This window comes from Alligator mississippiensis, chromosome 4 (genome assembly GCF_030867095.1).
Source record: "Alligator mississippiensis isolate rAllMis1 chromosome 4, rAllMis1, whole genome shotgun sequence".
Taxonomy (NCBI): domain Eukaryota; kingdom Metazoa; phylum Chordata; order Crocodylia; family Alligatoridae; genus Alligator; species Alligator mississippiensis.
This window is the reverse complement of record NC_081827.1, coordinates 213,006,370-213,547,296: the sequence shown is the minus strand read 5'-3', so window position 1 is coordinate 213,547,296 and position 540,927 is coordinate 213,006,370. Positions and strand designations below refer to the sequence as shown.

Genomic DNA, 540,927 nt, shown 5'->3' with positions numbered 1-540,927 from the left:
AATGAGATATACATAAAATCGAGTGTTAGGGGTTTTTTGTTTTGTTTTTCTTCAGTCAAATATATCTCTGGAGTAACTCTGGTAGAATTAAATCAGTGATGAATTTAATTTCTTGAGTCTCTATAATTACACTGTATTTTTCTTTGTGTGGTTTATTGAGAAGATTTTAGTGAAGCAACTTCATGTACACACCATGATTGTTATTAGACTTAATTCCAAAGAGCTGAAGATAGAGATAAAGTATAACTATCTTTTAGAGATGGACTCGGATCATAACAGATACTAAATATATTAATTCTGTTATAGGCAGCCTATGTCAACTCACCTATAAACTATTTCATGAGTAGAGGAGCCTTTTCATTCAATGGGGGGCTTCTTTTCCCCTGTGAAAGGATCCAAATTTCCTATATAATATTTATTCTTTGTTTCAAAGAATAGTCACAGGATTTAATTGCACTACCTCTCTTGCTCAGTCTGTACTGTATGCACAACTGCCAAACTTGGTATGCAGATGTGACTGCTATTTAGATTTCATTTTCTGATTTTGCAGTGATCTTTTTGCCTAGGGATGTGGGTGAGAGTGGCTAATTTATCATTAGTTCAAGGAAGAACGAAATACTGCTTATCAACAAAGACGACCCATCTGCAGGAATAGTCACTTGCAGTATACACAGAGCTTTGTCAGAATGGGGCTTACTGCAGCAAGTAATCAGTGGCTGCTCTTAGATTCCTCTATGGCACTGCATTTTTTTTTTGAAATCTGAGGATTCCAACTTTGGCAATTCTACTGTATCATCTCAGCATAGTAAACCCTTCTTCTCACTTTCAGGTTATTGCAATGCATTCATTTTGAGTGGGGCCCATTGCTCTGAGCTTATAATACTGATGCTTCTGTTCCAACTTACCTGTTTGCTTTCAGGTTCACTAAAGGGTGCTTTATACAGTGAATAGAGGCTTAGACACTATTAGACGTAGCCATCTGAGGTAATAATTTCTCATGGATCTAATGTTCCATCACAGCAATTTGCTGTGTTGCTGGGGTCTGAATGCTTTGAACTAGGAGCAGGGTTTTTTGAGTAGAGGGGTCACACTTAGAAAACTTTTTTTCTGCTCTTAAAGACTGTATACACCTTCAGTATGGTACTACATTACATTTTTTTAAAATCGTTTTTTCATGCAACTCACCAAGCTCTGAATCTTGAGAGCTTCACAAAATGGTAGCGTATGCCTTTGGCCAAACTTTCACTTAGCTTAACAGTATCAGCATTGCAGCAGGGAGGGAAGATAACTGTGATTAAGCTTGTTCCTTTCAAATTAATGCTTTTGGAAAACAAAATTAAATGTTTGTTCATTTGTGAATTTGGTGACAGTTTCAAAAAGCTAACCCATGACATCTATACTTGCATTACACAGAAAAATATGAGAATGAAAAATCTATTTTGAAAAAATATTTTAAATTTAGCTTAGCTTCAGTTGAAATGACTCAAAATGAGCCCACATAAAAGTGTCATTATTTGGCAAGCTATTTTCTATAATTTTACCTCTTGATGTAGCGCATGCTAGTCTTTTAATTTGTGAAAATTAGAACAGGCTCCATGGAAACCCGTCACATCCCTGAGTGAATTACTACCCAACACACAACTTATTATACCTCTTGTAGTTCATCTCTTGTGTGTATCAAGTGACTAATAAGCCTTTTCCACTATTCAACTGTGAAAAGAGATGTTTATGTTTTGGGACTTAAAGTGTTTTTTCCTCCAGCATCTTGGATCCATGGAGCTAGAATCTTCTTTGAGAACCCAATTTATCTATAAATCCTAGTGTAAAGCAATAGATTTATTTTTTCCTAGATTCAGCTTCATACACATGTGCATTTGTCTGTATGTCTTTGTTTATATTTTATATACGGAGCTGGTAGCTCTGCTTATGGTTATGATTGTTTGACACATTTCCTATCGTCTGGCTGCTTTCTTTACCAAACTTTAACTGCCCTGCCTGAAATTTCACTTAGCTTCTGTCTCAAGCTGATTTTCTTAAAGCAAAACCAGGTGTAACAGTTCATTTTTTTCAGAGAACAAGATTAAAGAAAAAAATTAGCATTTCCTGACTTTTGAGAGCTTGGCTTTGTAACCCTAGCAAAGAAAATAGGTTTCTGTGTGTAAATATATGTGTACCACCTATGTGTGTGTACATCCACACACACACCCCTGTGGTATGCTCTCATTTTCCTAACTAGTGATTTCTTTTTCTTGTAAGACTTCTCTTAATTTCTTTTATGAATCATATCCTTTTCTGCTGGCTTTGTCTATGGATGACTGGGCATATCAAGAGCTAGAATTTGGCAATTAAGACTATTAAAAATACTCTTCACTGACATTATTCCATGTTAATTTTCATACTGGGCACCCAATTAGTGCACCCAAATAAACTCCAATGGAGTTTGTGTCAGAGTTTATTCCTCCTGGGCACACCATTTGCATGTGCGCCCAGGGCTGCAGCATGTTGAACTGGGTCAGAGCAGCCCTGGCTGACAGGGCCCCCCAAAATTTAGAAAATTCATATTTATCTGCCCCTGGCTACCTGTCAAAGATGACAAGGTGCCAGTGGTAGGATGGTGGTGGCAGCAGCAGCAAGGCCCACCCAGCCCTGTCCCAACCCCAGCTCCCCCCACCCCTAGCCTGCAGCCCAGCACAGTTTTCTGGCCTGATGACTCTAGGGCTGTTCCTCTCTGCCCAAGAGCGGAGAATTGGATAAGGAGGGGTGGGGGGAAGTTTGCCAGCACAGCAGGAGCCAGCCTGGCCCTGCCAGCACCATGCGGCTCCCAGCTAGCTCCTGCTGCACTGTGCGGTCCCAGCCTTGTGCTTGGGGACCATGCGCTGTGGGTGGGTGAGTGGTGGGGAATGGCCTACAGGTGGGGGAGCAGTGGTGGCAGCCCAGAAAGGAAGGGAAGTGGCAGGGGAAAGGCAGCAAGTGTGGGGAGGAAAGTGACAGCAGGCGGAAGTGCGGGGCCCCAGGGGTCGGACCGGTGGCAGAAGGACCTAGCTGGGAACCGTGGGGCTGGACTAGCTCCTGCTGCATTCTGCTGTCCCAGTGTTGCAGCTGGGAACTGCAGCATGGCCTCCTGTGCTGGAGCTGGCTGCTTTCCCTGCTCTGCTGTGGAGGGCACCCCACTGCACCCCCTGCTTCCCTGCAGAGGCCAGCATGGTGTTTCCCCTGGTGCAAGTGAGGGAGCTGCAGGCATGCAGTGTGTAGCCCCTGCCATAGAAGCGGCCAGGCATGAGCTCTCTGAGTGCCCATGCCTGGTGCTGCTGCCAGCAGCAGGGGTTACATGCTATGTGGGGGGATCCCCCCACCCTCCCTCACATCCCAGAAACCTCACACACCCACACCCTGCTCCCACATATACACACTCCCCAATATACCTTATGCCCCTCCACAGAGCCATGACCGCCCACACCCTTACATCCAACTGTACACACGGTGACACGTAGGGGGTGCCCATGGGTGTGCGTGCACCCCTGGGCTTGACAGTGCACCCTCTGCCAAAAGTGCCACCAATGCTGCTGGTGGTACCTGTGGGCAGTCACTATTCCCCCCCACTGCTGACACCACTAGCAGCATCTGTGGGTGGTCACTGACTGCCGGTTGGTGCTTGCCACCTCCAACCCCGACACCACCACAGCCACCTGCAGAAGCGCCCCGCTCAATCCGCCAACACCCCCGCAGCTGCCTGCAGCAGCTTTCCACTGCCGCCACCGCCTACGGGCAGTCGCCACACCCCCCCAGACTCTGCAGCGGTCATGCACACGCACACTCCCCTGCACCCCCCCACACACAATATAAAAATGAGACTATTTTTGAGTTATCATGCAATCCTTTCTATATACAGTATACAACAAATATTTTTTGTAATAAAATCAAAACATGTTTTAGTAGGTTTTTGACTTCTAGTGTATGATTTGTTTTTTTTCTAGTTCTACAGTGGCAAACCTCCCCCCCGGAGTATTTCGGGGGGGACCAGAGGGAATTCTGGTGGCAAGGGTTAGGGGGCACTTCCAGTCCCAACGTGGTTACCAGGGGGCAGAGCAATGGTCAAGAGGCAGGGCTACGCATGTAGCCCTCAGCAGCTCACCAAAACTCAAAATAATTGCCCGCCCCAGTATATACATGCTGTCATGACCCAAAGGGTATGATTTTGTGTGTGCTTCAGCACTGCCGAATTATTTCCTGCCACGAGGAGCTTTCTTTGCACGGTGCAATTCTCAATTGCATAGAGAAAACCCCGGTGCAAAGGAGTTCCCGCCATTCGCATGTAAATTTGTGTCCCACTATTGGCTGTTTCTAAATTATTCCCACGTGGCGGTTAGCGATTGGCTTGCTAGCCGTATAAGAGGCTTGAGCGGTTTCCGCCCAAGTTGGAGATCTCCGGGGAGGACCTCATTTAGGAGGACTCCACATCCATCTTGTGGAGAACTCTAAGCGCTGTGGAGCTTAACAAACCCCGTGTGTGCCTTAGAGAAGGATATAGGGGCCTGATCAACCTCTAGCCTCTCCCCGTTGCCACCTGATCCCTCGACGTACCCTTCCCTGCGCGCTTTCGTGGAGAGTCACCTTTTGGACTCTCATCGTGGTATCCAGAGCTCTGTCCGGGTTTAAGAGGCTCGAGTTTTCTACAGGTCTTGTTCGTGCGAGTTTTCTTTTCATTTGTAACTGCAACTCAAGCAAGTTTTCCTGCCTGCACCGCGACCATCTACGGTGTAAGTAAAATAATCTTTAATCAACCGCTATGAGTCCGTGCCTAATTCTAGTCCGCCGTGCCGAATTCCCCGACCCACATGCCAGGGCTGCTGGCCACAGCCTAACGCGCGCCCCTGAAAGCCTCGGACCACTCCCGGCCCGCACACATGCAACTCTAGTGAAACTGCCTGAGTAGATTAAGTTTTGTCAAGCAGTTGACAGACTATTTCAGGGCCCACAGGCTGCATCCAGCCTGCAAGGGATTAATGTGTAATCTGTGGGATCCTGCCTAGCTGTCTCTCCCCTCATTGTTCTTGCTCTTTGCAGCGGTAGCTGAGGTCTCTGGGGCAGGGCAGCCTGGTGAGTAGACCCCAGTCAGTTCACTACCCGGATACTGGGGACTTGTGAAGGCTGTGGCAGTGCTGGCAGGGGGCTCACGCTGCTCATGTAGCAGTGGCAGGGAGTCGTGGAGACTCATTTGCACGGCAGTGGCACTTAAGGGGGCAGGAGAGGGTCATGTGGTGGTGGGAGGCAAACAGGCTTGCACTGCTCACACAGTGAGGGTCCTAGGAACCCAGACAGTGTGTGGTCCATGCAGTGCAAAACCCAGGGCCTGTGACCAGTATGGCATGCAGCCTCCAACCACTGAAGTTGGACAGAAGCTCTGTTCTAGTCTTCACCCAGAGGGTAGTAATTGATGGAAGTCACTCATCATGGTGTCCTGTGACCAGTGGGGTCCCCCAGGGCTCTGTCCTTGGACCCATACTGTTCAACATCTTCATTAATGTTGCGGACACTGGAGTCAGAAGCGGACTGGCCAAGTTCGCCGATGACACCAAACTTTGGGGCAAAGCATCCACACCAGAAGACAGGCGGGTGATCCAGGCTGACCTGGACAGGCTCAGCAAGTGGGCGGATGAGAATCTGATGGTGTTCAACGCCGATAAATGCAAGGTTCTCCACCTTGGGAAGAAAAACCCGCAGCATCCTTATAGGCTCGGCAGTGCTATGTTGGCTAGCACTATGGAAGAAAGAGACGTGGGGGTCATCATTGACCACAAGATGAACATGAGCCTGCAGTGCGATGCTGCAGCTAGTAAAGCGACCAAAACGCTGGCTTGCATCCATAGATGCTTCTCAAGCAAATCCCGGGATGTCATTCTCCCCTTATACTCGTCCTTAGTGAGGCCGCAGCTGGAGTACTGCGTCCAGTTTTGGGCTCCACAATTCAAAAAGGATGTGGAGAAGCTTGAGAGAGTCCAGAGAAGAGCCATGTGCATGATCAGAGGTCAGGGAAGCAGACCCTACGATGACAGGCTGAGAGCCCTGGGGCTCTTTAGCCTGGAAAAGCGCAGGCTCAGGGGTGATCTGATGGCCACCTATAAGTTTATCAGGGGTGATCACCAGTATCTGGGGGAACATTTGTTCACCAGAGCGCCCCAAGGGATGACAACTAGGTCGAATGGTCATAAACTACTACAAGACCGTTTCAGGCTGGACATAAGGAAGAATTTCTTTACTGTCTGAGCCCCCAAGGTCTGGAACAGCCTGCCACCGGAGGTTGTTCAAGCGCCTTCATTGAACACCTTCAAGAGCAAACTGGATGCTTATCTGGCTGGGATCCTATGACCCCAGCTGGCTTCCTGCCCTTTGGGCAGGGGGCTGGACTCGATGATCTTACAAGGTCCCTTCCAGGCCTAATGTCTATGAAATCTATGAAAGGTCATAAGTCTTGGTTGCCATAGCTCTACAAAACCATTGATTTTTGTAAAGAGTTCTAGGCAGTCTTCTCTTAACACGTTGTGAAAAACATGATCTTTTAAAACTACAGTGTATGCACAGAATGGGAAATGGTACATGTATGCAAGCCTACAATAAAATGCTACAATTGTAAAACTTAAGAGCTGTACCCTCTACAGTCCCCTAGTGAACTGAGGTAGACTTGATTCATATTCAGCCACTTGGCTTGATGTAAAAGAGCCTGTAATTTTTAGCTGGAGCAAGAAACTTGTCATCTTCATCTGTTTTTCAGTGCATGTAAAGCCACCAGGACAGTTTTTCACAAATGATAAGGACTATCTGATCTTTTAGTCTAACTCCTATACTTAATAAGTCATTAATTTTAGCCCAGATTTTTTCTTGTGTTCAGTTTCCCCCTATATTTGTGTTAGGATCAGTTGGAAGCAAAGCCAATTTTCTGTATTTGCTAAATTAAGGTTCCTTTTTATATCTGACGTGTTCTTGCTATTAAGGGAATTGTGTATACTGTTAGCCAGTTTAAGTTAAAAAAAACCAAAAACTCATTGAAGAATTAAATCAGGTTTGTTTGGTAAGACCTATTTTTAATAAAAACATGAATGGCATTACCATATTTACTTGAATCTAAGATTTGGGGAGCCCTTTTTCTTAGAGTTGCATACAAGGTGGAGGGGGGAGGGGCAGGCAGGTGCTGTGGCTTTGACTCTGGCTCTAACCTGGGTTAAGGCCAGAGTCAGACCTGCAGTAGCCACCTGCCCCCCACCCTCCACTTGTCCTATTCAGCTTCTGCACCCCCCATCCACCCCATTCCCCCTCCCCCTTACTGTCAGGCACAACTAGGCACAGGGCACGTGGGACTCTGTCCCCTGTCTAGCCAGTCAGCAGTGCCAAAATGGAAGTCCATCCCCTGCCTAGTCATAGTCAATCAGCAGCACCAATGCTGCTGTGTGGCCCGCAAGGGCTACATACACTTCCACATGCTGGACTCTGGGGAACAATGTCTGTTGGGAGCTGGGGGGAGGAGAGGCAGAGACTAAGCGGAGCAAGGGGGCAGGAGAAAAAGCAGACTGGGGAGTTGTGGGGAGAGGAAGACGCTGGGGAGTGTGGGGGAGATTCCAGATACAGAATCTAATTATTGGGGCCTTCTCTTAACTTCTGGCTCATCTAGATTCAAGTAAATATGGTATGTTGTATCTGTAAGTTCTTTTATCAACTGAATCCTACATGATTTTTTCTGCTGTTTTGTACAGGGTTTATGTCAGCCTAACCTACCAGTAGTTCCCTAGGTCATTCTGCTTTCCCTTTTTGAATATTTGCACAAAATTACCCCATATCCAGTCTCCTGGAGTTTCCTGGGTATTCCAAAATTCATTAAATCTTGGCCAGCTAGCCAATTCTTTCATGACTGCTGGGTGCAAGTTATTCAAAGCTTAACAATCTTTATTTCTAGTAGACAGTGCCTTAATATTCTCTTCAGTAACTAATAAAGTAGAGCTGCTGTGGGAGAATGTCCAGCTCAGGCCCTGTCCTGCCAGACAGTGCTAGGAGGCAGCACTCCAACCTTCTACCTGCCTCCAGGACTTCCTCCCCCAACTTCTGCTGTTCTCCCCTGCTCCAGCTCCTCACTGTTTCCACAGTATGTGTGTGTGAGTCTAGTTTGCTTTCCCACTGATGACCTGGCTTTCTGATAATAGGGCAGCTGTGATAACAGAGCAGCAGCATCCTCTGACTGCCAAGCCCCTTTGGCCTCTCCAACCTACATGCTAGACTCAGTTGCTGCTGCAGTCCCTCTAGCCACTGATGGCCTGGGGCTGCCCCCTTTCCAGGCACTGATTGTAGGTTATTCCTCCACTCAAGTTCTTCACTATCTCCCTCAAAAGTTTCCTTTTTTGTTCCTCTCCTTTGTACCTTTTACACATTTGTTTGTCTCTTAGGTAAAACTAATTTTACTTGTTGCATTTATATGTATTGTCAATGCTTCATTTTCTCAAATGTAACAATGCAGGCTTTGCCTCAGTCTCATGTATCTCTTACTCCTACCCAAAGTATATGGATAGCCCTTCCCAAATGATAGTCTCTGGACAGCTGTGTTCTCAAGGCAGATGAGACTGACAATCTGCTCTTCCTCCAGGGCCACACGCCATGTGTCTCTGGTATTGGTAATAGCAGGAGGCCATCACCAGACTGGACAGGTAATCCTCTGACACATTCAATTGTATAACTTTGTGAGCCCTCCCCCCAACTCCCCAGCCTCCATCCTTCTGCCCTTCTCAAGATTCAGCAGAGGGCTGGACAGGACATTAAAAATGCTCCTCCTGTAGCCAACACTCTGTTTCACCAAACCGGACCAGCATGCTTTCCTGGTTTTGTACTAATACACTGGTACAATATGCTTAATGTTGGGATGGTATCTATTCCCAAGAATGGAGTAAGCATACATTTCTTTTACAATTGATGACTATCAATTGGCTGCCAGGAGTGCTTTTTTCTTTCTGTTTGGCATGTTATCAGTGGCCATTTCACTGAGGCAGACCTCACCACACTACTCATGCCTTTTTTACCTAAGTGCTGTTTATTTATATGTATACATCTCTCCAGCAAAGAGGCACTCATCCAAAAGTCTTGGAGCTCTTGATAATCTTTCACAAATCTACTAAATAGATTGAATTACTTCAGTGTGCTTTACAAGGAGCTACCCAAGGAGGTAACTTGGCAGACACAGCTGGGTTAGAGCGGGCCTTCCACCTGCTTTAGAAGGTGTGCTGGTTGAAATAAGTTACGCCTCACCTTTGAAGAATAAATTGACTTGGTACTTTTTTCTGGATACTACTCAAGGTATTGCTATTCCTCCAAGTTCACCTGCAGTAAAGACACTGAATGGCTTGGAAGGTGTGGTGTTACAAACTGTCAGAAGCCATGCTGTAGGGCGTATATTGTTTAGCATTACAGGCTATAACATGAAACAAATCAAGCAAGAAACTCACTGCCTGTTGGGAGGTCCAGGAAGGGTGTACTAGTCAAGTCTGTTTGATCAGTCATTCCATCGGATATCTCAGATTCCCTCTGACACCCAGCCTGTTATGTAACCAGCCTGGCCCTGTTACACAACTGCTTGTGTGCACAGCTTCTGTCACTTTAATCTGATTGTCTGCTCAGTAACACTAACTTAGCCACGACATTGATCATGCAACAAATACTTGAAACTAGTAAGCAGTAACTTAACTACTAACCTAACAGGTAAAGTTATTTTTTGTTAGTTCCCTGTTCAAGGGTGCCTCAGTCTGGTGCTATAGGAGTGTCCATCAGGCGCAGCAGTGGGTTAGGATGAACGTAAAGTAAGCATGTTGGTAGGTTGAACCCATGGTGTAGGTTCAACCCACTCTTCAGGCCAAAATTTTACTCACATTATACCTGAGGAATGTACCCTGAGGTAGCCCACCCCACAGAGCCCTTTTGCCTTACATCTGGGCTGGGAAAAGGTATTTTGATGTTACGTATTTACAGTCACTAAGGGATGTAATTCCATAGCAATGTATAGCTTAAGCAGTAACCTGCTAGTTCTTGTAGAACTAAAATAAAGATTTGAAAGCAAGTGCAAAGACCATTCAATCTTAGCTCGTTGTTTCCTTGCTCTCCCTCATCCATCTGTATCCATCTATTGTTTCATGCTCTGGGTCATGGTTAATTTTTTAGCTCCAGATTTGTTCAGTGCCTGCCGCACTGGGGTCCATGAGTGGGACTCCTAGGCACTTTGGTAGTACAAATAAATAATAATAGCTGTTATCTTGAAGGCAATATAAAACCGAGGATTGGTAGTATTTTGAATGGGACAAGATCCTGCAGTTCCACAGCTCTTGAAACATCCTCTTTCCCTCGAAGATCAGCCATGTGATTCTTTCCTACAACAGAATGCACCTTTGCTCTTTGCTATACCCTGGGAATGTGTCCCTCTACTTCTCAGTGGCACAAGTGCTTAACACCTTCACATACAGCTGAAGCTGTCTTATTTCTGAGGATAGTAATTCAAATAATCTTCCATTCATGTATAAACATAGCCTTTCCCTAGGGCCAGGTATCGCCACATAAAGATATTAGATAAAGAGAATCTAGGGACTAACTGCAAATATAGTATTTGATACCACTGAAATTTCATTCCTGAGCATAAAATGATTTGTTAAATTGCACAAGTGAAAGATCACTAAAAAAATGCAAAAGTATTAGAGGAAAAAAATAAAACTGAAATTATTTTAGACACAGTCAGTTCACCAACTTGGCTTTCTAGCTTAAGCAGTACTTAATATTTTCTGGGCAGAACATCACACAGAATAATTGTGAGTAGAAGTAGACTTTTTACATAGGATTATATTTAATATTACATATATTTATAAATCTGTCAATCCGTTTAATTAAAAATGACCCAGAAAGCTAAAACAAATAACCCTAAGCCACAAAGTTTTGAGATTTTTTCCCCATATACATCAGTGTATTTCCCCAAATACTGTAGTGCATTTTTTCAATGAATGCTACATGTCTGTGTCATTTCTGCTTTTCAGAAATGCAGGTTGAACAGACATTTCATGCTGGTGAATACCAACAGAGTGGTTCCCTTGGCAACAATAAACAGGAGAAAGCTCAACCCATTTAGGTGATTTACCTTTCAAGCAATGTTGGTAGCACAGATGGATTTAAACATTAAGTACTGTATTTTGAGCAAAAGTGAAACAAAAATAGGTTTGTAGATTTATTGTAACCAACATCCTTGGTTGTTTCAGTCATAGGAATAATTCAGTACTGCTTTAGGGCATTTTGTAAAAGGAAATATGCTAAGTACAATCCGTATTTTGATTATTTCCTATGGACATAAGCATCTAGAACTCAGCATCTCATTTCATTATTCTATTTGTTGCTACAAAGCTTTTATTCTGACAGATAAAAGCACATGTCTTGGTTGTGGGGTAGGGAGTGCAACCCAGAAAGAACTCGTCTCTTTAAGCTAAAAAGAAAGAGGGGAAATGCTTGATTGTTTAATTCATTTTACAAATCCTTCAGTACATTCTATGAATAAACTATGAACCAGAGTTTGAAAACCTGGAGGAGTTTATGTGGTTTGGGCATCTAATCACACAGTCTAATTCAGACATTGAGACATTCCAATGACATCCGGCAGGGGTGATGCGTAGGGGGTACACATGGGTATATGGCGGTGCACCCCCTACAAAAAGGGGTGGTTGCCGCTCAACTCCCCCCCCGCCCGCCAGCAGCGTCTGCAGGCAGTCAGTGATCCCCGCTGCCCACTGCCGGTAGTGTCTGGGTGGTCACCAACTCCTGGCCGGTGCTCGCCACTGCTCGCCCCCCCCTGCCACCAACAGTGCCAATGGTGTCTGCAGGAGCTCCTGTTAACTGCCGCCACACTCCTGCCACTGCTATTGTGCTCCCATTGCCACTGTGCCCCCACAGTTGCCAGAGGCACGTGTCAGTCATGACATCAGGGCTGCTTACAAATAATTCCAAATGTGACAATAATGTCAGGCTGAACCCTATTTGCAGTCGTGCTAACCCTCAGTTATATTCTTAGAAGCAAGAAAGGTTTGAAGAGCCATTTTCTCCAAAATTAAACATTCACAAAGATAAATGTAGATAACTTTAATAGCAAGTTTATTAATGAAATACAGATAAGATATAAATGACCAAGGAGGGAAGGTAAGGCATATTAAGCAAATGATTAAAGTTTGTAAAATGTGCATTCATTTAAAGAAAAAAAAATCTTGGTAACTTTTTAGAGACTTTAATACATTTCTCTTAAGTCCTCAAGTCTTAAAAAGCCTCTAGCTGTTGGCCAGCCTGTTAGAGAAATGGACCTTTCACCCAGGATTCAAATTAAGATTTTTAAAAAAGCTTTTATCTTAATTCATCACAGAAGGACTATTATCAAGAACCATAGTCAAGGCTGAAGAGCAAAGATTATTAGATGAACCCATTTTTTTAATACTCTATTGCTTGGCTCAAGATCAAAAAGCTTACTAAATAAGATAAAAACATATGAAAGCATTCCTGGTAAGTGTTACATTAATTAACATTCATAGAGAATCATACAGAAGTAAGGCTGGAAGGGACCCCCAGAGGTCATTTAGTCCAACTCCCTGCCTGAGGCAGGGTCCTCCCTATCCAAACCATCCAATACAAACTATAAAGTCTGCATAAGACTACCATCAACCTTGACTTAACACCCTAATTTGTCACAGGTAAAGCACAGGAACCATAGCAGTCAATGTCCTGTTTCTATGAAATGTTGTTAATAGATGTCCTCAAGAGATCCTGGGTAGAGGGCCATACTCCTGGCTACAGAGAAAGGAAAACGCCCCCACAGTTGGTACCAATTTGACTATAGGGTAAAATCTCTTCCTGACCCCAAATATGGCAATTGTTCTGACCCTAAGTAGACAGGCAAGACCCTCTAGCCAGGAACATTTGGTCCCAGAAGGAGCACTGGCACACTCCAGTCGGCATTTGTACACATGCTTGCACTGCAGTGCCAGGTGCTTTTAAAAGTGCCCAGTGCTGCAGCGCATGCAGTTGTATAAGTGGTGAAATGCACATCAGCACTGAAAAAATGACAGCGGCTTGCTTTTGAACTAAAACACACTGAAAGTGTTTTAGTTCAAAAGCACGCCACTGGCATTTTCTGTGTGCTGACATGCATTTCAATGCTTATACAACTGTATGCACCAGAGTGCAGTGTGCATCAGCTTGTGTGTGGAGCAGATTAATTGAGTCTGCTCCAACACATCGGATCTCCGGTGTGTCACAGCATGAAAAGGTATGTGTATAAATGCCCAAAGTCTCTAGACTTTCTTTCAGCCAACACCCAATGTCTCTGAGGGAGACTTTAAAGGACCCTGATACATGTAGCAGAAAGGTTGGGCAGGAGCAACCAGCAAAGCCCATAGTAGAACACAGACATAGCTACACCTAGATCACCCTAACCAGTGGTTGTCCAACCTCTTCTTGAACATCTCCAGTGATGGAGAGTCCTCAACTTCCCTAGGCAGTCTATTCCACTGTCTCACTATTCTAACGGTGAAGAAGTTTTTCAGGATATCCAATCTAAACTTTGCTGTAACTTCTAACCACTATATGGTTTGCATCCTACTCTCTGCAGCAGGAGAAAAACAGTACTTTCCCTCTTCTTTATGGCAGCCCTTCAAGTATTTGAATGTCCTCTCTTAAGTGCTTTTTCCACAAGCTGAACATGCCTAGCTCCTTCAGCCTCTCCTCATGTGACTTGCTTTCCACACTGTTTTTCATCTTTGCTGCCTGCCTCTGGACCCTCTCTGACATCTCCACATCCTTTTAACTACACACAGAACTCCAGATGAGGCCTAACCAGTGCCATGCAGAGAAGCACTATCACCTCCTGTGTCTTGCAGCCAGTGCTTCTACTGATGCATCCCAAAACTGCATTCACCTTTTGTGTGGCTGCATCCCACTACAGACTCATATTGAGTCTGTGATCTACCAAGACTCCAAAGTCTTTTTCCATAGTGTTACTAGCCAGCCGGGTGTCACCCAATTTATATTTGTGTTTTTGGTTATTCCTCTGAAGGTGTAGTACTTTGCATTTGTAAGCATTGAACTTCATCCTGTTAGCTCCAGTCGAACTTTCCAATCTGTCAGGATCCTTCTGAATTGTGCTCACACCCTCCAATGTGATTGCAGTCCTTCCCAGTTTTGTGTTGTCTGTTAAACTTGCTTAATAAGCTTTTTATGCCAGCATCTAGATAATTTATAAACATGTTGAACAGCACTGGGCCCAGGACAGACCCCTGTGGGACTCCACTTAAAAATTCCTGCCATTCTGAAATGAACCCATTAATAACTATCCTTCCCTTGTGGCTATTGAGCCAGTTATCTATCCACTTCTTTAGTAGTTTTGTCCAGCCAACATTTTTCCAATTTGTTTATGAGAAGGTCATACGGGACCTTGTCAAAAGCCTTGCTGAAATCCCAATACGCTATATCCACAGCATTCCCTTTATCCACCCAAGTAATTACTTTGTCAAAGAAGGCAATCAGGTTTGTTTGACATGATTTTCTCCTCCAGATGCTTGCCCATATTTCCCATATCTAAACTATATCTTGTTTACAATTAGCTTTATCTGGCACCAAACCACTAAATGTACTTTAACTCTTTTAGCAACCTTTAACCCAGTTCCCCGTCCCCAATCTATCTTTCTCAAATGTTCTAAAATGGTTCATACCTTGTGCCATCCTCTTGCCTGATTGTTTCCTTTGCCTCATCTTCTCTTACCCAATCTGTCAAGGAAATGCAAATAATTCCATACTGTGCTATCATTAAATGGCTTAAGGCCTATTATAGTCTACACCAGTGGTGCTCAACTTTTTTCCTTGGTGGGCTGGATAGGCAGTGCCCAGTCTATCCAAGGGCCAGATGTGGCCAGTGGCCCTGATCCAGGACCCAGGGCAGGCATGGCAGGGCTCCATCTGGCCATGTGGAGTGGGCCGGGGGGTAACCTAGCCTGATCCAGCCCTACAGGCAGAAGGGGGCGTGGCCCACCCCTGATCCTGCCCCACAAGCGGTGAGGTTGTGGTCTGGCCCTGAATCAGCCCTTCAGGGACAAGGAGACATGGCCTAGCCCTAATCCAGGTATGTGAGGAAAAGGAGGCATGGCCTGGCTCCATTCAGCTGGGTGAGGGGAAAGAGAGTATGGCCTGGCCCCAACCCAAAGAAATGGAGAGAAGGGGATGTGGGCCTGGCCTGGATCTGGCTGTTGTAAGTGGAGGGGACATGGGGATTTGGCAGCAGGGGACTGTGGGTACAGCTTCTCCCACTGCCAAATTTCCCAACCCCTGGGGAGCTCCACAGGCCAAATGCAATGGTTCCACGGGCCACTTTTGGCCCATAGGTTGAGCATCTCTGGCCTACACCTAGAGATACAGGTATGGTCAAAGAAATATAAAATACAATTTAGTCTTCAATGGAAGAGAACTTTGTGACAAACCCTGAACATCCATCCCAAAAGTATGCAGAGAAAATGGCAGATTTATTGAACATGGATTATTCCAAGTCATCTTGCTGAGGAGCTGTACTACCACTGGTTGTGATGTGTTGGCAGTACAGCTCCTCATGCGTTATGGACCGTGTTGGCTGACAGGCATATAGATTCCAGCTCATGCATCTGGACAGTATATTTATACAGCATGTTTCTTTAACATTTTCTGTTATTTAACTTACCTTATATGTAGTTTACCACCATGAACCGTGTTTTATTTGCTTAACAAACCCCCCCTGTAGTTTAGTGCTCCGTTTAGCTGCTGTATGGATGTCAGACATTCCACCCCACCATTTTCACTTTTAGAAGTGTTAGGTTGATTAATTTCATATGCTTTTTCTAGTTATTATTTGAGATGTCTGTTTCATGTGCCTTGTATTTGGTAGTAGGAGAAAGAAGAAACTGTTACTATACTGTTTCTCCTGTTGCTTCACAACTTGGTTATAATAAATCTTTTAGTCCACGCTGCTACATGCAGAGTAGCTTCCATTAGTACTTTTGTAGTCCTCATTTGATCAGGAGAGGTCCCAGATGATTGGTATTTCATAGATTTCATAGACTTCATAGACATTAAGGCTGGGAGGGATCTCAAAAGATCATTGGGTCCAGCCCCCTGCCCAAGGGGCAGGAGGTCAGCTGGGGTCAAATGATCCCAGCAAGATAGGCATTGAAGTGTTTCTTGGAAGTGTCCAGAGTAGGTGCTTGCACTACTTCTGGACGAAGTCTATTCCAGACTGGAGACACAGACAGTAAAGAAGATTTTTCTTTTGTCCAGCCTAAAACAGTCTTCCTGGAGTTTGTGACTGCTAGACCTTGTCTTCCCTTGGGGTGCCCTGGTGAACAGATGTTCTTCCAGTTCTTAATGGACACCCGTTATATACTTATAGGCAGCCACCAAATCCCCCCCTGAGCCTTTGCTTCTCCAGGCTGAAGGGTCCCATGCCTCTCAGTCTCTCCTCATAAGGCCTGTTCTCTTGTCCTCTGATCATGCACATAGCTCTCCCTAGACTCTCTCAAGCTTCTCCACATCCTTTTTGAATTGTGGAGCCCAAAACTGGATGCAGTATTCCAATTGTGGCTTCACCAGGACCAAGTAAAGTGGGAGAATGATTTCCTGAGTTTTGCTTGAGATGCATCGGTAGATGCAAACCAGAGTTTTGTTAGCTTTGTCAGCTGTGGCATCGAATTGGTGGTTCATGTTCATCTTGTCATCAGTTATGACTACCAGGTCTCTTTAGGTTGTGGTGCTAGTGAGTGTAGCACTGCATGGACTGTAAGTATGATGTGGACTTCCCCCCCCAAGGTGGAGCACCTTGCATTTCTCTGTGTTGAGTGTCATCAGGTTTTGATCCATCCACCTTGCGAGCCTGTCCAGGTCGGCCTGAATCACCAGCCTATCCCCTAGTGTGAACACACTTTCCCATAATTTGGTGTCATCAGCGAATTTAGCCAGTCCCCTTCTGATACCTAAATCCAGATAATTTATAAATATAGTAACGAGTACTGATCCAAGAATGGAGCCCTTGGGGATGCCACTGGTTACCATATGCTATGCTGACATGGTTTCATTGACTATCATTTTCTGGGTCCGACCACTGAGCCAGTTCCCCAGCCATCAGACCTTAAGGTTGTTGAGGCCGCAGTTCCCCAGTTTTACCATGAGGACTTCATGGGAGACCAAGTCAAAGGCTTTTTTGAAGTCCAAAATAATTGTATCAACCTCTACATCCTTGTCCAGATGATGTGTCACCTGGTCATAGAAGGAAATTAGGTTGGTCAAGCAAGATCTACCTGCAATGAAGCCATGTTGGCTATCTCTCAGAATGTTGCATTCTGTTAGCCTGTTGTTAATGGGTTCTTTGATTTTTTTTTCCTAATATCTTACCAGGGATTGAGGGCAAACTGATTGGCCCGTAGTTCCCTGGATCTTCTTTCCTCCCTTTCTTGAAGATAGGCACCTCTTCCAATCTTCAGGAACCTCTCCCGAGTGCCACAAGTTCTCAAATATCCTCACCATTGGTCACGCTATGATGTCAGCCAGTTCCTTTAGCCACTCAAGGTGCTCCCTCATGAGATCTTCGCCAGTGATGGGTGTGTGTTCGCCCATACCCTGGTAATCCTGCATCTTGTTAGGCAGGGTGATCCTCTTGGGCTGGTGGAAGACCAACACAAAGTAATCACTGGGGATATTAGCTTTTTCCTGGGTGTCAGTTGTCAGCTGCTCCATTTGGTTTGGTAAGGGTCCAATGTTGCACTTGTTTTTCTTCTGACTACCTATGTATTTGAAGAAGGACTTTTTGTTGTCCTTAATTCCTGTAGCCAGCTTGAGTTTGGTTTCAGCCTTGACATTCCTAGTTTGCTCCCTACAGGTGCAGGTCAGTGCTGAATACTCCTCCGTGATGATATTTCCTGACTTCCATCCTTTATAGGCTTCTCTTTTCAGATATAGAAGGTCCATGAGTCCCCTATTCAGCCGTGGGGGCTGCCCAGCCTTTTTGCTACCTTTCCTATGGGCTGGGATAGACTTCCCTTATGCTTCAAGGATTGCACCATTAAGGAGTGATCACTCATCATGGACACCCCTTTCTATCGAATCATAGTGACTCATGGCCTCGTCAACCAACCTCCTGAGCTTGTGGAAGTCGGCTTTTCTAAAATCAAGGATTTCTGCATTGCTGACTGATTTGCTAGCTTTGCAATGAATAGAGAAAGTGATCAGCTCATGATCACTGACTCCCAGCTTCCTTTTGATTCTCAGGCCACTCACTAGATCATCCCCTTTGGCCAGTACCAGATCCAGGAGCACCTTACCTATTGTTGGCCTGTAGACTTTTTGAGACAAGTAGAGTTCGTCAATGCAAGTGAGAAAGCTACATGACTAATCAGATTTGGCAGAGTGCTCCTCCCATGAGATGTCAGAGTAGTTGAAGTCACCCATGACAACCATACACTGAGAGCGTACCTCCTCTGCCAGTTCCCTAGCAAATACAAGGTCAAGATCTTCTTCTTGGTTAGGAAGTCTGTAGTAGACTCCTACCTTTATATCCCCTTCACCGTGTTTCCTTGTAATTTAACCCAGAGGGTCTCAAGTCGCCCACCTTGGGTGCCAATCTCCACTTGTAGGAAAGTGTACTGCTCCTTCACATAAAGAGCTATACCCCCGCCCTTTTCTAATAACATGATCTCTCCTGTACAAGGTATAGCCATCTATACCTGTGGTCCAGTCATAGGTAGAGTCCCACCAGGTCTCCATTATTCCTATGAGATCATATTGACTTTTGTGTAGCAGAAGGGCCAGATCCTCCTGTTTGTTCCCCAGGCTCCTGGCATTTGTGTATAGGCAAATAAACTTTCCATCAGGGGCCCTAGGCTTCCCAGCACTCCTAGAAGGGTCCTGCCCCTGGGCTGGGGTAGGAGTGAATTCCCTTGTGCTACATGACCTACTGATTCTGCAGTTGATGCTTGGTGGGCTAGCACTGGTGGTTGTACACCCATCCCCCAACAAACTCAGTTTAAAGCCCTGTTGAGTAGCTCAGCCACTCTGGCCTAGAAGAGCTTCTTCCAGGTTGGAGTGAGGTAAAGGCTGTCTCTTCCCAATAGACCAATGCCTCTACCATGGAAATGTGGACTGTGGTCAAAAAAGCTGAAACCTTCACAATGGCACCAGCACCACAGTCTTCTGCTCACCTTATCAATTCTTCTCTTCAACCTGTGCCCATGACCCATAACTGGGAGGATTGAGAAAAAACTACCTGCACCCTGAATCCTTTGAGCTTCACCCCCAGAGCCCTGTAGTCACTCATAACCCAGCTGGGATTGCTCCAAGCCATGTCATTTGTGCCTACATGGATGAGGAGCATGGGGTAGTGGTCAGAGGGCTGGACAAGGTTCGGGATCCTCTCACCTACATCCTGGATTAGGCCTCTGGGAGGCAGCAGACCTCACGGCCCAAGGGGTCGGGGTGGCACATTGCTCCCTCAGTCCCCCTCAACAGGGAGTTGCCCACGACGATCACTCTTCGTTTCTTCCTTGATGTGGTTGCAAGATGCTTTTCTTTCCCAAGTGCTGAGCTGGTGGCTCAACTGGCTCTCCGTGTGCTGTGAGGAGTTCATACCTGTTTTGAAGGTCCAGGGGGATGGTAACTCTGGCACAACGTGCCTTGGGCCAGAGGCAACCTTCATCCAACCATCCCCTACCTGTTCTTCATTGGAGCTTCTCTTGTCCGCCCTTTTCCTGTCAGCCATCCTTGCACCCATCTTTTCATTCTTCAGGCAAAGAGTCTTGCAGTAAGAGTTGATCTCATCTTCACCATCTGTGATGACATGCAGCCTCTGCACCAAAGTCTGGAGCTCCCCTATCCGGCACTCCAGAGACTCCAGTGCAGAGCAAACCTCACAAGGGGAGGTGTCATTGCTCTTGACCCCAGGTGCCTGCAGTCATTCCAGGCAGCTCCCACAGCCAAGAGCCAGGGGCCCTGTCTGAGTGTAGGCCGGAACCATGGGTTCTGTCTGTGTGGAGGCCTCACTGGTACCAGAGGAGGGGGTCCAAGATGCAGAGGAGATCTTCAGGGTGCAGCATGTCACCGCCATTGCACAGGGAGAAGTCTGGACTGCTGCTGTGCTGACCCTACTCTTCAGGCTCACTGCTTGGAGCCTCATGCACCTCCTGCTCACCCTCTTGCATGAACTCCTGCATTAACTCATGCACACCTGTTTGTGCACTGTGTTTGCACAGCTCCAGTTGCAAAGCTCCCTATGGGGCTGGGCTAAGTAGGAGTCGGAAAGGAGGAGCATGACCTTCCTTGGCTCCTCTCAGCTACCTCTCTGACTAGTGCCCTTCCACCATGGGCCCCACTTACCTCCTGGTTCTGCACTGGGGGCTAAGGTTGGGGTCCAGTGTAGAGGTCCACTGGGGTCTTCTGCTCTCAGAGGTGCGACGGGCTTGCACCCATGCATCTCAGTCTGAGAGCTGTGCCCAACTTTCCCTTTAAGAAAGGGAAAAAAGAGGATTCAGGTATTTACAGACCAGTCAGCCTCACCTTAATCCCTGGAAAAATCATGCAGTAGATCTTCAAGGAATTCATTTCTAAACACTGGGAGGAGAAGAAGGTGATTAGGAAAAGTCTGCATGGATTCACCAGGGGCAAGTCATGCCTAAGCAACGTGATTGTCTTCTATGCCTTCTATATTGCCAGATGACTGGCTCTGTTGGTATGGGGAGACCAGTGGATGTGGTGCACCTTGATATTAGCAAGACTTTTGATACAGTCTCCCACAATATTCTCACAGGCAAGCTAAAGAAGTATGGGCTGGATTAATGGGCTGTAAGGTGGATAGAAAACTGGCCGGAGAATTTGGCTCAGAGAGTAGTATTCAATGGCTCAATGTCTAGTTGGCAGCTGGTATCAAATGGAGTGCCCCAGGGGTCATTCCTGGGGCTGGTTTTGTTCAATGTCTTCATCAACAACCTGAAATATGGCATAGAGTGTACCGTCAGCAAATTTGCAGATGACACCAAGCTCAGGGTTGTAGTAGATATACTGGAGGGTAGGGCTAGGATTCAGAGTGACCTAGATAAATTGGAGGATTGGGCCAAAAGGAACCTCATGAGGTTTCACAAGGACAAGTGCAGAGTCCTGTACTTAAGCTGGAACAATCCCATGCACCAGTACAGGCTGGGGGCTGACTGGCTGGGCAGCAGCTCTGCAGAAAAGGACCTGAGGGTTACAGTGGGCAAAAACCTGAATATGAGTCAGCAGTGTGCCCTTGTTACCAAAAAGGGTAACAGCATACTGGGCTGCATTAGTAGATGCTGAGGGAATTAGCAGAGGTCATTGTGGGACCCCTGGCACAACTTTATGAGCACTCATGGTGCTCTGGCAAGGTGCCAGAGGACTGGAAAAGGGCCAATGTGGTCCCCATTTTCAAAAAAAGGAGGAAGGAGGACCCAGGAAACTACAGGCTCATTAGTCTTACCTCAGTCCTAGGGAAGGTTTTTGAGAGAATTATCCAGGAGCACATCTGCGAGGGACCAGCAGGGGGGATCATGCTTATGGGCAACCAACATGGGTTCATTAGAGGCAGGTCCTGTCAGACCAACCTGGTAGCCTTCTATGACCAGGTCACAAAATCCTTGGATGCAAGTGTCGCGGTGGGCATAGTCTTTCTGGACTTTAGGAAAGCCTTTGACACTGTCTCTCACCCCATTCTCATTAAAAAATTAGGCGACTGAGGTGTCAACGCCTATACAATCAGATGGGTCACAAATTGGCTGGAGGGCTGCACCCAGAGGGTGGTGGTGGACGGGTCTTTTTCAACCTAGAGGGATGTGGGCAGTGGGGTCCCCCAGGGCTTGGTCCTCGGGCCTGCACTGTTCAACATCTTCATCAGTGACTTGAACAAGGGGGTGAAAAGCACCTTGTTCAAATTCACGGATGACACTAAGATGTGTGGAGAAGTGGGTATGCTGGAGGAGAGGGCCAGGCTACAACTAGATCTGGACAGGTTACAAGAGTGGGCAGATGAGAACAGGATGGGTTACAATACGGACAAGTACAAGGTATTGCACCTGGGGAGGAAAAACCAGCAGCATACCTACAGGCTGGGGAACTCCCTTCCCATCAGCACAGAGGCAGAAAAGGATCTTGGAGTCATTATTGATTCCAAAATGAACATGAGCCGCCAATGTGGGGATGTGGTCAGGAAGGCTAACCACACCTTGTCATGCATCCACAGATGCATCACGAGCAGGTCCAAGGATTTCATAGATTTCATAGACATTAGGGCTGGAAGGGACCTCAGAAGATCATCAAGTCCATCCCTCTGCCCGAGGGGCAGGAAGTCAGCTGGGTTCATAGGATCCCAGCAAGATAAGCATCCCAATTTCCCTTGAAGGCGTTCAAAATAGGTGCTTGAACCACCTCCGGTGGCAGGCTGTTCCAGATCTTGGGGGCTCAGACAGTAAAGAAATTCTTCCTTATGTCCAGCCTGAAATGGTCTTACAGGAGTTTATAACTGTTCAACCTTGTCATCCCTTGGGGCACTCTGGTGAACAAACGTTTCCCCAGATACTGGTGGTCACCCCTGATAAACTTATACGTGGCCATCAGATCACCCCTGAGCCTGCGCTTTTCCAGGCTAAAGAGTCCCATACCTCTCAGCCTGTTGTCATAAGGTCTGTTTTCCTGACCTCTGACCATGCATGTGGCTCTTCTCTGGACTCTCAAGCTTCTTCACCTCCTTTTTGAATTGTGGAGCCTGAAACTGATGCAGTACTCCAGCTGCGGCCTCACCAAGGCTGAGTACAATGGGAGAATGACATCCCGGGATTTGCTTGAGAAGCATCTATGGATGCAAGCCAGTGTTTTACTCGCTTTACTAGCTGCAGCATCACATTGAAGGCTCATGTTCATCTTGTGGTCAATCATGACCCACAAGTCTCTTTCATCTGTAGTACTAACCACTGACAAGCCTATAAGGATGCTGCAGGTTTTTCCTCCCAAGGTGGAGAACCTTGCATTTTTCAGTGTTAAACACCATCAGGTTCTCATCCACCCATTTCCTGAGCCTGTCCAGGTCAGCCTGGATCGCCCTCCTGTCCTCAGGTGTGGATGCTTTACCCCAGAATTTGGTATCATCGGCGAACTTGGCCAGTCCTCTTCTGACTCCAGTGTCCACATCATTAATGAAGATGTTGAACAATATAGGTCCAAGGACAGAGCCTTGGGGAACCTCACTGGTCACAGGGCACCATGACGATTGACTTCTGTTAACCACCACACTTTCGGTTTGACCTCGGAGCCAATTCCCCAGCCAGTGGATCATGGTGGACCTGAGGCCGCAGTTGGCCAGTTTTGCCAAGAGGTGATCATGGGATACCAGGTCAAAGGCTTTTTTTGAAGTCAAGATATATGACATCAATCTCCTCTCCCTTGTGCAGGCGTTAGGTCTCCTGGTCATAAAAGGAAATAAGATTGGTCAAGCAAGACCTACCTGCAACAGACCCATGCTGGCTATCCCTCAGGATGTTGCTGTTGGCCACTCTGTTGGGAATAGCCTCTTTAATAATCCTTTCTAAGACCTTCCCCAGGATAGAGGTCAGGCTGATGGGCCTGTAGTTAGCCAGATCCACTTTCCTCCCTTTCTTGAAGATAGGCACCACATTGGCCTTCTTCTGATCTTCAGGCACTTCACCAGAGCTCCAGGAGTTCTTGAAAATCCATGTCAGGGGCTGGGCTATGATGCTAGCCAGCTCCTTGAGATCCTCCCCCTCTATGTGACCTTGGTCAGGCCACAGTTAGAGTACTGTGTCCAGTTCTGGGTGCCGCACTTCAGGAGGGATGTAGCTAGCATTGAGAGGGTCCAGAGGATGGCCACTTGCATGATCAGGGGGCAGCAAGGCAGGCCTTAAGAGTGGAGGCTATGGGACCTAAACCTGTTCAGCCTCCACAAGAGAAGGCTGAGAGGGGATCTGGTGGCTGTCTACAAACTGGCCAAGGGGGACCAGCAGGCTATGGGAGAATCTCTGTTCCCCTGAGCACTACCATGAGGAACTAGGAATAATGGCCATAAGTTGACAGAGAGTAGATTCAGGCTAGACATCAGGAGGCGCTACTTCACAGTCAGGGCGGCTAGGGTCTGGAACCAACTTCCAGGGGAAGTGGTGCTCACTCCTACCCTGAGGGTCTTCAAAAGGAGGCTACATAATCACCTAGCCGGGGTCGTTTGACCCCAGCATTCTTTCCTGCCCAGGGCAGGGGGTCGGATGTGATGATCTACTTAGGTCCCTTCCGACCTTACCAACTATGAAACTATGTGTTGCCAGCAGGTCAAGAGAAGTGATTATATCCCTCTGTTCAGCACTGGTGAGGCTACATCTGGGGTACTGTGTTCAGTTTTGGGCCCCCCACCACAGAAAGGATGTGGACAAATTGGAGAGAGTCTAGTGGAGGGTGACAAAAATGGTGAGGGAGCTGGGGGACATGACTTATGAGGAAAGACTGAGGGAACTGGGCTTATTTAGTTTAGGGAAGAGGAGACTGAGAGGGGACTTAATAGCAGCCTTCGACTACCTGAAGTGTAGTTCGAAAGAGGATGGAGCTAGACTGTTCTCAGTGGTGGCAGATGACAGAACAAGGAGTAACAGTCTCAAGTTGCAGCAAGAGAAGTTTAGGTTAGATGTTAGGAAGTATTTTCTCACTATGAGAGTAGTAAAACATTGGAACAGGTTATCCAGAGAGGTGGTGGAAGCTTCATCCTTGGAGGTTTTCAAAACCCGGCTAGACAAAGCTTTGGCTGGGATGATCTACTTGGAGATGCTCCTGCTTTGTGCAGGGGGCAACTTCGTCTTAAGGGGGGCAGAGGGAGCGATCTGCCACCCTGACCCCTTGTCCTGTGAGGTCTGCTGCCTCCCAGGGGCCCAATCTGGGATGTAGCTGAGAGGATCCCAAAACTGTCTGACCCTCTGACCACTACCCTATGCTCTTCATCCATGGATTGGATGACCCCCTGAGGTCCCTGCCAACCCTAACTTTCTATAATTCCTTACTTCTCTTTGTATACTGATTGCCTTCCGTGGTGAAGTGATAACTATACACAGGACATCAAGTTGTACACATAGCTTTGATTATGCACAGTTTTAATATTTTAAACCAAGGCAGGAAAGCACATTTTCCAACTCTTGAATTATAGGAAGCCTGGGTGTTCATTATGTAGGCACAACATATGATTGAAATGCTTTTAAGAAATCCAGTGCTAAACCTTTCAGTTTCTAATTACTTGGATACAATAATTGACTAGCCAATAAACCTATTTTGACTTAAGTATCTATGGTATTAGCAACATCACAAATGACACCTCTGAACAATGTGCAGCCAGCTAAGCATCGTCTGTTAAATACATTATGGAAAAATACATCAATCAAGAAATGTCAAAGGTAAATCTAGTTTCTGATAGACTAGTTGTTTTGTTACTTTTCATTTAGTATTTTTTTTTCATTTTGGCACCTTCTCATAACTACCCAGATGAAAGAGACAGCCTAAAGATGTAATAGGAAGGATTTAATTTTCAGTTAGGACTTGCATTAGTAGAATTCTTGTATAAATAGATTAATCAACACGATACATGAAATAAAATGAGACACAAATAATTAAGAATTGCTGTTTTATACAGGAAATTTGCAGACAAGAAAAAAAAATGGTCCAGTTAAATGTAGCTTGCTTCTGTTTGGGTTCAGGGCAAGCAATGGTCCTTTGCAAACCTTTGTTTAGGACATCATAACAACTCTTACGATTAGAAACAACAATATTGATATTCTGACTGCTGACAAACAACATGGAAAATGAAGGTGCTGAAATAGAATGCTGGTGAGAATGAAACTGTTTTTTAACCTCTCTTTAAATTAGAGAGAAAAAAAAATCAAATAGTTACATAATTTGAAATTTGGACTTGTGAAACAGCAAAATTGGAATGAAGGTAGTTGTTGCAGTTTTGCTATGTCTGTCTCTCTTGGAATTTCTTACTCAGGAATTTCTGTGACAATTTGGTGACTGTGTTTACAATTTATGAATTCTTATTGAGATTATGAAATCATTACTGTAAAAATTGCTTTATCCCTGAATGTGTCTCTGTATGTGGAACCTCTGTTTTCTGACATGGCTCTACCTATGTTTCTGAGTAGAGTAGCTAGAAAGTGGTTAACTTTAATGACAGTACCCTGACTGGACAGCTGTTATGCCGTCATCTGCGGGGGGCTGGTGAAATGGGAGAGTAGAAAAAACCACCAGCAGCAAGCACAACAAAGAAACCAAGTGTCAATGGAGGGACATATATACACAAGAGATTCAGACAGGACAAGGACGCTTTAAGGAAGGAGGAGAGACTAAGATATGCTTTCATAACAAAGGTGGGGAGAGGTTTAGCTCCAGGTGCTGCTATGGGGGAGATCAGAGGGAGTAAGCTGAGTCTGAAAGACTCCCTGATTCCAAAGGCAAACCATGATCAGAGAGGGAAAGACTAGGGATGCCCCCAAAGGTCACCCGTCTTCAGCTCAAAAAACATGACAGATTAGTGAAGAAATTGAAAATGGAAATTTTATGTAGGCTTTATTCATTTTGGTTTGGATTTGTGTATTTCTCATGCAACTAATTAAAGAGCAATGGTGGCAGAGAATCCTTTGTAGTCTGAAGTGTCTATGGGTTGTCACATCTGTTCACATGCCCTGGGAGAAGTGGACTGTATGCAAGAAGGCTCACATCATTAGCAGCATTCCAAGGAGCATGTAAGATGAGGAGGTTTTAAGGAGAAAGCACTAGTTTCAAGGTGAAGCAACTGACTGAGGGTCCTCCCACTGTGAAGAGTGGTGCGAGATATGAGGTTTGAGGTGGAATGTATGCCTAGAGCAGAGGTCCTCAACCTTTCTAGATCTGAAGGACCCTTCAATAGATTTAAGGCACCTTCAGGAAAATCCAGCTCTTAGTTTTCACTTGTTTTTCGACTACAGAAAAACAACACAGGAGTCCTCAGTTGTGAAGAAGACAGACCATGACAGGTCAGGGTATTTTTAACATTATGGAGAGGAGATTAACATCAAGAGGCACTTTTACACATGCGCTCTGATTAGAATGCATCAGAGCGGACTCGACTAATTGAGTCTGCTGGAGCCTTCTGATCAGAACACTCCAGCACACCGCAGCATCTTGTGTAGTCAGTGTCCTGCATTTCAAAATGGTGGCGGGGCGCTTTAACTAAAGTTTGTTGAATGCGCGTTAGTTAAAGTGCTCCAGCCACCATTTTGAAACGCAGGATGCTGACTACATGAGGCACTGTGGGCATTTTAATTAGAGTGGCTCATTAAAGCCATTCTACTTAAAATGCCCCCCACCCCCTCCCACCCTGGAACACATCTATAGGCATCCATGGATTCCTATTTGAAATCTCTGGGTTTATCTTGTGACTTGCCTTTGCACACCTAACGATGCTAACATTGTGGACTCCAAGATGAACATGAGTCTTCAGTGTGACGAAGTCATCAGAAAAGCTAATGGCACTTTATCGTTCATCAGCGGATGCATGGCAAACAGATCCAAGGAGGTGATACTTCCCTTCTATCAGGCACTTGTCAGACCGCAGTTGGAGTACTGCGTGCAATTTTGGGCGCCGCACTTCAAGAGGGATGTGGATAACCTGGAGAGGGTCCAGAGAAGGGCCACTTGTATGATTAAGCCCTATGAGGAGAGACTAGGGCACCTGGACCTCTTCAGCCTCCGCAAGAGAAGGTTGAGAGGCGACCTTGTAGCTGCCTATAAGTTCATCACGGGGGCACAGAAGGGAATTGGTGAGTATTTATTCACCAAGGCACCCCTGGGGGTTACAAGAAATAATGGCCACAAGCTAGCAGAGATCAGATTTAGACTGGACATTAGGAAGAACTTCTTCACAGTTCGAGTGGCCAAAGTCTGGAATGGGCTCCCAAGGGAGGTGGTGCTCTCCCCTACCCTGGGGGTCTTCAAGAGGAGGTTAGATGAGTATCTAGCTGGGGTCATCTAAACCCAGCACTCTTTCCTGCCTATGCAGGGGGTCAGACTCGATGATCTATTGAGGTCCCTTCCGACCCTAACATCTATGAATCTATGAACATTTCATGGCACCCTGCAGCACCTTTGAATGGATCTCAAGTCACCGCAAGGTGCCTTGGTTGAGAATTACTTGGTTGATTCTCACTTGCTGATTGAGAATCACTGGTTTAGAGGATCAAAGCTAACAGGACTAATCGAAGTTAGCAGGGCTAACACTGCCCAACCACATCAAGGAAAGGGCATGTGATTTAGTATTTGCATCCCATTCCAGAAATCTGGGAAGTGTCTGTTGGGCATGCTTGCCAGATCTTTGACAGTTTTACATTCCTTTTTGCCCAGGATTTTCCAGACTCAGGGACTGTAAAGAATAATGGTTTGCAATGAGCACTGTACTAAAACATCCACAGAGTTAATGTAGTGTAACACTACAACATGGAATGAAGGGTGGGCAAAACTTGCTATGGTAGCACAACTTGGAGTTACCTTCACCTTCTTTCAGACTCACTAGGTTTCAAATCCAAAACAACTGTGCTGAGCACTGATGACTCCTATTGATGTTAGCCGGAGATATGATTGATGGTTTGGCCTCAACTTCCTTTACATTGCTTAAGTCATAAAATTTTGCGTTATTCACCAGACTATTTATGTCCCAAAAAGCAAATAGGTATGTGTAATTAAGTTGTGTGATCCATGAGAGAGGAGATTTGAATAGTAAGCCCCTCCTCCAGATTGGTTAACTAATTTTTATTAGGCAGTGTGATGCAGGAGGGAAGGACAGCCTGGCTCTGCCACTGATCTGCTCTTTGACTCCAAACTTTTTTCATTTCTGCCTCCTATTCTTCAGCCTTTTTGTCTCTCTCAGCCAATGATTCTCAAACTTTTAACCTGTCCATAGCTTTCCTGCACATGGTAGCACCCTGGTTGAGAACCACTGTAAAGTCTCAGCTTACCCACTTTGTTTCCAGGCTGCCACCATCAGGGAGATCAGCTCTGCACATCTCAGTTTTCAGGAGAGACATGCAGGGCTGGATAGGGAAGCAGCAGCCACGAGTAGGTGCTACTGCCTGTATTAAGTTTTGCTCCCCTCATTTCCCTGCTCCCTCCTTTTTCCCACCCTCACTGGCTGGCAGTTTGTAAATATGGATGACATGATACATAAATTTTTTTGTTTGGAAAAAGACATTACAGTATAAATGGCAAACTGTGGTACAGTAGATCCCATTCCAGCAGAGTCAGGGACATATAATCTTAAATAAGACTTTAAAGTACTGGATTCTTATTTTTCTTTTAAATTAAAAATTGTAATTTAAGTTAACAGCACTCAGCAGGGCAATGATGGTATTTTATATTCCTAAACTATGCTGGACTACAGCCCAACCTGCTGGTACTAGGAGAAGTGTGTCTGATTTGTGTCCTTTATTTATTTATTTTTTAAAAAGGAGAGGGATTCAGCTGCTTGCATGAAAGCTATACCAAACTTTCTAACTGCTTTCCCTTTAACACTTTTAATTATAAAACTCTTACAATTTAGTTGAAAAGTTTGCATAGCCTTGAGCTTTATTTTTCTAAGCAAATCCATAGGCTTATTTAAAGTAATTGTTTTTCATTGCAAAATACAGCTCAATGCCTACAGGAAATATTTTGGGTTTCTTAGGAAAAAAGGTCCATTAAATGCACCATAAAAAAGAAGTAATATTTTGTGAAATTTAAATACATGGTTACTTCAAGAAATAAAATTAATGAGTATAAAATGCATAATTAGTATAAATTGCATTTCCTTGATGGGTGTGAAACATTTTAATTATTTGTACATATCCAAAGCAATCAATATAAATTTCAGCATCATGTGTACTTTGAAAAATTTCCTTTTCAAAGAAAACCATTCTTTTTCCTCAGATCTTTGGGTTTTTATTGTTTAAATGTACAAGCCCCCCTTTTGACCCAAACAGTCAGTACATGGAGTCTTCCAGGTTTTTTTCCATTAATAGGAGATATTGATGACGCAGCCACATATTTCATTGGTTTAATTTTGTTAGTTTTTAAAGACTGTATATAAAGTCCCAGTTCCCTGAACAGAGCAGGAATCAAACAGCAGGAGAGAGTTTCCTTGGTCAATATTGCAAACTGGCACTGTGTCCAAAAAGTTTTTCCTTGTAGTTCTTTCCCATCATCCCACTACAACCATCCCTTTGGCAAATCTTAGGGGTTTTGTTTGCCTTTGCTGTCTATCATGGTGGTATTTCTAACTGTTTCTTTCTCATAGAGTATGGAGACATGTAACACTTAGCTCAGTTTACATGTGGTTTAAACCTGCCCCTCTTTCCCTCCCCCCACTTTGGTCAGCTGCAGGTTATCAAGGTTTATTGAACTCAAGTATTGGAGAGGAGAGAAAGCAGAAAAGTGAAAACATCCCCAGCAACAGGTCAGCCATCCTCTAAAACCCCCAAAGCACTGGTGCAAGTACTCAACCTCCATTCCTGCCACCTGCCCAGGCATGTTGGGCTGGGTGCTCGCTCCTACGTCTGGTGTCAGAGCCACAACACTTCAATGCCTAAAAGATGACCATTCCACCTGGAATGCTAGGGCACTGTAGCTAGGGACAAAAATTACACATAAACTGGTATAAGTGATTGGAAATCAGTTCAAATCTGTAACAACAGAAATTCAGTACACATTCAGTACACAGTTTTCAAAATGGCTGAAACCAGTTTAAGATAAACCTGGATGGATGAAGTATCAGACTTATTTTGGTTAAATCAGTTTATTGAACTTCCGTCTCAGTTCCCCTCCAGATTCAAGTTAATTCACAGTCCCCAAACATCCCAGGATGCTTTGCACCTATTCCACAAACCCACTCTCACAGAGTGGGCAGCCTAGCCTTGGCCCAAGCTATTTGCTCCAGTTGAACAGGGATGTGTGCCCTAATGCCCCCTAGCTTCTGGCCAAGGCCACTGCAAGCACATCCCTGCATTTCTGGAATCAAAACTGAATATCTGTTCACTTGCTGATTGATTCAATCTACAGCAGTTTAGACTCTTGGGAGCTGCTTTAATTAAAATGCCCTCAGCATCTTTTGCATTCAGTATCCCGCATTTCAAAATGGCGATGGAGGCGCTTTAACTAAAGCTCACTTGATGAGCTTTAGTTAAAGCACTTACATCACCATTTTGAAGCACAGGACACTGAATACATGAGATGCTGCAGCACACTGGAGCATTTGGATTAAAGCGCTCCAGCAAACTTGATTAGTTGAGTCTGCTCCAACGGTTCTAATCAGAACACATTGGAGTATGTGTAAAAGTGCCCATTGTGAATGGTTCAAATGTTACATGCACCAGCATCTATCTATAAGTGCTTCCACCCAGTAATACCCAAGCTTCTGTGTTTATATACTGTTCTCTGTGAAATCCATATAGCTCAACTTCTTGGTCTTCCATGTGACCTTTGTGTTGTGACACCTATTGCTTTAGGACTTCTAGGCCAAACAAAACTGAACTGCTTATCACATTCATTGTGAATGAACAACAGCTATTATGCCCATTGGTTTCAATACCATTTTACACAACCTCAAACATAAGAATACTAATTGCATAACAACACTATTGGAAATAAATAATCTTTAATTCCTTTAGTCTTACACAAATAGTTATTACAGTTAGGACCTATTATCAGGTCCTGTTGTTGCATGCCTGGTTTCCCAGTTAGTTACTGAAATGACTGTAACTAACTTTACAAGGACATGGACATAGACATATACCTTTAGAAGGTATACATACATACACAGTCACAGAAATTGGTAACTGCCTGTTGGCACTTTAACAACACATACAGTATAATTTGCAGATGATAACTTCTTGTTATTTGCAGTTAACAGAAGTCTAGTTTAAAACAACTGTTTTAGGTGCTCTTCTAAAGCAGCTTACTAAAATTGGGGCGAATATAATACACAATCTTTTTGTCATTGTTGACTTATATTTCAAAATTTGCTTTCTCACTCCAGTTTCCCTCAAATGTTTTCATATTATTCATTTATTTCTATGAAACTGTGCAGACTTATTGGGGTTGTTGACTGCAAAAAGCCCAGGAGTCAAATTTTGAAATGTCAGCATAAGAAGCTAAGTTTTCCTGATAATATAGGAGTTTCCATTACAATGAGTGTGTTTAATAATAATAATAGTTTAAAAGGTCATTGTTAGTGTATCGGATGTAATTAGTGTGATTTCTCAGGCAAAAAAATGAATTGGTTGCATTGTGGAATCAGAAAAAATATATGCCTTAAACTTTGATTATTTTAGTTATAAGATGACATAACCGCTTTGTGTAGAATTGCTGGCTCTGTACAATAGAACAGATAAGGGCAAGTGTTTGTTCTTTGTAACTCCTCTGCAACTGCTTTGCTCACCGTGGCCTTGAAGGTAGCAAAAAAAAAGTATATACAAAGTTAATTTCCAGGTGCAAGGAGGTTTGTGAACTAATCTCGCCTCCCCCATTAGTTCCCATCCTGATTACAGCAAAAAATAATGAAGTAATATTATAGCCGCTTTTCATGCTAATTTCACTATATGATCACGTGAGTTGTAAGCAACTGTTAAAAAGTATATAAGCCTCCTGATTTTGCTCTTGGGGGGGGGACCCCTTCCAAGTGCTTGGAAAATCCATGTCACTTTGGAACTCCCCCTACAGCTATAGTTTCTTTTGAATAAAAGCTTCTGCTGACCTGACCCAAAAGTATGCTGCGTGTGTTTCCACGACAATTCCTGGTGCCGTGACTCGGATCCAGAACACAGGCTGAGGAAGGAGGACCGCAGGCTGCCCCCCCCGAACCCCTGGGCGCCAAACTTGAGAGGTAAGAGACCTAATTCAAAACCTCTATTGGGGTTTCGGAGGAGGACTGCCTGTAGGCTCCCAACTTGGCCGTGCTAACTGGATCTGAACCTTGTTAAAACAGGTCAGTCTGAACCTTACTGCCGGCTAAAATTTTCTGTCTGGTAAAGGATCCCATTTTGTGTCTGGTAACGTATGTTTTATTTAGGGAGAAACTGTTTGAGGCACCTTCATCCAACAGCACATCGGGCTTGTAGTTAATTAACTAAGGCGGTGTGGGGTAGGAGGTCTGGCTGACTGAGTAAATGTGCATGTGTGTGTATTTAGAAATATGAGCCACTGACCAGGACTGAGACTACGGTTGGGCTCAGCCACCCCAATTCTGCCTGACAGGGCAGTTTTGAAAGCAAGGGGGCCCAACTGGAACCTCGTGACCCAGTGGACAGGGCTTATTGAATGAATGTGTGTGTGTGTATTTAGAAATATGAGCCACTGACCAGGTCTGAGACTACGGTTGGGTTCAGCCGCCCCAATTCTGCCTGACAGGGCAGTTTTGAAAGCAAGGGGGCCCAACTGGAACCTCGTGACCCAGTGGACAGGGCGTCTGAGTGATTTTGTCTTTTCCAAACCCCTTGTCCCAGTAGCTTCTGCCGAGAGCAGGAGTGAAAGGATCTCTCTAGTGTTTCCCTCCCCATTTCCATTTTATGAGCCGGTGTCGGGTCAGAAGCCTTTTGTCTGGGTAGTGAAAAACTGCTGGGCAAGGCACTGAGCGGCCCGGACATCCTAAATAAGCCTCTCCTACGTCTCCCTGTGTGACTGAAAATGGGAACAAGTCAGTCTAAACAAGTTCCTGTCCCCTCTAAGGGGACTCCGGCATACTTTATGTACACACGCTATTCTCCCGAGACTTGCAAGTACCTGGATAAGTGAAACTGGTATACTAGGGATGATCCTGTGAAACATTTTCCACAGGAAGGAACATTTGATCGGGATAAAATAGTGCACTTGAGAGGGGCGTTAGAGTCCCATGGATCCAAAACACCACAAAATCAGTGGGACGCGTTCTTTTATTGGTATGATGAAATATCCAAAAGGCAGACAGAATCTCAAACTAGGAGCCTAAAAGACTCTCAAGAAAAATTAAAACAGCAGTTAAAAGCTGTTCGGGAGAAATTGGCTGCTCCCCCAAATTACACGCTGGCCACCGCTCCGATGTATCCAGCATTGCCCAGGGCGCCCCCACCACCGGAGCCAGCAGAGGATATCCTTGACCTTTGTTCAAACCCTGCTCTCCTGGGACTCCCACATCAGCAACAACCGGTTCAACATCAGGCTGCAGCCCAGGCTAGTGACCCATTAGCTGAAGCTCCTTCAATAAATCCATCTACGGAGCTTAATAGTCCGGACTCATCCACTGTATCTGCCACTCAATCATCACCAGTGTGGCAATTTACTTCTGGGTCACAACCCACCACAGGTGTATTTAGAAGAATGGGAATAGGCATGGAAAGATCTCCCATCAATCTGAGATCCCATACTGCACAAGTTTACCCCCTAAGACAAATGCCAGGCATTGACACCGATGGACAAAATATAATAACTGTGCATGCACCCTGGACTCCAGGTGATCTCTACAATTTAACTCAAAAGTTCCCAAAAATCAAAAAAGACCCAGAAAAATTTCAAGAAAAATTACAGACTGTTATAAATTGTTATAATCCAACATGGGCTGACATTAATCAGCTCATGCGATCGATTTTGCCCAAGAAAACTATGCTACGTCTGTACGCTGCCTGTACTTGGCCAGATCAAAACCCAGGGATTGGCCAAGACTTTATTAACAAAAAAAATGCTTTGGTTCAGATAGTTCTCACAATTTGCCCAAAAAAGGCAGACTGGACCAAAATAAATACCTGTAAACAAAACAAAAATAAACACCCCAGTGACTATTTAGAACGCCTCAAACAGGCATTTGAACGATACTCAGGAATGGATAACCCAGTCGGAAATGCTAAACAAACAATAGCGGCAGCATTCGTCCAGGGACTTAACCCTAAAATTGCTGAAAAAATTCAAACAGTAATTATTGGCTGGGAAACTAAAGATTTGACCGAAGTCCTTGCTGCGGCTAACCATTTTCATAACAAATTGGAACGGTCTAAAGACAATGCCGAGTTTAAGTTAATGGCCTTACAGATTTCTCAGTTTCAGGGTCCAGGTAGAGGAAAGGGACGAGGACGGGGAAGGGGAGGCCCGGGTAGATTCAGGGGAAGAGATAGATCCTTGAGCCCACAAAACCCAGGCTATGGGAACCAATGTCATTATTGCAAGCAAGAAGGACATTGGAAATCAAAATGCCCCAACTGCTCCGGCCAAGGACCCAGACCCCAGCCCCCACCTCCACTTCCTGTCAATTTTCCCAGTGTTGAATAGGACAGCCTGAGGGACAGTGACATCATTGCTCCTTTGCTTGCTACTGACCAATCTGGTCCATTTGTTAAATGCCTTATTTCCGGTAAACCTGTCTCCTGTCTTGTCGACACTGGAGCGTCCCGCTCCACGCTAAAGGCTGCTGAGTTTACTTTTCTACCTTATTCTCCTGAAACTATAAATGCTGTCGGTATAGGCGGACAACCTATCCCACATCCCGTCTCTGAACCTGTCTCCATCTCTATTGGCCCTTTGTCTAAAAATCATGCCTTTCTTCTTAGCCCCTGTGCACCTGTCAACCTTCTTGATAAGGATTTGCTGTATAAACTGGGATGCGTGATTTATTGTAGCCCAGATGGTGTTTACCTTGAGGTACCGGAACATAGGGAAACCGAGCTTGTGGCTTTGCTAACCCAGGAGTACTCTGATCCTGACACTTCCTACTTGCAAGAGGAACTGTTGGCACGAGTACCTCCACAGCTGTGGTCCACTCATGCGAATGAAGTGGGGCACATGCTGAGTGCTGAACCAGTGCGTATCATCCTGAACCCTGCCAAGCCACTTCCTCGTGTCCCACAGTACCCCATCTCAAAGGAAGCTGAGGAAAGGATCAAGCCTGTCGTTTCCTCACTCCTTGAGCAAGGGATTATTGTCCCAATACGTTCCCCTTGCAACAGACCTATCCTACCTGTCAAAAAACCTGGTAAAGATACGTATCGCTTTGTACAAGATCTTCGAGCTATAAATGCCGCTGTTTTACCCGCTTTCCCCGTGGTCCCTAACCCTGCCACTTCTTTCCTGTATCCCTTCAGATGCTACATATTTCACAGTAGTGGATCTTTGTTCTGCTTTTTTCTCTATCCCCGTTCATAAGGATAGCCAGTATCTGTTTGCATTTACTTATCAGGGATTTCAATATACCTGGACAAGACTCCCTCAGGGATATACAGAGTCCCCAACCCTGTTTTCCCAGATCCTAAAAAAGGATTTGGATCCTATCATGTTCAAAGGGGGGTCCACCCTTGTTCAGTACATTGATGATCTATTGTTAGCCTCACCCACTTCAGAGGCCTGTAAGCAAGATACTTTGAGACTCCTCACAGCTTTAGCTCAGAAAGGCCACAAGGCCTCAAAATCTAAATTGCAGCTCTACAAGTCTAAGGTACATTATTTAGGGCATGATATCTCAGCAGGAGAACAACACCTTTCCCCTAGTAGAGTTGAAGCTATCCTCAACATTCCCAAACCTATGACTAAAAAACAGATGAGGGGATTCTTAGGTGCAATGGGTTATTATAGACAGTAGATCCTGGGTTATGCTGCTTTTGCAAAACCCTTGCAAACATTCACTCATGATACCACCCCGGAACCCCTCCCTTGGACTCCTGAAGCCGAACAAGCATTTGTGGCCCTTAAGCAAGCCCTCACTCTTGCTCCCGCTCTTGGACTTCCTAATTATAAGAAACCCTTTACCTTGTTTTGTCATGTACGGGAAGAAATCGCTTTAGGAGTACTCACTCAGCTGCATGGTGAAAAGCATCGCCCAATTGCATATTACAGCTCTGCCCTTGATCCCGTAGCTGCGGGACTTCCTCCTTGCCTCCGTTCAGTTGCAGCTGCTGCCTTGTTGGTTAAAAAGGCAGGTTCTCTAGTTTTGGGACACTCTTTAACCGTTGCAGTTCCACATGCTGTGATGGCCCTTCTGCTCAAGGGCAAAACTCTGCACATTTCCAATTCCCGTCTTACTAAATATGAAAAACTTCTACTGTCAGCTGCAAATGTAACCTTAAATCGCTGTTCAATTCTGAATCCTGCGTCACTTCTGCCTATTGCCTCTGATGGTGAGCCTCATGATTGCCTGTCTATCACAACTCAATTGTTAACCCCTCGAACTGACCTCAAGGACATTCCTATCCCGAACTCTGACCTTGTTTTGTTTGTTGATGGTTCCTGTCTTAGAAATGATGCAGGCAAATTAGTTGCGGGATATGCAGTATGCACTCAGTATGCTGTTTTTTCTTACTGGTGCTGGTTATGTTTGTTGTTAAGATTCTTTGTCCCTCCTATATCTAAAAATGGCACTGATACCCAAGTGTGATATATAAGGATATCTCAGTATCACCCAAGGGGGGTGGAAAAAAAATTTGTATTTGCAGATCTCCCGTACGGTGGCTCAAGCTGGAAATAAAAGTGACTGCTGGATATGCTCTCACAGCCCAGCACACCTACACCAAGGAATCCCAATGATCGGAGTACCAATATCCCTCCAGCAATGGGGAACAATAAATGGCGGCTTCGTTAGACACTACTCGTTAGCTGCCAATCGGTCCGCTCCTAAAGAATGGAGGGCCGCCCCTGCTAACTGGATAATCTCCCCAAGAGTAGAGTCGCCTTTCTGTTACAGATCCAACAACACCGGAGCTTATAATAAAGCCACACCTATAGGACACTACCCTCATTGCCTAACTACTCTAGATTATATCCCTAGTAACACCAGTGGAATCCTGTTGGGTAACGTACCCTCTCTCAATTGTACAGGATTCATGGTCTACAACTTTTCTAAGGAACCTCATGTTGCTCTCATTGCAAACAGATCGGAATTTTACATTGACTCCAATTTTACTTCTTGTAATATATCTCGGTCCAACAGGATAGCAGCTGAACGTGGTCCGTCCTATACGATGCATATCAATCGAAAGTGCCGAATATGGCACAACAACTGTCGAGATTTGAGTACCCTTTCTGCCCCAGGCCTTTACTGGCTCTGCAGAAACAGGGCTCATAAAATCTTGCCCTGGAATTGGGTGGGGGCATGCACTCTTGGATGTGTTATCCCTGGTTTCCAAATGCATAGTGCAATATATCTGAAACAAATAAAAAATTTCAACCATCACATGAAAAGAGCGGTTAACCCCTTAGCTACCAGAAACACAGGGTTCCATCAATTTGTGAGAACCTTCATACCGTGGCTTGGAGTAAGAGAATTGGAACTAGCCATAATTAACATTTCAGCCACAATGAAAGCTATGAAAAATGCCACTGCGGATGCAATTCAGGCTCTGCAAAAAGAGATCTCCCAGATCTCACAAGTAACTATACAACACCGCATAGCCCTAGATTACCTATTGGTATCCCAGGGAGGAGTATGTGCCTTAATCAACTCCACCTGTTGTGTCTATGTCAATCAGGACATGCGAATCAAAACTGACATTCGCAAAATCCGAAATCAGTTAAGGGTCTTACATCAAGTGGCCTCAGAAAATACTGACTGGGGTCTAGAAGAAATGTGGTCTTGGCTAACCTTCTGGCTCCCAGATTTCAGGGCCCTTGACAAAAAAATCCTGTATGAAATATTGTTTGTCTTGATAGTTCTGATAATGTTCTATGTCTTAGTGCAACTGCGTGAAAGCCAGCAGGAAAAGCTTTAGCAAGGCAAGAAAACCCACAGCAGAGTCTAGAATAATGGTGTTACAAAGTGTGAGCAGATTAAAAGAAAACATAAAACGCTGCATGATAAAATAGAGGGGCTCATGAGAATGGAAATTTAAGGCTAAAGTGAGACTAAATAGTCTCAAAGGGGGGGGGGGGGGGGCTGTGGAATCAGAAAAAATATATGCCTTAAACTTTGATTATTTTAGTTATAAGATGACATAACCGCTTTGTGTAGAATTGCTGGCTCTGTACAATAGAACAGATAAAGGCAAGTGTTTGTTCTTTGTAACTCCTCTCCAACTGCTTTGCTCACCGTGGCCTTGAAGGTAGCAAAAAAAAAGTATATACAAAGTTAATTTCCAGGTGCAAGGAGGTTTGTGAACTAATCTCGCCTCCCCCATTAGTTCCCATCCTGATTACAGCAAAAAATAATGAAGTAATATTATAGCCGCTTTTCATGCTAATTTCACTATATGATCACGTGAGTTATAAGCAACTGTTAAAAAATATATAAGCCTCCTGATTTTGCTCTTGGGGGGGGGGGGGGGGACCCCTTCCAAGTGCTTGAAAAATCCATGTCACTTTGGAACTCCCCCTACAGCTATAGTTTCTTTTGAATAAAAGCTTCTGCTGACCTGACCCAAAAGTATGCTGCGTGTGTTTCCACGACAGCATTTAATAAAGTGCATACACTCTAAACATAGCTTGCTGTTGGCATATTACAGTTTGTTTTTGTCATTGCATATGATGTGTTATGTTTTCCTATATATCTCCATTTAAGTAGAAAATATCAGTTTCATTTTTTAAGTCTGATCTAAGGCTTTTTTTTAATGACCCTCTACCTCAGTACATGAATGCTGCATGTCCCGGGAGCCTGGTGGGGCACAGAGAGCTCCTGAAGGTGGCAGTGGTGCTCTTGGCAGTGGTGGTGGCAAGCAGTGAACTCCCACAGGCAGCTGCAGTGTTGTTGGTGGTGGGGGAGTGGAGTGGCGAGTGCTGACTGGCGGTCAGCGACCACCCGTGGACACTGCCAGCAGCAGAGGCGGTGGCCAGCAGCGATTGCAGACTGCCCGCAGACACTGCTGATGGTGTTGGCAATGACAGGGGGGAGGTAAGTGGCAACCGCCTGCAGGCACCGCCGGCAGTGTTCATGGCGCCTTTTTGCAGGAGGTGCACGTACACCTGCATGCACCCCCTACGTGTCACCAATGCCTCAGTGAGTGCTGTATTATGGCCATAGCCTATAATTTTGCCTGAGCCCCAGCGCTGGTGTTTACACTTTCACTACCTCTGCTTTTTTTGCCAGGTTTTAAATCCCAATCATTGTATTGCAAAGGTGAATGAGGCTTCAGATTGGGTTCCAATCAGGAGTGTAAAAAAGGCTATGTACAGACAGAAATAGGGCTATGCTTAGAAAAAGGAATAGCAGAAGTTTGATACCCAAATTTACAGGGCTTGCAAGGTAGTCTTTGCCCCAGATTTTTAAATAAGAGTTTTTCCATTAAGGTAGTTATTTTGTTTCAGGTATATCTACACCACCTCCATGCTGTGCTCAGCATGCTGCTGTGGAGCACCCCGTCCACTGGTTCCCACTCAGTACGTGCCAAATCCATATGGTCCCTGGAAAGCAGTGCTAGTGCATGCCAGGATGCACTCCCAAGACAGAGACCCTAGGAGTAGCACTGTGCATGCACTCAGGGCTGCTCTAAGGCAGCCATATTAGGCACAGACGGAAGTGACAATTTTTCTTAATAATGCTCTATCTTCTGTGGGAGGTTTACAGGGTTCTACAGCCATGACCAAACACAAGTGCATGGCTACAGAGTGCTTTACAAGGGCCCAATCCCAAAAAAATCTGAAACTTCATTACATGAGGGTTCAGATGAAGGTGCTCCAAAGTGGAGCACCTTCATTAATTTCTGTCTGCACTTGCCAGGAGCAGGGCTTAGCTGACACAACCTAGTACTGCTCCCAGCATATTTTCAGAATGGGAATGGGTAAAGGGAGTGGAGGGAGCTCATTCTAGGGGTTGCCCATCCACTGCTGGAGGGTGTGGAAGGTGGACTGGAAACCCCCCCCACACACCTTGGGCGCATCTACACATGCAAGCACATGCACTTGCAGCAGCTCAAATAGAAGTGGTGTAAATTTGAGCTGGGGCTTTTTGCTTCAGCGCACGTGCTTGGACATGCAGTTTGTTGTGTGGCAAATTGTGCCACTAGGAGCAAAATAACCCTGCCTGGCTCCTCCTGGATCTGCAGCCAGGGGGAGCTAGAGCCCAGGGCCAGCACCTGTGCTGTCCCCAGCAATATAAAAAGCTGCCCTGTCCTGGCCCCAGCAGTATAAAAAGCTGCCCTGGCAAATAGCTCAGGGCTACTTGCTCTCAGGAGCTTCTGGGGCCTAGTCAATTGGTACCTGGGGACACTACCCCTTGTGCCAGCTGGATTGCTGAGGCAGCCCTGAGAGTTCCCTGCACCCTCTGCTCACTGCAGCAGTCTGGCAGGGGGGGCTGCTCCCTGGATGTGACCATCTGTACATCTGCTAGACCTAGATGGCGACTGCACAGCCAGTAGAGGCATCTGCCCCTCCGGGCCAACTGCCAGTGGACTGTGGTTGCAGGGTTGGCCTCTGTGCAGCACTACTGCCATGTGTACCCCCTGCCTGGCCACCTGGGCAACTATTGCCCGGAAGATGTTCCAAGTGTGGTGGCCTGCTTTGAACTGTCAAAGAATGTTCTCCTGGCCCCATTTGGCCAGGAGGTCAGCCACAGCCAGATGGGTTCAAGGTGCCAGCTCTGAGCAGGCAGGGTCCTGCCACTGGCCACCCTAGCAGGAATTCTAGTGTTCCACATTGGAAAACTGAAAAATCCCTGATAAAAAAATCCCAAAGTCACTCTGTAAAATACCCCCAAATCCATGTTCCTCCACAAGTAAAACAAAAGAGAGAGACAGAGCAAGACAGAGACAGCGACCACTCGGACAATGCTTTATTGATATATCTACAGTGTTAAAGCAAGTCTCTTACCATAACAATAAAGTGGACTCTAAATACATGTTTCATGAATACATGAATACATATTTTACTGCCCTCCTACAGGGGTGATGGCTCCCACACAAGGGTTTCATCCCCTGCAAAAAGAGATTCAGCCCCCACACAATGGCTTTGGACCTCCAACATGGGGTTCAGCCTCCACACAAGGGGTGGGACATGTGGGCCCCAACAGGTGGATCAGTCCCAACATAAGGGGTTTGGTCCCCCAACAGGGGATTCAGCCCCCACACAAGGGATTCAGCCCCCCAACGGGGCATTTGGCCCCCACACAAGGGGTTTGGCCTCCCAACAGGGGGCCTGGCCCCCCAACAGGGGGCCTGGCCCCCACACAAGGGGTACAGCCCCCCAATGGGGGCCAAATAGCCCCCACAGGGGCTACCACCCCCCTGCAAGGCCTACATGCCCCACCCCAGCTGCCCGATTGTTGTCCCACCTGGCCCCATCCCCCACCAGCTGCTGCAGCCCCCCCAATGGCTGCCCCACCCCCCACTCTCCCAGACTCCCAATGGCTTCCCCACCCAGCCTCACCCCCCAACTTGAACTCCCAGGCCCCCAAGGCTACCCCCACAACCCCAGGCACTGTCACTTTAAAAAAACCCCCCAGAAAACCCCCCAGAAAAAAATGGGGAAAAAAAGCCTCTACTTAGAAGCAGGGGTGGGGGGGCTCCAGGGCCTCCTGGTAGAGCCCCCTATGGCAGCACAGGGCAGCAGGTGGGGGCAGCAGGGCCCGGGTTGTGGCTGCTGGGGCTGTCACCCTGCCCAGCACTGTGTGGGTGGGGCCCCAGTCAGCCAGACGGCAGCCAGACAGTAGGTAAGTGCTAGGGTTTTTTTTTTGTTTTGTTTTTTAAAACTATGGGGTGGAGGGGGCAGGGATCAGGGTGGAGCTTGGGGGGATGGGGCCGGCCAGGGAAGGATTCAGGGGCCTTGCGGGGGACTAGTGGGGGGAGGAACTGGCCACAGCAGGGGTCGGGGTGTTGGGGGGGCTGGCAGGGAGGAGGGGCTGGCTACAGCAGGGGGAGGGGTCTCGGGGGGGTTGGTGGGGGAGGGGCCGGCCGTGGGAGGGGGTGGGGGGGCCAGGGGAGTGGGTGGGGCCATCAAGGGTCCCCCCCATGGTTCCCTCCCCCCTCCTCCAGACCCCCAACCCCTTACTCACCGGCACCGGAGCCCTGCTGCTGAAACATACGGCCTGGCCATGTTTCAGCACCAGGGCAAAGGCCAACCATAGAGATGCTCTGGCAGCCAGAGTTTTTTAAAACTATGGGGTGGTGGGACAGGGATCGGGGGGGTTTGGGGGGATGGGGCCAGCCAGGGCAGGGATCAGGGGCCTGGGGGGGGTGGCAGGGGGAGGGGCTGGCCACGGCGGGAGTCGGGGGTCTCAGGGGGGCTGGCGGGGTGGGGCCAGCCGCGGAGGTCAGTGGAGGACCCAGTCTCTGGTTGCCTCAGGGCATGGTTCCAGACTGTGCCCTGCTCTGCTTTTTTAAACTTCAATTTTTTTAGACCCCTGGATATCCAGGGTTCTAATTTTCTCCCTGCGCTGCAAATTTGCAGGGTGGAGAACATTTTTTTGTTCCTGCATGTGCCTGTTGCCCCGCCTCAAAGGAGTTTGAGGTGGGGCAAGAGGCATGTGCTTGCTCATGTGGATGTGCCCCTTGGAGGGTGGGGGTTTCCAATCCACCTCCCCACTCCAGTGTGGCTGGGGAAACCCCTCAACTGACCTCCCTCCCCTGCCTTCTCCACCTCCCATCCTGAGTCAGCACGGGAGCTGGGGGGAGGGAGGGAAGAGCCAGGGGAAGAAGCTGCAGCCTCTCTCTCTGGATCAGCTCCAAACTGGAGCTTGATCTCCCACTCTCCCAACCCAACACTTAACATCTGTTAGGTCAGGTGGATCAGTCTTCCTCATGGTGCTTTCTGCCTGAGCCTGTTGTCTCCTTTCTGGGAGCTGGCACATTCAGAGTGAGAGCAAGTGGAATGTGCTTCATGGATACATTTCTGGTTATGGTCTGAAGGGACTGTAAACATGACCCTAAAAACTTTTTATCTCCAGAGGGACAATATATATATATATCTAATGTGAGCCCTTGTGCCTCCTCAGGAACTAAGGAAGAAAAGGAGAAAAATAACCTAACAGGTAGGATCATCCACCTTTGTGCTTTCAGTACTTAACCCCTCAGTCTGTTAAGGAGGACAGATGGCTGTAGATTGTTAAAGACCCCCTTTGGAATCCCCTACAAGAGAAGTATAATACGAACCACAAATAGGTCAGTCCAAAAGTAAGGAACTTTTGTTCAGTAGGGTGAGAAACTCACCCTACTGAACAAGAGAGTTTCAGCCCAAGTACTCCTACATGGGCAGATATCCCTAAAATTGTTATCTGCATAAATGTGTTTGTTCACTGTGGGAGTCTAGGACAACTCCATTATCCCGCCTCAGAATTGCTTTGCTCTCCTATTGGTATATGGTAAGATTAAACATTTTTTCCAGTGCTGTGCAGAATCTTTGGTCAAAAATATTCTAGTGTCTGTATTATTGCCCTTTTGTTACTGCAGAAAGGTTTGGGAAACAACATTGTGGCTGTGTGGGTGCTTGAATATAGGCCAGGAACCAGTTTTGCAGTGTTTTTGCCAAATGCGCATTTTATGACAAAGTTCATTGGACAAGGACAATGATGCAGTTCTGTCCTGTGTAGAGGCTCAATACAGAGGGAGTCCTGAGCTCAGGCATCTTGTAGGGAAAATGGGGATTGGGGGGAGGGGGGGGTGAGGGGGACTGGGGACTAGATTAGAAAAAAGGGAAAAAGAAGTTACAGTCTCAGCTAGTCACTGAGGAAGTAAAGGAGAGGAGAAGAAATCTAAACCTCCCACAGAAGATAGAGCATTATTAAGAAATGTGAAATTATTTGGTGTGCAGGAAGAAGTTTTGATGCTCTGAAGCCTTTGACAGGTTATTTTTAAAACGTTTCTCCTTACTTGTAAATGTTTAAACTGCTGCTTATTGCCTTCTTATAGGAGAGCTACTGGCCTCTGAGTATGGTTTTGAATGGTATCCTTTCCCTTTGCATTGTGTCTTTCAGAGATCCACACTCATTAGTTTGCGCAGATCATCTAATACTGCAAGACCAAGCCTGGGAAGTTAAGCTAAGGAAGGGCAAGGGAAGAGAAGAGCATTCAAAGGGGAGAGGTTGTGGATCAGCAAGGAAAACAGTGTGAGAAAAAGACATCATGCAAGCCTCACATTCACAGGAGTGTGAATGGTCAGGTGAGCACTAGATTTTGTACTGTCACATTGTGACTCTGATCCTGAGAGGGGCAGGGCAGCCCCTGTGGATGATTTCAGGATAGGGGCAGATATGGGGGCTGGGCACCTTCTAGTCTAATCCTTTGCCAGAGCTGAATACTCAGAATATTTCTGGTTCCAGAGGTTTGCTGCAGTCCTCAGATCTGTGGAATATCCCCTATTTTGGTTCCCTAAAATTGGTCACCTTATCCCCAATAGATGCACACTCCCCCCCACCCCCCCACCCTTCAGTCTGTACAAAATGCTGCTTTTAAACTCATCTTCCTTCTCCTCAGGTATGTCAGGTAAATTCTTAAATCTCTCTATTACCTTCCCATTGTATCAAATAAAGGTGCCACCACATTTAAAGTTCTACATAGCTCCTCTGGGTGCTTGTCCACGTGACACCTCTCCTGTTTACACAGTACACTTGTCCTGTGTCCACATGACAAAGATTGCCATTAAGCTAGACATTAAATAGTGTCTATCTATGTTGTCAGCTGATTTTATCATTTTAAATTTTTTTCATTGTGGTAATTTAAAACACCTCTGACATGTTTTATTTTTAGCTCCTGAATTTCTCCTATAAGGGTTTTTTTTATCGTTTTAAATTTTCAATGTAGATCTGACTTACGCCCTAAAATGTAATTTTTCCTGCTTTGCAACTATTACGCTACCAGGTGCTGCGTGGGTTCACTCGGTAATCCATGGAAATCCATTGAATCTCTATTGCAATACTTCAACAAGACTCCAGGGGATAATCTTGCAAATTTTTACTGGTGATTTAGTTCAAGGTTCAGATTAATGAAAAATGAAATTTCAAAAAAAAATTGTTCCACCTTTTTGCACGCACTTCACTTCTGGCCGTCCTTTTCCCCGCTGCTGCTGCTGCTTATCAGAGCATGCCAGCCTCAGCCTCTGCCATTCCCCCCAGATCTCCAACTTCTTATCCTGCTCCTGCCACCAACCCCAAATCAGAATAGCTCAGTGGTAGAGCTCTTGCCTGCCACAGTGCAGAGTTGAGTTCAATTTCTTGCTAAGGCATTTCAGGGGTGAGTTGAGGTGAAGGGGAACAGTTCCTCCCAGGGGTTTTGAAAAGATAAAAAATGATTGGTGGGAGGGGTTTCCTTTTCCCCACCAATAATTTTTCATCTTTTCAAAACATTGCCCCTTTCATAGTGGAAGCATGCGTGTTGCTTAATGTCTGTGAAACAAGGGGCAAGGTCCTCAGTGAGTCTTGGAGAGAATAGTTAAGAGAATGGACAGAAGCCACGACCTTCACTTGCAGAAAAGCAGTTCAATGTGGGGGGCTAGTGATACAGGCAAATAGCGGGAGAGGTGCTGTGATCAGAAATTGTCTCATGGCACACACAGCTGCCGCTCTGTAGGGGGAATGTGCTCTGTAATGGTCTGAATTGATCCTTTTTAATTAACGTTGCACTTCATATTAATATAGCATTTAATAAACTGTTTAATAAACAGTTTTCTTGTATACTGGGTTCATAACAGGGTCTCAAAGAGGTCTCTGTATGGGAGGGGGGACGTTGGGTGGGGGCAGGGGTGTTGGGTCATGGGTTTTTTGTCGTGGGAAGCAGGCAACCTGGGAAGATAAGCAGGTACCAAACCAGTTTGAGGAGGTGATTGAAGGGGATAATGTCCCTGGAAAGCTGTTATAAGATTCACATGCAAATACACTAATTGATTAGACAATAGCCTGGTTCCTTCTTTCTCCCACACACACCATAAACCACTCCTTTCCCTGCAGTGAAGCCTCTGATTTTCTGACTGCTGTATGTGATGATTGGTTGGGGAGGGGGGAAATTTCATCTAGCCTGGGCAGTTTCTTTCTTCACCTCGGTGGAGGTGCTAGTTCATTGCAGGGGGGCGGGACTAGGAGTAGAATCATTGCTCCCCCCAAAATGGCTTTGGGGGCAGCTGTCCCGGGCAAGGGGATCCCTGGTGCCCAAGGAATTTTGATGATCCTCAGAACAACCACTGCCCAAACCCACCCACCCACGCTGGTTCTCTATTTCACAAAAAATCCTTCCTTTTTTTCAACATGATACAAATGACAGATGACACAGAATTCTTTCTGTTTTACAAACAAATTTATGTAGGACTGTTTGCATTCATAGACCAACCATTTTAGTTGCAGTTATATAAGTCCAGGAATTGACAGTTAAGTTTTTTACATACAATTTTTTATTGATCTAACACACGCAGAGAAAAAAAAACCAGCCTGCTCTCTGCAGTGAGATGAGTGAGCATTTTTAGCACCCATTTTTCCTAAGCATGAAGAAGGTTTTTGGGAGGACAGCAGAGCACCATCAGTGAGGGTAGCCAGGGGCACATGGTAGATGAAATGGGGCCCCTAAATTAAAGCATTGGGCTTTAAAAAACACCACTTCAATTTAGGGCTGATTAAACCCCCATGTCATGCACACACCCGCTGACTTAACTGCCTCTCTGGTGGGGAGGGAAGGGTGAACTGCTGGTGGGCGGAGCAGTCCCTGGGCTGCAGGGGGGGCTGGTGTTTTCCTCCGTGGCAGTAGCATCCCCCCCCAGGCAGCACCCGCCCACAGGCACCCAGCTCGGGTGGTCCTGGGGTGCACCGCAACTGTGGAAGGAACCACCAGGCCCCCGCACTGCTCAGGCAGGCAGGCTCCGAGGGGAGCCGTGGGGAGGGAGATCAGGCTCACTGCTTTTCTTAGATGGAGCCTGCTTTCCTGGGCTGCTGCCAGGCTACCTGCAGGGCTTCCTGCAGAGCCGTGGAGCTGCACAGAGCCTAGTGCTTCACTTTACAGCTGTAGGGGCAGCAAACTAAAACTCCTTGAAGGAGTTTTAGTTTGCTGCACATCAAATCATTTAAGGTGCATTACACTACTGAATTTCCTACAGCGGCTGGAATTAACATGCAACACACTGCCAAGGCATGCAAACACCAACACCATTAAAGCCATGCAGAAGCATTTAGCCCACTTTAAAGTGTTGTGCACACACGCCTCTTATTTTGTCTACACACGGCCCAGTATGTTAAGCTTTATCCTCTGCCAACTGCTCCCAGGAATGTTACCCTGCTTTTTGGACAAGCGTTTTGGGGGGGGGGGGGGGGGAGGAGGAGGGCTGAGCCATAGGCAACAAGCTTGAACTCCTACATCAGTGGGACTGGCTGAGTGTGTGGGTGGGTGGTCAGTTGAATTGTAAGGCCCATGGTGGAGTAGGCAAGCTGGGATGGCTGGCTGGTTGAAAAACTTTTTTATTTGTGAAGAGAAGTAGAGCAAGTTCCAAGGAATGGGGCAAGAGTGAGGGGTGTGGGGGGTACATCGGCTGGCACCAACCAGGAGTGCTGAGAGGGAGCCCCCAGTCATGGGAAACAGTGATAAGAGCGTAAGCAGTGTGTGTGTGTGTGTGTGTGTGTGTGTGTAAGCCCCATATAGAAAAATATGATTGAACAGTAGGCACCAGCAGTGCTAGAAGACAAGAGTTCAAAGGTGGGCGGGAAGGCTATTTTGCCCGAGAAGCCCCACCCATGAGGTAGGAGAGGGGGGAGAGGCTATTTTGCCTGAGAAGCTGCAGTCATGTGTCAGGATTTGGGGAAAGCAGCAATGGGAAAAAGCTCAGAGGGCCTGTCCAGGGTGAGGAGTTCGCTGAAAAACTGTACTGTAGCAAGAGAGGGCATGTAGACCTAAATGAGACCCAAAATGAGAGGCCATTTTCTCTGACATGTTACATCCTAAGACCAAAATGTGATTCTACTTATTTTGCTGTACCTACTGGACCCAGCGCTCATAAATGACAGTGCTCTTTTGTATGCGGATGGAGAGTACACTGAGCCCAAGTAAGGTAATAACAAGGTAATAACATTGCAGAGTACCATCAGTGAGGGTAACCAGTACATTAAGCTGTACCCTGTGCCAACTGCTCCCAGAAACTGCCAACTGTCCCCAGGAATGTTACTACACTATGATCTGGAGAAGTTGGGATGCTGTTGATATTCACGTGTTGAAGCATAGGCTCAAGAAGATCCTGGGTTTTACACACACGTGTGTGTGTGTGTGTGTGTGTGTGTGTGTGTGTGAATCTTCAGCAGAAGCTGCCCAGCTTGTTGAAAATTGCCAACAAGCTGCCCAGCTTGAACTCTTACATCAATGGGACAGGCTGAGTATGTGGTGGGGGTGAGGGGACGTGGCCATAGGCAAAGGAGGAGGGTGAACAGGCTCAAATGGGTGTGCGTGGAATATGGAATAAGGGTGTGTGTGTGTGAGTTTAGGTTGTAGGTGAGCTCTTAGTGCTGTGCTGTGAAAGACTTTTTATTTGACATTTTTTAATAAAATCAAAAGTCTATTTTTTAAGTGTGACTAGGCTTTTTAGGCTAAATATGTATTTAGAACAAAGGTTTGCAAAGTACTTCTTTTGAAATGCGTGGTTGAATTCAGGGAGGAAGCTATTTAGAGAACAAGCTGTAAAGCTTGAAATCCTACATCAAGCGTACTGCCTGTTTTCATCTGCAACATGGCAAAACCCCTCTGCATCTTGCCTGTGAATGGCTGAGGTCAGAGACTGTCTTCATCCTCCTAGGCAATGAGGGAGGAGAGCTTTTTTTGCCTGACAGCCACAGCCCAAGTGGCAAGCAGCACCAGGAAAAGGCTAAGAGGGTGTGGCAGGACACTGTTGATGGGGCTGAGCCAAGCAGCCAGCAGGTGCTTGATTGCGGTGGCCATTTTAGATCTCTGGCTGCCTATATAAATAGAGCAGTTCACTGCTGGCAGAAACATTGCCTGGCTGCAAGGCTGAATGCAACATCCTGGAGGTAAGGGCAGAAGCTTAAGGGGATGGTTTGGAGGCTCCTGGTCCTGGGCATGACCTAAAACTGTACCCTGCCAGGTGTGGGTGGCCTGGTGGGGCTCTCAGTGGTGCGGGAGCCCCCAGGAAATACCAGGCCAGTTACCATCCAGTGAAAGGCAGGTTGGGGTGCTTTAATAACCCCAGCTCCCACAACCAGGTGGGTTACCCCATAATAGGGCCAAGTAGGCAGACCTAGGTTAGGGAGTGGGCTAGATGCTCAGAAGCCTGACTTGAAACACCCTTGACTGGTCATTGCTGGGGCCAGAAGGGTCAAAAGGGCCAGGGGCTCACTGTGAGGGACGCCCAGAGCTGAGGGCCTGCGGTTCCATATGGCCTTGGAGGTGAGGCCAGGACCTGTGTAGCCAAAGGTCCCGGGGGTGGGCCACGCCTGAGAGGGGGAAGAGTTCAGGGAGCTAGGCAGCTCAGAATGAGGGTGGAGTAGGTTGCCTGATTGGAGGGATCCAGCTGGGTCTGGATTGGAGGAGTCTGGAGCCCAATGTGGGGCTGGTGATGTTAAGAACTGTGGATGCCATCTGCGAGGCTTGGGCTGTGGCTTAGGAAAGGAACAGAGCTGCAGATAGTGTTCCCTGTCATCAGGGCAAGAAATGGGCAGCCTCCCACCTAACTAATATCATAATTATATATTATCAAGGCATGGCAGGAGAGGAGGTGGGCGGTTGCCCATAGAAACAGGTGGGCGGGCTGTCATGAGATCTGGCCCTGAGCGTGCCCCTTGTTACAGAGGACCTGTTCAGGGAGGAGACTTCTGGGAAAAAGTTCATTGTAGCAAGAGTGAGATGTTGGCCAGCATGTACCAGGGGTGCTCAGTGAGACCCCAGCCAGCTGGCTGAAAAACTTTTCTATTTGTGAAGAGGAAAAGAGCACCCAGAGTGAGTGTCTGCAATTAGGTTCAAGAATACCAGTAATCAATATGCCCACAAATATACCTTCATGGTGGGACAGAGTATTCATAGAAGAGAGACAAGCCATGGGGCAGAAGTGGGGGAGAGAGGTTTTTTTGCCCAAGAAGCCCAGTCATGGTGAAAGCATGGTAAGACCTAGACCCCAGGCCAGCCATGGGGAAAGCAACAGGGGGAGGGAACAGGCTAAGGAGGCCCTGTGGCAAGAGTGAGGAAGGCCCACCATGGAGTGGGGAAGCTGGGTTACCATTGGTAGTGAAGTGGTGAAGCATTAGGCTTTGCTTTGTGGCATGCAAAAAGCAAGTTATTTGGTAATAGTGTAATTGTTAATAATAGTGTATGTTTAGTGTATGTAATAGTGTATGGAGGTCAGAGGGCATGTAGGCCAGCACCAAGCAGGGGTGCTTAAATGGAGCCCTGAGGGAGCCCCCAGCCATGGGGAAAGCAGCATGGGCAAGAGGCTAGGAGGAGGGCCTATCCAGGGAAGGGAGGGCACGTGCTTAGAGGCCCCAGCTCCCTGTATGCCCACACTTTTGAGCTAAGCCATGGGGCAGGAGTGGGGGAGGGAGGGAAGGAGATTTTTTGCCTGAGAAGCCCAGGCAGGCAGGGGTGGTAAGCAAAGTGCAAGCCCCAAGCTGTGGGGAAAGAGGGAGCTAGGGAGAAAGGGACATCAGGGCTTGTTCATTCCCTGGGACATGGCCAATAACCAGGAAGAAGGGTGTGTGTGGTTGTTGTGTGTGTCTGCAGCATGAGGAAGAGGGAGTGAGGGCCTTTCCTCATACATTTATAGTGTTGAAAGATCTGTGGGAGCTAAAAGAAAATTATAGATATTCTTTAATAAGCTCAGATAGTGAAAGAGAGTCATTGAACACCCAAAATGAGAGAGAGGTCATTTTCTCTGAGATGTTACAAATCACTTTACATGGTGTTTTTAGAAGAAAGCAATAATAAGAAACAAAATAAAATCCCAAACATTAAGACATGGGTGAAAAATGAGAATTTAAACAACACAAAGAACGTAATCACTTCTACAGGATCGAATGGTATCGATACAGAGATTCACTGTCATACTGAAGAAACCCAAGACAAAAGTTCACTAAGGGAAATGAACGCTGCAGATTTTTCAGGGACTTGTGAACAGGGCATTTCTTTCTAGGCTATCTCTTTTGGAAGACAGGCAAAAGAATTTCTCAGTGAATGGGTTATGTATGTATCCCAGAGGTGTGGAGAGTACAGCCAGATTCTACCCCTCTATGACCTCTGAGAAAGGGAAGGAAAAAAATGGAAAGGAAGTTCCCGTTGAAATACTTATGAAACACAAAACAGATAATGAATTAGGGAAAGATAACAACATATCTGATAGCTCCCTAATAGTGGATTCTAATAGAAAGGGGTGTGATTCCAGATGTTCAGGGGGAAACCGTACCAATAATGTTAGTCATTCCCCAGAATTGTTCTGGCAATGGAGAATACTGTTAAGGCTGAAGATACTAGAAGAATGCCATTGGAAGGGACTTCTACATATCTATCAGTCAACAAAACAGTGTATCCCTGGTGACAAAAAGCCCCACAAAGCATCTTGTCTCATGCCTGCTCCCTCCTCTCCATTTGGGCAGTGGTACACCCATAGTTTGCATAAAGCACCCCTGCAGGGCAGGGCGAGAGGTAGGGCCATTGCCCAAACACCACTGAGGATTCATTGAGTGATTGAGTTTGTTTACATTAAGGTTGATTTAAAATTGCTAAATCACACTTATGGCCATAGGGGTTGATGATAATAAAGATGCAGGGAAGAGGGAGCTAATAATAAGAGCCACCACACAGGAGGGAAGAGAGAGATGAGGGCCTTTGCCTTTGCTGAGGCTGCAATGACAGTCTGAAGGTTGCAGCAGTATCTGCATTCAAATCTTTCACTGTGGAGGGTTTGTTCATTTGCTGAGACATGGCCAGTACTCAGGAATGAGTGCCTCTCTCCACCACCCCGGTTGCTAAGGGAAGGCCTTGGGTGCTAAGACCTAAGAGGGGAAGACTGAGTGTATGTACGAATGGATTATGTATGAGGAATTAGAGTGACTGTACATATGTATGAATGTATGTATGTACACATGTATAATTTATTAATATTATTATTATTATTATTAATAGTATAATTATTAAATTAATCCTCACAGAATTACTTGGGATAATTGTCCTCATAAGATACAAAAGAGCACAATCATTAGGAAATAGGAACCAGGGCCAGGCTGCAGTCCAGGACCTCATATCTTTGGACAGTGACCAGAGGAAGGCAGATAGCAAGGAAAGGAGGGAGGCTGAGAAAGGCAGACATATGAGATATTATGATTATCACCGTTATGATTATCATTGCAGAGCCACTGGCGGGAATATTTGAACGCTCGTGGCGCACGGGCCAAGTCCCGGAGGACTGGAAAAGGGCCAACGTGGTCCCCATTTTCAAAAAGGGGAGGAAGGAGGACCCGGGCAACTATAGGCCAGTCAGTCTCACCTCCATCCTTGGCAAAGTCTTTGAAAAAATTATCAAGGCTCACATTTGGGACAGCCCGGCAGGACAAATTATGCTGAGGGGAAATCAGCACGGGTTCGTGGCAGGCAGATCGTGCCTGACCAATCTAGTTTCTTTTTATGACCAGGTTACGAAACGCCTGGACACAGGAGGAGGGGTGGATGTCGTATACTTAGACTTCAGGAAGGCCTTCGATATGGTATCCCACCCCATACTGGTGAACAAGTTAAGAGGCTGTGACTTGAATGACTACACAGTCCGGTGAGTGGCGAATTGGCTGGAGGGTCGCACCCAGAGAGTCGTGGTGGATGGGTCGGTTTCGACCTGGAAGGGTGTGGGCAGTGGGGTCCCGCAGGGTTCGGTCCTTGGACCGATACTCTTTAATGTTTTCATCAGTGGCTTGGACGTGGGAGTGAAATGTACTCTGTCCAAGTTTGCAGATGACACAAAGCTATGGGGAGATGTAGACACACCGGAGGGCAGGGAACAGCTGCAAGCAGATCTGGACAGGTTGGACAAGTGGGCAGAAAACAACAGGATGCAGTTCAACAAGGAGAAATGCAAAGTGCTGCACCTAGGGAGGAAAAATGTCCAGCACACCTACAGCCTAGGGAATGACCTGCTGGGTGGCACGGAAGTGGAAAGGGATCTTGGAGTCCTAGTGGACTCCAAGACGAACATGAGTCGGCAGTGTGACGAAGCCATCAAAAAAGCCAATGGCACTTTATCGTGCATCAGCAGATGCATGACAAATAGGTCCAAGGAGGTGATACTTCCCCTCTATCGGGCGCTGGTCAGACCGCAGTTGGAGTACTGCGTGCAATTCTGGGCACCACACTTCAAGAGGGATGTGGATAACCTGGAGAGGGTCCAGAGAAGGGCCACACGTATGGTTAAGGGCTTGCAGGCCAAGCCATACGACCACACGAGAGACTAGGGCACCTGGACCTCTTCAGCCTCCGCAAGAGAAGGTTGAGAGGCGACCTTGTGGCTACCTATAAGTTCATCACAGGGGCACAGAAGGGAATTGGTGAGTATTTATTCACCAAGGTGCCCCCGGGGGTTACAAGAAATAATGGCCACAAGCTAGCAGAGAGCAGATTTAGATTGGACATTAGGAAGAACTTCTTCACAGTTCGAGTGGCCAGGGTCTGGAACGGGCTCCCAAGGGAGGTGGTGCTCTCCCCTACCCTGGGGGTCTTGAAGAGGAGGTTGGATAAGCATCTAGCTGGGGTCATCTAGACCCAGCATTCTTTCCTGCTTATGCAGGGGGGTCGGACTCGATGATCTATTGAGGTCCCTTCCGACCCTAACATCTATGAATCTATGTTACGAAAATACAGTGCCCTAAGATCAAAACTTCATTCTACTTATTTTTCTGTACCTACTGGACCCAGCACCCATAAATGACAGTGCTCCTTTGTATGTGGATAGAGAGTACACCGAGCCCAAGTAAGGCAATAACATAGTAGTAAAAAAAATTGGCTACATAAATGAACAGAAACAAAGAAAAAGGAGTATTATGTACATGATCTTTGAAAAGAGCTAAAGAAGCATATTTCAGTAAGTAGCTCCTTGGACTAGGTTGACCAAGCTGTAGTTGCTGATGTATTCACAGAATACGAGGACTTGTCTACAATGTGGCACAGAGAGGTTAATGGTGTATTCCCACATGCTTTTTTCAGTAAAAGGATATTGAGAGTAGTGAAGAGGCACCTGGCAGTGACATTGCCATCATTTTTACTGGAGATGGAAGTGGCATCAGGCAAGTGTGTGAGGCTTCTGTTCTTCTCTTCTACCTGCTGTGTACAGCAGGAGCAGCATATGAAACGTAGCATTCAGGAACTAGAAATATGAGGGAGGGGGAAGTTAAGAGCATAAGACTTTGTATTTTAAACACACCGTGCAGTCCCTCCAGCACTGAAATGGTGGTACCCTTCCTATACATGAGCGGGGGGTGGGATATCTTGCACCAACATTCATGGCATTTAAACCCTATTTACATGAAAATTTAAGTAAACAATGCAAGCCACCCTTTCTTAGGGCACAGCCAAGTGTCTCACTTACCTTTGTGTTGCTTCTGGAACAGCTCAGGGTGTCCTGGTTCAAGTGTCGCAGAAGCAGTCTCATCCTGCAGGAGAACGCTGCACCAACATCAGCAGCCAGCACTGTTGTCGAACTGGTCATGCCACCAGGCACAAGCGTCTTGCTGGGCTGAGTCCCATCTGCCTCAAAAGTTTCTTTTTCGTGGATATGCTGCATTGCACCAGACTTCAGTAGCAAGTGTTGAACCGGTCAAACTGGTTGTGCCACCAAGAATAAGTGTCCCACTAGGCCGAGTCCCACTCTCTGTTTGTGGATGCAACATATGCACCCTGATCCCTGCTCCACAAATTTATAGACCTTCAGGGGGGCAGCCTCCCTCCCCCCCCCCCCAACTGGCCTCATTCTGGTGTAAACCCCCCCCCCCCCCCCCAGACTGTCTGGTGCCAGCATGGAAAGCAAGTGAAAACCCCCGTGGGCTACAAAAGCACACGAAAAGCACAGCCCCCAAAAACCGCCAAAACAGAACTCTTCCCTGTGCAAAAAGTAGCGGCAAAAAAAATTTGCTGGAGGCAGCTTTGTAAAGTGGATGTGTGGGAGATGCAATGCTTGTGTACACTTCTGTAGCACTAAGGTACCCCACACCCAGCACCCAGTGCAAAAAGCGTGCAGGAAAAGAGGAAGGCAAAACTGCTGTTGCAAGAAGCACCCAGAAAAAGCAAGGAGAAGCCAGAATTATGAAGGGGAGGCAGGCAGGGTGCTTTTGCAAGGAAAGATTTCACCCACCAAACCTCCAAGCACCTGGAAAAAGCAAGGGGAAGAAGTAAGTGAAGCCCTTTGGGAGGACTCTCCTAGGTATCTCCTGTCCTCAAATGCTACTTGGCAGTAAGTAGTAGTGAAAGGGCAGGAGGGTAAAATTGTTCTGACATGCCCCCTAGTGCATTTTAGTAGCTATAGCATAATAAACCATTATATGGTAAATCACGTCCATGTTACTCATTTAGTCATCATGAAACTAAGAAAAGAAAATGAAACCCCAAACATTATTAGAGGATAAATGCTGATTACATGGACAAGTGCCCTGATTCCAACTGTTGTTCTCCTTTGTCACACTTCACATTGCCACTGCTCCACCAATAGCCCAACCTCATTCATCTCATTGTCAGATTTTTACAGTCACCTTTTTTTCTTCTTCCATGCAGTCTTCTGCATTTTATAATCCCTAGTCTATCTGCAAGAGTTCACTCACCCCAGTTACATATAAGTCTGTCTAAAAAACCATCTTCTGCTGTGGTGCCAAAAGTGAATCAAATCCATGTGTTTAAGAACTGCCTATTGTTATTTCCCTTCCCTTCTGCCTACTTTAGACTATGAATTCATCAGACAGAGACTCTACTCTGCTGTTATAATGCAAATAACAAGAAAAAGTCTGCTTAATGTAATGCAGAGTAAGTGGAGAAATCTCTCTTGAGAGGAAAAATTACTGTTAGCCTTTAATTTCATTCTGGGAAGGTTTGTACTGTTAGCTGGTACCTTTCTAATTGATATGAGTTAAATCCAGGAACACAGAGTTATGTTAATGAAGTTATTTCAGCTTTCTCCCCAAATACTACTGGTGTCTTTCTTGCTGTGCTGTGGCACATAGTTGGCTACTAGAGTAAATTGGTTTTGAGTCAGTTTAAGAGGTGCAAGAAAGTTGCAGATAAAGTGGTTTGACAGTAATGGAAGTCTGCTATTCAATGCAAGGAGGTGTTCATTTGAAATGAGAAATTCTACAATGGATACATAGTAATTTGTTTAGATTCTACTTCATATAAGACTGCTGTGTAAGTTATCCTGAGGGACTGTGCTGTGCTTGATAGTACATGTTTCCCTAGTACTTTTATAAAACATCAGCTTGCTTTTTTTCAATCCAGGGTTGCATGCTGAAATAGAATGACTGGGCCTTTTAAGAGGAAGAAAAGTCTTTTTAAAAATCCTTTTCAAACTCAATTGGACATCAGTTTTGAGTTTCTCCCTTTCATTCATCACATACTCAATCCTCCTCAAGTTCTTGTAAATAATTAAATCTTTATCTGTTCCAGGTTTATTGCTTGGAAGGGATAATACATCTTGCCTAGTCCAGCATATGGCTAACAAGAGCTATGGCAGGTAGGCAGCAGCTTAGTTTTTTACCTTATCCTCCATTGCTGGCAGACAGGTTTGGAATGGAAAAGTAATGCAAGCGACTGGGTTCATGTATTAGAACAGCTGTTGGCTTGGGTGGCCTGCTACTGTGAAATAACTGGAGGGAAGCCAGAGATCTCACATCTTGAAGGCTGTCAAGTTTTTGCTTTTTCATTTGTGTTGTTGCAGCATGTGAGAACACAATAAGCCCTGGAGCAAATGGGACTGGGTAAGAGAGAATTCTTCAAGTTTATATCATATGACAATTGGGAGAGGGCTGGAGGAAACTGATTGTTTTCTTGCCTTGTCTTTCTTTCAAATTAGAAAAGTCCTTGTTTAATTCTGCTAACTCATTGTAATTATTATCCAGATGAACAGCTCTTAGCTGGTGGATTGTATCTGTACTTACAGATATATTACTTAATATTTTTCCTTTTTTCTTTTTAAAGTACGTGATTAAACCGCATAAATAAATATGATAGTGTGGAATAATCCTATTCTGTTGTTCCTGAATAAGCCTTTTCTCTATTTGTGACATATACCAACATATTTGACACAACTTGGGGCTGGAAACATTATTCATATTGATTTTGCTAGAACTTGGAAAGATGAAACTGTTCTTGGAATTGTTGTTTTGTCCAGCTCTTCCTGTTTCTACTCCTGTGCAGAAACTGTGTGTTAGATAGGCCCTTTTCAATCGTCAGCATGATAATGAAGTAAGGATCTGCTGGTGTGGTTAAGTTTCTAGTTGTATTTGGGAAAAGAAAACCTTTCTCTTTAGCTTTGGCTCTGAAGCAAAGTACAGAATTTAACTTCCAATGACCATACCAGCTTTCTGCCACAGAGTGATAACCACAAACAATATTTTAAAGACTTCTGTTCTAGAATTACATAACAAATATGTTGAAAATAATTTTGCCGGTGGGAAGTACCTGCAATACTGGAAAATTAAATTATAAGAAAGGAAACAGTGAAATATCTGTAGCATCTCCTAGTCTCATTATCACAGTCCAAAGAATAAACTCATGATGTACTTTGTCCTGCTCACAGTCTCTGCCAGGAGAATAAGACAGGTAGTTAAGTGATATAGGCTGAATAAACAGTCATTCTACATCTAATCAAGTCATAGGTTTTGTAATCATGAGCTTTTAGGAAACAATTTTCTGAACTTATTAAAGCTTTAAGGGACATAGATCTTATCTATAGATATCTTATGTTGGAGTTACCTGTTATGTTTAAAGTGGTGATGCTGAAGAGTGGGTGCCATCATATGGAATGATGGTAACCAGGTTAGGTTTGTTTCAATGTAAGCACTTACACAGCTGAAAACAAAACAGTTGGCTTTGTTGTGCTAAAGTGATCTCCATTCTTGCAAGGTAAAATATCATTGAGACTAGCACATTTTTATAGGGCTAGAAAAAGTAATTCATGTGTGTAAAAGATCTAATTTTTGTTAACTAGCAGATGCCTGTATCCTTGACAAAGTAGTCTTTGCAACATAATGTTGTCATGTATTACATGTCATGTATTACAGCAATATCAATAGCTTTCAAACAGGAAGAGATATGGCAGGTCTTGAGAAGCTGAGTACACTCAACTACCACTGATCTAATGTATACTAGGGCTGTGTGAAATGCTTGCATTTCATTTCAGTTTCAGATTTGGCGTTTCAGAGGGACAGTGTTTCATTTCGGCATTTTGTAGGGCTGTCCAAAACAGCTTTGTTTCATTTCATTTCAGATTTGGCATCTCAGAGGGACAGTGATTCGTTTTGGTGTTTCGAATCACTGTCCCATTTCATTTCGGCCAAAACTGTTTCAGAGCTGTTTCAGAATTTCGATGGTGTTTCGGCCATAGGCTATAAAGGGGAATCACAAAACTGCCTATAAATTTGTCATTTCTTGCCTGATTCAGATGAAACCTGCAGACATGCAATCCCCTTCTGAGGCCATAAAGCCTGCCAGGTTTCAAGGAGATAGGTGTAGGGGTTTCTGGGAAACTGCACCTCAGGCTGCTGACAAGAAAAACTCGTGATGTGTGACTTTGTGTGTGTGTGTGTGTGTGTGTGTGTGTGTTAGTTAAAGTGTGCCCTCACTGGTGCTGGGGCCTCTGCATGACATAGTAGTGTGCCCCAATGAGGTCTCCTCTCCTACAGCCTCAGCCTGGTCCACCACTTCAAATAACAACAGGTACGTAAGCAGGACAGTAGCGCTAGCATCTCAGGCAGCCAAACCATTGGCAATGCATAGGGGGTCCACGCAGGTGCATGTACACCCCCTGAGCGTAGTGGTGCATCCCTGTGAAAAGGTGCCACTGACACTGCTGGTGGCACCTGCGGGCGGTCACTACTTGTCACCACTCCCCCTTCACTGCTGACACCACCAGTGGTGTCTGTGGGTCGTCTACGATTGCCGCTGGCCACTGCCAACACTGATGGCAGCGTCTGCAGGTGGATGCTGACTGCCGGTCAGTGCTTGCCACTCCCTCCCCATCACTGACAACACCGTGGCTGCCTGCAGGAGCTCCCCATTTGCTGCCACCACACTCCCACTACCAACAGTGCTGCCGCTACCTGTGGGAGCTCCCCTCCAGGGGCATGTGGCAGAGATGCTATCCTCTCGCCTCCAGAGGCATGTGGCGTTCATGAGCCAAACTGTCACAGAGACTTTTTTTCCTTTCCTGCAGGAGCTTCTCCTCCAACAGCTGTTAGATAGCTCTCCAATGCCAACCCCAGCCATGGGGCTTAGATGTGCCCAGGGCCCTGCCTCCTTCTGGTCAGCTGACCAGGGACAGGTGCTAGGGGTGTAGGTTGTAGCAGTGTTGGTCTAAGGACATGGCACTGGCAGATAAGGTTCTTTGGGTCAATCTAATATCTTGTATTAGACCAACTGAATAGTTGGAGAAATTCTTCTTTGTAAGCTTTTGGATTTAAAAACACTTCATCAGGCTGAGGAAGAATCTAATTGGTGTGTGTTTGTGTTCTTCCTGGATGGAAGAAATAGTACAGAAGCCAGAGACTGGCATGTAATGGAGGCAAGGAAGCCAGCCAGTGAAAATGGAAATGGAGGCATCAGGGGGTGAGGGACAGGCTGGGATAGGGGGGAAGGGTGTTGTAGCAGGTAAAAGTGGAGAGGTACCTGCTACCTGGGGAGTCAGCTGTCAGGCAGGTTGTAGTGTGTCATAAATCCAATGTCTATATTGAGTCCATGAGTTTCTGTATCTAGGAGGTTGATGAAGTGAAGTGAAGTTCATAGGCCCTTCTGTGAAAAGTGGTTTGCCCCACTGTTTCAGGGCTTTGGGGGTGGGTGGGATGGGGGCTTTATAATGAGAGGGAGACTTCTTTTTGGGCATGCTCCCACTGGTGCCAGGCTGGGGAGGAGTAAGGGCAAAGGGGTGGTGCCTGCGGAGATGCATCAGCATCCCCATGGTGCTGTAGTGTTTCTCTTCCTTGCCCCAGCTGGTCTTACATTGGCAGTGCAGGCATACTTGGGATTATTTGCCACCTCAAAATGATCCCACACCACACTAACCCCTTGCTTCTGGGGTGCTGGTGCAGATCCTGCCTGATCTCCATCCTCAGCAGGCAGAGGCACAACAACAGGAAGAGTGGACTCAGCTGATCCACTTGCCTCCAGAACCTCAACATCAACCTCCTCTGAACTGCCTTCTGGGGAAGGAGACCTGGCTCTAGGGGAACTTTGAGGGATGTGGAGCACAAACTCAGATTCCCCCTCCACCCCCAGAATTTCTTTTGCTAGGGTGCTCAGGCCCCCTGCTTCCAGATCCAGTTCCTCCTCTGGCACTGGAAGGCTCAGGCTGGGAACTGAAATGGGGGTGGAGGAGACGATCAATGACATGCTGGTGCTGCTTGTCATGCTGGTGGTGCTGGGGTTTATTATTATGGCTGGTGTTATTGGAGGGGGTGCAGATGCAGGCACTGGTTCCACCTCCTTGCTGCCACTAGCTTCAGAAGAAGCCTCATGCCTGCTAGTGCTAGGGAAGAGGCTGCATCTAAGTTGGGGGAGGGTGGAGAGGGGGGGACTTACAGCTCTCCCTCTGTCTGCTCTTCCTCCCCGGCCAGAAGACCTGGCACCTGTCTTTCCAGCACATTTCATATTTCGTGTTTGGGAAACAAATATGTGTGTGTGTATAATAAAATTAAATGTATGTATATTGAGTGCTTTCTAGGCAAAGCGCTGCTTTCTTTTTGTTTGGGAAGTGGAAATAAGAAGAACAAATAACAGGATTTTTGGGGAAGGGTAGGCAAGGGTAAATAAATAGGAAAGGATTGGTAAATGGCTACAACTTGGTAGCAAGGCACTACCAAGCTGCAAGCTTACAGATTTAGAATGATGCTGCAGTGCTCTCAGTATCTGCTGCTCCTGCTGAGACAGACACAGCTGCAAAATGGCAAACTCAGTTCACAAACACAGCCTTTTATGCTGCTTCTCTGTCCCTCCCCCAGAGCACTGGGATTGGAAAGGACCTCAGGGACAGATCACTGTCACTGGCCAGCTACAGATGTCAATATCAGAGCAGTCCTTTCCCCCCCTCCCCCTCCTTCTTTCCCTCCTCCTTTCCCAGCAAGCCCGTCTCTGAAACATCCAAAACATTTAGGAAACATCTGAATTGTTTTGTAAAATTTCTGAAACATTTTGGATGGCCTGCTTTGTTTCAGAGCTGTTTCAGAGACCTGTATTTTGTTTTGGATTCAGTGTTTTGACCGTCAAAATGTCCAAATCTGAAACAAAATGAAACAGCCACTGAAATTTTGCACTGCCCTAGTGTATACAGCACCTTGAAGATGAATGGTGCTTTCATGCGTGCAGTTTGTTTCGAGGTAAAGCTTTGTCACTTATGGTTTCTCATTGGTGGTGATAGAGATACTTGTTTCAGGTTTATTTCTGCTTCTTGCCATTGACACTTGGAACACTACCTACAAATGTCCCAGAGTGGGGCAATGGTTCGTAAGCTACAGAATGGGAGAATGCTGGTCATGGTTTCCAACTGTCCATAAACTATTGACGGTCCATAAAAATGGACCAGAAACACTCATCTCTAAAGTTCGTTAAAAAATGGAGCTGTATATAAAAACTAAGATACAGTGAGCTGGATTGAAGATCCATCATCAGAATAAGGCTGGACTGAGCAGATGGAGCAGAGCAGCCCCAATTTGAATCTGAGTGGGAGGGCAAGGAGCACCTTGCCAGGGCTTTGTGGCCCACAGGATCCTCTGTAGCCCCTTCCTGCCAGCCACGTTCTGCCATTGCATCCCATCAACTGTTGCCTGACTGTAATAGTTGCTTGCCTCAAAGGAAGGCAGGGCCGTGTGGCTCCAGGCAGTCTGAGGCACTGAATGAGATGGTGAGGGGGAGGTCGTGATATGTCTGGGATAGAGCTGCAGGCTGGGAGGGGGGAGAGGCAGAATATGGGGATCTGTACCAGGATTGGGGAAGCAGGGATGACATGGATCAGGCTAGAGTCTGGATTGAAGTTGGGCCAGCACTGTACAGGGTGCGGTTAGGGATATGAAGGTGTAGGGGTGAGTAGGGGACTCCTAGGGTGGGGGATGGTGTAAAATTACTGCTGAGTCAGGTAAGACTTTGTTAAAAGTTAGTGCTAAATCCCTCTGTTTGAATCTGGCCCTTCTTACTGTGGTCTTGGGCCAGGCAGAAGGGTTACATTTTCATTATATAAAATGCAGGTCAGAAAAAAAGTCTGGTTATCAGTAAAATGTTTGCAGTTTCAGTAAAACAAACAAACAAACCCAAAAACCTTGGGTTGGCAACCTGATGCTGTCTCTACTTCTTTCCTGGACATAACAAGGACTACAAATCCAAGGGGGATTTTGTCTTATTTCTGAATTCCATTAAAAAAAAGAAAACCTAATTTGCCTTCATCTGAGACTACTTATGTGAGCAAGAAGCACTCATCTCTTCTCCACCACTTTTTGAAGAGACTACAGTGCTCTCTATCACTCCTGCCATCAGTTTAAGGATGGTGTAAATGGAATGAGGGAGAGCATTTCACACTTCAGTAAGGGACCTTAATGGTGATGATGACAGGTTTAGCTGGGATTCCATAGGTTATAAGGATGTTCCACAATGTAGGTTTGTGCAGCCTGTCAAATGTCAATGATGCTGAGGTTAAGGGGAGCCTGCTGTTTTATGCATTCTTCTGTGTAGGTCCTTAGTGTGATTATTTAGTTTATACAGGAGCTCTTGGGCCTGAATCCTGCCTGTTCTCCTCTAAGTTTGTTGAGAGGGGTCTGTTGTTCACAGACTTTATTGAACAGCTCCATTGGTTTGGTTTAGGGTGTGGTATCAGGTGCTGTTAGCATTTTTGCTATGGTTTGACCATCTGTTCATGCTTTCTTGGTTTCCAGCTCCTTGGCCTGTGCTTCTGCTATCTCAGCTGGATTGGTGTTACTGTCAAGTTGTCAGCTTGACATGTTTCATTGAAATTGGTTGCTGAGATAGGACTTGATCTGTTTAGGACTACTTTGAAATCATTTGCCCATCTCTTTTTGTGTTCTACCTGGCTAAGTACAGTCAAAAACCTGAGGCTGAAACAATTCAATCTTTGCAGGTTAGGCTCAGCTGCGTAGATGGAACAGGTAAGTAAGTGAACAGGCATTCGCTTTTGATTCCAGAAATGCAGCCACATGTCTGCAGTGGCCCAGGCCCAGGTAAGGTGGGGATGGCAGGGAGGCACTATAGCATGCTTCCCTGCTGGGCTGGAGCAGACAGCTTGGGTCAAAGCTACCCTTCCTACCTTGTAAGGAGGGGGGCTTGTGGGGGTGGTGCAAAGCATCCTGGGATGCTGGGGAAGTGTGAAGTTAACTTGAATGTGGAGAGGATCTGGGACAGAAATTCAATACGCTGATTTAACCAAAATCAGTTGAGTGCGATACTATATCCATCCGGGTTATCTTAAACAGATTTCAGCCATTTTGAAGGCAGTTTATGTACACTGAACTTCTGTTTTGTAACAGATTGGAACCAGTTTTCAATCACTTATACTGGTTTATGTGTAATTTCTGCGTCTAGCCAGGAATGTGTAAGTTCTTATGCTAGATTTATTGTTTATAATTAGTTATTTCCAGGAGATGTATCTGGGCTGGTACTTATTTCTGTCAGGGGCTGTATAAACATATGAAGACTGTCCCTGCCCCAGAGAGTCTGAAATTGAAGAAGAAGAGATTAAATTAAGACTAAGAACATTGGAGATGGATAGCAGGAATACTAGAAAAACTTCTTAGCAGAGGAGATCTATTATTTGTAGCAATCACCCAAGGGAAGTGAGGGAAATTTCATAATTTGAAAAATGTTAATGTTAATGCTAGTTGCTTTGAACAATTTTATGGTGCCATAGATAAGAGAGAACCTAGATGACATAATCTCACGCTTGGATCTTGTATTATCAACAAGGTTGTTTCCAAATTAGTATATTTGGCATGAAATGATTGTTTCAACCAACAGTGGTTTAAGCACATGACTGGAACTCAAAGGAAGTGGATTCTGACTTTGCCTCTGCCACCTATCATTCTAGACCTTTATCAAGTCTTTTCAATACTCTGAACTACATTTATCAGTATGTATAGTGGAGATGATGCTTACCTTTGTAAATACTGTGATATTTGCAGTATACCACTACACTATGTCAGCTGGAACTATAATACATTTGGTTGCTTTGTCCTCTAAAAATGTCATTTATAACTACATTAAAAGCAAACTTCCAACTATGAAAGTATGTGAATATTCCTTTAATGGGGAGATTTTTCTTTGTGTGATGTGAGGAATTTGACCTCAGGATATTGAATTAGAATGAGATGGCAGTTCTTTTGTCTCACTGGCTGCTATGACCTCATAGGTCTCCAAACTCCATTTTTCAAACTTTTTGAAGGGCTGAGTGTTAGACCATGATTAATCCCATTTCATTCATAAGAAGAAGTCATGTTTAGTGCACAGTTTGTTGTCTTCACTTGTTCTCTGTGTGTTTCTGTCAATAGTTTCATGGACAATCTTTATGTGGAGCCTGTGAAGTGAACATAAAGACCTGTCAGACACCTTTTCTAATCCGTTTTCTTCTGAGGAAACATACCCAACATAAATGTCACCTGGAGTATAAGAAACCATGGCGGATTGAGCATTGTATAAAGGACTCTGTTATGGGGCAAGACAAAGGGGAGATCATGAGATAAAATTAACACAATAGATTCAGAACATTTCCTGTGATTAAAAGATAAATAGAAGAACAAACTATATCTAAATAAAAGATCACACTTTAACCAAAACACCCAGTCTTAAACATTCATGGCATTTATACAAATGCTCCGGGAGAGGGGCTTTAATTAGAGCGGCTCTGAGACCTGCTCTAATTAAAGTGCCTGGAGTGTCTTGTGTGTCAGTGTCCCTGCTCTTAAAAATAGTGGCAGGGGTGCTTTAACTAAAGCTTGTTTAACTAAAGCATGGGGACACTGATACACGAGACTCTGGAGTCTGCTGGAGTGCAGCAATTACCACGCTGTAGCAGACTTGATTAATTGAGCCTGCTCCAATGCGTTGTAACTACAGAGCGTCAGAGCAGCATCACTGGTCAAGTATAGGCACCCCCAGATTCTTTAGTTCATCTAGGTGCAATGGAAACAATGAAAACAAAGTTGGCCCATTCCAGATTTCACAGCCGTGAAATTGAGGGAATCTGGGAGTCAGATTCTGTGTGGTGCCTAAGTGGAATTTAGGTGTCTAAGGGCAGAATCCTATTTCATTTTACATACCCAGCTGTGTAGCTGCTGCTTTTGGCACTTATGCACAGTTTATGACAATACTCCATGTGTAGTGTAGACATGTACATGTCCACACAGCTAGTGAGCAAACACAGTAGGTTACACTCTGGCCAGGCTGGTATGTGGCTCTCTATGAATGTGCCTGGGCATAAGTCATGAAAACTGTAACCAGTCAAAAACAAGGAGGAGGAACCTCCTAGGTTTTAGCCCAATAGCTGAGTGGTTAGGGTGCTCATCCAGGAAGTGGAAATGCATATTTTAATCCTGCCTTCCCCTGGGGCTAAAACCTACATCTCTCCAACTTCTTAGTACAGTGCTGTAACCCCTAGGCCACAGATCAAGCATGTGTCCAGTCCCCTCTCAAAATTGAGCCTCTGCACCTCTGCATTTAATATTCATTAGCTGGAGAGCAATGTGGAAGCTTGTGTCCCCTTGGAGTGAAGGGTCTAACCTAGAACCCAGGCCCCCCGCCCTTCTAGAGCAACATCCATTTCACTGAGTGACACAGTCTCTGGCTTGTGCCCTTCCTCCTGGCCTCACATATCTACCTCTGTTGACTGTCCAGGGGGCCAGCTTCAAAAGGAGGGCTAGAGACTGGAGACTAGAGTAGTGCTCAGCTTGTGGCATGGTGCTTAGAACTCTTTGCTGGGAAGTTGGAGTGCTATAGATTCAAACTCTACTCTGGGTGGAAGAGGCCTATACCCTGGCCAAGTGCCCTAACCACTCAGCATGGGAAGGTCTTCCTATGCCTGACACCCTTTAGTCATAGGTTTTTGCCTGGCTGTATTTTCCTGACTCTGACTCATCCAGGATATGAGTCCACACTTTACATGGAATAGGAACTGGCTGTCTGTAAGTGCTGAAACAACAGTTACACACCTGTGCAGCTGTCATTTCGGTGTGTAAAGTGCAATAGGATTCTGCCCTCAGTGTCTACATGCAGTTGTATTCTGTCCCATTTGAGTCCTTCATAAGCTACTGATGCAGAAATTGGATAGGTGCTCCTCCTTTGCTGCTTTTTGGGACTTTGTCTAAATAGCTGAGATGGAAGTATGTTTTTCAGGGACTTGCACAAGATGGAATAAAGTTACACTTAGAGATTTAGATGTGTGAGTGCACTTAGACATCTAACTTGTGGAAATAGGATATGACCCCTGATCTCATCACTTAACTTCACCAGTTTAAAGTACTGATTGAGGCAAGCACATAAATGAGTGCTTAACTTTAAGGACATTTTTATGTCATTATGTCTTATAGACTTCAATGAACTTGAACACTTGCTTCAGTACTTTGGTTAAAAGGGAGGGGGTCAGACACATTTTTAAAATTAACAAAGTGCTTAAAGGTTTTTGTTGAGTCGGGGCTCAAACAGCTAATGTTTTTTTTATGTGACTGACTTTGCAGAGGTCATATCTTTAAGTATTTCTGAACTTTTTTCCATATATAAAAAGTAGGACCAGATTTTTGTTCTTCTAGAGAAGCATTTAATAATCTATTACCATATTTCTGGAAAAACTAACTATTCTAATAAAAATGCACTTTTTAAGCTAAATATTCACCAGGATCCTAATTATTTAACTAATATACGTGGAATTTAGAGGCATCTTTTGGCAATGAAAGTCTTCTCTTTTGTGACAGAGGCATTGAATGTATTGGAAGATGGCTAATTTACTTATAAAATGTATGTGATGAGACTTACTTTGCTCATGCCAAGATATCTAAGTCTGGGAGAAATTATATAAAACAGACTAAAAACTCCACTGTACATTTCTCCTTCTTAAAAAATAAATTACTTTGATATTTTAGTAAAATGCAAAGTGAGGACCAAATGTGAATCTAGGAATGAGACATTAGGTCATTTATCAATATAAAATAAAAGGCAAAGGAGGATTTGCTGTGACAATGTCAGCTGATGTAAGATGTCATTTGTTCATTATAGAGCCATAACAATTTATACTAGCTGAGGATGTGTTCTGTAGTCAAGTTTTACAAAGAAGACCGTCAACAACTTATTTAAGGAAGGCAAGCCACTAGCCTTCCTTCAGTTATGTGACTGTCAGATGAAGTTTCAATTGCTGGTATTCATGTTTCTCATCAAATTTGGCTTAAGAACAAAAGCAATATCAGGGATTTGTCTAATTTTAGTATCAAGGCATTACTATGACTTCATATGAATATGACACACAGTCATATATAATTGCAATTAGAGAAGCTAATTTGTCCAGTACCTTGGCAGAAGTGGCTTAGGGTGTCTTCAAATTTTCCAGCAATTAGTCTACTATAGGAGTCAGCAACCTGTGCAGTGGGTCAGATCCAGCCTGCAGAAACAGGCTGTTGATCCTGAAATGTTGTTGACCGTTGGTCCCAAGGATTTAGCTGCACTGCAGAGATATGTTCTATCCATGGATGGATCTAGGATTTTGTAAAGGGAGGTACAGGTGGTGAGGTGCATCATTACATATAACACAAAACATATTTTTCTCCCATTAAAAAGAAACTAACAGCTTTACTAATAAGCTAGGAACCTAGGGCTATATTATCCAGTTTAAAATAAAAAGAAAAGCAAAAATAACTTTATTGGAATGTGCATTGATTTGCTATATCATACATTATATAAAAACACAACAAACTAGACAAAAATAATCAAAAAAGCTTGTTTTATCAGTCCTGTTGTTGTTAGAATGAAATGTCCACCCTTTTCAGATTCAATAAAAAAAACCAAATCTATCCTTTTTAAGCATCTTGAGAGTCATTCAATATTTCACTGAAAGTTATTTCTGCACCTGAGTTAATGTTCACCTGAATTAAGATTTCCATACCTGAGTTAATTTTTTTTAGCTAGAGTTAAAAACCTACATTATCAGGAGCAACTAACAAACAGCAAAACTGCAGATCAAAAAATAGCTTGATTAGTGGGACTGCTTAAAAGGAGAAAGGGTAATTAACACTTGTGGAATGAAGGGTTTCAAAGGAATCAGGTAGATTATGAGTCATGAAATCAACTGACTTCCTTGCTGCTGCCTGAATAGAAATGCAGCTGCCACTGCCCAGCAGTTAGTTTTAAACTTTGTATGGACCAGAAATCACAGAGGAATGTGACAGCACCACTGCACCCCTTGGATCCACCCATGGTTGTATCCTTCTTTCCAGATAAATGGGTGCTTGGTGGATCCTACTAATCATTCTGAAACAACACCTTACTGGTAGACTTGGAACAGATCACCCTTCACTATGCTGGAGGCTGAGACCCAAGAATTTAGAAACTGGAACTTGTTTAGACCTGCTCTTTGTTGTATGTTTACCTGACAATGAACTTGGCCAATGATAGCCTAAAGAGAAATGGTTAGCTGTTGTAGTCTGAATTCAGGGGAAGTGCAGGTAGGATAGCATCTTAGAAACTAACTAGTTTAGAGAAGCATAAGCTTTCATACATGACAGCCTGTGAAAATGTATGCCTCTCTGAAACATTTGGTCTCTAAAATGATAGGCTAGGGAATTGTAGTGCCCACTGCCCATTGTACACGCACATAGTTTGTAGTTTGTCCCTCCAATCTTGCTAACTCAGATAAGTCTCAGTAAAGATGCAGCAGCCTGAGTGTCAGTGCAGACCCTGCAGAAGCTGGATGAGGTCACTGGTTACTTAACTGAGTGCTGAGACCACAATGAAGTGCATGTTGCCACATTTGCACTGTTACTTGAATTAGCTGTCTTAAAGCTGATTCTGCTATACCTCTGTGTTCCATATTCAGACCTTGTGATTGCAGTGTAGACATAGTGTACAAAGAAAAAAGATGGTTTCATTTACCAATATATAGCTATAAACTGACCAAGAAAATATATGTGGAAGAAAACCACTAGTCACTCAAGAATTCCCAGAAGGTCATTAGCCTGGGCTTCACTCTGAAAATAAAGAATAATTCATCATCATTTCTGCTATCTCTTCCCCCCCATCCAGTGCTACAGTCTGCACTCATAGACTGTAGCTTTTTAAAAACGTCACATGGTTATACTCCGTTGGTCTAATAAAAGATATTGCATCTACCCAAAGAACCTTGCCTGCCTATGTCCTTAGACCAACAGAGCTCCAGCCAACAACCCTGTCACATGTTCATAAGCACTTCATGTCGGTGCTCTCCTATGCTTTCATTTATTTCCATTTTTTAATCTACTGCCAGAGATAGGGGAGAGGGAGGCTCACAGTTCTGCAGTCAGCTCTGCAACAAAGAAAAGTGAGAGAGAAACCAGCTCCATGTGGTTTTGCCATGGTCTGGTGCTGGGACTGCTGTATAATTTCTCATTTGCATTTTACCGTAACTTGAGAAGAAAATAGAAGGCGTATTAACCACTTGAGAAGGAAGCGCAGCAAACAGCAGGGCTGGGAGCAGTGATAGAAGCTCAGATAACAAGCTCATGAGGCAGGGAACTGGTAGTATAATGTAAGCCATGGTGAGATTGGGAACCTCCTGGGAATGAGAGCAGCAATCAGCATCCCACAGTAAAACAGCAGGAGCATTACAAATGAGATTTTTGAAACCCAGGAAGCTAGCAGTAGAGTGAGAACTGCAGAACCAGCTGGAGAAGGAACCAGCAATCGGTGCAATGTGACAAAGCAGCAAGGGCTCAATAAACGATTTCTGAAAATTGTGGGGTTTCAAAAAAACTTTGTATAATTAATTGCTCTATTCTCCACAAAGGGAAAGTTTCTCTTGCACACACATTCAAACATCAGCCTCTTTCTCTCCTAGTACTTTCTCATCCATTTGATGTTTCCTTCATCCTTGGCCATTTAGAAAGGCAGTTGTGCTACTTTAATTCATTTCCAGTTTCTCCCCATCCCTTTTATACTATTGAGGCACAAAAAGCAAAGGAAGAAAATGCATACATTTTAGTTTGCATATTTTGGTTGCATTGGCAGATTTTTCAGCCTATGATTGTCCCACATGCTGAGAACTGTTAAGGGAAGTAAACTACATTACATGGAGTTCTGGTTTCTCCTTAGCACATAATGAGCAGGTTGAGGGAGTATCTAGTCTGAATGGATGGGTAGTTGCTCATATGAGTTTACAGGCAGCAGCACCAGTCAAATTATTGCAAAGGCTCTTCTCTAAGAATTCAGTTTGTCTAGCATGGTTTTCTGTTCTTTATTCCGGCTTGCATGAAATCTGTTGTTGATGTATGCTCCAGCTCATTTAAAAACAAAAATGCGGGGCAGAAAATTAATAGAAAAAATAATTTAAAAAGCAAGCCTTCCTTCCCGCAGAGCCCCTAACAGGTGGAGGGGGGGCAGGACACTCCGATTAGAGATCTCAGCTGGTGTGGCTGAGCAGGGGGGAGTTCCCCCAGCATAGACGTGTAAGTTTTTGCAGTGGGGGGGAGGGGGGGACACAACTATGCATTGCTGCTGCTGCCACCCCCTCTGCTGCCAGGCCCTGGCTTCAGCCAGGCTGCAGCCCTGAGCCCTACACCCCACCATCAGCGTAGAAATTGGGGGGGGGGCATGTATCCTCTCATGCCCCCCCCATGTTGCCTATGTCCCCCAGCCCCCCCGGTCAGCAGGGTCTCACAGGGCAGCTCTGGCTTTCATATCTTTGTATCCCTGCTATTTGATTTGCTCATTCCTGGGAGTGCAAGGGGCCAGATGCAGATCAGTCTTGGTACCGCACAGCCCTGGGACCAGTCAGGGTTACATTCTCAAAGACCCGAGCTGCTCTTGAGCCCTGTCTTAGGTTTGGCAGATGTGCATTGTCCCAGTGAGTAGCTGCTTACCTGCCTCTCCTGACCATCAGAGATGGCATGAACAGCATGCTGTTGGGGGTAGCACTTGCCTCGCCCTGTCCTCTAAGACTCTCCACCACCACTGTATCATTCCTGCCTCATCCCATACACATGGCATCTGGCACCTGGCAGACCCAGGCCTTGTGCCACAGTCCAGCCATCACAGTATCTTACAGTAAAAGAGTGATGTGCAATAAAAAGAGAAAAAAGTGTGAAACAATGCCACAGGACTGTATCCATTTATCATAGCTGCTGGGTTTACAACTATTTTTCACTAGCACACTAATGTAAAATGGCTGCCAAGAACGAGGGCCAGTATCTCTGCAATTTATGTTTGAAAATGATTAATGCTACTGGGAATATTTCTTATGGGAAATGACATAAAAGGCACAGTGACAATGGTTTACTAAAAGGTATGTTTGTAAAGACTGTAGGATGAGCTATGACAGCTCTCTCTTTCTGTTTAACATTAGCTTTAATTTCTGGATGCTAAGATAACACATCTGGAGAAGCTCTGAAATATGAAGCAGGACAATAAACCCCTGATGCCAAAATTTTCAGTGCAGTTTGACTGATCCTAATGCCTGCTCTAGACTTGTGTATCTGAAATATGGGATCATCATTTATAGGTGAAAGCTGTTTTGTAAGTACCAAAATTACTGAGTTTTTTTAGAATTGCAAGATAATTGAAAAGGATTTTGTATTCTTATTTTACTCATTCAAGCCTTCAGAAAATGATGTTAATACTTGATGTACAAGGAGTGGAAATGTGTGAATGGGACTTAGTTTCTCATTAGCACAACTGAATTGCAGATTTTCTACACATGCCCTTAGTTGCTCCATTTTTCTGCTCTGGTTATTTGCTTATTTTCTATTTATACATGACAACTTATCTGGGAACCAGTCTAGGCCCTAAATATTGGAAATTGTTATTCTGTGTTCAGAGCACAGTTCTAAAAACTGTATACTAGAACATGTGCTTCTACAGCCATTCTCTAGATTTCCCTGAAACTAGCTACTTCAAATCAGATTTTCCAATTCCACACCAGTCTCCTCACACCAGGGGTGGATTTAGGGGGGGTTGCAGTGGTGCAGGCACACCCCTCTTTCACATGAGTACACCATGGGAGAAGTTGTAAAGGACTTTTTTTTAAAAAATCCCAGAAGCAAGTAAGAATATCCCCCTCTCTTTCCTTCCATCTTTAGTGGCACTTTCCTTCCCCTTCCCTTCCCCTCTCCTCCTCTCTCCTTCTTTCCCCTGCCCAGCTTACAGTCTCCAGCTGCTGTGGAGGTAGGGGAGAGCTCCAGAGCCGCTCTTGCCTGCTCCAGCAGGGTTCGTCACAGAGCTGGGTTCAGCCGGGGACAGCAGCAGCAGCATGCAGGTTCCTTCTCCCTGTTTGGCCTCCCCATTAGGTTCCTTGCCAGCCCAGCTGCAGGGGGCAGGAGTGGCTCTGGAATCCCCCCTCTCCCCCCACCTCATTCCATCTCAGCCAGGGGCAGTGGCTATACCATGCAGGGGAGGGGGAAATAGGAGAGGAAGGGGAGGAAAATGATGTGGAGCACGGAGGGGAAGTGAGAAGGGAGGAAAGATTCTAAGGTGCTTGAGGGACTTAAAAAAAAGTCCCCACTACTCTTCCTATGGTGTGTTCTGTCTGCAGTGGGAGAATACTGGGAGCCAGGGTACAGTCACCCCTGCACTGTAGGTTGCTGCTTCTGTAACCCCCTTTCTGAAACTGTGGATCCATGCCTCACACCATAGTGAAACTTATTCTTTCCTGGGCTTTCTCAACAGGAAGGACTCTGAATGACAGACTGCTAGTTATCTCCTGCTGCATTATTCCTAGATGTGCCTCTACTTTCTGTGGCACACATGTTTTTGTGATATTGTTTTTGGATCAACTGTATACTTGGGAGAGAAGTTGGATAAACTTTTGGACATGAAGTGACCTGTTTCAGGTCACCTTAAACTTAATGTTTAGGTCACCTAAAAAAGCTTGTTCAACATCTCTCCAAAATACAAAGTTGCCCAATAAAAGATACCACAAACAACCCTTGCCTTTCATAATTTTCTCAATTCATTACAGCTACTACATTCCAAACCTATCTCTAATTCCAGTCAGGCTTGAAAGTAAGCCCTAGAACTCCAGTGGTGTGACAAGGGACCTTGTTACAGTTTCCATATTTATTAGTCTACAAATGTGGTGCCTATCTTCAAGAAGGGAAGGAAGGAAGGAAGATCCAGGGAACTAAAGGCCAATCTGTTTGACTCCAATCCTGGGGAAGATCTTGGAAAAAATTATCAAAGAAACCAGCAACAACAGGCTAATGGAAGGCAACATTCTGAGAGAGAGAGAGCCTACATGGCTTTGTTGTGGCTAGAACTTGCCTAACCAACCTCATTTCCTTCTATGACCAGGTGACGCATCACCTGGACAGAGGAGAAGAGGTTTATGTCATATATTTAGATTTAAAAAAAGCCTTTGACTTGGTCTCCCATGATGTCTTCATGGTAAAATTGGGGAACTGTGGCCTCCACAACCTTATGATCCAATGGCTGGAGAACTAACTGGTTCAGTGGTTCGGACTCAGAGAGTGCTAGTCGATGGAACTGAGTCAACATGGTGCCTGGTGACCAGTGGTGTCCTGTAGGACTCTGTACGCGGACCAGTACTCTTTAATATATTTATAAATGATCTGGATTCAGGTGTCAGAAGCAGACTGGCTAAATTCGCAGATGACACCAAATTATGGGGAAGTGTGGTCACTCTAGAGGATAGGCTGGCAATTCAGGCTGACCTGGACAGGCTTGCAAGGTGGGCAGATCAAAACCTGATGACATTCAACACAGACAAATGCAAGGTGCTCCACCTTGGGAGAAAAAAACCCACGTCATACCTATAGGCTTGGCAGTGCTACACTTACTAGCATCACGATCAAAAGAGACTTGAGGGTCATGATTGACCTCAAGATGAACATGAGCTACCAATGCGATGCCACAGCCAGCAAAACAAATAAAACTCTGGCTTGCATCTACTGATGCGTCTCAAGCAAGACCCAACAAGTCATCCTCCCACTTTTCTCAGCCTTGGTGAGGCTGCAGCTGGAGTACTGCATCCAATTCTGGGCTCCACACTTTAGAAAGGATGTGGAGAAGCTTGAGAGAGTCCAGAGGAGAGCCACATGCATGATCAGAGGTCAAGAAAACAGGCCTTATAAGGAGAGGCTGAGAGACATGGGATTCTCCAGCCTGAAGAAGTGAAGGCTCAGGGGTGACTTGGTGGCAGCCTATAAGTATATAAGGAGTGTACATCAGGGACTGGGAGAATGTCTGTTCACCAGGGCACCCCAAGGGAAGACAAGATCTAACGGTCACAAACTGCTGGAAGACTGTTTTAGATCGGACATAAGGAAAAATTTCTTTACTGTCTGAGTCTCCAGAGTCTGGAACAGACTCTCCCCAGAAGTGGTGCAAGCACCGACTCTTGCTACCTTTAAGAAACACGTGGATGCTTATCTTGCTGGGGTGATCTGACCCCAGCTGACCTCCTGCCCCTTGAGCAGGGGGCTGGATCCGATGATCTCGTGAGGTACCTTCCAGACCTAATGTCTATGAAATCTATACAATTATGTCATAATATTAAAAAATGGCACATATCACCCTTTGGCAACAATGGTATCTGACTGCTTCAAAATATTGTCCTGAGGAAGATCACTTGGTGCCAGAAAGCTTGGCTTTTCTCACAGCTATATAGCTGGTCCAATATCACCAACAAATTTCCTGGACTATCATGGCTACAATCACACTCCAACCTTATTCAGAATGAAGTTATTTAATTAAATCTTCATGAGAGAGATTTTTATCCCAAGTTTTACAAGTTGGAAACTGAGGCATAAAAAATCTGATATGTTCTAGATGATACACAGAGTTCACAGATTTGATCATTAATAAAAACTATTCCTGGTCCTGTGCTCAGGACCATCTTTCTCTCAACTACAGATGGTTACTTTGACTGATATGATATTTGGCTCCTCTTCTGTAAAGGTTGGTGTGAATGGTTAAGTCAACATGTCTCCCAAGATAGCATCTCATTTTTAGAATTAGTTCACTTGTCATTAGTGAATTAAGGGGACATATGAATATTTTAGACCATCTCAAATGTCTGATTACAACAGAATGTAAATAATTCATTATAGAAAATTACCTTTGTGCAGTTGATATGACAGGGACGTAAATCGGATACAGCAATTGTAAAAGAGGAATAGAATACATTAAATAAGAATGTTATATTTTTCCTAAGTTGTCCTGAATTCAGCTTCTGGGGTAACTTTACCAAGGCTTCTTTTTCTTGAAAATTTGTTTTTGGTGAGGATATTTTTGCTGTAAACTACATAATGTAGAGTTTCAGAGTTTGCAGAAAGTCAATGACAAGAGATAGTTAAAGTCCATTTATGTAAAAGTGTGTGTGTGTGTCTGTGCATGTATTTTAAAATATATTAGTATTTGTGAAAATCTGGGGACTCCATCTTAAAATTTTGTTTCATGCTGTGTACCTGCACCATACTGCAAACTCCATTTTGAAAGAGGGATTTGGCTGCTGCCTTTGTTGTCTTTTACCTCCATATTGAGTTTAAAACTATAGGATAAATTCTTGCACCTGGCATGGAGCTAACAATAGAAAGTCATTAAACTTTGATGATCATTCTTTTAAATAGAGCATCCCTGGACAAAGAGTTTATTACTACCAGGGCAAGCCAGTTTTTGAATTTCCACAGGGGAAAGTAGCTAAGCAACAGATCACCTACAGGACTTTGATTACCTGATGAAGCTGATCAAGGATTCACCTGGCAAAGAGGACTGGAAATTTAAAAGAATGTCTCTTATTCGGAAAATGGAAGCTTGGGCCAGAAAGCAGAAAACACAGACTGTAGGGGTCAAGTAGAGGGATTCTCCTCCAGAAACATATGCAGGAGAGGAAGGATCTAGACTCCTGAAGACCCTGCTCTAAGCCAAAAGAACCCTGGAGAGAGGAGAGGAAACTGAAGCAAATTGCATGTAGGTGTGTATTATTTTGAACACAGCCTGCGCTCACCTATTCAGATCAAGGTAAGCTTAAAAGTATACCAGCATTGTGGTGGGACCCAACACATCAACGTCAAGTGGGGAGCCCAACTACTACTGTGTGATAGTGGTATTTCAGCAAGTATTACTCCAATACTGGTAAGATTGTAGCAGGTGATGCTTGGACAAGAGGTACCTTTCACTATGCCTCAGGCAGGCAGTTGGTAGTATTTCTGTTATACAGATGTGGAAGTTGAAGTGACTGACCCTGCTAGCCCAGAGGCCACAGCTGGCCTGGCCTCTGCCACTGCTACTGCTGCCAAAGCCACCCATGGCACAGACCCTTGTTATTAGGCCTCTACATCTTTACTAGTTCTTTCTTGAACAGACAGGGTTAGCTGCTGTTTTGTTCAACAAACAAATGAAGGGCCTATTTCTGTAAAAAAAACAAAAAACAAAAAACAAACAAAAAAAAAAAACCCCACAAAAAAACCAAACATTTAAAAGGGAAGCAGGTTGTTAATATCTGTGGAGTACAGAGAGGTTAGCAGAGCAGATAAATTATAATGAACCATAAAACCATTATCTGTGTTTGGTCCATAGTTTTTAGTGTTCGGTAAAATTAGGATTTTTATTCCCAAGCCCATCTAATGAAAGCATTTTAGGATCACTGGGTCATAGGAATAGTAGGCCAAGAAGGAACCTCACAGAGTCATCTAGTCCAACCCCCTGCTCAAGACAAGATTACCCTCTGCCTAAACAATCCCAACCAAGTGTATAATCCTTTCTTGAAAATTTTCAGGGGTGGAGATTCCACAACTTTTCTAGGTAGCCTGGTCCAGTGCTTGACCACCCGCAGAGTCAGAAGATTCCTTTGAATCTCCAACTTAAATTTTCCCTGCTGAAGCTTGAGGCCATTGCTCCTAGTCCTGTCCCCTGTGGCGACAGAGAAAAGTCCATCTCCATCCTCTCTGTAATTGCTTCAGGTATTTGAAGACTGTTATCATATCATGTTATCAAGTCTTCTCTTGTCTAGACTAAATAACCCTAGTTCTTTCAGCCTTTCCTCACAAGTCATGCTCCCCAGCCCTTTAATAATTTTTGTTGCTTTCTGCTGGACTCTCTCCAGTCTGTCCACATTCTTCTTAAAGTGTGGGTCCCAAAATATTCCAAGTGACTGGAAGAATCACTTCAGTGTATTTGCAAGTGACACTCCTGTTAATATAACCCAGTATACTGTTGACCTTTTTGCAACAAGACCATACTGCTGGATTATTCAGTTTATGGTTTAATGTAACCCCCAGGTCCTTCTCTGCAGTATTTCACTCAGCTTGGTGTCATCTGCAAATTTGCTAAGTGGGCACTTGATCCCATCATCCATATAATTAATGAAGATATTAAACAATACCAGACCCAGGACAGACCCCTGGGGAATTGTACTTAATACCTCCACCCAACTAGATATCAAGCCATTGATTGACTGTTGGTTGAGCATGATGCTCCAGCCAATTATGCATTCACCTTACACTACTTTCATCTAGTTTGTATTTCCTTAGCTTATTAATAAAATAGCCTTGCTAAATTCAAGGCATATCATATCTACTGTTTTCCTCCCATCCAGAGAGCCTGTCACCCTATTAGAAAAGAAAATCAGGTTGGTGAGGCATGACTTGTTTTCGTGAATCCGTGCTAGGTGTTCCTGAACACTTTGTTCTTCTCTAGGGGCTTTATGGTAGATTCTTTGAGGGCCTGCTTTATGATTTTTCCAGGTATTGAGGTCAGACGGACTAGTCTGTAATTCCTTCCCCTTCTTAAAGGTGGGTACTCTACCTGCCCTTTTCTAGTCTTCTAGGACCTCACCTGGACTCCACATGGTATAAATAACTAAGGGCTCTGAAATAACCTCAGCCAATTTCTTGTATAATGTGGTCTGTATTTTCACCATTTGGACTGAAAACCTGCAATCTCTGATTGAGTTCCATCAGAAATTCCATCATCACCCCTCCATCCAACTATCTCTCGAAAGCACCAACATCTCCTTAGACATGATGATCAGTATCCAGAATGGTAAAATAAAGACCACGTTATACAATAAACCCACAGACCAACATACATATCTTCACAGAACCAACAATCACCCTAAACACATTAAGAAAGCTGTGATATACAGCCAAGCCCTCGGATACCACCAAATTTACACTGAGGAGAACACCCGGGATTACCACCTCACTAATCTTAAAAAGGCTTTCACTCAACAAGGACACTCCTTCAGAGAGAGATCTCACATTTGAAAGACCCACCCAGGGTACCAAGTGAAGAATTTTTGCAGTACAGAAGGAAACCCCCCATGAATCGCACACCATTGGTTATGACATATCACCCCTCCCTGAAACCTATATGGAAAATCTGCAAACAATTACTACCCATACTAGAACGAGACCCAGTTCTTAAAGAGATCTTCCCAGAACCACCCATCTTAGCCTTCAAACTGTGCGGGCCAGGAGCGGTCCGAGGTTCTTGGGGGCGCGTGGCGGGCTGTGGCCAGCAGCCCTGGCACGTGGGTCGGGGAATGCAGGCCGGCGGGCTAGAATTAGGCACAGATGCGTAGCGGTTGATTAAAGATTATTTTACTTACACCGAAGATGGTCGCGGTGCAGGCAGGAAAACTTGCTTGAGTTGCTGTTACAGACAGAAAAGAAGAGAGGCGGACAAGAGTTCCTTCCACGCGAACCTCTAGCCCAATCCGGCTGAAGGCTCTAAACACGCAAGCCTGTCGTGTCAACCGAAGAAAATAACTCGAAGCAGGGAGCTCTGGATACACTCACACGAAGTTTGCTAGGCTCCGTGGAACTTGCGTGCAGGGAAGGGGTTCGTCGAGGGATCGTTCGGTGACGGGGAGAGGCCAGGGGTTGATTAGACCCCTGTAGCCTTCTTGAGATACACGCTGGGTCCAATAGGCTCCGGAGCGCTTAGAGATCTTCACAAGACATGAAGTTCTCCTCCTCCAGATGATTGTGGAGTCCTCCAACTTGGGCGGAAACCGCTTAAGCCTCTTATATGGCTAGCAAGCCAATCGCTAGCCGCCACGTGGGAATAATTTAGAACTGGCCAATAGTGGGACACAAATTTGCATGCGAATGGCAGGAACTCCTTTGCACCGTGCATTTCTCTTTGCAACTAAGAAATGCACCCTGCAAAGAAAGCTCTGAGTGGCGGGAAATAATTTAGCAGTGCCGAAGCACGCACAAACAAAATCACACCCTTGGGTTGTGACACAAACAAGCATCAAACTTCACTAACCTCATCACCAGAAGCTAACTTCCTACAGCCCAAAACACATGAAATGGATCCAGACCATACCATGACAAGAAATGTAAAACCTGCTAACACATCTCCACCACCCCCACAATTACCATACCCCACAACAGAACCATCAGCATTCCTGGATCTTACAGCTGTACCTCCAGAGATGTAATATACCTCATCTAATGCACCAAATGCCCTGATGGAAAGTACATAGGAGAGACCAAACAACAGCTGTGCACCAGAATAAAAGCACACTGGAACTCTATCAAGGACAACAATACCCAGTTACCTGTTGGGGCAAATTTCTCACAAGAAAACCACTCTCTCTCTAATCTCTTAGTTCTAATTCTCAAAGGGAATTTACAAAACATTTTTCACAGATGAGCCTATGAACTTCATTCATCAACCTCCTGGAAACAAAAAATCATGGACTAAATATAGACATTGGATTTATGACACATTATAACTTGCCTGACACTTGACTCCCCAGGTATGTCTCCACTATTTACCAGCTACATTCATTGCCCTACTCCTCCCCAGCCTGTTTCTCACCCACTGACTCCTCAATTTACATCTTCACTGACTGCCTGTCTTGCGTGCATGCCAGCACAGCCTTTGGCTTCTTTACTATTCATTCCATCCAGGAAGAGCATGCACCAACTACAGATGCTTCCTCAACCTAATGAAGGGTATTTAAACCCAAAAGCTTGCTAAGAAGAATTTTTCCAACTATTTGAGTTGGTCTAATGAAAGATATTAGATTTATGCAAAGAACCTTGTTTGCCTAGGTCCTTAGAACAACATGGCTACAACCTATACCGCTCTAGATTCTGTAAGTAATTCCTAACCTGTTCTGTCATCATTACTGTAGGCTGTTTTACTTCTTCCCTATCTTTGCTCCCAACTGTTCTTGTCATCTGTTAGTTGCCCCTACTTGTGAAGACTGAAGTCAAAAAGGCATTAAACCTTCTTTGGGTCACCTATAACTAAATTGCCTTCTGCAATCCATAAGGGACCTACAGCTTCTTTGGTCTTTCTCTTCCTCTTGATGGACTTACAGAATTCCTTTTTATTGCTTTTTATGTCCCTTGAAAGCAGCATCTCAAATAGTGCCCTGACCTTCCTAATTTTCTTCCTGCATGCCCATGTGATATGCTTATATTCTTCCCTAGTATTATGACCAAGTTTCCACTTTTTATAGGATTTCTTTTCTGAATTTCAGCTCATTGAAGAGATTGCTGTCTACCCAGGCTGGTCTCCTGTTGCATTTATCATTCTTCTGTCACATCAGAATAGCTTACTTCTGTATCCTTAAAAGGGCCTCCTTAAAGTACAGCCAGTTATCCTGGACTCCTTTTCCCCTCAGACTTGCCTCCCAGGGGATCCTGGCCATCAGTCCCCTGAGTTTGCTAAGGTCTGCTTTACTGATGTCTTTATTCAATTGATCTCTTTCCATCCTCTTCTTTGAGATTTTTGTAGATTTCCACTGAGTACAAGAATTGAACTCAGAAGTTGAGTAGTTGTTTAGTGAAAAGTGCTCTCCCACAGGTGATTGGACACTTCTGAACTTTATCATTTTTCTGTGAAAGTCCATTCTGGAGCTTACTGATTACTTAGTTACACTAATATAGTTTCCATGAGGGCATCTGGTGCACTGGATGAGATATAGCCTATCCTGTGATAGACATGTGTAGGATCTTTAGATTCTGGTGGTTTCATTGTCAAGTGTGTTGAATGTGGTAGCAATGGAGATGTGTTGACAAGATTTACATTTGCTGTTTAGGCAAAGTCATATTCCACTTGGTGTTTGTTGTCTAGCAGGGGTTTACTTCTGATGATGAACTGGGTGAGGTTTGGAGGTTATCTGAAGGCTGGAGGTGGGATAGGGTAGGATATTTCTCTCAAAGTATGGTTCTCTTGAGTATAGAATGTAATTCTTTGACAATATCTCTTTTAGGTTCCAGAGTGCGATGATATACAGCAAATGAAGATGAGCAGTTTTCTTTTTGTTTTGTAGTGGTTTACTGTGGGATATTTAGTTGACTCATTCGAAGATGCAGTTTATGTCTCTACTGGAGTTGCATGGCTAGTTAAAGGAAGTTACTGGGTTGGTGAGATGAGTGTCAAGAGTATTCTCAGAACAAATGTGATGGTATCTGAGGGCCTAGTTATTGATTAACACTACAGCTTTCTTGGTGTGTTTTCTATGATTGCTGGTTTTGTGGAGGTGTGATCTCTGGGTTTTGTGTTTATGGTAGTTCATAGTGTACCATTCTGGTTTTATTCACCAACGTTTTATCCTTATCCAAAATTTACTCTTTCGGTAGATATTATTTTCTGTAACAGAGATCTGGATTCTAATGTAATATGCAGCAGATACTTTTATGAGACAAATTCTTCCATTGTGAACAGTGCTGTTCTCTAAATATTTCTTGAAAGGTTAAATTATGTTGTCAAATATTAATGTATGCTTCCTTTGAAAACTCCATTTTTATTGACTATAGATATATGTCCAAAACTGAAGGACCTGGCCAAAAAAATGTAAGTCACTAAAAGAAAACTGAGTGATAGCTGAAGCTGATAAAGATGGTTCTAACCAGAAGCATAGTTTACTGTAAGAACTATAGAAAACTGGAAAAGTCTATACAAAATTCCAGTGTTTACAGGGTCTGTTGTATCTGTTGACATCTCTTTCGTAACTTCTTCAGTAGCCCAAGAGTTCATCTGGAGTAACGGGGAGAGTATATGTCTTTATTTTCTGTCTGCTCATTGTCTATGGGTTCAGAATTTTGTTGTTGTTAAACTGTTCTTTTTGCAAGATCTCAGTCATAGGAGATGTTACAACCTTTAAATCCCTCGATATCAGTGGGAATTGAAATTGATTATTGCCTCTCAGTAGCAGGTCCTAACATTGTTTGCTTTTTCCTTTCAAAGTTTGTACACATACAAAACTATGCACTGCTTTTGTGTTCTGCACCTCTGGCATGAGGGTACCTGAGCTCTTTTTGGAAATATATATATTTTTTGTATTACTGGGAACTGTGTAACATGTATAACTGATTTTTTATAACTGAAACATGTATAAATAATGTGGATGTATGATAGCCTTCCTCTCACACTGAACAGTGTGTGTGGATGTTTATAATAGCCATATATAATTGTAACCGTTTTGCTAGGTACCAGTTGGCAGCAACAAGGCCTGGGTTCAATTCTGGGGTCTAAATATATTTTACCTTGCCTCAAGCCCCCACCCAGACCACCTGGGAAACACTAAATAAATTACTAAGGTGTCCTGCATAAACAAACCCCCTTCCTTGAAAGCTGTGGAGACACAGAGGATAAATTTATTATAAACATGAAGGCAAAGAAAACAAAGAAAACACTAAATACAATTTAAAACACTGCCAATTACAAAGCATAGTTCATGGATTACATTGTCTTGGGGGGGGTTCACCCATGCCCAGGCAGTCTAGGACTTGGGGCTCACCCAAAAGGCAGTTCTAGGGGCTTGCATCCCTATACCTGCCCTTCAGAAATGGGCTGGAGGGAGAGGCTTTACTGGAAAGTCCTTTGAGTTGTTCCCTGGATTTACTGGGCCATGGGAAGCTGCTAGAGAGAGTGGGTCCTCCTGTGTTGCAAGGGGCCCCTAGTTGCTCCCTGACGCTGTGGGGCGATTCCCACTTCCATGTGGTGGCCTTGAGGTGTTAACTGTGGCTCCAGGCAGCATCCCTAAATCCCTAGGCCCAATCCCAGCTCTGCTGGGCAGAAACTGCAAGAAAACAGTTTTGAAGGAGAGGTCAGGCCTGTCTTACAGGGCCTGAACTGGGCAGCAAAAGCCAACCAGACCTATGCTGCACTGACACCTGAATGTATAGCTGGGGTTCAGCCATGCAGCTAGGTTGAAACACCATACCTGTAGAAACAGCAGCAAAAAAGGCTCAGGCCTGTGGCTGTGGCCTGGACACCCAGTCTCAGCTATACCCCATGCTGAGACAATACAATTACAAATCAGAGCGGGCCAGGCCCCTGGAGCCAGTAATTGCCAGGACCCATTTCTGGGTAGTTTGCTTCAGTGACTAACACCTTCATGGTGTTAACCCACTTAAGAAAAAAAGAAGAAAAGCCAGAGGGAGGTAATAGGAGTTTTAAACTCCAGAACAGACTTTCTATCCCTCTACCTGAGCCTTTCCCTTGAAATAATGTTTGCCTGCCTCTCCAGTGAAGACAGGGGGGACACAACCTCCCACCATGGGGAGCAGGTTTTCTAGCTGTGCAGCTGACATCACCCAAGCCTTGTCCAATCCAGGAGGGCCACATTTCAGTCTTTCTTCCAACCAATCTGCCTGAAGCATCCTCTGCTTCCTCTGACCAATGACGTCAGAGGGTTTTACACATTTTCCCTAGATACAGGCCCCAACTTGCCACGTGCTGAGCTCCTTGCCAGAACAACGGGGGCCATCTTGCCCATATCAACACACACACACACACACACACACACACACCCACCCACCCACCCCAGTGTGTGTGGGGTGTTACATAATATGTGTAGTAAAATGCTCTCAAGCCCTGATCCCTCTGAAGTAACATAGCTAGACTTCTTACAGATGAGCATTCAAGAAAGCACACAGTACTGCAACAGTATTGTTGCTATCAAATCAACGTGTACAAATGCTCAAGTGATAAAAATAAGGAAGGGAGCATTGCTGATTACCTTGTATTGTGGAAAGCTCTTTCCACTTTTCTTTCTGAAGGTAGCTGTCCATTAAAGTTTCCTAACACATTAATCTTTCTGTCTGACTAAAATATTCATATGCAGTAATATCTTGTTTTGGTTCAGTGCACCAAAGAAAAAAGTAATCAGCGTTCACAGTATTTCTTCCCTCTGTAGATCAGGGCATTGTTAAATACATAATACTTGCCTGATGGCTCTGTGTGCACATCCCATCCTTGTTCCTATCTTATCTATTTGTACAGTGAAAGTCTTAACTGATTTTCCAAGCTGCTGCTGCTTTCAGTAATTATCAGACAGTGGTATTTTCCTGCCACTTTGTTTCAGTCACTTCTGTTGGGAAGATCTGGGTAATTTGGTTATGGACTTGCCTTAGTCATTGTTTCTGAATTAAACTTAGATGGCTAAAGGCCCAAATCTGATGGCCCAAATAATGAGTTTATAATTTATTAAAGTTTAATTCTTTAAAGGTTCTTTTGATAAGTTACTCCATGAACATAGCAACTGGGTAGGTTTGAAATTAATAGATTCTATCTTGTATGCCTATTATTATTTTTTGAAGCCTGTTAGAAAAGAAAAATTATGCAAATTGGTGTCACGCTAGGCTACTGCACACATGCTGGTAATGCATAACAACTAGCTTACTGATGAAATTACTTCATCTTGAGCAAGACTTATTGTCAGCACAAAAAGCTATACTATGTATCACAGTTAACAGTTTATTATTATTTTTCTTATGGACAAAGGATAATATCTGTTTTTATTAAAAATATTCATTACAATAAAACTGCCTTAAAAGTACCATTCAAGCACTCCAATGATGAACTATGATTGATTGCACTACAAAATGAAGGTGTATTGCAAAACAATACAAGAATTCCTTCAAAGAATTAAATAGTTGGTGCTCTGTCCCCATGAATGGCTAAGTGGCTTTAATTCTTCAGCTCATATGTAAAACACTCGATAAATAGATCAGGCTCAGGACCAATTAGTGTCACATTAATCTTCAGTAATAATGAAGTGAGCCTGCTACGGATTGACCGATTTATCTGTGCCCTCCATGACAAGCATCTTAAGTTAACACACGCTATATTGTCTGGTAGTAGGACACAGAAAAGAATATGCAGAATATACTGTACTATGCAGCAGTAGCAGATGCGAGCTCTTCCTGTGAAGAAACAATTTCTTAGTCCTGAAGAAATCTGGTATTTCTTTGTGGGAGAAAAATCCAATATAAGATAAGCTGGTTTCAGAAAATAGGTCACTAATGTAAGTTTGCTGTTATTTTCTTTCCAGCTTTCTCCTGCACCTGCTGTAGATGTATTTTCCCTATCCATGCTCACAGAATTTCAAGCTTTTGTAATTAGAATTCTGGGAAAAGACTGTTTTTGGTTTGAGGGTCACTATTCTGTTCAGAGCCCTTGACCCTTATATCTACACCACTAGCACATGCGCTTTGTTTGCACTGTTAAATTGCTGTGAAAAGAGGTGGAGAAAACCTTCTCAGGTATTGATTTTTCACGCACACAGAAAGCATAGTTTCTAGTCACTTGATTTGCACCTGCAGTGTGTAACTGAATGGGCTCATGGGAATATGAACTTCATTTTAGCACTGACTTTCTAGCTTGAGGCAAAATTGAAGTGTATTAACTGTTAGTGATTTGCAATTGTTTTAATAGATTTTCTTTCTGGAATATTAGTTAGATGCTTAAACTGAATAATCTGGCATTGAAAATACCATTGATTTAGGAATTTTTTTAAAAGCTGTTAATTTTAACTGTAAGTTTTAACTTCCAGTGACTGACAGCTAGATGTTAGCTTGGAAAATTTAATCTACTTAATATTTTTTCTTAGGTTAACTATAGTATTTATCATCATTCAACTATAACTGATCAGATATGTCATTTTATTCAATACTGAACATATAGAATGATCAAAGACATAGATGTACAGCTGATTAATTTTACTGTAAAATGGGTTGTATTGCAGTCACCCATCATCATCTTGAATGGTACTGTGCATCAGACATTCCCACTGATTTCAACAATAGCTCCAAATACTTCTTCCCTTTCAGGATCAGACCTTCCAAGGCTGCGTGAAGATACCTGTTTTTACTTTATTAGTTGTTTATGCAGAAGATGTAACTTTATGCAATGATACATTAATCTGAGTCATAGCAAAACATTACTTTTCACCACTGAATAAGAAATTTTCTGCTAACTCTGAAGAATTATACATTTTCATTAATTTATTTAAAGCATAAATTTGCACTTATTGTCCAGAAACATTGGTAGTATAGTTCCACCCTGCAAAGTAACAGTTTTGCACCATGACATTTTTTTTGCAGAAGAATTGGTGATCAAAATGACACACACATATATATATTTGTGAAAAATGCAATTCTGCTCTTAATTTGCAATTACTGAGAATTATTTGTGCACTTTACATTTTCTTTTTAGTTGAATTACTTCTAATGTGTCATCAATCATTAATGCCAACTCCTTTTATTTTAAACTCTCTTGAAAGCATATTCTAAATTTAATGAGAAAATCCTATGACTGTAAAATAATTAAGTATCTCACATTCTTTGTACATACTCCATTTAAGAGTTTTATCATGTGATAGATCCAAATCTGTTCTGTCAGATCTATGGACTTGCATGGATATAGATGGAAATGAATCAGAGATATACCTTTCTACTGAAGCAGCAATAATTGGGTTTATGGGGGCTCTGCATGCATCAAGTTTTTGCTCATTAACTCAAAACTTCACAGTTTAGTAGGCTGTATTGTTCAAGCAAGCAATAGGGCTGTGGATAAATGTTTGGCCACTAAAAACTGGGGAGTATGATGGGCTCATCCCTGTCTTCAGTCTTTTCAGACCGCATCAAACAACAGTTTTCATTTTCCCTATCCCTGGTATGCAGTCAGCCTGACAAGAGATATTCAATCAACCTGAAGTTACAAGGCCTTGCTCTGAGGATAATAGGCAGCCCTTCCTAGGATTAATATTGCATCTCTCACCAGCTGCAAAAGACAATCAAGACACTTGCCAACAAAGTAAATAAGGGTGATGATTGTGTAGGCAGCAGCAGGAATACCCGAGCGAGGCAAAAAAGGGAAAGGGGCCAGGAGGCTTCCATGGCTGACCAGAGAAATCCAGGGCAGCCTAAGGGCCAAAAGGGGAGCACATAAAAAGTGGAAACAGGGTGAGATCACTAAAGATGAATATACCTCCTCTGCTCATGCTTGTAGGGAGGCAGTTAGGCGGGCCAAAGCTACCATGGAGCTGAAGATGGCAACCCAAGTAAAAGACAACAAGAAATTGTTTTATAGATATATTGGGAGTAAAAGGAAGGCCCAGGGAGGAATAGTACCACTGCTAAATGGGCAGAAACAATTGGTGACAGATAGGGGGGACAAGGCTGAACTCCTCAACGAGTTCTTTGCCTCAGTGTTCCTAAGTGAGGGGCACGACAAGTCTCTCACTGCGGTTGTAGAGAGGCAGCAGCGAGGCGCCAGACTTCCATACGTAGATCCTGAGGTGGTGCAGAGTCATTTGGAAGAACGGGATGCCTTTAAATCGGCAGGCCCGGATGGACTCCATCCAAGGGTGCTGAAGGCACTGGCCGACATCATTGCAGAGCCACTGGCAGGAATATTCGAACGCTCGTGGCGCATGGGCCAAGTCCCGGAGGACTGGAAAAGGGCTAACGTGGTCCCCATTTTCAAAAAGGGGAGGAAGGAGGACCCGGGCAACTATAGGCCAGTCAGTCTCACCTCCATCCTTGGTAAAGTCTTTGAAAAAATTATCAAGGCACATGTGAGAGCACGGCAGGGCAAATTATGCTGAGGGGAAACCAGCACGGGTTTGTGGCGGGTAGATCGTGCCTGACCAATCTAGTCTCTTTCTATGACCAGGTTACGAAATGCCTGGACACAGGAGGAGGGGTGGATGTCGTATACTTAGACTTCAGGAAGGCCTTCGATACGGTATCCCACCCCATACTGGTGAACAAGCTAAGAGGCTGTGATGTGGATGACTGCACAGTCCGGTGGGTGGCGAATTGGCTAGAGGGTCGCACCCAAAGAGTCGTGGTGGATGGGTCAGTCTCGACCTGGAAGGGTGTGGGCAGTGGGGTCCCGCAGGGCTCGGTCCTTGGACTGATACTCTTTAATGTCTTCATCAGCAACTTGGACGAGGGAGTCAAATGTACTCTGTCCAAGTTTGCAGATGACACAAAGCTATGGGGAGATGTGGACACGCCGGAGGGCAGGGAACAGCTGCAGGCAGACCTGGATAGGTTGGACAAGTGGGCAGAAAACAACAGGATGCAGTTCAACAAGGAGAAGTGCAAAGTGCTGCACTTAGGGAGGAAAAATGTCCAGCACACCTACAGCCTAGGGAATGACTTGCTGGGTGGCACAGAGGTGGAAAGGGATCTTGGAGTCCTAGTGGACTCCAAGATGAACATGAGTCGGCAGTGTGACGAAGCCATCAAAAAAGCCAATGGCACTTTATTGTGCATCAGCAGATGCATGACGAATAGGTCCAAGGAGGTGATACTTCCCCTCTATAGGGCGCTGGTCAGACCGCAGTTGGAGTACTGCGTGCAATTCTGGGTGCCACACTTCAAGAAGGATGCGGATAACCTGGAGAGGGTCCAGAGAAGGGCAACTCGTATGGTCAAGGGCCTGCAGACCAAGCCCTACGAGGAGAGACTAGAGAAACTGGACCTTTTCAGCCTCCGCAAGAGAAGGTTGAGAGGCGACCTTGTGGCTACCTATAAGTTCATCACAGGGGCACAGAAGGGAATTGGTGAGTATTTATTCAGCAAGGCGCCCCCGGGGGTTACAAGAAATAATGGCCACAAGCTAGCAGAGAGCAGATTTAGATTGGACATTAGGAAGAACTTCTTCACAGTTCGAGTGGCCAAGGTCTGGAACGGGCTCCCAAGGGAGGTGGTGCTCTCCCCTACCCTGGGGGTCTTCAAGAGGAGGTTAGATGAGTATCTAGCTGGGGTCATCTAGACCCAGCACTCTTTCCTGCTTATGCAGGGGGTCGGACTCGATGATCTATTGAGGTCCCTTCCGACCCTAACATCTATGAATCTATGAATCTATGAATATCCCACTGGGGGTTAACTTCCCAAAATGGGTCTTGAGGCAGAAGCAGCCTGGAAGCAAATGCCCAGGGAGCATTCTAGGGATGGGAGCACTTGGGGACTAGAGTGCCAGTCATATGGCCCTTGAGTACCTCTATGATGGAAATGATGTAGAGGGCATAGGGCTGGTGAGCCAAGCCATAGGAAGATAGTAGCCCAGTAGGAGTTGAGATCCAGGGAGGAAATCTGAGCCCCATCACTAGAGTAGATAGTGCTTCCTCAGGTTGACACAAGAGTCCACGGAGGAATTACAGTTAAATCAAGAGATGCCCTAAGGTAGGTGCAGTAAGATGGCCTTTTCACTAACCAATTTATAAAACAATAACATAGGACAGGGAGTGATTTTGCAAGCCAGCATCACCAAACATATCCTATAGGACAAGGTGAATGACAAAGCCAAAGGCTTCATTCATGTAAAGAATGACACAAGTGCTAAATTACAAACCAAAAAAACCCAAAAAAACTAATCCAACAACCTATGATGATCAGTAATAAAACAAAACAAAAACCTTCCATTAAGTGCAACTGGACTGGGAGCATGCAACTGCCTTAGCGTGCATTTTCTAGAATTCTTATGAAAAGTGTGTTAGTTTATGTTCAAAAATGTATTCCAACAATATAGAAACTCCTTTTCTAAGGATATGTTGTTTTAAAACTATTAGGATTTTATGGGGCTTTTACTCTTTTATGGGGCTTAAATATTCCAAAAAATTAAGAGGTACCATAATTAGTAGGGCTGTGTGAAGCTTTGGTCGCTGATTCAATTCGGCGGAGATTCGGCCCAATTCAGTGGCTGAATCTCCAAATCCAAATTGAATCGGGAGACCCTTTAAGCTCTCTGAATCAAATTGGAACCCTCTGAATCGATTCGGAAAGATTCGACAATTTGGACATAGACACAGGTTTAAATGTTTTTTCTATATACCTCAAGGTACCAGGCACAGCTTGTGAATGCTCCAATGCTGGGGCAGATGGAGAGTCTCACAGGAGCACGAGGGAGTCCCCAGCATGCTCAGCAGCAGACCTGAAAGTGGACTAGAAGCACTTCCAGTCCAGCCAGGGAGTGCACTGGGGGCCCCCCCTGCGGCTGATCACCGAGCTGGGGGGGGGTGCGGGGAGACCCCCCTGCGTGCTTCCTGGCCAACCCAGAAGTGGACCAGAAGTACTTCTGGTCCACTTCCGGGTTCACTGCCAAGCACATGGGGGCCCTTTCGTGCTCCTGTGTGACACTCTATCCGCCTCAGCATTGCAGCATTCACGAGCTGTGCCTGGTACCTTGAGGTATGTAGAAAAAACATTTAAAGCTGTGTCTATGGCCAAATCGCTGACTCTCCGAACCAGCATCAAATCTTCAGATTCAGATTAGTCTGACTCGAATTGGGGCAGTGATCTGAATTAACTAATCAAATCACTGTCCCCGATTCGGGCTGAAACTGAATCCAAATAGAAAACGGCCCGCTTCATACATCCCTAATAATTAGGTTGTAAATGTCCTCTTTATTTCTGATGAAACCAATAACAATAAAGTGTAAGTGATGGATAAATCCTTGGAGAAGGAGTTGCTTGAAGCTCTTAACAACAATTTGATTAATGAGCATCCTTGATAGGATCTAAATTAAGTCTAATCCAAATATTTTGGGCTAAAAGAACAGAGGCTTCAGTTTTGGGGATATAGAAATGGCTATGGATCCTTAGAGTTTTGACAGGAATATACTAGATTGCCAAGAAGGCAGAAACAGCACTTGTAAAATTTTTATCTTTTGTAAATTGTTATACCAAATATTGAGATACTTAGAGATAAGCCTTGTGGAACCTAGTAACAGGGAACTCTAGCCCTGTTACTAGGAGGCAGGGCAGTCACTTTACGACCATAGTCTTTAGGAACACCAAGTACCAGGAGGCCAGGGGTTAAAAGCCCAACCACACAGGCTGGCCAGCTGACCAGAAGGAGATAGGGCTCTGGGCACATATAAAACCCAGAGCCAAGGCTGACAGGAGTTAGTTCTCTGGCAAGCTGCCAGGGGAAGGAGCTCCTGGAGGGAAGAATGACCCAGGAATGCTATGGCTGCCAGATAGACTCTTTACATGGCTAATGAGGCCCCAGGAGTCTACAAGGTACCCAGGGGTGGGAGGCACTCAATACTCAAAGAGCAGTTTGGGGTATTAAAGAGACAGAATGTGGCTTGCATGACTTGTAGTATGTTATAGCCCAGGCTCATATTTATGTTGTTGTTTTAACTGGTGGACTGAGCTAAGGCTATTGGGGGAGGAGGAGGTTTCATAGGGGGGGCACACTATGGTGTAGAGTGCCAGCACCAGAGAGGGCACAGAGACAAGGCTGCAGTGAGCCCAAGGCTGCTTAAGGCCTAGTCAGAATTAGAAGTGCTAGTTCTTTACATACCATCTGCAAGGCGTGAGCCACCAAGTAGGGGAGGTTCAGACTGGTGGATAGCAACCCCTGGTGTCAGGGTAGTAAATGGGCAGCCTCCCTCCTGAGTAACATCATAATTATTGTTCCATCAATGCATGGCAGGAGAGTCTCTCAAGCTTCTCCACATCCTTTATGAAGTGTGGAGCCCAGAACATGATGCAGTACTCTAGCTGTGGCCTTGCCAAGGCTGAATAAAGTGGGAGGATGACATCTTGGGTCTTGCTTGAGATGCATCAGTAGATGAAAGCCAGGGTTTTATTTGCTTTGCCGGCTGCATCATTCCATTGGTGGCTCATATTCATCTGGTGGTCAATCATGATTTCCAAGTCTCTTTCAGTCGTAGTGCTAGTGAATGTAGTGCTGCCAAACCTATACATATGATGTGTGTTCTTTCTCCCAAGGTGGAGCATCTTGCATTTCTCTATGTTGAAAGTCATCAGGTTTTGATCCACCCACTTTGCAAACTTGTCCAAGTCAGACTGAATCCCCAGCCTATCCTCTAATGTGATTGTGCTTCCCCATAATTTGGTGTCATCTGCAAACTTATCCAGTCTGCTTCTGACACCCAAATCCAGATTGTTTATGAATATGTTAAAGAGTACTGGTCCGAGTACTGAACCGTGAGGGACACCCCTGGTTACCAAGGCACCATGTTGACTCGGTTCCATTGACTATCACTCTCTGGGTCTGACCACGGAGCCAGTTCCCCAGCCATCAAACCATAAGGTTGTCGAGGCCATAGTTCCCCAATTTTGTCATGAGGACGTTATGGGAGACCAAATCAAAGGCTTTTTTGAAATTCAAGTAAAAGACATAAGCCTCTCCTCCCCTATCTAGGTGATGTGTCACCTGGTCATAGAAAGAGATGAGGTTGGTCAGGCATGACCTACCTATAATGAAGTTGTGTTGACATTTGGTCTTTGCTAAATGTAGGTGTGTGTGGTCAGCTGTACCCTCATAATCCTGTGTCCTGTCAGGCAGGGTGATCCCCTTGGGCTGATGAAAAACCAACACAAAGTAATCATTAAGGAGATTAGCTTTTTCCTGGGTGTCAGATGTCAGCTGCCCCATTTGGCTGAGCAGGGGTCCAATGTTGCCTTTATTTTTCTTTCAACTTCCCACGTATCTGAAGAAGGACTTTTTAGTGTCCTTGATTCTCATTTGAGCCAGTTTGAGCTTGGTTTTGGCCTTGGCTTTTCTGGTCTGCTCCCTACAGGTGTGGGCCAGTGATACATAATCCTTCTTAGAGGTATTTCCCATCTTCCAACCCTTATAGGGTTCTCTTTTAAGATTTAGGAGGTCCATGAGGTCCCTATTGAGCCAAAGGGGCCTCCCAGCCCTTTTACTACCTTTCCCATGGGCCAGAATGGACTTCCCTTGTGCTTTTAGGATAGTGTCCTTAACGAGCGACCACTCATCTTGGACTCCCTTCCCTGTCAGATCATGATTCAGTTACAGGCATTATGGAAACTGATCTGAGAACCCAACAATTGCACCTTGTGCCATGCCACACTGGTTGGAAGGTTGATTGTGGGATCGGGGATCAGATCCCAATTGCACCCTATTGTTGGTGCAGGAGGGGGCCTGGGATCATGATTATGATCTATGGCTCCCCCTGCACTAGCAAGTATCAAGCCAGATGCCTGGTGTTCCTACGCTTTGGAGTGCCAGTTTGCTGATCAGTGCTCTCAAGGCTGGGAATGCTAATGATCTGTCGGGTGCTCTTGGTCACAGGAGCACATGGGAGCCCTTCAAGGCTCTGGTGTGCTTCTGAGGCTGGGAACACCAATCAACCTATTGGTGCTGACCACACATTCAATTTTAGGTGGGATGGGAACCAGCCACAAAATTATTACATATATTTTGTACAATAACTTTGTGGCATATTCCCTGTTTTATCACACCATCAGTTACATGAACATGTGGCTGGGTCACTACTTAAGATCTGATTAATTGGTTAGTTACATCTTAAGTCCAATGTCTGCCAGGGCCCTAAAAAGAACAGAGCAGGGGAAAGAGAGAGAAGATTCAAAATGTACCTTCCTCCTGGTTTCCACAAGACCTGTGATTTGGAAATATCTGGTTTGTATATAAAGAGGAAAGAGAAATGGCGAAGCTGGTCATGGATTAATACGCAGAAGGGCTCTGTATGGAAAAGGAAAGCATGCGTGGAGGCAGGTAATGGAGTGTGTAAAGAGTTTTTTTGAAAAGGGTGTGTGCCAAGGGAGTTAGTTTACCAACTAATTCGCTCTTTTACTATATGTCTGTTTAACCATTTCTAATACTCAAGTGATGTTTATCACTAAATTCAGTAAGCTGCATTTAGGACTAGTGCCTTTAAGTGCCTACCTCTCCTCTAGCTGTGTGAGATGAAGAGTCAGTGTCTCAGGAATAAATTCTAGGGGAAAGTTAAGATCACAGGTATGACCTTGATGGGTGGTGGCCCAGTTAAGCAGCTAACATCTGACCATTGTCATTGATGTTCCTTCATCCTTGCCTGTCTCATTCAGCCTTGTTTAGTAACTCTTTCCCCTGGTCCATAATATTCAAGATATATTTCCTATTTATTCCTCCTCAACCCTACCTTTTCTATGTCTCTGTGTCCTTCTCTGATCCTTATCCCCTGAAAAAGTGTCTAGCCTGCAATTATCTTTTCAGTGACCAAATGGGAATAGTTACAGGTTGGTGCTGTGATGAGTTCTTTAATATACTTCATTTCCTGCTATTGACATCTTTTGTTTTACCCTGTTCAGTGAGAGAGTACAGAAGAAGTCAGACTAGCAGAAGGAGCTTTTCTGACTATTGATTTTCCTGTGCCTTTCAACGGTTCATTAGTTGCACTAATAACTGCTTCTTGTTTAATGGCAGGCTGGGTGAGAATATCACCAAGCAATACAATGGAGGCAGTCAAGGACTGATGTAGCAACAGTAGAAAATGTTGACTTTTTCTGTATAGGTCTGAATGCCTTTACTACATGAGTCTCTCAGTGAGAGAAAAAACAAATTTTGCTCGACTGCAAAATAATATTTTGGTGGTTCTACTGTTTCAATAGGTACTGGAAGGCTATGCAACTGACTCTATTACAAGAGCAGCTTTAGTACACTGCGTGAGAAGTGATGGCAAGAAAAGCAAAGCCAAACCACTATTGAAAAACTAACAATGTGCAATGTTGTTTATATGGAACAACAACAGTATTTTCTACATTATTACACCAGTGTATGTGCTGGATCTGCTGTTATGCCCACTATGAACTACAGTAGAGTCCAAAAATTTTAGTATTGTGTATCATGTATTTCATAAAGCTTTAGGCTGGAACTGAGCCTTGAACTATTTTCAGAGACAGTGGCAAACCTGTCCAGACCGCTCGTTTTCCACAGAATTGGAAAATGGCCATGTATTAGAAAGCAATGGACAAGCTGCTGTTGCTACATAAAATATTTTCAGTTTCAGTGGGGCAGCACTGAAAATAACATTATAAATCTGAAGCAATTGCTGGTACTGTTGTTCATATTAGTTGGTGTCTCAGATCCTGTCCTCTTGCTTGTCATAGGAAGGATGGGAATCTATGATGTAGCAACATTACATACAAAGTGAGATCATTATTGTGCTTGGGAAACAGTAATAGTTCATGAAGTCTAGGTGTAATATTACCCTTGATTTTTTTAAATCCTAGAATATTATATTTGTGAATTGTGATACTAACTAGTGGTGAAAATCTATGTTAATTTTTTTAAATGCTGATATTTCATATAGCTGTTTGGTTGATTTGAAATTTGGATGTTACTGTATTATTGGAGAATTTATATTTTATTCTGCTTTATTTTCTGACAATATCATCTGTAACATTAATATATGCAAATATTTGGATTTTGCTTTATGTGAAATATTTTTTCTATATTTTATGATACATTTTCAGATAATGAAAGGTGCTAGTTTGTGAAATGATATAACATTCTCTTGCCAAAGTAGAATAATTTGAGGGGGGGAATGTGTTTTAGACAGATAAGATAACTTTTCTGTGCTTTATATTTGCTATTCATTTATACTATCCTATCTTTTTTCAGGAAGGGAGATTAAATGAGTTACAGTATACATTTATATGAGCTTCTCATATTATGTCAGTCTTAAAGAATATCATGTGAGCTGAAAAATTCTGAAGATTGTTGTTCACAGTGTATTAATTTGTAGAATATCCCGATATTGTCAATGCCCACATCTCACGAACATCCTCTTTTCTTTTGCAAAAAATATGTATATTTTCTTTATTTCAGATGCACTGGTAGGGAATGTTCTGACAGAAAAATTACTTGTACCTGCATGTTTCTTATGCAGGATGGTTTCCTCAAAGTGAAGTGAACAAATGTCTGTGTCAGTCTGAGTAGTGCCTGAAACTTTAAGCTGTCGCATGAGATTTGGGCAGCTTAATTTCTTCAGCAGGAGAAAGTATTTATTTTTCCTGGTTGCAGGTTAAGGGTGAAGTTGTAGTCTGTGGATAGTTTCTTGTACCTACAACCTATTTATTTTGATAGACAGGTTTTGACAAGTTTATTTTAATAATAAGATATCAACTTTTTTTTTTTTTAAATATGTAGTTTGGGGATGGTAGCCCAATTCATTCTTAGGATAAAGGACAGAAAATCCAATGAAACCCAGGAAGTTGCATTCCATATGTTCGCTTTGTCTTGGGTCTTTCCTATGTTGCGTGAATAGGGATTGATGAAGTACTGTGGGCTTGTTGAAACCATCTAGTAATTCCTAAAATAGCCAAAGTGCACAGTTACAAATAGGTTTATGAAAAGTTCTCTACACCTAGTAAATCAGAAGGCAAGGTAGAGCTGCCTATATAGTGATGAAGTATCTGATAAAGTGAGCTGGAGCTCACAAGAGGTCATGCATCTCTGATTCAGTTTGTCTATAAGGAGAACCTCTACCTTACCTTCTGCCTAACTTCAGATTAACATGACAAACACCCATAAAGTTTGGAAATCTTAATTTTTCAGCATCTGTTGTAGACTGTTTTGATGGTCATGTTCAGCTATACATTTACACACACTTAATTATTGAGAAATGTCCCTCCTCTGGTGGCAGGGCTCTCAGAACCCTTTGGTCCATAACCAGGCCATAGGCTCTCTCTCTCTCTGGTGAGATGAGTAAAGCATGCTAAATTGATAACAACCTGAATCCACTCTTTATATTTCATTGTGATGGCACCCTGAGTTGGCCAAGGCCGTGAAGATGAAAACTCTCCTTGAGGTAAGTTAACTCAGTTAAAAGCCTAGCCATATTTGGGGGATAAAAGCGACCAGCTTTAATAATTAGAGGAAATGCTACAACATAACTGGCAACAGCAGAATGTAAAATAAAGGTTCAAAACACATTAGCTCCTATCACTTCATTCTCAAGCCCAGCCAGTTCTTCCTTTTCAGTCCATGGCTAGTTCTAGTGGGAAGCTGTTCTCTATGTTGAGCAGGCTATTCCCTAGTCCCCTGACAGTGCTCCTCTGGATCCCTGGCAGGCAAGAATCATCACCGGGGATCTGGGTTTTCCATTTCCCATGGAAAAATGAAGTAAGATGCAGATTTCCCCCCTTACCAGAGTAAAATGAGGATTTTTCATTTTAGCACAGAAACCCACAGATTTTGCAGTTTTGCAAAGAGCTCTCTGCAGGCTGGCAGAGTTTCAGCCGGCAAGGGGCTGGGAGGGAGCAGGAGGGCGGTCAGGCATGGGGTGATATGTGCATGTATGTGCACATGGCCACCAGGCAGCCTGGAAAGCAGCTCCCACAGGTAAGTGGGGAGGGAGATTGAGGCCCCCATAGGGAGGAGGGACAGAATTGGGCAAGGCTTGCTCTGGGCCTGGGGCTGCTGCCCAGTTGGGCAGTGTGTGGGGCTTCGGACACAGATCTGGGGGGCATGGTTCCTCTCTTGCCCCCATGCCTCCAGAATGCATGCAGCAGTGGGGAGCCATGTCTTCTCTCCGTGCAAAGGCCTGCAGCAGGCAGCGTGGGGGAGGGAGGGGAAGCTGGGCTCTGCTCCAGTGCAGCAGCTGCCACCTCCTACTGGGGGCAGGGGGCTGTAGATCTGTGTCCCTGGCCCCATAGCCCTGGCAGCTGGGGGTCCCCTCCGGCAGAGCTGGGGGGAGTAGGGGCTGTGGGTGGGGGCTAAGGGACACCAGCAGTGCTGGGGGGCTTGTGGGGGGGAGTGAGGGGCACCAGCAGGGCTGTGGGGGGGGACGGGGGACAGTGTGAGGGCCTTTCATTTTAATCATGGATTTGGGGGGGTTTGTCAGAGAATTTGCCATTTTCTATCATGGAAGACCAGTATCTCTGATCATCACAGTTTCATGGCAAAACTTCTTCCATGATCAGAGATCTCAGCTTCTCTGCTGTTCTCAGCAGGATTGCCTCTGCCCCACAGGTGCAGGCTTTCCAGCCGTAGTCCCCAGATGGTAGACTCTCACTGTCTCTACATTTGGGGGGTTCACCCTACCCAGCTCCAGTAGACTCCAGTAGTTTTCAGCCAGGACGCGCACATTCTGCACAACCCACCCATGCTGCCCTGCTTATAACACCTCCCCTTGGCTTCTAGAAAGAGCTGTCACTCTCAGGAAAATGGTCCTTTCCAGAAACCTCTGGAGGGGGGAATGGAATTAGCCAGTCCACACTCAACCCCTCTACAAGCCAACCATTGGCACTTTCCCCACCAGAACAAAAGAATCATCCATGAAAAAACACTTTCAGTGTGGAACATCAAAACAATAGCCATAACCACATAATTGTCACAATCATCATACCACAGTGTAGGGGAGATGAGAGACGAACGTACAAAAATGAAAAAAGGAAAAACTCTTCCTAATGAAATGTTGCAACTTAGAATTTGGGTGTTATGTTTTGTAGGGTTTATAATTAAAAATGTTTAACAGGAGTAGTAGCATACATTCATTTTGAGGTACCATCTACAAGCATCCCCAACCAGCATGGGGTTATGCTGTTCTAGTCACTGCAGATGTACAGTAAATAACAATATCTGTCTCAAGGGACCTGTCTTCATGAAACTTAGTAAATAGGCAAATGAAAAAGAGACAAGCAGAATTTTACTAAAAATTAGAAAGAATGATATATATTTATATGTTGTTTTGTTTTGCTTTTTTAAATAAACCTTTAAGTTTACAACATTTCCAAAGTTATCCTTGTCCTTCTGGCTTTCTGTACAAAATATTTGCAATAGTGCTAAAAAATCACACCCATCAGTGGTAGGAACTTTTCAGTTGTCACCATGTTGTACACAGCAGTTACTGAATTTTTATCAGTAATAGGGATAGCATTCTACTTCCTGCCCTAAAACTTAGGCATGCATTACTTCAGTACAAGGAGTATCACTAATGTATTGTCAGAACAGGGATTATAATAACTAGATAACATGTTTTGACTTGATTCCATTCTGCCCATAACCATTAGCCAGTTCATTACGATATATAGTACCATTCCTTCATGTGGCTCTACTGTGGTGTCCTGAGGGACTAGAATGGAGTCCTCAGTAGTGCATCCTTGTTAAGGATGAAGGTCTAGATCCCTAAAATTAAAGTTTTAGTTTAGATTGAATTGACCTTACAGTGCCTCCTGGAATAAGGAACTTGTAACATATTTAACAGTACAGGGTTGGGAGATACTATTTTGAGTCATTATTAAGGGAAAAAAATCATGGGAAATAGCCTTTATTTTTAAAAGGAAAAAATATTTATGTACAGTTGCTACTCCATGGGGAGGCATCTTAATAAGTGGTGTTACATTGGCTACAAAGAGTATCCTGTATCACGTTTTGGATGTTCTGGTCAGTATGCTAGTTATTAGAGTGACAGTGAAACATCTGCTGTTTTTGTAAAGCTGTTTGTTGTCTATATATCCTCATGCATGAACTTTCATAACATTTCCTATAAAGCTTTAGGAATTACACATAGTCAATATCAGCATATATTAACCTCAGAAACAGAACTGTTTCTGTTATGTACTATTTGCTGTGGAAGCAAATCAAAAAACACATATCTTAAGTGAAAGAAAAGAGGTGTGAATAATGTATGTGTGCATGCCATTGTGGAAATAACCCCAAATGAGTGCATGAAATGTATTATGCACCCACATTCTGATTGGCAGTAGTTTAGACCAAAAGTTCTGAGGTGAGGAAGGAGGGAAGGCTTGCTGTTAAGGAACATCATGATTTAGCATCATGTATAATTCCAGAACCTTCAGATTTAGAGCAATAGGATTAACTATATTAGTCAAAAGCAATAGTTGGCTATTATCTTCTATGGATCAGCATTATTGGAGCATGCATCCAGAAATATGCGCAAAACATACTTTTAGGTCTGGCTCACCTTGAAACCTCCTCTAGAGATCCTGTTGTGAATGACTTGTGACACAGTATCCAGTAATTTGTGAGTAGTCCTTTGACCTAAATGCTTTCTCTGCCTAGAGATTTAGCATGCACAATCTGAATTTTGTCCTTTATTTATAATTTACTGCGTTATAGCTAAGTGATGAGAAACTATGCCCTATTCATCCATTGTATTGACTTACAATAGTAAATGGCAGTGACTTTAGACAAGTCTGTCTCTGCAAGAGACCAGACTTGATTGGGAATTTGGGATGTTCTTGGCTCCATTTCCAATTTACAGAAATTCTGAATTCCTGAGGGCAGATTAAATTATTTCTGATTGTATATTGTTGAATATGGCCATTTAAACCACTAGCTATTTTCTAATGTATCTGTTTTTAAAACTATCATTGTTCTAGATAGACCATTCTTTCTCTAAGTAATGTGTGGTAATATGTCACCTTTTGGCTAGGGACAGACATTATACATAAACCAGTTTAAGTGATCAGGAACTAGTTTAAACCTGTAACAGAACAGATGTTCAGTGCATATAAACCAGTTTGAAAATGGCTGAAACCAGTTTGACATAAACGTGGTTGAATGTAGTATCAGATTTAACTGACTTAGGTCAAGCCAGTTTATGCAATGTCTGTCCCAGACCCCTTGCTGGTTTAAGATAAACCAGACACCCACAGCATCCCGGCATGCTCTCTTGTCTGGGTTGGGCTCTCTGCTCCACATCAGGGCTGGCCCTTCCCCTCTGCTCCCTGGCTGGAGCTCTGGCAGAAACTGCAGGCTGCTTCCCACCTCCCCACTCCCTGCTAAGCAGGAATTCCCCCATCCCCTCTGCCTCGCTGAGAAAGTATCTGTGTATTACCTAGAAGACCACATACTGGCTAAGGTCCCTGCTAAATCAACAGGCAGACTCAACAGGCAGCTGGTAATGTCCCTCTGTTGTTTTCTTAATGGAGTGATAAACACTGAGTTAGGGGATGATAAACACTATTATCAATTCCCTGCTGGGCTAATCAGAGTGTCCTGCAGGAGCCTGGCCATGCCTTCCCTCAGCTCAGTACTGTGCAAGGGAAGGGAGGGCTGCTCTAGTGCCCCTGGGCTTCTATCCTGAGCCACTTCAGGTGTGTGCTGGCATTTCTGAGATATCTGCCCAGTTACAAAACTGACTTAGCCTAGCCAGATTAAGCTAATCTACAAAGATTGAATCGATTCAGGCTCAGGCTTTTTGAATGTCTGTTCCTAGTCTTTATGTCTTCTGCACAGTAAATGACATCATAATTTAAATATTTTTTTCCAAAGGCTTAACATAGAGATCAAAAGAAAGCCCCCTTTCCTGGAAAGGAACAAAATATCAAAATAGGTTTTCCAAAGACTCTGTTTATTAATCTGAATGCTGCAGTATGGATTTATGCTGTGAAGAATTTATGCTCAATCTAGTTCTCTAGCATGATCAATTAACAAATCATGCAGATTAAAAAAATTGGATTCAAAAGGTCTTGCTTCATTTTATATTACTTTATCAGCAGTGAATATTTCTAATCAGCCCTACAGTTCTTTAAAACCAGGGAGTCATAGGAAATAAGGGCTAGAAGGGACCTCACAAGGTCATCTAATCCAGTCCCCTGCTCAAGGCAGAATCATCCCTAAGAGATTTAATTTAGCAAGCCACTGACAGCGCTCAGTTGGGCATCAGCAGTATTCTTTCTCAAAGCAATCCTAAACAGCTGACTTCTGTAAGAGGAACACTATTAGAATAGTCTTTGAGCTTGAACAAAAGAGACATAGACTATAGCGAAAGGCATAATCTCCCTCTGTGTGTCCCTGGAGCTAACTCAAAGCCAAGACCCAGCAAACCCAATCCCCTACACCTCTAAGCTACCGTGAACTTCTTAGCATGCCTTCTCTGTGTCTGCCTGTTTAATTGTAAGTTCTCTGAGGCAAGACCTTGTTCCCTGAATGGAGCCAAACACATTATTTCATAAATACCAACAATGATATTTGACCCTGATGTAAAGAATTAAAGTTATAAAAATGCAGGATAGGCAGGCAATGTTCTTTGGGTAGATATCTTTTATCAGACCAACTAAATAGCTGGAAAAAGTTATTTGCAAGCTTTGGAGTGCAAACATCCTTCTTCAGGTATTGGACGAGGAATGCCTGAGGAAGGGTGTTTGTGCCTGAAAGTTTGCCAAGAACTTTCCCCAACTATTTAGTTGGTCTAATAAAAGATATCACATCTACCCAAAGAAACTTGCCTGCCTGTGTCCTTAGACCAACACGGCTGCAACTGACAACCCCAAATACATGGGATTGGATTTAAACAATGTTTAAAGACTGTTGTTTACTTTGTGCTTTCAAAAGCGAACATTGACTTCTATCAAACGTGCTCTTATTCTTCACTGAAAATCAGACAGATTACTGCCTACTGTAGTCCTTAGTTTTGGCAATGAGACACTAAATTTCTGTACAAGTTTCCCCACATGTATCCTTCTGACACAATTACACAGTTAGGGATATCAAAGCCATTATGGGATGCTATGCATGGAGCAAAACATAAGGGTCAAATTCAGCTCTGGTGAAACTGTGTATTACTCTGCTGAAGTCCACTGAACAGAGCCTATAATGAGATTGTTCCTATCCTTGTATCCTGATGATAACAATACTCACTGTTAGTCCTAGGGGTTTGCTCTCCCTGGCTACTGACACCGTGCATTTGCATCTTCAGCCTGCCAACTAGGGCTGTGCAAAGCTTTGGTCCCTGATTCGATTTGGCAGAGATTTGGCCCGATTCAGTGGCCAAATCTCTGAATCCGAATCAAATCGGGAGACCCTTTAATCTCTCCGAATTGAATCAGAACCCTCCAAATCGATTCAGAAAGATCTGGTGATTCAGACATAGAAACAGCTTTAAATGCTTTTTCTACATACCTCAAGGTACCAGGTGGCTCGTGAATGTTGCGATCCCACAGAAGCATGAGGGCTCCCCAATGTGTTCGGCAGCAGACCCAGAAGTGTCTGCATGGAGCCAATAGCAATGTCTCAAAACATTTATTTTTTAAATTTCCAATTGCTTCTGTCCACCTTCACCTCACAGGTCTTCCTACCATATTCTTTGTCTTTTGTGCTTAGTTTTTGCTTGCCTTTTCTCTTTTTTTCCCTGAAATCATTAAACATCAAAAACCTCATTATAGTTTTCTCTTTCCTCATTTCCATCGGTCTTATTCTATGTTTCAGTCTGTATTCCATTAGTCTACATTCCTTCTTCTCTTCCCATGGGTACCCTGTCTGTCTGTTCATCCTTTCCATCCATCCCCACTTTTGTCTCAGTGTCTCACCTATTCTTCCTCCCAGATCTTGCTACTTCTCATCTATTTAAGTACACCTGGTAAGCTAGTTCTCTTTCCTTGCTCACACCACTTTCCCTTCCCTCCCCCCCAGACCCCCAGCAGAGAATCATATGACAGCCATTTAGAACAGATGCTAATCAAGAAAGCAGCAGAGCTCAGAGGTAAAGATTCAGAGTCCTCCACCCCTCTAAATGTGAAGATTGGTTAATAGAGGCATTTAATGGATCATATTCATTTTTCACTAGTGAAATACTGGGTCCTGATCTGATTTCTCTTCTGTCTGGACTGTCTGTTCAGTGCTGTATGACCAGCAGACATGATAGTGGAAAACTATGAATAGCAGCTGACTGTTCCATGTTTTTTATTCTGTGCTCCAGTTCTGTTTGTTCTACCCACCTGGTTAAAACAAAGTTTGGTAACCAACCCCTCACCCCATTTAAAATGTATAGTCAATTTCTTACAACAAACTTTATTTTCCAGGAAGCCATTATATGGATTATTTCAATACAGTACCAATATGATTGGACTAGAATCATTAGCTGATCCCTCAGATACTTGGGAAATCATAGAGACCATTGGAAAAGGCACTTACGGTAAAGTCTATAAGGTTGCCAATAAGAAAGATGGGAGTCTGGCAGCAGTAAAAATTCTGGATCCTATCAGTGTAAGTAAAAGACAACATTCATATTTTGAGTGTAATTTAAATGGTCATATGAAAAGGTGCGACCTTCAAAAGGATTTAAAGCTTAAACTCAATGCTTAGACACACTGAACGAATCCTGGAGGGAACAGGTACATGGGTTCTTAAGCACAGATGAACTAACTGATTTAGAAGAAAAGGCAACTGATTCAGTCCTGTGGCTAGCTTCCAGTTTTGAATCCTTCTATGGCATATGATTTTGCACGTAATCCCGCAAGTGATACACAGACAGAGGAGACTGAATTACTAGTTTAGAGGAATGAATTTAGGTTTCTGTCTATTCACAGTCTATCTAGCTGTCTAAGGATTGCTCTTGGGCTTTCCCTCTAGCTTGTTCCTATGGCATTTTGGCTAGAGGTAAGTGAAACTAGGAGGGCATCTGAACCCCAAGGCTTCCATGCTTGTGGTTTGCACATAGGATGCATACCATGGAGTGTCTAACCCAAGATTGATGGTCTGGGAGGTAGGATACATGCCAGTGGTAGCATCACACAGACCTGAACAACTGAGCTGTCCTCAGTCAATGGAATTTGGGACTTATTTTGGCTAATTTGGCCTGCAACATGACATTGGAAAAAAAATAAAGTAAGATCCTATCATCATTTTTGCCCCTTGTGTTGGCCACATTTAATCAACTTCATAACTGGTTTCCACTACTGAGCCACGTGCTGCTTTTGACAGAAGTTTAATGATAGGCAATATATTTAATGATTTTTCCTTGTAGGTGGGCGTAAGACGAAGGTCTTTTTTCCCCATACTGTTTGGGGGGAAACCTTGTGTTGTATTCGAGTAAATAAGGTATATAAAATGTTATATAACATAACGCAGTGCTGTTCATGTTAAAGGATCCATTTCATTGTCTTAAAAAAAAGACCATCAGGAGGGTTTGGTGGCCTGGCTCTGTTCAATTCACCCTTCATTCCCTCTGCTCCATGGAGCACAGGAAACCTGGGAACCTTGAAGGACTCTTTCTCCCTGGAGTCCTTTATATATAACATACACAGTGCTATTCATCTTAAAAGACCCATTTCATTGTACAAACTCTATAAATAAATCATCTCACCAACCACTGAAGTGCTGCCAGTGCTCAGTAGAGTGTTGCTGATTTTACACAGTGGACAATACTGTTATGCAATAATTAAAACAAGAATCGAAGACAGACACAGACCCAAATCCTCAGATGCATTTAGTTGCCTCTTTCCCACTGATATCAATAGGTAAGCATCTACATACCTTAGAGGTTCTAGGTCCTATAAGCCATGTCCAACTGAGAGATTTCAGTAGGCAATTATTTGATCATGATATGGGAAAAAATAATCTTTTATTGAACTAAATACAACTTGTTTTTCCTTTGTACAGTGTGAATCTGTACAGAATACATTAAGTAATGTGTGACAGTGTCATAAAACAGTGGTTATGATTCAGGAAACTATCCCTGGTCAGCAAACTACTCCAGCACATGCTTAAGTACTATTAGAGTCAAAGTCTATATGCAATAAGGATAGTCTTATGTACATAAGTCTATCATGCTTTCATAAACTGGGGCCAACATATTGCACATCAAAACATGTCCTTTATTGTCTCACCTTTACGAAAATGTCTCCTTTGACAAAATTCTGACTAATAGTAATAAGTCATCCATAATTTGCTAATTTAGTAGATTTTGATTTTGGTCTATTTAATGGTTCCTACTGTGCATGTTTTAAATTGTGGGCTTTAGTTAACTATTACATTCCTCTGCTTTAAAGATTTTGTTACAGTATTTTTATTCATGTTCAATTGTTTATAGAACTGCTATGTAGCAAGGCCCATCTGATGGCTTGAGAAAACTTAGATTCATTTATTTACACATAGCTCAAACATCAGAAAATATTATTTTAAATGATTTGAAAATAATAGCTATGCAAATAGCTTAGACAAATGAGCACAGTTAAACATCATTTTTTTCTGTTGTGGCTCCAATGTGTTATGCATCATGAAGATTTACTTATACACTGTAAAGTATTATGTGCGCACTAAATATGTTGATGTTTTCTGTTTAGGATGTGGATGAAGAAATTGAAGCAGAATATAATATTTTACAGTTTCTTCCCAATCATCCCAACGTTGTTAAGTTTTATGGAATGTTTTACAAAGTGGATCAATATGTAGGAGGACAGCTCTGGTTAGTTCTTGAGGTAAACATATTTTGGTAATGTTATATCTTATTTGAAACAAAAGTTTAAGTTCAGCTGCAGGCCCTTTGCAAGCCAATATAACAGGTGCAGCAAAAGTTCCTGGATGTCTGTGTCTTTTTTCACAACAGAAACTTAGAATGTTGTGTTTTTTTGTTTAGGGATATTGAGAAAGAAATCTCATTTGGGGGTGCATTAAAAGAGGATGTACTCAGTGTTTATTAAATAGTGAACCCCAGATGGTGGACTTAATCTTAGTATTTTATGACCATTCATGGGGCTATCAACTCACTTCAACTGCATAGAGGAGGCTTCCTAGGAATTTGCTCTCCTGAAAGTGACCCAACATTTTAGACTGGAGAAAATTTTCTCCAAAACACTTGTGTAAATGTTGGGCAAAAGTCACAATGGATAAAAATGACTTTATATTGAGTACAACAGACAGTAATTACCAAACATGCCACCCATCACAAATGTGGGCTGAGGTAATGTAATGGGAAAATGTGTCCTATGGCAGTGTAGTATCTGAAGCAGGACACTGTCAAATAACTACGACTTTAAGTGGCTTGAAAAGATGCTGCCCTTTTAGCAGTGCTTGCTGTTCTACAAGTATAATGTATTGCAGTCAATGGGAGTGTTGCCAAAGACTGCAACAGAGCCAGGATTTCACCCTGATGAGGATGTTTTTCAAGGCTTAATTGCATGTAGCCCAGCACAGAGATTACACTGATTTGAAAAGAAGTGGTAGATCATTCAAGCATTTCTTTATAACATAACTATATCAATATAGATGCCAGGTCTAATTTGCTTATTATTGATCATTTTAGAGAGACCATTCAGCTATTTTTGGACTGTGGGTGAAACCAGAGTAAAGCACTATCACTTTATTGTTCACTTTGACCCTTTTCTGATAATATGACACCCACAAATGCATTATAAAAGTTTATAAAATATGGATGACAGCATTGGTTCCAGATGTCAATTTTCATATTTAATGTCAATATTTCTTTTCTGTATGGGTTCTTTAAGGCAAACATTCTTATTCTGCTTGTATACATATTGGCTTGCTAGTATATTTTTGTAGATTGAAGTAAATTCCATTTCCCAGGTTATATTGGACATTAGGCCTGTGTGAAGTAGCTAACATTCGCTTCGGATTCAGATTTGGCCGTTTTGGGGGTTGGTGATTTGATTCGTTGATTCGAATCACTGTCATAGTTTCATAGTAGCTAGGGTCAGGAGGGACCTGAACAGATCATCTAGCCTGAACCCCTGCCACAGGCAGGAATGAATGCTGGGTTCACAAGACCCCAGACAGATGTTCATCTAACCTCTTTTTGAATTTACCCAAGGTAGGGGCGAGGACCAGTTCCCTAGGAAGTTGGTTCCAGATTCTGGCCACCCTAACTATAAAATATTGCCTCCTGATCTCTAACCTAAACCTATTCTCCATCAGCTTATTACCATTGTTCCTCGTCACCCCAGGTGGTGCTGGGGAGAATAGGGCTCTTCCTATTTGCTGATGATCTCCCCTGATGAGTTTGTAGGCAGCCACCAGGTCCCCCCTCAGCCTCCTCTTGCTGAGGCTGAACAGGTTCAGGTCCTTCAGTCTCTCCTTGTAGGGTCTGTCCTGCTGCCCTCTCACCAAGTGGGTGGCCCTCCTCTGAACCCTCTCCAGGCTGGCCACATCCCTTTTGAAGTGCGGTGCCCAGTACTGGACGCAGTACTCCAACTGCGGTCTGACCAAAGTCGCATAGAGGGGGAGTATCACCTCTCTGGACCGACTTGAGATGCACCTTTGGATGCATGACAAGGTATGGCTGGCCTTGCTGGCTGCGGTCTGGCATTTGCGGCTCATGTTCATCTTGGAGTCAGTAATGACTCTGAGATCCCTTTCCGCCTCTGTGCTTTCAAGAGGGGAACTCCCCAGCCTGTATGTGTAGCAGAAAGCCCCCTTTTCCTCTTGCCTGCATTTGCTCTTCCCTCTTTAAATATGTTTTTCCTCTTCTACCTTTTCTTCCTTCCTCTTTCTTTCACTTTAAGATAAGGAATTGTGTTTTTAAAATTTGTAGGTGTGCATTTTGTATCTCCCCATGTATTTTGGTATTTTTATCTATTTGTGTGCCATGGCATTTGGAGCTTATATTTTATACTCCTCACCTTTCAACTTTCAACTGTAAATGTGTTTAGTAACAATGTTAACAAGGGTAGGAGTCAAACTGCCACTTCCCTGTATCAGGCTGGCCCCTGAAAGAGCAAGTGAATTAGTGATTGAATGTGTAACACTGTAGCAGCAGGCAGCAATTAACACCTAAGGAAACTGCAGATCAACAACGGAAGAACTCAATAGAAGACAATGTAGCAACCCGGACATCTCTAAATGTCACTGATCAAGGGCTAGAAGCCCTGGCCTGAGTTAATCAATGCCATGGACCAAATTTGGGATGAATATCTCCAGATCAACCGCTCCCAAAGCCCTATTCAAAATTCATCAATGGACTCCCAAACCTGCACGTACATGTGGATGACCCCTGGGGCTGACAGATGCCATCCAGTAGCCACCGAGGGGGGAAGTCCCATGAGGGTCAACGACCCCTGGATTGGGCAAACCTGAAAACTGGGGTCACCAAAGTCTGCCAAGGACAGATAAAAGGCAGTGAAAAGTGACCCTCAGGGGCGCCCTCTTGATCTCCAACTCAACCAGCACCCGTCCTGTCCAGCCAGAAGGACCAGCTGGCGACCCCGTTCTGGAGGATAACACCACACTGAAAGCAGCCTCGACTGGCCATCGACGGCAGACTCCAGCGCTTGTAGGATAGGTATACCCAACTCTTGTAGCTTGCTACTGTGTGTGTGCGTGCATGTGTGTGTGTGTGTGTGTGTGTGTGTATGTGTGTGTGGGGACCAGCCCCAAGGTTTATGATTTAACTTCATTACAGTGTTTCAATCCGTCTAATAAACCAGAATTTTAAGGATCCCGAGTTGGACGTTTGTAGCCAACATATGTATGTTGTGGGTTCCTTCTCCCAAGGTGCAGCACCCTGCATTTGTCTACGTTGAACCCCATCCTATTCTCTTCTGCCCACTTTCGTAGTCTGTCTAAATCTAGTTGCAGCCTCTCTCTCCCTTCAAGTGTGCCCACCTCATCCCATATCTTAGTGTCATCAGCAAACTTGGACAACGTGCTTTCAACCCCCTTGTCCAAATCGTTGATGAAGATGTTAAACAGTGCGGGCCTGAGGACTGAGCCCTGGGGGACCCCACTGCTCACAACTCGCCAAGTTGCTCTGGGGGACCCCACTGCTCACAACTCGCCAACTCGCCAACAACCCATCCACCACTACTCTCCGGGTGCGCCTCATCAGCCTGTTTTTTACCCATCCAACTATGTAGGCATCAATGCCACAGTCGCTTAATTTATTAATGAGAATGGGGTGAGAGACAGTGTCAAATTCCTTCTTAGAGTCTAGAAAGACTATATCCACGGCGACACCATCATCCAAGGATTTAGTTACTTGGTCATAAAAGGCAATCAGGTTGGTCAGGCAGGACCTGCCTTTGATGAACCCATGCTGGTTGCCCCTGAGCATGATCTCCCCTGCTGGCCCCCCCCAGATGTGCTCCTTGATGATTTTCTCCAAGATCTTCCCGAGGACCGAGGTGAGGATTACAGACCTATAGTTACTTGGGTCCTCCTTCCTCCCTTTCTTAAAAATGGGGACCATATTAGCTAGTTTCCAATCCCCTGGCACCTGGCCAGATGACCATGAATGCTCATACAAGGGCTCCACGATGACCCCTGCAAGCTCCCTGAACACCCTTGGGTGGAGGGCATCTGGACCTGCAGATTTAAAAATGTCCAGCCCTTTGAGAAGATCCCTAACTACATCTGCGCTGACCCACGGCCTGACAGAGCTATCCCCGAGATTGTCCCTACCTCTGGTAGGAGGGATGTCCCAGTCCCTGTTCAAGAAAACAGAGGCAAAGAAACTGTTAAAAATATCGGCTTTCTCATCTGGCGTAGCCCCAAGGTTACCACTTGAGTCTTGCAGGGGCCCTACATTGCCTGGTGACCTCTTCTTGCTCCCAATTTACTTGAAAAAGGACTTTTTGTGTCCTTAATCCTGGACGCTAGCCTGAGTTCCATCTCTGCCTTGGCCTTCCTAATAGCCCTTCTACACTCACGGGCCAAGGAGGACTACTCCTCCTTGGTGATAGTTCCTCCCTTCTACTGGTTGTACGCCTCCCTTTTAGTTCTCAGGCATTCCTGAATGCCCTTGCTGAGCCATGGGGGTTTCTGAGCACTCTTGCCCTCCTTGCTTCTCTCAGGGACTGTTACCCTTTAGGCCTGGAGGATCGCCCCCTTAAGGTACAGTCATCCCTCATGGACTCCCATCTCCTCTACCTTCTGGGCCCTCAGTGCCTCCCCCGCTAATCTCTGAAGCTCATTGAAGTTGGCCCTTCTGAAGTCAAGGGCTTTAGTCTTGCTAGAAGCCCTTGACACCCTGCGCTGGATAGTGAATTCCAGCAGGTGATGATTGCTATTGCCCAGGTGGTCAAGGATCTGCAGTCCCCTCACCAGGTCATCCCCAGTGGCCAGGACCAGGTCCAGCAAGGCTTTACCCCTAGTGGGGCTGTGCATCTCCTGGATAAGGTGAAGATCCTGTAATACAGCCAGGAACCTACATGAGCGGTCAGACCTGACTGTCTGCTCCTCCCAGCAAATGTCTGGGTAGTTTAGGTCACCCATGACAATGACATCCCTTGACCTAACTGCCTCCATAAGCTAACCAGAGAAGTCCCGGCCCAGTTCTTCCCCCTGGTTGGGTGGTCTGTAGTAGATACCCACCGTAAGGTCCCTTTTGCCATGCCTCCCTTGTAGTTTGACCCACAGTGTCTCCACCCAGCCCTCCTCTAACCCGAAGCTAATCCTTGATGATGTCAGTTGCTCTTTGACATAGAGTGCGACCCCCACCTTTCCTCTCTGTCCTGTCCCTTCTATATAGGGTGTATCCCCAAATGCCTACCACCCAGTCGTGGGTAGGATCCCAACAAGTTTATGTGAGCCCTACTAAGTCTGGATTCTTACTCTGAATCAGGAGGCACAGTTCTTCCTGCTTGATCCCCATACTACAAGCATTGGTGTAAAGGCACTTGAGGCCTCCTGAGGGTGCATGCGCCTCCCCCCTACTCCCAGGTCTGTTGTGGCCCCCTACTCCCAGGATGTTGTTGCTTACCTGGGTGTCCCTTTCTCTTGTCACCCTGCATGCTGGCAAAACATCCTCTCCACTCAGAGCGGCCCCTTCCCCTAGCAAAGCTATTTTAAAGCCCGCCATACAAGATCAGCCAACCTAGAAGAGATCTGTCCAAATCATTTTGACTCAATCTGATACGGAGATTTGGCTGCCGCCAAATTGGCTGAATCTCCGAATCAAACAGGCCCCACCCCCTGCCCACTCTCCCAGCCTTGTCAGTGGCTGCACCGCCCAGCCTCAGTGTCGTGGCAGTTTGGAAGAAAAAAAAAAAGCCCTGCACTCACCGGATCCTGCCAGTTGGGGGAGGCAGGGGGACAATCCCCGCTACTCCCCAGGGCCCCGTGCTGCATGGGGGGCTCTTCCATGAGCCCCTATCCCCTACCCACTCTCCTGGCCTAGTCAATGGCTGCCCCATCTGGCCCCAGCATCCCAACGCTTTTTTTTTTAAAGCTCTGCACTCACTGGCTGCTGCCAGGTGGGAGGGGGTGTTCCTTGCTGCCCCCCACTGCCCTGCACTATGTGGGGGAGCTCTACCATGATCCCCCAGAGGCCCCAATGGCCGCTGCAGCAACCGGTGAGTGTGGGGCTTTTAAAAATTTATTTTAAGAGCCGGGATGCTGGGACACTCAGGGGCAGCCATGTGGGGGTGGGGCTGGGAAAGCTGGAGGGGGGCAGGGGGTTCTCAGGGGGGCTGAGTGAGCAGGCAGGGGATGGGGCCTGGTGGGGGTCCCCCCATGGTCCCCTCCCCCCCCCCTCCAGCCCCCTACTTACCAGCATGGAGTCCAGGTCCAGCTCCCTGCAGTGGCTAGGAGGGACTGCCTAAATCTCCAAATCTCTCCAAATCTCCCCGAATCTTTTCTGAATTGATTCAGAGAGCTTTGAAATGATTCAGACCTTTTTATTGGTCTCCTGACTTGATTCGGATTTGGAGATTCGGCAGCCAAATCTAGCCGAATCTCCTCCGAATTGAATTAGCACCCGAAGCTTCACACAGCCCTATTGGACATCATAATCTTTATAACAGTGTCATGACTATTAGAAGAACATGCCATCTCTGAAATTAGTTTTTTGCACTGGTAATGTCAATTAGCTCAATATAGTAATGTCTTTTATTTCTGATCCACCTAACTGAAAAGCTGTTAAAAATATTAACATAAAAATTCACATTTTCACATTTTACAAGTTTATTGAAGGTTTTCTTTAATAAAACAGAATATGCAAAGTGCTCAGTTACATTGATCACTATTTCATTAATAAAACTGCATCTATATCATGATGAATGAAATGTAACATTTGTATGTAAAATATATTTTCTTTCAAGCATAATTCTACCTCTTACTATTAGCAGTGCTTTCTTTAGGTGAAGACTCTTTGAACACCGTGGTAAAGTACTACTCAGGATTGCTATGTGTGGCAGAATTATTGTGCTTATAGAAGGAACTTGATAAGGAGCTTGATATAGAGGCATTTTATAGTTACCCATGAAATAGGTATATTACAGGCAACAGAAGTACAGCTTCCATAACTTCCTTTAAACCTACATTAACCTTCATTTGTAAACAATACACTTAAAAGTAGTAGTAGTAGTAAAGTGTACATATTCATTTCATTCCCTAAACCACCTACTATCTACAGGCTGTCACTGCCAGTGATGGTGGTGGTGTTTAGTCATTGGGTATTTATGGCATTTACTATAGCAGTGTGATTCACCTCATGTGATACTAAACATCTGTCAATCCATGACTGATTGCTTCTCAGGGAAATCACTAAAATGTATACACAAATTACTAAATGTATGAACTCAGCTGTTTAGAATAGAGTTACTCTACAAATGTATTTGGTGTCTAATAGTGGCCTAAAGACTCCCACCAAATTAGATGGGACAAATTTCTGAATTTACAAGGAGGTGATTCTTGCAGCAGCCCCCACTATCATCCACTAATGAATCAGTAGCTAATTTGAATAAAGGAAGCCAGTGAGATCTGTGTTCTGGATGCCGTGTGCCTAGTAAAATCATTTCACATGTGGAAAAGTTTAGAACTCTAAAAGAATTTTTTACGCTTGTAGTAATGCTTGCAATGTGAAAAATATGTACACCTCTCCTAGTACACAAGTTGGGTGGCATTGCATTTGATACTAGGTTTACAAAGGTTAGCTACAAAATGTAAAATGAAAGGAAGGTAGTTCAGCAAATCCCAGAGAAGCCTGACAATATTTGCCTATATGACTCTGTTTGACTGACCTCTTAGGCTGTTAGGCTGAAAGTGGTTGATGCAAAGTGAGTTTATATCTGAGTTCAAGCATCATGTTGAATGCACACACACACAATTATTTTGCAACAGAAAAGTTGGCACAGCACAATAGGGATCAGGCTTCAAAAATATAGGACAGTCAAGAAGAGCAAATACAATAACAAAAAATAAATTCCACTCTTTTAATGTTTAGCTCTAGACAACTGTTGTAATATAAAAGTAAGAAAGGCCAAAGAGGGAGGAGGGGTAAATAGTCACTAGCAGGACATGGATGATGAACTAATGATCTGGGTGAAAACACATTTACAAAGGTTCTACTTTTATTTTTTCTCCTCCTCCTCCTTTGATGTATGGCAGCCCATTAATGGAAAGTGCTTGTGAGAAGCTGTGCTTTTCTGGATCAGAATGTTTCATCTCAGCTGTTGGCAGAGCATGCCATCAAGTCTGAGCATAGAGATATGGCTGCTGTCTATTTTATATTGCCTGCCAGCAGGAGCATTGATGGAGTGAAGGTTTGAAATGACTGTAATTTGTTACCTCCCAGTTATCAAGTGCATCAATCTTGTCTTTTCTGGCCTTTTCTTCACACAGAGGCTGTTTTTCAAAAAGACAATGCACATATTATTGTGAAAATACTCAAATAATTTAAACCAGACCTATAAATTCTATTTAAAAATAAAATATACTCCTGCTGTTTTAATATTTCAGTTTTGGTTAAATTTTACAATCTCTGACATCTACTTTCCTCCCTTTCCACTCTCCCCCAACATATTGTGATTTATTATCAGCATTGCTAATAAAATATGCTCTATGACAAGTAGGACAACTTAAATAATTGTGGGTGGAAATCTACTTGGTCTGGGATTTGTGTTATGGTGCAGACTCTCATATGAGGAATTCACAATCTAAACGAGATTGTTGAGTAATAGAGGTCTTGTTTTTTTTTCTTTTTTTCCTTTCCCACCCCTTTCCCAGCTGTGTAATGGAGGTTCTGTCACAGATCTTGTCAAAGGCCTGGTGAAGTGTGGCCAGCGGTTGGATGAAGCTATAATCTCATACATCTTATATGGTGCTCTCTTGGTAAGGATGGTAATGGCAGCAGGGAGTGCAATTTACTCATCTCATAACTTTTTCATTTATAAACTATGGTAATGTTGACAATATTATGCTGGCTGTTAGAGCAGCGGGAGGCATATCAAGCACGTAATCCATCGGACAGATGTTTCTATAGTGCAAGTGCAGACTGTCTTCATTATGCTCCCTAATAGTAGGGTAATCATTTTTAAATAAGGGACTAAATTTATTTTTGTCATTCCTGTCATATAGGGCCTTCAGCATTTGCACAATAACCGGATCATTCATCGTGACGTCAAAGGGAACAACATTCTTCTGACAACAGAAGGTGGAGTCAAGCTTGTTGACTTTGGTAATGACTATTTACAATTTGTTTTCTTGACCTGTGCAGTTTAGCCAGAGGCGCCCATTTATTTTCAACTGCTGGGCAATACTAGAGGCAATACTAGAACACCACTGGGGAAGAGACTTTTCCATGAGACGTCTGGAGATATTTAGAGCATGACGGGGAAAAGTTATAAATGGAGAAATCTAGAAAATTTTGTGAAGACATCTGAAGCTTAAACATAGTTCAAAGAAACCATTTTATTTGCAAAACGTATTCCACTAGGAATATCATATCTCAGGGAAGTTGTCTCTAATTTAAATTTAAATATTACATTTTTTGCATATGAAAAGAAAACATTCTTCTCTCTCAAATGGCTTTCACTAGCCTCAGGCACATTTGCTCCCTCTGAGCAGAAGGTAAAGTGGTCCTATGCATCCACAATCTAACAGATCCATTTAATTTGTGATTACTGCTGTTAGATATGGGTCTGGTTGGATTGGAAACATCAATAGCAAGCAGAAAGAGAGAAGCAGAGTGTGGGAATTTTGCAATAGAATTTATCTCCATGTAAGTGTCCATTTCTTGAAAAATATGTATATTTAGAAACGTAAAAGTATGCTAGATTCCTTCTTTAGACTCAAGTATGTGTAAAACATAAAGTGATATTTTATTAACAGAGAGGAGCAGGATATCAATAGTATATGAAATCATATTGAGTAAGCATAAGCGTGTAAGTTAAATAGTACAAATGACAGTTGTTTGCCCGACAGTGCATGAAGTGAAAGGAAAATATTCACAGAATGAGTGTGTGCCATAAAAGTGGTATGCCAGAAATCCTGCAAAGAATGAAATAACCTAAAATTATAATACGGGAATATTATAACATGAGGAAAGCAAACAAAGGGGCTGCTATAACAGCATTATTTAACTAACATTGTTTTTTAAATCTGGGGACTGTTAGTAAAATAAATTTAAGAAGCAGATTTTTTTTATTACTTGCTAGAGATTGAAATTCATTGCTGCTGGGTGGGAGAGGCAGGCACACAATTAAATTAGTGCTGGGAGGAATATGTGGCCTGAGGAAAAACTCGCAGTGGCCCCTTTTGGCATTTAATGGTTGGGGGAAAAAAATCCCTTTTCATTTGAGGCAGTTTTACAGCCTAATTTTTAATAATAACTATTATTATAATTATTACTCGCTAATTGCCTGTCAAGAATGATGGATTTCAGGGAGTGTTTACATGGCCCCCCTTGCTCCCCACTCACCCTTCAGAACCATGTAAAGACTCCCTGCTCTGCTGCCACTTTCTCTTCCAGTCTTCGGTGTAGGGGCTCCCTCCCACTGCCTGCCTCTGCCTCTCAGCGAGGCTTCCCCCCGCCTCCCCTTCCCACACTGCTCCCCTCTCTCTCTCCCTCCCTCCCCTCCACCACCCCGTCCCACTGCTGGCTGTTATCGCGGCTGGGCAGCAGGGAGGCACTGCCACAGTGACCCTCCCCGCTTCCCTCCCTTCCTTCCTTTCCTGCTGCCCAGCCCCGACAACAGGTGACACCATGACCCCCTCTTTGCCCCCCCATCCCACTTCCCTTCATCCCTCACTGCCTGCCATCTCCCCCTCCCTGCCAGCTGTTCTGGAGGGCTTCGAGGACAGGCAGTGAGGGGACACTGCCACCATGACCTCCCCCTTTGCCCTCAGGCAGGGAGGCATGGGGTAGCCCTGCTGCTCAGGCGTCCAGGGAGTGTTTGCCACTGCCACAAACTTCCCCAGCAGTAGCTCAAACTTGGGCCCATGCAGCCAGTCGCCACCCGCCCTCTCAGCAGCACATGCACAGTTGGTCAAAAGCATTACGGACAGACGCACAGACAGACTAAGCCCCATATATATATATATATATATATATATATATATAGCAGGCTCACCTTTCAGAGCTTGAGTTGAGTCCCAGGCTTGAGATCCTGCTGTTTTGAGTGGTGGACCCCATCCACCAATCAGGAGGTAGCGGGATAAATCAGGTCTGGGAGAAGAGCTCCCCAAGACCTGATTGAAGACTGTAAACTGTCAGGTCTGGAAGACTTCAGGGGCGGAGCCCTGGAGCGTATAGAAGGAGCTGCTTGCCCAGCACAAGGGGCAGATGCAGCGAATGACTCGAGAAGAGTGGAGCCAAGAAAAGCTAGGGAGCTCTCCCTTAGTGGGCAATAGGCCCAAGGCTCCTGAAGCTGCCACTGGAGGAGCAGCCTTGGGAGTGGTGCGAGACCACTTGGGCTGTTGACGGCACACAGGGACAGTACACAGAGACCTGGCCCTGGGAGTGGTGTGAGACTGCTCGGGCCCATCACGGTGCATGGTTCACCAGCTTGAGCCTGCAACCCTGGCAGGGCCTTGGGGGCCTCAGTGATGTGGCTCAGGCCCCATCTCCCCGCAAGTGGCCAGGTCCCACAGTGTGCAGGGCGGTGCATGGACCCAAGACTTGGGAGCCAGGGATCAGGGAGTAGTGGAGGCTGCCTGGGTTAGCCACCCAGTGTGAGGACAGACGGACAGAGCATGAAGGGCCTGGCGTGTGCTAAAAGAGCCCTTGGTGCCAAAGCCAAGGCACAGGGAAATAGTAGTGCTGCAGCATGAGGCCCAGCACCCAGAAGCCAGCAGCAGTGGTGCAGCAGCTGAGAAGAGCTGAGCCCTCAGTGCCCAGAGCAGGGCACAGGGTGGGGAGGAGCCCAGTGGTATGGGAGAGTCCTGGAGAGGTGCTCCAGCAGAGGAGACCCCATTGAGCTGTACCTTGACCTCCGCCACCTGAGGGAGCATGAGTCATTGGGCCTTTGGGTCCCACAGGGGAAAGACGTTTGGAGCAGGCAAACCCAGAGAAGGGGCTGGGTGAGCAGCCCCCTCCCCCACCTAGTCAAGGCCCTAAGGGGAGGGGGGCCCCTGGTGCTTCCTGGACACCACCCCCAGGGGACTCCATTGGAAGAAGGACTATCTCTTGCCATGGGTCAGGGACTATATTAAGGAATAGATGTTATTAAGATTGTTCATGTTTGCTCCTTATATTTTGTAATTGAAATGTTGTATTGTGATGTAAATAGTGTTATTTAGGGTTTGATCTTGGTTATTGGTTAATGTTCACTGTGTAAATATATGTATATGATATTTATTTTTATGTTTATGTATATTATAACTCAATAAATTGTATATAGTTAAGAACTCTGGCCTTGGGCTAACTCTATAGAGGAAAGAGGGATCTGCTCAAAATTCTGGCATCCCTCTCACAGCACCCCCTCCTGCCCACCCATCCCATCCCATCCGTTTGAGAATAGGGCACACCCTTGGGTGTACCCGGGTTACATATATAATTATAACTATTGTGAATTGGCAGATATAGTCTTTTCTTTCTAAAACAAGGACACACAGCCAGGCATATTGAAATGTTGGCCCAATTTACAGCTGTAGGTCAATTTTCAAGCATAAGTCTGGAGAAAAGTATGTTGTTTCCCCATATGTAATTAATTTATACTATGGTTCCATTGGCAGACTGTAGCAGCCACATGCTTTGGGACTTGAAATTTGACAGGCTTAGGGATATGCTTTTTTCTGTTCCTGTAAATATTCTGTCAAACTATAGGTCTTTGAGAAATTGTAGATCCCACATGCTCAGCAGAGATTTCATAAAATTTGCAGCTAAATTCTTTGAAGATTCTGACTGCATTCAGCACACTCCACCCTTTCTATAATCCGGTGTGTGTAACAGGAGTGCCTTCCTCATCACCTGCAGTGTGGTGCATGCTTATGCCATGCAACTGGTCAGAACATGTTCTAATTTCTATAGGTCACAGCAATGCTTACTATGATCTCAGATAAAAAATGTGCTAAGTGTCCCATACAACAAGGCCCTTTTTCTGTTAGTTCAAATGATAGAGGACAGTGCTGTGTATCTTAAGATCCTGGCCTTGGAAAGAAATATGTGAATCCTCATTTCCTATAAATAAGCATTGTACTATTTTTTGGCAGGGTTGGGAGTGGGAGGTGCAGTTCAGCATTTACAAAGAAATACAATAGAACAATTTTTCTGATGAAAAGAACTCAGAAAGACAATATAGATAGAATGCGTTTAATACGATTCCTATTTGCAATTTATGGGTTTATCTTGTGAATTATATTTGTACACCTAAAAGGGATAATTGTTGAAAGGATCTCAAGGTACCTCAGGATGTTTTGGCAGCCTGGTTGGGAATCACTGGACTACAAGATTAGCTGCTATTTTTCTCCTAGGCCTCACTCAGCGACCAGGATATACTTGTTCTGGGGATGAATCAGGGCTGTGTAGTGAATGAAGCTGTTATTAATAGGACATCTGCCTTATTTATTGCAGAAGTTCAAAAGTGTATTGTCAATGAGACAGTGAATTATAGAAAGAGAAAGGATGGTCTTCTGATTAAAATGGTTGAATGCTAATGAATTGGGTCAGAACTTGTGATAGAGGAGACATATTTTATTAGACCAACTACATAGTTGCAAAAATATATATATATATTTGCAGGCTTTGGGGCACACTCACCCTTCTTCAGACATAGGAGAATGCAAAAATTGTAAAATTTCTCCCATGGAAATGAAAATTCATATTTCACAGGAGAACTGAAGGCATAGTAAGATATCTTGGTTGGCAAAGTTAATGTTGTGCTAATTATTCTCAGGTAAAAGTTAGAGCAGTCTGTTTTACCTCAAAGTTGTCTGATGGCAAGCAGGATGTTGAATTGTGTTTCCTTCTGGTTATTATGATTCACAGGAGGATGGGGTGATGGAATGCTTTCCTGGGCAAGGAATTTCTCTTGTGTTGAGGCAGCTTTGTGCTCTGTGAACATGCACATTTTAGCTCGAAAACAAAGCCAGCAGCAAGGGTGTCAGCTTTCAGGTTTCTGAGTGTTGAATTTAGCTTCCTTCTTGTAAAATTATGAAGTTTTCATTTCAGAAGCGGCTAAATTCAATATCTTCCATGTTTCAGGGACACAGGTTGTAGCCATATTGGTCTACAGACAAAAAGGAATCAGGCAAAAGGAATCAGAATGAATTGGGCTGTATTCCTGCCCCTGCATGCTTCTGTCACAGTTCCTACATGATACCAGGCAAGTCACTGACTGTTTACAAGTAGATTCCTTGCTTTCTTTCTGAGAGACCTGGTGACCCTTTTACACAAAAGCTAAGCACTCTGAAGTACAACTGAGGTCAATCGTAACTCTGCTTGGATCATGTAAAGTGTTATAAAATGCCAAATAATCAGAAATATCAGACTGTAGCTTCTCAAATTGGGCAAATTTTGGCTTTAATCTTAGTGTCACTATTCCCCATGTCTAAAATGTATCTGATAACATTCCTTCATCTCATAAAGATGTTGTGAAAGTATAGTCATTACTTATTGAAAAATGGAGATATTGTACCTTAGAATATCCTATGAGGAATATGATAATTCTGTATTCAGTTGAGGGTTCGGAGAGTGTACAGCAAATACGTCTAGTGGCTAGAAATTAGAGCTTTTTAAAGCTTTGGGTGCTGATTCGATTCGGAGGAGATTCGGCCCAATTCGGCGGCCAAATCTCTGAATCTGAATCAAATCGGGAGACCATTAAAAAGGTCCGAATCAATTTGAAGCTCTCTGAATTGATTCAGAAAAGATTCGGAGAGTTTCAGAGAGATTCAGGCAGTCCCTGCTTGCTGCTGCAGGGAGCTAGACCTGGACTCTGTGCCAGTAAGTAGGGGGCGGGAGGGGACCAGGGGGGACCCCCACTAGGCCCCATCTCCAGCCCCACTGAGTGCCTCCCTCCACCCCCAATTCAAATCACCAAATCAAATCACTGCCCTCCACATTGGCCGAAACTGAAGTGAAACTGAAGCGGTTTCTCACGGGCCTACTAGAAATTGATGAGGACAAAGAGGAATATTGGATAGCTACTCATTTAATAACCATCATCCATTCTGCATCTGAAAAGGTCATGAGAACAAACAGAATGAGATCATGTAATATATATATATATATAATGCATAATGTAACAACGGGTTACAAATAAATTGGCAAGGACAGCCTTCATTCTTTTAACGTAGACCTTCTGGATATAATATATACATATATAACTCCGAGGTATCAGTGGCATGAAAAATAGTTGCGTGTTGCTCACAGTATAAACAGACATAAAATGTCTGAAATTTACAGTTGTTTCTTTCTCTTACTCTGTCTCTGTCTTTCTCTTTTTTTGTCTCATTGGTATTCAATACTACTTCAGAGTGTCATGGTAACGGTAGTCTTTAGATAGCAGCTACAAATTCTGCCAGTGTGAACAAGAATTAGAGTTAAATAATGGAGGTTCACTGTAGGTTTCAGCCAATAATTGGTTCACAATGGTACCACAGAAATCACTGAAAGACTGCAATCACCTTCAGATTAAAAATAGAATATACTATTGGATCTTGGACTAACAGTCTAATTATTTAACTTAGGAAACTGTCATACTGGCTTGCCAACTTTTTATTTATGAAAGCAAATATTCATAAATTATATCTATTTTACCAATTATTCTGTGCCCATGGGTGATAGTTGAAGAATACAACATTACAGCATGCAAAATACTTTGAAACTATATTGTGTTAGTGTTAAGATATGGGTTGCCGCAAACTCTGAAGTGCAACTATATTTTGATCAACATAAAATATTTTCTGTGGATGCTCATTCAACCTTTTAATTAATTTGATTTCATTCTATTTGCTCCCTGCTAGTTTTTAGCCTTATTCAGAAAGCAGTAAAACAAGTTTTATTTTAGGCACAAATATGTAAGTCCCGTAAGTGCCTACTTAAGCATAAGTATGAGCTTTAGTACTTTGCTGAATACAGATGGATTTAAGCAAATGCTTAAATGCTTTGCTGAACTGAGGCCTTGTGAATATTCTAGTAAGCAAGTTTGCTAGAGGAATATTCAGACTGTGAATTTTAACTGAACATCAGGGAATATGTTTGAAAGCATGTTTATAGTCACTTCCCTTCAGCATTTACATCAGAGGCCTGAGTAGTTCTATACATTTTAACTAGTTATTCTCATTTAAACCAGTGATTCTTAAATGAGTACCGCGAGTTCCTTTCCAGGGTGTCATGCAGTATTAGCATGGTTGGGTGTTCAAACATGCATGATTTACAAGATAAATACAGAGATTTCAAAAAGGAATCCATAGCGTCAAAATTATTCTGACTTGTTGTAGTCTTTTTGAGTATTTTGCAACAGAATTGCTTTATTATTTTTTTGCAGTTAAAAGAATGAAAGAAAGCCATGAACTGGCATTTTCTGAAGGATACCCTGAGTATAATGAGGGGTGCCTTTGAGTTTAAAAACGGTTGAAAACCACTGATCTAAATAGTGAACACACATATACCTTGAGATTTTAATAGCCAGTTAAGTAGTTTGAAGTTGAATGAATGAAATGCAAAGCAAGAACAATTTGCAGAAATTATTTGAACAATTCTAAATGAAAACTAAATTAGAGAAAGTTGTGATTTGTCCCTGGATATGTCATGATTAAAGGAAAATGTGAAATATGTCCATTACATGCTTTAGACAAGTGAAGCATGTCGCTATAATTATTTCCTGGAGCTTTGTGGTTGTGCTGCTAGGGTTGGCTGTTTTGCCTGACATCTGAAATAATGTAAACTGAAAGTGCATCATACATTTTAATCCCACATTTGCATTCATTTCATCACAGGTGTTTCAGCCCAGCTCACCAGTACACGGCTACGCAGAAACACCTCCGTGGGAACGCCCTTTTGGATGGCACCTGAGGTGGGCAAAATATTCTCTTTATAATGTATGTTATATCCATTTGTTGCAATGAATATTTTTTGTTTTAATAGTTCATTACCTCAAGGAAATGATACCTTCAATACCCAGAAAGTAGCATTTACTGATTCCTGGTTAGTTTGGTTTTCATTTCCTTCCAAACCTTTTGCTCTCATGCGATGTGATGAAGAGTTAGACAAATTAAATTCCTTTAATAATTGGAGCTGTACTATCTTCTATTAAATTCTATGTGACTTTCCTAGAAGTTATAAACTAATCTTTGATTAATTTAGAACAATGTATGTCATTCTAATAAAATCTTATTTGTTTTATCCGTATTAATTTTAAATCCTTAAATGCATAGTTGAAGTCCAGCACAGTGGAAGACACTCAGCTCAGCTGGTTTAGCATCTGCCTTGTTGGAGATCTAAATCTTCAAACTTCATTACCTTTTTTTTAATCCACCCCTTGCCCACTTCTGACTCTGGAGAGGTTTCACTAAAATGCGGAGGGGCCAGGTCACTTGCGGATTGCAAAGTTCTGGAATTAATCTGATCATTTCCACATGCTTTTATATAGGGTGGATAGTGCACGCTAGGGCTGTGCAAAGTTTTGGGTGCTGATTCAATTCAGAGGAGATTCAGCCCAATTCGGTGGCCGAATCTCCAAATCTGAATTGAATTGGGAGACCAATAAAAAGGTCTGAATCGATTCAAAGCTCTCTGAATCAATTTGGAAAAGATTCAGAGAGCTTTGGAGATTTGGGCAATCTCCGCTCGCTGCCGCAGGGAGCTGGACTCCGTGCCAGTAAGTAGGGGGTTGGGGGGGGGAAGGGGACCACGGGGAGACCTCTGCCAGGCCCCATCCCCTGCCTGCTCCCCCAGCCCCCCTGAGTGCTTCCGACGTCAGCAGCTGGTGAGTGTGGGGCTTCTTTTTTTAAAGATCCAAGATGCTGGGGCTGGGAGGGGCAGCCATTGATGGGGGTGGGAGAGTGGGCAGGGGATGGGGCCTGCTTGATTTGGAGATTTGGCCAATTTGGCGGTGGCCAAATCTCTGAATCAGATTAGGCCAAATCGATTTGGGGCAGTGATTCAAATCACCAAATTGAATCACTGTCCCCCAAATCAGCCAAATCTGAATCCGAAGTGAATACTAGCTGCTTTGCACAGGCCTAGTGCATGCATCGATATTTTCCCACATATTTGCAGTTGGTTTGTGATGAGATGCCCATATTCCCTTGCATACAGTAGTTACAGGACTGAGAAAAGGGATACCATTTTTCTTTAGCTGGTTAAATAAGGGTGTTTGGAGGATTTTTTTTTCCTAATCTGTTTGCACAGTTCTGAAAGTAGTTATATTGTAGGGACACTGAGCATTGGGAAGGTGTATACAAAGAACAGTTCACAGCTAATGTACTATCATTGTGTGGTATCAACAATTAGAAGTCAGAATGTTCATATTGAAATGATACTCTGATATTGAAAAGAAAATTTAAATGAACAAGGATGCTAGTGTCCATGGAACTTACTGCATGCAAAATAAAGGCCTGGACAGATAGTACCTTTACACCTATATAACTCGTGTCAGTTTTATAAACTCAAGGTACACATTAGAAAATGTCAGCTCTTAATTTTCACTTTTTTTTTTTCTTTTTACACTAGAAATATAATAGAGCAATTTTTCTGTTGCAAAAAACTCAGAAAGACGACACATATAGAATGCATTTAACACTATGGATTCCTATTTGAAATCTCTGGGTTTATTTTGTGAATCTTGTTAAAATTATACCATGATTTGGAGCATTTACTGCATCCTGGATAACTCCATACAGTAGGTAGCTATTAAAATAACTTTGCCTTAAGCAAATGGCTACTCAGGGTTAATCTGCAAAAACATGATTCCTGCACTGTTGTAACTTACAGTGGCGTAGAATTACCCCTGATTCTTTCAGAAGCAATGGAATGAAATTGCCCTGGTGCAAAAGTTTTTTTTCATCTGTCTGCTTCCTTAATTATACCAATGTAAGAGTGCTGTCCATCAAGGCCCTGAGTGTCGATAATAGCAATAACAGCAGATAGGAGCGGAAGCTAATGACATTTTTTGATACATCTGTGTTTTACAGATTCCAAATTATGTTTCTTCTCAGCATAGTTCATGTATGTTACTTCAGGGCAACTTGCCCTGAGTCATACAGCAACATCTCAGGAAGGAAAGCAAGAACTCTGACTCTATGCCTTGTAGAAAGATAGTTTGCTGAGTTATTCTGAAGTCCGGGCAAAGCTGGCACCTTGGAGACTAACTGGTTCAGAAAGTCATAAGCTTTTATAGTTAGCATCAGATGGAATAGACTGTTGCTTGTGAAAGCTTATGTCTTTCTGAACTGTTAGTCCTATGCCCTTGTCACTTAAGTTGCACTGGGTCTGGCAGAAAAGCCTGTGTCAAAATGTCCTGAATAATAGGACACTCTTCAGTACCTTTTCTACCTATATTTATTTCTTTGTCCGCTAGGGTCCAGCAAGAGCAGCTGTATCTTGTCTGGCCTTTCAGTAGATTGATTATGCTTTTAGTGTGTCTGTCTTTGTGAGCCCACTGACAGGCTAAAAGAGAAATGGATGAAATCCCAGACTTCGTATAGGACTCAGCCATGTCTTTTTTAGTCCTTAGACTACACTGTGTATATGAAGATAGTCAGCTAAAGACAGATCATCTCAAATCAACTTTTAGATGGCACTGATATGACACAATATTGCATAGTTCAAAGCAGTCAAAGAAATGCATTTTCTGTAGAACCAGGAATGATCACCACGGGGAAATCATTCCTTACCAAAACTGAATGCACTGCCCTTTGAAAGAGCACCAGGCATGGGTACAGCAAGTCTTTTATTCTGCACAGTGATGTCTTCAGTTACTCAAGTCAGGGAGTGACACATTCATCCCCCACAGCTGAATTGTCCTCTAGAACAAATGCAGCAACAACAACAAATTCCCAAACAGCCTGATTGCTTCTTGCAAATGAGATGAAAGGGAAAGATCAATGAATACAGATTTTTTTTTTAAATGTATGTCAGTAAGATGAATAGCAAAGTACTGAAAGCTTTGGATTGCACAGAATTATGTTATAATGCAATGACATGATATCCAATGACAAGGTCATACTACTAAAGTGGTTGTTATAAGTGTTCTGTAATTTATAGGCGACAAACTTAGCTTTCTGGCAGAATATTACTAAAGATCTTTACCAGACAAATCAAGAGTTACTAGGAGCCAGAAATGGAAAATGAGCTAGTATCTTACCTTCTTCATTCGTTTTTCTATTGTTTTACTTATTTGCTTTGCCAAAATTGCTTTCACAAGCAAAAATTAAACTGGCTACTGTTTGTCTGTCTCCACTCTCTCAGTGGTACTTAGCACAGAGTTTTTAGTATTTTGATACCTTGGATTTTAGCTTAAACCAACTATTTGTTCTTAATTTGCCTATTTTTGTTATTATTCTGGTTTAGTTTTAGCCTCTCTGGCATATTTATATTGCTCCAGGGATTGCAATATAACTAGAATCCTAGTCTCAGATTTTACAGATATTTTTCTTAAAATTTATGAGTGTTAAACCAACTCACTGGGCCCCCAACACCTAAGTTATTCAAGATACTTCTTCACTGACATAGGTGTAGGCCTCTGTGGCATAAGTACATGCAATTAAGATAAAGCAATAAACTCTGGAATAGTTTGCTCTGAAGTTAATTGTCCTGGGTGCAGTGTCTACGCATGCATGTAGGACAGCAGCAATTTGAGTTGGGGCAGAGCAGGCTGCCAAAATGCTACTGAAGCCCCCTAGGCCACCCTGAGTTAGAGATGCCTCTGATTGGTTGCTGGATGCTGTCTTAGACCAAATAACTGACATAATGCACCTGGCCAAAAGGCTACCCAGAGCCTTTATTTATATTGTCCTACCTTTTATGGATTTAGAAAACTTGAATTTATTGTTATAATAAAAGTAAACTAATAGCTCTACATTTGCATTGATTGCACGCTAGAAAATAGCTGTGACATTGTTCCCATAAGTAACAATGAATAGTATAAGGAGTATGTGCTTTATAAATGGAAAGCTGGGAAATGAAAATAAACCATAAGAAGCCCGCACAATGACAATTAGACTGTGAAGTATAGAGAGGTTTATTTCTTTGAACAAAATACTAAGTACAAACAGTGACCTGCAAAAGAAATATAATACACCTTTCCAACATCAGAACTCTCCAAACCTCTTGGATAAGGATTATGCTTTGTATCTAAGCAAACAGAGAGGCCTATACCTGCCAGCAAACAGTTTTGGATATAGTCCAAACATTTGCTTCTTTTAAAAATGTTTGCACTCCCATCTATTTTTCTTTCTTTTGCTAAATAAAGCTGATTGCAGCCAGCATGGAAATGAACCTGCTGTAACTAATCTAAAAAGTGATCTTGCACTGCCTCACAAAGAATGGTTGATATTTTACCATCTCCATAACAACCAGTTTACGTCACAAGAGAAACAAGACACCTTAGTAACCACTGTGCCATCATTATTTATAATGGGACCTTAGCTAAAGACATTCTAAAATCTGTACAGACCATACATTCTAACATGGCTGGGGCTTATGATGACAACATATTTTTTATTAAATTCAAATTATTGAATTTGTAATGTTTTCTATGAATAAGTGCAATCAGGGATTGAAATTATACTCATAGTTCCCTCTCACTATGATTTTCTGGTGAGGAAAATAATTTTCCTCTGAACAAGAATGCACAGGAAAAAAATAGATTATTTTGGGATCACTGCTCTGAAAATACGGTTATACCTCTGTAACTGAAAGTCGTCATTAGGTACATACCACATCAGCCCAGGAGCACACTTAAATTTCCCTTTTCCAAGTAGCCAATCCAGCCCCCAAATAATTATTATAAATGTGCTTCTAGTTACCTGAATGTTTGAGCTACTAGGCAGGCATATATAAATTTGCAAACTAGCTGCACCATTATAATATTGCTAGAACTAGCATTTAAATTACAAATTTCCCAAGACTCGTGTACTTAGCAGATTATGGCTTTGTTGTGTTTGTACAAATGATTTATTAATAGTGCTTCTGATATCATGTTTGCATTCCTTTTTGGACTGTTTTTGTGCTATTGGTGCTTCTATGTTGTACATCCAAATTTTTCTATGAAAAATGAAAATCTAGAATTCTAAGGACTTGAAAAAGTCATAGCTTTTTTAGATGGTGGTTTTTAACTTTTTAAGAAATGTTTTCAAAATGAGCCTATGGCAAGATTAGTGAAAGGCAAAGGAAACTGGTAAAGTAAGAAAAAGGCATAGAAAGGCAAAAAAAGGTATCATATATTTTTGTTTTCTATATCTAAGTTTTTGATGTATAGGGGAAGATATGGAGAGGGGAAAAACAGCTTGAAACACCAGGACAAAGAGAAAAATGATAATAATAATAATCAAAGAATTTAAAAGCATACAACCTGGAAAAAATCTGGAATTTGGATTATCATTATTATTTGTAATGCCTAGGAATATTAGCCATGGGCTGGGACCCATCGTGCTTGATGTTGTACAGAAATGGAACAAAAATAGTACTTGTCTCAAGAACCTTATACTTGTCCCAAGAGTCAACAGGTAGATACAGACAGACAGGGCAGTACAAGGGAATAATGAGACAGTATGTGACCCAAGAGGAGAAGGACCTGGATGTACTTGTGAATGCCAGGGTGGCAGTGAGTGGCCACTGTGATGCAATTTTTAAAAAAGTCAGTACAGTCCTATACAGCTTCAGGAAATATATTTCCAGTAGATATAGGGAAGTACTAGTGCCATTGTGCAAGGCATGGATGAAACTTCAGCTGGAAGGCTAGATACAGTTCTGGAGTCTCATATGCAAGAAAGATGAATTGAAATTAGAACAGGTGCAGAGAAGGATTACTAATATGACCAGAGGAATGGAAAGTCTATCTTAGGATTTAGGACTTAAACACTTGTGTAACCTAGCAAAATGAAGGCTGAAAGGGGATAGGGTCACTGTTTATAAGCATGTCAGGAGAGTGAACATTAGGAAGGAAAATACATTAATTAAGTTAAGGGGCAACGCTGGTGCAAGAACCAATGGGAGTGAATTGGCCATGAGGAAATGTGGGCTGAAAATTAGAAGAAAATTTCTAATTACCAGAGCAGTCATGCTCTGGAGCAGCTTCTTGGTTAGATGGAACTGCTTTGAAGATGGAACTGTTAAGCTTATGAAAGAAAATCTGTGCTGTGGTGCTTGGAATCCCAGGGGCTGGATATGTGGACCTAGTAAGTCCTCTCCTGTCTATCTACTTGTGTGCTTGTTGGTCAGCATGATAGAAAGCAGCCAACTGGTGGGACTGAGTGTCACAAATTGGCTGTCAGGTGTCTCCAGGACCAACCTGCTTGCTTACAAGGAACAGACAAGCTACTTGTTCTGCTGCTTATCTACAAGGAATAGATTAAGATTTGCCCCTGGGACAACTTCTTATCCCCACAAACCTTAGTTCCACCTGTCCTTAGACCAGATGTTGCAGCCTCAAGAGGGGAAACTTTATCAGCTTTGTCAGAAATCTCACCCTTGGCTTCTGTAAAAATATACATCCCCTCTTCTGCGGAAGAAGCAATTGCTTCATCCCTTGAAATGTGTCTGCCATTGTTTGAGGCTCTCACTTCTCACTCCTGTGTACCCACCAGGGATTGGCCTCCTCCCTGCTCTCATAGTAAACCAGGTGTTCTGTCTGGAAAGTGGACGTGACAGCAATACATTTTATTTGGGATAAATATCTATGCATGGAACAAGGGAAAGCCCCATCATTTCTGCTTTGGGATGAAGTCATGAAACTGAGATATTTCTAATGTGATTTGTCCTGATAACCACTATAATAGCAGCAGGCAAATGGCAAAAAAGAGAGATCAATGCACATGATGGGTTTAACCAAAACAGAGTTGGAAAGTGAAAGTGGGGAATAAGTGTAAGGATAGTTAGGCTGTAGGGAAGCTGCTGAAGAACTCAGAAAGAAAGGAGTATACTTAAGAAAACAAATTTCAAGGTAGACTCATCTAAAAGTGATCATTGACTATTATGGTAATTGATTATAATAATTTCACACTAAATACTGGCAGGTACCGATACTGGCATGTACAAATGCTGGCAACAAATGACTCTATGATCAGTTCAGCTGCAGCAGAATAGATACCATGGTTATTTTATATGTACTAGTTGCCAGTTAAAAAAGTTACCTAAAATCTGCCTCAACTGTCCCTGAAATAAAAGCTGGAGAGTCCAGGCAGGAGGAATCAGGTCTGAATCCTTCAAAGTCCTTGTTCCTAGTTCTGGAACTGGAATTGAAGTTCAGGTTCTCAGGTACCTGATGAGGGTCACTTAAAAACAGACTGAGCTTTTATACTTTACTGATAACCATCAGGCAATGATAGTGTTGCATGCAGCCTGATTACTAGGATTTCCAATGAAATCTTGTACCATAGAAATGTATCATGTGGATTCCATGAGAAACATCAAGTTTAAATCCTGATTCTACTTCTTTGCCTAACTTCAGTGGGACCAGGACTTCATAATAGTTATTTGAAGTAGCATTAACATCAGCTTACCCAGAGAAAGTAGTATTGTGTCAGGCTGCCCCAGTGACAGCAGAATGCTTTCCTTCCCTCTGCTGAAACATGCACATTTCCACAGATTAAATTCACTGCTTCAGAGTATGAGAGCATACTTCGAGTACAACATTACAACAGCATTTGCCTGTTTCGAGACACTCAGGTTCTCTGAAAACTGGAACAATGAGAAAATATTTGCCGGGTGTCCTATTTTAGTATCAGGCTATCTCTCTGCATACCAGACAAATTGCACTGGTGCAAAATGTTGTTTACATACATATATTTGAAAATTCATTAAAGCAAGGGTCCAATTCTGCAAAACTTCACAAGAACACTTCCACCAAAGTCGATATTCAGATTCAAGTCCTGATGCTTGCTCCAATAACGAAGTTTTCTTTTGCCAGATTTAATTTTCAGTCAAGTTTCTTTTCTCAACTGCTAAACTACATTAACTCTAAAAAAAACAAACAAACCAAGATTTGCAATGAAAATTCCATTAGAGAGGGAACTTGGCACCTTTGGTTATAATATATCTTATTCTCAGTATGGAAACACCAATTCCCAATCCACATTACAAAACTCTGTTTATTTGAAGTTTGTCCTACATTTTAATCTTAAAATTATTTCTAAATAAACTTATACAATGCAAACATTCCTATTTTCTGCATATTTTATTTACTATTCTCTTGCCCACATCGTGGGAGTAAAGGTCAGCTTCAGGTTAATAGCCTTAGGTCTCTCTGCTTAAACTGGTTAATTACAATGAGCTATTTTCATATGGCTATTTTGACTGTGCACTTCAGTGCCATCTAAATATGAAATGTTTCTGGTCATGAATTCTGATTACTATAATAAACTCCATGAATCCATGTGGCAAAGTGAAACAAACTGGAGAGAAATCAAAAAAATCAGAAATATAAAAACATTTTGTTTTCTTTTTGTTGTCTGGAAATTTTTTAAATTTGTCTCGTGTATTATAATACAAAAATAAATCTAAGGGGAAAATGTGTACACTCTACCTTTTATAAGGGAAGTTTTTCACATGTGCATTTATACCACATAATAAATGTGTAGTAAATATTTTACATTATTAATTGCACAATGTATTATTACTGAATGGGCTCTTGGTGTGGGGAAGGGAGTGTATTTTTATCGATAGGTTACCTTCATAAGTCACCTAAGATCTGGACCGCATTGTACTGAATTACATTTTGAGATGCAGTCCCTGTCCTGAAGACTTTACAGTCTATGTCAAGGGGTGTCAAAGATATGACAGGCAGAGCCATTTCACCTCACCTGCAGTGCTCCAAGGGATTCTGGGGTGGAGTGAGTGGAGACAGGGCCTGCTGCTGAATTCCCAGCTACAGAGTCCAACTGGAGGGATGTGTTAGTGCAGAGGGATGAGTGATGGCTGCAAGAACCCTCTGCTTCCACTCTCCCTGTTGCCACTGTCTGGCCCATCACTGCCACCAGGTCCAGATCTGAGGTTCCTCTGGATCTGGCCTAGGGGTCTGAGTGAGTTTGATACCCCTGGTCTATACATACAAGACTAAGAAGGGGAGGGGAAACCGAGGGAAGTTAAATGACCTAGGTAGGACTAGATGACTCTAGAGATCCCTCTGATTCTATGATTTATTCCAAGTCAAATGGCAAGTCAGCATTAGAACTGAGTCTTCCTGCTTCCAAGTCTTTTTAAATAGCCTCACATGGATAAACTAATTGTGGCTTCCTCTGAGTCATCACTGTATTAGAGTTGACTCATATGATTTTGATAAAAGGATGCTATTGGGGACACAGATGTTTTTAGGAAGTGGATAAGAAATTAAGCAGACTTGAGAAATTTCAGCTTTTCCCTTGGCTTTACTTTTATTAAAAGCAGATTAAAGCTGCAATAAGTTGCAGGAGAAAAGAATGCTTAAAGCAATGTAATAGAATTCAGAAAGTTATATTTTGAAGTTATATCTAAGGATGTGCCTTCAGAAATTATACTTACCTCTCAGCACAGCATCTGAGAGAGGCTAAAAATGCACTGGGCAACACCAGTTCTGCTGTGTTGAGGGAAGTGTCTGAAAAAGTATATTATCTCACCCTTTGCCTGCAGAAAAGCTGACAGCATGACAGGGAGGCATAAAAAGAGGAGGGGGGAGGGTTTGAAGTGAGGTGGGGGAAAGCCCAGCACTTCTGGCAATTGCTGGCAGTTATGTGGATCCAGTGACCACAATCCCCTGTGTAGGGATTTGCAGGAGCTGCAGATGCTATTCCAGTCTAGCTGAAGCAGCAGCTATGGAGGGCTAATAAAACATCCCTGCAGTGTGAAGCTTTCCTTACTTGCTGTGCCCCCAAGCCTAGTTCTCTGCATAAAGTGTGTTTGCTTGAGATGCTGGTGTTGGTTCTTTATTCCTTTACAAAATGGAAGGTCAGGATGTGTATTTATTCTATATTGGCATATTACTCAAAAATGAACCTTCAGGTCAGTAGGTGACAGATGTTGGTTACTTTGGGGACATACTACTTGAGGTTACTCAAGCTATCAGTTTTAGCTTGTCAAAACTGAGTTCCTTAGTAGAGTAATTAAATATTAAAAAGTAATCAATAATAGGAATTGTAACAAAATTAAACAATATATATATTATACATCTATAACAATGTAATAGTTCACTGATAATTTTTTTAAATGGTGATCTTTCTATATGGAGCTGAAAGCTATCAGTAAGGAATTGGGAGCCATAAATAAGAAATAAAGAACAAAATTTGGCTTTATATTTGTTTTGGCTTCCTGCAGGCTGCATGTATATGAAAGAAAAAAATTCACCTTGGTTTGTCTGTACCAGAGATCCCAATATTGCTAAATATCTAGGGGGATGAATTAGTGAGATATTTTTATAAATGTCCCTGGTGTCTATGGGGCATTTTCATTTATCTTCTAAGTGAGCTTAAATGCAAATGTCATGTGGAACAGAGTATCTTTGCTGTTTTATTTTGTTTGACTTGCAGAGGTAGCAGTTTTTCTTTCCTTGCAGCAAGGGTAACAGTTTTGCACCACATTCATTTTTCATTCACTGTGATCTGCTTTCAGCATTGTGCTTACACACGCCCTAAGCTGCTTAGCTAGTGACGTCAGCTGAGTACAGTACCGCCTTTCCTCAGGAGTGTCAACCCTTTTAAATCCAAGACTCCTTCCTGCTGGTGGGTCAGCAGTGCTAATTGTATAGTGCTTGTCTCCAGCTAGCAGAGCCTCACAGTTATAATCATTCTGCTTTATGTTATGTGCCAGCAGCTATGCTTTTCTACATGTGTTGTATACACTGAAGCCAAGACAAGAATAACTCTAAATCATCCTAGGCAAACCTTAAAAGCACTTGTTGTTTCAGTTTCTGCTAAAGACACCTATAGATGCTTCTGTCATCTTATCCCCAAATTAGCTAAACCACAGCATGCATAACAACTCCTCTACTGTATATTCCTGTATCTTAGGGTTACTCTACATGTGCAGGTAAATGCATGGTGGGATCTAATGCACGTTTCACACAATCAGGCCTCCTGCCATGCCACACGTGCGTGACAGGAGGCACAATTGCGGGATCACACATTAGATCCCATTGTGCCTCATTGCTGGTGCAAGGAGAGCCTGATCCCCCAAGAAGAAGTAAGCTTCCATGGCTGGGAGCCCCTTCAGCTGATAGGACTCCAAGCCCCAGGGGTACCCCACACATCCCCCAGGCTAGGAGATCAAAAGAGAACTCTGCAGCTGCTGGGATTGAGAGACCCACAGCTTTGGACTGGGTCCACCAGTGCCCCACAGCTGCCAGGAGCCAGACACCTGCAGCTGCCAGATCAGAGAGTCCGTTCAGCTGCAGGACTTCCAGCCCCAGCTGTGCATGTGGACCCCAGCAGTTGTAACCCCAGTCAGATGCAGCTGGAGCTCCCAGCCAAAGGAGCAGACCCTGCTACATGTGCAAATTAAAGCTGGATAGCAGCCAGCTATAAAGTTATTACTAGGGACCTACCTAATTTGTGGTGGCTGCCTGCTGATTTCACAGACAGAACACAGAGCAACCTCCCCTGTCAGCTTCCCTGCCCCAGTACCCTGAGGACTGCTGACTACCTCTGGGGAGCCAGCTTTTTATTTTCCACAAGTTTTTTTTTTCACGGATTTCGCAGGTGTTGCCCAGATTTCGTAAAATCCACAAAATTATGAATTTGGTAGGTCTCTAGTTATTACAAATTTTCCAGCAATAACTTTATAGCTGGTTGGACCTTTTTATGGCATACTAGTTAATTTGTATGTGTAGCTGATCTAAAATAATTGTGCAGTTAACTCAGTAATTGTGTGGTACATGTAACATGTAAAGGGGGCCTTACTTTTCTTCTACTTTTCCCTTCTTTTGTGTCTGCACATTGTCTGATTTTGCTTCCTTTGAATTTAATAGAACACTGGAATTGTTTTCACTGGGTGCAGAATTATGTATACCCTTAAATATAAATTCTTTTGTCAGGGAATGTATCATTTTGTATACATCTGCAAAATATCATGGTCATCCATCCTGACCTCCCAACCTGGCAGGATTAAGCTGGACACGTTAAAAAAAAAAACGTTATAGTTCCAGACTTCTTGTTTTATTCTTTTCTATTTAGCAGAGCTGATTTGGCTCCTGCCATCCCAGGCAGCTAAACACAAACTCACCATTACCAACCCACAGTGGCCCACGCAGGCAGCAACTGTTGATGCTGCTGCTCCTTACATTTGCTCCCTGTTCTGCTTGTCTAATATTTTGATGCTTTGTATAGCAATTAAATATACCAGGGAATTAAGTGATAAGGAAACCCCTAAATAATACAGAGCAAGATAGCAACATGTCTCCTTAGCATCCTGGGCTATTGTGCAACTCTGTCTGCATCAAGCTGGTGTTTACAAACTGGCTTCTCATAGATATAATGTCTAGCTCAAGGTCTCAATTCTTGTCTTCAAGGCATTCATTGGCATTACTTTAAGCTCTGTGATGAAGACAGTGGTTCTTCAATTCATTGTTGAGTCCATAGATGACTGAGGAGGGTCATACAAGATCCACATGTTCAACTGCAGATGGGGTAAATAGTGCTGGGAGGAAGGAGTATCCTGGGGATGTTGGGTCATAGCTCTTTCCCTTTGTCTCTCTAGTTTATCTGCTTCTGTAGTGAGGCGAGTGTGTTCAGAATGATTGATGCATTGTTTTACATCATGGTATCGGGACAATTTAGTGCTTGAGTCTCCTAGGTATTGACATTAATGGTGTATTTCTTCAGATTGGCCTTCAAGATGTCATTGAATCTCTTATGTTGCCCACCTCAAGAATGGTGACCATAGGTGAGTTGGGGGATAAAAGACATGTTTTGGGAGCCATTTGTCAGGTTTCCTTATGACACATCCTGTCCAACAGGGCTGCTGCCATGTAAACGTGGCTTCAGTACTGCTGGTGCATGCTTGAGTTAGAATGGTGGCATATCTTCTTCTGTCCTTTCAATTGAATTGGAGGATTTTCCAAAAGCATCACTGTAGGCAATGCTCCAAAGCTTTTAGATATTTTTGACATGTTGTCCAAGTTTCAATATTAAATCTCTTTCTTTGTTGCTTCTTGTGTTTATGTCATTTTGGGGCAATATGAATAGACATGACAGAATTTATCAAACAATGATCTGTCCAGCAATCATCTATCCTGGTCATAGCTCTGGTAATTCGGATGTCACAGTGGCCCCAAGCACACACTGTGACATAGTCAATCAGGTGCCCATGTTTTGAGTTGAGGTGCATCCATGATGACTTCCATTTGGTGCCTTGGTGGAATAAGAAGCTTGTGATGATGAGATCATGTTCTGAAACTTGCTCAGGAGAAAATTTCCATTTGAATTGGCTTTTCTCACACCTTCTTTACCAAGTATTCCTTTTCATAGCTTAGAGTCTCTGCCCACTCTAAGACTGAAATGGCCATGAAGAACTATTTTATTTCTTTGGGGACAGGTGACAGGAATTGGTCAAGTTTAGAATAGGTTTCTTCTTTTGTCATCTGCATCAAGGGTTGCGGCATACGTATTGATGACTGTTGCATGTTGTCTGTTGGTCAGTTGAAGATGAAGGGTCATGAGATGCTTGTTGATGCCAACTATACTTTCTGGCATCTGGGTAACAGTCTTGGTCTTGATAGCAAAACCAATTCTTTGGATGTGCGTGTGTTTTTTGGCTTTCCTTTTTCAAAAAAAGGTGCAGCTATTATCATGCTCTGTGAGCTGCCCCTATTCTGTGCATCTGCTCATTAAATACAGCAATGTCAATATCAAATTGTGCAAGCTCATTGGCCACCAGTGTTGTCCTTCACCCCAGTCAGTCACTGTTAAGGCTGTCCATCAGGAAGTGGATGTCCCAAGTTGCAAATTTAATTACTAGATTTGGACAACAGATAGAATGATCTCACTATGTGTGGGAAATGAGGCAGACTATGTTTAGGGCATTTTTTCTAGCCCCCTCCCCTTATGGGGTGAGCAGAGCAGATCTTAAACAGGCCTGCTCAGCTGATATTGCAGCTGCTGAATTACACACCTGTCTATTCTATGTGCACAATCATTGCCTCCAGGTAGGACTGTGACAAGGGACTTCTGGTAATCATTAGCTCCTGCCCCCGTTGCCACTTGCCCATTGCCATAGGATTTCCTATTAAAGGAAGACATTTTTTGGGAGTGCCTTAATGTGGGGATGCTGTCATGGATTAGCTACCATGTAATACTTTGTGGGAAGAAAACCGAAATCCAATGGTAAAGAAAATCTACTCGATCAAAGGTTTCTATTACGCTGTAGCCATCATCCGTCTTTGCAGCCATTGTGAAATATTCTTCCTTTATCTGCCTGTTGCATCACTGAGGATTTTTATTTTTGGGTTGCTATTATTCTGGAAACCACACTTGCAACCTTGATGCCATGGATAATTGTACCAGGAGCACAAAACTCCAGGTGGCATTGTTCTTGAAATCATAGGTAGCATAGGTGGCAGCAACCCTCTCCATTCTGTCAAGGTTGCAGTCCTTGGAAGGGCTACATATACTCCCCTAGCCAATGTTCAAGCAGCTGCCTTGCTTCTCAAACTTGTCTCATATGATGGATGAGGCCATGAGTCAGAATCCTTTTCTTTTTTTTTTTTTTTTTGGGGGGGGTGGTAGAATACCTATTAACTTCTATGAGACGTAGACAGCAAACCTTCTTCAGTCCAGCAGCCCCTCATTGCCTGATGCCATTAAAACTGATAGGGAAGCTACTGTTTTCATATGTTTTTCTTCTGCTCTATAGGTAAGTACAGGAAACTTTCTGGAACATGCTTAGTTGCACCTTTCATTGATTAAATTTAGTTGGAAACAAAGAGAACACTGAATTAGGAAAATGTTCTTCCAAGGAGTCATTTCAGGCTCTTAAGTTAGAAATAACATTGAATCAGTTTTATTTATTTTTAAAGCCTCATGACTAGAATACCATTGTTATTCTGCTATGTGGTTTTAGCAGTGTGTGGTATATTTCCTGCATGCATAAACTACCATGGAGTGGAAAGTACTGAAAGATACTTCACATGTTCTTTCCTCTTTTCTGGTAACTATTGCACTACAGTGAAGCCTACAGAAGCTCAAAGACTTTTTTTTCTAGAAACAGTGCCAGTATCTCTTTACTACACTATCCATCATGAATGCAGTGCCCTGTGACTCTCACTTAAATATTTTGGCATAGCTTGTAAATAAACTTTCTAAGAAGGCTTAGATGTATAGCCGATTTTGCTGTTGAATTACAGAGAGTAGAATTAGGAACAATTACAACATGCCGTGCTTAAGAAGGGGAAGGATGTTCTTCTATTTGAATGCACTAGACTCAGACTCAGGGGAGCTTACTTCCTGGCTTGGTCACAGTTTTCCAATGTGACCTTAAGCAGGTGCCTCATTTTTCTCCCTGCAAGGTAGAAAAAATACCAGTTTGCCTTGCAAGGTGTTTAGAATTAAATTCCTCAGTACTTCTGAGGCATTCTGACAATAGTGATGGGGTCCATACAAAGACGTTTTGGGAAAGACTTTTTGGAGGACAATAGCACCTTTTTAACCAATTAGATAAATATTTTTGACATTTAAAAAAAATGAAGGAGAAAAATAATGTAAAGAATGTAATTAGTCATGTATGGATACACTGCTTGTGACGTCTTCTAAACTGCCACCTTACACTTTATGGGAGCTGACTCATGTAATTTCAGTAAAAAGATAACCTTGGGAACAGATTATTTTGAGAAGTGGATAAGGAAACACTCCTAGCTTGAGATATTTCAGCCTGTCCCTTGATTTTTTTTTCTTCTTATTTAAGTTTTATAGTCAAATCCAGGTTGCAGTGAGCTACAGTAGGAAGGCTGTTCTGGTGCTGTCAATCATATCAATTCAAAATACCTAGTCATAAGTATTTTAAAATTATAAAAAATTATAAAAAAAAAAATTGAACTCCGCCAAGCTTACTCGTAAGTCAGGACTCCTTAGTAAACTAGATGAGAAAATGGCAGTCTCTCTCTTTAGCAACATGGGCTATTAATAACAAACATATCAGGCTGATTTCTAAAGACTATTTTCCCATAGAATTTAGTGTAGAATTCTAGGTCTTGATCCTTATCTTCAAAACATTCAGTGGCTCAGGCCTAGGGTACCTAAAACAATCATTTAAAACTGTGGAATGAAGATAGTGGTAGACAAATCCATTGCTCAGGTACAATGGAACTGTCCACTGCTGAAGTAGAGCTCATCTATTCAGGTGACAGAGCTTTCCTTGGGAGCAGTCCAACACTGGAATAAACTCCTACAGGAACTGAGAACCATTACAAACCTTTTAGTCCAGTTTTACTCCTGGGAAGAGAATGAGAGAAAAAATGAATCTCACGTGACAGCTATTAGTCACATTGCGTAATACTGGGAAGTATCAGACATCACAGTAGTAAATGTGACATAGAAGCCTGTATTGAGTAGAAACAGGAAACCCTTTGGCATGTCAAAGTGAAAAAATAAAGAGGAAGAAGAGATATCCAATCATTTATGTTTTCTAGCTCTGACAGAAAGTTCAGGTGAGGTCTTATCTTTTTTCTGAACCAATTTGCTCTAGATGAACAACTAAACTATCTGAGAATAGATAGACCAAATGAAGGAAGTGACTAAAAATAAAATATTGCTGGAATAGTAGGTGCTTTTCCTCTTACCATAATTAATACTACCCATCTTTGTACCATCTATTTCTTATAAAGAAAATAATTAGAGCTGTCAAAAATTCTGTATATCATTAACAAAAATTGGCAAAGTTAAGCCCTTGCAGAATCACTGCAGAAGGGTGAACAATTTTAAAAGCAATTCTTACAATTGGTGCCAGTTCTGAGCTTTAAATTCTGGATCCAGAGTCTGAACCACAATGGCTGGATCCAGACATGCAGGCACATTAAAGTGTGCAGCTCAGCTAATTTGCAGCACCAGGATTCCTGGTAGCAACCCCCGCCCCTGAATAAAAAAGTGGTGCAACACATACCAAAGTGGTGTGGACTGGGAGAAACGTGGAGACAAGGAGCAGGCAGCCCAGGGCTATCTCCGCATGCTGCAGAGCCCTCACGCTGAGACACCCTGCACCCCAGCCAGCCTTCCCACCTGAGATGCAGTGTGCCTTGAGATGAGGGAGCAGGCAGGCCTGGGCTAGCTGCTCCCCTGTCTTCGCATGTCTCAGTGTGGGGGCTCTGCTGCAGAGTCCCCATACTGAGGCGTTGGGATCACCCAAGTCAAAGCACCCTGCATCCCAGCCAGCCAGGGAGTGGCTGGCTGGGGTGCAGGGTGCCTCAGAGTAGGGACTCCTCATGCTTCATCAGGGGGGCTCCACAGCACATGGAGATGAGGAAGCAGGCAGCACTGAGCTACCTACTCCCCCATATCCATGTGCCACTCTCTGGCTGGCTGGGGAACAGGGGCCTCAGCATGGGGCTGCTTGCTGGCTAGCCCTGTGCTGAGGCACCCTGTGCCCCAGCCACAACCCCCTGCATCACATGGAGCAGTGGGACAATGTGTCCCAGTGCAAAGCACACAGGCAGGGGTGTGCACTGCAGCACAAATTTGTGCCACTGCTATATGTGCTGATACAAATGCATGCCCCTGCTTGTGTGGATGCAGCCAATATGTGCAAGGGGATTTGGTGCTGAGTTTTGTTTCATCCTTTGCTACAGATAAGTATTAAACCTGAATTTGGGTTTTAGCCCCTTAACAAGGTTGCCAGTATTCACGTCCAGGGCTTGTTTTTAGTTGACATCCTATTTCAGAACATGAATTTAGAGAATGACTTTCACTTAGTGTTTATGCAGGTCTCAATCCAAAGCTCCTTTGAAATCCATGGAAAGAGTCACAGTAATTTTTGGGGGCTTTTAGATCAGGTTCCTAATATTCTAATTTAGATTTTTTGATCTAATCAAACCAAGAGGAGGGAAACTACATTTATTGACAGGAATGAATGATGGAATACTTTTACTTGAAAACCAGCCATGCACATCCCTTCACTTTATGACAATCTCTAGAAGTTGATAGAGATTAAATCAATAGGAAGCCATACATACATTTTAATTCTGTAAAAAAGTACTCTGATAACATATAGAATTTAATTTAGAATTCTTTAAAGACCTTTGAAACATCCAATAGAGTTCTATATCCAAGATACACATTTCTATTAAATTTTTTGGGATAATAATCAGAAAAAAGCTCCAAACCTAGAGAGAAAGGATCATTTTGCTCTTAAATTCCCTGGGGATATTTTCATCTGGGAAATACAGGCAACTGGAATTACTTGAGATTTTGGTTATGACTTACAAAAGTACTTTTGTATTGCACTACAACAGTGTGAATTGCTTAGAATTTATGATTGCTTTCCCTGCTTTTCTCTGATAGGTCATTGCTTGTGAACAACAGTATGACTACTCTTATGATGCTCGGTGTGACGTATGGTCCCTGGGGATCACAGCTATTGAACTGGGTGATGGAGAACCACCCTTATTTGACATGCATCCTGTGAAAACACTTTTTAAGATTCCAAGGTATGGCACTAGATGGCTCTCTTGACTCACTAGTTTGTTGTTCATGGGGAGTCTAGTGAGAAGTAAAATATTTTGTAAACATTTTTTTCTCAAGTCATAAGAAACCTGCATTGGAAAATAGATTAAAAGAAATGCTTTTAAGATGATTCCTATTCTGTCTGATTTTGGCAACCAAGAACCACAGGGTCTAGTTGAAATAATAGAATTCAATATTTACTTTATCCTTGTCTTGGAGTTTGATTTTCATACCATCCATAGTAGACTTTGGATATAATTTTCTTAGCTAATATTGATAAATCCTTTTGTTTCAAAATAGGCAGGTGTCAGTATCTAAAAATATAGTATAACATTTTTAAATGTTATTCATCTGAAATCTTAGACTTGCCTGATTGTGGAAGAAGTGCATATCGTTTTAATAATGGTATATAGTAATCTGTCAATTTTAGTAAATTGCATTTGTCATTTATTTTTTAATTTAGCTTTGGATAATAAGATGTGCACTATATATGTATATATGAAATTGCAATAGATGCACTTTCTACATATATTAGTGTAACAGGAATTTTTTATTTCACATGATCTTTTTGTTTTGATTTGGCTTCTGTGGACTGGGGTTTTTAACTGTAGAAGTCAGGATTGTATTGACAGAGTGAAATAGAATTTAACAACAGAGCAGTCGTAATACTTGGATATTTTTTTCAAGAATTTGCCCAAGGTTGATTGTGGACTGGCAAATGCTTGTCTTTTCCACATTTCTTTGTAAATGAAGAATCGCTGTGAACTGATAGCAGTTTAAAAGCTTCAACAATACAAGTGTTTGACCTTTTGTTATCTGCACAATCACACAATTATCATGGGCTTTTAAAATTCATCTGATTGCAATTTGCATTTCTGATTAAGTCTATTTATATGCAGATGAGGCTGTCTTAGGTTTTGCGTCATAATGTTATCTCCTTATACCCAACCCAGGCTGAACTGCCACCACTCTTCCAAAAATTATTCAGACTGAAGCAGCAGTTCATCTTGTTGCCTTTGCGCCAGTATAAAACAGGTCATGGCAATTAAAGCAGCAAGGGAGGCTTCAGATTTCTAAACTAATATCCATAAATTTTATCAGATGAATGCTCAAAACAGTTTAAAAGAACAGCAATCATGTCAGTAGTGTAAAGTAACAGCAAGTGATAGGAAGATATATGGAATGGGACTTAGGGATGCTTTCATTTTTGTTTATGACATCCTTTTTTCTATCAACTGCTGTATGTCTTTAGGATTTCACAAATCAAGATGAGGTGTCTGTCTTGATGAGATAAATACCATGTTAGTTTACTAAGTAAACTCCTTAATGGTAGCAGTCCTTTGTTGTTTTTCTTGAGGCAAGAGATTTTCATCTGCTTTGCATTTATGAGCTAGAACTCTACCACTAGTAACAGTCCCCTCACATAAGACATAATGGACTATGACAGGTACTAGATGGCTCGAGGGACTGGTTATGGGATATGGAGCATGCCCTCTCTAGGTACTGGTTTGAATACAAAGCCATAAACATAGCAAATAGTGACCAAATATTGCTATCATCTGATTGTTATTTGGCAGTCTAGCAATGGTCTCCTTCCAGTTTCTTGTGCAGATAGTATTTTTTTGTCAGCGCTAATAAAAGAGTTTTTAGGCATCGCTCATGTCTCAAGGTAGTGTCTCCAAGAAGTGGAATAAACACTCTAGGAAGGCAGTGGGTAAAAGTGTAGCACATAGGGAAGCTTGCAGCATACCAGTCACTGCTGTACAGCACACACAACTCTGAATTTTCTCTGACCTTAGTCTGGTATCTTTAATGAATGCTGCTTTCACTATAAAAAGCATGTGTGTGAGTGAGATGGTATCCTTATTTTCTGTCTCTAAATTCCTATGATGATTTATATCTTTGAATTCCCATGATTTTTGCTTGTGAACCTTCTGTTCCATAAACCATTTTGTTCTCAAAATTGCTGTAGCCTCTTACAGAAGATACAAGCATGTTATTCTAAATCATGGAGACATTACTTCCTTTTCAATGTTTTCTCTTAACTCAAAATAAGTTATTTAACTGAAAGTACATGGTTGATCATTGTATATAGGGAAAAAAACCAAATAGGGCTCTAGTTTCTTGTTTTGATATCAATAGGTTTGATCCAGAACCCTCTCCCCCCCCCTCCCCCCCCCCCAAAAAAAGAGATGCTGCTGCCTTTTGGCTTGTGCTGGCTGATGTATGCATAGGTTCAAATAAACACTTTGTGGAGGACTGAAGCAAAGCATATCCAAGGGGAAGGAAAAAGAGAGCTTCAGTGAGCTCTCCAACTTTCAAATGTCTCTGCAGGCTCTCAGGTCTTTGTATAGTGCCTGATCCATCATGTGCACAACAAATTAAAAGGCTTGGGTTTTCCTTCACCTAAATTAGTGTCTCACTCTGAAATGGTGAATTTGCATTCAGTTACATTTTCTTGGAGTTTTAAATGAGATTCTGTTGGGTTTCAGCTCTGTATACACATACCTAATGATGCAGGAATGAGCCAGCACTAAAGTTGGTTGCAGAATTATTCTGCGCCTATGGTAACCCACAGCCAAGTAACATTTTCTCTGGAAATGTAAGGAGTCACTGAGAAGAATGAACAATAAATGCTATGAATTATCGAATACATATCTCACTGCTGCAGAACATCCTATATTGTTCCAACTGCTTTTATTCTCTCTTGGTTACTTTTGCTGACTGGACTCATTTGAACTTTAATGGGGGCATAATTGTCATTCACAATGAGTGACACTTGCATCTCACTTGGACATCACATACTTGTTTTATCTGAAACAAGTCCTTGAGCTATCAGAAATGATTATGCGTTTGTTCTCCTATGTTCTTAACTGCAGCCTTTTGATTTCCATTTTTTGTGTACTGCGCTAATCTGCTATATGTACTGCACATTTCCGTGCCTTAGCAAAACATTTTGCAGTCATTCTGGTGTTTCCTCTTCAAGAAGAGGAATAATTAAATCTTATGACTGCACTTAAAAGTAAAAAGTGTCAGATTGACTGTCCTCCATCAGATGCAGATCCAGGATTTTACAAAGTGGGGCATGGGAGCAGCGCCTGGCACTGCAGGGGTGACTGCATCATCTACTCCTAGACTTTTCCCCACTCTCTGCTCTGCTGGGGGGTGGTAGTGGCAGGAGAAAATATCCTTTGGGTGGGCTGAAGGCAGTAGTGGGGCTGGCGTGCACTGGCAGTGGAAGAGTGCGCAGTGGAGGCACTGGGTGTGGCACTGCACATGGTGCTGGTGCTGGTGCTGAGCAGCACCAGGTGCTACAGGATGGCAACACCATGGTGCTGCTGCTGTCGCCAGTTGCCACAAAATTAGTTTGGGGCGGGGGATTAAATCCTGTTAGTCCCCACCTTCTGCTGCCTATGCTGGGGGGGGGTGTGGGCAGAGGGAGGGTTGGGACAGACCATGCCATGGGAGCAGGAGTCAGGAACTTTTTCAAGTCCAGAAGAAGGTAAATCTTTCCCCCTCCCCCCCGCTTTCCCTCCATGGTCAGAGGCACATCCCGTCTGCTTCCTGCTGTCCTGGAGGCAAGAGGAGCTCTAGAGCTGCTCCACACAGTCTGTGTGGCAGCTGAGCTCAACCCAGGAGACATCTCAGGAGACTGGCAGCAACAGTAGCTGCAAGTGAATAGATTTCCCTTCCCTGCACCTACCTGCTCCTGGGTTGGGAGGGAATACCCAGAGGGAGCAGTCAGACTGTGCCATAGCAAGGTGGGCATGAGCAGGGCAATCGCCCCAGGCGCCACAGTGAAGGGGCGCCAATAGGTGCTGCCCAGTCAGGGTGGGCCATGGGATGGAGCTGCAGGCAACTTGTTTGGGGGGGCACGGGGATAGGGGGAGGGCAGTTCCTGCTGCTGCGTGCACTCCTGGGCAAGCATGGGGGAGCATGTGCCTCCTGGATCTATGTGTGGGGCAAGGGCAAGCTGCCACTGCAGGCTTTACCCTGGGTGCCAAACTTCCTTGCCACTATTTAGCAATAGTCTTTCATAGTAAGCAAATAACATGCAGATAATGCAAGGTAGAAACGACAGGATGTTTGGCATTGCAGAAAAGTTTTCCTTTTAAAAAGAATAGAAGCGAGGGCAGTTTTGTCAAAGTTCCCAGTGGAAAGGAAACCATTTTGTTTGTTTTGTTTCCTAGATGTGATGTGATGTAAACCTTTCCATTTTATTTTTTTCAGAACAAAATAGAGCAGCTGGTTGCCAGCTCTGGGGACTCTCAACTCCACCCTAACTCTGTGAGAGTTCTCTGTCACTCCCCAGTGAGGTAGGGAAATCCTTTGCCATGAATCTGGAACCTGAGAAATCCTGAGGGCCCCAGATAGAGCCAGGTTTCTCAGGGCTTCTGTAGACCCTGCTGCAGAGCTATGAGCCTAGACCTGGAGTTTTCTGGATTGCTAGACTTCTTGCTCTGAAGCAGGGAGCCTAGAAATCCTGAAAGCCCTTGCTTAAGATGAGATTCAGGTCTGTCATATTCCTACATGCACACTGTATGCTCTCAGGACCTCCTGAAATCCAGGAGCCAGGAGATTCCCAACCCTGAGACAGTCTTCGAGTGGCATAGGTACCCCAGAGTTAAAGGATCATCAAACCCTGGCCTGCCTGGCTGGCCAGGTTCTATCTGATCTGAACTTCCAGCTGACTTAAACTTCCTATGATTCAGTAGACATTCATTTGACTCTGACCCATATCCTCAGATTGTTTCAGTTTCAACAAAATGGCATTTCTGACAAAATCAGTAAATTCCCAGTGGCCTGTGCCTCTAATGTATTTATAATACTTCCTTTTGCTCTAAGAAATAATTGAAAATAAAACACAGGCACTATCCAGCAGAGAGGTTATGGGACTATTCTAATTTTCACAAAAAAGGACTTCAGAAGTAGAACTTCATTCTGACCCCTAGACATTGTTTTTTGTATACTAACTGGCTGTTTATCAGAGCCTCCTCCCTCCATACCTCCTCACAATCCCTCTGTTGCCTGAGTTACTCCTCTTGCCACTCTCACTCTTTTCCATGCTGCCTCTCTTGCCCCTTAATGTACTCTACCTTCCCTATTTCCACTTTGCTCCCATTTACTTACTACATCCTGACAGTCCTGATTAAGATCTGAATCTTTAGCTTAATCTCACTTGTTTTTGAGATCCTTCACATTGTTCATTAGAGAGGAGAGTTTTGAGGAGTACTTGGCCACACCAAACAGTTCCAGCTGCTATAAATTGCTGAAAGAGTCTTAAGAGTCATTTCTCGTCTTGTTATTCCTGTGTAAACAATTGCTGAATTTGACTCAAGCATTGTTTTAGGGCCATGTCTGAAAAGGGAGGGAAGGGTGATCCATAAGACATTGCATTTATTAAGTCTTAAAGCAGCCGCAGTTAAGTTTCAAGTGAAAAGTTTCTTCCTACACTCATTTTCTTTGCCTAACTCTTACATAGAAGAGGAAGGGATATGTGTTTGTGAACTAATGTACAAATTTTATAAAGACCTATTTCAAAGGCAGCTGTCCACTTATGTGAGGGGGCAGCATTGGGATTACAGGCATATATTTTAGCCCTAAAACTGGTAACGAGAGAGAAGCATTAACTTAAAGCAAAAGTTAATATTTTAGTTTGTAATGATGCCAACATTCTCCTTCATCAAAATGAATTCTTGGACCTAGCTCATAAATCTCCTGAATAGGGACCTCCAGTGCCTACAGATAGAGATAAATCATACTGAGAAGATACTGAACCATGAAATGATTCTGTTAACATGTCATCTGTCTGGAATATATTTTCAAATTTCCAACAGAAAGGTCTAAATTATTAAGGGAAGGTGGCCTAGCTAAATTGGTGATTTGGGATTTGATACTTTTAACCTCTTCCATCTGCTGCCACTACTTAAGCATGCTTGTTTTCGCATAATATTTTAAAGTAAAAGATTGTCTAATGTTGACTATCATTAGAACCAAGAATGATTCTAAAGTGGAATAGACCCATAAATTCTTCAAATTAATGTTATCTCTTGAAAAGCATTACATCATATAGATAAAGTCTCTTAAGCTAGTAGTACTGGGAACATTTTGAAAAGAAAACTAATGGCTAGGATAAGTAACATGGCAAAGAAGAGATAAGTATCTTGCATTATAGTCTGGGGATTTGGGGACCCGAATATATTTGTCAGTCGTAGGATGATCATAAACTAACCAGTGCAGTGTGACATATTCATATCCAGGCTGCAGATGTATTATATCTATAGACCTAGGTCTTCATTCTGCGTGGTAGAGAGCAGCTGTTTTCAGGTTAAAAAGAGTTTGCAGTTAAGAATTGGAGTCTGTTTCTGATTTGGTCCCAGACTTCTTGGATATGTTGCTCACAACCAGATTTTGCTCTTAGATTAATGTAGATCAGAAGTAACTCTTTTGAAAGCGGTAGTAGACAACTATTTAAAAAAAAAAACCAAACCTAATCTGAGATTAACTATGCTTAGAGGAATTTTCAAAAGTGCCTTTGTGCTTTACTGCCTATTATCTCCATTATCTCATTTTACTTTTGAGATTTTGAAAAGTGTCCAGCATTATTTCCACTGATTTCAGTGGGATTGAGGTGCTTTTGAAAATCCCAGGAGATATCTAATTCCTTGCCTAATTACTTTGAAAATCTGACTCCTTGCCTCTTTGTTCCCTAGCTCTCCAACTCTCTTCAGAGAAGTTTGGAAGCAAATCAGTGCAATGACCATAATTTAAAAAGAGCAGCATTGCCATTTAGTCACCATTTACCATTTATAACTGTAGCATTGTATTGAAGGTGTTCTTAGAATATTGAATATAATGAAAGCTGAAAATTACATGGTAGTTTCCTTTTTTTTTTTTACATCTGTAGAAGGAAATCCATTATTGATTTAGAAAACAGGAGTCAAAAGGAAAGCTAAAATAGTCTTTGAGCTAGAGGTCACCATCCCAACCATTGCTCTTCCTCAAGTAGATTCATGGGCTTTGGGCATGGACACTTTTCTAAAGCTTTAAGATGCTTCCTCTTGCTATACCAAAGTTTGAACCAAAACTTTAGTTATCCTTGGGGGAAATCCAAATGACCCTTATGATGCTAATATCATGCAGTGGATTGGAAACAGGAGCAATAAGAAGATCTCCCTCAAAACTAAGTCTTCTTGTGTGGCAATGCTGTGTGCTAGTAGGCACCCTCCACAACAGTGTCATAAAAACAATTAAATCCATTAAATTATTCACACAGCAACATGAAAGCCAAGGAGTAAGGCAGGTTAATGTTGTTGTTTTTTCCCCTTACGGAGTCTGTGGAAAATATGTCTTATTTGCATAGGCAATGAGTTTTGTGTCACCTGTAGAATGCTAAAATTTTGTGTCTGTGGTTGTTCTAGGGATTAGGACTCTGCACTGGCAGAGCTGTGTAGGGAACTGCACACAAAATCCAGTCACCTTAAAATAGTGAAATTCATCAGTGGAGCATTACAGCTTAAATTGAATTGTTCCAGGATGAACTGAGTCAACCATGTGTCGCTGATTGTAGTGTTATTTTAATTATAGTGTTTGTTGCTAAAAAGCAGAGACAGCTCTATGTATGTGCTTCTGTAGGTATATAAAGTACATTGATTAAGTATTGCCCTTTTAGACCCTAAAATGGATACAACCACTGTAGTGCTTGTTTTGTGGATTTTAGCAGTCACACTGTAGGAAAATGAGAGTCTAATTCACCACTCCTTTATACCATATGCAGTCATTATGTGTGCCCAAATACTGGTAATAGCTACCACATCAGTATTCTCCAGTCATACCAGATAGCAGTGTTTGACAGTCCTTCTGTGCTTGCCTTCTACAAACATAATTAACTACACAGTTTAGAAAGCAATGGAGAATCAGGCCCTAATGTTATAACATCTTATTACAACATTATTATAATCCTTTCCTTAAACATAAGCCTTTGGTCTACACTATTTTCTGTAAGTAAACTATTGTGTAAACTATATGTCCATTAGTATTAGGTGAATGAGAAATTTAATAAATAAATGTTGCAGGGTTTTTCTGTTCACAAATTATGTACAAATAGGTTTTGATTTTTGCAGAGGCACTCATTATTTATCTTTATTCACGAAACAGTTTCAGCAAGCAGTTTGTGGTCTGTAGCTGTTCACATGAAATTCGCTGTGAATATTCAATATTCAGAATTCCAGCTGTTTGGACAAAATAATGGTGACATGGTATACTCCTCTTCCTCAATTGGACAAAAGTCTATTTAGAAATGTGAATGCATGCTGTTACAATGATAAAAATATTGTCTTATGTGAATACCCTACCATACTTGTTTAAAATATGCACTTTCAACAAACAGATCTGCCAATAAACTCATTTGCAAAATCATTCATGAAAAGGAGCAGATAAGAGGTGTGAACACAGCTGAAATAAAATTCTTTGGAAAATGCAAATAAAGAATCATGGGACAACCTGACAGTATCTGCTCAGCTCTAATATTGTAGCCATTTCCTTTACAAACAGAAGAAAAGGATCACGCCTTATATTCTGTTTTGCTCTGTGTCCTGCTTTTTAACCTTCTCACAATTCTAGGAGGGAGCTGAGTTGCCTGCCAGATTTGTTAGTGAATCCATATGTAGCCCATTTCATGCATTAAATGCACATAAGCTATTTTAGTCAACCAATGCCCAAAGTAAATTATTGCTATTCAGAATCCATTGCATAAGTAAGAGCAGACTGTTAAGATACAGTAAGTGCCATTTTGTTTTGCTCTAGTGGAAAATTTCATGCTGACAAGGTCAAGCCCTGCAGTCTGAGTGCAGTCAAGTGATGAAAGGCACATCCAACATGAGAGGTGGTAGATGGACATCCGCTAACTATTGTCTGCTTTGAGAAAACTCAGCATTTTAAATGCAGCATTCCAGTTACATTACATGACTGTGCCACACTGTAAAATTCTGCTTTGCAAATAATTGCAAATTAAAAGTATTATCATTTAAATATGTTTCAGAACTGGTCACCAATTAAACAATCATTCCTAAGAAACTACAATAGTTACTGATATAAACTGTAATTTTTCTGAAGCAGCCATACTCCAAGGACAGTGAAACAGTCATTAAATACAATAATTACTGCTTTTAAGGAGATTCTTGCTATGTTGCATTATAAACCAGAGGATATAATGGAGAACATGTAGCATGGCTGAAATTTTGTAGTACAGGAGAGTACTTATGCTCTGCATTTAAAATGAGTTTGAGGGCAGGGTGGGAAATCAGTCAGTTATAAATAGTTAACAGCCAATTTTCTGCCATTCAGGAAAGAGAACAGCTTCCTTTAGGTAGATAATTTACATGTAATATTTCTTTGCAGTAAGGCGTTTACTGTTCTGATATTTTTGTATGATTGATTAAGGTACTTTGTTATGGAAATAGATTCTTAGGATAAAAATAATTGAGCTAATGTAAGAGTCAAATTGCACAGTACAGATCTAGGTAGCTACTTTTCCAATATATAAATCTACATCATTAGGAGAGGTTGCTGAGAGGCTACTGATGCCTTATTAGATAAGGCTTAGATAGATTACCTGCAGTACTAAGCAATTTACAGAGAAAAGGAAATGGGCTTCCAATACAGTATAGAAATGAAACATCACAATTATTTGAGATTCTCTGTAGCCTTGGAAACAATATGGAAGTGGTGACATCAGCAACAATTACGTGCAATTTTTATCTTTAGTTTATCACCAAGGTAACCAGAGCAGGTTTTCCTGCTTGAAATTTTAAGAATGTCTTGGTTCAGGATAAAGTGAGCATGCATGAAGCATATGTTTAGAGACTGCTAAAATGGCATTCTGTTTGCCTTTTAAAATGGTCCATCAGGATTTAAATTGTGTAAACTCATCTTTTCCCCCGCCCACCCCCATAGCAGCTGCAAGCAAATGAAGTCTCAGTTGTTGTTTTAAATGCTCTTAATGCTGGAAAGAAGAGCATGGTGTTGCTTTTGTTGCCTTCAAACAGCAAATATTATCTTGGCAGGGGCAAATCTATGGTTGTACCTCCCCACTACCCCTGCCTGTGCAGTACATGCAGTGAGCCCACCAGCTTATCTGTGCTGCCTCTGGCTGGAACCCCTGATTTCATGCAGATCTGACCTCAGGGCTTTGTGAAAGCTGGTGCTCCACTCGGAGCCTGTGCCCATCAGTTGGTGAACTCAGAGAGCTCACAGAACATGTGGAACTCCAGTAGGAGCTGCACAGATGTGCTGGTGAGCTCAGAGAGTTCAATGTGCATGCACCCCACAGCTGAAGGGGTGTGACTGCACCCCCTTACCATGATCTTGGATCCACCTGAGAGAGACAATATTGAGAGAGAAAAAGGTTGAGACCATCCATATTATTTCTCATTTCTCATTGACCAGATTTTAGAGAGGCATTTTAACAGTAAGTATTACAGCTGTGCAAAATGGCACCATTCCGTTTCACCTTGAGTTTCGAGAGGTCGATTCGAAACAGCTGTTCCGTTTTGCTTTGTTGAAACAATGAGGCTGTTTTGAAACAAAAAAGCAGCCTGTTTAAATTTGCTGATGATACCAAGATTTGAGGTGAGGTGGGCACGCTAGTAGGGAAGGTCAGATTACAGCAGGACCTGGACATGTTACAGGGGTGGGCTAAAGAAAATAAGATGGGTTTCAATACTGACAAGTGCAGGGTGCTGCATTTAGGCAGTAGGAATCAGCAGCACACTTATAATCTGGGAAACTCCCTTCTCAAGAGCATGGTGGTAGAAAGAGATCTTGGAGTCATTATTGACTCCAAGATGAGCATGGGCCGACAATGCGAAGTCATGGTCAGTAGGGCTAACCATACCTTGTCGTGCATCCACAGATGCATCTCAAGCAGGACCAAGGAGGTGATCCTCCCCCTCTATGCGACACTGGTCAGGCCGCAGCTGGAGTACTATGTTCAGTTCTGGGCACCGCACTTCAGGAGGGATGTGGACAGCATTGAGAGGGTCCAGAGGAGGACCACCCACATGATCCAGGGACAGCAGGGCAGGCCCTATGAAGACAGGCTACGGGACCTTAACCTGTTCAGCCTTCACAAGAGAAGGCTGAGGGGGGAGCTGGTGGCTGTCTATAAACTCCCCAGGGGGGACCAGCAGGGTTTGGGAGAGACCCTGTTCCCCCTAGCACCCCACAAGGAATACCCCTTAACAAGGAATAATGGCCACAAATTGTTAGAGAGTAGGTTTAGACTAGACATCCGAAGGCAGTACTTCATAGTCAGGGTGGCTAGGATCTGGAACCAACTTCCAAGTGAAGTGGTGATGGCTCCTACCCTGGGGGTCTTTAAGAAGAGGCTTGATGTCTACCTGGCTGGGGTCATTTGAGCCTGGTTTTCTCTCCTGCCCAGGGCAGGGGGTCGGACTTAATGATCTACAAGGTCCCTTCCGACCCTACTTTTATGAATCTATGAGACTGTTTCGACATTTCGCTAGATCGGCTGGGGACAGGGAGTCAGCCAAGCTGGGCTGACTTTTCATCCCCAGTGCTAGATTGAGCTGAGCTAGGTTGGTCCTATCCCCCAGCTGGACTGACTTCCCATCCTCGGTGCTATGATCAAAACATTTCGACTTTCAAAATGTTTTGACTAGCCTCATTTTGTTTTGAGGCTGTTTCAAAGACCTTTGTTTCATTTTGATTTTGCTGTTTTGACCTCAGAATGAGTCAAAACTGTCAAACCAAAATGGCCAGTGAAATTTCACATAGCCCTAATATGTGCTAATCTTTATATATCATGCATGAAAAACTAATGACTCTACAAATGAAGTAGTGAAGTAGGTGAAGGAATTTAAGTCTGGAATAAACTGTCAGGGAAAGAGATTAAAGACATATTTAGTTAGGTACCTACAAATTGAATTAAGTTTCTTGTTATAGCCAGGTTTTCAAATTTCAGTTATATCTCCAGTCCTTCATTTTCAAACTCCAGTCCTTCATTTGTATCTGCATATGCAAACAGATAGCTGCCAGTGGTGTGCAAAGCGCTTGCTATTCGATTCAGTTTCAGCCCGAATCAGAGACAGTGATTCGTTTGTTGATTTGGATCATGGTCCCTAATTTGATTCAGCCAAGTCTGAATCTGAAGATTCGATGCTGATTAGGAGAATCAGCGATTTGGACATAGACCCAGCTTTAAATGTGGACCAGAAGAACTTCTGGTCCACTTCCCGGTCTGCCTGGGAGCGAATGGGGGGCCCCCTGCCCCCCAGCTCAGCAATCAGCAGGGGCACCCCGGGTACCCCCCCAGACCCAGGAGGCACCAGTCACTGAGCCGGGGGATAGTGCAGGGGGGCCCACAGTGCACTCGCCAGCAGACCCAGAAGTGGACCTCCATTTCTGCTGCCAAGCACGATGGTGAGCCCCCCACGCTCTTGTGGGATACTCCATGTACCCCAGCATCGCAGCATTCACGAGCCACCTGCTACCTAGAGGTATGTAGAAAAGACATTTAAAGCTGTCTTTATGTCCAAATCTCCGAATCTTTCCGAATCTCTCCAAATTGATTCAGAGGGTTCCAATATGATTCGGAGAGATTAAAGGGTTCTCTGATTTGATTCAGATTCGTAGATTTGGCCACCGAATTGGGCCTAATCTCCACTGAATTGTATCAGGAACCAAAGTTTTGCACAGCCCTAATACCTGAATATGCAGAATATACATCTGTATCCAGAACAAGTCACTGTAGTCTCAGTTAATGGCTTTTATGTCTGCATATCTTCTGAACACCCCATATGCATCAATAGATATAGAAAAAGGATCTAATTCTGCTTCTACCTTGGCTTCAAGAACAGAGGTTACACATTAGACCCATAGGCTTTTGGGTTTTACAATCCAAAACAGACCTTACAGTCTTTGGTTAGTGCTTGAGCCTGCAATGGCCCACTTCACTCCTATAACTCAGAATTAATTCAGCCAAGAAAATAAAATTAGATTCTTGGATTTACAAAAATAATAATCCCCTCGTGTACTCTAGTACTGCAGACAAAGTAGACACCTCACATATTGCACAATACCAAAGCTTTTCATGGCATATAATTGAAGAACAGAAGCCTTTCTCAGAAATAGAATATTGACATTCATATTTATAAAGGCAGCAATTTACTGCAAGCTGTTATATTTTTAGAAATTAGTCAGATGTTAATTAGATTTCAGTTATCTTTAGGAGTGCAGTGACTGTACACATGCTATTTTATTTTTGTAACAAATAGTCCTGGCCTATGCCATTTGGCCTCTGAAGTAATTTCCAGAAACATGAAGTAGTAAGTAATCACATTATTTGTGAACTTGGTGAATGGGCACAATTCATTGAAAGATATTGATCTGCTTGCTACAGTTATCAGTTTGAATAATGTTAAAATTGTATGCAATGCATTTAATCATTACTCATGATTAGTGCAGTAATAATGCTCTGGGCATATGTACCAGATTTACTATTAACAATTAGTGTCTTATATATATATATATTTTTTTTTTTTTGGTATCACTGGTGTAATCATAAGTTTGAACTCTTAAAAATGTTAAAGAAAAAAATCTTGGTGTAGACATTGGTTATAAAACCTGGTAACTATAGTGTTCAGTAGATTAATAATCAATTTAGTGGATTGATATTATTTTAATGAAGGCCTTGTTATGTTTAGATTATATTCTTGTTACATTTTATTCCAGGGATTTTTCCATAAAATGCAAGTACTGTATTTGTCCACCGCACTGGATAGACAAATTAAAGGGTATTGTTCTGTAGCTTCTGTAATGCAGCAGATCAGACTATAGATGATTATAATGGTTTCTTCTGGTCATAACATCTGTAAGTCTATGAAAAAATATGCTGCTTAAAATAGGACCAATAGGATCAGAAATGGAGACATTTAAATGATGGAGAGTTTCTGTTTTGCCTAACAACCCAACACTGGTATCATCTGAAACATTTCTTCATTGAAGGACATTGTGCATTTCTTGCACTGTGCCTGCAGAAAAGAAAAATAGCAAGGCTAGAAAGGCCCACTTGTTAAGTCATTCAGTTGACTGTGCCTGTGAAGTTCAGTCCATGGTAGAGTAGGAATTAGTTTCCATGATTGTATGAGAATAGGGTGAGTCTGAGTCAGAACAAACCTTGTTGTACTTCATGAACAGGTCCAGCATATGCAGGCATTCCTTGTGCCAGCCTAGTTTTGTTAGCCTTCATGGAAGGAGACGTGGATGCTTGCCATCTTGGGAATACTGTAGACATGAGCTTTCTGGTTACTGTATTGGTCTTCCATCTCTACCCAAGACTGGAAAAAGAGAGTTGATGTTATACAGCTTCATTTACTAGAAATGGCCAGAGTGAACTCCTAGGTTTCTCTGTTTACAAAAAGTTAATAGCGTGTAGATTTACCTTAGATTTCCTCTTCTCAGATCTCTCACATGTTAGAAAAAGTGTTGGGAAGGGATATACTGAATTACAAAAAGTTAGCTTTATTGGGCTAGTTGATGAACCATGGTGTGTTGCCAGCATGCAAACACATCAGACTTTTACAGGCAACATCTGCTTGAACTATCTGGGGAAAAAAGCCTGAAAACATCTTACATTGAAAACAAAAGCAGGATCTGACCCAATGAAAGTATCGTTTTCTTTAATGTTTAGCTAGTCTAGTTAGTGTTGACACGTGTCATGTACTGTATTCACAAGATTTGCTAAGAAATCATACCCTCACATTAACTACTGATGACAAACATAAAAAGAAGGAAAATGTGCACCCTATTTTATTTATGTATTTCTGTTTCGTTTATTTCAGCTGATTTCTTTATTTTTAAAAGATTGTTGTTCTTGTTCTTATTTGTCTCAGAACAGGTTTCTGTTTTTCACTTGTTTGTTTAAGTTTAGCCCTAAGCATTCTTTTAGAGTCTTTCAAGGAGTATCAGCTCCTCCTTTAGTTTTCTCCAATCCCTGATAAGCAAGTTTGATTTTCTAATATTTTGATTCAGTAATTAATTGCTTTGCTGTCATTGATCACACCTTCAGTCAGTCATACCTACTGCTAGGAAGTTTGGTTCAGCAGAGATGCAGCGGAGGGGTGAGAGGAGAGGAGGTGTCAGTCTTACCAGACCTTCAAGATTTGAAGACCCTGGCTGCTGCTGCTGCTGCATGCAGGCTCCCAAGATGTCACCATGCTGCCTCTCTAAATCAGCATCCAGAGTTGATTTAAATCTACTTCTTCTATCCTTTAAGCCATTTTAAACAATAACTTTTTAAAGAAAAAGATGATCAACTTGGTAGTTTTATATGTATCCTCTACATCTCTCTGAGTTTCAACATTTGGTCCCATGCACAATCAATGCCTGCTATATTGTTTTAACATTTTTATAGTAGTTTTCTTACTGGCACAATGGACGTGTGTCCTTTCTAGCTAATGTATTTCTTTTATAAATATTCAATTCAGCAGACTTTATTCTGAGTCAGGTCTAGTATTTTCAGCTGGGTCATCAGAATAATGTTTTGCCCTTTGCACCAAATATTATCAGTACAACTGCTATCACATTCCTTTGTTCCAGATTTTGCCTGAAGACTGGGGAGGTCACAGTCCCTATGCTTCAGGATAGACTCAAACTTTTGCTGACTTATTTTGCATAAGCAGTGCTAGTGATGGTGATCTTTAAATCATCAGCCACAGCCTTCTGCCACAGATATGGGGTCTGCATGCTTACTCCTTTCAACACTAATGACTGAATTGTGTTTTTCATACTGACCTTACAGAGAATGTAGTTAGAAGTTTTTTTAATGAATATTTCTGTTAATTATTTTTATTATCATACTGCCTGAAGGCCTCAACTGAGAACAAGGCCCTGTTGAACTAGGTACTATACAAACACAGGATAGGAATCTGTCTTTGCTTCTGGGAGGGGTTTTTTGTTGTTTTTTTTTTCTGGAAAATTTTTTCGTATCGCAGGTCAAATTAGCCAATTCAGTTCCAAATCCAAATCTTGATTGATTAATTCTCGTTCAAGCAGCATATGGGACACTACAACTGGCAAGTGTTCTCCACCCCAGACCTTTCAGCCTGGGGCTTCAGATACTCCCAAATCCTTTGGCAGGGGTCCTACGTGCAGGCCTAAGTGCAGAGGCTTGGGGGTCAGATGCTCTTGAGTCTCACTAGCGCCTTAGCCAGTGGGCACAGGAGCAAGCTAGGGAGAAGTCCCCCATTTCCATAAAGTAGGTGTGTAGCTGAGATCCTCCCACTGGAAGCTGGCCACTGGGAAGCATATTACAAGACTTGTGCAGTGTCCTATCCACAGTGCAGTGGACAAGGGTGAACCCTTCACTACACATTGCCATTCAAACACTTGATCTTAGCCCACAAGAGACTGACAAGTGAGAGTTTACTATCTAAACCGACCAGCAAAGGAATGGAGCAGATACCAAAAGTGACATGACTTGCCTCAGATCACATTTCAGTTAAATGAGCAAACTGGGAAAGGGAGCTCAGGTCTCCTGACTCCTGGCATAGTGCCAGATCCACTTGACTGTGCTGCCTCCCTAAAATAACAATTGTGTTTCATCTTCATATTTTTGGTTCCCTTGAGCAATGGGCCATGTCTTAGGTAGGGGGTTGCAAGTGTCTCAGAGCTGGTTTCATTTGGCTTGAGCTAGAGTCTGCCTCCAGTAGAGACAATAGCTTTAATAGCTGATCTGGATTGGTTGTTTTGGGGGATTGGCTGCTGGGAGCTGCTGATATTTGGGTAGTTTCTCTGCTGCTGTTTCTAATGCCTGGCAGTGTCTCTGCTTCCTACTTTCCTCTATGCTTCTGATCCTAGCTAACCTCATGGGCCTGGCCTTTGGCTCATCTCTCAGCCTCAGCCTTTGAACCACCTATGTTCTAGTCTGCCTCGCTTGTCTTAGCCCTTGGCTTGCCTCCTGGCCTTAGCTTTTGGACTACTCGTGTCCAGGTTCAAATACTTGGTCCTAGGTTTTGGCTTGCCTCTTTGCCTTGCGTTCTGGTCCCCTTACAGAGGCTGGTTATGGCTTCATTTTACAGTAACTCTAATTGTTCTTATCACTTATGCACTTGCCTCATGTTTTTCTGCTCTACTGTAATTCAATATCTCTCTGATTTTCAAACTTTTTTCTTCATTTTTGTCTGAAATCACTGCTCTTAGGTTAGTTACAAGAATCATATTATATTTTGCTGTCTTTTGGGAAAACATAAACAGTTCCTGGCATTTAGCTGTCTGCAGATCCTGTGTTTGGGAGTGGAAGGTTATTCTGGAATTTGCAAACTGTTAAGGAAATATCTATTAATTCTTTGATCATAAGATTTCAAAAGGTCAAATATAAGAATAGTATGAATAACTCAATATCTGAGGCAGCTTCTATTCTCTTGCCAGTAGTTCTGGCTGTGGCTTCTTGTAAAGTCAGTTTTGCACTGGAGATTGGACAGAACATCATTGTGCCTCAGACTGGCACAAATCTAAGGTTTTGCAAAGCATAGCTACTATAAAATCTTTAGGGAGGAAGCAGTGAATGGCCAAAGAACCCTCCCCTGTGACTTCAGGGATAGGCTAGTCCTATACTGAATTCTTGCACTCCCATTATGCTGGAAAAGGGAAGTTCCTGGTACCTTCTCTCTCCATCCTGTCCTTGGAGAAGGACCAGGCTCATAAAATCCCAGAGATTTTGATAATAGACTGTAGGTTGTAAATGTAAACATGAGTGTTTATTAATTTGCAGCATTACAAATGTGCTGTGAAAAGAATGTTCCTTATTTGCTACATTGGCAAAGTCCGTTGCATATGCAAAAAGCTGAAGCCAAAGAAAAGAAAATATCTATTTAAAATTCACAGCAACAAGAAGCTAACATTCCTTTTTTGGGAGATAAAATGTACACGTAGGACTAATTATAACACAGAGCACTTCCCTTGGCATAGTGTGCCCAGATCAGGATACGAGCACTGAGACTTTTGTCAATAGTCTCACAAAAACCATTGATGATATAATAACCTTTTGCTGGTCAAGGGTGGCATTCTTTAGAGATTGGCAACCTATAGAGCTGTGGGATTTTTCATTGGCCTGTGGTTCCACCCCCACTACAACCATTAGTGTAACTAAGGTGGGGTGGCCAATACAGCTGCCTTGGGTTCTGACTTGGGGAGGAGGGTATGGGGGAAATAATAGTTGCCACCTCAACCACTCCCAATCACACTGGTAGCGCAGCAGCAACCAGAAGTTGCTGCTGCTGCCGTGCATCACTGCTGCCCCAAGCTCCCCATTGTTTTGTTTGTCTTACAACAACATTTGAGGTGACAATCTTCACAAGATTAAAATAAAACCTTGAATTTTAGATCTATTCAAACAGATGGGCAGGGATAGGAGGACCCCTTAGAAAGGGATCACCAATATTAGAAAAAGATAAACATTTGAAAAAGTGATAATTTGTTCAAGATCATTCCTTCCAAAAACAGCTAAAATGGAGCATTACATCTATGATAAGAAGTTGACTGTCCGTATGTTGCAATTAAATGTAGTATCTCTATAAGAATTAATGTATTTAATTGCAACATTTTTACTATTATCTCCCAATCTTCCAGTATAACCTTAAGAAGATTCTTTCCCCTTCTTTGATTAATTTTTCTCTCTTTTCTTTCTTTTCAGGCATCATAGTTAGTCTTGTGTAGGCAACCTCTATTCATGCCTTTGTCTACTGTTCCCCCTATGAGCTATATATTTTGCCTTCACTTGTTATAGCCTGGCTCACAGATTATTACTCCATGGCACTGTGAAAGGCAGAATCAGTCTGCCAGACTAAGGACTCTTCAGAGTGATGAATAATCTTGTGCCTGAAAAGTTCCTTGCATGCTTTGAGCATCATATAAATGAATAAATCGTCAAGCTGGTCAACATTTTTCTACAAAACTACATTTTTAAACAAAAAAATTGCTTATTAATTAGAACTAGGAGACATATTCCACATAAAACCTTTTTCATCCTGAAAAATGTATCTTCAGTTCAACCAAATGATTTGTAAATTTGTATCAAATTTGATACCTTATTTAATTGAGAAAAAGTAAGAACAATTCAGATATGTATATTAAAAAAAAAAGAAATATACCTATATTCAATTTTAGAAGTGGCCACACAAAATAAAATGAATTATTTTGTTTCAGAACACCAACTTTTTTTTTTGACACAAAACTATATACATTTTTTCTGTTTCTTGTTTCACTGGGGGAAAAAATAGAGCAGTTTTGTCAACCCAATCCAAATATTTACTTGTTTTGGTTCAGCAAGTGAACTGAAAAACAAGTTACAGAACTGATATGACTGAAATAAAACTTTTCTTGGAAAGGGTTTGGTCAAAATATGCTGCTTTCTTATGAAAAATGGGCACTGCAAAGTTGACAATTGTTTCTCTTCTGAGGTGGAATTAACAGAGTACTCACATTTCCTGCCTTCACTAGCACAGGCCTCAACCAACATTCAGAGAAGAATGAGAAATTTGGCGTTGCATACATGGCTCCTACCTTTCAAAGCCAAGCCAGGTCACAGTATGGCAACAAGTTTACATGGGACATTTAAAAAAATGTGTTCAGGGCTTAGGATCTTTTTATTTTGACCCTGTTATTTTCTGCTACCTCTCCCCTTCAAGGACACAATTTAAAAAAATTATTTGTGTTTCCTCAAGCAGCATTCCTCCCATTGAACCAGTTCTAGTCTTTGGCTAAGGGCAGACATTCAAAAAGCCTGAGTCTGAACTGATTCCATCTTTGCAAGTTAGTCTAACCTGCCTAGGTTGAACCGGTTTGCAACAGCACAGGCATGCCCTCTGGACTGAAGAAACGCAGGCACATGCCTGCAGTGGTTCAGGCTAGAAGCTGGGGGTGGGAGGAGGTGCTAGAGCAGCCGTCCCTTCACTTCCACAGTGCTGAGGTGGAGCAGGGGGCATGGCCAGGCCCTGGCAGGATGCTTTGATTAGGGAGGGGTGTAAACCCTCACCCCGCCTGTACCACCCTAGGCTTTTCCCCACTCACTACTCAAGGGGTGGGAGTGTTGCCAGACCCTAGCCCCCTGCCTAGCACTCTGAGGCAAAGGGGGTATGTACAGTGCATACAACTGTTAATGATACTGAGCATTTCAATCTCCCTCTCCCTGCTGCTTCAGATTGTCTGCAAACCTGACAGGTGAGGAGCCTGCAGGGGGCTGATAACACTGTGTTATCAGTTCATCAACAAAACAAAAGCCCATCGACAAAAACAGGGAAGCAAGACAAATCCTGCTGTGTCTGCAGTCTCTGCTGGAGCTCTGGTTAGGGTGCAGAGGGACGGGGCCAGCCTTTCTCTCTGGAGCCAGTGTGGCAGGACATTGTTGATGCCTGCCACCTTAAGGGCTGGGTCAGGCATCCAGCAGGTGCCTGATGGTGGCAGCCATTTTGAGAACCTTGTACATAAAGGATCCAGTCTGTTGCTGCCAGCCAGGCAGAAACATCACCTAGTTGAGCTGCAGCAGGAACAACCCTGGAGGTAAGGGCAAGAGCTTATGGGGGTGGTTTGGAGGCTCTTGGTCCTGGGCATGACCTAAAACTGTACCCTGCTGGGAGTAGGTGGCCTGGTGGGGCTCTCAGTGGTGCAGGAGTCCCTAAGAAATACCAGGCCAGTTACCACCCTGGTGAAAGGTGGGTCAGGGCACCTTAATAACCCCAGCTCCCACAACCATGTGGGTTACCCCATAGCAGGGCCAAGAAGGCAGACCCAGGTTAGAGAGCAGGCTAGAGACCCAGAAGCCTCACTTGAAACACCCTCAACTGGTCAATGCTGGGGCCAGGATGCTGGGGTCAATGCTGGAGGACTCTGGTTAAACTTAAACCAGGAAGGGGTCTGGCACAGACATTGCATAAACCAGTTTGACCCAAATCAGTTAAGTCTGATACTACGTTCAACCAGGTTTATCTTAAACCAGTTTCATCCATTTTGAAACTGGTTTATGTGCACTGAACTTATGTTCTGTTACAGGTTTAAAACAGTTTCTGATCACTTAAACTGTTTATGTATAATGTCTGTCCCTAGCGTATATGAACAGAATCAGATGTGCTCCAGCCAATGAATGCCTGGAAGCCAAGTGGCCCAGTTTGGGCCACTTGATTGGTTGGAAGTCAACTTGAGTTTTGTGGAACCCAAACTCTCAGAACACCATCTCCATATGAATCTATCTGTAGGATTCTCATGTGTGGGTTCTACTAAATGCTTTAATTTCAAATATGAATACATAGTGTTATTGCTGTATTTTAATATTCTAACTACAGGATTTCAATGTCTAGACAGTACTGTATATATTTCAGTCAGGCACAAAAGTATTACTGTCCCAATTTTATTTCTCTGGTAATTGGCATTCTCTTGCTTTGCAAATTCACAGAGCCGTGGATTTTATATAAAAGCAAAATACAATATTGCAGTAAAGATGTGAACTGATTATGAATAAAAATCTTTTACAATGCTTTCTCTGTTTCAGTTACAACTGTTAATTTCACTTGCCCCCTTTCAAAAATTTTCATGAATAAATGAAGCACTGTAGCATAGCCATAAAGTTATGTTAAATATACATTATGAAGCTTGACTGTCAGAAAGGAAAACTGTGTTTATTCACCTGCATCTGAAGGTATTCCTGAAATATAAGATTCATTTCTGTCTGAATGATGCTAGAAACTGAACCTGGAAACTGAAAAGTAAATGACAGAAATAAATGATGCCTTGTCAGGTCCTCAAAAAGGCTAATGAAACCTTGCAGCTGCCAAGCCAGGCTGAAACCAGTGGCCTGTGAATTGTAATGTTCAAGGGAAAAAGTCAAAGATAATCCAGATGTTCTCAAGCATAACACTTTGGAGTACTTTACCACCTATTTTCTCATCTTTGTTAACTCAGAAATTCATATAATTGAGTTTATTTTCTTAATATATCTTCTGAAGGTTATCCTTTGACCTTCAGAATACTTTTATGTGCTTAACACATTCTTATTTGCATGCATGTTATTGCTTTATAGGTGACTCATGATTTATAACATAAATACTGTTTTGAATCATAAGGTTGGATACACGAAAGGGAATTTGTTTTGGTCATCTCCTTATATTCTTCTTGAAATGCTTTCTTTCGGGGCTCCGTAAGGTGCTTCTTTCAATTCAGAGGCACTTTCTGCATAATTCCAGAACTGAATGTGTCTAGGTTCTTCTTCATTACTATGCCAGCTGTCAAAAATATTCAGAGACACTCAGGAATAAATCTTGGTTAAATATCAGATATCTTGTTCACCTGTAGGGTTAGTTAGTTGGTTTATTTTACAGTTCCAAGAAAAAAAATCCTGTCAAGCTGTCTGTCAAGACCTCAAAAGCTAACCTCTTCAGTAGTACTGAAAAAAAGACTTGAAATCATAAGGAAAAGAGGACAAATGTAGCTTTTTGACTCTCACAAAGCTCACAGATGTCTGTCATTTATTTGTGGGAAGGAAAATGTCCAATTCATTTTTTACTGAATCAGGAGCATGATCCATGAAGACCCATGGAAAAATGCATTGTTTCTCTGCAGCCTCTTAGGCAATTAATACCTCACATTCTAATAGTTGTATTTGTCTATTTAATATACATTTCCATATGTACATCTCTATTTAATGGGATCTAAGTCTGAATTTACCTTCACGATGCACGATGAGGAAGCATCAAGATGCCACTTCCAGTAATGGGTCAAATATCTGCTAAATCTGGCATTGTAATTAGGAGAGAACAAAACATATGGAAGCATTTTGTTTCCACTGCTGATACCATCAGGTCTTACATCTTTGCCTACTGTTAACTGATTCTTGCCAATACCTGTTACCGTCACTTGGGGGCAGTCATCACTTGTTAAAATAAAGGAAAATTTCACATGAGTGAAACTGGCAATTCTTTACTACTCAAAATTGATGACTGGAATCTTATGTTCTTGGCACGTTTAAACTAGATATTTACAAGCAGGAAGAACAGTTTCTCAAAGGCAGGGGATTGGAAAAGGCGTATAACATTCACCTCCAGCTCCACCCCCCCACCCCAAAAAAAAAGATAGCAGAGGGGGATTGTCAGGGATACGCTATCACTTTCCTCTGATCAAGTGAGAGGAAGCCATTGTTAAGGGTAGCATGTGAAGAGGTCATGTTAGGTGAGAAGGGATGGGAAATAAGGAACCATGAGAGGAAATTAAGCAAATAAAAATGTACTGGCAGTAAGGCCTGCTAGTGTGTGCAAATGTCTTGACCAGGGAATGGTGGGAGCTTCTCTTTGCTCCAATCAATTAAAAGTAGGCAGCCAAACACCAGGAAGTATACTAAATGGAGAAGCCTGGGCCTGGCTTGGAGATGGAGAGGGAACTTGCTTGTCTATTTTTTTATTTTTTTTTTTACTTCTATTACCACCATGTGTTTCAAAGTACAAGACCCAAAGCTTATTGAATTGAATGGAAAATGTCTTATTAATCTGAGTGAACTTCAGTTCAGACTCCAGTCTGCAAAGGGCAGAGAGAGAATCTCTCTAGTATCCAGAATGCTGAGGAAGAGCTAAAATAGCAGAAGCTCTTGCCCATTGTAGCATGCAGTGCAAATGGCTCTGGTGTGAGAGGGGGAGAGAATGGTCCTTCCTAGGGATAGGGACTTCAAGATTAACAAAATTCCCCTTAACCAGAGATTGATAGGCTTGGGTCTGAATGACAACATGCTGGGTAGGAATCCCGTCACCTTCCTTCTCAGTAGCTGTGGGGGTTTTCTTGTCATTACTTTATGGTTAATGAAACCTCTAATTCTATCCGGTTTGTGTTTAGTTGTGTTAGCCCACTGGCTGTAAATCTTGCAAGTCTCATGTTTGAGCAGTAGAAAGCATGCAGATAAACATAATAAAATGCAAACTCAACTCCTAGTAAATTGGGCTGAGCCTGTTTTGACAGATAACAGGGGAGTTAGTCAAATCATTTTCCCTAAAAATATTAGTTTTGGTCTCCTATGAGCTTACTCGCCAGCTCTTTGTGGAATCTATTACAGTGGTGGTACTCGGCCTTTTGGTCCCTGGGCCCGATGAACCGCACAGGGCTATATCAGACCCTACACACCATGATTGGGCCCTGGACCATTCCTGTATGTCTGTATTGGGCTCCATGTGCTGGGATCAGGGCTCTGCAGCCCCATACCACCCCCTGCCTGGCCCCAGGTGCTGGGATCAGATTTCCAGGACCCTGTGCCACCTGTAACTGGTCTCACACATTAGAGTTAGGTCCTGCACTGGCCTGCACAGGGCCACAGCCTGCAGGGCTCCCCGCATGGGCTGGATGACCTTGCACTGGGGGCTGGATCTGGCCTGTGGCTGGGAGCTTGAGTACCCCTGTATGACAGTGTAGTCTATTTAAACATTAGCTATTTTTCATATCCCATTGCTTTTATAATTAAAGGCACATCTTAACCCTATTTAAGAATACCTGATAATTTACAATATTTATTCAAATTCTACACTCACCTTTCCCCCAAAAATTAGCTATTGAAAGTTGGAGCACATGTCTTAGAGAGGAAAGCTGATTCTGCAGTTTGGTTTAAAGGAAAAATAATGAGTTTCTTCAGTCTTCCTTCCCAAAACAAAGTGCACATCTTATTTGGGGGCAATAAACATTAGGGGTGCGAGAAGCGGGACCCTCCAGCCCCTCCAGCTTAGCAATCATCCATGAGGGGACCCCGGGTGCCCCCCCCAGACCCAGGAGGCACCAGTTGTCAAGCCTGGGGACATGGGGGGGCGGGGCCCTGCGCATTCCCTGGTGGACCTGGAAGTGGGCTTCTGGTCCACTTCCAGGTCTGTTCCCGAGTGTGCTGGGGAGCCCCCCATGCTTCTGTGAGACTCCATCTGCCCTAGCATCTCAGCATTCATGAGCCTCTACCTAGAAGTACGTAGAAAAAACATTTAAAGCTGTCTCTATGTCCGAATCTCCAAATCTTTCTGAATTGATTCAGAGGGTTCTGATTCGATTTGGAGAGATTAAAGGGTTCTCTGATTTGATTTGGATTTGGAGATTTGGCCACCAGATCAAATCAGGGACTGAAGCTTCGCACAGCCCTAATAAATATTGTATGCTGAAACTTCTTCTCAGTTGTTTACACATCATTACAGTTGTTTTCCTTGTTACTCAGAGTGTCTGGTCTCTAAATAGTGATGTTAAAATTTCAGGAGTGCTCATAGCACAACACTGACAGTAGATGAGATGGACAGTAGATGAGATGTGTCAAACATACAGACCACAGCTACTAGTGGGCCAGGGTTCTTGGAGGCCTGGCTAGTGGAGGGGGAGCCTGCTATGGAATCTGGAACCTAGTGGATGTGGCCATTGATGACAAGGAGGCAAACAAGGGCTGTGAAAAGACAAACTTCACTCATCCTGCAGCCAATGTTCCCTCTAAGAAGTAGCGATCTGTGAGCTCACTGCCTTGGTCTGTGAGTGCGCCTCCTCAGTCTGGCATGGGACACTTATCGAAGGGGCTGGGGCTTGGGGCCTGGAGGCTGGGGGTCAGCGCCTGGAGGCTGGGGGCCCAGAGGCCGGGGACTGGAGGCTGGGGCCAGGGGCTGGAGCTGAGAGGCCAGGGGCCGGAGGCTGGAAATGGGGGCAGCGGCTCCCCTGTATCAGGGCCCCCCTGGAGTGGAGCACTTCCCTGGAGCCGGCGGAGCCCGCACCAGCTGCCCGCCCCAGCCTCCATCCCTACCTTGCCTCACCTCGGGGAGGAGCCACTGCTTGCCCCGAGTGAGGCTCCACTGGCTCTGGGACACTGCAGGACTCACCCCCTGAGGCCATGCGGTGGAACGGAGCAGTGGAGAAGAAGGCCCAGGGTGGAATAGGACCCCTACTAAATGGGCAGAAGCAATTGGTGACGGACAGGGGGGTCAAGGCTGAACTCCTCAACGAGTTCTTTGCCTCAGTGTTCCTAAAAGAGGGGCAAGACAAGTCTCTCACTGGGATTGTAGAGAGGCAGCAGCAAGGCACCAGACTACCATGCGTAGACCCTGAGATGGTGCAGAGTCACTTGGAGGAACTGGATGCCTTTAAGTCGGCAGGCCCAAATGAGCTCCATCCGAGGGTACTGAAGGCACTGGCCGACGTCATTGCACAGCCACTGGCGGGAATATTTGAACGCTTGTGGCGCACAGGCCAGGTCCCGGAGGACTGGAAAAGGGCCAATGTGGTCCCCATTTTCAAAAAGGGGAGGAAGGAGGACCCAGGCAACTGTAGGCCAGTCAGTCTCACCCCCATCCTTGGCAAACCCTTTGAAAAAATTATCAAGGCTCACATTTGCGAGAGCCCGGCAGGACAAATTATGCTGAGGGGAAACCATCACAGGTTCGTAGCATAGATTCATAGATTCATAGATGTTAGGGTTGGAAGGGACCTCAATAGATCATCGAGTCCGACCCCCTGCATAAGCAGGAAAGAGTGCTGGGTCTAGATGACCCCAGCTAGATACTCGTCTAACCTCCTCTTGAAGACCCCCAGGGTAGGGGAGAGCACCACCTCCCTTGGGAGCCCGTTCCAGACCCTGGCCACTCTAACTGTGAAGAAGTTCTTCCTAATGTCCAATCTAAATCTGCTCTCTGCTAGCTTGTGGCCATTGTTTCTTGTAACCCCCGGGGGCGCCTTGGTGAATAAATCCTCACCAATTCCCTTCTGTGCCCCCGTGATGAACTTATAGGCAGCCACAAGGTCACCTCTCAACCTTCTCTTGTGGAGGCTGAAAAGGTCCAGTTTCTCTAGTCTCTCCTCGTAGGGCTTGGTCTGCAGGCCCTTGACCATACGAGTTGCCCTTCGCTGTACCCTCTCCAGGTTATCCGCATCCTTCTTGAAGTGTGGCGCCCAGAATTGCACGCAGTACTCCAACTGCGGTCTGACCAACGCCCTATAGAGGGGAAGTATCACCTCCCTGGACCTATTTGTCATGCATCTGCTGATGCACGATAAAGTGCCATTGGCTTTTCTGATGGCTTCGTCACACTGCCGGCTCATGTTCAACTTGGAGTCCACTAGGACTCCAAGATCCCTTTCCACCTCTGTGCCACCCAGCAGGTCATTCCCTAGGCTGTAGGTGTGCTGGACATTTTTCCTCCCTAGGTGCAGCACTTTGCATTTCTCCTTGTTGAACTGCATCTTGTTGTTTTCTGCCCACTTGTCCAGCCTATCCAGGTCTGCCTGCAGCTGTTCCCTGCCCTCCGGCGTGTCCACTTCTCCCCATAGCTTTGTGTCATCTGCAAACTTGGACAGAGTACATTTCACTCCCACGTCCAAGTCGCTGATGAAGACATTAAAGAGTATCGGTCCAAGGACCGAACCCTGCGGGACCCCACTGCCCACACCCTTCCAGGTCGAGACCGACCCATCTACCACGACTCTTTGGGTGCGACCCTCTAGCCAATTCACCACCCACCGGACTGTGCAGTCATCCACATCACAGCCTCTTAATTTGTTCACAAGTATGGGGTGGGATACCGTATCGAAGGCCTTCCTGAAGTCCAAGTATACGACATCCACCCCTCCTCCTGTGTCCAGGCGTTTCGTAACCTGGTCATAGAAAGAGACTAGGTTGGTCAGGCACGATCTGCCCGCCACAAACCCATGCTGGTTTCCCCTCAGCATAATTTGTCCTGCCGGGCTTTCACAAATGTGAGCCTTGATAATTTTTTCAAATACTTTACCAAGGATGGAGGTGAGACTGACCGGCCTATAGTTGCCCGGGTCCTCCTTCCTCCCCTTTTTGAAAATGGGGACCACGTTAGCCCTTTTCCAGTCCTCCGGGACTTGGCCTGTGCGCCATGAGCATTCGAATATTCCCGCCAGTGGCTCTGCAATGACGTCGGCCAGTGCCTTCAGCACCCTCGGATGGAGCCCATCCAGGCCTGCCGACTTAAAGGCATCCAGTTCTTCCAAGTGACTCTGCACCACCTCAGGATCTACGCATGGAAGTCTGGCGCCTTGCTGCTGCCTCTCTACAACCCCAGTGAGAGACTTGTCATGCCCCTCGCTTAGGAACACTGAGGCAAAGAACTCGTTGAGGAGTTCAGCCTTGTCCCCCCTATCTGTCACCAATTGCTTCTGCCCATTTAGCAGGGGTCCTATTCCTCCCTGGGCCTTCCTTTTACTCCCTATATATCTAAAAAATAATTTCTTGTTGTCCTTTACTTGGGTTGCCATCCTCAGCTCCATGGTAGCTTTGGCCCGCCTAACTGCCTCCCTACAAGCACGAGCAGAGGAGGTATATTCGTCTTTGGTGATCTCACCCTGTTTCCACTTTTTATGTGCTCCCCTTTTGGCCCTTAGGCTGCCCTGGATTTCTCTGGTCAGCCATGGAAGCCTCCTGGCCCCTTTCCCTCTTTTGCCTCGCTCGGGGATCGTCTTGCTTTGTGCCCAAAGGATCGTTTCCTTTAGGCACAGCCACCCTTCTTGGGCACCCATCCCATCAAAACTCCTACTCTGCAGTGCTTCCTTGACTAATCGCCTGAGTGCAATGAGATCAGCTTTCCTAAAGTCTAGCACTTTCACCCTACTAGTTACCTTACCCACTCGCCGTCTTATGTTGAATTCTATTATAAGGTGATCACTGTCTACCAGATAGCTACCGATCTGGAGGTCCCCTATCATGTCATCTCCCGTTGCCAATACCAGATCCAGTATGGCATTCCCCCTAGTGGGACCATACACCTCCTGTGTCAGGTGGAGGTCCTGTACACAAGTTAGAAACCTACGTGAGCGATGGGACCTTGCTGTCTGCGTCTCCCAGCAGATGTCTGGGTAGTTTAGGTCCCCCATGACTACTGCCTCTTTAGCTTTTATGGTCTCTGAGAGTTGCCTCAGGAGCCCCGCATCTATTTCTTCCCCTTGGTGTGGGGGTCTGTAACAGACCCCTACCACCAAATCCCTTTCTTCTTGCCCCCCATGTAGCCTAACCCACAATCCTTCTACTTCCTCAGCCTCGGATTCTGTCTTGATGAGGGTTGATGTATATTGCTCACTGACAAAGTGCAACCCCCCCCCCTTTCTTCCCCGACCTGTCCTTTCTATACAATCTATAGCCCTCAATATGTACCGCCCAGTCATGGGATGAATCCCACCAGGTCTCTGTTAGCCCCACTAAGTCATAGGTGTTTAGTGCAAGCAGGAGCGCTAGTTCATCCTGCTTGTTCCCCATGCTCCTAGCATTAGTATATAGGCACTTGAGCCCTGCGACTGGCGCCTTTGCTGCCCCCCCGCTCCCAGTCCCATGGGGCCCATTGTTTCTTACCTTCTTGTTCCTTACCTGTTCTGTTGTGCTGGCCTCCCCATGGCTTTCAGGTTCCCAATGTTCTCCTTCTTCAGGCTGGGCTGTCCTTGTGGGTGCCACATGGTTTGGTGGTCCACAGCTTCCCCTGCCCTCGTACTCCCCTCCCCCCGATGAGCCTAGTTTAAAGCCCTCCAGAGGAGATCCGCCAACCTAGAAGAAAACACACGCTTACCTTTGGGGGACAGGTGAAGCCCATCCCAGCTGAGCATGTCCCTCGTCGTGATGTGCGGGTCATGGTCCAGGAAGCCGAAGCCTGCCTCGAGACACCACTGCCGAAGCCGCCAGTTGGTCTCTCTGATGCAGTTCTCCTGCCATCTTCCTCGTCCGGTCACTGGTAGGATGGAAGAGAAAACCACCTGGGCACCGAACTCCTTCAGCACGCCGCCCAGAGCAGGCAGATCATGCCTGACTAATCTAGTCTTTTTTTATGACCAGGTTACGAAACGCCTGGACACAGGAGGAGGGGTGGATGTCGTATACTTAGACTTCAGGAAGGCCTTCGATACGGTATCCCACCCCATACTGGTGAACAAGTTAAGAGGCTGTGACTTGGATGACTACACAGTCTGGTGGGTGGTGAATTGGCTAGAGGGTCGCACCCGGAGAGTCGTGGTGGATGGGTTGGTTTCGACCTGGAAGGGTGTGGGCAGTGGGGTCCCGCAGGGCTTGGTCCTTGGACCGATACTCTTCAATGTCTTCATCAGCGACTTGGATGAGGGAGTGAAGTGTACTCTGTCCAAGTTTGCGGATGACACAAAACTGTGGGGAGAAGTGGACACGCCGGACGGCAGGGAACAACTACAAGCAGACCTGGACAGGTTGGACATATGGGCGGAAAAAAACAGAATGCAATTCAACAAGGAGAAATGCAAAGTGCTGCACCTAGGGAGGAAAAATGTCCAGCACACCTACAGCCTAGGGAATGACCTGCTGGGTGGCACGGAAGTAGAAAGGGATCTTGGAGTCCTAGTGGACTCCAAGATGAACATGAGTCGGCAGTGTGACGAAGCCATCAGAAAAGCTAATGGCACTTTATCGTGCATCAGCAGATGCATGACGAATAGATCCAAAGAGGTGATACTTCCCCTCTATCGGGCACTGGTCAGACTGCAGTTGGAGTACTGCGTGCAATTCTGGGCGCCGCACTTCAAGAGGGATGCAGATAACCTGGAGAGGGTCTAGAGAAGGGCCGCTAGTATGGTTAAGGGCCTGCAGTCCAAGCCCTACGCGGAGAGACTAGAGAAACTGGACCTTTTCAGCCTCCGCAAGAGAAGGTTGAGAGGTGACCTTGTGGCTGCCTATATGTTCATCACGGGGGCACAGAAGGGAATTGGTGAGTTTTTATTCACCAAGGCGCCCCCGGGGGTTACAAGAAATAATGGCCATAAGCTAGCAGAGAGCAGATTTAGACTGGACATTAGGAAGAACTTCTTCACAGTTCGAGTGGCCAAGGTCTGGAATGGGCTCCCAAGGGAGGTGGTGGTCTCCCCTACCCTGGGGGTCTTCAAGAGGAGGTTGGATATGCATCTAGCTGGGGTCATCTAGACCCAGCACTCTTTCCTGCCTATGCAGGGGGTCGGACTCGATGATCTATTGAGGTCCCTTCCGAACCTAACATCTATGAATCTATGAATGAATCTACAAGCGCGAGCAGAGGAGGTATACTCCTCTTTAGTAATCTCTCCCCATTTCCACTTTTTATATGCTCCCCGTAGAGTGCTCTGGATTTCTCTGGTCAGCCAATGAAGCCTCTTGGCCCCTTTCCCCCTTTTTCCCCGCATTGGGATCGTCTCCATCTGTGCCCAAAGGATCATTTCCTTAAGGCACAGCCAACCCTCCTGGGCTCCCAACTCTTTAAAACTCTTACTCTGCAGTGCATCCTTGACTAAACACCTGACTTCATTGAAATCAGCTTTCCTAAAGTCCTGCACTTTCACCCTACTAGTTACCTTACCCACTCAACGTCCTATGGTCAATTCTATTATTTGGTGATCACTGTCCCCCAGGTGACCACCGATCTGTAGGTCTCCTACCATGTCATCCCCCATTGCCAATACCAGGTCCAGTAAGGCATTCCCCCTAGTGGGACCATGTACCTCCTGCGTCAGATGGAGGTCCTGTACACAGGATAGGAACCTGCGTGAACGGTGGGACTTTGCTGTCTGCATCTCCCAGCAGATGTCTGGGTAGCTTAGGTCCCCCATGACTACCACCTCCCTAGTTTTTATGGTCTCCGAGAGCTGCCTCAGGAGCCCCAAATCTAGTTCTTCCCCTTGGTGTGGGGGTCTGTAGCAGACCCCTACCACGAAATCCCTTTCTCCTTGACCTCCATGTAACCTAACCCACAATCCTTCTGCTTTCTCCTCCTCTGATTCCGTTTTGATAAGGGTCGATGTATAGTAGTCATTGACATAGAGCACCACCCCTCCCCCTCTCTTCCCCACTCTATCTTTTCTGTACAGCTTATAACCCTCAATGTGTACCGCCCAGTCATGGGAAGAATCCCACCAGGTTTCTGTTAGCCCTACTAAGTCGTAGGTGTTTTCTGCAAGCAGGAGTGTTAGTTCATCCTGCTTGCTCCCCATGCTCCTAGCGTTAGTGTATAGGCACTTGAGCCATGTGACTGGCACCTTTGTTGCCCCCTGGCTCTGATGCCCAAAGGGCCCCTTATTGCTTACCTGCTTATTGCTTACCTGTGGTGTACTGCTGGCCGCCCCATGGATTGCAGGTTCCTGATGTTCTCCTTCTTCAGGCTGGGCTGTCCTTGTGGGTGCCACATGGTTTGGTAGTCCATGGCTTCCCCCGCCCTCATCATCCCCTCCCCCCGACGTTCCTTCCTACTAGCATACCCACTTCACCCCACATCTTAGTGTCATCTGCGAATTTGAACAGGGTGCTTTCTACCCCCTTGCCCAAGTCACTGATGAAGATGTTGAATAGTGCAGGCCCGAGGACCGAGCCCTGAGGAACCCCACTGCCCACGTCCCCCCAGGTCGAATAAGACCCATCCACCACCACCCTCTGGGTGTGGCCCACCAGCCAGTTAGTGACCCATCTGACTGTGTAGACATCAACACCACAGTCTCCTAGTTTCTTACTGAGAATGGGGTGAGAGACGGCGTCAAAGGCCTTCCTGAAGTCCAGAAAGACTAATTCCACTGCGACACCTGCATCCAAGGACTTGGTGTCCTGGTCATAGAAAGCGACCAGGTTGGTTTGACAAGACCTGCCCCTAATGAACCCATGTTGGTTGCCCCTGAGCGTAACCTCCCCTGCTGGCCCTTCCTGAACATGTGCCAGGATAATTCTTTCAAAAAGCTTCCCTAGGACCAAGGTAAGACTCACAGGCCTATAGTTTCCTGGGTCCTCCTTCCTCCCTTTTTTGAAGATGGGGACCACATTGGCCCTTTTCCAGTCCTCTGGCACATCGCCCGAGCGCCATTAGTGCTCGTAGAGCTGTACCAGAGGTCCCGCAATGACCCCTGCTAGTTCCTTCAGCTCTCTGGGGTGGAGATCATCAGGACCTGTGGATTTAAATACATCTAGTCCCTCCAGAAGTTCCCTGACAAGGTCCTCATTAACCCTAGGCCTGGGTGTGCCACCCACAGGGCCCTCAGGGGTGCCAGTGGGAGAGATATCCGGGTCCCTCCTCAGAAATATGGAGGCAAAGAAATTGTTGAATATGTTAGCTTTACCGTCAGGTGAGATGACCAGATTTCCTAGCGTGTCCTGCAGAGGCCCCTGGCACCTTCTTTTGCCCCGCTATGTATTTGGAAAAGAACTTGTTGTCCTTGATCTGGGTCGCTTTTCCCAGCTCCATTTCCGTGTTCACCTTGGCTGTTAGTTATGTCCCTGGCCTACTATGTTTAGGGAAATACCACTAAGCATATTGTGAGGATAATATTTCTTACCTATTTCTTGTTGTCATGCTCTCTCCTTTGATCTCCCTATGGCAACATAAGAAAGCAAAAAAACAGTTTTCTAGCCCTTTAAGTTTTCCTTTGACGAAGGGAGTAGAGAGTTCTTACAGCCTTTTGGCCCTGAAGTTGATAGATGTTGAGCTGTAACAAACCCTGTAGCCATCCTTGCTATCTTAGTTAGGCAGCATTAAGATGCCAAAGTACTTTTGTAGGTGTAGCTGTTATTTCTTGGCAAAAGGCTCCTTGTATCTCCCATTAAAATCAATCAAAAGTTCTCATTCATTTGAACTGAATATATTTCAAGCACATTGTGCAGGTATAGCTGTTAGCACATGAGTAGTTTGGTTGATTTCAGCTGGATTATTTAAAGTAGTAAGTCCTTTTAGGTTCAGGCCTCACACTTTGTGAGAATTTATTTACCTATTTTAATATGATCCATGTATATAATATAACCTTTTATAGCAGAATCTTATTACACATGGTTAACTTTCAACTACTTTATGGACATTTCTTTTAGCTTTAGAAAATAGGTATGTACATTTTGTTTTCAGCGAAACCTGCTAAAATATAAACTGGGTGAGTGTTGATATAAATATTGTCTCTGCCTGTCTCATTTCATAAGTGCTCTAAGAAAATTCACAACATACATATACCTGATTGTGTTTGCCAGGGTCTGTTCATGGTGACAGGTGTTGATGTTCAGCAGCTAATTCCCCCATTAGAAGCAATGTGGCAGACTCTGATGATACAATCTGTTCATTGGAAGGTCTTTATAAAATATGCTGCTAAATTTATTAAAATATTTTTTTAAAATAGATGTACATTTTGATTTTCAAAAAATTTTAATTTGTCAAAAATGATTTTAAATCAAAAGCATTTATTTTCTGTTTGCCTATTATAAATTTATTAACTGAGCTTATAATTAGGCATGCAGCTTAATGTAAAGGACAAATGGTGCTCACTGAACCACATCGTTGGTCTGATTGTTGTAAAATGACCCATTTGGTTTTACCAGCTGTGACTTTGGAGGCAGACTGAATGACAGAGAACACATAAAACTCAACAGATTGAAACATTTCTAGCGCATACTTCCTATTATTGATCATTCAAAATTCAGAAACAGTTCTTCTCTGAATGAGAAGAATGTCTTCATGTCTAATATCTTCTAAGGAGCTCTGCTTTAAAAAAAAATGTATGGAGTACTGTCTGAATGGATGGAGTTGTGAAGTCTTTACTCAAAAAAACATAACAAAACAAAAAACCTCCCACCGAATAAGGATGACATAAGACCAGAGAACGCCTACACTGGGGGACAGCATCTATCAACACAACAGAAATTCTGTCAGAGGAAATGAAACACTTTGTGTTGGGTCTAATTATAAATTATAGAAAGAACTAAGGCCTAGGAAAAAGATGAAAAATAATAAAGGTTTGATTATACATCTTGCATCAGAGCAGGACATTTTCAGAAACCATTTGGAAAAGCCCAGCTACAGCAGGTCATTCAATTAACTTCATATCTATTTCTCACAACTATCCATTAGGGCTGTGCGAAATTTCACCAGCTGTTTTGTTTTGACACTGTTTCTACTCATTTTGAACTCAAAATTGAAATGAAACAAAGGGCTTCGAAACAGCCTCAAAATGAAATGAGGGCAGTCAAAATGTTTTGAAAGCTTTGAAACGTTTCGAGTTTCAAAGCTGAAGCTGGGCTTTCTTGCAGGGAAACAGAAAGCAAGGAGAGGGAGGGAGAAGGACTGCTCTGATAATGACTGTGTAGCTGGCCAGTGACTGTGATCCTTCCCTGAGGTCCCTTCCAATCCCAGGGCTCTGGGGGAGGGATGGAAAAGCAGCATAAAAAGCAGCAATTTGAACTGGGCTGCTTTCTGCCTTGGGGTCAGTTACAAATGACATCAGCTGATGTAAGGACACACAATGAATAAAACACTACATGTTAGATATAATGTAATCCAACACAAACAGTAGACACAGATAGCTCTAGTTAGATTCCTGTTGGACCAAAGTACTGAGAGAAGTGCTAGATTTGGCTATGGCCCAAGACATGATAATACACCATCTCCTATAAGCAGTGTTTGATGCAGTCTAGTTAGTTCATGTGTACAACTTTGGGGTTACAATTCAGTTTTTAATTAATTATTAGTTTCAAACTACAAAGAGTTGAGTATTTACAAAAGAAGTACAATTTCTTGCACATTTACTTATCCTTGGGCATTCATTATTGCCATGGGCCCATGATTGGTTCTGAATTCTTTTTGGATGGATACTCTTGACTATTTACATATGCTTGTATTTTTTTTTCCCTGTGCCAAAAACTAAGCAGTTGCCTTCAAATACATTCTGTCTGTCTGTAATGACATTGACTAATATACTGTCACATTGTGTGATATTAGAAAAGGTGTCAACTGTACTGTCTCCAAGAATTCATTTTAACCAACTCCCTTTGCCTCAGAAAGTCAGACTTGTAAACATACAAGGTGGCAGGTTCTTGTCCTATATATTGCATCATTCATAAAAAACTGGTTAGCTCTATGAGGGTTACTGTGCATTCAAGGTCATGAGTACAGTGCTCAAGAAGGCATCTACTTACTTATAAACTCATAAATCATTTCATACATGTTTGTATCATCATTTAGTATAGTAAAATAAGAATCAGGAGATTCTTCTAGTGTAGTAGATGTGCTATTTGTAGGAAATTAGTTGTTTTTGCAAATATAACTATTTTCCTATTCTCCCATAATCATCAGTTTACTTTATGGTAAATGCTATTAATTTATTTCACAGACATATTCAGATGTTAGGCTTTAAAAATAGTATCTAACAGTCTGCAAAAAAGTTTAGCAAAACCACATATTTCACAAATAGTATCTAAACTTTTGTCAAATTGGTATTTCAGATTTGCACTGAAATTCTAAGCTAAGGTGGTTTCATGGCACACATTCTGCATGCAGTGCTAAATTTTATACCACACGTATAAAAAATACACTTTATACCCAGATGCTGTTGTGGTGGCTGCAATTATTAGAACCTGGATAGCCAGATAAACCACTGTTCCAGTTATCTTTTATGGACTCTAAAGAGAAATAACCATAAGCATACCTGATGTTAGTCACAGGAAGGGATCTCAAGGCCACTTGCAAAGTACAGTAAAGTGAGGCATTTCTTTATCCAGACTGTTAACCGTTGTTTATTAGAGAGAGATTTTAAAGCTCTCTCTCTCTCTCTCTCTCTCTCTCTCTCTCTCTCTCTCTCTCTCTCTCTCTCTCAGATACAAGATTGTTTCTTAGTGTATCTTTTGAAACCACCTACTGTGCTTTGTATTCACATGCATGGCCACAGAGTCTATGATGAATACGAAGATAGGAACCTGGTTAATGGAAGACAAGACTGAAACATTATTGCCATTGAAAATAACCCATCATGTTTTTTTCCCCTCCTAATGGTAAATTTGATAAATGATGCACACCTTAAACGTTCTAGATTTCTTTAATTCAGGAAGAAAATTACACTCTGAGTCTGCCACAACAAAAGAAAAAAAATACTAACATATTCATCTCAGAAAACATGACAACTTGCAATGAAATGAGATGACTGCATTTGTTTTGAATAGATACAGTTGAATAAAAATGGCCCATTTATTACAAAGCCATGATGTCTTTTTTTTTAAATGGCTTTGTTTTGATTTTTGAGAATAATAATTGTTAAATGGAGTTACTATTTGAATGTACTTTTGTGAAAAATTCAAAGACTGCTAAATAGATAAGCACTAATTTACATTATGTTTATTCTGCTTGCTCTTTGTTTTCCAAAATGTTTCCAAACCATGCCTTGTTGTGGTATGTGGCACTGAATTAAATGAGTGATTCATGATACAATACAGGCTATTCATGAGGATTTATGTATTAGATTAAGCTAAAGAGTATGACTGTTTCTGTCAGTTCAGTAACCTATGATCCCTTGCACAAAGGCAGCAGAGGCAACAAAATACAATTTATTATGAATTTATAAAAGACCTTTCTTAAGCTGACTTGAATATAGTTAAAAGCACAATAAGTTGCTTGAAGAAAGCTATGCAAGTTAAAGATAAAGTGTGTTTGTATATATGTATTTTACCAAAGATGGGCCTTCATCTATGAAGTGTGAATCCTGAGCCCAATTTACCAAAGTCTGAGAAGATAAGGCCTTTCTTTCTTATATAAATCTGTCTTTAAAAGATTTAAGGGTAAAATTGATAGCTGTACCAGTATACAGGCAAAAGGAATCAGAATTCATGCCAGAAGTGATAGGTATTGACTGGCATTATTATATCAAGATCTAAACAACTTCTGTGTTCAGAGAGGTTTGAATTCAGTGTTCCAATATGAGTCCATATATAAATGTTTGTGTAACTTACTGTGGTAGTCAATAAAGAAAGTAGTTATATGCCAACTAACATACAACAGCATATGTGCTACCTCTCAGATTCTAAGTGGTAAGTAGATTCTAAGACCTTTTTATAGGTCTTCTCAGTGCATAATGTAAGAAGATAGAGTATGTCACTATAAAATTGATATGCAATATTTAACGACTTACAAACTCTTTATATAGAAATAATAATCTCTAAGTCAATGTGAAATTATGACTTAAAATTACCAACATTTATTGATGGTCTACCCAGAGTTCTTCATAGTCAGGTGCTCATACTTCTGAAAATCATGGTCATAATCAATTCCTGAGTGTAGACCTTGAGAGGTCTGAACAGGAATGAGGACTGGATTATCTTTCCATCCCAGAGGTGATTCTTTCAGAGTTGAACTGAATGAACAGGAAATATAGGGAAGTTTTTATGTTCACTCTACCTCCTGTACATAAAATAAAAATAAAAAGTTGATGGAGAGAGAGGGGGAACCATCAACAAAGGAAAATCAAAGTACAGTAAAAGCTGAGTTATCCGGCACTTTACAAGCTGGCATGCTCTGTTAACCGGCATGCCGGCTTGTAAGGGAAAAGTGAAACCGGAAATGCCTGCTGTGGCACTTCCGGTTTTGTGGAGCCCCCACGGCCCAGGGGAAAGCAGCCTGCGTTGCTAAGCCTCCATGGCCTGGAGCATAGCAGCCTGCATGGGTCCCCCCTCCCTGTCCCTTGGGGCCCACAGGAGGGCTGGCAATGCAGCAGGAGGGGTGGTGACACCCCAGACACGGCAGGACAGGCGGTGGCCCAAACAGGCAAAGATTCCTGTTCAGGCTGCTCAGTTATATGGCATATTTTGTTACTCAGCTCCCTCCATTCCCCATGGGTGCTGGATAACAAAGCTTTTACTGTAAATAGATTTTATGAATATTCCATGCTGTGAATAGAACTAGTTTCTTTTTTGTTGAGGATCCATGAGATAATTATAACAACACTATGATTTAGGTGTAACATTTAAAAACTGAAACTGTTTATATTTTTCAGAAATCCTCCTCCTACTTTACTACATCCTGACAAGTGGTGCAGAGGATTCAACCACTTCATTTCACAGTGAGTTTTCCTTCTTTTGAAAAACTGCTTACCTTTCAATGCCTTTCATAGATATATAGAACCCTAGAATTGGAATTTACTTGGTCCAGAGAGTTATTTTGCTTGCAGAAAGTTTTTCACTGAACTTTCATCTGATAGTTGAAGATCCTTCTTCAAGTTTTAAAAATTCTATAGCTCAGTTTAATCTATATGTGACAGGGGGCCGTCCTGGAGCCAGGTCTCAACCTCAGCCCACACACTAAGTGGGGCAGTCCACCCAGTTTTTCCTGTCATGACTTTGCTGTTTCCTGTGCTGGTGTAATATGTGGGAGGCTGCCCATTTTAATGCCCCACTGCCAGGAGGCAGTGTACACAACTCTGACCTTCCCTTATTGTGTGCCATGCCTTGCCAATAGCATCCATAGGTTGATAATGGCTCCAGCCCCACACTGGGCACCATAACATTTTGATCTGGATCCCAACTAGACCCCTTCCCAATCAGGCAGTCTACTCCGCCCTCATTCTGGGCTGCCAAACTCCCTGCACTCTTCTCCCTCTCAGCAGTGGCCCCCTCTCTGGGACCTTTGGCCACACAGGTCCTGGCTTTGACTCTAGGCTAGTTGGTACCCCAGCCCCCCTGGTTCTGGGCATCCATCATGGTGGGCACTCTGGTCCTTTTGACCCTTCTGGTCCTGGCCCCAGCATTGACCAGTTGAGGGTACCTCATATCAGGCTTCTGAGTAGCTAGCTCACTCCCTCTTGTACAGGTCCGCCTTCTCGGGCCTCTCCCAACAACACTAGGCCTTATACTGCGTGGGCCTCAGGTCTCTGATAGTCATGCTTGGATCCCCAAACCTGTTCCTATGTCTGGGTCACCCACCAGGATGTGGAGGCTGGGGTTTTAAGGTGCTCCTACCTGGCAACTGGCCTCACATTTCTGGGGGACTGACCTGCCATGGCCAGCCCCACCAGACGACCCTTCCCCAGCAGGGCGCACTTTTTGGTCTTACCCAGGACCAAGCAGGCCTATTAGCCTAGTCTAGTTCCCTCATTAGGGATCCCAGATGGTGAACTGGGACTCTCCTTGGGCCCAGCTCTAACTCTGACCCCATTCAGAGTTCACAGCAGCCTGCTTGCTGGCTGACCCCTACTCTCTTTGGCTGTGAAGTCCCCCCCCAATTGAAGGGTCCTTCAGCCCTTGTGGGCTCTGGCCCCACTCCCAGGCAAGTCGGGGTGCCAGATAGCTTGTCATGGCCTTGGCCTGCCCCTCGCATTGGGCTTATTTGCCCTTCAACCATCTCGCCCTGGCCTTCTTGCATTGACCAGTACGAGGGATCAGAAAGTCATCTTAGCAGCTGCTGACCCCCATACTCCAGAGGGGTCCCTCCTGGGTCAAACCATAGAGCCTTCACCCTAATCTGGGTTGGCCTTGTGCTTCCACAATGTTGCCTGAGGCCTAGATCAACTGGGCTCCCCTGAACCCTGGCTTCACCCCTGCCAGATCTACTCCAGGGCTTGCCTGGTGCCTTTGTAGGCCCACAAGCTGTTAGCCCCATGCCTAGGCTAGGCCTTGTTCTTAATATATCCTAGACTTCTTCCTGGGGCTCAGGACCCTGCTGGACCCTCTAGGAACCTACTACCACCCACATAGTTCCTTCCTTACCTCCAAGGTGTTGTGAGCAGCTGCTCAGCCAGATGTTGTCCCTTCAGCTGCAGCCACTCAGCCCCGTGGGCCTGAATCTAAAATGGCCGCCTCATCAGGGCTGGCCTGCACCTGCCAGCTGCCTGCTTTCAGCCTTAAAGTGTCAGGCACCCAAAGATGCACTGCCACACTATATTCATGTGATTTGCTTTACATGTGAACCACAAATTACATAATTAATTAGCTTCTTGACTTTTGATGTATCCAAGGGCAAATCTATTAACTTGTCATATTTTCTTGATGGCTTTGTGAGATAAAGTCTAGTGGCCCTTGCTGTTGAAGCATAGAAGCCACCTTTAGACTCTCTTGGCAGGAAAGGTTAAATCAAAGTGAATGGTGGGCAATTAAAAATAATAATTCCTTATTTTAGAAAATTATCTTCTACTCTTTCCATCCTACCTTGGATACTACTCAGAAACCACATACATGTCCTGTCCTGTCATATGCTATTGATAGATATTCAATTGGGGAGGGGTGGGAGGTGCTGATAAACCCAACTCATGCTTCGTTTGGTAGTATAAAAATATTACTAACAGTAATACTGTTACTACCATCAGATTCAAAGCACTTATAACAGCTTCTTTGAATAAGCAAAATATATTGTACATGTCCTTAGGACTTAACTTAGTACTATGAACTAAACTAGATAATATGATCACAGCATTATCCAACTCTCACTGATTCAACACTATTCAAGATGCTTAATGATTTAAAATCTCTTGTTTCCATTGGTTTAGCTGAAATGCCACTACTCAATTTGGACTTTTCACCTTGCCTTTGAAAACCTGGATAGGTTTATTGTGAAGCTGTACCATGAATAATATATACAGATTTTTTTTTGTTTTGAATGAGCAGTGTCACAGGAATTAAGGCAGAAACTGGTTTTGGAGTTACACCTATTGTAGGAAGCATTGAGAGTTAGGGTGGTAAGATATAATGTAGTGGCTGACCAATGGAAAATAAAAGCCCTACTAATTTTGAAAGCTAAATAAGTTTTTTCTTAGCTTAAGTAACAGAAACTTGTATTTTGGAGCAGATATACCTGAGTTCTCTATCTCTGTCCTGCATATATCTGTATGTATTTTGTTAACATTATGGTATATATTATGATCTAAACTGTGGATGATAATATATTACAAATGGTAAGGGATTTCTTCCATCCTTCACTGGATGTTGGTTGGATTTTACCAACTACTGATAGAAAGCCTTTAAAATGGGAAAGTTGATACTTATGGCTGGCAACCAATACACCAATTTGGTGAATACAATGAAGTGTTCTACTGAAACTATGCAGAGGTGAGGCAAACAGTAAATATGAGGATAATGTCAATTACCTAAAAGCATCATTCAGGGACAATTTCACTTTTAATAATCAACACTTCCTCCAGATGATGGGAACAGCTATAGGCACTAAAATGGCCCCACAGTATGCCAACCTTTTATGAGCCACTTTGAAGAAGACTTCCTCAAGAACTGCACCATCAAACCCTTACTATACCTAAGATACATCGATGACATCTTCATCATTTGGAGTGAGAACCTGCAATCTCTGATTGAGTTCCACCAGAAATTCAAGTCACCATCCCTCCATCCGACTTTATTTAGAATACTCCAGCACCAACATCCCCTTTTTAGACACAATGATCAGTATCCAGAAGGGTAAAATACAGACCACAGTATACAAGAAACCCACGGACCAACATACATATCTGCACAGAACCAGCAATCACCCGAAACACACCAAAAAAGCTGTGATATACAGCCAAGCCTTCAGATACCACCACATCTGTACTGAAGAGCACACCCGGGATTGCCACCTCACCAATCTTAAAAAGGCTTTCACCCAACAAGGACACTCCTCCAGAGAGGTAGATCGCACGTTTGAAAGAGCCACCTGGATACCACGTGAAGAACTGCTGCAGTACAGAAGAAAAACACCCACAAATCGCACACCGCTGGTTATGATGTATCACCCCTCCCTTGAACCTGTACAGAAAATCCTCAAAAAATTGCAACCCATATTAGAAAGAGACCCTATTCTTAAAAAGATCTTCCCAGAGCCACCCATCCTAGCCTTCAGACAAGCACCGAACCTCGCCAACCTCATCACCAGAAGCAAACTTCCTCAAGCCCAGAACACACCAAAAGGATCCAGACCGTGCCAGGACAAGAAATGCAAAACCTGCCAACACATCTCCACCACCCCCACTGTTACTACACCCCACAACAGAGCCATCAGCATCCCAGGATCTTACAGCTGCATCTCCAGAAATGTTATATACCTCATCCAATGCACCAAATGCCCTGATGGAAGATATGTAGGAGAGACCAAACAACAACTGCGCACCAGAATGAACGCACACCGGAAATCCATCAAAGACAGAAACACTCAATTACTGGTGGGGGCACATTTCTCACAGGAGGGCCACTCACTCTCCAATCTCTCAGTCCTGATCCTCAAGGGAAACTTACACAACACTTCCCAGAGACAAGCCTATGAGCTCCATTTCATCAACCTCCTGGATACTAGAGATCATGAACTAAACATAGACATTGGGTTTTTGATACATTATAATCTGCCTGGCAACTGACTCCCCAGCCCAGCCCAGCCCCTGGCTTCTTTACTTTTCATTCCATCCAGGAAGAGCACACACCAACTGCTGCAGCTTCCTTAGCCTGACAAAGGGTTTTTGAACCCGAAAGCTTGCTTAATAACTATTCTCCAACCATTTGGGTTGGTCTAATAAAAGATATCCAATTCACCCAAGGAACCTTGTCATTCAGTCCTCTGCACTTGCTTCTTGGTGCCTTCATTCTTGGAAATCCCCAGTTGTTGTATGATTGGGAACAGTGCAACAAATGACGTTTGACATTTCTTGATATTTTTCAATCTTTTAATTCAATGTGAACACTAAAAGCCAATAGGGTATAAATGACTGTTCATAGGAGTCAGGGTTTAACATGTTGTCTTATACTTGCCCTTTGGCTTTTCTGATACCTTAAAATTATATATTTTTTGTCTGATCAGTCTTATTTTTTTATAGTAGCTACTTCTCCAATTTCAAATATGCTGTGCCTTTTTAATAGTTGAAATACACATCGAAAAAGGAAGTGTACTGCTAATCTGTGTTTAATCATGAATTATATGTGAAGAAAGGCAACAATTGTAATAAATTTGCTAATGCTATGGCTGCAAGAAGGAGAATGTTGGCATGGAATTCACTTCCATGTTATGTTTCTTCATTTTTCTGCCCTTGTTTTTTATATCATTTATGGTGCAAAGGTAGTGAAACATTTTTTGAAGGTTTGGATTTACATTAGTAAATTTTCATTTTTTTAAAATAGCATAAACATCAGACTGAATGGCAGTGAACCTTTTAGCCATTAGGGATAATTGACTCATTTATATGCGTTAGTTATACATTTGTCAATGCCTGGCTTGTGACAGCTTAGTTATGATAAATTAAAAGCAATGATTGTATAAATTCCATACTACCTTTTATCCATATGTTAGGACCTTGCCTCATGTTTCTGTCACCCTTGTGATGAGTGGTTGGCTTTGCAGTAATTTCATTATCTACCTCCTTCATGATGGCTAACATCATTTGCATAACAAGCTTATCTGGTTCAAGTTGTGGTGCAGACCTGTGTATTGACACAGAATGGAGCTTGCAGCTTCAGCTGCACATACCTTGGACTTCAGTTCTGTTGACACAATGATTTCATCCTTGCCACTGTAGCTTTCTTTTCATATTTCTGTGCCTTGTTCATGAATTGCTTTCTTGTCTGAGAGGCTTTTGTATTACAAACGCGCACACACATAATACAGTGGTTTCCAAATTTTCTGAGCTAGAAGCTCCAGTGCAGTTTCTTATGAAGCCCTGAACAATTAAATATAATAAACATAAATTACTTGTGTTAAGGTGAAATCCACAGATACTAGTTTAAGTGAAATATTGATTTCTTAAATTATGTCTTCACTGCCAAAAAGGCCTGTTTTTACAGTACTATAATTATCACAAATTAGCTGTCTCGCTGTAAAATCCTAGGGGAGTCTGGACCTAGGTACTTTTTAGCTCAGCATAGCTAGGTGAGGTCATCATCGTATTCCCTCCCAGGGTTGACCTTGACTAGCTACACTGAAGAAATAGTTTTAGACAAACCATTTCAGACAGCTGTCTGATTTGATGTCCATTGCCCATTTATACAAAGTACACATACTTTTATATAGGTCTGTAAAATTGCAGGTGTACCTCTTTATCTTTACTGCTATAAATGTCTATGAAGAACCCGTCTACTTAGCTAAGAACGTAAGAGAGAGGATTGCTTGTTGTTTATTTAAACACACATTAGTGGGGTGTAACATTTCCTTACCAACAACTGCATCAGCTGGTGGCTGAAAGGTGACTAAAAATGAAAGACATTCACCTATGTTTATTCCATGTTTATTCATACCTTATGTATAAAAAGTCTCTCATATGCTAGAAAAGTTTATGTGAGTAAACATTTTATTTTGTAGTTAAAACATTAATGCCATTTCTGTCCTCTTAGTATAATTTATGTCCACTATTCACACACAGTGTTTCAGAACTGATCATAGAATCATAGAAATTAAGGGCTAGAAGGGACCTCAAAAGATCAAATCCAACTCCCCTGCTCGGGGCAGGAAATAGTGTAGGTTACATGCAAAATGAGTAAAAGTAACAAATCAGCTAAATAATTGATATACTACAAATAATATATTTGGCATTTTATGCCTTAGAGGGTGTCTAGTAGTGGCAACAACAGTTAATGTGTTCCTGGAGCAGAATGATACAATAACCTTTATTTACATTACATCACAAAATGGTAATTTTAATTAAAATGAGCAATTGTGTCTCTAGGGGCAGACACTTCTCTTTTACATTTATTTAGCCAATGATTAGCTATTATGGCTTTTTGAATTAATTAGTCTCCTTCAAGCTGAAGGGAATTAAAGTTTTAAGAAATTCAGGGAGCTGTAAGCTTCAAATGTGAAATCACTGGATTTAGGGTCACAAAAATTCATCACAATAACATAATCCTTATTATTTCCACAACTGGTTATAAATATGATGCAAACTTGATTACCTAACTTGGCAAATGTATATTTTTACATTAGTTTTCATATTTAGCTCTCACTTATATGCCATATATGATCTCACTTTTGTAATAATTTTTCAGTCTAAACAAAGCTGTTTTGTGACATTCAGAGTGTGTTTCTTCCAGAAAGACTGTATTACCATGTTCTTTCACTTAGGATGTGATGTGTGTTGGATTTGAGAAACCTGCCAAGTTATACTGTGGGTGCATGTACATGTGCAGTTAGTATGGAACAATAAATTCCAGCTCAGATTGTGCTATAGTTTGTCTCCTGGGCACAGCATTTATATGTGCACCCAGGACCACAGCACATTGAGCCAGGGAAGAGCAGCCCCTGGCTGGCAGGAAACCTGGGGATCAGCCCCAAGCTCCACGCAGTGGTGTTGGGCACTGGAGGAGCTGGCTGGGGCATGAGAGTGCTACAGTGCAAGGCTAGCTAGCAGGCAGCTCATGCACTGTAGCACCCTTGTGCCCCAGACAGCTCTGGTCACCATCTACATGTGCGTTTCAGTGCACTTAATGACTCCATCATGAGATAGTACTGTCTAGGACAAGTACAATCCTATGGCAGAGTCAATAAGTGTGTCGAAATGCACCAGACAGTACTATCGTACAATAGAGTTAATTTACTGTGCACTAATATGGGAGTGGAATAACAACAGTTGCTGGTCCTACCAGCTAGCCACACCATCTGGGGCAGATCCAGGCAGGAGTTGCACCCCCTTTTTGATTCTTGGCCCACCCTCATTTTAAAATCAACTGCTTGGCAGTGGAATCAGCATTTCTTCTCAGAAAGCAGTGAGGAGCCTCTGGACTTTGTGGCTCATTATAATCTACCTGATTCCTTATAAACTCTTCATGCCACAGGTCTTAACTACTCTCCCCCACTTTTTAAAGATCTTGATGTTCCACTAATCAAGCTATCCTTTCTTCTGTAATTTTGCTGTCTGGTAGCTGCTTCTGGTAGCTCCTAAGTCATAGCCCTGCAAACTGTTTTTTAATTCTAGCTAAAAACATTAACTCAGGCATGAAAATTATAACTCGGGTGAATATTAATTCAGGTGTAGGAATAACTTCCAATGTAACATTGGGAGTACTATCAAGATGCTCCCAAATTTTGTTTTATGAATCTAAAAAAAAGATGTACACTTAACTCTAATAACTATGGGACTGAGACAACAGCTTTTGATTCTTGTTACCTGGTTTCTTGTGTTACACACACACACACACACACACACACACACACACACACACACACACACACACACACACACACACACAGCAAATTAATGGACATTCAAATAAGCTTATATTAGTTTTTGTTTCAGTCTTAAAGTGAATAAAATTGCCCTGGGTTACTAGCTTATTCATGAAGTTCTAGTTTCTTTTGAACCAGAAAAAATATGCCTTGTTTCATATGTGATACCCCCAGTACCACAACCCGTCCCCTTTCAAAATCTTAGATCTGCCTGTGCATACCACAGACACAAATAACCAGGAGCCACCACTGCCCCATGCATCACGTTTGCCCTGGGTGGCAAGCTCCCTCTTAGTAATGATGGATGAGCAAGAGTAGGAGCAAATGAGTAAGTTACTCTTATTCTCTGTTTTACTCTTCTCAGCCATCACTCCTGCTACAGCTGTGTCTAGATCGAGCCCAAGGGGAGCCCCATGGTCTGGATCTGGCCCACAAAAAGGGCTGAGTTTGTTACTCTTCCACTATACCATGCTGCATCCTAGTTTGGGGTAATCTCAACAGAGATGCAAGAGAGGAGCAAGTCATGTTTGGCCTGTGCCCATGAGAGGAATAGTGTTAAATTCTGGTGATACCCAGGTAGCATAGGGGGTATCTGGGAAATGGCCAAATATTGAGAGATTAGAGTTCCTAAATACTGAGGAATTAGAAAATATAAGCATGCAGTTCTTCCAGAATTGGGAAGCAGAGCTATTACTATTAGGAAATATTTCCTAATTATAAATTGGCACAATAATATGTAGTTGTGTGTGTGTATTCCTAATTGCCAAGCAAGTATGACTGATCTCCGTGAGCTAAAATTTCACATCTGTTGAATTTCCTCCTAGAAAACAAAGGTAAAAGAGGCCTTCGCAGAAAGATAGAAAAAGCACTCATGAAGCACCTTCCCTTCTGACGAAAAAATCATATTCACCTTCAGAATATGGTTTCTTTGTAGCTACTGTAGCGTCCTATATGCATTATTTGGCATGAATCACGTATGTGTCATGGTGACTTGGGGCATTGGATGTCATAAAGTGAGCACATTTCAGGACTACTTAATTGAGACTTAAGGCTATCTTGCAACTGAAGGCCATCAGTAGACTGACCAACTGATTTTATAGTAGAGCTTTGAAAGCCAGTTCTGGCCATTATTCTGTGGGCCAGAGTAATGACATTTAGTAGCTATTGTCCCCAATAGAAGAAAAGGTTAGTTCTGACTTTACTGCACAGCAGATGATAATCACAAGGGATGTTATGTGAAATTTTCCAAAGCATCCTATTGTGCCCTAACTTGGTTTCTATTGTCAATGACAATCCCAGTAGATTTTAGAGAGAGCAGAATTAGGCCATCCCCAAGTGTTGTAGATCAGGTAAAGCCTTTTCTATACCTTACTTCGTAATTTCAATGTGACCCAGCTCATTGTTGCTTTCAAATATATATATTTTTAATTGGATGTCATGATGATTGGTGTTAAAAATCCAGCTGAAAGACAATTTATTAAGAAAACAGGTGTCAGTGACATTTTAGTATTAGTGTATTTCTTTCATTGTTAGGCAAGATTAGTAATTTATAGTATTTGCTACCAAGAGGCAGATCAATACAGATATATATGTGTTCCGTGCAATGGAATTTATATTAATGCACATGATAATTGACTGTTCTGTCATAAATTCAGTCCTTCTTCCCCATATCTGATTGTAGCAGAGAGAACAGTAAAACATGTTATTTATCATGGTGTTTTCATTTGAGGCACAAGACCTATTTAACCTATTACCTTCAGTCACAGAGTGTGCTTTTTACTAAAGGGGCAGCTATATGCAGGTCTGTAGATAACACTCTGTGTATCCTGTATGTCCTGTTGAATCAGGACTGAAAGCAGAAATACTGTAGGCAAAGCTGCCACTGTTTTTCTTTCATTTTTCAAATGGGAGTAACCTGCAGTAGTGGGGGATGGGCAGGAATGGGAAGAGGAGGCTGGGAGGCCTCGGAGAAACAAACCCATCATTGGACCATTATTACAAATGTAATTCATAATGCGACTGTTCCCTTCCACCTGCCTGCTACATGTGACTGACCAGCATCTGCCAGAGCTCCATGTAATAGAGACAAGAAGGGGCAGTTAGAGAAGCAGATGCTGTGTATGTGTGTTTCTGCATGTGTATGGAGAAGGAGAACAGGAGATAGAAAGTTTTAACCATTCAGAAATGTTCTCAAGTAGTTTTTTTTTCATTTCCAGGTACTGATTTCTTTTGCTCCTTTCCCTTCAGTGTTGGTGAAATAATTGACTTAATCAGAGTAAATCAGAATAAGAGCTGTCTTTAAGAATTTATTCTTTTCTGAAAGGTTTGGAATGTGTCAGTGGAGATTCTGAACTGAGGCACAGGGCACTGTGCTGCAAAATATCAGTAAGCCAATGCTAAGGAGGGTTTTGACACTTCTTCTTAAGAAAAAACAAAACTATTTTTATATGGATCTAGGTCTCATAAAAAATGGCTGGATCGATAGCAATGTGGAATGGAGTGTCTTTTATTTCCACAGAACACACCTTACTCGCTATTTATTATTTAAATGACTATATTGCTAAGAGGTCTTTTGTACAGCCTAGAAGGCAAGGTCCCAATGCATTAGGTACTGTACAAACACAGAATTACAAGATTGTTCCTGCTCTAAATAATATGCAGTATGTTTACAGAGGAAAACAGGTAGACAGAAAGCATGGAAGAAGAGCACAAGGAAATGGCAAGATGATATTTCTCTGCATGAAATAAAGCGATTACAGTAATCCAGCTGCCTGAGATTAATTTGTATACTTCATAGATTCATCAATTCATAGATATTAGGGTCAGGAGGGACCTCAGTAGGTCATCGAGTCTGACCCCACAGGCAGGAAAGAGCGCTGGGGTCAGATGACCCCAGCTAGGTGCTTGTCCAGTCTCCTCTTGAAGACCCCCAAGGTAGGGGAGAGCACCACCTCCCTTGGAAGCCCATTCCAGTTTCAAACCAGTGGTACTCAAGTTTTTCCTTGGTGTACTGGATGGGCAGTGCCCAGGCTAGTTTCAGCTGATAATCCTGATCTGGTGCTCAGGGCAGCCATGATAGGGCCCCACCTGACCATGCAGAGGGGGTTGGAGGTAGCCCAGCCCCATGGTAGGGGGGAAGGTGGTGTGGCACAGCCCCAACCCAGCTGCATGACAAGGAGACTTGACTCAGCCCTGCAGGGAGAAGGAATAGCCCAGCCCCAACATGACCCTACAGGTGAAGGGAACATGACCTGGCCCTGTGGGGGGAAGGGGATGTGGCCCAGCCCGAACCTAGCCAGAGGGAAGAGGGCATTTACAGAGGGAAGGGGGCATGGCCAGCTCCAACCAGCTGCAGGGCTTGTGGTTTGGGAATTTGGCAACAAGGGAAGGTGGCTATATTATTTGCCACATCTCTCCCACAGCCAAATTTCCCAACCTGTGGGGAACCCTATGGGCCAGATGCCATGGTTACATGGGCCTGATTTGGGTGTGGACCAAAGGCTTAGCACCTCTGCTTTAAATAATTCTTAATGGATGGATATATAAACAGTTCATTACTGGGCAAAAAGAGTGGGACTCTACTCCATGCCAGCTGCCAGGCAAATGCTGACACTCATTCTCTTCAGGTCAGCGGAAGCAGAGCTACTGATTAGCTGTTAGGGAAGAGGGGTAGGTTGCCACCATTTAGTTTTCACTTATCCTTGGTATCATTGGGTACGAGTGTCCAAACAGGTGATTTCTACAAAACAACTCACATGCAGTCTGTCTCCTAATATCAGATGCATAGCAAGTTCATTGAGTGCCCAGACTGAATGGAGAGAGGTATGTCAACCACTGTAGATGAGGAGAGAAAGTATGGGGGAGGGAAAGAATTTTGTCTGCTCTAGGAAAGGCTCTTGCAGGATGGGGAGCACCATTCTGTTTGTTCCATTTACTCTCTGCTCCCCAGATTCATTGCGTGGGGCACTGCTGCGCTGCCTGGCTCCTGTGCCTGAGCATGGCAGTGCAAGTCTCCCCTTTGGCATGGCAAAGACTCTTGGTGGGGGGATTTTTGCACCCCCTTATAGTCACAGTCCAGAGCTGGTGCTCCATTCACTCAGGCCTAGTTACACTAAGATGCCTAAGATGTTCAAAAAAGGAGCAAAATAATTCCATTGTGTGTGGAAAGATCCCATTTGTGATGTGGTTGGGATAAACTGTACATGTTTGTGTAGTAGGAACTGCATGGAACCTATCCGTTCGCTCCATATAGTCCACTGAGGAACTCTCAGCTGGTAATGACTTTTGGTCACATTTCCTACTAAATCCAGTCATATTTGCTTTAGGAATTTAAAGGTGAAAGGATCTATATTTGTCTTGACTGTTCCCACTGAAATTATGCTTGTTTTTATTAGAAACACGTAGCATGTTTTGATAACATTCAGTGGAATCTGTTTAGCACTGAAGGGCACCCCTCCTCCCCAACTCAGGAAACACTAGGACCCAAGTTCTTGACCATCTGCATTTGGGAACTAGGGCTGTGTGAAGCTTCAGTCCCCGACTTGATTCGGTGGAGATTTGGCCCGATTTGGTGGCCAAATCTCCAAATCCGAATTGAATCGGAGGACCCTTTAATCTCTCTGAACCAAATCGGAACCCTCTGAATTGATTTGGAGAGATTTGGAAAGATTCAGAGATTCAGACATGAAGACAGCTTTAAATGTTTTTTCTATATACCTCTAGGTAGCAGGGGCTCATAAACACTGTGATGCTGGGGTGCATGGAGTGTCCCACAGAAGCCTGGGGGGCTCCCCAGCACATACGGAAGTGGACCAGAAGCACTTCCAGTCCACTTCTGGGTCTGCCAGGGAGTGTGCTGGGCGACTGGTGTCTCCTGGGTCTGGGGGGGCACCCAGGGTTCCCCTGCAGCTGATCGCTGAACTGGTAGGTGCGGGGCGGGGGGGTGCCCAGTGTGCTCCCCAGCAGACCCAGGAGTGGATTGGAAGTGGATCCAAGTTCACCACCGAGCATGTGGAGGGCTCCCCTGCACTCCTGTGAGACGCTCCATGCACCCCAGCATTGCAGTGATCATGAGGCATGCCTACTACCTCAAGGTATGTTAGAAACAACTTTTAAAGCTGTGTCTATGCCCAAATTGCTGATTCTCCAAATCAGCATTGAATCTTTAGATTTGGATTCGGCCAAATCGAATCAGGGCAGTGATTCAAATCAATTAATTGAATCCCTGCCCCTGATTTGGGCTGAATCTGAACCAAACAGGACCCACTTCGCACATCCGTCTTGGGCATCTGCAAACAATCGAGCAAAACTCTGCAGGGATGCTAGGAGGAAACCAGCATGCCTTTTTTTGTTCATTACAGGTAGATTTCCTCACAAGAATCAGTTGCGTAACTGGGACTGAGGCACCAGTCCTGGGTGCTGATTTTGTGGGGGGGTCACAAAAATAGCAGTCCTCGTGGTGCTGGTCTGATCACTGCTGCTGGCAGCCCAGCTGCAGCTGCTGCCCCGTGCACTGCCACCACCTGGGGCACAGAGCTGCCCAGTTAGTTATGCCTGACAGCATTGCCTTTAAAAGCAACTTCTGCTCTACCATTTTTTCTTAAGTAGCCTCAGAAAGCTATGGGAACTAAAGGGGTGAAAATGCCATGTTATTTTTTCTTCATATCTCTAAGGGAGAAACAGACTCCAAGCATGCCCTCCTCCCACTCAGGTGTTTGGAAATGTTTTGATCACTGTCATATCTACCTAGCACTGGTGATTTTGCATTTTAGCTTCTTCCTCACTCTCAAAAGAGTAGGTAGCGAATTAGATCAGGTTTAATGAGTGTGATTGTGTCTTGGATTAATTTTCACTTTTGTTTTGGGCACCAAACCCTTTGACCTTTTTGAAAGACTCGTTTGCTTTTGTGCAATATATTGATATGACAAATATTAAACATAAATCTTACCCTGACTTGTTGAAGTACTGCAGTAGAAGCCAAACAGTAAGAACATGCCGTATCTAATGCATGTGGTAATTAATGATGGGCAAGCTTGTAATGGGTTTGGCAATTCTCTTCGGCGTCTATTTCCAGAATCTATCTGAAGAACTATATAACTTACAAAATGAATCTAGGATCTTTCTTCATTGTGCTCTGGCTAGGTCCAGGGAGTACAAAGTTACATGAATGAAATGAGGCATACATTTTTTTGAATCCCAGGTCAGGCTCAATGAAGATTTGGAGATCTGTTTGACCCAGCTGGACAAGGCACTGATATACCACATGGATGAATGCAGATCCACAGTAGTTTCATAGATGTTAGGGGCTGGAAGGGACCTTACAGATCATCAGATCTAGCCCCCCTGCACTTGGGCAGGAAAGACTGCTGGGGCCATGTCATTGAGAGGAATGTAACTTGCATCCCTTATGGCTGACTATGTAATGGTTTCACAATTCTCTCCATCCTGCTACAGATTTAGTTACTATTTCTTTTCTGGTGCATTTCACTGTTGGAAATATTCATATGCTGCATGATCTCTTGTGGACAGAGAGAGAACTAGGAAGTTTTGTGCCCTGGGTGGCTGCAGCAGCAAAAGCCAGGCCAGCAGCAATGACTGTTGCAATTCTTGCCCTCTCCAAGTCAGGACCTGGGCCTGGTGCCCTGTTCACATACCCGTAGTTAAACTTCTGGTTCTGGAAATCTTACTTTTGATCTTTCTTTGTCAATCACTGAATCTAATTAAAGCTCCCCCTGCTGGAAGACAGAAGGCCACTTTTGTACATTTGAAAAAAATTGCAATTTGGGATTAAAATGCTTTTGGAAGTATATTATTTAATTTATACGGTCATAATGCCTGTTAATGATACTGTAAGTTGCATCTATTCACCCTATGCATAAAGTAATAAAACCTACATGCCTCTCCAATGAATAGTGACTACACTTTTGGTTTGATATTTGGGTTGTGTGGTAAGACATAATTAGGAAGTCATCATCATTAATAGGGGATAAAATGTAAGAAATGTGGGATTCTAAAAATAAATTTTAAAAAGTGAAATGCTGGAGCAAAAATGTAACATACTTAAGGCTTATCCTAACACAAGTTATGACAGACAGAGATGCTACATTTTTTTTAAACTGTGGGGATTGTAATTGCTCTGGTGAAGAAGAATTTCTAAAAGAAACACTAATACTGGTCTAATCAGCTTTAGCAAGAATAATAAGTGGCACGAGGAACTGTTTCCTGTTTCTGAGTTTGCAAAATATTCAGATCATCATAGCTGTTCTTATAAAATCTATTTCATTCAATTTATTCATTAGTAAATATTTGTTCTCAAATGCTGATAAATAGCTCCCCCTTTCAGTCATCTGATTTGCTACTTGCAAAATGGCAGTTTACATTGTTGAGACACAGCAATTCCAACAATGTTATCGTCCACATGCAAGCAGCTAGTGAATTTTTAGAGGCTGTCTCAGACAGGGCTGTGTGTGGGTGTCTGTTCTTGTTCCTTGCTAATAAATGCTTCATCTTTGCCTGTAATTGTGGCAGAATGGAAATGGTGCTTGGGAGCCTGGCTGTGAGATTGCAGCAAATGGATGCAACCTATGTTTAATGTAGTGACACTAATGAATTCTGAGAATTAATTTTCAGCTAAGAAAGCATGATGGAAGGTAGTAGAATTTCAGATTAGATAATGGATTGACTTTCATCAAGGCCAATGTGTACAATGTTTATTTCCTTTTCAACCTCTACTTATTTACCCCTCTTGTTATTCTATAGCCACACAAACCAAATATAACCATAATTTCAGCATACCTTACATGGAACATATGTTGTAATAGATTTTCTAACCCATTTGTACAATGCAAAATATGAGTCTCATTGCCTGGATTTTCATTTAGAAGTTCCATGGGCCAAACAAATTGAAGTAATTTGCAGAGGCTGTATGCTTATTGTTTTTACTTGCATTTAGAGTACTGTGGATGTTTGTTGGGACATAGAGCCAATTTAGATATTACTTATAGTAACTGACTAAATGGTCCAATGGATATCAGTAAATATTTTACTTTAAATCTTTTTCTTATCTCAGAAGTAGTTCTTTTTGTGACTAGAACTTTTCAAACATCTTTTCAGTAATGCAGTACGTATTTTGACTTGCACCAAGCAATAAGACAGGCAGTGCTGTGGTTGGCCCATTGCTGCCTTTGAGCCACTGTCTTTTTAAAAACATGAAAAAGAAAGCATTTTGGGAAGCAGCTTGTGAGAATATGTTAGCACAACCGAACTACATGAACAGTGCAAGACTTTGCAAGACTTCCACTTTCAGTTAAGAAGTCTAGGATTTTAGCCAAGAAAGTGGTAAATATTCATCTTTTAAATGTAAATGTTTGTGGATATCAAAGGCATGTGTGCTACTGCTTCTGCTTGATTTTTCCTGGATATTGCCAGTTTTTCCCCAAGGCTTTCAAACACTCTGAAGTGTTGAATGTAGTTTGTTTGCCTCAAAATGTGGTGTGTGATTATGAAGATAGAATTTGGACAGTCAAGTGATGTTTAGGGTCCCAGTCACAATGGTCTGAAGTACCCCTAATGGTATGAATGCATAGGTTAGGGTTGGAACCCTTGCACTCAGGCAGCCTTTACTCTTCATTTTTCCACATGCTTTTCCACTGTCTCACAGTGAATTTCAGAGGAGATTACTGTTTCTTATCTACAAGATTGCTCAGCTTCACACAAGCTTTAGCTCAATAAGAAGGGGTAACTCCCCAATGAGGAAATGGGATTCTACTGTCACACATTCTTCACAGGAGCATGTAGTCACTTCAGTAGCCTCTCCTGCTGCTCTGGTCAGGCAGACTTAGGTACTATACATTTAATAAAATTCTTATGAAGAAAAAGATAGTGTCAGTGCTGGTTGCCAGCTTAAGAAACAACTACATTCTAAAATGTTGGGAGTGACTCTGGCAGTCTGTCACTTCCTCTTCCACTGAACACAGAGGATGAGTCCCAAGAACTGTTGTTTTAGACCTAATAATAGCTAAGGAACATGTAACACATACATTAGCAGTAACCACAGTTCGTGTGCAGCATGCAGGAAGCACATCATGTGACTATGCATACTGCAGTCATCATTCTGAAGTAGAGGAGATACTGGAAGAGTACATGTTCCTGGGTCTGCCAAGTAGTAAAGTCCTATTTTTTGTTTAAAAACTCCAAATATTTCACTCTAAGGGTACAACAATTTTACCAAAATCTGCATATCTAGTTGACATGAAAATGCCCCTTTCTTGTAAGCCATCTAATTAACCAATTCTACATCCTACAAAGAGAACAAAAGCACTCATTGATGCCAAAAGCTCTCATTCTGCTCTGCAGAAAAGATTGATTGACTGTGAACTGAATATACAGAGAAGAAACCAATATATTGAAACCACTTTGCAACCCTGATAGAGTTTAGTTGTATCATGCAAAATGAATCTTAGAAATCTCAGAGGTACCTTGGAGACCCCACCTTTGAAATAGGTCCATACCTCTTTTGGGTGGTGAAAGATAATGAAAAATAATCCATCTTCTTGCTAATTTGCTGAATTTTTCCTTTTATTTAGGACAAGGATCTGGGGACACTTCTAGACTGATCAACTGACTCATCAGCTCTATTTTGCTATGAGTTGATGTAGCTTTATTTGTAATTCAGGTGAAATCCTAGATGTCCACAAATTTATTACAATGCCTATGACTGAGAGCATTTGAGGATTAGTAGAAAATGAATGGGGCATATGGATAAACAGCATGAAGAACTTCTATATAAGTTACAAAGTTGAACAGTAGGCTGCATAGAAGGTTAATAATTACAGCTACTATTGGTTTCACTGCTTTTTTTCACTCTGGGTAAAAAGCCCAGCACTGGAACAAAGGACCAAATCAGTGAATAACTTTCATTCTTTTGAGCTGCCTGTTGCTGTATAAATATTAATATAGTGCCAAAATATGCAAAGTATGCTAAATTAGATTGAATTTGTATTTAATATTAAAATATTAACAAGAAGGCAACTATCTTAATCTTTTAGGAAGCTGCTTCCATATAGGTTAGCAAGAACACCAGCTTCTTACATTTGATCTCTCTTATAACCCCTTTCCCACCACCACCACCACCAAGGACTCCCAGGAAACCCGCATCTTTGCACAAGCTTCAACTTCATTTCTTTACAAAACTTGCGGCCTACAATGCCATAAATTCCAACTTTAAGATGCTTACATTTTAAATAAGCAACAAACAGAAAAAGGAGAGGGAGAAAAGATTTCACTCTCAAGAATTCATACTAAATGTAGATAATTATTCCAAGCCTAAAAGTGCTATGACCTTCCCCAATCACTTTACATTATGACCTTTTCTCATAGCTGCTTCCCTAAAATTTCCCCCAATGTCCCCCAAAGGTTGTCCTTTCATTTCTTCTCCACCAATGCCCTTTGAACTGCAGCAAGCTTTGGTTGCCATGTTGGAGCCCGGTCACACTTCCTTCTCTTCAGTCTGTTGGGTTGGGCCTGAGCTATGTCCCCTTCTCCTCTCAGGGCTGGGTCATGTTCCCCCTCTTCTGCTCTCAGTGCTGGGCAATGCCCCCTTCCTTTAGCAGTGCTGAACCATGCCCTCTTACCCCCTGCAGCGCCATGTTGGGGCTGGCTGGCCCAAGCTCTCTTTCACTGTGCAGCTGGATCGGGGCCGGGCTGCCCCTCTCTCCCACTGCACAGCTGGATGGGGCCCCACTGGACCTGGCCCACGGAGGGATCAGGCAGTGCTCATCTGGCCCATTGGCCAAAAAGGTTGAGCACCATTGTTATAGTAGGTAAGTCCTACTAACTTTGGAAAATGAGGGCAAAGCTTATGAGAAAGCAAAAATATGTCCTTGATCATCCTATGTTTGTACTGCTTCAGCTGCCATTCTGGATCACTTCCTACAGGGGACCTTTTGCAGGTCAGACTCTAGGAGGTGCTGATGGTAGCTCTGTCTCTTGTGTGTCAGAAACTAAGGGGATCCTGGGGCTTCAGGCTAAGTCTTGTCTAAGATTGGACCTTGAACATGAACAGTAAAATTGTGGTCTGAATAGCAGAATTTCAAACCTCCCTTGATTTTGGTAGGGCTACAATTTCACTTGTATTTATTTTAGAAAAATATTCTTTAGGAAGTAGATGTTCATGAGGATGTTTATGAGGATAGATTGTTTATGAGGCTGAATTGGCATCACCAAAACATGTCTGGCATTCCTGCTATGACTTTCAGGTCTCACCTCTGAGAATTGGCCTCAGTGTGATTCCATCATGTCAACTTCTATGTCCAGAAGTGCTCATATGTTATTTAGTTGAACTACAAAAAATGAGAAAACTGGCTTCCAATATTTTTTTACTGTATTTTTGTAATATTTATTATTGTTTTCTTGACAAAACCACAGTAATGATTTTGTAATTAGGTAGGTAATTTTGTAATATACATGTAGGAGTATGGACTGCCGGATGTTTTAGCCATTGGCTACCTTAATATCTAAATACTCCTAGTAAAGGTTCTGGATATAGTCAATAAGGTTGCTGCAGACTCTCCAGGTGTAACTGAGAACAGAATTTGTCCTACTATCTTCAATACTGCAAGTTGAAATGATTCCACATTATTTGTACTTTGACAGTACTTTGTTTTCTATGTGGAACTCTGTAATTTCTTGAGAAAGTTTTGTACTAATCTTTATTTTTTTTACTTTCTTAAGAACATTTGGATGTTGTCCTTGCACATGATATTATCAGTTATATCAAAATACAATTTTTTATCTATTAGTTTATGTATGTATGTATGTATGCATGCATGTATGTATGTATAAATAAATATATATGTATATACTCTACACAAATTCACGTACATGCTTTATTCCATTATACCATGGATGAGGTATATTGTGCCATTTATCATATATGATATCATACCATATTGTATCATACAGCTAAGGTGGTAAAAGTCAAATATGTTCGCTATAAACTTTTATATCCCCCATTTTAGACACCTAGATCACTAATTTTATTAACTAAGCGATACATGATTTTGTATATTTGGTAGTTTTGTCTTTTTCTCTCATAATTAATAGTGTTTAGTGATATCTCTCCTTATAAATATACTCATACATACACTCATTATCTGTTTCTGTAGAGAAGGGCATAAATTTAAGCAAAGGATGACATGCACAATATGGGTGCCTTGACTTTTAAACATCCTGAAGAACAAGAAACAAAGCAGCCAACTCCCTCCCCCTACCCCCCACACCAACCTGAGAACCTGTAAAGCCAAATGATGGATTTCTTTTCATGGGAGGGCAGAACTGGTATTTATAACCATGCGATCAGAAGAATAGAGATAATGTAGGTTTTGTTGGTTGAGTTTTTCTATCAGGAAGCTTGTTGTAACAGATAGCAATGTTCTTTAAATCAGTTGCAAAATTGGAAGAACATTTTACAGACTGTCTTTTCTGGTCTGGATGATGGTTCAGCAAGAAGGGGCTATGAAATGGTTTGGAAGGACCACAACTATTAACTTTATTTTGAAAGACAGGATTATTTTAGGAGCCTGGCTTTAGACTCCAATAAAATATTCAAGGTGAGGCTGGACTTTAATAAACTTCTAGTGTGTTTTGTCATTTCAGAATTTACTAAAATGTGCTATCTTTTAGGTATAATTTAAAATCTGAAGATTCCTATTGATAGAGTGTCAAGTACTGTAAAAAGTATTAGTATCACAGTTCTTTTTGTGTAAAAGTGTATCCTGGTCAAGTTTTCCAAGTAAAATCTTCTTTAACTGTATATATGAAGTAGCTGCTTCATAAAATATAAAATACAAAGCTAAGTATAAAACATTTTAATTTGAAAACATCTTTTCAGAAAAATGCACCTTGGACTGAGTTTACGTCAAATTCATGAAACTGATAGCTATATGGTGGATAGTCATTTATACCGAGTTGCAATTTTTCTTGTTCTGATATGCAAATGACATCAGTATCATATTGATATAAGGCAAATAGAATAAATTAATGGAAAGAGGAATTAAAGGACACTCTGAAAAAGTCCAGTGTTTTAACAGCAATTTTTTATTTGGACCATAGTATTCCAGCTTTAATGGAATTGAATTATACTCTTAATCATGTCTTCCTAGATGTTTAGATCTTTATTTGTTATCGTATTTGCTAGTTAAATCTTATTATGTGCTAATTGAATGGGATCTGTCAGCTTATTCCTAAATCATCTGCTCCCCCTTCTTTGACACTGAACTTTTACATCTGGGTTTGCATTGAAATCTGTCTGTCTCTCTCTTCTTCTTCTTCTTTTTCTTCTTTTTTATTTTCTAATCTAAATCAAGTAGATTTGCTGATTTACCCAAGTTTTTATATTAGCACCTAGAAACTCAGTATGATAGCCCCTTGAAATATTACTTGTCTATTAAAAAAACATCAAATTGTTTTGATTCGTGATGGCTGACTTATTTTAACAGGTTAAATCCCACATACATTATCAATTAAAATGCCCATTGGGATATATGTAAGGAACTAGGAAGAACTACAGGAATATGCTCATAGCTCTTAGATAAAAAATATTTTTCATGGATACTTCAGTCATTATTAAAATTATATCTTAAACGTATACCATTTGTCTTTTTCCAAAAGTGAAATATATTTGTTAACCCAGGTTCTGTTCAGTTACATTAATATAAATGTGGAGGAGCTCCACTGAATTAAATAATGTTATTCTAGACTTATTCCAGTGCAAATGAACAGTAAATGTGGTCCCTTTGTACATTTAGTAAGCCCAGTTCATTGGAACCTGCAAGAAACCTGCTCCACATTACAGTAGCTGCCAAACAATATGCCAACAGTGTAATGGTCAATTAAAAGGAAATGATTTTATAACTAAAACATTTACTGTATGCATAACACTTTTGCTCTGCTTCACAGGTGTCTTATTAAGGATTTTGAAAACCGTCCTTCAGTCACCCACCTTTTAGAGCACCCATTTATTAAACAAGCCCATGGTAAGGATATGTCTTTGCAAAAACAGCTGGCTGATCTCATCCAAGCACAACAACAGTTAGGCTCCATAACCAAAACAAGGTACTGTGCAATTCACTGTTCTGTGGCCTTTAACTAGTCCTGGAAACACAATTTAAAATTCTGAATTTTCAGACCTTTACTATTTCAAATGATCACATAAATGCATTCATTGTGAATTTCATTTGTATTAAGTACTACTTGCTAAATGAATGGAGAGTGGCAAGAAATAAACTTCCCTAATCGTGCCTTTATAGCTAATTTTGTTCAACCAAAACACAAATCTCTCTCTGTCTTTCTCTTTGCCATTGAACTATGTTTTTATACATATTAATTGAGTGGATTCATCATTAACACTGCTAACTGTGTAGGACTCTTCATTGTTTGGCAAATAAGCCTTTTAAACCAAGGGGATAGAAATTCATAAGTTGGTAGCAGACATAAATGTAAACAGTAAAGTGACTGCTAGGCAAGATTAAGAATTGAACAATTTAAGCCTTTTGAGGGGTTTGACTAGATATCACTAGTGAGGTAACTGTAGAATGATTTTTTTTTTTTTGTGGTTTAATAACTATTAACATTTATGCAGCCTAAAACTTAAATTTAAAAAATGTGTTTAATAAAAACCAATGACTATTTATCAGCAGATGATATTTTTCCATATCCTTTGAGCCTGCCTGTAAGAAATGTCTCGGTTTGGTTACTGTCCAGAGGGTGGCAGAATTTCACTGCTTTGAAAGAGAATTTAAATGCAAATGAATACACCTTCCTAAGCTCAGCAATCATTTTGTAATATAAAATTTGTCTAGTACTAGATAAGCTCTGGCCCATTATTATAAGCAAATGCCTACTAATGTTGATGAAGAAAATTAAATGTCATGATTCATAAGTCATAAAAATGTATATACTTTAAGAATTTGCTGCTTAAAATCTAAAAGCTAAAATGTATATGTACAAGCTAAAATACAGGAATAGCTAGAAGTGCAGTTTCAAGGTGAATGTGTCTTTCTAAATTTTATAATGGGGAATATTACTCCCTCTTCTAGGCCAAGGAATGAAATGCAACAGGCTCACACTATAACAGTTGCTCTGTTACCACATAAAACCCTATGGATCAAATTATCTTTAGGTGTAGTTCAGTGTGGGATAGTTGTAGAGAAGGCAGCAGAAATATTTTCTAGGATGTTTGTGCACCTTGCAGAAAATCTAGTAACCGTTTTGGTACTTGGGCTTGGTGAAACTCAAAAACTGCTTCTTCCTACTGCCCAAGGGTATCTGTTTCCATAAGAGAGTCAAAATTACATCTATGACTTTCTCCATGCCAGGGTTGCCAACCAAAAACATTTTTTTTATTGACAATCTGCAGACTTGTTACTGGAAATCAAACATTTTACTGATATAGTCTTTACATAATATAAATATAATAAATATAACTCCTTGCCCTTCTGTCAAGTTCCAGTTAGAAGGACTGGGGTCAAATTTAGGGGTTTAACATTAAGTATGGTAAAAAAACAAAACAAAACAAAGTTTGGTTGTCAATAAAAAACTTCCAATAAAAATATTGTTCTTGGGTTGGCAACACTGATCCCCAGGAATACCCTGGGCAGCATTGGTACCAAGTACCTGGGGGCCTGAGGGCCCTGGCACCCCTCAGGAAGAGGCATAGGGTGACTATGCAGCCCTAATTGGGCCGGACAGTCCCAAAATGGGAGAATCAAGTCCTAGGTCAAGTCCTAGGTTTTTTGTAAGCAGTGTAGTTTAGATTGGTAGTGAACAGAACACACATTCACCCCTTAGTATAGAGGGAAGGGGGGCCAAATCTTAGACAAGGTTCTGCTATTTTTAAACCAGTCTGTGTGCACTGAATTTCTGTTCTGTTTTGGGTATAGACCCGATTCCAATCATTTATACCAGTAAAAGTGTAATGTCTGTGCCAGAGAGAGCAGAGAATCACTACCAGGTGTTTAAGCAGAACCTAAGTCAAGTCTCCCAGCATTTGTCCTGGATTCCCAGTATCATATAGGGATCTGGGTTTTCCATTTACCGTGGAAAAACACAGGAAATGGTGGGTTTCCCCTTGTAAACTGGCAGAGTTCCAGCCTGCAAGGGACTGGGGGGAATGGGACACAGGGAGTGCTACATCCATGTGTGCACATGCACACATTCACATGGCCAGGAATACAGCCCCAGACAGCGATGGAGACCAGCTCCTCCAGCTGCCTGCAGATAAGTCTATGGGGGAGTGGGCAGATTGAGGACCCCATGGTGACGGAGGGGTGGGTCAGAGTCTGGGCTTGGAGTCACTGCCCAGCCAGGGCAGTGCCTGGGGCCCTGGGGTGGGGAGTGGGACAGAGCCATGGTCAGCTTCTCCAGGGGGCAGGAGGGGGGGGGGGGTCAGCTCCCTGTTTCTGTGTGCACTCCTAGAGATGGAGAGGCACATGCCCCCCTCCCCCCCCCCCAGATTCATGCACAAAGTGGGGGCAGATGCAGGCTTCCTGATGTGGGCTTGGGGCTCCCTGCCTTGTTGCCAACCTCTCAGGAGCCCCATGCCAGCTGCACTTTGCCCACCTGGCAGAAGCAGGGGTGCCAGCAGCAGTGGCAATGCAGAGTTGTGCCCCCTGCTGCCACCAGGTGGCCAGGGGTTGCATTGTCATGGCAGCATGGCTGACACGGGCTCCTGGGGGCAGGGCTGCAGGGCAGGGAACCTGTAGCAGGCCGCTCATATCCACCCCCTGCCCCTGACAGGCTCTTCTCAGCTCTGCTCTGGCCATCATCTTAGGCCTACCCCACCAAAAATAAAAGTCAGTGCTTATGCTGGGCAGGACTTTTTCTCTCTCTTGTAGAACAATCCCTCTCATAAAAATGGGCTGTGTTTATTCATATGCACCCATATAGACAGTATACATTTAATAGACATGATTAGAGATTGAACTGTAGTATAACTAAATTGGATTAAAATGGTTTCTGTAAGTATATGCAAGTATACCTCTATATAATACCTATAATATTGAATACCTGAATTGATTTAAATTGGTACTCTTCCTGTATATATTAGTTTTAAGTATAGATAATTTATATAGTATAATGTATTTATGTGGCAACAATATAAATATATAATTTACACAGGTATAGATATGTAGACATTTTTATTTGATCACATTTATAAGCATACGTGTGTGTGTGTGTGTGTGTGTGTGTGTGTGTGTGTAGAGAGAGAGAGAGAGAGAGGCAGGTATTATTAATTCCTCTATATGTCTGTCTGGTAGACTCTTAGACCACCAGTATTTTTGCTGGTCAAGTATTAAAACTGCAGTTCTTTTGCAGTCTAGCAGTACCATTCCCAACACCTAATTACTTGGGTTTGGGAGCTTATTCCACAGTAAATTTCCTCCAGACCAGTGCCATCCGGGGGACAGAGGCCACATGTTGGGGCAGCTAACCCTGCCCTGCTGCCCCTCCTCACAGGTCCCTCTGCAGTAGGATGCAGGTGGAAGAGAGTCCATCAGGAAGTGTCCCAGGGAGTATGGGCCCCAGTAGTGTGTGTCAGCACAGGAGGGCTCTGTTTCATGGTAGGGCAGCTTGTCTGTTGGGTTCATTCAGGAAGAGCTGAGCTATGTTGGGATGTGTGACTGCAGCAAGCCGTGGACACACCTTGTAAGGGAGCTGGCTTCTGCTTAAACACCTGGTGGTGATTCTCTGCTCTCCCTGGCACAGACATTACACTTTTACTGGTACAAATGATTGGAATCTGGTCTATACCCAAAACAGAACAGAAGTTCAGTGCACACAGACTGGTTTAAAGATAGCAGAACCTGGTTTAAGATTTGGCCCCCCTTCCCTCTACACTAAGGGGTGACTGTGTGTTCTGTTCACTACCAATCTAAACTACACTGCTTACAAAAAACCATGTAACTTAGATTGATTCTGTCTCAGGCTTTTTTAATGTCTATACCTAGCCTCTGTCTAGTATCAACGCTTGTATTTAGCTTCATTATGACATGGATCTTGAAATTAACTCAATGTTTCTGCATTTTATGGCTAACTTAAATTTTTCTTATAGACTTTGTGGACAAACATTTTAGGCTGTTTTTTTACAAACTGTTGGAAATTTATGGACAGTTGGCAACCCTGCTCCATGCCACCACATGGAGCTGGAAGCAGACAATACTGTGGAGGAAGGGAAGCAGGCTACAGCACCTAGAGATACAGTACAGCATATGCATTGCCCTTCAAGACTGAAGCAGAGGAACTTACTGCCCTGAAATGGACCTGTGCTTATCTGGCAAAATCTAACTCTTTCCCTGTCCTCCTATTGTCACTAATACTCTACTCAGTGTTAAATTGCAGGCATATTATCCCAGTCCCAATATCCCACTGAGTTCATTGTCTGGTCCCAATTTCCCCCATGACTCTTGATTTTTTTTTTTTTCTTTCTCCACAGTGAATCCCAGTCTCTTCACTCAGCCAGTCCCAGTACCCCTCCTCTTATTAGGGGTGTGCGAAGTAGGCCCTATTTGATTTCACCCAAATTAGGGACAGTGATTTGATTCATTGATTCAGATCACTGTCCCTGATTCGATTTGGCTGAATCTGAATCTGAAGATTCAATGCTGATTTGAATAATCAGCGATTTGGACATAGACACAGCTTTAAAAGTTTTTTCTACATACCTTGAGGTAGCAGGAGCAGCTTGTGATCACTGTGATGCTGGGGCGAATGGAGTGTCCCACAGGAGTGCAGGGGGTCCACTTCCAGGTCTGCCGGGGACCACGCGGTGGGGGGCCCCTATGGCCCAACAGTTTGGCGATTGGCCACAGAGGGACCCTGGGTGCCCTCCCAGATCCAGGAGGCACCATTTGCCAAGCCAGGGGGGGCCCCCAGTACACTCCCCAGTGGACCCAGATGTAGACCAGAAGTACTTCTGATCCACTTATGGGTCTGCTGCCGAGTGTGCTGGGGAGCCCCCCATGCTTCTGTGGGACACTCGATGCACCACAGCATCGCAGTGTTCACAAGCCCCTGCTACCTAGAGGTATATAGAAAAAACATGTCTGAATCTCTGAATCGTTGCAAATTTCTCCGAATCAATTCAGAGGGTTCCAATTTGATTCGGAGAGATTAAAGAGTCCTCTGATTCATTTCGGATTCAGAAATTCAGCCACTGAATCAGGCTGAATCTCCGCCGAATCGAATTGGGGACTGAAAATTTGCACAGCCCTATCTCCTATCTCCTTCTCTGATCCATCTCCCACCTTATTCCCTAGGCTCCTCATAGTTTCTCCCAGGCTCCTTGCCTCATTCTCTTTTCTCAGCAAGATCTAATTCTCCCACTACATCCAGTCTCCTTACAGGATCTGTGTGCTGTGTCCTCACTGCACCTACTATCTCCAAGTCTTCTTGTCTGGACAGTCCCAGACTTTCCTCTTCTCCAAACAACTTATCTGCTCTCTATGTCCCTCTCCCAACACACTCCCAGTGAGAAACCCCCAGGCAAAGCCAATATTCACATTGCCATCATTAGAAACTAAAGCCGGAGTTTGAGCAGCCTCAGATATAGACATAACGGGCATTTATACACATACTTTTTTCCAGCGACATGCTGGAGATCTGCCACTTTGAAGCAGACTCGATTAATCTGCACATGAGCTGAGGCGAACTGCACTGTGCCACATGCAGTTGTATAAGCAACAAAATGTGCGCCAGTGCGCAGAAAATGGCAGTGGTGTGCTTTTGAACTAAATCACCTCCTATGTGTTTTAGTTCAAAAGGATGCTGCTACCATTTTCTCAGCGCTGACGTGCATTTCACCACTTATACAGTTGTATGCGTCACAGCACCGAGCCCTTTTCAAAGCACCCGGTGCTGTGATGCATACATGTGTAAAAATGTCTGCTGATGTTCAGAACTCAAATATACAGGGGACTGTTTTTACAGTGTAATTGCAGCTAATAATTGATGTTTACAACCTCAAAGTAATAGAGTTTGTTCCTTGCCCTTCCCAGTCCTGTGCCTATGATCTAACTGGCTCACTCTGTTTCCCTGTCTATTGAATCTCAACCTGCATTCCTACCAATTCGATTTCTTTGTCCAGCCAATCCAGTCTTCCTCTCCCACTCTGTCACAGCTTCTCCTAGGCCCCTCAGAGAGACATCTGAATCTCACTACATATCATCTGCACCCTCATTCATCCTCTTTTCAGTACTTAGCTGAACATTCCAAAGCCTTGAGCATCTTCACAAAGCCATTGTTTTAAATTAAATAACCCTCTATTCATCATCCCTCAATTATGGAATTTCCACGTAAAACTATACCAAGCTAAGATCCATGTTGTACAATATTCAATTGTGAAGTAGTACAAAATGTAATTAAGGACCTGGCTTTACAGAAAAGGGATATGAAAGTAGCACCAATGAAAAGCTATATAACTTTCTGACATATTTTAAAAATAGTTTTCAGTAATGACTATGGAATGAGCAGAGCATGTGATGGTGTCCTTTTGCATAAATTTATTAGCATTCATGTGTGCTGATTTGTAGAAGTCATCATACTGTAGCTTCACCCTTTGTAAGTAAATTTCCCACCTCAATTGCATATTAAGAAAAGTTTTTAAAAGTGCCATCAGATGTGTGCACTCTTTCTCTCTCAAATGTGTGAATGTTTTTTCCTCTATATAAAATAATTTCATTCACCACTACTTTGGATCTTTTTGAGAATGCCTAGCAACACTCTAAAAGAAAGATATTATTTTCCACTGAAAATACAGTAATGTTAAGTTCATGAGGATGCTGGGGTTAACACCACTTCTGGGGGAAAAGTGATGGTATCATTAATGAGAACAAGTGATCAAAAGGCTTCTATTTTATAATTCACTTGAAAGACTTCCAGCCTTGCAGGGCTTACCAGGGTCATACTTTGTTTGTCACTAATTCAGCACCTTTGCGTTCTGTAGTGCTCTTTCATTCAAATGATGAAGTAGCTCAACCTTGTTTATTTTGTGAAACCAGATAAGCCTACAGTAGTAACATGATAATGCTGGAAGCTGAAAACCCTAGTAGCACTGGTTTAGGAACATTATCCAGTAATGTAACTGGGGTGGGGTAAGCAGGCAACAGCCCCAGGTGCCATCTATGAGGGATGCAGGAATACCCTCCACACCAGGCAGTATTTGCCACAGTAGTGAAAACAGTGCTTAGTCTTAGGGCCTTGTTATGCAATAAATTTAGGTTGCTTGTGGAGCTCTTAACCCCTGGAGTAGCTGAATGTTAATACCTTTTAAGTGGCTTAAAGCACTCAATATTTGGCATAAACTTATACCACGCTAGATAGAGCAGGATTATCTCCAATCTGCCTAATTTTGTTCCTGACCACTTTCCACAGCTATTCCACCCAAGTTGAAGTCCTCCAGTATCCCAGAATGCTCTGAAGTCTGTGGAGCCCAATCCTTTTTTCTCTGGAGCTCAGACAACGGCCACCATCCTGCATCCCACCAGCAGGGCACCGCCTGACTTCCCATGAGCCCAATTCTCTTTCCCCTGTAGCACCTGGTGGTTGCCTCCTACTGCTGCCTAGACTGTCTCTGCTCTCACCAGTGTGGCATAGTGGGCAGGGACCACCTGAGCTCCGGAGAAAACAGGATCGGGCCCCTTGGGGCTCTGGTCTTGCTGAAACTGATACAGCAGCTCCACACTGGGATCGGAGCTGCCGGGCTCTGCTCTCAGCATGAAACCACTGTGTCAGTTTCAGTGAGACCAGAGAGTCCCAGGGAAATTGCTTCCGCAGGTGTCTCTGGTTTCGATGTATTGGACATGGTGTTGGGTCTGCTCTCAGCCAGACAGGAGCAGTGACTCCATCCTGCTTCTAGTCCTGTTTGCTCACCAAGCCTCTAGTGGTAAGTCACAGCTGTGCAGGTGAAGGACAGTCAGAGCAGATTTTTCTCCTTACATTTTGACTGCTCCACTAAACTGAACAACATTAAGCCGATTAACATTTGCTTGGCTTCCAGTATAAAGTCTAACAAGGTCCTTAAGGTATGTCTATACTGCACTATGAGCATTTGTATGTATGTGTGTGCTTCAGTACTGCAAGGGTGTAGGTTGTAGCCGTGTTGGTCTAAGGACATAGGCAGACAAGGTTCCTTGGGTGAATTTGATATCTTTTATTAGACCAACCCAAATAGTTGGAGAATAGTTATTAACATAAGTTATAAGTTATTAACACCCCATAACAGAGCCATCATCATCCCTGGATCTTACAGCTGCACCTCCAGAAATGTAATATATCTCATCCAATGCACCAAATGCCCTGATGGAAAATAAGTAGGAGAGACCAAACAACAACTGCGCACCAGAATGAACGCACACCGGAAATCTATCAAAGACAGAAATACCCAATTACCAGTGGGGGCACATTTCTCACAGGAGGGCCACTCTCTCTCCAATCTCTCAGTCCTGATCCTCAAGGGAAACTTACACAATTCCCAGAGACGAGCCTATGACCTCCATTTCATCAATCTGCTGGATACTAGAGATCAGGGACTAAACATAGACATTGGATTTTTGATACATTATAATCTGCCTGGCAACTGCCTCCCCAGCCCAGCCTACTTTTCATTCCATCCAGGAAGAGCACACACCAACTGCTGCAGCTTCCTTAGCCTGACGAAGGGTTTTTGAACCCGAAAGCTTGCTTAATAACTATTCTTCAACCATTTGGATTGGTCTAATAAAAGATATCAAATTCACCCAAGGAACCTTGTCTGCTTCATTACTGGGCACTTTTAAAAGTGCCTGGCTCTACAGCACGTGCATTTGTATAAACAGTGAAATGTGCATCAGAACTGAGAAAATGGCAGCAGTGTGCTTTTGAATTAAAACACATCAAAGGTGTTTTAGTTCAAAAGTGCACTGCCACTGTTTTCTGTGCACTGGTGTGCGTTTCACCATTTATACAAATGTATGCAATGCAGTATTGGGTGCATCGGCTTTTGTGCTTCGCAGACTCGACTAATCAAGTCTGCTCCACCACACTGGATTTCCGGTGTGTCAAAGCAGACAAAGGTACGTGTATTAAATGCCTTATGGGACTGAAGCTTTTAGAGACATAGCAGAGTTACATTATTATCAGGGCCCCAATTTTAAAGTTAACTCCAACAGCATAAAGCTAATTCAGATAGTCTATGAAGAGCTTTATTTTGCCACAGGCCATGCATAGACGAAACAAGGGGTGTGTGCTCATGACACTTTAAAGCAGGCTAAATGCTTTTGTACCACCTTAATGGTGTCAGTGTTTTTCACACTTTGGCAGCATATTGTGCATTAATACCAGCTGCTGTAGGAAATTCGGCGGGGTTATGCACCTTAAATGACTTAGGGCACAGCAAACTAAAACCCCTCTGAGGAGTTTTAGTTTGCTGCCCCTACAACCACAAAACAAAGCACTGGGCTCTGTGCAGCTCCGTGGCTCTGCAGGAAGCCCTGCAGGTAGCCTGGGAGCAGCCTGGGAAAGCAGATTCCACTCAAGAAAAGCGGCAAGTCTGATCTTTTTTTTTCCCTCCCCTGGAGCCTGCCTGCCTGCCTAAGCTGTGCGGGGGCCTAATGCTTCCTTCTGCAGCTGCGGTGCCCCCTGGGACCACCTGAGCCAAGTGCCTGCGGGCAGGTGCTGCCACGGGTGGAGGGGGGGGTACCACTGCCACAGAGGGAAGCACCACCCCTCCCACCTACCCCCACGGCAGCCCAGGAACTGCTCCACCCACTAGCAGCTCACTCTCTGCTCCATTCTGGAGAGACAGTTAAGTCAGTGGGGTATGTGCACAACCCAGTTTAATTGGCCCTAAACTGAAGCGGTGTTTTTTAAAATCCACGACTTCAATTTAGGGCCCCCATTTTGTCTACACATGCCCACAGTTACCAGTTATCAGTACCAAGACAGCTAGTTTAAAACTTAAAACAAGACAGTTAGGGTATGTCTACATGAGCTGTAGTCGCACCTTAAGTTGCTGTGTAGACATACTTTTGTAGTTATGCCCTACCCATTGTTCTCCTTGGAAAATAAAATATTATTAATTAATATAAGGTCTATCCTTCATCTCCAGTTATCCAGGACACTTAGAGTATTCCTCTTAAATAAATTACTAGTCTCAGAGTAGTTTATTTTTCAGATCCAGGCTAGATGTTGCAGCCCATTCTGTCTCTGTTGAAACAGCAAATTAATGCAGGAGCAAAAATTAGAAAATGATACTGAGGCCTGTCTTCTAAATGGACCAAGCCCAAAATAATCTATTATTTTGGGGCTCCCCAACTGGTGCACTTCTGGGTTTGTTCTAAGCTTACAATGAATCCCAAAGCCCATAAAGAGACACTTGGTCTTCACTGTGGCAGTTGTGACCATCTTGCATTCTGCTTTTTAGGAGTTTATCTAGAGAGCAGAAGCTTAACAGAAGTTCCAGAGTTTTGGAACATCTTTCCAACAATATACCTTTCATTACCACCTTTGTTACAACAATACTTGTATAATGTTTTCATTTTAGATTTTTTATGCCTAGGGATGGGTATTCAATTTTTTTAAATAGATGTCAGCTACTCTCTATGGAGTAAGGATATTAGTCAATAGAATAGAATACTGGATTTTAGATATCATCATTCAATGATATCAATGAGTCCGTGGCTCGTGCCTCCATCCAGAAATCTGGGAACACTTAATTAATTACTAGGGTGTCCCAAATAAACAAAAAAACCCTCCTCGCAAGCAGTGTAACCAAAAAAACAGAATTAATACAGAAAACAGGAAAAAAAACAAACGCAATGTGAAATGCTACTAACTACATGCCATAGTCTATAGATCGCGCTGTAGCAGGGGCACCTGCTTGAGAGTGCGGGTCTTTCGGCAGTGCAAGGGGCACCTCGGTGTTCTTGCAGGGATAGTGGTGTGGCAATATTTGCTCCCACAGTGAGGCTGTACATGCGTGTGGGGACTGACTGCAGCTCCAGACAACATGTATGCACCCCACATTTCTGGGCTAGATTATATGGCCTACTGAAATGAAAACTGCAGGAATGCTCCAAAGGAACCAGGTTGATTAATGGTTACAGTTGGCTCAAAACTGGCAGGATTAGAAACACCCAGGTTCCAACCCTGTTTAAGCTGCCAGCCCTAAATCCTGGCCAGCAAACCCAAGGAACTAATACTTTTTCTTCCAGTATTAATCCCTTAAAACCTCAAAAAAGAAAAAGGGGAAGAAAAGGAAGAGAGAGGAGTTCCCAGCCACTGGGGCAATTTTCCCTCTCTCTCCCCTCTACCAGAGCTTCCCTTTTTGCTATCTGCAACTCCTTCTCCCTTTGAGGAGACTAAGCACATAGCCAAAACAAGAGGGGGGGCCATCTTGCCCGCATAAAAACGCAATATACAGCAACTAAATGTGTGTGTGAGTGTTACAAAAGTTAAATGTTTTAGTTTTCTCTCTTTCCTAGAGCCAAAATATATCATCAAATGCTAGCAAATGGCTATTCATTGATAGTCCAACTTGGGATGAGAATAGTCTCATATCCATTAATATTTAGCTGCCCTAGGCAGGAAGCATTTTCAAAAAATGCTAAGGGATGTTATCAAACTAAAGCAAGTTACTAAACTTGCCTTTACATAAAGAATCTGAAATGCTGGGAAAGGAAGTCTCTTTATTGCCGTAGATGGTTACCTCATCTACTGAATGGTGATGGGAGAGAAAGTAATTTAATTTGTTGCTATAGACTTGGATCCCACACAGCAATAAACAGACTAAAAAAATGGAGGGAAGTTGTATTTGAAGTCAGGTATAAACAATAGGATATGGATGTGTGATGCAGTAGTGGTTAATAGAGCTCCCATCCACATGCAGTGTCAGTAAAGACTTTCTGACACACTCTGTGAGCTGCAGATAAAACAGGATGTTGAGTGAAGTGGTTAAAATGTAGGCTATTTATATGTGGATTGTAAATTTTCATGGAACATGCTTCATTATTTTGCATGGTGGAAAAGGTCAGAAATAGTTTTTATATTATCTAAATGATAATAATATAAAAATAGGACTGGGAATTAGACTAACTTTGTTTTATTCCCAGTCCTGTCACTAAATTCTTCTGTGACTTCAGGTATATCATTTATTCTTAATATAGTTCAGCATTCCCTTTTTCCCCCCACCCCCACTTCTGGGTTTTTGAATGCTATCTTCTCTTTTTTTGCATTATATCTGTAAAATTGGATTGTAATCTTTTTGGTACTGAACCTCATCATTTACTTTTTGCAGTGAAACACCTCCTATACTTTCACTGTAAAGTTATGAATAAAGAGAAACCTGTGTAATATCTGAAGTTCAAGCTATTTATTGTGCCTTTAGGAAGGCTCAAGGAGAATGTTAAGGATTGTGGATACTGAAAATTCTCACTTCATAATACTACATTAGCTCTGTTTGTGTAGATAAATAGCTTGTTCTATGGTGTTTGGATAATCCTAATATGTCTTTTGATCTCAAACTGCTTTTTGCGGTCCATTGTTTTTTTTATTCATAGCCCAAGAGATTCCAGGGTCCAGGCTGATTGCCAGCCTGTTGCAGGAAGAAATCAGATGTCACTTAGCCAATTTCCTGATATTCATAAATATTAAACTGCTCTTTGAGCTAACTTCATGGACAAATACGAACTGCAAAATTGTGGACATTTCGTACAATTTATAAGCACAGACAAATGTTATCTCATCTTTTTTGCACATGCCAGGACTTCATCCTAACTTGGCAAAATTGGCAGCTGGTTCAGCATTTAAACAGTGAAAGAAACATACGTCTACTTTGCAATATCCTTTAAGCTGTATTAAGGTCCACAGACAATAGTTAAATACTCTAGGGGATATGTAATACTCATGTTTAGAGGGAAAGCATCAAATCTGGGAAACCCAACATTCTACTCTTTCTTTTCCCTTTATATCTGATTACAAAATCTTGACTCCTCCAGGTGAATTTACCCCTGAAATTATATATTCCATTTTATTTTTAAAAATAAAAAATAAGTACAAGAAATATAACTTATAAGCAGATCACTTAGAAAGATGCTGAAAATTCTGTGTTTGGCTAAATTTTGGAAAATGTCAGACGAAGTTCTTTGGGCAAATCTGACATCTTTTATTAGACCAACTAAATAATTTAGTTGGTCTAATAAAAGATGTCAGATTTACCCAAAAAACGTTGCCTATTAGACCAACATGGCTACAACCTACACCCCTGAAAAATGTCAGCCACTTTACCTAGAAAAAAGACCCAAACATTTTTATGGAGTTTAAAAAAAAAACAACAAAAACCAAAAAACCTTTCCTTGAATTTTTAATCATACAAAATTTTCGACTAGCTTTATTTATGATCAGCCCTAAAATACAAATCATTGTATCCAATCCAGGAGTCAGGAACGAATCTAAAATAGGAAAACAGTAGTCATGTCTAAGAGGAAATCAAATTAAAGTAAGAGAATTGTTTCTAGTTACGAGGCTTTGGAAAGTTACTGCAAATACTCGGGAGTGAAAATGTAATGATACTAGAATTTAGAAACAATTTAAAGAACTTAGAATATACTTTATAACTGTACTGTGTTAGCTTTCCCCTGGACCATCTCTCTAAATGTCATGCAACAGAACTGTTTCTAGAAACAATCTGTATACAACAAAAATATTCCTCTAAATCATTCTCTTATGATGGAAAACTGCCCCGTAGAGATCAAAATAAGTGTGTAACAAAAAAGAACTATAGAATAGAATATGATGATGGACAAAAAAGTATTGGACATCATGTTTAGCATACGTATGTTTAATACATAGGTTGGAATTCATTGGTAAATCCCCAGATAATCTGCAGCCAATGTAGGCACCCATCGATCCTCTGGATCATGGTGTATGCACAAAAGGTCTAGTCAGATGCCAAATGAACCTGCTTGTATGGAACCCTGTGACTATCATATCAAGACCTTCAACATGTATGCCTAGCCAAGAATACAGAGGAACAGAGGCTCCCCAAGACTTACCATCTCCCCTTTAGACCACTGAGACAGAATCCAAAGGCCAGACTGAGTCCAGACATTCAGTGCCTCAATGGTTGTAGCTTCTACCAGAGGGCAACAAATAAGAACTGCTGCTGACTGCCTAACACCTCAGTGAAGGCATGTTTCTGTCAGGGTGATATCCCTTATCCTTTCTTCAGGGATTACCCACAAGGCAGTGGGAGCTAGGGTTTGGAGGCACCCCCAATATTGGAGGTTGCAACATTGTGGTATTTTATAGGAGCTATCCCGCCATGAGTATCTCCACAACATTGCCATGAGGCCCTCAAATTGGAAGAAGTTTACGATCATACCCAGGACCATGTGGCCAATGTAATGGAGAAACTAATAGTGGGTCGGTTACAGTAAATGCAATAGGTAAGTCTATAACACGAAGAGCTGTTAGAGCTTAATCCACTGCCATCTATCTTTATTTGGCTAACCCTCTCAAACAAATATCATAGTGGTTGAAGATGAGCAAAAGCAATCATCTTTTATACTACTTTTAAGGATTAATTATGACCAAACTAAAATTATGGAGAACTGATCATTGACAATTAGTGTTGAGGAAATCTGAAATGGATTTGGTTAAATGGTCAAAAGGCTAATTCTACAATTTTCAGCAACTTTGAAATGGTTCTCTCTGGATCTTGTCCTTCTTCTCTTGGTTTAGAGACCTTTTTAAAAAAAAAAATAGATTTTCCCTTTTGTGAGCAGGGTGAGCAGGCAGAGTTGGATCCGGAAGTTGTGGGGGGGGGGGGGGGGGCATGCAGTTATGCAGTTGCATCCTCCTTTCACAGTGTAGGTCACATGCTGTTGGCTCTAGTTCCCAGTGGCTCAAATATCTGGGTCCCCAGTGGAGTCCAAGGCATGGCAGGGGCCCTGGGCTGGTGTGGGATTCTTGGGGGATCCAAGAAGGAAGCAGTTAAGGAAGCAAGGAACCACCTGGCACTGCTGCTGTCCCTGGCTGACCAAGTTGAGGGAAGCCCCCAGTCTACTAGCCCCAATCTAGCTAGGACTACAGGCTAGATAAAGGAAGGAAGGGTGCCAAGGGTGCAGTGGGCAAGTACCTGCTCTCTTTGCCTTCACCATGTTTCCCCCACCAACCCACGGTCTCCAGCTGCAGGGAGCAGCCATGTGTTGGGGCAAGCCTGGGCTGGGGATGGCAGCATCATAGGTGGTCTCCACTTCTAGTTCCAGCTTCTGACCAGTAGGGAATACCTGAGGAGGGCTGGGAAGGGATCAGGAGCTCCTGGAGGGGGCTTCCCCTGCTGTCCATGGCTGAACCCAGCACCCCATGCTACTGCTCACAGAATCGCTCGGGGCCAGAGCGAGCCCTAGGGCTGGGGACACCAGTGGCAGCAGGCAGCTCCCCCTTGTTGTACCCAGAGGAAAACTCTGCTGGAGTGGAGGAAGGGGCAATAGAAGTGGAGGGGAAGTACATGAGCTAAAGGCAGGGACAGACAATTATTTCAGGCAGAGGGCTGCTTAATGAGGTTCGGTGAGTGGTCGATGGCCACATGGGTAGCCCCACCCCTTGACATTTGCCCCGCCTCATGGTCACTAGGGTGGGACTGAAATTCCCACCCCTAACCTTTGCCACCAGAAGTCCCTCCCCTTACCCCCTGGAAATACTCCTTTGGGGGTGGGGAGGGGTTTGCCATCTCAGAACCTGAAAAAACCAAATCATACACTAAAGGTCAAACACCTATAACATATTTTAATTTTACTACTAATTTTTTTGTCATGATTTGTGTTGATGTACTGTATATAGAAGTGATTGCATAATAACTAAAAAATAAATTCTTAGTCTTTTATATTGTGTGGTTGGGGTCTGTGTGTGTCTGGTAAGTGTGTGTGGTGGGGGAGTGTATATGTGTGGTGCAGTGTGGGGCTGTGGGATGGTGTGGAGGGAGATTGTGAGGGGGTGTGGCTGTGTAGGGACATAGGGTATGTGGGGGATTGTATGGTGTTTGTGGGATCTGGATGTGTGGCTCTGGAACACACTGCCCTCTCCTTCAGTCAATGGAGGCAACACTGGTGTGTGTGTGTGGTGTTTGTGGGGTATGAGGAAGGGTGGGAGGGGTGTGGGGACTCCCCCTCCCCCCAATGGTGCAGCAGCAGGTGCCTGGCTCTGGCCAGTGCTGCACATCACAGCAAGGAGCGCAGCCTCCACTGGGCCATCTTTATCACTGAGGCCCCCCAGCACTCACATGGCAGGGGAGGGAAGCCCCAGGCACTGAAGCCAGCTGCCTTCCCTACCCAGCTGGCTCTAGTGCCTGGGGCTTCCATCCTGTGCCAGGGGCTTCCCTCCTGTGCCACGCAAATGTGGGGAATGCTGGTGATACAGACAGACCACCATGGGCTGTGTTCTTTGCTGTGATGTGCAGCACTGGCTGGAGCCAGTAGCCAAGCACCAGCACTGAGCACAAGTACCCCCCCTGCTGCTGCTGCTGCCCGTGCTGCCTGCCAGGGCTGTGCACCATGGGAGGAGTGTGTAGGGGGGGGTCCCCACATCCCCTCCCCCTTCCCCTCTTCCACACCCTGCCCAACCAAGCTCCGCACTGCCTGTGCCCCCAGGCATGGGATCCACACTGCCACCAGCCCCAGCCCCATGCTCCCTGCCTTCTCCCCTCCACTGCTTCCCTACCTAGTGCTGGGTGGGAGTGGGATGCCAGGGAAACCTGCAGCAGCAGACCCACCTGGTGCTAGTGTGGCTGGGTCCTTCTGCCCATGAGGGTGGGAGTGTGAAGCATAATAGGGTATGTTGGGGGCGGATGTAGGTGCCCCACTTCCACCCTCGCAGGTGGAAGGCCTGGGCAGTACACAATTTGTTGGGGGGTGCCACAGGTGGATGAAAGTGTCTGGTGGGCCAGATATTTTGCTCCTGGCTAAAGAAGTGTGGGTGCAGAGAGCTGGAGTAAACAAGGGATCCTCACCTGCTTCAGGGGTTCAAAACAAAACCCAGCAGCTGTTGTCATGGCATGTTCTGCCTGCAGGGATGAGGAGGCTGCAGCTACCCCTGCAATGGCAGTCGCATCTCCTAGACCCCTTTTTGAATTGCTAAATCTGCCCTCATAAGCTGGTCTAGCTAGTAACCTGTTCACTAGCCTCTGGTTTCAATGTTTAAAAGTAATGGGTGAAGATCTGGTATCTGACTGAACAAGTTGTAATTGCATCCATGATGTAATGCAAAGATTTCATAGACATTAGGGCTGGAAGGGACCTCGGAAGATCATCAAGTCCAGCCCCCTGCCTATAGGGCAGGAAGTCAGCTGGTGTCATAGGATCCCAGCAAGATAAGCATCCAATTTGCTCTTGAAGGTGTTCAATGTAGGTGCTTGAACCACCTCTGGTGGCAGGCTGTTCCCGACCTTGGGGGCTCAGACAGTAAAGAAATTCTTCCTTATGTCAAGCCTGAAACAGTCTTGTAGTAGTTTATGACCGTTCGACCTAGTCGTCACCCCTTGGGGCGCTCTGGTGAACAAACGTTCCCCCAGATACTGGTGGTCACCCCTGATAAACTTATAGGTGGCCATCAGATCACCCCTGAGCCTGCGCTTTTCCAGGCTAAAGAGCCCCATGTCTCTCAGTCTGTCATCGTAGGGTCTGCTTCCCTGACCTCTGATCATGCGCGTGGCTCTTCTCTGGATTCTCTCAAGCTTCTCCACATCCTTTTTGAATTGTGGAGCCCAAAACTGGACGCAGTACTCCAGCTGCAGCCTCACCAAGGCCGAGTACAAGGGGAAGATACAGTTTCATTGCCCTGTGAATTTCTCTGAAAGAGAGCTGTAACCATAGGTAATCCTGAGAAAAAGTCACACTTTTTCAGAATAAACCTACTTTCTACCTGCTGACACAGGAGCGGAGGGTGGTTTTAAGCTGTAGTTACAGACATCTGGTCTGCTGGTGAAGGTTGCTCAAGGAAAATGCCCACCCTCTTCTTGCCCACTGCAGCTTACTATTGGGGATGTACACAGATTCCCCAAAAAGAGGGGAAGCTTCAGGTACTTTGTGTCTTTGGTGCCCATCACCTTGAAGTGCTGAAACCTGCCCCTCTAACAAGAAAGTATAAATTGGTTCTTTGGTAGAAGTCAAGTCTAAACACCTGCTAGCTAAAATGCAAAGAATCCAGATACCCAGCAAGTTAAGAAAGCAGGTAGGTTCAAGCTACCTTATCAAATATCTGAACTAGAACTGCAGAATTCTGGCAACTACCACCTTTTCATTAACCAGCTTGATGAGTGAAGCAGTCCATCAGTGGAGGAAGATCTCACAAGCTAATAAACAACTACTTTGCCAGCTAACATTCAGTTTTGAAAGCAATTAACTATACAGAACCTGATTGCATCCATCTTGTAATTTCCTCTGGACTCACAAATAATAACAGAAAGCAAAACCAAAAATAGCCCTCTGCCCATAAACTGCAGCATGTGTGGAATTTCATGTGAATTAAATGGTATCCAGGCTGTAGCCATATTGGTCTAGTGGGTTAAATGCAATTCTTCCAAACATTATTGTCGCAGGGCACCTTGGTGCCCCTGCTCCTAGAAAGGAGAAACTGCCAGGGAGCGAGTGAGCGCGCCCTGGCCTGACATAACGAGCCCAGCTGAGGCTTGCTCAGGTAATGAGCGCAGCTGCGGGTTCCCGGAGCAACCAAGGGGAACCAGCTGCCTGTAGGAGGCAGGGCCTGGCCCTTATAAAGCTCAGGGCTGAGGCCAGGCTGGCAGTTCTCTGCCAGCAGCCAGAGAGGCAGGAGCTCCCTCAGCTGAGATATGGGAAGGAGCCTGAGTTGCTAGTACAGCTCATGATAGCCCTGGAGGCTCGAGCTATGATAATGAGTTATGGCCATGCGGCTTGTGGTTGTGTTACAGCCAGGAGGCTTGTGTTTGTTTGGCTCTGTATATTACACCCGGAGGCTTGGGTGAGGCTGTAGGGGTTGGAGGAGGCCTCAATCACAGGGACCCCAGAGAGTGTGGGGTGCCCTTGCGCCAAGAGGGCGCATTATTTTCATAGCGCCAGGGAAGGCGCAGCTCGCACACCAGTGCGTGAGCAACTGGTGGTGAGGCATGTGGCCAGTGGGTCGCAGGCTCAACCCGTAGGTTGCGGACGGGGACCTAGACCCCGGATTGCGTGTGGGGGAACGTAGACCCCGGCCCCAGGAAAGGGGCGGTATTATTAAGTAGCCCAGAGTGGGCACGGCGGGCCCCAAAGAGGGGGAGCGCCATACTGAGGAGCCCTAGAGAGAGGGGCAATTACCGAGAAGCCCGAGACGGGCATAGTGAGCCCGGCCGCAGGCTAGTGCGGTAACACCCCTCAGACCGAGGTAGGGCGCTGTGGTTGCCCCGGGAAGACAGGGAGTAGCAGCGCGGTGAGCCAGGGTCAGAGAGGGTGCCCGTGCGGTTGGTCCATAGGACCAGAGGCCCGCTAGAGGGTCCCTGAGTGGAACCACACCAGCAGGGGAGGCCCAGAGTGGGCAAGACGAAAGTTCCAGTAAGAGGCTGGGCATGAGAGAGGGAGCGCAGAGTGGGCCACATTAGAGAGGAGGCCCGGGAAGCGGGCGTACAGACTGGACAACGTCTATTACATCTGCGAGGCTTGGGGCGTGGTATCAGGGGAGGTAGGAGCCACGCATAGCCCATAAGGCTAGGGTGTCCGGGGAACACCCACCATATCGGGAGACCCCCAGGGGGTCCGGAAGAACCACGGGGACAGAGGTCCCGAGTATCCGTGCCCAGGGAAGACACAAGGCAGCCTCCCAACATTATAGTTGCCATCAAAGATGTGGCGGGCGAGAATTAGAGGGTGTCTTGGGCCGGCCTGACACGGAGCGAGGGACCTCAAGGAGATCACGGCCCTCCATGGGGAGCCCGCCATGACAATTATCTATGCGAATAATGAGGGGGTGGAGGTAAAAAATAAAAAAACCCCAAAAGATGCGATGACCGCGGAAACTACTGCCTCCCAGTCTAATTATACTGTACATATTTATGCTGGATTCTTATTATAGCTGTGCCATTTATGATGCTGCAATTAAGGTTGCATCAGTGTTCCCATTATGACTTAGCTTTAAAAATTTACTCTAGACTGAAACTTGACATATAGGAGTAAATATTCAGCATATGCAACACACAGGAAATTAACCATGCTATTCTCATTAAAGTCAGCAGGAGGTTCACAGTTAATTCTTTCTATTGTGCTGAATATTTTCTTGTGAAGCCTTAAGCTAGGAACAATCATGCATTTATTTTTAGTAACATAATGTAAAAAAAAAAGAAGAGGATGGACTAAGGGTCACACTCTTTTTCTACTTCTTGTATGTAGAATCTAGTTGTTCCTGTGTTGTTGCTAGAAAAAATAAGGACAAAGTGAAAACTGTGATACATTTCATTGCATCAAAAGCTTTTTAGGCCATTGATGAACTCTGATGCATGAGCATCTAGAAAAGGAAAGGAAGGAAAAATGGGGCCGGGGGGGGAACACAACTATGTCTTAACCATTTGGGTCATTCTGCCATTTTCCAAAGTCTGGAGCTGTTATCTAGGGTGATTTTTCTCTTTGGGTCCTATGTCCCCTCTAAGTTTTCTTCCCTATATAGAAAAAATCTTTTAATGTTAACATCACTACCTTCATTCAGAGCATTTCAACTCCCCTCTGCCAATGGGGAATGCCATGCCATAGGCTGTGATATTGCTCTTCTGTGTCAATCGTGTGACATTCCACAGAGGATGGCAGAACACTGGTCAGACAAGAGAGATGACCCAAGTCTATGGTGTCTGGTAAATGGTGCAATTTCATCATTCCCATCCCTGGTTTTGAGTCAGGGTCACAAAAGGTGTGAAGACAGAAAGCTATAAGTGTTATAGAGGGAAGTGAGGAAAGAAAAGAATGGGCTTTATAATAACAACAGATGCATATTATTGTCTGTTTAGGTAGGTAGGAGAACAAACAGCTATTGTTACTGGCATTCAGTATGATGAAGGAAATCTCCTATGATGACATCTTCTAGAAGCTCTCTTCCTGGTAAAACAAAACAACCCAGCCCCTTTCACTGAAAACTGTTACTTTGGGAAGAGACAACCCCAGGGTTTCCACCCTGTCCACCCAAGAAATATACCCCCACAATATACCTCCCCAAAAAGGAAGCAAAATCCCCAAACCACCTCCCTGAATCCTGTTCCTGCCGAGATACAAAGCATTTCTTCCTCTTCACCTACTGTTCCTATGTGAAAGGCAAGAAGGGCTGGAAAAGAAGCAAGGAAAGGCATTTTGTGTCTGAGAGTTTTTCTAGGATCTTTCCCAACTATAAATTTGGTTCGATAAAAGATATTACCTCACCTCATGAATCTTACTTCTCATGTATTCCTTAGAATAGACCATCACAGCTACAATAATAGCTCTACAACACTACTAATGATGAGAAAGGAGCAAAGTCTTTTCTCAACAGGTAACATTAAGTGCAAAAATACCAATGTGCTCTTGGAGCACTAGCAATAATGCTAAGGCCCTCACATTAAAATAAATTTGAACTGCATAATGTAATCTCAAGCAATATTTTAGGTCTTGGGCAATGCTTGATTGTTGTTGCCCTTGGAGCAAGTGTATGTTTTGGTCTGACTGTCCATACCTCTAGAGAGGTATAAACTATGGAAATTTCTCTCTCTAAATTTCACGTGAATGTTTCTGGGGCAATTTCACACTCCTCAGCCTATCCATGAAACTGAGCAAAATAGTTATTTATCCTCCAGTCAAAAATAATTTCTTTTACCTTTTTGGTAATTTTAAAGCATGTTTTAAGGCAGGATATTAACTGCAGAGGATATTCACAATATTGTTAAAACCAGTAAGCATTATTATTTGTATTCTACCTATTCACTCCCTACAGACATATTTGCAGGACATGTGGTCAATAGGAAATGTCTGAGGCCAGCAGGAGATTTGAGGTTAATGTGCTGTTATGAGCCTAATATCCTCTCCCTAATCTTGTACTTAAGAAAATGAGTTAAACATAAGAAAATATATGTACAAAGGTCTTCAATTTTTACTTATACTTGCCTAAGAATAGTTTCCCTAATTGTTTGCTTACATAAGGTGAAAAGAAAGTCTCCCATAATAAAAAGGAATCATTTATCCCCTAAGGAAAACAAACAGTGGGCGTTTAATATACAATCAGATAAGAGATTAGTTTAGGAAGCCATTCTTTAATTAGAGTTGCTTAGGTCTGAATGTCCCCAGTCTTCCTACCTCCTCCCTACACTTATGGTTTAAGCATAGGCACATTCATAATGCTCAAAAGCTTGCTGTGATTTGACATTGCTCCTACAATCATTCCCTCAAGGCAGCAATAATGTCTGAAAATGAATGCATTTTTCAGATATAATTTCTAGCAATAACTAGTACATTATGAGTAGATGAAGAAACTACTAATAAAATATTTGTTCTTCTTATGACTGATGAATCCTTCCATGTTTGGAGGAGCCATAGTACCAGTGATCACATGTTTCTTTGCAATACAATTCTGGATTTCAGTTTAAACCAGAAACAATCAATAAAAAAATTAAATGGTTCCATCCTCAATTCAGTCAAACTAAGAGGCTGGCCCATTATTATAATGTAAACTTTTAAATGATATATATTTTTTAAAGTTTGAAAAAAAATAAAAAGTTTTGTTTAATGGGTTTTCAATATATTCACACTTTACATATGCTGGCTACTGGAATAGACTCCAGTTATGGCAGTTGATAGTCAACACTTGCTGCTCAAGTTCTCTATGGTTCAGTTTTTGGTTTTGCATATCAGCAGTGTACCAAGTGACCATTTTTGAGTGGGAATATTGAATGCAAAATATAAATAAGATTGTTTACAAGAATTGTTCCAAGTAATCTGCAGGTTTCTTACTTCATTACTAATGTAACAACTGTCTTTCTGCAAGTACTTTCAGAGTCACAATGTTGCTTATTGTAACAGGATTTCATCTGAGCCCAAAGTTAGCAGTTTCAGAATCAGAAAAAAAGACCTGGTATCTCTGTCCATATCAACTTTCTGTATTATAGGCATGTAATATAACCTGTAGTGTCACAGAAACATGCTAGTACTGTGCTACCTGCTTGATACACTGTTTGTCATTGGGTAGAAATGTATGATCACATGAGTCCCCCTTTCTATATGGCAACTGATGCAGAAACAATCTGTCAGGGGCTGTCATTGAGGATCAATGCTAAATGTTACCCAGCAGGATGCTGCTGTATCTCAGTGGGTGTCCTTCTACTGTGCTTTGATTATCTTTGTTAAAGAAAAACATAGTTGTGCTTACACAGTATTCATATTTCATCCCTTCTGTGGAAGACATGTCATACCCTCATAATTTGTACCCATTCCTTTTTTAAATGAGATCTGTAGTATAAAAACATATACACCAGCATTTTCAAAGATTCTTTTAGTGTAATCAGATTATAAAAGGGTTATGTGACAGTTTGTCTGTGCTTCTGATTGTGTGGCTTAAAGACTGATTAAATCTTTAAAGAGAAGCTGACTGAACATCTGCAGAATTTAGAGTCTGATGGAAATCATGGTTCAAAATTGTTGTTTTGGACTAGATCCAGGGCCGAGGAGACACTTTAGCATATACAAAGGTAATAGGGGAGAGATATTGTATTTTTCTTGTCTGTTGTAGCCCATATAGGCTGCATATCTCAAAGTCCAAAGGAAAAAATATTATCTAATTACTTGAATCGTTAATTTACCCAGGTTTATATTAAACCAATTGGTGTTGGGAATAGGAAAGATGGTGGGTCTTTTGGTAGATTTTTATATTATTTGGAGACAGCAAGTTTATAGGTAATCATCTGAGTGTTATATATTGTGAGAGGAAAAACTATGGGCATTATTTTGAGCATCCAGCTGTTGCATTGATTTAAAAACTCCTTCAGAATGCTGCAAGATGAACATTTTGGAAAGAGTGCTTGTTTTTCTTCCTCTTTGAAAAAGCAAATTGCTCAATGAATTATTCTTGTCTCTTACCATTTGCCTTTTTCAAAATAGCGTTTTAACACTGATCTTGTGTTAACAAACTTGCAGGCATGAACGAATACATACTAGAAGACCTTACCGTGTAGATGCAGCTGACAAATACTCTTTGGATGATGATCTGGTGAACCTAGAGGTTCTGGATGAGGTACTGTACAATCTGGGTAGCACTTCCTCACCCTTGACGATTATAACCTATGTTTTGCTTGCTTCTGCCTTCTACATTTTCTTCTAACAATGTAATCATGTGATAAAATTGATTGTTCATTGTCTGGGCAGAAAGGAATAATTATGTGACACAATTCAGATCTGCTGTCACGTGCAGTTTTATTTTGTGTAGATATATAAGCAGTATCAGCACCTCTTCTCCTATGGACAAATTGATTTTATTAATTTAAATTATTTTCTGTGTTTGTTAAATCTAAAGGTTAGCCTTGAACATCAGCCAGGAAAATAGGCATATTTCTTTTAAGTTGGTTTTATTGTACTATTTTAGAGATATGAAACTGTGAAAAAATTGGTTTGGTTTTATGAGGTCAGTGTTTGACATAACTGACAATGTTTAAGATAATCAATTATTCTGTGTTCACAGTATATTTACAGTGAATGTTATGATCAAAAAACGTATTGCTTTACTATCAAACTTCTTATAATCTTCTTAGGATACAATTATCCATCAACTACAGAAGCGCTATGCTGACTTACAAATTTATACTTATGTTGGAGACATTTTAATAGCTTTAAACCCGTTCCAGAATCTCAGCATATATTCTCCACAGGTAAGAGGAACTCCAGTATAGAGAATGTACCTTTTATAAACTGTTGTTAATGAAATAAAGGATACACACAAAAGAGAGGCCCATGCTATGATTAGGAATTGTGCTCACTGAAAACCATACAAATACATTTTAAATTAGATTTTGTCCCAATATAGTACATTACTTTTTCTCTTTAATCTATGATCATTTCTATACAGTTTAATTATATGATGGCTGTCACATAAACATAAGGTAGTATCCAAGTACCTGGCAACATCATCCCTGTGAGGTCAGGAAGTGTTATTATCCCTACTGAATAACTGAGGTTCAAAGAGATTCCCATTGAGGTCAGATGTCAAAATATCTCCGTGGCTATGACCTTAAATCAATTCAATGGCAGAGCAGAGCACTGAACCTATGTCTCCATTTCCTAGGCTAGCACAAACCACTAGATGTGTGCATGTTGCACAGGCTTTTTTGTAGAACTGTCGTGGAAACACACGCAGCATACTTTTGGGTCAGGTCAGCAGAAGCTTTTATTCAAAAGAAACTACAGCTGTAGGGGGGATTCCAAAGTGACATGGATTTCCCAAGCACTTGGAAGGGGTCCCCCCCCCCCCCCAGAGCAAAATCAGGAGGCTTATATACTTTTTAACAGTTGCTTACAACTCACGTGATCATATAGTGAAATTAGCATGAAAAGCGGCTATAATATTACTTCATTATTTCTTTGCTGTAATCAGGATGGGAACTAATGGAGGAGGCGAGGTTAGTTCACAAACCTCCTTCTTGCACCTGGAAATCAGATTTGTACATACTTTTTTGCTATCTTCAAGGCCGCGGTGAGCGAAGCAGTTACAGAGGAGTTACAAAGAACAAACACTTTCTCTTATCTGTTCTACTATACAGAGCCAGCAATTCTCCACAAAGCGGTTATGTCATCTTATAACTAAAATAATCAAAGTTTAAGGCATATATTTTTTCTGATTCCACAGTCCCCCCTTTGAGACTATTTAGTCTCACTTTAGCCTTAAACTTCCATTCTCATGAGCCCCTCTATTTCATCATGCAGCCTTTTATGTTTTTTTTTAATCTGCTCACACTTTTGTAACACCATTATTCTAGACTCTGCTGTGGGTTTTCTTGCCTTGCTAAAGCTTTTCCTGCTGGCTTTCACACAGCAGAGGATCAGTTGCACTAAGACATAAAACATTATCAGAACTATCAAGACAAACAATATTCCATACAGGATTTTCTTGCCAAGGGCCCCGAAATCTGGGAGCCAGGAGGTTAGCCAAGACCACATTTCTTCTAGACCCCAGTCAGTATTTTCTGAGGCCACTTGATGTAAGACCCTTAACTGATTTCGGATTTTGCGAATGTCAGTTTCGATTCGCATGTCCTGATTGACATAGACACAACAGGTGGAGTTGATTAAGGCACATACTCCTCCCTGGGATACCAATAGGTAATCTAGGGCTATGCGGTGTTGTATAGTTACTTGTGAGATCTGGGAGATCTCTTCTTGCAGAGCCTGAATTGCATCCGCAGTGGCATTTCCCATAACCCCCATTGTGGCTGAAATGTTAATTATGGCTAGTTTCAATTTTCTTGTTCCAAGCCACGGTATGAAGGTTCTCACAAATTGATGGAACCCTGTGTTTCTGGTAGCTAAGGGGTTAACCGCCCTTTTCATGTGATGGTTGAAATTTTTTACTTGTTCCAGATATATTGCACTATGCATTTCGAAACCAGGGATAACACGTCCAAGAGTGCATGTCCCCACCCAATTCCAGGGCAAGATTTTATGACCCCTGTTTCCGCAGAGCCAGTAAAGGCCTGGGGCAGAAAGGGTACTCAAATCTCGACAGGTGTTGTGCCATATCCGGCACTTTTGATTGATATGCATCGTATAGGACAGACCACGTTCAGCTGCTATCCTGCTGGACCGAGATATATTATAAGAAGTAAAATTGGAGTCAATGTAAAATTCCGATCTGTTTGCAATGAGAGCAACATGAGGTTCCTTAGAAAAGTTGTAGACCATGAATCCTGTACAATTGAGAGAAGGTACGTTACCCAACAGGATTCCACTGGTGCTACTAGGGCTATAATCTAGAGTAGTTAGGCAATGAGGGTAGTGTCCTACAGGTGTGGCTTTATTATAAGCTCCGGTGTTGTTGGATCTGTAACAGAAAGGTGCCTTTACTCTTGGGGAGATTATCCAGTTAGCAGGGGCGGCCCTCCATTCTTTAGGAGCGGACCGATGGGCAGCTAACGAGTAGTGTCTAACGAAGCTGCCGTTTATTGTTCCCCATTGCTGGAGGGATATTGGTACTCCGATCATTGGGATTCCTTGGTGTAGGTGCGCTGGGCTGTGAGAGCATATCCAGCAGTCACTTTTATTTCCAGCTTGAGCCACCGTACGGGAGATCTGCAAGTACAAATTTTTCTCCCACCCCCTTTGGGTGATACTGAGATACCTAAGTGTGATATGTAAGGATATCAGTGCCATTTTTAGATATAGGTGGGACAAAGAATCTTAACAACAAACATAACCAGCACCAGTAAGAAAAAGAACACTACCAGCCAAACCCAGGATGGCAGCCAAAGTCTTTCTTCGTCCTCTGGGCTCAAGTTACCTAAAGGACTGATAATGTCGGCTCTTGGTCTTGATCGAGGTGGTGATCTTCCGAATGGGAGCATTCACTTTCTTCGAGGCCGAAGATGATATCTTCGTTCTTCAACTGATTAATCCAGCTGGGCTAAGGTGTTGGGTTCAGGGGAGAGGTTACTAGCACTTGCACCCTGATGCTCCTCACTTGCCTGAGTGAGGTCCTGAGGGTCTTTGTCCTTGGCCTCAGGGAAAGATCCCAACCTTGGTTGGAATACAGCTGCTTCAGGGTCCAATGGAGGTGATACCTTCTTGCAGTGCGAGGCGTGAGTTCACGTTTGGTGACCTTGGCAACGAACAGCAGAATTAGTGGTCAGAAGTACCTGGAAAGGTCCTTTCCATCTGGGTTGAAGTGCGTTTTTCCGTTGATAGACCTTTACGTAGATCCAATCCCCTGGTTCGAGGTTGTGACAGGGAACATCTGGTGGTTGAGGTAAGGCTTCTTGGACCTGTGAATGAACAGACCTGGCATACTTCATTAATGCCTTGCAATAATTTAGTATAGTTTCATCAGTTAATTGTAGGTCTGTTTGGTGTGGGGCAACAGGCGGTGTAGCTGGCATCCTCATGGGTCGTGCCATGAGTATTTCATAAGGGGTTAGGCCATGTTTTCTGTTAACAGTGTTTCTAATGTGCATAAGAGCAATGGGCAGCGCATCAGGCCATTTGAGGCCTGTTTCAGCACAAATCTTCGAAATGCGCATTTTTAAATCAGAGTTTTTACGTTCTACAGCACCACTTGATTGTGGATGATAACTACAGTGTAGGTGTTGCTGTATGTTAAGTGCTTGGCAGATGTTTTTTATTATCTGTCCTGTGAAATGGGTGCCGCGGTCACTATCTATTGTGAGGGGCAATCCAAATCTAGGGATGAATTCTTTGAGCAATTTCTTTGCTACAGTGATGGAATCAGCATGTACGCATGGGTAGGCTTTCACCCATCCAGAGAACACATCAATAATAACAAGAATGTACTCATAAGAACAGCACTTAGGTAGCTGCACAAAATCAATTTGCAGATTTACAAATGGTCCCCATGGAGGGGGATGGGCTGCGGGTGTCGTTTTTACCCATTGCCCAATGTTGTGAGCTAAGCAGATGGGACAGGAGCTACAGTACTGTTGTGCCATGGAAGGAAAATTTGGGGCAAACCAGTTTCTTTGTACTGTAGCAATCATCCCCCCTTTGCTCGTATGGGCCACAGAGTGGGTTAAACAAGCAAGATGTGGCAAAAGCTCTCTAGGCGCCACCAGGCGGCCGTCCGGGGCGCGCCAGAGAGAGTCAGGGTGCAGTGAACATCCTGCACGCAGCCAGTCATTTATTTCCTTTTTTGGGGCCTGATTTTGAAGAAGGGCCAGACTTGAAAGGCTAGCCAAAGGAGACTGGTCTGCTGAAAAACAAACAAAAACAGAGTTAGGAGCCTGTGGGCCAGAAAGGGCCACATTTCTGGCAGAACGGTCTGCCAGATCATTTCCTCGTGTGACATCATCAAAGGGTTTCTCATGAGCTTTACATTTAACAATAGCAATAGCAAGAGGCAATTGAACAGCTTCTAAGAGCGCTTTTACATAACAACCATGACTGATTTGGGTCCCTGATGAAGTGAGGAACCCTCTTTGTTTCCAGATTTGTCCAAAATCATGAACAACACCAAAAGCATATTTAGAGTCAGTATAAATGGTTGTGGTTTGATTTTTTGCAAGAATGCAAGCACGTGTTAAAGCAATGAGTTCAGCAACTTGAGCAGAACAAGCTTGGGGTAAAGAATAGGCTTCCAAAACAGCATACTGAGTGCATACTGCATATCTCGCAACTAATTTGCCTGCATCATTTCTAAGACAGGAACCATCAACAAACAAAACAAGGTCAGAGTTCGGGATAGGAATGTCCTTGAGGTCAGTTCAAGGGGTTAACAATTGAGTTGTGATAGACAGGCAATCATGATGCTCACCATCAGAGGCAATAGGCAGAAGTGACGCAGGATTCAGAATTGAACAGCGATTTAAGGTTACATTTGCAGCTGACAGTAGAAGTTTCTCATAGTTAGTAAGACGGGAATTGGAAATGTGCTGAGTTTTGCCCTTGAGCAGAAGGGCCATCACAGCATGTGGAACTGCAATGGTTAAAGAGTATCCCAAAACTAGAGAATCTGCCTTTTCAACCAACAAGGCAGCAGCTGCAACTGAACGGAGGCAAGGAGGAAGTCCCGCAGCTACGGGATCAAGGGCAGAGCTGTAATATGCAATTGGATGATGCTTTTCACCATGCAGCTGAGTGAGTACTCCTAAAGCGATTCCTTCCCGTTCATGACAAAACAAGGTAAAGGGTTTCTTATAATTAGGAAGTCCAAGAGCGGGAGCAAGAGTGAGGGCTTGCTTAAGGGCCACAAATGCTTGTTTGGCTTCAGGAGTCCAAGGGAGGGGTTCCGGGGTGGTATCATGAGTGAATGCTTGCAAGGGTTTTGCAAAAGCAGCATAACCCAGGATCCACTGTCTACAATAACCCGTTGCACCTAAGAATCCCCTCATCTGTTTTCTAGTCATAGGTTTGGGAATGTTGAGGATAGCTTCAACTCTACTAGGGGAAAGGTGTTGTTCTCCTGCTGAGATATCATGCCCTAAATAATGTACCTTAGACTTGCAGAGCTGCAATTTAGATTTTGAGGCCTTGTGGCCTTTCTGAGCTAATGCTGTGAGGAGTGTCAAAGTATCTTGCTTACAGGCCTCCAAAGTGGGTGAGGCTAACAATAGATCATCAACGTACTGAACAAGGGTGGACCCCCCTTTGAACATGATAGGATCCAAATCCTTTTTTAGGATCTGGGAAAACAGGGTTGGGGACTCTGTATATCCCTGAGGGAGTCTTGTCCAGGTATATTGAAATCCCTGATAAGTAAATGCAAACAGATACTGGCTATCCTTATGAACGGGGATAGAGAAAAAAGCAGAACAAAGGTCCACTACTGTGAAATATGTAGCATCTGAAGGGATACAGGAAAGAATAGTGGCAGGGTTAGGGACCACAGGGAAAGCAGGTAAAACAGCAGCATTTACAGCTCGAAGATCTTGCACAAAGCAATACGTATCTTTACCAGGTTTTTTGACAGGTAGGATAGGTGTGTTGCAAGAGGAGCATATTGGGACTATAATCCCTTGCTTAAGGAGTGAGGAAATGACAGGCTTGATCCCTTCCTCAGCTTCCTTTGAGATGGGGTAGTGTGGGACACGAGGAAGTGGCTTGGCAGGGTTCAAGATGATAAGCACTGGTTCAGCACTCAGCATGTGCCCCATTTCATTCGCATGGGTGGACCACAGCTGTGGAGGTACTCGTGCCAACAGTTCCTCTTGCAAGTAGGAAGTGTCAGGATCAGAGTACTCCTGGGTTAGCAAAGCCACAAACTCGGTTTCCCTATGTTCCGGTATCTCAAGGTAAACACCATCTGGGCTACAATAAATCACGCATCTCAGTTTATACAGCAAATCCTTACCAAGAAGGTTGACAGGTGCACAGGGGCTAAGAAGAAAGGCATGATTTTCAGATAAAGGGCCAATAGAGATGGAGACAGGTTCAGAGACGGGATGTGGGATAGGTTGTCCGCCTATACCAACAGCATTTACAGTTTTAGGAGAATAAGGTAGAAAAGTAAACTCAGCAGCCTTTAGTGTGAAGCGGGATGCTCCGGTGTCGACAAGACAGGAGACAGGTTTACCGGAAATAAGGCATTCAACAAATGGACCAGATTGGTCAGTAGCAAGCAAAGGAGCAATGATGTCACTGTCCCTCAGGCTGTCCTATTCAACACTGGGAAAATTGACAGGAAGTGGAGGTGGGGGCTGGGGTCTGGGTCCTTGGCCGGGGTGGTTAGGGCATTCTGATTTCCAGTGTCCTTCTTACTTGCAATAATGACATTGGTTCCCATAGCCTGGGTTTTGTGGGCTCAAGGATCTATCTCTTCCCCTGAATCTACCCGGGCCTCCCCTTCCCTGTCCTCGTCCCCTTCCTCTACCTGGACCCTGAAACTGAGAAATCTGTAAGGCCATTAACTTAAACTTGGCATTGTCTTTAGACCGTTCCAATTTGTTATGAAAATGGTTAGCCGCAGCAAGGACTTCGGTCAAATCTTTAGTTTCCCAGCCAATAATTACTGTTTGAATTTTCTCAGCAATTTTAGGGTTAAGTCCCTGGACGAATGCTGCCACTATTGCTTGTTTAGCATTTCCGACTGGGTTATCCATTCCTGAGTATCATTTAAATGCCTGTTTGAGGCGTTCTAAATAGTCACTGGGGTGTTTATTTTTGTTTTGTTTACAGGTATTTATTTTGGTCCAGTCTGCCTTTTTTGGGCAAATTGTGAGAACTGCCTGAACCAAAGCATTTCTCTTGTCAATAAAGTCTTGGCCAATTCCTGGGTTTTGATCTGGCCAAGTACAGGCAGCGTACAGACGTAGCATAGTTTCCTTGGGCAAAATCGATTGCATGAGCTGATTAATGTCAGCCCATGTTGGATTATAACAATTTATAACAGTCTGTAATTCTTCCTGAAATTTTTCTGGGTCTTCCCTGATTTTTGGGAATTTTTGAGTTAAATTGTAGAGATCACCTGGAGTCCAGGGTGCATGCACAGTTACTATATTTTGTCCATCGGTGCCAATGCCTGGCATTTGTCTTAGGGGGTAAACTTGTGCAGCTCGGGATCTAAGATTGATGGGAGATTTTTCCATGCCTATTCCCATTCTTCTAAATACACCTGTGGTGGGTTGTGACCCAGGAGTAAATTGCCACACTGGTGATGATTGAGTGGCAGATATGGTGGATGAGTCCGGACTATTAAGCTCCGTGGATGGATTTACTGAAGGAGCTTCAGCTAATGGGTTACTAGCCTGGGCTGCAGCCTGATGTTGAACCGGTTGTTGCTGATGTGGGAGTCCCAGGAGAGCAGGGTCCGAACAAAGGTCAAGGATATCCTCTGCTGGCTCCGGTGGTGGGGGCGCCCCGGGCAATGCTGGACACATCGGAGCGGTGGCCGGCGTGTAATTTGGGGGAGCAGCCAATTTCTTCCAAACAGCTTTTAACTGCTGTTTTAATTTTTCTTGAGAGTCTTTTAGGCTCCTAGTTTGAGATTCTGTCCGCCTTTTGGACATTTCATCATACCAATAAAAGAACGCGTCCCACTGGTTTTGTGGTGTTTTGGATCCGCGGTACTCTAAAGCCCCTCTTAATTGCACTATTTTATCCTGATCAAATGTTCCTTCCTGTGGAAAATGCTTCACGGGATCATCCCTAGTATACCAGTTCCACTTATCCAGGTACTTGCAAGCCTCAGGAGAATAGTGTGTGTACATAAAGTACGCTGGAGTCCCCTTAGGGGGGCAGGAACTTGTTTAGACTGACTTGTTCCCATTTTCAGTCACACAGGGAGATGTAGGAGAGGCTTATTTAGGATGTCCGGGCCGCTCAGTGCCTTGCCCCGCAGTTTTTCACTGCCCAGACAAAAGGTTTCTGACCCGACACCGGCTCATAAAATGGAAATGGGGAGGGGAACACAAGAGGGATCCTTTCACTCCTGCTCTCGGCAGAAGCTACTGGGACAAGGGGTTTGGAAAAGACAAAATCACTCAGACGCCCTGTCCACTGGGTCACGAGGTTTCAGCTGGGCCCCCTTGCTTTCGACGCTACCTTTTTAGGCAGAATCGGGGCGGCTAGACCCAGCCTTAGTCCCAGACCTGGTCAGTGGCTCATTTTTCTAAATGCACACACACACATTTATTCAATAGCCAGATAGAAAAAGACAGAATCACTTGGAAGCCCTGTCCACTGGGTCACGAGGTTCCAGTTGGGCCCCCTTGCTTTCAAAACTGCCCTGTCAGGCAGAATTGGGGTGGCTGAACCCAACCATAGTCTCAGACCTGGTCAGTGGCTCATATTTCTAAATACACACACACGCACATTCATTTAGTCAGCCAGACCTCCTCCCCCACACCGCCTTAGTTAATTAACTACAAGCCTGATGTGCTCTTGGATGAAGGTGCCTCAAACAGTTTCTCCCTAAATAAAACGTACGTTACCAGACACAAAATGGGATCCTTTACCAGACAGAAAATTTTAGCCAGCAGTAAGGTTCAGACTGACCTGTTTTAACAAGGTTCAGATCCAGTTACCACGGCCAAGTTGGGAGCCTACAGGCAATCCTCCTCCGAAACCCCAATAGAGATTTTGAATTAGGTCTCTTACCTCTCAAGTGCCTCAGGGTTTGGGGGGGGGCAGCCTGCGGTCCTCCTTCCTCAGCCTGTGTTCTGGATCTGAGTCACGGCACCAGGAATTGTCGTGGAAACACACGCAGCATACTTTTGGGTCAGGTCAGCAGAAGCTTTTATTCAAAAGAAACTACAGCTGTAGGGGGGATTCCAAAGTGACATGGATTTCCCAAGCACTTGGAAGGGGTCCCCCCCCCAAGAGCAAAATCAGGAGGCTTATATACTTTTTAACAGTTGCTTACAACTCACGTGATCATATAGTGAAATTAGCATGAAAAGCGGCTATAATATTACTTCATTATTTCTTTGCTGTAATCAGGATGGGAACTAATGGGGGAGGCGAGGTTAGTTCACAAACCTCCTTCTTGCACCTGGAAATCAGATTTGTACATACTTTTTTGCTATCTTCAAGGCCGCGGTGAGTGACACAGTTGCAGAGGAGTTACAAAGAACAAACACTTTCTCTTATCTGTTCTACTATACAGAGCCAGCAATTCTCCACAAAGCGGTTATGTCATCTTATAACTAAAATAATCAAAGTTTAAGGCATATATTTTTTCTGATTCCACACGGGCAACATCATCCCTGTGAGGTCAGGAAGTGTTATTATCCCTACTGAATAACTGAGGTTCAAAAAGATTCCCATTGAGGTCAGATGTCAAAGTATCTCCGTGGCTATGACCTTAAGTCAATTCAGTGGCAGAGCAGTGCACTGAACCTATGTCTCCATTTCCTAGGCTAGCACAAACCACTAGATATGTGCATGTTGCACAGGCTTTTTTGTACTTTCACCAATTTTTTTTTTGTTTAGTTCTCCAAGCTTTACCATGGTGTGAAGCATTCATCAAATCCCCCCCACATATTTGCATCTGCAGACACTGCTTATCAAGGCATGGTTACTTTCAGTAAAGATCAGGTAAGAATCTGTTCTTTTACTTGTGTACTTAATATTGGTCATTTAAGGTAGTAGGATGCTGTGCTACTTCAGATATTTTTAGTATTCTGGATCAGTAGTGATTGGTCTTGGGAAAACTTTCTGCTTGGGAAACTTTACCTGCAGCAGGAAAAGTAGAACACAAATGCAATTAGAATTGAGAATGCTGAAAAGGTTATGGTGCATCTTTAAAGACAGTGAGCTAGTGTTAATCAGCCCAGCCTATCAGTGCTGGTAGAGCTTCACTAATTACTAACAGCTGAAGATTTTCACCCTATTCCCTGATTCCACTTTGACTTGCACTGGATGTAACGATTTGCACCTGAGGTATATGTAAAATGCTACCATGTCAGTTTGATAGCATTTTTCACCTACTTGGCCCTTACTTCCACAGGTATAAAGACAGTATCAGGTGCAAGGCAATGGAGAATCAATCCCTGTGACTATGAGTCATAGAAAATACAAACCATTAACTCTGTGATCACTCATTTTCATGGTAAAATATATTAAGGATAGTTCTAATATAAATTTAATGAGGATACAAATCCAATTATATGGCAATGATATTAATGAGAATAGAATATAGTGCTGCAGAAACCAGTTTCCTTTTTATTATAGTTTTAAGATTGGAATCTTGCATTCCTTTTCATAGGATGTACTATATATATATATATATATATATATATATATATATATATATATATATATATTGGAGAATAATAATGATTTTATTTCTAAAATGATCCTCAATGTACTCTTCTGTATGCTGCACAATAATTCATGATAAATATTTTTTTTAAACATTATAACAACTCAATGAATTCATAGAATAAAACTACACTTTAGAAAATAGTTGACAAGGATAAAATCTAAATGGGATCCAGCATATGAAAAAGATGAAAATGGAAGATAATGGGATTTGTATTATGCAGCGTTCTGGGGGAAAGTAGTTAGTGCATTGATATATGGAAAAGGAGGGACACAAGGGTTTGACATAGACAGAAACATGGCAAGTATTGTCAGAACTGGTGCTGGGGTGAAGTGAGGCACTGAAGATTTCTGTGGACGTGACTTTGGGCTGTGGTGGTGCAGTTGAAAGATAGATGTCTGTTTTTGTGTATATTCTGAGGGATTGGATATATTTTGGAATGTTAAATTTGTTGCTTGATAAATTGGATTAATTAACAAAGTTTAGAAAAAAAGAAAAGGTGAAAGAGTACACAATTTATTTAGCATTTGAAAGTGCATGGGACTTTAGGTCCCCTAGATATCGTTTTTATATAACTTATTCTATGCTGTTTGAAAAGTGTTGCTAAGACATATATATTTATGTAGTAGAAAAGAGGGATCTTGATGATGTAAAACACCAATATATGTGAATTTGAAATCAGGCCATAAGGTCTACATTGTAAATCATAACCTTTTCAAGTGCTTCATACCTGTCTAAGTGCTGATTTGTCTTTTGGATCCATTTTGCCTTGTGACGGCAACTTGTAGCCATGTTAGCTACAAGCACATCTAATTTTCTATTTGCTGTTCCCAAAACACCACAGCAAAGCCTTTAGTTCTCTTCAGTGGGCAGTGTGGTTCTGCTTGTGGCATAACATATATTTTATGTAAAAATCAAAAGTTTATGCATCCTGTTCACTTTATCCTTTCAGCAGCCTCAGGATTTTTTGCCCGTGGAAGTCTGTGGTGTTGTAGAAACTCTCTTCCTGGGTCTGTACTCAACCAAAATTTACTGTTAAGCCAATAGGACTTAAGCATGCATGACTTGAGGCTGCAGGCTTGAGTTTTCAATTTATAATCCATTGTATATGATTTGTTCAGTCACATGAAGTCAGTCATAATGGGCATCACAGCTTGAGAACACCATCAAACACTTTTAGCTTCCTCTTGAATCAGGATGGGATTTTTAAAAAATGACAATAGGTGTGATTGTCACATTGTACACATCAACAGTTCATGTGCTGCATGGCAGTGCGGATTGTCTGAAGTATACTCCTGGATGCAGAAGTCTATTCAGTACACAGTAGTAGTAATTATTCCATATGCTACACAATGTTCCTCTGAACACCCTGGGCTTTACTGTCTGTGGAATAGCAAAAGGGTGTCAGATATGCTATTCTTTCTACAGCAAAAGAACTGCTGCCTCAATTTTTACAGATACTTTCAAAAACCTCAGTTATTCTGTGTAATTATTACTATTCATAGCTATGAAAGTGCTATTACCACTTTTAGCCCCTTGCAATGAAAATATTTTAAAACCACACAGTAAATTCATAAAACAAATTAAAAGACATGAACTGAAACTTCCTTTTTTCCTCTGTCATGCATTTCTGTAATTTACACTGGAAGCGCCTTGGAGCAGGAGTTTATCTCTTTGTATTTTTACAAGGAGGCATGTATGCCAATGGTGCTTTGTATATATTAAAGATAATGTACTGTATTTATTCAAATATAAGATGAAATGTGTCCCCCTCCAATCAGCATGGGGAAAAAAGATCATCATCTTATAATCACAAACAAGGAAACTTCATTAAATACATTGTCTATCATTAAACTGCTGCCAAAAGTGGCATGTGCTCAGTAAAGAAAACCAAGTATAAAGTTGATTAAATGCAGCCAACACTAACCATGACTAAAAAACATATGGTCCCTGTTGGTCAAACGTACTGATAGGAACCTACCAGTATTTTTTGGCTATAGATAGATCTCTCTCTCTCTCTCTCTCTCTCTCTATATATATATATATATATATATGTAGAGAAAGAGAGAGAGATACTGAGAGAGAAAGAGAGAGAGAGTTATAGATAGAGAGAGGGAGATATTGAGAAAGAGAGAAATAGTTATATATACATCCTCTGTCATAAACTTTCCATCACATACCTCAAACCGCATTAAAAAACCCACGCACCCGTTACAATAAATGCACCCGCTCCCCTGTGCCTCCACGCACCCACCCGCTGCCCTTCCCTAACCCAACCACAGTGCCTTAGTCCAAGCCCCAGTTGGGATTTACAGTCTCAATTCATTCACAGTCCTTGTTGCTGTCGATATCCCTGTCACTTCCGCTGCTGCTGATCCTGTTGTTGTCCTTCTCGCTGTCTCCAGGTCCAGTTGCATTGCTGTCCCATCCAGTTTCCTTTTCCATTTCCTCTCCCTGGTGGTCTTTGAACAACCTGTGCCACATGTCCCTTTTCCAGGTGTGGTTGTCTGTGTTTTCTCCATCCTTTCCCACAGATTTCAGGTAGTAGGACTGGAGTTCACTTAGAAGCAGTTTAACACAGTCTGTTTCTTTGACCTCAGTGTGTCTGTACAACAGGAGGTTCCTGCATTGCCACAGGGTGCTCCTGATGCAGGACACAAACTGGCCAAAGCAGGTTGTCTGGGATCCCTAATGTTTAGTCAGGTTCTGTACAGTGCCACCTCCCTTGTCATCAGCCAGACTCCTATCACTTCTTCCAGGAGCCAGCTTACCTTTTCCCACACTCCCTTGGCATAGGGGCAGAGCCACAGGAGGCGGTCAATAGTCTCATTCTCACCTCAGCAACTTTCCCTGGGGCAGCTGGATCTACTCTCACCTCACTCTGTGCCTCCACACCTTCACTGGGTGTGCACAGTGAGCTATGAGCCAGTCCAGGTCTCTGTGGTCTTTATGTAGGTCCTCGTGGAAGATCCAATCCCAGATGGCCTGACAGTCATCATCAAGGAGTAGCTCCATGATCGATAGCCTATCTCTATCTCTGACTGCCTTCTGTATCTTCCTGTGGTTTAACACGGTCTCTGGGCTTTCCTTCTGTAGTGCATACTCACTCCAGAACTTGTTCAGCACCCTGTAGAACCAGGGGTATTCCATGGTGCATGGTCTCCCTTTGGCTGGAGCGTACAGCCCTTATGGTCTCAGGAGGTGACTGTAAAATACTTGACAAGACGGGCTGTTTTGGTTGCTGGCCCAGTTGCCAGCTTGCAGATCTGGCTCATGTACTGGGCCCATAGGAACAGGTGGATGTCTGGCGCCCCTCAGCCTGTTTCTTTTTGTTTAGGGTCTTTCTTGCCACCTTCTCCATTCTGGATCCCCAGAAGAAAATGCACATGGTTCTTTGAATTCTATGGGTGACACACTTGGGGATGTGGGGGGAGGGGAGACCAATGCAGTATACAGAAGTACTGGTAGCAACACTGCCTTCATGAGTGCCATGCACCCCACCATGGAGAGGCGGCACACATACCGCAGACCCAACCTTTGCTTAACCTTGGCCTCCTTCTTCTCCCAGGCCTTCCTTCCACTCAGCTCAGGATTGAAATCCACCCCAAGGATCTTGACCCCCTCGCAGGGAACCAAGACCCCCAGGGACTCTAGGTCCCCGAGCTCGCCCATGGTCAGACAGGAGTTTTTGCTCACATTGAGCTTGGCCCCTGCTGCTGCCTCATAGACCCATGTGTGCCACAGGGCTTTCTCTACAGCACATTTATTCCTGCCTTTTTTTTTTTTTTTAAAGAATTTTTTCAGGTTCCAAGCCATATCAGCTAAATCAAGTCCAAATCCATGAGTCGTCCAGAACCATAAGTGACCCTACAACCAGCAAACATCCTCCACCTCCACCAGGGGCTTCAGATATTTCCAAAGTCTTTTGGCGGGCATCCTAAATCCAGGCCCCAGCCCAGAGGCTTTAGGATTGGATGCCTCCAAGTTTTACCTCCCCTCAGCCATATGGCCACAGGAACAAGCTAGGGGGAAGCCTCCCATTTCCATAAAATTGGCATTAAGCCCCAACACCTTAGCGGGTACTAAACCATGCCAGAAGAACAGTTATCCCCAGGAGGCTTAAGGAAAACTGCCTTCTTGGACCCAAATACATAGTTGTTGTTGTTGTACATGGCGTTGTTTTTGTTTTTTTATTTAATTTGTATCCAAGGCCAAATTAGTCAAAACTAATTCCAAATCCAAGAGTCCAGAACCATAAGTGGCCCTACTACAGGCAAACATCCTCCGCCCACACCTGGGGCTTCAGATGTTCCAAATCCCTTGGCGGGCATCCTACTTGCAGGCCCAAGCCTGGAGGCTTGGGGTTCAGATGCCCCTGAGTTTTGCTTGCCTTTAGCCATAAGGCTTTCGGAGCAAGCAAGGGAGGAGACTCCCATTTCCATAAACTGGGCTTAAAGCCACTGCACCTCGGCAGGTACTGAACCATGGCAGAAGAGCAGTTCTCCTGCAAAGTGGTTCAGACAAACTACCTTCTTGGACACAGATGCATGGTGTTTTTTGTTTTGTTTTGTTGGGGTTTTTTTGTAAAAATGTATGTCTATATATATATATATATATATATATATATATATATGTATGTATATGTAAGGTTATATATAACTATACTCCTAGTATCACTCCACAGAGAAAACCTTGACCCATTACAATAAACTACACCTGCGAACCCGTACAAAGGCCCACTTGCCGCCCAAACCCATTACAATATCACATGCAACACACACAAACAAACCCTGGTCCCTCAGACCAAGCAACACGTCCCTTTCATGCCTATCCTGCTTACGGGGTCACATACTCAGTTCATCTGCCCTCTATGTCGCTGTCACTCTAGCTCCCACTGGAGGACTTGCTGCTGCTGCTGTCACTGTTGCTATCCTCAGTTCCACTTGTCCCTTCGTCTTCCTCTCTGTCACCACCCCCTTCTCTGCTTGGGAGGAGTTGGATGATCCTGTGCTACATGTCTCTGTGCCAGGTGGCTTTGGCCACGTCTCCTCCATCCTCCACTAATGATTTCTGGTAGTAGGTCTGGAGTTCGCTCAGAGCCGTTTTCATACAGCCTACTACCTCTATGTCCATTTGCCTGTACAGCAGGAGGTTCCTGGCCTTCCACAGGGTGCTCTTGATGCAGGACCCAAACTGGTTGAAATGGGGCGCCAAGTTCTCCTGGTGTTTGGTGAGGTGCCCATACAGCGCCGCTTCTCTGGTTAGTCAGCTAACGCTGGTTACCACTTTGCAGAGCTGCTTAACCCTTTTCCATACCTCTTTGGCATAGGTGCAGAAGCAGAGGAGGTGGTCAATCATCTCAGTGGCTCTGCAGCAGTTGGGCCATGGGCAGCTGGCCCTCTCTATGTCCCCGACTGCCCCTCTCTATGTCTCCAGGCCCTCACTGGTAGGGCTCGGTGGGTTATGAGCCAGTTCAGGTCCTTGTGATCTTTGTGCAGTTCTTTGTGGTCAATGCACTCCCACACAGCCTGGCACACGTTGCCGGGGAGCAGGTCCACGGGCGATGAGGTGTCCCTCAGCCTCAGTGTCTCCTAGATTCTTTTGTGGTTTCTCATGGTTGCTGGGCCTGCACTCTGCAGGCCACACAAGCTGCAGCACTGGTTCAGGATCTCGTAGAACCACAGTGAACCCATGATCCACAGTCTATGGTTGTTGGAGTGAATATCCCACAGTGTCTCAGGATGTGCCCTGCAAAATATCTCACAAGGCAAGCAGTTTTGGATTCTGTGTCCATCACCAGCTTGCAGATCAGGCTCGTATACTTGGCCCACAGGAACAGGAGGATGTCTGGCATGGCCCTGCCTCCGGCCCTTTTGTCCTTGTACAAGGTCTTCCAGGTGACCTTTTCCCATCTGGAGCCCCAGAAGAAAATGCACACAACCCTCTGGATCCTGTGGGTGACATGCTCAGAAGGGGGGAAGACCAGTATGGTGTACAGAAGCACCAGTAACAACATCACCTTGACAAGCATAATGTGCCCCAGCATGGAAAGGGAGCACATGTGCCAGAGCCCCAGTTTCTGCTTTACCTTTGCCTCTGTCTTCTCCCATGTTGTCCTGCTGCTTAGCTCAGAGTCAAAATCTATCCTGAGGATTCTGACCCTTTCGTGGGGGACAGAGACCCCCCAGAGACTTCAGATCCCCAAGCTCACCCATGGCAAGGCAGGTGCTCTTGCTCACATTGAACTTGACCCCTGCCACCACCTCATATTCCTGCATGTGCACCAGGGCTCTCTCTACTGACCACCTGTTCTGGCATGGGATGATTCAAATCATTCATGTAGCCCAGGACCTCAGCCTTTCAGTTGCTGCTGCCCAGGATGTGGACTCTGTAGATCCCTGGGTCCTGCTTCAGGTGCTGGGCCCCCCTCAAGAATAAGTTAGTGCAGCCTATCTGAATAAGATATAAAGTTGTGCCCATTACATGCACTCCCCCTCAGTGCCGACTCTTTTTCAAGGCATAGTGAGCCAATACACTGAATACATTTTGACTTCCTTTTCACTCCCACAGCTGAGCTGCATCTTTCTTTTGCATTTCCAATGAATCCTGTTTCTTCACCAGCCTTAAATGTCTGGCAAACATCACCAAACAGGGCCCCAAACAGTTTATCTAGAATGTCTTTGTCACCCCTTCCCTTAGCCTGTCACATCTCATTAGTGTGGCCCCCACTCTCCATGAGCGGGAACCAGATCAGTTTGCCCTGCTGCTTACCTGCATATACATGTTTTGGAGGATTCCAGGACTCATGACAAGAACATGGATGCTTCGTTGTGTGTATCTGGAGTACACACACATATAGAGCAGTGCTGAACTGTGGGTTCACAATGGCTTGAAATACTGTTGAATCCAATGGGGCCAGCCTCATGGACTATATGGTAAATCAGGAGCCTTTTGGTTTTGGACTAATACCAAGCACAGTGACCACATCTACACGACACAATGACTGTGCAGTAGCTCATTACTAAGGCTGTGTGAAACTTCAGTTCCTGATTCGATTCAGTGGAGATTCAGCCTGATTCGGTGGCCAAATCTCCAAATCTAAATTGAATCAGAGAACCCTTTAATCTCTCCAAATCAAATCTGAAACCTCCAAATTGATTTGGAAAGATTCAGAGATTCAGACATAGAGACAGCTTTAAATGTTTTTTCTGTATACCTCTAGGTAGCAGGTAGCTCTTGAATTCTGTGATGCTGGGGTGCATGGAGTGTCCCACAGGAGTGTGGGGGGCTTCCCAGCATGCTTGGCAGCAGACCCAGAAGTGGACCAGAAGCACTTCCGGTCCACTTCCAGGTTCACCAGGAAGCACCCAGGGCCCCGTGCCCCCGTACCTCCCCAGCTCAGCAGCTGGTGCCTCCTGGGTCTGAGGGGCACCTGGGGTGCCCCTGTGGCCAATCGCCAAGCTGGGGAGGTTGTAGGGGGGGCCCCCATGCACTCCCTGGCAGACCCGGAAGTGGACCAAAAGTACTTCTGGTCCACTTCTGGGATCGCCGCCGAACACATGGAGGTCCCCACTGCACTCCTGTCAGACTCTCCATGTGCCCCAGCATTGTAACATTCACAAGTCATGCCTGCTACCTCAAGGCATGTAGAAAAAACATTTAAAGCTGTGTTTATGTCCGAATCAGCATCAAATCTTCAGGTTCAGATTTGGCCGAATCGAATCAGGGACAGTGATCCGAATCAACGAATCGAATCACTGTCCCTGATTCAGACTGAATCCAAATCCGAATCAAATAGGGGACCAGTTCGCACACCCCTACTCATTACTACTGTGCAGTAGTGTCATGTGGTACGAAGTGTGATGTGATGCTGCTGTGCAGTATTAATGACCTATTGTGTAGTGAGAAAATTCGTTCAACGATGCTACTGTGTAATGCCGGTTACTATACAGTAATATAGTACTTGTGTATGCAAGTACTACATGACTGTGCAGTAACAACTGCACAGTCAATGTCTCGTGTAGACACAGCCCATTTGTACTATATATAAGTAGGTACACAAGTGCTTCTTAAAAGAGTGTTTATGGAGTACCTGTGCTAAAACTTATAGTAGTTTCAAAATAGATAAAATGCATCAATTCTAGATAAACTAAGCCTATGAGTACATGTAGTAATTTGCCTATATGATGAATTATCTTTATTTCAAGGTCAGTATTTTCAAATTTGCTCCATACTTCCATGGGCTCAGGAAGAGCAGGGTCTGACAGTAAGGATGGAGAGAAGGGACTGCAGGGGGGAAAAAGCTAGGGAGATGTAGAAGGGAAGGGGGCATTTGACCCTTCAGATTCATTTGCCCTGCTGTAGCAGTAGAAGGGGAACAAATTCAAGGCACACCTCCAATAATTAGATTCTTTACCTGAAAAATTATAACAAATTTATACACTTTCCATAGATAGAACCTAATTATTGGGTGGTCATCTTATATTCAGGGCCATCTTATATTCAAGTACATAGGAACATCTTATATTCAAGTACTTAGGAACATAGAACACATACATTTGTGTGTCTGTTTTGTGTCAGCACGTATAAACTCTATGTAAGTAAGTATAGTGCATGTTTGACAATATCTCATTTCAAAGAAAAACATTGTTGTAGAACACTTGAAAATAGTGAAAATTCTATTGAAAATCCAGGAAATAAAAATAATATGGCTTATTTATTAGGATGTGAGCCTTCATAGAGCACCTATGCACTATCTGCCCCAAGCAAGTGTCATATCTGAGAGGAGGACATAGCAGAGCCAGAGGCTTCCAGTTAATCTTTAAATTTGGGATGCACAGGGGCAGCTGAGACAATCTGCTATGTGTTTTTTAGTACAGACAGGTAATGCAGGAGAACTGTTGATCTCCTCTACCAGTCTTCTCCCCAAAAAGCTAACTTTTTATAAACCCAGGATACTGCTGCATTAGCTCAGTGATTAGCACTGGTCATGGTAAGCAAGCCCTATCATTTTTTTTTCTTAAAGTGGGATCACGTTTTAGATTGTATATTAGATACAGATGTATTTCCCATTGTGAGAATCCATGTGTCATGTTAATTGTGTGTCATGATAATGAGCTCTTAAGAATGTTATTTTCTCTTTGACATGCACATGCACCCAGAAACGATGATGATGATGCCCATTTTATGAATCTAAAGCATAAAGAAACAAACAAACTGACACTTTTTGATATTCACTGAAGAGAGAGTTGACTCTGGAGGTGTTATGCAGTCTTCATATTATATTAAATAACCCATAGAGCAGTAGTGAAACTTTTAACTTATCAGCTATATGGTGAGCTGTGCATTTACAGTTTTGTTTTGTGTATCAGTGCATTATCATCAGTGGAGAAAGCGGTGCTGGAAAGACTGAAAGTGCCCATCTGATTGTCCAGCATTTGACCTTCCTGGGAAAGGTATATTTACACTAAGCCATGTAGCACAATGAATAATCTATTTTAAACTTTCTTTGCAGGGAAAAAAAGGTCCAGTGCCTTTTTAGCTTATTAAAAGCATTGAAATATTTCATTTTTTGAGCTGTATAGAGTGTGAACTTGTCGCTCTATTGGGATCTCATATTTTATACTGGAAGCTACATGATCTAATTAATAATCATTAATATAAAAAAACTGTTTTTAGGTTCCTACCCTGTAGAGTCCTACCTATCTGTTTTATTCTATATATGTAACATTCCAATGAAATCAGTAAAAGTATTCACGTGCATAAGTGAGTGTAGATTTAGGCCCTTTGAGTCTGTGTCTATGTTAGTCAAAACATTGCCACTGGCTTCAGTGGAAATAAGATTGGGCATTTTTACATGTGCTCCAGAGGTGAGGGTGCTTTAATTAGAGCGTCTCCAACAGCTGGTCTAATTAAAGTATTCGCAGTGTCTTGTGTATCAGTGTCCCTGTGCTTCAAAATGGCAACAGGGGCACTTTAACTAAAGCTCATTGAACAAGCCCTTGATGACAAGTATCTCCAGTTATTTATAGTACTTATGACCAAGCAAGCTATGAATCTAAATACTAATACTCATACTACTACTGCTACTACTACTAATAATAATTCCATTATTCTTTTTTCATATGGTAAAGAAAAAAAACCTCAGAATGAATCTGGTTAGGCAGGCATTTGTGCTCATATTAAATTCCATACCAAAGTCAAGACAATAAGAAAAATTAAAGAGTCCAACACATTTGTAAATCCTTGCATGATCAAGAATAAATCTATTCTACTTGTAATTTAGTGTCTACAGTGTGGTTTTTCTAATTAAAATTTATGAAGCCTCTACAGACAAAAATATTGCAGCGAGAAAAGATCTCATATCTTCACACCTGCTGGAGACTCTCTTTTCCTCTTCAAAATATTATACTTGAGCAGAAAGATCAACCCATATTTGCCAATAGTTTATTCTGTGACATGATAATGCATGCCATTTTTCAGAAGCTGGAAGTTTCCATGAGTAAGCAGATACATTCTTTTGTATCTTTTCTTCTCTTATGTGGGTATTCTGTCAAGGCCAATAACCGTGCTCTGCGTGAGAAGATTCTTCAAGTGAACCCTCTGGTTGAAGCATTTGGAAATGCCTGCACTGCAATCAATGATAACTCAAGTCGTTTTGGAAAATATCTGGAAATGATGTTCACGCCAACAGGAGCCGTAATGGGGGCAAAAATTTCTGAATATCTACTTGAAAAATCCAGGGTCATAAAACAGGCTGTGTAGGTGTAATAATGTTATGCCCTTTCATATCCATTGTAGTTATCTTTTCCCACAACATTTTTAAATTTTTTAAACACTATTCATTGGAATTCTATTCTAACTCACTAGTACTACATCACTTATATTAGGGCTGGAACAGTTAGCTGGGTTATTCTTGACTGAAGATCAATACCACTCCATTGTTCAGTAGAGGATATTCTGTACAGTATATTTTTCTCCCATAGCCTCTTTTCTCTGGACAGTAGACGTGCCATTATACCTCTCTGCTCAGCTGTCAGCAATTTAAAAAGGATGGAGAAGAGCTTGATCTTGGATTAATTGGCACTATGTGGTTGGTTGGGTTTCGTGTGTTTCACAAATATAGTAGAAGGTCTCTCTGGCTTTTGCTGCTTCTTGCTCTGATACTGTGCCATTAAAATCAGTGGTACCTTTGCCATTGACTTCAGTGAGCATTGGTTTAAGGCCTTCTGCCCTTAACTTGATGAGGTACTGGCTGAGACAAATGTATGGATGCAGATATACTTGTATACTTTATTATAATACACTTTTTTCCAGAGGAGAGAAAAACTTCCATATATTTTATTACATATATGCTGGCCTTTTTCATCAGAAGAAACTTTCTGAGTATAGACTTCCCGAAAAAAAACCTCCTAGGTAATTATCACTAATTTTTTTTAAATGCTGCTTGTAATTAGCTATTGATCAGCTCTCGCTCCCAGTGTGATGCTTTATAATCTCTCTTAATCCTTCTCCATCCCTTAAGGATCTTTCTTAATCTGCCCAACTATAGAAGAGGATGGACAATAGGGAATTACATTATTTGTATTTGTTTGAAGACTTGAACCATTTAAAAAAAGAAGGAAAAGAAAATCTCATTATTATGTAGATTTTCCATCCTTCTTTCAGGCTTTATCTGGCTCCAGAAATGGACTGTTATGAATATGTAACTTTACTGTAAAATGCAGGAGCGACTCAAAATGTATTGTTTTATGGCTAAAAACAGATGTTACATTTGAGATGATTCTGCTTGATCTAAGTCAAAACCTGGGGAAAAAAAGAAGAGCAGCACAGCCCTTTAGACACATAGATTGTCCCTAGAATGAATAGCAATTAACTTGAATAAGCCACAGTTGTCCTGGGGAAAAAGTAGTTAACACATTTTATCTCCCACGCTTCACAAGGAAAGGTGGGACACTGGGCTTTTAGGATCACAAAAAAAAAGGGGTTTTCTCAGGAGAAATGAGGTGTCTGTTTGTAGCCTTTGAATATCTGATATAACAAGACAAATTTAGCTGCAGTTATACAGGTGCAGCTCCATTAAAGTCAATGGACCCATACCGTTTTTCTTCAGGGCTGAATCTTGCTCATTAAACTTGAGTTACTAATTTCATTTTCTTTATTGGAAAACTAGTGTTGGGATAATGTCATAATTTATGCTAAAGAAACAAAAGTTACAGCAAAGAAAAAAATGTAAACTCTTTTTATTTAGCATTACAGTATCTACTTGGTTAAAAGACATTTATTTAGTACTACAATATTTATTTGGTTAAAAATATTTAAATATATTGTCTTCTCAGTTACTGATGCAATCTTATCAAAGTCACTAGGGGGTTGCTAATATGGCACTTCTATTATTCCATTTTATTTAGATACATTGATAATGAAACTGGAAGAGTAATGCAAGATATTATTACTAAAGACTCATACAGACGACAATTTGAAGCAATTCAACATTGCTTTAGGATCATAGGGTTTACTGATGAGGTGAGAAATGAAGCATGATCTTCTTCGCCAAATCATTATTGACCATATTTTTAAAGAACATGTCCAATGTTGTGCGTGCAAGGACTGACATTTGTCTAAATAGGACTGTTGTTACCAAAGGGGCAGTTGCTTCCTCTGTGGCTACGGCAGCAGCGAAGCCTGCCACTGCTGCTGACAAGACAGTGGGTAGTGAGCTTTTAGGCAGCCCTTTGAGGCTAAGTATAGACAGTCAAAAGCCCAAGGCTGAATTGATTCAATCTTTGCAGATTAGTCTAAACTGCACAGATTGGACTGATAAGCAAGTGAACAGACATTCACTTCTGATTTCGGAAATGCAGCCACATGCCTGCAGTGGTGCAGACCAGGAGCCAGGGGGTGCTAGAGCATGTCTCCCTGCTCAGCTGGACTAGAGAGCTTGGGCCAAGGCTAGCCCACCCATCCTGCAAGGGAGGGTTTGCAGGGGAGGTGCAAAGCATGCTAGAATGCTGGGGGACTGAGAGTTAACTTCTATCAGAAGGGGATCTGGGACAGAAGTTCAATAAACCAATATAACATAAATCAGTTAAGTCTGATCCTGCATCCATTCAGGTTTATCTTAAACCGGTTTCAGCCATTTTGAAAGCAGTTTATGTACACTAAACTTCTGTGCACAGAACACAATACAGATTTGAACTGATTTCTGATCACTTCTATTGTTTTTTGTGTAATTTCTGTCCACAGCCTGGATGCCCCAATCACTAAGATGCATGCTGCCTTCTGTGGGAGGCTGACAGCCTGTTCTGTCCCCCTTCCCAGCATGGGACAGGGCAAGTGTCAGTTATTGGACTCATTGACAGATTCCTGTGGGGGCTAAAGAAGTGAAGGCATAGCTTCCTGGTGCCCCCTGGCTGGAAAGCACATTTTTGGGGCAACATTGTAGTTCTCCACCCTGCAGGCACTGAATATGTATATGCTTCCATAGAGCTTTAATTTGTGTAGCACTTCAAAGTGCTGAGGTACTTGTAGCACTACAAATGAACATGTGTTCAAGATGACCTTTGTGCCAAAAATGGCCCGACCAAAATGAACCATTCAGTCCCATTCATGCTCCAGTTTCACAGTCTTGTTTTCCATTTCAGTGGGAGTTTGCTGAAACATAACTGAGTAAATACTGAGTTGGCCAACTAAGAAACTCAGAATGAACTACTTAACACCCTCCTCTACATGCATTTCTAAACTCACTAAATTTGGGGGCCAAAGTAACTAACTGTCTCTCTTTGAGGTAGTTCTCGCTGTTATTTGTAGGAAGTGCATTCGGTGTACAGAATTCTGGCTGGGATCCTAAATACTGGAAATATTGAGTTTGCTGCCATTTCTTCCCAACACCAGACTGATAAAAGTGAAGTTCCAAACCCAGAAGCCTTAGATAATGGTAAATATATATATTTTTTAACATTATAGTTCTATTAATGTGGATTATGTTAGAAAGAGTCTCTCATTCACTGTGCCAGATAGGCAATGCTGGCAATTTTTACACTCTGGTTATATCCATATTTCTTGTTTCTCTTATCTTTCAGCTGCTGCACTGCTAAGTATTGGGTCAGAAGAACTTCAAGAAGCTCTAACTTCTCACTGTGTTGTAACACGAGGAGAGACTATTGTCCGAACAAACACTGTGGACAAAGCAGCTGACGTGAGAGATGCCATGTCTAAAGCACTTTATGGGCGACTCTTCAGCTGGATAGTAAATCGTATTAATACATTGCTACAGCCAGATAAAAACATATGGCAAGTTACACATCACTTAATCATAAGCATTTACTCTGTGTGTATTTGATGTGATCGTCCATTTTTATAAGTCTGATTTTTCAGGAGAATGCTGTGTTTATTTTGGTAAAGACCTTAAAATGGCTGTCATGTTGTGATCCGGAATTCCATTTCTGGGACATTAACCCCAACATTTTCAAAGAGCTGAGCGGGATTTAGTTACTGAAGTCAATGGGTGTGTCTACATGAAATGCTTAACTGTGCAGTAGCATAGTTTACTGCACAGTAAACATGTTCATACATGTTCATGCTTACTTCCCAGTAAAAACACATAATCATAAGTAAATTTGCTACCTACAAATCCAGGTAGCAAATTTATACGTGATTAGTTACTGCGCAGTTACACGTGTGTAGACATGACCCAGGAGCAAGCTTGCTCCTGGGTCAGCCCTGACATTAGGGAGCTGGCCTGAGACTAGCCCCAAGGCTCCAGGCTGGGAGCCTTCCCTGCCCCAGGGCTGGGCTGCCTCTATGGCAGCCCCTGCCTCAGACCTTTAAAAGCCTGCAGGTACTCAGAGCCCTGAGGCACACCAGCAGGGAGCCTGAGGCCCCTTCAGGCCCCTGTGTCCTCCTGGACAGGCCACAGGCCACCTGCCCTAGCCTGCCTGCACCCCAGCACCACTGCCTGGCACCACACTGCTGTGCAGCTGCCAGATCCATGCTGGCCAGGCCTATAGGCTACTCCAGGCTGCTGCAGGAGACTGATAACCTTGTGACACTGTCAGGCGCAAGGCAGAGGTGCAAGTATCTATGCAGCTGTCAGACCAGATGTGGGAGTGTGGGCATGACCAGTCAGCACAGAAGTATTGCATAAATTTCAAGGCCTTGTGGGCACAGTCATCAGTCGGGGAGTACCCTTAAGTCCATGCAGCAACCAATGGACATCTCCATGCCCCAGAACCCAGGCCACAGCTATTTTGTCTATAGTAGCATGGGCAGCCTGTCTGAGCCCCCACCCTGGCCTGGCACCCCTTGGGTGTCCAACAGCCCATTCCACTGAGCTCCCCTGCTGCACCCTCCACCAGCAACTTGGGGAGCCCGGACCGGCACCTGCTCCAACAGCTCTGCAGGCCCAACCATGAGGCATGGCCAGCAATAACACCACAAACAGTGCCAGCTCCTTCCTGGGGGGGCCCCTGGCCAGGTGCCTGCCTCCCGTGCCCCGACGTCTGAAGACACAGCCCAGAGCTACATGCCATCACTAACAGCTATGATCACATGGAGCTGCCGGATATGCCAGCCCTGGCCACGTGGTAAGCCCTGCTCTGAGGGAAGGGCCTTCCCCACCCCTACCCCTGCTCCCAGCCCTTTCCCCTGCCCCTCCTCCCTACCTGGCCAGACTGCACTCCCCTGGCACCATGTTCCCCCACCACAGCATGCAGGGCGGTGGGAGACAGTACCAAACTTTATTGAGCAGCCCATGCCCCCGCAGCTAGGTGGGCACAGGCCTCTCACACACTGAGGAACACGTACATGCTGGTGGTGATGCTCTCCTCAGCTATGGGGGCCAGGGATGCACAGCCACAGGTAGGCCTCCAGGCAGCAGCAGAGGTTGCAAGGCAGCTCAGACTTGCCCCTTGCACCATCATAGCTCAGGGTTCTGTACCACATGTGTAGGTGTACCTGAGGCAACATGGCCATCATCAGCAGCAAGGCATAGAGGGTTGGGCACCCGAGTCCACACAAACAGCTCCTCATGAACTGCCTGAGGCATGCACAGCAGGGGCATGCTCAAGGTGCAGTGGTGGCTTGGGTTGGGTCTGGCCCTGAGGTACCTTCCTGGAGAAGAACCCTGTGTGGAGGGTTGGGGCACAGGCAGCTCCTTGTCCCAGTCACCCTGGAGCCCCATGCCCCCTGAGTTTGGGCATCATGGGTGGCAGAGCAGCAGAGTGGATGGCCTGTGGGGGGTGGTAGCAGGGTCTGGTGTCAGGAAGTGCTGCCAGGAGCCTAGCCTATCCTACCCTGGGAAGAGGTGGGTGAGGGAGGCTGCCCGCAGCCAGCGCCCAGCAGCCCACTGGCCCCAGGGGAGCAAGAGATGGGGAGCTCAGCCAGCAGCTGCCTGGGCCCAGGCCTGCCAGGCTGACTTACCATGGCCCCTGATCTCCTGTGCATGCCTGATGCCTGATCTGAGGCTGGGCACTGCATGTCCCTGGTACAGGGCATCTTATCTCTGAAAAGTTGCAAACTCACACAAACAGCTTCTTTCTCATGCCTCTATAGGACCTGAAGCTGCATGCAGGGGACAGGCCACCCTTGGCAGCTGGGATGTGGCCTCAGGGTCATTGCCACACACAGCCGGGGTCCTACAGATACTTTGGCTCTGCCAGAGGATAACTTTAGACAGGACCCTCCTCCTGGACTGCTTGGCCATGGCATCAGAAGACCGGCTGGGGGATACTTGGGCCTGGCAGGCAGAGGACGTGGCCTGCCAGGACAGGTGGCAAGTGGAGGATACCGCCCACGAAGAGGCGCAGGACCAGCACAGGACTGGGCAGACCAGGAGTTCCAGGCATAGCTCCTGGCAGTGCAGGCCACAGACAATGACTGCCAAATGCTGGACATCCCAACCCTAGCCCCACCTGCTCCCTGGCAGCCATGCACCACCCAGCAGCAAACCCCCACCTGGGCCTGGGAGGAGGTCCTGCACTGCTTTCAGCAGCCAAGAGACCCTGGCCTGGCCCCTACCCCTGGTCCAGTGCCACCCAGCCACCCTGCCTTGGCCTAACCCCACCAACTACCCTGGCTCCATGTGGGTGCAGAGCCAGAGCTGCCTGCAGCAGGGTCAGGACCACATGCCAACCCTGCTAACCCTGGACACTGCTTGCTGGAAAGGAAACCACTAGCACCAGGGGAGCACCAGCTGCCATCACCATGGACAAGCCCCCCGCCTGCTGCACTCACCACAGTGTGTGCACCCATGGGGGAGTGGCCAGAAGCCAGGGTGCTGGCTGCCTGTCCCTGGGCTCTGCCCTCTAGTTGCCCCCACCCCACAGCCCCCTACTCTAGGACAGTACACAAAGGACACACACAGTTTTCATGGGGAAGAAGGTTTTTTAGTGTTGGTGGGTGGGGTGGGTAATGGAGGGACTCTGTTTGTTGGGGAGAGAAGGGGACTTTGTTTGTTAGGGGGGGAGCTGGGCTCTGGTTGATGTGAAGAGAATAAAATGTGTTTTTCTGACATCTGCCTGCAGTAAGCATGGTGCTTGGAGGTGGTGGGGGGGCCTGTGGGTGGCAATCATGTGGTCTAGAGCAGGCAGTGTTGGAGGAAGTGGTTGACCAGTGCCTCCTGCATCTGGTGCCCTGGCCCCTGCTAGCAAGTCCATGGCTCTCCTGGGGCTTTGGGGGCGGGGGGGGGGGACCACTGCTGCCGTTGCCAACACAGGTGATGTTCCTGCTGTCAGGTGTCCTCTGTGCACCACGTCTCCTCTGCCCAGGCCTCATGGAAGAGCTCCCCCACCAGGCCTCATGGAAGTTATGCAGCATGTAGGCTGCAAGGATGACCTGGAGGAGGATGTCCTCAGTGAACTCGAGGTGGGCAGTTAGTGTGTGCCAGTGTCCCATAAGGTAGCTGAAGGTGCATTCTACCAGGGCATGGATCTGGCCCAGGCAATAGTTGCAGTGGGCCTGGCGGGGGTCCAGATGGCTGGGTAGGGCCGCATGAGCCAGAGCAGGAGTGGGTAGGTGGAGTCCCCAGTGAGTAGGGGCAGGACCACCACAGTGCCCAGCTGCACGTCCAGCATACCTGCCGTGAAGTGCCCACCCTCCACCAGGCTTGGCAGGCCAGAGTTCAGAAAGATGCAGGCATCATAGGCACTGCCTGCCCAACCAGCACTCATATGTGGGAAGGCACCTCAATGGTCCTTGATGGCCTGGAGCACCATGGAGTGAAAGCTCCTCCAGCTGTAGTAGGGGTGGTCTCTGGTAGGTAGCAAGGCAGGCAAGTGATGGGGATGTGGGTCCCATCCAGGGCCCTGATGCACTGGGGGAATCCCAGGGCACGGAACTCTGCCACCCCCCACTACGGGGTTATGCACGCGGAGCACAGTGTCCCCCAGTATGTCCTGGATGGCCCTGCACACCTCCAGAACAGTCTCCCCAGTGGTGGCCTTGCCCACTCCAAACAGGTGACTGACATACTGCAGACTGGCAGGCATGGCCAGCCTGAGCAGAGTGATGGCCAAGTGGAAGTCTGCAAAGAGGGGTGGCCTCATGTTGGTGTGCTGCCACTCCAGGTGGGGCTGGAGCTGCTCCAGGAGTTCCTGGAAGGTGGCCCGGGTCATCTTGAAGGCCTCTAGCCACTGCTTATCATCCCAGGGGTGCTGGATGACATGCCACCACCAGTCCTGACTGGTCCAGCAGGCCCAGAGGCAATGGGGCTGGAGGCCCAGGAGGGTAATTGTGGCCCTGGTGGTAGGAGGGTGATTGTGGCCCTGGTGGTGGCATCTTGGAGCCCATCATCAGCATCCCTGCCAGGGTCCATCCAGGCAGATGGGTTGGAGGTGGCAGGTGCCCAGTGGTGGCCCTGGGATGGAGCATGGCAGGCAGGCAGGCAATTGCTGCATGTGGGGGAGCCAGGAGGGGTGAAAAGGCTGTGGACCAGGTGGTAATTGGCACAGCGGGCCAGTAGGGCCAGCGCAGCAGCCAGCAGAAGCATGGGGCACTGTTCATCGCTGCCCGGGGCAGGGGCAGGGGCTGGAGCCACCATGGTGAGGAGAGTGCTGCCACATGCTGTCGCTGCACTGGACACACTGTTCCTGGTCAGGGAAGTGGCTGGTCAGAGAGCAGAGAACTGGGCTGGCTTTTGAAGAGGGCTGCTGGCTGCTAGCAGCTGCAGCCGGTGCCTGGAGCTCCCTGTGGTGGTGGCAGGGGCCTATTACAGGGCCACTGCTCCCACCTCCCTGCATGTGTAGGTGTGTGTACCCATTTAATTTACTCATGGGTAAACTGATGCTACATCAAAAGCACATGTAGATGCGCTCAATGAAAATTGCTTAGTTAAAATCCCATGCAAGTCTTTGAAAAGGTACTAGATACGGGATAAGCAAGAAAATTCTACCAGAGGCCTGTAAATAACTAATTAGAATAGGTTGGGTGCAATAAACATTTAAGTATAGTTTATGTGGGCCTTCCAGTTCTCAAGTAGTATTAAAGTAGTGATAAATACAGATATCAAATGATTATAACAACTTAATGAATCAATTTTATATTCCAATTCAAGCTGCTAAAATTGACTATAAGGACATTTAATTATGAAAACTTAAGTGCTAATAGATGTTATGGAGATGATTACAGTGTGCCACATTCTCATATCCTGTTTCATATGCTTTGCACTTTTCAAGAGCAGCGAGCTATGTTGATGCCTAAAAGAAACTTCAAGGTGATATAAAGCTGGTATAGTTGGTTCTCTTGCCTGCAAACCTTACCCCACCATATGAGAGAGTATGTTGGAGGACAGGGAGGTCTGGATGGGCTGCTTGTGAAGCAGTCTTTATGGGACAGCTTGTGCTGGTATAATAGAGCAGCCTTTAGGCAACTCTAAGTTATGCTGGTGCTGTTTTCTTCTCTGGTGATGCCAAAATGGGATGAGTGGGAAGGTATCTGAGAACTGTCTTTCCTCCAACTTCTCTTATTTTCACTGAACATGAAATCAGCATAGCTGAGGATTCAGATTGTAGTCTGAATCCACTTCTCTATGTTTGGTGGGGCTAATGTAAGGGGAAATAAAGGAATCACAGTTCCTATTTTATTAATGGCAGAGGAGGTGCTTCTGAGTAGTAGCATCTCTCTTCTTCTTCACATCATGACAAAACTCATGAAATGCAAGAGTCTTAGGGTTGAAAACTCTGGTAATGACTGTGAACAAGTTCTGTCTCTCTTCCTTTGATTAAATTATTTATGGTATCTGATCTTTATTGCAGTAGTATAGCTAGAGGTGTACAACTGGGATGCCAGCCCCAAGTGTCCCCTCATAGGAGGCACAAGAGCAGCAGTTACAGCTGCCTGGCCACTCCAGCTGTGACCAGCCTGGCTGCTGCAACCACAGCTGCCACTACCCTGGCTGTCACCACCAAGGAGGGCACAGAACCAACTTGTTATGTCACTATTTTATTGTCAAGTTTATTTTGATTTTTCCTGTTTTTTCTTTCTCCTTGATGGATTTTGTGTACCTTTTCCATATAGCAATGCTGACAGTGGAATGAATGTTGGGATACTAGATATCTTTGGATTTGAGAACTTCACAAGAAATTCCTTTGAACAACTGTGCATAAACATTGCCAATGAACAAATCCAGTTTTATTTCAATCAACACATCTTTGCACTTGAACAGGTAATTTAACTTTATAAAGGGAATGATTTAATTCAGCAACAATGACTTGTAGAATGAATCAGGAGTATTTTGTAAAATACACATGCCCACATATTTAATGCATTGTGGCCAAAAAAAGACCATATTAAGATTTTACTTCCACGTTGTTACCATGAGCATTGTAGGTAGCTAAATATTGTTGGGGCTTAAGGATGTAAGAGAAGCTTTGTGCCAAAAGTGACCAGATGATAATTAGTTTGGTATTAACACTGTTTACAACTTTGTAGATGGAATATCAGAATGAGGGGATTGATGCAACTACAGTGGTATATGAAGACAATCGCCCACTTTTAGATATGTTCCTCCAAAAACCAATGGGACTGCTGTCACTACTTGATGAAGAAAGTCGATTTCCCCAGGCAACAGATCTGACTTTAGTTGGTATGAGCACTCAAGAAAACTTAAAGAATGACTGATATCCCTGTGGCATTTTTCTTGGAATATTAAATGTCTATCTGCTATCTTTATATTGCATCATTCACTACCCAGTATGTTTTTCTAGCTTCCCAGGTGTTTTATACTGCTAATGTTATCTTATAGTTTAAAATAGATATAGTAAAAGATATAGACCATAGAGCCCTATCATCCATCCCATGGTGCTGCCGGTGAGTCTCAGAGTGGACTCACCTGCTGCATGCAATCTGCACTGGTTTGGCCTTGCATGCAACATACAGGGCCTGGGCTAGCATGTGTAAATTCTGGTGCATGGGGCCAGGGCTGGTACGTGGAGCCAATCCAGGACACACACTGCATGTGGCACATGGGACCAGTCCAGGGAGTGCTGTATGCAGTGCCTGCACTAGACAGGTCCCGTACCCTGGATCTGGTATGTGGAGCTGGTCTGTAGGCCCAATCCAGCCTATGGTATAGACCAGGGGTAGGCAATGTTTTTTGGCCGGAGTGCCGAAAAACACCACAATGCCTACGTTGGAAGGTGCCGGAGTGCCAGCATTCCAGAAAAACAAAATGAAGGCAGAGGGTACATGGCAGAATGCCCTGCATGTGCCCCTTGCCACCCACCCAAAGTCCCTGCCCCCCAGCCCTGCTGCCCTTTGCCCCACAGCCAGGGCTCTGTGGCTGGCAGCAGCTACCCAGAGCCGGGCCAGCTGAAGCTGGGAGGCTCCAAACAGCTGCACTGGGCTCTGGAGCCCCAGCATCAGCTCCGTACCGGCGCATGCACCTGGGCATCTGAGTGGACGGTGGGGGAAGGGTCTGAGGCAGTGCAACCCCAGTCTCTCCCCCGCTCCCAGCACAGAGCTGGTGACTGGGCTCCGGACCCTGGCGCAGCTGTTTGTAGCTCTCAATGTAGATCTTACTACTTTCTAAAACCTTCAAATAAGTTATCCTCATGATGTCCCTGGAGGTTGGCATTTTGGGTATTCTTATCCCCATGTAATAGACAGAGAAGCAGCAGCAGCAGCACAGAAGAGTGACATGTCTAAGGCTAGACAGTAAGTTAGCAGCAGTAGTGAGAAAAGCATCCAGGTCTTCCTGCCCCTAGTCTCATACTTACCCTATTAGACAACACTGTCTCGCTACAGATTACCTCATCATAAACAGAAAGTGTGTTACTTACATTGTGCCATCTGGCTGTATATTTCTTTACTTTGATGCATGTTTTATGAACATTATAATAAAAGTTAACTTCATTTTTAAAACATGAAGCATATTACATGCTGTTAAAATATTATCCTAATGCTGAATGCTCCCCTTTGACGTGCAAGCCAGAATTCCCATTCCTGTCAATGTGCTGAATGTTGGATTTATAACAGACAAGTATGGTGTGATTCAGAAAGGAGAATTTTGCTATTTAAAATGGCAGCTGTTAAGCTCTCCAAATGTATACATAAAATTTTCACTTCTGGAAAGCTGAGTTCAAACTTGAATTTAAGTTCAAGATGACTGATATGATTTCATTCCAACCTTCTGTCATATACTGAAGCTGGGAACCTGCCTGCGAGTCTTATAAATCAGCCTGTATTAAATATTGAGCTTATACTTTCACAGGCAACCCCCTTGCTTCTGACTGATGAGTTTTATTACTGATGTCTTGAAAGCAGAGTGATCTAGGGCTGGTGAAAGCAAGCTGGGACTCTTTGCCTCTTCCAGGTGCCCAATTGTAACAAACAAATAAATGAAGAGACTTGACAAGTGCTTGCTAGCCACTCTCATTTGATAGTTTCATATAGGCATGGCAATAGAAGTACTCTTAAGAAATTTGAAGGATATGTTTTAATGGGCTGGTATGGGAATGCTGCTCCAATCGTAAGTAGCAGCTTGGAAGAAAGAACAAAATGAAAGTGACAAACAGGCAAGACCAAGGCTGATGTCACTGATGGGCAATGCAATTAACTTACAAGAGTATTTTATCTTGATTCTGATATTTTGGGTCAATAAAGCTGCCCCTAACAGGGTAGAGATTTCTCTTTAAAATACTTCCATTCATTATTAACAATGTTATCTTTTTCAATGGCTAGATAAATTTGAAGATAATTTAAGATACAAATACTTTTGGAGACCCAAAGGAGTGGAGCTGTGTTTTGGCATCCAGCACTATGCTGGAAAGGTAAATTTTATATGATCTTTATTGAATTTGAATGTAATAAGTAGTATAATCACTAGCTGTTCTATCTAGAGTTGTTTATCTTGCTTATGGATTTTTCTTACTTTTTAATGGATTAAATAATATTTTTAAAGAAACCTTAGAACCTACGATTAAATCTACACTGCAAAGTTTCCAAAGTTACAAATTCTTCTTAAAATTCTTCTGGGCATGGCAGCTCCCTTTTCGCCACCTGAAATGCCACTCTATCCAGGACAATCTTTAGATGAAATTACTGCTGGAGATATAGGGTACATCTATAAGAGATGTTTACTGCAGAGCTGCCTTATTAGCTCTGCAGTAGAGTCTCAAAGTCTACATGTGCAGCCCTATTAGGCCACAGGAAACTAATTAGCTCTGTCTCAGGTTAGTACTTGTAAATACAGTACTATCCTGTAGGGCTGTGCAAAACACTATTGTTTTGTTTCAACATCCATTTCGAAGGGACAGTGTTTTGTTTTGTCGTTTCATTCCATTTCAAGACACTATCCCATTTCATTTTGTTGAAACTGTTTCGCTGTTTCAACTCATTTCAATGTTTCGCCCATAGGCTATAATGAGGAATCATGAAAATGCCTACAACTTTGTCATTTGTTGCCTGATTCAGATGCAAATTGCAGGGACAGTAACCCCTTCTGAGGGCATGAAGCCTGCCACATTTCAAGGAGACAGGTGCAGAGGTTTCTTAGAAACTGTACCTCAAAGTCTTGAAAGCAAAATTTGCCAGCAGCGGCAGCCTCTTGTCATCCGACACGCAGATCTGGGGGCTCGCACGCCCAGGAGGGCTGTGAGGCTGTGCTGGATTCCTCCCAGGAGTGCGGGCTCCTGGAACTACTCTGGATGACAGGAGGCTGTCACCACTGCCTGTGGCCAGTGGCAGCATCTGTCCCAGGCAGCAACGGCACCATCCCCTTATCTGTCTCATCTGGTGTGCAGATCCAGGGGCTGGCACCCCTGGGAGGAGTCCAGCACAGCCTGGCAGCCCTCCCAGGGGTGTGAGCCCCCAGATCTGTGCCCCGCATGAGAGGAGGCTTCCCTATTGCCTGGGACCGGCGCTGGGCACAGGCTGCACCCAGCACCAGAGAAAATTGCTGCTGCCACCTGTCCCAGGCAGCAGTGACAGCCTCCCCTCATCTGGCATGCAGATCCACGGGCTCATACCCCCGGGAGAAGTCTGACACAGCCCAGCAGCCCTCCCAGGGGGGTGGGCTCCTGAATCTGTTCCCAAAATGAGAGGAGGCTCAGGCTGCAGCAGCAGCAATCTTATCCAGTGTTGGGCGCAGCCTGCACCAAGCACCGGTCCCAGGTAGGAGAGGCAGCCTGAGCCTCCTCTCATATGGGGCATAGATCCAGGGGCTCGCACCCCGAGGAGGCCTGCCAGGCTGTGCCAGACTCCTCCCGGGGGTGTGGGCCCCCGGTTTGTGCTGGATGACAAGAGGCTGCCACTGCTGCCTGGGACCAGTACTAGGTGCTGCCTGCACCCAGCACCAGGGAAAACAGATGCTGCCACTGGCTCCAGGCAGCAGCAGCAGCCTCCTGTCATCCCAGCGCAGATCCGGGAGCCAGCACCCCCAGGAGGGCTGCGGGGCTGTGCTGGACTCCTCCCGGGGGTGCAGTCCCAAGATCTGCGCCAGATGACAGGAGGCTGCCACTGCCTCCATGGAGCTCAGCCTGGAGGTGGGAGGTAGAGTGCAGCACCGGCTCTGCCTGCCTCCTGCCACCAGGCTGCGTTCTAATTGGCTCCACCAGCCCCACGGAGCACAGCCCAGCAACAGGAGGCAGACAGAGCCGGCACTGTGCTCCACCTCCCGCCACTGGGCTGAGCTCCTTGGGGCTGGTGGGTCCAATTGGAGCGCAGCCTGGTGGCAGGAGGCAGGCAGAGCTGGTGCTGCCCTCCGCAGGAGGCGGGGAGAGGCAGGGCTACGTTCCCTGCTGGGCTGAGCTACACAGGGCTGCGGAGCCACTTGGAGCACAGCCCTGGCTCTCCCCTGCCTCCCACCACCAGGCTGCTTCAAAACTCAAAACGTTTTGAAACTTTCAAAATGTTTCGAGCGCCCTCATTTCATTTCAAAGTTGTTTCAATGCTTTTTGTTTTATTTCGATTTCACTGTTTTGAGCTCAAAATGCATCAAAACAGCTTCGAAAAAAAACCCTTGGTGAAATTTTGCACAGCCCTACTATCCTGCAGTGGAGTTCTTTACTGCACAGCAACGCATGTGTAGACACTGACAGGGCTGGCTGGGGCACGAGGGTGCCTGCCAACTAGCCCTGCAGTGGGGCACCCTCTTGCCCCAGCCAGCCCCTCCACAGGACATTGAGCCAGGTCAGAACAGCCCTGGACTGGCAGGCTGACCCCCCAGGTCTCTTTCTAGCTGGGGCTGTTCTGACCTGGCTCAACGTGCTGCAGTCCCAATTGCACATGAAGATACAGCACTTGGAAGCAATAAACTTTGGTATGGTATGTGCCAAAATTTATTCATGTGCATTAATTTCATATGTCAACACACCCATACAGCTGTAATATGTCTGACTGTTAGCATAACAATAACTATTTTGAATATGTGTAGATGTAGGAAAGGGAATTAAACAGATAAAACATAGTGTAAACTTCTCTCCAAAAGTTTGTTTATATTTAAACTCATGCAAAAGCTAAAGGACTAATTGGAACAATTCTCCATCTGCATAAATAAGTTCTGAAGTGCTGCAGAATTCAGCATTTTTGTTCCCAGAAGTTAATATGTAATTTTATTTGGTAGATTTGGTTCAACTTGGTTTCATGTAGCCTGAGCTTTGTCTGTGATTTGATGTCCTCCATTATAAGGAAAACTGAAATAAAAGGGCAAAATTTTGCATGGTTTCCACTAAAATCTCAGCTCTGGCTCTGGGTAAGGCTCAGGTTCTTCAAGAAATCTTCCATTCCACTTGGTCCAGTTTTCTGGTTTGTTGAGAACAACTGTAAAATTTCACACAGCTTCAGTAGATTCTCTACCACCCAAATACTAAGGCATAAAAACACTGCTGCTTTTTATCCTCCACAGCAAGGCTGCATTCAGTTCTGGTGTGACTCCATGAACTTCAATGGTTTCAAACCAGGAAGGAACCTAATTCAATGGAGTGTTTAAAACTAGCTTAAAAAAAAAATGAAGTCCTTTTCTATGTTTATACATGGAGCTATCAATGGCTAATAAATATGATTACAATAATTCAAAGAACAGTTTTGTTTGTCAAAGCTTTAAGGGTTAAAATATCAAGTACTGTTCCCTATGTCAGTGCAAATTGAAGAGGGGAACTCTAAAGTAATAATTTTTGTTCCCACTGTATCCAATAGTAACAATGAGAAGCTTTTTTTGCTGTATACAACAAGTAGATATTAGCTATGCCATCTGAAAACCATTTTCTAATTTCTTGTGTTACCTATCAAGTTATACTGCTTATCTGGAGCTGCAGAATGTTACATTATACCATGTAAATCAGAATTTGATGTGATGCAGTATTATATAGCATTAAGCTATTTAAACCAACTCGGTATGTAAATGAGATTTTATGAATGCAGATTCTGTTTAAAGCCAGTTCACATTTTGAGGATGCAGCCTAACCAGGTTAAGACCTCTGCAGGTAATTCACGTGCTTGTCACATTTGAACTAATAATTAGCCTACTCGGTCAACTTGCCAATGACATATTTAAGATAAATGGCAAGGTTTGGGATAGCTATCAGAGCTGTTTTTTTATTCTGTCTCCAATGTTAGGTATTATATGATGCCTGTGGTTTCCTTGAGAAGAACCGGGACACACTTCCAGCTGATATAGTGGTGGTGTTAAGAACGTCAGAGAACAAACTTCTTCAGCAGCTGTTCTCTAGTCCATTGACCAAAACAGGTATTTCTCTGCATAGTTTTGCTACTTTTAGGGCTTCTTCACCAGAAGGCCCATCATCTTCCTATTCCTGCTACAGAAGTTATAGTCACCTCTGTACAGAACAGTGATATTCTTTTCCATCTGGGATGTAGAAAGTTAACTCAAGATGCAAAGTACAGTACTAAGCATTTACTATCTCTGAGGCAATTTATAGCCATCAACTAACAATACTCACAGTTTCTCTCTGAGGTAAGTATCTTTATTATCACCCTTTTAGAAAAGCAGAGGTTAAATGATTGCTAAGGCCAGAGTTTGTTATCAGAGTCAAGATGAGAATTATGGAAATTTTGTTCCTACTCCTATGCTGTATATAATTCCTAGATATCTAATTTACTTAAAGAGGGGGATTTTTTTGCAAGTAATGTCCTATCTTTTTAGAATTGCTTGTGCACAATTAGTTAAAAGAGCATTTTACTAATTTGTGTTGGAAAAAGCACACAAAACTGATGGAATTAATTATTTTAGCTGAATTGAAAAATGGTGACACCAGCTTCCTTGAAGATGCCTGTCTTCTTGCTAAATTATACTAGTAAGATGTTCGGTTTCTTCAGAGATATCTGTTATTTGCTAAAAGAATGAGTATAGGACGCTTCTGCCACATAACCTCTTCCCCCCCAACCCAATGGAACACCCATGCACAGCTAAAAAGAGTCTGGCAGTCCTACCTTTTTTAAAAAAAATGCTTATATTACATTAAGAATGAAAAGTATTAAATTAAAAGAAATTAGGTGGTAGATTGTATATTTACAAATATTTGAAGACTTCAGATCTGATATGCATTTCTTTTAAGCAAACATAGACTTTTGGAAATTCATGTGTGGCTAAAGGATTATTACAGATTGAAACACTGTGTTGTAAGGACATCACTGATTACAAAGTTTAAAAAAAAGTAGCATGCTTGCTGGTTAACTGTCTTGTCCCATATTAACCAGTGGGTACGTCTACATGAGATGTTTACTGTGTAGTTGGCTAATTAACTGTGCAGTTAATGTCTCAGCATCTGCACGTGCACCCCTATTAGGGCACACAAAACTAATAAACTCCAGGGTAGTACTAGTATTTACAAGCACTACCTTGCTGCAGAGTTTTTTACTTCACAACACCGCACGTTTAGATGCTCACAGCACTGCACATGTAGATGCAGCTGGCTCGAGTGTAGGGGTGCTTTGTTGACAGGGGTCCCTGCCAGCTAGTCCTGCACTGAAGCACCTTTGTGCCCCAGCAAGCACCTCAACAGACCATTGAACCTGGTCAGAGCAGCCCCAGGTTGGGAGGCTGACCCTCAGGGCCCCCTGCCAGCTGGGGATGCTGAGATCTGGCTCATTGTGCTGCAGGCCAGGCACACACATAAACCACGTGCCCAAGAGCTTCCCAGGAGCAATAAACCTAGTTTATTGCTGCTTATTAATGGCATGTGTAGATGCAGCCAATCAGAGCAAAAAATAATCTGTATCATGTTGATACAAAATGTCAAAACTAGTGCATACCTTGCAGCACCAAGTCATTACAAACTAATATAAATACCATGGATTGAAATATATATGCTGTGAATTTAAAATTTGCTTTGATGTCAATGAGTTTGCACAGATGCAACTGATAGCAAAATAGGTGTTTGTACTCTACAGAGAATAGTTTCCTGCTGTACTGATTATATTGTTCTTCTATAGTTGAAAGACTATTTCAATGATATTGACCTTGCCTTGTGTTGTACAATCTATACCTAGAAATCAGAACTGTATCTCAGAAAATATATAATCAAGGATGAATCTGCCTGTCCTTTTGGCTGTTTTGCATTTAGCAATTACAGCTGGCACAAGCTGGGTAGAGACTCTAGTATAAGCTCGGGTAGGAGTATCTAGCTAGGGATGAGAACCCTCTGAGCTTTACTAGTTGTGATTTTTGTTTGGTGGGTTGGTGAAGGCTATATTCCATACATCCTGCAATAGGATCAGACAAGGCAAAATAATTTCATATATAGTAAAATGACTAGAACTGCTTCTGGGAAACTCCTTGCCAGTGATTTTTTTTTCATTTGAATTAGTTATTCTGTGCTGTTCATGTTTGTATCCTTAAATGCCAAATTAGATTCTTTGTTCCAGTTGTCAGTTCCAGTTATTATCAATTTTTAGCTTGATGATCGGCAAGGTAATCATACCCGATAAGCTCCTGTACACTGGTCCTTTCACACAAACTCTCTGGCATTTGACAATATTTTCAACATCAGCAGCAGTGAACTGAGTGTTTGCCAGAGAAACAGTAAATTAAAAACTGTATTCCTGTGTGCGAGCCAGAAGATACTAATCATTGTTGCAGTACATATGCTAGTCATTCCAGCTGCTTTCACTGTTTTTTTCAATCTTAAAATCTTTTATTGGTTTCCTTTCTAAATGGGTCAGGTGATTTCTGCCTTCCATTACAGAACTCTTGCCCCTCCCTGGATTACCAGTGACAGTATTTCCTGCCTAATCAATACAGCACATCCTGTTAAGATTGGTTTAGCATGTACTCCTGATCATAATGTCACAAGACTGTGTCATGAAGCCATTGTGTGACTTTGTTTTTTAAACTCTTTGTGATTTTGCTCTATTTTGTCCAGCTGTCTCAGATAATTGGCACTCACATCCTGTGTAGGGGCCTCTGTGCTCTAAAATCAGATTGTTGCCAGGTTTGGTTTTGGCAGCCTAAAGGATAAATGAAAGGTCTGGCTGAAAGTAGAAGGTAGGGCTGGTAATACTGCTTCATCCCTGCTTAGTGAAGGAATTGAATGCCATTCTCCTCTTAACTTTCTACAAAGAAGCTTTTGTAAACAAAACAGCAGAAACTATGTAAATATTCCACCACAATTTTACTCCTCTCTTAACACTCTTCCTCCCCCACCCGACAGATGCTTCACCCCTCAAAAAAAAAACCCAAAAGAAGTATTTCTGCTCACTCCAGGCCTGCATTTAGGATTCAAATACTTTACCAAACTGTGTTTGTTTATTGTAGATTATTAACTGATTTATATCAAAAGCTAATAAATTAAATGGACCTTATGTTTTAAAAGAATATGTATCCAGCAAACTTGACTCTAAATGAGCCTTCTGCCAGCTTCACAAGTGCTGTGTTTGGAGATGAACAGCAGCATATTCACACATCCGTTTACCACTGGCTTTGGCATTTTCAATGTGTGCATGCATGTGACTAAACAGTCCTCTTTCATATGTATAATATCCACTAGGTGGTGCTATCCCAGAGGTAAGAATGAGTTTGAAACTAATAACATGAGCTTGATGATTACTGCAAAATGGATTTGTTAAATATCCCTCAGAAGAGAGATAAGGAATCAGATGTGTGCTTCCTTCACCCTCTGACAAAATCCTCTGCATTTTAGGGAAATTTCCTTAAATGTTTTAAGAGAGAAACAAGACATATTTGGTAGTATCTTTTATTGGACAATTATATACTTACGGAGAGATCTTAGACAAGCTTTTGGGCACAACAGACATCTGGGAAAAAGCTAGGCACAGCATAAGTTTAATAACAGGTAGACATTACAACATGACTATAAATGTCTTGTCATATAGTTTCCCAGTGTCAAAAGCTGAACAAGAGCATTAAAAAGACAAAATTATTTTACTAATTTAAGATCAAGTTAATTTCTGTAATTCATCAAATATACTGATCAGTTGTTATATTTGATGATATACTTAACAGATGTTTCTATGTCATTGTAGCAAGCTGTATAATTTTAAATGTCAAAAATGAACAGCAGGACATTAAATACCCATTTTTAGTAGTAGATTAAGGCTAAAAGCATACACAGACCCTAAAATATAAGATATCAGAACTGAAACTCAGTGTTCTGGGACTAAGTTTGTTCTGGTCCTGAGCTCATTGTGTGTTTTTATTTCAAGGGAGCTGAGGCACATTCAGCACCTTGAAAAATCTGTTTGTACTTTCTAGAGATCTTTAACCTTCAAGCAGAATGGGTATATTCTGGATAGTGAACCTAAATATTAACCTACTAATTTTCCAAATTGCATCCATATTCTACATTTGTTCCATATGCAAAGTTCTTGCTGATGAGAATTTTGTGTTTGAAGTGAATATAGAAATATGCCCCACATAAAAGAAAGAAATAGAGTGTGTTTCCAAGAAACAAGATGCCCCATTTTTGCTGAATCTGCATGTTCCTGTTGGAGACAAACACAATTATTTTGGTCTCTAGTTTCAAGCTTTAGTTGCCTTCCCCTCAGAGCACTTTGATACTGGGAGCTTGCATATGCTGTCTAAGGTAGGATAACTACCATATACATGTCTGGTCCAAGAGAAAGGTATGTTGGAGTAATCTTTTCACCTTCTGCTTCTTAACAGGAGGTAGTAGAAAGGGGGATAGCTCAGGGGCTATGTCACTGGCTTAGGATGTGGGAGACCCGCCTTCAGGTTCCTGCTGTTCCATAGACTTCTTGTGAGGCTCTGGACAAGTCATTAAGGCTTGATCCACAAACCCATAGGCCTAGCTTTTAAATCCCTGACTCACAGACAAAACCTATAGCTCATTTTATGCTCTTAGCATTCTTACACTATGCAGTTAAGTGCCTCAAAATGGGATTCATAATGGTCACCACATTTAACAGGGAGCTACATAAACTAGCCAAACTGACTAGGAAAAACTGAGGACTTACATGTTAAGCTTCACTCCTCTCAATATTTCTCAGGTACTAACCCTGGACTGCTGATAGAAACCTGCCTTTTCTTGTGATTCAGAGTCCTTAATACTCTCCTGGGATAGGGACAGGCATTAAACCAGTTTATGTTTAAGTGATAAGAAACTGGTTTAAATCTGTAACAGAACAGATGTTCAGTGCACATAAGCCAGTTTGAGAATGGCTGAAACCAGTTTGAGTAAAGATGAATATACCTCCTCTGCTTGTGCTTGTAGGGAGGCAGTTAGATGGGCCAAAGCTACCATGGAGCTGAGGATGGCAACCCAAGTAAAAGACAACAAGAAATTGTTTTTTAGATATATAGGGAGTAAAAGGAAGGCCCAGGGAGGAATAGGACCCCTGCTAAATGGGCAGAAACAATTGGTGATGGACAGGGGGGACAAGGCTGAACTCCTCAATGAGTTCTTTGCCTCAGTGTTCCTAAGCGAGGGGCACGACAAGTCTCTCACTGGGGTTGTAGAGAGGCAGCAGCAAGGCGCCAGACTTCCATGCGTAGACCCTGAAATGGTGCAGAGTCATTTGGAAGAACTGGATGCCTTTAAGTCAGCAGGCCCGGATGAGCTCCATCCGAGGGTGCTGAAGGCACTGGCCGACATCATTGCAGAGTCACTGGTGGGAATATTTGAAAGCTCGTGGCACACGGGCCAAGTCCTGGAGGACTGGAAAAGGGCCAACGTGGTCCCCATTTTCAAAAAGGGGAGGAAGGAGGACCTGGGCAACTATAGACCTGTCAGTCTCACCTCCATCCTTGGCAAAGTCTTTGAAAAAATTATCAAGGCTCACATTTGTGAGAGCCCGGCAGGACAAATTATGCTGAGGGGAAATCAGCACAGGTTCGTGGCAGGCAGATCGTGACTGACCAATCTAGTTTCTTTTTATGACCAGGTTACGAAACACCTGGACACAGGAGGAGGGGTGGATGTCGTATACTTAGACTTCAGGAAGGCCTTCGATACGGTATCCCACCCCACACTGGTGAACAAGTTAAGAGGCTGTGGCTTGGTTGACTACACAGTCCGGTGGGTGGCGAATTGGCTGGAGGGTCGCACCCAGAGAGTCGTGGTGGATGGGTCGGTTTTGACCTGGAAGGGTGTGGGCAGTGGGGTCCCGCAGGGCTCGGTCCTTGGACCGATACTCTTTAATGTCTTCATCAGTGACTTGGATGAGGGAGTGAAATGTACTCTGTCCAAGTTTGCAGATGACACAAAGCTATGGGGAGAAGTGGACACACTGGAGGGCAGGGAACAGCTGCAAGCAGATCTGGACAGGTTGGACAAGTGGGCAGAAAACAACAGAATGCAGTTCAACAAGGAGAAATGCAAAGTGCTGCACCTAGGGAGGAAGAATGTCCAGCACACCTACAGCCTAGGGAATAACCTGCTGGGTGGCACGGAAGTGGAAAGGGATCTTGGAGTCCTAGTGGACTCCAAGATGAACATGAGTCGGCAGTGTGACGAAGCCATCAAAAAAGCCAATGGCACTTTATCATGCATCAGCAGATGCATGACAAATAGGTCCAAGGAGGTGATACTTCCCCTCTATCGGGCGCTGCTCAGACCGCAGTTGGAGTACTGCGTGCAATTCTGGGCGCCGCAATTCAAGAGGGATGCGGATAACCTGGAGAGGGTGCAGAGAAGGGCCACTCGTATGGTTAAGGGCCTGCAGACCAAGCCCTACGAGGAGAGACTAGAGAAACTGGATCTTTGCAGCCTCCGCAAGAGAAGGTTGAGAGGCGACCTTGTGGCTGCCTATAAGTTCATCACGGGGGCACAGAAGGGAATTGGTGAGTATTTATTCACCAAGGCGCCCCCTGGGGTTACAAGAAACAATGGCCACAAGCTAGCAGAGAGCAGATTTAGATTGGACATTAGGAAGAACTTCTTCACAGTTCGAGTGGCCAGGGTCTGGAACGGGCTCCCAAGGGAGGTGGTGCTCTCCCCTACCCTGGGGGTCTTCAAGAGGAGGTTAGATGAGCATCTAGCTGGGGTCATCTAGACCCAGCACTCTTTCGTGCCTATGCAGGGGGTCGGACTCGATGATCTATTGAGGTCCCTTCCGACCCTAACATCTATGAATCTATGAATCTATGAATCTATAAACCTGGTTGAATGTAGTATCAGACTTAACTGATTTGGCTCAAACCGGTTTATGCAATGTCTGTCCCAGACCTCTTGCTGGTTTAAGTTAAATCAGACTCCCCCAGCATCCCAGCATGCTCTCTGGGCTGGGCAGGGCTCTTTGTCCACAGCACGGCTGGCTCTTCTGCTCCCTGGCTGCAGCTCTGGCAGTCTCTGCAGGCATCTGCTGGCTTCTGCTCCCCACTTTCCCCTCCCCACTCTCTGCTAAGCAGGCTTTCCCCCATCCCTCACAGACACCTCTCAGCTTTAGCTAGCAGACCACATGCTGGCTACCTCCAAGCTATGGCACACAAAACACAGGCAGAATCAACAGGTAGATGGTAATGTCCCTCTGTTGTTTTCTTAATGAGCTGATAAACATTGAGTCAGGGGTGATAAACACTCCATGCTGGCCTGCTTAGGTGGTGGAGAGGGCATAGAAATCCTCCGTAAGCATAGAATCCTGTTGGGGCTCAGCTCTGTGCAAGGGAAGGGAGGGCTGCTCTAGTGCCCCCCGGCTTCTAGCCTGAGCCACTGCAGGCATGTGCCTACATTTCTGGGATATCTTTCTGGTTACAAAACTGATTTAAGATGATTTAACTAAAGCCAGGTTCGACTAACCTGCAAAGACTGAATCAATTCAGGCTTTTTAAATGTCTGTCCCTAGCCCTGGAGTTAGACATGTAAGCCATCTTTTTCCAAAATGAAATGGAGCCACTCCTTTCTTACAAAGCAAAGCAAAAAGGAAATGTTAGCAACCTTCTATGCAATAAGCTGGTGATTAGAACAGTCAATGCAAATGTAGGAAAGTTAAATTCTCTCTTTTTCCTGAGAGCGTTTGAACTCATTTTTACCTGTTAGGAGTGCTAATCAGCAGACTATAGACTCTGTTGAGGTGAAGACACTTGCACTCCTTCCTGATAAGCCGGTTCCATTTTACAAAGAAGAATTAAAAATTAATTGGGCCAGAGAAAGAGAGAGCTGGAGCTACATGGTTACTCCTGGGTTACAATTCCTGTTCCAAGAACGGTTTATGTATTTTACATTAAACAGTCAGTGGGTAAAACAAGTTAACAGTCCTTGGTTCTGGGGCCAAGCACTAGGCTACAGGGTCATGTTTGCACTCTCTTTCCTTTTCTCTGTCTCAATGAATCTTGATTTTTTTCTTCACATTAGTTTCACCAGGAAGGGTAATGTGTGCTATTCCTTGGAGTAGTAGCCTGGCTGTTAGAGCATTCTTGTGATGGGTGTAGGCTTGAGGAAGCAGAGAAAGTACTTGAACATAGGTCTTCCATACCCTGAATGTGTGCTCTAGCCATGACACTGTTTTATAGAGGAAGAGGGTAACGAAACCTCTATTCCTCTGTGTTTTGTAGTTGTGTACCTACTGTCTTGGAACATTCAGAGGATACTAGGTGGAGGAATGCCTACATTCTGGATCCCAAAGTGGCTTGAGATAAGCACTGACCTGCTCAGCACTGACAAGACTGAGTTACTTCTATAAACACACACAAGCTGAATTTTAGATGACTAGGAAACAATGGTGCACATGTAGGTGCCTTTGGTTTTCAGGAGTCAACAGAATTTGGTATGGTTTTAAGAATCACACTTTTGGATGTAGATACCTACATTTTACTTAAGCCTCTCTTTGCATCCATGTCTTAAAAAGAATACCTGTAAAAGTGGGGTAAGAGAAACTCCCTGTCTCTCAGAAGTGTTGTTAGGGTAAAAATATCCTGTCTAGACTGTGAGTCATTCTTATACTAAAGCACTGGGAGTCATATTAGTACTTTCAACAAACAGGAACTAGGAAATGTCAAAATGGTACATCACTTGAAGTAAGTTTTTGTTTTTTTCTTTTTTAATTCTTTGCTTCATAAGACCATAGTTTCTCCAAGAAGGGTGGAGTGTGCCCTGACTAGCTTTTAAAGGCTCACTTTTCTATATGTGATCAATACTGGAAATAATATATGTAGCACTTGTACTGGCATGGGACTGTCAACAGCTTGTGAATTTATGTACCAAGCTTGCATAGGTGCCATCTGTACTGTGTTATGTTTTAACTGCTGTGGAATTACAGCAGTGTTCACCATGATCTGGACTTGTTTGAGACACCCTGTGCAAATCTCCACTCATCAAGCAAGGGGCTATGTCACTGGTTTAGGACGTGGGAGACCTGCCTTCAGGTTCCTGCTCTTCCATAGACTTCTTGTGAGGCTCTGGACAAGTCATTAAGGCTTGATCCACAAACCCATAGGCCTAGCTTTTAAATCCCTGACTCACAGACAAACCCTATAGCTCTTTTTATGCTCTTAGCATTCTTACACTGTGCAGTTAAGTGCCTCAAAATGGGATTCACAATGGTCACCACAGTTAACAGAGAACTACCTAAACTAGCCAAACTAACTAGGAAAAACTGAGGACTTGCATGTTAAACTTCACTCCTCTCAATATTTCTTAGGTGCTAACCCTGGACTGCTGATAGAAACCTGCCTTTTCTCGTGATTCAGAGTCCTTAATACTCTCCTGGGCTAGGGACAGAGATTAAACCATTAGCTCAAAGTCTTCCCTAACATACTGTATCACTGAATTTCATAGAGAACAATTGAACAAGCTGCAACAAAAATGGCTAGGAACTTGGTTGTTAAACCAGGTGAGTTGAACCAATTCTAAAATCAGTTAGAAAAATGATGTATTGTGGATATTTTCTTCAGTATTGCCACCACATTTGAAATGGGGATGCCCTGAACAAGTATTCTTATGAAGGGAATTCCCTGCGTTTGGGATGGATTTAGATGTATAGGTTATGTGCAGCAGTAAGGAATAGTTAATGGGTAAGAAGCACTGAGCTAGCTGCTTTTGTTGACTTTCAGAAGTTAATGCCAGAGTCCAGCTAGGAGAGAGAGTTCTAATAACGAACAAGGCAAGAGTCTGACGTTCTGAGTCCAGTTATTATAAAAGAGGATTGTTACTGTGATGAAAAAAGCCGTGTATGCTGCCCTCAGTGCAGTCTTCAATGAATTGTTAAAGGCTCTAAGCCAATCTTGCCTCCACTAAAGGAAAAAAAAGACCATTCTAGGCACTTGGCTGCCATTTTGGGTTCTGGTGTGGATTTCACTAATACAGGAGAGATCTTGCAAATATTTCTTTACTTCATCCTTTTTCATGAAAAGAACATATCAACATCTTCCTTGAAATTTTTCAAATAAGAAAAAAAAAAGAGCACGGTAAACTGGAGATTGTTTTTCCATAGCATCTTGTGATCCCTGTCTTATGTAGCCCAAGAGAAGAGTGTATTCATTTTCTGGCATTTTCTCTTTAGTCCATGCCTGCATACTTCTATGTTTCTCTGTTGTGTTCAGTGTTTATAGGTGGCCCAACTCTTTGGGTTGAGGGCAAAGTGTGCATGTTATAGGGTCCTAATTCTTAACTCTAGGACTGAACTTCCTAAATCATGATGGTATTCCAAAAGAAACTCTTTTTTCCCCTCTGGAACCCAGGCTAGGCTGCTGCTGCTGCTCTGCTGTCCATGAGTCTCCATAGCTTCTGCTTTTTCATCTCACATCTCCATTAAGCATTAGAAATCTCAGATGGTGACCTGGGAAGGGGAAGAAAAGTTGCTTTTTAGCAGAGTAAAAGGGTTTGTTTATATAAAAGGGTTTTTTCTGCTTGATTTTCTTTTCATTGGAATTATTGGATAAAATTCTGGTTCTACTGAAGTCCATAGGGGCTGGATTTCTCCAATCAAGAAAATGGCTTATCCTCTGTATTTTTCCTCTGCTCAACCAGAGAACCAGATTAAAAGTTTTCTCAGCCTTCAGTTCAAGAGATGTAAAGTTTAAATCTTTCATAAAGAAACCTTTTTCTCTATAGTTTGAGGAAAAATGGTTACAAAAATAAATGAATTTCAAGTAGACTACCTAAATATCCCTTTCCCCCCTCAACAGTTTCAGTCACTTTTTGTGCTACTCCAGTCTTCTATGTCCCAACCATTTCTACAGTCCTTCACCAGCAAAGGGGAGACAAACTGATATGTTAAAAAGAAAACTGGAAATATTTTTTTGCATCCTTTACGTGTCCTAAAAATCCATAAACAAAAGTACAAACACTGTTTCTTCCCTTTCTTTTGAGGTCACTTTAAAAACTCAAGAGCTGATGTCTGTTTCCAATCACATGATGCAGAATTTTCAAACATATGCTATTATGTTGCATAGCCACCTTTGAAAAAAATGCAGGTATCATTTTAACTTGACAAGTCTCCAGTGAAACATACTGAGTGTCTTATTATTAGTTCATCTATTTCTTTGACACTACTTAAAGAATGAACACAAAAAGAGAGAAGAAATAGATTCTTTTGGGTTCCAATTCTGCAAATGCTTGCTGCCAGCCATAGAGTGAAATTCTGGCCTGTCTGAAGTCCAGTGGCATTTTGCCAGTGATTTCGTTAGAGCAAGGATTTCACCTGTTGTGTTTATTACTCTGTAGTCCTATGAAGTGCAAGCATTCTGGCTAGTGATAAGTGTTGGCAGAACTGGGCTCTTGGCTTGGTGTACATCTTATTTATTCACTGAAATGAAATATGTTTCCATTTAGGCTGAAAGGACTTTTTTCTTATAATTCCACAGATCACAATAAAGCAAAAGACTCCAATACATTTTATAATTACTAATTTATCCCACAGTAAAATCTATTTATAACGAGACTTTTGTGTTATATATTTTCCCTGCCAAAAGGTAACTGCAGACACTTTGAATCAAATTAATAAAAAATAAAGCTATTGTAATTATAATCTCTCTCCTTAAAGATGAATCGGAATGTATATTTTGCAAGAATTTGGGTCAAATTATGGAAGCTATATATTTTCTTCTTAGAACACAAGAGGCTTTCCTACTTCTGTCTGGTCCATATGTTAAAAGCATATAAAAATTGATTGTTTTTGCTTTGCTGCCAGTGTATTGTGTGCAAAGAGAGACTTTAAACCACAGCTGTGCAAAGTAACGATTGTGAACTTTACTGGGTTGCAGATGTGGAACATCAGTAAACTAAATTAAATGTAGCTTAACTGAGCTTGGGAGATGGGTGTTTGATTACATTTTATTTAGGTTCCCAATTGTATGGCATACCACTCAGTGGGTTTTTTTGTATGTAAGGTTGTTCCTCACATCCGAGGGCATAAGGTAATAGATAATAAACAGATGCTTAGTAACAAAAGTAGGGTCTAAATCTGCCACTAATGTAGACTATTTGGAAAAACCATAAGAAGAGAGCTCCCTTATGGTTACAGCCTTCTATCAAAATCATATTTAAGGTCCCAATCTTGCTAACACTTAAAACAAGGCATAATAGTTACCCATGGTAAGCACAGCAATTGATACTAAGGGCAACACTGTGATAGCTTTGCTTGTCTTAAGTGTACCTTTCTCCAGGAGAAGTCTGCTGATTTCAGTACTTGAAATAAAGTGCTATTCAACAGAATCTGGCTTCATGCATTTGAAGATCAAGCCCTGAAAGAGTATGTGGCTTTAAATAATAGATATTAATTACTTAAGTGTGTTAATTCATAGCGGACTATTTCCTAATCAGCAAAACTTGAGAGGATATTTTTTGTTTCCTTTATTCTGAATAGTTTTGGGGAGGTGAGCCTTCTTCTCTTCAAACCTAACTTCTTACCTGCTTAATAAATGTTATATGAAAGCACAGTAATTTATCCTAACATTTCATTGTTTACTAATTTAATTTAACTAATTTAATTAAAAATATAAATTAACTTTATGGTGTAACAGCAGATGTGTTGCCTAGAAAATATTATTGTTTTTAATATTAACTATGGATCTCATTGTGTAATATATACAGAAGTTTAAATAGTGAAATGTTTAGATAATGTTTATATTGATTATTTTAAAAGGAAGTTTTATTAAAAGATAATAATCCTGAGTGTCTTGAGATCAAAAGGCATTGGGGAAGATCAGCTCACAAAAGGCAGTCAACAATTCAAAGGATCACATTTTAAATGAAAAATTAATCATTCTAAAACTTGTATATGAGTCTGTAGAACGGCAGAGACCAGTTGGATGTTCAAGTGATATATGCAACATACTGGCAGCTTAAGCATCATTAATATTTTGTGGGTGTACTCTTTATAATGAGTGTGATTAAGTTTCCAAATGTCTCTACATAATCAAGTTCATATTTACTGTAGCTAATATAATGTGTGTCTTGTGGAAATCTAATCTCTGAGTCTGTATTAGATTTTATGCATATATTCATTTCAGTGTTTTGTATGATGGTGGTGCTGTTGTGCTCTGATTTTGTACTTTGTTTTAACAAGGTCCACCTTCACTGCTCCTTCACCATACAACAAGCTGCAAAGGTCAGTGAGTCTCTGAACCAACATAACTTTTTTCCTATTAGTTAACTCAGCCTTGATTCTTTTGACTTGATTTGTGAGAGCTCATAATTGAACAGCATGAGAAGTAGATAGCACTGATTCTGGAGCAAAATGTTAAAAATAGCACCCGGTATTTGTCCCACTAAGTATAGATAAAAAATAGATTATTTTCCTTAAAATATTATTTCCTACCAAAACTGAATAGCTCCAGTTTATGTGGGGGAATAAAACATAAAATAAAAAGATGTTCAGAAATACAGTTGGTAAGCATTAACCTTAGGAACCCTTGAGACCTGAGTAAGAATTAATAGCCAGACTCCTTAACTCACAGGCCTCAGAATTGGGTCCCTTTCCTTTTTCACAAGGCTCCATATTTTGTTTTAAGGCAAGAAGGCCACTGTTGTCTTTGAAGGGTAAATGCCTATGTTTGCAAATTCTCTTTTATGTAGTCATCTTTTTGAGCCTTATCTGTAAAAGAAAATTTGGAATCAAGGGCAGAAAAGGTAGGTCACTTACTACTGTATCAGTCGCTGCCAATGACTTGTTTTACATTTGATCCTTCAACCCTGAACTCCCTAGGAGTTTTGCTGTTGACTTCAGTGGGAACTGTATCAGGGTTTGTGTGATCTTGAGGGAATCACTTCCACTAGTTCTTATCCTTCCAGTCATGACCCTGTGGAACTCCTGTTGAATCAAAGGCTTTCTAGAACAGGCCATAGCCTCTCCATGTCCCCTAAGGTACTGAGGAAGGTACTAAGCGTATCTTTAATGTTAAGCATGTAAAGTCATGTGGGCTGCATCTGTGCTTAAAGGCAGATGTGCACTTACAGTTTTTCCTCATTGTTAATTAATGAGTATTATTGTTTATGCACAGCAATGGTATGAGGACTGATTAGTTAATACATAGATGATCAACTTTGGGACAGTGAATGGAGGGCTGCCCCCAGCCTCCTGCCCACTATGTGGTCTGCTCAAACTCCTACCCCTGCACAGATTGAAGGCTCCCCAACCAACTATCCTGCCCCACCCCAGGGGCAGGATCAGGAAAGAATTTGGAGGAGGTGAGACATTCTGGAAACCTTGGCAGCGGCAGCAGCAGTGGTGGAAGAAGTGGTGCCTAGGCCAGAGCATGCAGGCTAGGTTTTAACCCATTGAGGGCTGTATGAAGCCTGTAGGCTTCCAGTTGGACAACCCTGAGTTAATGTATGCTGAGCACTTTAAAGATAAAATCTTTTCTATAGACACCACCTGTTCTTTCTGTCTAAAGTACTGTTGTACACAATTGTCAATTTTATAAGAACTAGAGGAAATTTTTTTGACCGAACAGTTTTCCATCAGAAAACATAGTTTAATTGAAGTCCGAGTATTTCATGGAAACATTTTGATTGTCAGTTTTTATTTTTACTTAGGTAAAATGCTTCCTTAATTTCTCATATTGTTTTATTTCATGTTTACTTTTACATTATATTATTTTAATATTATATAATATAAATTATATCCCATTATAATATTTCAAAATTATCAAAATAAAACACTTCAATAATTCTGAATTGATATTTCTAGAATTTCTCTTCTGTAGTGAATTTCCCAATTATAGGGTTTTGTTCCAATTCAGAATAAAAATAAGAAATCTTACCATTTTGTATGAAATGGAAATTTCATTTTCTAATCAGCTGTATGTAGTAAGTCTTTCTTGCAAACAGTACATTGTTTCATTGACAGTTTACCCTCCCTGGCCATTGTACCTCCAATTTATACTGGCTGAAGATTTGACTTTGGGTTCTTAATCTTATTCTTTGAATCAGAGAAGACACCTTTTCCATCTCTTTTATATTACATTGAACATTTTAATTTATATTTTAGTGTATTTGCAGTAGATATACCATAGCAGGGCAGCGTTCAACTGGCAAAGCACTAAAGAGAAATTGCCCTGGTAAAAAACCCCAGTACAACTGTAGCTAAAGTAGTGGCTCAAAACAATGCTGTTATGCTATTTAGAGTGTTGTAAATATGACCCGATTCTACCCTTCTGTGTAGCTGGTACCAGTGAGGACCACTGAGTGCCAGGGAAAATTCATGCCAAGGAATATCAGACTCTTTACACCAGTGCTTTTTCTAACATGTTCCACAAACTGTCTAATGGTCAATCCACCACAGGAACTCCATCAGCATAGGGTGCATCAGAGATGAGCAGAAACAGCATGTTCCTTGTGTAATATGCTGTGTAAATTAAATGAAATGCACTGTAATGTGAATGTGCAACAGCAGGGGAAGCAACCCTAGTGACTGGATTTGGAATACAACTCCCAGGAGTCCCTGGGGGGAACAGTCTTGAAGAGCTGTACTGACTGCGTATAGACTGCAACCTCAGAGACACTGGGGATGGGATGACAAAAGGGACAGGAAGCAGGATTCAGCAGCAGTTTATTGTGGAGTCTCAAAGGGAAAAAATTAGCTGTGGGGTTTCCTGATTCACTGTACTTACTTCCAAGCAACTTCTAACATTAATTGCCCAATGCCCATTAAAATGCCAGAAACAAGTGGCATAACCCAGAGCTGAACTTAAATCCTGTCACCTATAATTCTGCAGTAGATTTTAAATCAGTGAGAACAACTAGACACTAGGGTAAATGCATCAAAAATACTGTGGCATGATCCTTATAATTACCATCTTACCTTACATAGCAAATAAAAGCTTACCGCTACAGTCACTCCATATGTAGAGCCCTCATTGACTTCAAAGTGAGCTTTATGTATGGAGCAAATGCAACAGCAAGTACTAAGTAGTCACATTATAAATTAAATTGAATAGGAGGGGGATATGCCCTGGTAGTGCAAACCAGGAGCTGGAAATCACTCAGCCATTTACCTAGTATTATTTTGGCCTATTTGGTTAATCACCATATACCTCAATTTATCCTAGTGATTTGATAACACTTCTTGACATAGTGTTTTGAAACTTCATGTTTGAGGACAGCTTTGAGATCTTTAGATGCAAGTTAACAGGGAAATTGAAAATATTATTCTTAGAAGTATGGTTCATATTAGTGAAAGACCTGATAGAATGCAAATGATAGTTAGCTAAAATCACATCTTTCTCAAAAAAAAATTTTGATTTATAATTTTTATAGTTTCTTTAATCAAAATTGCAAGGAATTCAAATTATTTTCTTACATAATAAGTAAAAGCAGATATTAGATACATAAAATCACAAAATAAAGCCAAGTAATTAGATAGTAAGCTATTAATTATGGTAAATCTAATTTATAAATATATATAGATTTTTTAAAAATGCTGAAAAAGTCATTTATGTATATGGTTTATGCATCCTTGACGAATGTAAAGCACAGGAAAGACAGTACCCTGGGTGCAGCAGTCCAGTTCAGAAGAACCTACAGCCTCTACATGAGGCAGCTTCAAAGCTCAAGTTATGTTGGGCCAAAGCTGGGGTGAGATTAAAGTAGTGAGGCCTTCACAGAAAATTCTCTGCTATCTCTTCCTTTTTATATTAGTGATACTTCAGCTCTTGGATGTCTGCTGATCTCAACTGTAGTGCCATGGCACAGTAAGAAGGGCATTTTTTGAGGGAGAGCCAATGAGTGTCTCGTTGGTGGTAACAGCTCTATTTAACAAGTGGGCTGCTACATTGTCTACCAGCTGCAGTTCCCCTGTGGTTTTTAGTAGGGCTGTGCGAAACAGCACCATTTCATTTCGACTTCTGTTTCAACGGAACAGTGTTTCATTTCAAGTTTTATTTTGTTTCAAAATCATGGTTCTGTTTCATTTTGTCGAAACTGTTTTGCTGTTTTGACGCTGTTTCAACGTTTTGCCCATAGGCTATAATGGGGAAGCATGAAACTGCCTATAACTTTGTCATTTCTTGCCTGATTCAGATGAAACTTGCAGGAATGGTAGCCCCTTATGAGGCCATGAAGCCTGCCAACTGTCAAGGAGATAGGTATAGGGGTTTCTGAGAAACTGCACCTCAAGCTGCTGACAAGCAAAATTCATAACATATGTAACTGTGTGTGTGTTAAGGGGAACCCTCACTGGTGCTGGGGCCTCTGCACAACACGGTGGTGTGCCCCAATGAGGTCTCCTCCTCCTCTATAGCCTCAGTTTGGTCCACCACTTTAAATGACAACAGGTAATAACTTAGTAAGCAGCACAGTAGCACAAGCAGCATCTCAGGCAGCCAAACAGTCAATATCAGAACAATTCTTCTCCCTCCCTCTCCTTACTTTCTGTTTCCCAGCAGGCAAGCCCAGCTTCAACTTCGAAAGTCGAAATGTTTCAACTGCCCTCATTTCATTTTGAGGCTGTTTCAAAGCCCTTCGTTTCATTTCGATTTTGCTGTTTCAAGCTCAAAACAAGTCAAAGCACCGTTGAAACAAAACAGCCGGCGAAATTTTGCACAGCCTTAATTTTTAGGTATAGCTCTATGCAAAGCACATTGTAGCATCTTTCAGTGTCTTGACATGAGAGTTGCAAAAGTCAGTATCCAAAAGGAATGGCCTCCTGGCTGTACATAAATGATAAAAGCTGAGCTACTTTATCTTGGGTAGTTGCTAGCAATCTAACTAGATGTATGGGGCTGCACACCTAACAGGCAGTGAACACCCCTTTCAGTTAGGGGGATAAATACTATTCTCACCATATCTTTAGGTTGCTTCACCTAGCCAACCTCCATGACCTCAAGTTTTGTCTGGATAGAGCTCCAGCCAGTGGATTCTTGGGCATGTTTGCTATGTACTCAGCTGATATAACTTTCATAGTTAATTTATGTGTTTTGGGGTAACTTATTTTAACATTTGAGTTTTAAAATACTCTTAAAAGTCAATAGTGACTTGGTCGCTCATGGTATCATGGCCAGTATTAGTGGTCAGCTGGCAAGGATGAAAAGAAAGACCTTCTTTCCTGGAATAATGAGTTTGTAAATTTTTGAGCAATGGGCTGCTTAACCTCCATTGCAACCCAGCCTTCCTGCCCTCTGATATCTCTATTCTCTTAAATCTCTAATTCCCTTAAATATAGTATAGAAACTTGCTGTTTGTTGTATAAGAGGCTGTGTGCAGTCTACCCAAGGAAGGCTTGCAGTTGCAGGCCTATAATGCCCAATTCTCATTTACACTGAAGTCCCTTTATATCACTCCAGCAGTGTAACAGCGCCTTAAAGTACTTGCAAATGTCATTTATTCCACTTGGAGACTCGTTTATATTAGCAGAGGCTTTATTGCAAATGAAAGTCAAGGCCTTGACTCTCATGGTCTTGTGGTTCTCAAGATCTCATGCTTACTATGTTCTCTGTTTTGTACTACAGATTTAGCTTAGAAAATTTTGGGGTCTTGACTACTGGTAGGGATTTCAGCAGAATTGCTAACTTGTCTTGGTTATAAAGTAAAAAAAACCCCGTAATTTTCAGTATAGTACTTGACACTGCAGCATATGGTATTATGAGTGTGTGTGTGCGCTACTCTACATATAGTATTTATATAAATGTTATATTCTTGTTTAAGAAGTATAATATATGTGAAAATTGGATTCTTAGCTCTTTTACTATATGAGATTAGCTTAAATGACTTCAGTGACTCCAAAGAAAAGAGTTTGATAGTCACTGACCAGATTCAAATTAGTGCCTGATAAAAAATAGCATGTATTCAGTTATAGTCTAACTAAGAGACGCTTAGCCTACAGTGGTAGAAGATGAAAATGCATTATGGAGATAAGCAGCCCAACCTCCTTAGGCTAGATAAAATGAGCAGAAAGAAAAGGCAGAAAGGAATCTGTGAATGTCAAAGATATAGTCTAACTTTGTACCTCTTTAGAGTGCAAGTGCTTAGCTGTGATTAGAAGTAGTGTCAATGAAATATGAATACATTGTATGATTCCTGACCATGTTATACTACTTCTACATGATATTTCTGTATCTACGCAAGAAGCATGAATGAAATTAATAAGAGGATAAGGGAAGAATTTATGCTATGTCCTCTATGTTGCAGTTGCACATTTCAGTAATATTCCTGGTACAGACTGTACAGTAGGGTGACATTATCATTAAGAACTCTCTCTCTGAGTCAATTTCACTTCACAAAGTAAATGTTAGACCAAAGCTAAAATGTTATTCTTGCCTGATTTTTTTTCAGTAAATCGAAAGGTGCTATCAGAAACAAATTCTAAATGAATCTCAATCAACATTAATCTGGGCATAGTAAAGCACTTTAAAACCTTAAATATTATAACTAGGCTTGGCAGGATTTTTATCAGTAAATGATAAATGTTGATTTAACCTCACATTCAAATCAGTGAAAAAATGTTTCCATTGTTAATTAAAATTTATAGAAAGGGGACATAAGAAAAATGATGGCTGATGGAGTGTGGTAGAATGGGGGAAGCAGTCCTACAGAACTGTGCTGATTTTAATTTGGACTGCAACTCCCAGATAGCCCAGGGGACAAGGACCAAAGGAAGAGGAAGTGACAAAGTGGATGGAGGAGCTACAGGCAAGTGGAGCCCAGACTGATGGTGCATCTGCTGCTCAGCTGGCAGCAGCCCTGTAGTTGTTAGGTTTGTTGTGTGGGGCAGTAAAACTGCACTATAGTAATACTATGCTGCCATTAATACATTGTCTGCCCCCATACTCCTAATTTCATGCAATCCTGAAAATGTATATCAATAAAAATGAAATAAATGTTTACAAATAAACATCAATATTACCCATTGAAATTATTACAAAATAAAAATTGAATTCTGCCAAGCCTAGTTACAACCCACTGAAGTGTTATGCTACCCATAATACAGGTGAGAAAACTGGTCATCAGGCAAATAAGCAATTCATCTTGGGTCACAGGAATCAGTGGCAGAGATGGGATTAGCAGTCAACACTGAATGTGTAGTTTATAAACACCCATAGTCTGGTTGCAGGAGCAACAACCAGGGCTACAGGAGTGCCTGCACCCCAGCTCACAGCCTTTTCCCATTGGGGCAGGTAGACTATGCCATGGTCTGCCTGGAGACTTTTTTTAAGTCCCTGAATCATGTTAGAATATTTCCCTTACCTGTTCTCAGCACCCCTTCCCTCTCTTTACTTATACTTCTGGGCATGGGGAGACCTTCCCACTGTTGCTGCTGTCCTGACCACTCCTGCTTTGCTCCAGCCAGGATTGCTGGGAGTGACTATGCAGGGAGCTGGCCTGGACCGAAGACAGTGGCAGTGGCAGGTAGGTTCACCCTCCGTATGCCTGCTCCAGGCTGGCAGAGAACACCTTGAGGGGACTGGGCATGGAGGGGGAACTTGCCTGATGCCACCATTGCTGCTGTCTCTGGTGGAGCCTGGCTTCCCACACCACCCAGATGGAGCATGGCAGGAGTAGCTCTGGAGCTCTCCCTGTCCCTTGGTCAGCCATGTACAGCAGCAGCAGTGGGTCCTGGTAGGGGAAGGGAGTTGCCACTGAGCATGGAGGGAAAGGGAAGAGATGCCAAGGTCAGGGGAATTCTTACCTGCTTTTGGGACTTAAAAAAAGTTCCCAGCTGCTTTCACAGTGTGGTCTAAAATCAGGGTATGACCATGCTACCACACCTCCTGTGGATATGCCCCTATAAACACCTAGTGAATGTTATTAAAATTGTTTTTCAATACCTCACCTTCTTAGTTGTTAGATGGAGGGAGGACACTTTGACAAAACCATCTTTTTTACCTGGTTGAAATGAGGCAGCAGAAAAAGAGAGTGCAGTTGCAAGAAAGCCTGTACTTGTTAGATTTCCAGCACAGAGAAAAGGGATTTTGATAAGCATCGTATGCTAAGTGAGACAGTAGTTATATATAGTTTTGCACTATTTAGTGCCTTCTGGCACACTTAATGAATGAAGCCTCCCAAAACACCAGTGGCATTATTAGCTATCATACAGATAGGAAAACTAAGATATAGAGAAGTTAAGTGACTCCCTCAAGGTTGCAACAAATCCATATCAGAGTCCTTAGGCCCTGAAAACTCAAGCACATGCTGAACATGATTCATATGAACAGTTCCACTGAATTGAAAAGGGCATGCATACCACTACAGTTAAGCATGTTTATAGGACTTGGTCTGTATAACCACTCATCTTTGCTCTTTTTTATTATTTCAATATGTGGTAAAATAGCCTTGTTGGTAGTTTAGGAAAAATTCTAATATCTTATTTTATTTTACCAGTGTTATGGTTTTGATTTAACATCGGTAGTACTTCATTTAAATGTGTCTACACCTGCAGGTCCTATATGTTTCTTATAGGGTGTTATGCTATATATGGGAAACTGGGCTATATAAAGAAACAGTGTTGTCTTGTAACCTTTAATCCTTTCCAGGAACACACAGCAGTTTTAACTAGCCATGATGTTATCTAAAAACATTTGTTCTTCAAATACCGATGGTCTTCACAAAGTGAAATAAAATGTAATTATTTTTGTGTGTAAAGCAATAAATGGCCCTGTAAATGAAAATAAAATGCAGAGACCACAGCACCCAGTATTTACTGAGTAGGGGAACAAACATCATGCTAACTCTTGTGAAACATTCTTTATTATATAGAGTGATATTTAAAGAGCATTCATTCTGTTTGTTAGCTTTAGTGACTAAGAAGAGTTACTGCTAAAGAGTTATTTTCCTGAACCTGATTTTCTTGAGCTGAGCAGTTCACAAGCCTTTATCTAAAGCACTGGTTTGTGTTAGCATTTGAAAGAAACTAACAAATACTTCCCATCAATTTGACTGAAGCTGCTATTCAGTAGGTAGTAATCTAACTAGGAGTGCATTTAAAATAGAATAGAAAGCCCAAATAAGAACTTACTGGAATCCTTAATGGGGAGAAGGGTGTTTAATTTTTTACCTAAAGTTGCCATTGCTGTTGTCAGTAAGAATAAATAAAAATAGCTAATTCAAACAGGCAGCAAATCAGTCTGTGAAACTTAATTTTCTTTCGCTTGTGTAACCCGGTTGTCCCCAAAGTGAGTGTACCCGCACACCAATAGAAGGGGAAAGCCAGCAGAGCACACGTGCTGGGGTGGAAACTGCAGTCACTCACAGTTCCCTCCCACCTATCGTGTCTCAATAGAGGTGGGACAGAAAGCAATGTCTTAACCAGGTACAAATTTAATATAGGTATATATAAAAAGGTAGCAAACTAAAGTGAGTATTTACAGGTTAGAAATACATATAACTATAACCACATACACACCCAAATACAAACAGGTAAGCATAATGGTTCCAAATGATATGAACAGGTCAGTACAACAATAAATGGCATTCTAAAATATAAGGTGTACAGTTAACAGTTAATAAACACTCCAAAAATGTACAGCATGTATCAAGAAATCAAAAAACACTCCAAAATATGAGACACGAGTTCTCTAGGGGTTCCCCTCCTCTAGGGGATCTCTTCCTCCTGCCTCTTTATTGAGGCTACCTTCCTCAAGTGTCATTCCCTGGTGGGAGACCTACTGCCCCACTGACCCACGTGTCCCAAGGAGCCAGGCCTGGTCTGGCTAATGTTTCTCCAAGGGAGGGCTCAGTCCAGGCCTCAGGGAGCGGCATGACTCGCTCACGTGTCCCAGTAGCTCAATCCTCCTTAAGGGAAGTTGCAAGCCTGGACTGCCTTGTGCGTCCCTAGGGCCGTGCCGCTCTGAACGCGCTCAGGAACCACTCCATTCCCAGGGGCCTTGTGGACCCATGGCAGGGAATGGGTCCCAGACTTCCCGACCCCTCATTCACCAGGGCCTTACACCCCACAATTACTCACCCCATGGTAGCACTGGCTCCCATGCCTGGTCTCACACTGTGATTGGAGACCCAAGCTGCCCGTCTTGCTGTGGCTCCCAGGGTCCCGGTCCCTCACAGATCCTCCATGCAGTGATGCCTGCACAGCGATGCCCGGCCTCATGCCGTGGTTGCAGAGCCGAGCTGCCTCACTGTGGCTCCCAGGGTCCCGGTCCCTCACAGACCCTTCATGCAGCAACTCCTGAACCACCCCCCACTTCCATCCAATGGTGGAATCGTTTGGGCTCTTCTGAGCAGCCGAATATGCCTGCTGGCAGCTCTCCCAGCTCTTCTTGGCCCCAGGACCTCTTCCTTCTTCATCCCTCACCAACTGCACCCTGTGCTCATCACACAGCTGCTTATATCCCCTTCTGCGGCTCCGCCCCCAGATTGAAAATGAACATTAGGGGGGCTGCAACTGCAGTTCCCAATTAAGTCCATTCCTGCCCCCCTCCTTTGGAGTAGAAAGGGAATGAACTCTCCTCCTGGCTCCTCCCCTGCTTGTCTCTGATTGTGGGTTTTGCCCCACAGATCACATTCATGGCCTCCTAAGCCCAGAGAGCCAGGAGAAGCCCTGCAAGCCTACTACACTCTCTCCAGTAGAATCATTCCCCATCCTGGTGAAGAATGGATTCTTGTCCCAATACTTATTGGGTCCGGCGTGCAAAGATAGGTACCTCTCCTGCCACACCAGGAGCATTGTAGGTAAGTTTCTTTTCTGGGCGCCGTTCTCGTTGAGGGTGAGGAGTGCTTCTGAGCTCCACAATGGCCCTGGGGATGCAGGCCTCACCTGTCTTGCAGGGCTCCTTTCCTCAGCAGGTGGAGATGAGGGGGTGGCCTCCTCACAAGGACGACCCAGTAAGTCACTCCCTCCATCAACACTGGCGAATGAGGACGCCAAAGGAGCCCCCTCATGTTAGAGTGCATCCCCTGGGGTGTGGATGTCCAAGCTGGGGTGGAACTGAGAAGGATACCATCCATCCCAGTCAGAATCAGAATCTGATTCTTTCTGGGTTGTGACTAGTAGGTTTGTTTCTTGAGGTGTGCTCTCCCAGGGTCATGATTTGGGCTGAGCTGTGCGACGGCCCTGGCTACTCAGACAGACCTCCACTAACTCCCCTACAGGCAATAGCAAGTTCCTGTGCATGACCCTTAAGCGTCCAGCCCCTCTTCCAGAGCTATCTCATACACAGGCAAGTCCTCCATCCTTTGGACAATGGTTTCATAGATTCATAGATTCATAGATGTTAGGATCGGAAGGGACCTCAATAGATCATCGAGTCCGACCCCCTGCATAAGCAGGAAAGAATGCTGGGTCTAGATGACCCCAGCTAGATGCTCATCTAACCTCCTCTTGAAGACCCCCAGGGTAGGGGAGAGCACCACCTCCCTTGGGAGCCCGTTCCAGACCCTGGCCACTCAAATTGGTGTACAATCCGGCTCTTCATTGGTCAGCAATTTTTATGCTTGCCTATACATCCGAGGTTCCACAGAAGCACTTAAGCCCCCTGACTCAGACCCTGCTCTCGTACATGGGCATCATAGCCTCACTTGTGCTGTCGTTGATTTTTACCCCCAGTGTCTGCAGCTAACTGGTAGGCTCTTCTTAAGCGATCTCTTAGTTGTTGGGCATATTGCCCAGGGGTAACAAGCTGATCATAGGCCTTCTCTACTCCAAAACAAGTCAATGGGGATATGGACTAACCCCGGTGGCATTGTTGCAAGTAGAATTATAAGCATGCACTAAATTGGCCAGATGTTGACTTCACGCAGCCTTTTGTTAGTGCCTTAGGGTGCCAAGCACATTTAATAGTGTGTGATTAAATCGCTTAAGTTGCAGGTCTCCTTGTGGATGTTATGGGGTGGTCCTGGATTTCTTTATCTCTGCAATGGTGAATACTTCCTTCAATAAGCAACTCTGAAAGTCCCACGCCTGGTCCAAATGGATTCGGGCAGGCAACCTGAATATGGCAAAATATTTTTCCCATAATACTCTGGCCACTGTCCTAGCCATCTGATGAGTGGAGAAGGCCTGAGTGTACCTCATGAAGTGGTCTGTTATCACAGATATGTTACCCTTTTGATTGCCTTCCCCTTCTACTGCCAAAAAGTCCATATACACTAATTCTAGTGGTTGCGAGCTTTCTATGGTGTGCAAGTATGCTGTTCTTGTGGGTAGGGTCCTTCTCTTTACACACCTCTTGCAGGAGTTACACTTGTTTTTAATGGTCTCAGCTAGCCGGGGCCAAAAGAACCTCTCCCTGGCCAATGCTAACATGCATTCCACGTCCAGGTGGCTGAAGTTATTGTGCAGGGCTTGGAGGGTGAGCTCTCACTGACTTTTAGGTAGCACTAGTTGCAACAGGGCCCTTCCCTCAGGATCTTGGATCTCACAATGTAACACCCTGTCAGTGAGCTGCAACTTCTCCCACTCTTTCACCAGGAGATGGGCCATGGGGGTGAGGCTCTCGCCAGGGGGTGGCTGCTGCACCCCTTTTCATCGGGGCCCATAACACATCCCTCACATCAGGGTCTTGCTCCTGCACCCATCACCATTCTGTGGCTGGCATGTGAAGGAGGACAGCCAGGCTCAAAGCACTGTACTGCACCCAGGCTCGAGGGATTCCCTTAGAGGGTATCCCCAGGATTTCGGCCACACACACCGCATTTTCCCTGGCAGCCACCAGGTCTCAAGCAGGCTTACAGTGGTGGGATCATTTCTGGGGGTATCACAGCTTGACCCAAAGGCAGAGCCAACTGGGAGAGCACATCTGCATCTACGTTTCGGTGGCCTGCCTGATAGTGCAAACTAAAAGAGTAGTCGGCCAGAGCAGCCACCCAAAGATGTCCCGTGGCATCAAGCTTTGCGCTGATCAGAATGTATGTCTATGGGTTGTTATCCATCTATACTTGGAATGTAGTACCATACAGATAATCCTTAAACTTTTCCGTGACTGCCCACTTAAGATCCAGAAACTCCAGCTTGTGGGCCAGATAGCAAATCTTGCTAGGAACCAAGTTCTGGCTAGCATAGGCCACTGGGCAGCGGCGTCCATCATGCAACTGGTAGAGGACGGCTCCCAACCCAGACAAGCTAGCATTCATGTGTAAGATAAAGGGTGTGCTGGGGTCCAGATATCCCAGAACATGGACCTTTGTCAGCTGACAGATGACCTCTCGGAACTCTTCCTCACACTGAGCATCCCATTGGGGTCCAAAAGGTTCGGTGGGACTCCAGGCCTTGTGTACTCCCTGTGTGGGGTGCCACACCTCTCAATGTTTCAAAGGCCTCCCCACTTGTTATCCTTGTGTGAGCCAATTTAGGGGGTGCGTGATGGCTGCATAATTTTGAACAAAATGCCAATAGAACCCAGCGAAGCCCAGAAACCTCTTTAGTTCCCTATAATTAGAGGGGCACAGCCAAGAGGTCACCACTCAAACCTTCTCTGGGTTGGTGCTAATTTTGTTCTGTAACACCATATGCCCCATATATTTGACAGACTCTTGGCAGAACTTGCATTTATCCAAGGCCAGTTTTAACCCTGTAGCCTTGAGGCAGTCCAATACAGAGGAGCTTCTTATCATGCTCCTCGAGCATCTTCCCAAAAACTATGATGTCATCTAAGTACACTAACACCTGGGTTAGGTGTATGTCTCCCACCACCTTCTCCATGCGGCATTGGACAGTGCTCCCAAAATGCCCTGAGGCATGCGTTCAGATGAACACAGTCTTTTCCTTGTCTTCCTCCCTCAGAGGGATTTGATATCTGCTCCTGAGGTCTAATACTGAAAACCATTTACTGCCCCCTAGGCAATCCAATGCCTCCTGAACCCGAGGGAGGGTGTACTGATCAACCACAATCCAAGGATTTAGGACACGATAATCAATGCACATGTGTAAAGACCCATTCTTCTTGTGAACAACTGCAATGGGTGACGCGTATGGGCTCTTTAGACATGATCTTGTGATCAAGGAACTCTTGTAGATGTCACTGGTCCTCTCTCATCAACATTGGCTGGGGAATGTGATGGGAACACTCCCTGAAGGGTCTGGGGTTGCTGAGGCATATCTGATGTTCCACCTGTTTAGCTTTTCCCACGTCCCAGTTGTGTAGGGAAAATACATTAGTCCGAGCCTGAAGTTTTTTCCGTAACTGTATCTTCCAAGTTTCAGGAGCTGGAGAATCCCCAGTAAAGAACCAGCTGGGGTCAATGGTGGGGGTGGCCTCTCCTGCTCTGGGGCTCACCACTTCAGCCCCTTGCACCGTGGCCACCTTTTGCCCTGGGTGCACATCATTCATTAATGGGTTTATCACCACTACCATCACTCATTCTTGATTCAGCTCTTTACCCTCAAATACCCTATTGGGGACTGTCAATTCCCCATGCCACCTCTTCCTGGAAAAGGACCCCACAACAACAGGACCCAGCCATCGGCCTTAACCCTCCCATTTGCAGGTCATAGGGAGGGCCTACTAGCTCTGAGTGGGGATTTTCTGAGGCATTTCCCCAGAATGTAATGCTCCCAAAAGCTTGAGGGGCCTTTCTACACCCTCCCTTTCCCAATGGATGTAGGCTTCTGAGCATAGCGAATGCATTAGCAGTTGGGTTTGGTAGCCCAGTCCAGCCTGCTGTCAACAGTATCAAGCCAGGACCTGAAACATCTGGGAGTTAGTCCCAATGAGGAGAGTGGCCTCCTTCATCCATCCCAGATCAGGGCATACCAGGGCTACTCTACTCCTGCCACCGTGGTAGGAAACTTAATACGGATTTCCACGTACCCTAGATATGGGTACTGGTCCTGACTCAACCCACATAATTCTAATCTGGTAAGTGGATGCAATTCCAGGTGAGAAAGATGCGTTTTATAAAAGGAGGTAAATAATATAGTCACTTGTGACCCACTATCCAATAAAGCCAAACACTGTTTCCCATTTACCGTGACAGGGTCCTCTGCCCTGGGGCCTATCAATCCTCAGGGCAACAGGGCTCAGGAGTCTGAGATGCCATGGGGCGGAGCTAACTCCCTTGTTCCATCCCCTCTTTATTTTCTGACCCCCACTGGACCTTCAGCCTTTGAAACACCAGCCCTGGGTTCTCTGGCTGCATGCACCTCCTGGCCAAATGCCCATAATCCTCACATTGGTAACAGATTCTGGGTGCCCTGAATCTGGGTCTCATTCTAGACTGGGATGAGGCATGCAACCCCAGCTCGGGTGGCACCCCAGGAGGAATCCTGGAGACCATGGCTGCCACCACTCTAGGTGGGGGTTCTTTGGAGGGACCTTCCTCCTGGGGGACCACCATCATAGCTGGGCCAATAGGACTTCCACAGGAAGGGGGATCCTCCTGCACCCACAGGGCATTTCTTAACTGGAGGATCTCCTCCTATTCTCTCACCTCTCACATTAGCTGGCTGAACCCTGGCGGGTTGCTCTTTCGCCCTGCCAGATTAAGGTCCCTAATGAGGGTCACACTATACCAGGCCCCTATCTGAACCTGGCAGAGCCTTATGCTATTGATCTCGCTGGAACTTATGGCCCCTTGGGCAATTACCCTCTGCAGTACTTGCTCCAAATGCAACAGATAGGCCAAGGCGGGCTCCCTTTTTTGTTGAAATGTACTAAAAAGCTCGTAGTATGCTCCCCCACTCTGGGATGGCCTCCTGAATACATTTTGAAGCATCTGCAGACACTGCTGCATTGTGGTGTCTGGGTTCTGGAGCTTCCCTGTCTGGATGACTCCAAAAGCGGGTTCCCGCATCAAGGAGGCAGCAGCATCTTTTCTCCTCTGGAATCTGCCATGTCATCAGAGTCTCCTGAATGTGGGCAGTCCATGATTCAAATCACTCCTCTCCTGCTGGAGTGGGGAGGCTGCCCAAAAAGTTGCTTAGTTTTTTATATGCTGCGCAGTCATTTGATGAAATAGCTACCTCTCTGATGATTTGTTGAATTTCAGCAATCTAACCTGGGGTCCCCTCAGGCAGGGTGGTGGCCTCTCCCTATCCTGGAGGTCCCGGCCCTCCATCCCCCCAAGAGAGTTGTAAATTGTCACTTTCTGACATTGCTTTCCTTTATCTATAGAGACATGTAGCACTTGCCCTATAGCACTGTCTGCTGGCAAGCCCCGGATGAGCCCCCAAAATGTAACCTGGATGTCCCCAAAATAAGTGTCCCCCCTCACCAATAGAAGGGGAAAGCCAGCAGGGCACATGTGCTGGGGTGGAAACTGCAGTCACTCACAGTTCCTTCCCACCTATCGTGTCTCAATAGAGGTGGGACAGAAAGCAATGTCTTAACCAGGTACAAATTTAATATAGGTATATATAAAAAGGTAGCAAACTAAAGTGAGTATTTACAGGTTAGAAATACATATAACTATAACCACATACACACCCAAATACAAACAGGTAAGCATAATGGTTCCAAATGATATGAACAGGTAAGTACAACAATAAATGGCATTCTAAAATATAAGGTGTACAGTTAACAGTTAATAAACACTCCAAAAATGTACAGCATGTATCAAGAAATCAAAAAACACCCTAAAATATGAGATACAAGAGTTCTCTAGGGGTTCCCCTCCTCTAGGGGATCTCCTCCTCCTGCCTCTTTATTGAGGCTACCTTCCCCAAGTGTCACTCCCTGGTGGGAGACCTGCTGCCCCACTGACCCACATGTCCCAAGGAGACAGGTGAGGCAGTGTTCATAAGCTCCCTGGCCTGGCTAATAGTTCTCCAAGGGAGGGCTCAGTCCAGGCCTCAGGGGAGTGGCGTGACTTCCTTACGTGTCCCAATGGCTCAATCCTTCTTAATGGGAGTTGCGAGCCTGGGCCACCTCGTCCATACACAGGGCCATGCTACTCTGAATGCTGCTCCCTGCACTCAAGATCCACTCCATTCCCAGGGCCCTTGCGAACCGAAGGCAGGGAATGGGCCCCAGATCACCCGACCCTTCCTTCACCAGGGCCTTACACCTTATAATGACTCACCCCATGGTAGCGCTGGCTCCCATGCCTGGCCTTGTGCTGGGGTGAGAGACCTGAGCCACCTCACTGCAGTTCCCAGGGTCCCAGTACCCTTCAGACCTTTCATGCAGCAATGCCTGCACCACCCACTGCTTCCGTCTAGTGGGATTTTTCGGGCTCTTCCGAGCAGCTGGATATGCCTGATGGGCAGCTCTTCCAGCTCTTTTTGATGCCAGGACTTCTTCCTTCTTAGATTCATAGATGTTAGGGTCAGAAGGGACTTCAATAGATCATCGAGTCCGACCCCCTGCATAGGCAGGAAAGAGTGCTGGGTCTAGATGACCCCAGCTAGATGGTTATCTAACCTCCTCTTGAAGACCCCCAGGGTAGGGGAGAGCACCACCTCCCTTGGGAGCCCGTTCCAGACTGTAACGGCAGGGTCCTGAAGGAGGGCTGTGATCTCCTTACAGCCCTCTCACCGTGCCTAGTCGGCCCAAGGGCACCCTCAAATTCTCGCCCACCACGTCTTTGATGGTTAGATAAAGTTGGGAGGCTGCCTTACGACTCCCTGGGCACGGTTAGCTGGGATGTCTGTCCCCGGACCCCCTGGGTGTCTTGTGGTATGATGGGTGCTCCCCAGGCACCCTAGCCTTATGGGCTACGCGTGGCTCCTACCAACCCCTAATACCATGCCTCAAGCCTTGCTGATGGGATAGACGCTGGTATGTCTCTCTATATATATACTGCCCGTCTCTCGGACCTCCTCTACGTATTGCCCTCTCTTGGGCTCTCCGAGCCCACTCGGGGCCTCCCTGTAATGTTGTCCCTTTCTGGGGCCTTCTCTATAGTGTCGCCCCCTGTCTGGGGCCTTTACAATAGTGCTGCCTCCTGGGGCTTTTCCTACAATGTCGCCCGAACTCGGGCTTCTAAAATACAGCCCCCCATTTGGGGCTCTCTGCGCCCACTCTGGGGACTTCTCGGTGACGCCCCCCCGACTCTCAGGCCCACCACGCTGCTGCTCCCTTTCTCCCAGGGCTCGCTGTGCCACTACCCCCTCTCGCCGGGGGCAACCGCAGCACTCTACCCTGCTCTGGGGTTTATCGCAGCACTAGCCCTTCTTCAGAGGCTCACCATGCCCACACTGGGCTTCCTAATAATATCGCCCCCTCTCTGGGGCTCGCTGTGCCCCTACTGGGCTTCCTAATAACACTGTCCCCCTCTGGGGCTCGTCGTGCCCGTGCTGGGGCTTCTCAAAGCTGCCCCTCTCTGGGGCTGAGGTCCATGTACCCTGCAAGTTGCGCCTTTACTGGCGCGGTGCCTTCACTGACGCCAGGGTTCCCATACCACTGGGGTTCCCCCTGCGAATACTGCGCCCTCTCTGGCACTAGGGTCCCACCCTCTGTGGGTCCCTATGAGTACACTGTGCCCTCCTCAGGCGCTGTGGCCCCCCACTCCTTTGGGGGTCCCTATGAGGCCTCCTCCAACCCCTATAGCCTCACCCAAACCACCAGTATAATCTTAGAAGCAAACATAAACTCGAGCCCCCTGGCTATAACTCAAACGTAAGGCACTGGGCCATAACAACATAAGGCTCCTGTCTGTAACTCAATATCATTGCTCCAACCTCTGGAGCTCTCACGAGCTATACTTGCTGTTAGGCTTTTCCTCCCATCCTAACTGCAGGAGCTCGAGCTCCTGCTCCTGCCCCTCTGGCTGCTGGCAGGGAACTGCCAGCCTGGCCTCAGCCCTGGGCTTTGTAAGGGCCAGGCCCTGCCTCCTACAGGCAGCTGGCTCTCCTTAGTTGCCCTAGCAACCCGCAGCTGTGCTCATTAGTGTCCTGCCAGGGTTCTCTCCTCTCTAGGAGCAGGAGCACCGAGGTGCCCTGCGACACAGACCTTGGCCACTCGAACTGTGAAGAAGTTCTTCCTAATGTCCAATCTAAATCTGCTCTCTGCTAGCTTGTGGCCATTATTTCTTGTAACCCCTGGGGGCGCCTTGGTGAATAAATACTCACCAATTCTCTTCTGTGCCCCCGTGATGAACTTATAGGCAGCCACAAGGTCACCTCTCAACCTTCTCTTGTGGAGGCTGAAAAGGTCCAGTTTCTCTAGTCTCTCCTCGTAGGGCTTGGTCTGCAGGCCCTTAACCATATGAGTGGCCCTTCTCTGCACCCTCTCCAGGTTATCCACATCCCTCTTGAATTGCGGCGCCCAGAATTACACGCAGTACTCCAACTGCGGTCTGACCAGCGCCCGATAGAGGGGAAGTATCACCTCCTTGGACCTATTCGTCATGCATCTGCTGATGCACGATAAAGTGCCATTGGCTTTTCTGATGGCTTCGTCACACTGCCGACTCGTGTTCATCTTGGAGTCCACTAAGACTCCAAGATCCCTTTCCACTTCCGTGCCACCCAGCAGGTCATTCCCTAGGCTGTAGGTGTGCTGGACATTTTTCCTCCCTAGGTGCAGCACTTTGCATTTCTCCTTGTTGAACTGCATTCTGTTGTTTTCTGCCCACTTGTCCAACCTGTCCAGATCTGCTTGCAGCTGTTCCCTGCCCTCCAGGGTGTCCACTTCTCCCCATAGCTTTGTGTCATCTGCAAACTTGGACAGAGTACATTTCACTCCCTCATCCAAGTCGCTGATGAAGACATTAAAGAGTATTGGTACAAGGACCGAGCCCTGCGGGACCCCACTGCCCACACCCTTCCAGGTCGAAGCTGACCCATCCACCACGACTCTCTGGGTGCGACCTTCCAGCCCCAAAGTTTGGTGTCATCGGCGAACTTGGCCAGTCCACTTCTGACTCCAGTGTCCATATCATTAATGAAGATGTTGAACAGTATGAGTCCAAGGACAGAGCCCTGGGGGACCCCACTGGTCACAGGACACCACGATGAGTGACTTCCATCAATTACTACCCTCTGGGTCCGACCCCGGAGCCAATTTTCCAGCCAGTGGATCGTGGAGGACCCAAGGCTACAATTGGCCAGTTTCTCCAAGAGGTGATCATGGGACACCAGATCGAAGGCTTTTTTGAAGTCAAGATATATGACATCAATCTTTTCTCCCTTGTCCAAGTGATAGGTCATCTGGTCGTAGAAAGAAATGAGATTGGTCAAGCAAGACCTACCCGCAACAAACCCGTGCTGGCTATCCCTTAAGATGTTGACGTCGGCCAGTCCATTAAGGATGGCCTCTTTAATAAACTTTTCTAAGATCTTCCCCGGGATAGAAGTCAGGCTGATGGGCCTATAGTTAGCCAGATCCACTTTCCTCCCTTTCTTGAAGATAGGCACCACATTGGCCTTCTTCCAGTCTTCGGGCACTACACCAGAGCGCCAAGAGTTTTCAAAGATCCGCGCTAGAGGCTGGGCTATGATGCTTGCCAGCTCCTTGAGTACCCTGGGGTGAAGATTGTCAGGACCGGCTGACTTGAAGGTATCCAGCTTCTCAAGATGTTCCTTCAGAAAGTCAGCATTAATGGAGGGCAGGGGATCACCCTCACCCGGACTTCCCGGCCCTGTAGCGGGCATGGGCGTCCCATGGGGCTGATGAAAGACTGACGCAAAGTACCTATTTAATAGGTTGGCTTTTTCCTGGGCGTCAGTTGTCAGTTGCCCCATCTGGTTCAGCAGGGGTCCAATGTTGCCCCTGCTTTTCCTCCGGCTCCCCACATATCTGAAAAAGGACTTTTTATTGTCCTTGATGCTCAAAGCTAGCTGGAGTTCAGTTGCAGCCTTGGCTTTCCTGGTCTGCTCCCTACAGGACCGGACCAGTGCAGAATAATCCTCCTTGGAGGTGACTCCCATCCTCCATCCTTTGTAGGCCTTTCTTTTTAGCCTCAGGAGGTCTGCTAGGTCCCTGGAGAGCCAGGGGGGCTGCTGTGCCCTCTTGCTGCCTTTCCTCCATGCACAAACTAAGTCTATTCCATTTCGGAGGATCGCTCCCTTGAGGAGCAACCACTCTTCTTGAACTCCCCTCTCCCTGTGGTCACAGTCCCTTAGGGCCTCACTGACAATTAGGAGGGCTGCAACTGTAGTTCCCAATTAAGTCCACTCCTGCCCCCACCCCCTACCCACTTTGGAGTAGAGGGGAAGCAAGCTCTCCTCCTGGCTCCTCCCTTGTCTGTCTCTGATTGATGGGTTTTGCCCCACCAATTGCATTTGCAGTCTCCTAAGCCCAGACAGCCAGGCAAAAGCCAGCAAGCCCACCACATTTGTAATAAACCACAGTTGTGTTACACAGCTACAGGCCTCTTTTGCAGTCCCTCTCAGCCACACCATATATAGGTAGAATCACACATATTGAGTGTAGAATATAGAAAATGCCTGAATGATTTACTTTAAAACTACATTTAGTCAGTTTGAAACATAGCCAGCAGAGAGTGTGGTACCAAGTAAAGTCATATCACTGTACCAGGAAGAGGGAGGCAAAATGAGGCGACAAAATGAGAATCTATCAGTCAGCAGCGTATTAAACAAGGAAGCAAGAACAGCAGTATAATCCTAATGAGGATGGATCATATGCCTCATCTCACTGATTATGAAGTACTCAGCCATCTTTTAACCCCAGGTAGGGTTCAAAGTTTGCTCTAGAAATATATATAGGTACCATGTCCCAGCTCTTGAAAGAGACACTGTTGCCCATACCTATGAACTGTCATCCATTTCCAGGAAAATATTAATTGAATTAAACAAGAATTAGTCTCCTGTTAAGACCTCAGAGTCGGGTCTTATAAATATGACAGGAGGAATCAGAATCTCTCCATTCTGAGAAAACCATATCTCCTTGTAGCAAATATCAGATAAAGTACCAAAGCTTGATTCTCAAATAATATGTACAATAATCCGAAATTTTCCATATAAAACAAATCTTGACTATAAGGTACAGCCCAGTAAATTTCAGAATAGATTTCCCATCAATAAAAAAAAAATCTATTATTTGTTCCTTTTAAGGTATAGATTATAACCATTATAAAACTAACAGACACTAGGGTGTGTGTAGGAGTTCCACAAGATTAAGGCAGACAAGGTTCCTTGGGTGAATCTGATATCTTTTATTAGACCAACCCAAATAGTTGGAAAATAATTATTAAGCAAGCTTTCAGGTTCAAAAACCCTTCATCAGGCTAAGGATGTTAAGGCCTTAGCCTGACAAAGGGTTTTTGAACCTGAAAGCTTGCTTAATAATTATTTTCCAACTATTTGGGTTGATCTAATAAAAGATATCAGATTCACCCAAGGAACCTTGTCTGCCTATGTCCTTAGACCAACACGGCTACAACTTACACCCCTGTAACAAGATTAAGGAACACTCAGCTATTGTGCCACAGGCTTACCAATGTAAAGGAACTTTTAAAATCTGTTTTTTAAAAGAAAACGGTTAGAATGGTGTTACTATTGAACCTGTTCTTTCATGGAATCATAAACTATATGGAGGAAAATCTATTCTAGATCCACAGCCAATTTATCTGCATGCACAATTTTTTTTTTAAAATGTTGAGGTAAAATTGTACCCCCAAAATAGACACCACTGACCTTTAGGAAGGTTGAAATCTGGACCTCAGTTTACAGTTCTGGTTCATCACTGAACTGGAAAAGCTAATGAAAAACATCACAACAGATAAAGGATTTTGTTTAGTAATTGACCTTTTCCATTTTTAGCCTACTAAAGGTGGCCAGCAAATTTGTTACTATTTCCATTTAAAGATGTTTCTTCTGCTTTTTTTGCCTTATCAGGAATGCCAAGTTTAACTTTAGATGAGTTGGATGATCTCTGGGAGGTCCCTGGCATATTAATAGCTCTAAAACCTTAGTTGAAGGGATCAGGAACTTGAACTTTTAACAAACATTATTTATATAAAATGTTAATTAGTCATTTGAGTTCAACAAGCGTTCGTAAGAGTGGGAAAAAGAAACCCTGTTGGCTGTTTAAGCAAACTAACTCAAATTTCTTCCTTCTCAATTGTTTAGTTTTCGTAATTGTGAGATGTTGCTAGTTCTACAGCTCAGAGGCTTCAAGCTTAAACAAGATTTGAACTATGAATGTAAAAACAATGACAAAAAAAAAACTCTTCCTAGGTTTTCAGTCTTTCTGCATCTAAAAAAGGTACAAATCTTTTTTTTCCCCAAGGTCATTTGTAATATTGAATTATGTCAAAAATACAACTGAATAAGGGGAAAAGTTATAATGAGATGCCCCCACTACTTGCTCATGCTTGGCTTCTTCATTATGATTAGGAGAAAAATATCCATGTTTTATCTTTCAATGTGTAGCAAAACAGACTCGCATTTGTCACAATCCAAAATATTATACCCTGAAAACATTGACACGTCCTCTATTCCATGATGTGCCAAATTGTTCTGCATTTTGTTTGGTCTGGATACGATATGTCATTTTTGCAGCATTGTATCAAAGTTCAGAATGTCAACAACTTAAAACAGAAAGACATGAATCATGACTGTCCATAGTGTTTGAATTGCTCCAAAGAATGCAATCTCCATATTTTCCAGTTCCAGCCTCCAGATTATTTTCAGAGGTTTGGCTGTTTCCTTGTTAGAAGCGAAGTAGGAGCACAGGCTGTCAAAAGTTCTCTTCCGTCTAATGTGCATACCATACTTACTCAGTTACCCTATGGAATAAGTACTGTTACGTAAATATACTTTGCTTTTGTTTATTTCATTTTGCTTCCATACCAATTATATAATAAATAGTTTAGCAAAACTCAAAAGAATGCTTGGAGTTACCAGCATTCTGTAAAGCAAATAGCTAGACACTGGAGTTGATGCAAACAAGACACTTAACATCTGAAAGAAGTGTTAACACTTTATTTACATTTAAATTAAAATGGAAACTTATTTATGTGTTATGTTTCTGAAAGGTGTGTGGTACATCTGCAGAGATCTATTGTTTATTCATGCTCTAAATCCTTTGAAATGTGTTAAAATGCTTCCCACTCATTATAAAAATCCTGCCACCCATGGATTAGGACTTTGATGTCACCAATCCTGCTTCAAAGGGTTCTTTCAATGCTATTAATCACAGTTTAGCCTCTGAAGATATAGCCAGAGAAAACATTTGGACATCTTGTGCTAGACTTGCTAAAACTTTGAAATAGACGGAGTGTCTTGCACATGCACAGTCCGTATCACTTCCTCTCTTTTTTCTGAGCATTTATGTTGAAAAGCTGTTTTATAATGACTTTGTCTTTCTGCAAATAAAAGTGAAAATGCTTTAGGGTGCTTTATACTGTACTTTTTACAAAGTAATCATGTCATTTCATTGACTCCAAGCTAAAACAATGTGATTTTGACCACGGAATCTTGTCAGTTTTTGAAAATCCTACAAGACAATAGCCTTTGGGATTAAGCAGACTGTGTGTCAAAAGGTCAAATAAGAGACTGTCTTATCAGTTTGTTAGTTTAAGCATGTTATCTAAGCACATGCCATTTCATATTAAATTGCTTTCTTCTGTTTTTTTTTTTTTCTTGAATCTTTGGGTGATTCACAAAGAAATTGATTACTAGTGATTGAGCTGTATTGCCTTTGTGCTCCTGTTGCTTTCATCAACTCAGTTGGCTAAGGCCAGTGACAGTCCACCTTATCACTGACATTTTCCCTCTTAAATCAACACTGTACCACAATACCTGTCTCCTGTTTCATTGCCAAATGCTCCATGGTGTGCAACCAGTGACAATCTGAGTTCAACGGAAGTGTGATGGTATCTGGTAGCATTCGTATTGCTGCTGCCCTGACTGCTTTCCCACCTTTGGATTTTCCCTGCACTGGGCTAAACTTTTTTAACTCTTCTTTCAATTTGTTTCCATCTCTTTAAACAGGTAATTTGGCACAGGCAAGAGCTAGAGTGACTGCAGCATCCAGGTCCTTGCCTCCACAGCTTAGTGCTGGGCGCCTCAAGGTTAGTGGTATCATCACCTTTGAAAAGGGGAAGGAAATAATTCAGACAATATGACAGTGAAACCACAGTCAAAACATTCAGCTGGTATAAACATACAATGGAAATACTTTATATTAAACTGATCTAAGTTACACAGTTTTCTGTAAGTGGCATAGGTTAGATTGGTAACTAACAGAACACACATCCCACCTTTGGTGTGGGGGAGGGGTGCAAATCTTAGACCAGGTTCTGCCATTTTTAAACCAGTCTCTGTATGCATAACTTCTGTTCTCTTATGGGCATAGATGGGTTTTGTGTGCTGAACTTCTGTTCTGGGTATAGACTGGTTTCCAATCACTTATACTGGTAAAAGGGTAATGTCTATACCTGGCCATGATACCTGGCAAAGATTAACAGATTTTGTTAGGAGAATTAATATATATGACAAAATTGCAAAGAACAGAGGTGAAATCTTGGCTCCGTTGAAGTTGCAGGCAACTGATTTGGGGGCTATAGGAGGGAGGGGGCACATGTCCACCCTGAGGTTGGCCCCCAAGTCAGCACCACTCAAGACAGGGCAGTTTTTTTGCTACACGGGCCTGCAGCGTGTTGGGGGGGGGGGGGACACTAACCTGCGGCACAGAAGGATAGGAATGGATATGGGGCTTTTGGCCTGGCCCCGGGCCTGCCCACATATTGTGCCCCCCCAGACTCAGGAGGCACCAATCACCCCTGGTTGAAGTCCATGGCTAAATTTCCATTGACCTCAATGGAGTCAAGATATTACTCTCAAAGTTTGTACCCTGAAAATGAGATTTAAATGAAATTTGGTTGGAATATTTCACATTGTGAAGGCCAAAGTAGAAAACTGATCCATTCCTGTTTTATGTTGCCTATATGGGCCTTGTTACATGGTACTTTTTCAAGGCTCCTGGAGCTCTTAACACCTGGACTGTCCACACATTAACACCTTAAAGTGGCTTGAAGCACTTGTTATGCAGGAAAAAATTGCACCACTCCAGGACAGGATTCTCTCTAATCTACACAACCCAGCTCCTATTCCATTAAGGTGTGGCTACTACCCACAGATGTGCCACTCAAGTTGAAGTCCTCCAGTATCCCAGAATGCAATGGCCTTTCCCTTACCCTTCTGTTTTGTGGGCTCTCACACCCCTAAAGGTTTAGTTGAGCGGCCCAGGGACTGGAGCTGCAGCTTTTCTATTTCCTCTGACCTCAGGAATCGTGGCTCGGGGCACCATTCCCCCCCAGCACTGAGCCTGTCTCCAACATGTCCCACCCACCCTGCAACAAGAACAGCCTCAGCCTCCTCCTGCTAGCCCAGGGGAGCTAGGTACTAGCCCTCCCAGCCTCAGCCATAGAATCATAAAGAACTAGGGCTGGAAGAGACTTCCCTGCTTACCAGGCCTCTAGTAGCAAGTCTAGCTATGCAGATGGGGTACAATCAGAGAAGATTTCTAGACTAAAGGTGTGACTTTCCAAATTCCAAGCTAGCACTAATGATCGATATTTATATGGCTCAAAGTAGAACATGTAACAAGGCCCTTAGTCAAAAAAACATTTGAAAGTGATGGACAATCAATGTAGAGATGCTGAAAGAACATGCTTCTTTATGGCCTGTGAAATTTATTGCTGCTGGATTTTATCAAGCAAATATAGTGGCAGAATTTTAAAAGGATGGGATAGTTTTCTTACCAGTAATAAGATTTATTGCAAACTGAGCCCTGGTAATAAGGGTAGAGAACTCTTACATGTAAGGCTGAGAGCATGAAACATTTAGGAAATTACTCCCTATTCTTCCCTACCTATTGCATCACTCTCTTGTGTTATGGAAGAGATCTTGTTTGGTAGGTTAGTATTTGTGCCTTAACAGCAATCCAAAAATTAGACAAATATTGATGATGATAATAAATTTCACCAAGTTTCTAGGGTTTCCTGTTTTGGTTTTTTCCCCTTCTCTGATGCTTTTCCATTATTAAGAACTCATTCCCAAATGCAGATACAGTTATTCATATGTTACCTTGGAGTTTATACATTTCACTGCACCTGCAAATACAGACTCAGATTTCAGAGTTTTATTCCCTCACTGGTATAAACAGGTAATGCTGAATGGGGGAGGATAATGTCCTATCTAATTTCCTTGCAGAAGAGCATTTAATATCCACCTTGTTTATCCAGTTTCACCTACCACATCCACCACAAGCTTTATCTATATAGATATTAATGTAGCTGAAGTAGAAGAGAACAAGTCTTTCCTAACAACTGCAATAAATGCATTCTGTTCTATTAAATAAAAATGAAACTGTGTATGACCGAATCTCTGGCTTAGGGTTCTTTAAAAAAGGGACTGACTGGCTGGTGGACATACATAGAAAGTGATGCTAGCCAGAGCTAGTTGAAAATTTGTCATTGAAACATTATTTTTATCAGCAAAAACTGGTTCAATTTTGTAATATTTTATAACTTTATATAACTGTTTTGTTGCATTATATAAGTTTCAATATAAAATTTTACAGGAAAAGTATTTTGAAATGAAAATTTGTTTTGGAAAATTTCTTACATTTGTTTTGAAAATCTGAAAATTTTTCAAATTTTATTCTGTGGACTTTTTATTTTTATGTTTATATTTTTACTTTGTCATGACATATTAGTAGGGGAAATGGATAATATATGGTGGTAATAATTATTTAATACTATATGACTTAAGATTAGACTTGGTAAAGAATTGTTTTATTTCTTTTTAAAAACCCTTCAAGGAAGCTTCTTCTTAGTAACAATTGAAATGTCTTTTTTTTCCTTGATCAAAATGACTTCATTTTCAGTTGTAATTGCACAAACATATATTAGGCCCTGCTGCTTCTGACATGTTACAATGTGATATATTGTAATAACATTTCAAAAACTGCAGTTATTTCTTAAATCAGATAATGATTTTAAAGTAAAATGAATATTATATTATTGCAGTGGTTCTCAAACTTTTAAGTCTCAAGATACCCCTCAACAATTTTTCAGAATTTAGGGGCACCCCATTTAAAGTCTAATTTATTTCTTAGAGTGCTTACTTTCGCCCACACTGAAGCACCCTTTGAAGGATCTCACTGGGTGGCAGGGAAGGCAGCAGCAGGCAGGGCACCCCTGAGAATATGGCAGAGAGTAGTACCCAGTGCTTAGGCTGATGGCGAGGCAGATTGGCGAGCTTGTAAGTATGGGTCAGTAGACCCCTGCAGGAGGCAGTTGTCTCTGCAGGAGTGGAAGAGGGTGACATTGACTACTGGTGCAGAGGCTGGTGCAAAGTGAGGGTGGCAGGGCCAGGACCATTGTTCTTTCTATGGTCTGCCCCCTTCCTGCCTCCAGTCTGTACCTGAAGGGGTGAGCATGACATGGCTGCTCCTCTGGAGACTTGCATGCTGGGCCATTTCCTGCAGCCTTTCCCATCAGCACCAGAAATCTGAGAAGCAGGTGAAGGAGCCAAGCTGAAAAAGTACAGCCCTGCATCTCCCTGCTCACTTGCCTGCAGCAAAATGCACCACTTGGAGCAGGGGTGACTGGTGCCTCCTGAGACTGGGGGTGCACAATTTGTGGGTGGACTCGGTGGTGGGCCAAAAGCCCCATATCCACTCCTATACTTCTGTGCCACAGGTTAGTGCCCTCCCCTCCACCCCCAACATGCCATCGGCCCACACAGCAAAAAAACTATCCCATCCTGAGCGGTGCTGAGTCAGGGGCCAATCTCAGGGGCCAATCCCTGTGCCCTCCCTACCAGTTACCTGTGACTTGGAGCATGGGGCAATTGGCACAGGGGCTGTGCTTTGCAGCCCAGCTCATTTCCCTGCTCCTCTCATGTGTCCAAAGCTGGTGGCTGCAGGGAGTGCTGCCAGCATGCTGGGGTTGGCATGGAGTGTCCCGTGTCTGGAGGAGCCATTGCTTACCTCCTCTCACAGGGGCTGGGGGCCACAGCACCCTTCAAAGAATCTTGCAGCATGCCAGGGTGCTGAAGCTTCCTGGTTGAGAATCACTATAATATGGAATATTATTCTATGCCAGTGGTTATAGTGCAGTGCAATAAGTACAAATCCTGCTTTGGGACAAAATATTATTAAATAAAAAAATTAACTCAAAATAATATAACGTAAAATCAAGCCTGAGTCTTTTAATTCTCACATGAAACATTTCCTAAGCTGAGGGATTTTTTTAAATTCTATTTCAGAAGAAATTTCATGCTGAATAGAAAAAATAGTCCTAAAAATACATTTCAAAATATCAGAATTTCCAGCAAAATGGAAGTTTATACCCCCTCTAATGCAAACCTCTGATGTTGAAATAATTCAATGTCATAGACCATGCAACTTCCAAATAAATTGTGTTTATAGCTTCACCCATAAAAAGAATGTGATGTCTGATTTCTTTTTTGTCCGTCCATCCCCACCTTACTCCCCACCCCCAGGAAATTAGATGATTTGGTTTCTAATATTAAAGACAAAAATATTGTTGGTGTTTCTGATACACAGCTCTAACAACTCTTCTTTTCCCCTGTCTCTCATGTTATGGAATTTTTAGTTCCAATACAAGGGGATTTTTTTTGGCTCATTTTAAATCCTTTCTTGAGAGACGTAAACTAATCTTAAAAGAATGTGTAGTACAAGAGACCTTAAAGTGGTGCAAATTCACATGGCTGCCTATTGTAGCATTTTTAGATTGTGACTCCCATTTGGTCACTTAAAAAATAAAAATGTAGGAAAAAGTCTCGTTTTCTGTACTGAGCTCATCTACATCAATATGAAGAGATGCATAGCATCTTTACACCTCTTTGTAGCAACACCATTTATAGTAACAACTTCTCCTAGCTCCTGACTAAATAAGAGCACTCCATTATACAGTTCTATCTCATAACTGAACATAACCAGAGATTCAGATACAAATATTCAAAACAGTTTCCAAGTTTCTTAGATAGTTTTGAAGTGCATCCTCATTCGTCTCCAAGGACACCCCTGCTATTCTGATCAGAGCACTGATATTTACTTTTCCTTTCAGATCTTAAAAATCAAACCGCACACAAGTTTTTACACACACACACACACACACACACACTGGTTTGAGTCACATACTAATGCATACACCATTTTGGGCAAAAGCATTACAACTTAAAAAAACATGCTGAAATTTTTACTGTCATCTTTAATGGAATCTTGCTGCCTTTGCACCATCTGTATTTCAAGTCTAATCCTTAGAAGTCTTTTCGTTTGATTTCTTCCCCAATATAAAATCTGTTTTCTTGATCTAACTCTACTTAGTGCTTCATTTCCTTTATATTTTGCATGCAGTCTCCTAAATACCTCCTCAAGGTAAGACAGTTACTTTATCAAGAATGGTAATTTTTCAGCAACTATTTTTAGCACTCAGAAGAATGATTTTGAATCAAAAAGCTTTGCAAATGATTGTATGAAGCAAAGTCCATGGAGTATAGCACAGGTGCTGACAACAGCATTATCTGGTTTATGTAAATGCCACCTGGACAGAGCAGATGGTAAATTGTCACAGAGCAACCGAATACTAAAATGTTGTTAATGCTCCATGTAAACAGGGTGCTAGTTGATTTTCTTTAATTTCCTTGAGCTGTCATACAGCAACACAGTCTGCTTGTGATTGGATTACCATAGTTATTTTCATTCACAAATTGTGGTTTATTTTGCTAAAAACAGATGCACTAACAATATAATTAAGATGTACAAGGAACAATATACTTGTTATCCCTATCTATCCTCTAAAATAGGCATATATTTAGCAATCTATGCCAGAAAGGTAGTATTTTGATTAATGATAAGACATAGAATTATTAGGCATCTAAATGGTGATATAGGAAAATGAATAGCAACTGCAACAGCAAGTAAGCAAAAGCTTCTGTATTCTGATGATGTACACATGATCACTTTTTAAATATTTACTTAGCTGCCGGTGGTAATTTCTCTTTAAGTTTCAAAAACAGGACAGCCTTTTTACAGTTTATTTTTTGATCCTCATCAGTATTTCGTTTTATGCATAAAAAGTGTTAAAACTGTCAGATCTCCTCCCCACCAAATGTTGGGCAGAAGAACACTTTTCAAAACCATTTCATAAGGTAAATGAATCTTGGTGGTTGTTCCAAGGGCCTTGTGCCAGGTGCACAATCCCAAACTAACCCCTAACTTGGTACAGGGACTCCAGCAATCAGTGTTAATTTAGTAAATTGGAAGATTAACATGATTTTAGGGAACCTGGCAGAAAGATATAGGTGAAATCCTGATTGTTAGTGAAGAAGTATGGGAGATCCAGCTAATCAAACACAAAGAACTGCTATTAAAGTGAGAGAAATTTCACCCTCACTGTAAAAGGGTTGATTGAAAATCTATCAGTTGTCTGGTTGTTGCTATTATACCCTGTCTAATTTTCAACCCTGTGAGTGGTTGCATATATGTGCCTGCATCCTGTGCATGATTGAGAATAACAGAATGTTAAATTGTACCTCACATTCAGGCCTATTAGTTTCTGGAACAGAACAATATTTTAGGATTATTTATGTAGAACCTTTCATAGCTGATCTGTCTTAAAGTTCATTACAAAGTAAGGAATAGATACTGCTAGTACAATATCTAGATAGGCAAACATGACAGCCATGACGTGCTGTTTTAGCTCACAGGCAACTTTAAAAATGAGAACAAGTTCTAATGAAAGAAGTACTGGCTAGCACATTGCACCAAAAATGCCAGGGGATTTTTGGCTTCCATATGGACCACAGCAGTTTGGGCAGAAAGGGATCTCATTTCTAATGGATGGCATACCAGCCTGCATTACGCTGTCAGGAATGTACATATAAGCCAAATATATAATAATAAGGGGAAAATACGTCAGTACACCGCTTAGAAATAAAGAACATCTTGCTGTATTTTATTTCTTCCTTTCAATATGTTGGAAATCATTAGAACTTTAGTTTTCTTTTGGGGGAGGTTGTATATGAGTACTTATTCTATTTTGTTATTGTCATTTTTAAGCTAACCCAGGGTTTGAATTACAGGGCAGCTCGGGGTGGGAGCTGAGCCCCCCATAAGAGACAAGAGCTGGCCCCCATAAGAGATCCCCCATGGGCTGGTCAGCCCCCGGCCCACCCCACATTTTTCTAAGCATCCCAGGTGGCGGCAGCTCCTTCTGGCTGCCATCACCACAGACCCCCCTCCCCACCACAGAAGTCGAAGCATAATTTGAACCCTGAGCTAACCTGAAGTAATGGAAACACCAGACTTGCAAATTATTAGTGAATTTGCTGATTGCATTACTATGTGTGTTTTCTCTCATTTCTACTCATAGCTTTAGTAATTCAGTGATTTAATACTTTTCCTTTTGTGCTGGAGAGTGTTGTTCACTTGAGAGGTACCACTGGTGTCCTGTAGACATTGAACAGCAGACACATCTTTCAGATAATCACAATCTCATGCTAGGGTCCAGAGGGGCAGAAGCTGCAGCTTTTGTCTTTGCAAAATGTTGTCAGTCAGATTTCAGTTTGGTAAAGCCCAGAGTAAAGGTTCCATTTTTTCTCAGCTACCAACATCCTAGTGCTTCAAAATCAAGTTTTAGCAACATCCTTTTAAACACAGACCAGGTAATGTGAGGTCTGCAAAACCCAAATTCAACCTGGGGTGATTTTCTTTCAGATTCCACTGCATGGGAATAAAGAATGGTCAAAATGGGGTGGGTTTGAATGATGAGGGGACTGGAGTTTTCCTTGCCATAAAGCATAATAACTAGAAGTGCATTAACAAGTCAAATTCTGCAGGTGAAATGCTGAAAGCTACAGAGCATTTCCTGTGGAAGTAAGAAAAGGAAATGTAAATATTCAGTACCTCTTAGAAAACTGGCCTTATGTAAATAGAAAACTCTGATAAACAAATGAAAAAAATCTTAGGCAGACATTGAAAATAACTCTCATATACTGGAAGCAAGAAAGTCTGTGGGACTTAAATAATGTCTGACATTGTCTTCCAGGTTGACACAATGGAGATGATGCGACACCCTGAAGAAACCACCAACATGAAGAGGCAAACTGTGGCTTCTTATTTTAGGGTATAAAATCTAAACTTCAAAATAAGAATTTTGCTGACTGAAACAGAATTTAAACCTAAAACATTTATGCAGTTGGTGAGAGCCAGGAGGGGAATAGGAGGGTCTTCATTGTCCAATATGAAGCCTTCTTAGCCTTACAGGTCTCTCTCGCTATTTTTCTTGCTCTTTTTTTTCCACTTGCCTCAGTTCTAGTGTTTCTTTGATTGGCCAAGAACATATTGGTAACAGAATTTAGGGGCTTAACAATGGGTTGAAGTCTATACTTTCATGATAGGCTACTATTTAAAATATTAACTGTCTAAAATAGTATTGGCCAAGAATTAAGGGTTTTTGGTCCCTCCCAATTATGTAGCCTGATTCCACAAAGTATTTGAAGCAGGAGTGTTACCCTAGGACTACACATGTTTACATATCTTGTGAATCAGGGCCAGATCAATACTCAAGTGTAAGTATACTCATGTGTAGGAATGCTGATATTAGCTTTCTAGAAGCAGTACTTGTGGTAGTTACAATTTCCAGAAATTGTATTACAGTGGGTGGGAGGAGAGGTGGGATTGTGACAGAATGTTCCCTGTCTCTGTCAAATGATAAACTCCATTTTGGATTAGGTGTTGAAAACATGTCTAAATTTACCTGAGGGCAGCTTACCATAAATGTATTATTGACAGAAGTGCTGTGCGTGAAAAGTGTTTAGCACGTGCTTGAAGGACTGTCCCTGAGACCACAAGCTGGGGTTTTCAAGTTTGATGGTCTCTCAGCAGCTGATCCTACTCCATGAGACATTTTTAATAGACAAGGAACCACTGGGAGAGAAAGGGAGGCAGAGGGAACTGAGTAGAAGAGGTAGGGCTGATTGAGCACATTGCAGAAAGATCCTGCTTAAGAATAAGGGTCAACTCTGTGTTTGGGGGTGATCACCACTACATGTAGAAGAATTTGCTAGAAGGACTGCTTAACTTGAGTTTATGCTAGATCTTATTCTCACAAGGAGTGAGATCAGATCAGCCAAGTATGCAACTCAGGAACTTGATTTATTTCAAAGATCTACAAATTTCAGGTTCTTTAAGTCATAAAGTTTACCTGGTTAAGAAATTCAGTGGCTAAGCGCGTGTTCCTTGCCTGCTCACCGCAGTGTCTCAGAATGTATTAAACTAGAATCTGGTGGTCAGAGGCATAGCAAGGTCTTTCAGTGTCTGGGGTGGGGTGGAGGTATGCCAGCCACTGTAGGTGGGGGATGAGGGAAAGAGGTTAAGGGAAGGGAAGTCTTAACCACTTGAGCTGTCTGCACAGGGAAGGCAGCAGTAGCAGTAGCAGCTGCCTTCCCTGTGCAGAGAGCCTGGGCAGCAGTGACAGAAAGAGGGGCTAAGTACAGACAGTCAAAAATCCTGAGGCTGACTCGGTTCAGTCTTCGCAGGCTAGTCTAACCTGTATTGATTGAGCTGATAAGCAGGGATCAAGGTTTTCTGTTTCCCATGGAAAAATGGAGTAAGCTGCATATTTTACCTTTTACTGGAAAAACCCACGGATTTTGCAGTTTTGCAATGAGCTACCTGAAGTCTGGCAGGGAGTGGGAGAAGGGCAGTCAGGCAGGGGGCGCCATGTGCATGTACCAGTAAGTGGTGGGGGCAGGATTGAGGCCCCCATAGGGAGGGAGGGAGTGGAGGAGGGCTGGGGCTAGCCAGGCAGTACCTGGGGCTTGGGGCTCAGGGCCACAATGCATGGCCGCAGGGCCCCAGCAGGGAGTGGGATGGGACTGTGAGCAACTCGTTTGGCAGATGGGGCTGACTCCCCACTCCTACATATGCTCCCAGGGAGCAGGGGGTACCTGCACCCCCCCAGACCTGTACACAGGGCAGGGACAGGGCAGGCTGCATGCTGTGGACTCAGATGGTGGGGAGGAGGGGGTAGCTGCTCCCAGCCACTGCGCACACTCCTGGGGAGGTAGGGGGAACCTGTGCCCCACAGATCTGTGGGCAAGGTGGGGGGTGCATGCTGCCTGCTTCAGGCTTGTGCTCCCTGCCCTGCTGCTCTCTTCTGGGGCCTCTGCAGCTCAGTATGTGCAAGCTGATGCTGCAGGGAACAGCAGAGTCATGCACAAAGCTGCCTGGCATTGCATGCTCTGCACTGCCCTGACCCCTGCACGCAACTCTGCGATGTTGCCCCCACTGCAGCCATGCAGGCAGGGGATGCATCACCAGGCAGCACAGAGCTTGTAGCAGCAGGCAGCTTCCTGCATGGCTCCGCTGTTCTTTGCAGAGCTGGGTCCCACACACTGGGCTGTGGAGGCCCTGGGGGAGGGTAGGAGGGCAGGGAGCATGAGCCTGAAGCAGGCAGCGTGCAGCCCTACATTCTGCACACAGATCTGGGGGGCATATGTCCCCCCTACACCCCAGGAGTGCTCACAGCAGTTGGGATCAGCTCCCCTGCTTGAGCCTGTAGCAGGCAGACAGCAGGGGGGAGCCAGGCTCTGCTCCATCAGAGCAGCTGCCACCTCCTGCCAGGGGCAGGAGGCTGTGGACATAACGGTAAGCTGCTATCAAGTCTCTTCTCAACCTTCTCTTTTTTAGGCTAAAAGTGCCCGGGTCCCTCTGCCTTTCCTCATATGACTTGCTTTGCAAGTCCCTGATCATATGGGTGGCTCTTTTCTGGACCCTCTCAAGTTTTTCCACATCCTTATTGAAATGTGGCACCCAGAACTGGATGCAGTACTCCAACTGCGGTCTCACCAGTGCTGAGTACAGCGGGAGTATCACTTCCTTAGTTGTACGCGAGATGCATCGTTTGATGCATGCCAGCATGTTGTTGGCCCTGCTAGCCACCGCATCACACTGACAGCTAATGTTCATGCGATGGCCAGTCATTACCCCTAGGTCCTCTTCAGCTGTGGTGCAGGTCAGGCTGTCACCTCTGAGCCTTGATGTATGTTGAGGGTTGCTTGCCCCTTGATGAAGCACCTTACACTTGGAAGTGTTAAACTTCATCTGGTTCCGGTCTGCCCAACTCTTGAGCCTGTCCAGGTCTGCCTGTATCTGCAGCCTGTCTTCTGGAGTGGCCACACTGCCCCATAACTCGGTGTGATCCGCAAACTTGGCCAGTGAGCTTTTCACTCCCCAATTTAAATCTTTGATAAAGATGTTGAAAAGCACCAGTCCAATCACAGACCCCCAAGGGACACCACTGGTCACTTCTCACCAGGACAACACAGAGCCATTCATGAGAGCTCTCTGGGTCCTAGCATGCAACCAGCCAGTTTTCCACCCACTGAACCGTTGAGCAGCTGAGCCCACAGTCTTCCAGTTTTCCCACCAGGATATCATGGGATACTAGATCAAAAGCCTTTTGGAAGTCTAGGTATATAACATCTACCTTGTCTTCCATATCCAGGTAGTGAAAGACCTGGTCATAGAAGGAGTTGAGATTGGCAAGACAAGACCTACCTGCAACAAAGCTATGCTGGCTGTCATTCAGAATGTTACCTTCCGCAAGTGTATTGCACATAGATTCTTTAATGAGCTTTTCCAGGATTTTCCATGGGATTGAGGTTAGGCTGATAGGCCTATAATTGCCCAAGTCCTCCCTCTTCCCCTTCTTAAAGATGGGCACAATGTTGGCCCTCTTCCAATCCTCAGGGGTCTGCTTGTGCGCCATGCATTCTGAAAGAGCTTTGCCAGGGGTTCCACGATGACTTCAGCCAGCTCCTTCAGCACTCTCGGATGGGGTCCATCCAGTCCCGCTGACTTATAAATGTCTAGCTTTTCTAGTTGGTATTGCACCCGCTCAGCATCCACAGTGGGGAGGCTGCCAATCCTGGTGTGCCCCCTATGAGCCTTATCTCAGTTGACTTTCCCCATGGTCCGGGGGAATACCAAAGCAAAGTGGGCATTCAGGAGTTCAGTTTTTTCCTGAACATCAGTTACCAGCTGTCCTGAGGTGTTAAGCAGGGGTCCCATGCTTCCATTTCTTTTCCTTCTACTGCCTAAATACCTAAAGACGGACTTCGTATTGTCCTTGACTCCCGTAGCTAACCTAAACTCAGTCACCGCCTTGGCTTTCCTGATTATTTCCCTACAGGTGCTGGCCACTAAAGTATAGTCCTCCTTGAAGACCATTCCTAGCTTCCATTCCGCATACACCTCTTTTTTCTTTTTTAAGAGGATTGCAATATCCCTATTAAGCCAGGAGGGCTTCTCAGCCCTCCTGCTACCTTTCTTCTTTGCAGGAATAGTGTCCTTTTGTGCTACAAGGATCGTGTCCTTGAGTAATGACCATTCTTTGTGCATCCCATTTGCCTTCCCTTCCTGGTCCCTTATTGCCTCCCCTACTAATGCTCTGAGCCTATCCAAGTCCAGGACTTCAATCCTGCTGGTAGATTTGTTGATCTTGAGGTGGATGGTAAACCTGATAATTTCATGGTCGTTGTCGCCCAGGTTACCCTCAATGTTCAAGCCACACACCAGATTATCTCCCTTGGCCAAGACCAGATCCAGAAGAGCATTACCTCTGGTTGGCCCTTGCACTTCCTGGGTCAGAAAGAACTCCTCGATCAACCTGCAAAGACTGAATTAGTTTAGCCTCAGGCTTTTTGATTGTCTGTACCTAGCCCTGGAGGGGATCTGGAACAGAAGTTCAATAAATTGATTTACCCTAAATCAGTGAAGTCTGATACTATATCCATCCAGGTTTATCTTAAATTGTTTTTGGCCATTTTGAAAGTGGTTTATATGCACAGAACTTCTGCTGTTACCAGTTTCCGATCACTTATACCAATTTATGAGTAATTTCTGTCCCTAGCTAGTGTGTCCAGCAGCAGCAGCCCTGTGATGCAGGCTCCCTGAAGCCACCCTAGAGCTCCAGTCACTCCTCCCTACTGCAGATATACTACTGGGTGCAGGGCTGCACCTACTAAGAAAAAAAAAACTCCCTGGGGCAGTGGGGAGCACCGTTTCACTCACCCCTGTCCCCGCAGATACATTGTTGGATACAGGGGTGCTGTGGTAAAGACTCCCTGATGGATCCCTGGAGGATTCTGGTGCCCTTTCATAGTGCCAAGGGCTGGTGCCTTGCTTCCACCGCCACCCTTGTTACACTACTCTGTGATGCACGTTGAGTAGGTTGAGCTCTGGAGCACATGTGAAAGTAACTGAAGATGCCTCGGTGGTTTCAAACAATCATTTTAGGGCCTAGGGTAGCTCCAAGAACAACAGCATTCCAGTCCCAAAGAAGTGAGAACTAAGGTTTATTTTTGTAATATCTTTTATTGGAGCAACTGTATAAATTGAAAGAAATGTTAGACAAACTTTCAGGCACAAAATGCCCTGAAATTCCAGAGAGAAAGGAAAGAAGCAGATAAGCCTGTCTGAAATCTCCGAACTATGCAATTGTTCCAATAAAAGATATTACAAAACAAATTTTGCTTCTCACATGTTCCCTTTGGTAACCATCATTTTTACAATGATACTCTGACCCTATTACACCCAAGAAATGAGTCAGAAAAAAAATATCTGATCCTAGAGGCATGCTGTATAGATCTAGAGCTAAAAACAATGACTAGGCGCTATCCAGAAGAGATGGCTAGGAAGTGTGTGACCCAACCACAGACTGGTAACTGAAGCAAAGTACCCAATCAAGGTATAGAAATACCTCTGAGTAGCAGATATTTTAATTACCTACATAATTTATTTTCAGTCTAATTCATTATAAAATTTATGATGTTGTTTGTAATATTCCCTTGTCTAAAATAAGTAGAATGTTGTCCAAAAATTTTTTGAACAAAATGGAAGCTTCCTTTAAAATTTCCTCAAAGAAATTTAAAAAAACCAAAAGCAATCCCACAACTGAAAACCAAATTATTTTTTTTCTGCTGTGACAGGGGGCCTCCTGGGGCCGAGCTCTGTGGCCCGCCCGCCTGTCACCGTGACAGCAGGCCTACTCAGGGCCGAGCTCTTCATGGCCCGCCCACCTGTCTCTGGGCAACCGCCCACTTCTCGCCCACCACGCCTTTGATGATAATTGATTCATATATCAATGTCAATTAAGCGGGAGGCTGCCCATTGTAGTGCCCCAATGCCAGGGGGCGCTCTGCGGCTCCAACCTCCCCTAATACCGCAGCCCAAGCCTCGCAGATGGCATCATAGTATTACTATAATCATCAACCCCATACTGGGCCCCAGAATCATCCTAACAGGACCCCTCTCTGATCCTTCCTGTCAGGCGGCCACTCCGCCTTCATCCGGGCTACCTAGCCCCCCCGAAGCTATGTTCCCCTCTCGGGTGTGGCTCCCCCAGAACCTTCGGCTACCTGGCCCTGGCCCACCTCCAGGCCCCCAGCTCTTGGGCATCCCTCGCGGTGGGCCCCCAGCCCTTTTGACTACCATAGTCCTGGTCCCAGCTTGGGCCAGGCAAGGGTACTCTCCCCTTCGGGCTGGGTCTCTCTAGCCGCTCACTTTGTCACTGGGCCTCACCGTGCCACTACTCCCCATCTTTTCGGGGGCAACCGCAGCACCACACCCACATCACTCCCACTCTCGGGGTCCATCCTCTCTGGGCCCCTCACAACACTGGCCCTCTAGGCCCTCCAACAAACTCAAGGGTAACCCACCCGGTGGCAGTGAGAGCTAGGGGTTAAGGCACCCCAACCCACCTTTCACCAGGGTGATAACTGGCCTGGCATTTTCTGGGGGCTCCCGCACCACTGAGAGCCCCACCAGACCACCCACTCCCGGCAGGGTGCAGTTTCAGGTCATGCCCAGGAGCCTCCTAACCAACCCCTTGCAGCTCCCCCTTACCTCCAGATCATTCACAACAGCCATTCAGCCAGGCAATGTTGCTACCTGACCTCCTGCAGCCAAACTGCCTTGTTTATATAAGCAGCCTAAGCCTCAAAATGGCTGCCCTAATCAGGCACCTGGAGGCTGCCAGCTCCAGGCCCTTAAAGTGGCAGAGACACCCTGTGCTTTGCCACACTGCTGACTGAAAACAAATTTATGGCAGTTTGATTTTTAGATGAACATTTTAAAAAGTAAAGCAAAATTTTAATGATATGAAAAAACATTATAATCAAGATCATCTCAGTCTTAGAAATAATTTCATAGCCCCCTAATCGTTTATAAATACTGTCTATAAACATATTGGAGGTGTGGCTAAGCCACAGCTCATTAGGTGCATGAAGCTTCCAGTCAAACACAGCTCCTGAAGAAAGGGAAGTAGTTAAACAAAAACATTTGTTTCCTCTCTTCCTGTTTGTTTGTTTGTTTGTTTATTCCATTCTTACTTATTTTTTTATTGTGACAAGATATTTAATGGCAGTTTATTATCTGTGCTGGAGCACTGTGCCAAATCATTGATTCCAGGGGGTTCAATCAGTTATTAGATAAAAGCACCAAAAAGCCCCACAGTAGCACCTGACCAATTCAGAGGCAGGGTGAGCTGGGTCAAATGAACATGGGCCCTCTTCTGACTATGCATTGCTCTTGGTGCACAGGTGCAACGAACTGAAAGTAAAGCACCATTTTGTTTTGTTTTTTCCACGTCCGTCAGCAGCCATTAAGATTATGAGGAAGGAGGTTGGCTACTCCTGCTGTATTGCTTTCTTAATACAATTGTACTAGGTGATATTTATTAAGTATACATTTCTTCTCTATTTCATTGCTAGTATTCACTGATGGACCTCTTATCCAAAATGGTTGTTGGACAGCCTCACTTTGTCCGCTGCATTAAACCTAATGATGATAGAGAAGCACTGAAATTTTCCCATGAAAGAGTTCTAGTGCAGTTACGGTACACTGGAATTCTAGAAACTGTCAAAATACGTCAGAAAGGGTATTCTCACCGCATCCTCTTTGAAGAATTTGTGAAAAGGTAAGACATGTCTTTCTTGTAACAGATCTCCTTTTAGGACTTCATTCAGTCAAGTGTGAGCTCATGCTCTGCATGTCTTGCTGTGGAAGTTACGGCCTGGTTTGGATCTCAGGTACCATAATGAAAATGAAAGGTAGCTCAGGTCAATGGAGTTGTATTTGTGTTAAATCAGTGTAAGACATAATTTTCAATATAAAAAATATCCCCATCCTATGAAGTAGTGATAGGGACATATGTGTAAATACACATCACTATCAGCTAGCACAAGAATCAAGAAGTTAACCACCTTGAATCTCCATGTAAAGACTATACACATGGTGAGAGAAGGAACTGATACAAAGCTTTGCACAAACTCCCTCATAGGAGAGCATTAAATCTATGCTACCTGAAGAGCATTAACAAGGCAGTGGAAAAATACTACCAATCCATAAAAAGAGCCCTAAGGAAAGGCACTTTGTTCTTGAAAGCTTATCTAACATCTCCCCAGCTATCCATTTGGTCCAATAAAAGATAACACCAGAAAAACCCTTGTTTTTGCATATTTCCTGGACCATCACAGCTATTACAAAACCCCAACCCTACTAATAAGTCATCACATATTTTTCACCAATGTTGATTTCTGCCAAATTACAATATTTCAGTCTGTTTATAGATGTTACGTAGAATCATTGAAATCACAGAATCATAGAAATGTAGGACTGAAAGGGACCTCAGGGGACATCTAGTCCAATTCCCTACTCAAAGCAGGACCATCCCCAACTATATCATCCCAGACAAGGCTTTGTCTAACTGGGTCTTAAAAACCAGTAAGGACGGAGAGTGTTTTACTACCCTCCTGGTAGGGGTGTGAGAAATGGGCTATATTCAATACGGATTCAGATTCAGCCCAAATTTGGGGACAGTGATTCAATTCGTTGATTCAATTAGGCCAAATCTGAATCTGAAGATTTGATGCTGATTCAGAGAAACAGTGATTCGGCCACAGACACAGCTTTAAATGTTTTTTCTACATACCTTGACTTACTAGGCACAGCTCATGAATGCTGAAATGCTGGGGCGGATGGGGCATCCCACAGGAGCATAGGGGGGCCCCCCATGTGCTAAGTGGCAAACCCAGAAGTGGACTGGAAGTAGTTCCAGTCCATTTCCAGGTCCACCACTGAGTGCACAGGGGTCCACTTCTGGGTCTGCTACCAAGGGTGCTGGGGAGCCCCCCCGCACTCCTGTGGGATGCTCCAACTGCCCCAGCATCTTAGCATTCACCGGCTGCCTGGTACCTAGGGGTATGTAGATAAAACATTTAAAACTGTGTCTATGTCTGAATCATCAGATCTTTCTGAATCTCTCCAAATTGATTCAGAGAGTTCCGACATGATTCAGAGAGATTAAAGGGTTTCCTGATTCAATTTGGATTCAGAGATTCGGCCACCAAATCTGGGTGAATCTCCACCAAGTCAAATCAGGGACTGAAGTTTTGCATAGCCCTACTTCCTGGTAAGAGTTTTTCCTAATATCTAACCTAAATTTACCTTGCTGTGACTTGAGACTATTCTCATAGGGCAAATGAGCGACAAGAGGTGAAGTGATTTGCCCACCAGCCTATGGGACTCATCAGGGCTTGTTTTGTGCCATTCCTAAGTTCAGTTCACTTTCCCATTCTTCTTAAACAGTGTTTGTCCTTCTCCAGACTTAAAAAATAGCTAAGCTTGAACAACTCATTTGTTGAACAAGCTCCTTTAATTTACAGCCATGACTAGTCAAGTGTTTTTAGGAATAAAGTAGTTGAACACATAAAAAATATTTGAGAAAACAGGTCAAATGCTAAACAGATTGGCACTTCTTTGTTCATAATCAAAAAGCCATTAGGCAAGTATGAACAAGAGTTTCAAAATGTCAGTAAATCTGAGGATATCAAAGATTTTCTAAGCCAGCAAGTTAATTGGTATTTTGATCCTTCTGAGCAACTTAACAACAAAATGGATGAGCCAGCAGTTTTTCCCCCTTGATGTTATTAAACAAATAGGTGTGCTTCTTATCTTCCTGCTCAATACTGCTGTTTTGTAAACTCTTAGCAGGAAATATGAGAACAAAACAATCAAAGACAGGAGCAGAGCCATTCAGGGTTTATCAGGTGGAGGTAAACAAAAGATAAAGTCTTGTTTAATGTTACTCTTTACTGTCTTCTGTTTTCATGTAGACCAGATTATTTCACAGTGTTGCAAACTGAAAAAAGGTTTATTGGGTTAAAAACAGATGGGGAAGAAAGGATTTAAACGTGGTTTATTTGCACACTGATATACAAGGACCTGTTATAAAAACCCCTTTCCCCCCAAGTAGGAAAAAAGTAAGTCCTGGGTTCTACATACAATGATAAATGCTGTCACTGTCCCAAACCCTCGTGAACAGATATCTTCATTTCTTTCTTTTTTTTAAAGAAGTTAGGAAGTGAAAATAGGAATCATTTCTTTTCAATGACCTCTTTCCTGGCATCCTCTCTGCTGTTTTAGAATGTTTTGCCCCAGAATTGTGACCAGGTGGGTTACTGTTAAATTGTTCCAGTAAACACTGCCTTCTCAGTGGCGGACTGGTGGTAAAGGAATTGTAAAGGGTTGTAGCTGTATTGGTCTAGATGAAAAAGCAATCAGGGCTTGTGGACAGAAGTGATATCTTTTATTAGAACAAGATTTTTGCAAAAAAAAGTCTTTAATTGCAAGCTTTCTGACACAAATGCCCTTCATCAGGCATCAGAGGAAAGATTGTAAAAGTTCTCCTGGGTAGAAATGAAAGTTCATATGAAAAAATAGGGTTTTTCCATCTATTGACTCCTCTGCGAAATCCTATGAAATATGAACTTTCATTTCTACTCAGGAGAACTTTTACAATCTTTTCTCTGATGCCTGATGAAGGGTGTTTGTGTCCGAAAGCTTGGAATGAAATAATTTTTTTTGCAAAAATCTTGTTGTTCTAATAAAAGCTATCACTTCTGTCTACAAGCCCTGATTGTAAAACACAGGGGGCTCAAATTAGATCACACCCCCATTGTGCTAGTCACAACACGCATGCATGTGAAGATACAGTCACTGCAGTCTTAGGCCTCTGTCTTATGACTTCATACACCAGCATTCATTCACTCATGCACCAGGAGGAAATCCCATTAATTTTAATGGGCTTTATATGGCCACTAAGATTCACCTATACACATACTGTTACAGGAATAGTACTAAGGAAAAAAACTTTCAATCCCAGGCAATATCACTGCTTCTAGCATTGCTCGGGCATTAAAAATCCTGCAAAACTATACTCTTGCATATGCTTTTCTTCTAATCTCTCAGATTATGCAATGATTAAGTTAATTATATTCAAGAACAGGGAAGCACTGAATGAAATGTAAAAGTAAAACATTCAAAACAGAAAGAAGGGGGCACTGACTTTTAAAGATAGCCTATTTAAATACTTAGTCAGCACTGAAGCAAAATCCCAAAATGATGTTTGGAGACATGCTTTTAATGACTGTAATATCCTGGCTCCATTGAAATCAGCAGGAGTTTTGTCATTGAATTCCAGGGGCACAGGATTTCACCCAATCTACCTAGCTAATTTTCTCTGGTAATTTCGGTTGAATAAACTTTGTCCTCCACATCTAGTTCTTAAACTCTTGGTATTTGTTGTGCACTGTTACACAGCTGCAGGATGCTTTTCATTCCAGTGAGGTGTGTTACTCATAGTTGGACAGAAGTGATTACATATGTAAATGGGTACATAGGTAGTCACTTGTGAGTTATGCAGGGTGTCCCAAGTGAACCTCAATTAAATCATTATATCACATCACGCCATCATGTAGTTTGTAGCATCTTTTACAAAATTAATATCTTTGACACTTTTAAAAAATGTTTTAAAATGGTGTAATTATTTTATTATTTGTACATTTCTTCCTATTCTCCTTCTCTAAAATGATAATTTTTCAGTAGCATGAGTTCATTTGTACAAACTTTTAAGCATGAGAAAAAATATTACCAACACAAGTTAGGAATTACTGAAGAGTTTTTTTCATGCACCATTTGAAGGAAAAATATTGCAGGACCTACCAGGGTTAAGAACTAATACTGGGTTCTGTTGCAAAATTAGGAATCTCCTTGGAATGATTGTCCACATACACATGCTAAGGTCTCTTTCGCCTTTGCTATATCTGCAGAGCACACCACTGTTCTGCTGTGCCTTATCCCCTGCACTGAGGGGACAAAGGACTGTGGGCAGTTCCTGGTCTTCGATTATTCTTAATCATCCGGCTAGACATGGAGCATTCTGGTTGGCAGTAGGGTAAGAAGGCATGGGCAATCAGGGATGCAGTCCCAGGCACCAATTTAAAGGGGATGCCCCTGGCCCATGCTCAGGCCCATGCACTGCCACAGCAGCAGCAGTAGTCAGAGTGGGAGAGGAGGTAAGCACTTGGCACCCCACAAAGTCCTAGTGCTGCCTCTGCTACTTGGCTTATGTTTAGCAACCTACAACCTTATTCAAAGCCTCCTCATCAAAATGCTTCCCCATTTCATTAAAATAATTTTCCCTTTCATTATTACTGTTATTGTCCATCTTTTTCTTCACAAAAAGAAAAGCAAAATTGTTTTTTCTTAACAGTTGAATTCTTCTTTTGGTGGGGGTCGTACTCTTTTGGCACCACTCCCCATGCTTTGCTTTTCACTGTACCATGTAACATTGCCACCTGGGGGCCATATTTCCCTTGTTGATTATTTCCTGTATCATCTTCCTTTTTAGTGAAACTAGATACTCTCATTTATTTTTCCTCCTAAAGTGTCCTTATGATGATTCTCCCCATTCTCCAGGGTTGAAGTTGGGCCCATCTTGTAATGGCACTATGCCTATATCAGATGGGCATACCAAATGCCTTAACTGTTTGGGTGAATTCCATATTCCTGGGAAATGGTCCATATGAATATCCTTTATATCCAAGATACAAAAAGGCCACAAACTCAAGATCTAGATATGCCTCCTTAGGAAATCCATCAGCTTTGCATCCTATCCTGGAAATAAGAGACTCAGATATGTGTTCTCTAGCGCTGGTCCCTCATGGAGATCTTCTGTCTTCTTGGCTCCAAGATTTGCTCCTGGGGAAGTCCCCTGTTTGGAGCTACTTGCACTTTCATATCCGCTGCTTGTGTGAGACTTTATAGTCCTGTAGGGATACTATTGAAGCTTGCTATGATCCCACAATCAATCCTCCAGGGCCATTTTCCAGTCCTGTCAGTGATCCTCAATCCACCACTAAGAAGACAATCACTAAACAGAGCCTACATGCTCCTTGCCTCTCCATAATGGACTCCCCTCACTGGCTATCCCTGGCTAAGGTACAAATGAACTGTCTGTACAACCTGTTGCTGTTTCTTGGTACCATCATTTTCTCAGGTGCATGTTCAAGGTGCCATCACCTTGCTCCTTTGTATTAACTTTGAAGCCAATTTTTTTGGCCAGCTCCAGTGACATTCCATCTCTGAGCTCACCATCGGAGAGACTCCTTGAAAAGACAAACTTGGACTACAAAGATGTTCTTGTGAGCATTTTAGTCCCTGAGCCAGTGGCTTTTGGATTATTACTCACCTTTTCTGATGTGGACTTTCTGGCCTTGAGGCTTCTAGCTTGTTCCTGAGTGTGGGGATAGGTCTAGCTATTGTTGTCTTGCTGCTCATCATCAACATAACAGATTCCTCTGGGGCAGCTCTCTTCCCACTTCTCAGACTGAGAGGGGTCTCCAGCTTTGGATTTGATGGAGGATGATCTAGAAACTAATTTTTCCCTTCCCTATCCTTAAATGAAATTATTGTCCTGCATTGCCCCCTTTCCCCCCTCCCCATAGGACCCTAATGCACCTTGTCCTAACAGGTGAATCAGATCAGATCAAGCCCAAGACAGAAAGAGCTGAAAGGCTTAGATTTGGCCATAATAAAATCATGCTCTTTTGTTAGCCAGAACAGTGATCTATCTGGTGACCTCCTTCTTAGGTATTACTTCCACATGTACAGTCATGGTGCTAACTTGTAGAATTCCCAGTGTTAGAAGTGAGGGAAGATCATCATTCTCCAGTTGACAGTGGACACGTATTCTTTCACCTGAATGTTCTGGCCTGATCAAGGTCTCTTGTCTGGTGAAGAACCTTATCTCATAATGGAACCTAACCTTTTTCCTCACATCTCTCCTAGGGCCGCTATTTGAATCTGCAGCAACAGGTTCTCTGCTCAGCCTTTCCATGAAAACAGCTTTCCAAGTGACAGTACGTCAGCAAGGAGAATGAATGAGATCTAAGCCCATGGCAGATATTTTCCCATATATAGCCTTTTATCTAGACAAGATTTCATAGATTTCATAGACATTAGGCCTGGAAGGGACCTCGGAAGATCATCGAGTCCAGCCCCCTGCCCAAAGGGCAGGAAGTCAGCTGGGGTCATAGGATCCCAGCAAGATAAGCATCCAGTTTCATCTTGAAGGTGTTCAATGAAGGCGCTTGAACCACCTCTGGTGGCAGGCTGTTCCAGACCTTGGGGGCTCGGACGGTAAAGAAATTCTTCCTTATGTCCAGCCTGAAACGATCTTGAAGTAGTTTGTGACCATTCAACCTCGTCATCCCTTGGGGCGCTCTGGTGAACAAACATTCCCCCAGATACTGGTGGTCACCCCTGATAAACTTGTAGGTGGCCATCAGATCACCCCTGAGCCTGCGCTTTTCCAGGCTAAAGAGCCCCAGGGCTCTCAGCCTGTCATCGTAGGGTCTGCTTCCCTGACCTCTGATCATGCGCGTGGCTCTTCTCTGGACTCTCTCAAGCTTCTCCACATCCTTTTTGAATTGTGGGGCCCAAAACTGGACAGAGTACTCCAGCTGCGGCCTCACTAAGGCCGAGTACAGGGGGAGAATGACGTCCTGGGATTTGCTTGAGAAGCATCTATGGATGCAAACCAGCGTTTTGGTCGCTTTACTAGCCGCAGCATTGCATTGCAGGCTCATGTTCATCTTGTGGTCAATGATGACCCCCAAGTCTCTTTCTTCCACAGTGCTAGCCAACATAGCACTGCCGAGCCTATAAGGATTCTGAGGGTTTTTCTTCCCAAGGTGGAGAACCTTGCATTTATCGGCGTTGAACACCATCAGATTTTCGTCCGCCCACTTGCTGAGCCTGTCCAGGTCAGCCTGGATCACCCGCCTGTCTTCTGGTGTGGATGCTTTGCCCCAAAGTTTGGTGTCATCGGCGAACTTGGCCAGCCCACTTCTGACTCCAGTGTCCATATCATTAATGAAGATGTTGAACAGTATGAGTCCAAGGACAGAGCCTTGGGGGACCCCACTGGTCACAGGACACCACAATGAGTGACTTCCATCAATTACTACCCTCTGGGTCCGACCCCAGAGCCAATTTTCCAGCCAGTGGATCATGGAGGACCCAAGGCGACAATTGGCCAGTTTCTCCAAGAGGCGATCATGGGACACCAGATTGAAGGCTTTTTTGAAGTCAAGATATATGACATCAATCTCTTCTCCCTTGTCCAGGTGATAGGTCACCTGGTCGTAGAAAGAAATGAGATTGGTCAAGCAAGACCTACCCGTAACAAACCCATGCTGGCTATCCCTTAAGATGTTGATGTTGGCCAGTCCATTAAGGATGGCCTCTTTAATAAACTTTTCTAAGATCTTCCCTGGGATAGAATTCAGGCTGATGGGCCTATAGTTAGCCGGATCCACTTTCCTCCCTTTCTTGAAGATAGGCACCACATTGGCCTTCTTCCAGTCTTCGGGCACTACACCAGAGCGCCAAGAGTTTTCAAAGATCCGCGCTAGAGGCTGGACTATGATGCTCGCCAGCTCCTTGAGTACCCTGGGGTGAAGATTGTCAGGACCGGCTGACTTGAAGGTATCCAGCTTCTCAAGATGTTCCTTCAGAAAGTCAGCATTAATGGAGGGCAGGGGATCACCCTCACCCGGACTTCCCGGCCCTGTAGCGGGCATGGGCGTCCCATGGGGCTGATGAAAGACTGACGCAAAGTACCTATTTAATAGGTTGGCTTTTTCCTGGGCGTCAGTTGTCAGTTGCCCCATCTGGTTCAGCAGGGGTCCAACGTTGCCCCTGCTTTTCCTCCGGCTCCCCACATATCTGAAAAAGGACTTTTTATTGTCCTTGATGCTCAAAGCTAGCTGGAGTTCAGTTGCAGCCTTGGCTTTCCTGGTCTGCTCCCTACAGGACCGGACCAGTGCAGAATAATCCTCCTTGGAGGTGACTCCCATCCTCCATCCTTTGTAGGCCTTTCTTTTTAGCCTCAGGAGGTCTGCTAGGTCCCTGGAGAGCCAGGGGGGCTGCTGTGCCCTCTTGCTGCCTTTCCTCCGAGATGGAATAGACTTAGTTTGTGCATTGAGGATCGCTCCCTTGAGGAGCAACCACTCTTCTTGAACTCCCCTCTCCCTGTGGTCACGGTCCCTTAGGGCCTCACTGACAAGCCTCCTGAGCTTGTCAAAGTTGGCTTTCCTGAAGTCAAGGACTTGCGTGTTGCTGACTGACTTGCCAGCTTTTCGGTGGATGGTGAAGGTGATCAGCTTGTGGTCGCTGTCACCCAGCTTCCCATCGATCACTAGGTCACCGACTAGGTCATCCCCAGTAGCCAGTACCAGGTCGAGCAGCGCTTTGCCTCTCATTGGCCCATAGACTTGTTGAGTCAGGTAGAGGTCATCCACGCACGAGAGGAAGCTCTGCGACCGCTCAGATTTTGCTGAGCGATCCTCCCACAAGATGTCCAGGTAATTGAAGTCACCCATGACAACCATGGTCCTGGAGCAAGCTGCCTCAGCCAGTTCCTGGGCAAACTCCTGGTCAAGCTCAGGACTTTGGGTGGGAGGTCTGTAATAGACTCCCACCATTGTGTCCCCTGTGCCGTGTTCCCCACGGATTTTAACCCAGAGGGTCTCCAGCCGTCCACCCTGGTCGCCAATATCGGCTTGCAGGGACGCGTAGCTTTCCTTAACATAGAGAGCTACACCCCCGCCCCTTTTCTCTACACGATCCCTCTTGTACAGGGTATAGTCATCTATACCCGTGGTCCAGTCAAGATATCATTAAGGTGACAGGAACCAACAGATTACTGATATACACTGGCTAAAAAACCTGCTTGCCTGTGTTCTTCCCTAATTTTCTCTCTTCTTGAGCTGAAATATCGTGGGATTCATTCAGTGTGAAAATCTCTGAGGGTACTCCAAAACCCACTTTCAGGTATGTGGGCACTGCACTAATGTAAGGAATCACATAGGGACCAGCACTCAAAGATGAAAGAGAAGTTACTTTTTAGTAACTGGAGTTCTTTGAGATCTGTTGTCCACATACACATCTACATTTCATCTTACTTTCCGTCTTCCTTGGAGCTGCCCTCCATATATGAATCTAAGGAAGTGAGGAGCGGGAAGTCCACACTACCCTTTGCCAATATGGGGCATAAGAAGAGCAGGCACTCTACGGATCCTATTAAAGTAAAAAGACTTTGATCAAGAGCCTCACAGTGGGTGCCTATCTGGACAATTCATTTTGAAGAGCTCTAGTTACTGGTAAAAGCTTCTCTGTCATACATAGGAATCAGCCTAGGAATGGGTTGTGATATGTTGGACTTCAGCCCTTTCCCTGAATGTTGTCCATTTTACACTGTATATTAGTGTATTTAAGGAAAATATTTATTCTTGGGGAGGCAAAAGTTATTTATTATTTAATGGGTTAATTCTTTGAAATTGCAGTTGTATGGCACTGTCTAAAAGCCTGGAATACAAAACAGGCCCTTCTGAGATAGATGAGTATAATAGTCAAAAAAGCTCAGGAATAAATGCAATTCATCATATGGCTTCACAGTGTTAGGAGCACTTCTGATTTTTTTACTGGGACCAGGGGCAAATGCAGGGTGGTGCTGTGGCAATGTGGCACCTCCTTTTGGCCGTGTTTCACATGCACAGTGAGCTGTCAGAGTACACTGACACTTCAGCACAACTGCTGCTGGGAGCTCTGCATGTGCTTTAAGCTCTGTGGGCTCACTGTTTTCCATACGGGCTCTGCCTGGAGTCCTTTCTTTCAAGCAACTCTGGAATCTACTGCTCTTCACTTTCCTGCTCCCAGCACAAGGGAAGCAGTGGCCACTAATGTGCAGCCCCTGCTTTCACTCAGCTCCAGAAGCTCCATGCGGCATCCTGTCTCTTCTTTTCCCTGCTGCTGAATTCAGCAGAGGGAAAGGGGGCAAAAAGGAGGGGTGGGGGGAAGAACAGCAGGCTCTGGAGCTAGTTGAAAGCAAGGGCTCCAGGCAGAACTGGGCTGGTGAGCTCAGAGCTCAAAGCATATGCAGAGCTCCAGCAAGAGCTGCTGAGAGATCACTGGCATCCAGGATCACAGCTGCTGCCCAGGGTATGGGTATGCCCTGTTACACCTCTGTGCCCCCATCTTCTCATCCCACATACAAAATTGTACAGTGGAACAGCTACATAAAGGGAACATTTCATCTTCTTCCTAATCACCAGATATGGGCCACTGTTGGAACTCAGATTTCAGATTATATGGAGTAAGGGCCTTGTTACGTGTTAATTTTGGGCAGCATGTGGAGTGTCTGCACATTAACACCTTTAAGTAGCTTAAAGCACTCATTGTGTGGCTCAAAATTATGCCACTCCAGGGTAGGATTATCTCTTGATCTGCATAACCCAGCTCCTGTTCTATTAAAATGTGGCCACTCCCTACAAATGGGCCACTCAAATTGAAGGTGAGACTGCCAGTCAGCACTAAACCTTTGTGCAGTTCACAGCGTAATGTGTAACAAGGCCCTGACTTCATGATCCAATCTCATGTTCCAACAAGAGTGAGCCTTAGAAACTTGAGACATATTCATTAGTGAAGTGGTTCTCAACAGAGTGTTGCAGCATCCTGCAGTGCCACAAGCTCCTTTTGAAGGTGCTGTGGGTACAAAGATATAGGCACTCACTCTTTTCTACTCAGCCCCTATGCAAGGAGGTAAGCGTGGGCTAGTCTCTGGGTAAGCTTACGCTTGTCCCTTCCGGTTGTGTTAAGAGTTAAGTGCTGCAATATATAAATTCATTATTGAATGGAGTGCCACTGAACTCACAGGAGTTATGGGGGAGTGTCTGAAACGATTAAGAGCCACTGCATTAGTGGTATATCTACAGAACACAGTGCTGTTATAGAGATACCTGAACTAGCTCTTACTGAATAGCTCATGTATTATTAGAAGCAGGATAGCTGCACAGGGGACACTCGGTCCAAGGTAATACAACATCTTTCTTAATATATGTATGCAGCTCAGGTGGAGCATTACACTGAGAAATATCTATACTGCTTCTGTGACCCAAGCTCATTCAGCAAGAGCTACACTTCTGTCTTTCAAACTGTGGCTTAGTAATAGAGTCGGGAACCAGATGGATGGAAACTGGAACACCCACTAAGAGAAAAGGGAAAAAGAGTTTATCCCAAATTGTAACTCAGAAACTTGGATTGATATCTAGACCAAAAAATATATAAATTTTGGAACCCACATCTAAAAATCTTCAAAATTAGAGGATATTCAGACTCCAAAACCATTCAATGAAAAAGTTTATGTAGCTCTTATCCAAGAATATTTAGCAATGAGAATGAGGATTTCTGAGTCCTGTAACTCTTACCTATGAACAAGTCATCAGTCCCTGCTTTAATATTTGATACCATACCAAAAAGTACAAAGAGGTTTTGTGTGGGAATCCTAACACTACAGCATGTTTAACCAGTGATAGGAGCCCCCATCCAGTGGTTTAACTTTGTAAGAGCAATTGACAAGTGTAGAAAATTACATTTTAAGTTAAAAAAAGTTAATTTATATCAGGGATGGATCCACATAGGGGTACAGTGGGGTGGTCACACCCTCCCTTTAACTGTGTAGCACACATGCAGTGAACTCTTCACTGGTGGTCTCCACCAGTAGTTGCATCCTCCACACCTGTGAGCTCTCTGCCACATCTCCCTTTCTCAAAATCCTAGATTCACTCCTGACTCCTTTTAAGAAGCTGAGATAACCAAGATATCACATGACTAACTATGCCTAGAAACTCAAATTACTTATTTTTCTTAAGCCAAGAAAACCTCAAGAACCCTAAGTTAACAAATTGACCTTTTAAAAAAACAAATAGGTTTTAAAATATCATTTAAAATAACAGCTAGGAATAGCACTTGGTAAGGAAATGTGGCTTCACATTTATTTGTTATAAACACTTATTGATCCATTTCAATTGGAGCAGAAAGTAAACCTTAAATAGTTAATGTTATGTAAGAATGCAGAGGGAACTATATATACATGGTAATAGGGTTTTTAATATAACTAAAGTACATGGTCAAGAATATAAACTAAGTACCTTAAAAACCCTTTATAGCCAGGAATTGCCATCAAAAACATATTCATTGTGGCCCATTGTATATAGTTTGTGTATAATTAAATCAGTTGTGTCAAATTATATTTAATGTTCATAAGACTTACTGGATTACTTAGTTGAGTTGGATTTTGTACTTTTTTTAGAATGGTTATTTAAGGGACTCTTGATATCAGTTTCCCAATGGTTCATGTATTCTTTAATGTATAGATAGTTTGAGACATTTAGAAGTACAGAAAAAAATCTAATAATTACCCTTTGTCGCAATTCATATAAAATGTTCTTGCAACATCTAATAGCACTATTACAGTCAGCATCCTAGTTTTTAGTGAAAAATTCCTGACTATAAAGGGTTTTTTAGGTACTATACTATAACCTTTAAATATATGTTGAAACTTTACATTACAGATTATTTGGCAAATCTCTGCATGTGTACATGCACACACATACACACACACAAAATATCTATCCCATTATATATAGGAAAACATTTTCTTGCACATGCATTCTCTCTCTCCCCATCACAACTCAAGATACTGTCCATCTTTCTGAAAGCTGACAATATTAACCTTAGTGCAAAACTAAATTCTATCTTTAATTTCTTTTGAAGGCAGCATGATTCTCCATAGGTGCTAAATGACATGACCCTCAAGTATCCTGCAGAAATAGTTGGCTCAGTATACCATGAGATACTGTCGTTATGGAGAAATTCGCTCAATTAAAAATAGTAACATAAACATATATATTCTGCTGTCTGGGCACTTTTAATTAGAGTTGACCATGTCTTCAGTCATGTATCTAGTCTAGAACTGACAACAATGCCTTTCACTTTAGACATCATTTTGTTTCCCTTTCACCTTTATTAACTAATCTAGTGATTCTTTTTTTTCTTTTTTGTGACAGCTGGAACTGCAGATTAACTGAAGCTAATAATTGGAAATTACTTTCCCTTGAGAAAAAAAATGAGCTGTCATTACCCCATTCTCTGTAATAATGTCTCCATGTTTTGTTTAATATGGGCTACTTAGTGTGCCTGTTCTTTCACAACTACCCAGGGACATATTTTTGAGGTTTATTTGCCAGCTTCTGCTACCTGGATATTAAAGGTTGGCTGGTGGCTGTTCACCATGTTATACCTCAGAGGAACAGCTTATTGGATCTGGCTCTTTTCCTTGTCACTAAACAATTGAGTTAATACATAGGGATAACTTAACAAAGAACTAGCAAATAAGTTCTGCGGTGGCACAGTAGGAGACGCTACTACACAGAGCCACCCGGCTCACTGTGCCAGGCCCAAAAACCTCACTTTGGGAGTTTCCTACGGGGTGCCTACCACCGGTTGTCCCACTTCCTGGAGAACACCTGCAAGCCTGGGGCATTGATCTCTATTAGGGCTCTATGTAGCCCAGGGTGCACAGACCCTGCAAGCCTTGGGGATGATTTGCCCGCTGTGGGGAAAACAAGAAAGTTAAAATATACTTTAAGCAAAAGTAATCAATCAGAGTCTTGCACAGTCTTGGACGTAATCATGGGTGACTGGTGCCTCCTGAGTCTGGGAGGGGCCCAACATCCAATCACTGACTGGGGGGTCCCCAAGTGGCTGGTCGCTGACCAGGGGAGGGGGGGGGGGGTCCTGGATGCCCTGACAGCAAAACCAGAAGTGCCACCAGCACTTCTTTTGGTACCCCCACTCCCCAGCTGGTGCCAATCTCAGGGCGGGCACTGGCCAGCACTTCTCTCAGTACCCCCACTCCCCAGCCAATGAGGGCCAATCTCAGGGGGGGAACATGCCCCCCCATGCCTCTCCTATGCATCGTCTATGGGCATAATAGTCCTTTTAGAACACGTCTGCCTAGACATAAATCCTAACTCCTGGCTAATTTTCAAGTTTTTACTTACAGGAGTTCATCCAGCCAGCAGCCTGGAAGCACTTTGCTTGTGGCTTTTCAAAATGCCCACTGGAGGATGAGAGAGAGCTCCCCCCTCCCCTCAGGAATGTATCTGGTCTGGTCACCTGGTTGACCAACCTGATCCAAATAGAAAGCAAGTGAGAAGGAGACAGGTACCTCTGGAATAACCCAAGGGATGGCAGAGAGAGTGGGGATTTCTTCACAGTACCTTATGTATAGTAATGGCAACTGTTCTGGAGTCCTCAAATCTTAAAGATACACATTTTGTAAAGTTAAATTAATTTGCAATATACAGTATCATGTCAGTTAATGATCTACTATTTGTCACTAGAGCTATTTCTGTACTGCAAAAGCTGCATCCACAGTGTGAAGAGCTACTCACTTAAAATATTTCCTCGTATCCCTTTCATTGATATTTGCATAAATAAGTATTATTCCACATAACTATTTAGAGCTCTTCTTTTTTACATGAATATCATTAATATCTTGCATGTGAACAAGGGCATCTGAACAGAACATCTGGGCCTGAGCCAAAGCCCACTAACATCAGTAGTAATCCTTCCAGTTCATTCAGGGAGTAGAAAAAACCCCTATCAAAGGCCAAATACTTGAACTGAACATTGTTTCTTTAAAGTGTTTGATTTCAAACAGTCAGTGCCTTTTCAAATCTAGAAATATGCTTGCAAATATTTTTGAACAGAGGAAATGGTTAGATTCTTATGTTGAGTAATTAACCATACTCACCTGGCTCTATTTATAATAGTTACTAACTCCCTCCAGCCATCGCTACTACTGCCAATAAAGCCCCTACCAATAAGATAGGCAGGACTGATTGTTTTTAATTTTGCATGAACTTGTCCTTTGGCTAGAGCTATGAATCACAAGTGGTCTCAGATAACCTGAGCTTCCAATTTTCTATAAGTGAAGATTGATATGGGAGTCATTTTTATTGTAAACTCATCTTTTTTCTTGACATACAACAGTGGCCAACTCTTGAACTCAATTATCAGTCAGTGTCACTGATACAGACAGGGAGTGTTAAACACTACCACTAGCCCTGCTAATGTTGGCGTTTGTCTCCAGTGGCTCAGAATCTATAGTCTCATTGTAAAATAGATGGGTAACTGGAAGTTCCTTCAAAGCTCCGTTCAGCATTCATAATTAGAGTGACCTTGTTATGAACCCAGAGTCATGGTCTTGTGTGGGTTTACACTTCCCAGTGAACTCTGAGGCTGCGCCTCTGAGAAAAATGGTCAAATGGCAAACACACAGAATGACAGTGAGGATGAAGTAATCCTTTCTGTTACTCCTGATACAAGAAAATAAACATCTCATTAGATAATGGATAATTTAGATTCAGTGTATTTCTACTTCTTTGGTGCTAGTATTTGACTTTTCTTTCTGCTGGAGATTGATAGAATGAATGTTAATAGAATATCTGGCATTAGCTAACTGTTCAATTGAACTTGAAAACTTTGTGTTTATATATAAAAATGAGGGGTAATATAGAGTTTTGTAAAGTACATATTTAATTTACAGGTTATTATTTTAGAATATTTACTTTATTCATTTCTCTCCACTGTTTGGGTTTATATTTCCTCCTAACCTCTCATTTAAAGCATTTAAATGGAAAATTTTAAAGTAGTCTCTAGCCTGTTCTAAATTGTGTTGGTTTGTACATGCCCCTTATGAGCTATTATAAGCTGTTACCCCAAATCATCTCTACTATGAAAAGCTGGTGGGGTTGGTTAGAGCACAGTACTCTCCAGCCATAGCTCCTTCTTGAGTCATCCTTTATGCTCTTATGCTATATGTGTGTAAACATTTGAGGAGGTTAGGTCAATCTAAGGCCACCTGATTGAAGGTAAGTTGGGATAGAGGAGCTAGCGTGGCGGAGTGGAGGGGAGGCTTAGGAGGGATTGGAGGAGAGGCCATGCTCCAGGGGTTATTGTGGGGGACAGGCAGTGTCCACAGGGAATCCATGAGGAGAGGCAGGTGGAGTCCACAAGGAGATTGGAAGGGTCTAGGAGTCATGGGTGACTAGTGCCCCCTGAGACTAGGAGGCACAGTTTGTGGGCAGCGGCATCGGTGGTGGGCTGGTGAGCAGCGACCACCTGCAGAAGCCAGTGGCGGCAGCGGGGTGGTGAGGGGCAACTGCTCGCAGAAGGCAGCAATGGTGGGGGGAGGGGGAGAGCGACAACCTCCTGCAGAAGCTGGCAGTGGTGGCATGGGCCCCCCCGCTACCATTTGCCTAGGCTGGGAGGCTTGTGGGGTCCATAAGGGCCATGGAGGGCTCTCTTCCCTATACCCTGGGGCTAGGGGCTATTTTTAGCCACCTGACCCCCCAGCAAACCAATCCCCCCATCTCACCTGCCCACTCCCCTACTCTGACTTATTTGCTCAGCTCCCAGCACTGGCAAATGCCAGTAAAACTGGCACTGGAAGCTGCTTGTGGGATAGGGGGTTTGGTGGACTGAGGGGAGGGCTGGCTGGTTTGCATGGGGGTTGTCCATCTTGGGGTGGGGAGAGGAGCTGGGGGTGGGGGGTAAAAATAGCCTGGTGCTAGGGAGGTGGTAGGAAAAGCTCAGCCCTGGGGCTGGGGCCAGTGATTGGGCTTTCTCAGCCCTTAGGCCGCTGTGTGAACTGTACAGAAGTTCAGAACAGTTAAATCAGTCTAAAAGTGGCCAATCTGATCTAGATTAACTCTACCTCTGAGGTAGTCTAATTTAGGTTGGCCATTTTTAAACCAGTCTAACTGTCCTGAACTTCTGTACAGCTCACACTTAGATCAACCTAACTAGTGTAATGTCTGCACCTGGGCAAACTAAGATTGGGTGGCCATTTTTAACACAATCTAACCTCCCCCTCTAACCTCTCCAAATGTCTGTATGCACCCTGGTTGGAGTAGAAAATGACTAGGTTAGTTCTACAACAGCCAAATATTCCCCTATACTAAGTATATCCTCAGCTCCCCTTCTAGGACAGCTTTACCCCTTTCCTTACCTTATTAGTGAGGCTGAGAATTAGTAAGACTGAGAATTTTGTCCGTAATCTTTGGAGTATAATAATTCTTTGTTGCAACCAAAGTGTAACTTAACCTGGTCTTTTTGGTGTCTTTGCTTTGTAGGTATTACTACCTTGCTTTCAAGGTGCATGAGACCCCTCTGGGTAGCAGAGAGAACTGCATTGCTATTTTGGAGAAATCAAAACTTGACAACTGGATCCTTGGGAAAACAAAGGTAGAGCATGTTTCTGTTTGTCTCAAGGGCATTGTCTATACAGTGATACATGCTTGAGTGGTTTGCTAAATCTGGGACCCTCCCTGAACAGAGTTGGCACATTGTACCCTCTTCCAGATATGCTGCAATGCTTGCACTCCCCCAAGTGTTCCTGAAGGCAACTGGGGCACAATGCATCCAGCAGCTTCTTCTTTGGGGGTACTGTTCTACAGTCCTCCCTCCTGGCACTAGTATTGAGCCCTCTCTATGCATCTCAGCCTGTGGGCCAGTTTGGCACAATATCTGTTTGCCATGTTTGAAGTGGTTCTTCTTTGCATGTGAGATACTTTGAGTTATTTCAAGCAGTAACTTTTGTTCACCATTTAAGTGGTGTTACTGAATTCTGTGACATATTGGGTCAGTTCCTGATTTTCCTACTTGTTTCTTAGGAATAACACAGTAGGAGTTTTCCTGAGTAAACATGAATGAAATGTAAGAACTGTTAGAATTTGGCCCCAACTTACAGTCCTTTTTACAATGTTCTGTTTATAAATTCACTCCAAGACCTTGCTCCTGTTTGTTTTAATCAGGAGGAGCACTTTAAGTTGGGTCTAAGAACTTCTACAGGATCACCACAATGAGAAATACTAGTACTAATGAAAGACATCAGTATTTAAAATGTTACCCCAAATCAACTCTAGCATGAAAATCTGTTTAAAAAATGATCTCTAAAGCAGCTCTTTGCCCAATTTAATTTGCAGTGGGGGAAACTGTATGATTTACATTGCAGCAAGGGCATTATAAACTGTATACAGTGACATTTCACAAGGACACTGAAAACATGGTCAATGAACTCTCCGCTATGGGATTTAATGGGGTTCTTCTAATGGTTGCATTGTAATGTAGACTACAATATGACTAATGAAAAGGCAGTGTAAAATAATTTATCCTATTGCATACATGTAATACTGAAGTTTTTGTTCCATTTCAGGTTTTTCTAAAGTATTATCACATAGAGCATTTGAATTTGTTTCTGCGAGAAGTCATAGGCAGGGTGGTGGTCATGCAAGCCTATATCAAGGGGTGGCTTGGAGCTAGAAGATATAAGAAGGTCAAAGAAAAACGAGAAAATAGTGCTCTTGCCATTCAGTCAGGTAAATGTTCACATCCCCTATTTCATACACTATCTTGGTATTGTTCAATTGCACGTAGATCGTCTCTCTACTTCCTAACTGTTTGCTGTGAAATAAAAATATGTGTGATGACTTTTCTTCACCTTAGGTAACAGACGCAAGCATTACTGATTCATTTCTAAGTTATCAGCTTTGTAATCTGTAATTTTTTAAAAATGCTTTAGCATTAGTGACACTACACCTGTAAACAAAGGGAAGATGTCATTAAGCATCTGTACACGAATGTGCATCACACAGCTCCTCCTTCTCTCTCTCTTTCTGTCTCCTATATGTGTGCACGCTTGCACATGTGCATTCCAAACAACAGACATACTAGGGTGGGCTGGAGAGGTTCATTATTCGTAGCATAGCATTTTTCACTCTACTGAATATGAGGCAGTGTGGAAGAGGTAATTGTTTGATTGATTTTTTTATGTCCAATGATACTGAACCTCCATCTGTGCTTGACTTTGTGACATCACACAACACATGTTGACAATTAAAATTTGGAAGACTCAAAATGTGTTTGAAGTTGTGGGGATGCTTATACTTCAGTTGTGAACCCAGAGTTCAACATGTGGGTGGGTAAGGAAGAGTTGGGAGGGGGGAGGTGGTTATGGCAAGAGGGATGAAAGATTCAGCGCATCTCTGACTCTGTAGCACTTCCTTAAATGATGGTAATTTCCAACACATGGTTTTGTATTTTTAGCCTGGAGAGGATATGAAGCTCGCAGGAAGTACAAGGAAATAAGGAACAGAAGAACTGATGCTGCTATACATATTCAAGCAGGTAATTAAAACATTATTTCCATTGCTAACACCTATTTTTGCTGTGGGTAATTACATGTGTCACTGTTTATATCTGAGAGAAAAGCCTACAAACCAAACAAAAGCTAAACAAAAACTGTGTCTGACCATTTGTTTCTTAATATCCAACGTCACAGTGACAGCACTCAAGCACTTTGAAGCTTTTATGATGAGTACTTCTCAAAAGCAAAATGTATTGATGAACAGTCATCAAATTTAATTCTTTGGGATTTGTCAGAGAGTGGATAGAACTGGTATGGAATACTAGATTCATTTGACTTAAAGCGTGAATGGTAGGCATTGGATATGCCATTTCTCTCAATTTGTGCTTAGCCCTAATCTTGGCAGGTATCCAGGTTTTAGTCTCAACTGCTGCTGAGTTTACCAGCCTGGGCCAATCCTCTGACTCTCTGCCAGGCTCCTATGCAGCCATATCAATATGAATTTGAATAAACTTTAAAGAGATTATTGAAGGAACAGGCCCAAAGGGCTATGTAGGTCTCTAGTAGAGAGCAGGAGACCATATGGCACTGAAAATAGAAGAGTCAGTCCCGTGAACTCATTCACAGTGAAGTTATAATGAGGCTGTACATGCTGCCAACATGAGCCAAACTGAGAATGATGTATTACACCTGTGCATGCCATCGCTTTCTCTAACTCAAAGTGAAAGAGTTCTGCAGAACAATCTAAAACAATCTATTGATGCTGTATCTATAGATAACCTTGGATACCACATTTCAGTTCATCCATTGCCTATCCTATACTTATGTGATTTCTGTTACTCCTGAGCTGTGTCACTTAGCCTGTCATTAAACTGCAAGGAAAAGTTTTGTTCTGAATATTCTGTCATTGAACACAAAATCAAAACATTATTGTCAAGCCATTTCCATTATAAGTCCAACAACTTCCTTCCTTTCCCAGTCTTTTCCCTTGAGAGTTAACATTGCTTTGACTTTCAGCACGAACATAAAATAATACAGTTCTAGTTATGGGATAAAAAGAGAGTAAGCAGCATTGGGAAAAAAGAATGATTTATGGCTTTATGCATATGCTATTGTGTATATCCTTAATACAACAGGAGCATAGCTGTCAATTGCTATATGTTCTATGTTGCTATATATTCTCTGAAACTTGGATCTGTTGTGGGGATAAATATTTTTGCTAGTTATAGCAGGCACCGAGTTCCTGCATAATCATATTATTCACTTCCTCCTCTCTTCTGTGCTGTCATCTATTGTTTTCACTTTTAACAGAAAGTATCAGTTCTTCAGTTGAAGAATCCATTCTTACTTATATTGTAAAACACCAGGCACATCTTTGGCACTTGAAGGTACAGCTATTTTCTGGGATAGTTATGACATTTACATTTGGATACCTGACCCTCAGTTTCCTGGACATCTCAACAGCCTGTGCAATACATGGGGAAATGGAAATAGATGGCCCTTCCCTTCCCACTACTCCCAGTTCTTAAAGGGCTCACTGGAAATTAAATTGCCCCAGCTATGCAAAACCATAAAGCAGTGTGCAGAAGCACCACCCCAAAGAGCTCCCTAGGAACAAATCTACCTCAGCATGCCACCCAGAGGTCCTGAGCCTGCAGAAGGCGGATGCTCATTACTGAACTCCTTTAGGGTACTGTGTACATGTCCTACTGCTTTCCCCCTAAGTAGCATAAGGGTCAGAGAAATGCAAAACTATCCTCCTCCTTGTTATATATGGGGCATGTGCACTAGAGCGCTCCCAGAGACTACTCTGTGACTTAACCCATACAAGTCAGCATCATCCTGGCATTCCTCTTCCTGGCACACCTGCTGCACACCATGCAATGGCCAGGCAGAACATGCCATTTGATTATAGTGTTGATCAGATTGGCTGATGTGCATTAGAACTGCAGAGTGAAGAGTGACGCGTTGCACTTTTATTTGTGTTAATCCTGCCTCTGGCTACTCCAATCTTTGGCACAACATTCCTATTTATAGAGCATAATTCTTCTTCTCAGAAGATCAACCCTCTTCTTGTTTTATTTTCTGCTTTAGGAAATCTATATCTGGGACTCTCTTTGAAACTTCTCTCCAAGCATGTTTGTTTATTTCTCTACACAAGCCTTTTGTGTTTTAAGACAGCAAATAAGTGCAAAGTGACCATTTTCCAGCTTTATGGTACACTGCCTGCTACTACTGTTGTTTACATTGCACTGTAAAAGTATCTGGTGACAAACAGATAAATGCAAGAGAAGAGCTTAAAATCTGAGTACAGTAAAAGGACAGCATTTCAATAAAACATTTATTTTAAATAATGAGTAATTTACATCAGTGAAGATTTGTTATCCAGACATTTGTAGAACTATATAATTAAAATATATGTACCCAAAAAAAGCAGTCCTTGAAATTTAGGAAGCATTTGGCTTACATGTTTCTCTAGAACAGCACATATTGGAATTTGTTTTCCTTTCATCTCTTTCCCAATAAAAGCAGCCATGCGGCTTATCCCTTTAGCTTCCTCAGAACTTCCTTTCAGAATTCCCGATCTATTACAGCACATTCACATACCAGAAACAAGATGCCTTTTCATGCTGTCAACCTTTTTCATCTGAAATGTAAATTAATTCTTGCTGGTACGCTTTGACAGAGATCAAAGTAGGGGTATTAACCTTATTGGGCCTTCTCTTCATCAGAATCAGTTCCAAAGACTGTGAGGGTGGTGTTAGGCGGCCAGTCTTCACTGTTATCTATGGCCCTCCTCCAGGCAGTCCTCTGTCTACAAGTCAACATTTCAAAGGCGCTGATTTCTTTTGTAAATGACCTTATCATTACTTTAAACTGCGTGAAAAATGATTTGCCTGAATAATTCTTGCAGGATTATCCTGCTCATTTTAATTGTGGGGAGACTTCATTCAGATTCCAGGATATTGTTTAAGTGGTTTTGACAGCAAGTGATCATAGCCTGATAGAAAGGAGGAACACAGCTCCTGATTGGAAGCCTCTTGACTTGTTCAGATTGTTCATTTCTTGCAAGTCAGTCTTTGAGGTAGGCTACATTTGCATTTTAAAAATAAACAGTTGCCTTTCAAATACATGAGCTGGTGGTCTGGAGATCTCAGTGGGCCCAAGCAGTTCACTATCCATTGACGAAATGTTGACAGAAAAAACAAACTTACAAAAAAAACCCATAGTACACATGAGGATACATTTCCTAAGTGTATAATATTACACCAAAAATAAGTCATTATTGGAGGTGGAGAACAAACCCTTCCTAGTAGATAAAATGTTTGTGAATTTAAAGCAGTTGGAGGGAAAAAGCTATACCATGCTTGTGGTTCTCACGAAGTAAATACATCTGTATAGTAGGACTATTAACTAAAGATCCCAGTGTCAGCCAGTATTTACCCATGCCTGTGTGTCTCAGTTTCTTAATCTGTACAGTATAGAAAATAATTATCCTTTATATTACACGAGTATTTGAAGGATAATTTAAGTTGCTCAGACAAGAGTGCAAAATATAGTATTTCTTTCAATTTAAGATATATGTTGTTTTGATTAGCGTCTACAAAAAAGGGATAGTTTTTTTAAAACTTTTCAAAATGAAATTGAATCAGGTTCACAGCTGATGCAAATCAGTGCATCTTTATAGAATCATGTGATTTCAATAGAGAGAGACTGATTTTTCCCCATTGCAGATCTGGCATAGTGTTTATTTATATTAACACACTTTATTCATTATAAATAAGAAAACAGGTAAGTACAATTGCAATAAGTCATTTCTGTTTCCTATCATCAAAGTGTACATTTCCATTCAGAGTGGCTGCTTTCTCCAAAGACTTAAAAGAGGATTTTAATCTCTGTCTATTTTACTGAAACTGCCAAAATGCCAAATGAGTGGTGTGTGCGTTCACTTAGATATGAGGTGACATCACTGAACTCATTTTAATTAGGGCCACCTTAGCCATCTGGAATATGCTGTGCAACTCTGGTCAGGACTGAGTTTAAACTCTGCTTCCAGAGGTGAAAGGCAAATCACTAATCCAGTAAGCCACCACCCCCCTTCTCTGACACACATTCACTTCACACACACACCATATGCCATGTTGTACTGTGAAAATTTGTATTAAGAACTCAGGATTTGGCTTCTTTTGTAACAAAAAATGAGGGAGGAAATATAGCTGAGACATTTCTCTATGAAGTGCTTCCATTTTGTAATTTTTTTCCCAGGCACTGTTGTTCACTAACTATTTATATAACCTATGCCCCAAGATGAAGAGCAGAAAGAAGAAGAAAAAAAGGTGCTAACAAGAACATAATTGTATATATGTAATAACTGAACATACATATTGTCAGCAGAATTTCCAGTAGTCATTTTTAATAACGACAGTTTACAATGAGAACTGAATAAGTAGTTGAAAAAAACTGTGTTAGATATCTATCTCATGATATTTATATATAGGTATAAATAATGTTGTTATGGATGTGTGTGCACATATATATTCATAAACCTGGAAATCATATTGGTTAAATTCCTCAAAACACTTCAAAAGTGCAGGCAAAAAAAGAAAATCCAGCATTCTACTTCAAATTTCATAAAGTATCATTCCACCTTGGGTGTAGAGTCCAGTTTCAGTCTTTTCACAGCACTTATTTTGTTCCTTATAAACAAAATTTTAGGTATAAGAACTGCTGTAGTCATGGGCATAGCTGTATAAATAGTACTTAAACTGATTTGTAACTCTAGTGACAGTTGAAACTCAGGTCAAACCAAATCTTTTTGTGAGAGCTGCAAAACTTTGGTTAACTTTGCTCTTCTGTGTCATACACTAGTTAAGTGCATGCTTTCTCTCTAGCATTTGTCTCTAGCAACTGTTAAGAGCCTGTTACTTATTAGCAGTTCCCACTTTAGGCCAAGTGGCAGGGATTTGTGGTTTTGAAGCTTAGGTCCTGCCTCCTTATCTGTATCTACATGCTCTGTCTCTGTGAATGCGTCTGCATTTTTTCCTGGTTTGGGCTGGAAGAAGAAATTACTGAAAGGCCCCAAGAAAAGCCACTTTACTGTATTTCATGGCTATATAGAATCAGGAAGAAACAAGATATCCTTGGAGAACCTATTTCTATCTGATCCAGCCTGACTTCTAGATGAAAGAGGTTCAGATTTATCTATGCTTTTTATTGCTCCCCTGAACAGAACCTCCCAACCAGAAATTCTGCTACAGAGATTTACATTTTATCATTATTATTTTTATTATTATTACTATTATTATTATTATTACATATAGCAATTAAAACACTATATACAAAAAGTGCAAGCACCAGCAGAAACACATGAACTCTGAGTTCAACCTTGGGAAAGGACGTTTCTCTTTCTTACTTCCAAGTACCCACACTTCTGGAGAACTCCTGCTGGAAAAAGAAACTCAATTTTCTGTTCACTCTTCTGCTGAGTGCTTATGAAAGGGGTTGTCAACCAGGGGTATGCGTACCTTGGGGGTACTTGAGAAGGCCTTAGGGGGTAAACCCAGGTGGTCAGGGACGAAGCACTGCCATGCACCATCCTGCACTGCCGCCCACCCAGCCAGACGTGGGGGAATTTCTCATGCAGCGGCTGCTGCTGCTCCACTTCCAGCCTCATGCCACCCCCGCCCCGCAGCTCCACATCTGGTCGTGCGCGCCAGCCCCCCTGCTCTGTGTTCATCCGCCAGGGGTATGTGGATCCAAAAAGGTTGAAAACCCCTGGCTTATGGTATAATGGGAGTGCTTGTGCTGCAAAACATACAGATCACCTTAGGATCACAGAAGATAAAGGCTATCCCGGGAAACCTCAAGGAAGAGCATAATTCTCCTGTCCCTTGCACCTTTGAGTAGAATTAATCTGACATGAATCCAGTGTATCAGAGTGGAGGATCTGATTTCTAGTCTCCAAATCCTTTCAATTTTTAGCAGTTAGTGCTTATCTGGGTAGGCCAATAAGAGTCAGGTATCCTGGATAGGAACTAAGGTTTGGAAACTGGAACTAAATATTACCAGGGTGGCAGGATCCCTTCCCAGATGATAACCTTGCATTTCTAAGGGCAGAAATTCCTGTTTTATTACTTTGACTGGGATTATGAAAAGTGCATGTGTTTCTGTGAGGAATGTGCTGCAGTTTTACTTGATCATTTATGCTTGGAAATGCAGAGAACAATTTTTTTTTTAAGAAGTATGAATCTCCCTCTGACTCCTTCAAAATGTTTCCACATCTCCTGCCTGTGTATTTTTTGCATAGATCTGTCCTGACTGCTCTCTGTGTTGTACTCAACAGTACACTATAGCCATATAATATTTCCTATGAGAATCAGAAGAAAAATGCCTGGACCTTTTCCAACCCAAAACTGAGCAACATCGTCTACTACATATATGTCTTATTACATTTTCTGTAAATAAATGTCTTTAACACCAAAATATCAAACCTTAAAATCCTGAAGGTAAAAAATATTCTTAATATATTACCTGCTAATGCTGAGGGAAAACTCATTTTATGCAAGCAGCAGCTACTATAAAATATAAAATCCGTGGGTGGCATATACAACATTTAACACTGCATGACTAATAATATGAGTGCTTAAGTATAGTTCACATCCCTTTCTGCTCCAAGTTCAAATCCTGTTATCATTAGCTTTGTAAGGGTCAGGATTTGGATATACTGTTGCTGTGAAGTTCAGGGTATAGAATGCATAAGGTGAAAATAAGGTGGCAGCTGGTAATCATTCTTCTTCAATGATGTGGTGATTGTTCATGGAAGACTAGCAACATGAGTCTTCTAATTTCACACTCTTTGAGCCAAGTGCTTAGTGTCAAAACCAGCAATAGTCAGTAATGCAAATTGCTGTGATGGACCAGCTTCCTGACCTCTCAGGCTTCCTCAGTAGAATATTCTGTGTGTGTGTGTCTTTTGGAATATTGTGGAATAATAAATATGGAATATTACTGGAATAATAAATGCTGAAGTGAAAGACTTCTGCTAATGCTGGATGAAGGCTTTAAGAGATGTGTTTGTTTCATAATGAGCTTATCCTGTTAGTCAAAGGAGAAGCAGAAAGAGAAATATGGCCATTTACCTGTCGGCACCAAAGTATCCTAGAAAAAAGATTAGAAACCTGCATTTGGTAAAGTTTAGTCAGAGAAGAGCTGATTTCTAAAACATTTATGAAACTTAAAGAATGCAGTGAAATCTACTACAGTGAAATCAGATTCTATAATGCCTAATTTAGTGATTGTGAAGAAAAACAAAAATTGTTCAATTGCATAGGAAATATTTGAGTAGATGTCCAATGTATTCACATTATTAAAAATGTAGCCTTAAGAAAGGTGAAGCTTAATTTTGTAATATAGCAACAATGAGAAAAAAAATCTGTGTGTTTAAAGATGAGAAATGATACAAAGCAAACATGTTGATATTATTTTTTAATTATTATTTAATTTATATCAATTCTCCTTTATATTTAAACTGTTCACAGACCAACCGCTATTTGGCAAGTTTCAACTGCAGAGAGATGGCTGTTGGCCAGATGTCTTTGCAGCCAACATCAGAGCAGGTTTCTTGTCTAGTCAGTAGGGGATAGTTAAGGATTGGAAGGCTGATCACATGAGGAAACTGAATGTTTGCTTCATTTCTGCCAAATAGGCAGACTTTTCCAGCCTATTATTAAGGGTAGAAAGTTCTTCAGCCTCATGATACCTAAATACTATATTTAGTACCAACACTTCAGCAGGCCCAACTTTTGTCATGCCTTCTGCAAAGGAGTGGTTATTTATTTCAGTGACCCCTCATTAAAAAGCATTTTTGTTGCTTCTTAAACTGGAAACCTCACTGGCATTGAAATGTTTAGATTTTTACGGTGCAGTGCATACTATTGCTTTGGCAGTTCAGATGTCTTTCATTTTCTTTTATTGCACAGATAATGTGACAGCATAGATCTTCTTCAGAAGTACTAGTTGAAAAGAAGGCAGTTAACACTTTTCTGGGATTAAAATAGACAAGAAGGAATAGTTTACAACACTTCCTAAGGGAACTTTCTTGAAAACAGATTAGGTTAACAAAATTCCTGTTTCCCTTAGCACAAGAATATATCACTGTAGGGCTACTTTCAAAAGAGTACTTAAGTGTTCCAAGATGAGAATCCATCAGTAATCCCAAATTTGGTGATTCTAGGTCATAAACTTCACAAGCATGGACACTGCCTTCCTTTTTGGGGGATACTGGCTAGTCCTTTTGGGATGGTTTATTTAAAATACCATGGGGAAGATCTCTTTTATCCACACTTATCTTTGTTTTTTTTAAGTTTTACACTTTAGAGAGATTGAAAAGACCTGTAAATCTTCTGGTCAATCCACCTTACCTTTCTCCATTCCACTGTATATCCCCTTACTGGTGCAGGATTGACCCTTACAGCATACTTTTGAATGAATTCTTGCTCCTGATTCTGAATTGTGACCTACTGCAGACTTCTGTGAGGTCAGATTTCTCCTAAGGTCACAGTAGCATCAGACCCTAGATTTCAAGAACTCCAGGGACTTCTTCCTCTTCCCTTGGGCAAGTTCCACAGGAAGAGCCCATGCTTGGGCTTGTATTTAAGTCTGTCAGATTCAGGAAAACAATTAAGCACATTCTTAAACACTTTTCTTAGATAGAGATGCTTTTGTGATGCTTTTTTCTATAAAGCTGACACTAGGAGACGTGCCCTAATATTTACCCAAATTCTTCTTTGCCTAATACCCCATGTTGGTTCCCTTATTGGTGTTTTCATGGTTGCCCCAGGAAAGGTTATCACCACTTTATTTTCATGCATTTAAACTGAGATATACTGAATATACTGAGTTTATGTTCTCTTTCTGTGTAAGTCAGCTACTCCTATCCTTTGGTTAACTCAGTGGTTCCCAAACTCTGACAGATTGCACAGCACCAATTTAAAATAAAACAGCTTTAAGTACCACCAGCAAATTTTCCAGTTCAACCTTAAGTACCACTGGCAAACTTTTGTCATATAAAATAATTATAATAAATCTGTTAACGCGTACGACTGACAGGTTGTCTGTATACCACTGGTGGTACCAGTACCACAGGTTGGGAATTGTTGGCTTAACTCATTTATCCTTCAAAAGATGAATGTTTGATACAATGATAAAAGCAAGTCAAGAAAAATAAATTCTTGATTGTATTGTAGTGGGTGGCATTACAATTTCTTTTAATGAAATCCTTATATGCATCACAGTATTTACAAGGCATGATCTTACTTGTGCTTTATGTAGGAGTCATTCCTTCTTGCTAATGCTACTGAGAATGCAGCCCAAACTCCTATTGGGTAAAATTTTCAAAAACCCTGGACTTCAATGACTTTCAGTGGGATTTAGGTACTTAGGCGCTTTGGAAGCTTTTACCCATTGACTTTTATGTCATTGGTTTGCATTGCAAACTTCCTACTGTAATGTATTATATTTTACTACTATTTAATTGCTATGTCTTTTTGTTGATGGTATAATTATAAAACAGTTCTTCGTATGTGTAGATATCTTTTAAACAGTCAACATGATTAAATCTCATGTTCTTTTTAAAAACTCTATTAAGATTACAGGTGGTTGAAAACAAGGAAAATAGTCGATTTTTAATGTTTTTGTTAATATTTGGGGAAAATAATTTTAAAAATGTAAAAATGCTGACCAACTCTAATCATGTTAGTTGTGGGTAAAATGAATTATTGGAATTTTAAGTACTGTTTAAATTAATAAACTGATTCCTGCTTAAACCAAGTGCATTTAATCTCACATCAAGGCCTTTTTGTACTTCCAAAGCCATATCAAATATCTGTAGCATAAATGAGAATCAGGCCTTATATATCTTCCCAGTTTTTCCAGCATTTGATCCACTTCTGTGAGGTATATACTGCCCTGAAACTCAACTGTTTTCATATAGCTCCGGGCAGGAGGATGCCCATTCTGTGTCAGAGTCTCTGGTAGTTCTGTTCCAGACTGATGATGGAACTTTGCATTTATTCATTACTATGTCTGTCTAGCTTTCAGGGGATACATTGTTCGTAAAAATTATACAAGATTGAAAAGCAGCATTGGCTACGCAGCTGACCTTGAGCCTGTGAGCAGCTGCTCTGCCCCAAATTTTGGCTGTGAAGATCACTGGTGAGTTGAATCCTTTGGTGTCCATTATTTTAATAAAAACACATTCCATAAAACATGATCTGAAAGGAACGGGCACTGAAAACAAAGTTTTTCCCATTCTCACAAGTCTGTTTTTTCAAAGGGAAGCACTTAGTCAACATGAGTTCCTGAAGCTGATATAGTAAAACACCTTTTACTAAGAACAGTACAAAACCATGCAGTCAGTGTGGTAGGCAATAGCATACATGTAGTTCAGCAAGAACCTTACCTATCAGCAAGGACATATACGGCCAAGTCTGCTATGTTCACAGACAGACACCTCAGCTTTTCCATGATACTGGCCCTGCTGTATAACTACTTCCTAGCTCTGTACGTAACCACTTATGCGTGCATATGTCTTCTGTCATACTCATGGTGGTCTTCTGCTCAGCAACATTAACTTTAGCAACACTTTAGTTGGATAACTACTCACAGCTAGCATAACCAGTAACTCAACACCCCTTCCCAGTGTGCTGGTAATTTTCATTTGTAGATCTCCAAAGGCACCTCCCTTTGCTGCTATAGGAGTATCTATCAAATGTTGGATGCTCAGGACCCTTTGACCCTGTAGCACTGTCATTCAGCTATCTGCTTGAAAGCCTGTTATATTAAGTGTATGAAGTCTTAGGGCACATGGGCTTTCCCTCCATTATCTTAGTTATCTCAGTTTCCCCCCTCTAATCAGAAGTTCCTGCATTATCTGCCAGTGCTGAATTATGGGCCTATTCCTGTTAGTTTCTCAGTAGCACCCCTGTTACCCATTGACTTCAGTGACAGCGGAAGGAGTCAGCATTTCACAGGGCTGGTCTGTGTTCCTTTTACCCAATTTACTAGATTGAAAACTCCTTGAGGTAGGGACCTTGTCTCCTTTCCTTCCAGTTAAATTCCATGTAGACCTGTACCTCTGTAGACAGTAGCAGTAAAATGTAGGTGGGTCAGCAAGTTGCTGTCAGGGAGCCTTAGAATGCAGCAAACCTGAACACTAGTCCCTACCTCTTTGTATAGAGATAAGGCTTTCAATCTTCCTTTCCTCCCAGCTCTACAAGTTGATTCACTCCAGCCAGCTATCCTTATGCACCTTTCCTTCAGCTGAGCAGGGATGACTGGTGCCTCCTGAATCTGGGGGGGGTACAATTTGTGGGTGGGCCCAGGGGTGGGCCAAAAGCCCCATAACAACTCTTATACTTCTGTTGGCTACAAATGTCCAACTTGGGATCCTTAAAATTCTAGTTTATTAGGCGGATTGAAACACTGTAATCATAAACCTTGGGGCTGGTCCCCACACACACACACATGCACACACATACACACACACACACAGTAGCAGGCTACAGAGTCAGGTATACCTATCCTACAAGCGCTGGAGTCTGTCGTTGAGGCTTCTTGCAGCGTGGTGTTATCTTCCAGAAGGGGGTCGCCGGCTGGTCCTTCTGGCTGGACAGGTCTGGTCGATCAAGAGGGCGCCACTGAGGGTCACTTTTCACTGCCTTTTATCTGTCCTTGGCAGACTTTGGTGACTCCTCAGTTTTCAGGTTTGCCCAATCCAGGGGTCATTGACCCTCGTGGGACTTCCCCCCCCTCGGTGGCTACTGGACAGCATCTGTCAGCCCCAGGGGTCGCCCGCATGTACGTGCAGGTTTGGGAGTTCATTGATGAATTTAGAATAGGGCTCTGGGAGTGGTCAATCTGGAAATATTCAGCCCAAAAGTTGGTCCCCGGCGTTGATTAACTCAGGCCAGGGCTTCTAGCCCTTGATCAGTGACGTTAAGAGATTTCCCGGTTGTTACATTGTCTTCTATTGAGTTCTTCTGTTGGTTGATCTGCAGCTTCCAGGTGATAACTGCTGCCTGCTACTATGTTACACATTCAATCACTGATTCACTCACTCTTTCAGAGGCCAGCCTGATACAGGGAAGAACAGTTTGATTCCTGCCCTTGTTAACATTGTTACAATGTATAATTTACTTATGAAACTAAACATATTCAGTTGAAAGTTGAAAGGTGAGGAGTATAAAATATAAGCTACAAATGCCATGGCACACAAATAGATAAAAATACCAAACTACAAGGGGAGATACAAAATGCACACATACAAATTTTAAAACACAATTCCTTATCTTGAAGTGAAAGAGAGAGGAAGGAAGAAAAGGTAGAAAAAGAGAAACATATCCAAAGAGGGGAGAGCAACTGCAGGCAAGAGGAAAAGGGGGCTTTCTGCTACACTTCAGTGCCGTGGCTTAGTGCACCCCCCCCCCCAACCGCAACACACCACCGGCCCACACGGCAAAAAAACTGCCCTGTCCTGAGTGGTGGCAAGTCGGGGGCCAATCTCAGTGGGGCACATGTCCCCACCTACCAGTCCCCCATGGCTGAATGGAGTGGTAGGAGCTATTATTTCCGCTATTGTCTGTATGCTGTCCCATTGACTATTTGTGGCAGTATGTGGTTGGGTTTGATATCTTCTTTCATATATCTTTGTCCCCATGGCCTATGGAATAACAGTCCTGGGGTCTTTCTGGAACTTCTGCTTCCCATACAGCAGAGCAGCAAGCACCATCAGTTTTTCTTAGAGAGCTCTATTAAGAGGTGGTGTGCTGGTGGGCTCTGAGGAAATCGGATCAGCCCCCTAGGAGCTCAAGCAGCACATGGCCTGCTGTAGCCCACCTGGCTGGCCTCGGGGATTACTGCCACCGCAGAGGGAAGGACCAGGCCTGGTGGCAACTCACCCCCACCCCCAGTTGCAGGGGAGGCAGGCAGACTCTGTCAAAAGCAGGATCAGGCCTCACTACTTCTACCTTCAGCAGGCTCCTGCAGCCCGCAGGATGCCTGTTGCCAACTGGGAATGGGCTGGCTTGCCCCATGGGCAGCATGGTGTGTCGGGCAGGGGCAGGAGGGGAGGCATCAAGCATCCTGTGGCCTACAGGAGCCTGCTGAAGATAGAAGTGGTGAGTTTCGCAATCCTGCTTTGGAAGAGCTACCCTCCTCCCCCTCATTACTGGGGGATGAGCTGCTGCCAGGCTGGGCAGCTCCTGAGCTGAAGGGGAGCTTGATCCTTTTTTCCATGGCAGTGGCACCTGCCAGGGCTCACCAGGTGGGCTGCCAGCAGCCTGTGTGCTACCCAAGCTCCCAGGGGCCCAATCCAGCTTCCCTGAAGCCCACCAGCACACTGCCTCTCCCATGAGCCAACCCAAGCTTCTAGCACCTTGTACACCATCCCCACTGCCTTCCCCCACCACCAGCTCATCCAGCCACCTTCCTGCCATGGTAACATGATACATGATACATGATACATTGGATCTACAAAAATCCTAACTTTTTTGTACAGAAATATGGGGTTGACTTATACACAGTGCCAACTTATACACCATAAAATATAGTAAGTATTAAGGGGGAAAAAACTCTCACCAGGAGGGCAGTGAAGCACTGAAACAGGCCACCCAGGGGGGTTGTGGAATCTCCATCTTAGAGGTTTTTAAGACCCAGCTAGACAAACCCTTGGCTGGGATGATAAAGTTGGTGATGGTCCTGCTTTGAACAGCGGGTTCAACTAAATTACCTCCTGAGGTCCCTTTCAACCCTAATATCCTATGAGTCTGTGTGTTTATTCCAGAATAGCATGGCCTCACCAATGCCAACAATCAGCTGATTGTCGCCATTGCCTGGAGATATCCCTGGGTCTTGAACCAGACCCAAGCTAACCAAGCATGTTCCCTACACTGAGCTGAGCATGGGGATTGTGTAGGGGACAGTTTAGGGGTCCAGGACAGAATTACCCCTTGCCTGATCCACAGGATTGGGTTGGGAGCAGCTCTACAGTGGCTTGATTGGGATCTGAGGAATTGTATTTCCCATCGCAAACACTGCACCTCTTGCCATACACATCTGGCATGGCAGGATGTGCAATTTTTGGGACAGGGCATAACATTACTTAGATCTCAATTACATAATCATTTTAATATCTACCAGAGACCTTAGTAATTAGTTTGGAATTAATTATTTGAATGAATGAAAAATGAATATTAAATAGTCCAGTAAATTGTTAAAGGGTTCTGTCCAGATACAACTGCATATATGCACCTGGACCATATGATATCACAAATATTCAGGAGCAACATGGGTTTATGTGGAAGGGAAAGGTTTAATTTAGGGAACAAGGGCAAAAAAATAAATAGGCAGTGAAAGTGGAAATGAACTTACTACAACTTACCCCTGTAACTCTGTCAGTATGCTGCTTCTCACTATGTTTACTGCTGCTGAAGGCAGCTCCCTATAGCAGCTGCATAGGAACCTCTTGTGACCTCTGTGGTGATCTGCTCATCAATTTGCTGCTGCTGTTGAAAATCAGTTGCTACCATGTGCCTATTACATTTCTCTTTTCTAAATCTAATAATACTTAGTTGCAAGGTGAGCAGACTTTTTGACCTCTTTACTTCTTTAGCTTTTATCCAGAGAATAACTACTCCAGGGGCACAGGTTTTGTTTCCTTTTTTTTTTTAAACAAACAAAAAAATGTTCCTTTTTCTGATGCGGTTAGACAAGGATGGGTTCCTTTCCTCTCCCTGCATCAAGCTATTTTTGGAATTACTTGCTGTTTTCCACATAGATGGGTTTTCTTGGATTAGAAAGCAGCTTGCACAGCTGCACAGCATCTGAGACTCATGAAGCTTTCATGGACCAGCAGCTATTGAGGCTAATTTGGGCTGGATAATTTGGGTTAGACCTTTTTTTAGGTATATAACTTCCATTGAAATTAATGGGAGTTAGGTGGTTAAATGCCTATTTTAAAACTACTAATGAAAATACATTGACCAGTTGGCTTGTACTCAGGAGCATACTTCATATACACAATAAGGTGTATAATAAAATCCAATGCATTCTCTTCCAGCAGCTGCATTTGCTTAAAATGCCATCACTGCTTGTGATACCGTTTTAACCCTGATAAATACAGAAGATTATGTGCTAGATCCTGTACATTTTTTAGCAATACCCCCAATTCCCATTGACCTCCCCCAGGAGTTGCGGGTGCACAGCAGCATGGAGGACTGGGTATTATAAACTGCTTCTCATAAATCAAGTCTCACTTGTATGTGTGGCTGTTACTGGACTGGGGTTTTTTTAAGCATATGGCTGTTCAGTCATATAGGAAACTTGTAGGAAGCAGGAAGGGTGATGAATAATAGTGCAGATGTTTAACACAGTAGCTTGTAATATGTCCCTAGAGGAGGCAGCTTCAATGTGGAGTCACATACCTTCGAAATCAAGTGTAAAATAATAAACTTATCTTTAGTAGGTTTTTTAAGTTAGTATTTTTTTGAAAATGAAAAAAGAGCTGCAAGGTATTCTATGGGTCAAGAAGGCAAAATCATATTTGGGATACAATTCTGGTTTGTATTATACAAAGGAATGCAACTCTATACATTGACATGGATCATAACCCGAAAACTATTTTCTAAAGCAAATTAAAAGTTCAGCATAACCAAATGGAGAGTCCATAGTCTAATTTTCGAGAATGGGATCTCAAAAAATGTCTATCAAGTGAATTTAGGTAATAAGTTTGCTTGCGCTAATCAGTCTGTAGAGCGAATATGGGATGTTAACTAGCATGAAGTAGCACAAGCCATACGAGATTGTTATTTCTGAAAGTATTCTACATTTACCTCCTTTATTTGAAAATAAGCACTAATTGTACCCAAGTGCAAAGAAACTTGGAATGCAGGGTATGGTTTTCCATTCAGCTCTGTAGAACTGAAAAGAAGTTTCTGAACCTGTCTGATTGCAAAGCATTGTAGGGCTGATTTGGTATCAGTGGAAGTTACACTTGCTGACCCTTGGCCTGAATTTCACAGTGACCAAACCTGTATATGCCAGGTTTGCCAGGCCTCTTTCTGATATTACTAGCCTATCCTGAGAATTCTTACCTGGAGAATTGCAGATAGAATCTAGCTTTTTCTCAGGGGCTGACTTCCACAAAGGGGCCAAATCACATTCAGAAATACCTAGTTCAAACCAAAGAATGAAAAAGTTATCTTGAGGATACTTCAAGGAAAGTGAAAAAACCTGAGAGCTCTCTTCAAAATCCTACATCTCAGAATGTATCACTCTGAAGTCAAAAGTACCACAGCTTACAATGAGTCTTTTTGTGTTTGTCATGCCATAGAATGATCTATTCTGGAATATCTTCAGCTGATCAGGAAGTTCTAGAATTGACAAGTGTCACAGAGCACTAAGGTACCCTGCCCCCAAAGAGGGGAAAACTGCTGGGGAGGAAGCCCTAGCAGGAAATAAGCCCAGCTGTGGGTTGCTGGGGCAACCAGGGAAGGTCAGCTGACCAGAAGGGGCAGGGCCTGGCCCTTATAAACCCTAGGGGCTGGGGCTAAAGGGAGTTCCCTGCCAGCAGCCAGAGGGGCAGGAGCTCTTGGAGTTAAGAGGCAGGAACTGCAGGGACTCCTCAAGCAGAGTAAGGGAAGCAACGCTGGAGGCTTAAGCAATGATGTTAAGTTATAGCCAGGTGGCTTATGTTAAGTTATAGCCTAGGGGCTTGTTTTGCATTGTTGTTGTTGTCATGTTGTTACACCGGTGGTTTGCGTGAAGCTATTAGGGCTTGGAGGAGGCCTCATAAAGGGGCCCACAGGGGCGTGGGGGCCCCAGTGCCAGTGAGGGTGCAGTGTATTCAAGGGGATCCCACAGCAAAGTGAGGACCCCAGTACCAGTGTGGGCACAGCATAGGGGGTACATAGACCCCAGCCCCAGAGAGGGGGTGTGATTGAGAAGCCCCAGGGTGGGTGTGGTGAGCCCCAGAGAAGGGGTATTAGAGAGAAGCTCCCGTGTGGGTGTGGTGAGCCCTGGAAAGGGGGCAGCACTGTTGAGGAGCCCCAGAGAGGGGGCAGTTGACAAAGCAGGCCCTGAGAGAGGGCAGAAAGCCTGGTGAGGGAGCAAAAGCCCCAGAGGAGGGGGGTAGTTACAGAGAAGCCCCAATACAGGTGTGGTGAGCCCTGGAGAGGGGGCAGCACTACTGGGGAAGGCCCTGAGAGAGCAAAAGAGGGGGCCAGTGTGTAGATTGAGACATAACATCTATTCCATCAGCGAGGTGTGGACTGCGGTGTAGGGGGAAGAAACTGAGCCGCAGATAGCGCCCCCTAGTGGCGGGGCAGAATAAGGGCAGCCTCCCACTAATTAATACTAATTAATTAATTAACAACAAGGCATGGCAGGCGCGTAGGTGGGCGGTTGCCCCAGAGACAAGTGGGTGGGCCACATTAAGGGCGGCCCAGAAGTGACCACCTGTCACAACAAGTCAGGGGCAAATTTCTGTAGGTGAGGTGGCTGGTTATATTATTTCTATCTTGACTGTCCCTTGGGGGCTCAATGAGGCAGTAATGCACTGAAATCCAGGTTTACATTAAATTACAGTTTAGCTTTACAATTCAAGTTTTAAAGGCTAAGTATAGACATTCAAAAAGCCTGAGCCTGAATTGATTCAATCTTTGCAGGTTAGTCTAACCTAAATAGATTGAACTGATTTGCAAGTGAATAGACATTGACTTTTGATTCTGGATATGCCTTCAGTGGCTCTGGTCAAAAGCCGGGGAGTGCTACAGCAAGTCCTCCCTTCCCTTCCACAGTGGGTGGGCAGGGCAGGGCAGGGAAGCTGAGCTGAGGGAGGGGGCATGGCCAGGCCCTGGCAAGCCTGAAGCCTTAATATGACTGGGGAGGGATTTAAATCCCTACCCTGGCCTGCAGGGACCCCAGCTGGGATGTGCCTGGAGGGAGAAGAGAGAAACATCCCTTGCCAGGTTTTTTTTGTTTTTGTTTTTGTTTTCTTTTCTTTTGGCGGGGGAGGGGCATGGCCAGACCCCAGACCCCCAGCCAGATGCTGGCTTGGCATGGCCCCCTAAAGTGAAGGGGGCAGGAAGGAGGCTTATTCCACCCTCCCTCCCTACTCCCCCCAGAACCCCAGCTGGGGTCTGCCTGGCTGGGGTGCAGCAGTCCCTGTCAGGGCCCACCCCTCACTCTCACTGCTCCAGCACCAGGGGCAGGGGCATGGCCAGATGCTGGCCAGCATGATGAAGGGGACAGGGAGGGGGTTCATTTCCCCCCTGCTAGCCCCAGCCAGTTCTTTAACAACTGCTTGTCAAACCATTGCCTGCACAACAAAGGTAACTAGCTCCTTGTTAAAATGTGAATCCAAGGTCCATCAAGATTGCAGTATGGGGCTAGCAACTTTGTTTGTTTCTCAATTATTGACCCACCTACCTAGCAGAGTGTGTTTTCCTTTCCAGAGACTTATTGGAGGAAGGAACACACTCACAGGGGGCAGGTCTGTGCAGCCAACTCTGCTCGGGGAGGGAACCCCAGCAGGGCAGATCCCAGTATGAGGGCAGTCTGGGGTCAAAGCAGGGGGCTCCATTGCCCTGCCTCCCCACCACTGCCTTGCTGGGTTGACAGGTGCAGGCGGGACACAGAGCTGGGGAGCAGGGGCTTTACTGCCTCAACTCTTTAACAGCCTGGGGGTGGGGCCAGCTCAGCTCAGCCAGAGTAGAGGAGCACTAGTGGAAGCTAGCCCACCTGGCCTGCAATGGGGATTAGCAGGGGGGCTGCAAAGCATCTTGGGATGTTGGGGGACTGTAACTTAACTTGTTTCAGGAGGGGATCTGGAACAGAAATTCAAAAGACTGGTCTAACCTAAACTGGTTAAATCTGATACTACATCCATCTAGGTCTATCTTAAACCAGGTTCTGCCACTTTGAAACCAGTTTATGTGCACTGAACCTCTGTTCTGTTACAGGTTTAGACTGGTTTCTGATCACTTATACCAGTTTACATATAATTTTTGTCCCCAGCCTTTGTATGTATAATAAAGTATCTGTTGGGTCAAAGATTGATCCTCAGTCTTCATATCCTATGTGAATGCCTTAATCATTATGCTATAGAGTTTCTCCTATTCCCCTTCCCCGCATCTTCCCTGCCAGTGATACTGAATTATTTACACAGTGGAATAGCTATAACTGGAGAGGGTGAAAGAACTTTGTCCCAGAATAGCCAGCAGCCAGGACAGTCTCCTGAGGGGTAGGAAAGCTAGGTTCCAGATCCTTGTCCTTTTGAAAAAGGAAAATAATATACAGGATGTCTGTACTAGTCCTACAGTGCTCTTCAGAGGGCCATTGGTAAGCAAGGACACCTCTGAATGTGGTGTCCTTGCTGAACTCCACTCTGCATACACCAAGCCCAGAAGTCAGGCAGTGAAGTTGCTCTGAGGAAAATCCCTGCTGCCACCCCCTACCTGCTTGAGAATAGCAGCAGGGGCACTGACAGGGCAATCTGACTGCCTCATTATGAAGCATGGTGTATATGGAGCAAGAGCTGGAGGGTGAGATGTGCTTTTCCACAGCATTCTCAAGGGCATTGCTGAATGCCCACAGTTATCTAATACATGGTACTTAAATCAAGTTAACATTTAGCTGCATTGAATGTAGCTTTATTAATAACTTCAGGAAAAGGTAGTAATAATGAATAAATGGGAACACATCTAATGGGATACTATGAAGGAACTGAAAGATTGCAAACTAGTCCATCCCTGTTGCAAAGCTTTTAAAGATCCCTACTTAATAAATACCTGAACACATGTGGAAAAGGCTTGACTTGTAAAGGGCGTAGAAAAAATCTTTAGGTATCTAAGAGCACAGCCCAACACATTGACTTGTTCCCAGAGTATATAATACTGCAGTCTATTTTGAGGGGTTTTGGTTTGGAGGAGGAGTGTGTGAAGGGAGTGGGGGCAGTGGGTTATAGCTTTTTTTTTTTTTTTTTTGCCTCAGGAAAGGTTGTGGGGAGGGAGGGCAGGAATTAGATATTTTTATTTACAATGTTCTTAATAACCAATGGTTTAAAACTGTAGATAACATTTGGGGTTCAACTTAGATACTATTTTAAATGATTCAGATTTATTGTCATGTTGATATAGTTTAGTATAAATCATTAAGATTGGGCATATTTTTGCCCTGACTTTGATTCTTGTGATTGTTGTTTCCAAAAAAGACCTCATGTCCATGAGCACTTAAAGTCTGTGTAAGCTACCTGCTGGAAACTTCTAGTTTGCTTTAGAATACATGTCCTGGGACTTACAAAGGCTGGGGTTTGAATGAGCTCCATATGTTTGGGTTCCTACCCAGCAACTACCAGAACTACATCTCTCTGGAAGGGCTCCATGGTAGAGGTGTGCAAAGCTTTGGGTAACGATTTGATTCAGAGGAGATTTGGCCCAATTTGGTGGCCGAATCTTCAAATCCAAATTAAATCAGGGAACCTATAAAAAAGTCTGAATTGAATCAGAAAAGATTCGGAGAGCTTCTGCAATTTGGACAGTCCCTGCTCACTGCAGGAGGGAGCTAGAGCTGGACTCCATACTGGTAAGTAAGGGGCAGGGGAGAGGGGCTAGAGGAGGGGACCATGAAGGACCCCTGCCAGGCCCCATCCCCTGCCCATTCTCCCAGCCACCACCCCACCATGGCTGCCCTGCTTGCCCCAGCTCCCAATTGTTTAAAAAAAAAGCCCCCACTCACTCAGTGCTGCCAGGCAGGAGGGGAGATCCCCACTGCCCCATGCTTCATGGGGGGCTCTGCCACAAGCCCCCCAGCCTGCTCCCAACTCTCTAAGCCCCCCCTCCCCCACATGACTGCCCTGCCTGCCCTAGCTCTGGCCCTTTAAGAAAAAAAAACAAAACAAAAAACACGAACTCAACAGCTCCTACAGCAGCTTCAGGGCTTCAGAGGGCTCATGCAGAGCCCCTCACACAGCATGGGGCAGCGGAGGTCACCCCCACCAGGCAGGAACCAGTGAGTCTGTGTTGGTTTTTTTTTGTTTTGTTTTTTTGTTGTTTTTTTTTTTGCTTAAAGGGCCTGGAGCTGGAGCAGGAGGGGCAGCCATGGAGGAGGCTGGGAGAGTTGGAGGGGCGGGGGGGTCAGTGCCTTCATGCAGAGCCTCCCACACAGTGTAGGGCAGTGGTGAGTGGCAGGGATTGCCCCCAACCTGGCAGCACCTGGTGAGCAGAGGCTTTTTTTTTTCTTCAAAGTGCCGGGAGCTGGGACAGGCAGGGCAGCCATTGCCAGGGCTGGGAGAGCAGGCGGGGGGTGGGCCTGTGTAATTTGACCAATTCATTTCGGGACAGTGATTTGAATAACCGAATCAAATCAATGTCCCCCGAATCGGCCAAATCAGAAGTCGATATTAGCCGTTTCTCACAGGCCTACTGCACGGCCCTCTTCCCTTTTCAAAATAAAAACTCTCTCCCCCAGTGCATTATGTCCTATTTGTATATATCTTATGTGTAAAGAAGGACACTACAGCCCTCAAGAACTTGAGAGAAAATCAGTGGACAGAATTTGAATCCAAATACAGTTGCAGTTTGCACATCAGAAAACAGTGAGGGCTATATGATAAAATAAAGAAAAACACTCACTGTGTTTGCTGCTCCACTTTATTGATGCACTCCTTAGCAACCCTGAAGGTTCTGTATTTTGGAATTTGTCATGCAGAAATGCAGAACTATCTGTAATGTGTTTTTTGAATAAAAGCCAGCAATCATGAAGTATGTACTTATATCAGCAACAGCACATTTTGTTGGAGGATGGGGTATCCTGTGCCAAATACAATCTGCTTCATGACCATTCTAGCCAGCAGTACAGAATCTCAGAGATTTTGCCAGGGAATCTGGGGCTTAAGTATCTCAGAAATTCCAGGGGATTATTTGTGTTGACTAAAGGTACTTTCAAGGCAAATTATTGTATATTACCTACTAAACATCTGGAATGAAAATCTGCTCTCACTGAAGTCAATGGCAAAAAAAAAAAAATAATAACATGCTGAATAATGGATTTAATAGGAAGCAGAAATTAATTGAAATTGCAGAATTTGGATCCAGTTCCAGGTTTCAAACATCCCTAAACTGAGGGGTGTTTGAATTTGATTTTTGGTTCAGCCAGTTATAATGATACAGACCATTATGCTGCAAATGATCAAGAAGGAGGTTTCATTTTTAACTACTCCTAATTGTTTGAGGGTGTTCTGTGATCTGGGGTTTGGTTCAGGTCCAATTCTACGATAAGGAAGGGAAAAAGCGAATCATTTCAAGAGATACTAATGTGCTTGAGGGGAAATGGCAAGTTATACAAATAAATTTACTATACAAATTACATCTAGAAAACCCTGTGAGACATTAAAGTTAGTATGCATGCATAACATAAATCTAATGTGAAATAATGTCGTACTCCCATATTAGTAAAAATGAGATTGCATTTTTAAAGTTTATCCTTGCTGTTCCTTTAAACAAAATCTAAATTATTACTTTGGGCAGAATATGCTACCATCTTTCCAAATAATAGGTTCTAAAGAATAAAGTATAAAAACCCCTCAGAACCAATACAACATCCAAAAAGCACACTCATTTCTGGTCATAGAAACTGTAACAGTCCAAAGAATTTAGGCAATGTACTTATTTTTTGTTTTGTTCCTGCATGTGAGGATGTTTTATTGCCACTGTGTATGTTGGCATTTTTCTTGTGACTGGCCTTATATGCCTACTGGGTCAAACTGGATCTCTAGACCCAGAGTGACATTGACAAATACACCTACTTGACAAAGAAGTTTGCATCCTATTGAAAGTCAGAATCTTCAAGATTAGGCCTAAAATGTGTAGTCAGCATGTGAGAGAGATACTTCTTATGTAGTACAGCAACATAGTCATGCATACGTATCAATTTTTTTTTTACATAGGATAATAGTTTCATAATATTTTATGGCCTCCATCAGTTTGAACTATTTTGATTAGAAGTGTTTTTGAAAGATAGTACTAGCAACTGCTGTATTTCAAAGAGCCCACTTTTTTCCCACCCATTATGAATCTCATGTTCAGAAAGGCTGTCATTTGACTAGAGGGTCTTGATCCAGTGGATCAGGCATATTTTAACAATCAGAAAAGACCTACATTTTAATCCTGATCCTGTGACCTTAAGTAATTCTGCGTAAGTAACTCAACTCAGTGAGACCAGGACTAGGCCTTACATAAAGTATGTAAAAAGTGATATACCAAGATGGAACAAGAACCCAAGGACTCCTCCTCACTTGCTTCCCTCTGCTTAATCTACAAGACCACGTGGTTTTGGGAGTACCCTAGTTTCTCCTCTCTGATTTTCAGAGTTCCTGAATTTGAACTGCCATCTGAAAGTAGTGTTTGGCAGGATCCTGAGAGTAGAATAATGCTAAGTAAAATCATGTGAAATTTATCTTACTAAAAACATTTCAATTTCAGAAAAAGTTTCACAAACCCAATATAGTTTTGCTTGCACGCTCACACGCGCGCTCTCTCTCTCTCTCTCTCTCATGAGAAATATGCTACATATATCTCATCTAATTATTAAAATATTTAATGATGGGGATTTTGTCATAAAAGGAAATGTAACTGATGTGTGTTTTCTCAAAATGGATCATATGTGCATGCTGAGATGATTAGAAAAAAACATGAGCAAAACTTGTGTGTTCCAATACATCTTTGGTGGCAAAGGGGCAATAATTAATGTTTAAATTCTGTATTTTTTGCTGTTATTTTAGGCAGCAAACTGATAATGCAGCTTCTCCTGCAGAGCGTGATTGTCTTGACAAACAAACACAAAAGGTACTATTACGTTTAGTTTCTAAGATACCATGGCTTCATAACTTCAGATTCCTGAGTCCACAGTTCTGCAGTGTGTTCATGGCTGCTTGGCGTAGCCATCTGAACATGAAACCGTTAGTGATGTTTTGAAGTCTTTGAGACAAAAGCCTGCTTGCTAAGAACTTTAGTTCTGTAGAAAGACAAGGAGGTACAGTGAATAAGAGAATCAAAAGGCTGGAAATTTGCTGCTGAGAATAAATGCTAGCTGCTCCCTGAGGTGATTTGTCTGTGCACTTCACTTTCTACAGATGTTAGAGCCTCTTTTTTAGTAAGGACCTGAGGTTCTTTGGTAGCACTTTGATATCCTGCTCGAATTCAATATGTGAAATGGAGGAGTCGCTCTGTGACTTGGAGCGCCAGCAGAGTCTTTGAAGTCTGATCCAATTTTTGCTGCTTACCATTTGATGTTGAAAGGATGAAATGAAGAAAATGTACAGTTTTTGCCAGTAACTCTGCTGAGCATATGTAAGATTAAAAAAACAAAATCCCTTGGATGATGTACTTAGAAATGTTAAGCAGATTAATACCTTCCTATAGCTTTTTTCTAAGGATACAAATTAACTATGAGAGGAAATCAGCATACAGTGCATGCTGTGATTAAGTGCATGGGGACAGGGGCAAATAAGTTAAAGGGAAAAATAAACAAATGTTTATGACACAAGATACTAAGTCACTGTTGCTGAAAGCAACAAGAATCTTGTGTAACTTTAATCTAGCATGAGAGATTTCCAATGAGTAGTACAAAATATACATTTGCTTTCTGTGAGATCATGGTTAAAAGTTGTCCTCACTGAATGGAGTAGATACACTATTTTATGTTTCTGAAACAATATTCTTTATTTAAAAAGGATTCAGATAAGAGTCCCACATCTCAGTTTCAACTAAAGCATTTGCTCCAACCAAAAGATTCACAGTCAGTAAGCCAATCCCACTCAGTTGCAGATCATCGATTCATAAGTCCCCTGGGATCCCATAAAAAACAAGGTAAGAAATGTATTCAAGTAATGAAAATCTTTTAATATTAATATGATACATATTGTCTGCATGCAAGTTTTGTTTACATATTGATGAGCTCTTTTAACAGATCCCTGGAAGACAGGAAATGTAAATACAATTAGTCAACATGTGTTATTGCAAATATTAAAATCCCATCAGTACAATAGAGTATGGAGGCAGGAGTATACTGTGTTTTTTAAAAAAGGCATTCTGCTAAAAGCATGATCAATGATCTTGAGGCATCTGTTTAATGAAACAAATTTGACATCACACTGCTTTATATCTTCTGGCTGCAAGCATGACAAAGTGGAAGTCAGTTATGAAACCTTATATGTTTGGCAGAGTGGAGACAACTGGTGCGTTTGCATTTAGAGAAGTCCATTCTTCAACCCAGTGAAGTCTGCAATGAATAACAACCCAATGTGGTTATTACGTGGTTTTATAATGTATTCTCTTTCTTGCTCCACAGAATTTGTTTTCTGTTTTAATCAGGTTCTCCTCTCTCATCCTCCTCAGAAACAGTATCAGAAATTATTTATCAGAGGGATTCTGCCCATTGTTGGCTTTCTGGTGCATCTGCAGATCCCTGAATGCTGGGTTGTGTGTAGCTCCATAAATTAATACCTACAGTTCAAGATAGAAAAGTTTGATAATATATACCATTTCATTTAACCCCAACATTAAATTATGTGCAAATGTCCAAGTCATGCCTGAAAATGAGGCTTTATGGGTTGAAATGTTGTATGTATGTATGTTTAAATATTGACACATTTAATTGCAGCAGCACATTATTATGTACACTTTCCCTAGAGGGCCAGTGCAAACATGTTCCTGCACACGTATGCTCCCCATGCACATGCTTATACAGAGTTTTATTAAATTTTTCACATACCTATGCACTTGCTCAGTTTTATCTGTAGGATCAGGACTTAGAATGAAAAACACTAAGCCTGTTAATGGTTTTGTAATATTTTTAGATGGACAATGTTTCCACTGCACAGACCAAATCTTACTAAACACAACAGGTTAGAAAATTAATCATACTCTCATTATGAGTTTCAGTCCATATAGGATTTCAATTCGTGAAATGGGACTGAGAGGGTGTGCACATTATGGTGGAACTCTTTTAAATTAAAACCTGTTAAACAATAAACCTGTCAAATGAAAATATTTTCATTGCAACAACCCTTTTCAAGGAAAGCACTTGGGGCCCAGTTCTGTCACCCTTCCTCACACTGACTAGTCTGTTACCCTGCAAGTAGTCCCCTTGAAATCAATGACTTTATGTATGAAGTAAAGTTTTCCTCAAAGGGAGTAAAGGTGGCAGAATAAGACTCTTCACAAGTATGCTTTTCAGGATCTATTTCCCAACAATTCAGACAATGCTTTTTAAAAAATAACTATGACAGGAGAACACCAATTAAACACCTGACTTTGCAGAAGAGATAAGTGCAACATTCATTTGATCTATTAAAGAAATAAATGTGAAAAGAACAAGTATGCAGCCACAAAGAAATAAGAATTTCTTAGTAGAGCCTTTACGGTATCCAATATAGTCAATGGTATAAATCACTCTTTAAATGAATAACTGCTAAAGAAATAAACCTGTTGAAGAATAATAGCATCTTCCATTGCTTTTAAAAGCATAGCACTTCTGCAGTCAGAAAGTCAAATATTTTCACACCCCAGTGAATCTGCATTCACTCTTAGCATCTGATCTTTAGGTTGAAATAAATAGTGCCGTGGTGCTTTTGAAAACCAAGATGAAATAGCAAATATAGAACATTATCTCTGGAGCAAGTTCAGTGTAAACATATTTATTTCATAGTGTTTGACTGTAATATATAAATTATTATCTACCATAAGCAATATACTAGGTCATTCAAAGAATATGCTTAATATTATTTTCCTGCTGAAACATTACTCTACAGCTTTTATAAATTGATTTTAAATCCTTTTTAAATTATACTGCTAATAGGACTAGCCCACCAGTCTAGCAGCAATGCTGCTAATTTAGAATACTATGGTAGAGAAAGGAACTTGGTAATGCTCTATAGTGACTCCTTATACATTTCTGAAGCAGGGCAGAAGCTGACGTAGGAGTACCTGTACTTGGCTACTCACTTAGAGGTCATTGTTCTGACTTTAGATCCTAAGTGGGAGAAGCTTATAAATCAGTAGCATGACCAATGGTGGACACCCACTTAGAAGGGGTGCAAAAATAGCAGCTGTTGTTCCAGCCACCCCAGCCCCTGCTGCCAATTAGGGCACAGGCCCTGACTGATGCACAACTGTTATAAACAGAGTTCAAAAGTAGAAATAAGGATGATAAAACATGGTCACAGAATGATACAAGCTTGCAATTTTCTTCTGGAAGTTTGCCAGTGTGTTTTATAATGCACAGTAGTCAATTATATTCTATAACCTGGGTACCTGATAGCTCAGGCTGTTCCCTCTTACCACAGGAGTAGAAAGGAAAAAATGAAGCTAAAAGATTCCCCAAATGAAAGACCCTCATTGACTTCCCTGGGATTTGGAACAGTCCCATAAAAACATGTATTTCAAGCTATGGTCAAACAGCATGCAGTGAAAGGTGCATTCACACACATGCTAAAATGGCTCAAAGGTTTGGGGGGAAATGTTAAAAAACAGAAAGGGGGAGTAAGGAGCCCAATTCTACTGACTCTGAGTAGGAGCTGAGCACCCCGCTCTTCTTAGTGCCATTGAAACTCTCCCTGTAAAGCTCTGCTGTCTTACAGTACCCAGGGATTCCCCCTTGGCATCACAGAGTGGCACAGAAGGGCTGTCACAGGGCCAAGAATCCTCCCTAGTGTCTTCTATGTGAATATTTCTCCCTGATAAATATCCCTTATCAGAGCTGGGAGGAGAGTCCAGTTAACATGTTAGCCATAAATTAACCATTTAATCACAGTAATATCCCATTGAAGAATACAAAATAGTAACCAATGATACCATGCACACACAATTCTTATAGTCAAAGCAGTGACATTTCCTTGAAGACAGTCTGAGAAAGATCAGTATTTGAAAAGGCAATGGAAATGAGTGCCTACAGGAAGAATGACCTGATATTTAGCCAGGCTTGGACCAAGCATAAATGTTACTAAGGTTTTCTAGATGAAAAGGAAATATGTTTGTAAAAGGAAAAATAATATCTATATATTGACTAATAGATGCCGTAATTCCAAGTGCTAATGGAGACATTGGTACCTGAGCATCAGAAATCAAAAAGAATACAAGGGAAGGGTCTCTGTTCACAACAGGGAGCAAAGGAATGCATCTTTGGACAACATCTATCTTTTTATGCTATGTTCTTCCCCTTATTATCTTGATATAGAGGGTTTCTTAGAAATGTAGAAACTTACCATGTCCTAAGATGTTCTGAGTGAAGCAGCCTGCAGCATTTGTAGTTCATCTCAGAAGTACTTTACTCATGCTTCCTCAAGTATTTGTAGAAGACAGAATTATCAACAGTGATCATTGGGTTTAGGTTCTTTGACAGTGGAGGTTCCTTGGATGTCCTGGCAAGTTAAAGTGACATAAGGTACTCAGTAGAAGTGAAAGTTAGGCTAATATGCATCTAGTGGCATACTCAACATCAGTAGACCCTTTTGAATATTTAGTTTGCATCAGTCTTTTATTTAAAGGGTTTTTCCACCCTTTCTTCATACAATTTGACCACAGAATATGATATAATCCAGGCCTGCTCAACTGACAGGCCATGAGGGTTTAATTTGAAATCCCAGATGCCACTCCCCACCCCTACCATCACTCCAGCTGCAGCAGCAGCCAGGGTCTCTAGGCTCCCTTTACCTCTTCTAGCTTCCGTTTCCTGGCCCTGCCACGGAGGGCAGTGCAGTGTGGCACAGGACAGGCCTTAGGGCTGGGGGAGCCTGCGGTTGGGGAGGCTGAAGTGTTTGCATGCACACTGCAGTGAGGGGACATCCATGTGGCATGAGGTCCAGAGGCCCCATGGTTTACAGTGGTGCAGCCTACACAGCATGCAGCTTCCAGTGGTATAGCCAATGAGGTGTGCAGCTCCAAGCCCCTTAGAAGCTGGACAGCCCTGATCTAACTGATGAATACTTGAACTGGTCGTAGAAACATGTTTGAGATTGTGGTATTCTGTTGCATCCAAAAAGAGCAAATATTTTCTCCTCAAGAGAGGTAATGAAATGCAGTAGGTAACTGCTTATGTACTAGATCACCAGTGAGGAGAAAGCTTCAGCCTTCCTCCTCCAACAGTACCAGAAATAGACTGCTAAGGGTTATTCTGTGTTAGCCTCATTCTCAAATACTGCATGATCCCCATGTGAATGGGACATGCAGCCTGTATTTTAAAATCTCTTGATTTTCTAAACTCTTCTTTATTTAATTGTTTCATGTATCACTGGTGTAAGATTCACTAATGTAACTGTAGCTAAGACTCTGGTTTCTGTGTATTGCTCTTTAAGTTAGAGGCTTAAATTAGAGGGCTGTGAGACCATTAAGGCTGAGGTCTTACAGTGAGACTGACAATATGTTTTCTTTCTCACATCCTACATTGGTTTCTATAACATCAAGTGAGTCATTTAGATTAAGAATTAATGTTTTTCTCTTTGCAGACAGAAAACATAACAGAACCTGATGGAATTGCCATAGCTAAGCTATCTGCTGGGGGCTGAATTTGCTGTGTTTGATTCCTGATACAAGATCTGGAAAGCAGATGGAATTATCCTTAGATTACCTGACCCTGCAGACTTGCACTTCAGCAAATTCCAGTTGAAAACATGGAAGCTTTGCTGAGCAGAGTCTGAAGGATGAGGCCATGAAGAGTATTATTACCCTTGTCTTGCCATTTGCAGATTATTGGATTGCCTTCATTGGCATAGGCAAAAAAATTCTGTAAGGGTTCCAGGCAAAGGATATAGTGAAGAAAGAAATTGTTTTATGAAAACAAGGGCCATTGTTTTCATTGACTTCTATTTAATCTGGCATTCAAGTGATATTTTGAAGAGTTAGAAGATGACTACACAGTCCGGTGGGTGGCGAATTGGCTGGAGGGTCGCACCCAGAGAGTCGTGGTGGATGGGTCGGTTTCGACCTGGAAGGGTGTGGGCAGTGGGGTCCCGCAGGGCTTGGACTGATACTCTTCAATGTCTTCATCAGTGACTTGGACGAGGGAGTGAAATGTACTCTGTCCAAGTTTGCGGATGACACAAAGCTATGGGGAGAAGTGGACACGCCGGAGGGCAGGGAACAGCTGCAAGCAGACCTGGACAGGTTGGACAAGTGGGCAGAAAACAACAGGATGCAGTTCAACAAGGAGAAATGCAAAGTGCTGCACCTAGGGAGGAAAAATGTCCAGCACACCTACAGCCTAGGGAATGACCTGCTGGGTGGCATGGAAGTGGAAAGGGATCTTGGAGTCCTAGTGGACTCCAAGATGAACATGAGTCGGCAGTGTGGCGAAGCCATCAGAAAAGCCAATGGCACTTTATCATGCATCAGCAGCTGCATGACGAATAGATCCAAGGAGGTGATACTTCCCCTCTATCGGGTGCTGGTCAGACCGCAGTTGGAGTACTGCGTGCAGTTCTGGGCGTCGCACTTCAAGAGGGATGCGGAGAACCTGAAGAGGGTCCAGAGAAGGGCCACTCATATGGTTAAGGGCCTGCAGACCAAGCCCTACGAGGAGAGACTAGAGAAACTGGACCTTTTCAGCCTCAGCAAGAGAAGGTTGAGAGGTGACCTGGTGTCTGCCTTTAAGTTCATCACGGGGGCACAGAAGGGAATTGATGAGTTTTTATTCACCAAGGCGCCCCCGGGGGTTACAAGAAATAATGGCCACAAGCTAGCAGAGAGCAGATTTAGACTGGACATTAGGAAGAACTTCTTCACAGTTCGAGTGGCCAAGGTCTGGAACGGGCTCCCAAGGGAGGTGGTGCTCTCCCCTACCCTGGGGGTCTTCAAGAGGAGGTTGGATATGCATCTAGCTGGGGTCATCTAGACCCAGCACTCTTTCCTGCCTATGCAGGGGGTCGGACTCGATGATCTATTGAGGTCCCTTCCGACCCTAACATCTATGAATCTATAAACTGTCTCAACATACTTCATAATAATGGGATTAGATGTATACAATGAAAGAATTGGATGGGTTAGAAGAACAATAAAAATAATGGGAAAATAAGCATGTCAGTCTTGGTCAAAATAACCCAAATCAAGTCTTCTAGGCTAGGGACAGACATTACACATAAACTGGTTTAAGTGATCAGAAACTGGCCATGCCCCACCCCCACCTCCTCAGCTCAGTCTCCCTGTGGAAGGGAGGGCTGCTGTAACCTGCAAAGATTACATCAATTCAGTCTCAGGCTTTTTGAATGTCTGTCCCTAGCCCTAGAGTTTTTCCAACCTCTGAGGTTTTTGTGCCCCTGAGCTTGTTTATACTGGGAAATGATACAATGCTAGCTAACATGCTCATAAGCATAATTTAACGTTCTGTCTGTAAAAAGATGGTCATGTTTTACATTACCCATATACCTGCCTTTTTTGGAATTTATGCCTATTCCACATGCAATGCAAGATACACAAGCATCCACACGGCAACAGAGCATATGCTGTGCTCTGGCTGACCAGATGCACACTACCACACGTATACACCCGAGCATAAGTCCTGAAATTGGAGCCCAGCATGCTCAGGGAGAGGAAGTGGACAACTTTCTTATATTTTTACCAGGAACCTAATCCTTAGGATACTCTCCCAGAAAACAGAAGAACCAGGCATGATACTAGGAAGCGCTGTTATAGGACAAGCCAGGTTTCAGGTGAGAAGTAATATGGAAGTCTAGACCGCTTGTAATCAAAAATGCTGGGGCACCTCTTTCAACAGTCTGGGGGAGTAATCCTAGAGTTAAGGTCATATACCAGTTCAGTCTATATAAAACTCAACTTCCTAGTTAGTTTCATTTTGATACTGTTTATCAAACCTTCCCATTTAGAATACAAATGTCTAGTGTGGCTTAGAGTCTGTCTTGACTAGCAGATGTATTTAATTGATGGATGTTGTGATGCAAACATTGTAAAGTTAAAACTAATTTGGGTGGAAGGCATTATCTAGGAATTTAAGTATTTTAAAGATCTGGTGCAAACAATTTTGCACTAGTGTAAATAAGGCACAACTTTGCTGCAGTCAAGGTAATCATGCTGGTTAACACAACTGGATCCACTGATTCTACAAAGCCAACACTCAGTAATTCCATTGGGATTTTCTTTGCATGTCAGAGCTAGAGCTGTAACACTGAAGAAAGAAAATAGCATCATGGTCATAAGACAATCTGGACATCATGAACATGATAGGGGAAGGGTTTAAGTAGTATTACATAACCAGATACAATTGGATTTTAAGAAAATACAGGTACCATAAGGAGTGGCTTGTATGGTCTCCACTGTGTTCTTCTACTGTATTTTAGTAATTGCAGTATTCCAATAATAATGATCAGTAACTCTCAGAGTTGTAAGTTTTGCTTAATATGCATAGTTCAGATGTTTAAACAATTTCCCTTTGTTTGCCGAATTAAGTCATAGTTGTGTATCATATTTTGCATTTCCCTTAGACCTTAATTAAGACTAGATTACTTCCCTCCCAATCCCAAATCCATTGCTGAAAATTACCCCAACCACTCATTCCTGCTTGTCAGGACCAGCATTAAGTAGAATAGACCATTTAGAGTAGCCCTAAATAGGTGACTGTCCTGGGAGAGTCTATGAGTTGGGAAGGAGAACTTCAATCCATTCGGGGCTGCTCACAAACTGTCTTCACTATTGCAGCTGTAGGGTAAGATCCAATGGATGGCCTAAAAGGTTTAATACGTGGGTGTATCCTGGCACAGGTTAGACTGATAGTCTGAGTCTTGCAAAAATCTTTAGTTTTATGAGATTCCCAATACCAGCTGAACCAGAAGCAGTAGGACATACTCACACGTTAGGGTGATGGGCACAGTACAAACACTTATATATCTCAGCATTTTAACTTCCAGCCTTGAAGGAGACCAAGGAGTGCTAATGAATGCGACCTTGATAATATCAGTAAAGCTAATTGAGCTTTTTTTCCAACCGCATCCAGGCAGAAGCATAGCAACCCAGGCTTGCTTGAATAGCAGCAGTGGCAAGGACCATAATAGGGGCTGAGCCTGCTGCAGCAGTTGCATCAGCTGAGCAGTAGCAGTGGCAGCTACTGTTTTTGTGCCCCTCTGAGGCTAGAGACAGACATTACACATAAACCAGTTTAAGTGGTCAGAAACTGGTTTAAACTTGTAACAGAACAGATGTTCAGTGCATATAAACCAGTTTGAAAATGGCTGAAACCGGTTTGAGATAAACCTGGTTAAATGTAGTATCCTGTATCAGACTTAACTGATTTAGGTCAAACCAGTTTATGCAATGTCTGTCCCAGACCCCTTCCTGGTTTAAGTTAAATCAGAGTCCCCCAGCATACTCTCTGGGCTGGGCAGGGCTCTCTGCTCTACAGCAGGGATGGCCCCTTTCCTCTATTCCCTGGCTAGAGCTCCAGCAGACTTGCAGGTACAGCAGGATCTGCTGGCTTCCCCATGTCCTCCTCCCCTCACAACTCACTGCTTAAGCAGGGATCCCCCCCTCCTCTCTGCCACACTATAGACCATAGCCAGTATGTGGTATGCTAGCTAATGCTGTGTAAGGCTCCAGCAAAGACTGCAGACACAGCAGGGTCTGCCTGGCTTCCCCATGCTCTACTCCTCTCCCATCTCCCACAGCATGGACCCCAGCCATGTGGTATGCTAGCTAATGCCAAGAGGTGTCTCTGTGTGTGTCTCTCCAATTTCACTGAGGCAGGCAGGCAGACAGAACAGTGACTGCTTAGGGCTGTTTGGAGCTAATCAACGGGTCAGCCGGTAAGCTGTTTAAGAAGTTTGAAGTAATGGAGAGAGGCCACTGTTTTGCTAATTGGGTAATAAAGACTTATCACTATCAGCCCTCAGCTGGCTTGCTTGCCTGTCAGTTTGCTATAGACAGTATGACAAAGCAGGGAAGGAGATTGAAAAGCTCTCTATCAACAGATGCATGCAATCCTTCCTCCCCCTCCATCTAGCCTCACAGTGCTAGCCCAAGGCTGGGGGCTGGCAACACTCCTGCCCCTGGAGCAGCCAGCAGGGGAAAAGCCTGGGACCATGTAGTCAGACCTCCCTAATGAGAAACTCCTGCCAGGGCCTGGCCATGCCCCCCTCAGCTCAGCTCCCTACAGAAGGGAAGGGAGGGCTGCTCTAGCACCCTCCAGCTTCTAGCCTGAGCCACTGAAGGCATGTGCCTGAATTTCCTCAGTTCAAAGAGATTGTCTATCTGGTTTCCAACCAGTTTAGCCTAGCCAGGCTAGGCTAACCTGCAAATATTGAATCAATTCAGGCCCAGGCTTTTGAATGTCTGTCCCTAGCCAAAGTGAGCACCCACCACTTGTTATGCAACTGCATCTGGGAGTACGTCTGGGGGATTTTTCTAATTAATAAAGTTGCCATTCACACTTTTTAAAACCTTTTTGCTACTTGGCCTACACTCTACTGGCACAATTCACAAGCTGCATTTTGCCAATCAGTGTACCAAGCAAATCTGAAAAAATCAAATTCTTCTAGGGCTTCTCTTTTGCATCTCAGGTTCTTAATTGTTTGGTTTTTTTCCCCTTGGAATAGACAGAGACACAAACAGTGACAAATGATAAATACAAGCTTTGATTTGTTAGACACATGTTAGCTCTATGTTTAGCCCTAGGCAGTGAATTTCATTACAAGCTGGTTTACTTGTGGATAGGTTATTGTTATTGCTTTGGGTGCAGTATGCTTTTACCTGCAGTCAGTGATGATTAGGCTCAAAGGTGAGAGAACAAAATGTGATGGAACTGAACTGCATGTATGGGGCTGTGTTAGAAGAAAAAAGTTTTCCTTAAACAGCTGTCTTACTGCTGGTATTATAACATGTTAGATGAGGATTAGTATTGGTTGCATTATGATAAAGCTGAATAACTAAATCTATCACTAAAATATAAAAACACTATAGGAAACAAGAATGAAATTAAATTAATTTTAATTACAAAAAATGTTATTGTTCTACATACAGATATTTCAGTAAAGGCTTCCTTTTTTCCAGTAAAATACAATGACTTAGCTACCTATTTCTGACCCTGGCTACCAGTTTACTTGCTTTTTCAGTCTCTTTCATTTCTATCCCTGACACACAGCTTTGCCTAAGTACTTCTATTTGTCATTTCTTTGTTGATGGTTAAGCTTTTTATCATGCTGTACCTCACTGTTCTATTATTATTGCTCAAAGTTTTCCTAAGTATTCCCTGTGAATCTCCAACAGCTTTTCTTATGCTACTTAACCACTGTTGCCAGTGCTCCAAAACATCAGCATGCATCTCAGATGATTGTTCCACTCATTCAAACATCATAACTCCCAATTAATTTCTTTCCCCCTTTCTTATCATTTTTTTAAAGTTCAATATTGCTGTAGGAATTAGGAAAATTGCGTTGTGCCTCTCTCAGTGCTTTCTTTGTCACCTGAGCTCTGAGCTTTTCTTATTCACATTCCTTGATGATTAGTGATGGTAGCTATTATTTTTTAGTATTTTTCCCATTCCGTAATGTATCTATTTCAATTTATAGTCCATTAAGTCCATGAAATACAGCATCTTCATAGTTATGCTTCCATATAAATGAATTTGCATGAATTTCTTTTGTTTTTTTTATACCCACTACCAGGAAGGATATGCATGGCTTCTTGATATTCAGCAAAAACATCATCATCCCGTATAAGTAACTGAGTAGATTTTGTCTGACTATGTATAATGTTTAAGAGCTTTAATTATGTTTGCAGAGAGCCTATATTAAAACAAAAAAATGAACTTACTGAAAAATTTCATACTATTGTATTCATATGGCAAAGAAGGAAACAATAGGCAGCTTTCCCATGTTTTTTTCCCTCCATCAGAAAATTTAGATAGTGTCTTGAATTCAAGTGATTAGCCAGTGAAAGGAAGGCCATCAATACCTAACAGAAAATACTAGCAATTGGAATATCAGCCTAAGAAATTGATTGTTAAATTTGTAATGGAAAAAACATTGAACTTGGAACTCTAAAAGGGTCAAAATCTATTCCATATTATCTGGATAGATATCATATATAATTAAAATGTGTTTTTATATTTAGAGAGAGACAGCACAGCAAATCCCAGGGTGTTGTTACTTGCAAATGCTTTAGTGCCCTGCAAACCAAAATCCTTTATCAGCTGAGTGAAGGTCCCTTCCATCCTCTAACATCTATGAATCTATGATTTTTGCAAAACAGTGGATGCATCTACACATGCATCCCCAACACAATAAACACCAGCACAGTTCGCCCCCAAGTCAGCTGTTCCCTGGTGCAGCATTTACACATGCGCCTCAGCACAACAATCTGAGCTGGGCAGAGCAGTCCTGTGCTAGCAGCAGCCTTAGGGGTGGAGAGTCAGCCCCAGGTTCTGGTGTTGGGTGGTATGGGGGCTGGTTAGGGTATGAGAGTGCCCGAAAAGTGAAGCTGTGTGGCTAGGTAGCAGGCTGGGGTCTGCCCTTGATGCCTGGGCTGACCAGGCACAATTTATGCTCAGGTCAGCATTTACACGTGTATTTACGTGCAGTTATTTTTGCTGCTGTAAGATAGTATTGTCCCTAAGCTTATGGAAGGAAAAATTAGTTTGCTGTGGTCTAGACTGTGACACTTTACACTGCAGCAAATTAGTCTACTGAACAATTAAGTGCATGTATAGATGCATCCAGTTGGTATAATCTCAAAATAAAACTCATGTAGCAGCCCATAGGGCTGTGCGAAGCTTCAGTCATGGATTCAATTTGACGGAGATTCAGCCCGATTCAGTGGCCAAATCTCCAAATCCAAATCGAATCAGGAGACCCTTTAATCTCTCTGAAACGAATCGGAACTCTCCAAATCAATTTAGAGAGATCTGGAAAGATTTGACAATTCAGACATAGACACAGCTTTAAATGTTTTTTCTACATACCTCACAGTACCAGGTGGCTCGTGAATGCTGTGATGCTGGGCATATGGAGCGTCCCACAGGAGTGTGTGTGTGTGGGGGGGGGTCCCCAGCGTGCTCGGCAGCAGACCGAGAAGTGGACCAGAAGCACTTCTAGTCCACTTCCAGGTCTTCTGGGGAGCAAGCAGGACAGCCCCCCAAATCCCCCAGGCTCGGTGACTGGTGCCTCCTTGGTCTGGGGGGCTACCTGGGGTCCCCCCACAGCTGATTCCTGAGCTGGGGAGACATGGGGGGGCCCCCAGCATGCTCCCTGGTGGACCTGGAAGTGGACCGGAAGTACTTCTGGTCCACTTCCAGGTTTACCGCCAAGCATGTGGCTCCTGCCTCCCCCTCCCCCCCACACTCCTGTCAGATGCTCCATCTGCCCCAGCATCGCAGTGTCCATGAGCTGTGCCTGGTACCTTGAGGTATGTAGAAAAAACATTTAAAGCTGCGTCTATGTCCAAATCAGCATCAACTCTTCAGATTCGGCCAAATCAAATCGGGGACAGTGATTCAAATCAATTAATTGAATCTCTGTCCCTGATTTGGGCCAAATCCAAATCTGAATCGAATAGGACCCATTTTGCACACCCCTCGCAGCCCATCCTAGTACAGACCCCTCTAATGTAAGGTAGCATCCTGCCTCAGTTCTCCCATGTGATCTTTAGTCTATATCCACTATAGGTAAGACTTGAGCCTCCAGCCAACTCACTAGAGAGGGGTTCAGTTCCCCTTCTGAGGTAACAGAGACCTTTTGCTAATGTCCAGTGAAAATGCAAACCAAATATATGTTTGGTTGAGCCAGGCTCAGCTTTTATCCCCTGGCAGGGTCCCAGCTGTAACAAACTATCCCAGCTCATGTTCCAGCTCTTAAATCAAAAGGGAACCTAGGCATGGTCCAGCCCAGCCTAAGATATTCAGATAGGCAAGCAGAAGTCCCTACCTTTCCACTTTCATTCCCTTCCATCTTTCAACTTTTGGACTTTCCTTTTTAAGCCTACTTTCCAGGCCTAGCTTGGTTGTAGTAAGGCAGAGTTAAGTAATCTATGTCTGATCTTTAACCACTTTCATAGGCACACTTTCATAGTATACTTCTTGGGCAGTCAATAGTCAGGGCCCTCTGCCATGAGTTCCTGGATTCATGAAGAAGGTAGGATAGGGTTGCACCATAGAGACTAACTGCTTCAGAGGCATGAACTTTCATAGCAACTTACTTTGTCCCTAAGGTACTATCATGCCCTAACTTCTACCTGACTTCAGGCTAACATGACTAACCACCTCTCTGTGCATGAATGCATGCAGTAAGGACTTCATTTTCTAATCCATTCCAAGTAAGTTACAAAACTCCATAGATCCTGATGATGATGAAAAATCATCCTATATTGGAGTTCATACAAGTGACAATTTATTGTGTCCCACTGTGACCCTGGCAAACAGAGCAATTTTGAACAATAATAAAGTAAGACTGTCATTCTGGATTCTGAGCAAGTACCTAGAAAAAATCTCTTCTATCTAAGATTAAAGCTTTTTTCAAAGTTTTGAACTTTGGAAAGTCATGCGATTAGAATTAAAGTCAGCACAGAGAGCAGAGAGGAAATACAACTCAATACACTCAGGTCTTTCATATCATAGAAGTAGGGTCGGAAGGGACCTTGTAGATCTTCAAGTCCAACCCCTTGCCTGGGCAGGAGGAAAACTGGGCTCAAATGGCCCCAGCCAGGTAGGCATCGAGCCGCTTCTTAAAGACCCCCCAGGGTAGGAGCCAGCACCACTTCCCTTGGAAGTTGGTTCCAGATCCTAGCTGCCCTAACTGTGAAGTAGTTCCTACAGATCTAAACCTACTCTCCAACAACTTGTGGCCATTAAATCTGAATCTAAACCTACTCTCCAACAACTTGTGGCCATTATTCCTTGTTATCCCTGGGGGCAGTAGGGGAAACAGGGTCTCCCCCAAACCCTTCTGGGCCCCCCTAGGGTGGGGTGCCCAGAACTGGACACAGTACTCCAGCTGTGGCCTCACCAACAGCAAATGGAGAGGGAGGAGTACCTCCCTGGATCTGTTGGTAATACATCAGCTAATGCATGCCAGATTTCCATTTGCTCTTCTGGCAACCTCATCGCACTGTTGACTCATGTTCATCTTCTGGTCGATTGTGACCCTCCAGGTCCCGTTCAGATGCCGTGCCAACCAGTGAACCACCACCCATCATGTAGTTATGGTGAAGGTTCTTCCTACCCAGATGAAGAACCCCTGTTAAACCTCATCTGATTCTGTTCCGCCCATAAAACCAGTCTGTCAAGGTCATCCTGGATTTTTACTCTATCCTCTGATATGCCTGTGTTTCTTCACATCTTAATATCATCTGAAAAATTTAATCACTGAGCTTTCCACCCCCTCATCTAAGTCATTAATAAGTATGTTTAAGAATACAGATCCAAGCACAGATCCCTGGAGGACACCACTGGAGATGGCCCTCCAGGATGAGGCCATCCCATCGATTTACAACTCTCTGGGCTTGGCCTCTGAGCCAGTTGTCCACCCACCTCACTGTAGACTGGTCCAATCCATTACCCTCTGTGGTGGACCAGTAGGGGGCACTTCTGTGCTGAGCCACCCACCTCACTGCATCCAACCACCTACCAAGCTCCAAGTGCCTCCACAGTGGTGCTTCATGTCTAGTGCCTCAAGCCTAGGGTAACTGCTGCCACCACTCAGGGGTCTGGTCTGTATTTGGGCCCTGTGTCCCCTGGGGTGCACAGGCCTTGTAGACCTTGAGGGTGCTTGACCCACTGCAAGAATGTGGGCTGGTTCCTTTAGTCTGAAGCACAAAGAGTAGCCTCCCTTAGTCAAACGAACAGAGAGAGCTTAAAGGCATGCCCCAATCCCTCTCCCAGCAAGTCCACCATGCTTGTTATAGTGGAGAGCTTTATTGGTTAAAGAGGGTAGGCTTGGGGAAGGGTACAAGATAAAGAAGTATCAAAGAATAATGGAGAGCAAACAGTGTCAAACAGTGTCAGCTTAGTAGTTGATTGACACATTACAGTAAGCTGTATATCTAGATAAATTCCAGGTAGTTTACTCACTTCAGCATCCTGAGAGAGAGACAGTGAGTTGCAGATGTTACAGTAGCTGTATGTGACTTAACATGGCTGCTGCCCCACCTCCCAGAGGATATCAGCTTATATAGCCCTTTTGACATCACCTTTGAGACCTGATCAAGACCAGGTGTTGTTTGATGCAGACTGATCAATTTAAAAAGCATCACTGGTCACCTAAAAGAGTGACATGGGCTCCAGCCTCTGACCCCATGCCATGAGGTCAGGGCTAACACAATAGAGAGGTGGAGTTCCCACCCTCTACCTGAAGTTTCTCACATCTGCAGTAACCTGGGGCAACCAAACTGACAGACAGGGAGAAAACAATGGCAAGGAAAAGACCTAATAGTAGTGACTGGGAAGAAACTGGGAAGGAATTCTTTTACACCCTCTGGTTTGGTTGAGAGAATCCCATGGGAAACAGAATCAAAGGCTTTATTGAAGTCTAAGTAAATGATATCAACCTCGTGTTCCCAATCCAGTTAGTTAGTTACCCAGTCATAGAAGGACATCAGGTTGGTCAGGCATGATCTACCCTCAATAAAGCCATGCTGGTTGCTTCTTAATACCGCATCAGTAACCAGCTCGTAATTGATGGCCTCCTTAACAAATTTTTCAAAAAATTTTCCCAGGACCAATGTCAGACTGACCGGTCTGTAACTTGCAGGGTCATCCCTCTGCCCTTTCTTAAAAAAGGATCACATTGGCCCTCTGCCAGTCATCTGGGACCACTCTGGAGTTCCATGACTCTTCAAACAATTTTGCCAGTGACGCTGCTATAATCTCAGCCAGTTCTTTCAGGGCTCTCGGATGCAGGTCATCTGGCCTAGCAGACTTGAAAATGTCCAAATGTTCTAGGAGATCCTTCACCTGTTCAGGACTGATTTCATGTAGTCTGTTGTCTTCCCTATATTTCCTGGGCCTCTGGTCAGGTGAACAGCCCCATTTGATTTCAGGAATACCAATGTGAAGTATGTATTTAGGACTTCTGCCTTTTCGTAGGGATCGACTGTGGGTTGCCCCTCAGTATTCAGTAGGGGTCCCACAGTGGAGCCCAATTTTTTTTGCTCCCTATGTATCTGTAGAAGGACTTTTTGTTGTCCTTTATTTTGGTTGCCAGCTTGATCTCCATGCCTCATATCTGCAGACCCTGACAATACAGGTGTATTCCTCTTTGGATGCTGAACCATTCTTCCATTGCTTGTATGCTTCTTTCTTTTTTTTTCAATAGTTCCCTAATATCCCTTTTGAGCCAAGCGGGTCTCTTAGCTCCTTTTCCACTTTTTGTCTGCGTGGGGATGACCTGTTTTTGAGCAGTGAGAATTTCCTCCATAAGGAAGCACCACCGTTCCTGAACTCCCAAGTCATCCAGTCACTGGTCGCAGAGGGCCTCTCCAACTAGCCTTCTGAGTTTGCCAGAGTCTGGCTTCCTGAAATCTAGGACTTCTGTTCTGCTGACTTGTTACCCAATCTTACAGCAGATGGTGAACCTAATCAGGTAGTGATCACTGTTGCCCAAGGTACCTGTAATCCTCAGGTCTCCTATCATGTCCTCCCCTTTGGTCAGCACTAAATCCAGAGTGGCCTTACCCCTAGTAGGCCCATCCACAACCTGTGTCAGTAACAGATGATCTATTGTTGCCAAGAAGTTGGCTGACCTACTGGAGCTGACAGATGTCAGGGTAGCTGAATTCACCCATGACAATCATGTCTCTAGTGCTAGCTGCCTCAGTCAGTTCCCCAGAGAATGCTCAATCACTCTCCTCTTCTTGGGAGGAAGGTCTGTAGTAGACTCCCACTATTAGGTCTCCCTCTCCTGATTACCCTTGTATCCTAAACTAGAGGGTCTCAAGGGACTCTTCCCTGCTGTCAAACGTGACCTGCAGGGAGGGGTACCGCTCTTTCACATAGAAGGCCACACCTCCTCCCTTCTTTCCTACCCGATCCTTCCAATAAAGCCTATAGCCCTTAATATTTACTGCCCAATCATGTGCGTTGTCCCACCAGGTTTCTATCAACCCAATCAGATCAAATTCCTCATCTACCAGAAGAAGTGCCAGTTCCTCCTGTTTATTTCCCATGCTTCTGGCATTCCCATAAAGACACCTGATTTCTCCCCTAGTCTCAGGTTTTGTGTCACGATGCCAGTGACTCAGGATGTCAGAACTTATCTGGACATTCGTTGCTTGAACGCCCTTCCCTGTGCCATCATGGTTAGAGCATTTGTGCACAGCAGTGGAACCTTCTCCCCCACCCCGGGCGTGCCTGCTTTAAAGCCCTCCTCAACAAGCTGGCGAATCTCATAGTGAAGAGCTTCTTTCCTCTGCTTGTGAGGTGAATACTGTCCCTTGCATGTAGACCGCTGTCACTGAACTGGGTACCAAGGTCGAGATATTCAAAGCCTACACGGTGACACTATCTTCTAAGCCTTTGGTTAACCTCCTTGATGCACTCCTCTCTCTGACAGCCACAGCCTCTGACTGGGAGGATTGAGGAGAAGACTACTTATTACTCATGTTACTGCTAAAGTTCTTTAGGAAGTGTGTGGTAAAGGGGTAGGACTGAGAGTCAAGAGATCTGGGCCCTGGGGTTATGGCTGACCCAAGCTCAGTGCAGTGAGGACTGCATAAGGAGAGAGGGAGAAAGTGCCTTTTTGCCATTACTGTGCTCTCTCTTTCCATGGTGCGGTTGAGGACCAACTTGGGTAGTAATAGAATTTACAGTAAATCCAGAGCCGTGTCCAGATGAGCACAGCTGTGCAGCATGTGGTGCCACAGACCCAGTGCACCACCAAAAACACTGAGCCTGGCCAGACGGAGCCCAGATAAGGCTGCTGGGGACCCCAAGTAAGGCTCTTGGGGCCAGCACAGTTGCTGGCTCCAGTCTCGTCTACCCCACCTGGGGTAACCTGCTGCACTCCAGAGCACATGTGGCACATGGCACAGACATTCCCCAGGGACAAGTAGCAGTGGCACAAGATATGCCACTGCTTCTTGTCCATGGGGAAACAAATGTCAGCAATCTTGTGGAAATGGGCTAGGTGTGCTGTAACTTCCTGTACCTTCAGGCCAAGTACAGACATTACACTTTTACCAGTATAAGTGATTGGAAACTGGTCTATACCCTTAACAGAACAGAAGTTTGGCACACACAGACTGGGTTCTGGCATTTTTAAACCAGCCTAAGATTTGCGTTCCCCCTCCCACCCCCGGCAAAGGATGAATGTGTGTTCTGTTCACTACTGATCTAAACAGTGCCACTTACAGAAAACTGTGCAACTTAGATCAAGTCTGCCTCAGGATTTTTGAATATCTGTACCTAGCCTTAAGGGCTGCAAGAGGCTGCATCAGGCTCTGGAGCCTTGGCCCAGCTCCTTGCCACCAGCAGCTGCACACATGCCTCAGGACAGACAGCAAAGAAGGAGCTGGAACCAGCACAGCCTTAGTCCCTTCCCTGCCTTGTGTCCTGAGATGCACATGCAGCCACCAGCAGCAATGAGCCAGGCCAGGGCTCTGGACCCTGTGCAGCCACTTGCAGCCTCGCAGCTGCCTGCTACAAGTAGCTCAGGTTCTGGGTAGGCCCTTGCCACCTACCGTGGAGCCCGGGCTGCTTGCAGCAGGCAGTGAACCCTGCTGCAAACAACCCAGGCTCTGTGACAGGCAACAGGAACATGCGCAGAGCCTGGGCTACTCACAGCACAAGCAGCCCAGGTTCCACAGCAGGTGGAAGGAGCCTGCCCAGAGCCCGAGCTGCTTGCAGCAGGTGGCAGGGAGGCTGCAAGCCACTGCACCGGGTTCTGGACAGCAGCGGCTACATGCACAGCTTGGGGAACATGGCAGGGAAAGGGCCGGGGCTGCACTGCCACAAGAAGGCTCGAGCCTCTTGTGGCTCCCTTGCCATCCCTCCTGGCATGCCGACATCTTGCAAGTCGAGGTTGTGGGGGGTTTTGGGCACTCAGCCAAAAAACATTGCTGACTCCTGTTCTGGAGTTTCTGGGAATCCCAGAAGAAATCCTGACGCCCTTGAAGACACTGGGTACATCTACACGTGCCCCCCTGTGCAGTACTAAAGTAAATACTAAAGCAAGCACTAAAGCAAGTACTAAATGACTGTGCAGTAACAGCCTTTACTGCACCATCCCGGCAGCACACAGGTCATTTCTGACCCTACTGTACAGTAGCGTCAGCATCACGGTTTGTGCCCACTGCTGCTATGTCACTATAGCAATAAACTAGTTGCCAAACCTTGTCAATAAGGCAATGTAGCATCTCATGTAGACACGCCCACTGAGTTTTGCCATTCACTTCAGTGAGGGATTTCAACAAGTGTCTGTAAAGCAACCAGCACAGTTTGGCACTTCGGGTTTTTCATATCTGAGGATGCTTTGTTATTAAATCATGACTAGACTGTCACTGACTGGCTTCAACACGGGCATAATATATGTTCTAGGCCCTTGCTATAATCTTTTAAGATTTTTTTACTTCTCCATTGATACTAGCAGGGAATGGCGACAATAATGATACACCTATGCTTAATGTGTGCACCCATGGTAGGGCTGACAAAATACCTCAACAAATTTGTCCTTTAGGATTTGCTAAGTTATGGGGGGGTGGAGAGGAAGCAAATTTTTTTCCTTGGGTTCCCATCCCCTTTGTATTTGGTAAATGTTCTAGCAAGCATATTCACTAACAGGATATTCATTCATTAACCAAATGCTAAAGAATATTTGAAGGTAGCAAAATTTCAACTTGTGAACGGAGCAGTTTACACTGAAGCCAGGTATTAAACATTATGCCCATCTAAACAGGAGGTAGACCTGGACTGTCTAAGCAGCATGTCCAGTCAATATTCCAGTTGCTGTTTCACAGCACAGCATATTGGCCACAATACTGCAGTAGCATGGGTACACTGCATTTGGTTTGGGAGCTTGATATAGACTATGACATGTCAGACATGCCATTCCAGTCTAGCCCTAAAAAAAATAAAAATCACCTGTGAAAGAGCTTTTTAGAAGGATTCACCTCTCTTCTTTTTTTATTAAAGCTAAGCATACACAAGGGCTCTCTGAGCTACATCCTGCTTGGTACAGTGGCATAGGTTAGAGCAATGGTGCTCATCTCTTTTGGCCAGTGGGCTGGATGAGCAGTGCCTGATTCCTCTGCAGACTGGATCTGGTGGAGACCCATCTAGCTGTGTGGAGGAGGGAGGAAAACACCCTGGCCCCAATCCAGTCATGCTGTGAAAGGGGGCTTGGGCCAGCCTCAACCTGGCTCTGCAGGGAGGAGGAGCTGTAACATGACCCCAATCCAGCCCTCTGTGTGGGGAAGGGGGGCGGCCTGGTCTCATGGGAGGAAGGAGGCATGGCCCAGCCCCAACCTGGCCAGGCAGAGGGATGGGGGCATGGCCCAGCACTGCGGGCAGGAGGAGCATGGCCTGGCCCCCAGTCAACCACGCAGGTGAAGGGGGCATGGCCCAGCCCTGTGAGGAGAAAGGGGCACAGCACAGTCCTAACTTGGCAGGTTGGAAGGAAAAGGTGCGGCCTGGCTCCAGTCTGGCCATGCAAGGGGGGAGGGTCATGGCCCTGCTCAGACCCACCCTGTGGCACTTGGGATTTTGGCAGCAGGGAGAGTATCAGTACTGTCACTGCTCCCACCACCAAATTTCCCAACCAATGGGGAGTTCTGTGGGCTGCATTTGGCCCATGAACAGGGGTTGTGCACTGCTGAGCTAAAGTATTTTTGTACAGAACCCTAAAATGTAACAGTAGTGAACGTGAAGACAGTGCAAGAAAATCCAAAGGTACATTAATGAATACTGCTTCATACCTGTCATGCATGAGTGCAATGCTATTCTCCTGTTCTTTCAGTTCCAGTCAATCACAATGTAGCTACAGATTTGTGTCATGAAAATGCAAGAAAACAAACAAAAAAGTCAAGCTAAGGAAGTGGGTATTTCGTTGTTTGATTCTCTTTGTTAACTCCAGAGTTTGCAAATACCAAAGTTGTCCCACACCTAAGCAGCACAATTGTCTTTGTACATTATTTTAATGCTGTTCTTCACGACATATCCTTAGTTAAGATTAAGAGCATGACTATCAGACAAATGTGAGCTTTGAAGGGCTTTTTGCCAAGAAAACAAACTCTTTGTGGTAGATCTACAAAAGGCAGTGTGATCTAGTATGTGTTCCAGCATTTATGGATATAGTTTTTAAAAAACATAGAGACAACTGGTAGCTATAATTTCAAGCAGGTAAACAGAGCAAATGAATGTGAGTTATTTGATCATTTTTAGAGATCGGGCTCAGACATGAAGGCCAGATCCAAATCCAAATTTTCCTGAAGTCCAGTGGGAGTTTATATATAGGATTCCAGTCTGGGCTCATTCCTAATTTTTCTGTTGTCCGACATATAGAGATTTAGCATTCTGTTCTGGATTTAGTTTTGCTGTGTGTGTTCTAGTAATTAATTCCTGGATGATCAAAAACTGATAACCTGGTGGCAATATATTGCTCTTAAGAAGATGTAACCATTAGATTTTTACCACTAGTAAAGGCAGTCAAAATGCCAGGTAAGAGTTCTGCAAGAAGATGAACAGTATTGCTCATTCTAATCTCTGCCACAGACTTTTCTTTAGCTTCAGTGCCAGAAATGGTATGTTACTCCTTCTGATCCTTGGTTAAAGGCCAGTCAGGAATAAATGCCTCTCTCTGGTACCTAAGGAAGCTTCACTACCAGTTCCAGCACATTGCAAATCAAGAGGCAAGATTCCAGCTTTAAGCATTTGACTTCAAAGTTTGCCTGCATAGTTTCACCCTACAGTACGACACAACCCAAAGTAATCCTAGCACAGGTGCAGAAAATCAATCTTTGTTCATAAATGTTCCTTCCCTCTTCCCACCCACAGAGCAATAAGCATCAGTCACTTTGCAAAAGAGATTCTTTAACTTGATCATGAACCCCTGTCTGTAGAATATTTTGTGGCTTCCAGGGAGCTGCAGGTCACATGGTTCTGGCTCCTCTGCCTTGTTTCCAGCTGCTTATTTCAAAGGATGGCATATGTAAGAGGAGGTGAAGAAGAAAGACTATTTGCTCAGGACCAGAGCCACCAGTTGGACTGAGGCTGCCACTGGGAGAGGAGACAGGAGCCATCAGTAGAACAGAAGGCAATGTCTATAGGAGATGGAAAACCAGCAGACAGTTGGCATGTGCAGGGAAGGTGAGAGGAACAAGCCAGCAGGGTAGAAGAGGCAAAAAAGTGGAGAATGGACCAGCAACGAAAGAAACATGTGCAAACAAACCGAAGAAGAGAAAATAAAGAAGGGATGGGAGGGTAGAGGGAGATGAAGAACAAGAGATGAGGATGTCACTAATTTTTTTCAATCACAAACATTTCATAGCACTAGCAGTGAAATGCAGAAGTGCTTTCCTGTAACGACTTTGTGGGCATGCAGTAATGGCTATTGTACAAGGATGTTGCATGACTGCAGGTGGGATCATGACTGGGGCAGGCCTCACAAGGCAGCCTGTCTATTAAAATGTGGTCCTGCTCTACAATCATTGAAAGGAGTGCAACAACTCCTTGGAGTGCCATCTTACACGCCCAAGGCAAAAAGATAGCATAGACAACAGCTTATATACATTGTTGAAGGGTAATTAATACTTATGATATCATTACTCTGACAATTTTACCAATATTAGTGGAATCCTAGATTATTTGCAGCACCATTACCCATCATGCTTAGAAAGTGGAGAAAAAGAGGGGCATATGTTCACTAGTCCAAAATCTTTGAAGACAGAGAACAGACCAGATAAAAGAAGGCATGGATTCCCTTGCGGAAGATGCAGTCTTTTCTTTATTAATCCTTTATTTCTTATTTATGAATTTTGGATAGTATCCAAAATCCAAAAATAACCAGCAATAGAATATCCATACATAATATCAGATCATCAGAGAAGATAAAGTGAAACATGGGACACAAAACAATTTTGTCAATTAAATGATTCACTCAGTTCTAGAACCCAGTTCTGAAAGTTAATCAAGGCACAGGAAATTAACATTGCACATTGTCTCTACCATATATGTCCTTTTATTTTACTAGTCCCCATAATCTAGTCCAGATACCCCCAAGCACAACAGGCATTTTCCCACAAATGTTGTTAATGTCAGCAAGATCCAAACAAATCTCCTTTAAATTCTTAAACCAAATTGAGCCAAATTCTGATACAATTTATTTCATGGGTTTCATGAAAGATAATTGAGAATTGAGGTTGATTCTGTTTGTTTTCCAAGGAACCACTCTTAAGTTATTTAATTCTGTGAAAATCTCTCCAATACCTGGATTACTTTCTGTAGATTTATTTCCTAACATAATTATATTTTCTCAATTTGCAATCACATTCTTATTAGGAATGAGAACTAAAAAGAATTTTCAAGTCTGTACGCTCTGTAATTTAGGAATGTTCAAATTCAGGTTTGAATTCTTTAGCTCAAGTCTGTCTCTGCTTCTGATCAATCTTTCCAGGGCTAAGTACAGACAGTCAAAAAGTCTGAGGCTGAATCGATTTAGTCTTTGGGGGTTAGTCTAAAATGCACAGATTAAATTGAAACAGAACTGAACAGACATGTACCTTTGATTCAGGAAATGCAGCCACATGCCTGCAGTTGCTCAGGCCAGAAGCTAGGGGTGGTGGTGCTAGAGCACAGCTCTCTGACTGTGTCTTCATTTCCTCTTCCTGCTGCCCCCAAGGTCTCTGGGATTTGCAGTCCAGAATTACAGCAGCAGCACTCTGCAGGGTTGCTCATCACTTCCTCTTTCTGCTTCCAGGTATCTCTGGGATTTGTAGTCCACAGTTGCAGCCAGTAGTATGTTTGAGCTGGGAAAGGGTTGTTTAACCCTCCTCCCTGGTCCCAGACCCCAGCTGGGGTTTGCCGGGGGGCAGTTCCCCCACCCCCCCTATAGACTGAGTTGCATCCCCAGCTGGGCTTGTTCCCCCACCCCCTTGTTGGCCAGCCCTTACTGCTCTGGCTAGGGAACAGAGGGGCAAGGCCAGCCCTGCTTTCTGGAGCAGGCAGCACAGCCCAGTCCAGGGTTGGAAAGCATGCTGGGATGCCGGGGGACTGTGTTTTAACTTGACCCAGGAAGGGGTCTGGGACAGAAGTTTCATAAACCAGTTTGATTCAAATCACTTAAGTCTGATACTATATTCAACCAGGTTTGTCTTCGTTTTTTGAAACTGGTTTATGTGCATTGAGCTTCTGTTCTGTTACAGGTTTAAACCAGTTTCTGATCACTTAAACCGGTTTATGTGTAACTTCTCTGCCCAAATGTGTTGTCAGTTTCAGGGAGTCTTGAATCCAGTTCAACCTCTTGTAAAGCTTCTCATTGCCTCTATTTATTTATTTCATAAATCTGTAATTGTTCATACCATCTGAAGCACAATACAGTGTGGCTATGCTTGGTCTTTCTAAAGGTGACCATTGAAAATGAAAAGCTTTCAGCTGAATTGACAGGCATTTCCAGTGCCAAATTACTGCCACACGTGGCAGATAATCCATGTACAAGATTTGACAATGGATCAGCAAGTACTGGACCATCTCAAGTAAAATGCACTTAGACCTTAGTGATGAAAAAGCCAGAATGCCTTATATTGCTCAGTGATTAACTCTCCCAGCTGATGTAGGAAAGATGGATAGACTCTGGAGGGAGTTGTGTTCTTGCTAATGCCCCTTGACAGTAGAGAGATGGTAGGACTAATAAAAAAACAAGAGAACAGCATGTGAAATTTACTGCTGATAGTAATGGCAGAATTTGTGCCTGTCTTGAATATAGGCAAATAACCTCCTCCTAGAAAATACACAAGACTGTGAGTAACAGGAACATCACCAGCTATCCCTGAATTCACAATTCTTCTCATTTCCAACAATCAAAAATATCCCTTCTGTCACAAAATGCCTCTTACCCATGCATGCACACATCCCCATGCCATGACCAGTGGGGTCCCCCAACACTCCATCCTTGGACCTATCCTTTTCAACATCTTCATTAATGATGTGGACATTGGTGTCAGGAGCAGACTGGCCAAGTTCACTGATAACACCAAACTTTGGGGTAAAGCATCCACACCTGAGGACAGGATGGTGATCCAGGCCGACCTTGACAGGCTCGGAAAATGGGTGGATGAAAACCTGATGGCCTTCAACACCGAAAAATGCAAGGTTCTCCACCTTGGGAAGAAAAATCCACAGCCTGCTTATAGGCTCGGCAGTGCTATGCTTGCTAGCACCATGGCCAAAAGGGACTTGGGGGTCATGACTGACCACAAAATGAATATAAGCCACCAATGTAATGTTGCAACCAGCAAAGGAAGCAAAACTCTGGCTTGCATCCATAGATGCTTGTCTAGCAAATCCCAGGATGTCATCCTCCCACTGCACTTGGCCTTGGTGAGACTGCAGCTGGAGTACTGTATCCAGTTCTGGGCTCCACACTTTAAAAAGGATGTGGAGAAGCTTGAGAGAGTCCAGAGGAGAGCCACGCACATGATCAGAAGGCACGAAAGCAGGCTTTATGATGAGAGGCTGAGAGCTACAGGACTCTTCAGCCTGGAAAAGCGCAGGCTCGGGGGGGACCTGGTAGCTGCCTATAAGTATATAAGGAGTGTACATCAGGATCTCAGGGAATGCTTGTTCACCAGAGCACCCCATGGGATGACAAGATCAAATGGTCACAAACTTGTCCAAGACCATTTCAGGCTGGACATAAGAAAGAACTTCTTTACTGTCCAAGCCCCCAAGGCCCGGAACAGACTGCCACCAGGTCTGGATTCCTTTAAGAGTCAATTGGACGTTTTATCTTATTGGGATCCTGTGGCCCAGCTGACTTCCTGCCCCAAGGTACCTTCCAGCCCTAATGTCTATGAAATCTATGAAAATCTTTTAAAGAGTTTCTACTACCATCCCATATACAGTTTTACAGTCTTGATGGTCAGCAGGGTAGGGTTAAAACTGAAAGTCAGGGAAGAGTGGAGCCAGGGACAAAGTGAACTCTATGTTCTACTCAATAGCCCATGATTATTTTTTCACCTTTGCTTTTGATGAAGAGTAAAAATGTGTGAATTTGGTTAGAATGGAAATATCTATTGACAAAGAAATAAATGCATGTTAAGGGGCTCATTTCCAAAGAAGTGTTAAGACCAACTTCTTAAGAATTTCAGAAGAAAGCAGATCCCATTTAGGCACCTAATAAGTTAGATTTTCAAGAGTGTTCAGCACCCAGAAACTGCTGGGTGAATGTTCTTGAATCCCACCCACTGTTCACCTAGCATCTTAAGTAATCTCAAAAATCCAACCTCCTGTTATGGCTAAAGGAGAGCTAAGCTTTTTCGATAATTCTATATAATGCATAGAAAAATAGATTCTAGCCGTGATAAAAGCCTGATGCAGCCTTTTTCTGTGTAGCTTTCTAGAATATTTTTGTTGGACCATTTAATGAATTGCTGACATGAGGATGTGTGTGGAAGCTGGGCAACATGCATGCTGGGCTAGGTCATTGGCTACAGACAGGGAGTACCCAGAACCAGTCAGGCATGTAGTGTGAGCAGGTGGCATAAAGCTCATTTTTGTACCTTCCTTAAGGGTGCTGTGGTCCCCCCAGCATAACCTAGAGCAGCCTCAATGACAGGTTACTTACTGAGTACATAAAGAGCTATTGGAAGTGTCTGTTTCTCCATATGGCTGCAGATAAAGTGTCCATCCGGTGGAAAAAGCCACAAGTCTTCAGTTCAAATGTTTTTGATTACTATCTTGTAGGTACCACCTGGCAAACAATGAGATTAGAAAAGTGTGTTGAGTTCCTCATAGTTCACCATGATTGTACCCTTTTTTTAGGGACCAACAGTAACACAAATAATTGGTTTTGATATTGTTCTCTAGCTCAAGAACTGGGATAAGTTTTCAATGCTCTGATATTTTAAATGTATTCAAAAAGTAAAAAGGATAAGATTTTAAATCACTGCCCAAGCTGAAACCCCCGCCCCACAGCAACAATAGCTGTTCCCAGAGGCATTTTGGCTTCACAAATTTAGCAGAAATGGAACCCAACCAATAGCTCCAAAAAACCTCAGAACCTGAGTATATGCAGGAGTCACTTAATCAGCATCCTGGCATTGCCTTAAACAAGGAATAATGTAGCTGCTTCTTTGGGGCGGGGGGAAGGGGTAAAAATTCCGTTTGGAGTTGGGGTTTTCATGTTTTAACTTCACATAATTTAGGGGTTGTCAATTGATTTGTTCAGTGTTTGGGGAGTATTTTTCTATTGTGATTTCTAGGTTTTGTTGGATAAAAGAGGACTTCACCATTGTCAATATTATCCTGATGAGAAAAAGGCTTTTTCAGAGAGGAAGGTTCAGGGTCCATTCATGACATTTGTAAACAAGATATTACCCTAAGCTTTGATGTAGCTTCTCACCAATCTACCTACCCCTTCAGCTTTCTTTCTGTTACTGTTTTTTTTCTTTTAATCTGGCCAAAGAACAGCTGAAAATGAACCAGTTAAACACAGGAAAAAACACCTTGCCTGATATTGCTAAATAACACAAACCATTATATAAATAAAGTCTAGTGGTTCTCAAACTCATTAGACTCAAGGGACCCCTTGTTAGACTCAAGCACCTTCAGCAAATGCTCGCTCTTAGTTTTCACATGACTACAAAAAATAATAGATCAATTCTTCTGTTGCAAAGAACCCAGGAAAGACCACAGTAGGGCAGAACATTTTGACTCTAAGATTTCTATTTGAAATTTCTGGATTTATGAGGTGGATGAGGCTTTCTTCGAACAGCGAGCACAATTTTCCCAATCATAGGCCCTGCTTCCCATGGGCAACTTAAATCGCTCTGATCTCAGTCCCTGGAAAAATCATGGAACCAAGTCCTCAAGGAATCAATTTCTAAGTAGTTGGAGGGGAAGAATGTGATTAGGAGAAGTAAGCATTAATTCACCAAGGGTAAATCATGCCCGACCAACTTGATTGCCTTCTATGATGAGATGAGTGGCTTTGTAGATGCAGGAGGAGTGGTGGATGATATACCTTGACTTTAGCAAGGCTTTTGATATAGTCTCCCACAACATTCTCGCAAGCAAGCTAAAGAAATATAGGTTGGATGAATGGACTGTAAGATGGATAGAAAACTGGCTGGATCATGAGGCTCAGGGGTTAGCAGACAATGTCTAGTTGGCAGCTGGTATCAGGTGGAGTACTCCCAGGGTTGGTCTTAGGGCCGGTTTTGTTCAACATCTTCATCAACAACCTGGAAGATGGGATGGAGTACATGCTCAGCAAGTTTGCAGATGACACCAATCTGGGTGGGAAAGTAGGGAAGTAGTGGATATACTGGGAGGTAGGGCTAGGATTCAGAAAGACCTTGACAAATTGGAAGATTGGGTCAAAAGAAATCTCATGAAGTTCAATAAGGAGAAGTGCAAAGTCCTGCACTTGGGACAGAACAATCCCATGCACTGGTAGAGGCTGGGGACCAACAAGTTAAGCAGCAGCTCTGCAGAAAAGGACCTGTGGGTTCAAGTGGACAATAAGCTGAATATGAGCTAACAGTGTGCTGTTGTTGCAAAGAAGGCTAATGGCATACTGGGCTTCATTAGTAGGAGCATTGCCAGCAGATCAAGGCAAGTGGTTATTCCCCTCTATTCAGCACTGATGAGGCCACATCTGGAGTACTGTGTATAGTTTTGCCCGCCCCCCACACACACACAGAAAGGAAGTGAACAAATTAGAGAAAGTCCAGCAGATGGCAATGAAAATGGTTAGGGGGCTGGGTGCACTTCTGATGAAATGCTAAGGGAACTGGGTTTATTTAGCCTAGAGAAAAGAAAACTCAGGTGGGATTTAATAGCAACCTTCGACTACCTGAAAGAGGGTTCCAAAGAGCATGGAGATTAGACTGTTCTCAGTGATGGCAGATGATAGAACAAGGAGCAACGGTCTCAAGTTGCAGCAAGGAAAGTTTAGATTAGATATGAGGAAGAACTTTCTCACTAGGAGGGTAGTAAAGCACTGGAACAGATTACCCAGAGAGGTGGTGGACTTTCCATCCTTGGAGGTTTTTAAGACCCAGTTAGACCAAGCCTTGGATGGGATGATATAGTTGGGAATGGTTCTGCTTTGAGCAGGGAGTTAGACTAGATGGCCTTCTGAGGTCTCTTCCAACCCTAATTTTCTGTGATTTTTTGGGTGCATCTACATGTCACCGTACAGTGAAGTTACTACAATGCCATACTTCAGTACTTCCTTTTGGAAGTACTAAAGCATGGAGCAGTAACTGCCCGTACTGTGCCATGTGTGTGGTACATGGTTAGATTTCACTGCTAAATCACTGTAGTGGCGCACTAAAATGGGGGAGCACACCACTATGGCAATATAGCTGCCAATCATGTGTAGACCCACGTGATTGCTACATTGCCATAGTGCACCATATGGCAACATAATATGTTGCTGCATCACAATAGGCTGACATGTAGACATGCCCTATGATTCTATGAACCATGGATTTGTGTTTGCACACCTAACAGTGCTAATATTGTTCAGCATCCTGTGAAACCATAAAAAGGATCTCATGGCATCCCAGGGTGCCACAGCATGCTGGGTGAGAATCACTGGTATAATCTTTACTGGATACATTTTATTTTACTATAAAATTATCATCTGCATTTTGCCTAGGACTACACAGATGCCTGGGGAAAAGGATACAGAGAACGTTTTTGCCTCTATATAAGGGTCAGGCTCCATCTCAGTCTCTGCATTCCTAGTCTGAAAATACATAGAGGAGTCTAGCATAGATTAAAGGAACATACACACCAAAGGATACAGTAGAAAAGATGAATAGAGAGCAATGGTGTCCTCCTCTCTTCCCTCCCAGCTAACTGGTTAATTCAGGGCAAGTAACTCCTATACCTTATAAAACGTGCATAGTGCTTTCCTAGCACCTAGAGGCATTGAACAAGTTCAGCAGCATAAGGGCTGAAGTTGGAGGTGGGAGACTTTAGTCCTTAAATCTGGAACTTGCATGGACTAGTTCTGTCCCAGAATGGCTGCTGCACTAGGAAGGTCTTGTCATGGGAGGAGTAAAAGCAAAGCCATAAAGTTGGCAATGCATATAATAGTGCAAGCCTCCTGCAGGAGATATTGTCTAAAGATGCCTCAGGGTATGAGCTGAGCATGTTATGTTTAAGTTTGCCCCAAACTCTGGCCGCTTGTCTCTGGATTTCATTAGTTAACTAATGCTGGATTATTTTGCATCATTCATATTAGCATCAGAATGTTGAATAGGAACAACAGATCAGAAACAAAAACCACACACATTTGCAAATATGGCTCTTACTGGCTGTAGCCCTAAATGTGTTTTATATAAACAATTTAAACCAATGTAGCTGTATTTCTGTCCACATTCCTTAATGGGGAGGACCTTTTGAAACAAAAACAAATTGTACAAAACCAGTTGTGGCAGGATGGGCCTCAGCCAATTTTCCATTGTAAACTATTGTCAGTGTAGGAGCATGCCTATGGCTCATGCACTGGAGCTTGGGTGTATGTTTTATTATGTTTGTCCCATAGCTGACTTCCCAAAGAAAGCTAAAACTGAAATAGGGGGCTTGCTTGGAAGGACACATAAAAAGACACTATAATTACACTAAAACATTTCGGCCACTTGAAAACAGCAGAAGTTAATTTGCCTGTTCCTGGCTCTCACCTGAGCATTCTATGTGTATTGGGGAATGGAGGGAGCAGGAAAGTTTTAGGGAAAGTCCCTACTCTTGTATGACCTGTATGAGGACCACACAGTATTTAATCTCCCATGCCCTAGGGAATATTGTCGGGAGCCGAAGGTGGTCTAAGGCTATGGCCAGTAGCCCGGACCGTCAGGTGGGGTTTTTCCACGATGGAATAGAGTTAGGCACGGAAGTGTATTGGTTGTATAACGAAAGCTTTACTTACACTGCCGATGGTCGCAGTGCAGGAAGAAGACTTGCTTGAATTACAGTTGCACACAAACACAGGGGGGTGAGATCTCTCTTCGAACCAAACCGAGATGAGTCGTCGGTGTACAACCCCACAAGCACTTCACACGGGGGTACGTCAATAATTCCACGATGACGGGGAGTGGTTAGAGTCTGATCAGGTCCCTAAGTCCTCCTCCAAGACACACACGGAGTTTACTAGGCTCCACAGCACGCTTAGAGTTCCCCACGAGATGGTTGTGAGGGGTCCTCCAACTTGGGCGGAAACTGCTCTAACCTTTTATACGGCTAGCAAACCAATCGCTAGCCGCCAGGTAGGAATAATTTAGAATTGACCAATAGTGGGACACAAATTTGCATACGTGTGGCGGGAACTCTTTTGCATCGGGGTTTTCTCTGCAGCTGAGAAATCCACCATGCAAAGAAAGCTCCATGTGGCAGGAAAATTCCAATGTGCCGAGGCACTAAAAATCATTGGGTTATGACAAATATAAGCACCGCCTTCTTCCTGCCTCACTGTGGGCAGGGGGAGATGCATAGCAGCACAAATTTGATGAGAAGAAGGCAGGGACATCACTTTTCTCTCATCAACCAGAAACAACAGTTGAGTCACAGGTCACAAAATAACCTATCAAGCACCCAGGCAGTGGCACCACACCATCGTCAACTACAAGGTCTACAAAGTATAAGTGAAGCGTTCAAGGATAAGAGCCACAAATATAGTCTTTCCAGATTGGAAATGTCCAGCATTAAACTATTTCAATCCACATCCTGCAGTTTATATCATGGTAAAACTCCTGTGAAAATCCATAGGAGTTTTGCCTGAATATGATTGTATGATTAGGCTTTAAATGGGTCACCTGCCTGAATTATTGTGAAATAAGATGCAGTGTTTAATGTCTTTCACAGCTGAGTAAAAAAAGTCTCTTACCTGGATCATATACCAAAATAAATTATATATCATAGAAACATAGAATCACAGAAAATTAGGGCTAGAAGGGAGCTCAGGAGGTCATCTAGTCCAACCCCCTGCTCAAAGAAGGACCCCCCAACTATAAGGCTTTATCTAGCTAGGTCTTAAAAACCTCCAAGGATGGAGACTCCACAACCTCTCTGGGTAACCTGTTCCAGTGTTTTACTACCGTCCCAGTGAGAAATGTTTTCCTAGAATTTAAATTAAACTTACCTTGCTGCAACTTGTGACCATTGCTTCTTGTACTGTCATCTACCACCACTGAGAACAGTCTAGCTCCATTCTCTTTGTAACCACCCTTCAGGTACTTGTTCAGGTATCCTATCTCCTCCAAATTTATGGGAGTATTGTGTATAAAGAACAGGAAAAAGGGAAAGTAGGTAAAAGCTAGGCAGTCAATGAAGTGTACGGCTTTGCGAGAATTTTATTTAGTCTTCATATATGTGTAAGTTACTCCTTTATTTCTAAAGCTTCACATTTGCATCCCTTTGATATGAAATACTTGTGAACTAACTAGAGAACAGAACAGTGCATCCAAAAGCCAAGAGATCCTTGATTTATTGACATGGCTTTTCAGAGGCTTGTCTGCGACTTCCCCTCCTACTGAATCTGTTCAGAAATAGAAGTTGATCATCAAGGGCCCAAGTCTGCAATTCTCATTGATCCTGAGTAATATTTACTTGCACATGTAGTCTCACTGGAGTCATAGATACTCATTGCCAAAGTACTATTCAGTGTAAGTAAAAGATTCAGGTGCAGCTCCTAAATAACTTCGTAAGATTAGAAGCAAAGAAGAAATGGTGTTCCTAGTATACTGATGATCCTAAGAATTCTTTGACATATTTCATGTTTATGACAAAGAAAATGTATTATTTGTATGATAGAACATTAATGAGCAATTACTGTGGTGTAAGGACACAAAATGTTAAGGTATAATAACTGTGGTTGTTTGTGTGTTGTCCCCTACCATATCAATACAACACTTAAAAGGGAAAATTCAAATTGCTTGAAGAATTTTCTCTCATCGACTAATTCTAAATTCCATTATTACATAAGCTATAGGATGTACAATTACAATTATATCTGATGAAGTAAGCTTGGGCTCACAAAAGCAAATGCTATACATTGCTGATTTAGTTACTCTTTAAAGTACAAATCTACTCTGCCTATTAATCTAGCCAACTATGTAATACTCTCCTCCTATTATATCTTGGTAAATGATGATTGTGTTCTATAAAGTAAAATGGGGGAGTGTTTTAATTTCATTTCTAAAAATTACAGAGGAATGCAACATTTGTAAGGTTTATTGGCCTGCTAGCAAGGATTAAAGAAGCAGTGGTATGCAACTATGAATCTAGCCTGTGGATGTTTGTGAAACAAACATTGTGGGCTGTACTGTGGGGCATCTAAGAAAAATAAGGCCCAATTCAGCAGAAATTATAAGCCTGTTTATAACAGAAATTATTCAAGCCCAGAGTTAACTGACTTAGGCCATACACCCCTTAAAGAGATCTGCCAGCAGAGCTATACTGACAGAATCATAGCAGCAAATCTCCTAACTGGAAGGGTAGCTTATACTAGCAAAAGAGTTCTTAAATCAGTTTCCTAAATAGGATGAGCTCTACCAACCAAAGGACTTTATTTTCTATATATTGAGTGAATTAATGCCTGACTCCAGGATCACTTATACCACTTTATACCAGTCAAATTCCAGTGCCTTCAATGGGGTTACTCCAGATGCACACCAATGTAAAGGCTTGGATCTAACTTCCACAAAATTAAACGACAATTTTGCTAGTAAGAGGGTGCATCTACACTTGACGCTATGTCGCTGTAGCAAAAACTGTGGTGCCGTAGCTACGTCGCCATAGCAACGCGATCCTTCATTATAGTGCACTGCTATGGTGACTTAGCAGTAAAAATAACCGTGCATGGCTGGCATGGCACAGTACAGGCTGTTATTTTGGAAGTACTAAATGACGGCACAGTAATAACGGTGCCATATAGCCTTGTGTAGATGCGCCCAGATAAGAGAAAATTTTGCTCTGATTCTGGAGGGTGAGTTAGCATAAAGCCTTGTCTATATTTGCAAGTCTACTGGCAGAGTCATACTGGCTGGAAAAATTACATCTCGAACTGATATAACTATGCTGACTAGTGTAGATACCATTTAGAGTGTGATTCAAAGTCCACAGAAGTCAGTATAAAGATTCTTGTTGAATTCACTGGGTTTTGCACCAAAAAGGAGAAAAGAAAGAAACATGATTAAAAAAAATAAAATGAGATAGTTAGGCTCCTTGTGGCCCAGCTTCACTAAAGAGGTCTTCTCTAGCATTGTATTGCATTATCTATGACAATATTTTCCTTCTTCCTTCAGTAAGCTCAGAGAAGCAGAGAAATACAAAGTAGCAGCATACTAGAGACTTAGTTATGTATACTACCCAAATGACATGTCAATTTAATATTGATTCTGAATACGTCTTGTACTATCAGACATTCTTTAGAGTTTGAACAAGGCCATCTCTGTCTATTCCTGCCTGCTCTTTACATGTCCTTTGTAGTGTTAAATTCCCTAAGTTTTCCCTCTCTACTTAAATCTATTATGCTGGAAACTCACCCATGAAAATGTATTCACCACAGTACATTGTAATGTTGCAAAAATCAAAGATGAATGAAAGATAATTTTATCTTCTGTAAACATACAAATAAATAGAATTATATATTTTAAATGTTTAAGATTAAAATGAAGTAAATAAACTAAAGTGCTTTTCTGTTTTAGATGTGCATATGTTTCCCATCTGGGATTTGACCAGTTCATGGGTTTCTCCTCCCAGAAATTAATTACATTTACTTTTTTCATGTATACTTTGACTCTGGTCTGTGGCCACTTCTAATATCATGTGTTAGGTACATCTGAATCTAAATTACATCTGAATCTGAAACTCTATTCTATTTGGTCATTATTTAATGTACTGAGATTGATTAGTTTAACATTTGATTTTTTAAGATTTCTGCACAATTTTAGAATTTTAGCAATGCAGATATTTTCCTATTGCCCAAGGCAATAATAGATGTGGTGTGCAAACACTGCTTTAAAGAGGGTGTCTGTCTGCTGATTTACATATTTTAAAAGTATTAAGATCAAAAGTAATGAGAATTTAATCCATGTGGCATGTAGAAGATAAATAGGAATATTAATACTGTATCAAGTACTAATTAAAGGAAACACCAGTCCTATTTTTAAAATCTTGCATGTAGATGGAAAAAAATTGCAAGTTAAGATCCAATTTTTTCAAAAACTGAAGAATTAACAATTTGCAATCACAGTATAAATATGAGACTCTCTAAATTCATTTGGTGGGCTAAATTATCGTTTTGTGCACCACATTCTTATAGCACCTTCTACTAAAGAATCTTGAATGTCTTTACATATGATAATTAAACAAGCCTTGCAATACCCAGTGAGGTAGATAAAAATCAAGATTGCCATTTTACAGCTGAGAAAAATGGAATGCAGTAGTTACCACAGGCCAAATCCTAGTAGATTTACTTAATTTGAGAAAGTGGACAGTGAACAGAGGAGTTCTATACATGGCAGGAAAATGGTATAGAGTCTCTCTGAGCCATTCTATGGCTTTTACTACACCTCAAGACTGAAGTAGCCCCCATATCTCTTGCTGTGCTCACAACTCTACCATGAATTAGGCAGGATGGAACATTTGGCTCATAAATCTTGAAGCCACAATCTTTCTTCTCCTTAGTCATTTTTCCTCAAGATACTTCTGCTCCCATACTAGGATAGATGGTGCTATGACAGACCACTGTGCATCATGCAGGAGATCTGGACCCCCCTGTATGGATGTCCTATCTCTTCTCTCTAAATACCTATACCCCATGAAGTTTCATCCACGTGCAGGTCTGGAGGGGGCGGGCAGTGATGCACCCTGCCTTTGATTCCTGGTCCATGGAAATTTTAAAACACTGCTGCCTGGCAATGACATCAGCATTTCTATTCAGGCAACAATGAGTGAGTCAATTGACTTTATGGTTCATAATCAACCTGATTCTCTCTGAACTCTTCGTTTCACAGAAATTAATGGTCATCCTTCTCTCCTTTTTAATGGTGTTGATGTTCTACTAATCAAGCTATCATTCCTTCTGCAGTTCTGCTATGTGTTAGCAGCACCTGATAATATAGCTCCCATTTCACATTCTTTCAGACTGATTTTTAACTCTAGCTAAAAACTGTAACTCAGGGTGGAAATGTTAGCTTGGGTGAACATTAGCTCAGATGTGGAGATAACTTTCAGTGAAGCATTGGATGTTCTGTCAAGATGCTCAAGAAGGCTAGATTTCATTTTGTGAACGTGAAAAAAGATGTACATTTCATTCTAATGACTACAGGATTAATAACAAGATATTTTTATTATTTTTTTGCCCAGCTTGTTGTGTTTTATATGTTTTTGTTTCTAAACTGAATAATATAGCCCAGGACTCCTAGCATATTACTAACATTTCTAGTTTCTTTTTAGTTGGATAAAAGTATGTGTTGTGTTATATGTGATCATGTACCACACACCCTTTCTTAAAATCCTAGATTCACCTATGGTTGCACCTCTCCAATTCCAATCTTTCCATGTCACCAGTGTCAAACTGTGCATTTATGGCAATGGCACTTGCAGAGACAACCCAAAGAAATTCCAGGGCAGGGATAGGCAATGCCCAGCACGAATGCCAATGAGTGGCACATGGAAACATTTTCCTTGGCATGCCAGGGGGTGTGTGAGGAAATTGTTTTAAAAAAATGTTTTTAAGTTGCTGCTCCAGGCTCTCCAGAGCAGCCATGGGGCCCAGCACTGTGGAAGGCACCAGAAAAGGAATAAGGAAAATACAGGCAGGGAAGCTGTCTGCATTCTGCTGACCCTGCCCCCTGTTCCCAAGCTGTGCACTCCAGCCCAGCCCAGCCTCTGCAGGGGAGCTGTGAGTGGGCAAGGCTAGGGTCTGGACAGGTGCTGTGGAGGGCTGCTGCGCTGGAGGCTGCTGGATGGCTCAGACCCAAGCACCACCCACAACTGCTGTTCCTGGAGCTTGGGGGGCTCCCATGGCTGGGACTTTGCTCCGGGGGCAACTCTGCCCTGCTCGCACTGTGCCCAACATGGAGGGAAGCAAAGCCTGGAGCCAGAAGCCCCCCAAGCCCCACATCCTGCCGCAGCCAAGCAGCAACTCTGCATGGGCTGGGCCAAATCCCACTTCAGGTGCCACTGGGCGCTCCCGCCCACCCACCATGGCCTGAACCCACAGAGCCCCAGGGCAACCCCCGCTTCCCGCCCAGTCCCCGCTCTCCTCCAGCTGCCGCCTTCTCAAGGGCCTGGCCAGGTCAGCCCACCCACTTCACCTCCCTCTGCTTCTCCCCACATTTCTTGGACCCTGCCCTGAGCACCAGGCCCCAGTGCTTGGCACCTCAGTACTGCCCCCACCTGGGTGGGACAGGGTGTCCATCTCCCTGAGCCCTGGCTAGGCCCAGGGCTTGTCCACCCACTGCAAGCCTCCAGCACTGCAGCCCCCCACATCACCTGCCCAGGCCCTGGCCACACCCACCCTCAGCTCCCCTCCAGGAGCCAGAGCCCAGGCAGGCACTGCAGAGGGCCACTGTGCTGGAGGCTCCCAGCTGGCTTGGCCCTGAATGCTGCTCACGGCAGCTGTTCTCAGGGCCTAGTGGGCTCTTGCAGCCAGCACCTAGTATTAGGGGCAGCTCCACCCCTCATGCACTGTGCCCAGCACACAGGAAGGCCAAACCCAGAGCCGGGAGCCCTCTGAGCCTGGTATCCTGCCCCAGCCAAGCGGCGTCCCCTTGCAGGCCAGGCTGGACCCTACCTCGGGTGCCACTGGGTACCACTACCCACCATGGCCTGAGTCTGCAGAGCCCTGAGGCAGCCCCCACTTCTCGCAGTTCCCCGCTGTCCTCCAGGTGCCGCCTTTCCAAGGGCCCAGCCCGGCCAGCCTGCCCATGGCACCTGCCCCATATCCACTTTTCTCTGTGCCACCCAGACCCTGCCCCAAGTGCCTGGCCACAGCACTTGGCACCCCAGCGCTGCCCCCACCGTGGCTGGGCCTCCCTCCCAGCCCTGGGCCCAGGCTCCTCCCATTTGGGAACTGCTGGGGAAGCCTGAGTGCCCCAGCCCTTGTGGCTGCTGGGGTGTCGCTGCCTCCCTCCGCTGGATACTCCCCGCAGCCAGGAGTGGTGGGAGACATGGGCAGTGAGGGACACACCCTCTTTCTCTTTTTTTCCCTTTTTTCTCTCTTTTTATTTCTCTCTTTCCTCTTTTTCTCTTTCTCTTCTTTTCTTTTTTTCTTCTGTTCTTTCTCCTCTATTTCGCTTTTTTCTCTCATTTTTTCCTTTCTCTTTTCTCTCCTCTCTTTTTTTCTCTCTTCTCTTTCTCTTCTCTCTCTTTTTTCTCTTTCCCGTCTTCTTTGTCTCTTCTTTCTTCTCTTCTCTTCTCTTTTTTCTCTCTCTCTCTTTCTCTCTCCTCTCCTTTTTTCTTTTTTCTTTCCCTCGTTCTCATTTTTCTCTCCTGTTTTTCTTTTCTCTCTTCTCTTTTTGTTGTCTCTTCTTCTTTCTCTCCTTTTTTCTCTCTCCTCTTGTCTCTTTTTCTCTCTCTTTTTCTTTTTATTCTTTTTCTTTTTTCTCTCCTGCTCTGTCTTCTCTTCTCTCTCTCTTCTCTCTTCTTTTTCTCTCTCCTTTTTTCTATCTCTTCTTCTTTTTCTTTCTCTTCTTATTTATCTCCCTTTTTCTCTCTTCTTTTTCTTTCTCTCTTTTCATTCTTTCTTTTTTATTTCTTTACCTATTTCTCTTTTTTCTCTCTTCTCTCTTTCTCTTTTTTCTTTCTCTATCCTTTTCTCTCTCTTTTTTTCCCCCTCCCTTTTTTCTCTTCTTTCTTTCTCCTTTTTTACTCTCTCTCATCACAACATACTCAACAACAAAAAAGAATATACAATAACAAAGACAGTATATGAAGTTTTATTTATTGTCGCCAGGTTTTGAATTTTTAGAAAACCTGGAATTTACTGTAAAAAAAGAAGAAGCAACATTTATGATTATTAACTCTATTAATATGCAGTGCATCCTCCCATGTACTCCACCCTGGGGGGGGGGGGGGGTTCTGGCATGTCAGCACTCTGACACCTTACAAGGTAGGTATTTCAGTTTTTTCAGCACTCCAGCCAAAAACATTGCCTACCCCTGTTCCAGGGGAACTGGAATTCCAGGTAGAATTGTTATCACCATGCTATGCTGTTTGATGGGTTAGAACATGCTCTACCCTATGACCAGCCAGTTCTACTGGTCCCCTAAGAAGAGGGTAGGGACATAGCTGTACCTGTTTCTTGCCCTATTCAGAGAGACACTAACAAAGGACAGGTATCGGACTTAGGGAAAGCACATTATGTTTGGATTTTGCAGATAGTACAACGATGGAGGAGGCTTCCTGTAACCTTCTGAGCATTCTGGGGTAACACATAAGCTATTTGAGTGAAGAATTGCCCTGTGTAAAGTAATGCTTTTCCAGTTAGTATTTCAAATATGCTGCTGAGATTTGGAACCCTCTACCCTCCACTGGGAGGTGTCTTTCCCATGAAAAAACGTTTCTCAGTTTCCCTGCATGGAGGCATTTCCATGGACTGACTTGCTGCATGGCTTACGTCCTAGGCATATGTGTTTTCCTTCTCTTTCTTGTAATACAGCCCAGGTACTGTTTAATATATCTGTGTATTTTGCAAAAGGCCTTTTAAATATTAAAGATAATTTCATTTTCCAGATGGAAAATTAAAACACAGAAGCATTTCATCATCAGATCTTTCACATACTCTGGAAGCTGAAATGTTAACTAAAGAAATCTAACTGCCCTAGAGCATTTTTTTTTTACATCAAATAGTCCATGAAAATATTTTCCTCAAACCCTTGAGCATTTCCAAGTATTAAATGTGAAAAGACATGGATTTTCCCAGCCCTCGTGCACCTTTAGACCATCCAGTGCCACGTTCAGATGTTTTTAAAACAAAAATATAGTTGTATAAAGATTATACCCATTGGAAAATGGAAAGATGTAATTTTTATTCTCGGGGAGAAGACTGATAAGTAAAGATCTCTCATTAGAGCACTGTAACTGATGGCTGTAAGAGCTGTGTAAGCAGTTCTGAATGATACTTTATTATCATTCATTTGTATTCTGACGGAGCCTAAAGGACCAGCCAGGGCTTGGGCCCCACTGTACTGTACAAAGATAAGATAGACTAGAGAGGAGCATCCTCTCCATAGCCAACCTCCTGCAATGTCTTCATTCACTGAGTATAAATTATCTCCATTGATGGAATTATTACAATTTCTACCAGCTGAGGGTCTCCTTCTAGGTTTTATTGGCACAAGAGTGGGATGGCTGCAACAATCACAGATGGAAACATCACCTATAGGTTATGCAGGTTACCCATAAAACCATACGTAAAAATGAAACAAAACAAAATGAAAAAAAATCAACTTATTTTAAAAGACATCACTTAAATCATTTAATGCACATTTGACCACCTGTGCTCAGCCCATTAAACAATCTTCATCATTGGATCTTTCAAAAACTTGCCAAATATAACCAGCCCCCCACTTGTGGGGTGGATGAACTCCATGAGAAAAAGATGTGTGTGTGTGTTGAGATGATGTGCCTCACAAAATCAAGGGTCAGAAAATGCATCATTTAGGATTGCTGCAGAATCTTACCATTGAGAAGCAGTATGCCCTGCAGCTCTTGGGATTCTTGATATTCTCTGTGTGGCTTTCTATAAGCAAAACTTTTGCTGTGAGTAGCCATTCTAGCAGAGGGATGGTACAGTGTTGATGGCTAGGGAAAACTCACAAAGATGATTTTTAAAACCTTCCAGGAATATACAGCCAAGTTCCACCCAATTGCAGAAAGCCCACACAAGCCCTCTGCACCATTTCAGCCCTGTGCTCCCTTGCATGGAAGAAGTGCTCAGAAAAAAGTCCCTAAACAGGCTTATACAGAAGGAGCATCCAGTGCAGCAACCACATACAGGGTGTAAAAGGAGCTACAGCTGTAGTTCCAACCAAAGGCTTGAATAGCAGCTGCAGGAGAGCTGCTCCATTGCCCTGCAGCCAGGCCTGCCCATGTATGTAGGGAAAGTTTCATTGCCTCCCCCAGTCCTCATGGGCAAAGTACAGTTAGTTGGATTTTGTTCAGGAGGAAAATGAATTTTACCCTGAAGGAATTCAGAAGCACTAAAAATCTGACATACATGATCATATGGCATTCTATTGTTTCCAAATGTTTATTTTTATAGTATTGGGCCCCAACTATGGACAATGTATTTCACTGTGTGCTTCTTCATCTTCTTCTTCGCTGTAGAAGAAGGGAGACTTGTATTTCTATCTTGTCCACTTGACTGTATTAGCCACAAGTAAAATTAGAACTATTTCATTAAGATGTTTGACATTAAGATGTTCATCCATTGCTCTAAAATATGCACAGGTTAAATGATGATTTAAGATTTTACAGTAAGATCTCTGAGCAAGTAAGAGGCAAGGAGTTCTGTGGGTGACATCTTTTACTGGACCAACTGCATGGTTAGAATAGACTAAGACAAGCTTTCAAACAGGTCTGAGGAAAAAGCAGGCACAGTGAAAAATTAGGAGCAGTTTGCGGGGCTGTGAAATTGGAGAAGAGAGAATCACAGGGGTAGCAGACAAGCAAACCACAGAAGAAATTACAGCTTGATTAGCGGATGATCATTTTCAAAGGGGAAAAAGGTCATTATAACCTATAGTCTGAAGAAAGATTATTTGGAGTCGAGTAGATAGTAGTATGCCATGAAGTCAATATCAGTGTTTACTCCTTGATTTCTAGTGTCCAGCCCATTTATGAATTTTCTTTCTGGGCTTGCCTTTTGAAGGTGTCATGTAAAATTCTCTTGAGCATGCGGATAGCGAGGTCCGAAAGTGTGTGGTTGTTCTGTGAAGTGTTTATGTGTCTGTCTCTCTCTCTCATCCCTTCTCTATCACTATTCATTCTGGCCATGTCTACACAAGACGCTGACTGCTAGGGCTGTGTGAATTTTGACGGCCGTTTCATTTCAACACTATTGCAACTCATTTTGAGGTTGAAACAGCAAAATTGAAATGAAACAAAGGCCATCAATATAGTCTCGAAACAAAATGAGGCTAGTCAAAACATTGCGAAAGTTGAAACGTTTAGACCATAGCGCTGGGAATAGGAAATCAATCCAGCTGGGCTGACTTCTCACCCCCAGCGCAAGATCCGGCAGGGGGCAGGGAGGCCGCCCAGCTGGGCTGCCTTCCCATACCTGTGCTAGATCACACCCGGAGTGGGAAGGTAGCCCAGCTGGGCTGCCTCGCCATCCCCTGCACTAGATCGGAAGTTGGAACAGAACAGTGCCATTTTGCACAGCCCTACTGCCTGCATAGTGGCCTGTGACTACTGAGCAGTAGCATTGCATGGGAGAAAGTGTGACACACTGCTACTGTGCAGTAGTCTCAGGCTACCTACCGTGCAGTTAGCATCATAAAAAAGATGTTTGGTGGCACTACTGCACAGTTTATACAACTACTAAATGACTGTGAAGTAACGAGACCATTTAGACATGGCTTCTGATATGCAGTTTTAGTCTAATTTCACCCAGATAGTTTCTGTGAGGGCATTTGGTGTGCTGGATGAAATATACCACATTTTGGGATAGGCTTGTATAGAATGCTTGGGTTCTGATGGGTTTGTTGTAGAAGTGTTTATTGTGAGAGCAGTGCAGATGTGCTTTTGCATTTATTATTAAGGTTTTGCATTGTTAAGGCAAAGTTGTGTTCTATTTGATGTCTGTTGAACAGCAAGGAGTGTCTGATGATGAGTTGGACAAAGTTAGAGGGTTGTGTGAAAGCTGGGAGCAGGGCAGAGGGGGGGAACTCTTGCATGTTTATTAGACAGTCATAGCTACAATATCAATCCAACACCACCAACTATGAATTGCTGCTCTGTTACTTGCAGTGGTAGAAGCAAGGAATACAGAGATGGTCCTTTGCCACAAATTACCCAGTTGTTCATGTTCAAACCAGGAGTTTTAATTATGTCTGTAACCAAGAAGAAGTTATCAGGAGAAGTTAGTTGAGATGGATTCCAGCTGTACCAGAATTTGGAGTAGATGGATTCTGCTCTTTGGATCTCTAAATGTCAGATAAACCAAGTTGCTCTGTATCTCCAACCTCCACTGTGATTATCTTCTGCACCCCTATATAAATCTAATATTAAGCATCATCTATTCTAACTCACATTTTGACAAACAAAAACTTAAATTCGGAGGCCTTGAGGTAGTCAGGCCTAGATTAAGTAGCAGGTGTACTTCTTACCCTTTTCTGCACTATTAATTAGCCCAGGTGGAATATCACAGTCCAGCTAGCTCATTCAGACTTATCTTAAGTATCTCCCACACTGTACTGCCTTTTGCTGTACCAACATACCTTAGGTGCTTTTGAAAGTCCCATGAGACACAAGTTTGTATATTTAGTTATCTAAATACCTTTACAAATCTGGTCCTTTGTCTTCACAGTTCTAGAGATGGAGATCTCTCCATTAACATGGTCTGTCCTAAGTATTATTGACCTTATAAGATCAGCCATCATGCAAATCAACCTCAGCTATAGAAGGAACTAGAAGCAGGGGCAACTCAAGGAAAAGCCACTTCTAAAATTAAGAGTCAGCACACAGCTCATGTTTTTATGAAGGGTGTATTTACCAATTAGTCAGCAGCATGAGCCAGTTGATTTAATGAACTTCATGTGATTTATGCATAACTTTTATTAATTGTGCCAATGGGGATGAACAGTAGATATAAGGAGATACAGATGTCTCACTTCTTTCTCTTTTAAAAATAGTATGTCTTTACCCTTAAACAGGCTAGATTTTAGTAACAGTTATTTCTGTCCTTTACTAGTTTCCTGTTTTCACATGGCTGGCCTGAATGTTGGGCAGATATACAAGCAAAAAGAAGAAATGTTTCCTCCCCAAACAGTGGAATATAAAAAAGTAAATATTATTTGGGCCGGAGAGAAAGTGACTCTATACCCTAGTATTAGGGCACTCCCCTGGAGAGGAGGGAGCATATGTTTTTTTCCCTTTTCAAATCAATATTAATTCTTGTAATTTTAAATGAACAGATTCGGCAGGAGAATTTGCAAGTCAGACAGAAGGAGAGGCCTGTCTCAGTATATCCTATAGTTAGTGGTTAAGGCACTCTCCTGAGAAGAATGAAACCTGTATTCCAGTTCATGCTCTAAATCTGGCAAAGAGGGAATTTAAACCTGGGCCTCCCTCTTCTTTGGCAATCCCTCACAGTTGAGGATGATCATCTTTCATGATTGTCTTATCTGTGGGTCTGAAGATGGCTGATGAGGCCAATCTGGAATCAACAGACTCTGTTACAACTCGGGCATGCATTTCTGTGTGGGGTGGGTGGCTCTGGATTCTTGATTTGGTCCACAACCCACTGTTTCTGCTGCTCCCACTTTTCTGTCTCCTGTTGTCATAAAGTTTCAAAGTACTGAGATCCTTGCAGCAGACTCTTCCTTCATTTGGAGCAGTCCTAGGCGATAGTCTCCTGCAAGTTGATGTCAATGTTGCTTTTTTTCAAGTTGGTCTTGAGGATGTCCTTGGGTGCATCTCCAGGAAAGTCTGACTGCGCAGTAGCCTGATACTATTGCACAGTAGTGTTGCATGGCAAAAATTGTGCCGAGATACTACTGCACAGTAGAATTAGGCCACTGCACAGTAACATCATTTAAAGGGTGTTCACTAGTGCTACTGCACAGTAACTCCAGTTATTGCACATTTATTTAGTACTTGTATAAAAAAGTAGCCACTGTGCAGCATCTCACGTAGACACTCCCCTTGAAGTGCTTTCTCTGGCCCCCTCTTGACTGGAATCCTTGACTGAGCTGGGAGAATAAAATTTGCTTTAGGAATCTGGAGCTGGACATCTAGATAACATGGCTGGCCTGTAACAGAAGGCCACCTCTGTTTCTCCCCAAAAACTCTACTCTAGACAATTTGGTTATGATGGGCCCTGCAGAGGGTACACACCTTACCCTAGCTCTTTAGGTAACCTGAGCTGGGTACATTCCTGAGGGAGGAGGGAAACCTGCTCCCTTGCCATCATGACTAGCATCACATACCTGGGTGAGGGGCTTGGGCTCCCTGGGGAGCTAGGATCTGCCAGTCTGCCCAGCAACTAGTGATGCATTTCAAATTGGTTGGCTGACAGCCAACAGCTGCTGGCCTCCATTGGACCAGGTAAATGAGGTCATAAGGGCTATATAAATTAAGGACTGCCCAGGAGGAGGGGTAGCAGCAGCCATGAGGAAGACTCAGAGAGAGAAGAGCTGAACCATCTGAAACTTGTTCTGTCTCTTAAAAGTCATGATCAAGGAACTGCCTGCCTCCAGAGGGAATCTCCACCTGCCTCTGGATGATACTTGTGAGTAAGCTGCCTGAGATCTAACTAGATATATAGCTTGCAGTAACTCAGATGCATAATCAAAGGCTACCCAGCCATGCCAGTTTGCTCATTGGGATGTCTCTGATATTGCTGTACCCTGTACCCTATTCCAACCCTACTCCTTGTAACTGATAAAGTTCTCCTTTGTACCTAGTGTGGGAGACTTTTTGGGTGTGGGTCTAGATTATGCCTTGGGGTCCCCTTGGTTCGACTGACTAAGGGAAACCACTATTTGTGCTTTCAACTGAGGGAAGCACCCCCAGGTGCTTGAAGTGAGTCAAGTACCCTCAAGGGCTACTAGGCCTGTGTTACCCAGGGGACACAGAGCCAGAATCAAGCCCAGCCCTGGGTGGTGGCAGTTTTTACCCCAGGCTAGCGGGTGTGCTCCAGGAAGGGGGTCAGTCAGATGTGAGGCGCCCCCAGGGAGGCACTCAGAGCCTGGAAGGTGGTCGGGCGCAGTGAGGTGAGTGGCTTAACGCAGGAGCAGCAAAGTTGATGTTATATGATCATCACCTTAGTGTTCATGGTGTTTGCCACAATTGGATCTCCCACACCTGAGTCTCCCACAGTGTAGGTGAGTTGCTTAACCATTGGGTTAAGTGACACAACAAACTCATCCATTTTATAAATAAAACCTCAGGCCCTTGGTGATTCTACTACAAAAAATACAAAATATTATTTCAGAGGTTATTAAATGAATCATAGAATATTTATGATTTGATTTTATTTCAGCTGAAAATATTAGCCAGAGTCAGCTGAAATTAACAAGCAGTTTCAGCTGTGCAAAACCTGCATTTTTCAGGGAATAAATACTTCTTCAACACAAAACAAAACTTCACCTAACTCTAGTCATAGTTCCACTCCCAGGTACCTCGTCCAGGAGAGGCCAATATAATTTCCTTTGTTCTGTGGTTCTCAACCTTTTCCATGCTGGAACCCTCCCCTTTTATGTAAAGATCTAACAGGAACCTCTTCCCTTTTAAAAATAGGGGAAGGACAGGATCATGACCAGGGTCAAGCTGATGATCACCAGGGTTCCTGGTTTTCTCTATTAAAAAATTGCAAATTCTCTGACTAAGACTCCCAAAATCCATGTTGTTTCAGGACTAAAATGAAATGGCGCTCTCTCTCTCTCTCTCTCTCTCTCTCTCTCTCTCTCTCTCTCTCTGTATCAGTTGAACACAGTGTTTTATTGATACATTTACAATTTTAAAGCAGTTCAGAAGAGTACCAGTACATCAATCATTATAATAAAATAAATTCTAAATACCTATAAATTTTGGCATTTGATTTTGGGTTTTTAATCATGGAAAATCAGAGCTCCCCCTGCCCTTTCTGCTCACCAGGATGTGGGCCCAGCTGTGGCTGTCCCTGCCCCACTGCTTTGTGGCACTGAGTATCCCTGATATGCTGCTGCCCTGCCCATGCCATTGCCTCTCACTCCCCACCCACAGCCCCCCCAACCCCTGCTGGTGCCCCTCACTCTCCACCCACAGCCCCACCACCCCAGTGCCCTGTAGCCCCCCAGCCCTGCCAGAGGGGGCATCCAGCTGCCAGGGCTATGGTGCTAGCCCCCACAGCAGCACTCGAGCCTCAGCTGCCACATGTGGGAGGCAGTAGCTGCTATGGCAGAGCAAAGCACAGAGCCCAGCCCTCCCCCCCTCCCCTGTTCCCCCTCCCCCTTTCAAATAAGCAGCACAGCCAGAGTGGAGCCTGGGGGTGGGGGAGGCAGATGCAGACTGCCTGCCATGGGCTCAGGCTCACTGCCCTGTTGCCCTCCCCCAACGGCCTCTGCAACCTAGCAGGAAAGACCTGGGGCAGCAGGGCAGAGCAGGTCCAAGTGGGAAAGCTTGGTGCTGCTGCCAGGAGCCCCATGCCACCATGACAAGGTACCTCCTGCCTACCCAGCAGTAGCAAGGGTCAGAACTCCTACACCACCATCCTCGTTGCTGCCAAGCAAGCAGGGGGCACCTTGTCATGGTGGCATAGGGCTTGCTGTGGTGGCATCAAGCTTCCCCACTCTGCTCTGCCTTGCCGCACTGGGTCCCACCCTCTGGGCCCTGGAGGCCCCAGGGGAATGACAGCAGGGCAGGGAGCCCAAGCCTGCATTTGGCAGCCTGCACCTGCCCCTGTCCCATAAACAAATCTGGAGTGCACATGTCCCCCATTTCCCCCCAGGAGTGTGTGTGTGTGTGTGTCCCCTGCCACCTACCAGACAAGCTGCCTGCGGCTCCGTCCCACTCCCTACTTGGCCTTGTGGCCACACATACCCCTGGGCTCCAAGCCCCACACACCACCCCAGCTGGATAGCAGACCCAGCCCCAGCCCTGCCCTACTCCCTCCCCCCCTAACTATAAGAGCCTCAATCCCCTCTCCCCACCAGACTTACTTGTGGGGAACTGCTCTTCAGGCTGCCTGGTCCCCATGTGCATACGTATGTGTACACATGTACATGGTGCCCCCTGCCTGACCGACCTCCTCCCACTCCCTCAGCCCCTTGCAGGCTGGAACTCTGCCAACCTGAAAGGGGAAACCCACTGTTTTCTGTATTTTTCTCCTCTAAAAGAGAAAATCTGGGTTTTACTGCGTTTTTGCATGGTGAACGGAAAACCCAGATCCCTGATGATCACCCATGCCTGAAAGAAAACCTGGATTACCCAAAAGTAATGTTCCAATGGACAACATGTACAAATACCTCTCAGATATCTTCAGTTATTTTCAGCCATTTAAACATCACTTAGACTTTTTGAAACTAAGCACTTGCATATTTTTAGATGTAAAACACTGTGTATGTAGAGGGATGTTCACAAGATAATTTTATTGATTTCCATCTCCACTTCTGGAAGCTTCTCACATTTCAGATGCCACTAATACATGGAGGCTTGCTGACACCATGAGAGAGAACACTTCATTGGAACATCATTAACTAGATGTGTAGCACCAGGCCAGATTTTTTTTTTGCCTTTTCTTTAAACAGGAGCAATAATCAAAGTCATGGCATAATTAAAAATAAGTCATCTGCTTGGATCCCTGAACTCTAGTATGTTTTATGTATGTTTTATGTATAAAATACTCTGCTATGTTTTATGTAATAGATAGTAATAGATAGTTTAGTACACAGTAATTATCAAAACTCAGGGACCCCCAAATTGTTACAGTAGGGCTGTCTAAGTTCTGTGTGGCCAGGGACTGCACATGGTGCCAGCATGTAGTCCCCCAGGCTGCACACCAAAGAACCCCACCATCACACGGGCTGTGCTGGCAACCCCCTGTCACCCCTGCATTGTGGCCTCTGCCAGCAGCACACAACCCAATGCTCCCTGCTGGCAGCACATGGACACCTACTGTATGACCTGCCCCAGAGGCACATGGCCCACCTACCTCCTTCTGGTGGCATGTAGACCCCTGCCACCTGCCATGTGTACCCCCCAGGCACTTCCTCTCCATGCAGCAACAGGAAAAGCAGTCACTGAAGTCTAAAAAGCCACATGTTAACTGCTTGTAGGCTACCAGTCGGACAGCTGTGGCACTGACAGAGCATTTTCCTCCATTTATTTCTAGCTGCTCTTACAGGTAGATTAGAATTATTCCTGAAATTGTAAAAATGCACATTGAGCTTATAGCCCTAAGAATCTAGACTGAATCTATAGTTCTGTTCCTCTGAACAATAGGGCATAAGCTCTTCTGATAGCCTAACATTTCCTAAGCAAACAGATATAAAACTTGGGACAGTACTGCATGTACCTGCATACATTTTCTTACTTTAAAAGCTGCGAGAAATGTTTTCTATTTCTCCAGAAACTTAAAATGTCAGCGGGCAAGATCTATGACAAAGCCTTTGGTGGCATCACATAATCCAGCCTTTTTTGAAGTCATAAAAAGCCCTGTGAGTGGATTAACTTCTGAAGTGTCTACCAACACTTCAAGAAAAGAAATACGATGCCCAAATAAAGACATTGTCAGAAGCGTGAACATTTGTCCATACTACTAAGGGGAAAATAAGACAAGGCAAGAATTCTTGTGAATGCTATTTTATTGGACCAACTGCATGGTTGGGAGAGATATAGACCAGCTTTCAGGTATCACAGCAACCATCCTTAGGTCTGAACACAGGATGCTGTGATACCCCAAAGCCTGCCAATGCTTATCCCAACCATGCACTTAGTCCAATAAAAAAAAATATCACACACAAGAATTCTTACTTCTCACATATTTCCTGGACCATCACTTCAACACTAAAGGGTTTTGAGGCACCGCAAAACGTACCCCATGCACATGATTTGGTTCTCCATGCTGCATATTTGCAGAGCAGAGCCAAATTTAGATACCAGGAAATCCCTGTATCAAAAAAAAGGGTGCTGAAAAATGCGGCATGATGTACGTGGCAGCAGCACATGCCACCCAAAACTGGATCCTGGCTGGCCAGAGCCATGCTGCCAGCCAGGATTGTTGTATGTACCTGGATTGCTGACACTGCAGCCCCAGGAGGCCCCCTGGACCCCAGGTAAGACTGCTAGGACCAGTCCAGGTGCTGACCCCAGCCTCCCCAACCAGAATGAACTTCATTGAGATGAACAGGAAGGCTCACTCTTCTTAGGTTTGCTGCAAGTTCAGGCAAATAATACTTCACTGGCTGCTCTCAAATCACATGTCAAGCTTTTGTTTACATGCTTGAATTCTAGAGATTTACCTCCAACTTCGAAAAAATAATTAAATTTAGGACTCTGGAGCCCAAGATGGCAGTTTAGGAGAGGTGACAGTAGTTTGTACCACTGGACAAGAGTCCCCAAATTCAAACCCTCTCAGCAGGTAACAGGCAGTACAAAAATAAATACAATAAGTAAAGTGAATATCTTGTATATTTTGTGCAAATTATACAAGAATCCATGTGATAACTTTAAAAAATTGTGGATTCCTAAGAACAAAATGGTGGAGTCAGAGACATTAATAATGACAAAATAATGATTATTTGATACCTGCCATTTACTGTGTGTGCCATGAGGGACAAAGGTATGAGCACTAAATGATATTCCCCCCATGTTGGCACAGTCCTGCACAGGGTCTGTCCTCACTCAGAGGCACAGTCCATTGATATCACTTGGGCTGCTGGTGTGAATAACAGCTTGCAGTAAAGAATTCAAAAGTTGCTTTGCCAGATGCAAGGGGGGGCTAGGGACAGTTTTCTTTCAGAAAGTTGAATCTTGGGAGAAAAAAATTATCTTTGGCACTTTGTGAATTTGTATTTTTGTGGCTGCTTTTTGAAGTTACAAATAATATAAAATCACCTAATCAAAAACGAAGTGCGTGACGAGAGAGAGAGAATTTCCTGTCACTCTACCTTGTAAAAGCAAACAATGAACTGTAACTTAAGGTTCACATGTCCTATTTTTTTCTTTTGCTCCATTACAATTTAAATATGTGTTTGAAAATGATAATTTTGTAGGCCACTTTGAAGTGATTTATGTGTTTTGTGCATTATTTGAAAACATAAATTTTGCTGATTATTTTCAGTGTGTCTCACCATCCACCCGCCAGCCACATGTTCACTTAATTTAGACAATGCCAAACAATTACATGTGGAATTGATACTTTTCATGAAAGCAAAAATTATTCTTGTACTTATTTTATTGAAGAACCTACATAATCAGTTTTCTTCAAAGATCAGACTAAGTAATCCTACACATTATTCTGTGTTTGTAGAACGTGGAAAGGTCTTGATTATCTCTGAATTAAAACTGCTTCATGAGTTAATTCAAATATTGTGCTGGGGGAGGGGGCCATTATTTTTACATTATTTTTTAACTTCTGCAAATGAAGAGAAATGCTTATTTTTCTCTGCCCCTAGCCTTTTGCTTTTTACAGCCTTTTTAATAATTAAAATAATTAAAACAGTGCTCTCTAAAGGGAATAGTTTAAAATTCTATTAAGTTTATAAAGAATTTCCATTTTTAATCATATTTCCTCATACCATAGTACAAATATGTTTTCCTTTCTGTCTCCTCCTTTTTTTAAATCATCTTGCTCTGTTCCAGGTTAAAGAATATATTTGATTTACTGATTATTTACTTTGAGTATCTTTGATTTGTACAGTACCACTCCAGTGTTCTGTGGCCCCAATCTTGCAAAGTTCTATGCAGATGCTTGACGTTATTACCATGAGTAATCTGAACTGCGTTCAGTAGGACTGCTCCTGGTGGTAAAATTAATCCTAAACCTTAAGGCTGAGGATATAGTATGTACTTATTTTTGCTGCAGTGATGTTAATGGTAGACTTTGATGGATCTATTTGCGATAGTAAAATGTAGGCTCACATCCTAAATTAATGATTAGGGATTGAGTTTTAAATAGCTTAATATCACAGTCTAAATCAGGGGTGGGCAGTTATTTTGGGCAGATGTGGCTTACTGAGTTTTGGCAAGCCATCGAGGACTGCATGACAGGTAGCCAGAGGCAGATAAATATTTTCTAAAGTTTTTAGGGGCCCCACAGGCTGGATAGAATGGCCTGGCGGGCCGCATCTGGCCCCCAGGCTGCATTTTGGAGCTATGCTGATTTATGCAAGTTGAGAATCTAGCTCAGTTGTAATAAACACAAAAAATCATGGGAGTTAATAGACAAAAATTGCTTAGTTCCCAAACAGGTATGTGTCTTAATTCTTGGCCCACATTTTCCAGAGTAGCTGGTGATTTTGGATACCTCACTTTTTGGACACTGAAAGGGCCTAATTTTTGGAGAAGGCTGAGCACTTGCCATTTGAAGATATGTTTTGTTGGGTACCTAAGATCACTTTGGTGGATCACTTTACAAAAAGAAGGCCCTTAGGCTAGGGACAGACATTTACAAAGCCTGAGCCTGAATTGATTCTACCTTTGCAGGTTAGTCTAACCTGGCTAGGCTGAACCAGTTTGTAACTACACAGGCATTCTCTCTGGACTGAGGAAATTCAGGCGCATGCCTGCAGTGGCTCAGGCTAGAATGGGGGGGGAGGGGCGCTAGAGCAGCCCTCCCTTGCCTTCCATACTGCTGAGCTAAGAGGGGGCATGGCCATGCCCCAGCAGGAGGCTCTGATTAGGGATGTCTGCCTGCACCATCCCAGGCTTTTCCCCGCTAACTGCTCAAGGGACGTGAATGTTGCCAGCCCCCAGCCCCAGGCTAGCACTGTGAGGCAAGGGGGAGTATGTAGTGCATGCATCTGTTGATGATGCAGAGCTTTTCAATCTCCCTCCCTGTCTGCAGCAAACTGACAGGCAAGCAAGCCAGCAGGGGTCTGATAACAGTGTTTATCACCCCATCAGCAAAACAATAGCCTCTCTCCATTAGTTCAAGCTCTTCTTAAGCAGCTTTTTCCAAAGAAGGACATTACCAGCTGACCTGTTGATTAGCTGCAAAAATCCCCAAGCAGTCATTGTTCTGTCTGCCTGTCCCAGTGAAGTTGGAGACACACACACAGATACCTCTCAGCATTAACTAGCATACCACATGCCTAGGGTCCATGGGGCTGGGTGCTGTGGGAGATGGGTGGGGGGGATTCCTGCTTGAGCAGTGAGCAGCGAGGGGGGTAGGTTAGGGGGAAGCTAGGCAGACCCTGCTGGACATGCAGTCTCTGCCAGAGCTGTGGCCAGGGAGCAGGGGGGGCGGGGCCAGCTCTGCTGTCTGGGGCAGAGACCCTCACACAGCCCAGAGAGCATGCCAGATGCTGGGGGAGTCTGGTTTAACTTAAACAAGGAAAGGGTCTGGGACAGACATTGCATAAACTGATTTGACCCAAATCAGTTAAGTCTGATACTACATTCAACCAGGTTTATCTTAAACCAGTTTCAGCCATTTTCAAACTGGTTTATGTTCACTGAACATCTGTTCCGTTACAGGTTTAAACCAGTGTATGTGTAACGTCTGTCCCTAGCCTTAAAGTTCTGGTGGAAAAAATGGATAAATTACCAAAATAATTAGTTTTATATATTTATAATAAAGAAAGAAGCTTCAACTAGTTCTATAGTATTTAACAGTTTAACTTAAGCAGCACTCAGTTAAAAGACAGGGCCCTGTTCAAAAGAAAAATATAATATATTAATATTGTGTGTTGTGCTGCAAAGGAACAGAAGTTCACAGCTTATGAACCCAAATTAATAAATTCGAGTGAGCCATTGTGACTTTTGTAAGTTAATTCATTTGTCTAAACCTTTTGAAATACAGACACTTTCCCCCACTGACTCAAGTTCTGTGACAGAATTTTTAAAAAATGATGGTTCAGAATTTGGATGAAGGATTTGTGCATCCTGTATGCCCATTCAGTACATTCCCCAGACTCCTCCTGAAGGCATTAGGATCTAGAGCGTGCTTAAAATATAGTGTTGCTCTCAAACTAAGGTCTTCAATATCTGGGTGTTGCAAATGAGCCTTTAAAAATTGTATGTCCCTATGCAGCTAAATAGGATGAATGTATATCAACCATTCACTTCCTGCTCCTGAAATATTACGCTGCTACATGTACATGTCTAGTTCTCTGAAATATAAATCAAAGTACAATTAATTAGTAAATGTCTTTGAATTATGTTTGGAGAGAAAAGAAAATCTAGGTGCTCTTTCATAGGTTGCATCTATCTTTGAACTTTGGATGTTTTTCACTCCCAACTATTTATTTTTGTAACTAGGCATCATTGGCTGAAGAGTTTGAGGCTTCTTCAGCTGTTCTTTCAAAAATATTTCCTGTGAATTTACTAGCCTGACTTTGATGGTGGAGTTGTGAACCATGGCTAATTGTGGGTCCTATTACAAGTCTCAGAAGTAATTAACACCCCCTTTAAAGAAACAGATCACTGTAGCACTTAGCATACATAGGTCAATAGGCCTCTGGAGTTCTGGTCTCCTTTTTCTGGGAAGCTACCCTTTTCTCTTTCAGCATTTACAATTATAGAGCCAAATCACCATCTAGTACAAATCATCATCAGTGTGCCATTGTATTATCTAACTACTAGATTTTTCTTTGCCACTACCAGTAAAGGGTTTTTTTAATTTTTCCTTTAAAAGTTCCTACCTTGAATTTAGAAGAAACTTCTTTCTTAATGAAGAAATCTATTGAGAGTTTTATCTTGGCCTTGTACCATTTATTCTTTGAAATATATGCTGAATCTGCAACACTCAAATTTAAGAAACTACTTGTATCAATATGGACCCATGGTTTCAAGCCTTTAGAAATGCAAATGCCGTTTCTGTAATGAACAAAACCTTAGAGACTCTACTTTTGTGGTTCCATGGAGCCTTTATTGTGCCTCATCATTATGCTAAATTAATACAAATTTCCTGTGTGTCCAGAATTCAAAGTCAATCAAGTGTCCTAATCTCTGAGGACATGGGATGAAAAAGCTACTATTACAGTTTGTAAAAAGAGTGTGGTTTACCTGTAAATAGATCAAGACTATATGCTAGAATACAGATTTAAACATATGCATATAATGAACTATATCTTAATTGAGAGAGAACTTGTAGAGTCCTCCCCTCCCATTTTTGATTGCATGATTCTGACATGATAGCATTTAGAACCAGTATTTTGAAGCTTACACAGCTTGTAATACTTCTTTAAAAGAATAAGCTCATTCCCTTTACACAAGAAATGTAGTGGATATTTCCATTGTTACTGTTGTTTATAAGGAAATTTCTTTCACTATCTTTTGTCTGTATGTAATGTAGTCTGTTTTATATATGTGTACCTGAAAGGCTCACACACTTTTAGTGCGTAACATACTAACTTAGAAATAATTATGTCAATGAATTAGATCCTAGCCTTATGATACACTGCTGGGGGAAGCTTGACAAGCAAAAAAATATATTCTAGTGTCAGGTTGCCTAGACCTAGCTCAGGATTTGTTATATTGTTCTCTCTCCCAGTTGCCAGTGTAGCATGGAAGGTGGGGCATGTCCACAGAAATGGACTGTGGTTGACACCTACCTCTGCCAACCTCTGATCATCAGCTGTTCTTTCTAATTCCATCCCAAAGCTATTACAGCCTGACAGAGCAGTTTGTGCTGCTGTAACACACCCCAGGGGAAGTGCTTTATGTGATACAACAGCAGGGTCAGGGGGACTCAGAAGTAAGCTTTGCTCGCAAGCCCCTGGCAGGCAGGCAGTATTGTTTTGCTTCTTCCTAATGCCTACTTCCTAATGCCTTGTCTCTTGTTATTGGTATTGTATTGTCCTTTTACCCCAGATGGAAATTTTTACTCTTCATTTTAGTGCCTGTAATCTCACTCAAGTTGATCCTGTGGTGTGAGTCAAATTGTAAGAGATTTTGCTAATACCACGTGAAGATCTAAAATAGCTGCAGTATTTTATCATATACAATGTGCCCAAGAATATAAAAGCATTTTATTTTTGAAAGGCAGAATGAAGAGAAAAATATTTTTTCAGAGTTACGGCTGCATAGAGCAGAGTCAGAACTTAATCTTCAGCTAACTCACCTTTGTGTTCCTGTTTAACTAAAGCCGAAGCTCTAGCTGTTCCAGAAGAGTGGTTTTCATGAGTGAATCTGTGATTTTGAGAAGAGCTAAAGGCTTTGCAAGTCTGTGAAATAGGAGACCAAAGTTTAGCTTGATTGGTGGAACATCAAGACCAGTAAAAAGGATAGCCTATTGTTAATACCTCTAGAGGGAAAAACAATGAGCTATTAAGGTAATTAACCCCTTCAACTGCCTGAAGAGCGATTGGACACTGTGGGTGATTCTATCCCAGGCAGAAAATCAGCTTCTCTGTTTAATATATGCATCCTAATTTTGGGGGCCTGATTTTTCAGGGGAAAGGTGTGTGTTTTATGCAGTTTCTCCTAGCCTGGGACTTTCTTTTAATAGGTTGATGAGCTTGAGAGCAGATGGAAATATATTGCCTGAGTGGATAATTACAAAGCAGGCAGGCCTTATAGGACCATGAAATATACTTGGGTTAGGTGATGTTTTCAATTGATATATAATGGACAAACTAATAAACTAGTTTTCATCATTGCTCATCTCCTCTGAAAAGCCATAGGGTAACATCTGGATCTTTGCTAGACTCTTAATAAAAAGCAACCTTCACAACTGCTTACAACCAGGTTTTTGGCTTACAAGAAGCAGGGAAAATGCTGAAAGGAGGGCAGTTGTTATCAGTGAAATTCCCTCCTCATGTTCATCCCAAAGCAGCTTTAGTAGCCAAGGTTAATGTGAAGAAATATAATTCCCAAAGCTAAGGGAAATGTCATGTTGCAAACCTTGTTTGGCTTTGGCTAGTTAGAAAATATTCTTTTACGTCTCTAAAATGTGAGGTATATTTTCAGGTTTACAATAGTATATATGGTTCTCCTAGTTGAGCTTCCTTGTACTTCAGCATATATAAAAAGGCATCACTTTTTTGGCCATTCTTTCTGGAGCTTGCTGTGTGTTGACAGGTTTGAATCTTATCTATGTTGGTTAAACATTTGGTTCTTCTGTTTCTTTGTTTTAATCTGTGTCTTTTTCATCTATAGTTAAACCAGTCACATTAAAAACTGAAAGAACCAACAAACACTGAAAGCTCAGAATTGTACTGGAAGAAAAAAAGATTTTAGTCTTTTGTGGATTTTGTTTCCCAACAATTGTCTCAGGGTTCAGAGACAGCAAAGTGATTGATTTCACATAAAATATTTGTTGTTCTAATTACAGTATCATCTGGGTCTTTGGCAACAAACATATGCAGAAACAGCCTTTACGCACCATCTTGAAAAACTTATGATTTGTTTAGTGTGCTTTATAATTTAAAGCATATGGCTTCACATAGAGCAGTAGTTGTCCAAAATGAAGACATAAGTAATGAATCACTGGGTGGAAGAAAATGCATTGCTTCTGTTAGGAGTCCTTTCAGTGTGTGTATTCAAATGGTTCTGTTTAGGGTTATAAACAAAAGGCAGCTCTCACAGTTTTAGCAGTGTGTTACAGATTCTGGGATGCACATGACATCAAAGAGGCTACACTAATGAATTTCCTTAGCCATCCATGGCTCTTGGCACTATGAACAGGCTCCATCTGAGTAAACAAATTCTCTACTATTGTATGGGGAGAGGAGGTGATCACAAAGTCTGATTGTGTTTTTTCTTAAAGCCTTTCCACTATAGTGCTTTTTACTCCCAAAATGCTATACACGTTCAAAGAATCAGATAACTACATTTACAGTTACCAAACTGCACTGCCAAGCACTTGCTTGATTTTAAGAGTTAAGCGAGCTCTTCTGTTTTCATTACTTACTGAATCCAGTGGAAGTTTGGCTTAAGCAAAAACTGTGGGATTTGGACAAGCTTATTCAAATCATTCTGATTTGTTGGTGCAGGTGCTGTTCTGCACAGATGACTCTGCTTCTCAACTGTCCTGTTGCCCCACTCCCCTTCCACAGCAGTATGATTTCAAGAAGACCATTCTGCCATTGACTACAACTGCAGAGGTGAATCCACAACAGCAAATGGTCTTACAAGTAATGTTAGTTCTCAGATTTCCAGGCAGAATCCCAAGGCTGAACATGCACGGTACTGCAGAAACCAGCTGAGTCTCTGTTCTATCCATGCCAGCCCCCAAATCTCTAAACAGAACTCCAGGATGGTCTTCTGTGAGCTCCCAGGTGGAGGGGATGGTACCATGGAGGCAACAACTTAAACTATGCAGTTTTCCCATAAACAGAGGGAAAGCCATTGTTAACATTCATAAAGCTATAAAACAGTATGTAAATGCTAAGTACTCTGATAATAGTGACAATAATTAATTTTAATAATTATAAATATACTTTTGGAAACATTTTCCTTCCAGGCTACCATTGTCACCAGATTCACTGGAGCCTTTGAAACCTGGGCGGATTAGGCTTTGTTTCTCTGCCACTGCTAGTGGTTTATCATTCCCACCTTCCCTTCCCAGTCTCCCCTCTCAGGTTTCTCATTCTTTTTTTCCTTTTCTCTTCCAATTCCCTATCCTCAGGTTCCCCCTTTGCCCCACCTTCCTCACAATTTCTTTGTGGTACAGTCTGCTGCTTTCCCTACTAGTCTCCACCTACATTTCAGCACCAATTCCCCCCATCAGAACATCAAAAAACAAAGAAAAAAAAACACATTAGAGACATGCATAATTACCTATGTAACCATGCAGTCTACTAATTCTCTCCTCCCTCCCCTACCCACTTTTGTTTTCCCTTGCTGTGTCTTTGTCTATATTTAGATTCTAATCTCTTTGAGCCAGAGACTTTATCTTCCTGTATGCTCCTCCAGCACATTTGGGAGCTACCATAATAAAATTAATATTAATATTCTATACATAAACTTGGAAACTTCAGCTGTTACATAAGGCAGATGCTGGACTATTCAGCAATCCTTGTCCCATAAAGCCTATTACAACTATGCTGCTATTCCGTGTTTCAGATTCTTTTTTAAGTGCAGTTCAAGGATTAGTGGTTTACTTGCAATATAAAGCACTTTTTAGCCTGGCTGGTATATTTCTTGGGTATGTCTGCATTGTCTATGTGTGAAGCATAGTGTGGCTGCATCAGCATGAAGCACAGCATAGGCTAACTGCCTGTTTCCCCCTCGTCTCAGGACGGCTTTGAAGGCTGTGCTCAGCTTGGTGCTGCAGTTGATTGCTACCAGTACCCCATCTAGCTAGTTTAAAGCAATGACTGATGTAGAGACAGGCATAAAGGACCTGATTTCACCTCATAATTACGTACCCACTTTGCATAAATATAAATAAATTTATAAGTACAGGTAGTGAAGTATCAGGCCTGAAAGGTGGGAGTAAGAAGGGGACTCTACTTGTATAAATATATATTGCCATCTCATTTTTATATCTCTCTTTCTCTTTCTTTAATCAGACTGATATAATTAAACTCACAGAGCCTGATTCTGACTTTGTTGATAGAGTTTCACACTACTGCAACTCTATGGACTTCAGTGGCATTAGTCCTTATTTCACACTGTTATTAGCTAGAGCAGAATCTCAGGCCCCTGGAGCATGGTGTCTGAATATACTTATATTGCATGGAAGTAAAATATGTCTGTTCCTTGAAATCAACATGCTGCACATAATTATGCACATAGCATCCAGTCAGGGAGGGGTATGCACATTATCCTAGTCTATGAGGTCATCTCTGCATTTGCCCAAGATTTCAAGAAGAAAACTGAAGTTAACTGCTGCCTTGAAAGATGAGTCCAAACTGGAAAAACTCGAAAACATCAAAATACATATAAATTACCAAAGGAGAACAAAGACACAGTTTTTTCTGTAAAAATCTTCTCCCCAGGCTATAACAAAGCTTTGCATAGACATGATCAATATATCCAAGATTGAGAACCATAGCCTTTGGAATAAATTAAATGGGCAGGAAAAGAAACAAACAAAGAACAAATTAACATGATTTTAAACATTGCTTAAATTTTCATGAATGTAGACCTTGAAATGTTATGATGAGATCCCATGAGCCTGTGCTAATATTTGCCTATAATTAACAGTTGCACTTTCATGTTTCATCTGATATTATAGGTTGGGAATCAGCCACATTCATGCTTTATTTCTTGGTCATATGGATTTTACACACACACACAATTTCTGCTTATTTCATAAATGATATATGAAACTCCCTAAAACACTCTATTACATGTTCTTTGTTAGGCTTCTCTTTCTTCACCTCTCGCTGTTAAATCTTGTCATGTATGAATATTTTAAAAAGGTGAGCAGAGAGAGGTAGTTAACTATGTTAGTCAGAAGTGAGGCAGAAGGCAGTGTAGAGATGCATGTTATAGATTAACTGAATCAGAGATGCAAAAACAAGAGCTCATGAGGAAGAGCTCCCTTCATCAACTGAATCTCCCTTCCTTTTACAGTAAGCTTATGGTTACATAAAGCAGGAAAAAGGCAAGACTGATCCTTGACATGCCCAGGTTTGAAAGACCTCAAAGAGAATAGGGAAATGAAAGAACTCAAGGAAGGGACACAACCCTAGCAGAGGCAAGGCATCATATTCAATGGTGAAAAAGGCACTGACAGATCTAATAATATAAGTAAGGATCCCTTTCAAGCATCTTTTACCTAGAATAGATTGTAAGCCAACTCTGTGCCATACCAAGTGCAATACAGAATTGACAAAGGTCAATGGGTTTTTTTATAAAAACCAAATGGAACTGGAACTGTCTAATTACCACTTCCTCTACAAAATTCTTTAAAAAGGAGCAGCCTTGGAACAGTGCAACATCTGGCAAGATTGTCATGTCAAGAGATGGTTTTGCAAGCATAAATTTAATCATGCCTTCACCTCAAAGGGCAGTATTATCAATCCGTACCAATATCAGACAGCATGGTTGGTTGTAGGTTTCTAGTAGGACTGTCACTTACAGATGGAACATCTAGGGTACAACTTATATGATGGAGCCATCCCCAATTATGAGAAATCTTTAGAAAAATACATTGCATCTTTCTTGAATATTGCTGCTCAGTCTTTGCTTCAAACTTAAAGAGCTCTTTCAAAGTCTTTCATACAGCTGTATTGTTAAGGAGCTTATATTAAACTTCTATAATCCTGTCTAAGAGTCCTTTGCATTTGTTGAAATGATGGTGTCTTGACCAGTTGGCCATCTAAGTAATATATGGCATGTGGAATATATAAGTCCCCTGCAGGGCAGGTTATGTCTTCAAGATTATTAGTCTGATGAAAGCTATGGATAACCCAAAGAAAAATGTGCCTTCCCATTGTAAAACAAAAAGTAGTCATAAGAAGAGAAATTCTACAGTGAAAATGTTTCTTTGAGATCAGCATTAACAGTCAAAAATCCCAGCAGATTGTGAGCCATGGTAAGTAAGACTAGAAATAGTGCTAACTTGTTCTGACCAACTAGTCTGACTGCCTGAGTGAAGTCTATAATGTATTAAAGTTAAAGCCTCTCATCCAGATAAACATTGTATTTTGACTTAAAGACTTCAGGCAATGAAGATTCCACCACATTTCTAAGCTCTAATGGTTAATTACACTCAATGGCAATTTATTTTTAGTCTAAATTTGTCTTCACCTTCCAGCCATTGGATCTACTGCTGTCTGCTAAAGTGACAAGCCACACATCAGACATCTTATGCGCTGCATAAATTGAATTAAGCTGCTTTAATCTCTCATTGGAATGCAGGTTTTCTAAACCTCAGTTCATTGTTGTAGCTCTTTGCTGAGTCTTTTCCAATTTGTTGACATCTTCCTTTGAGTAACGGCCTCACTAATGCTGTTTATTATAGCAGTAAGCCACCTCCCTATTTCTACCTTACATTTGCCTGTTTATACATTCAAAGACCCTATTAAGATTTTTAGCTATGGCGTCACATTGGGATGTCATGTTCCATCAGTTACCCACTACAATTCCCAAATCCCATTCAGAGTCACTGCTTTTCAAAATACAGTCCCCAATCCTTTGTTCCTTAATTGATGATCTTGCATTTAGCTGTCTTGAAACATATGTAATTGTTGACTTGTCCTAACAGTTATTCACCAGCCAAATTCTACCAGCAATAATTTTTATGCTTTCTTCAAAACCAGTTAGTCCCCAAGATGCAACCCTGCCCTGTCTTCTGCTGACTTTAGACTAATCAGTCATCAAGACAGTAAAGAGCATTACACCAAGAGCAGATCCCCTCCACTGGCTGCCTCTTTTCTATTCCAGCAATCTGTACTTCTTAACTTTATTTCTAAAGCTTTCACAGCCTTTTCCCACTTGATTTGTCATTTTTCATTTAGTATTGAATCCAACCTCTGGTTTGGTGATGATGCCTGCCTCCATCATCCACATTAGATTTCAAACAAGCATCTTTCTGCTTTTGCCCATACTGCCCCTAGCACTCCCTGTAAGTACCAGCAAAATGATCTCATTACCCACCTTCAAAACCTTCCTTAAAGCTCCCCATTTCAAAGCTGTGTACGAAGAAAATTGACAGCAGTTAGGAGGCAGGTGACCACTTCCTGCCATAATCATCAGTATTGTTTCATTGTTCCCTTGTGCTTCCCCATCTGTATGTAGCTATATCTCTTGTTTTCTATTTTAATTGTAAGCAATTTTGAGCAGGCTTTGGAGAATGGTGAGTTGCCGGCGGGGGGGGGGTCTGTGCCTATTACAATGGGGTTTTGGACCATTACTCAGAATCCTAGGTGTTACGATAATGCAATTACTAATTAATCATAATAATTATGCAAGACCCAGTTAGAAACAACCCTCCTTGTTTGTGATCTTCCATTTTCAATTCCTTTTTGAGATCTATGATTTACCTGGCTTCTAATCCCGTTAATATGGCCAAATCTGCCCAGATTTGTTGCTCTGTATGCAGGTGAGGAGGGAAAGATCTGTGGGTATGGGCTGAGTGAAGCCTTGACTAACTTGCCTTTTCACCATTGTCACTACCAACATGAAATTCAGTACAATAGTGCAATGAAGACAAATAATCTCTGTTTGGTAAGTGCATTACTGCTGCACTGCAGCAAGGAATGGACCAAGAAAGAGCTGTTACTCTTTTCTTCTCTTTGCTGCTCTTGAAGTGAGTCAGATTAACACATAGGGTAAAAGCAAAGTTTCAGTCTAGTCCTAAAGTATAACTGGGCATAACACAAGAAAAAGGAGTCATCTCTCCCATTTAAAAAGTTTTGGGAGGTTGTAAGAAGGGAATGTTGTAAGAAATTTAATTTTACCCTTTTTTCTGGTTTTGAGAATGATGTGTATAGTAGGTAGACTTTTTAAGGTGTACCACAGAACCTTAGCACACTTTGGTTGCTATGTAAAAAAAAAACAAAAAAAAAACAAAAAAAAAAACTGGGTTCATATCTTTATTGTTATTGTTGTTAAAATGATATGTGATTTTTCCTATGAGTTGTCTCAACTTTGTCATCAAATTTAAATGTTTTCAGACTCCATGGAAAATGCCAATAGTGAGTGGTGAGCACATGTTAATACAGTTTTCTCCAGTTATGATAGTCTATAATAAATGTTCCCAGATTTTCTTACCATTCATATTGTATGCTACTAAATACTAAGACAAATGGGCCCACTAAAAGGGTATTTCCTTTGGAGGATACAAGCTGCAGACCACCCATGGAATATGCAGAAATAATTGTGTGTCAGAATAAAAATAGAGAGCAAAACTTTAGCAAATCAGAATTCAGATGGGTAAAATACACTCTAGCAACATAGACTTTTGATATAGAAGCTTCTGCAAAATAAAATGGACTTAATTAAATATGTTTTAGAAATAAGAAAAAATATATATGACATCATATGAGATCACAAATTTTGTAAAAATTATGTGCAATGTACTTACTTTTGGCTTGTATCTAATATTTGTGAGAGAATTCTGGACTCAGAGGGCATGATTCTTCACTCATACAAACTTTATACCTGTGTAACCAAATATGTTTTGGGGATTTAGACATCAGAATCTGACCCTAAGATTGAGACCATTGTCCCCAAGACAATGCCAGGAACTTTTGTTATGAGGTTGGGAACTATAAAGTTAAATCTATGCAGCAGAAAGCAGTGCCATATAGAGATACACAAGCTAACTCTGCATGCACTAGCCCTAGAACCAAAATCAATTTAGCCATGTTGGCATGGCCTTGACCCCAGGCTAATTAGTTTGGCTGAGTGGCAGAACTTTTTCTGCACAGAATCTGATTAATATGAATCTTCTGCTTCCAGTTCTGGAATAAGCATATGGGGAACTAACCTGGGTATCCCTGCCTTTAGCCAGATAAACTCAAGTACATGAACTAGTATTTTCATAGCTGGATTATAATATCTCTTGAATGGCAAAGCATTGCTCTGTATAGACATGCTCTATGGTAATAATTGGGGGGGGGGATCGAATTGTTCAGGAATATGGAATGGTGTGTGAACCTCAGGACCCACAGAAGTCAAAGGATTTTTATGCTTTGTCTCTCTAGAGAAAATCAAGAAAAGCAGCAAAGATAGAAGTACCACTGCCAAAATCTCTTAAACAATGACCTACACTAGGGGTGTACAAAATGGACCCTGTTCAATTTAGATTCAGCCCAAATTGGGGACGGTGATTTGATTCCTTAGTTCGGATCACTGTCCCCGATTTGATTTGGCCAAATCCGAATCTGAAGATTCAATGCTAATTCAAAGAATCAGTGATTCGGACATAGATACAGCTTTAAAAGGTTTTTTCTACATACCTCAAGGTACCAGGTGCAGCTCGTGAACACTGCAGTGCTGGGGCAGATGGAGCATCCCACAGGAGCACAGAGGGGCCCTCTGCATGGTCGGCGATGAACCGGGAAGTGTACTAGAAGTACTTCTGGTCCGCTTCCGAGTGTCCCGGGGAGTGCGCCTCCTCCCCCCGGTTTCATGATCAGCCACAGGAGGACTTCAGGTGCCCCCCTCAGACCCAGGAGGCACCAATCGCTGAGCTGGGGTGGCGTGGGGGGCCTCTTGGCATGCTTTCCAGTGGACCCAGAAGTAGACCAGAAGTGCTTCTGGTCCACTTCTGGGTGTGCTGCCAAGTGTGCTGGGGAGCCCCCTACACTTCTGTAGGACATTCCGTGTGCCCCAGTATCGCAGCATTCACAAGCCGCCTGCTACCTAGAGGTATGTAGAAGAAATATTTAAAGCTGTCTCTATGTCCAAATCATCGAATCTTTCTGAATCTCTCCAAATCAATTCAGAGGGTTCCAATTCGATTTGGAGAGATTAAAGGGTCCTCTGATTCAATTCAGATTTGGAGATTCGGCCAACAAATCAGACTGAATCTCTGCTGAATCAAATCAGGGACCAAAGCTTCACACAGCCTTAACCTATACTTGCAATATGAGTACAATGTGAAAGCATCAAGATCTTAAGCTTTGGGAATAAGAGGACCACTTTATTTAGTAGTTATTTTATTGCCATTACAAACAGCTAATTTTCTCCCAAAAAAAAAAGTATTTTAAGATTTTGGGCAGTTACATCTCTGGACAGTATCTGAGAGAAGAGCTGGGCAAGGAACAGTTTTCCCAACCTGCAAAACTGTTTCCTTTCCACATTGGGTGGAAACTAACAATACTCAAAGGTTGCCTATAGACAAACTGGGAGTCTACTCTGGCACACTGTTATTACAGCACATCAAAGCAAATTCAATAGAGTCTTCTGGAGCATGCTGATTAGGGCATTCCAGCCAGCTTCCTCATCTCATGTACTAGTGTCCCCATGCTTCAAAATGGTGGCAAGGGCGCTTTATCTGAAGTTCATTTGCTCAGCTTTAGTTAAAGCACCCCTGCTGTCATTCTGAAGCACAAGAGACATTGCAGCGCTAATACATGAGACATTGCAGTGCTTTAATTAGAACAGCTCTCAGAGCCATTCTAATTAGTATCCCACCTCTACCCCTGGAACATGTGTAAAAATGTCCTAAATTGTATGCAAACAGCTAGAGAGAGGGAGAGTAATCCCAGAGTAGCCAGATAGTCCAGGCATTCCAGTAGGCTGCGAGAAACTTAGGTTCAGCTGTTTGCTTTACCTGACTCAGAGGTAACTGCAGAAGAACACAGTGGGCGTGTCTACACATGCATTTACTGCACATTAATTTTACTGCTTACTGAGTTATTGAACAGTAAGTGGGTTTAGGCTGGCATCTACACATTCAGGCATTAAACTGTAGTAAGGCTGTGTGTGGACTGACTTGAGACTAATGTTAGTCCCAAGTCAATCCACACACACAGTGTTACTGTGCAGCAAGGTGTCTACATGTGCATTACTGCACAGTAACTAACCGGGTGTAAATTTAATACCTGCATCATGCAGGTGTTAAATTTACATCCAAGTCAGCATAAGTTGCCATATTTACTGCACAGTATAGGCATGCACATGTAGATGCTGCCCATACTACACAGTAATTTTCGGTTACTGTGGAGTAATTTCCGTTACTACACAGTAAATGTGCATGTGTAGACATACCCAGTGGTTAGTAATCTAGGGATTTGTATGAATCACAACTCTGCTTTAAAATATTACATGCTTGTGAAGGCAAGACCTTATACTCAAAGCAATGAAAGCAGAGCCCTATATCTTCACAGAACCCCCATTACCTTCAATTCTACTGTTTTCAAAGAGGCTTGTATGGGCCGGTTCTTATCCTCTGAAAATATTTAATTTCATACTTAATGCTCATCCAAGTGAATGTGACTATTGCTTTTACTTCAGTGTTTCTAATACAAGTTAAATAGTCAAGTGTTCCTTTCAACTAAAAATATATAATTATTGTTATTGCTATTATTGTTCTTGTTATTGTTATAAAACCAGATTCTGGAAAGGTCAAAACATATGTGGAAATAATCTATTAGAAATCTAAATGCATTCCCATTTTTTATTTTATTAATACAATATTTTTCATCACTTCTTTTTTTATTACCCTCACCTGAAATTGTTATCTCTTTAAATTACATGAGATCTAGATGACTTGAAGCAACTTTTACCTGATGTGTGTCTCAAATTTTCTGAAGGAAGCATTATTCCAAACTAGACTTATTGTTACAATTAAGTAAAATGCCATGTCAAGAAGCTAACTTTTTATATAAAAATAAAGATTTTAGTAGACTCATTTTCATAGGTCAGAGCATTTTATAACCGTCTGCTTTAGGCATTTTCCTGGTGCTACTAGATGATGTTTCCCAAGCACCATCTCTTACAGAAGGTGTCAGTATAAAGAAAGGAACATCAAACTGTTATATGTGTACATGTAGGAATAAAATATGTTATGCAAATAAAAACTAAAAGATCTTATCTAAAAACTCTTGTTTGAACCAAGTCTCAAAACAGGAAACAAATTTCCAAACTTTCTATATGTCTGCTTAGATAGGACAGATTTGCTAATAAATCCAGAACCGAATAGGACATAAGAAAGAACTGTTTATAGTCTAAAATATGCTAAGACATTCAGAGCACCTGGCACAGCTTAAAACTAAATTGCATTATCTTACTGTAGGTTCAGAAAACTATCTTGAACAGAAGCTGAGAACACCTCGTCGACGATGTCAGCAGCCCAAAATGCTGAATAGCCCTGAGGACAACATGTACTATAACCAGTTAAATGTGAGTTCAAAGTAGCAATAAAGCTGTTTTACTGGCTTTGTTTCCAGTTAATAATTCTGTTATTAATACCTGTTTCAGCCCTTCCAACCCCACCCCCACGTTCTTCTGCTCTCGTCTTGAACATGTGCTTATGCTCTTTATCTGTTGCTTTCATGTCAGGATGTCTGCCTTCACGGTGAATAATTGATGTGGTTTATCAAAGACGAGCAAGATGCATGCTTCATCAGGCTCACTTGAGCCCTTTGATCAAAAAAATTATGCTGTGACTTCTGATATTATCAGCATCTGCTTGCATTCAACACAAAATCACTTTGAATTAAAAATTAACGACTTGCTGCTTTGCTTTGACTGTGTGTTCTTGGCCCTCTCCACAGGGAGCTCTAGAATATCAAGGGAGCAAGAGGAAGCCAAGAAAACTTGGGTAAATATCTATCTTCTTAGTTCTAAGTAACTGTAAACAGAAGAACTCCTTTGTGATATTACAGAATATGCAAAACTTTCTAGAGAGGCTTCTAAAAATAAACAATTAACATTTCTCTGTGCATTGACATCAGATATTTTCTACAGAAGTAAAACTTGTATCTACTACTGTCTGCAGACACTAGAACCAGTTCTTACAGAATATTCCTACCCAGCTCTCTCACAGTATTACTCAAGGAAACGTTAGCTTTCTTTTGCTGTTTTTAAAATGCAAATATTAGTAATGAAAAGTGACAGACTAAAACTCTTAAAAGCTGGTGTCCGTTGGCCTGGAACAAGCTCAATGGGAACAAGAGATGTGCAGGCTTCTCACCACCGCTCTAGGAGTATGCTTTTAACGTTCCTCAGGAGCAACTTGTTCAAAGGGAAGATGAAGAGGGGAGTTCTTTCTTGAAAAGGGTCCCTCCTTGCCCACTCAACTAATGAATTCAAACTATTGTGCAAGTGTTTGTAGCTAGAAAGCTGGCTGAGATACCTAAATGCATTTCACAAAAACCAACAAATCATCATCTAGTGGTAACAGGTTTAATTTTCTACTTTCACAGGCCAGATAGTGACCACTTCTGGTGAAGAGAGCAAAGATGCATTTGAGGCATTCATTCAAATGAAACCTATGGTGTTTTAATGATATTTTATGGCTCTTTTTATTTCTTTTCTGCAAATAATTGTGACTGACTTCCACTTTCTCTGAACTTGTTATAAACAAAAGGTAGTCTTGCAAAAAATAATCCACATAGTTTTGGTGTGAAGTTTCAGGCCAGAAGTGTTTGCATAGTCATTTTGCTGTCTTTGAAATAAATAAAGCCTGATTGAAAAATAAATGAAGTTAGATTGCTTTTGGTAAGCTTTGGATCAAGCCCATCATTCACAAAAACTCCTAAGCTGAAATGCGTTTTACCTGTAGAGTCTGTACAATTCCAAATAATGACTATATAGCTAAGAGTCATAGGACATTAGTGGAAAATGTTCCAACAGTATTCTTGTCGTATAAAATACTTTCTGCAAGCAAAAACTTGTATGGCTTTACTGTGGACATAGAGGTGAAAGGCTGTGTGGCCTTTTACTGATTATCAGAGTCATTTGGGGTGTCTAGACATGTGCTCCAGGGTAGGAGGGGGAATGGTTTAATTAGAACAGTTCCCAGACAGCCACTGTAAATAAAACACTGTAGTGTCAAATGTATTCAGCGTCCTAGATTTCAAAATGGTTGGGGGAGCACTTTAACTAGAGCTCGTCCAATGAGTTTTAATTAAAGCACCCCCACCACCTTTTTGAAACATGGGACACTGAATACACATGACGCTGCAGCAGACTCAATCAAGTCTGCTCTAACTCATTCTAATCAGAGCACGTTCCTATGGAATATGTTTATGACTCAAAAAGAGGCAGCAAGATAGACACACAAACACTACTTCTGGTTAATCAAATTATCTGAACTTTTCTTTCCTTTCTTGCATTGACACTTTTCAGTGTTTTCATTTCCCCATCATAGACAAGTTTTTATTTAAAATATTGACAAAATTAAGTTTTAACTATTATTAAAAATAAGGGTTTTTTTGTTTTGTTTCAAGCCAAATCAAAGTGCTTGACAGAGAGGATGAATATTACAAATCATTGTCAGCTATTGAATCCATCCCTGAAGATGACAACTCCCTCAACTCTCCATCTCCTACTTCCTCAAGAGGAGTGTCCTTTGCTCAGAGCTGAATTTTACCATTTATTCTCTGGTCTAATGCTGGTAAGAATAAGTGTGTGTATTTATCTGTGCTGATTTGTCTTTGCTTATGTGTGTACTTACATACACACCATAATATGTACATTAGATTATGAAACATAATTTTGGCTAATGGATCCTCTAGCAAAATTAGATCCTGTTTTGGTAGAAACAGTTTCACATGAGTAGTCTCATTTAATATTACTCATATAAGCAATCCTAGTAAAAGACAATAAAGTTACTTACATTTATAAGATTTTTCCAGGATCAGGCCCTAAAGATCTTTCCCTCTAAGACCATTTGGAATTGTAAACTCAGAAGTATGGTACTGCACAATAAACTGTTACTTTTTATTGAGAGGCAGCATAGTTTTGGGCTACAAAAAGATAATATATCACATTAGAATATTTTAAAACAGCATCCTATATGACTTTCAACACTTTGTGTAATTTAAAATTACATAGGACAAATATAGCGAAAGTCACTATCGAAAGTCACTTAAAATGATGAATCTATTTCTCAGGATTTATCTCATAAATGTTTTCTTATCAAATACTATTTTAGCTCATTTAGTAATATCATTCCTTTTTGCTGAAAATTTTACCCAAAATTTAAGTTAAGAGTTTATTAAGAATTTAATAAAAGGAGGGTGCATCTACGTAAGACACTTACTGCACAGTAGCCTAATAACACTGTGCAGTAGCACTGCGCAAAAACCATGCTAATATACTGCTGTGCAATATTATTAGGGTAGTGTGCAGTAAGCATTAAAAAAACCATGCACTGGTGCTACTGTTCAGTAGCATGAGTGACTGCACATTTAGTTAGTACTTCATTAAGCAAGTACTAAAATAAATGTGTAGTAACTGCTGCAGAGTAATGCACTTGTAGACATGCCGGTATTCATTCATTAATCCCTTTTGTAGCATTCTTCTGACTAAAACAAAAGATTGGCTTTCAAGTGATCTGGATTTCATTCTGAGACCTGGTACCTACTTTCTGTATGACCTCAAATAAAATGTATAATTTTTGCATACTGCAATTTCCCCACAAAGTAAAATATGTAATATTTCCCTACTTTGCAGAGATGTAAAGTTTTATTTGTTAAGGATGAAATTCGCTATTGACTGAAGCCAATGGAATTTAAGCATATGCCTCAACTTAAGTTTGCCCTTACATGGATATAGTCATAGGATTTGCTGTATTGCATCAAACCTGGAATCCATCCTGACTGGCAGAGCAGTATCCAGCCTCTGACAATGATAAGCACCAGGTGAAAGGTGCTATAACTATGTGGGGTGGGTGTGGGGGAGGTAAGATCATGTCCCCCACATTGATCTCCTCCTCCTGCCTAATATCTATCAATTGGTTTAATCCCTGAACCATGAGATGTAATATCCCTGCCAATTTCCCTGTTATCCCTGCTAACATCCTTGTTAAGTTCTTAGCCCTAGAAGGGTAATGGAGTTCCAGAGTTTCACTGTATTTTATGTAGAAAAGCATTTCCTTTTAATTTCTCAATTCCTCATCTGCAGATTTTGCTACCTCACTATTTGGCTCCTTTCCAGATTAATTAAACAATATATTGGACTAATACAGAACCTTGAAGCAGCTCTCTGTTAATCTTTTGCCACGATGAAAATTGAACATTTTACCTTACTCTACTTTTTTTCTCATAGTTTTTAATTCATGGCAATATTTTGCGTCTCATCCTATGACAACTTAGCTTCTTTAGTAGCCTACTGTGTGAGCCCTTGTTGAAGGTATGTTTTAAATTTAACTAGTCATTAGTTATTATTGACTAGTTCAAGGTGTTCTAAAACATGTGTGCCATGATTTGGTGGAAACGATTAGTTAGTTAGTTAGTTAGGCAGGCCTGATACAGACCCAAATGATGGGCAGAATTGGGTCATGATTTTCAGAAACCTGTCATTAAAGACTGAAGGCTTTGTCTCCGCTAACATGGACTTGCTTGTAGTAATCGTTAGACTCTCCAGGTGAAGATGCAATGTATACCTCTTCCCTGAGGGACATAAGCCATATCAGCAAAAAGACAATTTTGTTAGTATAACTACAATCACACAAGGGCTTTTGCTGGCTTAGCTGCATTGATTAGAGCTCATTACTGACTTAAGTATGCCAGCTAAACTTTAAAGTGTAGACCAGGTTTTGTACACACCTCTGAAATTCAAAAAGCATTCTTCCTCCAACTTCAAAATGTTTTTCTTTTTGTTTACTTATCACTGCCTCTCTCTGGTGGTCCAAGCCTGGCTGATTCCCAGCAACTTCCTGATTGCTCTTGCAGTATGTTTGGAGCCACAAAAAAAGGCAAAGGGAGCACTGAATACTTTGGCAAAGCCATCATTACCAAAGTAAGCTCACAGCCAACTAGGGCTTTGGGAACACAAAAAGAAATTAGGGGTACCCCAGCAGAAGCCTTCTGTAGAGGTAGTGTTGCTATTTGCGCAGCTGCTTTTGCAGTCTGGCATGCAAGATTGAAAGGGAAGTTTCAGAGGTGCAAAGAAGAATGCTTGCCATTCCTGTTCTGTTCCTCACTCACCATCAAAAATATGACAGAACAGTTGGTAAGATCAAAGTCAAAATAGTAGGCCTGTGCAAGTAGGCAGCTATTCGATCCAGCTTTGGATCTGGCTGCTACGGACACCAGGTATCCAGTCCAGAGCTCTGGACCGGGTTCCCACTTCAATCCAGCTGAAGCGGCTCCAAAACTTCAGAGCTGCCTTGGAGATCCGGCCATAAGGTATAATGGGGGAAAAATGAAATATCTATAACTTTGTTGTTTTTTGTCTGATTTGGATGAAACTTGCATGGATGGTAGCCTCTGTAGAGAGCATGAAACCTGCCAAGTTTAAAGAAGATTGGTTCAGGGATTTGGGGGGAACTGCACCTCAAATTCTTAAAAGCGAAACTCGTGTCACGTGTGTGTGTTACATCATAGGGGGGCGAAAGCTGCAGGAGTGGTAGCTCCTGGTGAGGCCACAAAGCCTGCCAAGTTTCAAGAAGATAGGTGCAGGCCTGCTAGCCCCTGCTGCGGCCACAAAGCCTGCCTGCTGTCAAGGAGATAGGTGCAGGGCTTCTGGGTTCTGGGTCCCTGCAGCTCTAGCTGCTGACAGACAAAACTCGTGACATGGGTGCTTGTGCAACTGTGCCTGTCTTGGGGCACAGGTTGGTGGCGAGAGGGGGGGAGGGAATTACTGCAGGCCTGGCTGCTAAGCTACTGTGTTACCAGTTACCAATCAATCATGATTCATACAGGGACCAGCTCAATACACAGTACCTAGCTACGAGTAGCTACTAGAAAATTAGTTAATTAGCAACAATTAAACCTACAAAACCACAGACTAAGGAGAGGAAATAATCAATACAGACAATCAACTGCCCCAAGACTGAGACAGTCAGTTGCACAAGCACCCATGTCACGAGTTTTGTCTGTCAGCAGCTAGAGGTGCAGGGCCCCAGAACCCAGAAGCCCTGCACCTATGTCCTCGACAGCTGGCAGGCTTTGTGGCCTGAGCAGGGGACAGCACCCCTGCAGTTTTCAACCCGCTGCACCTTAACACGCACAGGGTCATCTGTGTCATGAGTTATGCCTGTCAACAGCTTGAGGTGCAGTTCCTCCCAAACCCCTGCACCTATCTCCTTGAAACTTGGCATGCTTTGTGGCCTCACCAGGGGCCACCACCCCTGCAGTTTTGACCCCACTGTGGTGTAACACATAACCATGACATGAGTTTTGCTTTCAAGAATTTGGGGTGCAGTTTCCCCCAAACCCCTCCACTGATCTTCTTGAAACTTGTCAGGCTTGGTGGCCTCACCAGGGGCCACCATCCCTGCAGTTTTCACCCCCCTGTGGTGTAACATACACACGTGCCATGAGTTTTGCTTTCAATAATTTGGGGTGCAGTTCCTCCCTAACTCCTGCACTGATCTTCCTGAAACCTGGCAGACTTCATGCTCTCAGCAGAAACTACGACTCCTGCAAGTTTCATCCAAATCATACAGAAAACAACAAAGTTATAGATATTTCATTGGTTCCCCAATATACCCTATGGCCAGATCTCCGAAGCAGCTCCAAAGCTTTTCCGAAGCAGTTTGGAAGCTCCAAACCGCTTCAGAAAGCCTAACAAAGCCAGCACTTCAATCCGGACATGCTGCTTCAGAGACCGAAGCATCCGAAGCTTCTCCGGATCCAAAGCACTGTCTGAAGCCTCGCACAGCCCTACAAAACAGTCCGTAACTTCGTATCAGTGCCTTCTTCCTCCCCATCCTGTATATACATGCAGCAGACGTTAAGACACAGATTGTTTTGACTCAGAAAGTATGAGTAACTGAAAATGAGTTAACAGCATCCATAAAAGCAATATAAATATAGCTAGTAATTAATACAATGGAAGGACAGTAGCTGTTTATTTCTGTCCGGGAATCTCTTGGACCATAACCAGCTTCTTTACATCTCACTAACATGTGCCAACATTGAACATTTTTATACTACCCCAAGAGAGAATCATGTAAAACTTTTCACAAAGAATCAAAGTGTTGGAATTTACAAGGTGTCTGGCTGGGAAATAAAATTGTTTTGGAAAAGAATCAAATGACTTCATAGGTTACCACATACTGAGGTCACAAGGCTCTCAAATATGTATGTTTGCTTCATCATTCAGTTTCTAATCTCTAGAAACATTTACAAGAAATATTTTCAGTTGTATATATTTTAAGAGCAAATATATATAGCTCGGTGTGGGTGTGTGTGTGTGTAGGCAAAATCAGGTCTTTAGAAGTTTATTTTCTGTGAACAGGGAAAACTACCTAGTGAAATCATGGCTATCACTGAACAGTATATGGTATATAGTATATAATCAGTAGCCTGCAATTCAACTGCACATGGCAATAATGGAGAAAGCAGCCACATATATGTGGTATATGGTGCCACAGATATGTGTGCAGCGCCAAATCCCTCACAGCCACACCCGTCTGGATGCAGCCCTAAAGGCCTGATTCTGTCATACTATGTAATACACCATTTTCTATTGCTTTAACTATGTAATACACCATAGTTCTATTGGTTTAATATATAAATTATAAAGAAAATAATCATAACCCTACCATGCACGTAATTCTAGAGGAAAGTACTACATATTTAATAAAGCACTTAAGCCCAAGTCTAAACAACACTGAAGTGACTAGAGTATAATCATATGTTTAAGTAAGTACTTTCCTGAATTGGGACCCAAGTCAACAAGAGCTGTTTCAGGACCTTAACTATAAAGGCACATACACTTAGCAGTTTGGGGCGAGGAAGTTGTATATATTAGGTAAGTGCGAAACAGGCCATATTTAATTCAGATTTGGCCTGAGTCAGGGACAGTGATTTGATTTGTTGATTCAGATCACTGTCCCCAATTTGATTCAGCCAAATCCGAATCTGAAGATTCGATGCTGATTCAGAGAATCAGCAATTCGGCCATAGACACAGCTTTAAATGTTTTTTCTACACACCTCGATGTACCAGGCCAGGCACAGCTTGTGAACACTGCGATGCTGGGGCGGATGAAGCGTCCCACAGGAGCGTGCCCCCCCCCCCCCCCCTTTTGCTCAGCAGCAAACCCAGAAGTGGACCAAAACACCTGATTCTGAAAATCCTTGTTACTATCCTGTCGCAGCTGTAGGTTCCAAGCACGTATACCTATTTTCAGAATGTCTTAATCAAATAGTTAGGATAAAATGTAACTTTTTCCCTTCTATTAGATTTGTTGAAGTAAACGCATACAACACCAATATGAGGTAGAATTTCCCATTTACATGTTTGCATCTTGTCTAGAACAATGGTTCATAGACTTCCAACATGGCTGTGGTGACCAGCCATGCCATAATAAAAATATTTTGTAATAATAACAATCATACAGTTCACAGCAAACTTTTTATATCTTTTTGATATCTTGTATACCCCTTCTTCCTCCTCCTTCCCTCACTGGGCATATCTAGTGTCCTATGCCTAGGAAATGCCTCTCAGTTTCCACCAGGTGACCCCTTCTCATCTTCAGTTTAGGGCACATGTATATTGTATTTCAGAACTTTCTTGAAAATGTCAGCATACAGCAGCTACACTGAAGTTAGCTGAGGCGTTATAAGTTTGCTGCTACATTGACTAAAAACAGATTTATGTGTTTGGGTTTGTTGAGCCTATAGTGAAGAAAATGGTCAGGACATTTTATTTCTGCCATCAAAATTCTGCCTTTCCTTGCCCAGGCTGAACCCAAGCAGCCTTTTTGGAAAAACCACCAACCACCAATCCTTGGCTATGCAAAGCTGAATCCTGTGAGTCAAGTAACTCCCACATTCTCCAATGGCATCCTATCTATATAAGGCTGGACTTCTTCTTTCCCAGCTGACTACTGTTTAGGAATTCTCATCTTGCTTCAGTGCTGACAGGAGGCTGGAGATTTTCTAGTCTTTCCAGTCTTCTTGCCTCAGATGAACCTTGGAGAAGATACCAAACCCCTAGTGGTCCTTCTCCCGTATATGAAGGGATAGAGTTTGACAGTAGCTCAAAGGGGGGCTGTGTAGCCAGGGAACAGCTGTACTGTAACTGGGAGGTGGTAACTAAATCTTCCTATTAGGAGAGATTACTCTTTTGAAGGTGCAGAGATCTAATAGGGCTTCTGCTGAGCAAAAGAGTCCAAATCTGGCTACTCCACTCAAGGGGATCATGTGAAATCAATGAATTATGATTCAGTTCCGATGACTGTTTTATTTCATTCTCTCAATGCACAGAATTCTTCATTTCAATAATAGACGCCAATTTGCTTTTCATGAGGTTCTTACAAAAATTAAAAGCAACAATGATCTATCATTGCCTAGTAGGCCACACAGACTTCACAATCCTCAATAGAGCAATAAATATCTTATCCCTCTATTGGATGCTACTAACCATCACTTAAAAATGACTATTCAAACCAGACTCGCACCAAAAACCAGAGAGAAAAAATGTACCATGAATGAATGAAAAAAGCTAAATCTGAAATCTAGAGTCAAGCATCCTTTCTAGAGAAAAACCCTGTCAGCCCTACTCTCTTAACTTTCACTGAAGGGGACCCAGTTTGAGTGCCTGAGCAGATGTTAACCAGGGCATTTGGCTACAATTTGCAGGTTGTCTTGTGACTGAGGAACTAGACAGGGACTTAGGAAATCTGCATTCAGTTCCTAGATCAAGTAAGGCATGTGGGGAAGCAGGAGACCTGGTGAAAGAGCAAGCAGGAGTGGGCAACAGGGAAGGTGCTCTCATACTTCCTGAGAAATCAGGGCAGTCAACTAGTTAGCTAAGGTGCCTGTACACAGATGCACGGAGCCTGGGAAACAAGCAGAAAAAACTGGAAGTCCTTGCACAGTCACAGAGTTATGACATGATTGGAATAACAGAGACTTGGTGGGAGCTTACATGACTGGAGCACTGTCACAGATGGGTACAAACTGTTCAGGAAGGACAAGCAGGGGAGAAGGGGAGGAGGACTAGCACTTATGTAAAAGAGCCATATGATTACTCAGAGCTCCAGTATGAAACTGGAGATAGGCCTGTGGAGAGTCGCTGGGTTAGGGTCAGAAAGGAAAGCAACAAGGGTGATGTTGTGGTCAGGGTCTGCTATAGACCACCAGACCAGGAGGAAGTGGTGGATGAGGCTTTCTTCAAACAACTAGAAGTTTCCCAGTCACAGGCTTTGGTTTTCATGGAGGACTTCAATCACTCTGACATCTGCTGGGAGGGCAATACTATAGTGCACGAGCAATCCAGGAAGTTTTTGGAGAGTATTGGGGACAGCTTCCTGGTGCAAGTGCTGGAGCAGCCAACCAGCAGCCATGCTCTTCTTGATCTGCTGTTCACGAACAGGGAAAATTGGTGAGGAATGTAGTATAGTGGATGGCAGCTTAGGCAGCAGTGACCATGAGATGATTGAGTTCAGGATCCTGAGGAAAGGAAGGATGGAGAGCAGCAGAGTTAGGACCCTGGACTTCAGAAAAGCAGACTTCGACTCACTCAGGGAACTCATGGGCAGGATCCCCTAGGAAGCCAGTCTGAGGGGAAGAGGAGTCCAGGAGAGCTGCCTCTACTTTAAAGAAGCCTTACTGAGAGTGTAGGAACAAACCATCCCGACGCAAGAAAGACTAGTAAGTATGGCAGAAGACCAGCTTGGCTTAGCAGGGAATTCTTCATTAAACTAAATCATAAAAAGGAAGCTTATAAGAAGTGGAAACTTGGACAAATAACTAGGGACGAAAACAAGAGTATTACTCAGGCATGCAGGGATGAAGTCAGGAAGGCCAAAGTGCAATTGGAGTTGCAGCTCGCAAGGGATGTGAAGGGTAACAAGAAGGCTTTCTACAAATATGTCAGTAACAAGAGGAGAATCAGGGAAAGTGTGGGTCCCTTACTGAATGGGGGAGGCAACCTTGTGACAGAGGATACAGAAAAGGCTGAAGTGCTCAATGCCTTTTTTCCCCTCAGTCTTCACAGGCAAGGTCAGCTCCCAGACTGCTGCACCAAGCAGCACAGTTTGGGGAGGAGGTGAGCAACCCTCAGTGGTGAAAGAACAGGTTAGGCACTACTTAAAAAAGCTGGATGTGTAAGTCCATGCGGCCAGATAGGATGCACCCAAGGGTGCTGAGGGTGTTGGCTGATGTGATTGCAAAGCCATTGGCCATCATCTTTGAAAACTCATGGCTATCAGGAGAGGTCCCATATGGTTGGAAAAGGGCAAACATAGTGCCCATATTTAATAAAGGGAAGAAGCAGGATCCAGGGAACTATAGACCAGTCAGCCTCACCTCAGTCCCTGGAAAAATCATAGATCAGATCCTCAAGGAATCCATTTCTAAGCACTTGGAGAAGAAAAAGGTGATTGGGAACAGTCAGCATCAATTCACCAGGGGCAAGTCATATCTGACCAACCTGATTGCCTTCCATGATGAGGTAACTGGCTCTGTGGATACAGGGAGACCAGTCAATGTGGTGCACCTTAATTTTAACAAGGCTTTTGATACAGTCTCCCACAACATTCTCCCAGCCAAGCTAAGGAAGTATGGGCTGGATGAATGGTCTGTAAGGTGGATAGAGAAGTGGCTGGAGCATCAGGGGTAGTAACCAATAGGGGTGTGTGAAGTGGACCCTATTCAATTCAGATTCAAATTCAGCCCAAATCAGGGATAGTGATTTGATTTGTTGATTCGGATCACTTGTCCCTGATTCGATTCAGCTGAATCCAAATCTGAAGATTCAATGTTGATTCAGGGAATCAGTGATTTGGACATAGACACAGCTTTAAAAGTTTTTCTACATACCTTGAGGTAGCAGACACAGCTTGTGAACGCTGCAATGCTGGGGTGCATGGAGTGCCCCACAGGAGTGTGGGGGGCCTTTCACATGCTCAGCGGCAAATCCAGAAGTGGACCGGAAGTATTTCTGGTTCTGCTGGGGAGTGCGCTGAGGGGGCCCCCCCACTGTGCCTCCCCAGCTCAGCGATCGGCCACAGGGTGACCCTGGGTGTCCCCCCCCCCCAGACCCAGGAGGCACCAGTCACTGAGCCGGGGGGGGGGGGGCACCAGGAGGGCCCCCCAGTGCACTCCCCAGCAAACCTGGAAGTGCTTCTGGTCCACTTCCAGGTCTGCTGCCGAGCACGCTGAGGAGCCCCCCATGCTCCTGTGGGACACTACGTGTGCCCCAGCATCACAGCACTCATGAGCCCCTGCTACCTAGAGGTACGTAGAAAAAACATTTAAATCTGTGTCTATGTCCAAATCTCCAAATCTTTCTGAAGCTCTCTGAATCAATTCGGAGGGTTCCAATTTGATTCAGAGAGATTAAAGGGTGTCCTGATTTGATTTGGATTCAGAGATTTGGCCACCGAATTGGGCCAAATCTCCACCAAATAAATCAGGGACTGAAGCTTCGCACAGCCCTAGTAATCAATGGCTCAATGTCTAGTTGGCAGCCGATATCAAGTGGAGTGCCCAGGGGGTCAGTCTAGGGCCAGTTTTGTTCAATGTCTTCATCAACTACCTGGAAGATGGCATAGAGTGCACCCTTAGCAAGTTTACAGATGACACCAAGCTTCAGGGAGTAGTAGATACACCAGAGGATAGGGCGAGGATTTAGTGTGACTTAGACAAATTGGAGGATTGGGCCAAAAGAAATCTCATGAGATTCAACAAGGACAAGTGAGTGGACAGGTTGTACTCAACCTGGCAAGATGTGAGCAGTGGGGTACCCCAGGGCTCGGTCCTTGGGCCTGCACTGTTTAACATCTTCATCAGCAACTTGGACAAGGGGGTGGAAAGCACACTGTCTAAGTTTGCTGATGACACTAAGATGTGGGGCGAGGTGGACACACTTGAAGGGAGAGAGAGGCTGCAACTAGATTTAGACAGCCTACAAAAGTGGGCAGACGAGAATAGGATCGGGTTCAACGTAGACAAATGCAGGGTGCTGCACCTTGGGAGAATGAATCCACAGCATACATACAGGCTGGGGAGTTCCCTTCTTGAAAGCACAGAGACGGTAAGGGATCTCGGAGTCATTATTGACTCCAAGATGAACATGAGCCGCCAATGCCACACCGCAGCCAGCAAGGCCAGCCATACCTTGTCATGTATCCAAAGGTGCATCTCAAGCTGGTCCAGAGAGGTGATACTCCCCCTCTATGTGACTTTGATCAGACCGCAGTTGGAGTACTGTGTCCAGTACTGGGCACCGCACTTCAAAAGGGATGTGACCAGCCTGGAGAGGGTTCAGAGGAGGGCCACCCACTTGGTGAGAGGGCAGCAGGACAGGCCCTATGAGGAGAGACTGAAGGACCTGAACCTGTTCAGCCTCAGCAAGAGGAGGCTGAGCGGGGGGACCTGGTAGCTGCCTACAAACTCATCGGGGGGATCAACAGCAAATAGGCAGAGCTCTTTTCTCCCCAGCACCACCTGGGGTGATGAGGACTAATGGTAATAAGCTGATGGAGAATAGGTTTAGGTTAGAGATCAGAAGGCAATATTTTACAGTTAGGGTAGCCAAAATCTGGAACCAACTTCCCAGGGAAGTGGTCCTCACTCCTACCTTGGGCAAATTCAAGAGGAGGTTGGACGATCACCTGTCTGCGGTCTTGTGAACCCAGCATTCATTCCTGCCTGTGGCAGGGGGTCAGGCTAGATCTGATCAGGTCCCTCCTGACCCTAGCTACCATGAAACTATGAAACTATGAAGTGCAAAGTCCTGCACTTAGGATGGAAGAGTCCCATGCCCCAGAACAGGCTGGGTGCTGACTGGCTGGGCAGCAGCTCTGCAGAAAAGGACCTGGGGGTTAGAGTGAACAATAAGCTGAATATAAGCCAGCAGTGTGCCCTTGTTGCCAAGAAGGCTAATGGCATACTGGGCTGCATTGGTAGGTGTGTTTCCAATAGGTCAAGGGAAGTGATTATTCCCCTTTTTTCAGCACTAGTAAGGCCAAACCTGGAGTACTGTGCTCAGTTTTGAACCCCCGCCCCCCCCCCCTACAGAAAGGATATGGACAAATTGAAGAGAGTCTAGCAGAGGGCAACTAAAATGGTAAGGGGGCTGGGGGAGATGACTTATAAAAAAAGACTGAGGGAACTGGACTTATTTAGTCTAGAGAAGAGAACACTGAGGGGGGATTTAATAGCAGCCTTCAACTACCTGAAGGGGATGGAACTAGACTGTTCTCAGTGGTGGCAGATTTCAGAACAAGGAACAACAGTCTCAAGTTGCAGCAAGGGAAGTTTAGGTTAGATATTAGGAAGAATTTTCTCACTATGAGGGCAGTAAAACATTGGAACAGATTATTCAGAGAGGTGGTGCAAGCTTCATCCTTGTAGGTTTTTAAAACCCGGCTAGACAAAGCTTCGGCTGGGATTCCTCCCTTCTCCCCTTAACATGGAGGGGGAAGCATGCACACAGAGGCTGCCACTGACATCCACCACCCCACTCTGCGTGTGGCCACTGCTCCAAGACCAGCCACCGCTCCAGTTTCAGAAAAATGAAATTTTCAAATTTCTTTCAGGTACTTGGTCCTGAGCATGCCGGATTTATGAGGTTATACTGTATTATTTATATGGTAAGATATTGTGATGTTGTTGGCTGGTTTAATAGATTTTCAGTGTTAAAGATGGAAATATAAAATGGCTTTGAGATGGTTTGTTCTGAATGTATGTGAAATCTGATACACATTTTCCAGTTGCCCATATGCTGTTGTCCTACATGTCATAAGTTTAGTCTGCACTACAAAATTTTTCCAACAAAACTCTATTTCTGTCAGAAACCTTTGAGTATGTTTGTACTCAAAACCTCTCTACAGAGGGAGAATGCTCTGGTGAGTGGAGTAAAGCTCCTTTGCCATTCAGTGGTTTGTGTAGTCACTCCCACATAGTCAATGAGGTTCCACAATTGAATCTGCAGTTGGTGTCTTCCTTGAGTGAACTTGAACAATGGTGTAGAACGGTTGAAATGCAAGCGTTTAGGTGCATGTGCATTCTGTTGGCCTGATGGTGGTAGCTACTGCCTACTATCAGAACTTCTGGAAGGAGAGGCATGTATGCATAAACACAGCCACAAGTAAAGAGGAAAAGATGAGCGGGAAATTAACCAAGGAAAGCAACATAAAGGTCTGGTTGGAAAAACTGTAATTGGAACATTTTCCCTCTGAAAATGTCATTCTACTGAAATTCAAGCACTTGGTAAAACATATCATTTTTGTTATAGTATTCAATAGACTATCAAAAATTAATTGTTTAGTCTTTTTGTTAGTTTTTTTTATTTTATCTTTTGTCTTATTCCACTTTAATCTATAACGGGGGTTGGCAACCCCCGACACGCGTGCCAAGCATGGCATGCGAGGCCATTTTGCTTGGCATGCCACGGCCAGCCCCAGCTCTGGGTAGCTGCTGCCAGTGATGGAGCCCAGGCTGCTCCTAACAGGGCTTGCAGAGTCCCTGCTGCCTGCTGGGAGCAGCCTGGGCTCCCGACTGGCAGCAGCTCCCCAGAGCCGGGGCCGGCTGCAGCTGGGAGGTTCCAAACAGCTGTTCCAGGCTCCGGGCTCTAGCATCATCTCCGCACTGGCACGTGCACCTACGTGTTGGAGCAAGCAGTGAGAGAGGGGGCTCGGGCAGTGCAGCCCCGGTCTCTCCTCTGCTCCCAGCACAGAGGTGATGGCAGGCTTCTGGAGCCTGGCACAGCTGTTTGTAGCCAGCCCAGGCTCTGGGCAGCTGCAGGAAGCAAGCAGGGAGCAGGCTGCAAACAGCTGCGCCGGGCTCCACAGCTCCAGCATCAGCTCCGTGCTGGTGGCGACTGCACGGGCACCTCGGGACACACAGCGGGAGCTGATGTCAGAGCCCGGCACAGCTATTTGGAGCCTCCTGGTTGCAGCCAGCCCCAGCTCTGGGGAGCTGCTCCCAGCTGCGAGCCTGGGTTGCTCCCAGCACGCAGCTGGGATGCTGCAAGCCCTGCTGGGAGCAGCTCAGGCTCCAGCAGCTACCCAGAGCTGGGGTAGCTGCTGACAGCCACAGAGCCCGGGCTGGGGAGCAGGGGCTTTGGGTGGGGGGCAAAGGGAGGCAGGACTGGGGGGCAGGGACTTTGGGTGGGGGGCAAGGGGCACAAGCAGGGAATCCTACCATGTACCCCTTGCCCTCATATTGTTTTTCTGCCATGCTGGCACTCCAGCACCTTCCGAGGTAGGCATTGTGGTGTTTTTCAGCACTCCAGCCAAAAAACGTTGCCTACCCCTGATCTATAACATACTGATATTTTGAATATTATATTCAATATTTATAATATGTAGCACAACTAACATTTTTAAACATATTTTTTATCATTCACAATTTAAATATATTTAAATTTTTGTTCCACAGACAATTTCAGAATTATATTTTCTGTTCTCATTTGGGGTGAAAGCAGTTTTTGAAATAGTATTTCCTGCAGAATAGAAATTCCATTTTCTTACCATATACATCATAAACTTAAACATATACAGTTAAATTTGGTCCAATAAAAGGTATCGTACAAACCCTGTAATATATAAATATGGACATTTCTATTATACATGTATATATCGATTCTATTTTTACATAATGTTAAGCTTTTAGGCTAAGTACAGACAATCAAAAAGCCCGAGACTGAATCAGCTCAGTCTTTGCAGGTTAGTCTAAGCTGCAGAGATTAAACTGACTAAGAACTGAACACACATTTACTTTTTATAGCCACATGCCTGTAGTGGCTATAGCCAGGGAGGCACTAGAGCACAGCTCTCTGGCACATAGCCAACATGGGCTGTGTGTTCACTTCCTCTTCCTGCTGTTCCTGAGGTCTCTGGAATTTGCAGTCCAGAATCACAGCAGTAGGACTGTGCAGGGTTGCTCATCACTTCCTCTTCCTGCTTCCAGGTGCTTCTGGGATTGGTAATCCACAGTGGCAGGCAACAGTAAGTTTAGCAGGGCAAGGTAACACTGTACTTGGGGAAATGAGGTTTAACCCTCCCCAGCCCTGCTTTTCCTGGCCTCAGACCCCAGCTGTGGTTTGCTGCGGGGTACAGTTTCTGCCTCCCCCTCTAACCCGTCTCTGGAGCAGACAGCACAGCCCAGCCCAGGGCTGGAAAGCGTGCTGGGATGCTGGAGGGCTATGCTTTAACTTGAACCAGGAAGGGGTCTGGGACAGAAGTTTCATAAACCACTTTGACTCAAATCAGTTAAGTCTGATACTACATTCAGCCAGGTTTATCTTAAAGTAGTTTCAGCCATTTTGAAACTGGTGTATATGCACTGAAGTTCTGTTCTATTACAGGTTTAAACCAGTTTCTGGTTACTTAAACCAGTTTATGTGTAACTTCTGTCCCTAGCCTTAGTCTGTAATATATCTTGTGGGAATAAAATCTACTGGTACTTATAAAAAAAAGTGTTACTATTATGTATAAATAAAATGTATCCTTGAATCAATTTTAAATAAGTTACCCTTCACTTTAACTGGATATCTCCTTGCCTTGAATTGTAAGAGGATACCAAATTTTCAATATACAAGTCAACCTTGCATATAGGCTGACCCCATATTCTCAGGTTCAGGTTTAGCTTTTTCTCTGAACATAAATCAGTAACTCCAAATAAAAACCTTGAATTCCTATTGCCCTTACAAAACCCCACAGGAGAATCAAATAACCAAAGAAAGATCCAATAAGTTAAATGCACTAAAATGCTAAAATAAAAACTCCTCTGAAAAAAAATCTTCGTTCCATGTCCTTGCAAAAATACCAGAAGTACAAAAGCCAAGACTGTAATGAGACCATTTATAGGACAACCCCACGTATACATTCAATTTTTATGGTTCTTCTGAAGGAAAAAAAGGCAAATTTGTAATCCAAACAATATAATAAATAGGATTTTCCAGTTTACTTTCTCTGCATCATGCATGTTTATATACCACCTTATGTTTCTCTCTCAGTCTCTTTCATTTAAAACTTCCTTCACGCAGAATCAGTCATTTCTCTAATTACTGTTATCTATATTTGGACCCCTTCGATTTCTACTATATCTTTAAAAATATCATAGACTTGACTGGATAACTGCCAGCTTCCACTGGTGTGCATAAAACTAAAGGAATTGATTTATCTGAAATACTTTATTGTCACCATGACTAGAGGGTGGAGTGTTAAGTGTGAAGCAATTTGTTATGTATAGTGGTGAGACAGGTTCTTAAGGACATATCAACATTGCCCCCTGACCCCAGGAGGTAGTACCACAGTGAAGCATAGCTTGCCTGCTCTGCACAAGCTACCCCCAGAAAAAAGTGTAGCAGATCCACTTTTATGTGGCACTGGGTTCGCATTAGGGCTGTGCAAAATTTTGGCAGCTGTTTCATTTTGGAGGTGTTTCAGGCTGTTTTGGCGCCCAAAACACCAAATCCAAATTGAAACGGAAGGCTCAGAAACACCTCTGAAATGAAACAAGGCATCCAAAACATTTTGGAAATGTTTCGGAGTTTTAGAGCCGGGCTTGCAGGGAAATAGCCGTATGCTGCTGCCCTGCTGCGTGACTCTGCTCCACAGGGAGATCCACACTGGGGGTCTCCTCACCACCAGTACCTGCCCCACACTGCCCCGGCAACATGGGGCTGCATGGGGTGGGCAGCGAGGAAACCCCGGCGTGGTTCTCTGCTCCCTGCAGAGCCAGGTCGCATGGCAGGGCAGTGCTGGTCCCTGCTGCATGACCTAGCTCCTCAGGGAGCAGAGATCCTGGGCTGCACGAGGCAGGCAGTGGCAGAGAAGAGACCACAACAGAGATCCACACCAGGATCTCCTCCCTGCTGCTGCCTGCCCCATGCAGCCCCAGATCTCTGCTCCCTGTGGATCCAGGTCAAGTGGCAGGGACCAGCAATGCCCTGCTGTATGACCTGGCTCTGCAGGGAGCAGAGATCTGCACCGGGCGTCTCCTCGCCTGCACGGAGAGCACCAGCCCTCGCCCTCCCCCTCCCCTGGACAAGCCACCTACAGCCCTGTCCTGTTCCCCGCTGGGGCCCCAAGCCCCACCCTGCTGGGTAGGGCTATGTAAAGCTTCCCTTGAAGCCCGTTCGAAACAGATTCGGAGGGGAGTCAGCAAACAGATTTTGCCGAAACCAAACAGGACAGTGATCTGAAACACCAAAATGAATCACTGTCCTCTGAAACGGCCGAATCTGAAACCCAATCAAAACGCAGCCATTTTGCACGCCCCTAGTTTGCATGTCAATAAGCATGTCAAAGACAGGGATCTTTGGTACATGATCAGCACATCTCAATACATGTGTAAAGCCTAAGATACAAATAAGCAGTCAACTCTCCCTGGCATCAGTTGGTCCATGTTAGATTTTGTGGAAATAAATACAGTCACCAAATACAACTTGTCAGAACTGAGGCATGACAGTATATATCAGGGGCAGCCAAACTGCAGCTCACCAACTGCTTGTAGCCACTTGCTACTTGCTGGTTGTGGCTCCAACATTCTCCTTTTTCAGTTTATGTATTATTTCCTGGGTTTTTTTTTTTAATTTTATTCAGTTTGTGCTTATTATTTATCCTAAGATGTCATTTAACAACAAATTACTGTCTGAGCAGGAATGCTGTGTGCAGACCATTGTCTCTAGGGCATTGTGCATCAAAGCATGCTGCAGCTCTCAGCTATGTCAAAATTTTGGTTTGCTGCTTAAAAGGATTAAGAAGTTTAGCTCACCCCTATTATATAGGGTCTCCTTGCAACAACTTTTCTTTAGTTTTAATTTAGTGTGAGGAAAGGGTTATGACTTCAGGATTAATGTCCTGATCAGGGAATGAAAATCTAGATGTGTGGCTAAAGCAGAGGGCTGGAGGTCAGGAGATCTAAATCATGGCACTGTTTATTTTGTTGGATTCCTCCATGACCTCCCAGTGGCTGTTTCCCCATTTGTAAAATGCAAATATAATAACTCTAATAATTTCTTTATCTCTCAGTTAAGTTGTGAGGCTTAACTCATTAATATTTGAGAAGTGCTTGGAAGTTTCTATTTATGCAATAGCAAATTCTATCATACTAAATATTAAACTGTTTCATATTTAAACTTAGGCAGATCCTACTGGGAAATGCTATACTGGAGCTCAGATTCTACCCTTCTAATTCTGATGTCATTTGGGTGTAAATCACTGTAATGATTAACTGTAATGATGTCAATGAAATTACATCAGAGTAGAACTGATGTAAGCAAAAGCAGACTCCACCTCAATAATAAACATTAACCTCTGAGAAAAGAGAAGTATCACTGTCAAAGAAGAAGATTCCTATTTTATAAAAATTGTGGCTATGTTTTCATTGTGAAAGTATTAATGGAGAAAAGAATAATAGAGCTCAAACATGAGGCTTTAAACTATTCTTTGCTTTTCCTAAAATTCCATTCTTTCCCAGCATGAGCTAAATCAGGGAGGACAAACTATCTTTGGCCATAACCTCCTGTTTATCCAAATGATTCAAATGAAAACTAAAATATATGGTTCAGCCTACATCTTACAGTTATACAGTAGCATTGTGTGAGGGCAAACCCAATGGCACCAATTTTGATCACCAGAAATTTTACTATTGTATGATAATGGATGTATCCCTGATCCCCCAGGGGGCTTCTTTCATCCCTGTTAATAGAATATTAGCAATAATACAGTATTTTGCTGTTTGTGTTGTTGGTGCTCTTTTTTTAAGACAGGACAGCCTGAGGAGCTGTTGTAACAGGACCCTAATAAGGAGAAGAAATCCCTCCTCAGCAGCAAAGCAGGATTCCCAGCACTATGATAGTAACATGAAATTCTACTCCCGCTCAAATAAGGTTGTTTCAGAGTGCTTGTGTGCAATCCTTTGGACCTAAGCCAAAGCTCAACAAAGTCTGCAAATACAAGTTAAATCTAAGTCCTATTCTCAATACTTTCTCAAGAACTGTTAGAAATTCATTATTATACTTCAGAATCCATTCTTCATCTGAACACCAAATGTATATATAATCTGTCATCAGGGACTGCTTATTATAATTCTCAGAACAGTATAGTAAGTGTACCATTAAAGTAAATTAGTAAGAAAACCACCTTGTGGTTGCTTCCTTAAACCAGATTCTGTATATTTGAGTCATCTGGGCCAATAATGAGATAAATTTCATTCTTTTGCTTGGCAGGCTTCATTGTTATTCAGTTGCAGAGGATGAGCTCTTTATACAACTTCGACACTAATGTCTAAAATAGTTGCAAACTGCTATTAACCACTGCACAGATTGAGAATCAGTCAACCAACACATTCATATATTTGTATCTTTTTTCAGGAGACTCACATCCCAAAATCTGACTTATTACATGAGCAAAAATAAGTCTGACAGCCTCATTTTATTCTCCCAGCATCACCGAGCTAGCACATTATTGACACCAGTAGAAATCTCTGCTCAAGACAGTCCCAGAATTGAAGAAGCAGGAATATGGCAGGCTCAGATTGCAATGTATTGGTAGGATTATTGAAACCTAGGACTCAAATGGCAAAAGCAGTGAAAATATAGCTATAATGCATTGTCAGAGGTAGTATGGGAGCTCAGTGCTGGAATCCATGGGTGCTGTAGATGAGGAAATAGTAGTGCTGTGTTGAAGCCCAGTACTAGCATAGGGGTGATATTGAGTGAGAGGCTTATGCAGTTATGCAAATTAGGTCAGTGTTACTACTGTTTCCTTCTTTTTGACAGGCACCGAACTTAAGCAATTTAAAGTAAGGGTTCCACAGAGACTCCTGTCACAAGCTATTTCCTACTGAGATTATAAACTCATTGGAGCAGGGACTGTAGTTTTGCTCAATATTTGTACAGTGCCAAATGCAGTGAGGCCCAGGTCCATGGCAGGAGTTTCTAGGCACTACTGAAATATAGATAGCATTGTCATTTTTAAAAATCACCAATAATGCACATTCCTAATTTATCTGAGACAACCAGCTGCTATAGATGCAGTGGCATAACCAAGGGTGGGCAACTGGGGCACAAGCCCTAGTGCTCAGTAAAAAGAGGCACCAGAGTGGAGGCAGGGAGACTCAAGGCTCTGGCCTTTTGGAACACTGCAGGGTCAGGAGTTCCCAGTCAGTCCTCCCCCATGGAAAACTTGCTGCTCTTAGAGGAGGTGTCAGGTATCACTGCCAAGAGCCAGATTAACCTTTCCTTGGCTCTGCATCCACCACCAAGTTAAGAGCTTTGGATCCTCTCTTGCCATATTAAACTGCAGCAGCTGCAGAGCCAAGGGAGGATTTACCTGCTCGTTGTCAGTGATATTTCCTCTTACAGGTATATCCTATTTCCACCCTGTTCCACATACCCGATTGCATTCCAGTGTCTCAGGGCACAGACCCTGTTGCTAAGTACAGACAGTCAAAAAGCCCAAGGCTAAATCGGTTCAATCTTCACAGGTTGGGCTAAACTGCATAGATTGAACTGATAAGCAAGTGACCAGACATTCACTTGTAATTCTGGAAATGCAGCCACAGGCCTAGAGTGGCCCAGACCAGAAGCTGGGGAGTGCTAGAGCATGCCTCCCCGCTCTGCTGGAGAAGACAGCTTGCACCAAAGCTAGCCCACCTGCCTTGAAGGAGAGGAGGGGTTTGCTGCAGAGGTGCAAAGCATCCTGGGATGCTGGAGGTGCTGTAAATTAACTTGAATCTGGAGGGGATCTGGGGCAGAAATTCAATAAACCAATTTTAACCTAAATAAATTAAGTTTGATATTATATCCATCCAAGTTTTTCTTAAACTGGTTTTGGACATTTTGGAAGTGCTTTATGATCACTGGACTTCTATCATGTTACATATTTCACAGATTTTCACAGATTTCACAGACATTTGGGCTGGAAGGGACCTCGAAAGATCATTGAGTCCAGCCCCCTGCTCCAGGGGCGGGAAGTCAGCTGGGGTCACAGGATCCCAGCAAGATAAACATCCAATTTTTTCTTGAAGGCATTCAGAGTAGGTGCTTGAACCACCTCCGATGGCAGGCTATTCCAGACCTTGGGGGCTCGGACAGTAAAAAAATTCTTCCTTATGTCCAGCCTGAAATGCAGGAGTTTATAACCGTTTGACCTTGTCATCCCCTGGGGTGCTCTTGTGAACAATCGTTCCCCCAGATCCTGGTGAACACCCCTGATAAACTTATAGGTGGCCATCAGATTGCCCCTGAGCCTGTGCTGAAGAGCCCCATAGCTCTCAGCCTGTCATCGTAAGGTCTGTTTTCCTGACCTCTGATCATGCATGTGGCTCTTCTCTGGACTCTCCCAAGTTTCTCCACATCCTTTTTGAATTGTGGAGCCAAAAACTGGACACAGTACTCCAGCTGCGGCCTCACCAAGACTGAGTACAATGGGAGAATGACATCCCAGAATTTGCTTGAAAAGCAGCTACGAATGCAAGCCAGTGTTTTGCTTGCTTTACTAGCCACAGAATCACATTGAAGACTTATGTTCATCTGGTGGTCAGTCATGACCCTCAAGTCCCTTTCATCTATGGTGCTAGCCAGTGTAGCTCTGCTGAGCTTATAAGGATGCTGCAGGTTTTTCTTCCCAAGGTGGAGAACTTTGCATTTGAACCAGTTACCAATCACTTACACTGGTTTATGTGTAATTTCTATCCCTAGCCTTATTAGGTATGAGTCTGCTTCCCAGGGTACAAACTCTACTAGTTACACCTCTGCATAGATAAACAAGAGCTGAGAGTACCTAAGCGTTTTGTTCGCTGACGCTCTGGGGAAAGATTATGCTAAGTGCAATGTTTTCATTTTGACCTCACACTTTATGATAAGGAAGTTCTGTGAAAGACAAATATTAATATGATCTTTGTTCCTTAATATTGTTCTACTTCTTCTTGATATTTAGCATTGGCAGTGACAGAACCATGTGAAGTACTTTACCTGTCTATCACAGTTCAGAGATACATGCCATAACCAATCCAGAAAGAGATCATTGGTTGGCTAAATTAATCAATAAGAGGTAGAATTTTGAAAGACTGACAAAAGCAACTCATTCACAAGGCCTGTATCTTCCGACTTCTGGTGATATTATTATCAGCAATTTGAAAAACAATTGCTAATATATAGTCTTACTGCAGACATCCAACTGAAAAGGGGAACATTTTGTACTCATTTTACATTCCTGCATGCTGCAACAATAATGCAACTTACAGTGATAAAATAGGATTGATCTAACAGGATATGACTGATGACCTGAAAGTAAAATTCTGGGTTTGTTGGTAGCATACACAAACCCTTGCAGCTTTATGCTACAGTTTCTGTTTGGAGGTACCATGCAATAGCCAAGAACGGTGTCTTTTGTGTTTTGATTGTTCATTTCATTTTGCAGTTATCCTGCTGAGTTGTACATTTTAAAAAACATCATTTTTCCATCTGTAAGTCATGAAAAGATAGATGGATGTGGAGAAACTCCACCTACAGCTCCTTGACTGAATGCCATTGCCTGCTTAGTGGTAGAGAAATCCCTCTATAAAACTAAATGGCCTTAAATACATTCTATTATAAAAGCTTTTCAATACATAAACATATTGATCTAATGCTTTTGAATCATTTTCAATTAATTTTTTAATGAGAACAAGTGAAACAAACTATTCTTATCACCAGAGCTGCTGTATTACAAACACCACTTCAGTTGCACTGAAGTTAATCCCCAGTCCTGTTACAGGAAACTCATCCTTATTAAAGTAACAGTAAGTGCTTCTTTTTATTGATCTGCTTCTTTCATTTAATGATAGGAACTTGCTGATGTTTTAATAATAACCTTACTAGTTTTATCTCATTTTACTTCACTGTAAGTTACTGAAAGAAGCTATGGAAACTAACTTTGCATAAACATTTTGCAGATGTCTTTAAAGGCTAGGGAAAAAAAAGATTTAGTTGCACTGCATGTTAACAAAGATGGCTGAAAAACTACAAGATAAAAGAGAGCCTCGAGTGTGAACATCAAAGAATTGTTAATGACAAGAAATACCATTAGGGTTAGCATCCCTTTTGTTTCAGCCCTCTCACACCTGCAGTGTGTTGCAGACTATGTCTTTGTTGGCACATCTGAATTACCTCCATTAGCATTTATAGAAAAGTGGTTGCAAAACAACAGAAATGACTGCTGGTCCTCCCTTTTGCTCAGGAAAAGTCAGATATTAGTTCTCTGTGGGTTTCCTTCAAGGTACAGTATCTTATTGTAAAGGGAACTATAGAATCAGGATTCCGTTGATTGCAAATGAGCTTGGCTGAAAGGAGCTGGTAGCTTTTGTTACAGAGAAGAGAAGTAATATAAGCAAGTATGAGAAGCACACATAAGAAGCTCAGACATTAGCAAAAGCAAAATCAGAGCGTGAAATTCAGATTAGCCCTCCACAGGCTGTGAGAGGAAGGGGGTATTGGAAGACTTGGCATGGTTAAAGGTGTAACCTGTTTCATTTGGCCCCTGAAAAATTTTAACAGATGGTGGGACCAGCTGTCTTTTTCAGCCATTTAATAAACTCTTCGGTGGTAACAGTTTGGGAAGTGGGGGGTTTCGAGTTTTAGGCCAGAGGAAAAAATAAAGAAATCTGTCCCAATTGTCTTTGCCAAGTAGTAAAGTCTTGAAACATTATGAAAAGTTAAAGTCAAAATCATATTGAAGATGCCAATTATTAGTTTAAAAACAAGAGAAAAAAGAATTCTTCCCGCCCGAGTGGACCATTGCATTCAAAATGCCTATTACATTGTTATCTTTATCTGTCATTTTAATTTCCGTCCTTGCAAAGGAGGCACATAATTAGAAATCTTAAATGAACTGCAGAATGAGAAGCAGGCTTAGTTTTTTAAACAAAAGTGTGTGTCAAAGTAATAGTCAAAATGAGCATTTTTATTTTTAAAAAGCAACAAACAAACATGACTTGGATAAGATAAGGTTCAAACAACCTGTCTGGTTAAATAGATTAGTCAATGAACTTAAATTAACTGACATAACATGAATATCTAAAATATCAATGAAGCTGCCTTTTTAGACCCCTATAATACTAAACGTTCTGATCCAAGCCTAAGTGATATATGTGTTTTTGCCTATGTTAACCGGAGATTTTACAAAAATATACTATTATAGCTCTATTTCTTTTCTTGAGCTAAATTATTTTTTTTAATTAACATTTCCAACACAACGGTTAAATGGCAACTCTCAATTATATGAGAGATGTTTTATTTAAAAAGCATGTCTTGTATCTTTGAACAGCACAGTGCTTTTTGCACATTTACATGCTACCCAGCTGAGCAGCCACCCCTTCCATTTGACAACGGCTTTGTTCTGCCTACAGGCCTATTATAAGCCCTAGATTGTTTGCCCTTAATAAATTGCAACAATAAGACAGAAACCTCTTTTCAAGTTAGGAGAAATACAACGCATTCACTAGATAGCTAAGTATATGAAGTTTAAGAATGACAACAGAAACAATCTTGTGAATATCATTTGCTCTGCTCCCAGATCGTTTCAGCTAAGATGGCCCAAAAAGGGTGGCTTCTTTCTGTACAGGTAACAAAAGATTAGAGAAAACAATGAGGAAAAAACAGTTCTGGCTTCTGAGAATGAATTAGTTTGAGGTCACATGTTTTTGTACCATGCTTCCTAATGTAATATTATAGTCTATGGAATGTGACACAGAGAGATTAATTAGGGATGACACCTAAATAAATATATTCATGATGAAATTTGTAGCAGAAAAATGTTTGGTTAAATTAAGTGTGATTTCTGATTACTGAGAAAAAGCAAAGTAAGAATTACTATAGTGTAAGGGCTTGGACACGTGGTACCTTCACCCAAGTATAGACAAGGTTTAGATTACTCACACTGCAGTCCCTTGAGATTCTCTCAGGGGTGCTACACAATATTAGCACTGATAGGTGTGCAAATTTGATTCACAAAATAAACCCAGAGATTTCAAATAAAAATTTGTAGTGTTCGATACATTCTGACCTGTTGTGGGGTTTCTGAGTTCTTTCCCTAAGAATTGACCCTCCTTCCCAAGGACACTGAGCATTAACATGCAAGCACGTGTGTGCCTGTGTTCTGGGGCCTTCCATGGAACTCACAAGACCTATCCTAGCCTACAAGAGGACATAAATACCAATACCTCAATCCTACTTTTACAGCAGCTAATGGAGATTCTCCTTCAGTTCAAGTATATGGACTTCATACCTATAGGCTGGGGAACACCCTTCACATCAGCACAGAAGTGGAAAGGGATCTTGGAGTCATAGTTGACTCCAGGTTGAACATGAGCCGCCAATGCAAGGAAGCTGTCAGTAGGGCTAACCGCACCTTGTCATGCATCCATAGATTCATCACAAACAGGTCCAGGGAGGTGATCCCCACCTCTATGTAGCATTGGTCAGGCTGCTGTTGGAGTACTGCATCCAGTTTTGAGCACCGCACTTCAAGAGAGATGTGACTTGCATTGAGAGGGTCCAGAGGAGGGCCACTCACATGATCAGGGGGCAGCAGGGCAGGCCATACGAGGAGAGACTAGGGGGCCTGAGCCTATTCAGCCTCCACAAGAGAAGGCTGAGGGGGGATCTGGTGGCCATCTACAAATTCACCAGGGGGGATTGGCAGGGTATAGGAGATGCCCTGTTCCCCCGGGCACCACACGGGGTAACTAAGAATAACAGCCATAAGTTGAGAGAGAGCAGGTTCAGGCTAGACATCAGGAGGAATTACTTTACGGTTAGGGCAGCTAGGACCTGGAACCAGCTTCCAAGGGAAGTGGTGCTTGCTCCTACCTTGGGGGTCTTTAAGAGGAGGCTGGATAAACACCTGACTGGGGTCATATGACCCCAGCATTCGTTCCTGCCCAAGGCAAGGGGTCGGACTTGATCTGTTTAGGTCCCTTCCATCCCTAGCTACTATGAAGCTATGACTTGCAATCTTAAATAAAAAACTTGCTGAACCCAGTACATAAGGACATACTCAGAAGGTTTAACTAGCAAATGTAGTATTTATATGCCTATATGATCATGGACTGTTACACTAGGTATGTAACTGGGCTAGCTTGTATCCTTATTGAGCTTCATGCTTTGATATGTTCTGCATATTTTCATTCAAGTTGGACTCTCCCAAAACTTGTTAGAAGGTATTTTATTTCAGAGCCTACTTATTACCACACACATAGGAGCAGATTGTGGCTGCAGTCCTGAAAAGTAGTATGTGATTTTTGGCCCAACACCATCGTTTTTTCCCGAGTCCGTACACCCATCATAAAACCTCTGTATACAGGTAAAATGTATAAGGTTTGGCTATATTAGAAAAGCTGTAGTACCTAGAGATTCAGAGAAAAAAAAGTTGCTAGTGCACTTATTTTATATTCTAAAGATACTTAATTTTTATTTGAAGGCAGAAATGTTAAGAACACAAGTATAATGATACGAACTTTTTAATGAAATGTGGTTATTAGGGTGAAGGTATAAACAAGACGCAGAAACCATAACTGGGGTCAGCTCTGTGAACTGAGGGAAGTAGGTCTTATCAGCAGGGTAACTAGCAGTAAACAACTGTGGCATGAGCCCCAGACACCAAGTTAAAGGCAATGCCAATGATGGCAGTCCGGGCATTATTAGAAAAGGAGGCAGAAATCAGGTTGGCACTTCTATGCAGGGAGGTGCTGCCAAATTCAGTTTTGTGATGTCGTGGTGTAGACAGGATTTGGCAGTACCTCCCCACAAAACTGATGTTTTTCATGGGTGAGTGGCAGCACTTGGGTTTGCATCTAGGGAACAAACATTACCTGTTACACCCCTGGGTTTTATCTCACTTCTTGATGGAAGGAGGAATCTGAGATCAAAGTCACCATTTGTTTTACTTTGTGCTCTTCCAATTCAAAAGAAAAAGGGTTTGGGATGGTTAACCTCTAAAGGTTAAATTGCTATTATATTAGAATCTAAAATCTTGGGAGTTCCAAGGGTAGAAGCAATTGCTGGGTCTCCTTTGCAAGAACTAGAAAATCTCCCCTGACACATAGCAAAAAGTAAACATTCTTTCCTCTAACCTTTCAGTACCACAAGATCTGAAGAGTTCAAAATCAGGACATTTTACAAAACTGGACAAAACCCTGTCTACCTGGGGTCTTGAGTCAGTATGAGCTTGGAAGAAATACTAACATTAGGTGAAAAGGAAACATTTCTGGGGTAGTTTGATTTTGAAAGCTAGCGGTTTTTCTACACTGCTGAGAGGTTTGGCTGTTGAAATCCCAGGGAGATTGTTTAGTGAGCAGGTGATGAAATCATAGGTATGTGATAAATTGTATAGGTATGGTGCATTTAATTATCACATTCTACTCCAATTTATCACACCTGTTATATCTCCTTCATATTCGTGAAAATATTTTAACAAAGAGCATTTACATATGTATGTGGCTTGGGGGTGTAAGAGGCAAAAATGTGTGATGGAGTTCATTTCCTTCTTTCAAAAGCTATTCATTCTAGAGGTAATAAGGGGGCTCAGAATTTTTCCCCATGTGGGATTCACAGTGTTGTATGTACTGAATGACACCTGGATCCCTTCAAATAAGGCTGGTCAAAAGATATCATTCCGATATCAAAAGATCAAAGGAGATTAAAACATATCACTTTATATTTGCTAGTTAAAGCATGAAAACAAATTCAAACAGAAGTAGCATGCCTAGTTATAGACACTATTATGTATGCCATGTCTCAAGAATTCTGGATGCTTTTACATGCAGTAAAATACAAAGTCCCTGTCCCAGCAAAACTGAATCATTGAAAAGGTGGGACCAAGTAATTTTTATTAAAAATTAATGAATGTTTGAATTTTGGACAAAATAATCAATAACCAGCCCCTGGGCTCACAAAATATTTTTAACCAAGTATAGTCTTGTACTACCCCAAGCAGTGGTACAAGTTTGCTCCCAGGATCTTGTGAATCTCCACTAGATCATTTGTATGCCTCATGCAGCCTGCAAATTATGATGTGAAGCTGGGCTGAAACTCATTGCATGTAGAGACACCACTGAACAGCTGTCAGATGGTAATGATTCTCTATCCCTCATGAGCTGATCTGAATTGAAACTTGTGACCAGATTATGAAAAGCCCCGGATGAAAAGCTCTGGATGTGGGGCTGTGACTTACGTCATAAAGCAGGAACATTTGAGGAAACAAATTAAAAATGGTTAGACTGTAAAGTAGCAAGGGAAATAGTAAATGCCTAAAAACTCTGTTGACACAGAGTTAAGGATGCCTGGTCATACTTCATGCCATTCTAGAACAATGAGGTCAGCTAAACCTCTGAAAATGGGAAGTAAAGAGTTATGAAAAGTCTTAAATTTCTGAAAACTATGTTGTACAGAATTGCATCTCTATGCAACCTTACCTCTGCCCCCTGCCCTGGAGCTGGCCATAGCTGCTGGGATTTATTTGTATGCACTTTAATTGCATCCATTGTATTACACATAGTTAAACTGAATGGTGGAGGGAATAGCTGAAGAAGCCTGGCAGAATATAACTAATTGAATATTACACTGTACTCTGACTTCTCCCTCGTTACAAACTTTCGCCAAGGCCAGGAGACAATTGTGTACCACTAATGCCACAACCCAGGGAACTCAGAACTGATATGAGGCAGACTGGATCCCTCCGAATACTCTTTCATTTGATCACTCATATAGGGGTGATTAGGGACAGGGGCTTGGACCAACAGATGTACCTAATAAAAGCTGATAAAAGATGGAAGGGGTTATAAAATTTAGCAAGGGACAGGTTGTTTTTCTAAAGTAAGCTCAGTGTCTGAATGTAAGGCAAGTGTAGACAACTCCTGTGCAGTACACTCCACCTAAACACAACTTTTGCCTTAGCTAAACAAGCTCTAAGGCTATCATATTCTGCATCTTCTACAAGAGCAGAGTGGAAGTGTGTGTAATGGACATGTTGGGACATTGTTCAAAAGGGGCCAAATCAAGGTTGTATTGATGTGCACCTTGATTCTGTATTTCCTGGTTTTCAGAAGTTTAAGCTTTCATTAACTTAATATCTTATTTCTTGGGTTTCAGAGTTTGTTTCACTGAACTCAACATTGTGTGAGAATATTAGGTCTCACCAGACAACCTGAATTCTTACTAGTGACATTTTGGGTCATGCACTTTCCTTGGCTTTTAAAAAAAACAATCTTCAGCACCTCTGTGTACCCCAGCATCTCCATTTCCTACCCTACTGTCCATGGCTTTTTGGCAGTGAGTACTCTGCAAAACAGCATGCACTGTTTTATCTTAGTCCTTTAACTGCTCTTGCACCATTTCCATCTCCCATCTCTCAGCTTGTCCAGTACAGCCTAATTCTCTCTCATCAGCTGTCCTTCTCATGGAAAGGTAGATGTCACCCTGGAACATCCAGGTTGAAAATCTGGAGAGAGCATTTAGGAGCAGTGCAGAGGCTAGCATAAAGTAAATGGGGTCAAAATTGAAGGAGATTTGTGCATTGTGGGGAGCACAGAAGATAGGATGGTCAAGGATTGTTATCCGACATTTAAAATACCTTGGCTTCCTGCTCAGTCACAGATTGCCTGTGTGACCTGCAGCTGGACACACAAAAAACCAAGTCATCACAAGATACTAAAGTGATCAGGAACATTTAAATAGAACTGATTGATGGACAGAACTGAAGCATTCCCAACAAGTCCCAATTCTTAGCTCTAACCCCCTTATTTTGTACTGCACCCCCCCTCCACTGTTCCAAGGCTCCCATTCATTGTTGTGCCCATATTCCCTCAAGATACTCAGACTACCCTCCCACTACTTCAGTTCCTCCAAAAATGTTCATTCACCAGGGGTGTTGCTCTGGTCCTCCTTATGTTCATGCACACCACACACACACACACACACACACACAAAACTGAGACCTCTATTTCATTTCACATATCCCCACACCTGTGCACGTGAGTTCCTCCCCCTTTCTGGCCATGCCATGACACCTGGGAACCCCTGGAACTTTGAGAAATAATGTTAGGGCAGTGGTCGGGTAGTAGTGAGCTGTGAAGATTGCCCATACCAGCTGGAAGTAGAAAGGAACAAACCAATGGAGATGCTGAGCCACTAGCACAAATATGGGTTTACCATAAAGAGAAGAGGTTTTACACATCAATCTATGGCATAGGAAGCTCAGAGAGGTGTGAAGTGGCCCATTCCTTTCAGAATGAGAACACCCCATGGAGATGTATACTTCCTAAAACAGTTGTTCTGAAATGTATGGACTTTTCAATTCATCTCAGTGGGTGTTTTCATCACCCCTATCCCAGTGTCGGTGCTTATGAACCTCTTCGTGCCCTTTCTCTGCTCCTCCCTGCAGTCAGCCTGGTTTGCCTGGAACCTTTTCTGAACATGCCCACTCCTAGTTCACACAGCTGAGAGTTAGAGAGATGAACTCAAATATTCCCAACAGAGGGTTTGGGCAATCCTAAACACACAGGAAGGGGAGTGCTGTTCCCCCAGAGGGACAGGGCCCTCTATTTCCTGATTTGAGCATGAACTACATTAACTGCAACTCAGATGGGACTCTGTTAATACAGCAAGAAAATGCTGTCTGCCCACCTATCACGCCCCATTCCTTACTAGGGATTCTGGTTTATTGCCTGTGCAATTAACTGCATTCCCTGCGTACTACAGCTCTCCCCCTCTAGTGCTCTCATGCTGTGTGGTGCTTCACTGTGTGCACTGCAAAAACGTTGCTGCATCCTTCCTTATATATATAATACATATATATATATATATATCCATATACACACAAACACACACACACACATATAGAGTGCCATTTTTAATGTGCAAAAGAGAATACTGTTTAGCTAAGGGTAATCTGATTGGAAAGACAACAGAAAACAGAGGAAGTGGCTAGTTTTATAGACACTGTGATCAGAATCCCTGCTAGGGCTGTAAAGTACAGAGCTGCAACTGAATTGGTGACCAACCAGGCATATGGTATCTAAATTAACAGAGAGCATAGCATCTCCCAGTAGGAGGTCATCAGGGTATCAAAAAGCTGAGGCAGAAAGTTCCCTTTGTCTCTCCCTACATTAAGCTCCTGAGATAAGGTAATGCTATACTAATATGGAAAACTAGATAAAACTGTAAATGTACTGTTTTCTCTTGGGTCTCTGCTGTAGAATTTAATAGACAGAGCTGGAAACAGTGTTAGAATCAGTTTCTCTGTTGAGGCAGTTTAGGAAAAATGATCCCAAATCTCACTGTGTGCATTTCTAAACCTCTGATTTAAAAGGGTCTTGTGATTACTCTGTTCTCTTATAAACATAGTTTTACTTTTAGAATGCAAATTATCTTTTTCTTAATTTAGAACCAAGTAAATGAGAACAGTCAAGAGAAATCCATAAATCAACTGATAACTATATCTAATCAAAAAGAATCGTTGGCACTATAGAATAGCTTCCTTCTGAATCACTCAGTGTGCCAAGTATACTAACTATGTAGCAGTGAAGGTGAAAAAGACAGTGACTCATGAGATCTTTTCTCTGTTTTTATTGAGGCAAGATTCCCAGTAACTTTAGTGGGGATTTTAGCTTAGAACTTCATTGTTTTGAAATGTTGATTAAAATAAGAATATTTATTAAGTTTAGCTAATGACTCTTAAATAAGTGCATAATGCTACCCCATATTCTCCTCTCCATCCTATTCAATTAAGGTAAATGATATTGTGGTAAATGGTAAGTAAGTAATGATAAGGTAAATGATACAGTGGTTAGGAGGCTAGCCTTACCTCCCAGGAGTTTTGTTAGAGTTAGTTAATGTTTGTGCAGCACTTTAAAGATGAAAGGTACAATACTAGTTCTGAGTGTTTAATACAAAGAGAGAGAGAGAGAGAGAGAGAGAGGCAGAGTTATGTATTCAAAAACATAATTTTAAAAATTACTGTTTTGGTAAATTGAATACTTACTTCACAATACTTGTATATTGAGACATGCCACGTGACATTGAATGAAGATACATTCTCTATCAAGAGATAGAAAAAACGCAGTATCTCTTAAAAGACAAGAAGGAAGGAGCAGCCTTAAAAACACTAACTTCATAAAGAGATGTCACTGTCCAGTGAATAGAAGAGTATAATTCTTTCAGGAATATAGCTGATATTTCACAAAAGGTTTGTCAGGATCCTTAAGTAAGGGGACTGGGGATGAACAAGGGAACCAGTACCAGTATTTATTAAATCCCCAATTATTAACTACTCAAATAGTAGTAACCACATGTCCTTATATTATAGCTAATGCCAGTACCCGCGCCTGGAGATTATTTGACAGCTACAGTACCCATATACTGAGCACTGGCTTTCTGGAAGCATCTGGGTATGTGGCATGCTTCCTGGCTGGCTTCTTACGACCTCTTGGCTGGCTGCATTGCTGGATGTTACTACAGCTGTGCAGTTGATATGGGGTCATAGTACTGATGGGTTCTTTTGTTTTCTTAAATGGCTCTGACTCTCATATAATTGTGAACAACTGGTGCATTTTTGCTTTTTTAAATTCCTGTTTAAAAAATTCTTAATTCATTGATGAGGATTGAGTCCCTGTATATTGATTGATTGATTGATTGATTGATTGATTGATTGATTGATACATAAAGGAACATGCTAATTTTAAAATTATCTTTTAAGATGCACCATATTCAGGTGCATGATTGGCTTTCACTAATATATGTTTGTGTGTGCATGCACACAAATGCATGTGCATAAGAAAATACATACTATACATTTAAGCATAAGGTCCAAAATATAGGCTACTTGTAAAAAGTACGTGTGTGTAATTACATATATATTATGTATTTTATATGTAGGTTCCAAAAACATCCTATATGGAAAGCGTGTATCCCTTCAAATGATGTTGCTTTATTACAAAGACAATAGTTCCTTCCAAACACACACACAGATATAGATAGGGATCTAGATGTGTATGGATTTGTATATAGTTGCTGAATAAATCCAAGTTTTTCTGCATCCCACTTGCTTGTTCTATCCTTCACAATTCTGCAGCTAGGTTTTTAGTTTCTTTTTCCATGGCTGAAGTAATACAGCTCTTGTATTTTGCAAGAAATAGTATGGGCTTGGTATACACTCTTGTTCAGCAGTCTTTAAAAAAACCAGCTACTTGGAAAAACAGTTCTATTAAAAAACATTGTCATTAGAACAAATTTAATTTATGCTATCGCAAAGCAGTCTATAATTATAACAGCACTTCATTAGCTGTTAACAATTATACATTTTGTGTCTGAATAATTGATTCAGTCAAATTGATAAAGTTTGACAACCATATGATCAGCCTAATATTAATGTTTGGATTGATCATGTGTTATTTCAGTTTAAAGTTTACACTGTTTGAAGTTTTGCCACAGCATAGACAGATGTGTCACTTGTCAATAAATTTACTAAGTAACTAAAACTAATTACCATGCAGATCCAGTTTTTAGATCTCACATTCACTGTCTAGTTAAGAAGACATAAATAACCACATAATCACCCTTTGATTACATGGTGAATAATTTCACTGTAAGAAGACGGTGGGTGTATGTTTATCTGTACGCATAAAATAAAATGATCCCAATAAATCTTCCCCAAACTAATATATGCAGTTACATTTTTTTAATAACCAAATATTTCCCAAAGCATTTGGAGAAGTAGGAACATACAGTGGGTCCTCTCAATTTTTCTCCAGAGCCTCAGCTTTCATCCTGTAAGTTTCTAGCTGTTTATAGAGGCAAAGAAAATCTTTAAAATGTAATGAGTATAATGGCTGCAGCAAGGTGTACCAAAGACAGAAACAGAGTTTCCAGAGGATTTGGAACAATTGCTTTGAAACGAAAACTGGCCCATGCTTTTCAGGGAGAGTTAACCTGGACGTCAGGGATGATATTTATAATGTCAGTATCTTTAACTGTTTCACTGCTCATCAAGACATGGAAGAAAGGAGGGGAAGTGTACAGTGGAAATCTATGCTAAGGCAGAGGAAGGAGAGAAAAGGCATAGGAGGCCAGTTGGGAATTGTGCTGAAAGATGAATATATTAAGATGATATTTTGTCCTATAACAACATATGGCAAGGCTGCCACTGGTGTACAGTTGTTTTTTCAGCTTTCGAAGTATGAGAAGGCCTTCATTAATCTGTTTGAAATCTATACTGAGATTGGGAAATGTTATGGCAAGTTTCAAAATCCTAAATCTGCCTGTTGTGTCTGGAAGATCCTGCATAGAACCTCCACACAGGGTAGAGTCATTCCAGAATAGTTTACTCTGCAGCAGCTATTCCAGTCGATGTCCATGAGTAGATAAAGCCAAATAGCAGTGATTAACTTGCATCTTATACCTAAGGGCTGTTCAGAGAGAATGCCAGTGCCCATGTCAATACCCTTAATGGCTCCTACCCACTCTCCCTAGATGGCAAATGAGCCAGTTTGAAGAAGCTGAGGCAAATTTGAGATTATATCTGTACTTACCTGGTTCCCCTAGCAGAGGTGCTGTAGGTATACCCTCACAACACACACACACTTGTGAGCATCTGACAGATCTGCATGGCTCCCAAAATGTACCATGGGAAGGTACCAGCTCCTGAAGGAGTTACTGAAGCTTGCAGAAAGCATGGAAGTATCTGCTAGAAAGGCAGCAGAAACCTTTCACTTAAAAGCGGTAGTGTAGCTGTACCCACAGAAAAGGGGGTTTACTGCTGCAGAGGAGCACTGATACATTCAAAGTGTAGATACATTCAAAGTTATTCAGGCAGAACATTATAGACACTAGGTCATAGTTGTAGTAGTTGTAGTTTATTTACAGCTTTCACCAAAACAGTAAAGCAAAATGAACAATTAAAAATGTACTTAATAAAACTAAATTGATATAATGTATAATTTTTGCTAAAAACTTACAGTAAGTGATTCATTCTACCAGTTTACACAAAATTAAAACAGAACATAAGAGTGTGACGATTTAAAATAAAAGATAAAATGAAGCAGTGGACAGTAAAATGAAACAGGAGAACTCTGGTTTTGGACTTTATTCTTTGTTCAGGTAATGCAAAAACATCTGAGAAATATAGGACAGTATTAGAAAGAAGCCAGATTGTTTTTTCTTCATTAGCCCAGTATTTAAAATTTCCCATTAATAGAGTGATCCATTTTCCCCTTATTTCTTCCAAGAGCAAATAAACATAAATAATGATTTAAGTCACCTAATTCTTCCCGCAACATCATTTTCTGTCCGAATATGGGATCCAACACTTCCTGCCCATGACAACTGCAGATCACATTAGCATGAATCTCAGTCTAGTAATGGCCTCTCATTGTTTGTAGTTTTGTACCACAGAGAGGTAGGTTCTAGGCCAAAGAAGTGTTTGTTAATCTTAAAAGAAGGGAAGGTTCAAGATAGCTTCATTGCCAGCGTACCTATCCATATGCTGGCATCTTTCATTCTGAAGTTTAAATCTTGTTTGAAATATAAGGGAAATCTTGAGTCAGTGGTTCTCAGTACATTTCCCAGGCCACTTGTCTAGAGAAGAATATAGGTGGTATGTAACCATTCAAACAAGGGTTTATAGACAAGATAAGCAAGAACCAAACTTGAGGGAGTCACATAAACACCAAAGGATTTGGGTTAACTAGTAGAGTGTAAATTGGTTAATACTGTCCCTGTGACTTAGGAGGAAAGCCTACTTAACTTAGCTTTCAGTGAAACTGAGATTTAAATTAGACTAAATATTAATGTAAATTGCTTATTGTTACAAGATGCTTTCCTCTCTAAAGCTTTGTTCAAACTACTAAACAAAGAAATATTTTGTTTAAAAGTTTTGGTCACAATCATTGGTCACAGAATCCTGGAAATACAGATCCTGAAACCAAGCGGACTTGTACTTAGCAACAAGTGGGTTGCTAAGTGGTTGGTGAACACTTGGTAGTGTGCATAAGCGCTGAACAAGAATGGAAGTATGGTGAAATTCCACCAAGAGATAAGGGGAAGAGGCCTGCCACATGTTCACCCCCACAAAAAGGAGCAGGCACATTGTGATTGTTAAACAGCACTATCACTGCAGAAGCATATTTTCTCTTCTACTCCAGGCAAACCACACTTTGACAATCTGATCCCACATAGACATACTGCAGCTTTACGATTTGTTTTTAATGGACTGAGAGATTCTTATGCTTAAATAACCTGACTGAATGTTTCAAGGGAAGGATAATGGGTTAATGACTGTATTATTTTGTAAAACAGCACTTCAAATCCTATTCAAATAAGGCCTGTAGGTTTTTAATTTTCTCCTGGAAGGCTGTTTGGCAGTTTATGGGATAGGAGAAGGTGGTTTTAGGATCATTCCTCATAGAGGGGTCATGTAATTAAAACCCCTATGCCAAAGTTATTCCCCCTTTTGTCAGTCTTTGTGAGGAGTTCAAGGGCTGAATGAGGATGGAAACTGGAGCCCATTTCAGTCCTTGCTGAGAGGTTCTTGCTCCAGAACAAGACTGAGGAATGGTAGGAAGCTAGCACTGCTGGGAGTTATGTTGTATGGTCTCGGGCTGCTCTCAAGAGTTGTTCTATTAAAAAAGGCCTAATCGTGGCTTCCATCAGGTTCAGTCCTCCAAGCAGGGTTTTGACCATTGCTCTAGAAGCAGGACCAGGGGATGTTATCCTGAGGGGCAGCCTGTGCTCTGGACATGCTCCCAGCTACTCGGGGACACCTGGGGTCTGCCAGGCAAGGGGGTAGTTTTCCTGGGGAAGGCCTGAGAGGTGCAAGCCTGGGCCAGGGTGTTAGCAGGGAACGGGGGAGAGGGTCTCTCCCTGCCACTAGCTGTGCACTTCAAGGCTCAGAGAGCAGCTTCTCCGGAGGCGCCCATGCCTGGCACACAGCCTGGTGGGGTCAGCGGGTGAAAGAGCAACTGCTTTCTGTGCCTTGGGAGTTTCCCTGCAGCCACAGACCCAGCAAACCTCGGAGGGGGAAGCGGAGGCTCTCACGTTGCAGCGGGGGGATCTCCTCCGCGCCGCAGCCTGCAAACAATAGGAGCTTTCTGCCTCGGCGGGACTTCAAAGGGCCGCCGAGGGAGCGCTCAGCCCGAGACTGTCGGCGACGGCGGAGGAGATCCGCAGATGTCCCCGCTACCTTTGTGTGCTGTTATCGCAGCTCGGGCACTGGGAGCCCCGAGCGCCTCTAACAAAAGCGGGAACACGGTGCAAGACAGATGTGGGAAACGCGAGCGCTGCAGACAGGGCCCCAGAGGCCTTTGTGGAGCCTGGCATCGGCGGGGCGGCTCCCGGAGTCCCGGCCTCTCGTCTGGGCGCGGGCGCTCTGGGCCGGGCCGGGCAGGGGCGCGGGGAGGCGGGCGGAGTGTCATGGCCGCGCTACCCCTCTCCTCTCTTCCGCAGGTCGCCTCGGGACGACGCGTGAAGCCACAGAGACCCGTCCCGGAGGCCCCTCGGCTGCCGCGGCGGCGGGGCTCCCGCGCCCGGGGACCTCCCGGCTGAGCCCGGCCTTAGCCCCGCTGCTTCCGAGCCAGCCAAGTGCTTGCGAGAGGGATCGCGGGCTCGTGTCCAAGTTTCACGTTTCATCTTTGTGGCCAAAAGAAGAAAAAACCCACAACCTCCCGCCGCTGCTGTTTACTCGTGAGCTTTGTAGCGCAGATGACAACTGCTGGAATTGCCCCTGCCCCTCCCACCTTAGCGCCTCTCTCCGCCGCCGGGATCCCGCTCAAGGCCGCCTCTTCTCAGCCTGCTTCCCGCATTCTCCCTCATCTTTGATGTCTCTTTACTTTACATTAGGATGTAGCAGCAACCCGTTTCTCCGGAAAATGGGGCTTTGTGTAACGGAGTTGACATTTGGCCTTGCTACCTGTATCTCCCGATAAGTGAAACAAATTTCTAAAATAAATATTGTACTTTGATCTCCCAGCCCTGCATTTTTCATGGCAGCTCTGAGTACCGCTTCATTAAGAATACATTTCAGGAGAGAGAAACGGCCCGAGCCGGAGCGCTAATTATTTGTACAGAAATGCTCATGCTGCCCGGTGGCGGGGGCGGAGGGGAGAGCCTGCGGGCCCGTGACGCGGGCTGCGCACAAGAGAAGGGACCTCCCAGGGGCCGCGCTGGATGCTCCGCATCTCAAGGGAATTCATTTATTTCAAGGGGTGGGAGAGCCACTGGCAGGTGAAAGTGCTGTACAACTCGTTTCCACTTCCTTTCTGAACGGTACTATTCAGATGCCGCCCGAATCACAGGTTCAATTCACCTGCGGGCGGAAATCTGGGTAGAAACCGGCCGGGGCATGTTGCGGGACCCGCAGACCGCGAGAGGCGGGGCAGTGGACGGCTCGGATCCCGCGCGCTTGGCCTCCCGCGTGGCCTGAGGCTGGGTGCTCCTGAGGCTGGCGTTTCTCCCCGCGGGCTTGCCTGGAGGAGGCGGCCTGCGCTTGTCGCAGCGCCCAGGGGGGAGCGCGGCCGGCCGGGCGGCCTCGTTATCAAGGTCCCGGCGCTGCACAGGGACACTGCCACCCCCTCGCTTCCCCTCCCTCGGGGCGAGCTGACGAGAGCAGGAGCCGAGCGCCCTCGAGCCTGAGCCGGGCGCCCACGTGGCAGCTGCCAGCGCCGCTCCCAAGCGCCTCGTCCCGCCTGGGCAGACACGCTGTGGCCACCGCCTCTGTGCCTCGGCTGAAGCAGCCACGAGCCGCCGGGCCGGGCCGGCGTCCCCCGCGCCTCCGGCCCAGGCCTCAACGCGGAGCCGTGGGAGAGGACTTGGCACTTTAATCCCTTCAAAGCCCCGGCCTCATTCAAGCCCCGCGACGCTCGGAAGCCGGCGGGGCCGGGCCGGGGCTGCCCCCGCGGGAAGGCCAGATAAAGATCTCTGTGTGCTGGCCTGTAAAAAGGCTTCACGGGCGATGGGAGCACAATTGAGGCCGGCGACGCCTGGCCGGATCGAGTTACCTGAGGAGACAGGGGCAGAGGCAGGAGCTGCCCACAAAAGTTCCCCCCCCCCCGCTCGAGAGGTCTGGGGACGCCCCGCTCCGGCCCGGGTTCAGCCCGGCGCGTCGTATCCGCGGGGCAGCACCGGATCGGCCGCGGGGGGACGGAGGAGCCCCGCTCCGACACGCCTGCCCCGCGGCCCGCGCCGCTTTCTCCGCACGGGGTCAGGAGCAGAGGGGCAGCAACAGAGAGAGCCCGGGGGCCTCTCGGAGCCGGCGGGAGGGAAGTGAGGAGTTCCCCCGCGCGTTGCCCGCTCCGGAGCCGTGTTGCCAGCCTGCCCTGCCCTGCCCTGCCCTGCCCTGCCCTGCCCAGAGCAGCCCGCTCAGCCCCGCAGCCCACGAGCAGCTGCTGCTGCCTGACTCGCAGCCTCAGGCTTCTTCAGAGCAGGCGCTTCCAGCAGCTTCACACCCACCCCCGCCCTCCCGGGGAGCAGGAAACTTTCCTGCTTCTCCCGTCGCCTTCTGCTTCCCGAGTGCCCGTGTGGGCAGGAGGCAGCCCAGCGGCCGGCGCTTCGCGCCCACAACCGCGACCCCCTCTCGGCTCGGCCCCGCTGGCTCCGGTGGGGCAGAGCTAGCACAGGCTGAGCCCGGGGGGCACGGGAACAGCACGGTTCTTTGCCTAGGCATCTGCAGGGGCTTCACCGCAGCTTTGCCCGCAGGGAGCCCCGTCCGTCCCCCCCCCCCCGCCGCACACATGCGGACACACACGCGTGCACGCACACACACAAACTCTTGGGGAAGTTTTGCGCTCGAGATCCACCAGCTCCGCTCAGGTGAACTTGCAGCGTTTCTACTAACGCCCCTTCGAGCCATCACAAGCTAAGAGCGGGATCCGGAGGCAGATTTCTCCGGAGATAACAAAGACACATTGTCACTTTAGGGCTCTGCTACAAATCCTTAATTGCAACAAAAAAAAAGGTGGGGGAGGGGATCCAGTGTCTCGAGCATCCAATGCGAGGGTCTCCAGGCGGTAAGGGGGCCTTTGATCAAGAAAATCCAATTATTTGTGTATATACATTTCCCACATAGTGATTACTTCATTAATTGTCCCGCCTTTATCTCCTCCCTTCCCATCCCCCCTAATAATCAGTTCTTTTATCCAGACCAACAAACACACCATAGGAGCTTTGTGGATTCAAAGGATTTGCTTTCGCTTCTGAAAGAGCCGCTATTCTTTGATGATTGGGTAGCGGCAAACTTCAAAGCCATAAATCTTCCCTCTGACTGGCTGGCGGCCCAGCAAAGTCCTTATCAAATTCTTGGAGGTGATCCTGGTGCAGTCAGACAGTCCGCGGAGATCGCGCGGCGCGGGGGCGGGGGCGGCCGGGCTCGGAGGCAGGAGATCAGAGGGAAGGCGAGAGAGAAGGAAGCTGGGCAGCTCCTCGTCTTCCCCTCGGCGCCTCCATGCCTCTGCGCTGCCCCGGGGCCCTCCCCTCGCTCCGGGAGCAGTAGCCATGGCCGCGGTGGCCGTGCTCCGCAACGACTCCCTGCAGGCTTTCCTCCAGGTTCGTGGCCGCGGACGCGGACGGGGGCGGCTGACGCGGGCTGCCGGCACCCTCGGGGGTTGGGACGGCCCCGGCGCGGGGAAGCTGCGAGCGGGCGAGAAAAACCCGCCCGACCTGCAAACTTCCCGCGCGGGCCGGGGGCACCCGCGGGCTCGGTGGGGCGCGCAAAGGGGAGCTCCAGCGCGGCCGGCCCCGCGGAAGTCAGCCGGGGCTTCGCGGGCCGCTGCTGTCCCGGCCAAGTTTGGCGCCCGCGCGCGGAGCCGGGAGGCCGCCGGCGCCCCGGGGCGCTCCCACGCCCGCAAACTTGGCGGGGCGGCGCCGCACGTGCAGGGCGGGGCGGGGCGGGCCGGGGGCACGGCCTGGGAGGGCTACTAACCTTGTCGCCCTCCCTCCGCGCAGGACCGCACCCCCAGCGCCTCCCCGGACTTGGCCAAGCACTCGCCCCTAGCTCTCCTGGCCGCCACCTGTAGCCGCATCGGCCAGCCGGGCGCAGCCCCGTCGGATTTCCTGCAGGTCTCGTACGACGCGACGCTGGGCTCCCCCTCCAGGATCTTCCACCCGTGGGGCAGCGAGATGCCGGCGCACTCCCCGGGGGCGCTGCCCCCGCCGCACCCCAGCCTGGGGCTCACGCCGCAGAAGAGCCACCTGCAGTCCTCCTTCGGGGGCGCCCACGAGCTGCCCCTCACGCCCCCGGCCGACCCCTCCTACCCCTACGAGTTCTCCCCGGTCAAGATGCTGCCCTCCTCCATGGCCGCCCTGCCGCCCAGCTGCCCCCCCGCCTACGTGCCCTACGCCGCCCAGGCCGCCCTGCCGCCCGGCTACTCCAACCTGCTGCCCCCCGCGCAGCCCTGCCGGCAGCTGTCGCCCAACCCGGCGCCCGAGGACATCCCGTGGTGGAGCATCCAGCAGGCGGGGGCTCCGGGCGGCTGCGGCCACCGCTTCCCGGCCGCGGCGGCCGCGCTGCAGCGCAGCCTGGTGCTGGGCCACTCGGACTTCGCGCAGTACCAGACGCAGATCGCCGCCCTGCTGCAGACCAAGTCTCCCCTGGCGGCCACGGCCAGGAGGTGCCGCCGCTGCCGCTGCCCCAACTGCCAGGCGGCCGCGGGCAGCGCCCCCGAGGCGGAGCCGGGCAAGAAGAAGCAGCACGTCTGCCACATCCCGGGCTGCGGCAAGGTGTACGGCAAGACGTCGCACCTGAAGGCGCACCTGCGCTGGCACACGGGCGAGCGGCCCTTCGTCTGCAACTGGCTCTTCTGCGGCAAGAGCTTCACGCGCTCCGACGAGCTGCAGCGGCACCTGCGGACTCACACGGGCGAGAAGCGCTTCGTGTGCCCGGAGTGCGGCAAGCGCTTCATGCGCAGCGACCACCTGGCCAAGCACGTGAAGACCCACCAGAACAAGAAGCTCAAGGCGGCGGGCGACGCCGTCAAGCGGGAGGAGCAGCGCGGGCTGTGACCTGAGGGCAGCCCCTGCTGCGGGCGGGCTGGAGGAGGAGCCACCCCGTGACTGCGCCCAGCTCAGCCCCGCCACGGCTCCGGGGACTGCAGGCCCTGGCCGCTCCCGGGCCTGGCGTGGGACAAGGGCCCGGGGCGCCCCGCAGGTGCAGGACAGACGCGAGCGGCCCTGGCCGTGCCCGGGGGCTACGAGCGGCCGCTGCTGGGGGAGCCGGCCCCGGGCCGTCATTTCTGGGCAGGGGCTCGTGTCACTGCCCGCGGCTGCGGTGACAATGGGCGAACCGGAGCAGCAGTGGTGCTCTGGGGGCCCGCGTCTTTCAGGGCCAGAGACCCAACTTTTGTGTACAGGTTATTTAATAGTTTGGTTTGAATACAAGTGGTTTTTTTTTCTCTTGTCCTTGGCTCCATGCGGGGGCTCCAGCATGAGATGTTTCTGTAAAGCGACCCGCAACTGCAGCGTGAAAATAAATACATTAACACTGGGGTCACGTTGGGAAGATCCCACTGAGTCGGTCTCATTTGATCTTTTCTTCCTCCCGAAAGCTTTACAAAACGCCCCAGTTTGAAGAACTGTTTTCTCGTTTATTTAGTCTGAGCAAACTCCTCGGCCACATTTATTTGATAACCTCCAGTTGTTGCAATAGCGTGAGCCACAAGCTGTTCCCCACATTTCATGCTCTCAGATTGCTTTGCCAAGGCAAGGCAAAGTTTTCTAAGGATCCCGTCAGGAAAAAAATACTGTGAGTAGCAGGACTGGAAGGAAGACCAGTTTCAGCTGAGTCCACTCCCAGTCCAGATGATGAGGATTAGTTACTCCAAACGTAACAGTAAACTTTAATTTAATTAATTAATTAATCCACAGCACCAGCAGTTGAGACCTATGTTATGCTTTGCAAACAGTCCTTTAAAAGCTGATCTGGTTGAGGCTGATGCGGTGCTGAATATATATTTTTGGCAGTCAAGTCATGGGCGTAGAAGAGGAACAAACATAACTGGCATCTTTTCAGAGGTCAGAAGCTACAAACTATATTCTGAATCTAAGGAAGGTGAGAATACTTAAATATCCCAATTTTACATTAAAAGAAATGCATGGTAGTATGATACAGTGGGTGAGCTTTAACTAGGCATTTCCTGGCTTTTGTTTATGTCACCACAGGAGGATAAAATGCTTTCTGTATAAGAATTTCCTCTTGTTTAACCCTTGCTCTTATTTTAGAAGCAGGGTATAGACAGCGCTTATTTGCTTGCCCAGGATGCCAAAATGGCTGTCACTGTCCTGAATACTCAAGCTCTAGGAACACTTTCACACGCTGTTTCACAGTTTAAAATAACATTTACCCAATAAACTAAACATTATTTAAAGCATAATAGTACTCATCATGCACCTATATAGGTACATAATCTTGGCAAAATATATTTTAAAAATAGTTACTGTATTTTTAAATAAAATGGAAAGTTATTATAAAAATCAAACCAACCAGGCACTTCATTAATCCCTCACCAAAATTCACCCTCTTTTAAAATAGGGAATGCAAAACAAAAAAATTGTTTTTATATCCAATAAACTTTCTCAATTACTTATTAAAATAGTGAAGTTGAAGGTTCTTTTTCTGATTTGGTAGACACATATTTATATTGTATTGTCAGTGTCAAACTTTAGTCTGTTTGCCATGGAACTTTTAACCAAGTATTGAAAGTAGACATTTTATTTGTAGTTAAAATGATACGAAGTGTAAAATGGTTTGTATTTTATATAAAAGTTCTGACTTCAGTCTGGAAAGAATCAAATTCAAGAGTGATCAACTGAACATCAACATCTGAAACAGGAAATGATGTCTAATGTGTGTTTCTCTTAACTAGCACCTTATAACTATACAGTAATATATTAATTTTTATGATCCTAAAATAACTGTTTAGGGGCAAAGTCCTAAATTAATAAAGGAGATAATGAACTCCTACCTATTGAGATTATTTTATATCTATTATATTAGAGTATCCCATGACAGAAATGCCAGCAATTACTGCATTTTGATAAATATTCATTTTAAATGTTAGGCTGCTCTAGCATGCACTCCTAAGACCATACTATCCATATTATAAAGAACACTGTTGTATCCACAGAGTAAGTGCTAGGAATAGGGGAGAATGATAGATGCCATGAAGAATCTGACCCAGAAGTCCTTATTTAGATATAATTTTCACTGGAACAAAATTATGCCCTAAATATGGAAACAGCAGTATATAAAATACCAGTTCTTAAAGATTCCCTAGTCTAAGATAGACACTGCTCTTCCTTCCTTTGGAATTAAGTTACACTTAAATGGTTAGTAAAATGGGCCCACCTAACAAAATGTACAGGAAAGTATCTGACAGTACTGTTTCAAATAAGAGCTTGTTTCACAAACAAGGGATATTAGTCATTTTTAAAGGTCATTCTGTTCCATGTCCAATTTATATTTGTTTTCAGTGGAAATGGACAGTAACAGAAAGTGCAGTTATAAGTAGCAATACAGGAAAGGACAGTACCATAAAGTTTTACATTAGGAAAGATTTATTTATTAGATAATATAATGGACTTTGATGTTGGAACAGGATCATGCTCTTTTGCTACTAAACAAGTGCCAAGATCAGGATCAAGCATTAATATGAAGTGAAGCAATATATTTGTTATTTTATAGCAGCAGTTTTGTCTGAGTAAGAACTCTTATCTCTGACAATGTTCCATTAAAATGACTTTATCTTATTATGTCAAATAAGGTTGATATTAAAGTCTGATAGTCCCTGATACTGCCAAGTGGCAGTTTCTAAACAAGACCAGTCTGGAAAGATAACATCCTCATGGATTAGAGCATGGATTTTGAGTGTAGTTAGTCAAAGACCAGATTATTTGTAAAAATTCATCTTCTGAAATTACTGTTTTGGGTTTTTGTTAGCTACTGTTCTTTTACCTGTAACCTCTAGTCAGTCATTCTGAGTAAATGGAGTGCATACATTTGCTATAGTTCAGATCTGACCTTGCTTTCATGGAAATTAATGGCAAGATTCCCATTGACTTCAACAGCACAGGACTGAGTCTATAGCAATGTGTGATACCAGTTTTGGCTTATTCCTGATGACAACATTCCTACTGAAGTATTGAAGTTTTACCATTGACTTAATTGCTCACAGGTTTATGTTTTAGGATTTAATTGATAGATCAGAACCATGCAGTGCTATCACAAAGTCACCAAGGATTTTTACTAGAAAAAAACTGATGGCATGGAACAGCCTGAACATCTTATACATAATCCACGTTTAAACCATGAGAATGTACACATTAAAAATATATTAATTCAATTTAAATCAAATGTCTGTCAGGACAAAGATTTGCATTTAAATAAAATCTGTTGGTATCAATAATATCTAAACCCCTAATTTGCATGATAATACAAACCCATCCAAACTGGCAATTAAGAGTGAGACAAACATAAATAATACTATTTATGAAGATAGATATGCCTTGCATTATCAAAACATTAAACAGGTTTAAGATCAATGGGAAAATACTGTGAGACAATAGATGATACAATATTACTTAAATATAGTAGAATAGCTGTTGTGTAGTTCTGAAATAAAGTGCTAATTCATCATAGTTACTTCAGATGAATCTATGAACAGCTAAATTAATGTTAAAGTTGACCTGAAATGTTAAAACCTCAATAGTAATATGTAAATTGCATCTTCAAGTGAATTAAGTGATACAATAACCTATCACTTACATCTCTAGAACTTCTTTCTACCTCAGTTCTACACTATAACATTAACGGTATTAACTTTGCATTCATTAGATACATTGTACATTTACAACTCATCCAGTCAACTAGAACAACTGTTTCTTTCATAAAATTAGATGCTTAATATTCTTTTTAATTATAAATTTTGAATCCATATGCTGTTCAAGGTCAGTTGAATTCTGCATTTTAAATCTTAAAGGTTATTGGTATACTAGACACATATAGGCTAATTCATCTCCTAGTTAATTCAAATTAATTAATCTATAAGAAAAATACATGATATGGTTTCTAAAAATTAAGTTTTGACATGCTCCCTCTACAGTGTTGAAAAGTGACTTTCACACTTGGGCAAACTTGTAAATAGAGAACATTAAAATATATATATTTCCCCCCCCCCCCCAGACTTTCATTAATTAAGGGCCAACTCTTGCTATCCTAATTCAGGCTTTTATCTAGACAAGACTCATATTGACTTCAAGAAGACACTTGTCTAACTGAGGACTTCAGGATCAAATCTTTAATCTTATTCCTTGATAATCCTGTAAAACCGTAATCCTGTATTTCTGTGAGAGGTAGTTAGCTGTTAGTTTGAAGTCAAGCAGATGGAAGGACAGAAATGCACCTTGTAGACTAACTGAATCAGGTAAATTTCTCTCTTTATAAGGTCACATTATGTTACAACAGAAGGAAATATAACCAGATATGCAGGTCTCTAACTTCACATCAGGACAGAGTAGGAGGAGAAAATAAAGGGAAAACTAATTTAAACACATATCTTTAGCAAATAGCAAAAGTGACCAATACAATTTTAAGAAAAAGTATATGAAAAGTAAATGATGTATGTATATGTATATTTAAATCTCTTCTGAGTTAACATGCTTATTATAATGTTATGAGGCTATTGACAGTGATGTGCCTAAACGAACAGATATTGATTTACTAATAATGACTGGCTAATTTATAGTCTTAATAGGCAATGAAAAGTTCCATCAATATCAGGATATAGGCGTGTGTTCTAAATTATTCCAGCACATTTTTACATTGTTTCAAATGGATGCTATTTTTATTAGGGTTCATATTTCATTATCCAGACATCTTTTTCTCAAAGTATAATTTCCATTATTTTCTGTTGCCAATTTCTATTTAACATACTTGCTATTTCTATTGTTTTGCATGTGTGTATTTCAGCTAAACCAGATAAGTTGCTTTAGGCAGCAATTTTTCAAATTACTTCTTTGACTGACATATTCACTCAAATAATGCCCGCATGTATGATTATTCTCTCCATGATATAAAAAGATAGATGCTACTTTAGCATGATTTTATTTAGTGATTATACTGAAGTATGATCCCCAGCTGTATTTCAGGCATCAGCAAAATCCATAGATAGGTGGCAGTTCACAAATAGTTCATTTACAATGGGTGAAAATCATTGATGTAAAGAGGGCTTGCACACTATGCACCTCCAAGTCTTCAACAGTTAATAGGCCTTGTGCTGGTGCCTGTTCCAGGATAAGTTGTATACTACTTGTCATGAAATGCACAAATAGAACATCCAGTTGAGAAATGAATATTTTTGCCTTACTCTAGAGCCTCTATTGTATGTTTACTTTTCCCACAGTTTTTTAAATATGGGTTTATATGTCAATTATATATAGGAATTCAGAACTTCCCTAAATTATATCTGCAGTATACAGTATCAGTACATGATGGATTTACCTACCAGCTCAGAAGCCAGGTAGATTTTGTGAAATAAATATAATAGATAATACACTGCTACATTCTAAACCTTTAAGAATATGAACTCTAGGGCTAGGGACATACATTACATACAAACTGGTTTAACTGATCAGAAACTGGTTTAAACCTGTAACAGAACATAAGTTCAGTGCACATAAACCAGTTTCAAAATGACTGAAACTTGTTTAAGATAAACCTGGTTGAATGTAATATAAGACAACTGATTTGGGTCAAACCAGTTTATGAAATTCTGTCCTTCACCCCTTCCTGGTTTAAGTTAAACCAGAGTCCCCCAGCATCCCAGATGCCCCAGACCTGAGCTGTGTTGTCTGCTCCAGAGAGCACAGCTGACTCCGCCTCTCTGCTCCCTAGCCAGAGCCTGGCTTCCCCCTGCCCCCTCACCATGCTGCTTGCTACTCAAGCAGGGACCCCAGCCTCACGGATCCTAGGCATGTGGTATGCTAGCTAATGCTGAGAGGTGCCTGTGTGTGTGTCTTCAATTTCACTGGGACAGACGGACAGAGCAGTGTCCACTTAAGGCTTTTTGGAGCTAATCAACAGGTTGACTGGTAATGTCCCTTGATTCCTTCCTTGGAACAAGCTGTTTGAGAAGAGCTTGAACTAATGACTACTGTCAGATTTGCAGACAGTATGAAGAAGCAGGAAGAGGGAGATTAAAAAGTTCAGTATCATCAACAGATGTGTGCACTGTACACACCCCCTTTGCCTCGGAGTGCTAGCCTGCAGCTGGGGGCTGGCAACACTCTTGCCCCTTGAGTAGCAAGTGGGGAAAAGCCTGAGACGGTGCAGGCAGGGTGGGTTTTTAAACCCCTCCCTAATCAGAGCACCCTGCTGGGGCCTGGCCATGCCCCACCTTATCACTCTGGAAGGGAAGGGAGCGCTGCTCTAGCGCTCCCAGGCTTCTGGCCTGAGCCACTGCAGCTTTGTGCCGGCATTTCCTCAGTCCAGAGGGAATGTCTGTACAGTTGCAAGATGATTCAACCTAGGAAGGTTAGCTTAACCTGCAAAGATTGAACCAATTCAGTCTCAAGCTTTTTGAATGCCTGTCCCTAACCCAAAACAACATTGTAATGGATTTCACAACAGTATCTTCTCCCAGAAAAGGCTGTTGTAATACTAATTTTGTATTTAAACACTTTTCAGCCAAGGACCTGAAAATATTTTGCAATTAGTTAACCTTGGAACCATCTGGGTATATTTGCACCCATTAGAGAGAAGACTAAACTAAAGCCCAGAGTAATGAGTAGTCAGGTGACCAGCTCTGGTCAAAACAAGTCAACAGACATACCTCAAGAGAACACAGAATTCCTTCTTCTAAGTCTGTTCCCCTGGATCAATTTTCTTATTGAAGTGATATGAAATCATAATAGGTGAGGTTTTTATTAAGGTAAATTAAAACAAACAAACAAAAAAACATATCTCAAGCCTGCAACTGCTCTATGGCCAAATTCACTAAGAAGTCTATGAGAGTTTTGTATAAAAAAGGATAAGATGATTAGTTTCTTACTTAAAAGATAAAATCCTTTTTGCCAATTCTAATTATTTTTCCTTTACTTTCTGGAGGGCAATACTCATTCTGGTACAGAGAACCAGCCCAAGGCTTATGCACTACTCCGGTCCAATAAAAGCCCTAAGCATATCACTTCAGTAAGAATGAATAGTGTATATGATTTGTTCTGGCCTGTGCACAGGGGCAACATTCACTATTAGATACTATTGAAGTTATAAAGATGTTTATTTCTCCGATGCTTTCTTCTGTTTGGATCTCAAATTAATTGATAATGATATCTTTGAACATTCTCTGTATCTCTGGATATAACTATGATAGGAGCATCTTATTTATATATGAATACTGGTGTACTATATACTGGTCATATGCTCTGAATGTATATGCAGCTGTACTGTACTTTGGATCAGTGTACTAAAACAAACCCCTAGCGGTGACAAAAGCTGTTTTTTGGTATAAGCACAGGGTTTTTTTATGTAAGTATTTACACCACTGATTCTCAAATCAGGGTGATGCAGCACCCTAGGTTGCCTTGAGATCCTTGTCAAGAGTGCTGCAGGATGGCACACAATGATTGTGTGTGCACATTCAAACAATATGAGAAAATTCTCCCAGAAAAACAAACTTACCTGGAGACCCTGAACAGCTAAGCAAATGCTAAGCCCCTAAGAAGCAGAGAGCTGTCAGTACTGATGATGTGCAGCCAGGGAGGCCCTGTGCACACATTTCAATATGCTCTGTGGGCTCCCTCAGTCTGCCTGGGGACAGAAGGTAGCAGTGTACAGGAAAGCCCTGATTGGCTGACCCATACTGCTCAGAGTGAACCCATCTTTTTGCAGCAAAATGTGGGGATTGTGAAGGGGCATGCAATGCTCCTTGCTCAGCTGGAGTAGTAGAGTCTAGTGAGTGACCCATTATTGTCTCCCAGGCGCACAGGTGGGGAATACCACCCTGGGATGCTGAAGGACTGTTCTGCAGCTTCTCTTGGAAAAGAATATGTATGGATACTCTCCTGGGAGTGATTTAACACTGGTTTGTTTCCAGGATATTTTTCTCCCCAAATCTTTTGCTCTTGGAGAAAAATCCTAAATAGCTGTACATGCTTTGTTTCTCCTGGGAGATCAGTTGCTCTCCCAGGAGAAACTGAATGTCTGTATGTGGCCAATGTTAGCACTATTAGGTGTGCAAACATGATTCACATGATAATCCCAGAGATTTCAAATAGGAATTGAGTGTTAAAAGTGTTCTAATCTGTTGTGTTCTTTCTAACAGAAGAATTGCTCTATCATTTTTCTGTAGTCAAAAAAACAAGTTAAAAGCCAGCATTTTCCAAAGGGTGCCTCAAGGCTACAAAGGGATGCTTTGAATGTAACAATTTATATCAGTTGAGAACCACTGATCCACACAATGGGTTTATGTTGGCACCAGTGCCGTGACTGGCATATCTGTGTCAGCAGGAGTCCATAGTGTAGATCTGGCCTCTCCATTTTCAAGACAGCTCACAGATCTCATCATAGTGTTCAGATTTCTGTTTGCTGGTTTTTTTGTTTTTTATTTGTCTTGTTCTGGCTTTATTGGTCATTTACAAAACCAAAAACACAACAGAAATCTCACCCTGAGACTTCATACAAGTTTCCCTTTGCTGTCTTGGTTCCTTAACTTCTACTTACTAGAGAACTATTCCCAATTTTTGCAGGAAGGATTGTGTTAATCAGTCATCTCAGCCATAGTCAGACAGAATCACAGTAATGTCATATAAATTCCTACAAAAAAAAGTCATCAGAAGAGCCCTGCCAACTGGGGGTGTGCAAAGTGGGCCGTATTCCATTCAGATTCAGCCCAATTCAAGGGACAGTGATTTGATTAATTGATTCAGATAACTGTCCCAATTCGATCTGGCTGAATCTAAATCTGAAGATTCGATGCTGATTCAGAGAATCAGTGATTCGGCCATAGACACAGCTTTAAATATTTTTTCTACATACCTCAAGCTATCAGGCACGGCTCGTGAATGCCAAGATGGTGGGGCAGATGGAGCTTCGCATAGAAGCATGGCCCGCCCCCCACTGCATCCCCCCCAGCTCAATGATTGGTTCAAAGGGGACCCTAGGTGCCCCTCCTCCCCTTTCCCCCCCCCCCCCGCTGACCCAGGAGGCACCAGTCACCAAGCCAGGGGGTTGGGGGGGGGAGGGAAATGTACTCTGCAGTGTACCCAGAAGTGGACTGGAAGTGCTTCTGGTCCACTTCCGGGTCTGCCAACAAGAGTGCTGGGGACCCCCCCCCCCCCCACACACACACACACACTCCTGTGGGATGCTCTATCTGCCCCATCTCAGCATTCACAAGCTGCCTGGTACCTTGAAGTATGCAGAAAAAACATTTAAAGCTGTGTATATGTCTGAATCATCAAATCCCTCCGAATCAATCCGGCGGGTTCCAATTTGATTCAGAGAGATTAAAGGGTTTCCTGATTCAATTTGGATTCGGAGATTTGGCCATTGAATTGGGCTCTATCTCCACCAAATCAAATCAGTGACCAAAGCTTTGCATAGCCCTACTGCCAACTATATATTGTTTCCATGATAATAATAGTGAAATAATGCTGAATTTGTGACATCACAGTAGCATTTCATAAGGATAAAAGATGGACCATGACTGAGAACTCCTTTGTTAGAAAAGTTATTTTTGAAAAGGACAAGGAAAATTCATAAAACCATGAGAGAAGTAAGCAATTACTTAATGTATATTGTGAAATGTGTCCTAATTTCTAGATTCCTAATCATGTCCTCCATGTACTTCTTATTGAAAAAAACAAGTTTGTGGCATATTTTGCTGTTATGATTTACACAAGGTAGGATTTCCTGTTCAAATTGGGTATTTTTCTGTAACCTTCAAAATACATACCAAATATGATATTATTTAACTGACCCAACAAGATTTCAACATTAGCCTGAATAGTGTTCACTCCAACATGTTTTAACATAAAAGTTTTACAGAGTACACCTTGAAAATAATTTTAATTGTAATGTGGGATAAAAAAAATGTTATTACTGCATACCCTGTAGTCCTCATCTGAGATCATATTTATCCATGTTTTTACTCAGGGCCAGATGGTACTTTGTGAATTTCATCTGGAGGGGACCCTTCACATGCAGATCTGTCCCTCCCCATATGGAAGGGGGATGTCAGTTACCTCTGTGGCATTCCTTCTTCTAGACAACTAGCCACAGGTCCAGGATGCACGTGTGGGGAGAAGAGGAGGGTCACATTGTTTCTTCATCAGAGATTAGATAGAAAAGATAATACAACTTGATGTTGCTTGATGGGCATTCTGTGTTGTTCATCAGCGTGGTGTGCTGGTCCCACTCCACAGACAACACACATGGTACATCTGACTGGGACAGAAGTTCCATTTCCTCCCTTCTCCATCTGCATGATTTTCTCCCTACAAAGAGTAGAAATTGCTGCTATGCCTTACTTTTGCAGGACTGGGCAAGGTGGAGAGAATTTTTTTTTACATTTTTAAATCTTGATGCCTGTTTACATTACAATTTTAAAAATGCTTGTTGACCTTAGAGGTTAAATACATTAGGTTCCATTCTTTAATTTACATGATTTAACACCATTAATTTACCTAGAGTTACTCTTCATTTGGACTCAAAGGACTGAGAGGAAAATCAGAATTAGGACATTTACATAGCTTTTTAGTAGTCAACACTTACGTTGTTTTTTTTTTACGTATTTTTTTCCAAAATATTAATCAGATCTTCTTATGTGCTTACAGGAGATCACAGGTTATGTCTGAACTTCTTAACAAACAGATTGAATAAGCTGCAGAATGACCCTGACATTTTATTTGCAAAGGCAGGTAATAGAGGGCATGTTCAGTGCAGTTGAGAGAGAGAACAATCAGAATTGTAAGCAACGCTGCCAGGAGAAATTAGTAGGGGTGTGCGAAATGGGCCATATTCAATTCAGATTTGGATTCAGCCCGAATCGGGGACACTGATTCGATTTGCTGATATGGATCAGTATCCCTGATTCGACTAGGCCAAATCTGAATCTGGAGATTTGATGCTGATTCGGAGAATCAGCGATTCAACCACAGACATAGCTTTAAATGTTTTTTCTAAATACCATGAGGTACCAGGTGCGACTAGTGAATGCTGCAATACTGGGGCAGATGGAGCATTCTACAGGAGCGCAGGGGACCCCCCCACATGCTCAGCAGCGAACCCAAAAGTGGACCGGAAGTACTTCCAGTCCACTTCCGGGTCCACCAGGGAGCACGCTGGGGGGGCCTCCCCCCGCACCTCCCCGGCTCAGCAATCGGCCATGCCTCCCTGGCTCAATGACCCCAGATGCCCCCCCAGACCCAGAAGGCACCAGTTGCCAAGCCAGGGGGGTACAGAGGGGCCCCCCAGTGCGCTCCCCAACAGACCCGTATGTGCTTCTGGTCCACTTCTGGGTCTGCTGCCTAGCATGCTGGGGAGCCCCGCACTCTTCTGTGGGACACTCCATCCGTCCATCTGTCCTAGCATTGCAGCGTTCACAAGCTGCCTGGTACCTTGAGGCACATAGACACAGCTTTAAATGTTTTTCTATGTCCAAATGGATTCAGAGGGTTCTGATTCGATTCGGAGAAATTAAACGGTCTCCTGATTTGGTTCAGATTCGGAGATTCGGCCACTGAGCCGGGCCAAATCTCTGTTGAATCGAATCAGGGATTGAAGCTTTGAACAGCCCTAGTAATTAGGTTGAATGATCTTGGGGCAGTACTATAAGTAAAATTGACTTTGGAACAGCAGCATTTATGTTTATGTATGGAAACTCTGAAACTGCAGTGATAGCTTGTGGCTCTACCCCAGTTAGGTCTTCAGAGTGGCAGAGAGCATGCTCAGTGCATCTTTAACCTAGGCACCATATAACCTAGATACACATTCTTTCCCCATTGAAAAAGGTTCTGGAAAAGGACACATAGCTGAACAGGAATGGTAGAGAGGCTAGTGGGCCTGATCAACCTTCCCTCTTGCAGACCTGAAAGGTGAGAGAAAAGAGGAAGAAGTAAACTGTTTTTCATTAGTCTCTGGTTAAGAGACTGCTGGGCTCCCAGTTGGATTAAGGAGGGTTGAGTAGAGAAGCCCTCAGTCTCTTTCACAAATGTAGTTCTTAAACAGGACAAATAACCTCAATTCCTGTCTCTCCCATCTACTTGGACCTCATAGGCAAATGACCATCATAAATCTGTAGTCACTCCCATTCCTTTTGTGACTCGAGCAAAAGGGAGGGTGGAGAGAATATGTAGAACTAGCCAAGAGAAGGAATCTAATGTATATGAATTGTTTCCTCCCAGAAGTTTTGAATTTGGGCTGGAGTCCAAACTTTCCATTTTATAGGATACCCAAGTGTGCCATTAGCTTATGTCATCTTCTGGCAGTTATATGCTCCCAAAGTATGCAAATTACTGTGAATTTTGATGCTATTAGCCCAATGCTGTAGTCCTCTGAGGGAGCTATTATTAGGTCTTGACACAAAGAAGAAGAATAGATCCCAAGAATAGAAAAACAATGCAAATGAAAAAGTGTAAGCCAGTGACATCTAAAATTGGGAATTACCACTTTTACCGTTCAATTATTCTCATTAGATAGGACCATAGTTTTAATTGGAGAAGAACAGTTAAATACTAAGAAGCTGGTTAGGCAAAATTATAGAGTACATGCGTTATACAAAGTTATTCTTTTTAAAGCATGTAAGTATATGAGAATCTGCTTCTAAGTTTTACTTTGTGTAATGAGATACAGGAGCGGCCTAAACTATAAAACTCAGACTTGGCTTCAGGTCCAGATGTTAAAACTTCTCCCATAGAGCCTGCATATATGAGGTAAAAAGGTAGTCTCACATCAGATTTGAGAATCTATTTCGAGTTACAGTATTCACAACAATGTTTATTCTGAAACTTGCATGTTTTGAGTTATGTGATGCTTTGTTTTGGCCCCTATATAATTTATGCACTTTCTTAAAGATGCAAAAGTTACTGAAATGTTTCATAGATTTCATAGACATTAGGGCTGGAAGGGACCTCAGAAGATCATCGAGTCCAGCCCCCTGCCCAAAGGGCAGGAAGTCAGCTGGGGTCATAGGATCCCAGCAAGATAAGCATCCAGTTTGCTCTTGAAGGTGTTCAATGTAGGTGCTTGAACCACCTCCGGCAGCAGGCTGTTCCAGACCTTGGGGGCTCGGACAGTAAAGAAATTCTTCCTTATGTCCAGCCTGAAACGGTCTTGTAGTAGTTTGTGACCATTCGACCTAGTCGTCATCCCTTGGGGCGCTCTGGTGAACAAACGTTCCCCCAGATACTGGTGGTCACCCCTGATAAACTTGTAGGTGGCCATCAGATCACCCCTGAGCCTGCGCTTTTCCAGGCTAAAGAGCCCCAAGGCTCTCAGCCTGTCATCGTAGGGTCTGCTTCCCTGACCTCTGATCATGCGTGTGGCTCTTCTCTGGACTCTCTCAAGCTTCTCCACATCCTTTTTGAATTGTGGAGCCCAATACTGGACGCACTACTCCAGCTGCGGCCTCACTAAGGACAAGTACAAGGGGAGAATGACGTCCCGGGATTTGCTTGAGAAGCATCTATGGATGCAAGCCAGTGTTTTGGTCGCTTTACTAGCCGCAGCATCGCACTGCAGGCTCATGTTCATCTTATGGTCAATGATGACCCCCAAGTCTCTTTCTTCCTTAGTGCTAGCCAACATAGCACTGCCAAGCCTATAAGGATGCTGCGGGTTTTTCTTCCCAAGGTGGAGAACCTTGCATTTATCAGCATTGAACACCATCAGATTCTCGTCTCCCCACTTGCTGAGCCTGTCCAGGTCAGCCTGGATCACCCACCTGTCTTCTGGTGTGGATGTTGGTAATAAGTTATTTAATTGTTGGTAAAGACAAGTGTAATAAAGATTTAAGTATTCTCCCTGGCCTTTAGAGATGCCTAGGGTTGGGCAAAACAAGGCCACATGAACTTTCATCTTTCCCTCACCCCCAAGAATGGCAGGTGAGAGGGTGATTGTGAGCAGGCACCTTGAGACAAAGAGGAGAGCCAGCAAGCCAGGATTAACCACTGGGGAGAGTAGACTATATCAAGGCTGTCCCAGGCGACGACAATGCATAGTATGGGCACAAATTACTCCAGAGTGGTTTGGGAAGGCTTTAAGTTTGTCCTCTGAACCAGACCACTGACCTGACTATGACTAAGTATACTGAGGAGCATCACATTCAATGGAATGATTAAACAGAGACCCTACCTCTCTGGAAGAATACTCTTGGGATGCTGTAGCTTCTCTTTATTCTTAATGTAGCCAAACTTAATCACACTGGATATAAATTATTTTCAGTAGGTGATGCATTTGCTGCTAATGCTACTTATTTATTCTTTCACTTTGCACAACATTCCTTCTTTTATTTTTTAGTACAGTGGCTTAGCACATTGGGCTGTTACCCTAAAGGATGTGGTTCCAGCTCACTCAGGAGATGTTGGCTGGAACAGGTGCAGACTCCATATACCTACTCCAACCAACATCTCCCAAGTGGGCTAGAACCAAATCTTTTAGGGTAACAGCCCAATTTATGTGGCCCAGAAGTTTGTTGCTTTTCTGGGCTGGTTTAAGGAGAGGCTGATCCTGCTTTGAGTAGGGGGTTGAACTAAACAACATATTGAGGTCCCTCCCTACCCCATTTTCTTATAAATCTGTGACTTAAAAGGTTCTAGGTGAATGCACAGTACATAAAACTATTACTTTTCGTAAAATAGTCCTCCAGCCCACACTGTTCAACATCTTCATCAGCGACTTGGAGGGTTTGAAAAGCACCTCGTTCAAATTCGCGGATGACTCTAAGATGTGGGGAGAAGTGGGCACGCTAGAAGGGAGGGACAGGCTACAACTAGATCTGGACAGGATACAGGGGTGGGCGGATGAGAATAGGATGGGTTTCAATACTGACAAGTACAAGGTACTGCACCTAGGGAGGAAGAACCAGCAGCATACCTACAAGCTGGGGAACTCCCTTCTTGTCAGCACAGAGGCAGAAAAGGATCTTGGAGTCATTATTGATTCCAAGATGAACATGGACCGCCAATGTGAGGACGCGGTCAGTAAAGCTAACCGCACCCTGTCATGCATCCACAGATGCATCATGAGCAGGTCCAGGAAGGTGATCCTCCCCCTCTATGCGACATTGGTCAGGCCGCAGTTGGAGTACTGCATCCAGTTCTGGGCACTGCACTTCAGGAGGGATGTGGACAGCATTGAGTGGGTCCAGAGGACCCTCGCATGGTCAGGGAGCAGCAGGGCAGGCCCTATGAGGAGAGGCTACAGGCCCTGAACCTGTTCTGCTTCCACAAGTGAAGGCTGAGAGGGGATCTGGTGTCTGTCTATAAACTTAACAAGGGGTCCAGCAGGGAACGGGAGAGACCCTGCTCCCCAGAGCACTACCAGGAGTAACTAGGAATAACGGCCATAAGTTGACTGACAGTAGGTTCAGGCTAGACATCAGGAAGCACTACTTCACAGTCAGGGCAGCTAGGATCTGGAACCAACTTCCAAGGGAAGTGGAGCTTGCTCCTACCCTGGGAGTCTTCAAAAGGAGGCTACATAATCACCTGGCCGGGGTCGTTTGACCCCAGTACTCTTTCCTGCCCATGCAGGGGATCGGACTTGATGACCTGCTCAGGTCCCTTCCAACCCTACCAACTATGAAACTATACGTCTAGGATGAAAAATGACTCCTGAAATTACCAGGATGAAGATGTTCCTCATTCATTTTTTTTTTTTTTTATTAAAAATCCCTGAATAAATGGAAAAGACTAGATCATATACCAATCTCTAATGAGCCCTCATTATCTCACTCTAGATCTTAAAAAAAAAAAAAAAAAGACAAAAACCCAAGATAAAGGCAGTCTCTGCCTTCATGACATCTTACAGCAGAAACAGTTGTATTTGTATGGTTTCGGTATAGCACCCCTGAAAATACTGTACCTATAATCAAACCCTTTGATTTGCTGCTGATTCCACCACAGTGTTTTCTGTGGAAATGTCACTTTCATCTTTCATTCAAAAAGGTAAATTAGATGCATTAAACAGTCTCACCTGACTGTTTTGCCTCTAGAGGATGTCCTCCTCTTTAAGCTAGGATTGTGCCAGAGGCAAACTAATAGCTATTCTAATGACATTTGACCATGCCCTCTGCATTTTTCTGTGTATGGTAGTTGCTTGTACACAAGCTGCAATCAAACCTCAGGACACAGTCATAAGAACTGCATGGATGAGCTAGCTTGTGACTGAGTAGTATTGCAACCTTTCAGAAACTTACAATGTTTTGATTGCTGATGGGAAGGACAATTAACTGTTGTTGGGACAAAATTCACCTGGACATTTCCAAGTCTTTTAGAGGGAAATATAACCGTCTTCACAAAGATGATAAATAAGACATTCCCTCTACTATGTTACAAGCCAAATCCCATTTCTTGCACTTTAAAAAGTTAAACAACAAAAACATATTGTAGATCTGATTTCTAGCACCCCGCTGCCCCCAACACAAAAACTAGATTTTTTTTTCTTCTGAGATTTGAGGTTTATAAAACATTACTTCTCTGGTGACATGAGCACTTAAGAAAGCAACAAACTTACTCTTAATAACAAGGTCTCCCTCCTACAGGTACCCAAGTGCCTAATTTTAGCCTGTTTAAATCTAGTAGCAAAGTGAGAGGGAAGGTAAATTGGAGCCCCCCTGAGGAGAGGAGGTCGCGAAGGTGGTTGAAGGCTGCAGTGGAAGAGTAACCCCAATTGTCTTGGATCTCCTTGCCACTGGACACAAGTTTCTCCTCTGCCAAGATCCGTGCAGCTGCCAATATGCAACAGGCTTCTCATTTAAAATAAATCATGCTCAGGCTTCTCTTACTGGTCCAACATCTACTCAAAATGACCTGTGGGAGCAATTATCCTCAGCTGTGAGGGGTCACTGACAACGATAACCCCCTTGGAAATATTTCCTCTTTGATGCAGGGTGCATGCCGAGGGAAACTTTAAGGTGCCACTGCCTTAGGACTCCATTTTGCTACTAGATTTAACCAGGCTAAAATTAGGCACTTGGGTACCTGGGACCTCCCTTCCCTGCCATCTCCCCCTCCCATCCAGAGACAGCAAGGAAGCGGGGGGGGGGGGAATGGGACAGGGCAGTCAGGGACAGATACAGCCTCTCTCCCTTATCGGCTCCAAATTGGAGCTGATCTCGACCCTCCTGATTCAACAGCTAACCTCTATTTCTATGAATCACCATGAGTTAGACCCAGGAGCTGTGCTTCTTTCTGTGCCCAAAGACAGCAACGGTGGATGCATCTTCGGCTGCCCCACCGCAGCAAGGCTGAGAACCCCAGAAAGGACCTGCCTCCCCCCAGCAGCTGGAGATGGGCTGCTGTTGCAGCAGAGCACACAGAAATTAATGAAGTGGCACCACTTAGAAGCGACTCCATTTGAACCCGCATACAATGAGGGCTTGTTTGTTGTGCAATCGGACTGCAGCTCTTGTTTGGGCACGGCTTCAGGGTGATTTCAAGGAGTCGATTTGTGTGGCAAACATCATTTCTGTCTGCGCTTTTTATGTTGTGCTGGACTGCTCTTAACGTAATGTCTCACCTTTCACCTAACTGCCATGGGTGACCCTAACAGGAGCACAAGACTCCCAGCGATGGTGTTGATCAGGTCATAAGTACAAGCAAGCCTCTGCAGCCCCAGGGGGTTGCAAATGGCTCTACGCACCCTCCCATCCGTTTCTGATGTGCAACTGGAGGCATGCCCAAAACCCAGCGTGCTCCACCCACCCCCACAACACGGAGCCACAAGGAGCATGACCCTACGGGGCCAGGTCCTGTCTACACAAGCAAGTTACCCTGAGTTAGACACTGAGCAGCGGAAGGCCCTTGGGGACAGGCCCCCGGGGTGGTTCCGATCAATCGCGAGGCTGCGCGGGAAGGGTAAGTCTTCGGCCTCCCTGCCCTCCCCACGGGCAGCAGGAAGCCGGCGGCCGGCCGCGCACCAGGCCTGTCCCGCCGGGCACGAGGCCTCTCCTGCGCTGCTCCGGGCAGTCCTGTGCGCACCCCGGTGCTGACGTGGCCCTGGCTGGGAGCCCCTGCGGGCGGGGGCAAAGGCGGAGCACCGGGGCCGGGCCCGCCGCCTGCGGCCCGGCCCAGCCCCTTCCTGCGGCCGCCGCGTTCCCGGCCGGGCCCCTTTAGCGGCGGCTCCGCCCAGGCGCTGCCCGTTGCTATGGCCACGCCGGGGCCACCTCAGCCCTCGGGCCAGGACATGAGCCGGCGGCGGCCGACGCAGCTCCCCCCGATCCGGGGCCGGGCGCCGCCTGCTGCCGACTGCGCCCGCTTGGCCCCCGGGTTTGACGCCGCGTGGGGCCGGGGCCCTCCCAGCGCCGCCGCCGCCGCCGCCCCCCAGGTGAGCGCGGGGCTCCTCGGGGCGCTGCAGCGGGCGGCGGCTCCCGGCGGGGTCGGACCCGCCCTTGCGCCCATGGGCTTTGCACCCCGCGCCGCCGCTCGGAGGGGCGGGCTGCTGGCGGGTCTTTGCCCGCGGTCAGGACACCCCCGCCCCCAAGGCAGCCAGGAGGGGTGGAGGCCCCCCCTTGGGGCAGCAGCGGGGCCGAGCTGAGTTTCTGCCCCCAACCCGCGCCCGCGGCAGCTGCACCACACCCGGCCTGAGCTGCCTGCCCTGCCCTGCCCCCGCCCCCCCAAGGGGCACCTCTGGGGCTACAACTGAGACACAAGCAGTTCCGTCGCACCGGGGTGTATGGCATCCGGACCGCACAGACAGCCAAGCTCAATGACCCCTATTAAGTCCCTGCAAATGAACACTTTGTCTTGGAACAATCCGGACTTACTCCATTTAATTGCCATTTAAGCCCCACTGTGGGGCTAGTCCTAGACAAACAAATGTCTCTCAATACTGTCTGTTTTTAGCCTAAAGGTTTGTGGGACCAGGCAGGGCTTTTGGATATGTCGTATTGCTATGTGGGCTAAAGCCCCACAAGTAGAGCTGTAACCCCCCTTGGTGATGGGGGCCAGGAGGGCATTTCCCTGATTACTTGGGACAACTCCAAAACAAAACGGGTGGGAGTGAGGGTCCTAGGTTCAAAATGAGCACGCTAAGGGGGACACCGAGCAGAGCACGCTGGACATTGGCCACTGGCCTTCAAATGAGTCCAAGGAGCCAGTGGACGCTGCCCAGTGAAACTCCCTGGAGACGTGAACAGGCAAGGGACAGGAAAAGCAGACCCACAGTCCCCAGGGATCCTCCCAGCCAGAGCCTCCTTCCTGGTGAGAAAATTGCTAGCTTGGTAAATGAAAAGATGCAGGGAGTAGTGCCGCCAGAACCTGAGCAGGAGGTGGCGAAGGGGCTGCAGCCTGGCATGCACCAGGGCTTCCCTCTGCTCGCAGAAGGGGCAGATGTTGGGGGCATCTCTAAACTGCACAGACACACCCGCAGTGACAGCTCGGTGAAGGATGGGACTGGGCAGGCAGCAGTAGCCACATCTGCGGCAGAGTCATTCTCTTCCCAGTCCTGCCTGTCCCTGTCCAGCAGGCAGGAGACAGCACACTGGAATCAGAGGGGGAGGGAGAGCAGGGGGCTGTGGGATACTGGTGGATAGAACCTGTCCACATATTAAATTGGTCCTGTTAATTCTTGTTTTCAGGTCTTTAAAGGCCCCTCCATCCATACAAATCTAGTTTTAGTCGTATTTGCATCATGTAAGTCAGGGGTCAGCCACCTTTGGTTATCACAGGCTGAAAATCTGGAGCACCCAAGCTGCTTGCATTTACCTTGACTGCAATCCCCATCCCCTTTGCAGCAAGGCTAAGCACAGGCTCAAGAGGGCAGCAGTGAGAGCTGTGGAGTAGATGGATGGTGTGGGTGCAGCTGTGTGCTGCCTGATTTCTCTGTGGCAGCTCAAACCTTTGTGAGCTGGTCACAAGATCCTCACACTCCAGATCCAGTACTTTGGCTGTAGGTTGCCCATGATGTAATCCAGGGTGGCCTACCTGCCATACACATGCCACAGGCATCCTCTTTGTGCGGCACATGGTAGATCAGGGATGGGGGAGGCAGAACAAGGGCAGAGAGGTGGAAGCAGAAAGCAGAGCAGCAGATTGAGCAGGGGGAGTGGATGAAAATGACATTCAGAAAGGGCACAGAGCTTAATCTCTGGCATTCCTGCCAAAAAAGGCTGGCCCCCACTAGTCTAAACTATATATTTTATAAATAGACAAATGTTTGCGTACCTTCAGGGCAGATATTGGAACTATTTGTTGGCTTACTCCTGCAGTCTTCTAAAATACTAGGAGAACCTTCTTTATGTCAAATTAGTTCTAGTTTCAGTGATTAGTTTCTGATTTTGAGAAGATTTTCAAGAATTCAGTCAAGGACATTGGCTGCAAATACCTTTCATGTTTAAGATGTGTATTTAGTAGTTGGGATCAGAAAGCACATCCTGCGAAGTTACAGATCCATGCCTCTAGTTCATAACTATTTTTTCTGGCAGAAGTCACTTGACCTCACGAGACTACTTTCTACTCTTTATTATGACTGTTTTTTAATCTATTTAATGTCTAGTATAAGATATTGTACCATCTTTAAAAGTTGAGATTGTCTCAGCGCTTGCATTATAAATTCCCAAAAAGTGAAGTTTGATAAGTTATCTGCAAAATGTCACCTGAGGCTGAAACTTGGCATACAACAGCTAAAGAAGCTATTTTTGTTTTTATTAGTGGAAAAAAACTTTTTAGAGTTAAAGCTGTGAATAAAACACTTGGGTTTGCTAGTCCCAGAAGCTTTTTTATATGCTTATATAACATGAAAGCTAACTCAGTTTAAAAGAATACAATTTGACAAGCAGCTCTCCAGGCTTCACAGTGATCCTTTTGTTTTAAAATACAACAAAACAGAAATGGGTAAAATAATGTTTGAAAAGTGGTGGTCTATTTAAAGCTGCTTAATTTCTATAGCAAAAAAAATCCTAACCAGTTATTATGAATCTAAACACATGCTTACATGGTAGGCGATAGCATTTGGTAAGTCGCAGAGTACGCATACTTAAAACCCTTTTTTGATGGCTCAAGTGACTAATTCAGATTCAGAGAAGTTCATCTCAATGATGCCAATCAAAATGAACCCAAGCTTAATGGTGGTTGAACCTGTTACAATTTGATGGTGGTATGAGATAAGCTTGATGGTAAGTCTATAACCACAATTAGTAACAGTCTCAGCAAGCAGCTGGTAACCAAATGGACCCAAAGATCAAACCATCCTCTAACCCAGGAGTTGGCAACTTTTTCAGGATGCAGACTGATCCAGTTCAGGTCAAAGGCTGTCAATGTGTGGTAGGCAGAAGCTAGGACCCAGCGCCACCACAGCTTTTCGCAGCAGGTACATAAGGAACTGCTGTGGCTGTGGTGATGCTGGGAGGGCCACATGTGGCCCTCATCCCAACAACTGGAGGACAAGTGCTGGATGCGAACACACTCCCTATGCCACCACAGGGGAAAGCAGGTTGTAGATTGCCAACCCCTGCCATAACCTGTAGAAATGGTCTATTTGATTCATACATGACTTGGCATTCGAGACATAGAAGGGCAGTGTACAGAAGCTTTTGTAGATGCTGCTGCTATATGTACAAATAAAGATGTAGAACTTTGTGGCCCCTCCACACTAAATTCATGCACTTTTTATTTAGACAAACATTCAATACAAGCCAATGAGTTATTTATCAGATGTATTAAGAGCCAAATACTCCATGGAGAAGGGAGTACATAAAAATGTCAGGAGTAAAGTTTTCTGAAGACAGAATTTTTTCCTACAATGATCTTATTTCTGAGAGCATAATTCTCCATTCTTACACTATTTTTTGCAATGGTATGATTCCACTGAGTTATTCATGATCACTGTAATGTAAAACTAGTGTAGTAGTGGAGATTTAGGCCTCCCGTGTGTTTGTCTGTTCTTTAATGCACTTATAGATTTCATAGACATGAGGGCTGGAAGGGACCTCGGAAGATCACTTGTCTGACTCTTCTGCCCTGCCAGAAATACTTGTCCCAAGTACCGTGCTCATTGATCCTGTTTTTAAACTGTTTGTGCCCTGTCCATTCCCCAATGAGGACTGGACTACAAAAAGTTCTGTTTTTCAGTTAATTGGTGGAAATACATGTCAATGACTTCTCCTCACAATTCTATTGGCTATGCCTAGAGCTAGGGCAGTGCACAACCAGGGGGAGCAGGGTTCCCAGCCAGAGAGGGAGGGAGAGACGTGCCTTTTTGTGATGGCATCACTCCTTGCTACTGATTGACCAAGGGGTCCAACACCTCACTGCTGATTGGCTGAGGGGGTGCCCCTCAACAAGGGGCTGTCCTGTATTCTGGGGGTACATCAGTAGCCACCCTAGTCACAGGAGAAACTTTGAATGACAGGTGAAAAGGCTCACAAATATGGTTACGGTTCTAGCTACACGTACAAAAATGTGCCCATCCCTTACATCAGAGCTGTCCAAGTTCAGAGTGACTGGCTGCATGCTGCATGGGCCCTCTGCCACACTGACCATGCAAGTGCCCCCTACCCTGCTGAACAATGCTGTGGGGCCCCAGCATCCCAAAGCCATGGGCTCCCTGGGCCCTGCAGGCAATGCTGTCCCACTACCAGGGGCAGGGGTAGGAAACCAGAAGATGAAGGAGGGAGGGGAGGCCCAGAGACACCAGCACCAGCTAAAGTGATTCAGGGAGCAGCAACCAGACTACAGCCTACAGGCTGCAAATTAACCCCTCTAGGGCTGTGAGTTAGACAGCCAAGATGCTACATTATACTGGTGTGAGTATATTTTGTGGCCATTGAAGCAGCTGATTGAGTTTGGTGTGACAGTAGGGCAGCTTGAATGTCTTACATTTCCTCAACAGGTAGTGGCAGTGACCTCCTTTCCTTTGGGGTTTCCTGTTGTTGGGGGAGCACAAACACCACCCCAGAAGGAGAGGAAGTCATTGGACTCCTGTTACAAGAGAAGTGCAGGCATTACTAGTTGAGGAACTGATTTTTCATATTACTACAATTTTACAGGTTGTGTCCTTTTGTTACTGCTCAGCCTGCAATTAGAAAATAGCCCTTTACCATTTGTTGGAGTTCTCCGCTGTACTTCACAGGAATATCTATGTATATTTAATGCTGGTAATTTTAATAAATATTCTTATTTGTGTGTCAAAAGAAAAGTTGCAGATACTTATCTCTGGTGTGTAATCAACAGAGGTAGCATATGGAAAGCTAACCTTTCCTGTATAAAAATATGATGTGTTAAGCAAACTAACTGGTTCTTTTTATAGTGTATCTTGGATAACCAAATAATAGGTTGTATGTCAGGTGTATGTGATAGTTTAACAATTTATATTTATTACACAAAGTGTGTGTGTGTATGTGCATGTCCACGCACACTATAAAACAAGCCTGTACTTTTAAATGTACAGTTTTAAAAATTGATTTGTATTAATATAGATTGTTTTCCCTTATATCTTTTAGGTTTCTGGAATGTTGGAAGTGATTGGACCAGAAGGTATTTTCTTATGAAGTATTCATCAGTGTAGGGTTGGTTTGTTCTTAGGTTGTTGTTGTTTTTTTTTTTTTAGCATGAAGAATTTGTAACTTCCAAGCTGCTGATATTTTTAGTAGCTTCTTTAGCAGTTGTGTTTTTTTATGAAATCATAAATAAAATTTTATCATCTAGCTTTTTTATTTTCTAAAACCTGAGCCCTTGCTCATTTTTTCCTTTAAAAAAAAATTCCTTATATTTGTAGCATGTCTTTTGTGGGATCTCCCTTGCACAGTTTAAAAGCTAATAGTATATGTATATAAACATAGAATTGAAGTAAGGTTTACTCTAGAAACTGCATAACTGAACTCTTCCCTGTCTGGAAAGTGGTACAGATCAGTACTGACAATTGACTAACAAACCTAGATACCTAGCATCGGTCTAGTTAATTTCTGATCCTGCTTCTGATCCAGCCAAGCCCCAAATGTAAAACAAGGGGAAATCTTTTTCAATGTCTCTTGTCATAATAAAGCATATTAGCATCAGTTAATAGTTTAATGTTTTAATATCTATAGTCTTTTTCTGTCCTTTCTAAACTTATAGAACATTTTCTTAGATGGCCACTAATCATTTTCAAGCACTATCCCTGTTATTCAATATATTGAAACTTTGACAACCCAGCATTAGTAGTATGCTGGTGAACTACTTTTAAATAGAAAAATGCACACTTCTGTGTGGTAGCCCAGCCTAAGTATAATGCATATCTTTGTTTTTAGATGGATTTATTTTACAAAGCTTTACAGAATCAAGGTAAGAGAGATTTTATTTTAATGCTGAAAAGGCCAGAATACATTAGACATGTATATCTGTTTTTTAATACCATGATTTCTCTCATACTGTACATCCTGGAATATAATATACACCTCATTTTTGAAAGGCAGAATGAAGAAAAATATATTTTCTTGTAGTAAGTAACTGAATAGCAACAGCTAGGGGGCAGAGCCTGCTCATTGTTTTTTTCCCTGTGAGTCGCATGCAGATTTTATTTCACTTGTGCCCATAACTGGCAGAAACTGTTCTTACTGTATTTCTCCCAATTTTGAGCACCTGCTTTTTTGTGGAAAAGTGTGTGTTGAATGTGAGAAGACCTGGTGATTCTACTATGGTAATTTACTGATACATTAGTGGTGCTCCACCTTTTTTACAAGTGGATCAGACCTTAAAATCAGAAATGGGCCAATGGCTTATAGAAAAACATTATAGTTATACTTTGGCAAATCCTAATGTTATATGTTTTAAGTAACATGAGAAAGGAAAACATACATTTTAAATAATTTAGGCTTATTAATGCAAAATAAAAAGTTCAGTATTCTGTAGGATAATTTTAAATTTTATAAAAATAATTAAACTTTAGAATCATTACAAAACATAGTAAGACCAACTGTAATATTATGCAAGATAATTGAAGAATTGAAGAATTCTTTCAGATGACTGATGGAGATTGCCCAGCTGGCAGCACTGTACCTCGGATCCTTACACTTCTCAGTGCTCTACCAGTGTTTCCTGAAGGAGAGTAATGTCCTTTGGGAACATAGTGGGAGTGGGACTGTGCCCTGCTCCACAGCACTGGGGGTTTCTTTGAAATAACATTTTTTTCAGGTGCTATAGCCACCCTGTGTTGCACAAGAGCCCTATGGGTATGAGTGCACATGGCTACCAAGGGTGGCTCTCCACTGCCTTTCCCCTTCCAGGTGCCAAACTTTTCACTGGGCTTTAGAGCCCAGAAGCTGACCATGGATGCAATTCTTCTTCCCCTCTCCCCTCCCTCCTTCCCCTCACTGAATTCAGTGGTAGGGAAGAGAGGAGACAGGCAGCAGTGATACTCAGCTCCTGGATTCTGCAGCTACACAAAAGCTGTGGTTCCAGCCCATGCTCATATGCCAGTGAACTCAGAGCTTTCACGCAACTCTAGACCTAGGAGCTGAGTATTGCTACTGTACTCGTGCCCTCTTTTCCTTACTGCTGAATTCAGGGAAGGACAGCAGGGTAGGGGAGTTGAACAGCAGCTGTTCTCAGCTCTTGGGCTTCAGAGCTGCATGAAAGGTCTGAGCTTGCCAGTATGTCAGTACAGGTGAATGCCACTCAACCTCCTTTTCCCTGTTGCTGAATTAACTGTCAGGGGAAAAGAGAGGATGAGTAGTAGAAGCATTCACCTGCACTGGCATACTGGTGTTGGACTGTTTGTGCTGTCTTCATGGGCTGCCTCTGGCCCAATGGTCTATATCACTGATGTTGTGATGCTGTACCAGTGCTATGTAGTTTTAAAAATCCTGATATAGGGCTGAGTTCAACTAATGAAAAGTGGATCACAGTAGAGAGCCAAGGATAGTTGAAATAATCATGAAAATGTCAGCTGCCTCTTTTATAAAATAGCTCCCTTACAGCAATCTAGAATCTAGATTATTATTTTTAGGAATTGCAGTTTGTATGAAAATATGGTATGTTCTAGATTTTAAAAAATAATATTTATTGTTTGCAGCCTTATGTCCATTTTAATAAAGAGTGAAAGTCAAATATTCAGTGAGTATATTTATTACACAAATGTCTTTATTTTCTACTAGGGCCAATTGTATAGAAAGGACAGATGGCATGAAGGTAAGAATCAATAGAATTTATATCTATTCCTCTGTTATGCACCAGTAATTTGTTTTGTTCTTTATTTACCTAGTTTATCAAAGCACGTTTTAATTTCCGTTATTTTACACTTTCTGTGATATCTGTGATAAAGAAATTTCAAACTTCAGTACTGTATCCTTCTGTGGGTTTCTATTGAAGTTACTGGGAATTTGCATCACTGCAGGAATTCTCCCTAATGCAGGATGGGGACATGAATAATTAGTGCTTTTCCTTTTTATTAATGTTTCTACTGCTTTTATCTTAGGAACAAAAGAAGAGAAAAAATGGCAGATTACATGTGTTTGGTCCAAAAGGTATGATGATTTATTAATAATGACTCACAATTTTAATAATAAAATTATAAGCTGATTTCTAATAGTAGCAAGTACAAATCAATAAGCATTTGAGTTGCTGATGAGTATAAATTTTAGTTATAATTTTTATATCTTTTATAATATATGTTCCAGTTAAAGACAAACTTAGAATTAATAATCAGAATTTATATCAAGTGAACCAAAACTTCCAAACAGCTGTTTTTCATTTGTTTTTCAGAAGAAGTGGTTATTGAACCAATTCAAACAGCACCAGGGTAAGAAGATGTCTTTGGTTTTGCAGCTGATCTATTACATGCCTTTTTAAGCAATTAGAGTTAGGTAATGCAATCATTTGTCACCCAATTAATTTTGAAAGGATGGAAATGCATGAATTAACACTTTAACCTTTGGTTCAGTTGGCACCATTGTTATTTAAATAAGGGTATTTAAAATAAAAAAATAAATGTGGTAATATTGTGGAAGATAACATATTGGGTTTTTAAGGCATTTTAATTCTGTATTTGACTTTTCATTGTTTGTACTGTAAAATATATCAACATATAATAATCTTTAAAAAATCGACAAAACCTTCTGTTCATACTGTTTCATGTGAAAATAAGATACATGTATAAACTAAAGGTAGAAATATTAGTTGATAAAAAATAACAGAACATATGTCTACAGGCCTGGTCCTGTATATTTTTATGTGGCTAAGCTAAAACTGAGAAGAACTTTTCAAAATAAATGTGTTACCATGACTTTTAACCTGCTTGCACTGAAATCCATGGAAAAGTTCCCATTAATCTCAGTAGATCAAGATCAGCACAACAGAATCTTTTCATCTGCACAGGCACTTCAAAGTCAGGTGTCTCAATGTAAGACCCCTTTCTAGATTTCTAAATTTACCTCTACATATGCGTAATAAATAAAATTCCAATTATTCTATATTTGAAAGAAAAGCCATAAAAAAATGTCATTGTACTTGTTTGAGTTTGAAAATTTTGGTTCCCCAGCAATTATCCAAGATGGCTGAATTTTTTTCTTTTTGTCTGTTGTATCCAACTTGAAGGACAAGATTATTTTATGTCTACCAACTTAAATTTGAGATAGCTCCACTGACTTCAGTTGGGCCAAGTGTTACCAGGGAACTTTTATGTTTCTGAATATATTTGCATTCAGTTTCATGTGCGTGCACAAATGCATTTAACTTGCATATGCACATTTAAAGGTAAAGGTCAAATAGATTTTTGAGAATTACAGATTTCACATGTACATCATTTATATGGATATTGTAAAATAATGACAACTAAAAAGAAACCAATAAAACTTGCACAAGCAAAATTTATACATGCAGAATCTGGCAGGGACAATTTTGAAGTTGCTTTTTAAAAAATTGTTTTAAAATTCATGCCAAGTAGACTTTCTCTTGATGATTTGATACTTCTCTTACTATTATTTCTTCTTCCAAGCATGTTTCCCAGTTGGCAGCATCCATCTTACAAATCCTTATTCTCTACGAACTACTTGTCTATCACCATCTCCTCTGAAATACCTCAGGTCTTGTTTTATACACTTTTATCATATACTCTTACTCTTTTTACCCAGATACCAGAATTTAAGAATATTAAATACCAGTAAAACTATCATTAGAACTTGTATTCTCTTGGTTTCAGATACTGAATTATGTTCATAGATTCATAGATGTTAGGGTCGGAAGGGACCTCAGTAGATCGAGTCCGACCCCCTGCATAGGCAGGAAAGAATGCTGGGTCTAGATGACCCCAGCTAGATGCCTATCTAACCTCCTTTTGAAGACCCCCAGGGTAGGGGAGAGCACCACCTCCCTTGGGAGCCCGTTCCAGACCTTGGCCATTCTAACTGTGAAGAAGTTCTTCCTAATGTCCAATCTAAATCTGCTCTCTGCTAGCTTGTGGCCATTATTTCTTGTAACCCCCGGGGGCACCTTGGTGAATAAAAACTCACCAATTCCCTTCTGTGCCCCCGTGATGAACTTATAAGCAGCCACAAGGTCGCCTCTCAACCTTCTCTTGCGGAGGCTGAAAAGGTCCAGTTTCTCTAGTCTCTCCTCGTAGGGCTTGGTCTGCAGGCCCTTAACCATACGAGTGGCCCTTCTCTGGACCCTCTCCAGGTTATCCGCATCCCTCTTGAAGTGCGGCACCCAGAATTGCATGCAGTACTCCAACTGAGGTCTGACCAGCGCCCTATAGAGGGGAAGTATTGCCTCCTTGGATCTATTCGTCATGCATCTGCTGATGCACGATAAAGTGCCATTGGCTTTTCTGATGGCTTCATCACACTGCCGACTCATGTTCATCTTGGAGTCCACTAAGGAAGAGTATTGAATCTTCACATTAAAATGTAATGCTTATTTTAATATGATTATTTTGTAACTGTTGCTTCCATTTTTAAGACCCTTATTTGGTTAAAGAACTTAGTAACTCCTCACATTATCACATGGTTTATCTGTGTATTTTCCCAAGCCAGTTTATGCTTGTTTCCTGTACTAGCAAATGATAGGAAAAGATGTTAAACAGTGGAACTCAAGCATTTAAAGCAGCAGACAGTGTTTGCAACACAGCTGCACCATGGGCCACCACTCCCCTCCAGTAGAGGAGTGGGGAAGGGAGGTAGCTGCCAATGTCAGATGGACCGGAGTGGGGAAGAAAGACAATTTGCCTCTGGGCTGTGGAAGGGATCAGTGGCATAATGTAAGGCAGGGAAGGAAATGTGCCAGACTAAGCTGCTAGCTGCTAATTTCCCCCCTCCCTCCATGCCATGGGCCAGATCCAGTCACTTTGGAGGCTGGACCCAGCCCACAGACCTTAGGTTGAACACCACTAATTTGAAGCATAAGGGACCATTTGTCCTATAATCTGGATGCAGTTTCTTTATTTTTTTTGGTGAGAGGCAAGGCTTGGTGGTGGGAGGGGAGGTTATATCTTTTATTGGACGAACTTGATGAACCTCCAGATGAGTTCTGAAAACCAAGCAAGATTCAAAGAGCCAGTTCCACCAAAATTAAATACACAACATAAGAACATTTAAATGTTAATAGCATGTTCAATAACAACGTATAGAAAAGATATAAATAGATATAAATGACTAAACAATACAGATAAGGTATATCAAGCACATGATTAAAAATTATAGAATGCACATTTATCTAAAGACATAATGTTTAAAAAATTGTTGATATTTGAAAGCAATGTAATCTTAAATGTTCTAAGTCACAAAGTCTCAAAAAGCCACTTAAATGGCCAGCCTGTTAGGGAAAGGACCTTTGTAAGCTTTCAAAAACTTAAGCTTCTGACACATGTTACACTTAAGATGTGATTAACTGGTTAATTGTGTCTTATGTAGTGACCTGGCCATACATTCATTCAATTAATGGCATGAATAAGCCACAAAACCATGAATGAGCAACAAAATTGTTACTCAAAATATGTGTAAAGCTTTGTGGCTGGTTCCTACGATTCCTTTCACTGAACATGTGGCCAGTGTTCCCAGCCTCTGAAGCACACTCTCAAGAGGCTGTGAGCACTGGCCAGCAATCAGAGCTCCCAGCTGGGATAGCACAGTGAACTCCCCCAACTGGGAGCCCTGATCAAATGTGGAGCTTCCAGCCTCAGGAATGCAAGGTGCCCACCCCCATGGCTGAGAGAGCTGATTTCTGATATGGCTCCCAGTCATGGTGGGAGGGGGCAGGGTTGGCACCATGCACCCTTGTGGCTGGGATCCCCATCAGGTGATTGGAGCTGTTAGTTGTGAGGTCGCACCATCTACTCCCATGTCTGGGACCCCCATCAGTGATCAGAGCTCCCAACTGTGGGGGGATACCATTTGCCCCTGTGGCTGGGAGCATCATCAGTAATCGGAGCTCTCAACTGCATGGTCTCACCATGGGCTGTCAGGTCTGGGAGCTCCATCAACTGATTGGAAGCCGTGGGAGCACATAGTACAACCCTGGGACCGGGATCATGTTCCTGTGCTCCCCCTGCACCAGCAATATGATGTGATGGGATCTGATGCTCGAACCCACAATCACACCTCCTGCTTTGCACGTGTGGGATCCCATCCTGTTGCATATTAGATCCCATTGTGCCTTTTGTTTAACATCTGTCAGTTGCCTGAGTTGTTAAATAGTACTAACCGGGTACATTTGCAAGTGTGCAATTCAGCAAATGTTGATCTTAGATATTTTAGGAAAAAACATTGTCTAAAGCATATTTATAGTATTTTGCCCTAAGTTGTATAGCTATATACAAGGCTTACTAGCATGTATGTACTTGTTGTTTGTGTAGGAAATGCATATTGAATTTTTCTTGAAACTAAATTAAAGATATAAGTGTATTAGGATACCACATTTAGTTTATTTTTGTCTTTAAATATTATATATCTCCTTATTGTTAAGGAATACATATTAAATTCAATATGTCAATTTTTGTCATATTCCATATGCGAGTGGCTGTATTGCCTATTTGAGCTATCATAACTAGATTAAAAACTTCTTGTCTTACTTTTTAAAGGTAACCTTATAGAACAGTAGGTAAATATTTCCTCAAATGTAACTGGAGAAAATATTTTTCTCTGTGAATCTCCTGTCATTTTTGTCATATGATGTTTACTCAAGATCCTGTTTCCTGAAAAAAATGAAGATAATTAACTTGGAGGCCATCTAGCTGGGGAACTACAAACAGTCATACGGGTGACTTGATCATGCTGATAATGGTTTTGGTTATTTGTGGAGGGTATTGATGGTATTGATCTACCTTTGAGGTCTTACATAATAAGTTATTTGGAGTTTTGAAGATTCAATATGAAAAAACTAATGTTGAAAATGATTTTTGCTGTGTTCTAATCTTACATTTATTGTGATTTGATGCAGGAAGTTGCCTAAACTTTCTGTTTGAGCAGTGTATTCTGTTGCTGAAATCAGCTGTCAGTGTAATTCTCAGAGAACCATTAAAAGAGTATAGTGAATGTCTAAGAGCATTAAGGAAGTTGAAACTGCAGAGAATTAGTAATCAATACTTGTGAGAGGCAAGGATTTTTTGGGTGATATCTTTTATTGGACCACCTGCATAGTTGCAATAAAGTTAGACACGTTTTTGAATGCAAGACATTTTTCATCAGAAAATCATCATTCTCCTGATAAAAAAACAAATGAGTACACACATTCAAGCTTTTTCTCTCAAAGGCAAAATAGCTGTTCTGGGAAAACAATAGCCCAGGAACATCCAGGGCTAAATTGTTCACTGGAGAGTTTCTCCCAGGAGACTGAACATCTGCATAATTTCTCCCAGCTTAACTCCTCTTGAGGACCAGGAACAATGAAGCTGCGGGAAAGGCTCCCATGTCTTCCTGAGACCAGGGTCACTTCAGTCTGGAGAAAGCACGGGGCGGGGGGGGGCAGCTGCTCCCTCTCCTGTCTGTAGGAAGGGAGGAGCTGTCCCAGCTGCTCTCTGCCTGCTTCTCACACCAGAGTTCCCAGTGTGAGAATCAGGCAGGGGCTTTGCCATACTGCTCCTTTTACCTTGCTCCCAGTCAGGGAGTGTTACCCTCTGCCTGCTTGCCCTTGTCCCCATTCTGCCCCCTCCATTGTCAGCTGAGCAGTTCAACTGGTGATTGAAGTTCTGGCATGACCACAGCCAGGCTTGCAAGCCCAGCTCTCTGCCACTCAGCGGAGTTTTTGGAGCAGCAATTTACAGGCTGGAGGGGCCAAAAAAACCCAAGAAGAAAAGCCAGGCTTGAGAGGCTTTCCCAAGCCTAGTTCCCAGGCCCTCCAGCTTCCAATTGCCTGCCCGCCGTTCAACTGAGTGGCAGAGGCAGGGAGCCTGGTGTGCATATGGAGGCTTTCCCTAAGCCCAGCTCCCAGCCCTGCCAGTTTCCTCTTGCCACCTAGCTGACCTGGAGCAGAGTGGGGCAAGGTAGTGGAAGTGTTGTAGTGGCAAAGCTTGGGAGCCTTGTCATCATGGCAAAATCCACCTGCCTCATCCTGCACTTCTCTGGCAAAGGTCCCAGAGCCTTGCCTTGGCAGCAGAGTGCTCCCCTCCTGCCTCCCTGCACTCCTCTGGGTCAGTCTTGGGGAGTGCAAGGAGCAGGGGCTATACTCCTGAGGGGGAGAACTAGGAGGGTTCCCACCATGGGAGAATGCTTCCCTCCTACCAGTTGGCAAACTGGCATGACAGGTAGGCATTCTCCTGGGGCTAGAACCCTCCTAGAGTTGTTTGTGGCAGCTGCTGCTTTTCAGCAGCTGCCAGCTGCTGCTTGACAGCTTGCCCCCTTCCCAGGCAAGGGAGAGGTCAGGCTGTCAATTAATAGGGTTCTCTAATGGTGGAGGTGGCCCAGGGAGCAGCGCTTTAGCCCCCCCTGGCTGAGAGCTTGCCTGTGAACCTGTACAGTCCAGCTCCCTCGCTATTCTTTTACTAGAACAAATTTCTTCTGGTAGAAATAAATGTTTGTATGCAGCCTCTGTATGAGATTATATTTAAATGAAAGGGAGAACCTTAGAGTAAAACTATAGTTCAGGGCCCAACCTTTTATCTCATGGTGTAGGATCTAGAAAGTACTGAATTAAGATAAGCTGCAAAATATCAATGAACATGGTTATGTTGCAGGTTAATGGAAACATTAACTATTTTTATAATTTTTTTTTTTTTTAATCCAAGGCAGCATGGGATATGGAGCAGAATCTGCCAGCAAAATGTATAGCCCAACAAAACAAATCTCATTATGTGCAGCTAAATCATCCATTGAAAAGTAAGTTTTATTTAATTGTAGTTATTGTAGCTCTTTAGATATTAATATTTTAGGTATGGCCAGTTCTTATAATTATCCATAATTATAATAATAAGGATGTATATAATAAAATATAAATAATTAAGGATAAATATGGAAGCACTGTTGGAGGTCATTGGGAAGAAATGCTGGGCTGGAAATTTGCTGGAATGAATCCTGAATGGCATCTGTCCCATGTCATCATTTAACTACCATACTTTTTGCTGGGAGCTAGGAAGATCTAGGGAGTGGGTGAAGGGGTGGTATATACCAAAAAATAATGCTGGGATGGGAAATGACTGGACTAGTTTGGTTCACAGAGGAAAACCAGTAGCACCAGAGGAGAGTGATAGCAGCATGGGCACAGGCCAGGGAGATCAGCCGGCTGTAGCTTATATGGTTGCCCAATCCTATTGCCTAGTGGGAGCAAGAGCTGGCCAGAAAAATTGTATCCTGGGTTGCCACAATATAAAGTATTAATAATAAACAAAACAGGATCAGGGGAGTGTAATGTACCCATCTTCAAGAAGAGAAAGAAGAAGGACCCGGGCAACTATAGGCCAATCAGCATAACCTCTATCCCAGGGAAAATCCTGGAAAAGTTCATTAAAGAATCTATGTATGATATGTTTGCAGAAGGTAAGATTCTGAAATGACAGCCAGCATGGCTTTGTCGTGGGTAGGTCTTGTCTTATGAATCTCATCTCCTTCTACAACCAGGTCTCTCACCACCTGCACATGGGAGACAAGGTAGACATTATATACCAAAAGGCTTTTGATCTAGTATCCCACAATATCCTGGTGGGAAAATTGAAAGATTGTGGGCTCAACTGCTTGACAGTTCAGTGGGTAGGAGACTGACTACAGGGTAGGACCCAGAGAGTTCTCATTAATGGATCTGTGTTGTCCTGGCATGAAGTGGCAAGTGGTGTCCCTCAGGTGTCTGTGCTTCGACCGGTGCTTTCCAACATCTGTATCAACTGATGCATTTCATGTAAAACTAAAGAAGTGATACTCCCACTGTATTCAGCACTGGTGAGACCACAGTTGGAGTACTGCATCCAGTTCTGGGTGCTGCACTTCAACAAGGATGTGGAAAAACTTGAGAGGGTCCAGAAAAGAACCACCCATATGATCAGGGACTTGCAAGGCAAGCCATACGAGGAAAGGCTGAGGGACGTGGGCAAATTTAACCTAAAGAAGAGAAGGTTGAGAGTAGTGTTCCCTCTAAGCTGGGTGTGTGCACGGCTGCGCACAAGTAAAAATCTTGCCATGCGCAAACTTTATAAGGCCACGCACCCGCCTGGAGAGGAGCTGGGTGCGGAGTGTGGCAGAGGCACTGGGGCCAGTGTGGGACACTTACCGAAGGTAAGCTCCTCACTCCTCATGGAGGGCAGGCAGCGGCTCCTCCCTGAGGCGAGGCAAGGCAGGGATGGGGGCTGGCGCGGGGAACTGCTCCACAGGGTCTGGGGAACTGCTTCACTCCCCAGCCCTGATGCCATGTGCCTCCTCACTCCCTGAGGTGATGCAGAGGAGCGGAGCAGTTTCCCAGAGCCAGAGGAGACTGCGCCAGCCCCTGTCCCTGTCACTGTCCCCACACCTGCCTCACCTCAGGGAGGAGCTGCTGTCTGCCCTGCATGAGGAGTGAGGACCTTCGTCTGGTGGCCAAACCCTGTCCGCTCCCACCTGGACACTTACTTTGGGACACTTACTGTCGGACCACGCCGCACCAAAAGGAGGAGGTGGGACCAAAGTGGCGTGCTCACGGACCACTACTCCTTAGAGGGAACATTGGTTGAGAGGGGATTTGATAGCGGCTTACTGCTATATCAGAGAAGTGCATCAGGAGCTCAGTGAACAACTGTTCACTAGGGCATCCCTGGGGAAGACCATGATTAATGGATATAAACTGGAAAGCTGCTTCAGGCTTAATACCAGGAAAAACTCCTTCACAGTCAGGGTGTCCGGACTGAGGAATAAACTCCCTCCAGAGGTGGTGCAGTCACCTACCCTGGAGGTTTTCAAGAGGAGACTGGACAGTCACCTCGTTGGGGTCATTTGACCCTAGGTGTCTTCCTGCCTAGAGTGGAGTGACTGGATCTGATGATCTGTGAGGTCCCTTCCAGCTCTTAACACTTACATTAATAGATTCATAAATTGTTATCTACTGGACAAGCTGTTGGCATCACTACAAATTAAAAAAAGAAGTAATGAAGTAACCTACTAAGCTTATTTTTCTTGTTCATGAACCAGACTTAAGTTCAGGTTGCCTTTGGATTAATTATCTTAAAAACACTGTACAATTCCTGAAAGACTAGTATCAAGTAGAAGGAAATGAAAGGAGACTGATTAGAATGGAAAATGTGTTGTCTTTGCTGTAGGATTGACAAGGAAGGAGAGGGAGACTAAATAGATTTAATTTAGTCTCTTCTGTTAGTTTACAAGTAACTCTTCACTAATTATTTGGAAATACATAATATATTTAGAAATATCCATTATGCCCTTTAAAAAATGGCTTGCTTGCTGAATCATCCTCCACTTTTCCATAACTTTATAGTTAATAACTAACCTATTTCATAGTTGGGTCATCATTTTGTGCTATTATACATCTTCAGAAATTGGCTTGTGCTAGCAAAATCTATTGCTATTTTTACCCCTGATGACATTCATATTCTTCTTTTTTTCACTGGGAATGCAATAAATAGATGGGATGCTTCTGGCAAAAGTGTGAAGAATAAGCATTCTTCCAGGAATCCAGAGACTTATTTAAAACCACTTTGCAGTATGCAGAAAAATACAGGTAAGACTAGCATTTGCTTCACTGAGTTACACAAAGGTCTCTTACTAAACATGCCATATGCTAAAAGTGTTTTAAATCTAACCATAGATTAGCTCGCTTGTAGAAGAGAGAAGGTTTTGGGGGCTTTTTGGTGAGGCCTGAATAAGATATTTATCTTATTTGTTTTCTTGTTTGTATCTAGCTTGATGGAGATATCTTTGATCAGTTGTAAACAGCTTACCTCAAACTATAGAAACCATGCTTTTACAGTCCAATTATTACTTCATGAATTCAGGATTCACAGAGTATGTTATATATCAGCAAAAAGAGAACTTTGTTTTTCTCTCATAACAGTCTCAGAATACTACCTTCCATGAATACATGATTGACACTGTCTAGATAGATTAAAAGGAGCTGACAGATTAGCATGTGTTGTCATAAAACATGCACATTGTATATTGTAACTCTGGAAGTTCTGGAATTCTAGAACCCTGTTTCATTTGTACTCTTGTATAGCAGGCAAGAGGTTCTGATCAAACTCAGAGGTGTTTCAGTGGGATCTCCATATTAATACACAAAAACCTTTTATGCCTTCATGGAATTATCTTTTGGAATTCACATTACTGTCTCTTGGAATGGACTGCACTGTCTTGTTCCTTGTTTGTTTTTATTTTACAGACTCTCATACAGATCAGCAATTAAAAATGGATTTACACAGGCTGTCTGAAGAAACAAAGATCAGTGAAGCTAGAAGAGATAATATCAAATCAGAAGCCAGTGGTCAGTTTGAGTGAAATATAATTCTGAATCCTTGTCAATTTTCCAAGCAAACATTATTTTCCCCCAGACTTTCTTTCAAACATTTCAAAAATTGTTAACTTAGGAGTCTGATCGTGGAGAAAGGCTAAAGTGGGGTTTGATTTGTGTCCTCTAGTTGCAGTTGCAGTGTATAAAAAGGGTAGAGGTAAACCACACCTCCGTTGAAGGAACCCCTTAGGGACATTTCGGGCCTGATCCACACAAGGTCTTGGTCATCGTGACATTGAGTACTACTCTAATTTTTAAGGGCTTAGCTGACTAGAAATGGTATCCACACCCCACAGGTAGGCAGTTGGACTACATATACTTGTCATGAGACAAATTAGGTGCCTAAGATGGATCAATAAAACTCATATTCTGAGTGGGGAGCTGCCTAAACTAGCACATAGGAAGTGCTGGGAAGACAGGTATAACAAGCCATTGCTCCTATTAGGAAGCTTGTCACGTTCTTCTACGTGCGTGCCACTTTAAATGTGCCTATAAAACGTGATTTTTGTAGAAATCATTACAGTGTTCATTTCAGCTTACTTAAAGGAATAGATCAGAAACCAAATATACTTATAAAAGGGAGTATTTTCTGTCTTAAACTACCTCTTGCTATCAGTGCAACAACTGTAATGTAAATATTAAACAGTCGCATGTGATTGCCATTTCTTGTGGACAGTCAAATAGTAACTAGGTGTTATTTTGTGAGAATGTTGTCATTCACACAAAGGTACACTGCATGCAATGATTTTTTCCAAAAACAAAACTCAAATGTACTAACTCAATACAATAGAATTATTTAGAATAGAGAGGGCAAAAAATCTAGTGGAGAGAAAAAAATCTAGTTTATATAAAAAGAATTGGCCTGAATCACAATCTAGCCGTAGTTTCTATACAAGCTAGGTAAGTGTAGATCATATCATTACATTTTATGAAGAATGTTTTGTCTCCTGAGCTTCTCTCTCTTTCTCTCTTCTGTCCATTTCTCTGGACAAGTCTGTTTAACAAGACAGCCTTTGTACTCCAAGCAGCTGTAATACTTCCTTCCCCCGAGGTGTCTCCGGTCTCTCCCTACTTTAGTCAGTGATCCTTTTAATGTTTAAGGTAGCCTGCTCATCTGTCTATCCAGATGAAGATATTTACACAGATGTTTCTTTTTTGAGTACATATAAGAATTTCTTATAGCGTATCCATATTTTTAGAGATGTCTGCTCTTGTTAATTGCCCTTGGGTAAATAAGCTTGGGTTTCTGTTTTTCTCCTATTGCACTTATTTTTTCAAAATGTTTCCCTAAAGGTATATGAGGGGTGTTCTGAAAGTGTCTGGTCTGACAAGAATAGAATGAACTGTTTGTTTTAGTAGTCCCTCAACATCAGTGTACTTACTGTTTCTGTACTGGATCTTGGCTTTGCCTGTCTTATAGAAATTATTATCCAGAAACTCCTCAGCTGTTGTGATAACTTCATTATATTTGAAACCCTTCCAATGGAAGTTTTTCTTCAGCTTGGGGACCAGATATAATTCTGAGGGAGCCAAACTTGGCAAATGGGCTGGAATAGGAATCAGTTCAAAGTCAGTGCTGTGGTCTCTGCAACTTGGCATGTGTGAGTTAATGCATTGTCCTAGACTCAACTTTCTGCATGTCTTGTTTTTGATGGCTATTCACAAACACTAGGATAGTACTCCGTATCAACAGTCTTGCCTGCTGAGACTCAATCACCTCATTACTCTAAAAAAAAAATGACTATGACACTACCAATTGATACTTCCTTGAATTTTGTGGGAGGTAGAGCTGCATTTAATTCTCATACATGTTCGCTCTTTAGTCTCAGAACCAAAATCTTGAACCCATGTCTCATCCTTAGTCACAATCATGTGCATTAAGTTTTCTAGGTTTGCTTAAAACTACCCCAAAAGTTCTGTAGAAATGGCAAGTCGTGCTTTCTTCTGATCAGCATTCTAGGTACCCATCTTACTGATACTTTTTCATGTATAAGTCTTCCTTAAGATTGCATTTACTGACCCAGTGCTGATGCCTCCCATCTTGGGTTTGTGCTTGGGTGTTCATCTTCTGTCATTCCACACCATCCTGCAGCCTGCACCTTCTTCTAACATGTTGACCTCTCTAAGAAGTCCTGTTTTTGGTTCATCCTCAATGCTCATTCTCTCAGACTTAGTTTTTTTAACTATCTCCTTTTTTACCATGGCAAATGAACCTTCCACACCCACTATTGTTTCTCTGTCTTCCTGGGTTTTCTTCAGGGTCAAGACTTTCTTATCAAAATACTTGCCCACTAATCTGATTTCATTCTTCTCTTTCAATGGGGAAGGAAAGAAAGAGGATAATGATGGGATACTGGGGGTCCTAGTAACTGAAGAAATATTACATATAGTGCTATAAAATGTAGTGTTACTGAGATGTTTCCCTTTGAAAGACATACTATTTTGTGGCAGTTTCACCATCATTGTAACACTACAGACAGCTTGAACAACTTTTGGTAGTGCTGCAAGAGTGTATATACTACTACAAATGTAACTCCTGTCCACAGCCTACGAAGATTGAACTATGTGATCTAAAAACACATTACCGTTTAATAGGTGCTTCTATGTAGAGATGTGGGGTAATGGAAGTTTAATACACACGCATTTTCTTCACACCTTAAGTTAATTCACCGTAACTTTTCTGAGAGACCCTATCAGCCCTTGGGGTGATTGCTTTGGAAGAAGCCTCATTGGCGCACACAATAGTTTTTTCTCAAATGTGCCTGAAAGAAAATATTAACCTTAAAAAACAACTTGCTTTCTGCTTTTTAGAATTTATAGTAGTATAATTTCTTTTCCAACATTTCTATTCTTTATCAAGTAAGAATAGTTGACATAAATAGCACTTCTACTGCCCTTTAAGGTTCAGTCACAGTTTTTAATATGAGGTTTCTTCATTAGTACCTTCTAGCTTTTATGAGCTATGATGTCATAGAATTGTGGCTAGTAAATAAAGAACTATTTAATGCAAACTTAAAACTATCAAAAATTTAGAGAGACTACAGACAGGTGCTAATAGAACTTCAGTCAGCGATGGAAACTAGAAAATTGGGTAAATTTAACCTCATAATTGAGTTTGAGAAATTTTGTCCTGAGTCTGAGCCATAGCATTCTATCTCTGCTGTACCTCGTATATACTCCTGTACTTATAAGCATACTTATGCATGCACACGCACACAACTCTTGGGGAAATTTTGCAGTTGGGATCCACCAGCCTCACTCAGGTGAACTTGCAGTGTTTCTACTGTTATTTTGGGTCATCAAACACTAAGAGCAGAATTCAGGGGCAGATTTCTCTGGGAATAACAAAGACACATTGTCACTTTAGGGCTCTGCTACAAATCCTTAATTGCAACAAAAAACAAGTGCGGGGAAGGTTCTGTTTCCCTATTGCCCTCCTTATTGGGTAGATCATGAAAATAAATGTTTAGAGTTAAGGATTATTATGCCACTATTTTTCTCAGAACTATGAGTTCTTCTGTCACCAGAGGCTGGTGCATAAAAAACCCTTCAGAGAAACACGTGAAAACTTACCATTTTGAAAACTGGTCAGCTTGTCCTCTTTTCCCTTGTTGTTTCCAATAAGGTTAACACCCAGGTACCTTCAGCTGCTGATCAAAATGGTGGATCTGTCCAGTGGCTGGACTCCATTTCCCAGCAGACCCTGCCCATGTGGCTTCCAGCCAGTCTCCAAGGAGACCCTGGGAACTCAGGGCTGCGACACCGCAGGGCTGCAGAATGGGGGCTCTGCTCCAGCCTGACCCAACACTGTCATGGCCACACACTCCCAGGGTCTTCATGGAAATTAATCCTTAAAAGAGCTTTAAAAATAACCTACATATAAAATTATAGTGAATATAAACTATATGAAAAGGTTGATGTATCTGAATTTTGTTCAGAACAAAACTATCTGACAGCCACATGCTAAATTTCTTATGACCCGTTTTAAAAAAAAATTCAGCTCAAACTTAATGTTGGAGCCACAACTGATACTTCTTTAATATTGGTTTGGTTTGCATTAACTATCAATTACATGGTGTTTTTATTTTAACTCTAAATTATGATTTCTCCTGCTTTTATATTTCTTTCTTGCTTATTTATTCTGAGAAACTTGCTGTTACCTAGATCGCTGTACAGCAGAACCTCTTGCAAGAAAAATATTCCTTATAAAAATCTCTGTTAAGCACACACAAAGTAATGTATGTTGGCTACCACCAGGTTAAACATGATTATAATTGCCATTATTACTGTGTATTACATTTTTTTCTTGTTCTTTTTTTCAAATGCTAAGCTAAAAGGACAATTATTACAATGTAGGTAGAATTGTCTGTATTAGAACCTTCATTACTTTCTGTGATCTTATTCAAAATCCATTGATGGTCAAAGTCCTTCCATTGACCCTATGAAGCTTTTGATTGTGTGTTTCAGGAGCTTGTTAAATTGAAAGCTCATAACTTTAACGAGCCTGCTACCACACATTTTGTGTGTGTGTGTGTGTGTGTGTGTGTGTGTGTACAGTGACAGATTGGTTAGAGAAGTTGACACATTGTGAGCAAGCACAGTTCAACTTTTCCTGCATAACTCTTCCAGTAGCTTTCAGCCCTGATGAGCAATATTCCAGTTACTACAACATTGTTATGGAGAAACTGTAAACAGGACTTTACAGACATTGTGTTATGATTCAGTCATGTGAGTAAATGCCCCCTAAAGACTCAGTTGAGAGCAGGAAGCTGATTCTCTTTGTAGCCAAAAATTGATTTTTAAATTCAAAATGCTCCTGAGCAGTGTGTTCATGTCAATGTATTGTTCAGTGTATTTATGGGAGCATTGAATTAAACATCTTCCATAGTAAATTTCTTCTTCTACAGTCATTTTCTTCTAATTGAACATTCACGTTGGTGTGTCTATGTATCTGTGTATTCAATCACAGTTCTTATTTTATTCTTACCATGAAGCACACACATGTTGAGGCAGTAGATCATTTGATTAACTGAACATTTTGATGCCTCCTTTGGGGAAAAGAGATATCATCTCATACAGTTTGTTCTGTAATGGACTGCTCTGTTTTACTCCTGCAAGAAGAACAGTTTCATCTTCAGTAGTGAAAACCCCATCCAGGCCAGTTGTTTAGTAGGATTGCTCTTCTTCACCTTGGTGAAGCACATTTATCAAATCTGCCTGCCAGCACACACTTCTTCATCATCATTTTGTCCTACTAATGCTTTATGGTACTTAAACAAGATAGGCAAGATTGCTGGTTTTTTTGTGATTTTCTTTTCTGTTAGGCAAATCCAAAGAAATGTTCATTTACATTTAGCATGTGTTGTTGAGTATTACTCATACAAATCATGGCAGCAGAAAATAGGATCAAACTCATACAAATCCTGACAGTATCATATTCTTAAAGTGTGTGCAGTTGTAACTATCATTAGATTAAATAACCTATCCATGTACTATAATAATTGAGGATTTCACTTCTAAAAACTCAGGAAGTTCAGAGTTCTGAGTCTCATAGTAACTGTTACATTTCTAATTCTTGCTTTGTTTGTCAGATAAAGCAGCTATTCCTTAGTTCTTTTGAACACTGTTGCTCTATATAACAACTGCAAGTATAATGTTTAAAATGAAATTTCAGATATGAATGCCAGTATATAATGGGTGCTGACAGAAGTGACATTTGTCATGTGATTGACCCCTTGAAAGCACTCTACAGCCATGCCCTGACAGAAGTGAACAGCTGCAGAGTGCTTTAAAAGTGAGTGTTCATGCAACAAATTTACCCTCATTTAATGGGCGCTCAGATGAAGGCGCTACAAAGTGGAGCACCTTCATTAAATTCTGTCTGATCAGAGCTGGGCTGATGCAGCCCAGCCCCACCGCCAGGGCTGTCTGCAGAATGGGAGGGGAGAGAAGTGGGAGAAGGAGTTCCAGGCTGGAGTTTGCCCAGCCTGCACTGGAGGCAGGGGGCAGGTGGATTGGCGGGATCCAAGCCACTTGTTCCTCTTCCAGTTCAGGCTGGGCAAACACATCATGGAGTTCACTCCCTGCCCTTCTCCCACCTCCCATCCTGCAGACACCACTGAAGCTGGGAGTAGAGGTACAGGGCTAAGGAAGAGAGGCTGCAGACACAGCTCCTCCTAGATAGAGCTCTACTTTGGAGCCAATCTCCCACCTCCAACCACCCTTGATCCAACTGTGAATGTCTGTTGAGTTGCAGGGGGTCACTAACTCATGGCACTATCTGTGAAGTAGGGAGCTGCACGTCTGTCAGCACCCAATATTACATCCAAAAGGCTTAACTCTTCCCTAAGAGGGGCACGTACAATTCCAATAGAAATTGCACAAATGTACATGAGGGTGCAAACAGGCTCAGTAATATGTACATGGACTTTTTGTTGTGAGCAGAAAAATAGAAAATGTATTGAACTATATGCAAACATCTGAGCAGTGACCTAATTAGTATTTATGCGTTACTTTGAGCATACAAAATACTCTTTTTTGTTGTTGCTGTTGTAACACTAGAATATTTTGTATTTTAGATGAAAAGGAGAAAAATTCCCGAAGTGTAGAAAAGACAGCAAATAGTATTGAACTTCAGCCAAATAGTGTTGATAATCACAATTTTGATGAACTGTCACAAACTACTGATGATGATGAAAGCAGCAGTGAACATAGCGAAAATGAAAATGGGAAAGGAAGTGCACCAATAGAGTTGCTGGGAGAGGTAAATTTCAGATTTTTGTCTTAATGTAAATAACGTGATGTCAGTGATCCATGTACTCCATTGGGACTAATTCTAGAATGCACAACTCAGTTTTTTGTCAAGAACTTCCCAAGTCTGCAGTTCCAATGACTTGCATTGCAGTTGTGTTGATTCATTGGATCTTAATACCTTTAATTTGCAGACTCAAACATACTTGTGATTTTGGCTCATAGCTGAAAATACTCACTGGTGTGCAATTCATCAATTTTTTTTTCAGTACTTATTTTTTATGATAAATCGATATATTTACTGTACTGTATTCTCCAGCTGGCCAAGGTCTGTGGGCTCCAGCAGTTATGATATTATATGGGTGTCCAGCTCAGCATATTTTTTTCCTGCCCCAGGTATCCAAAGAGGGGAACATGCATTTGGCTTCAGTAGTTCATGTTCTCAGTCCCTTAGGCCCCTGGCTGCTGTTCTGTTCTCTAGGCAGTCTAGCTACTCAGCTTGAACTTCTGGTAATCTCTGCTCTTTGGTTGCAAAGTGGTTTCTAGCTGCAGGTTCCACTCTTCTGTAAAATAGAAAAGGGCTAGTTAGCTGTGTTAATCTAAGTTAAGCAGGAAGCAGGGCAGGGTGGCACCTTAATATAGTGAAGGAAGCATGCATTATTATCCAATTAATTTTCTGTTGTTGAAAAAGATGCAGCCTGAGACGCATTTGTAGGCAAGTCTCAGAAGGGCAGGATGACAAAACACAAAATGCTAGGTACCTGGGTACAGCAAAATAATCAATATTGCAGCAAAACGCAGACTTCTGTGCTAGTTTGAAAAATGCCAGTTTCAGAGCCACACAATCACAAAGTCTTGTCACCCCCAAGTGTGATCACTGGGGCCATTCACACCTCCCAGAGCCATTGTTTCTAGCTCTGTGTATTCTGACAGTGATCGTTTACATTCCATTTACATAGTTTAATTATTTTCTCTAGCCCTAAACAAAACTTAAAGTGAATCCTAGAGCACAATTTTGCAGCAAGATACAGCAATAGAATACTTAAGACTGTTCATTAAAGTAACTGATTATTAGTAATTTACTGTGGTGAAAACTACTCTTTCATGCATATACCATTCCTGTTTACTCTTTCAAAAACATTTTAAAATGACATTTATAAAAGATACCTATCGGTATTAGCTCTTAATAAGTCTAGCAGCTTTGTATAAACATGTTATATTCATTTATAGAATACAGAGTGTATTTGGAGGCATTTCATTTTTTCCCTTCCTATAAGTTTATTTCCAAAACTTGAGTCATAGAGAAGTAGGGCTGAAACAGACCTCCAGAGGTCAGCTAATCCAACCCACTGCCCAAGGCAGAATCATCCCTATCCAAACCATCCCATACAATCCATAGTGTAAACTCTACATAAAACTACTGCCAATCCTGACACTACACAGACCTAACACTCTAACCTGCCACAGGTAAAGCAGAAGAACCAATCTTCTATGAAAGGTTGTCAATATATGCTCAAGAGATCTGGGGTAGGGGGCTACACCCCTTACTACAAATCCGCCCACAGTCCATGCCAATGGGCTTCTACATGCGTGCACCGAGTCTGCTAACGCACGGAAATTGACACGCTCTAGCAGCCTCATGTGTCACATGTATCAGCATTACCGCACATCTCTGTGTTGACAAAATGGCAGTGGCGCGCTTTGAAATAAAACACATTCGGTGAGCTTTATTTCAAAGCATCTTGCTGCCATTTTTTCAGTGCTGGAGCATGCGGCAATGCTGATATACATGACATGTGGGTGCTTTTAGTTAGTGTGGCTCACTAATTAAAGCGCCCAGTGCCACATCCAGAAACACGTGTAAAGATGCCCAATCTTATCATAGGATAAAAATTCCTTCCTGACCGCAAATATGGTGATTGGTCTGACCTTAAGCAGAGGGACAAGACCCCATAACCAGGAACCTCTCCCAGCAGGATCATTGGCACACTGCAGTCAGCCTTAGCTGCCGCCAACACCAAAGGTTTTTGAGGAAGGCCTGACACATGTAGCAGATAAGGGGAAAAGTGGGGAGCAATCAGCAAAGCCCAGAAGCATGGCAAATACCCCTAATAGAACCTGGGCATATGCCTAGATCATCCTCACCCAGTGGCTATCCAACCTCTTTTTCAACACCTCCAGTGATGGAGAGTCTACAACTTCCCTAGGTAGTCTAATCTACTGCCTCACTGTTCTAACAGTAAAGACGTTTTTCCACGTTTGAAATATGAATATGAAAATGTTTGGTAAGTAGTAGTTGTCATGGTGTTTGAATGAGTAGGCTGTTTACTCAATATCCAGTCTTTATTTTTAAGAGTAATTCAGCACTTAACTACTATTCAGTAAATCTTAAGCATGTGCTTATGTTCTCATGATTTCATTCAGTAACTGTAATGTTCATGTGCTTGTACACTTTTGTTTTATTTATAAGGTTTGTATTGTGGAATAAATTTTTCTGCAAAATTGCGCATTCAGCTGTGCCTCCCACCCCCCAAAGTGAAACTGTCTATGAAGAAGTTGACAAAGCTGTATTAGGCAGGAGGCAGGTCAGTGTGGCACCTTATAGACCAATTTGTTCAGACAGCCATGAGCTTTCGTAGGCTGCAGCTTACTTCATCAGATGCTACTGCTAGAGATTTGACAAAATAAAATATAGCCTACAAAAGCTCACGCCTTTCTGAACAAGTACAATTATAAGCTGTAAGGTGCCACATTGCCCTGCCTTTTGCCCAACTTCAGACTGATACTGCTAAGTCCCTCCCTCTATGCATGGATAAAAGGTATATTAGTTGTTCTTAAATATAAAAAGATAAGAGGTGTAAAAAGACTTAAATCTAAATCATATGCTGTGAGAAAAACATGGGCAAAACTCAAGAAAAGAAAGTAGAGTGGGATTTTATTGCCTTTTCCATTATAAGAGAAATAAAAGATTCATGGGCCACAAATCCTTAGAACCTACAATGTAATTTATATCTTTACATGGAAAAGACAAAAAGATGGCACTGAAAGATGAAAGGAAACCTTTAAAAGAACTTTTATTATGGCAGGCTAACTGCATTTGCTGACAAAGAAACATAAAGGTCTGGCTCTGCCAATTATGAACACAGCTCTGAGAATTTAGAGATCTGCCAAGTTTAACAGCTCTCAAACTGTCTACTTGACTTCAAATAAGAGGAAAGTTTTAGTATTCACTGTTAAAATGACAGCCAACAGTTACCAGACAAAAAGAGGGAGAAAATAAAGATATCTTGTATAGTATGATGCATTTTGGCTAATGTTGATTTTTAATGATGATCACAGTATGAGTCATGCTCACTTATGTTGTTAATTAGTTTTTAATATGGTGCCTTTACTAAAATAAGAAGTTTCTGGTATTGCTCTTAACCTTTGTCTCTCTACTGATAATGTACCTTCCAATTTCAATGAAATGTGTCTCTTGTAGATTTCCAGTTTTTAGTTTAATATGGCCTCTTTAAGTCATCGAGATCTTTGTGTATTTACACTTCAAGAATGTTTGTTTTCCTTATTTTTCTAGCATCAAATATTAAATTTAGAAGTTTTAGATTTCATCTGAATTGATGTCTGAAGTAAGCACTAATCCAACATGTGTTATCAGGAATTGATTAAGGCCCTATGTCCTCAATATGCCATGCTTTCAGGAGGACCTTGTTTTTTTGGATTTTTTGGTTTTACACACACAAACATCTTTTCAAGGCTATTAATTGTATTCAGTTATGCTGGGACAGCTAATAGGATAGATGTGTTGCACTGTTGTAAAGCCTGATATTACTCAGAAAAGTAGTTCCATTGAAGCAGTTAAACCACCTACAAAGTTGAGCATACACGTAAGTTTTACCAGAGTAATGTGCTGTGTGCTCAGAGTTGCCTAATGGGTACATCTACACGTGCATTTAAGCTCAATTAAATTTAATGCGCATTAAGCAATTTTTGGCAGGGGTCTACACATGCAGGGACGTGACACTAAAGTTAGTCCCAAGTCCCTGCAGCCCTGCCATGTGCCCCTGTGGCCACTGAGGGGAGCTCCAGCCACATGGCTGCCAGGGAAACCCTGATTCCTAGCCAGCCTCTTCCCTGCCCAGGAGCTGTGCGCCCAGTGCAAGGGCAGCACACAGCAGCTCCCTCCTTGCCTCCCCATACCAGGGATGCCCCTGCCCCTGCCAGTGATGCCTAACACCCCACTGCTCCAGCCCGGCCCCTGCCAGCGATGACCAGTGCCCCACACTCCTGCTGGCCATGTTGCTAGGCCTGCTATCCCAGCAGCACCTTCCCCTGCCTGCCCAGGCCACAGGACAGCCATGCAACCGCCTGTGGGAGGCCCTGCCCAACCCTCTCCTCCTGTTCTCCCCACTCCAGCCCACCTGCCCCACCACCCACATAACCCCTACCCATCCCCAGCACCGCTCTCAGGACATGCACATGGGTGAAAAGAAGTTGTTGGGGTTTTTTTGGGGGGGGGTTGTTTTATTACCCCCACAACACCCACCCACATTCCCCCCTGAACAAAGAGAGCCCACTCGCCAACAATATAAAACCTGCTTACAAGTGGGATACTATATGCAAGGGGGAAATGATTTAACATTTTGAGTGTTCCAGCCCAGAGTGGGGGGCCGTAGCGGGGATCTAGGGGGCAGGGCCCTGGGGCAGGTGACCAGTAACCCAGCCCCTGCATGTTTCCTGGGGCTAGGCTTAGGCTGACCCCATGGTGGCAGGACAGACCCAGCACTAAAGTTAATGCCGGGTCACATCTATATATGCGTTAATGTGCATTAACTAATCATGCCTAAATTTGATACCTGCATTTAGGCATGATTTGCCCTAGTTAATGCACATTAAGGGTGTGCACATGTAGACGTGCACCCATAATGTGCATTAGCTTAGACATTAACGCATCTCATGTAGACACGCCCAGTTACACAGAAATAGAATCCTCAGCACCAAGGTGTAATAGCTTGAATAGAGCTTGTGCAGTTTATCACGGGACTAAGAGATGTGGTCTTCGATCCACACTTGGAGCTGCTTAATTCAGTAGAGAAGGAATATAGTTCATAGCTCTTAGGGAAAATTGTTCAAAGATTTCACCAAAGTGTATTTTGTCTATGCAAATCAACAAATTTGAAACTAATTCTGATTTCCATCCATATTTCTCCTAATTCATCTTCATGCTAAACCATATTTTTCTTTCAGTTCCTAAAAGCAATAATGGGTGGAAACTATAGTCTAGCAAAAAAACTTTGTCATATGAGTAAGTACAACTTTTTTTCTGTTTCATATTATTTCTCCTCCTCTCCGTTTTCTTAATTGCTGTCAGCAGTGGGAGGGGGGGTCCTGCAGCGACCACCCGCAGGCACCGCCGACAGTATCAGTGGTACCTTTTCATAGGCGATGCACCGCCATACTCAGGGGGTGCATGTGCACCTGTGTTCACCCCCTATGCATCACCAGTGGCTGAAAGTTTCCTAAAACACAAAGTTATGGTAGCACTTTTCATATGAGGTCCACCCCCCAAATATGAATTAATTCTACCACAGAGCACAACAGTAGGTTTTTATTGGGAAAAAGTCAACAGCATACTGAGTTATATTAACAGGAGTGTAGCTTGCAAATCAAGATACATGACTCTTCTACTATATTCAGCACAGATAACACCTCACCTGGAATATTGTTCAGTTTTGGGCCCCACACATCAAGAAAAATGTGGACAGATTAGAATAATCTTCTTAATATCTAGAAATGTATACCATCTACCACAACTATATAAAACTATAGCTTGTGGGACAGTAGTATCGGTTGCTCTCTCCTTAGTTAACTCTGGCTTACGGCAATAGTTTTACAAAATTATTGTCCCATGGTTAGAATTTTAGAAATCTAAATAGATGGTACTTTACCCTATTAATTATGCATCCCTGCTATGGTGTGCTGTCTTCTACTTCAGCAGCTCTCCTACAGCCCCTGGCCTGGATTCTTACATCAGTTTGTTTCCTTTCATTTAAGGTACTGCATTGTACTTTTTGCTAGTTCTTAGATACCAGATGGAACAAAGTATTGCTGCTGATGCTTTCAGTAGCACCAGAAGAAGAGAAAAAGGAAAAAAAAACCCAATTAACTAAAATGCTGACATTGTAATATTTGTTTTCAAATTACATTCTTTATTAGATTTAGCACACACCCATACTTTCTTTTGTAGTATTGGTGTAATTTGTCTGATTTGGATGCTTCCATATCCCCCACCTGTAAAGGTAACCAGGTTAATTTAATTCAGGGACAGCTTGAGCACTCCTGTTGTTTTCAGCACTTGTGTAGAGCAGAGGTGGCCAACCTGCAGCACAGGTGCCACATGTGACACAGACAGCCTCTATGTGTAGCATGTGGCAGACTGGGAAGGGGACAGGCACCATAGCAGCAGGTAGGGCAGGGAGCAGAAAGTAAAGCAGCAAATCGGGCAGAGAGCACAGGACAGGAAGCAGAAAGCAGAGCAGCAGATCAGGCTGGGGTCAGAAAACATGATTCAAGTGGCACTTGGGCTAAGTACATACAGTCAAAAAGCCCAAGGCTAAATTGATTCAGTCTTTGCAAGTTAGTCTAATATGCAGAGATTAAACTGAGAAACAACTGGGCAGACATTCGCTTTTGATTCAGGAAATACAGCCCGATACCTGCAGTGGCTCAGGCCAAAAGCCAGGGGACTTTAGAGCACGGCTCTCTGGCACATAGCCAGCATGGGCTGCATGTTCACTTCCTCTTCCTGCTGTCCCTGAAGTCTCTCGGATTTGCAGTCTAGAATTACAGCAGCAGGACTCTGCTGGGTTGCTCATTACTTTCTCTTCCTGCTTCCAGGTGCCTCTGGGATTTGTAGTCCACAGTCACAGCCAGCAATAAGTTTTTAGCAGAGCAGCACAGCTCCATACTCAGGAGTATGGAGTTTAACCCCCCTCGGGAAGGGAAGTTTAACCCCCCTCCATGGCCCCAGACCCCAGCTAGGGTTTGCCGGAGGAGGGGCAGGCCCTGCCTTCCCCCGCCTCCCTTACCTCCGAACCCTCCTCTGCTGGAGTAGACAGCACAGCCCAGCCCAGGGCTGTAAAGCATGCTGGGATGCTGAGGGACTCTGATTTAACTTGAAACAGGAAGGGGTCTGGGACAGACATTGCATAAACTGGTTTGACCCAAATCAGACAGTTAAGTCTGATACTACATTCAACTAGGTTTATCTTAAACCAGTTTCAGCCATTTTGAAACTGTTTTTTGTGAACTGAAGTTTTGTTACAGATTTAAGCCAGTTTCTGATTACTTAAACTGGTTTATGTGTAGCCTTGGAGATGGTACAGGGCTAAATTGGGCATACCTTCCAGAAAGGTTAACCTCTCACTGGTGTAGAGTACTCTAGCCAGTTGTATCAAATACCATCGGTCCTTCTTTTTTGTTTTCTTTTGTAGTGAAAAAATTGCTCAGTTTCCGGTTTACCTGTTTTCTATTTACATTATTTAAGTTTGCATTCAGTAAAGTGCTTAGGTATTTTAGCACGATAATATACTATTGCATATGTAGAAATTAGTCTATACTGTCATTATTAGTTCTAGATATTTAGATTGTGTATACATTTTTATGTTTTTATAAGTTTGTGTTTTTTTCTTAATTTAACTTTGTCTGAATTTCTTGAACTGGTTTTGTTTGGTTTCAATTTAATTATTACTTTTTGTAGCTTTGTATACTCTTAAATTATCAGTATGGTCTGTAAACCTTAATTCTAGCTTACTGTAGTATTTTTATCTGGAAATGTTAATACAACTAATGGGAAAAAAAAATCTTTTTTTTCTCTTTAAGTCTTTGAAATCAAAATTATGCCACCATGCAATAGTGTAGCCATTAACAATATGCCTTTAGATTATTTAGGTAAGAATAGATATCCCGGATACGCAGTTTTTTATACCTATAGTTACACTTCCATAAGCTATAAATGGCAGTCTTACAATGAATTGTCTGTTTGTTATGTCACTATATAGACATTAGTAATACATCCTGTTGTCAAATTGCAGTACTGATCTATGAACCAGAAAATACTGAGGCCAAGCAGTTTCTTCCACTGCTTGAAGAAAAATTGCTGATGGGTAAGTTTGAGGGTTGTAACCACTCAGTTTTTGTAAAAGCATTCATGCTTTTCACAGATAAACAATATTTGGGAGTGTTATGCCTACTTGGACCCTACTTATTTTTTTTTAAATATTTGTTTTAAAATGCAAAAACAAGTGTTTACTGTTTTTATATTTAATATGGTTTGAGTATGATGCACTACACAACAAAATCACATATAAGCAAACATTTCCTAATTGTTGATGTTCAATTTTCAAGCACTAATACTGTCTTTTACCATAAGTTTAGCTGTTCTTGCTATAGGCAGTTGAGTTGGCTTAAACAGAAAGTCATGTTGTCAACAAGTATGAATCATACGTGCCCATAAAATGGTTATTTGGCCAGTGATGTTAACCAAAATGGACAAGATCATTTGTCACAGGCTAGGAAAATACAGCATATAATTTGGAGGAAAGGAATTTCAGAAGCATCTTTAACACATGTTTTTACTCTCCCAATTCTCGCCTAGTTAGGAATTATACCTGTCCCCCAACATTAGACCTGCCTTCAGGTCACTTAAACTAACTCACATCAGCTGCTAGTGTTCCCAGGGGCCAGTGCAATAATTTAATAAGATGTGGCATAGGTAGGGGTCTACCTAATTTGAGGAGGTGGCCAGCTGATTTCACAGGGAGATCACAGGGCTGAATTGATCCAGTTGGGCCCCACCCCCATGCCTGTAGCCGAGGGGCCCTGTTGGCCCTGCCACTTGCCATTGACTGGCTGCAAGGGCTGCCTGTCATATGGCCCTGTCCCTCACCACTAATTGGATTCAAGGGCTGTCTGTCATGCAGCCCTACCACTGGGGGCTGCATGACAGCAGTGGATGGGCAGCCCCTCTCATCTTTTCCCCCAAGTGGGCTGCACAACTGAGCTGCAGCACTGTGAGAACTGCTGGGCCCGTACAGATTCATAGATGCTAGGGTCAGAAGGGACCTCAACAGATCATAGAGTCCAATCCACTTCCCAGGCAGAAAAGAGTGCTGGGGTCAGATGAGCACAGCCAGATGCCTACCCAGCCTTCTCTTAAAGACCCCCAAGGTAGGGGAGAGCAACATCTCCCTTGGGAGCCCATTCCAAATTTTGGCCACCCTTACCATGAAGAAATTTTTCCTGATATCTAGCCTAAATCTGCTGTCTCAGTTTGTAACCATTGTTCCTTGTTACCCCAAGAGGTGCCCTGGTGAACAGAGCATCTCTGATCCCTTGCTATATTCCCCTAATGAATTTGTAGGTGGCCACAAGATCACCTCTTAGCCTTCTCTTGCATAGACTGAAGATGTCCAGGTCCCCCAGTCTCTCCTCATAGGGTTTGTCCTGTAAGCCCCTAACCATACGAGCGGCCTTCCTCTGTACCCTCTCGAGTCTGTCAACATCCTACTTGAAGTATGGCACCCAAAACTGGACGCAGTACTCCAACTGCAGTCTGACCAATGCTGCATAGAGGGGAAGTATCACCTCTTTGGTTCTATTTGTCATGCATCTGCTGATGCATGATAAAGTGCGGTTAGTTTTGCTGACATTTTCGTCACACTGACAACTCATGTTCATCTTGGAGTCCACTATGACTCTGAGATACCTTTCCGCTTCTGTGCTGCTGAGAGGGTCACTTCCCAGCCAGTAGGTGTGCAGGATATTTTTGCACCCTAGGTGCAGCACTCTGCTCTGGTCCTTGTTGTACTGCATCCTATTGTGTACTGCCCACTCCTCTAACCTGTCCAGGTCTGCCTGTAATTGTTCCCTACCCTCCAGAGTGTGCATTTCACCCCACAATTTAGTATCATCCCCAACTTGGACAGAGTACACTTCACACCTACATCCAAGTCACTAATGAAGATATTGAAGAGTATAGGTCCAAGGACCGAACCCTGTGGGACCCCACTACCCACATCCTTCCAGGTCACTACAGACCCATTTACTACCACTCTCTAGGTGTAACCATTCAGCCAATTTGCCAGCCACTGGACTGTATAAATATCTATGTCACAGCCTCTTAATTTATTTATGAGAATGGGATGAAATACCATATTGGAGGCCTTGCTAAAATCCAAGAAAATGACATCTACCTCTACACCTGCATCTAAGCTTTTTGGGACCCTGTCATAAAACAAAGCCAGATTTCTCAGGCATGATCTACCTGCTACGAATCCATGTTGGTTGCCCTGCTACATTATTTTTCCTGCTGGACTCCCACAAATATGATCCTTCATAATCTTTTCAAAGACCTTTCCAAGGATGGAGGTGTGACTGACTGGCCTATAATTACTCAGATCCCCCTTCCTCCCCTTCTTGAAAATAGGGACCACATTGGTCCTTTTTCAGCCCTCCAGGACCTGACCCAAGCTCCATGAGCAGTCAGACAGCCATGCCAGTGATTCTGCTATGACACCAGCCAATTCCTTCAGTACTCTCAGATGCAGCTCATCCAGGCCTGCTGACTTGAACGCATCCAGTCCATCCAAGTGACTTTGCACAAAGTCTGGTGGGCTGGCGTCCCTCTGCCCATCTAAGAACCCATTAGGAGACTTAACTTGACCCCCTGTTCAAGAACACTGAGGCAAAAAACTTATTCAATAACTCAGCCTTGTCCCCCCTGTCTGTCACTAATTGCTCCTTGTTCATTAGGGGTCCTATGCTGCCCTGTGCCTTCTTTTTACTCCCTACATACCTAAAAAAAGACTTTGTTGTCTTTGTGTTGCCAGCCTCAGCTCTGTAGTTGCTTTGGCCTTTCTAGCTGCCTCCCTGCAGGTGCGGGCCAAGTAGATATGCTCCTTGGTAGCTTCCCCCTGCTTCTACCACCTATATGCTTTCTTTTTTGCCCTTAAGCTCCCCTGGATTTCCCTGTTTAGCCAAGGAAGTTTTTAGGTTCCTTTCCGCTCGTACTGGGATAGTCTCCCTCTGTGCCTGAAGGATCACTTCCTTTAGGAACAACCACCCTTCCTGGACTCCCATCTCACCAATACTCCGATCCTGCAGTGCATCATTGACTAGACTCCTAAGCACAGTGAAGTTAGCCTTCCTAAAGTCAAGCACTTCCACCCTAATAGTTATCTTACACACCATACGCTGTATGGTGAATTCAGTTGATTGGTGGTCACTGTCCCCAAGGTGAGCATGAAGCTGTAACTCCCCTAGCAAGTCATCCCCCATAGCCAACACTAAGTTCAGTAAGGCATTGCCCCTAGTGGGGCCGTATACCACCTGCATTAGGTGAAGGTCCTGCATGCAGGTTAAGAACCTACGTAAACAGCTGGATTTGACTGACTGCTCCTCCCAGCAGATGTCAGGGTAGTTTAGGTCCCCTATGACAACCACATCCCTGTACAGCCTCTGAGAGCTGCCTCAAGAATCCTAAGTCTAGGTTTTCCTCTTGGTGTGGTGGTCTGTAGCAGACCCCCCTTCCCCCCCCACCAACCGACCTCCATGTATCCTAACGCATAATGCCTCAACTTTCTCCTCCTCTGATCCCATTTTGATTAGGATAGATGTATAATGCTTCTTTACATAAAGAGTAACACCGCCCCCTTTCCTCCCTACTCTTTCCCTTCTGTACAACCTGTAGCCCTCAATGTGTACCATTCAGTCATGGGTCGGGTCCCACCAGGTTTCTGTTAGCCCTTTAGTGCCACCAACGAGCCCTTTGGTGCCCCACCATTCTGATGCCCAAAGGGCCCCTTAGTACTTACCTGAGATGTACTGTTGTATGTCTCACAGTTTGTAGGTTCCAGACTCTCTCCATCTCCTGCTTTCCCATCCCCCATCAAATTTAGCTTAAAGCTTCTGGGAAACCAGCATTTTATTTTCAGTAATCTTTTTTTTTTTTCCCCATGGATTTCACAGACATTGCCCGCTTTCATGGGCAATACCAGATTTTGCAATTTCCATGGAACTGCAATTTTGGTAGGTCCCTAGGTATAGGGAAACCATAGATAAGCATCCATGTTCCCCTTTTATTACTATTGTATTGGCTTCAGGGGAGAGGAAAAATATTGTAGCTGTTACACAGACTATTTTTCTGGAGGGTCCTCCTGTATTGGAGTGATCCTCTGCAGGCCAGCCACACCAGTTTTAGACCTAATTTATGCCAATATTAAATGCAAAGCGCTTATATTTCAGTCCTGAGCCAACCTGATAATATTTCAGGATCAGAGCCAACCTGACAATTTTATCCTTGTAATTTACCACCTCAAGTAGTTGACTGCCTCATCAGTCAGCAATTCATATTAAAATATAGTGTATTTCAAAATAAGGCTGCTGAGCTTAAGAACTTAATACATGCTATTATATTTTTCTTTGGCCCCTGGCATGCATTTATTTAATAGCACAATGGACCTTGGCAAGTAGACTAAGTTATAGTAGTAGTAATGGCACGATTAGGATCTAATCCCCAATTCCAACACTCCTGCCGTGCACATGTGGCATGTTAGGAAGTGTGAATGATGGAATCAGGGATTAGATCTCAGTCACACCATTATTACTTGCTAGTGCAGGGAGAACCCAGAATTATGATCCTGAGTTCCCCTTACACCAGCAAGTTGAAAGAAGAGTGCCTGTAAGTCCAGATGGGCCAGGAATCAGCTGATGTCAGCTGGACCTGGGGCCTTACCAGGGACTCAAACTGGCTTCCAACTACCTACCCACTTTTTAAAGGTCTGGGGCACAGTGAGCCCCAAATCAGATGCCCCTGACACCCCCAGATGCTGGGCTCATGATGATGCTGCCTCCAGCCCAGTCTCACTGATTGGATAGGGGATGGGTGTGTCCCAGGCTCTGGGGCTACCCCATGTTGTATCTCTGCACAGCTGAATGTTGGAACCTGTCATGAGTCAGCAGCAACTTGCCACACATTCAGTGGAAGGCATGATACAAACAAGCCACAAAGATATTACCCATTATATGTGAAATATCTTTGTGGCTCATTTCGCATATTGCCACACCATAAATTGGCTTTAACTCATGGCCAGGTTACTGTTTATGGTGTGTGCCAGGGGTCCATCCCTGGGCCTGTCTAACCTAGGCCTGACCCTCTGTCTCTGGGCTACCCACCCACCTACCTCTCCTGCCATGCGTTGTTTGAACAATAATTATGGTGTTACTCAGGTGGGAGGTTGCCCATTTACTACACCAATGCTAGGGGTCATTATCCACCGCTCCAAACCTCCCCTCCATGGTGGCCCATGTCGCACAGATGGTATATAAGTGTTGACCTGTGCCCCCCTAGCGTTGGCATCTGATCACCGCCCATCGCTGCACCCCCCCCTGGCACAGCAGTGTGCCCCAATGAGGCCTCCTCCTCCCCAAATAGCCTCAGCCCAGTCCACTAGATAAAACAATAACATAAGTATGAGCCCCTGGGCTATAACATAATACAAGTCATACGGGCCACACTGTGGCTTCTTAAAAACCCCAAACTACTCCTCACGCATTGGGCACCCCCCCCAGCTCTCTGGGTACCTTGTAGACTCCTAGAGCCTCATTAACCACAGCATTCCTGGGTACTTTTGCCATGCAGGAGCTCTCTTCCCCTGGCCGCTTGTCAGAGACCTCCTCCTGTCAGTCTCAGCCCTGGGGTTTATATGTGCCCAGAGGCCTATCCCCTTCCTGTCAGCTGAGCAGCTTGGGTGGTTGGGCCATTAACCCCTACCCTCCTGGTGCTTGTTCTTCCTGTAGACTTGGGTCTTAAAGGGGCAGCCCTGCCTCTTAGTAACAGGGCTAGAGTTCCCTGTTACATGGTGCGATTAACATCTTAATCACATCTTAAATGTAATGTGTGCCAGCGCCCTTTGTTTTAAATTGGCCCTAAAATTGGAACATTCAGGTTCCAAAACTCTGCTTAATTCTTTTCTTTCTCACCCACATAATAAGTTGGAGACTTGTTTTCCCTGTAGAGTAGCTGAATTACAACAAAATTTTCTATATGCTACCTCCCTTCCAAACTATATAAAGACCAATCCTATAAACACAGATAAGACTAATTTTATTTCCATGAAAAGTATCATTGACCTTTGCATTGTCTAGAAACGCCCATATTTTACACTATAAAATATGTTTTAACTGTACAGTCAAAAAATGATATACTTGACAAAAATGGATATTCCTTTCCTTATAGGAAAATCAGTAAGTTTCCAAAAACTCACACCTTTCAGAAAAGATGCATTTTTAGTATATTGGGTAACACCCAAATTGTTTACTAATTTATTAAGGAAAACATGACAAATCTACCATGTAAAGTTCTTCCTGTACTAGAAAGTATATAGTTTAGCTACTTCATTGAAAATTAGAGAGAATGAATAAAATATCAGTAAGGCCATTAATCATTTTTAGTACAAAGTAAAATGCAATGAGGCTAAATTTTAAAATAAAATTATTTTCAAAATATGTATTTTGGCATTTATTTGGAAGATAGTACCCAATATCATGTATTTAGAATAATGTCTCCTTTGCAGGCATGTGTTATGATAGCTAAAGCTTCAAAGATTACTTAAACATGTATTTTGCACATTTCTATGGTAGAAGGTGCCCAGAATTCTACTGATACAGAAAGTGAAGAAACTGATGAAGGGAGTAGTGATGACAGCGAAGAGGATACTACTAGCAGTTCCAGTAGCAGTGAAGATGAGAGTGAAGAAAGTTCTGATGATTCTGATGAAAATATATAACAGCTCAGAAAGTTCTGTGTATATTGAGTTGATTTTGATTCTTTTTATTTACATCATCTTTGTAAACAGGCATATTAAAATGCAATGCTCAGTTATATTTTTTCTCTTGTACCACTGGAAATTTTTGCATACGGATAACCACCTTCTCACACAGTCCACCAAGCTAAGTCTGTTCCATACAATATTTGTTGTAAAAAAAAAAAAAAATGGATGCCCATAAATGTAAATCCTAAAGCTTTTTCCTAGGTGAACAATCAAGCAGGTTAAAAGTTATTGTGTGCATTATCAATTGAGCAGAAACATTAATTCTTATTCAGCAGTTTTATGTTTTCAGAATTGACAGGCTGCTGATCTTCCGGAGTGATTATGTAAAAATGCCTTCTGCAAAATGCTGGCAAGGAGGAAGATGACACCCCACCCCCTAGAAAATACAGCATCTTAGAAAAATCAATTGGGATTTGTTTTCTTGTTTTGCCTTATTAAATGTTGTCACTATGGAAATACCTGCTAAAATTTTCTTCATTTCTATATGCAGAGTTTGAATTTATTTTGGATTATTACAGTTAATATGATGTAAGAGGGTACAATGCCAGTGAAAGTTTCTTGGTCAGATTTTGAAATAGACTTTACATTATGTTAAGACAAGTCAATATATAGTTGATCAGAAAAAGTAGTAAAGTGGCATAACATGCACCAATTTGGTGTTCAGTAAATGCGCAATATGAGGATACCTTACACATTCAAGTGGCAAGGAGCACAGCAGAAAAGGCAGCAGACATCATAGTGTGATGTAACCAGAGTCAGGAAAAGTTCTGAACTAGTTTGGCTTGCATGAAACACTGCATGATTGGGCCTGCAATGTAAAATTCACTAAAAAAATTCAGCCATTTCTGGTTATATCTACTTGGACCCTACTGCCAAAGACAGTCTGCTGTAGAAGCAGGCTGAACAGTTTTGTTTGTAAGAGGAGAAATGAATAATCTATGCAGCAAAACTGTAGGGGTATTTAAATGAGTCAGAATAAATAAGGACTGATTCCTGAGAGATGCTGAACACCTTCATTCTAAAGTTAATGGGGATGAAAATGACTAACACCTTTGAGAATATGGCTACTAACTTATTGGGATTAGTTTTGGTGTCTGCTTCAAACATACTATACCTGCTTGTTCATTTGGAGGTTGCTCTGAGAAAAAACTGCTGGATCAAATCCAAAAAGTAGTCACATACATGCTTCTTTAACTGGAACAAATCATGGGCATATAGTCATTCATTCCTCCTATATTATACATACTTTGATTTTTCTGGAATGATGTTTACAGTAGTGAGAGTGATTAGTGTATATCATTGAGAGATGGATTCCCTTCTAGCTCTATATCCTAAGAAAAATACTGGAAATGTTAGGTCAACGTTTGGTTCACATTCTGTGTCAGTACATCCACCCTTTCAAATGCAAAAATTTGTCTGGGATGTCTACTAGATGCAGTAACTCAAAACAGCTTTACAGTGCCTGGGTAGTGAAGACTTGAACTAAACCTTGTTATGGTAATGGAAGAGACAATGTAATGACATTCCATAAGCTTTCCCCTAGCTTAGGACCAACTAGTAGAGTTTTACCAACATCTTTGCTTTCAGATATATACTAAGCTTAACGTCCCTTTCTTCCTCACTGAGATGAATGCAGATTACCAGCTGTTTGACATCAAAAGCTGTCAAACATCTAAGAAAGATGTTGTGAGAATTCTTACTATAGTGCAGTCACTTTCTCATGACACACAAATTTCCGATGAGCAAAGGGATCCCAAGATTATTTTTCATCATATTATCATAAATATTACAGTGGTTTGTATGTTCAGGCATTACCACCAGACTGCTAATGGTCCTTTTCTGGAGCACTGTCAGTTTCAAAGAATCTTAGTTACATAAGCACAGCCAAAGAGCCAGAAAGGTACCAGTAACCAAAAACAGTGCATGTATCTTGAAAAGTTTACTTAAGTTGATTGGCATCTAAATGTAGAAATAGTCAGTTCTCTTTTGCTAGAGATAACAGTGTTATCTTGATTAAGTCTGCAGAAAGTGTCTTTTCCTGTTTCCTTGGGTGCACAGTATGCTATTTTAAAAAAAAAAGGTGCAAGACCTTTTTTGTATAGTACCTTGTGTTATTGTAGACAGTATAAAGATACATTCAAGATTTACTCTGAATGTTATGTTTAATAAAGTCTAATCATGAAAAACAGTCACAGTTCAATATAGTACTTTGGGTTAAAGGAAAAGAAATGTCACAATAAACTGCTTTTTGTTTCATCCACCGGTATGTTTTATTGTTGCATATGACTATTGGAGCTTCAAGCCTCCTTGTTAATATCAGCTTCTAATTGTGTTCATTGCTTTCTCTTCAATGTAACAAATCAGTCTTAAATAATACAGTTAATAAATATAAAGGAATTGATGTTTTGTTCATTTTGGTACGAATAATGATTGTTCAAATCATGATAAGAGGATCAACTCCTGAAAGTAAACTTTGAGAGAAATTAATTGGGTAAGAAATGTATTTGTGTATAGGTAGGCATGCATAATGCCTGTTACTGATGGTTTTCAGGATTTCCTTGTGCAAAACTGTTTTGGTAAATGAGACCTAGAAGATGCTTGTGATTCTCCTAGGGCTCTGTTCTCTAGTGCCATTTGGTTGCTTTGTTTTACTTTGGCAGAACAAAGGTGATAAAGACGTTTAAGACTTTTGGAAGGATTTTTTTCTGAAAAAGAAATTTCTTCAATGACATAGTAGCATCTTAGCAACTCCAGGAGCACTCCAGTTCTGACCCCCTTGGCTTAAAAACCAACTTTGTCCCCATAACAGTTCAGGAAGTATAAGCTTGTAGCACTTAAGTGCAGTTTTACTCTGAAAAATGCTGTCCTAAAAATAGTTTTTTATTACTAAAATGATCTGCTTGCTTTAGTAAAAATGTTCCTGTCTATTAGCCCTGCATAACTATACAGCTGAAAGATGGGAGACCTGAATTCTTGTGCATCATCAACATAATTGTTTGCTAAGTCCCATTGAGAGTAAAGGTTTGCTTTGCATATTTTTTTTACTATTACTAATATAGGGGGAAAAGAAAACGTTACTTATTTCTCAGAATTCAAGCTGAGTTTTCAGAGCTGACAATATTTGAAAATTGTCTTGGATTTAGACTGCACATAAAATACTCAATATGGAATTAATTAAGTAGTAATAACTACTTAATTAACATGGAACCCTACAATGCTATTTTCACAGTAATTTTTCAGGGAAGTCAAACAGTGATGAGCAATTAATGTTACAAACATTTGCATTGTGCCCTATGACTAGTAATTCTGTCACTTCCGACTAAAACTGTCACAATCTTATTTGTAAAATTAGCTTCTCTATGTTACCTTGAGTTACAAGTTGGTCATCCTTTTTATAGAGCAACCAAGAGAGCTTTAGAAACATCTCATTTATCTGAAAACCTATAATTCAGGCTCAAAAGGTTTTGTTTCCTTTGAAAGTTATAAAAACTTGACAGACAGAGAAGATGAAGGAAAACAGACAAAATGCTCTTAGAATCTTTCCTGAGTTGATTGCTAGCCTTTCCTTTGTATTTTAGTGTCTTCAAAGCATGATGTTGATAACAGTGAGTTATCTATGCCCACCAGTGGAACTGTTCAGATCTTGTGTTTCTTCTGCTAGCTAAAGAGTAATTTGTTTTAGTTTTGAACCCCATTATAAAACTAGTGTGATTTTTTTTTTTCACTATTGTGTACCCTTGAAGATGGAAACTCTTGTATGCTGGAGTACCCAGAAGGTAAAACTCTGGAACAGGGTTTGTCTATACTACTAAGGAATTTAGAGAGGCAGCACTGGCCTTAGGGACCCATGGCAATGGAGCCATGAGGTTCTATTTCCATTAAGGAGTAACAGAGTGCCTGTGCCTGGGAAATGAGTCAGAGAAGCCAAGAAAGAGACTCCTAGAGCTACTCAAACCAAGGGATGCATATGAGCCTAGACTGGTGAGATTATTTTATTATACAGTAAATTTGATCTTTGATAATTAAGTCACTAACATTTAAATAATTCAGGAAGATCCAGAGGGTGTGGACATTGACCTTTTCTTAATTAATCTGCTTTTCATCTTCAAATGACTTTAAGTAGCCTTTTGTTTCATCCCTCATGTTCATGGATTTGCTTGAAGACATGTTACATGTGTACTTGTTATAAAGGTGAGTATGTAGTGATTCCAAAGTGGAATTTGAATAAGATATTAACATTGTAAGAAAGGATAGTGAATGAATTGATCAAGATATTTGCTATTTATGACAATATGATCATATCTGAGCAAGCAACCAGTGTGGGACAGCAGACAGCACAGTAAATGGAGGAGTTTGAGTGGAACTTGCCTTACTAATGGAGGATCAGCGTAAGGACTGCTGGGATTTGACCTGGACCTTTGGCACTTAGACAGAAGCCTAGGCTACAGCATCACCAGCTAGCTAAACAACCTCAGCTCCAGCCTAGGTCCTCCCTTGAGGGATGAACCAATCGGATACACAAGTCCTTGATAGAAGGGCTGTAAAAACCTCCCTGTAGGGCCTTTTCCCAGCAACAGCCTGGTTACCTATAGCTACCTTGCACCTCCCTGCTTGTCCGTGTTTGCTCCTGTTCTTGTCCTTTTCCTGACCCTGGCCTCATCTCACCACTCAGATTGCTATCCTGAACTCGGACTGATGCCCAGCTTTGACCTTGACTTCCACTACAGTAAGCCCCTGACCTAACATGATTCATTCAGACTGACCACCTATGTCCTTGTCAACCCTTGCAAGCAGTGCCTGTTCACCAGGGTCAGTGAGCCTGTATGTTTGGTACGGGTCTCTTTTCTAGTAATCTGGCATTTTTTTTTTTTGTGGAGACAGCAACAGTGAAAGTGTGCTAGAGGTTTTTGCTGTTTGGGAGCTTGAGGGCTTGTTCCCAGCCTCTGTTCACAGCTGTGCCTAATTAGTGGGCAGGACTGCCTCAGGCTAAAAAAATGTCTAACACCCAGCCACAAGTGTAATCTAGGAAACAGGGGAAGTGTGTGTCTTTCTGTCTTTTGATGAGCTTACTCTTTTGCAAGTGTGCTTTTTTCTGGTTTGGTTTGGCTGGGGGGCAATGGTGAGATTTTCTGTTTTTTTGATAAGTTGTTCATGTGTATGAGAAGGTTTGTTTGAAATTTTTCTGAGCCTTTGTTGAGGAATTCAAGTTGTTTTCACTTTTTTTTCAGGACAAGGTATATAGCTACTGCAACATCAATGGAGGAGTTTCCAAGTATGGCAAGGGAAAGGAGAATGATGGGCTATGGAATCTGTAAGATTTTTGTCATTCTTAAGTGCTGGAAGTATGGCTTTCTAACACTATAATGGAGATGAGGATCAAAGGGCTGGAAATGTATTTAAGACAATGATGGAGCTTTGAAAGGATTTTGAGCATGTAAAGGAGGAAAGGAGAGGTAAGACTGAACATACAAATGATAGTCCTCACACAGTTGCTGAAAAAAATGATCAGGAGGGAAAAATTTCAGACAAGATGACGACTCTACAGAGGCATGTCACTATGAGAGCATAGGGGTGGGGTCCACAAAAGATGATTATGATCAATCAAAAGTATGTGAATGCCCACTCTTACAATTAAAAGGGGTCTGTCCGTGCCTCCATCCAAAAAATGTTAAAGGTCCACAAATGAAAAGTCAAAAACCACTGGTTTAAAGTGCTGAAAAGTGAAGGAATAAAGTGGGCAAGATAAAATAATTTGATGCTGTGGAAGAAGAGAAGACCAGCCAGCCTGAAAAGAAGAGGAGAGAACAGACTGATAACCAGAGCCCAAAAAGGGTCAAAGAAGAACAAAAGACAGAATTTACAGCCAGAAAACAGTGAAAGTAAAAAGAGCAGAAAGAGATGATAACACTGGCATAAGTCTG

General features: G+C 43.2%; 3 protein-coding genes and 3 long non-coding RNA genes across 10 annotated transcripts; 3 read left to right on the top strand and 3 right to left on the bottom strand.

Moving 5' to 3' along the window:
- The first annotated feature begins 105,121 nt into the window (after positions 1 to 105,121).
- Positions 105,122 to 472,303, top strand: MYO3B (myosin IIIB). The gene is made up of 38 exons (XM_059726270.1): positions 105,122 to 105,296; positions 107,375 to 107,509; positions 115,989 to 116,093; positions 116,340 to 116,439; positions 124,143 to 124,219; positions 142,818 to 142,978; positions 163,461 to 163,556; positions 181,755 to 181,820; positions 203,837 to 203,992; positions 228,055 to 228,151; positions 228,666 to 228,782; positions 238,501 to 238,605; positions 248,704 to 248,787; positions 249,890 to 250,092; positions 250,649 to 250,747; positions 251,743 to 251,857; positions 253,142 to 253,268; positions 253,414 to 253,628; positions 259,186 to 259,202; positions 259,856 to 259,991; positions 260,258 to 260,411; positions 262,508 to 262,596; positions 266,381 to 266,510; positions 279,704 to 279,745; positions 280,213 to 280,266; positions 304,361 to 304,440; positions 312,451 to 312,528; positions 320,180 to 320,385; positions 337,853 to 337,964; positions 338,935 to 339,097; positions 339,825 to 339,905; positions 349,956 to 350,076; positions 363,698 to 363,761; positions 364,649 to 364,784; positions 432,524 to 432,630; positions 433,005 to 433,051; positions 434,682 to 434,848; positions 471,789 to 472,303. The coding sequence occupies exons 1-37, from the start codon at positions 105,150 to 105,152 to the stop codon at positions 434,815 to 434,817; spliced, it is 4,158 nt and encodes a 1,385-aa protein (XP_059582253.1). The 5' UTR covers positions 105,122 to 105,149; the 3' UTR covers positions 434,818 to 434,848; positions 471,789 to 472,303.
- Positions 364,797 to 368,411, bottom strand: LOC132250396 (uncharacterized). Its single transcript, XR_009462102.1, has 2 exons — positions 368,180 to 368,411; positions 364,797 to 365,420 (listed from the first exon to the last, which is right to left on the bottom strand). It is a non-coding gene; the product is annotated as an uncharacterized LOC132250396 (long non-coding RNA).
- A 1,948-nt stretch (positions 472,304 to 474,251) lies between the features above and the next one.
- LOC132250395 (uncharacterized) lies at positions 474,252 to 474,581 on the bottom strand. Its single transcript, XR_009462101.1, has 2 exons — positions 474,494 to 474,581; positions 474,252 to 474,356 (listed from the first exon to the last, which is right to left on the bottom strand). It is a non-coding gene; the product is annotated as an uncharacterized LOC132250395 (long non-coding RNA).
- SP5 (Sp5 transcription factor) lies at positions 474,350 to 476,843 on the top strand. The gene is made up of 2 exons (XM_006265293.4): positions 474,350 to 474,881; positions 475,281 to 476,843. Exons 1-2 carry the CDS (start codon positions 474,831 to 474,833, stop codon positions 476,334 to 476,336), a joined length of 1,107 nt encoding a protein of 368 aa, XP_006265355.2. The 5' UTR covers positions 474,350 to 474,830; the 3' UTR covers positions 476,337 to 476,843.
- A 102-nt stretch (positions 476,844 to 476,945) lies between these two features.
- ERICH2 (glutamate rich 2) lies at positions 476,946 to 537,407 on the top strand. 5 transcript variants are annotated; one of them, XM_059727295.1, is made up of 13 exons: positions 476,946 to 477,381; positions 499,985 to 500,018; positions 500,771 to 500,804; positions 502,616 to 502,649; positions 502,936 to 502,984; positions 503,223 to 503,259; positions 509,678 to 509,764; positions 512,488 to 512,582; positions 513,240 to 513,341; positions 519,947 to 520,131; positions 525,363 to 525,420; positions 528,209 to 528,280; positions 534,816 to 537,407. In XM_059727295.1, the coding sequence occupies exons 2-13, from the start codon at positions 499,994 to 499,996 to the stop codon at positions 534,959 to 534,961; spliced, it is 924 nt and encodes a 307-aa protein (XP_059583278.1). In that variant the 5' UTR covers positions 476,946 to 477,381; positions 499,985 to 499,993; the 3' UTR covers positions 534,962 to 537,407. The 5 variants fall into 5 exon arrangements, with proteins under 5 accessions (XP_059583278.1, XP_019336006.1, XP_019336004.1 ...); XM_019480461.1 differs by lacking the exon at positions 476,946 to 477,381 and adding an exon at positions 494,317 to 494,402; XM_019480459.2 differs by lacking the exon at positions 476,946 to 477,381 and adding an exon at positions 494,633 to 494,871 and having other exon boundaries at positions 503,226 to 503,259.
- LOC109281413 (uncharacterized) lies at positions 486,377 to 494,407 on the bottom strand. Its single transcript, XR_002088060.2, has 2 exons — positions 494,318 to 494,407; positions 486,377 to 486,821 (listed from the first exon to the last, which is right to left on the bottom strand). It is a non-coding gene; the product is annotated as an uncharacterized LOC109281413 (long non-coding RNA).
- Positions 537,408 to 540,927: the final 3,520 nt, after the last annotated feature.

Excerpts from the sequence above, each read along its gene's own strand:
- SP5 (XM_006265293.4), top strand. The coding sequence starts at position 474,831 with ATGGCCGCGGTGGCCGTGCTCCGCAACGACTCCCTGCAGGCTTTCCTC. Across the intron at positions 474,882-475,280 it reads CCCTGCAGGCTTTCCTCCAG|GACCGCACCCCCAGCGCCTC; the intron begins GTTCGTGGCCGC and ends CCCTCCGCGCAG.
- MYO3B (XM_059726270.1), top strand. The coding sequence starts at position 105,150 with ATGATTGGACTAGAATCATTAGCTGATCCCTCAGATACTTGGGAAATC. Across the intron at positions 181,821-203,836 it reads TTCAACCACTTCATTTCACA|GTGTCTTATTAAGGATTTTG; the intron begins GTGAGTTTTCCT and ends TCTGCTTCACAG. Across the intron at positions 432,631-433,004 it reads TGTACTATAACCAGTTAAAT|GGAGCTCTAGAATATCAAGG; the intron begins GTGAGTTCAAAG and ends CCCTCTCCACAG.
- ERICH2 (XM_014599333.2), top strand. The coding sequence starts at position 494,692 with ATGGCCACGCCGGGGCCACCTCAGCCCTCGGGCCAGGACATGAGCCGG. Across the intron at positions 500,805-502,615 it reads CAAAGCTTTACAGAATCAAG|GGCCAATTGTATAGAAAGGA; the intron begins GTAAGAGAGATT and ends ATTTTCTACTAG. Across the intron at positions 512,583-513,239 it reads CAGTATGCAGAAAAATACAG|ACTCTCATACAGATCAGCAA; the intron begins GTAAGACTAGCA and ends TTTATTTTACAG.